At 47.5% G+C, this 576716-nt stretch overlaps 11 protein-coding genes, 12 long non-coding RNA genes and 2 pseudogenes across 29 annotated transcripts in view; 11 read left to right on the forward strand and 14 right to left on the reverse strand.

Annotated features, from left to right (window-relative positions):
• Window positions 1–430, forward strand: part of LOC140422179 (uncharacterized) — a 5739-nt gene extending 5309 nt beyond the window's left edge. For both annotated transcript variants that reach the window (XM_072507193.1, XM_072507192.1), the window contains exon 2: window positions 1–430. This exon is cut by the window's left edge and continues 1125 nt beyond it. In XM_072507193.1, the coding sequence (XP_072363294.1) occupies window positions 1–186 (186 nt within the window). In that variant the 3' untranslated portion in view covers window positions 187–430.
• A 2635-nt stretch (window positions 431–3065) lies between these two features.
• Window positions 3066–6286, reverse strand: LOC140422213 (uncharacterized). The gene is made up of 2 exons (XR_011947314.1): window positions 6163–6286; window positions 3066–4799 (listed from the first exon to the last, which is right to left on the reverse strand). It is a non-coding gene; the product is annotated as an uncharacterized lncRNA (long non-coding RNA).
• An 11391-nt stretch (window positions 6287–17677) lies between these two features.
• LOC140420310 (uncharacterized) lies at window positions 17678–21547 on the reverse strand. Its single transcript, XR_011946289.1, has 2 exons — window positions 20834–21547; window positions 17678–19839 (listed from the first exon to the last, which is right to left on the reverse strand). It is a non-coding gene; the product is annotated as an uncharacterized lncRNA (long non-coding RNA).
• Window positions 21548–79581: 58034 nt separating this feature from the next.
• On the reverse strand, window positions 79582–85277 carry LOC140422209 (uncharacterized). The gene is made up of 3 exons (XR_011947311.1): window positions 85013–85277; window positions 84432–84813; window positions 79582–82516 (listed from the first exon to the last, which is right to left on the reverse strand). It is a non-coding gene; the product is annotated as an uncharacterized lncRNA (long non-coding RNA).
• Window positions 85278–85345: 68 nt separating this feature from the next.
• Window positions 85346–286277, forward strand: LOC140418001 (uncharacterized). Its single transcript, XM_072501431.1, is given in 4 exon segments — window positions 85346–85416; window positions 86624–88035; window positions 195885–196846; window positions 281928–286277. Coding segments are annotated over 3 exon segments (2919 nt in total). The 5' UTR covers window positions 85346–85416; window positions 86624–86970; the 3' UTR covers window positions 282820–286277.
• Window positions 98706–100641, reverse strand: LOC140422199 (josephin-2 pseudogene; annotated as a pseudogene).
• Window positions 105338–113724, forward strand: LOC140422173 (uncharacterized). Its single transcript, XM_072507175.1, has 2 exons — window positions 105338–105581; window positions 112044–113724. Exon 2 carries the CDS (start codon window positions 112375–112377, stop codon window positions 113434–113436), a length of 1062 nt encoding a protein of 353 aa, XP_072363276.1. The 5' UTR covers window positions 105338–105581; window positions 112044–112374; the 3' UTR covers window positions 113437–113724.
• On the forward strand, window positions 130146–140721 carry LOC140422206 (uncharacterized). Its single transcript, XR_011947307.1, has 2 exons — window positions 130146–130369; window positions 130648–140721. It is a non-coding gene; the product is annotated as an uncharacterized lncRNA (long non-coding RNA).
• On the forward strand, window positions 162736–167208 carry LOC140422170 (uncharacterized). The gene has a single exon (XM_072507168.1). It carries the CDS (start codon window positions 163099–163101, stop codon window positions 164272–164274), a length of 1176 nt encoding a protein of 391 aa, XP_072363269.1. The 5' UTR covers window positions 162736–163098; the 3' UTR covers window positions 164275–167208.
• On the reverse strand, window positions 182750–190787 carry LOC140422218 (uncharacterized). The gene is made up of 2 exons (XR_011947319.1): window positions 190147–190787; window positions 182750–187933 (listed from the first exon to the last, which is right to left on the reverse strand). It is a non-coding gene; the product is annotated as an uncharacterized lncRNA (long non-coding RNA).
• Window positions 199747–202953, reverse strand: LOC140422214 (uncharacterized). Its single transcript, XR_011947315.1, has 2 exons — window positions 202844–202953; window positions 199747–201480 (listed from the first exon to the last, which is right to left on the reverse strand). It is a non-coding gene; the product is annotated as an uncharacterized lncRNA (long non-coding RNA).
• LOC140422229 (uncharacterized) lies at window positions 214366–217557 on the reverse strand. The gene is made up of 2 exons (XR_011947329.1): window positions 217521–217557; window positions 214366–216527 (listed from the first exon to the last, which is right to left on the reverse strand). It is a non-coding gene; the product is annotated as an uncharacterized lncRNA (long non-coding RNA).
• On the forward strand, window positions 254405–263608 carry LOC140422186 (uncharacterized). Its single transcript, XM_072507204.1, has 2 exons — window positions 254405–254478; window positions 261690–263608. The coding sequence occupies exon 2, from the start codon at window positions 262048–262050 to the stop codon at window positions 262972–262974; it is 927 nt and encodes a 308-aa protein (XP_072363305.1). The 5' UTR covers window positions 254405–254478; window positions 261690–262047; the 3' UTR covers window positions 262975–263608.
• On the reverse strand, window positions 274152–280045 carry LOC140422208 (uncharacterized). Of its 2 annotated transcripts, XR_011947310.1 has the most exons (3): window positions 279790–280045; window positions 279209–279590; window positions 274152–277086 (listed from the first exon to the last, which is right to left on the reverse strand). It is a non-coding gene; the product is annotated as an uncharacterized lncRNA (long non-coding RNA). The 2 variants fall into 2 exon arrangements; XR_011947309.1 differs by lacking the exon at window positions 279790–280045 and having other exon boundaries at window positions 279209–279783.
• Window positions 286278–287481: 1204 nt separating the features above from the next.
• On the forward strand, window positions 287482–303347 carry LOC140422163 (putative nuclease HARBI1). 2 transcript variants are annotated; one of them, XM_072507159.1, is made up of 2 exons: window positions 287482–288015; window positions 301700–303347. In XM_072507159.1, the coding sequence occupies exon 2, from the start codon at window positions 301706–301708 to the stop codon at window positions 303149–303151; it is 1446 nt and encodes a 481-aa protein (XP_072363260.1). In that variant the 5' UTR covers window positions 287482–288015; window positions 301700–301705; the 3' UTR covers window positions 303152–303347. The 2 variants fall into 2 exon arrangements, with proteins under 2 accessions (XP_072363260.1, XP_072363259.1); XM_072507158.1 differs by lacking the exon at window positions 287482–288015 and adding an exon at window positions 300205–300368 and having other exon boundaries at window positions 301700–303346.
• LOC140422198 (josephin-2 pseudogene) lies at window positions 293501–295518 on the reverse strand (annotated as a pseudogene).
• Window positions 303348–305698: 2351 nt separating the features above from the next.
• Window positions 305699–314015, reverse strand: LOC140422221 (uncharacterized). Its single transcript, XR_011947322.1, has 2 exons — window positions 313817–314015; window positions 305699–313270 (listed from the first exon to the last, which is right to left on the reverse strand). It is a non-coding gene; the product is annotated as an uncharacterized lncRNA (long non-coding RNA).
• A 17213-nt stretch (window positions 314016–331228) lies between these two features.
• LOC140422189 (uncharacterized) lies at window positions 331229–333934 on the reverse strand. Of its 2 annotated transcripts, none has more exons than XM_072507206.1 (2): window positions 333837–333934; window positions 331229–333239 (listed from the first exon to the last, which is right to left on the reverse strand). In XM_072507206.1, the coding sequence occupies exon 2, from the start codon at window positions 332882–332884 to the stop codon at window positions 331967–331969; it is 918 nt and encodes a 305-aa protein (XP_072363307.1). In that variant the 5' UTR covers window positions 332885–333239; window positions 333837–333934; the 3' UTR covers window positions 331229–331966. The 2 variants fall into 2 exon arrangements, with proteins under 2 accessions (XP_072363307.1, XP_072363308.1); XM_072507207.1 differs by lacking the exon at window positions 333837–333934 and adding an exon at window positions 333390–333770.
• LOC140422181 (uncharacterized) lies at window positions 333706–351825 on the forward strand. Of its 2 annotated transcripts, none has more exons than XM_072507195.1 (2): window positions 333706–334053; window positions 350278–351825. In XM_072507195.1, the coding sequence occupies exon 2, from the start codon at window positions 350636–350638 to the stop codon at window positions 351584–351586; it is 951 nt and encodes a 316-aa protein (XP_072363296.1). In that variant the 5' UTR covers window positions 333706–334053; window positions 350278–350635; the 3' UTR covers window positions 351587–351825. The 2 variants fall into 2 exon arrangements, with proteins under 2 accessions (XP_072363296.1, XP_072363295.1); XM_072507194.1 differs by lacking the exon at window positions 333706–334053 and adding an exon at window positions 344324–344421.
• Window positions 351826–386810: 34985 nt separating this feature from the next.
• Window positions 386811–388434, reverse strand: LOC140422204 (uncharacterized). Its single transcript, XR_011947305.1, has 2 exons — window positions 388299–388434; window positions 386811–387166 (listed from the first exon to the last, which is right to left on the reverse strand). It is a non-coding gene; the product is annotated as an uncharacterized lncRNA (long non-coding RNA).
• Window positions 388435–388509: 75 nt separating this feature from the next.
• Window positions 388510–576716, forward strand: part of LOC140418002 (uncharacterized) — a 206408-nt gene continuing 18201 nt past the window's right edge. Inside the window, exons 1-9 of the mRNA XM_072501432.1 lie at window positions 388510–388636; window positions 390863–392984; window positions 413790–414483; window positions 470841–471542; window positions 515990–516052; window positions 519526–520308; window positions 532422–532501; window positions 534273–534963; window positions 566893–568095. Coding sequence (XP_072357533.1) covers window positions 391210–392984; window positions 413790–414483; window positions 470841–471542; window positions 515990–516052; window positions 519526–520308; window positions 532422–532501; window positions 534273–534963; window positions 566893–568095 — 5991 coding nt within the window. The 5' untranslated portion in view covers window positions 388510–388636; window positions 390863–391209. The remainder of the gene's footprint in view (window positions 388637–390862; window positions 392985–413789; window positions 414484–470840; window positions 471543–515989; window positions 516053–519525; window positions 520309–532421; window positions 532502–534272; window positions 534964–566892; window positions 568096–576716) is intronic.
• LOC140422216 (uncharacterized) lies at window positions 431854–441381 on the forward strand. Its single transcript, XR_011947317.1, has 3 exons — window positions 431854–432227; window positions 432713–432997; window positions 441014–441381. It is a non-coding gene; the product is annotated as an uncharacterized lncRNA (long non-coding RNA).
• LOC140422162 (uncharacterized) lies at window positions 434847–440123 on the reverse strand. Its single transcript, XM_072507157.1, has 2 exons — window positions 439966–440123; window positions 434847–437493 (listed from the first exon to the last, which is right to left on the reverse strand). The coding sequence occupies exon 2, from the start codon at window positions 437176–437178 to the stop codon at window positions 435694–435696; it is 1485 nt and encodes a 494-aa protein (XP_072363258.1). The 5' UTR covers window positions 437179–437493; window positions 439966–440123; the 3' UTR covers window positions 434847–435693.
• On the forward strand, window positions 490665–502767 carry LOC140422168 (uncharacterized). Of its 2 annotated transcripts, XM_072507165.1 has the most exons (3): window positions 490667–490713; window positions 494307–494506; window positions 496164–502767. In XM_072507165.1, exon 3 carries the CDS (start codon window positions 496491–496493, stop codon window positions 497802–497804), a length of 1314 nt encoding a protein of 437 aa, XP_072363266.1. In that variant the 5' UTR covers window positions 490667–490713; window positions 494307–494506; window positions 496164–496490; the 3' UTR covers window positions 497805–502767. The 2 variants fall into 2 exon arrangements, with proteins under 2 accessions (XP_072363267.1, XP_072363266.1); XM_072507166.1 differs by lacking the exon at window positions 494307–494506 and having other exon boundaries at window positions 490665–490713.
• Window positions 538995–544960, reverse strand: LOC140422228 (uncharacterized). Its single transcript, XR_011947328.1, has 3 exons — window positions 543115–544960; window positions 539972–540067; window positions 538995–539060 (listed from the first exon to the last, which is right to left on the reverse strand). It is a non-coding gene; the product is annotated as an uncharacterized lncRNA (long non-coding RNA).

Below are 576716 nucleotides of genomic sequence, written 5' to 3' on the forward strand. Positions count from 1 at the left end.
TTCACCTGCTCTCAGTGTGAGAAGGGATTCACTCAGTTATCCAGCCTGCAGACACACCAGCGAATTCACACTAGGGAGAGGCCGTTCACCTGCTCTCAGTGTGAGAAGGGATTCACTTGGTTATCCAACCTGCAGAGACACCAGCGAGTTCACACAGGGGAGAAGGCGTTAACCTGCTCTGAGTGAGAGAAGGGATTCAGATATCCATACACCCTGCGGGAACACGAGTGAGTTCACACCTGGAAGAGGCCATTCACCTGCTCTGAGCAGGGGAGACATTCAATGAACCGTCCCAACTCCGGAGACACTAGCGAGTTAATTCTGGGGCGAGACCATTCATCTGCTCTCAATGTGGGGAGGGGTTTTGTGATTCATCACACCTGTTGTGACTCCAACAAGTTCACAATAAATTACAGATGTTGGCTCTGTTGTTATTGTTTCTGCTCTCACTGACATCCAGGACTGCATTTTGTTCATTCTGACATCTGGTGAATGGTGATGATTGGAGGGTTTCTTTCTGCTGGACTGGCCGGTCTAACACCTCTGCCTCCGGTGGGCTGACCATTTTTGAGGCTAGTTGCGATTACCTGGTTCCAAGTTTGACGAGGAGCACAGAATGAAAAGGTGTTTGCACGTTGCAAGATATTTAATTCCCAAAGCAGCCATGTTGCCATGAAGATGGGCTATGGTGGTTACATGGTGCTTTTGCCTAATTTAACTGGGTGTTTCTAGCAGAAGGAAACTATCATGGTATGAGGGGCAAGTTGTCTGTGGTAGATTGGGAAATTACAATAAACATATCACTGAAAGTGGCAACGCAGGTGGATAAGGAGCTAAGAAGGCAGGCGGCATGCTTGTCTTCATTGGTCGGGGCATTGAGTATAAAAATTGGCAAGTCATGCTGCAGCTGTACAGAACCTTAGTTAGGCCACACGTGGAATATTGCCTATAATTCTGGTCACCACATTACCAAAAGGATGTGGAGGCTTTGGAGAGAGTACAGAGGAGGTTTACCAGGATGTTGCCTGGCCTGGAGGCTATTAGCTATGAGGAGAGGTTGGATAAACTCGGATTGTTTTAACTAGAGCGACGGAGTTGAGGGACGGCCTGATAAAAATTTACAAAATTCTGAGTGGCATGGACAGAGTGGACAGTCAGAAGCTTTTTCCCAGGTTGGAAAAGTCAATTACCAGGTGACAGAGGTTTAGGTGTGAGGGGCAAAGTTTAGAGGAGATGTGTGAGGGAGGTTTTTTTTACACAGAGGGTGTTGAGTGCCTGGAACTCGCTGCCGGAGGAGGTGGTGGAAGCAGGTACGATAGTGATGTTTAAGAGGCATCTTGACGAATACATGAATAGGATGGGAATAGACGGATACAGACCCTGGAAGCACAGAAGGTTTTAGTTTAGACAAACATCATGATCCGAGCAGGCTTGGTGGGCCGAAGGGCCTGTTCCTGTGCTGTACTGTCCTTTGTTCTTTGTTCATCTTTGTATGACGATAGACAATAGACAGGCAACCACTCGCATTTTATTTACATAAAATATAGATTCCTTTAAGAAGCAAAAATTAAACAGCAAAATGAAGCGATTGTGGCTAACAAGAAAAGTTAGATTCTATTAGATCAATGGAGGAGACTCAAAGTGGCTAAAATATTAGTGAGCCTGAGAATTGGGAACTTGGTTTAGAATTCAGCAAAGGACCAAGAAATTGATAAACAGAAAATAGAATACGAGAGCAAACTGGGGAAAAACATAAAAACTCACTGGAAATGCTCCTATCGGAATGTGAACAGGAAAAGATTAGCAAAGAACAATGTGGGTCCATTCCAGGCAGAGACAGGAGAGTTTATAATGGGGAATAAGGAAATGGCAGAGAAACTAAACAATGTGAATCTGTCTTCACGGAGGAAGATACAGAAATCATCCTAAAAACACGAGAGAACCAAGGGACCAGTGAGCACGAGGAACTGAAAGAGATTAGTATTAGTGAAAAAGTAGTACTGGAGAAATTAATGGGATTGAAAGTTAATAAATCCCCAAAAGCTGATGCTCTACATCCCAGAGTGTTGAAAGAGGCGGCTGTAGAGATAGTGGATACATTGGTGATCACCTTTCAAAATTCTATACATTCTGGAATGGTTCCTGCAGATTGGAAAGTGGTAAATGTCACCTCACTATTTAAGGAGGGAGAGAGAAAACGGGAACCACAGACCCATTAGCCTGACATCAGTAGGAGGGAAAATGCTACAATCTATTATAAAGGATGTGATAACATACGAATTAGGAGCAGGAGTAGGCCACTCGGCCCCTCGAGCCTGCTCCACCATTCAATAAGTTCACAGCTGATCTGATTGTAACCTCAACTCCACAGAGGCCCCTTAGAAAATACATCTGAGGAGATAGTAATAATATTCTTTATTATTATAATCTTTATTATTGTTACAAATAGGCTTACATTAACACTGCAATGAAGTTACTGTGAAAATCCGCCAGTCGCCACACTCCGGCCCCTGTTTGGGTACACAGAGGGAGAATTCAGAATGTCCAATTCACCTAACAAGCACGTCTTTTGGGACTTGTGGGAGGAAACCCACGCAGTTTTGGGAGAACGTGGAGACTCCGCACAGACAGTGATCCAAGCCGGGAATTGAACCCGGGTCCCTGGAGGTGTGAAGCAACAGTGCTAACCACCATGTGCCTCCATGCCGCTGTGTCAGTTATGGGGAACAAGGAAATGGCAGAGGAGTTAAACAGATTTTTTTGCATCAGTCTTTATGGTGGAAGATACTTTGACTATCCCATTTAATACTAAAGAATACGAATGGAGCAATTAAATACCATCACTGGAGAAGTCATTTTGGACAAACTGATGGGGATAAGATATGTCCCCTGGATGGCTGCATCCTCGGATCCTAAAAGAAATGGCTACAGAGATAGTGGATGCATTGATTGTAATTTTCCAAAAATCCTTGGATTCTGGAGAAGTACCAGAGGATTGGAAAACTGCCAATGTAACAACCCCCGATTCAGAATGGGAGGGAGGAAAAAAACAAGACACTATAGGATGATTAGACTAACATTTATTGTTGAAAAAAATGTTGGAATCAATTATGAGGAAGTAATAGGAGCACATTGAGAAAATCATAATCTAATCAAGCAGAGTCAGCATGGCTTTGTGAAAGGGAAACCGTGTCTGACTAATTTATCAGAGTGTTTCGAGGAAGTCTCAACCAGAGTGGATAGACTGGATGTGATTAACAGCAGAACATGTAGCAGAATCTAACTCCTCCAATGAATCATAGCATCAGATAGTGACCCAAGCCGGGAATCGAACCTGAGACCCTGGAGCTGTGAAGCAACTGTGCTAACCACTCTGCTACTGTGCTGCCTGGTTCACAATGACTTGTGAACTTGCTGGTGTCTCAGCAGGCTGGATAACTGGGTGAATCCCTTCCCACACTGAGAGCAGGTGAATGGTCTGTCCCCAGTGTGAACTCGCTGATATGTCCTCAGGCTGGATAACTGAGTGAATCTCTTCCCACACTGAGAGCAGGTAAATGGCCTCTCCCCAGTGTGAACTCGCTGGTATACCCGCAGTGTGGATGGTGTTCTAAACCTCTTTGTGCAGTGAGAGCAGCTGAACGGTCTCTCCTCAGTGTGAATGCGCTGGTGGGCCATCAGTTCCCAAGAGCTTCTGAAGCCACTCCCACAGTCAGAGCATTTAAAGGGTCTCTCAGTGGTGTGGGTGACATTGTGGGTCTGCAGGTGGGATAACTGAGTGGGTCTGCAGTTGGGATAACTGAGTGAATCCTTTCCCACACTGAGAGCAGGTGAACGGCCTCTCCCCAGTGTGAACTCGGCAATGTCTCTGCAGTTGGGACGAATCACTGAATCCCTTACCACAGAAAGGCAGGTCAATGGCCTCTGCCCAGTATGGACTTGCTGATGTATGTGCAGGTTTGATGATGTTTTAAACCTCTTGGTGCAGTGAGAGCAGCTGAAAGGTCTCTCCTCAGTGTGAATGCACTGGTGAATCATCAGATCTGCAGCACTTTTGAACCCACACCCACAGTCAGAGCATTTAAAGCATCTCTCATTGGTGTGAGTGGCATTGTGTCTCTGCAGGCTGGATGACTGAGTTAGTCTCTTCTCACACACGGTGCAGATGAATGTCTTCTCACCGGTATGAACTCGCTGATGTCTCAGCAGGCTAGATGACTGAGTGAATCCCTTCCCACACAGAGCAGATGAACGGCCTCTCCCCAGAGTGAACTCGCTGGTGTGTCAGCAGTTGGGATGAATGACTGAATCCCTTCCCACACACACAGCAGGTGAACGGTCTCTCCCCAGTGTGAATATGTCGATGTGTTTCCAGCACCGATGGGGAGCAGAATCCCTTCCCACAGTCCCCACATTTCCACGGTTTCTTCATGGTGGCTCTCCAGGTTCGGTGATCAGCTGAGTTATCCACACTGAACGCGAGTACGGTTTCTCCCCACTGTGAATGGTGCAATGTTTTTTCAGGCTGTGTAACTGGTTGAAGCTCTTTCCACAGTCAGTGAACTGGAACACTCTCACTCAGATGCCTGGGTCTTCTATTTTTTTCTGGTCAGACTGATGTTTAAAGCCTTTTGAAGAAGACAGAACAGTAAAAACATTTTTCCTTCTCGATTGAAAGGCCGATGATAATCATGTCCTGATGAATCAAGTGACTGCAGGTCTTCATCTGAGATTTAATTTGAGATTTCTGTCCGCAAATCCTCACTGTCTGATGTAAAATGAGTTTACAAACATCATCACTACAGGATAGAAATAAAGAACAGATCATTCTAGTTTTGATGGGATATTTTTTCCTCTCTTGTTCCCAAAAAGCTGTAAATCTCCATCCCACACACTCTCCCTCAATTCTCACTGTATCTAATATTCACCCTCCCAATTCTCCGGAAGGTGCTGATACAGGCTGAAAGGCAAATCCATGTTTGCCGCTTCCTGTCCTGAAAACGGGGACCTGAAAGTCTTTCTGCAGCTGCTAGCCGTATATATGACCATATTACTGGACTAAATATTTGGGTAATGTACAGAACTGTATTGTTTGATTACAGATTTAGAGATGTGGAGAGTGGGGTTGATCCAAGCAGGAGCTTCATTTCGGAGGCAGTGCCCTCAAGCCTCCGCCTCTGAAGTTGGTGGTAGCAGTGATTTAAAAATAAAAACCATTTAGAGTATCCAATTCTTTTTTTCAATTAAGGGGCAAATTAGCGTGGCCAATTTACCTACCCTGCATATTTTTTTGGGTGTGGGGATGAGACACACACACAAATGGGGAGAATGTGCAAACTCCATATGGACAATGATCCGGGTCCTTGGCGCAGTGAAGCAGCAGTGCTAACAACTATGCCACTGTGCTGCCCTGATGGTAGCAGAGATGATGAACAATTTCAAAAGGAAATTGGATGAAGGAAATAAACTTTCTGGGAACAGAGATATTGAGGGGAAATGGGACTAATTGTATCGGTCTACAGAGTCAGAATGGACAAGTTACTGAATGGACCTGTTCTGTGCCGTAATGACTCTGGGCGGGGATCCTATGTTTTGCCTTCAGCGCACTCATGCCTGCGGATTACCCAATGGCGTGGGGGTGCCCACAACGGGAAACCCCATTGGCCGTCTGCCGGGACGGAGCATCCCGCTGCCAGCGGGGGTGCACCACAGCAGAAAACGGGTGTAGCGGAACAGAGAATTCAGATTCTATGTCTGGAAATATATAACATAGCTACAGTACTATATTACAATACTAGAAATATTAATAAATATACTTTATTCCAGAATCCAAAAAGAATCTGTACCATAACAACACGAGACATATCTCTGTCCGACATTAATTTACTGCCCCTTAAATGTCAACTATCTCTTGGGGAAAGCAGCCCTTTAATTGTGAACATTGGGAAAGAGACCATGCTTTTAGCCAGACAAATAAATGTGTCAAGCTGAGGGAGCAAAGGATGTCAATGTCTTGAAGAGAGAGAGACCTGGGCCAAGCTTTGCAGAGTCTGCACCCTCCCTGGATTCACTTCCTTTCCCTTCAGTTGCTGCAAGTGACCAATTGAAGGTGAGAATGAGAAAAAAAATGGAAAGGGGGAGAAAAGAAAGTGTTTTACTCACAGATGTTTGATACAGGAGGAGATTTCAGTCTGTGTGGAGGTCAACATTTCAGTCGGAACAGTACGAAGTCTTACACGCATCTCCACATCATTTCAGTCGGAAGTCAGAGGGCGGGTTCTTTTTGCACATGCGCAGTTTCCCTCTCCTTTGAACATGCGCAGTACCAAGCCACAGGCCCGCGCAGCCGATAGAGCGGTTTCCGGGGCGCGGCAGATTGTGGGAGCGCCGGGCGCCATTACTCATCCAGAGCCCAGTCTCCAAACGCCTGGGACTGGGATGGAACAGGAACGGGGGCGGGGCGCAGTAACATGTGGATAGTCGCCTCACCCCCCCCATCCATTTCCTCTTGCAAACACTTCACCCAGTGTCGATCCCCTCCCCCCACCATTCACACTTCCCAGGTCCATTGAAACCTGTTTGACCAGGCTCCAATGTCTACGGCCCTTCCCCATCACACTCCCGTTCACTAATCACCCTACATTTCCTTCTTGCGGTAATCCCTGCCAGAGCCCCTCCTCCTCACCACCCACTCCTCATTAACCCAGCCCCACGTGCCCAAAACCCACCTCCCTGAAACCAAGAAACAATACAGAACCGCACCCATAAGGAAAAAACCACAACCCCCCCCCCACTCCATTTAAGAGTCAGAAACCAAACCCCAATCAAATCGAAAACCCTCAACAACAGAACACAATCCCCGCCCCACCAACCAAGCCCAAATCCCAACTCTTATCTCAGTCTCAGTCCTTCAGCCTTAACGAATGCCTCTACCGCCTCAAAATAAAAGTCCTTCGAGTTATGAGTGACTCTCAGCTTTGCTAGGTAGACAACTCCAAATCTCACTCTGCTGCCGTACAATGCCCCCTTCACCCGTCCAAAGGCCACCCCCTTCCCGTCAACTACTCCGTCAGATCTTGGTATCTGCATCTACCAACACCTTCTCACTTCATATCCGCTAACTAATGGCATTCTGCTCTTTTACTGCTCTGGTGGGGAATGCCACCCGAGGCTGCACTTAACATGATATTGGGATGCCATATCTAAATGGTGTCCCGAGCTCTTGACCACCTGACTCGACTCCCGGACCCCTCAATGTTCAAGAGATTTTAAACATCAGTGTATCTGGAAAAGCACTGAGACACACACACACACACTCTTGTGAGACTGTTACAGAGCACTGACTGTGGAAAGAGCTTTAACCAGTTACACAACCTGAAAAAACAATACACCATTCATATCAGGGAGTGACTGTACACGTGTTCTGTGTGTGGACGAGGCTTCAACTGATCGTCCAATGTGGTGAGACGCAAGATCTCCCGGACCATGGAGAAACCATGGAAATGTGAAGTCTGTGGGAAGGGATTCAAAGGCCCGTACGAGCTGGAAAGGCATCAACGCAGTCACACTGGAGAGAGGCCGTTCACCTGCTTTGTGTGTGGGAAAGGATTCACAGCCCCATGCAAGCTGGAAAGGCATCAACGCAGTCACACTGGAGAGAAGCCTTTCATCTGCTCTCAGTGTGAAAAGGGATTTACTGACATTGGCAACCTGCGGAGACACGAACGGGTTCACACAGGGGGAGGCCGTTCACCTGCTCAGAATGTGGGAAGGGATTCACTTGGTTATCCCACCTGCAGAGACACCAGAGAGTTCACACCGGGGAGAGGCCATTCACCTGCACTGTGTGTGCGAAGGGATTCACTCGGTTATCCCACCTGCAGACACACCAGCGAGTTCACACTGGGGAGAGGCCATTCATCTACACTGTGTGTGATATGGGATTCACTCAATTATCCAACCTGCTGAACCACAATGTCACTCACACGAAGAGCAGGCCCTTTAAATGCTCTGACTGCAGGAGGGGTTTCAAAAGCTCTCAGCTACTGATGACCCACCAGCGCGATCACACTGAGGAGAGACCGTTCAGCTGCTCTCAGTGCACCAAGAGGTTTAGAACCTCATCCAACCTGATGAAACACGAGCGAGGTCACACCGGGGAGAGCACGTTCACTCGATCATCACTTGCTGAGCCACAATGTCACTCACACCAATGAGAGACCCTTTAAATGCTCCAACTGTGGGAGTGGGTGTAAAGGCTCTCAGGTATTGATGTCCCACCAGCGCATTCACACTGAGGAGAAACTGTTCAACTGCTCTCACTGCACAAAGAGGTTTCAAACATCATCCACACTGCGGAGACACCAGCGAGTTCACACTGTAAAGAAGCCATTCACCTGCTCTCACTGTGGGGAGGGATTCACTCAGTCGTCCAACATGCTGGGATACCAAAGGGTTCACAAGTGGTGTTGGGTTGGATTCTGCTGTTATTCCTGCTGTTAATCACATCCAGGGCTGAACCTGGAGTGTGTGGAGGGGTTTGCCCCCTCATCAACTCCTGGTGCTCGGACGTGGCGACGCTGGGGAGCTACTGCTGCCCGGACCTGGAATACCCGACTGTGAAGTCCCGTCCATACTACCTTCCACGGAGTTCACTTCTGCCATCTTGACGGCGGTCTACATCCACCCCAGGCGGAAGTGAAGAAGGCCCTTGATGAATTGTAACCGCTATAAATAACAATGAAGCAGAATACCTGGCGGCCTTGTTCATCATGGCCGGGGACTTTAACCAGGCCATCCCGAAGAGTGTACTGCCAAGGTTCCACCAACACATGTCCTATCCCAACAGGGACCCCAACATCCTTGACCACTGCTACACAAACATCAAGGACGCCTGATCCATCCCATGACCGCACTTCGGAAAATCGGACCACAATACGGTGCTCCTTCTCCCCGCATTCAAGCAGAATCTTAACGGGAGAATCCGGTTAAGAAGGTCGCTGCAACGGAAGAGCTCCTACCCGACTGCTTGGAGTCAGTGGACTGGTCCATATTCAAGAACAAGGGCAGCACGGTAGCACAAGTGGATAGCACTGTGGCTTCACAGCGCCAGGGTCCCAGGTTCGATTCCCTGCTGGATCACTGTCTGTGCGGAGTCTGCACGTTCTCCCTGTTTCTGCGTGGGTTTCCTCTGGGTGGTCCGGTTTCCTCCCACAGTCCAAAGACGTGCAGGTTAGGTGGATTGGCCATGTTAAATTGCCTTAGTGACCAAAAAAGGTTAGGAGGGGTTATTGGGTTACAGGGATAGGGTGGAAGTGAGGGCTTAAGTGGGAAGGTGTAGACTCGATGGGCCGAATGGCCTCCTTCTGCACTATGTTCTATGTTAACTCAGCAGCCAACCTAAATGAGTATGCCAGCACCGTCACAGACTTCATCAGTAAATGTGTAGAAGATTGCGAGCAAAAGAAGGTAGTCTGTACGTTACCCAACCAAAATCCATGGTTTAATTCGGAGATTCACTCCCAACTGAAGGTGTTCAAGGCAGGCAACACTGACGTTTTCAAGAAATCTATATATGACCTCCGCAAAGCCAACAGGGACTCCCAAGTGACGATATCAAACTAATCGAGAGTCGCAGAGTAACGACAGGGACTCTCGTCGATTGTGGCAAGGGTTAAACAACATAATGGGCTACAAAGCAAAGCCGAGTAGAATCTTCAGCAACAGTGCACCCCTTTCCGACAAACTCAATGCATTCAATGCTTGTTTCGAGCAGGAAACCAACAAACCGTTGTCAACTGTCTCAACAGCCTTGGACACACCCATACCCACCGTCACAGCCTCTGAAGTCAGATCGGCCTTCTTGAAAGTGAACCCTCGGAAAGCGACAGGTCCTGACGGGGTCCCAGGTCATGCACCCAGATCCTGCGCGGACCAACTGGCAGGTGTGTTTGCGGACATCCTCAACCTCCTCTGTTCCAAGGTTCCCATCTGCTTCAAGAAGACCAACATCATAGTGCCAAAGAAGAATCAGGCAATGTGCCTCAATGACTATCATCCAGTGGCCTTGACATCGATCATTATGAATTGCTTCGAGATGTTGGACACATCAACTCCATACTCGCAGCATTCCTTGATCCACTGCAATTCACATACCGTCACAACCGGTCCACTGCAGAAGCCATCTCCCTGACCCTATACTCGCCCCTGGAGCATCTCAACAACAAGGACTCCTACGTCAGACTCCTATTCATTAACTACAGCTCCGCTTTCAACACCAAAATCCCAGCCAAGCTCATATCAAAACTCCAAAATTTAGGACTAGGCTCCTCTCTCTGCAGCTGCATCCTCGACTTTCTGACCCATAGACCACAATCAGTAAGGATAAACAACAACACCTCCTCCACGATAGTTCTCAATTCAGGAGCTCCGCAAGGCTGCACTCCCTATACACACACACGACTGCATGGCAAAATTTGGTTCCAAATCCATCCACATGTTTGCTGATGACACGACCGTAGTGGTTCGGATCTCAAACATCTCCACGATAATCCTCAATACCGGGGCCCACAAGGCTGCGTACGTAGCCCCCTACTACACTCGTTATACACACACGACTGTGTGGCAAAACCTGCTCCCGCTCCATCTACAAGTTTGCTGATGACATGACCTAATGGGTCGGATATCAAACAACGATGAGTCAGAGTCCAGGGGGGAGATAGAGAATCTAGTGGCATGGTGTAATAACAACAATCTCGCCCTCAATATCAGCAAAACTAAGGAGCTGGTCATTGACTTCAGGAAGCGAAGTATCATAAACACCCATGTCTGCATTAATGGGGCTGAGGTGGAGATGGTTAGCAGCTTCAAATTCCGAGGTGTGCACATCACCAGCATTCTGTCCTCGTCCACCCACATCAACGCTATGACCAAGAAACATATACTTAGGAAACTAATGAAATTCAGCATGCCCACATTGATTGCCACATGGGCGGCACGGTAACACAGTGGTTAGCATTGTTGCTTAACAGCGCCAGTGTCCCAGGTTTGATTCCCGCTTGGGTCACTGTCTGTGCGGAGTATGCATGTTCTCCCCGTGTCTGCATGGGTTTCCTCCGGGTGCTCTGTTTTCCTCCCACAAGTCCCGAAGGACGTGCTTGTTAGGTGAATTGGACATTCTGAATTCTCCCTCCGTGAACCCAAACAGGCGCCAGAGTGTGGCGACTAGAGGATTTTCACAGTAACTTCATTACAGTGTTAATGTAAGCCTACTTGTGACAATTATAAAGATTATTATCATTGACTTTTACCAATTTTTACAGGAGCACCAATTTTTACAGCAGCACCATAGAAAACATCTTATCTGGCTGCATCACAGCTTGTGTTGTGGGCCAGAGTTTAGAAAACTCCAAAGTATATCATGGAGTTCACCTGACCTACAATTGTTTATTGATTTTGGTTCCGATGAGCACAAGGGCTGCCTTTCAGGTGATATTCAACAGAGGCCTCAAGCACTTTTAATCAAAACAAGCTTTATTCGATGAATTTAGTTAACATTTTTATAAACACACACAGTAAGCATTTTTATAAATTACAAAGATAAATACCCCACACAGCTACAGTAATCTATGTATAACCCTTAATAAATTCCCCCCTTTAACTTCCAATTTAATAACAAAATCCCATAAACCAGTACCTCCTTTTCAAAGGTGTGGCCCAGCACACAGCACTCAAGACCTGTTATGGATGCTCTTGTTTCCTTTCCAAAACAGCAGGTTTGAATTCCTTCCAGAAAGCAATTATTTCTTTTCAGGTTATCAAGCAGTCTGGAAACAGCTTTTAAAATGAAGATAGAGAGATAGGCCAAAATACTCCTCTTTCTGAGTACAGCAGCCAAAAATGTGAAAGCGAAAGCAAAAAACTCAGAGCCACAAAACAGCCCCAAACCAAAGCAGAAGTAAAACCAACTCCCAGAGCCACAGCCCAGCTCCACCCACACAATGACATCACTGAAGCCATGTGATAAGACAAAAACATTTCTTAAAGGGACACTCCCATGACACTTGGTATGGCAACTGCTCAGCCCAAGACTGTAAGAAACTACAGAGAGTTGTGAACACCGCCCAGTCCCTCACACAAACCCGCCTCCCATCCATTGACTCTGTCTACACCTCCCGCTGCTTTGGGAAAGCGGGCAGCAAAATCAAAGACCCTTTCACCGAGGTTATTCTCTTTTCCAATCTCTTCCATTGGGCAGGTGATACAAAAGTCTGAGAACACGTAATAACAGATTCAAAACAGCTTCTTTCCGCTGTTACCAGACTCCTGAATGACCTGTATGCTTCACCCGATGTCTACATATTTAAATTGTGTATTTATCATATGTCCTATGTTTTTTCTTGTATAAAATGATCTGTCTGTATTGTACACAGAACAATACGTTTCACTGTACCTCGGTGCATGTGAATAAATTTAATCAAATCAAACTTTGTTCATTCTGACACTTGGTGAAGTGGGAGGGTCGGAGGGTTTCTTTCTGCTGGATTGGCCGGTCTCACGATTTTGCCTCCAGTGGGCTGATGCTCTTTGAGTATCAGCCCACTGAAATGATCCACAAAAGCTGAAGTACATTTATTTTATCCTGGAGAGTAAATAGTGTTATTCCCCCACCACAGGTGGATCTAAAAGAAACCAGATGGGTTTTTACAACTATCGACAATCCTTTCATGGTCATCGATGACTTTTAATTCCAGATTTTTAATTAATTTAAAATTCACCATCTGCCGAACCTGGATCCCGATAGCATTACCCTGGGTCTCTGGATTACTAGTCTGGCTACTGTTTTCCGAGATGTGTTTTGTGAGAGATGAAGTCACTATAGCCAATAAGTGAGCTGTTTTCGAGTTGTTTCCTTGACGTCCTGTACTTTTCCACTAACCTGCAGACAAAACAGCTGCAACTGTACTGTGTATAAACGTGTGTTATTGTAACTACTCCCAGAGATGCTTCGGTTCGCTGAAGCATTCCCTGCATGTTTGTAATAAAGATTCCCAAACTTTCTTTGACATCCATTCATTGTAATTTCAATAACTGGAACATTTCAGGCAGGGAATTGTCGGTTTTACACCAAAGATATGTTTGGGGGGGATGCTTAAGCCCCCGTGACTGAGAGGGTTATGTAGCTGCCGAAAAATGAGGGGATAAAGGGGTATGGGAGGCTAAACAGCAAGATTTGGCAGTTGGACAGAGTTTGGCGTGTGTTCAGAGGTCCCAGATAGGGGTCAGCCAGCATCATCACATCAATGGATCTGCACAGAAAAGGTCCAACCGGATGGCGCTGATAAGGCCCAAGGTGAGGTTAGTGGCGTGGGGATTTGAAGAAGCTTTGGGAGATAAAGAGGTCAGAGTGGACTCGCCCACAGTGGGAAAGGTAATTTTGAAATTCCTTTGGCCCTTTTCGTGACATTTTCCTGGAACTTTCAGTCAAGAAACATAAAAGCTGCATTTGCGCTGGGGGGTCACCTCCAGAGGGCAGTGTTTCTGCAACCTTCTAAGGTGCCAGATGAATGGGAGACTTTAGAAGGTCAATAAGTTTGTCGATGTTTTGAACAATGTTTCAGAGTGTATGGCACTTCTCAGTTAGATCAGTTTTGTTCAAGTCGGGTTGTCTCTACCTGAAGGCAGAAGCTGCCGTGCTTTATTGGTACCATGGCAGGAAACTCTTGGGCATCTTTATGATGCATGTTGATGGCTGCCTATGTGGTGGTACTAGTGAGTTCCAAAACAATGTTACTGACAGGATCAGAACAACACTTAAGGTTAGAGTCAGGCTCCTGGAACCTTTAAATAAATTGGATTGGAAATCGGGCAGTGTGGGTCTGATGTGACTTTACATCAACAATCTCACGGAGACAGTATGAACCCTGTCACAGTCAATGGGGTCGGGGCCTCACAGAAAGATGAAGATGTTTCCAAAGCTGGGACTGAGCTGCTGCAAAGTTGAATTGACGAATGGGGCACACAGACAAGGCCGGATACAAGTTTTGATGTCTTCGAGCTGAGTTCTGTAATGAAACGTCCAGAGGTCGAGGATATTTAACGGGCAAACAAAACATTAATAAATACAAGGTGGAGAAATGTGTGCTGAAATTTCCATCTTTGGGTGAGCTGCAAAATATAAAATGGATTTTTTTAGTGATGCCTCACTCGGATGAGCCTGGCTCAGTGTCTGTACACTGAGTGATGTTTAAAAATCACTTTCAGCAGAAGAACAGACAAACATTTCTCATTCTAGATTCAAAAGTCGATGATATTCAGCTCCCATGAATCGAGTGACTCTGTCACATCTTGTTGTGATGTTTGGTGTGAAATTTCTGTCTGTAACTCCTCCCCTTCAAATATCCTGTAAAAGGAGTTTACAAAAGCCATCACTGTTAGTGCAGGATACCCAAACAGAATGTGAAATTCAATCCTATTGTAACATCTGGGTTTGGCTTCAATCTCAATTTTAACACTCGAATCAATCACACGTCAGAATGTATTGTGAAAGTTACCTGCAGCTCCTGACTAGTTGCATTCTTGTACCCATTCCGGGTACAAGAATGTTGTCACAGAATTTATTAAGTTGTGATTTTGTACTTATTACAATTAACAAAAGCAGTGGATTAGTCCGTTCACTCTGGATCACCGGCTCTCAGCTTCCAGGTGACTATGGAGCTGTCTCTTGTTCTGTTGACTGAGGTCTATCCTCTTACTTCATGTTGTGTTGGGCACCGAGCTCCAGCGAATTGTAGCTCATTAACCCTTTCTATTACCTACCTCTACGCATGGCTGGTAGTTTTCTGTGGTTCTGATTGGCCCAAGCAGCCCATGATCAGTCCCTGATTGGTTAAATGGGGCACGATCAATGTCTGATTGGTCTCTGAAGGATATCGGTCACCTTGCTGATGTGTGATGTCAGTTTCTCATTGTGATGTCACTTCCTCATGATTAATATTCGTCAGGCTCATCGTCCTAACTAATACCTAAAGTCACCCATGATTATTGTGGTACATGAATTACAAGCCTTATTTAATACTTCCTGTACACTCTACCTACAATGTAACTACTGTTAGGAGGCCCATTATTGACTCACACAAGAGACATAGAACGATACAGCGCAGTACAGGCCCTTCGGCCCACGATGTTGCACCGAAACAAAAGCCATCTAACCTACACTATGCCATTATCATCCATATGCTTATCCAATAAACTTTTAAATGCCCTCAATGTTGGCGAGTTCACTACTGTTGCAGGTAGGGCATTCCACGGCCTCACCACTCTTTGCGTAAAGAACCTACCTCTGACCTCTGTCCTATATCTATTACCCCTCAGTTTAAAGCTATCTCCCCTTGTGCTAGCCATTTCCATCCGCGGGAGAAGGCTCTCACTGTCCACCCTATCTAACCCCCTGATCATTTTGTATGCCTCGATGAAGTCTCCTCTTAACCTTCTTCTCTCTAACGAAAACAACCTCAAGTCCATCAGCCTTTCCTCATAAGATTTTCCCTCCATACCAGGCAATATCCTGGTAAATCTCCTCTGCACCCGCTCCAAAGCTTCCATGTCCTTCCTATAATGAGGTGACCAGAACTGTACGCAATACTCCAAATGCGGCCGTACCAGAGTTTTGTACAGCTGCAACATGACCGCATGACTCCGGAACTCAATCCCTCTACCAATAAAGGCCAACACTCCATAGGCCTTCTTCATAACCCTATCAACCTGTGTGGCAACTTTCAGGGATCTATGTACATGGACACCGAGATCCCTCTGCTCATCCACACTTCCAAGAACTTTACCATTAGCCAAATATTCCGCATTCCTGATATTCCTGCCAAAGTGAATCACCTCACACTTCTCTACATTAAACTCCATTTGCCATGTCTCAGCCCAGCTCTGCAGCTTATCTATGTCCCTCTGTAACCTGGAGGCCCATTAACTACTCACATGAGACCTTGTAACTTATTATTTCTTATCTCGAGCAAAGCTGATTCCACACCCTGAACTTTCAGGCTAAGTTGAGCTCTCAGTACTGAACTAATGTAATCCTTAATGAACAGGAGCAATCCCGTCATCTTTTCCGAGCTTCATGCATTCCAATATGTCAAATACCCTTCAACATTTAGATCCAATCTGTTACAAATGCTGCGTGCATTTTCAATCCATTTTCAGGGGTTCAATAATCCAATATGGATTTCAAGTGAAACCTCTTTATCCAGTGAGTGGTGAGAATGTGGAACTCGCTACCACAGTGAGTGGTTGAGATGAACAACATGAATACTCCAGTATCTTGACAAGGGAGAAAGGAATAGAAGGATATGTTGATGGGGGAGATGAAGAGGGCTGGGTGGAGGCTCATGTGGAGCATTAATACTGACAGAGACCAATTGAGCTGACTGGCCTGGCCCTGTGCTGTAGCCTCAATGGAACCGAGACAAATGTATTTATTTTGGATCTACCTGTAGTAGTATGATAAAACTTTTTCTTGGGATGTAGGCATCACTGGCTGGGTCAGCATTTGTTACCCATTCATAATTGCCCTTGAACTGAGTGGCTTGCTAGGTCATTACAGTGGGGGACAGTTAAGAGTCAACCACATTCAAATCCTGTCCACATTCACCATCTGTCCTGGTGGGATTCGAACCCCAGAATAATACCTGGGTCTCTGGATTACTCGTCCAGCAGCAATACCACTAGGCCACCGCCTCCCCCATACTATCGAGGATAAAATAAATGCAAAGTCGTGAGACTGTCCAGAATGTACCTGTTGTATAGAACCTTGGTCAGACCGCAGCTGGAGGACTGTGTGCAGTTTTACTGCCCTTGTCGCCAGAGGGAAAGGGCAACAAAGGTTCACCAGACTTGTTCCGGGGGTGGCAGGACTGCCCTTTGAGGAGAGATTGAGGCAACCTGACCTGTGTTCTCTAGACTGTCAAATAATGAGAAGTGATCGCAATGAAACCTACAAAATCCATAAAGGAATAGACAGGGTGGGTGCAGGTGAGATGTTTCCCCTGGTTGGGGAGTCTAGAACCAGGGGACACAATTTCAAAATAAGGGGGAAGCCACTTAGGACTGGTCTCGGAGGAGACATTTCTTTACTCAGAGGGTTGTGAATCTTTGGAATTCTCTACCCAGAGGGCTGTGGGAGCTCAGTCATTGAATGTGTTTAAAGCAGAGACTGACAGATTTCTAAATACCAATAACACAAAGGGATATGGGGATAGTGTGGGGGAAAAGGCATTGAAGTGGTTAATCAGCCATGATCGTATTGAATGGTGGAGCAGGCTCGACGGGCTGAATGACATAAGGAGACTACAAAGGGATGTGGATAGGTTAAGTGAGTGGAAAAAGATCTGGCAAATGTAGAATATTGTGGGAAAATGTGGAATTGTCCATGTTGGCCATAACAATAAAAAAGCTTACTATCTAAATGGTGAGAGGTTGCAGAGATCTGAGATTCAGAGGGATCTGGGTGTCCAAGAGCATGAATCACAAAAGGCGAGTATACAGGTACAGCAAGTAATTAGGAAAGCTAATAGAATGTTCCTGTTTATTGTGGGGGAATTGAATACAAAAGTAGGTTATGCTTCTGTGAGCGGGAATGAATCCAAAAGAATCCCTCGACATTCAGGTCTGCTTCAAACATCAAACAGTTTATTGTTGTAACACCGGCGGGGAGTAAGCCTCTGGGCAAAGGCAGATACCTCTCCACTGAACAAAGGGAATCATCATCATTTATACAATTTCAAATAGTTAGTCAGCCCAACTCAGCCGGACACGATCCAATCACAATGATTATAGATTGCACACATTGACTGGTAGATCCAATGAAAGTGGTTACTGGGCAGCAGGGAACTGAGTGATCTGCTCATGGACAGCTAGGGGGTTACTCATGAACTCATGATGCCTTCCAGACCCCCTCATCGACCGTCCTTGGGTCTTGTGTATACATAACTCCCTTATCTTAACCTTGTTACTGGCTGGTACCATTGTCAGAATTCCATAAGAGCATCCCCCTTTGTGAGAAAGCGAGAGAGAGCTGACTGGTGGTGATTTAATCTGAGGGTCACCACACCTCAGACGAAGGGCAATGTTGAGGAGGCAGGGCCTTCATGGATGATCTCAGCCGGTACGGCAGTTGAACCCACGCTGTTGGTGTCGCTCAGTATCACAAACCAGCCATCCAGCCAACTGAGCTAACCAATCCCCTGAAATATTAGTTATTGCCTGTCTCCCATCACACCATTTAATGTTGTTTCTCAGTCCATGTCAGACAACCTGCCCCCATACCTTGATCATTTTCTTCTGCGAGAAACACAGAGATAAATTAAACAAAAGAACCATGTTACCTCCATGGCCCATCTCCATGGCAAGGCTTTAGGGGGATCCAAACAGAAATGGGAAGGAGACAGCTTCCAACTTCCAAACCAACTTTCAATCTGTGATCCTTGTGAACTGCAAAACCAGGTATTCGCAACAAGGCTCGAAGAGCAACAGCCCACTGGAGTCAAAGTCGTGAGACCGGCCAGTCCAGCAGAGGAAACTCTCCAACCATCCCCATTGACCAACTGTCAGAATGAACAAAATGTAGTCCAATCACTTGTGAACTTGTTGGTGTCTCAGCAGGTGCGATGAATCACTGAATCCCTTCCCACATTCAGAGCAGGTGAACAAACTCTCCCAGTGTGAACTCGCTAATGTGCCTGCAGATGGGATAACTGAGTGAATCCCTTCCCACATGGAGAGCAGGTGAATGGCTTCTCCCCAGTGTGAACCCGCTGGTGTCTCTGTAGGTTGGATAACCGAGTGAATCCCTTCCCACACTGAGAGCAGGGGAATGGCTTCTCCCCAGTGTGAACGCAACCGTGTGCCCGCAGGTTGGGTAACAAAGTGAATCTATTCCCACACTGAGAACATGTGAATGGTCTCTCCCCAGTGTGAACTCGCTGGTGTGACTGCAGGCTGGACATATGAGTGAATCTCTTCCCACACTGGGAGCAGGTGAACGGCCTCTCCCCAGTGTGAACTCGCTGGTGTATCTGCAGGTTGGATGAGGAAATTAATCCCTTCCCACACTGAGAGCAGGTGAACGGCCACTTGCCGGTATGAACTCGCTCGTGTATCTGCAGGCTGATCAACTGAATGAATCCCTCCCCACACTGAGAGAAGGTGAATGGCCTCTCTCCAGTGTGAACTCGCTGGTGTGTCCGCAGACTGGATAACTGACTGAATCCTTTCTCACACTGAGAGCAGGTGAACGGCCTCTCCCCGGTGTGAACTCGCTGATGTGTCTGCAGGTCAGATGCTGAGTGAATCCCTTCTCACACTGAGAGTAGGTGAAGGGCCTCTCCTCAGTGTGACTGCGTCGATTAATCTCCAGCGCAGATGGGACTCTGAATCCCTTCCCACAGTCCCCACATTTCCATCGTTTCTTCATATTTTGGGTCTCCTCGTGTCTCTCCAGGGCGGACAATCAGTTGACGCCTTGTTCACACACAGAACACGTGTATGGTCTCTCCCCACTGTGAATGGTGTGATGTTTTTTTCAGGCTGTGTAACTGGTTAAAGCTCTTTCCACAGTCAGTGCTCTGGACACTCTCACTCGGGCGTGTGTGTCTTGGTGCTTTTCCAGTCACACTGATGTTCAAAATCTTCTCAAGCTGACAGACGAGGCAAACATTTCTCCTTCTAGATTCAAAGTCCGATGATGTTCAGGCGCCGATGAATTGAGTGACCCAGTCTGATCGAGACATTTAGTTTGAGATATCTGTCTGTAATTCCTACTTTTCTAATATCCTGTAAAAACAATTTACAAAAGACATCAGTGTCAGTACAGCAGAAATTAAGAACAGACGGGGACTTCGGTTGCGACATGTCGGGAGCAGCCGCATATGAGGCAGCTCTCATCCGGGGACTTTGTTTTCCATCTTTTTCACTCTGTATTTGAGGGGGTTTGGGGATATTTCAAATTCGTCAGTGGGATAAAGCTCCCATACTGTGGCAATGTCCAAGAAACCAAGTTTGAAGAAGCCAGCGAGCAAAGAATCGTCATCTGTTTCAGATTCTTTTCCAGGCTCATTGGAAACAAAATAGCGGCGCCCCCTGCCGAAGCGAAAGTTATAGTGTCTTCAGTTGAGATGCTCATGGGCATCTTAGCAACAGCCGACTATCACCGAGGATCTCCCTATATCAATCGAGGAGCCCCCAGCTCCTATTCGATTGATATTGGTAAAAATGGACAAAATCGTAAAGGGGTGCAGGGCACGGGGCAGCTCTTTCGATGAAGTGTGGCGTGAGACTGTACAGGGTCAACACAATCTCCTCGTGTGTTAGGTGGAGCTTGACTCAGTTCAAGGTGGTACACAGGGCACATCTGACTAGGACTAGGTTGTGTGGTTATGTTCTCGGGGGTGGCAGACAGGTGAGCTTGGTGTTCTCGGGGCTCGGCGAATCATAAAAGGTACCATCCTTTTAGCCAGACAAATAAATGTCAAGCTGAGGGAGCAAAGGATGAAATGAAGTGAAAATCGCTTATTGTCACAAGTAGGCTTCAATGAAGTTACTGTGAAAAGGCCCTAGTCGCCACATTCCGGCGCCTGTTCGGGGAGGCTGTTACGGGAATGTAACAGGGGATGTCAATGTCTTTAAGAGAGAGACCTGGGCCAACCTTTCCAGAGTCTGCACCTTTCCTGGATTCACTTCCTTTCCCTTCAGTTGCTGCAAGTCACCAATTGAAGGTCAGAATGCGAAAATAAATGGAAAGGGGGAGAAAATAAAGTGTTTTACTCACAGATGTTGGAGACAAGAGGACGTTTCAGTCTGGGTAAAGCTCAATATTCATTCACACAAAGCCCGCGCTCTGAATTGCTGGAGGGCGAAAGTCCTTCCGGTGGCCCACTCTTTCCATTGGTCAACATTGCAGCGGAAGTCAGTGGGTGTGCTCTTCTCTGCACATGCGCATTACCGGTTGACGGATTCGGCATTGTCGGTGTTTGGAGCATGCGCATTCGGATTAATGGGCCTGTTCGTTTTGGAAACCCGAGCAAAACTAAGGAGGTGGGTGGGAGGATTTGGAAATACTCTGTGGAGCCGCAAAACCCTGATGAATAGTTGTCAGCTCCCTGATTCTGGTTCGGGAAATTCTTTCCCAGGTCCAGGCTCAAGTTAATACCCAAAATATTTGTTGAGTGAGTGGAGGATGGGGAGGGGAAAACAATAAGGTCAGACCCCGCCCCTCATTCTCTCTGATTGGCTGGAGGACCGAGCGTCTGTCTCAGTCTTCCAGCCGCGCCCCTCATTCACTCTGACTGGCTGGAGGCTCGAGCGCCCGTCTCCGTCCTCCAGCCCCGCCCCTTCTTCTCTCTGATTGTTTGGAGGACCAGGCGGCTTTCTGAGTCCTCCAGTACCGCCCTTCATTCACTCTGCGTGCTGGAGCACCAGACGGCTGTCTCAGTCCTTCAGTCCCGCCCCTCATTCACTCAAATGGCTGGAGGACCAATCGTCTGACTTAGTCCTCCAGTCCCGCCCCTCATTAACTCTGACTGCCTGGAGGACCAGGCGGCTCTCAGTCCTCCAGCCCTGCCCCTCATTCACTCTGATTGGCTGGATGACCAGTCGGCTCTTTGAGTCCTCCAGCCCCTGCCCTTCATTCACTGCGTGCTGGAGGACCAGGCGGCTCTCAGTCCTCCAGTCCCGCCCTTCATTCACTCTGATTGGCTGGAGGACCAGGCGGCTCTCAGTCCTCCAGATCCGATTCCGTTACCTGGAGACTCGGCCTCAGATCCCCGAGGTAAGGTCTCAAAATTCAGGCTCCAAAATCACAGCCTGGCGAGTAGGCCGTGAATCCCCAAGGAAAGGTTTTTTCATTCAGCTCCGAAAATCCGGACCTCTCAGTCCACTTCCTGGAAACTAGGCCGTGAATCCCCGAGGAAAGGTCTTTATACTGACTGCTCCGAGACTCTGCCCCTCCAAGTCCGCTCCCTGAAGACAGGGAGAAAGAGGCGTTAGAGACTCGGTATTGGGGAATGAGAGAGGAAAGAATGTTCTCCAGGAACTAGAATTGTCTGTTCTGAATTTCTATCCTGTGCTGACAGTGATGTCTTTTGTAAACTCCTTTTACAGGATATGAGAAGAGGAGGAATTACAGAGAGAAATCTCAAACGTAACGTCTCGATCTGACAAAGTCACCAGATTCCTTGGGATCTGACTATCATCAGCCTTTGAATCTAGAAGGGAAGAAGAACTGTTTGCCCAATCTGTCAGCATCAAAAGATTTTAAACATGATTGTGACTGGAAAAGCACTGAGACCCCCCCCCCCCGAATGAATCAACATTGCGCCATTCACAGCGGGGAGTGACAGTGTGAACGAGACTTCCAACTAATTTTCTGACCTGGAGAGACACAAAACATGGAGAAACCGTGGATATGTGGGGAATGTGGGAAGGGATTCAATGCACCATCTCAACTTGAGATTCATCAACGCAGTCACACCGGGGAGAGGCCGTTCACATGTGCTCAGTGTGGGAAGGGATTCACTCAGTTCTCCCACTTGCGGAGACATCAGCGAGTTCACACTGGGGAGAGGCTGTTCACCTGCTCTCAGTGTGGGAAGGGATTCACTCAGTTATCCCACCTGTGGAGACATCAGCAAGTTCACACTGGGAAGAGACTGTTCACCTGCTCTCAGTGTGGAAATAAATCGTCTGAGTTATCCAGCCTGCAGACACACCAGTGAGTTCATACTGGGGAGAGGCCATTCACCTGCTCTCAGTGTGAGAGGGCCATCACCACGTTATCCAACATGCGGAAACACCAATGAGTTCACACCAGAGAGAGTTAGCTCAGTTGGCTGGATGGCTGGTTTGTGATGCAAAGCGACTCCAACATCAGGGGGTTCAACTCCCGTACCGCCTGCGGTTATCCATGAAGGCCCCACCTTTTCAACATTGCCCCTCGCCTAAGGTGTGATGACCGTCAGATTCAATCACCGCCAGTCAACTCTCTCTCTCAGAGGGCAAAGCAGACTCTGGTCCTCTGGCACTTTGGCGACTCTTATTTCACATAAATACAACAAACATAGATTCCTTTAAGGAGCAAAAATCCAACAGGAAAAGTGATGCAACCGTGGCTAACAAGAAATGTTAAAGATTCTGTTAAATCAATGGAGGAGACTCATAAAATGGCCAAAATAGTCGTAAGCCTGAGGATTGAGAACTTGTTTGAGAATTCAGCAAAGGAGGATCAAGAAACTGATAAAGAGAAAATAGAATATGAGAGCAAACTGACGATAAACATAAAAACGACTGGAAAAGCTCCTATAGGTGTGTGAAAAGGAAAAGATTAGCAAAGACCAATGTGGGTTCATTCCAGGCAGAGACGGGAGTGTTTTTAAAAAAAAATTTAGAGTACCCAATTCATTCTTTCCAATTAAGAGGCAATGTAGAGTGGCCAATTCACCTACCCTGGACTTCCGGTAGCGGCGATAAAGGAGTAAGTCGCACATTTGGTGGCTCCCGCTCTGGTCGGCCATTTGGACCTTTCCCCCGGACTTTTCTCTGGTTTTAAACAGTAAATTCGAAGGCTGAGGCAATTGGGCACTGTTTCCACGTATTAGTGTATGGAGCAAAGAACCAGAAGTGTACGAAAAGGCAGAAATAAAAAGTTAGCCAAGAGCTGTGTTGAAGCTGCAGCAGGAGACAGCATGGCCGAGGACCGGACGCTTGGGGTGGCGGCGCTGTGACTATCGGAACAGTTAATGCAGGTCATCCAGAATGGTTTCGGGATATAAGCTCAATATGGGGAAGAGCGAGATGTTTGTGGTCCAGGCGAGAGGTCAGGAGAGGCGACTGGGGGATCTGCCGTTCAGAGTGGCAGGGGACAGTTTCGGGTACCTGGGTCTCCAAGTGGCGAGGGATTGCGACAACTTCATTAATTGAATTTGGCCCGGCTGGTGGATCAGATGAAGGAGGATTTCCGGAGATGGGATGCGCTCCCGTTGTCTCTGGCGGGCAGAGTTTAAACAGTAAAAATGATGGTCCTCCCAAGATTTATATTCATTTTTCAATGCCTTCCTTTTTTAAGCGGGTCAATAAAGTTATTGTGGGCTTTGTGTGGAGGGGGCAATTCCCCGCAGGTGAAGAGGACAATGCTCGAGTGGAGTCGGGCGGATGGTGGGCTGGTGCTGCCGAATTTCAGCAATTATTACTGGGTGGCTAACATAGCCATGGTTAGGAGGTGGCTGGTGGGGGGGGGAGCTGGCGTGGGTGCGCATGGAGGCGGCTTCTTGCAAAGGAACAAGTCTAGGGGCATTGGTAACAGCGCCTCTGCCGTTCCCGCTGGCGCAGTACTTCACCGGTCCAGTGGTGGTGGCGGCCCTGAGAGTCTGGGGGCAGTGGAGGGGACATGTGGGAGCAGAGGGGGCATCGGTATGGTCCCCAATCTGCGATAACCATCGGATTGCCCCAGGGAGGATGGACGGGGCGGGGGGGGGGGGTTCCGAATTTTGTGGAGATCAGGGATCGAGAGGATGGGGGACTTGTTTATAGAAGGAAGCTTCCCGAGTATGAGGGCGCTGGAGGAGAAGTTTGCATTGGCTGGGGGAAATTAATTTCGATATCTGCAGGTGGAGACTTTTTGCGGAAGCAGGTACCAACCTTCCCACTCCTGCCATTAAGGGGGATTCAGGATAGGGTGGTCTCTAGAGGATGGATAGGGGAGGGGAGCGTCTCGAACATATATAAAGAGCTTATGGGATCGGAGGAGACGCAGACCGAGGAACGAAGCAAAAGTGGGAGGAGGAGCTGGGGAGGGGAGAGTTAGAGGAGGGCCTCTGGGCAGACGCGCTGAGTACAGTCAACGCGACCGCAACATAAGAACTAGGAGCAGGAGTAGGCCATCTGGCCCCTCGAGCCTGCTCCACCATTCAATGAGATCATGGCTGATCTTTTGTGGATTCAGCTCCACTTTCCAGCCCGAACACCATAACCCTTAATCCCTTTATTCTTCAAAAAACTATCTACCTTTATCTTAAAAACATTTAATGAAGGAGCCTCTACTGCTTCACTGGGCAAGGAATTCCATAGATTCACAACCCTTTGGGTGAAGAAGTTTCTCCTAAACTCAGTCCTAAATCTACTTCCCCTTATTTTGAGGCTATGCCCCCTAGTTCTGCCTTCACCCGCCAGTGGAAACAACCTGCCCGCATCTATCCTGTCTATTCCCTTCATAATCTTATATGTTTCTATAAGATCCCCCCTCATCTTTCTAAATTCCAACGAGTACAGTCCCAGTCTACTCAATCTCTCCTCGTAATCCAACCCCTTCAGCTCTGGGATTAACCTAGTGAATCTCCTCTGCACACCCTCCAGTGCCAGTACGTCCTTTCTCAAGTAAGGAGACCAAAACTGAACACAATACTCCAGGTGTGGCCTCACTAACACCTTATACAATTGCAGCAGAACCTCCCTAGTCTTAAACTCCATCCCTCTAGCAATGAAGGACAAAATTCCATTTGCCTTCTTAATCACCTGTTGCACCTGTAAACCAACTTTTTGCGACTCATGCACTAGCACACCCAGGTCTCTCTGCACAGCAGCATGTTTTAATATTTTATCATTTAAATAATAATCCCTTTTGCTGTTATTCCGACCAAAATGGATAACCTCACATTTGTCAACATTGTATTCCATCTGCCAGACCCTAGCCCATTCACTTAGCCTATCCAAATCCCTCTGCAGACTTCCAGTATCCTCTGCACTTTTTGCTTTACCACTTATCTTAGTGTCGTCTGCAAACTTGGACACATTGCCCTTGATCCCCAACTCCAAATCATCTATGGAAATTGTGAACAGTTGTGGGCCCAACACTGATCCCTGAGGGACACCACTAGCTACTGATTGCCAACCAGAGAAACACCCATTAATCCCCACTCTTTGCTTTCTATTAATTAACCAATCCTCTATCTATGCTACTACTTTCCCCTTAATGCCATGCATCTTTATCTTATGCAGCAACCTTTTGTGTGGCACCTTGTCAAAGGCTTTCTGGAAATCCAGATATACCACATCCATTGGCTCCCCGTTATCTACCGCACTGTTAATGTCCTCAAAAAATTCCACTAAATTAGTTAGGCATGACCTGCCCTGTATGAACCCATGCTGCGTCTGCCCAATGGGACAATTTCCATCCAGATGCCTCGCTATTTCTTCCTTTATGATAGATTCCAGCATCTTCCCTACTACCGAAGTTAAGCTCACTGGCCTATAATTACCCGCTTTCTGCCTACCTCCTTTTTTAAACAGTGGTGTCACGTTTGCTAATTTTCAATCCGCCGGGACCACCCCAGAGTCGAGTGAATTTTGGTAAATTATCACTAGTGCATTTGCAATTTCCCTAGCCATTTCTTTTAGCACTCTGGGATGCATTCCATCAGGTCCAGGAGACTTGTCTACCTTTAGCCCCATTAGCTTGCTCATCACTGCCTCCTTGGTGATAACAATCCTCTCAAGGTCCTCACCTGTCATAGCCTCATTTCCATCAGTCACTGGCATGTTATTTGTGTCTTCCACTGTGAAGACCGACCCAAAAAACCTGTTCAGTTCCTCAGCCATTTCCTCATCTCCCATTATTAAATCTCCCCTCTCATCCTCTAAAGGACCAATATTTACCTTAGCCACTCTTTGTTGTTTTATGTATTTGTAGAAACTTTTACTATCTGTTTTTATATTCTGAGCAAGTTTACTCTCATAATCTATCTTACTCTTCTTTATAGCTTTTTTAGTAGCTTTCTGTTGCCCCCTAAAGATTTCCCAGTCCTGTAGTCTCCCACTAATCTTTGCTACTTTGTATGTTTTTTCCTTCAATTTGATACTCTCCCTTATTTCCTTAGATATCCACGGTCGATTTTCGCTCTTTTTACCGTCTTTCCTTTTTGTTGGTATAAACCTTTGCTGAGCACTGTGAAAAATCACTTGGAAGGTTCTCCACTGTTCCTCAACTGTTTCACCATAAAGTATTTGCTCCCAGTCTACCTTAGCTAGTTCTTCTCTCATCCCATTGTAATCTCCTTTGTTTAAGCACAAAACACGAGTGCTTGATTTTACCTTCTCACCCTCCATCTGTATTTTAAATTCCACCATATTGTGATCGCTCCTTCCGGGAGGATCCCTAACTATGAGATCCTGAATCAATCCTGTCTCATTACACAGGACCAGATCTAGGACCGCTTGTTCCCTTGTAGGTTCCATTACATACTGTTCTAGGAAACTATCGCGGATACATTCTATAAACTGCTCCTCAAGGCTGCCTTGACTGACCTGGTTAAACCAATCGACGTGTAGATTAAAATCCCCCATGATAACTATGTACCATTTCTACATGCATCAGTTATTTCTTTGTTTATTGCTTGCCCCACCATAATGTTACTATTTGGTGGCCTATAGATTACTCCTATCAGTGACTTTTTCGCCTTACTATTCCTCATTTCCACCCAAATGGATTCAACCTTATCCTCCATAGCACCGATGTCATCCCTTACTGTTGCCCGGATGTCATCCTTAAATAACAGAGCTACACCACCTCCCTTACTATCCACTCTGTCCTTCCGAAAAGTTCGATACCCTCGGATATTTAACTCCCAGTCGTGACCATCCTTTAACCATGTTTCAGTAATGGCCACTAAATCATAGTCATTCACGATGATTTGCGCCATCAACTCATTTACCTTATTCCGAATACTACGAGCATTCAGGTAAAGTACACTTATGTTGGCTTTTTAACCTCTGTTCTGAATCTTAACACCTCGATCCGTAACCTCTCCTAAGTTATATTTCCTCTTAACCTTTCTCCTAATTTTCCTTGTCGTTGAACCCATATCTTCATGTAACAACCTGCCGTGTCGCTTACCATTAATATTTTCACTTCCCGTTTTATTTCTTTTAGTATTCCTGGTCCTATTCACTGAGCTCCCCTCAGTCACTGTACCCTGTACTGTCGTCCTTTTTGATTTTTGACTATGGCTTCTCTGCCTTACACTTTCCCCCGTACTGCCTTTTATTTCTGTCCCTGTTTTACTACCTTCCAACTTCCTTCATCGGTTCCCATCACCCTGCCACATTAGTTTAAACTCTCCCCAACAGCTCTGGCAAACACCCCCCCCCCCCCCCCATGGACATCGGTTCCAGTCCTGCCCAGGTGCAGACCGTCCGGTTTGTACTGGTCCCCCCCCCCCCCCCCCCCACCAGAACCGGTTCCAATGTCCCAGGAATTTGAATCCCTCCCTCTTGCACCATCTCTCGAGCCACGCATTCATCCTCTCTATCCTGACATTCCTACTCTGACTAGCTCGTGGCACTGGTAGCAATCCTGAGATTACTACCTTTGAGGTCCTACTTTTTAGTTTAACTCCTAGCTCCCTAAATTCAGCTTGTAGGACCTTGTCCCGTTTTTTACCTATATCGTTGGTGCCTATGTGCACCACGACAGCTGGCTGTTCACCCTCCTCCCCCAGAATATCCTGCAGCCGCTCCGAGACATCCTTGACCCTTGCACCAGGGAGGCAACATACCATCCTGGAGTCTCGATTGCGTCCGCAGAACCGCCTGTCTATTCCCCTTACAATTGAGTCCCCTATCACTATAGCCCTGCCATTCTTCTTCCTGCCCAGCTGCGCAGCAGAGCCAACCACGGTGCCATGAACCTGGCTGCTGCTGCCTTCCCCTGGTGAGCCATCTCCTTCAACAGTATCCAAAGCGGTAAGGAGCTGCCTTACTGATTTAATTCAATTCCCTAGATTCAAATTCCCAAACTCACTCTTAGCTGTGTCTCACTCCTGGCTCTGTCTTCTCTGGCTCACGGGAGAACTCACTGGGAGTGAGTTTACAAGTTGCTCTTTTTAAACTGTCCTGAATTGACTCCTCTCGCCCACCTGCTTTTAGATCAAGGTAGATTTAAGTGACTGACACTTAACTGCCAACCAGTTATGTGAGTGGGTGGGGCAGCCCTTGTTAACCCACACTGCACAATACTAGCTTAATTTAAATTAATTTAAACTCCTGAAATTTAAAAGGAGCTGCCTTACTGATTTAATTCAATTCCCACCTAGATTCAAATTCCCAAACTCACTCTTACCTGTGTCTCACGCCTGGCTCTGTCTTCTCTGGCTCACTGGGAGAACTCACTGCCATGATATAGAGAACATGTGCCAGGTTCAGCCTGATCCAATTTAAGGTCGTTCACCGGGCTCACATGACAGTGGCCCGGATGAGCAGATTCTTTGGGGTGGAAGACAGGTGTGTGAAATGTGTGCGGGGGCCAGTGAACTATGTCCACATGTTCTGGGCATGTCCAAGGCTGAGGGGATTTTGGCTGGGGTTTGCCGACGTCATGTCCAAGGTATTAAATACGAGGGTGGCAATGAGTCCAGAGGTGGCGATTTTCGGGTTGTCGCCGGATCCGGGAATCCAGGAGGAGAAAGAGGCAGATGTTCTGGCCTTTGCTTCCCTGGTAGCCCGGAGACGGATATTACTGGCATGGAGGGACTCAAAGCCCCTGAAATCGGAGACCTGGCTTTCGGACATGGCTGGCTTCCTCTGCCTGGAGAAAATTAAGTTCACCAAGAGAGGGTCTCTGTTCGGGTTCGCCCGAAGGTGGCAACCATTCGTCGACTTCGCGGAGAATTAATCATCAGCAGAAAGGGGGGGGGGGGGAGGGGGTTTGGCTAACGTAGATTAGGGGGGTAAGTAATTGTAGGACCTGTGGGTGTGGGAAGGCAGTATTTGCACTAGGTTAATATTTTCCTTGTTATGTACATTGTTTATTTTGTTGCTGTTGCAATGCCAAAGAAATACCTTAATAAAATGTTTATTAAAAGAAAAGCTGGGGGGGTGAAGGGGGGAGGGTGGCATCAAGTTGGGGTGGGTGGGGGGCGGTAAGGATGCTGTGGCTGTTCGCTGTTGCCATGGTTATTTTTTGTTTTTCTTCTTTGTTAAGTATATATTTGAAAATGCCTCCAATAAAATATTTCAACAAAAAGAATCCCGCCGCCGGCGAATGGCGCGCCACCGAGAACCACGCGGCTGGGGAACCGCAGAACCCCACGCCCTATCTCTCTCGGTACATCCAGACCATCTAACTCTCCCTATCTCTGTTACCAATTCCAATCTCTGCAACGATCCCCATCAATCTCACATTTTCCTCCCACTGGAACCCTCCAGTTCTCTTTACGATCCACTAAACCTTCGCCCCTTCCGATCTGAGTTTGTCATTCAGAGGCTACATCCTATATCCTCCAGCTCCTACAACCCTTCCTATCTCTGTGACCTCCAATCCCAAAACTATCCCTATTTCTCCAACCTCATTAAGAGGTATAACCCTGTTTATCGTTGTAACATTCTACAGTTCCTACATCCCCTCCACCCTCCATAACACCCGTTAGCTCAACTCTTAGATAGCACATCAAATCACAGCAATCTCCTCCAGATGCTGCACCCCTACAGCCCCTGTGACCCTCCCTTATCCCAGTAACCTCTTCAAGCCCCTCCAACCTCTTTTTTTCTGTTAAATCCTCGATGCCCCCACAATGCACACAGTGCTGTAATCTTCCCCAGCCTCCAAAAATACTCACTATTGCTGTATCTCCTCAATTGCTCCCTTGTCAGACAATCCAATAGCCATAAAACTCTCTCCATCCCAGTTACTGTGTTGAGACTCTTAATACCACCCCATGCCTGTTACCTTCTCTCAACTGTACAATTCTCCCTGTCTGTAACATCCTCCCATCCCTACAACTCTCTCTATCTCTGGAGCTTCCTCCCATCCCTACAACGCTTCCTATCTTTGAAACCTCCTCTAGATGTTACACCCCACCTGAACTTTCATACATCATACAGCCCCAACAACCTTCCCTATCTCTATAATAGTTCCCTCCCCTACAGGAAAGTAAGTAAGTCGCAATGGTTGCAGATGACCACAGGCTGCTTTCCCCTTTGAGGGGGAGAGCTAACTTGTGGTGAGTTAACCTGAGGATCACCATACCTCAGGTGAGGGGCAACATTGAGAAGGAGGGACCTTCATGCACAATCCTACATCCCCCACAGGCCTCCCTCTGTCCCCGGCATCCTGCTATCCATATAGGTTTCCCTCTCTGTGTAAAAATTATTTTAGCCCCGACGACCCTCTCTATCTCTGTAACATTGTCTACCCCTACAACACTCCTGAATTCTGCAACCTCCTTCAGCCCCTGTGACCCTCCCTATCTCTGTAACCTCTGCTGTTCTCCTGCTGTGTTCTTCTCCTTTGTAGTTAATATAAACTCCGTATCCTTAAATCTGTCTCATCCGGTTCTGGTAACTTACCGATTTTCAGTAAATTCAGCCGATCAAATACCTCACTGTCAACGTTTAACCCATCAGTGTCTCGACTACCTCCTTTTTCACTCTGGCTTGGACACCAAGTTCTTTGTTTAAATAAATTTAGAGTAGCCAATTATTTTTTTACAATTAAGGGCCAATTTAGCATGGCCAATCCAACTACCCTGCACATCTTTTTTTGGGTTGTTGGGGTGGGACCCACACAGTCACTGCGAGAATGTGCAAACTCCACACGGACAGTGACCCGGGGCCGGGATCGAACCAGGGTCCTCGGTGCCGTGAGTCAGCAATGCCTTGGACACCAAGTTCTGTGGTAAAGGCAGATACTCATTCGGTACCAGTCTCCCTCCCTTCATGTCTAAATCCCCTTTCAGTTCCATATTCAGCTCCATGCTCCTTTTACAGCTTTGGGAGCAAAAATAGTGAAGCAGATTATTATTTGAATGGGTGTAAATTGTGAGAGGTGGGTACTCAGCGAGAACTTGGTGTCCTCGTGCATCAGTCGCTGAAAGTAAGCGCACAGATACAGAAGGCAGTAAAGAAGGCAAATAGTATGTTGGCCTTCATAGCGAGAGGATTTAATTATTGGAATCGAGATGTTTTACTGCAATTGTATAGGGCATTGCTGAGGCCACACCTGGAATATTGTGCGCAGTTTTAGTATCTTATCTGAGGAAAGATGTTCTTGCTGTGGAGAGAGTGCAGCGAAGATTTACCAGGCTGATCCCAGGGATGGCGGGACTGTCATATGAGGAGAGACTAAATCGGTTAGGATTAAATTCATTGGCGTTTAAAAGAATGAGAGAGGATCCCAAAGAAATTACAAAATTTTAACAGGATTAGACAGGGTAGATTCAGAAAGAATGTTCTCAATGGTGGGCGAGTCCAGAACTCGGGGTCATAGTTTGAGGATAAGGGGTAAACCTTTTAGGACTGAGGTGAGGAGAAATTTCTTCACCCAGAAAGTGGGGAATCTGTGGAATTCGCCAACACAAAAAGTAGTTGAGGCCAAAAGGTAGTTGTGTAATTCAAGAGGAATTAGATATCGCTCTTGGGACTAAAGGGATAAAGGGATATGGGGAAGGCGGGATCAGAGTATTGAACTTGATGATCAGCCATGAGCATAATGAAGGGTGGAGCAGGCTCGAAGGGCTGAATGGCCTCCTCCTGCTTCTATTTTCTATGTTTCCACCCTGTCACTTTTTAGACGGCAATTGAAGTCTGTTGTGTTGATTTGCATGCTAACTGGCAGTCTCCACCCACAGTATTTTGGCCTCGGAGAAGGCAGTGCTGTGAGCAGAATGTTCTCAGACCGAGGCAGTGGGTGGTGCGGTCACAGAGGCTCAGGCCCCAAACAGTAGTGACTGAGGCCGAGGCCATGAGCGGCTCAGTAATGGGATGGGGGGATGGGAGCAGTGCAGTCACAGAGGCCGTGGCCCTGAGCCGAGTGGTGACAGAGGCCGAGGCTGTGAGTGGCTCAGTAATGGGATGGGGGGATGGGAGCAGTGCAGTCACAGAGGCTGTGGCCCTGAGCCGAATGGTGACGGACGCTGAGGCCGTGAGCGGCTCAGTGGGGGGATGGGAGCAGTGCAGCCACAGAGGCCGTGGCCCTGAGCCGAGTGGTGACGGAGGCTGAGGCCGTGAGCGGCTCAGTGGGGGGATGGGAGCAGTGGAGCCACAGAGGCTGTGGCCCTGAGCCGAGTGGTGATGGAGGCTGATGCAGTGAGCAGAGCATTCATAAAATCTGAGTCTGTGAGCAGTGTGAACAAAGAACAGAGAAAAGTACAGCACAGGAACAGGCCCTCCAAGCCTGTGCCGAACATGCTGCCCGTCTAAACTAAAATCTTCGATACTTCCGGAGTCCGTATCCCTCTATTCCCATCCTATTCATATATTTGTCAAGATGTCCCTTAAACATCACGATCGCCCCTGCTTCCACCACCTCCTCCGGCAGCGAGTTCCAGGCATCCACTACCCTCTGTGTAAAACACTTGCCTCGTACATCTCCTCTAAACTTTGCCCCTCGCACCTTAAACCTATGCCCCCTAGTAATTGCCCCCTTTTTGTGAGGGCCAAGAAGAATCCAGCACGAGTTTCAAGGATACAAAGAAATAACATTTATTTACAATAACATAAATACACAACAGCAGCAACCTCACTTGCTGCTTACTCCATCCTGCTAGGTCCAAACTGGCCAGCTTTATTTATACAGGGAGTCTGCTAATGATTTCTCCACCCCCCTCAATGGGGAAGCTCATACTCCCACAGGATTGTGGGATTGTCATAAGTCTCCAGCCAATGGTAAGCAGGCAGGTTATAACATCCCCCCCCCCCACCCCCCTGCCGAAGTCCAAGGAATCCACCGAAGACCCTGGCGAAGGAGGGCGTCGGACTCGTTTTGCCGCAGGCCGGACACCATTCGAACGAGGCGCTGGATTGGGTGGCGTGTAACGAGACGGAGACCGGCGCTTCCGTGATGAACGGCGTAACGGTTGTACATCCACGGCCCGTGTGCCCGAGGATTCCCCCTCTGATGCGTCCTGTGTCTCCATCTCGGAGTCAGAGTCTGCTGCCTCTGTCATCTCGGCGTCTCTATCTCCATGCGGTTCTGTAACGACCTGCGCAGCCTTTGAGTGAGGCACCAGAGGAAGATTGTGAGGACCATTGTCTCTGGTCTCTGCGGCTGTAGAAATGAGCTCCGGGGGCGGGGAATCTTTGGAAGGGATAGTCTTCTGGACCGAACGTGGTCTACATGTTTGCGCTGGAGACGACCCTGGGCTTGCACCTGGTAAGATATAGGGCCCGTTTGGCGAAAGATTACGCCAGGGATCACTGGGCACCACCAGCAAAATTGCGAACAAACGCTGGGTCACCGGGTGCAAACTGCCGAATCGGCCGATGCCGAGAAAAACCCTGTCCCTGCCGTTCTTGTGTGCGGCGTACTTTTGGGCCAATGTCTGGGAAAACCATACTAAGGCGGGTGCGAAGTCTCCGGCCCATTAGGAGTTCTGCGGGAGCTACCCCAGTCATCGCATGGGGGGTGGTTCTATACGAAAACAAAAAGCGAGCCAGTCTCGTGTCCATTGACCCGGAAGACTGCTTCTTTAGGCCTCGTTTGAATGTCTGCACTGCGCGCTCTGCCAACCCATTTGAAGCCGGGTGGTAAGGGGCAGTGTGGATATGGCGTATGCCGTTCATCTTAATGAACCTCGCAAACTCCTCACTGGTGAATGGAGTGCCGTTATCCGTGACCAGCACCTCGGGGAGGCCATGTGTACTAAAAGACAAACGCATCTTCTCAATTGTTGCGCAGGACGTTGTCCCCTGCATCTTATGCACCTCTAGCCATTTAGACTGGGCGTCGATTAATAGAAGGAACATGGATCCTTGAAAAGGGCCTGCAAAATCTGCATGCAAGCGTGCCCAAGGCCGCCCTGGCCATTCCCAGTGATGTAGGGGCACGGCCGGCTGAAGCTCCTGGCAAATGGAGCAGTTTTGGGCCACCTTCTCAATGTCGGTGTCGATGCCTGGCTACCAAACATAACTCCGGGCCAACATTTTCATTTTGGTCACACCTGGATGCCCATTGTGCAAGTCTCTTAGTATCAGTTCCTGTCCTTTTTCCGGCACAATCACACGCGTCCCCCCACAAGAGGATGCCGTCTTCCACGCTGAATTCTGACAGCTTGGAGGAAAATGCCTGCAACTCACCTGGGAGCTGTCTCTGCTGCCCACCATACAGGACTATGTGTCGAACCTTTGACAGGACTGACTCCGTCTGGGTCTACTCACGGATTTGTGATGCCGTGATAGGCAAGGTGTCCATAAAATTTAGGGTTGCAACCACCTCACCGGTCGTGGGGGTCGACATGGGGCCGGTCGATAAAGGCAATCGGCTCAGTGCGTCGGCATTCGCTATCTGCGTTCCTGGTTTGTGCTCCAGAGAATACTCGTATGCAGCAAGCAACAAAGCCCAGCGCTGGATCCGTGCGGAAGCAATGGGCGGTATTGGCTTATCCTCTCTGAAAAGTCCCAGCAGAGGCTTATGATCAGTCACGAAAGTGAAGTGGCGGCCATACACGTACTGGCGGAAACGTTTCACCGCAAAGACCACTGCAAGGCCCTTCTTCTCGATCTGCGCATACTTTTTTTCCGCTGCAGTCAATGTGCGGGAGGCGAAAGCTATCGGCCGCTCGGCCCCGTTCTCCATCTTGTGGGACAGGATGACTCCAATACCATACGGGGATGCATCACATGTGACAAGCAAAGGCTTTCCAGGATCATAGTGGGTTAGTAACCCGGACGACGACAATTGTTGTTTTACCCGCCGGAAAGCAGTTTCTTGCGGCTGACCCCAAACCCAGGTGTGATTTGTCTTTAGCAGAAGATGCAACGGGGCCAGCGTAGTTGCCAGATTGGGGAGGAACTTCCCGTAATAGTTTACGAGGCCAAGAAAAGAACAAAGATGCGAAGTGTCAGTCGGGGCGGGGGCCTGTTGAATTGCGCGCACCTTCTCTGCGACGGGGTGCAAACCTTCGTGTTCCACCCAATAACCCAGGTAGACTACTTCCTTTGCCTGAAAGACGCACTTTGAGCGACGTAAACAGACGCCAGCCTCCGAAAAGAGTCTTAACGACAGCCTCCAGATTTTCCAAATGCTCCTGCTCCAGCGTCCCTGTGATCGAAACGTCATCTAAGTAGACAGCGCCACACGGTAAACCTCTCAAATGCCCTCCATAACGCGTTGAAAAATAGCGCAGGCAGAGGATACTCCAAAGGGCAAACGTGTACATTCATACAGGCCCCGGTGTGTATTAATCATTACATATGGTCGGGAGGCAGGGTCCAGCTCCAACTGTAGGTAGGCGTGACTCATCTCATTTTGTGAACGAGAGTCCACCTGCAAGCTTTGCGTAGAGATCCACTATGCGAGGCATTGGATATCGGTCGAGTAGGGAAGCCGTGTATTCACTGTAAGTTTATAGTCGCTGCACAAGCGAACTGTGGCATCTGGCTTCATTACAGGTACAATTGGTGCTGCCCAGTCAGCGAAACGGACGGGCCTGATAATACCCAAAGTTTCCAAATGAGTGAGCTCCCCTTCTACCTTCTCGAGCAAGGCGTAAGGCACCGGGCGCGCCCGGAAATAGCGCGGCGTGGCTCCTGGTTCGACTTGGATACGGGCTACGGCCCCTTTTATTTTCCCCAAACCGGGCTGGAATACATCTGGGTATCGTCCTAGCACCTCAGTCAACCCTCCAGAAACTGTTTGGAGGATGTGCTGCCACTGCAAGCGCAAATGGCGCAACCAGTCCCGACCCAACAGGCTGGGCCCATGGCCGCGCACCACGATAAATGGGAAACGCTCCTCCTGGCGTCTATAAACAACGGGTCATCGTAGTTCCTGCGCTGTCCAATGGTTCCCCCGTGTAGGTGGCCAACCTGGCCTGTGTGTCGGTTCATGTAAGGGTCTGTATACCCTGCTTGATGCGGTCGAATGTCCTCTGGGCGATCACGGAGACCGCTACGCCAGTGTCCAACTCCATCTCAAGCGGGTGACCATCGACCTGTACTGTCACCTTAATGGGGGCCACACGGGGAGCTGCCACACAATGGAGCTGCAGGCAGTCGTCCTCCGTCTCCACGTCCTCAGGAGTAGTCGCCGCAGGTTCATCCACATGGAAGGTACGGCCCCTGGGCTGGTCCCTGTTTCGGTCGGAACGACGGCGCCTCTGGTGCCCCCAGGACCGGCGTCCGCGACGGGGTCGGCGCCTACAAGTCTGACACGGACATGGCTCATCCATTGGTTCTGGAGAAGGCTCCCATCGGGGAGGAATGTCCGACGGCCACTGGCGTCGATCCGGACGTCGTCTCGCCCAAGGTGCCGCAGGAGTGCGGGGGGGACGTTTTCGGACAGAAGTGGTCGCGCCCCAAGGCATGCACTTCCATTCCCTGTATCTCCTGCACTCCTCGTTCTGCACTCTCTCGGGACAATACTATTTGAATGGCCTGTTGAAAAGTCAATGTTGGCTGAGATAACAACTTTCTCTGGGTGGCCGCATTATTAATACCGCAAACCAAACGGTCGCGTAACATTTCTGACAAGGTCTCACCATAGTCACAGTACTCCTCAATCCTGCGTGGCCTGGATAGAAAGTCGGCAAGGGATTCTCCAGGGGTCCTCTCAGCGGTATTAAACCGGTAATGTTGGACTATCGTGGATGGGGCTGGGTTAAAATGCTGCCCCACTAAATTCGCAAGTTCCTCAAGCGTTTTGGTGTCCGGCAAAGTTGGGTACGTAAGGCTCCTAATCACCCCAAACGTATGCTGGCCAAAGGCGGTGAGCAATATGACCACCTGGCGCTCATTTTAGGTGATATTGTTTGCCCGGAAATAGTAACGCATCCGTTGTGCATACTGGTTCCAGCTTTCCAGCGCAGCATCAAAAACACCCAAATGTCCGTACAGAGGCATGGTGTAATAGAAAACTACTTCCAAACTGTATCCAACAAAAATCCAGGGAGGTGGCTTCAGTAGTGTAGACAGCTATTCACTTTAATTCTCGTCGCCAGTTTTGTGAGGGCCACGAAGAATCCAGCACGAGTTTCAAGGATACAAAGAAATAACATTTATTTACAATAACATATATATACACTACAGCAGCAACCTCACTTGCTGCTTACTCCTTCCTGCTAGTTCCAAACTGGCCAGCTTTATTTATACAGGGAGTCTGCTAATGATTTCTCCGCCCCCCTCATTGGGGAAGCTCATACTCCCACAGGATTGTGGGATTGTCATTAGTCCCCAGCCAATGGTAAGCAGGCAGGTTATAACGCCCATCTACCCTGGGACAAAGTGTGGTGACAGTGGGTGAGACTTTGAGCAGAGCTGGCACTGAAACAGAGGCCATGAGGGAGCAGACACTGAGCAGGCTGTGAGCAGAGTTCTGTCAACAGGGCCCGAGGCCTTCAGTCTTTCTCCCACACTCTCACTCTTTCTCCCTCTCTTTGTCATTTTTCCCTCTCTGTGAATGTGTGATTGGAGCTGGAAGAAACATTCACATCGATCATCACAACACAAGGAGGCGTGTAGGGTTAAATCTGTAAACATTGAATTTAATATAAGTACCTCTAATGCAAGCTAGATCAATTAATTAATTTAAAACCAATAAGTAAACCTAATTAAAAAGTAAACTTAATTAAATACATGACATTAAAATTTCTATTTTACACATTGTATATCTATGAACAAAGGCAAATTATATCAGTAAACATTTTAAGTTTGTCTACATACAACTACATTTGAATGAAGAAATTGATTAAACACAAGTTGAATTTGAGCAAATAATCTGTTTCAGTGGAGCGTTTATCCATGCTGCTGGTCTCCCGCTCGCTGTCTCACTGCTCCATTATCCTCCTCGCTGATCGAGCGATCGCTGCTCTCACCGCTCCGTTATCCTCCTCGCTGATCTGGCGATCGCTGCTCTCATTGCTCCGTTATCCTCCTCGCTGATCTAGCGATCGCTGCTCTCACTGCTCCGTTATCCTCCTCGCTGATCGAGCGATCGCTGCTCTCACCGCTCCGTTATCCTCCTCGCTGATCTAGCGATCGCTGCTCTCACCGTTCCGTTATCCCCCTCGCTGATCTAGCGATCGCTGCTCTCACCGCACCGTTATCCTCCTCGCTGATCCAGCGATCACTGCTCTCACTGCTCCGTTATCCTCCTCGCTCATCTAGCGATCGCTGCTCTCACCGCTCCATTATCCTCGCTGATTTAGCGATCGCTGCTCTCACTGCTCCGTTATCCTCCTCGCTGATCTAGTGATCGCTGCTCTCCCCGCTCCGTTATCCTCCCCGCTGATCTCGCGATCGCTGCTCTCACTGCTCCGTTATCCTCCTCGCTGATCTAGCGATCGCTGCTCTCACGGCTCCGTTATCCTCCTCGCTGATCTAGCGATCGCTGCTCTCACTGCTCCGTTATCCTCCTCGCTGATCTAGCGATCGCTGCTCTCGCCACATTTTCCTGCTTACTGCTGGTCTCCGCAACGTTTAGGGAAAAGGGAAAATAAGAACATACAAGAATTAGATAAGCTCTGGAAAAGAACAGGAAAGAATCGAGAATAAAAACACTTGGGACCAATTTCAAGGGATTTAGAACCTATTCCAGATTAATTGCAACCAACGATTGGCAGCAAAATTGTAACAGAACAGTGGTCCCCTTCTCGAGATTAAATACTTCAGGTACCGTCAGTGTTTATTCGTACAAGAAGGAAAAGCAGGACAACTCGTTGAGCTCCCAGGATGATAAAAGAACTGAAGTGTAAGATGAAGCAGAAATAGGGTGGCTAACGTCAGCTTAATAATCAGGTAAAAAGCAAGATCATGGCTGATCTGATTGTAACCTCAACGCCACATTCCCAGCTGCCCCCAACAACCATTCACGTTGCTACTTGTCGAGAATCTATCCAGTTAGCTGTAAATATATTCACCGACTCTGCTTCCACTGCCTTTTGAGGAAGAGTGTTCCAATGACACATCCCGCTCGGAGAGAAAATACTTCTTCTCAAATCTGCCTTAAATGGGCAACCCCTAAAGTTACTTGGATCCTTTCTAATGAACAATGATACAATTCTGTTCAATTCATCAGCCAGCTCCTTATTTTCCATTATCAATTCTTCACTCATTTTCTAGAGGACAAAAGCTCACGACGTTCACACATTTCACAGAGCAAACCCCAGACAGCACACAGCCATGCGGCCAAGGAGACCCGCACAGTGATTCAGGCGTGCCGACCTCACCAGACTGTTGAACACGGTGGAGTCCACACGGGATAAATTGTTCCTCCAAGTGGTTGGAGGGTCAGCCACAGGTCGGCCAGTGCCGCCTGGGAGGCAGTGGCAGCGGCCATCAACTCGGGGGGTGTCACCAGGAGGACCGACACCCAGTGCCGCAAGAAGATCAACGACCTCCATCGGGCAGCAGGGGTGAGTTAGCATCCGCCACCTCGCACCAGTCTCACACGCCACCACGGCTGCACCCCCTTATTCTCATGGCCCTGTGGTTTGCACAGCACCCCCACCCCCAGTACACCTTGGCACCAACCTGCACACCCCACCCATCATCAGCAGCGGTGCCCATGCCTGTCACCCGCCACAGCTCCCCCTTCCGCTGCCACTGAAGCTTTTATGTGGCTCACATTGCCCTCTCTGTCCCACAGGAGAAGTTGGCCCATAACAGGCGAGAAAGGGCCCAGATGTTCAACCATCTTGTGGATTTAGTAAAGAAACATTACGACCCTAAACTGTCCGTAAACCTGCAGCGTTACCGATTCTACACTGCTGGGACGATCCCTGGGAATACCAGGACAGAATTCGCAATGAAAGCTCTCATGTGCCACACTCACCATCAACTCGACATTCAGCAAGGACATTCTGGCATCTCGAGACAGACACAAAACCCTAGAAGTACTGGGCAAACCTTCCGGGAGGACGAACAAATGTCAGCCGCAAGATTGCTGTAAGTGTGGCCAAAAAACATGAGCCAGTCAGAGCTGTCAGAATGAGCAATACTAAACTGCATCATCATCCCTACGGTGTCCCTGATAAAGATAACACTCTTGGTCAATGGCCATTCCCGAGAAATAGAGGCGGATACGGGAGCTGACGTCTCCACCGTCAGGGAATAAACATTCCGGCATCTCCGGATGGGCATCTTGCCCCGAGCCCTGCGAGACTCCAGGGCCACGTTGGCCATATATACAGGGGAACCTTTGAAGGTTATGGGGATCACAATGACTCCGGTTACCTGTGAGCAGCAGACAGCCTCGATACTACGATCCTCGACCCGGCCCCAACAGTGTCTAGGAAACTGGACCAAAACCCAATATTTTAGTTTATTTTGTAAGAGTGTGCAGAAAGAATGATTCACTCCAGGAGTGACATCATAAAAACTACGGCTTGGCTATTGTTAAACAAAACTTTATTCTGAATCAGAATATTAAACTAGTTTGACTTTAAACCCAAACTGAACAAGGTGCTGGGATGGCACTGCCGAGCCAGCAGGAGCACTGCCTGGTTGCCAGGGTTGCAGTGCAAGGATGCCAGCTGGACAGTGCAAAGTTGACCGCATACCAGGGATAAGGCCAGAGGGCGACCCTGCAGCTACCCTGACCACCCTGGAGTCTCTGATGACCCCCCTGGGTGCCGTTCCGCCTGGTCCACCCCAGGTTGTCTCTTCCAAGGGGCGAGGGGGAGCTTGCCCATAATATGAGGGTGGAGGGAGGGTTTGAAGGGAGGGGGAGTACAGGGCCCGTAAGTAGGGAGTCGGTGATGGGTGGGGGTCCTGAAAGGGAGACAGTGCTCTTCAAAATGGCGGCCCGATCTCTGAGTTCAGCTCCCCAGTGCCAACAGAAATTCTGGGCATGATCTTCTGGCCTCATTACACCTGCGCTCAAGCGTAACGAGGCCGGGAAATAGTGGGAGAGGCCAAAAACAGTAACCGCGCCAGGTGCCAAACAGTTTGCGATGCAACCGGCCTGCTCCCGTCGGTGAATTCGGAATCCCGCCGTAGCGTGGCAGAAACCAACCATCACCGATTTAAGGCCCATTTCCATACAATTAACGAGAGGCACCTGTCATCCAACGGCCTCCTGTCATTTCCCGGCCTCCCCAGCAAGTGGTCACGCCGGCGCCCATTGATACTCCTTTTTAAAAACGTGCACCTGGCGGAAAGGTTTCCGTGGGGAGCCGAGAAGGGGAGAAGCAATCTTTGTGCACAGGAAAGAGACCGGGGAGGGGGGGGCTGGTCTTGCCACCCCAGTACTCGGCGGGGGTTGGGGAACCCTCGGCTGGGGGTGGGCCACCATGGGAGGGTGGAGGGGAAACGCTGGGGGGGCAATCCCTTGCAGCGCCACCATGCCAACCCTTGAATCCCAATCCCATGTGTCGTGCCAAGTGGGACCATGTAGCATGTGGGAGTCATTGCCTCACATTCCAATCGAACCTTGATGCCTGGAGACTGTGTGGGGGTCAACACCACACACGCAGCAGCCAACATCCGAACACCCAGGGGCTGGGACACAGCTCCCGGGAGATGATCACGGCCGGAGGGTGGGTTGGTGCCAGGGGGAGGGGGGATTGTCTGGAGAGACAGGCAAAGTGTCCGGGGGTCAGCCCGCATTGCGGAGGAAAGTGACAGAGGCATCAAAATGTTTGTGCAGAGAGTTGTTTAATGTGCTGCACAATATGCCATTTCCAAGAGAGCCCCCCCCCCCCCCAACCTTCCCGACCCCCGACCCCACTCCCTCATCACCCTCTACCTGGCCCCTCCCCCCTACCCCAGTGCCCTCTGATCCTCAACGTGCCTGGCCCTCCGAGCTCTACCTCGGCGAATCAACTGGCGAGCCGGCATTCGGGGCGGAAAGCACTATTGGGAATGGGATATTGTCCAGGGCCTCTGCGGATCTTCTCTTCAACTTCGGCTTTCCAACTTCTGACGCGAACTGCCGAGCGTTCAACGATGTTCCTGGTGTCTGAAGCGACTTGACTTTTTTTCAGTCCTTTCTTCACTGCATTCTCTCAACAGAATGTGTCAGTAATGGTCTCCGAATAGACTGCTCACTCTCAGTGTCACTCGGGAACTGCAAGAGTAAACGTCCGGTGAAATTGTAGGTCTCTGAGTCCAACAGCGATTCCAGGTCGATGTCATCCATTCCTCTCGCTGTGGTATTGTCCATTATGTCTCCCTCAATGTTGCTCAGCAGTGAGTCATTCTCACCGCTGCTCGGGAATTGCACGAATAAAAATCCGGAGGACCTGAAGCTCCTAGCGTCCGACGCGGATTCTAGATCGATACTGTCCATTTCTTCATCATCTATGAAGAAGATGGGGTATTGTCCACAGTGGCTCCCTCAGTGTTGCTGAGCAGTGAGGTTTGGTCCTCTGGATGATGATCGATGGCAACAGAGGAGACCTCACCGGCAGATCTGTCTTCCACATCACTACTGCCATTGACGCTATTTTCCTGCAGTTCAATTTGGCATTCAATGTCATCAAGATTAACAGCTGGAGTAAGAGATTCAACCATTGGTTCAGGTGCGCTGCTTGTCCACGTCGATCATTTTACAGTCTCTCACACCTTCGCTGATCTCCAGGGAAACTTCCAGATCCTGCTGGTCACTCTGGCCGCTCGGTACCAGGATCACCCTCCTCCACAACAGCTGACCTTTGATCTCTGACATGAGGGCCTGGAGGTTCAGCTCCTCTTCTGGCTGTTCGGTTCCAACTTTGATCTCCTGTCCAGACACAACAGCAGCTGAGGTATTTTGACTGTTGACACGTTGTGCCTGATCTCCACCGGGGATAATTTCTACAGTATTCACTTCATCAATCTTTGTGATAGAAACGGAACAAACTGCTCCGTGTATCTTACCATTTGCCCAACAATATATAATCCACGTAGTCACGATCATTGTTCTGAGTGCTTGGATAAAATGTTCACTCTTAGCAATCGTTTTCTGTGTGAGCAGTTGGCAGGTAGAACACCAAATCAATGGTAAAGATTCTGTCAACAGCGAGTTAAACTGGGTAACTATGGAAACAGGTGATGCGGGATGACGTAAACAAACATGGTGGGTACCGTGACATCACAGAACTCTGTCACAATAGCATCATACCCGACAGTGTGATGTCACAGGGACCACAATTCCCCAATTTAGAGAATCAAGTCAGGAAGCAAAGAACAAGGGGCAGAATTCTCTGTTTGAGAGGCTAAGTGTAGACACCAGGACTGAATGGGAGGTGTTCCCCGGTCCTGATGGGGGCGTGACTGCCGGAGCCATTTAGGACATGCTAATGCGGCAGCATTCACACCACGTGGCACTAATGCAATTCCAAAGCAGGCCCCGAGATTCACGGATACAGAGCTCGAGCTTTTACTGGATGCCATGGAGGAGACGTGGGGCACACTGTTCCCCGAGGTGGGAAGGAGGTTGTCACCCACAGATGTCAACCGGGCCTGGGCGGAGGTTGCAGAGGCCAGGATCGGATCATGGTCAGTAACTCGGGACTGAGTGGTTAGTGTCTACCTATATTTTCCAGTTATGGACACAGCGTACTCCCTATCGCCCCCCAAACTCCCCATCCCCCCCCCCATACTCCCCATCTCCATACTCCCCATCCCCCATATTCTCCATCCCCCCATAGTCCCCAGTCCCCTCCGTACGCCCCCCCCCAAGCCCCGGCGATGAATGAACGAAGCACGCAGCTCACAATGCCTCCTCTGTATGAGGCAGGAGAAGTTGGCCCACAACAGATGGGAGAATTCCCAGACAGGCGGTGGGGTGCCGGATATCAGAGTCCTCACCCCCTACGAGGAACAGGCCCTGGAGGTTGCGGGGGATGACCTGTCACTCGTGAGTTGTTAATGCCATACAGCCTGACCCGTTTGGAACTACCTCTGGCAGCCCATTCCAGACACTCACTACCCTCTGAGTGACGAAATTGCCCCTCTGGGTCCTTCTGAATCTCTCCCCTCTCACCTTAAACCTATGCCCTCTAGTTTTAGACTCCCCTACCTTTGGGAAAAGATGTTGACTATCTACCTTATCTATGCCCCTCATTATTTTATAGACCTCTATAAGTTCACCCCTAAGCCTCCTACGCTCCAAGGAAAAAAGTCCCAGTCTATCCAGCCTCTCCTCATAACTCAAACCATCAAGTCCCGGCAACATCCTAGTAAATCTTTTCAGCACTCTTTCCAGTTTAATAATATCCTTCCTATAATAGGGTGACCAGAACTGCACACAGTATTCCAAGTGTGGCCGTACCAATGTCTTGTACAACTTCAACAAGACGTCCCAACTCCTGTATTCAATGTTCTGACCAATGAAACCAAGCATGCCGAATGCTTTCTTCACCACCCTGTCCACCTGCAACTCCACCTTCAAGGAGCTATGAACCTGTACTCCTAGATCTCTTTGTTCTATAACTCCCCCCAACGCCATGCCATTAACTGAGTAGGTCCTGGCCTGATTCGATCTGCCAAAATGCATCACCTCACATTTATCTAAATTAAACTCCATAATTCTTATAAACCTCTATCAAGTCGTCCCTCATCTTTCTCCGTTCTAATGAGAAAAGGCCTAACACCCTCAACCTTTCCTCGTAACACCTACTCTCCATTCCAGGCAACATCCTGGTAAATCTCCTTTGCACCTTTTCCAAAGCTTCCACATCCTTCCTAAAATGAGGTGACCAGAACTGCACACAGTACTCCAAATGTGGCCTTACCAACGTTTTGTACAGCTGCATCATCATCTCACGGCTTTTAAATTCAATCCCTCTGCTAATGAACACTAGCACATCATAGGCCTTCTTCACAGCTCTATCCACTTGAGTGGCAACTTTCAAAGATCTATGACCATAGACCCCAAGATCTCTCTGCTCCTCCGCATTGCCAAGAACCCTACCATTAACCCTGTATTCCGCATTCATATTTGTCCTTCCAAAATGGACAACCTCACACTTTTCAGGGTTAAACTCCATCTGCCACTTCTCAGCCCAGCTCTGCATCTTATCTATGTCTCTTTGCAGCCGACAACAGCCCTCCTCACTATCCACAACTCCACCAATCTTCGTATCGTCTGCAAATTTACTGACCCACCCTTCAACTCCCTCATCCAAGTCATTAATGAAAATCACAAACAGCAGAGGACCCAAAACTGATCCCTGCGGTACGCCACTGGTAACTGGGCTCCAGGCTGAATATTTGCCATCCACCACCACTCTCTGACTTCTATCAGTTAACCAGTTTGTTATCCAACTGGCCAAATTTCCCACTATCCCATGCCTCCTTACTTTCTGCATAAGCCTCCCATGGGAAACCTTATCAAATGCCTTATAAAATCCATGTACACTGCATCCACTGCTTTATCTTCATCCACGTTCTTGGTCACCTTCTCAAAGAATTCAATAAGACTTGTGAGGCAAGACCTACTCCTCACAAATCCGTGCTGACTATCCCTAATGAAGCAGTGTCCAGATGCTCAGAAATCCTATCCCTCCGTACCCTTTCCATTACTTTGCCTACCGCCAAAGTACGACTAACTGGCCTGTAATTCCCAGGGTTATCCCTATTCCCTTTTTTGAACAGGGGCACGACATTCGCCACTCTCCAATCCCCTGGTACCGCCCCTGTTGACAGTGAGGACGAAAAGATCATTGCCAACGGCTCTGCAATTTCATCTCTTGCTTCCCATAGAATCCTTGGATATATCCCGTCAGGCCCGGGGGACTTGTCTATCCTCAAGTTTTTCAAAATGCCCAACACATCTTCCTTCCTAACAAGTATCTCCTCTCCAACAATATGGCCCCTCTCATTTGTAAATACTGAAGAAAAGTACTCGTTCAAGACCTCTCCTATCTCTTCAGACTCCATACACAATCTCCCGCTACTGTCCTTGATCGGACCTACCCTCGCTCTAGTCATTCTCATATTTCTCACATATGTGTAAAAGGCCTTGGGGTTTTCCTTGATCCTACCCGCCAAAGATTTTTCATGCCCTCTCTTAGCTCTCCTAATCCCTTTCTTCAGTTCTCTCCTGGCTATCTTGTATCCTTCCAGCGCCCTGTCTGAACCTTGTTTCCTCAGCCTTAAATAAGTATACTTCTTCCTCTTAACAAGACATTCAACCTCTCTTGTCAACCATGGTTCCCTCACACGACCATCTCTTCCCTGCCTGACAGGGACATACATATCAAGGACACGTAGTATCTGTTCCTTGAACAAGTTCCACATTTCAATTGTCTGCTTCCCTGACAGCCCATGTTCCCAACTTATGCACTTCAGTTCTTGTTTGACAGCATCGTATTTACCCTTCCCACAATTGTAAACCTTGCCCTGTTGCACACACCTATCCCTCTCCATTATTAAAGTGAAAGTCACAGAATTGTGGCCACTATCGCCAAAATGCTCCCCCACTAACAAATCTATCACTTGCCCTGGTTCATTACAAAGTACCAAATCCAATATGGCCTCTCCTCTGGTCGGACAATCTACATACTGTGTGAGAAAAGCTTCCTGGACACACTGCATAATCACCACCCCATCCAAACTATTTGATCTAAAGAATTTCCACTCAATTTTTTGGAAGTTGAAGTCACCCATGACTACTACCCTGTGACTTCTGCATCTTTCCAAAATCTGTTTCCCAATCTGTTCCTCCACATCTCTGCTGCTATTGGGGGGCCTATAGAAAACTCCCAACAAGGTGACTGCTCCTTTCCTATTTCTGACTTCAACCCATACTACCTCAGTAGGCAGATCCTCCTCCAACTGCCTTTCTGCAGCTGTTATATTATCTCTAATTAACAATGCCACCCCCCTAATCTTATTGAAACATCTATAACCAGGAACCTCCAACAACCATATCTGCCCCTCTTCTATCCAGGTTTCCGTGATGGCCACCACATCGTAGTCCCAAGTACCGATCCATGCCTTAAGTTCACCCACCTTATTCCTGATGCTCCTTGCATTGAAGTATACACACTTCAACCCATCTCCGTGCCTGCAAGTACTCTCCTTTGTCAGTGTTACCTTTCCCACTGCCTCACTACATGCTTTGGCGTCCTGAACATCGGCTACCTTAGTTGCTGGACTACAAATCCGGTTCCCATTCCCCAGCCAAATTAGTTTAAACCCTCCCGAAGAGTACTAGAAAACCTCCATCCCAGGATATTGGTGCCCCTCTGGTTCAGATGCAACCCGTCCTGCTTGTACAGGTCCCACCTTCCCCAGAATGTACTCCAATTATCCAAATACCTGAAGCCCTCCCTCTTACACCATTCCTGCAGCCACATGTTCAACTGCACTCTCTCCCTATTCCTAGCCTCGCTATCACGTGGCACCGGCAACAAACCAGAGATGACAACTCTGTCTGTCCTGGCTTTTAACTTCCAGCCTAACTCCCTAAACTCGTTTGTTACATCCACACCCCTTTTCCTACCTTCGTCGTTGGTACCAATGTGCACCACGACTTCTGGCTGCTCCCCCTCCCCCTTAAGGATCCTGAAGGCACGATCCGAGACGTCATGGACCCTGGCACCCGGGAGGCAACAAACCATCCGAGAGTCTCTCCCGTGCCCACAGAACCACCTGTCTGTACCTCTAACTATTGAGTCCCCTATAACTACTGCTCTCCTAATCTCTCCCCTTCCCTTCTGAGCCCCAGAACCGGACCTCGTGCCAGAGACCCGGTCACTGCAGCCTACCCCTGCTAGGTAATACCCCCCAACTGTATCCAAAGCGGTATACTTATTGTTGAGAGGAACGACCACAGGGGATCCCTGCACTGACTGCTTCCTCCTCTTCCCACCTCGAACTGTTACCCAGCTACCTTTGTTCTCAGGTGTAACTATGTCCCTGTTGCTTCTATCTATCATCCCCTCAGCTTCCCGAATGACCCTCAGTTCATCCAGCTCCAGTTCCCTAACACTGGTCTGTGAGGAGCTGGAGATGGCTGCACTTCCCGCAGGTGAAGTCAGCAAGGACACCGGTGGTCTCCCTTACCTCGGACATTCTGCAGGAGGAACATTCCACTGCCCTCGCTGCTATCAACTCTACTTAGTCTCCCAGTAAAAATGAAAGAAAAAATAGCTTACCTGCTCACAGCACTGAGTCTTTTTTTTTTAGGTTAGAGGAGGCGGGAGGGTGGGAGACACTACACATGTAATGTCTCTGGTTTCCTCACCTTTCAAATTTATTGGGTAATACAACCTTCCCAGGTCTCCCCACGGCCGACTTCCGGTTTCCTGCTCCGAAAAAGTAAGTTAAAAATCAAAAACTGAGCTTAGCTTCCAGCTCTCCCCTCCAAAAATCGCTCCCCTCTCTGCCCGCTCCGCTGGAAGAATGAGCTTCCAGCTCATTCAAGTCCATAATTCTCTGAAGGTGGCAAGGCAGGTTGAAACAGGTGTCAAGAAGGCTTATAGCTGGTGCGGCGCATGGGCTAGAGGCGGGCCCAAGAAAGGGGATGGCTGACCAGCCCCGTTGCCCCTTTTTGGGGGGGGGGCCCTTTGCCCCCCAACTAGGCTGGTCACCTTGAATGTCCGGGGGCTAAATGGGCCGGTAAAGAGGGCACGTGTGTTTGCGCACCTGAGGAGACTGAAGGTGGACGTGGTGATGCTGCAGGAGACACATCTTCAAGTAGTAGATCAGGTCAGGTTGAGGAAAGGTTGGGTTATCAGGTTTTCCACTCGGGGCTGGATTCAAAGACAAGAGGGGCTACGATTCTGATTAACAAGCGGGTGGTATTTGAGGTGGGGAGGATAGTCTCGGATGTGGGAGGCCGATATATCATGGTTAGTGGCAAGCTGCACGGGATGAAGGTAGTACTGGTCAACGTATACGCGCCACATTGGGACGATGGGGATTTTATAAAGAGGGTGCTGGGGAAGATTCCAGACCTGGAATCGCACAGGCTGATTATGGGTGGGGATTTCAACACGGTTATTGATCCAGGCCTGGATCGGTCATGCTCGAGAACGGGCAAGGTGCCAGCAATGGCAAAGGAGCTGAAAGGGTTCATGGAGCAGATGGCGGGGGGGGGGGGGGGGGGGGGGGGGGGGATCCATGGAGATTTAGGCAGCCGAGGGCCAAGGAATTTTCTTCTTTCTCCCACGTACACGGGGTGTATTCCCGAATAGATTTCTTTGTTGTGGGCAGGGCTCTGATGGAGGGGGTGGTGGACACAGGTTATTCGGCGATTACGATCTCAGGCCATGCTCCGCACTGGATGGACAGGTCACTATGGATAGCAAGCAGCACGCGCAATGGAGGTTGGATGTGGGGCTGTTGGTGTGCGAGAGGTTGAGGAAGTGCATGCTGAACTACCTGCAGGTAAACGACACGGGGGAGGTCTCAGCAGCGGTGGTCTGGGAAGCGCTGAAGGCAGTGGTGAGCTGATCTCGATCCGGGCTCACAGGGACAGGACGGATAGGGCAGAAACGGACCGACTGGTAAAAGAGATTCTGCGAGTGGATAGGAGGCATGCGGAGGCTCCAGAGGTAGGGTTGTTAAGGGAACGCCGGAGGCTGCAGGCGGAATTTGGTTTGTTCACCACAGGAAGGGCAGTGGAGCAGCTCAGAAAGGTGAAGGGGGTGATTTACAAGCATAGGAAGGCCAGTAGGATGCTTGCACAGCAGCTCAGAAAGAGAGAGGCAGCTAGGGAAATAGGGAAAGTTGTTGACGGGGATGGGAACTCGGGGACTCGGCAGGAGTGAGCAAGACCTTTTGTGACTTTTATAGTAGGTTGTATAGGTCGGAACCCCCTGCGGGGTCGGATGGGATGAGGCACTTTTTGGATGGGTTGACTTCCCCGAAGGTGGATGGGGAGCTGGTAGAAGGGCTGGGGGCCCCGATCGGGCTGGAGGAGATAGTGCAGTGTTTGAAGGGCATGCAGTCGGGTAAGGCCCCGGGACCGGATGGGTACCCAATCGAGTTCTATAAAAAGTTCTCCAGAATATTGGGGTCTGTACTGTTGAAGGTCTTTAATGAGGCCAAGGAAAGAGGGGTTTTACCCCAGACAATGTCACAGGCCATGATCTCGCTCATTCTGAAAAGGGACAAAGACCGGAGCTGTGTGATTCTTATAGGCCAATCGCCTTGCTGAACGTGGATGCCAAACTTCTGGCCTCTAGGATTGAGGACTGTGTACCGGACGTTATAGGGAAGGACCAGACAGGGATCGTTAAGGGTAGGCAGCTGGGGGCCAAAGTAAGAAGGTTGCTAAACGTGATCATGATGCCCCTGGAAGGTAGGGAAGTTGAAGTGGTGGTTGCGATGGACGCGGAAAAAACCTTCGACCGGGTCGAGTGGGATTACTTATGGGAGGTGCTGGAGCGGTTCGGGTTTGGAAGGGGCTTTGTTGACTGGGTTAGATTGCTGTACCAGGCTCCGGTAGCTCGTGTATGGACAAACAGGACGACTTCAGAATATTTCAGGCTACACCGGGGGAAGAGACCGGGATGTCCCCTCTCCCCACTGCTGTTTGTGCTGCCGATAGAGCCGCTGGCAATTGCTCTGAGGGCCTCAAGGGGCTGGAAGGGGTTGGTCCGGGGTGGGTGGAGCACAGAGCCTCGCTGTATGCGGATGACCTACTGATGTATGTCTCAGACCCAATGGAGGGGATGGGGGAAATTATGGGAATCTTAGGGGAATTCGGCCGGTTTTCGGGGTACAAGCTAATATGGGAAAGAGCGAGTTGTTTGTGGTTCAGGCGAGAGGTCAGGAGAGGCGACTGGGGGAACTGCCGTTTAGAGTGGTAGGGGACAGTTTTAGGTACTTGGGTATTCAGGTGGCGAGGGATTGGGACAGGCTACATAAATTGAACCTGGCCCGGTGGGTGGACCAGATGAAGGAGGATTTCCGAAGATGGGACACGCTCCCGTTGTCTCTGGTAGTCGGTCAAAATGATGGTCCTCCCGAAGTTCCTTTTTGTTTTCCAGTGCCTCCCCATCTTCATCCCGCGGTCCTTTTTTAAGTGGATCAATATGCTTATGGTGGGCTTTGTGTGGGGGTGGCAAGCCGCCGCGGGTGAAGAGGGCAATGCTCGAGCGGAGTCGGGTGATGGTGGGCTGGCGCTGCCGAATTTCAGCAATTACTACTGGGTGGCTAACATAGCCATGGTTCGGAGGTGGTAGGTGGGGGGGGGGGGGGGGGTGAGCCGGCGTTGGTGCGCATGGAGGCGGCTTCATATAAGGGCACAAGTTTAGGGGCATTGGTGATGGCGCCGCTGCCGTTCCTGCCGGCGCGGTACTCCACCAGTCCAGCGGTGGTGGCAGCCCTGAGAGTCTGGGGGCAGTGGAGGAGACATGTGGGAGCAGAGGGGGCATTGGTGTGATCCCCAATCTGCAACAACCATCGGTTTGCCCCGGGGAGGATGGACACGGGGTTCTGAATTTGGCGGAGAGCGGGGATTGAGAGGATGGGTGACTGGTTCTTGGAAGGTAGCTTCCCAAGTATGAGGGCACTGGAGGAGAAGTTTGCAATGGCTGGGGGTAATGAATTCCGATTTTACAGATACGGGACATTTTGCGGAAGCAGGTACCAACCTTCCCACTCCTGCCGCTAAGGGGGATTCAGGATCGGGTGGTCTCTAGAGGATGGATAGGGGAGGGGAGCGTCTCGGACATATATAGAGAGCTTATGGGTTCGGAGGAGACGCAAACTGAGGAGCTGAAGCAAAAGTGGGAGGAGGAGCTAGGGGGAGAGATAGAGGAGGGCCTCTGGGTGGACGCGTTAGGAAGGGTCAATACTACCGCAACGTGTGCCAGGCTCAGCCTTATCCAATTTAAGGTTGTTCACCGGGCTCACATGACAGCAGCCCGGATGGGTTGGAGGACAGGTGTGCGAAATGCGCGGGGGGTGGGGCAGCGAATTATGTCCATATGTTCTGGGCATGTCCAAAACTGAGGGGATTTTGGCTGGGGTTTGCCGATGCCATGTCCACAGTATTAAATACGAGGGTGGCAATGAGTACGGAGGTGGCGATTTTTGGGGTGTCGCTGGATCCGGGAATCCAGGGGGAGAGAGAGGCGGATGTTCTGTCCTTTGCTTCCCTGGTAGTCCGGAGGCGGATATTGTTGGCATGGAGGGACTCAAAGCCTCCGAAATCGGAGACCTGGCTTTCGGACATGGCTGGCTTCCTCTGACTGGAGAAAATTAAGTTTGCCATGAGAGGGTCTCTGCTGGGGTTCGCCCGGAGGTGGCAACCATTCATCGACTTCCTCGCAGAGAACTAATCGTCAGCAGAAAGGGGGGGAGGGGGAGGGAGGGGGTTAGGTTCGCGTAGGTTCGGGGGGTAAGTAATGGCAAGACCTGTGGGAGAGGAAGGTGGAATTTGCACCATGTTTATATTTTTCTTGTTATGTATATTGTTGATTTTGTTGTTGTTGAAATGCAAAAAAAAAACCTCAATTAAACGTTTGTAAAAAAAAAAGTTTTTTTTAAACTTTGTATTGGATGTGAGTTGTCAAGTCTTTGACATCTTCTGGATTATGCGCAAAAGCTTGTTGAAAGGGTTAATTTTCCTGCAGAAACAAAAATGGGCGTATAATGGGTGGATACCTTGGAATTATGCCATTTGCATCTCAACGTTTTTTAAAAATGTCACTCAAATGGACTGGGAGTAAAAGTTGGATTGCTGCCAAATTCCCTTATCAAGTGTCTTCGAACAATGTGTTCTCTCCATGGATTTGTTTTTAATCAGAGTTACTTTCCTTAAAAACACCTTACACATTGTCTGAAGTTTTAATTTTCAAGCTAATTTTAAACATTTATTTTAAAATATCAAACACAATTTATTGAACATATGACTGAACCAATCTTGCGATGAATGAACTTGGTTTTCTGAATATCAATTCATCGATTCTGTTAAAGGGAGTACTGCTAACAAGATTTGTTAATTTCCTAAAATTAACAAAGCAACATTCAAAATAATGACAGTTTTCTCAAGTTAACAGTTCTTGGCAACTTTTACGATACGTGACTTGGGGCGTATCCCTGTAGCCAGGGGGCGGGCCTTCATCATAGGAGACCAGTTTGTAATCATGAAATCTGAAACTCGCAAAATGGCCGTCTTCAACACGAGAAAGGAATTTCATATCTCTTATGGACAGATTTGTCGGTAACGGAGGAGGAGAGGCGGTTTCTGACTGAGGTCTGGGTAGGATCAAGTTTAAAGCTGCAGACAGTTCTGGTTTTAAACCAGTGACAAAATGGGTTTTTGATAGATCTTTTAAATGGTTTACAACCTAGGTTGTTGTCTTTATCACTTCAACTCCAAGTTGTTTGGTGCTTAATGGGTTAAGTTGTATTACACTTTGTTTGCCATGAGGCTCGTTGCTTAACCGAATAGGCTTTTCTTGTTTAAAAATCTCACAGTCTATTAAAGCTGCCATGAGAAGCTTTTGGATTGGTGCCAGCAGCATTTTGTGGTCGGTCTCAAGAGTAAGAATTAGGTTTGTTCTGGGGTAAAAGTGTCCTTGACAGATAGTTCATTTTGCCAGACTCCCCCTGTGGAACTTCGATCAGTGTATTCATTGTTTTCATGTCAGTAGCAGCTTGCAATAATATAGGATTTGGTTTAGATATCACTGGTATATCTTGGACCTTAGTTAAAATCATTTCAACTCTTCCCGTTGGTGGCGCTGTTTGCTTTGGAGAGTTCAGCTGATTTATTAAAGACAGATTTGAAGGCTTTTGAGCTGTTAATTTGTCTGTCAGTAATTTGTTCTGACATTTCATGGTGTCCTTGTCATTTTCCAACATACATTTTTCCTCAAATAACTGGCAATTTTGACTTTTAAGACCATCATTTTCTGATATTAACTGTTGAAGTTTGGATTCTGAGTCAGTATCTTTCTTTTGGAGTTCATCAATTTGAAATGATTGTTGTTGAACTTTAAAGGTTTCATTTTCCAATAATGTTTTAATCTGATCACATTGTTCAAGTTTAGATTTTGCATCGCGTAATTCTTCAACAACTGCTGCTAGTTGGTCTTTAGTGAACTTAAGGTCATGATCGAATTTAGCTTTTGCGATTGTCTCTTGATGTTTTTGGAGTTGTGCCATTACTGCAAAAGACCATTTCATACGTTTTCCTCCATTTAAACGTGTGGTTTTTCCCCATGCCTTCTTGATATTATCAAGGACCACTGTCCTATGGGGATATCATATTTTGATTCAATCTTTCTTGCAACTTCAGACAGTCCATATTATCGACAAATCAAAGATCTAAGATCACCCAATATATCGTCAATAGAGACATCCGGTACAGCGCGACCTCCCTTGGACATTGTGGGAACTTGTTCTCTACCATTTGAAGGTCCTGAATCTATTTTAGGAGTCATGTCTGCCATAAACTCAGCCTTACTTTTTGGTCGCCAACTATGTTTGTGTATCTGTGTACACTAGCCCGACTATTCTTTCAGTCCTGTTTTATTTTAGTTTCAACGACCAGCACCCGATTGAATTAACACAGTCTATAAAACGGTCCTTTCTAGGGATCGAAGCACTGCTTGAGGCGGCTTTAAGACTTTTAATGGGTGAAAAAGATATTTCTTACCGCAGTCTAGCCGTTTTTATTTGGGTCTTCCGTCCTTCTGGTCTTTCTTCAGTCTTCTGATTTCATCCTGGCTGGCTCCTCCCCTTTTGCCAAACGACGCCAGTTGTAGAGATTTAGTGGCACTTGCGACACTAAAACTCAGTAGAAATTTGAGTTAAAATTTATTGGGTGCAAACAAGAATCGTTTATTGCCTCTATTTGTTTACAATTGAGAACCACTTAAATCTTATTCTCTAATAAGTCCGGCTAGCAAAAAGGACTTAAAAAGAAGCAACTTGTACACAATTTAACTTTGAAATAATACAGAAATGGTTTCTTGCTTATGGCAAATCAGATTGCATTTACTTCAACAGTTAGAGTGGAAAAGTGAAAGTATAGAGACAGCGAATAATTTAGATCAAAGTATCGATGATTCATGAATAAAGATGGCCATACGGACCCGCACGGTTATACAAAATCATATCAGTCTTTAGCCATCTACACCCCTATGTAATCCCAATTGGTTTAGGTTAGAATCAAATGAGTTTGATTTGACGATTAGCTGTCAATCTTCAATGTGCAACATTAGCTTTAAATGTTTCATATCTGAATACTTGTGTATGTTATGGAATGCGATTCTGTGCGATTATCACAACCAGTTTAAACTAGACTTAGAATAATAGAATTTACAGTGCAGAAGGAGGCTATTCGGCCCATCGAGTCTGCACCGGCTCTTGGAAAGAGCACCCAACCCAAGGTCATCACCTCCACCCTATCCCCATAACCCAGAAACCCCACCCAACACTAAGGGCAATTTTGGACACTAAGGGCATTTTATCATGGCCAATCCACCTAACCTGCACATCTTTGGACTGTGGGAGGAAACCGGAGCACCCGGAGGAAACCCACGCACACCGGGGAGGATGTGCAGACTCCGCACAGACAGTGACCCAAGCCGGAATCGAACCTGGGACTCTGGAGCTCTGAAGCAATTGTGCTGTTCGCAATGCTACCGTGCTGCCCTCGCTATTTTGCACATTGTGGACACTAGTGTCAGACTTCTGCTGACTTTGCTATTTTGCACATTGTGGACACTAGTGTCCGACTTCTGCTGACTTTGCTATTTTGCACATTGTGGACACTAGTGTCCGACTTCTGCTGACTTCGCTATTTTGCACATTGTGGACACTAGTGCCTGTCCTGTCCTTGGAATGATATCTGGTACGGCTTGTGTTTTAATGTCACACTGTCTTACAAATGTATTTGTTAGAACAATGGAGCTCAGTAAAAGTGCTGTTTTGATCTATAATGGAATTATGCTGTGTCGTGCTGTTTTGTGTGTCTGTTCTGTTGAAGCTATATGTTTTGAGATGACCTGAGGTTATGAGTGTTGAAATCCTTAATTTAAAATGGGTATTTAAAACTGGGGCTTAATATTAACGTTAAATAGCCATCTTTTAACTATCAGGTGTATTAGAAAATAGTTGGTTTCTACAGAAGCCATGTTAAACTCTAACGTGTGACGAGATCTTTATTTCAGAAATTAATACTGTATAAACGTGAATGCTTCGACGCTGCTGAGTGAGCATTAATTGTTGAAATAAATAAATTCTTCAATAATTTTGACAAGAAAGAGAACATTAAATTGTGCCAATGTCTGGCTCAACCACAAGGCTATTTGTTGAATCCAATCAAGATGAGTAAGAAATAAAGCTATTGTCTTTCACAAACTGTCTTTTTGAATCAGTGTACCTTGGAGTGACCAAATATATTAATTAAAGATTACTGTTTTACTTCGCCACCAATCAGTAACAGATGATTGATCCTTAATTCAGTTACAATGAATGAATCAATAATGAATCAGCAGTTCTCGTAAAAGACTGATTTTTATTTGCTGTAAAAATGCAAAAGCAGGGCAGCAGAGTAGCACAGCGGTTAGCACTGCTGCCTCACAATGCCAAGGTCCCAGGTTCGATCCAAGCTCTGGATCACTGTCCATGTGGAGTTTGCACATTCTCCCCGTGTTCGCATGGGTTTCACCCCCACAACTCAAAGATGTGCAGGGTAGGTGGATTGGCCACGCTAAATTGCCCCTTTGTTGGAAAAAAATGAATTGGGTACTCTAAATTTCTTAAAAAGCTTAATTGCTGTATATGTAAAGAATGTTTTGGGCTGCATGGTGGTGCAGTGGTTAGCACTGCTGCCTCACGGTGCCGAGAACGGGTTAGATCCCGGCCCAGGATCACTGTCCATGTGGAGTTTACACATTCTCCCCGCGTCTGCGTGGGTCACACCCCCACAGTCCAAAACGATTGTGCAGGATAGGTGGATTGGCCACGCAAAATTGCCCTTAATTGGAGAAAAATAGTTGGGTAGTTTAAATTTATAAATTTTTTAAAAAGGAATGTGTAATGAAGGTAAAAGTACTGGCAAGAGATAGCTTCAAGGTCAGATTAACCTCATCATATGATATTGTAAAATAAGGGATTCTATAGAAGCAGATAAAAGGACAGTATGAAACAGTTCTATTGTATTTCTGCCTAAGTTAATGAGAGAAGGAGGTGTCAGTAATTGGGGATCCAATTCAATTAATCTAGTGACCAAATTGACCAATTGTCATGTTATGAGGTAATGGTCACTTTGGTGATAAAAGTAGAGGTTCTGAACGCCTTCCTTGCTGGCCAAGTACTGAAGACTCCTGAGGCCGAGTTCCAAGGAAATTACTGTCAAAGAAGGAGCCAGACTTCCGAGGTTGAATTCCACAAGAATTACTGTCAAAGGAGTCAGAGAGGGTTACGCTTCCACAGACTGATCCCCCACATGAAGTTGGAAAAGTCAATGCCTTAAAGTTCAGTAAACCTTTTTCTTTTCATAAACTTATTTTTGTATTTACTATCCAGAAAATTCTGCCTTTGTCTTAATTGATTTAAATGCTGTCCAAACTAAAGTGAATTTATTCAATGGTAAGTTGGGGGTGGCTGAAATTAATTATGTTCTCGATAACAAGATCAGTATCTTCAATTAAAAACCTTGCATTTCTATAGCACCTTTCACAACCATAGGGCGCCCCAAAGTGCTTCACAGCCAATTAAGTACTTTGAAGTGTCATCACTTTTTGTAATGTAGGAATCGTGGCAATCAATTTACACACAGCAAGATCCCACACACAGCAATGTGATAATGAGCAGGTGATCTGTTTTTAGTGATGTTGATTGAGGGATAAATATTGACCAGGACACTGGGGTAACTCCCCTGCTCTTCTTCAAAATAGTGGCCGTGGGATCTCTAACATCCATCTGATAGGGATAGACAGGGCCTCAGTTGAACATCTTATTTGAAAGAAGGCTGTTCTGACAGTGCAGCACTCCCTCAGTGCTGCGAGGAGGAATGTTGGATGTAATTTTTGTCCTCCAGTCCCTGGACTGGGACTTGAATCTACAGCCTTCTGACTCAGAGGTGAGAAAACTGCCCACTTAGCCACGGCTGATACTATAGACAATACAAAGTTAGAAAGTTAAAGCTACCCTTTAAAGCCCCCATCCTTTGCCTCCAGTGCCTAAATGTAATAATAAAAACCCCAGTATAAATAACATGGATTTGACTGACAAATGTTGAGGTGTTGGTTTCGAGTCACAAGGTTTGACTTCCCATTTGAGCCTCGGGCACCTTTCTGTCTCTCTATTGCTCATGTCAATGACAGACAGCGATAGAGCTGAGGGCTGAATTTAACTGAGAATAGCGCTCCAGTTGGCAAACTTCCATGAATGTCACACAATTTATGTAAAGGGCTAAATCCAGATTTAGAGAAGACAGATTTTTAATGGGTTGAAGGGTAATGGAGAACTGGCAGTACGGTGGAATTAAAGCCAGGATGAGCACAGCCATGATAGAATGGCAGAGCAAACTGGTTGGGCCAAATGGCCTAATTCTGCTCCTATATCTTATAACTTATGAAAGGGGGAGACATTGATTTGCTCCCAGATGTTGCCCAGAGGAGGAAGTTTTCGTCTGACACTCATTGTCGAACCTCCACATTATGACATCACAAAGGAGCTCGTCCTCTAAACCAGCCAATAGGAATAAATCCGTTCCGCAGTGGCGTCACTGCATTTGAGCGCACAAGCCCGGCGCGCGGCCACCATCCGGGGTGCCGATTCCCCCACCGTCTGTTCCCTCTTCCCCCAGCGCATCGTCGAGACGGTTTCCAGGCAACCAGCTGACAGCTCCGGCCAGAGCGAGAAGCCCCTCCCCCAACCCAGGACTGCGCATGTCTCGGGGAGAGGGAAATCTGCGCATGTGCAGGGTGAGCTCAATCCCGCTGACTTTACCGCTGACTTGTGCCCAATGGGAAGATAGGAGGACCGGAAGGACTCTGTTTCTCCGCCAATCAGAGCTCCCCCATTGTCTCAATGCGGAAGCTGGACATGGAGGTTTCTGCCGAGCAAAGCCGTTGTTCCTCCAACCCTGAATGAGCTGGAGCTGCACAGACTCCTGTCCAACATCTGTGAGTAAAACACTTTCTTTTCTACCCCTTTCCATTTCTTTTCTCATTCTCACCTTCAGTTGGTCACTTGCAGCAACTGAAGAAAAAAAAGTGAATCCAGGGAGGGTGCAGACTCTGCAAAGCTTGGCCCAGGTCTCTCTCTCTCTCTTAAAGACATTGACATCCTTTGCTCCCTCAGCTTGACACATTTATTTGTCTGGCTAAAAGGATGGTGTCTTTCCTAATGTTCACAATTAAAGGGCTGGTTTCCCCAGGAGATGGCTGACATTTAAGGGGACAGTAAGCAGGGCAAATCCAACTCAGCCAATTACTTGTCTGTGGGTCTACTGTCTATCATCAGCAAAGTGATGGAAGGAGTAATCAAAGGCCCTATTAAGTGGCACTTGTTCTGCAATAACCTGCTCCTGGACGCTCAGTTTGGGTTCCGCCAGGGTCACTCAGCTCCTGACCTCATTACAGCCTTGGTTCAAACTTGGACGAAAGAGCTGAATGCTGGAAGTGAGGCGAGAGTGACTCCCCTTGACATCAAGGCAGCATTTGACTGAGTATGGCATCAAGGAGCCCCAGCTAAACTGGAGTCAATGGGAATCAGGGGATAACTCTCCACTGGTTGGAGTCATACCTGGCACAAAGGAAGATGGTTGTGGTGATTGGAGGTCAATCATCTCAGCCCCAGGACTTCACTGTAGGAGTTGCTCAGGACAGTTTTCACGGCCCAACCATCTTCAGCTGCTTCATCAATGACCTCCCTTCCATCATAAGGTGAGAAGTGATGATGTTTGTCGATGACTGCACAGTGATGTTTGTCGATGACTGCACAATGGTCAGCACCATTCTCAACTCCTCAGATAATGAAGCATTCCATGTCCAAATTCAGTAAGACCTGGACAATATCCAAGCTTGGCCTAATAAGTGGCAAGGTACATTCGTGCTACACAAGTGCCAGGCAATGACCATCTCCTACAAGAGAGGATCTAACCACCACCCCTTGGCATTGAGTGGCATTTTCATTGCTGAATCCCCCACAACCAACATCCTGGGGGTTACCATTGATCAAAAACTGAACTGGACTAGTCGTATTAATACTGTAGCTCCCAGGGCAGGTCAAAGGCTGGGAATCCTACGGCGAGTAACACCACCTGATGCCCAAAGCTTGTCTACCAGACATCTACAAGCACAAGTCAGGAGTGTAATGGAATACGCTCCACTTTGCTGGATGAGTGCAGCTCCAACAACACTCCAGAAGCTGGACACTATCCAGGACAAAGCCGCCTGATTGATTGCGTCGCCTTCCACAAACATTCAAACCGTCCACCACCGACAAACAGTAGCAGCTGTGTATACCATCTACAAGATATACTGCAGTAACTCATAAAGGTTCCTCAGACAGCACCTTCCAAACCCACAACCACTCTCATCTAGAAGGACAAGAGCAGCAGATTCCTGGGAACCTCACCACCTGGAGGTTCGTTTCCAAGTTAGACACCACCCTGACTTGGAAATATATTGCCGTTCCTTCACTGTCCCTGGGGCAACATCCTGGAATTCCCTCCCTAACAGCACAGGGATGTAGGGCAGCATGGTGGAGCAGTGGTTAGCGCTGCTGCCTCACGGCGCCGAGGTCCCAGGTTCGATCCCGACTCTGGGTCACTGTCCGTGTGTAGTTTGCACACTCTCAAAGAACAAGAACAAAGAAAAGTACAGCACAGGAACAGGCCCTTCGGCCCTCCAAGCCTGTGCCGACCATGCTGCCCGACTAAACTAGAATCTTCTACTTCCTTGGTCCGTATCCCTCTATTCCCATCCTATTCATATATTTGTCAAGATGCCCCTTAAATGTCACTATCGTCCCTGCTTCCACCACCTCCTCCGGCAGCGAGTCCCAGGCACCCACTACCCTCTGTGTAAAAAAGCTTGCCTCGTACATCTACTCTAAACCTTGCCCCTCACACCTTAAACCTATGCCCCCTAGTAATTGACCCTCTACCCTGGGGAAAAGCCTCTGACTATCCACTCTGTCTATGCCCCTCACAATTTTGTAGATCTCTATCAGGTCGCCCCGCAACCTCCGTCGTTCCAGTGAGAACAAACCGAGTTTATTCAACCGCTCCTCATAGCTAATGCCCTCCAGACCAGTCAACATTCTGGTAAATCTCTTCTGCACCCTCTCTAAAGCCTCCACGTCCTTCTGGTAGTGTGGCGACCAGAATTGAACACTATACTCCAAGTGTGGCCTAACTAAGGTTCTATACAGCTGCAACATGACTTGCCAATCCTTATACTCAATGCCCCGGCCAATGAAGGCAAGTATGCCGTATGCCTTCTTGACTAACTTCTCCACCTGTGTTACCCCTTTCAGTGACCTGTGGACCTGTACACCTAGATCTCTCTGACTTTCAATACTCTTGAGGGTTCTACCATTCACTGTATATTCCCTACCTGCATTAGACCTTCCAAAATGCATTACCTCACATTTGTCCGGATTAAACTCCATCTGCCATCTCTCCGCCCAAGTCTCCAAACAATCTAAATCCTACTGTATCCTCTGACAGTCCTCATCGCTATCCGCAATTTCACCAACCTTTGTGTCGTCTGCAAACGTACTAATCAGACCAGTTACATTTTCCTCAAAATCATTTACATATACTACAAACAGCAAAGGTCCCAGCACTGATCCCTGATGAACACCACTAGTCACAGCCCTCCAATTAGAAAAGCATCCTTCCATTGTTACTCTCTGCCTTCTATGACCTAGCCAGTTCTGTATCGACCTTGCCAGCTCACCCCTGATCCCGTGTGACTTCACCTTTTGTACTAGTCTACCATGAGGGACCTTGTCAAAGGCCTTACTGAAGTCCATATAGACAACATCCACTGCCCTACCTGCATCAATCATCTTTGTGACCTCTTCGAAAAACTCTATCAAGTTAGTGAGACACGACCTCCCTTTCACAAAACCATGCTGCCTCTCACTAATACGTCCATTTGCTTCCAAACGGGAGTAGATCCTGTCTCGAAGAATTCTCTCCAGTAATTTCCCTACCACTGACATGAGGCTCACTGGCCTGTAGTTCCCTGGATTATCCTTGCTACCCTTCTTAAACAAAGGAACAACATTGGCTATTCTCCAGTCCTCCGGGACATCACCTGAAGATAGTGAGGATCCAAAGATTTCTGTCAAGGCCTCAGCAATTTCCTCTCTAACCTCCTTCAGTATTCTGCGGTTGATCCCATCAGGCCCTGGGGACTTATCTATCTTAATATTTCTCAAGATGCCCAACACCTCGTCTTTTTGGATCTCAATGTGACCCAGGCTATCTGCACACCCTTCTCCAGACTCAACATCCACCAATTCCTTCTCTTTGGTGAATACTGATGCAAAGTATTCATTTAGTACCTCGCCCATTTCCTCTGGCTCCACACATAGATTCCCTTGCCTATCCTTCAGTGGGCCAACCCTTTCCATGGCTACCCTCTTGCTTTTTATGTACGTGTATAAAGCCTTGGGATTTTCCTTAACCCTATTTGCCAATGACTTTCCGTGACCCCCTTCTAGCCCACCTGACTCCTTGCTTAAGTTCCATCCTACTTTCCTTATATTCCACACAGGCTTTGTCTGTTCCCAGCCTTTTAGCCCTGACAAATGCCTCCTTTTTCTTTTTGCCGAGGCCTACAATATCTCTCGTCAACCAAGGTTCCCGAAAATTGCTGTATTTATCCTTCTTCCTCACAGGAACATGCCGGTCCTGAATTCCTTTCAACTGACACTTGAAAGCCTCCCACATGTCAGATGTTGATTTACCCTCAAACATCCGCCCCCAATCTAGGTTCTTCAGTTCCCGCTTAATATTGTTATAATTAGTCTTCCCCCAATTTAGCACATTCACCCTAGGACCACTCTTATCCTTGTCCACCAGCACTTTAAAACTTACTGAATTGTGGTCACTGTTCCCAAAATGCTCCGCTACTGAAATGTCTACCACCTGGCCGGGCTCATTCCCCAATACCAGGTCCAGTACAGCCCCTTCCCTAGTTGGACTGTCTACATATTCTTTTAAGAAGCCCTCCTGGATGCTCCTTACAAACTCTGCCCCGTCTAAGCCCCTGGAACTAAGTGAGTCCCAGTCAATTTTGGGGAAGTTGAAGTCTCCCATCACAACAACCCTGTTGTTTTTACTCTTTTCCAAAATCTGTCTACCTCTCTGCTCCTCTATCTCCCACTGGCTGTTGGGAGGCCTGTAGTAAACCCCCAACATTGTGACTGTACCCTTCTTATTCCTGATCTCTACCCATATAGCCTCACTGCCCTCTGAGATGTCCTCCCGTAATACAGCTGTGATATTCTCCCTCACCAGCAGCGCAACTCCGCCACCCCTTTTACATCCCCCTCTATCCCGCCTGAAACATCTAAATCTATTAAGCACCGGGGATGTACCTACACCTCAAGGACTGCAGCAGTTCAAGAAGGCAGCTCACCGCTACTTCGGAAGGGCAACTGCGGATGGGCAATAAATGCCGGCCTGACCAGCATTGTCCACATCCCGTAAATTAATTTTTAAAAATTTAATATCGGACAGAGATATGTCTAGTGTTGTTATGTGGTATGTATTATATATATTATTGGTTCTGTAATAAAATACATGTATTATTATTTCTATTTTTGTAATATAGTACTGTACCTACATTATATATTTCCAGTCATACAGTCATTGCAGCACTGACAGAATCCATTTGGGAACTCAAGTCAATGCTGACTCTCTGTACAGCAATCCAGTCAGTCCCATTCCCCCTCGATATCCCTGTTCACCTGCAAGTTTATTTTCTTCAAGTGACCATCCTATTTTATTTTTAAATTATGAATCATCTCAATAACTTCCACAACCCCTGTGGGCAGTGAGTTCCCTGTCATGACCACTCCATGACTAAATAAAATTCTTCCTCAGAATTTCCCCATCTCTAATCAGTAAATGTACTTATATGGAGATTCTCTACTCTTATATACATCAAAAGAGTGGCTAAGGTAAATATTGGTCCTTTCGATGATGAGAAGCGAGATTTAATAATGGGAGATGAGGAAATGGCTGAGGAACTGAACAGGTTTTTTGGGTCGGCCCTCACAGTGGAAGACACAAATAACATGCCAGTGACTGATGGAAATGAGGCTATGACAGGTGAGGACCTTGAGAGGATTGTTATCACCAAGGAGGTAGCGATGGGCAAGCTAATGGGGCTAAAGGTAGACCAGTCTCCTGGCCCTGATGGAATGCATCCCAGAGTGCTAAAAGAGATGGCTAGGGAAATTGCAAATGCACTAGTGATAATTTACCAAAATTCACCAGACTCTGGGGTGGTCCTGGCAGATTGGAAATTCGCAAACGTGACACCACTGTTTAAAAAAGGACGTAGGCAGAAAGCGGGTAATTATAGGCCAGTGAGCTTAACTTCGGTAGTAGGGAAGATGCTGGAATCTATCATCAAGGAAGAAATAGCGAGACATCTGGATGGAAATTGTCCCATTGGGCAGACGCAGCATGGGTTCATAAAGGGCAGGTCGTGCCTAACTAATTTCGTGGAATTTTTTGAGGACTTTACCAGTGCGGTAGATAACGGGGAGCCAATGGATGTGGTATATCTGGATTTCCAGAAAGCCTTTGACAAGGTGCCACACAAAAGGTTGCTGCATAAGATAAAGATGCATGGCATTAAGCATGGATAGAGGATTGGTTAATTAATAGAAAGCAAAGAGTGGGGATTAATGGGTGGTTCTCTGGTTGGAAATCAGTAACTAGTGGTGTCCCTCAGGGATCAGTGTTGGGCCCACAACTGTTCACAATTTACATAGATAATTTGGAGTTGGGGACCAAGGGCAATGTGTCCAAGTTTGCAGACGACACTAAGATAAGTGGTAAAGCAAAAAGTGCAGAGGATACTGGAAGTCTGCAGAGTGATTTGGATAGGCTAAATTAATGGGCTAGGGTCTGGCAGATGGAATACAATGTTGACAAATGTGAGGTTATCCATTTTGGTAGGAATAAAAGCAAAAGGGATTATTATTTAAATGATAAAATATTAAAACATGCTGCTATGCAGAGAGACCTGGGTGTGCTAGTGCATGAGTCGCAAAAAGTTGGTTTACAGGTGCAACAGGTGATTAAGAAGGCAAATGGAATTTTGTCCTTCATTGCTAGAGGGATGGAGTTTAAGACTAGGGAGGTTCTGCTGCAATTGTATAAGGTGTTAGTGAGACCACACCTGGAGTATTGTGTTGAGTTTTGATCTCCTTACTTGAGAAAGAACGTACTGGCACTGGAGGGCGTGCAGAGGAGATTCACTAGGTTAATCCCAAAGCTGAAGGGGTTGGATTACGAGGAGAGGTTGAGTAGACTGGGACTGTACTTGTTGGAATTTAGAAGGATGAGGGGGGAATCTTATAGAAACATATAAAATTATGAAGGGAATAGATAGGATAGATGCGGGCAGGTTGTTTCCACTGGCGGGTGAAAGCAGAACTAGGGGGCATACCCTCAAAATAAGGGGAAGTAGATTTAGGACTGAGTTTAGGAGGAACTTCTTCACCCAAAGGGTTGTTAATCTATGGAATTCCTTGCCCAGTGAAGCAGTAGAGGCTCCTTCATTAAATGTTTTTAAGATAAAGATAGATAGTTTTTTGAAGAATAAAGGGATTAAGGGTTATGGTGTTCGGGCTGGAAAGTGGAGCTGAATCCACAAAAGATCAGCCATGATCTCATTGAATGGTGGAGCAGGCTCGAGGGGCCAGATGGCCTACTCCTGCTCCTAGTTCTTATGTTCTTATGTTCTTGTACAGATTTTAGTGAGTTTAGATTTGTTGATCAGCACCTTCAGCAAAATTGGGAGAGAAAGTAAGTGTCTGTATATTACACACGTTTTCCATCCAGTAATATTGACATATATCTATGTGGCAGCCTGCATGAATATTTTCAGGTCTCTGTGTCCAGGACAGGAAGCAGTGAGCGTGAATCTGTCAATCAGCCTGAATCAGCACCTTCAGGAGAATTGGGAGGGTGAATATTAGATACAGCAGAGTGAGAATGGAGGGAGAGTGTGTGGGATTGAAATTTGGAGCATTTCATTGAAAGAGAGAGGAAAGAATGTTCGATAGAAACTAGAATTGTCTGTTCTGAGTTTCTATCCTGTACTGACAATGATTACTATTGTCAAATTTGTTTGCAGGCAGTTCGAACGAGAGGAGTTTGGGCCGATATCTCAAACTAAATATCACGTCAAGAACTGACTGAGTCACTCAATTCTTGGGATCATCGGCCTTTGAATCAAGAAGGAGATATGTTTGGCGATTCTGTCTGCTTCAAGAGATTTTAAACAACAGTGTGTCTGGAAAAGCACTGAGACACACATACACACCCGTGTGAGACTGTTACAGAGCACTGACTGTGCAAAGAGCTTTAACCAGTGACACAGCCTGAAAAAATACTTCACCATTCACAGCAGGGAGAGACTGTACAGGTGTTCTGTGTGTGGACGAGGCTTCAACTGATCGTCCAACGTGGTGAGACGCAAGATCACCCGGACCATGGAGAAACCATGGAAATGTGAGGATTGTGGGAAGGGATTCACAGCCCCACACGAGCTGGCAAGGCATCAACACAGTCACACTGGAGAGAGGCCGTTCACCTGCTCTCAGTGTGAAAAGGGATTCACTGACTTTTACAGCCTACGGAGACACGAACGAGTTCACACTGGGGAGAGACCGTTCACCTGCTCTGACTGTGGGAAGGGATTCACTCAGTTATCCAACCTGCAGACACACCAGCGAGTTCACACTGGAGAGAGGCCTTTCACCTGCTCCCAGTGTGAAAAGGGATTCATTGACATTGGCAGACTGCGGAGACACGAACGAGTTCACACTGGAGAGAGACCTTTCACCTGCTCTCAGTGTGAAAAGGGATTCACTAACATTGGCAGACTGCGGAGACACGAAAGAGTTCATACCGGGGAGAGGCCATTCATCTGCACTGTGTGTGATAAGGGATTCACTCAATTATCCAGCCTGCAGAGACACCAGCGAGTTCACACGGGGGAGAGGCCGTACATCTGCTCTGTGTGTGATAAGGGATTCACTCAATTATCCGGCCTGCGTAGCCACAATGTCACTCACACCAAGAGCAGGCCCTTTAAATGCTCTGACTGCAGGAGGGGTTTCAAAAGCTCTTGGCTACTGATGTCCCACCAGCGCATTCACACTGAGGAGAGACCGTTCAGCTGCTCTCTCTGCACAAAGAGGTTTCAAACATCATCCACATTGCGGAGACACCAGCGAGTTCACACTGGAAAGAAGCCATTCACCTGCTCTCACTGTGGGGAGGGATTCACTCTGTCGTCCAACATGCTGAGACACCAAAGGGTTCACAAGTGATGTCGGGTTAGATTCTGCTGTTATTCCTGCTGTTAATCACATCCAGGACTGAACCTGGAGTGGGTGAAAGTGTTTGTCTCCTCACCAACTCCTGGTGCTCGGACGTGGTGACCCTGGCGAACTACTGCTCCCCGGACCTGGAATACCCGACTGTGAAGTGCCGTCCATACTACCTTCCACGGAGTTCACTTCTGCCATCATCACGGTGGTCTCCATCCCACCCCAGGCGGAAGTGAAGAAGGCGCTTGATGAATTGTAACCGCTATAAATAACAATGAAGCAGAATACCCGGAGGACTTGTTCATCGTGGCCGGGGACTTTAACCAGGCCAACCTCGAGTGTACTGCCAAAATTCCACCAACATATCTCCTGTCCCAACAGGGGCCCCAACATCCTTGACCACTGCTACACAAACATCAAGGGCGCCTGATGATCCATCCCCTGACTGCAATCGGACCACAAGACGGTGCTCCTTCTCCCGGCATACAAGTAGAAACTTTTTTTTAAAAATGTTATTAAGAATTTATAAACAAAATTTTCAACCATACAAACAAACCCCCCCCCCCCCCTGTAACAAAAAGAAAAGAAAGCTCGCATAGCAAGACATAAACATGGCAAGTCAATATGATACAGAACCTTGTACATTGGATTCCTTCTGTACATATCAGTTTTCCGGATCCTTTATGTATTTTCTTGCTCAGATACCCCCCAGAAAAAAAACCCTCCCCCCCCGGGTTGCTGCTGCTGACCGAACTCCATCTAATGCTCCGCGAGATAGTCTAGGAACGGTTGCCACCGCCTGTAGAACCCCTGCGCAGACCCTCTCAAGGCAAACTTTATCCTCTCCAACTTGATAAACCCTGCCTTGTAATTTATCCAGGCTTCCACACTGGGGGCTTCGCATCTTTCCACACTAACAAGATCCTCCGCCGGGCTACCAGGGACGCAAAGGCCAGAATGCCGGCCTCTTTCGCCTCCTGCACTCCCGGCTCATCCGCTGCTCCAAATAATGCTAGCCCCCAAATTGGCTTGACCTGGACTTTCACCACCTTGGATATAGTTCTCGCAACTCCCCTCCAGAACCCATCCAGTGCCGGGCACGACCAAAACATATGGACATGATTCGTCGGGCTTCCTGAGCACCCCCCACAACTGTCCTCCATCCCAAAGAACCTACTCAGCCTCGCCCCCATCATGTGCGCTCTGTGAACAACCTTAAATTGTATTAGGCTAAGCCTGGCACACGAGGAAGAGGAATTAACCCTACTTAGGGCTTCAGCCCACAGACCCTCCTCAATCTCCTCCCCCAGCTCCTCTTCCCATTTACCCTTCAGCTCCTCTACCAAAGCCTCCCCCTCTTCTTTCATCTCCTGGTATATCGCCGACACCTTGCCTTCTCTGACCCATACGCCCGAAATCACCCTGTCTTGAATCCCCTGTGCCGGGAGCAGCGGGAATTCCCTCACCTGCCGCCTCACAAACGCCCTCACTCGCATGCACCTGAAAGCATTTCCCGGGGGTAGTCCAAACTTCTCCTCCGGTGCCCATAAGCTCGCAAACGTCCCATCGATGAACAGGTCCCCCATTCTTCTAATCTCTGCCCGATGCCAGCTCTGAAACCCCCCGTCCATCCTTCCTGGGACAAACCGATGGTTATCTCTGATCGGGGACCACACCGAGGCTCCCATTGCACCCCTGTACCATCTCCACTGCCCCCTGATCTTTAGCGTTGCCGCCACCACCGGACTCGTGGTGTACCTTGTCGGCGAGAGCGGCAGCGGTGCCGTTACCAGCGCCCCCAGGCTCGTTCCTTTGCAGGACGCCATCTCCAGCCTCTTCCATGCCGCCCCCTCTCCCTCCATCACCCACTTACGGATCATTGCCACGTTGGCTGCCCAGTAGTAGCCACCCAGATTCAGCCACGCCAGCCCTACTCTATCTCTACTACGCTCCAGGAACCCCCTCCTTACCCTCGGGGTCTTACTCGCCCCCACAAAACCAATAATGCTCCTGCCTACCCTCTTAAAAAAGGCCTTGGTGATCACAATTGGAAGGCATTGGAATACAAAAAGAAACCTCGGGAGGACCACCATTTTAATCGACTGGACCCTGCCCTCTAGCGAGAGTGGCAACATGTCCCACCGTTTAAAGTCCTCCTCCATCTGCTCCACCAGCCACGTCAAATTAAGTTTGTGCAGGGTCCCCCAGCTCCTAGCTACCTGGATCCCCAAGTATCGAAAGCTCCTTTCCGCCCTCCTCAACGGTAGGTCGTCTATCCCTCTTCCCTGATCCCCCGAATGCACCACAAAGAGCTCACTCTTCCCTACATTGGGCTTGTAGCCCGAGAAGTCCCCAAACTCCCTTAGGATCTGCATGACCTCCACCATCCCCTCCACTGGGTCCGCCACATACAGCAACAGGTCGTCTGCGTACAGCGACACTCGATGCTCCTCTCCCCCTCGAACCACCCCCCTCCATTTCATGGACTCCCTTAATACCACGGCCAAAGGTTCAATTGCTAATGCAAACATCAGGGGGGACATGGGGCACCCCTGCCTCGTCCCTCGATACAGCCGAAAATACTCCGACCTCCGCCGATTCGTAACCACACTCGCCACCAGGGCTCTGCATAGGAGCTTAACCCAACTGATAAACCCCGCCCCAAACCTCCGCAGCACTTCCCAGAGATACTCCCACTCTACTCGGTCAAAGGCCTTCTCCGCGTCCATAGCTGCCACTATCTCCGCCTCTCCCTCCACCGATGGCATCATTATCACATTTAGGAGCCTCCGCACATTGGTATTTAACTGCCTGCCTTTTACAAATCCCGTCTGGTCCTCGTGAATCACCCCCGGGACACAGTCCTCAATCCTCGTAGCCAACATTTTTGCTAGCAACTTAGCACCTCCGTTGAGGAGCGAGATCGGCCTATACGACCCGCATTGCAGTGGGTCCTTATCCCGCTTCAGGATCAAAGAGATCGTCGCCTCCGACATTGTCGGGGGCAGGGTCACCCCCTCCCTTGCCTCATTGAAGGTCCTTACCAGCAACGGGGCTAACAGGTCTACATACTTCCTATAGAACTCCACCGGGAACCCATCCGGTCCCTTCCCTGCCTGAATGCTCCCCAGTCCTTTAACCAGCTCCGCCATCCCAATTGGCGCCCCCAAACCAGCCACCTCCTGCTCCTCCACCCTCGGGAACCCCAGCTGGTCCAAGAATCGTCGCATCCCCTCTTTTCCCCCTGGGGGCTGGGACCTATACAGGTCCTCGTAGAAGGCCTTGAATGCCTCATTCACTTTCACCGCACTCCGCACCGTAGTTCCCTTTCCATCCTTGACTCCACCTATTTCCCTCGCTGCCATCTTACGGAGCTGATGTGCCAGCATCCGGCTCGCCTTCTCCCCATACTCATACATCGCCCCCTGTGCTTTCCTCCACTATGCCTCTGCCTTCCCTGTGGTCAACAGGTCGAACTCCGTCTGGAGACTTCGTCTCTCCCTGAGTAGTCCCTCATCAGGGGCCTCTGCATATCTCCTGTCCACTCTTAAGATCTCCCCCACTAACCTCTCCCTTTCCCTGCCCTCTCTCTTCTCCCTATGAGCCCTGATGGAGATTAACTCTCCCCTGACCACCGCCTTCAGCGCCTCCCGTACTACTCCCACCTGCACCTCCCCGTTGTCGTTGGCCTCCAGATACCTTTCGATGCACCCCCGCACCCTTCCGCACACTTCCTCGTCTGCCAGCAGTCCCACATCCAACCGCCACAGCGGGCGTTGGTCCCTCTCCTCCCCCAGCTCCAGTTCCACCCAGTGCGGGGCGTGGTCTGAAATGGCTATGGTCGAATACTCCGTTCCCTCCACTTTCGGGATCAATGCCCTGCCCAGAACAAAAAAATCTATCCGGGAGTAGGCCTTGTGTACATGGGAGAAAAAAGAAAATTCTCTGGCCAAAGGCCTGGCAAATCTCCACGGATCTACTCCCCCCATCTGATCCATGAACCCCCTGAGCACCTTGGCTGCAGCCGGCCTCTTTCCGGTCCTAGATCTGGAGCGATCCAGTGCTGGGTCCAACACCGTGTTGAAATCCCCACCCATTATCAAGCTTCCTACCTCCAAGTCCGGAATACGGCCCAACATCCGTTTCATGAATCCAGCATCGTCCCAATTTGGGGCGTATACATTTACCAATACCACCCCCGTCCCCTGCAACCTACCGCTCACCATCACATATTGGCCTCCATTGTCCGCTACTATGTTCTTGACCTCAAACAACACCTACTTCCCCACCAGTATTGCCACCTCTCTATTCTTCGCATCCAGCCCCGAATGGAACACCTGTCCTACCCATCCCTTCCTTAACCTGACCTGATCTGCCACCTTCAGATGTGTCTCCTGAAGCATGACCACGTCTGCCTTCAGTCCCTTTAAGTGCGTGAACACTCGGGCCCTCTTAACCGGCCCACTGCCTCCTGCTGACCCCGGCTTCCCCCGCCTTCCCGTTGACCCCCCCCCGTGTGGAAATCCCTCCTCCTCCTTACGCTCCTCCATCCCCCCCCCCTCCCTAACGCGGGAAAAAGCCATCGCTTTCCTGAGCCAGCCCCGCCCCCTGTGGCACAGCTCCTGTTGCGGCCTTATCCAAATTCCCCCATCCCCGAGTCTCACCTCCCTCCAGCACCGACGCCCACATTCCTCATTGTCCCCCCATCAAGAACTCTTCCCCCATCCCCATCCATCGTCCCACCCGTGAAACATTCTTTACCCATATTTACAACCCTGTATAGTCAACATCTCCCCCACATCCACAGTCCCTCAGTTCGAGTCCAATTTTTCCGTTTGGATAAAGGTCCAAGCCTCTTCTGGCGTTTCAAAATAGTGGTGTCGGTCCTGATAAGTGACCCACAGTCGTCCTAGCTGCAGCATTCCGAATCTCACCCTTTTTTTATGCAGCACCGCCTTGGCCCGGTTGAAGCCAGCTGTCCTCTTTGCCACCTCCGCGCTCCAGTCCTGGTATACTCGGATCACCGCATTCTCCCATCTGCTGCTCCGCTCCTTCTTGGCCCATCTCAGGACACTCTCTCTGTCTGCGAAGTGATGGAACCTCGCCACTATCGCCCTTGGCGGCTCGCCAGCCTTGGGTCTCCTTGCCAGGACCCGGTGAGCCCCTTCTAGCTCCAGGGGGCTCGGAAAGGCCTCTGCACCCACCAGCGAATGGAGCATCATGCTCACATACGCCCCGGCATCAGCCCCCTCCACTCCTTCGGGGAGACCCAGAATCTGGAGATTCTTCCTCCTCGACCTGTTCTCCAGGACCTCGAGTCTCTCGGCCCACCTCTTGTGCAGCGCCTCGTGCGCCTCCATCTTCACCGCCAGGCCCAAGATCTCGTCCTCGTTCTCGTTAGTTTTGTCCTTCACCTCTCTGAGCTCTATGGCCTGGGCCTTCTGGGTCTCCTTCAGCCCCTTGATCGCCAACAGCATTGGCGCCAGCGCCTCCTTTTTAAGCTCCTCCATGCAGCGCCTGAGAAACTCCTGCTGGTCCGGCCCCCATGCTGCTCGATCTCCGACCTCCGCCATCTTGATTTTCCCCCCTTTTTTGGTCGTTCACTGCTAATCCCCTCCATGCGACGGAAGGGGGACCTTACTTCACCTTCCCACACGGGATTTAGTCAAAAAAAATTCCGTTGGGGCTCCTCCGGAGAGCCCAAAAGTCCGTTGTAGCGGGAGCTGCCGAAATGTGCGGCTTAGCTCCGCATCGCCGCAATTGGAAGTCCTACAAGCAGAAACTTAACAGGAGAATCCGGTTAAGAAGGTTGATGCAACAGAAGGTCGATGCAACGCGACTGCTTGGAGTCAGTGGACTGGTCCATATACAATAACAAGGGCAGCATGGTAGCACAAGTGGATAGCACTATGACTTCACAGCACTAGGGTCCCAGGTTCGATTCCCTGCTGGGTCGCTAGCGGTCTGTGCGGCGTCTGCACGTTCTCCCTGTCTCTGCGTGGGTTTCCTTCGGGTGCTCCGGTTTCCTCCCACAGTCCAAAGACTTGCAGGTTAGGTGGATTGGCCATGATAAATTGCCTTCGTGACCAAAAAAGGTTAGGAGGGGTTATTGGGTTACAGGGATAGGGTGAGGGCTTAAGTTGGTCGGTGTAGACCCGATGGGCCGAATGGCCTCCTTCTGCACTGTATGTTCTATGTTAACTCTGCAGCCAATCTAGACGAGTATGCCAGCACCGTCACAGACTTCATCAGTAAATGTGTAGAAGATTGCGTGTAAAAGAAGGTAGTCTGTACGTCACCCAACCAGAATCCATGGTTTAATTGGGAGATTCGCTCCCGACTGAAGGTGTTCAAGGCAGGCAACCCTGATCTATTCAAGAAATCTATATATGACCTCCACAAAGCCAACAGGGACTCCCAAGTGACGATACCAAACTAATCTAGACCCGCAGACTAACGACAGGGACTCTCATTGGTTGTGCCAGGTCATGCACCCAGATCCTGCGCTGACCCACTGGCAGGTGTGTTTCCAGACATCCTCAATCTCTCCCTCCTCCGTTCCAAGGTTCCCATTGGCTTCAAGAAGACCACCATCATACCGGTGCCAAAGGAGAACCAGGCAACGTGCCTCAATGGCTACCATCCGGTGGCCTTGACATCAATCATTATGAATTGCTTCGAGAAGTTGGACACATCAACTCCATACTCGCAGCATTCCTTGATCCACTGCAATTCACATACCGCCACAACCGGTCCACAGCAGATGCCATCTCCCTGGCCCTATACTCGCCCCAGAAGCATCTCGACAACAAGGACTCCTACGTCAGACTCCTATTCATTGACTACAGCTCTGCCTTCAACACCATAATCCCAACCAAGCTCATATTAAAAACTCCAAAACTTCGGACTAGGCTCCTCCCTCTGCAACTGGATCCTCGACTTTCTGACCCACAGACCACAATCAGTAAAGATAAACAACAACACCACCTCCGTGATAGTTCTCAATTCAGGAGCACCGCAAGGCTGCACTGCCTATACACACACACACACGACTGCATGGCAAAATTTGGCTCCAAATCCATCCACATGTTTGCTGATGACACGACTGTAGTGGTTCGGATCACTAACATCCCCACGATAGTCCTCAATACCGGGGCCCCACAAGGCTGCGTACTTAGCCCCCTACTACACTCGTTATACACACACGACTGTGTGGCAAAATCTGCTCCCGCTCCATCTACAGGTTTGCTGATGACATGACGTAATGGGTCGGATGTCAAACAACGATGAGTCAGAGTCCAGGAGGGAGATAGAGAACCTAGTGGCATGGTGTAATGACAACAATCTCTCCCTCAATGTCAGCAAAACTAAGAAGCTGGTCATTGACTTCAGGAAGTGAAGTATCGTACACACCCCTGTCTGCATTAATGGGGCTGAGGTGGAGATGGTTAGCAGCTTCAAATTCCGAGGTGTGCACATCACCAGCATTCTGTCCTGGTCCACCCACATCAGCGTTACAACCAAGAAACATATACTTCCTCAGGAAACTAAGGAAATTCAGCATGTCCACACCGATTGCCACATGGGCGGCACGGTAACACAGTGGTTAGCATTGTTGCTTCACAGCGCCAGCATCCCAGGTTTGATTCCCGCTTGGGTCATTGTCTGTGCAGAGTATGCATGTTCTCCCCGTGTCTGCGTGGGTTTCCTCCGGGTGCTCCGGTTTCCTCCCACAAGTCCCGAAGGACGTGCTTGTTAGGTGAATTGGACATTCTGAATTCTCCCTCAGTGAACCCAAACAGGCGCCAGAGTGTGACGACTAAGAGATTTTCACAGTAACTTAATTGCAGCGTTAACGTAAGCAATTATGAAGATTATCATTGACTTTTACCAATTATTACAGGTGCACCAACCTTTACAGGAGCACCATAGAAAACATCTTATCTGGCTGCATCACAGCTTATGTTATGGGCCAGGGTTCAGAAAACTCCAAAGTATATCATGGAGTTCACCTGACCTACAATTATTTATTGATTTTGGTTCCGATGAGCACAAGGGCTGCCTTTCAGGTGTTATTCAACAGAGGCCTTCACCACTTTTAATCAAAACAAGCTTTATTCTACGAATTTAGTTAACATTTTTATAAACACACACAGTAAGCATTTTTATAAATTACAAACATAAATACCCCACACAGCTACAGTAATCTATGTATAACCCTGAATACATTCCCCCCTTTAACTGTTCCAATTTAATAACAAGATCCCATAAACCAGTACCTCCTTTTCAAAGGTGTGGCCCAGCACACAGCACTCAAGACCTGGTTTGGATGCGCTTGTTTCCTTTCCAAAACAGCAGGTTTGAATTCCTTCCAGGAAGCAATTATTTCTTTTCAAGTTATCAAGCAGTCTGGAAACAGCTTTTAAAATGAAGATCGAGAGACAGGCCAAAATACTCCTCTTTCTGAATACAGCAGCCAAAAATGTGAGAACGAAAGCAAAAAACTCAGCCACAAAACTGCCCCAAACCAAAGCGAAAGTAAAGCCAACACCCAGAGCCACAGCCCAGCTCCACCCACACAATGACATCACTGAAGCCATGTGATAAGACAAAACATTTCTTAAAGGGACACTCCCATGACACTCAGTATGGCAACTGCTCAGCCCAAGACTAAGAAACTACAGAGTTGTGAACACAGCCCAGTCCCTCACACAAACCCGCCTCCCATCCATTGACTCTGTCCACACCTCCCGCTGCTTTGGGAAAGCCGGCAGCAAAATCAAACACCCTCCCACCAAGGTTATTCTCTTTTCCAATCTCTTCCATTGGGCAGGTGATACAAAAATTTGAGATCTCGCAATAACAGATTCTAAACAGCTTCTTCCCCGCTGTCACCAGACTGCTGAATGACCCTCTTATGGACTGAACTGGTCTCTCCACACATCTTCTCTACTGAGTAGCACTACACTCCGTATGCTTCACCCAATGTCTATGTATTTAAATTGTGTATTTATCATATGTCCTATGTTTTTTCATGTATAAAATGATCTGTCTGTATTGTACACAGAACAATACGTTTCACTGTACCTCGGTGCATGTAAATAAATTTAATCAGATCAAACTTTGTTCATTCTGACACTTGGTGAAGTGGGAGGGTCGGAGGGTTTCTTTCTGCTGGATTGGCCGGTCTCACGATTTTGCTTCCAGTGGGTGATGCTCTTTGAGCCTGGGGGAGAGCACGTTTCCACTGGAATGATCCACAAAGGCTGAAGTACATTTATTTTATCCTGGATAGTAAATAGTGTTATTCCCCCACTACAGGTGGATCTAAAAGAAACCAGATGGGTTTTTACAACTATCGACAATGCTTTCATGGTCAGCGATGACTTTTAATTCCAGATTTTTAATTAATTAAAATTTCACCATCTGCATTACCCTGGGTCTCTGGATTACTGGTCTGGCTATTGTTTTCCGAGATGTGTTTTGTGAGAGATTAAGTCACTATAGCCAATAAGTGAGCTGTTTTCGAGTTGTTTCCTTTACGTCCTGTACTTTCCCACTAACCTGCAGACAAAACAGCAGCACCTGTACTGTGTATAAACGTGTGTTATTGTAACTACTCCTTGAGATGCTTCGGTTCGCTGAAGCATTCCCTGCATGTTTGTAATAAAGATTCCCAAACTTTACCCAACTCTAGACTGCGAGTGACATTTGTCCCAAAACAGCCTGGCATCAGGAACAGGATCCACTGACTGCTCTGGGGATAAAGCCGTACGGGAGGTGAAACATAACGGGTTAGGCAGCTGGACAGAGTTTGGCGTGTGTTCAGAGGTCCCAGATAGGGGTCAGCCAGCATCATCACATCGATGGATCTGCACAGAAAAGGTCCAACCAGATGGAACTTATAAGGCCAAGGTGAGGTTAGTGACGCGGGAATTTGAAGAAGTCTTAGGAGAGAAAGAGGTCAGAGTGGACTCACCCACAGCGGGAAAGGTAATTTTGAAATTTCTTTTGCCCTTTTCGTGACATTTTCTCAGAACTTTCAGTCAAGAAACATAAAAGCTGCATTTGCGCTGGGGGATCGCCTCCAGAGGGCAGTGTTTCTACAACCTACGGTGCCAGATGTAGATGGAAGACTTTGGAAATTCAATAAGTTTGTCTATGTTTTGAACAATGTTTCAAGTGTACGGCACTTCTCAGTTAGATCAGTTTTGTCCAAGTCGGGTTGTCTCTACCTGAAGGCAGAAGCTGCCGTGCTTTATTGGTTCCAAGGCAGGAAACTCTCGGGCATCTTTATGATGCATGTTGATGACTGCCTATGTGGTGATACTAGTGAGTTCCAAAACAATGTTACTGACAGGATCAGAACAACATTTAAGGTTGGAGTCAGGCTTCTGGGACCTTTAAATAAATTGGATTGGAAATTGGGCAGTGTGGGTCTGATGTGACTTTACATCAACAATCTCACGGAGACAGTATGAACCCTGTCACAGTCAATGGGGCCCGGGGCCTCACAGAAAGATGAAGGTGTTTCCAAAGCTGGGACTGAGCTGCTGCAAAGTTGAATTGATGAATGGGGCCCACAGGCAAGGCCGGATACAAGTTTTGATGTCTTCGAGCTGAGTTCTGTAATGAAACATCCAGAGGTCGAGGATATTTAACAGGCAAACAAAACATTAAATAATACAAGATGGAGAAACGTGCGCTGAAATTTCCATCTTTGAGTGAGCTGCAAAATGTAAAATGGATTTTTTTAGTGATGCCTCACTCGGATGAGCCTGGCTCAGTGTCTGTACACTGAGTGATGTTTAAAAATCTCTTTCAGCAGAAGAACAGACAAACATTTCTCATTCTAAATTCAAAGGTCGATGATATTCAGCTCCCATGAATCGAGTGACTCTGTCACATCTTGATGTGATATTTGGTGTGAAATTTCTGTCTGTAACTCCTCCCCTTCTAATAACCTGTAAAAGGAGTTTACAAAAGCCATCACTGTTAGTGCAGGATACCCAAATGAAATGTGAAATTCGATCCTATTGTAAGGTCCGGGTTTGGCTCCAATCTCAATTGTAACACTCAAATCAATTACATGTCAGACTGTGTTGTGAAAGTTACCTGCAGCTCCTGACTAGTTACAGACCATTCCAGGTACAAGAATATTGTCACAGAATTTATTAAGTTAATTGTAATAAGTACAAAATCACAATAATTAACAAAGGCAGTGGATCAGTCCGTTCACTCTGGATCACCAGCTCTCAGCTTCCAGGTGACTGTGGAGCTGTCTCTTGTTCTGTTGACTGAAGTCTATCCTCTTTCTTCATGTTGTGTTGTGCAACGAGCTCGAGAATTGTCGCTCATTAACCCTTTCTAGTATCTACCTCTACGCATGGCTGGTAGTTTCCTGTGGTTCTGATTGGCCCAAGCAGCCCATGATCAGTCCCTGATTGGTTAAATGGGGCACGATCAATGTCTGATTGGTCTCTGAAGGATATCGGTCACCTTGCTGATGTGTGATGTCAGTTTCTCATTGTGGTGTCACTTCCTCATGATTAATATTCGTCAGGCTCATCGTCCTAACTGATGCCTAAAGTCACCCATGATTATTGTGGTACATTAATTACAAGCCTTATTTAATACTTCCTGTACACTCTACCTACAATGTAACTACTGTTAGGAGGCCCATTAACTACTCACACAAGAGACCTTGTAACTTATTATTTCTTATCTCGAGCAAAGCTGATTCCACACCCTGAACTTTCAGGCTAAGTTGATCTCTCAGTACTGAACTAATGTAATCCTTAATGAACAGGGGCAATCCCATCATCTTTTCCGAGCTTCATGCATTCCAATATGTCAAATACCCTTCAACATTTAGATTCCAGCCTTGGTCACCTTTCAAACAAATCTCTGTCATGTCTATCAGGCCACACATTTATCTCTATCCATGCTGACAATTCTTTTTTTTAAATTTCGAGTACCCAATTCATTTTTCCAATTAAGGGGCAATTTAGCGTGGCCAATCCACCTAGCCTGCACATCTTTCAATTGTGGGGATGAAACCCACGCAAACACGGGGAGAATGTGCAAACTCCACATGACAGTGACCCAGAGCCAGGATTGAACCTGGGACCTCGGCGCCGTGAGGCAGCACTGCTAACCACTGCGCCACCGTGCTGCCCCATCTGCGCTGATAATTCAGCCAATCTCTGTGAAATGCTGCGTGCATTTTCAATCCATTTTCAGGGCTTCAATAATCCAATAGGGATTTCAAGTGAAACCTCTTTATCCAGCGAGTGGTGAGAATGTGGAACTCGCTACCACAGTGAGTGGTTGAGGTGAACAGCATGAATACTGCATGAACAGCTGTATCTTGACAAGGGAGAAAGGAATAGAAGGAGATTCTGATGGGGGGAGATGAAGAGGGCTGGGTGGAGGCTCATGTAGAGCATAAATACTGACAGAGACCAATTGAGCCGACTGGCCTGGCCCTGTGCTGTAGACTCAATGGAACCGAGACAAATGTATTTATTTTAGATCCACCTGATAAAACTTTTTCTTGGGATGTAGGCATCACTGGCTGGGTCAGCATTTGTTACCCATTCATAATTGCCTTTGAACTGAGTGGCTTGCTAGGTCATTACAGTGGGGGACAGTTAAGAGTCAACCACATCTGTGTGGGTCTGGAGTCACATGTGGGCCAGACCCGGTAAGGATGGCAAATTTGAAATGAAATGAAAATCGCTTATTGTCACAAGTAGGCTTCAAATGAAGTTACTGTGAAAAGCCCCTAGTCGCCACATTCCGGCACCTGTTCGGGGAGGCAGTTACGGGAATGCAGTCCTGGATGAAATTGAGAGCAGAAACAATAACAGTATCCAACCCACATTATTAATTGTGAACTTGTTGGTGTCTCAGCAGGTGCGATGAATTACAAAATCCCTTCCCACATTCAGAGCAGAGGAATGGCCTCTCCCTAGTGTGAACATGTTGATGTTTTCGCAGGCTGGATGAATGTCTGAATTCCTTCCCACACCAAGAGCAGGTGAATGGCTGCTCCCCAGTGTGAACTTCCTGGTGTGACTTCAGGCTGGATAACCGACTGAATCCCTTCCCACACTGAGAGCAGGTGAACGGCCTCTCCCCAGTGTGAACTCGCTGGTGTCTCTGCAAGTCGGATAGCCAAGTTAATCCCTTCCCACACTGAGAGCAGATGAATAGCTTCTCCCGAGAGTGAACCCGCTGGTGTGACTTCAGGCTGGAAAACTCAGTGAATCGCTTCTCACACTTGAGAGCAGATGAATGGTTTCTCCCCAGTGTGAACCCGCTGGTGTCTCTGTAGCGTGGATGTATGTCTGAATCCCTTCCCACACTGAGAGCAGATGAATGGCTTCTCCCGAGAATGAACTCGCTGGTATGACTTCAGGCTGTATAACTCAGTGAATCGCTTCTCACACTGAGAGCAGGTGAACGGCCTTTTCCCAGTGTGAAGTCGCTGATGTTTCCACAGGGTGGTTGAACGACGGAATCCCTTTCCACACTGAGAGCAGGTGAACGGCCTCTCCCCAGTGTGAACTCGCTGGTGTTTTTGCAGGTTGGATAGACAAGTGAATTCCTTCCCACACTGAGAGCAGGTGAACGGCCTCTCTCCAGTGTGAATTCGTCGATGAGCTTCCAGCTGAGATGGGGCTCTGAATCCCTTCCCACAGTCACTCCATTTCCACGTTTTTTTCCATGTTCTGGGTCTCCTCATGTGTCTCTCGGTTGGATAATCAGTTGAAGCCTCGTCCACACACAGAACATGTGTACGGTCTCTCCCCGCTGTGAATGGTGTGATGTTTTTTCAGGCTGTGTCACTGGTTAAAGCTCTTTCCACAGTCAGTGCTCTGGAACACTCTCACTCGGGTGTGTGTGTCTCGGTGCTTTTCCAGTCACACTGATGTTTCATATCTTCTTAAGTAGACAGAGCGGGCAAACATTTTGCCCCCTAGATTTAAACGCTGATGATAGTCGGGGCCTGATGAACCTAGTTGCTCAGTCAGATCGGGATGTGACATTTGAGGTTGCTGTCTATAATTCCTCTTCTTCTAATATCCTGTAAAAACAATTTAGAAACGACATCACTGTCAGTACGGGATTGGAATTCAGATCAGACAAATTTAGTTTCTCTGGAACATTCTTACCTCTCTCATTTCCCAAAAGCTGTAAATCTCCATCCCACACACTCTCCCTCCATTCTCTCTCTGTTGTATCTAATATCCACCCTCCCAATTCTCCTAAAGGTGCTGATTCAGGCTGATTGACAGATCCCTGCTCACTGCTTCCTGTCCTGGACACAGAGACCATAACAAATGGGAGCTGCAGTTGGCCATTCGGCCCATTGAGCCTGCTCAACCATTCGGTTAAACCATTGGCCGATCTACCTCAACATCATTTTCTCACACCATTCCCCATATCCCTCAATATCTTTAATATCGAGAATCCTAAATTACCTTGCTAAATTACCCTTAGTGTCTAAAACAAAAGGTTAGGTGGGGTTACTGAGATAGGTGGAGGTGTATCAACCTCTGTCTTGAAAATACTTGATGACTGAGGCTCCACGGCCTCTGGGGTAGAGAATTCCAAAGCTTCACCACATCCTCGAGTGAAGAAATCCCTCTTCATCGTGCCTTTCCCTTAATTTTATGATCTATTCCCCATAACCCTTGACTCCCTCGTCAAATATAAATCTGTCCAACTCATCCATGAATATATTCAATGACCCCCCCCAGACTCCACTGGTCCCTGTGGAAGAGAAATCCAGAGACTAACAACCCTCAGAGAAGGGATGACTCGAAATATATAACGTAGCTACAGCACAATATTACACAACTGGAAATAATAAATGTACTTTATTACTGAACCATAAATAATATATCTAATCTGCACCATATAACAACACTGGACATTTCTCTGTCTGATATTAATTGACTGTCCCCTTAAATGTCAGCCATCTCCTGGGGAAACCAGCCCTTTAATTGTGAACATTAGGAAAGAGACCATCCTTTTAGCCAGACAAATCAAGCTGAGGGAGCAAAGGATCTCAATGTCTTTCAGAATCATAGAATTTACAGTGCAGAAGGAGGCCATTCGGACCATCAAGTCTGCACCGGCCCTTGGAAAGAGAACACTATCTAAGCCCACACCTCCACCCTATCTCAGCAACCCCACCTAACCTTTTTTTTTTGGGACACTAAGGGTAATTGAGCATGGCCAATCCACCTTACCTGCACATCTTTGAACTGTGGGAGGAAACCGGAGCACCCGGAGGAAACCCACGCAGACACAGGGAGAACGTGCAGACTCCACACAGACAGTGACCCAAGCTGGAATGGAACCTGGGACCCTGGAGCTGTGAAGCAACTGTGCTAACCACTGTGCTACCATGCTGCCCCTAAAAGAGAGAGAGAGAGACCTGGGCCAACCTTTCCAGAGTCTGCACCCTCCCTGAATTCACTTCCTTTCATTTCAGTTGCTGCAAGTCACCAACTCAAAGCCAGAATGAGAAAACAAATGGAAAGGGGGAATCATTGATTTCCTCCCAGATGTTGCACAGAGGATAAAGTTTTACATCTTTTTTTTCTGAACAATTCCACAATGCAAAAGGACAAAGCTGAATTCAGAACAATCAGCAATACACTAAAAATACACCCAGAATACACGCAAAACAGAAACTAATGAATAAGCAATCCAAAACAGAAACGAATGAATAATCAATCCAAAACAGAAATGAATGAATAATCAAACCAAAACAGAAACTAATGAATAATCAACCCAAAGCAGAAACTAATAAATAATCAATCCAAAGCAGAAACTAATGAATAATCAATAAAAAAACAAAACCTGGAGCATTCAAGCCAGTGCACTCCCGCCCCCCCCTCCCCCGAGCAGTCGCCCCACATAGGTGAAGGGTGTCCAACACATGTATGGGAAAGTATGCGTGTGAAAAGCAGAGGACCAAGCAGGCACACCTGTCACATTAGAGGTAAGCGAAAAGCTGGGTCGTGAAGGATGGCCGGTTGGTAAAAATGGGTACCGGGCAAAAAAGTTTGAAAAACACTGACTGTGAATCCCTTCTGCGCACGGAGCAGGTGAATGGTCTCTCCCCAGTGTGACCTCATTGATGAATTTCCAGCTGAGATGAACCTTTGAATCCCTTCCCACAGTCCCCACATTTCCACGTATTTTCTATGGTGCGGGTATCCTCATGTTTCTCCAGGTTGGATAATCTATTGAAGCCTCCTCCAAATGGTACAGTCCTGCTGTTCAATGATTTTCAGGCGGCCATCTGTCAGATCTTCTCGTGACATCAGGTTTCAGATTTCTGGCTGTGAATCCTCCTCACCTAATATCCTGTAAAAGGAGTTTGCAAAATTCATCACTGTCTGTACGGATAGAAATTCATGAGAAAAATCCTGGGCCAACATTTCCAGAGTCTCCGCCCTTTCTTCCTGGATTCATTTCCTTTTCCTTCAGTTGTTGCAAGTCACCAATTCAAGACCAGAATGGGTAAAGAAATGGAAAGGGGGAGAAAAGAAAGTGTTTTACTCACAGATGTTGGAGACAGGAGGAAGTTTCCGTCTGTGTGAACCTCAATCTTCACTCACAAATTGGCTGGAGAAGAGTCCTTCCGGTCGCCCCGGTTTCCCATTGGTCAATCCCTTCTGACAGACGATGAGGGGCGGAACACCACGTGGGGGTGGGAGAGACTTTTCCCTCCAGCCGCGCTGAGCTGGTGTCCAATGGGAAAGGCTGGAAGACCCGGACACACAATGGTCAGTGCGCCGCTTTGTTCCGCTCCCCGCCTCAGTCCCGCACATGCGCACTCCTCATACGAAAATCAGCACATGCGTACCACGCCTCTTCCTGCTCACATGCGCAGTCTCTCTGCCCCGCACATGCGCAGCAACTGAAGGGAAAGGAAGTGAATCCAGGGAGGCTGCAGACTCTGGAAAGGTCGGCTCAGGTCTCTCTCTCCCTTAAAGACATTGACATCCTTTGCTACCTCAGCTTGACACATTTATTTGTCTGGCTAAAAGGATGGCCTCTTTCCAAATGTTCACAATTAAAGGGCTGGTTTCCCCAGGAGATGGCTGACATTTAAGGGGACAGTCAATTAATATCAGAGAAATGTCCAGTGCTGTTATTTGGTACAGATTAGATATATTATTGATGGTTCTGTAACAAAGTACATTTATTATTATTTGTAGTTGTGTAATATTGTGCTGTAGATGTGTTATATATTACCAGTCATCTCTTCCCTCAGAGGTTTGTTAGTCTTTGGATTTCTCTTCCACAGGGACCAGTGGAGTCTGGGGGTCACTGAATATATTCACCGCTGAGTTGGACCGATTTCTGATTGACCAGGGAGTCGAGGGTTATGGGGAACCGGCAGGAAAATAGAGAGAAAGCTGCGATGAGGAGGGATTTCTTCACTTGAGGATGGAATTCTCTACCTCAGAGGACTGTGGAGCCTCAGTCATCAAGTATTTTCAAGATCAAGATCAAGATTGATCCGTTTCTCGATATTGAAGATATCGAGGGATATGGGGGATAGTGTGGGAAAATGGTGCTGAGGTAGATCGGTAAATGAGCTCATTGAATGGTTGAGCAGGCTCGATGGGCCAAATGAACAACTGCAGCTCCGATTTGTTATAATCTGTGTCCTGGACAAGAAGTGGAGAGCAAGGATCTGTTGAGAGAGTGTGTGAGACAGAGATTTACAGCTCTTGGGGAATGGGCGACACAGTAGCACAGTTAGCACTGTTGCTTCACAGCTCCAAGGTCTCAGGTTCGATTCCCGGCCTGGGTCACTGATTGTGCGAGTCTGCACATTCTCCCCACGTCTTAGTGGGTTTCCTCCGGGTGCTCCGGTTTCCTCTCACCGTTCAAAGATTTGCAGATTAGGTTGATTGGCCATGCTCAATTGCCCTGAATGTCCAAAAAGGTTAGGTGGAGGTCACTGGGTTACGGGGGTAGGGTGGAGATGTGGGTTTAAGTAGGGTGCTCTTTCCGCAGGCCAGTGCAGACTCGATGGGTTGAATGGCCTCCTTCTGCACTGTAAATTATATGACAGCGGAAAGAATGTTCAATAAAAATTAGAATTGTCTGTTCTGAATTTTTATCCTGTATTGAGTGATGACTTTGTAAATTGTATTTCCAGGATATTAGAAGAGGAGGATTGATAGCCAGAAAACTTACTCATATCGAGATCTGATGGAGTCACTCGATTCATTGGAACCTGAAAATTAGCAGCCTTTGAATCAAGAAGGAGAAATTTTTGCCTAATCTGTCACCTTCGAAAAATTGTAAACATCAATGCGACTGGAAAAGCATCGAGACCCGCCCCCAAGTGAGAGTGTTCCAGAGCACTGACTGTGGAAAGAGCTGAAACCAATTACACAGCCTGAAAAATATCACACCATTCACAGCGGGGAGAGACTATTCACTGTGTGTGGTCAAGGCTTCAACTGATTGTCTAATCTGGAGAGACACAAGGACATTGTCACCATGAAGAAACCATGGAAATGTGTGGACTGTGGGAAGGGATACAGAGCCCCATCTGTGCTGGAAGCTCATCGACGCAGTCACACTGGGGATAGACCATTCACTTGCTCTCGCTGTGAGAAGGGGTTCACTTGCTTGTCCCACTTGCAGTCACACATGCGCGTTCACACAGGGGAAAGGCTGTTCACCCGCTCTCAGTGTGGTAAAGGATTCAGTGATTCAACCACCCTGCAGACACATCAGCGAGTTCACACTGGGGAGAGGCCATTCACCTGCTCTCAATGTGGGAAGGGATTTATTCAGCCATCCAGCCTGCAGAGACATCAGCGAGTTCACACTGGGGAAAGGCCATTCGCCTGCTCTCAGTGTGGGAAGGGCTTTACTCGGTTATCCACCCTGCAAACACACCAGCGAGTTCACACTGGGGAGAAGCCATTCACCTGCTCTCAGTGTAGGAAGGGATTCACTCAATTATCAAGCCTGCAGAGACATCAGAGGGTTCACACTGGGGAGAAGCCATTTACTTGCTCTCAGTGTGGGATGGGATTCGCTCAGTCAAGCAGCCTACAGACACACCAGCGAGTTCACACTGGGGAGAGGCCATTCACCTGCTCTCAGTGTGGGAAGGGATTCATTAACTTATCCAACCTGCAGGTACATAAGCGAGTTCACACTGGGGGGAGGCCATTTACCTGCGTTCAGTGTGGGAAGGGATTCAGTGATCCATCTACCCTGCGGACACACCGGCGAGTTCACACTGGGGAGAGGCCATTCACCTGCTCTCAGTGTGGGAAGGGTTTCACTCAGTTATCCAACCTGCAGACACACCAGCGAGTTCACACTGGGGAGAGGCCATTCAGCTGCTCTCAGTGTGGGAAGGGATTCAGTCGCTTGTCCAACCTACGGGTGCACCAGCGAGCCCGCACCGGGGAGAAGCCATTCTCTTGCTCTGAATAGGGGACGGCATTCGGTGATCCATCCCAGCTGCAGGGACACCAGCGCGTTCATACTGGGCAGAGGCCATTCACAAGAGCTCAAAGTCGAAAGGGATTTTGTAATTCATTGTGCTGAGACACCAAGTTCATAATTGATCACAGGGGTTGGATTCTGTTATTGTTCCTGTTCTCGGTTACATTCGGGACTGCATTTTGTTCATTCTGACAGTGGTCAATGGGGAGGGTCGGAATGTTTCTTTCTGCTGTACTGGCCGGTCTCACAACTTTGCTTCCAGTGGGCTGATGTTCTTTGAGCCTTGTTGCGATTACCTGGTTTCAAATTTCACAAAGATCACAGAGTGAAAGTGCATTTAAAGTAAGAAAATATTTAGTTTGCATTTCTGTTTGGAACCTTCCCCCTCCAAAGCAGCCACGTTGCTATGCAGGTGGGCTATGGTGGTTACATGGTTCTTTTCTTTTCTTTATCAAGAAGAAAACTAACAGGGTATGAGGGGCAAGTTGTCTGAGGTGGACTGGGAAACTACATGGGAGACAGGGAATAGCTAATATTTCAGGAATTATTAAATCTATACCAGTGGTCAGCTCAGTTGGCTAGATGGCTGGTTCATGATGCAGAGCGACGCCAGCAGCGCGGCTTCAACTCCTGTACCGGCTGAGGTTATTCAGGAAAGCCCCGCCTTCTCAACATTGCCCCTCATCTGAGGTGTGGTGACCCTCAAATTAAATTACCACCAGTCAGCTCGCTCCCAGAATATGGTCCTCCGAGACTTTGGCAACTTTCATTTCACATATTACAAAATATTCCATAATTATATCAAGGGGAAGCGGATAACCAGGGAGGGGACAGGACCTATTGGGGACCGAGGGTGTAATCTGTGCATCGAGCCGGATGACAATGGTAGGATGTAAAGTGAGTACTTCAGATCTGTCATCCCTTTGGAGAAGGAAGATGTGGGTGAAGAATTCAGTCAGAGGGAGTGTGAGGTTCTTGAGCAGTTTGACATGGGGGGCGGGATTCTCCGATAATGGGGGGGGGGGGGCGGGATTCTCCGATAATGGGGCTAAGTGTTGACGCCGTCGTAAACGCCGGTGAGTTTTACGATGGTATCATCTGGCCACTAGCACGATCGTATTCCATCTGCCAGGCCCTGGTCCATTCACGTAACCTTTCCAAATCCCTCTGCAGACTTCCAGTATTACAGACCAGTGAAGTAGGGAAACTATTGGGTAAAATTCTGAAGAACGGAATCTATCTCCACTTGGAGAGGCAAAGTTTGATCAGGATAGTCAGCATGGCTTTGTCACAGGGAGGTCATGGATAACAAATTTGATTGAATTTTCTGAGGAGGTGACCAGGTGTGCAGATGAGGGAAGTGTAGTTGATGTAGTTCATATGAATTCCAGCAAAGCTTTGACAAGGTCCCGCATGGTAGGCTGATAAAGAAAGTAAAAGCACATGGGATACCGGGTAATGTGGCAAATTGAATCCAAAATTGTCTTTGTGATAGGAGACAGACAGTGGAGGTAGAAGGCTGTGTGACTGGAGGCCTGTGTCTAGTGGCGTACCACAGCGATCAGTGCTGGGACCCTTATTGTTTGTGCTCTATATACAATACAGAAGAAAATGTGCGGTGATGACAAATAAGTTTGTAGATGTCATGAAGATTGGTCGCGTGGTTGACGATGAAGAAGGAGGTCAAGTTGCAGGAGGATAAAGGCACATTGGGCAGATCAATGGCAGATGGAATTTAACCCTGACAAGTGCGAGGTGATGCACTTTGGAGGGAGTAACACAACAAGGGAGCAGTCAATGAATAGCAGGAGACGAGGAAGCTCAGAGGAACAGAGGGATCTTGGGGTGCATGTCCACAAATCCCTGAAGGCAGCAGGATAGGTTAATGGGGTAGTTCAGAAGACATACGGGCCACTTGCCTTTATCAGACGTGGCATAGGTTATATGAGCAGGGAGATTATGTTGGAGATGTACAGGACTTTGGTTAAGTAATAGCTGGAATACTGTGTGCAGTTCTGGTCACCGCACAATAGGAAGGATGTGATTGCACTGGAGAGATGCAGTGGAAATTCACCAGGCAGCACAGTGGTTAGCATTGTTGCTTCACAGCTCCAGGGACCCGGGTTCGATTCCCGGCTTGGGTCATTGTCTGTGCGGAGTCTGCATGTTCTCCCTGTATCTGCGTGGGTTTTCTCCGGGTGCTCCGGTTTCCCCCCACAATTCCCGAAAGACGTGGCGTTGGGTGAATTGGCCATTCTGAATTCTCCCTCAGTGAACCCGAACAGGCACCGGAATGTGTGACTGGGGGATTTTCACAGTAACTTCATTGCAGTGCTGATGTAAGCCTACCTGTGACACTAATAAAGATTATTAAAGGCTGTTGCCTGGGATGGAATATTTTACCTATGCAGAGAGTCTGGATAAGCTCGGGTTGTTTTCTAGAGCACAGAAGGCTGAGAGGGACCTGATTGATGTGTATAAAATTGAGGCTCAGTGACGGTGGATAGAAAGCAGCTGCTCTCATTAGTTGAAGTGTCAATAACAAGAGGACATGGAAATGAGGAAGAAAGTTTTCACCCAGAAGGTCTCAAACCGGCTGTGGTTAATTGTGCCAATGCAAATCAGGATGCAAAGTGAAATACTGGCAAATGAAAGTTTAAAACCCACCGAGGCATTTGAATACTAACCACAGCGGGTTTCAGGACAAACCTCTTGATTTATTTCAAAGGATGTAGCAATGTTCTGTATAACTGAAGCATAACCTCCCTACTTCTGTATTCAATTCCCCTCACAATAAACAATAACATTATATTAGCTTTCCTAATTACTTGCTGTAGCTGTGCCTTTTGTGATTCATGCTCTTGGACACCCAGATCCCTCTGAATCTCAGAGCTCTGCAATCTCTGACCATTTAGATAATAAGCTTTTTTATTCTTCCTGCCAAAATGGATAATTTCACATTTTCCCACATAATACTCCATTTGGCAGATAGTTTCCCACTCACTTAACCTATCTATATCCCTTTGTAACCTCCGTATGTCCTCTTCACAATTTACTTTCCTACCTATCTTTGTATCATTGGAACATAGGAGCAGGCGTTGACCATTCAGCCCGTCGAGCCTGCTCCACCATTCAATACGATCATGGATGATCATCCACTTCAATGCCTTTTCCCCCACACTATCCTCATATCCCTTTGTGTTATTGGTATTTAGAAATCTGTCAGTCTCTGCTTTAAACACACTCAATGACTGAGCTCCCACAGTCCTCTGTAATATCTTCCCTGGATCAGAGAAAGACGTTTGCCCAGACTTGAGTATCATCCCAGTACTGTGTGGTAACTGTAGCTGGTTATTTAATTTGGGAACAGGGGAAGTCTTACAGAGCTCAGGATTGTAGATATATTATGTAACCAGGAGTATGTTCTCTACAAATTGTGGCGTTTAGTAGTTCACACATCTGAATCGCGTGAGAATAGAGTCATCTTGTTTGTGTGTATTTGTCTTTCTTTACTTTAATAAATAGTCTTTAATAATTGTTACACGATGACTGGGCTATTTATTCTCACTGGGGTCTCGTTTGTCTCCTCACACCAAAACAAAATCAATCTATACACCGCCATGAACCGATGTTCCAAGTTGGGATACCCAACAGATAACATTAGTATGCTTCATGACACCCTTCAGTGCGTTCATGGCTGATCATCCACTTCAATGTCTTTTTCCCCACACTATCCCCATATCCCTTTGTGTTATTGGTATTTAGAAATCTGTCAGTCTCTGCTTTAAACACACTCAGTGACTGAGCTCCCACAGCCCTCTGGGGTAGACAATTCCAAAGATTCACAACCCTCTGAGTAAAGAAATGTCTCCTCCGAGAGAAGACTGATCCTAAGTGGTTTCCCCCTTATTTTGAAATTGTGTCCTGATTCTGGATTCCCCAACCAGCGGAAGCATCTCACCTGCACCCACCCTGTCTATTCCTTTCAGTATTTTATAAGTTTCTATGAGATCACCTCAGCCATGATTGAATGGCGGAGCAGACTCGATGGGCTGAGTGGCCTAATTCTGCTCCTATGTCTTATGGTCACCTTTCATTCTTCGAAACTGTAGAAAATACAGGCCCAGTTTCCCCATTCTCTCTACATAGGACAGTCCTGCCATCCCTGGAACAAGTCTGGTGAACCTTCACTGCCCTCCCTCTGTGGCAATAATATCTTTCCGAAGGTGAGGGGAGTAAAACTGCACACAGTACTCCAGCTGGGGTCTAACCAAGGTTCTGCACAGTGGGTCTATTCTGGCCGGTCTCACGACTTTGCTTCCAGTGGGCTGATGCTCTTTGAACCTGGGAGAACACATTTCCACTGAAATGACCCACAAAAGCTGATGAAGGACATGTATTTTATCCTGGATAGTAAATAGTGTTTTTCCCCCACTACAGGTAGATCTAAAATAAATACATTTGTCTCTGATCTGTTAGAGTGGGCCAATGCAGAGATACCTACAATATATGGATATTGTGTGTGGAAATATGAATTATGTTAAGATGGAGCATCACAAACTAAAGTAAGGGGCATGATGGGTTTTGCTGACTTGAGCACATTAATCAGAGACACAGACAATGAGCTGCTGAGCCAGGCCTATCATCAGTGGCACAGGCAGCAACGTGGAGTCCCTGTTAATTGAATTACTGAGTTAGAACCATACAGTGCAGAAGGAGGCCATTCGGCCCATTATGCCTGCACCAAACAAAGAACAAATGAGGAAATGAACAAAAGGGGATGGCACTGAAGCATGGTGGGTAGCTAGGCCAAGTCAGGAGTATTATGGTGAGGGGGATGGGTGATCACAGCGGCCTCAGGCAAAAGGAATGTGAGGGCAGCCTATTGGGACCAGTAATTGCTAAGATTACCTTATATGGCTGGGTTAAGGAATGTGAGAGAACCTATGGGAAACCCTACAATTGCCAAGTTACCTTACTTGGTCGTGTGTGTAACCTCATTTTTTTATACCAATGTATATGAGACAAAGTCTTTGTTCTGTACCTCACTCACTCTGGGGATTCGACAAGACTCTGGCAGAGTGAGTCAGCTTGAAAGCTGCACAAATAAAGTAAATTGTTTTACCTACAATCCGACTCGGTATATTTACTGAGACCAGACTGAGGGCAAAAATTCTCATTTGGTGTCAGAAGTGGGATCTCAACAGACGATCACCGGTCATCTGCGAAATCAGAATTAAACTAGTCTTGGACGGAGAGAGAGGAAATGGGCCCACGATGTGAGTGGTTGGAAAATAACCATGTTGGTTTTCCTCTGTCTCGTAGTCTGATAAAAAGTTTGATCACTCACCCATGGTCATGTAAGATTGTCTCGACGAGATCAAAGGTCAGTCTGGCGGATTAGAAAAATTAAATTTCAGTCGATGTAGGTATGACTGAGGGTCGATGAGAACTGAGGGAATATCCTAGCGATAATTCAGTTAGAAACTAAGGAAATATCCTAGTGATAGTTCAGTTAAAAGCCGATTAGAGAACTGAGGGAATATCAGGGATAATTCAATTCCGTGTGTGTTGAAAACTAGAATTGATTAAGTTAAGTTGCATTCTTGGACTGTAGTGGCGAACAACGCAGTCTGAGGAATAGTTCGAGATTAGGGGGAATTGTTTAGATAACACCCAGGTAGTCCGTTACAAGCATTATGTGGTAAATACCCAGACCAAGGAAGGGACTTTAGGCAGTTTTCCGCAGCTCTGAATAAGAAATTGGGAGATGAATGGCCACTAGGGAGAACCAAAAATTTGGAAATCGTTAAGAAAATTCAGGAGAAAATCTGGAAAAAGAATAGGGAATGAAGGCCAAAGAGTTAATTGGATTATGGAGGCAATATTGCCAAGAGGAGAAAGATAAAACCCTGTTATCAAATTGGCAAGAAAATGCCCCTAAAATGGCAATATCAATTATTGAAGGGGGGAACCAGAAAACTCTGAAAAAGGAGTATGCATTCAAAAAACGCGCACAGAAAATGAAAAAATGAAATTAAAATTGCTTATTGTCACAAGTAGGCTTCAAATGAAGTTACTGTGAAAAGCCCCTAGTTGCTACATTCTGGTGCCTGTTCGGGGAGGTTGGTACGGGAATTGAACCGTGCTGCTGCCCTGCCTTGGTCTGCTTTAAAAGCCAGCAATTTAGCCCAGTGTGCTAAACCAGCCCCATCACAGAAGGAAAGGGAGACACCTAAAAGGGCAGACTCGAGTGAGAAAAGTGGACTACGTAGTTCAATGGCTGGCCTTGCATTGACAGAGGTAGACAACGACCTAGAGAATTGGACCATGTCCGGTAGGGTCCCGACGGCACCAGAGGCATTGCCTTCGCCACCTCCGGAGCCGCCAGCGTATCATAATTTATATCCAGTCGCTGTTCCACAGATTCAAATCATTCTGGCCACTCCAGTCCCTTTAGACTCAGTCTCACAGGCCCAGACGATTATCCCTCCCCCTCTGGCCGATCGTCTAGTAGCTCCGGAGGCACCGCTGCCAGCTCCTTCAATTGATAGCTCAGGTCCTACTTCCTCACCCCCGACACCCGTTAGAAAAGGGAATCCCCGTTATACAAGCCAGGTCGGCTGGAGGACCCGATCTCGGACAATGAAAAAGGCATCTTGAGACCACCCGGAAATAATTACGCCTACGACCTAGATCCTTTAAGGCCAAGATGACAGGACAGAAACTTTTGTTACCACGGGATGAGGACAGGGACGGTTCTGAAGAACCGGAGCCCCCCATATCAGAAGGGAAGGACTCCGACGCCTCTGAAGAGGAATCTTCGCTACCTACACCACCTTTGACGCCCCCTAGCGAGACTCCGAGACAGTTACCGATTAGGAAATGCCCAACCCTGATGTCGCTACAGCGGCAGCTCAGCCCACGATAGATGTTTACTTTCCGTGGAGACCCAGTGAGATGGTGGCTATTCTAGCTGCAATCCCAGACAGGAAGAAATTCCCTGATGCTTTTTGGACTATCTGAGAACCACCATCTCAGTTTACCAAGCAGACTCTAGGGACCTCTGGGCCCTAGTCCAACAGGTCTTAACCCCAGCCGAATACCGCAGTCATCTCAACCATTTGAATTATGCCGACCACGCGGCACTTCAACAGGCCCATGCCCTGGACGATGATAGACCGGCACAAATCCTGAATGCACTAAGTGCCACATTTCAAAAGCCCATAAACATCTCTGCCATCCTAGATATCAAACCCAAAAAGACTGAGGAGCCAGAGGAATTTCTGGAACGCTTTAATGAAATCTATCGTGGGCAATCAGGTGACTTACCATATCAAAATGGTCAGAATTCCCCTCAATATTGTGCTATGTTAATGCATTGCCTACCACCTTCCGTGGCCACCGCTGTGAAGTGTAATAACATGAGTTGGACAGAGAACGACCCTTCCCAGATAGCCCAGGAAGTTAGATTTTACTGGAAGGAGGGCGGAGGCCAAGAAGGAGGCCCAGTTACAAATTAAGACCGAGTATGTCACAAAAAAGGACGATCCGAGACCCCAACTGAGCGCAGGTACGGTGGCTTACCAGCTGGAACCCCAATATTGTGACCTCGGGTGGGTGGATCAACACGGGGGAGGATATCAAACCCACCCAAATGGATCTTCAGCCCCTCTCCACGGCCCGCCGTATGCACCAGCAACCTTGCAACTGCCACTCCCTCTGCGGGGCCATTGGTCCACCGGAAGAAGGCCGGGATATAGAGGGAATAATTCATGTTTCAACTGTGGCCACGCAGATCACTGGCAGCAGGAATGTCCATTTAGAAGACAGGTGGCAGGAGGAGGATACCCAACGCAAAGGAGGGGGTACCCACCAAGGGGAGGGCAGACGAGGCACACCGACGTCCCCCAAGCAAACCCCTTCCCACAAGACTGGCGAGCCAATTTAGTCATACGGACTCTCCATTCGGACAGAGAACCCATCGTTTCTCTGCAGATAGGAGATCAACATTACCCATCTATGATCGACACCAGAGCAGCCATGTCTTCAGTGCAATCGGAACTCCAACTACCACTATCCGACCACACCCAGCATTTGTTGGGGTTCCAAGGCCAGGTGCGTCAGTATCCCATTTCAGAATCGGTGAAGGCAACTTATGAGAATGAGTCGACAGATCATCAATTTGTCGTCACCACCGGATTGGACTGCAATTTGCTGGCCCGAGATCTACTGTGTATCTTCCAGCTGCGGCTGGAATGCGGGGACAAGGGGGTAATGGTTCAATCATGGAGGCCGAGACAACAGTGTTATGTCTCTACTACACCCCAGTGGTGGACGTTGGACATAGAACATTCGCTGTCCCACGTTACCCTGGCTTATGACAGAACCGGACAGAGCCGGGAATTAGAGGACAAATATCGGTCGTTAGTTGGGACCGGATGGCCAATCACGATTACAGCCACAGTCACGGGACAAGAAGGTACAGCCGACTTTGTTACAATACCACCACATTTATGGCAACAATCCGCCTCCGTGGCCCCCCATATTACACGCCAGGTCCACAACCCATACCATGCCAAGGATCTGGGGCTTATGGTAAGGAGGGCGGTGGACCAATCGGATCTGACAGAATATGCACTCCAGGTACTGCCAGACGGCACTTCCATACGGTACTCTGAGGCCCGAGACGGTTAACACCCGACTCCAGCATCATCTGGGGCGCGACGTTTTGGAATATGTTAACCCTCAGGTTTGGGCGGATCACCCGTCACAGGTGGGACAGGCGGAGGTTACATCCATTAAGGACCATGTGACTCCGCCCTCCATTCGACAAAGCCCCTAAAACTCCAAGCCATCCCATCTGTAGCCAGATTAATCCAAGGACTGTTGCAACAGGGGATCCTGGTCCCGTGCCAATCTGAATGTAACACACCCATACTTTGCGGTGTCCAAATCAGGCAAACCGGACCAGTACCGGCTAGTACAGGACTTGCGTTCAATTAATGCCATCGCGCAGCCATTCCATGCCCTCGTCCCTAATCCCGCCCACATACTGGCTCAAATCCCAGCCTGAGCCCGGGTCTTCGCCATAGTCAACCTCCAACACGCTTTCTTTGCTCTCCCACTCGCGCTTGAAAGCCGGTATTTGTTTGCCTTCACCTACAATGGATAGCAGTATACCTGGACCCGACTTCCACAGGGATTTGTTAACTCACCCACTCTCTTCTCCAGATGTCTGCAGACTCAACTCCAGACTCTGAATTTGAAACATGGTTCCACTCTCGTACAGTACGTAGATGACCTGTTGATAGTCAGCCCCGATGAGCCCAGTAACAGGGAAGATGTGATACAATTATTAAATCACCTATCCTCACTGGGCTATGTTGTTTCACAATCCCAGGTACTGGTGGCCCAGACAAAAGTCAAGTTCCTGGGAGTCCTACTCACAGCCACAGAAAAAAGTCTCGAAACCAGTTGAATTGAACCTATGTGCCAACTCCCCGCCCCTACCACAGCCAAGGAGGTCTGTCACTGGCTGGGCATGGTAAATTATTGTAGGCAGTGGATACCAAACATCGCTGTCTATACTAAGCTGCTGACGCCTTACGCCAGCATGGAAGGGACTTTTACTCTCGCCACCGAGGCCCTCGAAGCCTTCCGTCTCTTAAAACAGGCCTTATTACAAGCCCCAGCCCTGGGCAGGCCCTTATATGACGGACTGTTCCAGTTGTACTTTACTATTACTGAGACCAGACTGAGGGCAAAAGGAACGTAAATTCTCACAGAAACCTCCACGGGTCCACCCCTCCCATTTCCACCATTAGCCCAGCCAACGCCTTCACCCCCCCCTGATGGGACCAGAGAGCGCAGCCGTGACCTGTCTAACCTTGGCTCCTACACCAAGTTCCAACCCCACTCAGTTCGTGTGTGTCCAAGTCAGGGACAGCCCCAAACACCTTCTTTGCGAATGCCACATCGTCCCAATTGGGACCGTATACACTTACTAGCGCCACTAACCTCCCCTCCAGTGCCCCTGTCACAATCACATACCTACCTCCCTGATCTGCCACCACCTTCTCCATCTGGAAGCGTACTCTTTTGCTGACCATTACCGCTATCCCTCGAGCCCTTCCGTCAAATCTAGAGTGAAACATCTGACTAACCAACCCCTTTTTAAGTCTCACCTGGTCCTTCACCCTCAAGTGAGTCTTCTGCAGCATTGCTACATCAGCTTTCAAACCTTTAAGATGCGCAAGCACCCTTGACCTCTTGACTGGACCTCCCAACCCCCTCACGTTCCACATGACTATCCTAACCGAGGGTCTCTCACTCCCCCCCCCCCCGCCCCCCCCCCACCCTTCTTAACCACCATCATCATACCACCGGGCCCTGCCCCATGAGCCTTACCCACCCCTAAGCATTGTTAACATCGAACCCCTTCCCACCCCTCCCAGAATTCCCCCCCTGCACTTCCTCTCAAAAAAAAGTCTCCCTGTATCGACCCCCCCCCCCCCTTGCTCGGCTCGTAGGCCCATCAAAACCTGCCAACCAGGCTCCAATGTCCGCAGCCCTCCTCTCACCTCACCTCCGTTCACGAGCCAACTTTAGTTAGCTTGCACTGGTTCCTCCCCCCAAGGTATACTGTCACCTCCCACCCAGCCCCAGAGAAAAACAACAATCCATCCCATACAATTCATTGAAATAACATATAACCATTGCAACACAGAATGCCAATGAACCCAAACAATAAAAACTCTGTAACAATGTGAAGAAAAGAAAATTACAATACACGACAATGAAAAGAAAGTTATAGCATTTATACATTTTCCAGCTCGCCAATCACAGTCCACAGTCTCTCTTCCAGCTCCGCTCCTCACGTCTGTCCCAAGCCTTCTGCCTGCACGAACGCCTCAACCGCCTCCACTGTTATACGTCACCCTCAGCTTCGCCGGGTATACCACACCAAGTCGCACCCCCTTGTTGTAAATGTTGCCTTTACTCGGCCGAATGGTGCTCGTCTCTTTGCCAACTCCACCTTCAAGTCCTGGTAAACCCAAATTCCACACCATCCCATTGCACCTCGCGCTTCTGCTTCGCCCAGCTTAACACCTTCTCCTTCATGTGGTATTCATGGAAGCAGATAATTACTGCTCCTGGCGGTTCATTTACTTTGGGCTTTGGCCTTAACGACCGATGAGCTCGGTCCAGCTCAAACCGGGAGGGTTCTCACTCTCTCCCATCAACTCTGCCAGCACCTTAGCAAAGTACTCTGTTGGCCTTGAGCCCTCTGTCCCTTCGGGCAAGCTCACAATTCTCAGATTTGCTCGGAGTCCTCTGTTAGCCTCCACCATCCTCCGCATCTCGTCCCACACCGAGGTGAGCTGGTCGCTGTGCTGCGACATGGCCTCCTCCACTTCCTTCATCTTCTCGCCCTGCTTGCTCACCTCGGCCGATGTCTTTGCCACAGCTACCCTCACTGGGGCAATTGCCTCCTCCACCAATGATCTCAGTGCAACCACCATCTCCTTCCTCAAAGCCTCCATGTGCCTCGCAAACTGCTTCTCCAGCTCCACAGCCATCACCTCGGTCATCTGTTCCACCGTAAGCAATGCGGCCCCACCTTGCGGTCCGGCATGTGCCATCTTGTCAGTGCTTTTGCTGGTCCTCTCATTCGACGGCGAACCCACGTTTCCTTCTTCGCCGCTGCTTTTTGCATCTTTTTTTTCCCCCAGTGATTGGTGTCATTCTTTTATTTAATGATGTGATATTCCCAATGAGAGAGTGACCTCGAGGAATTGAGCTGAGTTCTAACTGTACCATCAAGCAACATTGCATAATATTATGTATTAAAACCCCATTCCTGTTTGTTTCAGTCAGGTCAATGAACTTAAACTATGTGACGATGGAGCAATATAGGAAATGATAGAGGCAATGATTCAATAACAGTCCTGCTGATATTGTCTTTTTAAACATTTCAAATTCTTTTTTTAAATAAATTTAGAGTTTCCAATTATTTTTTCCACCTCCCCAGCGCGCTGGCTTAATCTGTCACAGCTGGAGGTCTGAGTCAGGCCGCCATCGGCGGCGAGACCTTCCCCCCTCACCGCTCCCACTGTCCGATCTCCCGCGTCTCACGTTCAGGGAGCGAGCAGCCAGCTTCCGTCCTCCTCCACCTCCCTCGGCACCACCAGCAGCAGCTCACAGGGATCCTGGGTGATCTGATCCTGCAGGAACTTCCTCAGTTCCTCCTCATTCCCGATTGGAACCGGGGCCTTTAGCTTGGAGTCCAGGTTGTAGTAGGCCCCGTTGATTTGCCTGACTGCCACCCAGTGCTTGCGCTGGATGGGGAGCGAGACAAAGCCCAGCGTCATGTTGGAGGGAATGTTGAGGATGAAGCCATGGACCCGGCTCAGCACCAAGCTGCTGAGCGACTTGCGTTTATCCCACCAAATCGCAGCGAGACCTTGAGTTAGCAAGGCGGCCATGAGGACGTTGACATCATAGTTCCCAGTTCCTAACAAACTGCGATGTGGATTTAGCAGTGAGTCGGGAGCCAGCTGGCCGCTCAGCCCGTCCAGCTGCTGCTGGGTGAAGAGCGGCTGCTGCAGGAGGTTGTTGAGGGTGTGGAGGGCGCAGAGCTCCAGACGCTGCCGCTCGTGGTACAGCGGAGGGGGGGGCTCCGACATCCCCACACCCGGGGGGGGGCTCCGACATCCCCACACCGGGGAGGGGGGGGGGGGGCTCCGACATCCCCACACCTGGGGGGGGCTCCGACATCCCCACACCCGGAGAGTGAGGACAGGCCGCCGGGTGAGTCACTGCCAACCCCGAGGATGCGCCATTCCCGACCAGGCCCGGACGGAGAGCCCTTTTTTTATCTTTTAACGACTTATTGTTTTTCTTTTTCTTCCTTCAATCTAAAAAAAAAATGTCTTCAAAAATATTTATTAAAAATATTCCTCAAAACGTCCCCTGGGACCGGATTTCCGACTTCTTAAAAAAACACACTCTAGGCGGGAGCCACCCGGTGTGGAACATCTCCACTACATTGCGCCCTGGCTTCGGGCCTGCCGCCTCATCCTCAGTTTGGCTCCGCCCCGTTGCTCCAAATGCGTGCGTCCCGGGCCCGATACCCCAGCTCCGGCCGCCAGACACTCGCGTGGGGTTCCTCGCCGGTTCTGAAACCGGCTCGGCTGGGCGCCCGGGACAGCCCCAAAGGCTGCCAGAAATCGGAGGTGGGGGGGGGGGGGGGTAGCAAAAAAACGGGGAAACCCCCGAAATCGGCATAGACAGTGGCCACTGGCGGGAGCTCCTCTAGGACCGAGACTTGGACTCTTTCCACAGTCAGTCCCCTGGAACACTCTCACTCGGGTGTGTGTGTCTCGGTGCTTTTCCAGTCACACTGATGGTTAAAATCTTTTGATGCCGACAGATCGGGCAAACATTTCTCCTTCTAGATTCAAAGTCCGATGATACTCAGATCCCAAGGAGTGACTCTGTAAGACCGAGACGTGACAATTGAGATTTCTGTCTGCAATTCCTCCTCTTGTAATATCTGTAAAAGGAGTTTACAAAAGTCAACACTCAGTACAGGATAGAAATTCAGAACAGAGAATTCTAGTTTCTATGGAATATTCCTTCCTCTCATTCCCCAATACCTCGTCTCCAATACCTATTCCCCATGCCTAGTCTCCAGGGAGCTGACTCGGAGGGAGGGACATTCGGAGCTGTGAGTACAGAAACCTTATCTTGGGGATTCACAGCCGAGTCTCCAGGGAGCGGACTCGGAGGGACGGAGTTTCGGAGCTGTGAGTACAGAAACCTTATCTCGGGGATTCGCAGCCGAGTCTCCAGGGAGCGGACTCGGAGGGGCAGGGCATCGGAGCAGTGACTGTAGGAAGGATGAGCTAGCTGACCACTGCACCCTGGTACAGGAGGCCATTCAAGTGGGGGGAGGAAGTGGTAGTTGTCGGGGATTCTATAATTAAGGGAACTGCTGACATCCTTTGGAAGCAGGACCGAGAGTCCCACATGGTATGTTGCCTGCCTGGTGCCAGAGTGAGGGGCATCTCTAACCGGCTTGAAAGGATATTGGAGAGGGAGGGGGAGGATCCAGTTGTTGTGATCCACGTTGGGGCAAACAACATCTGCAAGACTCGGAAAGAGGACCTGTTTGGGGAAAATCAGGAACGAGGAACAAAATTAAAGAACAGGTCCTCAAAGGATATAATCTCTGGATTATTACACGAGCCACGTGCAAATTTGACACAGGGATGAGAAAATTACAGAAGTAAACACGTGGCTAAAGGAGTGGTGCGGGAAAGAGGGGTTCCATTTCACGGGGCACTGGCATCAGTATTGGGATAGGAGGAATCTGTACCGTTGGGATGGTCTCCACCTGAACCGATCTGGGACCAGTGTCCTTGTGGAAAGGATAAATAGGGAGGTCAGAAGGACTTTAAACTAATAAATGGAGGGGGAGGGGAAGGCCTCAGGGGAACTCAATACTGTTCCAAAAACAAGTAGCAGGATGGTCTGGACTGGGAAAATACACCGGTCATAAAGTTTACAGGAGGGACAGAGAATATGGCAGAGTGGGTGGAGTAGCCTTACTGATTAGAAATACAATCACCTCAATGGTGAGGATTGGATTTGTTAATTGTCACGTGTATCGAGATACAGGGAAAAGTATTGTTCTGTGTACAGTTCAGATAGATCATTCCATACATGAGAACAATACATAGGGCAAACATCAATACACACAGCGCCTTCTCCTCCTCCAAAATAGCCCCGTAAACCGGCAATACTACCCCTTCCCCAGTCCCCCTGTCGTCAGCACATCCTCCAGCAATGTGGAAGCTGGCTCTACTGGGAAACTCTGTATCACCTTTCTGGCAAACTCTTGAACCTGCAAGTATCTAAATATTTTCCATTGCTCCAGCCCATACTTCACTCCCAGCTCCTTCAATCCCGCAAAACGACCCCCAAGAAATAAATCTTTTAGTGTCCAAATTCCTTTCCAATCTCGTCTCCGAAAATTTCCAATCCCACTTCCCTGGCTCAAATCTATGGTTATCCTCTCCTTTCTTAAGGAGAAAGTCGACATGGCTTTATTACAGGAAACTCATCTGGATGATGAGGAACACTTTAAATTAAGGCGGGATTGGGTGGGGCAGGTTTTTTCATCTCCTTTTCATCAAGTAGCAGGGGTGTGGCAATCCTTATTAATAAAAATATCCCTTTTAAGGTTGAAACCTGCACCAAGGACAAAGGAGATAGATATGTGATCATTAGAGGTTCGGTGCATGGAGATGTTGCTTCAATAATGAATGTTTATGGATCCCCGAATTACTCCCCGAAGTTCATTACTAAGTCCTTTGTGGATTTTGCAGAGCTAGCTTCAACAAACTCTTTTGTGGTTGGCGACTTCAACTGCCACTTAAATCGTCTGGTAGATAAGCTCCTGGTTACCAGGAACACCCCCACCCCCACCCCTACCCCTACCCCCCAACCCGCAAGCTAGGGCGTCGGCCTTTACTTGTGAGGAGGTGGGTTATGTGGATGTTTGGAGAACTTTGCACCAGAGGGGCGGAGATTTTACCTTCTTTCCAGCCCTAATCAATGTCATACTGGAATCAACAAAATTTTTATGTCAAGGACGATCCTACACCTGGTGTCCTCTTGCACCGTAGTGAACATCGATTGTGGACCATCCTGTTTCTCTGGAATTCTACTTGAGGGTTCACCCCCAGGTCGAGAATGTGGAGGTTTGCTGCCTCTCTGATAAGAGATACTTAATTTACTAAGCATTGTAAGAACGAGTTGGAGTTCTTCCTTTGGGTTAACCCAACCCCTGGTATTCCCCCCTCCATTTTATGGGAGACATGTAAAGTTTATGCTCGAATGCTGAAGAACCAGCAATGTCTGGGGGTTTGTTTCATGAAGGCCGAGCAGAATTATAAGGAGATCTCTAATAAGCTATTGCTGAAGGAGCTTCCTGAGACAAGAGTGGTTTTGGATTCCCTATTGATGCAGCAGGTCGAGAAAGGTTTGCGAGGCAGACGGTGTACGAGTTTGGGAATAAACCGAGCAAATACATGACCTGTTTGACAAAGAAAAAGGCCGACATTGGAACAATTCCCTCTGTGCGGCTTGGGGGAGGGAAAAGGGTTGTGAGGACAGAGGAGATAAACAGGGATTCAGGGAATTCTATGCAGGATTATAAAGTCTGTGAAGTCTGGTGAAGGGTTGCTGGATATGGAGCATTTATTCTCTTCCTTGAAGCTTACGGAGGCCTCAGAAAGCCAGTGTGAGCCTCTTAATGCTCCCCTTTCTAGGGAAGAGGTCTCAAAGGCCATGAAGGAGCTCAGCTGGGTAAAGCACCAGGAGCGGATGGCTGTGGGTGTGAGTTTTATAGGGGGCTTGAGGATTTGTTGTTGGACCCATTGATGGTGAGAAGGCTGGAGGACATCCTTCCAACAATCGTGGTGGGTGGGGGCGGGGCGGGCGGGGGGGGGGCGGGGGGGTGGTAACCAGACTGGGTTTATAAGGGTTTTCCAGTAACAATGTTGGACGGTTGCTGAATGTGATTCAGGCTTTTCAGAAATACACAGTGGATGGGCTGGTGATCTCCTTCGATGCAGAGAAAGCTTTCGCTCAAGTCGAATTATCTGGTGCATACGGTTCGAGGCTTCGGAATCGGTGAGGATTATGTCGAGTGGATTAAATTGTTAGATTATAGGTAAAGTCGCCAAGGTCCCAGATGACCATAGGCTGCTTTCCCCATTGAGAGGTAGAGCTGGCTGGTGGTGATTCAACCTGAGGATCAACATACCTCAGGCAAGACACAAGGTTGAGACAAGGTTGAATAACCTCAGCCAGGAATTGAACCCTCGCTCTGCATCACAAACCAGCTGTCCAAACAACTGAGGTTAACCGGCCCCTGTTATATTACAGGCTGGTCAGGGGCAGGGCTCATGGATGGTTTATAATTGTCATATTTGAGCTTCAGAGAGAGTCTCGACAAATAAATGTGTCAAGCTGAGAGAGAGAGACCTGGGCCAAGCTTTGCAGAGTCTGCACCCTCCCTGGATTCACTTCCTTTCCCTTCAGTTGCTGCAAGTCACCAATTGAAGATCAGAATGAGCAAAGAAATGGAAAGGGGGAAAAAAAGAAAGTGTTTTACTCACAGATGTTGCGGACAAGGGGACGTTTCAGTCTGTGTGATGTTCAAGCTCCATTCACACAAAGCCCGAGCTGATTGCCTGGAGGACCAGAGCCTTCCGGTCATCCAACACTTCCCATTGGTCAACGCCTCAGCAGAAAGGTCAGCGGTGAGCTTTCCCTCGCACATGCGCAATCTCTCCCTCAGACATGCGCAGTCCCGGGCCGGGGCGGGGGGAGAGAAAATCACCGAGAGGCTTCTCGCTCTGGCCGGAGCCGTCAGTCGGTTGCCTGGAAACCTTGTCTCGAGGAGGGGGAACAATGACTGGTGGAAGGTTGTTGACCAATGGGAAGAGTTGGTGAACCGGAAGGCCTCCTTCCACCATCCAATCAGCTCCCCCGTTCGAACGTGGAAGCTGGACAATGAGGAAACCTGCGGCCTCGCACGGACTGAAAACTTCTTCATGTCTCCAACATCTGTGAGTGAAACACTTTCTTTTCTCCCCCTTTCCATTTCTTTTCTCATTCCCACCTTCAATTGGTCACTTGCAGCAACTGAAGGGAAAGGAAGTGAATCCAGGGAGGGTGCAGACTCTGGAAAGCTTGGCCCAGGTCTCTCTCTCTCTCAAAGACATTGACATCCTTTGCTCTCAGCTTGACACATTTATTTGTCTGACTAAAAGGATGGTCTCTTTCCTAATATTCACAATAAAGGGCTAGTTTCTCCAGGCGATGGCTGACATTTGAGGGGACAATAAATTAATACCAGAGACATGTCTCGTGCTGTTATATGGTACACATTAGATATATTACTTATGGTTCTGTAATAAAGTACAATCCAGTCATCTCTTCCCATGGAGGGTTATTAGTCTCTGGATTTCTCTTCCCAGGGGCCAGTGGCGTGTGGGGGTCTTTGAATATATTCACGGATGAGTTGGACTGATTTTTAATAAATTGTTTTGTTTTAAATCATTTTTAATCAATGAATGCAACAGAGTAACAGAACAAAATCGTGGCAAATGGGCACAGAGCGGAACAAGAGATATTGCCAACATCAATCCAAGCAACACATTGCAGAATTAATTTGGAACAGGATATTTGAGGGACCAGAGCCTCGAGATGAAATGCCAGATCAATTGAAGAACCAGTTAACAGGTTAAAGTAGTGAATGGGGAAAGAGGGTAAGAGTATATAACAGTTCAGTTTGTAAACCCAAAAATATCACAAACGGGACGGGCTAACAGCATAATGAAATTAAAATGAATTACACAACATAGATGACATAGAACTCCTGTAGTGCAGAAGGGTATTCGCCCCTTCACATCTGCACTGAGCCTCAGAAAGAGCATTTCACACAGGCCCACTCCCCATCCAATCCTCGTAAGCCTGTCCATTGATCATGGTCAACCCACCTAACCTACACATCTTGGACACTAAGGGGCAAAATAGCGTGACCAATCCACTTTCGCTGCACTTCTTTGGATAGTGGGAGGAAACCTGAGCACCCGGAGGAAACACTCAAAGCCACAAGGTGAATACACAAACTCCACACAGACAGCCACCCAAGGCTGGAATTGAACCTGGGTCCCTGACGCTAAGGGAGCAGTACTAACCACTGTGCCCTAAGTTAAATTGAATTCACTCATGGAAAGTCCAGGAGGAGCAAGTCAGTGAATTTGGAGCCTATCTATTTGAGATAGGAGTCCCATACTTTACCCAATGCATCAGACTCCGAATGAATTACAGACATAAAAATTGCATGGAGATGCTTTCCATAATCAGCCTATGCCAGTTTTGGATCGAGAGAGAACTGACTGGTCTGCTTCTGTATTGAGCCAGATGAATGTTGGCTCCATCCTAACCCAATCCCTTATGAACCGAAGACGAGAGGCCAATTGATGAAGCCTGATTTTCAGGAGACCATACCCTCCCTTAGCTCCTGGTGATTGGAGCTTAACAAACTTGAGGCAAGGTTTATTTGTATTCCAGGTAGAGTCATAGATGTTTACAGCTTGGAAACAGGCCCTTCGGCCCAGCTTGTCCATGCCGCCCAGCTTCTATCACTAAGCTAGTCCCACTTGCCAGCATTTGGCCCATTTCCCTCTATACCCACCATGCCCATGTAACTTCTAACTGCTTGTTAAAGGACAAAATTGTACCCGCCTCTACCACTGCCTCCGGCAGCCATTCCAGATGCTCACCACCCTCTACCAGCCTCCCCGAACAGGCGCCGGAATGTGGCGACTAGGGGCTTTTCACAGTAACTTCATTTGAAGCCTACTTGTGACAATAAGCAATTTTCTTTTCATTTCATTTCTATGTAAAGAAACTTCTCCTCTGGTCTTTTTGTATCTCTCTTCTCTCACCTTAAACCTATGCCCTCTAGTTCTAGACTCCTCTACCTGAGGGAAAATATGTTGACTATATACCTTTTCTATGTTCCTCATTATTTTGTAGACTTCTATAAGGTCACACCTAAGCCTCCTACGCTCCAGGGAAAAAAAGTCCCAGCCTATCCATCTGCGGTCTTACCAATGTCTTGTCCAACTTCAATAAGTCATCCCAACTCCGGTGTTCAATATTCTAACCAATAAAACTGAGCATACTGAATGCCTTCTTCACCACCCAGTCCACCTGCGACTCCACCTACAAGGAGCTGTGAACCTGTACTCCTAGATCTCTTTGTTCTGTAACTGTCCCCAACTCCCTACCATTAACTGAGTAGGTCCTGCCCTGATTTGATTAATTCCCCTAACAACTCTGGTTGACAGCAGTATAGGCAGCATCTGCAGAGGGTACAACAGTCTGGGCAACACATTCACTTTAATGAAGGCAATCCTCGCCATGAAATCGGAAGAGCCGACCACCGGGCAAGGTCCCACCTAATAGTCACCATCAGCTGTGAAAAGTTGGCCCCATACAGCTGCCTGAAAGAGGGGCCATTGACATTCACCGGTTTTTAAATGGCATGGTGGGGGTGGGGGGGCATCTGAAGGGGAAGTTAGCAAGAGGAGGGGGCTTACACCTCAACCCCTCCCCACCGGCATGGCCTTGGACTCAGTAAAATTGATCTCGTAACCGGAGAAGGCACTAAATCTACCCACTACTCCAATAATGACCAGGACTGAAACACTGGGGATCGACATCATCAGCAGCCCGTCATCTGCACACAGAGTGATCGTGTGCTGCCTCACGCCACTCCCCAGTCCCGATATCAGAGGATCTGACCTGATATCCTCCAGCAAGGGCTCAATGGCCAATGCAAACAGCAAGGGGGACAGAGGGCAGTCCAGTCTTGTCCCTCTCTGAAGCTCAAGGTTTGATGCCCTTAAACCATTGGTGAGCACCGCCGCTGCCGGTTTGTGATGTATCAATTGAATCCACTCAATATAAACCTCACCCAACCCGAAGCCTCGCAGCGGATACACCAGATAATTCCACTCAACTCGAGCAAAAGCTTTCTCTGCATCGAAGGAGATCAGCAGCCCATCCAGTGCATATTTCTGAAAAGCCTGAATCACATTCAGCAACCTTCCAACATTGTTACTGGAAAACCTTCTCCGTATAAACCCAGTCTGGTCCTCCCGCACGATTGTCAGAAGGATGTCCGCCAGCCTTATCACCAAAACATAAGATCGCAGTTTCAAGTCAACATTCAAAAGAGAGATTGGGCGATAAGAGGCCCACTCCTTGGGTCCTTGCCCACCTTCAGGATCAAAGAGATATTAACCTCACCAAGAGTCGGTGGCAGCATCCCTGAGTCAAAAGAGTGACAATACATATCTATCAACGGGTCCAACAACAAATCTTCAATCCCCCGATAAAACTCACCCACAGACATCCGGTCCCGGGCTTTACCCGGCTGCAGCTCCTTCATGGCCTTCAATACTCTTCCCTCGAAAGGGGAGCGTTAAGAGCCTCACAATGGCTTTCTGAGGCCTCCAGAAGCTTCAGGGAAGAGAAAACATGTTCCACACTCACCAACACATCAGAATATTGCTCAGACTTGTATAATCCTGCATTGAATTCCTGAAATACTAGTTTGTCTTCATGACCCTTTTCCCTCTCCGAAGCTGAACAGAGGGAATTGCTCTAAAGTCGACCTTTTCTTTGTCAAACAGGCTAAGTATTTGCTCAGCTTATTCCCCAAACTCGTACAACTTCTGCCTCGCAAACGTCCAACTTTTCTGTTGGGACAATAGGGAGCCCAAAGCTGCTCCGCCGTGTTGACCCAAAGCCGCTCTTGCCGTGTTAACCCAAAGCCGCTCTTGCCGTGTGAACCCAAAGCACTCTTGCCGTGTTATCCTCCTTCAACAGTAGCCGACTCGGGCCCTCCATATGATTCTCCTCCACCTTCACCAAACAAACCTCCAGATGCCGCTGGTTCTCCAACATCCTGCACCTTTTATTAGCAGTGTAAGACATGATCAGCCCCGAGCATAAACTTTACACGTCTCCCACAAAATGGAGGGGGAAATACCAGGAGTCGAGTTAACCGAAAGGAAGAACTCAAACTATTCCGTAAAGTGTGCCGTAAATGAAGTGTCTCTTATCAGGGAGGCATCAAACTTCCACGTTCTCGACCTGGGGGTGAGCCCCTGAGCAGAAACTCCAGACAAACGGGGGATGGTCTGCGATTACGATGCTCCCTGTGGTGCAAGTGGACACCAGGTGTAGGATCGTCCTCGGCACAAACAAATTGCTGATTCGAGTATGACAATGATGTGGGGCTGGAAAGAAGGTAAAATCTCTGCTCCTCGGGTACAAAGTTCTCTCAACATCCACATAACCCACCTCCTCACAAGCCGAGGCCAACACCCTAGCTTGCAGCGTGAGTGGGGGGGGGGGGGGGGTTCCTGGTAACCGGGAGCTTATCTACCAGAGAATTTAAGTGGCAATTGAAGTCACCAACCACAAAGAGTTAGTCGAAGCTAACTGTACAAAATTCACAAAAACCTTCGTAATGAACTCCGGGAGTAATCGGGGATCCATAAAGATTCATTATTGAAACAACATCTCCATTCACCAAACCTCTAATGATCACATATCTCCCTCCTTTGTCCTTGGTGCAGGTTTCAACCTTAAAAGGGATATTTTTATTCATAAGGATTGCCACACCCCTCCTATTTGAGGAAAAGGAGGTGAAAAAACCTGCCCCACCCAATCCTGCCTCAATTTAAAGTGTTCCTCATCATCCAGATGGGCTTCCAGTAATAAAGCTATGTCGACTTTCTCCTTACGAAAGGAGAGGATCTTTTTCCTTCTGATAGGGTGATGGATGCCCCGTACATTCCCTGAGAAAATTTGCAGATTAACTGCTGCCATTAGTTAGGCGACAGAGAGACAGGAACAGATTTTCACACCACAATCGGGCGTGCGCCATTACCCCCTCCTCCAACTCTCTTTACACCAGAGGCACCAACGTTTCCACAAACTGCTCCTTTCACGGATAAAAGCCCCGTCTGTACCAGAGTAGGATAAAGTCAACAACACATAAACCCTCCCATAATAACAAAAATACAAAAGAATCACCAACACAATAGATCCAAGGGGACATTCCTCAATAAGACTGAGGACCCGGAGGATTAACCCCACGGCCAGACTGTCGTTACCCTCAGGATACCTTCTCCAAAATGAGAAGAAAAGAAGGGCCAACAAGGGAATGGGGAATGAATGCCCGTCCCGCATTTTAGACTCACCCGTGAAGACCTACATCCACCACCACCCACCCTTCGGCAATGGCACCACTCGGTTCTGCCATGATTAACGCTCGGATAATAGAAGACAACGGATAATAAGCACACGGCACATCTGCCATAACTGAGATAAGATAATCCGAGTCCCTGGAACACTCGAGGAGAAGAAGAAGACATTCAATTGGCGCTCACAGAATAACAACTCCCTTCAACAGGATAAAAGATAACAATTTCAGACAACAACACCAAGATAGGGAAAGAGTTTAGATTAGAGCCTGAGTTAGTCTGAGCTGCAAATCATCGCTCCAATCGTAGCCCTTCGAGGATTTAGCGAAGACCAAGGCAGTAGTCAGATTATTGAAAGACTTGACGGAGTTGTCAATATAATTTTCAGGGTCACAGGATGACGCAACATAATTTGCTGTAAGGTGAGGTGGGAGCCAGGTCTCACCTCACCTTGCCCGTCTCCAGGACCCTCTGGTGATCTTTCAAGTTGTGGAAGGGAATGATTACAGGCCTGGGATGAAAACTATCCCTTGGCCTCAAAGACAGGATCCGATGCCCTTTCTAATTTCTAATTCTAATACCCAGGCTTCAGATCCAGCTTGAGAAAACGTGGCAGCCGGTCCTCGAAGAACCTAACGCGAGCCTTCCCCTCCACACCTTCTGGCAGGCCAACGACTCAGATGTTCTTTCTCTGACCTTCGGTTCTCCAAGTTCTCCAGGAGTCCACCACACCACTCGGCCAGTTTTCCAAGGATTAAATTTGTGCCTCCGCCGAGGACGCATCTTGCTCAACGTTCAGGATTCTCTCCTCCGGATCATCGAGCCTCTTAATGGTGTTTTACAGCTCGACCTCATGAGCTCACAGATATTGAGTCAGCACACTCTGGTCAATAACACTGAGAATGTCGCTGACATAGATCGGCCAATGATCCCACAGAATAGACGAGCAGGCTCAATGGGCCAAATGGCCAACTGCAGCTCGTATTTGTTATGATCTCTGTGCCCAGGACAGGAAGCAGTGAGCATGCGTCTGTCAATCAACCTGAATCAGCACCTTCAGGAGAATTGGGAGGGTGAATATTAGATACAGCAGTGAGAATGGAGGGAGAGTGTGCGGGATGGAGATTTGCAGCTTTTGGGGAATGAGCGAGGAAAGAATGTTCTCTAGGAACGAGAATTGTCTGTTCTGAATTTCTGTCCTTTACTGACAGTGATGTCTTTTGTAAATTGTTTTTACAGGATATTAGAAGAGGAGGAATTACAGACTGAAATCTCAAACTTCACGTCTCAATCTGACTGAGTCTCTCAATTCCTTGGAACTGAATATCACCCGACTTCGTATCTAGAAGGAGAAATGTTTGTCTTTTCTGTCAGCCTCAAAAGATTTTAACCATCAGTGTGACTGGAAAAGCACCAAGACACACACACCCGAGTGAGAGTGTTCCAGAGCACTGACTGCGGAAAGAGCTTTAACCTGTTACACAGCCTGAAAAAACATCACACCATTCACAGTGGGGAGAGACTGTACACGTGTTCTGTGTGTGGATGAGGCTTAAACTGATTGTCCAACATGGAGAGACACGAGGACACCCAAAACATAGGGAAACCGTGGAAATGTGGGGACTGTGGGAAGGGATTCAGGGTCCCATCTCAGCTGGAAGTTCATCGACGCAGCCACACTGGGGAGAGGCCGTTCACCTGCTCTGTGTGTAGGAAGGGATTCATTCGGTTATCCAACCTGCAGAGACACCAGCGAGTTCACACTGGGGAGAGACCATTCACCTGCTCTCAGTGTGAGAAGGGATTCACACACTTATCCAGCCTGCAGACACACCAGCGAGTTCACACTGGGGAGAGGCCATTCATCTGCTCTGTGTGTGAGAAGGGATTCACTCAATCATCCGTCCTGCGGAAACACCAGCGAGTTCACACCGGGGAGAAGCCGTTCACCTGCTCTCAGTGTGATAAGGGATTCACTCAGTCATCCCACCTGCAGAGACACCAGCGAGTTCACACCGGGGAGAAGCCATTCACCTCCTCTCAGTGTGAGAAGGGATTCACACACTTATCCAGCCTGCAGACACACCAGCGAGTTCACACTGGGGAGCGGCCGTTCATCTGCTCTGTGTGTGAGAAGGGATTCACTCACTTATCCAGCCTGCAGACACACCAGCGAGTTCACACTGGGGAGAGGCCATTCATCTGCTCTGTGTGTGAGAAGGGATTCACTCACTTATCCAGCCTGCGGAAACACAAGCGAATTCACACTGGGGAGAGGCCGTTCACCTGCTCTCAGTGTGAGAAGGGATTCACTACTTCATCGAGCCTGCTGACACACCAGCGAGTTCACACTGGGGAGAGGCCGTTCACCTGTTCTCAGTGTGAGAAGGGATTCACTCAATCATCCGTCCTGTGGAAACACCAGCGAGTTCACACCGGGGAGAGGCCGTTCACCTGCTCTCAGTGTGATAAGGGATTCACTACTTCATCGAGCCTGCAGAGACACCAGCGAGTTCACACCGGGGAGAAGCCGTTCACCTGCTCTCAGTGTGATAAGGGATTCACTCAGTCATCCCACCTGCAGAGACACCAGCGAGTTCACACCGGGGAGAAGCCATTAACCTGCTTTTAGTGCGAGAAGTGTGAGCAAGCGGGTGACTTTTGAGGCGGAGTATTGTGGCGGATAAAGGGGGCCGATCTGTGATGGTGAGTGGTAGGCTGCAGGGGGCCCGGGTGGTGCTGGTGAATGTATATGCCCCGAATTGGGACGATAGAGGGTCCATGAAGTGCATGCTGAGCCGGCTCCCGGATCTGGAGGTGGGGGGGGACTTTAATCCGGTACTGGACCCGGCACTGGATCGATCCAGGTCAAGGTCGGGCAAGAGGTCAGCTGCAGCCAAGGTTCTGAGGGGGTTTATGGATCAGATGGGGGCAGTGGACCCGTGGAGGTTTGCCAGGCCAGTGGCTAGAGAGTTCTCCTTTTCCCATGTGCACAAGGCCTATTCACGGATAGACTTCTTCGTGGTGAGTAGGGAGTTGATCCCAAGATTGGAGGGGACGGAGTACTCGGCAATAGCGATTTTGGACTATGCCCCGCACTGGGTGGAGCTGGAGTTGGGGGAGGAGAGGGGCCAGCGCCCGCTGTGGCGCATGAATGTGCCACTGCTGGCAGATGAGGTCTGTGGGCGGGGCCGAGGGTGCATTCAAAGGTACACGGAGGCCAATAATAATGGGGAGGTATTGGTGAGTGTGGTTTTGGAGGCGGTGGTCAGGGGAGAGCTAATCTCAATCAGGGCTCACAGGGATAAGAGGGAGAGATTGGTGGAGTTACTGAGGGTGGATAGGAGATACGCGGAATCCCCTGAAGAGGGGCTGCTGAAGGAGCGCCGGAGCCTCCAAACGGAGTTTGATTTGCTGACTATGGGGAAAGCTGAAGCCCAGTGGAGGAGGGTACAGGGTACAGCGTACGAGTATGGGGAGAAGGCCAGTCGGATGCTGGCGCATCAGCTACGTAGGAAGGAGGCGGCAAGGGAGATTGGAGGAATCAGGGACAGAGGGGGGAACACGGTGAGGAGTCCGGCCAAAATAAATGAGGTCTTTAGAGATTTCTACGGGAACCTGTACAAGTCAGATCCCCCAGCGGGGGGTGGGGGGGATGTGGCGGTTCCTGGACCAATTGAAGTTTCCAATGGTGGAGGAGGGGCAGGTAGAAGGTTTGGGGGCCCCGATCGGGATGGAGGAGCTGGTTAAGGGGTTGGGGAGTATGCAGGCGGGCAAGGCCCCGGGGCAGATGGGTTCCCGGTTGAGTTCTACAGGAAGTTTGTGGAACTGCTGGGCCCGTTGCTGGTGAGAACCTTCATCGAGGCGAAGGAAGAAGGGATTCTTCCCCCAACGATGTCGCGGGCTCTGATCTCGCTTATCCTCAAGCAGGACAAGGACCCGCTGCAGTGTGGCTCGTATAGGCTGATTTCGCTCCTCAATGTGGATGCCAAGTTGTTGGCGAAGGTCCTGGCGACTAGGATTGAGGATTGTGTCCCGGGAGTGATACACGAGGACCAGACGGGGTTTGTGAAGGGCAGGCAATTGAATGCAAATGTGCGGAGGCTCCTGAATGTGATCATGATGCCCTCGGAGGATGGGGGAGGCGGAAGTGGTGGCGGCAATGGAAGTGGAGAAGGCCTTTGATCGGGTGGAGTGGGAGTACCCGTGAGAAGTGCTGGGCAGGTTTGGGTTCGGTGAGGGGTTGATAGGGTGGGTCAAATTGTTGTACCAGGCCCCGGTGACGAGCGTATCGACAAATCGGCTGAGGTCAGAGTACTTTAGACTGTACTGCGGGACAAGACCGGGGTGCCCCCCTGTCCCCCCTGATGTTTGTCCTGGCAAATGAGCCGCTGGCCATGGTGCTGAGGGAGTCTATAAACTGGAGGGGGTTGGTCCGGGGAGGGGAGGAGCATCGGATCTCATTTGTGCAGATGACCTGCTTTTGTATATCGCAGTTCCAGTGGAGGGGATTGCAGAGGTCATGTAGACCCTCAGGGAGTTTGGAGACTTCTCAGGATACAAGCTCAACGTTGGGAAGAACAAGCTCTTTGTGGTGCATGCGAGGGGTCAGGAGAAGAGGTTGGAGGAGCTGCCGCTCAAGAGGGTGGAGAGGAGTTTCCAGTATTTGGGTATCCAGGTGGCCAAGAGTTGGGGGTCCTGCATAAGCTCAACTTGGTGTGGTTGGTGGTCCAGATGGAGGAGGACTTTAAGAGATGGGACGTGTTGCCACTCTCCCTGGCGGGCAGGGTGCAGTTCATTAAGATGACGGCCCTCCCTAGGTTCTTGTTCGTGTTCCAGTGCCTATTCTCAACCCTAAGGCCTTTTTCAAGCGAGTGAGCAAGAGCATTATGAGGTATGTGTGGGCAAGTAAGACACCGAGGGTTAAGAGACTGTTCTTGGAGCCCAGTCGGGAGGGGGGTGGGCTGGCACTGCCGAATCTGTGTAGTTACTACTGGGCAGCTAATGTGGCAATGATTCGGTAATGGAGGGGGAGGGGCGGAGTGGAAAAGACTAGAGGCGGCGTCATGTGTAGGTACTAGCCTGGAGGCACTGGCGATGGCACCGTTGCCGCTACCGCCGACGCGGTACACCACGAGCCCGGTGGTGGCGGCGACATTGAGGATCTGGGGGCAGTGGAGATGGTACAGGGGGGAGGTGGGGGCCTCAATCTGGTTCCCGATACGGAACAACCATAGGTTTGCACCGGGCAGGATGGATGGCAGATTCCTAAGTTGGCATCGGGCGGGAATCAAAAGGATGGGGGACCTATTCATTGATGGGACTTTTGCCAGTCTGAGGACGCTGGAAGAGAAATTTGGGTTACCCCTGGGAAAAGCCTTCAGGTATGTGCAGGTTGGGGTCTGTGAGGAGGCAGGTAGGGCAATTCCCGCTGCTGCCTGCCCGGAGGATACACGACAGGGTGATTTCGGGCGTGTGGGTCAGAGAGGGTAAGGTCTGGGCAATATACCAGGAGCTGCAGGAGGCGGAGGGAGCCTCGGTGGAGGGGCTGAAGGGCAAGTGGGAGGAGGAGCATGGCGAGGAGCTCGATGAGGGCCTGTGGGCTGACGCCCTGGGCAGGGTTAATTCCTCCTTGTGTTGCGCCAGACTCAGCCTGATCTAGTTTAAAGTGTTACGCAGGGCGCATATGATAGGGGCCGAGGATGTGTAAGTTTTTTTGGGTAGAGGACAGGTGTGTGAGGTGCTCGGGGAGCCCAGCAAACCACGCCCATATGTTCTGGGCGTGCCCGGCGCTGGCGGGGTTTTGGAGGGGCTTCACAAAGGCTATGTCCAAGGTCTTGGACACTCGGGTAAAACTGAGCTGGGGATAGCAATATTTGGGGTGTCAGACGAGCCGGGAGTACAGGAGCCGAAAGAGGCCGGAGTTCTGGCCTTTGCCTCTTTGGTAGCCCGGAGAAGGATCTTACTAATGTGGAGGGACGCGAAGCCCCCAAGCTTGGAGGCTTGAATCAATGACATGGCGGGATTTCTCAGGTTGGAAAGATAAAGTTTGCCTTGCGAGGGTCTGTGCAAGATTCTCCAGACGGTGGCAACCGTTCCTAGACTTTCTCACGGAACGTTAGGTGGAGGTCAATAGCAGCAGCAACACTGGGTGGGGGGGGTGTTCTTGTTTTGGTTTATGTAAGGGGCATTTGTCCCATTTTTATTCTTAATTTGTTAAATCGTTTAAGGGTTAGAGGATTAAGATGCTTTGTTTGTTGGCGTATTGCCCTGTTTATTTCTCTATTGTATATTTTCTTTCCTTTTTGTAGTGTTTTGTAAAAATTATTGAAAAACATTGAATAATCATAATTTAAAAAAATAAATAAATAACAGATTAATTTGCATTTATACAGCACATTTAATGTAATTAAATTTCCCAAGGTGTTCCACAAGGACATTGTAAATCCAGGTTTCACAAATGATTTGATAAAATTGTCCAAGCTCATGATCATGACAGAAAATACTGCTTCTCCCTGTCTCTGCCTCCACACACTCCTCCCTATTGATTGTAACACTAATTCATCCCATTTATCCTCCTCCTGCTTTTCCCCCAATTCGCCTCCCCTGAAGATGCTGACTCTCGGGTTCAGTTTCACACTCCCCAATATGTCTAAATCGTTACAGCTGAAGTTAACAAAAAATTGTGCTAAGGGGAGTCACAAAATCCAGTGACTACCCACATGTACTCTGTGTCTGGAATGGGGGCACTGCTCGCCACTCCCTCTTTTCATCCCAGTCCCAGACGTTTGTAGACTGGGCTCCGGATGGGTAATGGCGGCTTAATCTCCCATAGTCCCCAGCGCCGGGGAAACCGCTCCATCCACCGCGGGGCGCGGGGGGGGGGGGGCATTAACGAGAGGAGAAGAGGCGCATGCGCGGTGGTGATTATTCCCTCGGGTCAAAGGAGCATCGATGACCACGTGACACCCGTTGCCCATTGTCTTCAGGCAGGCGGCCAGCAACCAATGGAAAGATTGGAGGACCGGAAGGACTCTAGTCCTCCAGCTATTGAGAGCGGGGGATTTGTCTGGATGACATTTGAGCTTCACAAAGACTGAAGCTCCGTCCTGTGCCCAACATCTGTGCGTATAACACTTTATTTTCTCCACTTTTCCATTTCTTTTCTCATTCTGGCCTTCAATTGGTCCCTTGCAGCAACGTTATATTCCAGAAGAGAAAATGCTGGAAAATCTCAGCAGGTGTGGCAGCAACTGAAAGGAGAGAAAAGAGTTGACATTTAGAGTCCAGATGACTCTTTGTCAAAGCTAAAAGGCGTTGATATTTATACTGTAGTGTGAGGGAATGAAAGATGAGTCATAGCCGCAGAAACAAAGCAAAAAGAGTGCTAATAGCTACAGAAACCAAGGGGAAAGAGTGCTAATGATAGTCCCCAGAGAGAATAAAAGATGTGAAAGGTCAAACAGCCGAGAAACTAAAATCAGAGGGTAAGGTGTGACAGATACAGATGTGGGGAGAAGGGGGACATGGGTGGGAGAGAGGTAAAATGAGAGAAAGGGGGAAGCAAAGGGGAGAAAAGGTAAGGAAAGAGAATAAGATTGGGGGGAAAATATATATGAAGAAAGAAATAAAAGGTAAAAGACAGTTAAAATGAGATGGAATGAAAACGAAAAGGGTCGAGGTGGGTAGAGCTAATCATCTGAAGTTGTTGAATTTGATGTTCAGACCGGAAGGCATGTCTAACCGGAAGGTGAGATGCTGCTCCTCCAATATGCGTTGAGCTTCTCTGGAACATTGTAGCAGGCCAAGGACACGGCATGGGAGCAGGGTCTTGTGTTAAAATGGCGAGCAATGGGAAGGTCAGGGTCCTGAATGCACACAGACTGAAGGTGCTCAGCAAAGCGATCACCCACTCTACGTTTGGTCTCTCCGACATAGAGGAGACGACATTGGGAGCAGTGAATGCAATCAACCAAATTGAAAGGGGTGCAAGTGAAACACTGCTTAACTTGGAATGAGTGTTTTGGGCCTGGGATGTTAAGCATGGAAGAGGTAAAGGGGCAGATGTTACACCTGTGATTGCATGAGAAGGTGCCATGGGTGATGGGAGAGGTGTTAGATATGATGGAGGAGTGGACTAGACTATCCTGAAGGGAACGGTCTCTGCGGAATGCTGACAGCGGGCGGAAGGAAAGATGTGTTTGGTGGTGGCATCACGCTGGAGTTGGCGAAAATGGTGGAGGATTATGCTTTGCATATGGAGGCTGGTGGGATGAAATGTGAGAACGAGGGGGACTCTATCCTTGTTCTGGGAGGGAGGGGGCGAGGGTAGTGGCGCGGGAGATGGACCGCATGTTGCTGAGGGTCCTGTCCACAATTGTCGGTGGGAAATCATGGTTGAGGAAGAAGGAACACATTTTCGAAGCACCTTTGGAAAGTGCCATCATTGGAACAAATGCGATGGCGAAGGACCTGCGAGAAAGGGATGGAGCCTTTACAGAATTTAGGGTGCAAAGAGCTGTAGTCCAGATAGCTGTGGGAGTCCGTGGGCTTGTAATTGACATTAGTGGATAGACTATTGCCGGAAATGGAGACAGAAAGGTCAAGGAAGGGAAGAGAAGTGTCTGAGATGGAACAGGTGAAAATGATGGAGGGGTGGAAACTGGAAGCGAAGTTGATGAATTTTTCAGATCTGGACGAGAGCTTGAAATGGCACCAAAATAGTCATCAATGTATTGGTAAAGGAGTTGTGGGAGGGGACCTGGGTCAGCCTGGAACAAGGAATGTTCCACATACCCCATAAAAAGGCAAGCGTAGCTAGGATCCATGCAGCTACTCATTGCTTCACCTTTGATTTGGAGAAAGTGGGATGAGTTGAAGGAGAGGTTGTTGAGAGATAGAACGAGTTCAGCCAGGCGGAGGAGAGTAGATGGGAATTGTTAAGGCCTCTTTTCAAGAAAGAAGCGCAGAGCTCTCTACACCATCACCCCATACCAGGATGGCCTTTGGGAATGACTCTAAAGTCGGCCTTTTTCTTTGTCCAACAGGCCAAGTATTTGCTCGGCTTATTCCCAAACTCGTACAACTTCTGCCTCACAAACTCTCAACTTTTCTCGACCTGCTGAGTCGATGGGAGTCCAAAGCCACTCTTGCTGCGTTAACCTCCTTCAGTAATAGCTTACTCGGGCCCTCCATATGATTCTCCTCCACCTTCGCCAAACAAACCTCCAGACGCCGCTGGTTCTCCAGCATCCTGCACCCTTCATTAGCAGTGTGAGAAATGATCAGCCCCGAGCATAAACGTCACACGTCCTCCACAAAATGGAGGGGGAAATCCCAGGGTTTGAGTTAACCAAAAGGGAGACCTCGTATCTCGTTTTTGTGGCTGCCAAAAAATCCTGGAAGAACTAAATCCTCAGTCCCTCATGGAGCCAGGTCCCAAATGACCTTACCCGTCTCCAGGACCCTCTGGTGATCTTTCAAGTTGTGGAAGTGAATGATTACTGGCCTGGGATGAAAACTATCCCTCGGCCTCAAAGACAGGATCCGATGCCCTTTCTAATTTGAAACACCCAGGCTTCACATCTATCTTGAGAAAATGTGGCAGCCAGTCCTCGGAGAACCTAACAGGAACCTTATCCTCCACACCTTCTGGCAGGCCGACGACTTGGATGTTCTTTCTCTCACCCTCGGTTCTCCAAGTCCTCCAGGAGTCCACCACACCACTCAGCCGGTTTTCCAAGGATTGAATTCTTGCCTCTGCCGAGGAGGCATCTTGCTCAACGTTCAGAATTCTCGCCTCCGGATCATCGAGCCTCTTCATGGTGTTTTGCAGCTCGGCCTCATGAGCTCACAGATATTGAGCCAGCTCACTCAGCCTCTGGTCAATAACACGGAGAATGTCGGCAGTCATCATTTTCACCGCCTCCGAGAGAGTCCCGGAGAGCGCGGGGTCGAGGGACCTCCTGAGGGTCAGGGTGCCATGTTCAAAATGCGGCTCCACCCCCACTGAATCCGCCTGCACTCTTTTATCGATAGATTTCTTTTTTTAAATAAAATTTAGAGTACCCAATTATCTCTTTATTCCAATTAAGGGGCAATTTTGCATGGCCAATCCACCTACCCTACACATCTTTGGGTTGTGGGGGTGAAACCCACACAGACATGGGGAGAATGTGCAAACTACACACGGACAGTGACCCAGGGTCGGGATTCGGACCCGGGTTCTCAGCGCTGCAGTCCCAGTGCTAACCACTGTGCCACGTGCACCCCAATCAATAGATTTCTTGACATATTTCGGCATAATCTCACCAAAACCAATCCTGAAGTCTTCCAGGGACATGAGAACAAATATTAATTCTGGCATTAATTAGATGAATGCCGGGAAATCAGGATAAATGACGGATTATAGGCGAGTGGCACCAGAACCTGCGGAAAAGCCGCTTCACGTGGTCCCCCCCAGACAGATTTCTGATTGGCGAGGGAGTCAAGGGTCATGGGAAACCGGCAGGAAAATGGAGAGAAAGCTGAGATGAGGAGGGATTTCCTCACTCGAGGATGTAACACAAGTGCAAGGCAATGGCCATCTCCTGCAAGATGAGAATAATAATCTTTATTGTCACAAGTAGGATCACATTAACACTGCCATGAAGTTACTGTGAAAAGCCCCGAGTCGCCACATTCCGGCGCCTGTTCGGGTACACAGAGGGAGAATTCAGAATGTCCAAATTACCTGACAATACGTCTTTCAGGATTTGTGGGAGGAAACCGGAGCACCCGGAGGAAACCCACGCAGACACGGAGAACATGCAGACTCCACGCAGACGGTGGCCCAAGCCTTGAATCAAAGCTAGGACCCTGGAGCTGAGAAGCAACAGTGCTAACCACTGTGCTACCCTTACATCTAACCACCGCTCCTTGACATGCAATGGCATTACCATCGCTGAATCCCCCACAAACAACATCCTGGGGCTTACTATTGATCAGAATCTGAAGTGGACTAGCCATATTAGTACTGTGGTTACCAGGGCAGGTTAAAGGCTGGGAATTATTTTTCTTACTAAATATTTTTATTCTCCTTTTTCACATTTTCATCCAAATTTACACCCACCGACAAACAATCAACAGTAACAAATATAATGTCAATCCCCTGGCCAACAATTCCTCCCTCCCACCAACCCCCAAACAACCCTCAACATTTTAAATACAAACATCAAAGAAAAGGATTCAGGAATTCACCATACAACCCCATACATAGTCACCAACAACATACACAGTCCAACCCCACCCCAACACCCCCACTCCACTCTTTTGTTCAATGTCATCCAATTTTTGAAAGTGCATAATAAACACATGAATTGTACAATCCTTCCACCCTTCCCTTCAACTCAAACTTCACTTTTTCGAGTGTTTAAAAACTCCAACAGATCCCCCCGCCACGCCAGGGCACAGGGTGGAGAAACTGACCTCCACCCCACCAGGATCCGCCTTTGGGCGATGAGCGAGGCGAAGGGTAAAACATCTGCCTCCGCACCCGCTTCCAACCCTGGCCGATCCGATACCCCGAATATGGCCTCCAGAGGACCCGGCTCATGCCTCACATGTACCACCTTCAAAATTACCTTGAACACCTCCCACCAATACCCCTCCAGCTTTGGACAGGATCAAAACATATGAACGTGGTTTGCGGGTCCCCCCCCCCCCCCCCCCCAACGTTCACAAACATCCTCTACCTCCTCAAAGAGTCGGCTCATCATCACCTTTGTGAGGTGCGCCCGATACACCACGTACAGCTCTATCAGCCTCAACCTCGTGCACAAAGTTGAGGCATTTACCCTCCAGAGCACCTCACACCACAACCCCTCCTCCATGCTCTCTCCCAGCTCTTCCTCCCACTTTGCCTTAATCCCCTCCAGTGGGCCTTCTGTTCTCCTCAAATCGCCCCATAAATTGCCAACACCACCCCCTTCTCCATTCCCGGAAAGCTCTGTATCTCCTTCTTAGCGAAATAAAGGCTGGAAATCCTACAGCGAGTAACTCACAACCTGACCTCCCAGATCTTGTCCAAACATCTACAAGGCACAAGTCAGGAGTATAATGGAATACTCTCCACTTGCCTGGATGAGTGCAGCTCCAACAACACTCGAGCAGCTCGACACCATCCAGGACAAAGCAGCCAGGTTGATTGCTCCTCTGTCCACAAACATTTAAACCCTCCACCACTGACGAACAGTGGCAGCCGTGTGTACAATTTACAAGATACACTGCAGTAAGTCGCCAAGGTTCCTCAGACAGCACCTTCCAAAGCCACGACCACTACTATCTAGAAGGACAAGAGCAGCAGATACCTGGGAACCTCACCCCCTGGAGGTTCCCCTCCAAGTCACTCACCAGACCGACTTGGAAATATATCGCCGTTCCTTCACTGTCGCTGGGGCAAAATCCTGGAACTCCTCCCTACCAGCACAGTGGGTGTACCTACACCTGAGGGACTGCAGACGTTCAAGAAGGCAGCTCACCACCACCTTCTGAAGGGCAACTAGGGATGACAAAGAATACTGGCCTAACCAAATCCCCGTCAATGAATTGATTAATTTTTTTAAATACCCAATTTTCTTTTCCAATTCAGGAGAAATTTAGCATGGCCAATCCACCCACCCTGCACATGGGTTGTGGGGGTGAGACCCATGCAGACACGGGGAGAATGTGCAGACTCCACATGGACAGTGACCTGGGGCCGGGATCGAACCCGGGTCCTCGGCACCGAGAGGCAGCAGGGCTAACCGTTGTGCCACTGTGCTGCCCCCATCAATACATTTAAAGGAAATGTGGTGAAGCTTTGGAATTCTCTACCCCAGAGGACTGTGGAACCTCAGTCATCAAATATTTTCAGGGCAGTTTGATAGGTTTCTAGGTAGTGAAGTTATCGAGGGATATGGGGGATGGCGTGGAAAAATGGTGCTGGGCGGCAGGGTACCAGAGTGGTTAGCACTGTTGCTTCGACTGTACCTCCTGTTTGTTATGGTCTCTGTGCCTAGGACAGGAAGCAGTGAGCATGGATCTGTCAATCAGCCTGAATCAGCACCTTCAGGAGAATTGGGAGGGTGAATATTAGATACAGCAGAGTGAGAATGGAGGGAGAGTGAGTGGGATGGAGATTTACAGCTTTTGGGGAATGAGAGGAAAGAATGTTTTATAGAAATTAAAATAATCTGTTCTGAATTTCTATCCTGTACTGACTGTGATTTATTTTGTAAACTCCTTTTACAGGATGTTAAAAGGAGAGGATTTACAGACAGAAATCTCAAACATCATGTTTAGATCTGACAGAGTCACTCGGTTCATTGGCCATTAAATCGGGAAGGAGGAATGTTCGCCCGACCTGTTGGCTTCAAAAGATTTTAAATATCAGTGTGACTGGAAAATCACCGAGACACACACACACCCGAGTGAGAGTGTTCCAGAGCACTGACTGTGGAAAGAGCTTTAACCAGTTACACAGCCTGAAAACACATCACACCATTCACAGCGGGGAGAGACCGTACACGTGTTCTGTGTGTGGACGAGGCTTCAACTGATTGTCCGACTGGAGAGACAAGAGGAGACCCAAAACATGGGGAAACGGTGGAAATGTGGGGACTGTGGGAAGGGATTCAGGGTTCCATCTGCGCTGGAGGCTCATCGACACATTCACACTGGGGAGAGGCTCTTCACCTGCTCTGTGTGTGGGAAGGGAGTCACTCAGTTATCCCATCTGAAGTCACACCAGCGGGTTCACACCAGGGAGAGGCCGTTCACCTGCTCAGACTGTGAGAAGACATTCAGTCACTCATCCACCCTGCAGACGCACTAGCGAGCACACACTGGGGAGAGACCGTACACCTGCTCTCAGTGTGAGAAGGGATTCCCTCAGTTATCCAGCCTGAACTCACATCAGCAAGTTCACACTGGGGAGAGGCCATTCACCTGCCCTCAGTGTGGGAAGGGATTCACTCAGTCATCCAACCTCAAGTTACATCAGCGAATTCACACTGGGGAGAGACCGTTCACCTGCTCTCAGTGTGGGAAGGGATTCTGTGTTTCCTCGAACTTGCTGAGATACCAACAAGTTCACAATTGATTACAGGGGTAGGATTCTGTTGTTATTGTTTCTGCTTCATTTACACCCAGAACAGCATTTTGTTCATTCTGACAGTTGGTCGATGGGGAGGGTCGGAGGGTTTCTTTCTGCTGGACTTGCCGGTCTCACGACTTTGCCTCCAGTGGGCTGATGCTCTCTGAACCTTCTTGCGAATACCTGGTTTGAAGTTTCACAAGAATCAGAAGAATGAAAGGGAGTTTTGAAGTTTAAGACTATTTGTTTCGATTTCTGTTTGGAAGCCCCAGAACCATGCCACGTTGCCATGAAGAGGGACTATGGTGGTTACATGGTTCTTTTGTTTAGTTTATTTGGGTGTTTCTCACTGTGAAAAACTGAGTATGCGGGGCTCAGGGTATGAGGGAATAAGGTGTCTGAGGTGGGCTGGGAAAATACATTAAAAGGTATGATGGGAGATAGCTATTATTTAAGGAATTATTACATATTTACAAGGGGATTGGTTAGTTCAGTTGGCTGGATGGCTGGTTTGTGATACTGAGCGACACCAACAGCTTGGGTTAAACTGCCGTACCGGCTGAGGTTATCCATGAAGGCCCCGTCTTCTCAACATTGCCCCTCGCCTGAGGTGTGGTGATCCTCGGATCAAATCACCACCAAGCAGCTCTCTCGCTCTCTCTTTCTCAGGAGAGAGAAGCCTGTGGTCCTCTGGGACTTTGGCGACTTTCACATAATGTATGACAAATATAAATTAATTTAAGGAATAAATATCCAACAGTAATAGTGATGCAATGGTGCCGAGGGGATTTTCACAGTAGTTTCTTTTGACAATAATAAAGATTATTATTATAACAGGAAACATTAAAGATTCCATTACATGAAAAGAAGGGGCTCATAAAATGGCCAAAATAGGTAATAAGCCTGAGGATTGGGAACTTGTTTTAGAATTCAGCAAAGGAGGATCAAGAAACTGATAAAAAGAAAATAGAATATGAGAACAAACTGGCGAGAAACATTAACAAAAGGACTGGAACAGCTCCTATAGGAATGTGAAAAGGAAAAGATTAGCAAAGACCAATGTGGTCCATTCCAGACAGAGACAGGAGAGTTTATGATGGGGAATAAGGAAATGGCAGAGAAACTAAACAATGTGTGTCTGTCTTCACGGAGCAAGATACAGAAATTGTTCTAAAAACACCAGAGAACCAAGGGACCAGTGAGCACGAGGAACTGAAAGAGATTAGTATTAGTGAAAAAGTAGTACTGGAGAAATTAATGTGGTTGAAAGTTAATAAATCCCCAAAAGCTGCTGCTCTACATCCCAGAGTGTTGAAAGAGGCGGCTGTAGAGATAGTGGATACGTTGGTGATCATCTTTCACAATTCTGTAGATTCTGGAATGGTTCCTGCAGATTGGAAGGTGGTAAATGTAACCCCACAATTTAAGGAGAGAGAGAGAAAACAGGGAACTACAGACCCATTAACCTGACATCATTGGAGGAAAAATGCTACAATCTATTATAAAGGATGTGATAACATATGAATTAGGAGCAGGAGTAGGCCACTCGGCCCCTCGAGCCTGCTCCACCATTCATTACATCCTGGCTGATCTGATTGTAACCTCAACTCCACACAGGCCCCTTAGAAATTAAATCTGCGGAGATAGTTATGGGGAATAAGGAAATGGCAGAGGAGTTAAACAGATATTTTGCATTAGTCTTTATGGTTGAAGAGACTTCAAATATTCCATTAATACTAAAGAATATGGAGGAGGAATTAAATACCAATACTAGAGATGCAGTATTCAACAAACTAATGCGGCTAAAGACAGATAAGTACCCTATCCCTGATGACTTACACCTTAGGATCCTAAAGAAATGCCTACAGAGATAGTGTCAGCAGTTTTGGCCCCCTTATTTAAGGAGAGATATTATTTTATTGGAGGAGGGTTAGAGAAGATTCACTATGATGATCCCCGGTATGAAGGGATTGTTTTAGGAGCAAAGGTTAAACAGGTTTGGACTCTACTCATTGGAATTTAGAAGATTGAGAGATGATCTCATTGAAACATACAGGATTCTTCAGGGGCTTGACAGGGTAAATGCTGAGAGGACGTTTCCCCTCGTGGGAGAGTCTAGGCCCAGAATAAAGAGATGTAAATTTGAGACTGAGATGAAGAGGAATTTTTTCTCTGAGGGTTGTGAATCTTTGGAACTGAAAGCTGTGGGGACAGAGTCCCTGTGTATATTTAAAGCTGAGATAGATTCTTGATCAGTGAGGGAATCAAGGATTCCAGGGAAAGGGCAGGAAAGTGGACGAGAGAAATGTTGAATCAGCCATGATCCTATTTAAAGGCTGAACAGCATCCTCTTCTTCCTATTTCATATCGTCATATGATGGTCTTCGCCCCACCTATTGTCCCGATAACCTTTCACCCCCTTGCTTAACACAAATCTATCCAGCTCTGCCTTCTAAATATTCAAAGACTCTGCTTCCACTGCCCTTAGGAAGAGAGTTCCAAAGACTCAGCACCCATTGCGAGAAAAAAAGTTCTTCTCTGCCTTAAAGGGGCAAGTTGCTACTTTTTTAAAATTCCAATTAAGGGGCAATTTAGCCTGGCCAATCCACCTACCCTGCAAATCTTTGGGTTGGGGTAATGAGACCCACGCAGACACGGGGAGAATGTGCAAACTTTACACAGACAGTGACTTGGAGCCGGGATCAAACCCGGGTCCTCAATGCCGTGAGGCAACAGTGCTAACCACTGTTGTTACTTTAAGAAGACTTCAATTTCTAGATTCTCTCATAAGAGGAAACATCCTTTCCACATCCAACATCAAGGTTCAATCAAGTCACCTAAACTCCATCGGACACCAGCCCAGCCTGTCCATTCATTCTTCATAAGATAACCTCCCTACTTTTGTATTCCATTCCCCTCACAATAAACAATGACATTCTATTAGCTTTCCTAATTACTTGCTGTACCTGTATACTCACCTTTTGTGATTCATGCTCTTGGACACCCAGATCCCTCCGAATCTCCGAGCTCTGCAATGAATACAAATCTTCAAGTAATAACTTTTCCTACATTGCACTCCATTTGGGAAATTTTATACCACTCATTTAACATATATTTTTGTAACCTCCTTATGTCCTCTTCACAATTTAATTTCCTACCTATCTTTGTATCATTGTAACATAGGAGCAGGAGTTGGCCATTCAGCCCATTGAGCCTGCTCCACCATTCAATACGATCATGGCTGATCATCCACTTCATTGCCTTTCCCCCCACACTATTCCCATATCCCTTAGTGTTATTGACATTCAGAAATCTGTCAGTTGGGCGGCACGGCGGCGCAGTGGTTAGCACTGCTGCCTCACAGCACCAAGGACACGGATTTGATCTTGGCCCTGGGTCACTGTCCATGCGGAGTTTGCACATTCTCCCCATGTCTATGTGGGTCTCACCCCCAGAACCCAAAGATGTGCAGGGTAGGTGGATTGATACTGGTTCTTGCAAATCAGTCCATCATTTTCCATGTTTTAAAATTCTATTTGGAATAATTGATTCTATAAGCTTGCCCACCAATGATGTTAAACTAACTGATCTGCAATTGCTGGGGCTATCCTTATTGAACAAATGCATAAGATTTGTAATTCTCCAGTCCTCTGGCACCTCCAGCAAAGACTGGGAAATTATTGCCAGCTCCACTGTAATTTACATTCTCACTTTAACACTTCCTCCTGATCAATTAAAAATAATAATTTTTATTATTGTCACAAGTAGGCTTATATTAACATTGCATTGAAGTTACTGTGAAAATCCCCTCGTCGCCACACTTCGCGCCTGTTCAGGTACACGGAGGGAGAATTCAGAATGTCCAATTAACCTAGCAAGCATGTCCTCCGGGACTTGTGGAAGGAAACCGGAGCACCTGGAGGAAACCCACGGAGACACAGGGAGAACATGCAGACCCTGCACAGGCAGGGACCCAAGCCGAGAATCAAACCCGGGACCCTGGCGCTATGGAGTAACAGTGCTAATCACTGTGCTACCGTGCCGCTCTGGCAACAAAGTTTCTTAATCTGCCTCCATGGCCAGGGTAGCCTCTATATCCTTGGTAAAGACAGACAGTGACTTTAGTTTCATTTTGAACAGGGTGTCAGTTACTGTGTCTCATTCTTGAAAAGCTCTTTCTTCACATTTAAACAGGGAATGGTAAGTGGGGGGAAAATGATACGCATTGACCCCAAAACAAGGTACTGTCGACATTCAGATAAAAGCAAATTACGACAGATGCTGGAATCTGAAACAAAAGCAGTAAAAACTCAAGTATTTCAGCAGGTCTGACAGCATCTGGGGAGAGAAAGGGAGCTAATGTTTCGAGTATGGATGGCTTTGACAAAGAGTCATCCAGACACAAAACATTTGCTCCCTTTACTCTCCACAGATGCTGTCGGACCTGCTGAGATTGTCCAGCATATTCTGTTACTGTAGACATTCCCTGTGTGCCCAGTTCTATTTTGAAGTCAGCCCCTGAATTGTGTGGACATAGTTTCAACTTTCTACATTTGATGAACAAACGTTGAAATATTTGCTCCACACCCACAGGGTCTCATCTGTTTAAAGCCACAAACAGAAAGGTGCAGTTTTCTCCTGGAGTTTGAGACAAATTAGCTTTCAAAATGATGCAGAGTTTCAACCAATGAGGAAGATCCAGGCTCAGGCCCGCCCCTCATTCACTCTGATTGGTTGGTGGATCAGCCGCTCCCGTTCAGGCAGCCAGGTCCGTCCCCTCTTCGTATTGGTCTAGAGCTGCTGTCAATCAACCTGGCATTGTGATGCAGAGCATGCGCAATGCGGCTGCTATAGTTGGACACCAGTGCACAGGCGCGGGAACGGAGTTTGGAGCATGCGCAATTCTAGTGTTGGCCTCGGGATCCGCAAACCCTTCAGAATCATTGTCAGCTCCCTGGTTTGCAGCTGCCGGGACCAGGCCCAGGTTTACCCTCCTACTTCAGCGACTGGAGGATGGTTCATACCAGAGGAGGGGGGACAGTAAATAAGAGCTGACACTTTGGACTCAAATCAATGAGGATTCTGATCTCTGGAATGAAGGAAACCCTGGGAGGTGGGCGGGGAGGATTCACAAACACCCGCTGGAGGCCCCAAACCCCCAATAGGAACCTGCAGGTCCCGAGTTTGCAGCTCCTGGGGCTTGTTTACTTCTTGTGTGCCCAAGTGGACGGGGCATCAGGGTCCCAGTGACCAGGACAGAAAATGAGTGATTAATTGATTTTATTCTCACTTTGCAAAGAGGCTTGAGAACTGAACCCAGCCAGAGTGGAGGCAGGAGGTAAACTGTAAGGAAAATAATTGTGAAGGTGCTGTGCTGGGTTTGACGGGCTGACCAACTCTCATGGTGAAAATTAAGGGTGGTGTTTGCCAGAGCTGTTGGAACATAGAAGCGGTAAGGAACATGGTTTTGTGCAGTGACAAAGATCCAATTTGTAGGACAGCCAGCATCCAGGCAGCATGCAGACTGGGGCAGTGAACTCAAATACATTTCTGTAAAATATGGGACTATTAGTCACCCTGGGATTTGCATTCAGCGCGGGGAGCAAGAGAGTGTATGGGAGTAGGATTTACTGTTTTGCAGGTACAAATGAGGAAAATATGTTGTATAGAAAATAGAATTGTATGTTCAGGATTTCTCTCTGTATAACGTTTTGTAAACTTATTTTCCAGGGCACTAGAATGGGTGGATTTACAGACAGGAAGCTCAAACTGAACATCACAGCATGATCTGACAGAGTCACTGAGTCGCCACAGCCAGAATATCATTAGTCATTGAATTTGGAAGGAGAAATGTTTGTGTGTTCTACCTGTGTGACACCATTTCAGACATCATTGTGACTGGAAAAGCATCAGGACACACACTGGAATGAGAGTGTTCCAGTACATTGACTGTACAAAGAGCTTTAACCAGTGAAACATCCTGTAAAAAAAATCACACGATTCGCAGCAGGGAGAAACCGTACAGGTGTTCTGTGTGTGTGGACAAAGCTTCAACTGACTGTCCAAACTGGAGGGATATGAGGAAACTGGCACCATGGAGAAACCGTGGAAATGTGAGGAGTGTGGTGAAGGATTCAATTCTTCCCCCCGGCTGGAATTCCATCGACGCGTTCACACTGGGGAAAGGCCGTTCAGCTGTTCTGTGTGTGAGAGGAGGTTCACTCAGTCATCTGCCCTTCGCTTACACCAGCGAGTTCACGCTGAGAAGAAACCATTCAGCTGCACAACCTGTGAAGAGAAATTCAAGTCTTTATCCATCCTCACTGAACACCAGCGAATTCACACGGGTCAGAAACCATTCATTTGCTTTGTGTGTGGGAAGGGATTCACTCAGGTATTCACCCTCCAGACACACCACCAAATGCACACAAACGAGGAACCATTCAGGTGCATCACCTGTGGAGAGAGTTTCAATCAGTCAACTGACCTCAGTGAGCACCAACACACTCACACTGGGGAGAAGCCGTTCACCTGCTCCGTGTGTGGGATGGGATTTCCTTGGGCATCCCAATTGCTGACACATCAGTGGGATCACACCGGGGGCAGACGGTTCTCCTGCTCCTTGTGTGGAGCGGGATTCACTCAGTCACAACACCTGCTGAGACACCAGCGAGTTCACAAATGACCAGGGATTGGAATCTGCTGTTTTGCTGCTGCTAATCACATCCAGGATTGATAGTCTGACAATATCTGGTTTGATTCTGCTGATGTTAACAATCTCTATAACTGGCTGCAGTTTAATATTCTGAAAATGTCACTGATTTTTGGGGCTGCAATGTTCCTTTTTAAAATCCCCCCTGTGATATTTCTCCTTAATTCAAGAACTCTCAACAGAAACACATTTAGGGTAAAATCATGAACTTGTACTTCAATCCTAACTTGATCTTTGATGCAAATCAGTGCCTAAAAGGTTCCACTGATTAACATCTCCAATTAGAAAGTGCAGATTAATCCTTGCTGACAATGCTTACTGACTCCTTCAGTGTTCTGTCCATTATGATATTAAATTGTGAAGGAAGCGAAACAAACAGTGAAATATTATACAGGTACTGTAAAAACGTACATAAAAACCTGAACATCAACATTGATACTGATGAAGTTTGGAAGTCGCTGAGTTGAATCATTTCTGACACAGCAGCAGCAACATTTGGTAAAGGTGGAACCCACAACAAAGACCGGTTCAGACTCACTCAGCCGAGATGATGTCTTGTCATTGAAGCAAAAAGCAAAGTCGACCTGATGTCCAACATAAACCCAACAGCTAGAACACTGCATTACTTGAAAGTAGCCAAGACAGTTGTGTAAATATCAGGGAGATCCTATGCAAATAAACATTGGATCAGCCTCTGTCAATAATTCCAAGCTGCCTGTGACAATGGAAATCTATGTCTGATGGGATCAAGAGGGATCTTTGTCCGACCATCACCAAAGTTGCCCGGCTGAACTTGGCAGCTGGTGAAGTTCTTACCAACAGAAGTAAACAGATGTCCTGCTGGGTTGATCACGACTGTGAGCTGGACATCTCCCAGACTCTGATTGTCTCTATTGCAGCTTCCATGGTTGAGTTGGACAAGGAACCCTCACCAGTTGAGCTGGAAAAGGCCATTGATTGCTGAGCAAGCAGAAAGGCACCCGGCAAGGATGGAATTCCAACTGACCTGCTTACACACGGAAATTCCATTGGCTGTCACACCTTCATGACCTCCTACGTCTCTGATGGGTGACAGGAACCATTCCATACGTGTGATGCAAAATCATCACAATATATAAAATCAGCAATGACAGAGGAGATTCCAACTACTACAGGGACATCTCACTCCTTAGCATCACTGGGAGGACCTTCACTAGGGTCATGTCTAAAAGATCCATCTACTTGCAGATTGAATGTATCCAGAAGCACAGTGTGGTTTCTCTGCTGACAGGTCTGCAGTGAACATGATCTTCTCCACACACCAGCTACAAGAGAAGTGAACAATTGGTATTTAATCTAAAATGTCTATGCTGAGAAAAGTGAAACGTTATCATTACTGAGTGAAAGTGAACCTTTCAGTGTGAATCACAATTTAATTGTACAATTGGAAAAGGCACCAAAATGTTTGATTCCCTCAAGACAAACTTCAGCCTCACATAGAAACATAGAAAATAGAAGCAGGAGGAGGCCATTCGGCCCTTCGAGCTTGCTCCGTCATTCATTATGATCATGGCTGATCATCCAACTCAGTAACCTGTTCCCCGCTTTCCCTCCACATCCTTTGATCCCTTTTGCCCGAAGAGCTGTATCTAACTGCTTCTTGAAAGCAGACAATGTTTTGTCCTCAACTCTTTCTGTGGTAGTGAATTCCCCAGGCTGACCACTCTCTGGGTGAAGAAATTTCTCCTCGTCTCTGTCCTAAGTGGTCTACCCATATCCTTCGACTATCACGCATGGTGCTGGACTCCCTCACCATCGGGAATCCTTCCCGCATTTACCCTGTCTAGTCCTGTTAGAAGTTTATAGGTTTCCATAAGATCCCTCTCATTCTTCTGAACTCCAGCGAACATAATCCTAACTGGCTGAATTTCTCCTCATACGTCAGTCTCGCCATCCGAGGCATCAGCCTGGTAAACCGTCACTGCACTCCCTCTATAGCAAGAACACCCTTCCTCAGTTAAGGAGACCAAAACTGCAGCCAATATCCCAGGTGTGGCCTCACCAAGGCCCTGTATAATTGCAACAAGACATCCCTGCTCCTGTACTCAAATCCTCCTGCTAATAAGGCCAGCATACCATTTTTCTTCTTCACCACCTGCTGTACCTGCATGCTTACCTTCAGTGACTGGTGTGCGAAGACACCCAAGTCTCATTGCACATTCCCCTCTCTTAATTTATAGTTATTCAGATAATCTGCCGTCCTGTTTTTGCTACCAGACTGGATAACCTTGTATTTATCCACATTATACTCCATCTGCCAGGCATTTTTCCACTCAGCTTGTCCAAATAACACTGAAGCATCTCTGCATCCTCCTCACAGCTCACTCTACCACATAGTTTTGTGTCATCTGCAAATTTTGAGGTATTACATTTATTCCCTCATCTAAATCATGAATATATATTGTGAATAGCTGAGGTGCTGGTACCGATCCTAGCGGTACCCCACTGGTCACTGCCATTCAGAAAAACACTTGTTTATTCCTACTCTTTATTTCCTGCCTGCCAACCAGTTTTCTATCTATCTCAATACACTATCCCCAAACCCATGCGGATTAACTTTACACACTAATCTTTGATGTGGAACTTTGTTGAAAGCCTTCTGAAAGTCCAAATAAACCACATTCACTGGCTTCCCCTAATCAACTCTACTAGTTACATCCTTGAAGAATTCCAATCGATTTATCAAGCATGATTTCCCTTTCCCAGGATGGTATGTTGCCTCCATGATACCAGGGTCAAGGATGTCTCTGAACGAACACAGGACGTCCTGAAGGGGGAGGGTGAACAGCCAGAGGTTGTAGTACACATCGGCATAATGACATAGGCAGGAAAAGGGATGAGGTCCTGCAGAAGGAGTTCAGGGAGTTAGGCAGTAAGCTAAGATGCAGGACCTCTAGAGTTGTAATCTCAGGATTACTCCCTGTGCCACGTGCCAGTGAGGCTAGAAATAGGAGGATAGTGCAGCTAAACACATGGCTGAACCAGTGGTGTCGGAGGGAGGGTTTCAGATTTCTGGACCACTGGGATCTCTTCCGAGGCAGGTGCGACCTGTACAAGAAGGACGGGTTGCATCTAAACTCGAGGGGCACCAATATCCTGGCTGGGAGGTTTGCTTGTGTCACTCGGGAGGATTTAAACTAATATGGCAGGGGGGTGGGAACCAGAGCGTTTGCCTAGAAGGTGCCATAACTGAAGGGGAAATGGAGAACAAAAATAATAGAACATCATCCTCAGGCAGAACAAAAATGTGACAAGTGTGAGAAGGGAGGTGGTCAATGCAGGACTGAGGGTATTGTACTTTGATGATCGCAGGATACGGAACAAGGTAAATGAGCTTGTTGCGCATAATGAAATTGGCCGGTACGATGTGGGCATCACAGAGACGTGGCTACAAGGGGATCAGGGCTGGGATCTAAATATACAAAGTGCTGGTGGACAAGGATAAGAGTGGACCTCGGTTGAATGTGCTAAATTGGGGGAAGGCTAATTACAACAATATGAGGCGGGAACTGAAGAACATAGATTGGGAGCGGATGTTTGAGGGTAAATCAACATCTGACATGTGGGAGGCTTTCAAATGTCAGTTGAAAGGGGCAGCGCGTTAGTATTGCGGATAGCACAATTGCTTCACAGCTCCAGGGTCCCAGGTTCAATTCAGGCTTGGGTCACTGTCTGTGCGCAGTCTGCGCATCCTCCCCGTGTGTGCGTGGGATTCCTCCGGGTGCTCCGGTTTCAGCCCACAGTCCAAAGATGTGCAGGTTAGATGAATTGGCCATGATATATTGCCCTTAGTGCCCAAAATTGCCCTTAGTGTTGGATGGGGTTACTGGGTTATGGGGATAGGGTGGAGAAGTTGACCTTGGGTAGGGTGCTCTTTCCAAGAGCCGGTGCTTACTCGATGGGCCGAATGGCATCCTTCTGCACTGTAAATTCTATAAAAGGAATTCAGGACCGGCATGATCCTGTGCGGAAGAAGGAAAATTTCGGGAACCTTGGATAACAAAAGATATCGTAGGTCTCATCAAAAAGAAAAAGGAGGCATTTGTCAGGACTAGAAGGCTGGGAACAGACGAAGCCTGTGTGGAATATAAGGAAAGTAGGAAGGTACTTAAGCAAGGAGTCAGGAGGGCAAAAAGGGGTCACGAAACGTCATTGGCAAATAGGGTTAAGGAAAATCCCAATACTTTTTACATGCACATAAAAAGCAAGAGGGTAGCCAGGGAAAGGGTTGGCCCACTGAAAGACTGGCAAGGGAATCTATGTGTGGAGCCAGAGGAAATGGGCAAGGTACTAAATGAATACTTTGCATCAGTATTCACCAAAGAGAAGGAATTGGTGGATGTTGAGTCTGGAGAAGGGTGTATAGATAACCTGGGTCACATTGAGATCCAAAAAGACGAGGAGTTGGGCGTCTTGAAAAATATAGAGGTGGATAAGTCCCCAGGACCTGATGGGATCTATCCCAGAATACTGAAGGAGGCAAGGGAGGAAATTGCTGAGGCCTTAACAGAAATCTTTGGATCCTCACTGTCTTCAGGTGATGTCCCGGAGGACTGGAGAATAGCCAATGTTGTTCCTTTGTTTAAGAAGGATAGCAAGGATAATCCAGGGGACTACAGGCCAGTGGGCCTTGCGTCAGTGGTAGGGAAATTACTGGAGAGAATTCTTTGAGACAGGATCTACTCCCATTTGGAAGCAAGTGGATGTATTAGCGAGAGGCAGCACGGCTTTGTGAAGGGAGGTCGTGTCTCACTAACGATAGAGTTTTTCGAGGTCACAAAGCTGGTTGATGCAGGTAGGGCAGTAGATGTTGTCTATATGGACTTCAGTAAGGCCTTTGACAAGGTCCCTCATGGTAGACTGGTACAAGCGATAAGTCACACGGGATCAGATGTGAGCTGGCAAGATGGATACAGAACTGGCTAGGTCATAGAAGGCAGAGAGGAGCAATGGAAGGGTGCTTTTCTGATTGGAGGGCTGTGGACTCGTGGTGTTCCGCAGGGACCAGTGCTGGGACCTTTGCTGTTTGTAGTATATATAAATGATTTGGAGGAAAATGTAACTGGTCTGATTAGTAAGTTTGCAGATGGCACAAAGGTTGGTGGAATTGCGGATAGCGATGAGGACTGTCAGAGGAGACAACAGGATTTAGATCGTTTGGAGACTTGGGCGGCGAGATGGCAGATGGAGTTTAATCCGGACAAATATGAGGTAATGCATTTTGGAAGGTCTAATACAGGTAGGGAATATACAGTGAATGGTAGAACCCTCGAGAGTATTGACAATCAGAGAGATCTAGGTGTACAGGTCCACAGGTCACTGAAAGGGGCAACACAGGTGGAGAAGGTAGTTAAGAAGGCATACGGCATGCTTGCCTTCATTGGCCGGGGCATTGAGTAAAAATTGGCAAGTCATGTTGCAGCTGTATAGAACCTTAGTTAGGCCTCACTTGGAGTATAGTGTTCAATTCTGGTCGCCACACTACCAGAAGGATGTGGAGGCTTTAGAGAGGGTGAAGAAGAGATTTACCAGGATGTTGCCTGATATGGACGGCGTAAGCTATGAGGAGAGGTTGAATAAACTTGGTTTGTTCTCACTGGAAGGACGGAGGTTCAGGGGCGACCTGATAGAGATCTGCATAGACAGAGTGCATGGTCAGAGTGAAGGGGCCAATTACTAGGGGGCATAGGTTTAAGGTGCGAGGGGCAAGGTTTAGAGGAGATTTACGAGGCAAGTTTTTTTCACAGAGAGTAGTGGGTGCCTGGACCTCGCTACCGGAGGAGGTGATCGAAGCAGGGATGATAGTGATGTTTAAGGGGCATCTTGACAAATACATGAATAGGATGGGAATAGAGGGATACGGACCAGGGAAGTGTGGAAGATTTTAGTTTAGACAGGCAGCATGGTCGGCGCAGGCTTGGAGGGCCGAAGGGCCTGTTCTTGTGCTGTACTTGTCTTTGTTCTTTCATAAATCCATGTTGACTCTGTCCAATTCTGCCACTGTTTTCTAAGTACTCCACTATAAAACCTTTGATTATGGACTTTAGAATTTTCCCCACTGCCATTATCCCGTTGATTGGTCGATATTTGTCTTTGCTTTGATCTTTAAGTCATCTTTGTCTACAGGAATAGTGCCAGAAGACTGGAGGACAGCAAATGTTGTCCCCTTGTTCAAGAAAGGGAGTAGATTCAACCCCGGTAACTATAGACCAATGAGCCTTACTTCTGTTGTGGGCAAAATCTTGGAAACGATTATAAGAGATAGGATGTATAATCATTTGGAAAGGAATAATTTGATGAGAGATAGTCAACACGGTTTTGTGAAGGGTAGGTCGTGCCTCACAAACCTTATTGAGTTCTTTTAGAAGGTGACCAAACAGGTGGATGAGGGTAAAGCAGTTGATGTGGTGTATATGGATTTCAGTAAAGCGTTTGATAAGGTTCCCAACGGTAAGCTACTGCAGAAAATACGGAGGCATGGGATTCAGGGTGATTTAGCAGTTTGGATCAGAAATTGGCTAGCTGGAAGAAGACAAAGGGTGGTGGTTGATGGGAAATGTTCAGACTGGAGTCCAGTTACTAGTGGTGTACCACAAGGATCTGTTTTGGGGCCACTGCTGTTTGTCATTTTTATAAATGACCGGGAGGAGGGCGTAGAAGGATGGGTGAGTAAATTTGCAGATGACACTAAAGTCGGTGGAGTTGTGGACAGTGCGGATGGATGTTACAAGTTACAGAGGGACATAGATGAGCTGCAGCGCTGGGCTGAGAGGTGGCAAATGGAGTTTAATGCAGAAAAGTGTGAGGTGATTCATTTTGGAAGGAATAACAGGAAGACAGAGTACTGGGCTAATGGTAAGATTCTTGGCAGTGTAAATGAGCAGAGAGATCTCGGTATCCATGTACATAGATCCCTGAAAGTTGCCACCCAGGTTGATAGGGTTGTTAAGAAGGCGTACGGTGTGTCAGCTTTTATTGGTAGAGGCATTGAGCTTCGGAGCCATGAGGTCATGTTGCAGCTGTACAAAACTCTGGTGCGGCCGCATTTGGAGTATTGCGTGCAATTCTGGTCGCCGCATTATAGGAAGGATGTGGAAGCATTGGAAAGGGTGCAGAGGAGATTTACCAGGATGTTGCCTGGTATGGAGGGGAGATCTTATGAGGAAAGGCTGAGGGACTTGAGGCTGTTTTCATTGAGAGAAGAAGGTTAAGAGGTGACTTAATTGAGGCATACAAGATGATCAGAGGATTGGATAGGGTGGACAGTGAGAGCCTTCTTCCTCGGATGGTGATGTCCAGCACGAGGGGACATAGCTTTAAATTGAGGGGAGATAGATATAAGACAGATGTCAGAGGTAGGTTCTTTACTCAGGGAGTAGTAAGGGCGTGGAATGCCCTGCCTGCAACAGTAGTGGACTCGCCAACACTAAGGGCATTCAAATGGTCATTGGATAGACATATGGACGATAAGGGAATAGTGTAGATGGGCTTTAGAGTGGTTGCACAGGTCGGCGCAACATCGAGGGCCGAAGGGTCTGTACTGCGTTGTAATGTTCTATGTTCTATAATTGCGTTTACTTTCTACCTCCCTTTTTAAATAGTGGGGTTACATTAGCCACCCTCTAATCTGTAGGAACTGTTCCAGAGTCTATACAATCTTGGAAGATCGCAACCAATATATCCACTTTTCCTTGAGTCACTTCCTTAAGTAGTCTGGTATATAGATTATCAGGCCCTGGAGATTTATCGACCTTCAATCTCATCAATATCCCCAACACCATTTCTCTACTCTGATTTCCTTCAGTTCCTCCCCTCTCATTCCCCAACATTTCTGGTATGTTATTTGTGTCGTCCTTTGAGAAAACAGAAGCAAAGTATGTATTGAGTTACTCAGCCATTTGTCTTCACCAATCTCTTTCTCTTCACGTATCTATAGAAACTTTTGCAGACAGTTTTTTATGTTCCACACAAGCTTACCCTCGTACGCTATTTCCCCTTCTTAATCAATCTCTTGGTCCTCCTTTGCTGAATTCTAACCTGCTCCCAATCCTCAGGTTTGTTGTTTCTCCTGGCCAATTTGTAGGCTTATTCCTTGGATCTTGAAGTAATGTTTCAGAACTCACAAACTGTGGGAGGCTCCACCCTCTTTAAGAAGGTTGAAGAGTACCTGTGAAAGCTAATGTTCTTGCTTTATTTTTCTTCAGGTTTATTCCTGTGATTTGGAAAGGTGCCTCAAGGAGAATGGGGAAAAAAAGTTACAATTGGGCAAAGCTGAAACCCCCTTCCCAAAAGAATTGGAAAACAAAGTTTAAAATGGTGTTTGGTTCATCTTTGATCTGAAAAGAAAAGTCACCTAAAGTCAGCACAATTGGGCAGAATTAGAAATGTTTGCTCCAATCCCTTTGCAAACAAACAGCGAAGTTAACCCTTTCCACTGACAGCACGGTGACAATTTGCCTTTTGGCTTTATCCCATTTCTTAACTTTCAAAACAGGGTGTTTGAGAACGGGAGATATGGGAGTTACCTCCTAACTGATTTCAAATATTTGTGTCTCTGATATACAAAGACAGGAAGATTTGTAAGAAATAAATGATAAAATATGAAGCATTTATTGATTATTATAGGAATAGCTCACTGCCTTTCTCGCCTGTGACGAAATCTTCCACAGCAGCTTGCTGGGTGACAAACACAGGACAGACCTGTTCTTTCTGCCCAGGACTGGTCTCCAACACAGGCTCTTAAATTGACATTTCTAATCCTGATATGATTGGATCTCAGGATCCATCCGCAAACCATTTGTCTGTGTAAAGGCTAAAACAGGAAGAGATTTCTAAAAAGATCCATACTGGCTTCACCAACACCCACACTGGCTCACAGCAGTGAACCATCCAGAGGAGACTGCAGCCACTAGTAATGGAGACCAGTACTCATTCTGCATCATCCGTCTGTCCTCTGGGACTGGGAAATCATTCTCAGGCTGTATGATGTTTTGTGTGTCCATTATGCATCATTTTTAAACTGTTGTTTCTTAATAAACCAGCGTAAAATCGCACATTAGCTTGGTCCCATTTTTGGGGTTATCTGTGACTCTTGGATCAAGTATCTCACCGATCACTGCATGCTGTTCTGGTCACCATATTATAAAATGATACCGAGGCACTGGAGAGGGTGCAAAGAAGATTTATAATGGTGAAACCAGAAATGTGTAGGTACATATAAAATATCAGGAAGGGATTGACAGGCTGGGTCTCCTCTCTCCTTCGAAATGAAGGCGGAGGGGATAACCTAATAGAAACCTTTAAAATAATGGAAGGTTTTGTGAGAGAGGATATGGAGAGAATGTGGGGAAGAGCATAACTAGAGAACATCAATACTTTATACACATGATATGGAGACACCAATCCATATCTACACGTGTTCCAGATTTTAATGTAATTGTCCAATACAGAAAACACAGTATTTTGTGTCTGCGTGGATCTCACCCCCAAACCCAAGGAAGTAATAAGGTATGAGAATAGAAATAATCTAGAGTTAGAAAGGAGAAAAGTTCCAAAAATGGAGCAATCTGTAACAGGACACAAATTAGTTGCCTCTTATCCTGGAGAAATTAAGGACCCAACAAAGTGTGTGTCTGAAACATTAATTCATTTGACAAATATCAAAATATTAAACTCCAACCGGTAACAGGAATTATTATCAGCAGCAACAAACTCCAGCTGTCAGATGAACATGGTTCAGTCCTGGATGTGATTAACAGCAGCAATAACAGCAGAATCCAACCCCTGCAGTCACTCGTGAAGTCTCTGGTGTCTCAGCATGTGGGATGACCAAGTGAATCTCTCCCCACACACACAGCAGATGAACGGCCTCTCCCCAGTGTGAATGTGTTGGTGTTTCAGCAGATCAGATGTAGTTTACAGCTCTTCTCACAGTCAGAACATTTAAAAGGCTTCTGATCACTGTGAACAAGTTGATGTGCAGCAAGGTTCCATAAGTGAAGGAATCTCTTCCCACACTCGGAGCAGGTGAACGACCTCTCTCCAGTGTGAACTCTCTGGTGTCTCTGCAGGTTAGATAAATGATTAAATCTTTCCCCACACACAGAGGAAGGGAACAGCCTCTACCCAGTGTGAACCTGCTGGTGTGTGAGCAGGTTGGCTGACTGAGTGAATCCCTTCCCACACTTGGAGCAGGTGAATGGCCTCTTTCCGGTGTGAACTCGCTGGTGTCTCAGCAGATCCATTTCACTTTTGAAGCTCTTCTCACAGTCAGAACATTTAAAAGATATCTTATTACTGTGCACAAGTTGATGTTTCATAAGGTGTGCTGACTGAGTAAATCCCTTTCCACACAGGCAGCAGGTGAATGGTCTCTCCCCAGTGTGACTGCGTTGATGAGCTTCCGGCAGGGATGGAGATTTGAACCCCTTCCCACAACCTCCACATTTCCACCGTTTCTCCATGGTGCCGATGACCTTGTGTCTCTCCAGATTGGAGCCTCATTCACACACAGAACATTGTGTACAGTTTCTCTCTGCTGTGAATGATGTGTTGTTTTTTCAGGCTGTGTAACTGGTTAAGGCTCTTTTCACAGTCAGCTCACTGCATATGTATGTGCTTTTTCCAGTCACACTGACCTTCCCATAGATAGAAGACAAACATTTCTCCTTCCACATTCAGGGGCCGATGATATTCATATCCTGACAAATCAAAAGACTCTCAAAAACCTTGAGTTTGCTGCCTGTAAGTCTTTCCATTCCATACCCTGTAAAAAGAATCAAAGTAGAATGAAACTCAATAGACAGCACAAAAACAGGTCATTGTATCCAGTGTCAGTGTATATATTCCCCATGAGCCTATCACTTCTCCCTGTCAGCAGGTATTTCTATTCCTTTCTCTCGTGTCTGCAACTTGCTAAGTGCATTCATGCTGTTTTCCTCAACCAGTCCCTGTGGCAGCAAGTTCCACACCCTCTGGATAAAGACATTGAATCTAACCAGTACTATCCTGTGTGGCCAAAGAGCAGTGCTGCCTCTTTTCTCAATTACCTGCAGAGGCCGAATCATTGTTGATGAAAAAGCGTTGAGCCCAGCAGCATTACTCTTGTCTGATCATCTCTGGAAAGCAGGCGTACCAGCAAAGTCAGCTCAGCCTTCACAACACTCAGAATAAAGCCGATACCTTGTCAAGGAACTGGAATGAACCACAAACAACTATTTGTAGGAATCCCTGTCTGCCTATCCTCCGGTAAAACAGCTTGAGATGTTAATGGCGATATGTGAATAAGATAAGGTGTTTCTTCATTCAAGTTTGCCAATTGGAATTCTACACCCTTGAAGGCTGTGGATGCTCAGTCGCTGAGTATATTCAAGACTGAATTCAACAGATTATTGGATACAGAGGGAAAGAAGGACTTCCGGGTGCGGCGATGACCAGCTAAGTCACACGTTTCGGCAGCTCCCGTTGGAACGGACTTTTGGGCTCTTAATAGGAGCCCCAACGGCAATTTAAATGGCCAAAAACACTGTGCGGTAAACCAGAAGGGAATCCCCCCCGAACACGCATGGATAAGGGAGAGGATAGCGGCCGGATTGCGGAGGATCCTCTGGAGCAGCGGCAAGGAAGAGAAGCTCAAAGCAAGATGGCGTCGGAAGGTGGCCGCTTGTTATGGGGCTCGGACCAACAAGAGTTCTTGCGGCGCTGTGTGGAAGAGCTGAAAAAGGAGTTGAAGAAGGAGCTGTTGGCCCCGATATTACAGGCGATTGAAGGGCTAAAGGAGGAGCAGAGGACCCAAGAGCTGGAGCTTCGGGTCGTGAAGGCAAAGGCTGCTGAAAACGAAGACGAAATACAGGGCCTGGTGGTGAAGGCAGAGACGCACGAGGCACAGCACAAAACGTGTGTGGAAAGGTTGGAAGTACTGGAGAATAACTCGAGGAGGAAGAATCTAAGGGTTCTGGGTCTTCCCGAAGGCGCAGAAGGGGCAGACGTCGGGACATATGTGAGCACGATGCTTCACTCGCTAATGGGATCGGAGGCCCCGACGGGCCCTTTGGAGGTGGAGGGAGCTTATCGAGTTCTGGCACGAAGACCGAAGGCTGGAGAAACACCCCGAGCTATAGTGGTGAGGTTTCTCCGCTATAATGACAGAGAGACGGTCCTCAGATGGGCGAAGAAAACTCGGAGCTGTAGGTGGGAGAACGCGGTGATCCGCGTATACCAGGATTGGAGTGCGGAGGTGGCGAGAAGGAGGGCAAGTTTTAATCGGGCTAAGGCGGTGCTTCACAAAAAGAAGGTCCAGTTTGGAATGTTGCAACCGGCGAGATTGTGGGTCACACACCAAGGGAAGCACCACTACTTTGAGACGGCAGAAGAGGCGTGGACAGTCATTGTGGACGAGAAGCTGGAATAGTCTGGCGAGAGAAAGAACTTTTGGGACAAAGTGGTGGGGTGATTATGTGGGGCGAGAAAAAGGTGGGGAGGATGGTTTTTTCAATTTGTTAGTTTTGCGATCCTGTAACTTTTCTCTCTTCCCCATGTTGGGGGTGGGGGGGAGTATGAGGAACTGTGGGTGCCGGCCATTAGGGGCGGGGCCGAGTGGGAAACCCAGGCTTTGTTCCCGCGCTGTGGTAATTATGGTGGGAACAGGGACACAGGAAGGAGGGGGCCTCGCACAGTGGGGGTCGAGGACAAGGGGGGAAGCCGAGGTCAGCTAGAGTTCGCTGACTTCTGGGAGCAACATGGGGGGTGCAACTACGCTAGAGGGGGATCTAGCGGAGGGGGGTGGTTAACTGGGTTGCAGCTGCTAAGGAGAAGGGGGAGCTGTTATGGGATGGGGTGGTCGAGGTGGGAGGGCGCCGTCGGGGGGATATACGGGTATGTGGGAACCGGGTGAGGAGCTGGGTTAAAAAAGGGGATGGCTAGTCGACAAGGGGGGGGGGTAAAGAGCCCCCCAACCCGGCTGATCACGTGGAACGTGAGAGGGCTGAACGGGCCGATTAAAAGGGCACGGGTACTCGCACACCTAAAGAAATTAAAGGCAGATGTGGTTATGTTGCAGGAGACGCATTTGAAACTGATAGACCAGGTCAGACTACGCAAAGGATGGGTGGGGCAGGTGTTTCATTCGGGTTTAGATGCGAAGAACAGGTGGGTGGCGATTTTAGTGGGGAAACGGGTACTGTTTGAGGCAAAGACCATAGTGGCGGATAGTGGGGGTAGATATGTGATGGTGAGTGGCAGATTGCAAGGGGAGGCGGTGGTTCTGGTGAACGTATATGCCCTGAACTGGGATGATGCAAATTTTATGAGGCGTATGTTGGGACGTATCCCGGACCTGGAGGCGGGAAAGTTGGTAATGGGGGAGACTTCAATACGGTGCTTGATCCAGGGCTGAACCGGGAGGAGGCCGGCAGCGGCCAGGGTACTCAAGGACTTCATGGAGCAGATGAGAGTAGACCCCTGGAGATTTATTAGGCCTAGGAGTAAGGAGTTCTCATTTTGCTCCCATGTTCACAAAGTATACTCACGGATAGACTTTTTTGTCTTGGGAAGGGCACTGATTCCGAAGGTGACAGGGACGGAATATACGGCCATAGCCATTTCGGACCACGCTCCACATTGGGTAGACCTGGAGTTAGGAGAGGAAAAAGAACAGCACCCACTCTGGAGAATGGATATGGGCTTATTGGCGGATGAGGGGGTATGTTTAAGGGTGAGGGGGTGCATCGAAAGGTACTTGGAGCTTAATGACAATGGAGAGGTTCAGGTGGGAGTGGTCTGGAAGGCGTTGAAGGCAGTGGTTAGAGGGGAACTGATATACATAAGGGCACATAAAGGGAAGCAAGAGGGTAAAGAAAGGGAGCGATTGCTGAAAGGACTTTTGAGGGTGGACAGGCAATATGCGGAGGCACCGGAGGAGGGACTGTACAGGGAAAGACAAAGGCTACATGTGGAATTTGACCTGCTGACCACGGGTAAGGCAGAGGCACAGTGGAGGAGGGCACAGGGTGTACAGTATGAGTATGGAGAGAAGGCGAGTCGGCTACTGGCCCACCTATTGAGGAAGAGGGGAGCAGCGAGGGAGATAGGTGGGGTGAGAGATGAGGAGAGTGAGATGGAACGGGGAGCGGAGAGAGTGAACGGGGTGTTCAAGGCATTTTATGAGAGGTTATATAAGGCTCAGCCCCCGGAAGGGAAGGAGGGAATGATGCATTTCCTGGATCAGCTGGAATTCCCTAAGGTGGAGGAGCAGGAGAGGGCGGGACTGAGAGCACAGATTGAGATGGAGGAGGTGGTAAAAGGGATTGGGAGCATGCAGGCGTGGAAGGCCCCGGGACCGGACGGATTCCCAGTGGAATTTTATAGGAAATATATGGACCTACTGGCCCTGCTTTTGACGAGAACCTTTAATGAGGCCAGGGAAAGGGGGCAGCTGCCCCAGACTATGTTGGAGGCAACGATATCGCTCCTTTTGAAGAAGGAAAAAGACCCGCTGCAGTGTGGGTCCTACAGGCCCATTTCCCTTTTAAATGTAGATGCTAAGCTCCTGACTAAGGTGATGGCGACGAGGATAGAGGACTGTGTCCCGGGGGTGGTCCACGAGGATCAAACTGGGTTTGTTAAGGGGAGACAGCTGAACACGAACATACGGAGGTTGCTAGGGGTAATGATGATGCCCCCACCAGAGGGGGAGGCGGAGATAGTGGTGGCGATGGACGCCGAGAAAGCATTCGACAGAGTGGAGTGGGATTATCTGTGGGAGGTGCTGAGGAGATTTGGTTTTGGAGAAGGGTATATCGGATGGGTACAGCTGCTGTATAGGGCCCCGGTGGCGAGCGTGGTCACGAACAGATAGAGGTCTGACTACTTCCGTCTTCATAGAGGGACAAGGCAGGGGTGTCCCCTGTCTCCGTTACTGTTTGCATTGGCGATTGAGCCCCTGGCCATAGCACTGAGGGGCTCCAGGAAGTGGAGGGGAGTACTCAGGGGAGGAGAAGAACACCGGGTATCATTGTATGCAGATGATTTATTGCTGTATGTTGCGGACCCAGTGGAGGGGATGCCTGAGATAATGCAGACACTCAGGGAGTTTGGGGAATTTTCGGGGGAAAAATTGAATATGGGGAAGAGTGAGTTGTTTGTGGTGCATCCGGGGGAGCCGAGCAGGGGAATAGATGACTTACCGCTGAGGAAGGTAACAAGAGATTTCCGGTACTTAGGGATTCAGATAGCCAGGAGTTGGGGAACATTACATAGGCTTAATTTAACAAGATTGGTGGAACAGATGGAGGAGGATTTCAAGAGATGGGACATGGTGCCCCTGTCACTGGTGGGTAGGGTGCAGGCAGTCAAAATGGTAGTCCTCCCGAGATTCCTTTTTGTGTTTCAGTGCCTTCCGGTGATGGTCACGAAGGCTTTTTTCAAGAGAATTGAGAAAAGTGTCATGAGTTTTGTGTGGGCCGGGAAGACCCCGAGAGTAAGGAGGGGGTTCTTGCAGCGTAGCAGGGATGGGGGGGGGGGGGGCTGGCACTACCGAGCCTAAGTGAATACTACTGGGCCGCCAATATCTCAATGGTGTGTAAGTGGATGGGAGAAGGGAAGGGAGCGGCGTGGAAGAGATTGGAGATGGCGTCCTGCAAAGGAACCAGCCTACAAGCAATGGTGACGGCGCCGTTGCCGTTCTCCCCGAGGAAATACACCACAAGTCCAGTGGTGGTGGCAACACTAAAAATTTGGGGGCAGTGGAGACGACATAGGGGAAGGACGGGAGCCTCGGTGCGGTCCCCGATAAGAAATAACCATAGGTTTGTCCCGGGGAGAATGGATGGGGGATTTGGAGCATGGCAGAGAGCTGGGGTTGTGCAACTGAGAGATCTGTTCGTAGACGGGACGTTTGTGAGTCTGGGAGCGCTGACGGAAAAATATGGGTTGCCCCAAGGGAATGAATTTCGATACATGCAACTGAGGGCTTTTGCGAGGCAGCAGGTGAGGGAATTCCCGCAGCTCCCGATGCAGGAGATTCAAGGTAGAGTGATCTCAGGGACATGGGTGGGGGATGGTAGGGTGTCAGATATATACAGGGAAATGAGGGACGAGGGGGAGATCATGGTGGATGAGTTGAAGGGGAAATGGGAAGAAGAGCTGGGGGAAGAGATTGAGGAGGGGCTGTGGGCTGATGCCCTACGTAGGGTAAACTCGTCGTTCTCGTGCGCCAGGCTAAGCCTGATACAATTCAAGGTTTTACACAGGGCGCATATGACCGGAGCAAGGCTCAGTAAATTTTTCGGGGTAGAGGATAGGTGTGGGAGATGCTTGAGAAGCCCAGCAAACCACACCCACATGTTTTGGTCATGTCCGGCACTACAGGGGTTCTGGGTGGGGGTGGCAAAGGTGCTTTCGAAGGTGGTGGGGGTCCGGGTCGAGCCAGGCTGGGGGTTGGCTATATTCGGGGTTGCAGAAGAGCCGGGAGTGCAGGAGGCGAAAGAGGCTGATGTCTTGGCCTTTGTGTCCCTAGTAGCCCGGCGAAGGATATTGCTTATGTGGAAGGAAGCCAAACCCCCGGGCGTGGAGACCTGGATAAATGACATGGCAGGGTTTCTAAAACTAGAACGGATAAAGTTCGCACTAAGGGGTTCGGCTCAAGGGTTCACCAGGCGGTGGCAACCGTTCATTGACTACCTCGCAGAACGATAAAGGAAATGGGAAGGTAACAGCAGCAACCCAGGGGGGAGGGGGGTTGGGGGGGAGGGAGGGCCCGTGCGGGTCCTCAGGGGTGTTTTTCTATAGATATTTGTATTAGGCTATGTATGTTGGATTGTTTGATTTTATTCTTGGAGAGTTATTATTTTTGATATGGCAGTTGCCATTTAGTTTATATATTATTTATTGATTTGTTAAAAATGGCCACTGTTATTTATACTGTTTTATTGTTGTAAAAAGGAAAACCTTTGTATTGTTTTGTTGGGCCAAAAAATTTGAATAAAATATTTTTCAAAAACAGAGGGAAAGAAGGAAAATGGTGACATGGAGAAAAAGTGGAGCAGGCTCGATGTCCTACAACTGCTCCTGTTTATTCTGCTCTTAAGTGGCTCTTGATGGACAGTGTCCTCTTTACATTTAGTAAAATGACCAATAACGATTTCAGATTTTATTTTGGTTCCATTCAGGTTCCGAGAATCGTAGAGGTGCATTGCACAAGAGGGGGCGATGGGGGTTGTTCAGCCCATCTTTCCTGTGCTGACTTTTAGAAAGAACGGACTTGTTCAGTCCCTCAGTCCAGTTTCATGTCCCTCACCTTGCACCTTCTCATCCTCACCTCTCTTTTAAAATTAATTAGTGAATCATATCGCTGCCTTTTCAGGCAGATCCTGGAACTCACTGAGTTTTGCTCAACTGCCATTGTGATACAGGTAGTTCAATGAAAGTTTTGCAGTGGGCAGTACGAGAGTATTTCAAAAATATCAACTGAAAAATATGTTTGAATATTAAAATTATTGGATGGGAGGGTAGAGCTGGCCCAGGGTTCAGAATGATTTTTCTTCTGGTCACTGGGACCCTGAAGCCTCCACTTCCGGTTCCTTCACCAAAATGGCCACACGTGCGCCACTTCTACCAAGTTTCTACTTTGTTTCTACCAAGATGGCGGCCGGTCACCTGGGTCAGTGGGCCTACACTAGACTCTGGACACTTTGGGAGCAGAAGGAGACAAATAGAAGTGGAGAGACGAGAGGTGAAAGAGACAGATTTTATACAACTACAACTTCATCCATGATTGAATGGTGGAGTGGACTCGATGGGCTGAATGGCCTTACTTCCGCTCCTATGTCTTATGGTCTAACTTATAGAACATAGAACATAGAACAATACAGCGCAGTACAGGCCCTTCGGCCCACGATGTTGCACCGAAACAAAAGCCATCTAACCTACACTATGCCATTATCATCCATATGTTTATCCAATAAACTTTTAAATGCCCTCAATGTTGGCGAGTTCACTACTGTAGCAGGTAGGGCATTCCACGGCCTCACTACTCTTTGCATAAAGAACCTACCTCTGACCTCTGTCCTATATCTATTACCCCTCAGTTTAAAGTTATGTCCCCTCGTGCCAGCCATATCCATCCGCGGGAGAAGGCTCTCACTGTCCACCCTATCCAACCCCCTGATCATTTTGTATGCCTCTATTAAGTCTCCTCTTAACCTTCTTCTCTCCAGCGAAAACAACCTCAAGTCCATCAGCCTTTCCTCATAAGATTTTCCCTCCATACCAGGCAACATCCTGGTAAATCTCCTCTGCACCCGCTCCAAAGCCTCCACGTCCTTCCTATAATGCGGTGACCAGAACTGTACGCAATACTCCAAATGCGGCCGTACCAGAGTTCTGTACAGCTGCAACATGACCTCCCGACTCCGGAACTCAGTCCCTCTACCAATAAAGTCCAACACTCCATAGGCCTTCTTCACAACCCTATCAACCTGGGTGGCAACTTTCAGGGATCTATGTACATGGACACCTAGATCCCTCTGCTCATCCACACTTTCAAGAACTTTACCATTAGCCAAATATTCCGCATTCCTGTTATTCCTTCCAAAGTGAATCACCTCACACTTCTCTACATTAAACTCCATTTGCCACCTCTCAGCCCAGCTCTGCAGCTTATCTATTTCCCTCTGTAACCTGCTACATCCTTCCACACTATCGACAACACCACCGACTTTAGTATCGTCTGCAAATTTACTCACCCACCCTTCTGCGCCTTCCTCTAGGTCATTGATAAAAATGACAAACAGCAACGGCCCCAGAACAGATCCTTGTGGTACTCCACTTGTGACTGTACTCCATTCTGAACATTTCCCATCAACCACCACCCTCTGTCTTCTTTCAGCTAGCCAATTTCTGATCCACATCTCTAAATCACCCTCAATCCCCAGCATCCGTATTTTCTGCAATAGCCTACCGTGGGGAACCTTATCAAACGCTTTGCTGAAATCCATATACACCACATCAACTGCTCTACCCTCATCTACCTGTTCAGTCACCTTCTCAAAGAACTCAATAAGGTTTGTGAGGCACGACCTACCCTTCACAAAGCCATGCTGACTATCCCTGATCATATTATTCCTATCTAGATGATTAGTCTCTTATAATCCCCTCCAAGACTTTACCCACTGCAGACGTGAGGCTCACCGGTCTATAGTTGCCGGGGTTGTCTCTGCTCCCCTTTTTGAACAAAGGGACCGCATTTGCTGTCCTCCAGTCCTCTGGCACTATTCCTGTAGCCAATGATGACATAAAAATCAAAGCCAAAGGTCCAGCAATCTCTTGCCTGGCCTCCCAGAGAATCCTAGGATAAATCCCATCAGGTCCCGGGGACTTATCTATTTTAAGCCTGTCCAGAATTGCCAACACCTCTTCCCTACAAGTTATTGAACAATAAATTTGACAGAATCTCAAACCCCCAACTTCCCCAAAGTAAGAGGTGTATATGAAAACCACCACCTCCAATTCACACATTGTCCTGACTTGTCTGACATCCAGAATTGGGTGAACAGACATTTCCTCCAATTAAACATTGGAAATAGCGAAGTCATTGAGTTTGCACATTCTCCCAGTGTCTGCGTGGTTTTCATCCCCACAACCCAAAGATGTTCAGCGTGGGTGGATTGGCCATGCTAAATTGGAAAATAATAATTGGGAACTCGAAATTTATTTTTAAAAATTAATAGTGAAGCCATTGTCTTATGGCCCTGCTACAAACTCCATTCTCTAGTCACCATCCACCTCCCTGGAAACTGTGTTTATTTTATCCTTTCACAGGGAGTGGATATTGCTGGGAGAAATCATTGCCCACTCCAAATTGCCCTCGAGAAGATGGTAGTGAGTTGTCTTCTCAAACAGCTGTAATACATGATGTGTAGGTTGAGTCACAGCATAGCCAGGGTGGGAGTTCCAGGATTTTCACCCAACAACAGTGAAGGAACAGTGACATAGTTCCAAGTCAGGATGTTGTGTGGCTTGGAGGGGAACCTGCAGGTGATGATGTTCTCATGTGTCTGCTGTTCTTGTCGTATGAGGTGGTCAAGGGTTGAAAAGTACTGTCTAAAGAGCCTGATGAGTTGCTGCAGTGCATCGTGTAGGTGATACACGCACTGTGTGCGACTAATGCAGATTTCAATGTCATATTTGACCAGATGAGCTTTTGACTACATATTTGCACCATCACTAAGACTGTTTATATCCAGCTCAATAATATTGCCCGCCCTAGCCCTCACCTCAGTGTGTCTGCTCTGAAACCAACATCTATGCAACTGTTATCTTTAAACTTGATGATTCCAACACACTCCTGACCAGCATCCCAACTTTTATCATCTGTAAACTTGAGATCATTTGCTGCCCATTTTCTCACTCTTACCAATTCCCTTTTCACTTGGTGCAGTCTTATCAACTGGTTGAACTGTTGATTACCAGAGGCAGCATCAACACATCCAGCTCTACCTGGCCCTGCTCTCCTCTGCCTAAACTGGTCACTATTTCTGGATTGTTCCTGGAAGTAAGGACAACCCAGATTCTGTTCTTCATGATCATCTTCTTAAATCTCTCTCCTGACTTCGAACAAGTGCAAGGAGCTCATTGATTTCTTTGTCACTGACACTGAGATCACCCGTTCAGCTGAATCTACTTCCAAAAGTTATTTGTGAACTCGCCAGTGTCTCATTAGGTTTTGTGACTGCGTGAATCTCTTCCCACACATGGAGCAGTTGAAAGGCCTCTCCCCGGTGTGAACTCGCTGGTGTGTTAGAAGGTCGGGTGAATTAGTAAATCTCTTCCCACACTTGAAGCAGATGAACGGACTTTCCCCAGTGTGACCACGCTTGTGTTTCAGCAGGTGTGATGAACTGCTGAATCCCTTCATACACACAGAGCAGATGAATGGCCGCTCTCCAGTGTGAATTCGCTGGTGTGTGCGAAGGTTGAACAATCGATGAAATTGTTTCCCACACATGGAGCAGGTGAAAGGTCTCTCCCCTGAGTGACTACACAGATGAGTTTCCAGTTGGGATGGAGATATGAATGCCTTCCCACAGGCCCCACATTTCCATGGTTTGTCTATGGTGTGGATGTCCTTGTGTCTCTCCAGGTTCGACGATTTCACACCTGTAAATTTCAAATTTCCCATAAAAAGAGTTTATAAACATCATCATTGTCAATACCGAATAAAAATGAAGGAGAGACAATTCTCGTTTGTTTGGAACAGGTTTTCTGCACTTCTTTCTGCGAAACAGTAAATCCTCATCACATCCATTCCCCCTCCTCCCTATGCTGGAATCCAAACCCCAGGGTGACAAACCAGCCCACATTTTATGAGCCATATTTGAATCCACTGAGATTTGCTGCTTGGGTGTCTGACTCGTCAACTGGACCTATGTAGAACTCTGTTCCAACCGTTCTGGCAGCCAACCACCCCCTCCCTGGCCTCACATTTCTGTCAGCAGCCCACCCAACACCGCCCACCTCTTCACACAGACCCATGCAGGCTTACCTTTAATTTTCACCATGAGAGTTTGTCCGTCTGCCAAACCTTTCAAACCATCTTCAAAATTCCTTTCTTTACAGTTTACCCGTTCCCTCCACTCTGGCTGGGTTCAGTTCTCAAGTCCCTCTGTGTAGAGTGAGAATAAATCGGTAATTTTCTCTCCTGGGTCACTGGAATCCTGATGCCCCGCCCACTCTGTTGTTTCACCAAGATGGCCGCAGCTGAAGCAAACAAGCCCCGGGAGCTGCAAAATCAGGATCTGTGGGTTCTTTTTGGCGGTTTGGGGCCTCCAGCGGGTGTTTGCAAATCCTCCCCGCCCATCTCCCAGGGTTTCCTTCCTTTCCAGAGATCAGAGTCCTCATTGATTTGAGTCCAAAGTGTCAGCTCTTATTTATTGTCTTCCTCCCCCATCCTCTGATGTGAGCCATCCTCCAGTCGCTGAAGCAGGATGGTGACCGTTAACCTGGGCCTGTTCGCAGGAGGGAGAAGCCCCGCAGCTGCAAACCAGAGAAGTGACAATGATTGTGTAGGGTTTGCGGATCCTCCCTCCCACCGCCTGACGCTAACTTCACTTCCCCGGGACAAAGGACTCTCCTCCAGACGAACAACAGCATTGCGTCTGCGCGCTACTGTCTCACGTCATCAACCGCACTGCGCATTCTCTAGATCACAATGCCTAGGGGAATGATTGACGGCGGCTCCGGACCACCAGTAAGAGGGGGCGGGACTGGAGGACCGAACGGTTGCGGCTGGTCCAACAACCAATCGGAGCAAATGAGGGGCAGTGAATGAAGCATGCGCAGTGCGGGAAATGGCGAGGGGTAGATGCTTTTTTTCTCGGATCTGTAATTTGTAAGCGGAAAATCGCAGATCAGAGCGTATGGTGGAACCGGCGTGTGGATGGGAAGGTTTCTATACAGGTTCTGTCATCTACAAACTCCCTCAAAAACTCATCAATCCCATTTGTACTGAGCGGGGCCAAAGATCCCTTAAATCGTCCTGGTTAATGATCACCATCTTTATTGGGGACAATGTGCAGCACTGAGCATGTGCGGCCGCCATCACGTTGGGGGCAATATTTTCATAGCTGAGTGGAGCTTGTCCCCCATTGTTTCGAATAGAGACAACCTGTCCATCAAACTGGGTCACCCTTTGAGTCCCAATGACTTAACGATGAGGCAGGGTGGAAGCAGGGAAGGAAAGAAAAGGATGTAAGTCCTGCTCTCTGGATCCTACTACCTCAAGGGACGTCCTGCCTTATGTGCCCAAATATCTGTGGCAAAGGTACCCTAAAACATATGGAATTATGCTCACTACTCCCAAAATGTTCCCCTACTGAAACCTCAACCACTTGTCCAAGCTCATTCCCCAATACCAGATCCAGTACTGCCCCTTCCCGCGTTGGACTATCTACATATTGCACCAAGAAGGGATTGCCGACAATGACAAGGGGTAAAGTTAAGTTCAATAGGGCACACGAGTGGTCATCCTAAGTTAGAATAATATTCACAGCCAAAGATGTGCTGGTTGGGTGGATTGGCCACGCTAAATTGTCTGATAATTGGAAAAGAAATATAATTGGCTACTCTAAAATATTTTTAAAAAGTTAGAATTATAGAATCCCTGGGCGGGATTCTCTCCTACCCGGCGGTGCGGTGGGTCCCGGCGGGATGGAGTGGCGGGAACCACTCCGGCGTCGGTCCTCCCCAAAGGTGCGGATTTCTTCCCATCTTTAGGGACCAAGTCCTCACCTTGAGGGGCTAGCCCCATGCCGGAGTGGTTGGCGTGCCGCCAGCCTGCGGGAAAGGCCTTTGGCGCCTCGCCAGCCAGGGCCGAAAGGACTTTGCCGGGCGGCGGAAGTCCGTGCGTGCGCGGGACCGTCAGCGGCTGTTGACAGCATCCCCGCGCATGCGCAGGGGGTGATGTCTCTACCGCGTCGGCCATGGTGAAGACTGTGGCTGACGCGGAGGGAAAAGAGTGACCCCATGGCACAGGCCCTCCCGCGGATCGGTGTGCCCCGATCGCGGGCCAGGGCACCATGGGGGCACCCCCCCGGGGCCATATCGCCCCCCCCATCAGGACCCCGGAGCCCGCCCGTGCCGCCTAGTCCTGCCGGGAAGAGAGGTGGTTTGATCCTCGCCGGCGGGACAGGCATTCCAGCAGCAGGACTTCGGTCCATCGCGGGATGGAGAATTGCCGGGGGGCTCGCCGACCGGCGTGCCGTGATTCCCGCCCTGCCGAATATCCGGTGCCGGAGAATTTGGCAAACGGCGGGGGCGGAATTCACGCCAGCCCCCGGCGATTCTCCAACCCGGTGGGGGGGTCGGAGAATCCCGCCCCTGTTTCTGGGAGGGCAGTTTACGAGTTTTGAGGGGCTGACTGATATGTTTGGATTGGCGTGGGGAGAATGTTTCAGGTATATGCGGGTGCTGGACTTTGCAAGGAAGGTCTTCCCGACCGTCCCAATAGTGCCTGTCTCCTCGCTGTTGGAGGCTGTGCTGTCAGCGGACGCGGGTGGAGGGTTGTGGAGAGGGGTTCGTCTCGGTGATTTACAGGAGTGTTTTGGAGGAGGATGGCGTGTCCATGGAGGGGTTAAGGCAAAGTGGGAGGAAAAGCGCTGGAGGAGGGAGTTTGCTTTGAGGTGCTTCGGAGGCTAAATGCCTCGACTTTGTGTGCGAGGCTGGGGCTGATTCCACTGAAGGTGGTGTACAAGGTGCACCTTACAAAGTCTTGTGGTCTTGGCACCTTCAGGTGATGCCACCTAAGACAGAGTAAATAAAATCAGGAATACTCAGGAAGTATCAATTCGAGGAGCATAGATCTCTCAGAGGTAACAAAGGAATAGATCAGAGTTTTAGCAACAGATGCTCTGAGCCTTGGGTGGAGTCAGGCAATGTTACTGAGGTGGAATCCAGTCTTCAAGATGATGGAAATATGTGGTTGGGAGCAAGTCACAGGGTCAAATATCACACCAACCATTTGGACAATCTCTTTCAGACTCAATACAGTTGTCAGGATGAGGTTTGAAGTCAGTGGCTAATAAATGGAGTTTGTTACAGGGGCTGAACGCAATGTCTTCCCAATACTGAAGTGGAGAAAGTTTCTGCTCACCCATTACTTACTGTCAGAACTGTGTGTGCCTTGGAGGGGAATCGAGATGTGATGGTGTTCACAGACCCTATACCCTGGTCCTTCAAGGAGGCGGAGGTTGAGGGTTTGGGAGATTCTGTCAATGTTCTGGTTAGATTTTGGAAATATAAATTCCCTCTCCTTCTCCACCTCTGCTCTCAATCTTTTCTCACTCTCCTCCCCCCACAGAGGCCTGAAACTTTTCTGGCCCAGACGTGTGGAAGGTTCCCTTCCCTGAACGACATCAGTGAATCGGTTGTTCTTTTGTGAAAATCTGGCAGTTTTCAAGGTCACCTTTTCCTAGTGCCAGCCTCACAAATGACCAGATTTCAGCTCAATTTCACAATCCACCTTTGTGTTCTTCTGGATTTTCTCTCACTCCTTTTTTCTGTCCAAACTGATTTCACAGGATATTGGAAGGGGAAGGTTTGCATTCGGGAAACATCACATCAGGATCTGACAGAGTCGCTTATGTTATCGTTACTGAATATCAGCAGGTTTTGAACATAATATAAGAACATAAGAACTGGAAGCAGGAGTAGGCCATCTGGACCTTCGAGCCTGCTCCGCCATTCAATGAGATCTTGGCTGATCTATTGTCGACTCAGCTCCACTTTCGAGCCAGAACACCATAATCCTTTATTCTTCAAAAAACTATCTATCTTTATCTTGAAAACATTTAATGAAGGAGCTTCAACTGCTTCACTGGGCAGGGAATTCCATCGATTCACATGGAAGGAAAAAACGCCGTTCACAGTGGAGAGAAACCATACATGTGTTGTGTGTGTGGACGAGGTTTCAGCCAATCTTCTGGCCTGTCAAGACACAAGCGCATTCACACTGGCGCAAAACCGTGGAAATGTGGGGATTGTGAGGTGGCATTTGGTTTCCCGTCTGAGCTGGAAACTCATTGATGCACTCACACTGGGGAGTGACCATTCATCAGTTCCGTGAGTGGGAAGGGATCTACTTGGTCATCAAACCTGCTGACGCAACAGCGGGTTCACACTGGGAGAAGCTGTTCACCTGCTGTGTGTGTGGAAAAGGATTCACTGATTCATCCAAGCGACTGAAACAGCAGCGAGTTCACACCGGGGGAGACCATTTGCCTGCACTGAGTGTGGGAAGGGATTCACTCATATATCCACCCTGCTGAGACACCAGCGAGTTCACTTTTACTGCAACAAACAAACGAGAAGCAACAATGCCTAAACACTATTTTTATAGGGAACGTATCCCTTAAACTATAAATAGAATGTTGCCCTTTTACTTTTCACACAATCAAACATGGTTACATCGCTGAAGTTGTCACTCAATTCTCCTGGAACCAGCCCAATGTGATTCTTCGTTCCTATGTTTACTTCCATTCTATTCCTTTGCCTGACTGGCAAACCTTCATCCCAGAAGTGTCTTTTGCAGTGATGGTTCTCCTGATGATATTCAGGTCCCGATAAACCAAATGACTCTTCCAAATAGGGGCTAGGAGCTGGTTTAGCACACTGGGCTAAATAGCTGGCTTTTAAAGCAGACCCACGCTTGCCAGCAGCATGGTTCATAACCGTACCAGCCTTCCCGAACAGGCGCCGGAATGTGGCGACTTGGGGCTTTTCACAGTAACTTCATTTGAAGCCTACTTCTGACAATAAGTGATTTTCATTTCATTTAATTTCAAATCCTGAAGTGGCGTTAGGTTTTTTTCTGCAAATCTTCATCTAATATCCTGTAAAAGGAATTGACAAACGAAAATTGAGAACAGGCAATTCTAGTTTCCATCCAACACACTCTCCCTCCATTCTCACTCTGCTGTATGTAATATTCATCCTCCTAATTATCTAAAGGTGCTGATTCCGGCTGACTGACAGATCCCTGCTCACTGCTTCCCATCTTGGAGAGGCCTGAAAATCTCCATGCAGACTGCCAGACATAAATGTATCTATATTACTGAACTCTAAATGTGTGGAAAATACAGACTAGATTCACTTCCTTTCTCTACAGTTGCTGCAAGTTACCAATGACTCCTCAGGCCGGGATCGAACCCAGGTCCAGAATCGAACCCAGATCCTCAGCACCATATAGACAGCAGTGCTAACCACTGAGCCACAGTGCTGCCCTATTCAAAACAGAGTTGAGGAAAAACTGCTTCTCCCAAGGGCTGTGAATCTGTGGAATTCACTACCCCAGAGTGTGGTGGAGCTGGGACAGTGAGTAAATTTAGGGAGGAGTTGGACAGATTGTTAATTGGGTTGAAGGGTTCTGAAGAACTTTCAGGACCGGGAAGAAAAGGCCAGGATGAGATCAGCCATGATAGAATGGCAGAGCAGATCAATGGGCCAAATGGCCTAATTCTGCTCCTATACCTGATGAACTTCTGAAAGGGGGAGACATTCATTTGCTCCCAGATGTTGCCCAGAGGAGGAAGTTTTAGTCTGAAACCCATTGTTCAACCTCCACATTGTGACATCACAAAGGCCCTCATTCTCTAAATCAGCCAATACGAATCAATCCGCTCCACGGTGACGTCATTGCATTAGAGCGCACACGCCGGCGCGCAGACACGTGAGCCCAGTCCCCACCCTCTGTTTCCTCGCCCCCAAAACTTCCTCGAGACGGTTTCCAGGCAACCGCCTGACAGTTCCGGCCGTCGGTGGTTTTCCCATCCCCTGACCCGGGATTGCGCATGTCTCAGGGAGTGGGGATGCTGCGCATGCGCATGTGAGCTCTCTTCCGCTGACCTTACCTCTCAGATGTTGACCAATGGGAAAACTTGGAGGACCGGAAAGACTCTGCCCCTCCGCCAATCAGAGCTCCACCATTGTCTCAATGCGGAAGCTGGACATGGAGGTTTTTGCCGAGCAAAGCTGTTGTTCCCCCAACCTTGAATGAGCTTGAGCTTCACACAGACTCCTGTCTCCAACATCTGTGAGTAAAACACTTTCTTTTCTCCCCCTTTCCATTTCTTTTCTCATTCTCACCTTCAATTGGTCACTTGCAGCAACTGAAGGGAACGGAAGTGAATCCAGGGAGGGTCAGACTCTGGAAAGGTTGGCCCAGGCCTCTCTCTCTCTTAAAGACATTGACATCCTTTGCTCCCTCAGCTTGACACATTTATTTGTCTGGCTAAAAGGATGGTCTGTTCCTAATGTTCACAATTAAAGGGCTGGTTTCCCCACGAGATAGCTGACATTTAAGGGGTCAGTAAACAGGCCAAATCAAACCCAGCCAATTACTTCCCTGTCGGAATACTCTCCATCATCAGCATAGTGATGGAAGGAATCATCAAAGGCCCTATTAAGTGGCACTTATTCTGCAATAACCTGCTCCTGGACGCTCAGTTTGGGTTCCGCCAGTGTCACTCAGCTCCTGACCTCATTACAGCCTTGGTTCAAACTTGGACGAAAGAGCTGAATGCCAGAAGTGAGGTGAGAGTGACTCCCCTTGACATCAAGGCAGCATTTGACTGAGTATTGCATCAAGGAGCCCCAGCTAAACTGGAGTCAATGGGAATCGGGGGATAATTCTTCACTGGTTGGATTTATACCTGGCACAAAGGAAGATGGTTGTGGTGATTGGAGGTCAATCATCTCAGCTCCAGGACTTCACTGCAGGATTTCCTCAGGGCAGTATCAGAGGCCCAACCATCTTCAGCTGCTTCATTAATGATCTCCTTTCCATCATAAGGTGAGAAGTGGTGATGTTTGCGGATGACTGCACAATGTTCAGCACCATTCTCAACTCCTCAGATAATGAAGCAGTCCATGTCCAAATTCAGTAAGACTTGGACAATATCCAGACTTGGGCTGATAAGTGACAAGTTACATCCGTTGCTACACAAGTGCCAGGCAATGACCATCTCCGACAAGAGAGGATCTAACCAGCACTCCTTGACATTCAGTGGCATTCCCATCACTGAAACCCGCACAACCAACATCCTGGGGGTTACCATTGATCAGAAACTGAACTGGACGAGCCATATTAATACTGTGGTTACCATGGCAGATCAAGGGCTGGGAATCTTATGGCGAGTAACACGCTTCCTGATGCCCCAAAGCCTGTCCACCAGACATCTACAAGCACATGTTAGGAGTGTAATGGAATACACTCCACTTTGTTGGATGAGTGCAGCTCCAACAACACGCAAGAAGCTCGAATCTATCCAGGACAAAGCAGCCTGATTGTTTGCGCCGCCTTCCGCAAACATTCAAACCTTCCACCACCGACAAACAGTAGCAGCCATGTATACCATGTCCAAGATATACTGCAGTAACTCATAAAGGTTCCTCAGACAGCACCTTCCAAACCCACAACCATCTAGAAGGACAAGAGCAGCAGATACCTGGGAACCTCACCACCTGGAGGTTTGCTTCCAAGTTACACACCACCCTGACTTGGAAATATATTGCCGTTCCTTCACTGTCCCTGGGGCAACATCCTGGAATTCCCTCCAGAACAGCACAGGGGATGTAGGGCACCATGGTGGAGCAGTGGTTAACGCTGCTGCCTCACGGCGCCGATGTCCCAGGTTCGATCCCGGCTCTGGGACCATGTGTAGTTTGTACACTCTCCCCCCGTGTTTGCGTGGGGTTTCGCCCCCACAACCCAAAGATGTGCAGGTAAGGTGGATTGGCCATGCTAAATTGCCCCTTAATTGGAAAAAAATGAATTGGGTAATTCAAATTTATAAAAAACAATTTTTTAAAAAAACAGCACAGGGGATGTACCTACACCTCAAGGACTGCAGCAGTTCAAGAAGGCAGCTCACCACTACTTCGGAAGGGCAACTGGGGATGGGCAATAAATGTTGGCCTGACCAGCATTGTCCACATGCCGTAAATTAATTTTTAAACATTTAATATTGGACAGAGATATGTCTAATGTTGTTATATGGTACGTATTATATATATTATTGGTGGTTCTGTAATAAAATACATGTATTATTATTTCTAGTTTTGTAAATAGTACTGTACCTACATTATATATTTCCAGTCATACAGTCATTGCAGCACTGACAGAATCCATTTGGGAACTCAAGTCAATGCTGACTCTCTGTACAGCAATCCAGTCAGTCCCATTCCCCCTCGATATCCCTGTTCCCCTGCAAGTTTATTTTCTTCAAGTGACCATCCTATTTTATTTTAAATTATGAATCATCTCAATAACTTCCACAACCCTTGTGGGCAGTGAGTTCCCTGTCATGACCACTCCATGACTAAATAAAATTCTTCCTCAAGAATTTCCCCATCTCTAATCAGTAAATGTACTTATCTGGAGATTTTCTACTCTTGTACAGGTTTTAGTGAGTTTAGATTTGTTGATCAGCACTTTCAGGAAAATTGGGAGGGAAAGTAAGTGAATACAGTCTGTATATTACACACACTTTCAACAAAAGAACAAAGAACAAAGAAATGTACAGTACAGGAACAGGCCCTTTGGCCCTCCAAGCCCGTGCCGACCATTCTGCCCGACTAAACTACAATCTTCTTCACTTCCTGGGTCCGTATCCCTCTATTCCCATCCTATTCATGTATTTGTCAAGATGCCCCTTAAATGTCACTATCGTCCCTGCTTCCACCACCTCCTCCGGTAGTGAGTTCCAGGCACCCACTACCCTCTGCGTAAAAAACTTGCCTCGTACATCTACTCTAAACCTTGCCCCACTCACCTTAAACCTATACCCCCTAGAAATTGACCCCTCTACCCTGGGGGAAAGCCTCTGACTATCCACTCTGTCTATGCCCCTCATAATTTTGTATACCTCTATCAGGTCTCCCCTCAACCTCCTTCATTCCAATGAGAACAAACCGAGTTTATTCAACCGCTCCTCATAGCTAATGCCCTCTATACCAGGCAACATTCTGGTAAATCTCTTCTACACCCTCTCTAAAGCCTCCACATCCTTCTGGTAGTGTGGCGACCAGAATTGAACACCATGCTACAAGTGTGGCCTAACTAAGGTTCTATACAGCTGCAACATGACTTGCCAATTCTTATACTCAATGCCCCGGCCAATGAAGGCAAGCATGCCGTATGCCTTCTTGACTACCTTCTCCACCTGTGTTGCCCCTTTCAATGACCTGTGGACCTGTACTCCTAGATCTCTTTGACTTTCATCCAGTAACATAGACATATATCTGTCTGGCAGCCTGCATGAAGATTTTCAGATCTCTGTGTCCAGGACAGGAAGTTTGGATCTGTCAAACAGCCTGAATCAGCACCTTCAGGAGAATTGGGAGGGTGAATATTAGATACAGCAGAGTGAGAATGGAGGGAGTGTGTGTGGGATAGAGATTTTGAGCATTTCAGGGAAAGAGAGAGGAAAGAATGTTCGATATAAACTAGAATTGTCTGTTCTGAGTTTCTATCCTGTACTGACAATGATTACTATTGTAAAATCTGTTTGCAGGAAGTTAGAACGAGAGGAGTTTGAGGCCGAGATCTCAAACTAAATATCACGTCAAGAACTGACTGAGTCACTCAATTCTTGGGAACTAAAGATCATCGGCATTTGAATCTAGAAGGAGAAATGCTTGTCTATTCTGTCTGCTTCAAGATATTTTAAACATCAGTGTGTCTGGAAAAGCACTGAGACACACACACACACACCCATGTGAGACTGTTACAGAGCACTGACTGTGGAAAGAGCTTTAACCAGTGACACAGCCTGAAAAAATACTACACCATTCACAGCAGGGAGAGACTGTATAGGTGTTCTGTGTGTGGATGAGGCTTCAACTGATCGTCCAACGTGGTGAGGCGCAAGATCACCCGGACCATGGAGAAACCATGGAAATGTGAGAATTGTGGGAAGGGATTCAAAGGCCCGAACGAGCTGGAAAGGCATCAATGCAGTCTCACTGGAGAGAAGCCGTTCACCTGCTCTGACTGTGGGAAGGGATTCACTCAGTTATCCAGACTGCAGAGACACCAGAGAGTTCACACTGGAGAGAGGCCGTTCACCTGCTCTGACTGTGGGACGGGATTCACTCAGTTATCCAGACTGCAGAGACACCAGAGAGTTCACACTGGAGAGAAGCCTTTCACCTGCTCTCAGTGTGAAAAGAGATTCACTCACATTGGCAACCTGCGGAGACACAAACGAATTCACACTGGGGAGAGGCCGTTCACCTGCTCAGACTGTGGGAAGGGATTCACTCAGTTATCCAGACTGCAGAGCCACCAGAGAGTTCACACTGGGGAGAGGCCTTTCACCTGCTCTCAGTGTACAAAGGGATTCACTGACATTGGCAACCTGCGGAGACACGAACGAGTTCACACTGGAGAGAGACCGTTCACCTGCTCTCACTGTGAAACGGATTTCATTGATGGTGTCAGGCTGCGGAGACACGAACGAATTCACACTGGAGAGAGGCCTTTCACCTGCTCTCAGTGTGAAAAGGGATTCACTGACATTGGCAGCCTGCGGAAACACGAACGAGTTCACACTGGAGAGAGACCTTTCACCTGCTTTCAGTGTGAAAAGGGATTCAATGTCATTGGCAACCTGCGGAGACACGAACGAATTCACACTGGGGAGAGGCCATTCATCTGCACTCTGTGTGATAAGCGATTCATTCAGTTATGCAGACTGCAGAGCCACCAGAGAGTTCACACCGGGGAGAAGCCGTTCATCTGTCCTGTGTGTGATAAGGGATTCACTGAATTATCCAGCCTGCAGAAACACAATGTCACTCACACCAAGAGCAGGCCCTTTGAATGCTCTGACTGCAGGAAGGGTTTCAAAAGCTCACAGCTACTGATGTCCCACCAGCGCATTCACTCTGAGGAGAGACCGTTCAGCTGCTCTCATTGCACAAAGAGGTTTAGAACATCATCCAACCTGATAAAACACGAGCGAGGTCACACCGGGGAGAGCCTGTTCACCTCTCCGACTGGGAAAAGATTCACTCGGTCATCACTTGCTGAGCCACAATGTCACTCACACCAATGAGAGACCCTTTAAATGCTCCGACTGTGGGAGTGGGTTTAAAAGCTCTCTGGTACTGATGTCCCACCAGCGCATTCACACTGAGGAGAAACTGTTCAGCTGCTCTCTCTGCACAAAGAGGTTTCAAACATCATCCACATTGCGGAGACACCAGTGAGGTCACACTGGAAAGAAGCCATTCACCTGCTCTCACTGCGGGGAGGGATTCACTCAGTCGTCCAACATGCTGAGACACCAAAGGGTTCACAAGTGATGATGGGTTAAATTCTGCTGTTATTCCTGCTGTTAATCACACCCAGGACTGAAGTGGGTGGAGGGATTTGTCTTCTCATCAACTCATCCTGCTGCTAGGATGTGGCGATCCTGGCGAACTACTGCTCCCCGGACCTGGAATACCCGACTGTGAAGTGCCGTCCATACTACCTTCCATGGGAATTCTCTTCTGCGATCATCACGGCGGTCTACATCCCACCCCAGGCGGAAGTGAAGAAGGCGCTTGATGAATTGTAACCGCTATAAATAACAATGAAGCAGAATACCCGGAGGCCTTGTTCATTGTGGCCGGGGACTTTAACCAGGCCAACCTCCAGTGTACTGCCAAAATTCCGCCAATACATCTCCTGTCCCGACAGGGGCCCCAACATCCTTGACCACTGCTACACAAACATCAAGGGCGCCTCTCGATCCGTCCCCTGACTGCACTTCAGAAAATCGGAGCACAAGACGGTGCTCCTTCTCCCGGCATACAAGCAGAAACTGAAGCGGAGAATCCAGTTAAGAAGGTCGTGCAATGCTGGTCCGAGGCAACAGAAGAGCTCCCACGTGACTGCTTGGAGTCAGTGGACTGGTCCATATTCAAGAACTCAGCAGCCAACCTAAACAAGTATACCAGCACAGTCACAGACTTCATCAGCAAGTGTGTAGAAGATTGTGTGTCAAAGAAGGTAGTATGTACGTTACCCAACCAGAAACCATGGTTTAATCGGGAGATTCACTCCCTATGGAAGGGCACGTCTGAGGCATTCAAGACAGGCGACCCTGACCTAATCAAAAGATCTCGGTATGACCTCCGCAAAGCCATCACAGACTCCAAGAGACAATACCAGGTCTCCCAAGAGACAATACCAGACTAAGCTCGAATCACAGATTAACGACAGGGACTCTCGATGATTGTGGCAAGGCTTAAATAACATAATGGGTGCAAAGTAAAGCCGAGTAGAGTCTTCAGCAGCAGCGCAGCCCTCCCCGACAAACTCAATGCGTTCGATGCTTACTTCGAGCAGGAAACCAACAAACCTTGGACACACCCATGCCCACCGTCATAGCCTCCAAAGCCAGATTGGCCTTCTTGAAAGTGAACCCTCGGTAAGCGACAGGTCCTGACGGGATCCCTGCCATGCACTCAGATCCTGCGTGGACCAACTGGCGAGTGTGTTTGCGGACATCCTCAACCTCTCCCGACTCAGTTCCGAGGTTCCCACCTGCTTCAAGAAGACCACCATCATACCGGTGCCAAAGAAGAGCCAGGCAACGTGCCTCAATGAATACCATCCGGTGGCCTTGACATCGATCATTATGAAATGCTTAGACCACAGCTGGAGTAATGTGTGCAGTTTTACTCCCCTTACCTTAGGAAAGGTATTGCCACAGAGGAACAGCAACAAAGTTTCACCAGACTTGTTCCAGGTTTGACAGGACTGTCCTATGAAGAGAGGTTGGGGATACTAGGTCTTTTTTCTCTGGAGTTTCAAGGAATGAGGGATTTAATTGAAACTTTAAAAATCCATAAAGGAATAGACAGAGGAGGTGCAGGCGAGATGTTTCCCTGGGTTGGAGAGTCTGGAACCAGGGGACACAATTTCAAAATAAGGGGGAAGCCACTTAGGACCGGTCTCGGAGGAGACATTTCTTTACTCCGAGGGTTGTGAATCTTTGGAATTCTCGACCCCAGAGGGCTGTGGGAGCTCAGTCACAGAGTGAGTTTAAAGCAGAGACTCACAGATTTCTAAATCCCAATAACACAAAGGGATATGGGGATAGTGGGGGAAAAGGCATTGAAGTGGTTGACCAGCCATGATCGTATTGAATGGTGGAGCAGGTTCGACGGGCTGAATGGCCAACTCCGGCTCCGATGATATAAAGATGGGTAGGAAAGTAAATTGTGAAGAGGACATAAGGAGACTACAAAGGGATATGGATGGGTTAAGTGAGTGGGAAAAGATCTGCCAAATGGAGAATAATGTGGGAATATGTAAATTTGTCTTGTTGGTCAGAAGAATAAAAAAGCTTATTATCTAAATGGTGCATGATTGCAGAGCTCTGAGATTCAGAGGGATCTGGGTGGCTGAGAGCATGAATCACAAAAGGCGAGGATACAGGAATAACAAGTAATTAGGAAAGCTATTAGAATGTTATTGTTTATTGTGAGGGGAATTGAATACAAAAGTAGGTTATGCTTCAGTTATACAGGACATTGGTGAGCCCACATCTGGAGCACTGTGTACAGTATTGCTCTCATTTAAGGAATGATGTCAATGTGTTGGAAGCAGTTCAGGGAAGGTTTACTGGACTCATACCTGGAATTGGAGGCTGGTCTTATGAGGAATGATTGGACAGGCTGGGCTTGTGTCCGTTGGAGTTTTGGTGACTTGATTGAACCACATAAGATCCTGAGGGGCCTTGACAGGGTGGATGTGGAAAGGATGTTTCCTATTGTGGGAGAGTCTAGAAATTGGAGTCACTTTAAAAGTAATAACTTGCCCATTTAAGGCAGAGGAGAACTTTTTTCTCTCAGAGTGTTGGGAGTCTTTGGAACTCTCTTCCTCAAAGGGCAGTGGAAGCAGAATCTTTGAATATTTTGAAACTGAGTTGAATAGATTCTTGATGAGCAAGGGTGTGAAAGATTATCGGGGAGTCGGTGGGAATGTGGAGTTGACGTTACAATCAGATCAGCCGTGAATGTATTGAATGGTGGAGCAGGCTCGAGGGGCCGAGTGGCCTACTCCTGCTCCTAATTTGTATGTTATCACATCCTTTATAATAGATTTTAGCATTTTCCCTCCTACTGATGTCAGGCTAATGGGTCTGTGGTTCCCCGTTTTCTCTCTCCCACCTTAAATATTGGGGTTACATTTACCACCTTCCAATCTGCAGGAACCATTCCAGAATCTATAGAATTTTGAAAGATGATCACCAATGTATCCACTATCTCTCCAGCCGCCTCTTTCAACACTCTGGGATGGAGAGCAGCAGCTTTTGGGGATTTATTAACTTTCAACCACATTAATTTCTCCAGTACTACTTTTTCACTAATACTAATCTCTTTCAGTTCCTCGTGCTCACTGGTCCCTTGGGTCTCTCATGTTTTTGGGACGATTTCTGTATCCTCCTCCATGAGACAGACACACATTGTTTAGTTTCTCTGTCATTTCCTTATTCCCCATTATAAACTCTCCTGTCTCTGCCTGGAATGGACCCACAATGGTCTTTGCTAATCTTTTCCTTTTCGCATTCCTATTGGAGCTTTTCCAGTTCTCCCCAGTTTGCTCTCATATTCTATTTACTCTTTATGAGTTTTTTTGATCCTCCTTTGCTGAATTCTAAAACAAGTTTCCAATCCTCAGGGTTACACTTAATTTGGCAATTATATGAGTGATAAGATCTCTTATTTTATCTTCAAAAATGATCCCAAGATCTGGTTGATTGGAGGTGTCCAAAAATACAACTTTATTGCTAATTATCCACCTTGAGTCTCTTGCATAAAAATAAATCAAAACGTAGATCAAATAATACATCAAAACATATCAAAGAGAGTTAAACAAAAACATAAGACAATATTAGGAAATCAATAGATGATTCAGAATTTCTTAAAGCAGGAATACAGAACAAACTTTAGTCATGAAACTTTATTCTTAAAGAAATTCTTATCAATGGTCTAACCCCTTATTGGTTTCAAATTCTCAGCTGAGGCTTCATGATTTATTCAAAAAACTCTCTGTCACTTGGAGCATGATTTGTTATCCAGGCGTTGGTCATTACTTAAGATTCATTAATGTCTATCAAATTAATTAAATGTCTACATGTTCCCGCCACGTGTACCAATCCTTTGAAGATAAGATGTTCTGCATTAACCTTGCTTGTTGCTACATTTGCTACATTTTGTAAATGTTTCTGTTGCTAAGGCTGCGATACTTTTTCATTACTAGATGTATTTGTAGAACAATGGTTTATTTGTTAAGAACGAAATGAAATGAATGTGTCAGAATCTAATACGGTTTCAAGAAAAGTTACATAAAAGCCCTCGTAATGAATAAACAATTGTTCTTTTCTTGAAACCGTATGAGATTCTGACACATATTAAGTTGCTGTACAGCAATTCTCATATCTTTATCTGAAACAATGACTTTGCCTTGTGGATATTCCTTTTTCTGTCTGTATGTATACTGAATTTAAGAATTATACTGCATTGATTCTTCAAGGTACCAATAAATCAGTGAAGCAATAAATTTGTAATCGATTAATGAGCCTCTTCCTTTAACCAGTGGAATCTTTAATTTTTCTTGTTAACCACAGTTGCGTCACTTTTCCTGTTGGATTTTGTTTCTTAAAGGAATCTATATTTTATGTAAATATGTGATAATTCCTTAAATGCGATTGCCTGTGTATCATTACACATTTTATTGTAAGTTCCCAATCAACTTGCCCCTCCTAGCTTGACAGTTTCCTTCTGTGACAGAACCATGTAACCACCAAAGCCGATCTTCATCAAACCTGCATTCTTTGGGGTTCCAAACAGAAACAGGAACTATCTGTCATCTACCTTCCAAACACCCTTTCACTCTGTGATCCTGGTGAAATTTGAAGCCAAGTATTTGCCACAAGGCTCAAGAGCATCAGCCCACTGGAGGCAAAGTCGTGAGACCGGCCAGTCCAGCAGAACGAAACCCTCCGACCCTCCCCATTGACCAACTGACAGAATGAACACAATGCTGTTCTGGGTGTAATTGAGAGTAGCAACAATAACAGCAGAATCCAACCCCTGTAATCACTTGTGACCTTGTTGGTGTCTCAGCAGGTACAAGGAAACACAGAATCCCTTCCCACATTGAGTGCAGGTGAATGCTCACTCCCCGGGGTGAACTGGCTGATGTCTCCGCAGGGTGGATAAATGTCTGAATCCCTTCCCACACTGAGAGCAGGTGAACGGCTTCTCCGTGTGAACTCACCGGTGGGACGTCAGGCTGGCTGATTGATTGAATCTCTTCCCACACTGAGAGCAGTTCAATGGCCTCTCCCCAGTGTGAACCCTCTGGTGTGTTACAGGGTGAATGACTGACTGAATCCTTCCCCCACACTGAGAGAAGCTGAATGGCCTCTCCCAGTGTGAATGCGCCGATGAGCTTCCAGTGCAGATGGGGCTTTGAATCCCTTCCCACAGTCCTGGCATTTCCACTGTTTCGCCATGTTTTGGGTCTCCTTGTGTCTCTCCAGGTTAGACAATTGAAGCCTTACTCATACAGAGAACACGTGTACAGTCCCTCCCCGCTGTGAAGCTCTGTAACTGGTTGAAGCTCTTTCCACAGTCAGTGCTCTGGAACACTCACTCAGGTATGTGTGTCCCAAAGAATCAAGTAACTGTCAGATCAAGATGTGATGTTTGGGATTTCTGTCTAATTCCTCCTTTTCTAATAACCTGGAAAAACAATTTACAAAATACATCACTGTCAGTACAGGATAGAAACTCAGAACAGGCAGTTCTAGTCTCTCTGGAACATACTTTCCTTCCCCATTCCCCAAAAGCTGTAAATCCTGAAGGTGCTGATTCAGGTTGATTGACAGATCCCTGCTCACTGCTTCGTGTCCTGGACACCGAGACCATAACAAATAGGAGCTGCAGTCGGCCATTTGGCCCATTAAACTTGCTCAACCCTTTATTTGTCGTGTGAGGAACGGTTGAGGACTCTGGGACTGTACTCGTTGGAGTTTAGAAGGATCGGGGGGGATCTTATTGAAACTTACAGGATACTGCGAGGCCTGGATAGAGTGGACATGGGGAGGATGTTTTGACTTGGAGCAAAAACTAGAACCAGAGGACACAATTTCAGACTAAAGGGACGATCCTTTAAAACAAATGTGAGGAGGAATTCTTTTAGCTAGAGGGTGGTGAATCTGTGGAACTCTTTGCCGCATTTGAGTTTTCCTCATTTGGGAAGGCCCACGTGCCTCGGACACCAACGACATGGCCGGTAGGGACAAGCCCCGTCATCAAGGTACCGGATTTAATTGGACATTATCGACCTAGGCCAAATCACTGAGTGTCTTTAAGACAGAGATAGATAGGTTCTTGATTAATAAGGGGATCAGGGGTTATGGGGAGAAGGCAGGAGAATGGGGATGAGAAAATATCAGCTATGATTGAATGGCGGAGCAGACTCGATGGGCCGTGTGGCCTAATTCTGCTCCGATGTCTTATTAGTGTCACAAGTAGGCAGACATTAACGCTACAATGAAGTTTCTGTGAAAATTAAGTCTGAACCTATCCAACCTTGGCTCCCTTACACAATTGAAATCCGCACCACCCCCTCCCATAATCAGCTGGTGAGAATCCAAATCCTAGATTTGACCATTTTGAAGGCAGTGCTGGATAGATTCTTGATAAGCAAGGGAGTGAAAGGTTATCGGGGGGTCGATGGGAATGTGGAGTTGAGGTTACAATCAGATCAGCTGTGAACTTATTGAGGGAGCTGCTCCACAGTTTGGTTGTGGGATGCAGAATGTATTTATCCCAGAACCCCACTCATTCCACTTCCCTTTCTCTTTCCTCTTTTTCGGAGATCATGTTTGGCTGATCCCACATGCTATTTACACTTATGAACCTTTTGGTGTTTGCTGCTACACAAAATCGGGCTGCCCTAAAATTCGGCCCCTTCAGTGAACCTCTGAGCACCCGGGACAAAACTGAATAGAACCGACCCCCCTAAAATTCGGCCGGTTCAGAAAGCCTCAATCACTGTATTAAGTTGATCTTTTCTCTACACCTTGCTATAACGTAACATATTCTGCAGTCTCCTTCCTTCTGTGTGTATGGTATGCATTGTTTGTACAGCATGCAAGAAACAATACTTTTCACTGTATCCTAATACATGTGACAATAATAAATCAAATCAAATCAAAAAAAGTACATTTACATCATCATCAAAACATATACACAAGGGCAGGCAAAGAATTATGCAGTCAATAGGAAAGACAATCTGGCGGGTGTCTATTCTGCACTGGTTCCCTGCTCACTTAAGGGATTTGGTTTTGCTTGACCTTGGATGCCCTCTCCGGGTCTTCAGAAGATGTCTCTCCCCTGGAAGGTGTTATAGTCTCTTTTGCAGACAGAAGATTAGGAGCAGCAAGGGGTTCTTCAGCAATCTCGGTTTCTGCGGATCGACCAGTAGTCGCAGTCACATGATCGGGTAGAATGGATGGCGGTTCATCCTGAGGTAGTTCTAGCACACACAGTACTGGCACATTGATGGGTGTCACTCACAACTGATCTGTGTCGTCTCCACACTCGCTCACCTTCAGTTTGCACAGTGTAGGAGACAGGGCCAGTTTCAGACAACACAGTTACAGGGACCCTCTTCTCGCTGGTGGAGCAGCTGCAGACCAAAACCTGCTCTCCTTGTCCAAAAAAGCATCTTTTGGGATTCCCTTCTCTTCTTCAGGTTTGTGACTGCTGATTGTGTTCCACTATCTCAGACGTCTCCAGGGGAAATGTTGATCAGATGTCGTTCTCAGTTTCCTCTTCAGTAGTAGTATAGCTGGGGAACTCTGAGTGGTCGTCTGTGTGGTGTTGCGAGACGTCGCCAAGAAACTGTTTAGACGCCAATTTAATGAACCTTGGTCCTTGAAGGTTTTCAGTGCATCTTCAAGGACTGGACAAACCTTTCGGCTCAACCATTTGTGGATGGGTGGTAAGGTGCTGATTTTATGTGTTGGATAACAATCATCTTTAGATAGTTCTCAAACTCCTGAGCTGTGAATTGTGGACCGTTATCACTCACAATTTGTTCTGGTTTCCCAAATCTGGCAGGAAAATCGCATTGAGATTTTTGATGATTTGTTCCGCAGTTGTTGATTTCATTAGGACCACCTCAGGCCATTTGGAATGTGTATCTATGACAACCATCAACATGTGCCCCTCGTATGGCCCTGCAAAGGCAATGTGTAACACCATGGTTGAAGTCTCCCTGCTGCCAATGAAGGAAAACCTTTTGTGGCCCAAAATAGTTAAGGGCCTGTGGGCCGTTAGCAATGTGAAGTGACGACCACAGAGATATTGGTGAAATCTTCTCGCACCATAAATAATACTCAGTGCCTCCTTCTCCAACTGGGCCTAATCTGATTCAGCACTTGTTAAGGTATGTGACAAAAGCTATTGGTCTTTCTTCCCCTGACGGTGGTATGTGTGACACCACCATCCCAACACCGTACGGCGAGACATCATTGGTAAGTTGTGGTGGTAACTTTGGGTTGAAATGGACCAACACTCCTGAATTCTTCAGTGTTTCTTTAACTGACTGATGTGCTTTTTCACTCTCTGGTGTCCATTGCTATGCCTGTTTTATGCACAACAAATTAGGTCATGGTTTAAGCAGGGTTTTGAATCAAATTTCTCATATTGGTTAATTAACCCGAGGAATGATCTTAACTGTGTTACATTCATTGATCATGGATCCTCCATGATAGCCTCCATCTTCTTAGCTGCCTTCTGTTAGAATGGTGAGCAAATGTGGAGATTCAGCCTCAACATTCATTCGCAGATAAGCCTGCGATAGGTCAATTTTACTGAATTTCTGTCCTCCTGCTAGGCCGGTGAACAAAACCTCAATCAACAGTAGCAGGTATTGATCCACACATAAAACCAGATTGATGGTTGTTTTAAAATCTCCATAAATGTGTATAGTCTCGTCCTGCTTCATTACAGGCACAATAGAGGCTGCACAGCCACGAGCGGTGATGAGTTGACCAGTAGTTAATTAATACACTAATCTTCAATTAACACATTTGGTTAATATAAGATCCGATGTTTCAAAAAGACAACTTGTGGGAAACAATAGCTTTCTTTCTTACTAATTCAGCAATGAGCCTTATTCTTGACACAGACTTTGACAGAAAATGATGTCATGCAGTTTATTAAAATTAGGAAATATTCTTAGTTCAAATAATGTCTGGTGGCCCTGCTGTTTCTAAGAACATTTAGGTACAATGTTATTTTTAAAAATACATACATCTGTGTTATCTTCCTTGACCTTGTTATTTATGACAGGGAATACGTTATTAAAGTGATTGATTTTTAAAACTAAAATTGATTACCGAAGCCTACAGACAGTTTGCTAAATAACAACGGTGATTACCCTTCATTGGCTGTGAAACATTTTCGGACGTCCTGTGCAAAATTTTAATTTGTCCACGAATTAGATATATTACACTCAATTCCTTCATCAAGATGATAAATAAAAATTCAATCTTCAATTTCAATTTCTGTGATACCTATATATTTGTCACCATTTTGAAAACTCTTGTGAAAATCCAAACACTGTGTCCTGAATGATTTGATTCAAAACACAGCGAGTTGTTGTGATTTGGAATGTGTGCCTGAAAACAGCGCAAGAAGCAGTTTCAACTGTTGTCTTTCAAAAGGGAACTGGACAGATTCTTGAAAGGACAGGAAAATTGCAGGGTGATGGTTTTAATTGGATAGCTCGGCCAAAGCATGAGCCGGTTGGGCAGAATGGCCTCCTGTGCACTCTTGAGCTTTGTGTGCATTTAAACCGAGTGGTAATGAGCTGGAACCCATTTACTATGAGGCCGGGAGAAGCCTAGATGACGGGATGGTTGTAAATGGAATTTGGATCAATACTTTAGGGAAATAAACCTGCAAGGTTCTGAGTGGCTCCATTCTCTGCCCTCATAAACCTATGATGTGGAGATGCCGGCGTTGGACTGGGGTAAGCACAGTACGAAGTCTTACAACACCAGGTTAAAGTCCAACAGGTTTGTTTCGATGTCACTAGCTTTCGGAGCGCTGCTCCTTCCTCAGGTGAATGAAGAGGTCTGTTCCAGAAACACATATATAGACAAATTCAAAGATGCCAAACAATGCTTGGAATGCGACCATTAGCAGGTGATTAAATCTTTACAGATCCAGAGATGGGGTAACCCCAGGTTAAAGAGGTGTGAATTGTTTTGTTTTTGTTTTTAACATTTTTTTTATTCTCCTCCATTTTCACATTTTCTCCCACATTTACATCCATCAACAATAAACAATAATCAGCAAGATATGTCAGTCCCCATAATAACAACGATCCCATCTACCCACCAACCCCCAAACCTCAACCCGCATGTTTACATAAACAAATGACAAAAAGGAATCAGGGATTACCCGTAGTCACCCTTAATCTTACACAGCTACCCCCCCACCCCCCCGCCCCACCCCAGGTCTCCAGCTCCTCCCGTCCACTGCCTCTTGTAAAACTCCTCCCCCTACCCTCGGTTCCTTCCCCCCCCCCCAAACATTCCACCCCGGCTAGACCACTCGGACCCTGTTCTGCCAGGCTCCGATGGCCGCAGCCCCTCCCCCCACCTCACTCCCGTTCACTGGCCAGCGTGGAGGCCCCCGCCCGGGTCCCTTTCCCACTTGCCTGGCCATAGCAAAGCCCAAAGATCCCCTTTTAGCACACAAACCTCGCATATCCACCTACACCCCAAAGAACTCTCATTTTGAGTGAAAGTCCCGTCCCTTCCCTTGTCCAACTATATACCACCTTGGCTCCTTTAATCTCTACACCCGTGCGCAGTGATACAAAAAAGAAGAAAATACAGTCATGAGGTTACATCGGCACATGGCCATTCCTCAATTTGTCAGTTCTGCCACAGTCCTTCTGCTTTCGCAAACTCCTCCACTGCTTCCGCCGTTCCAAAATAAAAGTCGCTGAGCTTGTAAGTCACCCTCAGCTTCGGTGGATCTACAATGCCGCACCGCACCTTGCTAATGTACAGTGCCCTCTTCACCCGGTTGAAGGCAGCCCGCCTCCTTGCCAGCTCCACCGTAAAGTCCTGGTATACATGTATACCAGCTCCAGCCCACTGCACCACCCGCTTCAGCTTGGCCCAGCTCAGGACCTTCTCCTTCACCCTGTACCTACGGAAGCACAGAGTCACTGCCCTTGGAGGCTCACTCGCCTTTTGTACAGGCCTCCACGACCAATGAGCCCGATCCAGTTCATATCGGGAGGGGTCCTCCCCCAATAGTTTTGCCAGCATCGCGGCAAAATACTCAGTCGGCTTCGGTCCTTTAACTCCTTCGGGCAGCCCCACAATCCTAAAGTTCTGTCACCTGGATCTATTTTCCAGGTCTTCCATTTTTCCTCGCAGATCCTTGTTAGTATCCATCACCTTCCGCATCTCTTTCCCCATCGAGGCAAGCTGATCACCGTGCTGCAATAATGTCTCCTCCACTTCCTTCAGCGCCTCCCCTTGCTCTCGCACCTCCGCCACTGCGCTCGCCACCTCCGTCCTCACCGGGGAAACCGCCTCCTCCACCAGCACACTCAAAACCTCCCTCATCTCCTTCCTCACCGTCTCCATGCATTTCGCAATCTGCGCCAACTGCTTTTCAAATTCCGCAGCCATCACGTTGGTTATTTCTTCAGCCGTAAGCAGTGCGGCATTCCCTCGTGCTCCAGCCTCCATTTTTCCTGGTGACCCCGCGGTGACCTTTCCACTCCCCGACGGACCTCCCGCTGGTTTTTCTCCGGCCGTTTTTTTGCTCACCCTCGACATTTTTCTTTGGGGTTTTTTTTCCCGCCCTCCTGTGTCTTCTCAGTGCCTCCTCCGTGCCTTCACCCTGCTTCTGCCGCCTCCGTGGACCCTGGGACCGGGCTTAAAGCCCCAAAATTGCCATTCCCGAGCGGGGGCTCTCCATTGTGCCACCGCCTCCCACCCGCTGTCACCGGTCGTCCTCAAAGTGGTGTGAATTGTATCAAGCCAGGACAGTTGGTAGGATTTTGCAGGCCAGATGGTGGGGGATGAATGTAATGTGGCATGAATCCCAGGTCCCGGTTGAGGCCGCACTCGTGTGCGGAACTTGGCTATAAGTTTCTGCTCGGCGATTTTGCGTTGTCGCGCGTCCTGAAGGCCGCCTTGGAGAACGCTTACCCGGAGATCAGAGGCTGAATGCCCTTGACTGCTGAAGTGTTCCCCGACTGGAAGGGAACATTCCTGCCTGGTGATTGTTGCGCCATGTCCGTTCATTTGTCGTCGCAGCGTCTGCATGGTCTCGCCAATGTACCACGCTTCAGGACATCCTTTCCTGCAGCGTATGAGGTAGACAACGTTGGCCGAGTCGCACGAGGATGTACCGCGTACCTGGTGGGTGGTGTTCTCACGTGTAATAGTGGTATCCATGTCGATGATCTGGCACATCTTGCAGAGATTGCCATGGCAGGATTGTGTGGTGTCGTGGTCACTGTTCTGAAGACTGGGTAGTTTGCTGCAAACAATGGTTTGTTTGAGGTTGCGCGGTTGTTTGAAGGCAAGTAGTGGGGGTGTGGGGATGACCTTGGCAAGATGTTCATCGTCATCAATGACGTGTTGAAGGCTGTGAAGAAGATGACGTAGTTTCTCCGCTCCGGGGAAGTACTGGACGACGAAGGGTATTCTGTCGGTTGTGTCCCATGTTTGTCTTCTGAGGAGGTCGGTGCGGTTTTTCGCTGTGGCGCGTTGGAACTGTCGATCGGTGAGTCGAGTGCCATATCCCGTTCGTACGAGGGCATCTTTCAACGTCTGTAGATGTCTGTTACGCTCCTCCTCGTCTGAGCAGATCCTGTGTATACGGAGAGCTTGTCCATAGGGGATGGCTTCTTTAATGTGTTTAGGGTGGAAGCTGGAGAAGTGGAGCATCGTGAGGTTATCAGTGGGTTTGCGGTAAAGCGAAGTGCTGAGGTGACCGTCCTTGATGGAGACGAGTGTGTCCAAGAATGCAACTGATTTTGGAGAGTAGTCCGTGGTGAGTCTGATGGTTGGATGGAACTTAATGTCATTGTGTAGTCGTTTCAGTGATTCTTCGCCGTGGGTCCAAAGGAAAACAATGTCATCGATGTATCTGGTGTATAGACCATAAGACCATAAGACATAGGAGCGGAAGTAAGGCCATTCGGCCCATCGAGTCCACTCCACCATTCAATCATGGCTGATTTCAACTCCATTTACCCGCTCTCTCTCCATAGCCCTTAATTCCTCGAGAAATCAAGTATAATGTCGGTTGAAGGTCCTGTGCGATGACTAGGTCCTGTTCAAACTTGTGCATGAAGATGTTGGCGTATTGGGGTGCGAATCACTACACAATGACATTAATAAGTTCCATCCATCAGACTTACCATGGACTGCTCTCCAAAATCAGTTGCATTCTTGGACACACTCGTCTCCATCAAGGGCGGTCACCTCAGCACTTTGCTTTACCGCAAACCCACGGATAACCTCACGATTCTCCACTTCTCCAGCTTTCACCCTAAACACATTCAAGAAGCCATCCCCTATGGACAAGCGCTCCATATACACAGGATCTGCTCAGACGAGGAGGAGCGTAACAGACATCTACAGACGTTGAAAGATGCCCCCGTACGAACAGGATATGGCACTCGACTCATCGATCGACAGTTCCAACGCGCCACAGCGAAAAACCGCACCGACCTCCTCAGAAGACAAACATGGGACACAACCGACAGAATACCCTTCGTCGTCCAGTACTTCCCCGGAGCGGAGAAACTACGTCATCTTCACAGCCTTCAACACGTCATTGATGACGATGAACATCTTGCCAAGGTCATCCCCATACCCCCACTACTTGCCTTCAAACAACTGCGCAACCTCAAACAAACCATTGTTTGCAGCAAACTACCCAGTCTTCAGAACAGTGACCACGACATCACACAACCCTGCCATGGAATCTCTGCAAGACGTGCCAGATCATCGACATGGATACCACCATTACACATGAGAACACCACCCACCAGGTACGCGGTACATACTCGTGCGACTCGGCCAACGTTGTCTACCTCATACGCTGCAGGAAAGGATGTCCCGAAGCGTGGTACATTGGCGAGACCATGCAGACGCTGCGACAACGAATGAACGGACATCGCGCAACAATCACCAGGCAGGAATGTTCCCTTCCAGTCGGGGAACACTTCAGCAGTCAAGGGCATTCAGCCTCTGATCTCCGGGTAAGCGTTCTCCAAGGCGGCCTTCAGGACGCGCGACAACGCAGAATCGCCGAGCAGAAACTTAGAGCCAAGTTCCGCACACATGAGTGCGGCCTCAACCGGGACCTGGGATTCATGTCGCATTACATTCAACCCCCACCATCTGGCCTGTGAAGTCCTACCAACTGTCCTGGCTTGATACAATTCACACCTCTTTAACCTGGGGTTACCCCATCTCTGGATCTGTAAAGATTTAATCACCTGCTAATGCTCGCATTCCAAGCATTGTTTGGCATCTTTGAATCTGTCTATATATGTTTCTGGAACATACCTCTTCATTCACCTGAGGAAGGAGCAGCGCTCCGAAAGCTAGTGACATCGAAACAAACCTGTTGGACTTTAACCTGGTGTTGTAAGACTTCGTACTGTGCTCATAAACCTACACACTAAATAGAGAAATTTCATGAACTCCAGTCTCTCCAATTAAAAGCAGAAGCGCATCTGAATCCAACCATTGTCATCTCTTGTGAACTCGCTGGTGTCTCAGCAGGTGGTGTGAGTGAGTGAATCCCTTCCCACACTCAGTGCAGGTGAACAGGCTCTCCCCGGTGTGAACTCGCCGATGTCTCAGAATGCCGGACGACATTTTCAATCTCTTTGCGCCGTGAGAGCAGCTAAACGGTTTGTTCTCGGTGTGAATACGCTGGTGGACCCTCAGAACCGCAGCATTTTTCAAGCCCTTCCCACATTCCGAGCATTTAAAGGGTCTTTCGTTCGTGTGAGTGACCTGGTGTACAAGCAGGCTGGATGACTGAGTGAATCACTGCCTACACATGGAGCAGGTGAATGGCCCCTCCCCAGTGTGAACTCACTGGTGTCCACAGGGCCGGTGCATCACTGAATCTCTTCCCACACAGAGCAGACAAATGGCCTCCCCCAGTGTGTAGCCGCTGATGTGTCACGAAGTTGGAAGAATTCCTAAATCTCTTCCCACAACTGGAGCAGGTGAATGGCCTCGCATCGGTGTGAACTCGCTTGTGTATCTGTAGATAAGTTGACCGAGTGAATTCATTTCCGCACTCAATGCAGGTGAAGAGCCTCTCCCCAATATGAACTCGTCAGTGTGTCGGTAAGTTGGATGAATGACTGATCCCTTCCCACATTCAGGACAGGTGAACGGCCTTTCCCCAGTGTGACTGCGGCAAAGAATCTCCAGCTTAGATGGGGCTGTGAATCCCTTCCCACATAGAGAGCAGGTGAACGGCCTCTCTCCGGTGCGAATGCGATGATGCATTTCCAGCACAGATGGAGATCTGAATCCCTTCCCAGCCACCACATTTGCACGGTTTCTTCATGGTGCGGTTGCATTTGTATCTCTGCAGGTTGGACAATCAGTTCAAATGTCATCCACACACAGAACACATGTACGGTCTCTCCCCACTGTGAATAGTGCAATGTTTTTTCAGGCTGTGTAACTGGTTAAAGCTCTTTCCACAGTCAGCGCTCAGGAACACTCTCACTCGGGTGTGTGTGTCTTGGTGCTTTTCCAGTCACACTGATGATTAAAATCTTTTGAAGCCGACAGAACAGAAAACATTTCTCCTTCCAGATTCAAAGGCCAATGATATTCCGGCCTCAAGGAAACGAGTGAATCTATCAGATCGAGACACATTTGACATTTCTGTCTGTAATTCTTCCTCTTCTAATATCCTGGAAAAACAATACACAAAAGTTATCACTTTCAGTACAGGATATAGATTCAGAACAGACAATTCTAGTTTCTCTGGAACTTTCTTTCCTCTTTCATTCCCCGAAAGCTGTAAATCTCCATCCCACACACTCTCGATCCATTCTCACTCTGCTGTATCTAATATTCACCCTCCCAATTCTCCTGGAGGTGCTGATTCAGGCTGATTGACAGATCCCTGCTCACTGCTTCCTGTCCTGGACACACAAACATGAGAATTTAAATGCAGGCTGCCAGACAGATATATGTCTATATTGTGGTTTTAAAGTTAATAATGATGCAGGAGTATTAAGCAGCTGTTGAAATGCATTGTACTTCGCATGGGTCGTGCAGTGGTTAACACTGCTGCCTCACAGCTCCAGGGATCCGGTTTGATTCCTGCCTTGGGTCACTTTCTGTGTTAGGTGGATTGGCCATGCTAAAATTGCCCTTAGTGTCCAAAATTGCCCTTAGTGTTGGGTGGGGTTACGGGGATAGGGTGGAGGTGTGCGGTTGGGTAGGATGCTCTTTCAGAGAGCTGGCGCAGACTCGATGGGCCGAATGGCCTCCTTCTGCACTGTAAATTCTATCTATCTATCTACTGGACTAAAAATCATAGAATCTACCGTGCAGAAGGAGGCCATTCAGCCCATCGAGTCTGCACCAGCCCTTACAAAGAGCACCCTACTCAAGCCCACGTTTCTACCCTATCCCCATAACCGGTAACTGAGTAACCCCCACTTAATCTTTTTGGACCTAAGGGCAATTTATCATGGCCAATCCACCTAACCCACACATCTTTGGACTGTGGGAGGAAACCGGAACACCCAGAGGAAACCCACACAGACACGGGGAGAACGTGCAGACTCTGCACAGACAGCGACCCAAGCCAGGAATCGAACCTGGGACCCTGGAGCTGTGAAGCAACTGTGCTAACACTATGCTACCGTGCCCCTAAAATGTGTTCTGCCCCTAAAAATGTGTTCAACATACAGACTTGATTCCCTTTCTTTCCCTTCAATTGCTGCAAATCACCAAATGAAGGTCAGAATAAGAAAATTAATGGAAAGGGGAGGAAATAAAGTCTTTTACTCACAGATGTTGGCGGCAGTCTGTGTGAAGGTCAATCTTCGTTGAAACAAAGCCCGCGCTCTGATTGGCTGGAGGACCAGAGTCCTTCCGGTCCTCCAATATTTTCCATTGGTTGCCGGCTGCTTGAAAGGCGATGTCACGTGGCACTGGGAGACAATTTGACTCATGGAACGCAGACAATTTGGCCAATGGGATTAGCACCATCCTGCACATGCGCAGCTGCCCCTCTCCCTTGGACGTGCGGTCCTGGGCTGCCCGCCCGTGCGGCGGATAGAGCGGTTTTCCCATCGTGGGCCATTGTGGGAGGCACGGTCGTCATTGCTCACCTCGGGCCCAGTCTCCCGGGGCTGGAATGAAAAGCGTCACTCTGACACAACGGACATGTGGCTGGTCACTGTATTTGATTGATTTCAGCCATCCCAACTTATCATTTAATAAATTCACTTTAGTTCAGACAAGACTTTAACCAATTAAGGCAAAGGCAAAATTCTCTGGATAGTAAATTTAAAAAGAAGTTTATTAAATCAAAAAAGTTTACTGATCAACTTTAAGACATTGACTATTTACAACTTCATGTGGGTGATCGGTCTGTGGAAGTGTAACCCTCTCTGGCTCCTTGTTTGACAGTAATTCTTGTGGAATTCAGCCTCGGGAGTCCGGCTTCTTCTTTGACAGTAATTTCCTTGGAACTCGGCCTCGGGAGTCTTCAGTACTTGGCCAGCAAGACCTTCAGAACCTCTACTTTTATCCCCAAAGTGACCAGGACCTCACGCCTGTTGTAACATGACTATTGGTCAATTTGGCCATTAGATTAGTTTAATTGGGATCCCCAATTACTTACACCACCTTCTTTCAGTATCGTAGACAGGGGCGGCACAGTGGTAAGCACTGCTGCCTCACAGCGTCAGGGACCCAAGTTCAATTCCATCCTTGGGTGACTGTGTGGAGTTTGTACTTTCTCCACATGTCTGCGTGTGTTTCCTCAGGTGCTCTGGTTTCCTCTCACAGTCCGAATATGAGTGGGTTAAGTGGGGTTAAGGGGTAATGAGGATAGGGTGGGAGAGTGGGCCAAGGTAGGGTGCTCATTCTGTGGGTCGGTGCAGACTCAATGGAATGAATCGCCTCCTTCTGCACTGCAGGAATTCTATGATCCTATGAATACATTGGAACAGGCAGCACGGTGGCGCAGTGGGTTAGCCCTGCTGCCTCACGGCGCCGAGGTCCCAGGTTCGATCCCGGCTCTGGGTCACTGTCCATGTGGAGTTTCCACATTCTCCCCGTGTTTGCGTGGGTTTCGCCCCCACAACCCAAAGATGTGCAGGGTAGGTGGATTGGCCACGCCAAATTGCCCCTTAATTGGAAAAAATGATTTGGGTACTCTAAATTTTAAAAAAAATGAATACATTGGAACTGTTTCATACTATCCCTTTATCTGATTTAAACAATCCGTTATTCATACAGTTTCAAATGTTGAGGCTAATAAGCTTGAACGTCTCTCTTGCCAGTACATTTCTCTTCTTGCACATTCTTTACATACACAGCAATTAAGCTTTTACATTTTTACAGCAAATAAAACTCAGTCTTTCACTATAACTACTAATTAATTATTGATTCATTAATCCAAACTCAATTAGCTCATTACTTATTCAGTCATTTGTTACTGACTGGTAGCTGATCAATATTGTTGATTAACATAAGATACATTGGTTCAAAGAGCTTGTTTTGTAGAAGGCCATTCCTTTCTTTCTTATGAACCTTGATTGGATTGAACAATGGGACTTAGACTTGAGCCAGATTTTAACAACATATTATGTCCTGTAAGTTTACAAAATTCTGGAACAATGTTAGTTTAAACAATTTCCATGAGTTCAGTCGTTTATGGAAAAAGTTTGGTTGAAAAACTATTAATTTTAAAAATAACGGTCCAGTCACATGCTGGAGTTTAACATGGCTTCCTTGACCTTGTTACACACAACAATGATGCAGACGGACGATAATGTAATAATAATAATCGCTTATTCTCACAAGTAGGCTTCAATGAAGTTACTGTGAAAAGCCTCTAATCGCCACATTCCACCGCCTGTTCGGGGAGGCTGGTGCAGGAATTGAACCCGCGCTGCTGGCACTGTTCTGCATTACAAGCCAGCTGTTTAGCCCACTGTGCTAAACCAGACCCTATAGTGATTGATTTGAACTAAATATAATTTTATTATTACGTTCATGGGATGTGGGCATTGCAGGTTGTGCCAGCATTTATTGCCCATCTGTAACTGCCCTTGAGGGGGCAGTTCAGAGTCATCCACATTGCTATGGGTCTGAAGTCACATGTAGGCCAGACCAGGTAAGGATAACAGATGTTATTATGAAATTATGAATGCTAATAGAATAGAATGTAATTTTTGATTGCGAGGGGAAATGAATACAAAAGTAGGGACGTTATGCTTCAGTTATACAGGACATCGGTGGTGAGACCACATCTGGAGCACTGTGTACAGTATTGCTCTCATTTAAGGAATGATATAAATGTGTTGGAAGCAGTTCAGAGAAGGTTGACTGGACTCATGCCTGGAATTGGAGTCTGGTCTTATGAGGAATGATTGGGCAGGCTGGGCTTGTGTCCGATGGAGTTTAGATGACTTGATTGAACCGTACAAGATCCTGAGGGGCCTTGACAGGGTGGATATGGAAAGGATATTTCCTCTTGTGTGAGAATCTAGAAATTGGAGTCACTTTAAAGTAATAACTTGCACATTCAAGGCAGAGGAGAACTTTTTTCTCTCAGAGGGTTGTGAATCTTTGGAACTCTCTTCCTCAAAGGGCAGTGGAAACAGAGTCTTTGAATATTTTGAAGGCAGTGCTGGATAGATTCCTGTTCATCAAGGGAGTGAAAGGTTATCGGATGGGGGTGGGGCAGCAGGAATACCACAAGAAATAAGAACAGGAGTAGACCATTCAGCCCTTTGAGCCTGCCCCACCATTCAATCATGGATGATCCAACATTTCTCTTTGCCACTTTCCTGCCCTTTTCCTGTAATGCTTGATTCTCTCACTGATCAAGAATCTATCTCAGCCTTAAATATAGACAAGTACTCTGTCCCCACAGCTCTCAGTTCCAACGACTCAAGCATCAGAGAAGAAATGTCTCCTCATCTCAGTCTTAATAGGCACCTCTTTATTCTGAGACGGGTCCCTCTGGTCCACAGCTGCAGCAAGACTTCCCGACTCTTATACTCCAACCCTCTTGGAATCAGGACCAACGTTCCAGTAGTCTTCCTGATTACCTGCTGCCTTTCTGTGTTTCGTGCACAAGTTCCCCCAAGTCCCTTTGTTTTGCAGCTTTCTGCAGTTTTCCAGCATTTAAATAATACTGTCTTTTGTTTTCCCTTCCAAAATGAACAACTTCACATTTTCCCACATTATGCTCCATTTTCCAACTTTTTGTCCACTTGCTTAACCTCTCAATATCTCATTGCAAACTGTTTGTATCCCCCTCGCAACTTGTCTTTGCACCTATTTTTGTGTCATCTGCACTTTGGGCACAGTATGTTCGCTTCGACCACCAAATCATTATGAGACATTATAAACCGTTGTGGTCCCAGAACTGATCCCTGTGGAGCCCCACTGGTTACAGTTCGCTGTTTCCTGCCCATCAGTCAACTCTCTATCCTTCCCAACATACGAGCGCCAACACCATGAGCTCTTATCTTATAACTTAACCTTTTGTGAAGTACCTTGTCGAATGCCTTTTGCAAGTACAAATACAACACATCTACCGGTTCCCCTCTATCCACTCAAGTTGTGATAAATTAACCAGACACGGTTTCCCTTTCATGAAGCCATGCTGACTCTGCTTATTATGATTTTCCAAATGTGTTGGTATTACTTCCTTAATAATTGATTCCAAAATGTTTCCAACAATAAAGGTTAGGCTAATCGGTCTATATTTACCCACTTTTTGTATAGGGATGTCACATTGCCAGTTCTCCAAAGCCAGTTCCTTCTCCAGAATAAAATAATTTTTGGAAAATCATAACCAATGCATCCACTGTCTCTGTAGCCATTTCTTTTAGGATCTTAAGATGCAAGCAACAGGGCCAGGGCACTTACCTGCCTTTAGCCCCATTAGTTTGTCTAACATGGTTTGTCCAGTGATTTAATTCCTCCCCCCTATTCTTTATCATTAATGGAATGTTCAATGCCTCTTCAACCATAAAGATTGATGCAAAATATCTGTTTAACTCCTCTGCCATTTCTTTGTTCCCCATAACTGTCTCCCAGATTTATTTTCTAAAGGGCCTCTGTGGAGTTGCAGTTACAATCAGTTCAGCTGGGAACTTACTGAATGGTGGAGCAGGCTCGAGGGGTTGAGTGGCCTACTCCTGCTCCTAATTCGTATGTTATCACATCCTTTATAATAGATTGTAGCATTTTCTCTCCTACTGAAGTCAGGCTAATGGGTTTGTGGTTCCCTGTTTTCTTTCTCCCTCCTTAAATAGTGGGGTTACATTTACTGCCTTCCAATCTGCAGCAACCATTCCAGAATCGATAGAATTTTGAAAGATGATCACCAATGTATCCACTATCTCGACAGCCGCCTCTTTCAACACTCTGGGATGTAGAGCATCAGCTTTTGGGGATTTATTAACTTTTAATCCAAAAAATTCTCCAGTACTACTTTTTCACTCATGCTGACAATTGTGAGAATCCCTTGGTTCTCTTGTGTTTTTGGGACAATTTCTGTATCTTCCTCCATGAAGACTGACACCCATTGTTTAGTTTCTCTGTCATTTCCTTATTCCCCATTATAAACTCTCCTGTCTCTGTCTGGAATGGACCCACATTGGTCTTTGCCAATCTTTTCCTTTTCACATTCCTATAGGAGCTTTTCCAGTCATTTTTTAATGTTTCTCGCCAGTTTGCTCTCATATTCTATTTTCTCTTTATCAGTTTCTTGGTCCTCCTTTGCTGAATTCTAAAACATGTTCCCAATCATCAGGGTTACTACTATTTTGGCCACTTTATGAGCCTCTTCCTTGGATCTAATGGAATCTGTACCTTTTCTTGTTAGCTACGGTTGCATAACCTTTCCTGTTGGATTTTTGTTTGTTAAAGGAATCTATATCTGAGGAGCTGTGAAAATGAACGAAATGCAGTGCTGGATATAATTGAGAGTAGAAACAATAACAGAAGTCAACTCCTGCAATCAATTGTGAACCTTTGGGTGTCTCAGTAGGTGGGAAGAATTACTGCATCACTTTTCCTGTGGATTTTTGTTCCTGAAAGGAATGTGTATTTGTTGCAAATATGTAATAAATCCTTAAATGCTAGCAGATGTCTGTTTATTGTCTAACCTTTTATTGCAATTTCCCAATCTACCATAGACAACCTGTCCCTCATACCTCAACAATTTCCTTCTTTGAGAAACACCCAGAAAAATTAAACAAAGAACCATGTAACCACCATAGCCCATCTTCATGGCAACGTGGCATGCTTTAAGAGGTTCCAAACAGAAATGGGAACTAAATATCTTCTAACTTCCAGCACATTTTCACTCTGTGACCCTTGTGAAATTGGAAACCACGTATTTGCAACAAAGCTCAAAGAGTATCAGCCCACTGGAGGAAACGTTGCGAGACCAGTCTTTCCAGCAGAAAGAAACGCCGACCATCAGGCTGGATAACTGAGCGAATCTCTCCCCACACTGAGAGCAGGTGAACAGCCTCTCCCCAGTGTGAATTCGCTGGTGTGTCCTCAGGGTGGATAAATCTCCGAATTCCTTCCCACACTGAGAGCAGGTGAACGGTCTCTCCCCACTGTGAACGCGCTGGTGTGCCTGCAGGTGGGGTGACTTGAGTAAATCCTTTCCCACACTGAGAGCAGGTGAATGGCTTCTCCCCAGTGTGAACCCGCTGGTGTGACTTCAGGCTAGATAATGCAGTGAATCCCTTCTCACACTGAGAGCAGATGAACGGTCTCTCCCCAGTATGAATTCGCTGATGTGACTTCAGGGTGGATGAATGTCTGAATCCCTTCCCACACTGAGAGCAGCTAAACGGCTTCTCCACAGTGTGAACTCATTCATGTGACTTCAGGCTGGATAATTCAGTGAATCCCTTCCCACACACAGAGCAGGTAAATGGCCTCTCCCCAGTGCGACTGTGTCGATGAATCTCCAGCTTAGATCGGACTCTGAATCTCTTCCCACAGACTTCACATTTCCACGGTTTCTCCATGTTTTGGGTCTCGTCGTAACTCTCCAGGTCAGACTATTAGTTGAAGCCTTGACCACATACAGAACACGTGTACGGTCTCTCCCCGCTGTGAATGGTGTGATGTGTTTTCAGGCTGTGTAGTTGGTTAAAGCTCTTTCCACAGTCAGTGCTCTGGAACACTCTCACTCGAGTGGATGTGTCTCGGTGCTTTTCCAGTCACAATAATCTTTAAAATCGTCTGAAGCAAACAGAACAGACAAACATTTCTCCTTCTCGATTCAAAAGCCGATGATATTCAGGCCTCGATGAACCGAGCGACTCTGGCAGATCGAGATGTGACTTTTGAGATTTCTGTCTGTAATTCCTCCTCTTCTAATATCCTATAAAAACAATTTACAAAAGACATCATTGTCAGTACAGGATAGAAACTCAGAACAGACAATTTTAATTCCTCTGGAACATTTTATCCTTTCTCACTCCGCAAAAGCTGTAAATCTCCATCTCACACACCTCCATTTTCACCCTGCTCCACAACGAGTGAAGAAATCCCTCCTCATCTCAGCTTTCTCTCCATTTTCCTGCCTGTTATCCATAACCCTCGACTCCCTCGTCATCAGAAATCTGTCTGTTGGTGGGAACCATGTGATGCGGGGCAGGAGTAGCTGCTTTTCCGCAGGTTCTGATGCCACTTGCCTAGAATCCGTAATTTATCCTGATTGCCCGGCACTCATCTACCTGATCCTTGAATTCATATTTGTTCTCATGTCTCTGGAAGACATCGGGATTAGGAAAGGTAAGATTCAGAAATCTGTCGATAAAGGAGCGCAGGCGGATTCAGTGGAAACGGAGCCGCCTTTTGAACATGGCGGCCTGACCCTCAGGAGTTCTCTCGACCCCGCGCTCTCCGGGACTCTCTCGGAGGTGGTGAAGATGATGACTGCCAACATTCTCCGTGTTATTGACCAGAGGCTGAGTGTGCTGATTCAATACCTGTGAGCTCAGCCCGAGGCTGTGAGGGAGACCGGGAAAGTGAAGGACGTGGGAGGGAATATGATCTTGGACCCGACGGGTGAGAATGGGGATTTTCGGGACTTCTGTAGCAAGCTGTACGAGTCGGAACACCCTGCCGGGGCGGAGGTGATGAGGCAGACTTTAGAGGGGTTGGAATTCCCAAAGATGGAAGAGGAGCAGGTGGAGGCCCTGGGGGCCCCAATTGTGCTGGTAGAAGCATCCTTCACTTTCCCGGTCTCCCTTGCAGTCTCCTGCTTCCTCAACTGGTGCACTAGCATCCTGCTCGCCTTCCCCCCCCTACTCATACACCACCCTTCTTACCCTTCTCAACTGCCCCACTGCCTTTCCCGTAGATAGAAGCCTGATGGATCTCTCTATCTATTCGGAACCCTGGATATCCGTTATCCTTTCTTAGTTCCCAAATAACAGAGGTCAAGTCTGTGCTTTTTGGCAAAGTTCAGTTGAACTTTGTCAGCTTGTGCCACTGGTAAACTTTGTTTGTCAACACAAGATTAGGTCAGATTGATTGTCTTTAGCGAATACAGTAGTTGAGTTTTCATTCAATTACAAATTGTGGTAATTCTTCAAATTATAATACACAGTATAAAATGACTGAGTGATTTAAAGAAAAGAAAGATGGCGATTTAGCAAAAGCAAATAAAGGAAATAGGGTTCAGAAAGAGATAGATAGAGGGACTGGAGGTGATGCAACTGGGCAAGGCCCCTGGTCCGGAGGGGTACCTGGTGAAATTTTATAAGAAATTCTCTGGGGTATTGGGGCCGGTGCTGGTAAGGGATTTTAACGAGGCAAGGGAGCTGGGAGTGCTCTCCCAACGTTGTCGCAGGCTTCGATCTCCCTCATTTTGAAGCGGGAAAAGGACCTCGAACAATGCGAGTCATACAGACCGATCTCCCTGCTAAATGTAGATGCCAAACTATTGGCTAAGATCTTGGCCTCGAGAATAGAGGATTGTGACCCAGGGGTGATAGGGGATAACTAGAGGGGTTTGTGAAGGGGAGGCATCTGGCGGCCACCATCAGGAGGCTACTCAATGTGATCACGATACCTCCAGAGGGACGAGAGGTAGAGGTGGTGGTCGACATGGATGCAGAGGTCTTTGATCGAGTGGAGTGGGACTATTTGTGGGAGGTCCTGGGGCGGTTTGGATTTGGACAGTGTTTTGTGGACTGGGTCCGGTTGTTATACCAGGCACCGGTGTCGTGTGTATCGACAAACCAATTGAGTTCAGATTATTTCAGGCTGCACGAGGCAGGGGCGCCCGCTCTCCCTACTGCTGTTTGCCCTGGCTATAGAACCATTTGCGATGGCACTGACAGTATCAGGAGATATTGGGATGGTGGACAGTATGAAAGAGACCATTCTTTTAGCCAGACAAATAAATGTGTCAAGCTGAGGGAGCAAACGGTGTAAATGTGTTAGAGAGAGACCTGGGCCAACCTTTCCGGAGTCTGCATCCTCCCTGTAATCACTTCCTTTCCCTTCAGTTGCTGCAAGTCACCAATTGAGGGTGAGAATGAGAAAAGAAATGGAAAGGGGGAGAAAAGAAAGTGTTTTACTCACAGATGTTGGAGACATGAGGGCATTTTAGTCTGTGTGAAGCTCAATCTCCATTCACACATACGTGCGCTGATTGGCTGGAGAACAAGAGTCCTTCCGGTCCTAACTCTATCCATTAGCCAACACCTCACAGGAAGGTCAGGGGCTGGGCTTTCCTCCACACATGCGCAGCTTCCCCTCACCCTTGGACATGCACAGTACCTGATCACCCGCCCGTGCGGCGGATAGAGCGGGTTCCCCAGCGCGGGGGATTGTGGGAGCTACGGCCGACAGTGTCCAAACTCCTGGGGTGAAAAGTGGAGGAGGCTTGGGTGGTTGTGTGCGAGCTTGGTGTCTGCCCCCGGGCCGATTCGAAAGGCAGGCCGCCTCTGGGAGCTTCCTGGATGGGGTGAAACAGCAACTCGGCGCCCGTTGCTCCTGGTCCCCGAGGGAAGGGGAGAAGACCGGTTTCGGAGTACTGCGACCAGTCGTGTTTCAAGTCAGCGGTTGAGCTGCGGAGACGCTGCTTCGGACTGCGAGGTTTACTGTCGGCGGTTTTGAGTTCGCCCAATGGAGGACGAAGGAATGGAGGAAGGATGGCAGCTGGATAGGCTGCTGGAAGCGGTGGGTCGGAACCGGGAGTGGATACCCGATGGGCGGCCCACGGCCTGCAGCCCGGGGTGGGTTGCTGCCGTTCCTGGGGTCTCCGGGGGTTCGGCCCCCCTGGACGCCCTGTGGGCGGTTGGGACTGACTCTGGGACTTTCTTCCCCGTTGTCGACTGTTGCCAACATTGGAGTGACTCTGGCCGCTGCCATTGGAGGACTTTGAGGACATGTTGTTCCTTGTGAAATTTCGGCTGGAGTGTCGGGGTCATGATGTGGAACGTGCAAAATTAATGGACTCTTTTTTTATGGACTTTTCTATGAGTACTAAGGGATTTTGTTTTCATGTTTTCTTTGCTTTCGTTTTCTTTAGCAGCCTATGACATTCAACTCATTTCGGGTTTTTTACCGAAATGTTATTTAGTATTTGTGGTGGAACGCTGGTTGGTGCGAAACTGCTCTCCCTCCGAATGGTCCCGTGCCTTTGGGCGGGGTCCAGGAGGGGGGAACCCTCCCTCCTCCGCCGCGCCTGGGTCTGGCTCTCCGGAGGTCTGTGCTCTTAGCGAGGAGGGGCCTTTCCCCCGGGGTGTCGGCTGCAGGGCGGGGTGAACGGGGGTGGGTGAGCAGGGATTAGTGTTCGGTGATGGATTCTATCCTGTTAAATCTTTTCTGGGGTGAATTAAGGCCTGGTGCCTGGTGATTGGGTTTTTGATATGATACTGTTAAAATGAGTCGAGGCCCTGTGGGTCATATTTGTACTGGAGCGGCCGTATTGTATCGGGGCCTTGTGCCTCGCGACTGCTTGTCTTATGTGTTTAGAGTCGTCACCTTGAAATGTGCCTGTGTCTTGTGTTGTACTTTTGGGTTTTGTTTCTTTTCTTTTCTTCTGTTTCTTTTGGAGTGGTCGTATGGTTTCGAGGCCTTGTGCCTCGCGACTGCTTGTTTATATGTTTAGAGGTTGTTGCCTCGATGTACTTGTGTATTGTGGTTTTCTGTTCCTTCTTGCTTTTGGAACGGTCGTTTGGTTTCGTGGCCTTGTGCCTCACGACTGTTCGTGTTATGTGACTGTCCGATTGTTACTTGAACTATGCGTAGGGCCTGTGCCTTGCGGCTGGTTGTGATAAGTGACTGGTTAATAGGTATTTGGAAACGTATTTCGGCCCTGTGCCTTGCAGCTGTTTGTGTTCAATGACTGTTACAACGTTACTGTGAAATGTAATTGGGCCTTGTGCCTTGCAGCTGTTTCGTGTTCAGTGACTGTTTAATTGTCAATTTGAAGTGTGTTTAATCGTCAATTTGAAGTGCAATGAGGCCTGGAGCCTTGTAAATTGGTTTCTGTAATAATTGTGACGACAATAAAAGAGTTACTCACAGATGTTGGAGACATGAGGGCATTTTAGTCTGTGTGAAGCTCAATCTCCATTCACACACGCGCGCTGATTGGCTGGAGAACAAGAGTCCTTCCGGTTCTAATTCTTCCCATTGGTCAATACCGCAGCAGGAAGGTCAGGGGTGGGCCTTCTCTTGCACATGCGCAGCCTCTCCTCTCCCTTGGACATGCGCAGTCCCGTGCAGGGGGGAGGGGAAATCATCCAGAGGCTTCTCGCTCTGGCCGGAGCCGTCAGCCGGTTGCCTCGAAACCTTGTCCGGAGGAGTGGGAGCTGCTGCGTCCGCGCGCCGGACCTGCGCACTGGAACCGTGAGACGTCACCGCGGATTCCTCTGAGTGCGCCGGAAGAGTTGGTGAACCGAAGGAATCTCTTCCCCCCCCCCCCCCCCCCATCCAATCAGCTCCCTCTTTGTCTGAAGGCGGACGCTGGACACTGAGCAAAACTGGGACCTCACAGACGAAAAACGTCCTCCTGTCTCCAACATCTGCGAGTAAAACACTTTCTTTTCTCCCCCTTTCCATTTCTTTTCTCATTCTGACCTTCAATTGGTCACTTGCAGCAACTGAAGGGAAAGGAAGTGAATCCAGGGAGGGTGCAGACACTGCAAAGCTTGGCCCAGGTCTCTCTCTCTCTCTCTCAAAGACATTGACATCCTTTGCTCCCTCAGCTTGACACATTTATTTGTCTGGCTAAAAGGATGGTCTCTTTCCCAATGTTCACAATTAAAGGGCTGGTTTCTCCAGGAAATGGCTGACATTTAAGGGGACAGTAAATTAATACCAGAGACATGTCTCGTGTTGTTATATGGTACAGATTAGATATATTATTTAAAGTTCTGTAATAACGTACATTTATTATTATTTCTAGCCTTGTAATATTGTACTGTAGCTATGTAATATATTTCCTGTCATCTCTTCCCTCAGAGGGTTATTAGTCTCTGGATTTCTCTTCCATGGGGACCAGTGGGTGTGGGAGTCATTGAATATATTCACGGATGAGTTGGACAGATTTTTAATAAATTGTTATGTTTTAAATCGTTTTGAAACAATGAATGCAACAGAGTAACAGAAAAAATAGTGGGAAATGGGCACAGTGCGGAACAAGAGATATTGCCAACATAAATCCAAGCAACACATTGCAGAATTAATTTGGAACAAGATATTTGAGTGATGAAATGCCGGATCAATTGAACAACCAGTTGACAGGTTAAAGTAGTGAGTGGGGAAAGAACGTAAGATTATATCACAATTCAGTTTGTAAATCCAAAAATATTACAAACAGACTAACAGCATAATCAAATTAATATGAATCACACAACATAGATGACATAGAACTCCTGTAGTGCAGAAGGCCATTTGCCCCTTCAAGTCTGCAGTGAGCCTCAGAAAGAGCATTTCACTGAAGCCCACTCCCCATCCTATCCTCGTAACCCGGTGCATTGATCATGGTCTACCCACCGAACCTATACATCTTGGACACTAAGGGGCAAATTAGCGTGATCAATCCACTTTCACTGCACATCTTTGGACAGTGGGAGGAAACCAGAGCACCCGGAGGAAACACACATAAAGACGAGGAGAATATGCAAACTCCACACAGACAGCCCCCCCAAGGCTGGAATTAAACCTGGGTCCCAGGTGCTGAGGTAGCAGTACTAACCACTGTGCCCTACTCCCGGCCTAAGTTAAATTGAATTCACTTATGGAAAGCCCAGGAGGAACAAGTCAGTCAAATTGGGGCCTATGTATTTGAGATAGATTAACTGCCGCCATTAGTTAGGCGACAGAGAGAACAAGAACTGATTTTCACGCCACAATCGGGCGTGCTCCATTACCCCCTCCTCCAACTCACTTTACACCACAGGCACCAAAGTCTCCTCAAACTGCTCCTTTCACTGATGAAAGCCCTGTCTGTACCAGAGTAGAATAAAGTCAACAACACACAAACCCTCCCATAATAACAAAAATACAAAAGAATCACGACCACAATAGATCCAAGGGGATCTTGGAGGATTAACCCCACGGCCAGACTGTCATTACCCTCAGGACACCTTCTCCAAAATTAGAAGAAAAGAAGGGCCAACAAGGGAATGGGGATCGAATATCCCACCCACATTTTAGACCCAACGGTGAAGACCTGCATCCACCACCATCCACCCTTCAGCAATGGCGCCACTCGGTTTTGCCATGATTAACGCTCGGATAATAAGCACACGGCACATCTACCATAACTGAGATGAGATAATCCGAGTCTCTGCAACACTCGAGGACAAGAAGACATTCAATCGGCACTCCCAGAATAACAACTCCCTTCAACAGGATAAAAGATAACAAATGCAGACAACAAAACAGCGATAAGGAAAGAGTCCAGATTGGAGCCTGAGTTAGTCTGAGCTGCAAACCATCCCTCCAAATCCTTGCGCTTCATGGATTTAATGAAGGCCAAGGCAGTAGTTGGATTATTGAAAGACTTGACGGAGTTGTCAATATAATTTTCAGGGTCTCAGGATAAAGCAACATAATTCACTCCCGCAGCCTTCAGTTCCCTTCAAACTTCATCAAAGTCTCGATGCTTCGTTTGCGTAGCTGTTGAAAAATCCTGGAATAAGGAAAATCCTCATTCCTTATGGAGCCACGTCCCACCTCACCTTACCCGTCTCCAGGACCCTCTGGTGATCTTTCAAGTTGTGGAAGTGAATGGTTACAGGCCTGGGATGAAAACTATCCCTCGGCCTCAAAGACAGGATCCAATACCCTTTCTAATTTGAAACACCCAGGCTTCACATCCAGCTTGGGGAAAACATGGCAGCCGGTCCTTGAAGAACCTAATGGGAGCCTCACCCTCCACACCTTCTGGCAGGCCGACGACTCGGATATTCTTTCTCTGACCCTCCGTTCTCCAAGTCCGCCAGGCTTCTCCCACGCCACTCAGCTGGTTCTCCAAGGATTGAATTCTTGCCTCCGCCGAGGAGGCACCTTGCTCAATGTTCAGGATTTTCTCCTCCGCATCATCGAGCCTCTTCATGGTGTTGTTCAGCTCGGCCTCCTGAGCTCACAGATATTGAGTCAGCACACTCAGCCTCTGGTCAATAACACGGATAATGTCGCTGACATAGTTCGACCAATGATCCCACAGAATAAATGAGCAGGTTCGATGGGCCGAATGGCCAACTGCAGCTCCTATTTGTTATGATCTCTGTGCCCAGGACAGGCATCAGTGAGCATGGATCTGTCAATCAGCCTGAATCAGCACCGTCAGGAGAATTGGGAGGGTGAATATTAGATACAGCAGAGTGAGAATGGAGGGAGAGTGTGTGGGATGGAGATTTACAGCTTTTGAGGAATGAGAGAGGAAAGAATGTTCTCGAGGAACTAGAATTGCCTGTTCTGAATTTCTACCCAGTGCTGACAGTGATGTCTTTTGTGAATTGTTTTGACAGGATATTAGAAGAGGAGGAATTACAGACAGAAATCTCAAGCGTCACGTCTCGATCTGGCTGAGTCTCTCAATTCCTTGGAACTGGATATCACTGGACTTTGAATCTAGAAGGAGAAATGTTTGCCCAATCTGTCGGCTTCAAAAGGTTTTAACCATCATTGTGACTGGAAAAGCACCGAGACACACACACCCGGGTGAGAGTGTTCCAGAGCACTGACTGTGGAAAGAGCTTTAACCAGTTACACAGCCTGAAAAGACATCACACATTTACAGCGGGGAGAGACCGTACACGTGTTCTGTGTGTGGACGAGGCTTCAACTGATTGTTAAACCTGGAGAGTCACAAGGACACCCAAAACATGGAGAAACCGTGGAAATGTGGGGACTGTGGGAAGGGATTCAGAGTCCCATCTCAGCTGGAAGCTCATCGACGCAGTCACACTGGGGAGAGGCCGTTCACCTGCTCTGTGTGTTGGAAGGGATTCATTCAGTTATCCGCCCTGAAGTCACACCAGCGAGTTCACTCCGGGGAGAGGCCGTTCACCTGCTCTCAATGTGGGAAGGGATTCACTGAGTTATCCAACCTGCGGAAACACCAGCAAGTTCACATTGGGAAGAGGTTGCTCACCTGCTCTCAGTGTGGGAAGAGATTCACTCAATTATCCAGCCTGCAGAGACACCAGCGAGTTCACACTGGGGAGAGGCCGTTCACCTGCTCTCAGTGTGAGAAGGGATTCACTACTTCATCGAACCTGCTGACACATCAGCGAGTTCACACTGGGGTGAAGCCGTTCACCTGCTCTCAGTGTGAGAAGGGATTCACTCAGTTATCCAACCTGCAGAGACACCAGCGATTTCACACTGGGGAGAAGCCGTTCACCTGCTCTCAGTGTGAGAAGGGATTCACTCAGTTATCCAACCTGCAGAGACACCAGCGATTTCACACTGGGGAGAAGCTGTTCACCTGCTCTCAGTGTGAGAGGGGATTCACTACTTCATCACACCTGCTGACACACCAGCGAGTGCACACTGGGGAGAGGCCGTTCACCTGCTCTCAGTGTGAGAAGGGATTCACTCAGTTTTCCAGCCTGCAGAGACACAAGCAAATTCACACTGGGGAGAGGCCGTTCACCTGCTCTCAGTGTGAGAAGGGATTCACTCAGTTATCCAGCCTGCAGACACACCAGCGAATTCACACTAGGGAGAGGCCGTTCACCTGCTCTCAGTGTGAGAAGGGATTCACTTGGTTATCCAACCTGCAGAGACACCAGCGAGTTCACACAGGGGAGAAGGCGTTAACCTGCTCTGAGTGAGAGAAGGGATTCAGATATCCATACACCCTGCGGGAACACGAGTGAGTTCACACCTGGAAGAGGCCATTCACCTGCTCTGAGCAGGGGAGACATTCAATGAACCGTCCCAACTCCGGAGACACTAGCGAGTTAATTCTGGGGCGAGACCATTCATCTGCTCTCAATGTGGGGGGGGGGGGTTGTGATTCATCGCACCTGTTGTGACTCCCAACAAGTTCACAATAAATTACAGATGTTGGCTCCGTTGTTATTGTTTCTGCTCTCACTGACATCCAGGACTGCATTTTGTTCATTCTGACATCTGGTGAATGGTGATGATTGGAGGGTTTCTTTCTGCTGGACTGGCCGGTCTAACACCTCTGCCTCCGGTGGGCTGACCATTTTTGAGGCTAGTTGCGATTACCTGGTTCCAAGTTTGACGAGGAGCACAGAATGAAAAGGTGTTTGCACGTTGCAAGATATTTAATTCCCAAAGCAGCCATGTTGCCATGAAGATGGGCTATGGTGGTTACATGGTGCTTTTGCCTAATTTAACTGGGTGTTTCTAGCAGAAGGAAACTATCATGGTATGAGGGGCAAGTTGTCTGTGGTAGATTGGGAAATTACAATAAACATATCACTGAAAGTGGCAACGCAGGTGGATAAGGAGCTAAGAAGGCAGGCGGCATGCTTGTCTTCATTGGTCGGGGCATTGAGTATAAAAATTGGCAAGTCATGCTGCAGCTGTACAGAACCTTAGTTAGGCCACACGTGGAATATTGCCTATAATTCTGGTCACCACATTACCAAAAGGATGTGGAGGCTTTGGAGAGAGTACAGAGGAGGTTTACCAGGATGTTGCCTGGCCTGGAGGCTATTAGCTATGAGGAGAGGTTGGATAAACTCGGATTGTTTTAACTAGAGCGACGGAGTTGAGGGACGGCCTGATAAAAATTTACAAAATTCTGAGTGGCATGGACAGAGTGGACAGTCAGAAGCTTTTTCCCAGGTTGGAAAAGTCAATTACCAGGTGACAGAGGTTTAGGTGTGAGGGGCAAAGTTTAGAGGAGATGTGTGAGGGAGGTTTTTTTTACACAGAGGGTGTTGAGTGCCTGGAACTCGCTGCCGGAGGAGGTGGTGGAAGCAGGTACGATAGTGATGTTTAAGAGGCATCTTGACGAATACATGAATAGGATGGGAATAGACGGATACAGACCCTGGAAGCACAGAAGGTTTTAGTTTAGACAAACATCATGATCCGAGCAGGCTTGGTGGGCCGAAGGGCCTGTTCCTGTGCTGTACTGTCCTTTGTTCTTTGTTCATCTTTGTATGACGATAGACAATAGACAGGCAACCACTCGCATTTTATTTACATAAAATATAGATTCCTTTAAGAAGCAAAAATTAAACAGCAAAATGAAGCGATTGTGGCTAACAAGAAAAGTTAGATTCTATTAGATCAATGGAGGAGACTCAAAGTGGCTAAAATATTAGTGAGCCTGAGGATTGGGAACTTGGTTTAGAATTCAGCAAAGGACCAAGAAATTGATAAACAGAAAATAGAATCCGAGAGCAAACTGGGGAAAAACATAAAAACTCACTGGAAATGCTCCTATCGGAATGTGAACAGGAAAAGATTAGCAAAGAACAATGTGGGTCCATTCCAGGCAGAGACAGGAGAGTTTATAATGGGGAATAAGGAAATGGCAGAGAAACTAAACAATGTGAATCTGTCTTCACGGAGGAAGATACAGAAATCATCCTAAAAACACGAGAGAACCAAGGGACCAGTGAGCACGAGGAACTGAAAGAGATTAGTATTAGTGAAAAAGTAGTACTGGAGAAATTAATGGGATTGAAAGTTAATAAATCCCCAAAAGCTGATGCTCTACATCCCAGAGTGTTGAAAGAGGCGGCTGTAGAGATAGTGGATACATTGGTGATCACCTTTCAAAATTCTATACATTCTGGAATGGTTCCTGCAGATTGGAAAGTGGTAAATGTCACCTCACTATTTAAGGAGGGAGAGAGAAAACGGGAACCACAGACCCATTAGCCTGACATCAGTAGGAGGGAAAATGCTACAATCTATTATAAAGGATGTGATAACATACGAATTAGGAGCAGGAGTAGGCCACTCGGCCCCTCGAGCCTGCTCCACCATTCAATAAGTTCACAGCTGATCTGATTGTAACCTCAACTCCACAGAGGCCCCTTAGAAAATACATCTGAGGAGATAGTAATAATATTCTTTATTATTATAATCTTTATTATTGTTACAAATAGGCTTACATTAACACTGCAATGAAGTTACTGTGAAAATCCGCCAGTCGCCACACTCCGGCACCTGTTTGGGTACACAGAGGGAGAATTCAGAATGTCCAATTCACCTAACAAGCACGTCTTTTGGGACTTGTGGGAGGAAACCCACGCAGTTTTGGGAGAACGTGGAGACTCCGCACAGACAGTGATCCAAGCCGGGAATTGAACCCGGGTCCCTGGAGGTGTGAAGCAACAGTGCTAACCACCATGTGCCTCCATGCCGCTGTGTCAGTTATGGGGAACAAGGAAATGGCAGAGGAGTTAAACAGATTTTTTTGCATCAGTCTTTATGGTGGAAGATACTTTGACTATCCCATTTAATACTAAAGAATACGAATGGAGCAATTAAATACCATCACTGGAGAAGTCATTTTGGACAAACTGATGGGGATAAGATATGTCCCCTGGATGGCTGCATCCTCGGATCCTAAAAGAAATGGCTACAGAGATAGTGGATGCATTGATTGTAATTTTCCAAAAATCCTTGGATTCTGGAGAAGTACCAGAGGATTGGAAAACTGCCAATGTAACAACCCCCGATTCAGAATGGGAGGGAGGAAAAAAACAAGACACTATAGGATGATTAGACTAACATTTATTGTTGAAAAAAATGTTGGAATCAATTATGAGGAAGTAATAGGAGCACATTGAGAAAATCATAATCTAATCAAGCAGAGTCAGCATGGCTTTGTGAAAGGGAAACCGTGTCTGACTAATTTATCAGAGTGTTTCGAGGAAGTCTCAACCAGAGTGGATAGACTGGATGTGATTAACAGCAGAACATGTAGCAGAATCTAACTCCTCCAATGAATCATAGCATCAGATAGTGACCCAAGCCGGGAATCGAACCTGAGACCCTGGAGCTGTGAAGCAACTGTGCTAACCACTCTGCTACTGTGCTGCCTGGTTCACAATGACTTGTGAACTTGCTGGTGTCTCAGCAGGCTGGATAACTGGGTGAATCCCTTCCCACACTGAGAGCAGGTGAATGGTCTGTCCCCAGTGTGAACTCGCTGATATGTCCTCAGGCTGGATAACTGAGTGAATCTCTTCCCACACTGAGAGCAGGTAAATGGCCTCTCCCCAGTGTGAACTCGCTGGTATACCCGCAGTGTGGATGGTGTTCTAAACCTCTTTGTGCAGTGAGAGCAGCTGAACGGTCTCTCCTCAGTGTGAATGCGCTGGTGGGCCATCAGTTCCCAAGAGCTTCTGAAGCCACTCCCACAGTCAGAGCATTTAAAGGGTCTCTCAGTGGTGTGGGTGACATTGTGGGTCTGCAGGTGGGATAACTGAGTGGGTCTGCAGTTGGGATAACTGAGTGAATCCTTTCCCACACTGAGAGCAGGTGAACGGCCTCTCCCCAGTGTGAACTCGGCAATGTCTCTGCAGTTGGGACGAATCACTGAATCCCTTACCACAGAAAGGCAGGTCAATGGCCTCTGCCCAGTATGGACTTGCTGATGTATGTGCAGGTTTGATGATGTTTTAAACCTCTTGGTGCAGTGAGAGCAGCTGAAAGGTCTCTCCTCAGTGTGAATGCACTGGTGAATCATCAGATCTGCAGCACTTTTGAACCCACACCCACAGTCAGAGCATTTAAAGCATCTCTCATTGGTGTGAGTGGCATTGTGTCTCTGCAGGCTGGATGACTGAGTTAGTCTCTTCTCACACACGGTGCAGATGAATGTCTTCTCACCGGTATGAACTCGCTGATGTCTCAGCAGGCTAGATGACTGAGTGAATCCCTTCCCACACAGAGCAGATGAACGGCCTCTCCCCAGAGTGAACTCGCTGGTGTGTCAGCAGTTGGGATGAATGACTGAATCCCTTCCCACACACAGAGCAGGTGAACGGTCTCTCCCCAGTGTGAATATGTCGATGTGTTTCCAGCACCGATGGGGAGCAGAATCCCTTCCCACAGTCCCCACATTTCCACGGTTTCTTCATGGTGGCTCTCCAGGTTCGATGATCAGCTGAGTTATCCACACTGAACGCGAGTACGGTTTCTCCCCACTGTGAATGGTGCAATGTTTTTTCAGGCTGTGTAACTGGTTGAAGCTCTTTCCACAGTCAGTGAACTGGAACACTCTCACTCAGATGCCTGGGTCTTCTATTTTTTTCTGGTCAGACTGATGTTTAAAGCCTTTTGAAGAAGACAGAACAGTAAAAACATTTTTCCTTCTCGATTGAAAGGCCGATGATAATCATGTCCTGATGAATCAAGTGACTGCAGGTCTTCATCTGAGATTTAATTTGAGATTTCTGTCCGCAAATCCTCACTGTCTGATGTAAAATGAGTTTACAAACATCATCACTACAGGATAGAAATAAAGAACAGATCATTCTAGTTTTGATGGGATATTTTTTCCTCTCTTGTTCCCAAAAAGCTGTAAATCTCCATCCCACACACTCTCCCTCAATTCTCACTGTATCTAATATTCACCCTCCCAATTCTCCGGAAGGTGCTGATACAGGCTGAAAGGCAAATCCATGTTTGCCGCTTCCTGTCCTGAAAACGGGGACCTGAAAGTCTTTCTGCAGCTGCTAGCCGTATATATGACCATATTACTGGACTAAATATTTGGGTAATGTACAGAACTGTATTGTTTGATTACAGATTTAGAGATGTGGAGAGTGGGGTTGATCCAAGCAGGAGCTTCATTTCGGAGGCAGTGCCCTCAAGCCTCCGCCTCTGAAGTTGGTGGTAGCAGTGATTTAAAAATAAAAACCATTTAGAGTATCCAATTCTTTTTTTCAATTAAGGGGCAAATTAGCGTGGCCAATTTACCTACCCTGCATATTTTTTTGGGTGTGGGGATGAGACACACACACAAATGGGGAGAATGTGCAAACTCCATATGGACAATGATCCGGGTCCTTGGCGCAGTGAAGCAGCAGTGCTAACAACTATGCCACTGTGCTGCCCTGATGGTAGCAGAGATGATGAACAATTTCAAAAGGAAATTGGATGAAGGAAATAAACTTTCTGGGAACAGAGATATTGAGGGGAAATGGGACTAATTGTATCGGTCTACAGAGTCAGAATGGACAAGTTACTGAATGGACCTGTTCTGTGCCGTAATGACTCTGGGCGGGGTTCCTATGTTTTGCCTTCAGCGCACTCATGCCTGCGGATTACCCAATGGCGTGGGGGTGCCCACAACGGGAAACCCCATTGGCCGTCTGCCCGGACAGAGCATCCCGCTGCCAGCGGGGGTGCACCACAGCAGAAAACGGGTGTAGCGGAACAGAGAATTCAGATTCTATGTCTGGAAATATATAACATAGCTACAGTACTATATTACAATACTAGAAATATTAATAAATATACTTTATTCCAGAATCCAAAAAGAATCTGTACCATAACAACACGAGACATATCTCTGTCCGACATTAATTTACTGCCCCTTAAATGTCAACTATCTCTTGGGGAAAGCAGCCCTTTAATTGTGAACATTGGGAAAGAGACCATGCTTTTAGCCAGACAAATAAATGTGTCAAGCTGAGGGAGCAAAGGATGTCAATGTCTTTAAGAGAGAGAGACCTGGGCCAAGCTTTGCAGAGTCTGCACCCTCCCTGGATTCACTTCCTTTCCCTTCAGTTGCTGCAAGTGACCAATTGAAGGTGAGAATGAGAAAAAAAATGGAAAGGGGGAGAAAAGAAAGTGTTTTACTCACAGATGTTTGATACAGGAGGAGATTTCAGTCTGTGTGGAGGTCAACATTTCAGTCGGAACAGTACGAAGTCTTACACGCATCTCCACATCATTTCAGTCGGAAGTCAGAGGGCGGGTTCTTTTTGCACATGCGCAGTTTCCCTCTCCTTTGAACATGCGCAGTACCAGGCCACAGGCCCGCGCAGCCGATAGAGCGGTTTCCGGGGCGCGGCAGATTGTGGGAGCGCCGGGCGCCATTACTCATCCAGAGCCCAGTCTCCAAACGCCTGGGACTGGGATGGAACAGGAACGGGGGCGGGGCGCAGTAACATGTGGATAGTCCCCTCACCCCCCCCCATCCATTTCCTCTTGCAAACACTTCACCCAGTGTCGATCCCCTCCCCCCACCATTCACACTTCCCAGGTCCATTGAAACCTGTTTGACCAGGCTCCAATGTCTACGGCCCTTCCCCATCACACTCCCGTTCACTAATCACTCTACATTTCCTTCTTGCGGTAATCCCTGCCAGAGCCCCTCCTCCTCACCACCCACTCCTCATTAACCCAGCCCCACGTGCCCAAAACCCACCTCCCTGAAACCAAGAAACAATACAGAACCGCACCCATAAGGAAAAAACCACAACCCCCCCCCCCCCCACTCCATTTAAGAGTCAGAAACCAAACCCCAATCAAATCGAAAACCCTCAACAACAGAACACAATCCCCGCCCCACCAACCAAGCCCAAATCCCAACTCTTATCTCAGTCTCAGTCCTTCAGCCTTAACGAATGCCTCTACCGCCTCAAAATAAAAGTCCTTCGAGTTATGAGTGACTCTCAGCTTTGCTAGGTAGACAACTCCAAATCTCACTCTGCTGCCGTACAATGCCCCCTTCACCCGTCCAAAGGCCACCCCCTTCCCGTCAACTACTCCGTCAGATCTTGGTATCTGCATCTACCAACACCTTCTCACTTCATATCCGCTAACTAATGGCATTCTGCTCTTTTACTGCTCTGGTGGGGAATGCCACCCGAGGCTGCACTTAACATGATATTGGGATGCCATATCTAAATGGTGTCCCGAGCTCTTGACCACCTGACTCGACTCCCGGACCCCTCAATGTTCAAGAGATTTTAAACATCAGTGTATCTGGAAAAGCACTGAGACACACACACACACACTCTTGTGAGACTGTTACAGAGCACTGACTGTGGAAAGAGCTTTAACCAGTTACACAACCTGAAAAAACAATACACCATTCATATCAGGGAGTGACTGTACACGTGTTCTGTGTGTGGACGAGGCTTCAACTGATCGTCCAATGTGGTGAGACGCAAGATCTCCCGGACCATGGAGAAACCATGGAAATGTGAAGTCTGTGGGAAGGGATTCAAAGGCCTGTACGAGCTGGAAAGGCATCAACGCAGTCACACTGGAGAGAGGCCGTTCACCTGCTCTGTGTGTGGGAAAGGATTCACAGCCCCATGCAAGCTGGAAAGGCATCAACGCAGTCACACTGGAGAGAAGCCTTTCATCTGCTCTCAGTGTGAAAAGGGATTTACTGACATTGGCAACCTGCGGAGACACGAACGGGTTCACACAGGGGGAGGCCGTTCACCTGCTCAGAATGTGGGAAGGGATTCACTTGGTTATCCCACCTGCAGAGACACCAGAGAGTTCACACCGGGGAGAGGCCATTCACCTGCACTGTGTGTGCGAAGGGATTCACTCGGTTATCCCACCTGCAGACACACCAGCGAGTTCACACTGGGGAGAGGCCATTCATCTACACTGTGTGTGATATGGGATTCACTCAATTATCCAACCTGCTGAACCACAATGTCACTCACACGAAGAGCAGGCCCTTTAAATGCTCTGACTGCAGGAGGGGTTTCAAAAGCTCTCAGCTACTGATGACCCACCAGCGCGATCACACTGAGGAGAGACCGTTCAGCTGCTCTCAGTGCACCAAGAGGTTTAGAACCTCATCCAACCTGATGAAACACGAGCGAGGTCACACCGGGGAGAGCACGTTCACTCGATCATCACTTGCTGAGCCACAATGTCACTCACACCAATGAGAGACCCTTTAAATGCTCCAACTGTGGGAGTGGGTGTAAAGGCTCTCAGGTATTGATGTCCCACCAGCGCATTCACACTGAGGAGAAACTGTTCAACTGCTCTCACTGCACAAAGAGGTTTCAAACATCATCCACACTGCGGAGACACCAGCGAGTTCACACTGTAAAGAAGCCATTCACCTGCTCTCACTGTGGGGAGGGATTCACTCAGTCGTCCAACATGCTGGGATACCAAAGGGTTCACAAGTGGTGTTGGGTTGGATTCTGCTGTTATTCCTGCTGTTAATCACATCCAGGGCTGAACCTGGAGTGTGTGGAGGGGTTTGCCCCCTCATCAACTCCTGGTGCTCGGACGTGGCGACGCTGGGGAGCTACTGCTGCCCGGACCTGGAATACCCGACTGTGAAGTCCCGTCCATACTACCTTCCACGGAGTTCACTTCTGCCATCTTGACGGCGGTCTACATCCACCCCAGGCGGAAGTGAAGAAGGCCCTTGATGAATTGTAACCGCTATAAATAACAATGAAGCAGAATACCTGGCGGCCTTGTTCATCATGGCCGGGGACTTTAACCAGGCCAACCCGAAGAGTGTACTGCCAAGGTTCCACCAACACATGTCCTATCCCAACAGGGACCCCAACATCCTTGACCACTGCTACACAAACATCAAGGACGCCTGATCCATCCCATGACCGCACTTCGGAAAATCGGACCACAATACGGTGCTCCTTCTCCCCGCATTCAAGCAGAATCTTAACGGGAGAATCCGGTTAAGAAGGTCGCTGCAACGGAAGAGCTCCTACCCGACTGCTTGGAGTCAGTGGACTGGTCCATATTCAAGAACAAGGGCAGCACGGTAGCACAAGTGGATAGCACTGTGGCTTCACAGCGCCAGGGTCCCAGGTTCGATTCCCTGCTGGATCACTGTCTGTGCGGAGTCTGCACGTTCTCCCTGTTTCTGCGTGGGTTTCCTCTGGGTGGTCCGGTTTCCTCCCACAGTCCAAAGACGTGCAGGTTAGGTGGATTGGCCATGTCAAATTGCCTTAGTGACCAAAAAAGGTTAGGAGGGGTTATTGGGTTACAGGGATAGGGTGGAAGTGAGGGCTTAAGTGGGAAGGTGTAGACTCGATGGGCCGAATGGCCTCCTTCTGCACTATGTTCTATGTTAACTCAGCAGCCAACCTAAATGAGTATGCCAGCACCGTCACAGACTTCATCAGTAAATGTGTAGAAGATTGCGAGCAAAAGAAGGTAGTCTGTACGTTACCCAACCAAAATCCATGGTTTAATTCGGAGATTCACTCCCAACTGAAGGTGTTCAAGGCAGGCAACACTGACGTTTTCAAGAAATCTATATATGACCTCCGCAAAGCCAACAGGGACTCCCAAGTGACGATATCAAACTAATCGAGAGTCGCAGAGTAACGACAGGGACTCTCGTCGATTGTGGCAAGGGCTAAACAACATAATGGGCTACAAAGCAAAGCCGAGTAGAATCTTCAGCAACAGTGCACCCCTTTCCGACAAACTCAATGCATTCAATGCTTGTTTCGAGCAGGAAACCAACAAACCGTTGTCAACTGTCTCAACAGCCTTGGACACACCCATACCCACCGTCACAGCCTCTGAAGTCAGATCGGCCTTCTTGAAAGTGAACCCTCGGAAAGCGACAGGTCCTGACGGGGTCCCAGGTCATGCACCCAGATCCTGCGCGGACCAACTGGCAGGTGTGTTTGCGGACATCCTCAACCTCCTCTGTTCCAAGGTTCCCATCTGCTTCAAGAAGACCAACATCATAGTGCCAAAGAAGAATCAGGCAATGTGCCTCAATGACTATCATCCAGTGGCCTTGACATCGATCATTATGAATTGCTTCGAGATGTTGGACACATCAACTCCATACTCACAGCATTCCTTGATCCACTGCAATTCACATACCGTCACAACCGGTCCACTGCAGAAGCCATCTCCCTGACCCTATACTCGCCCCTGGAGCATCTCAACAACAAGGACTCCTACGTCAGACTCCTATTCATTAACTACAGCTCCGCTTTCAACACCAAAATCCCAGCCAAGCTCATATCAAAACTCCAAAATTTAGGACTAGGCTCCTCTCTCTGCAGCTGCATCCTCGACTTTCTGACCCATAGACCACAATCAGTAAGGATAAACAACAACACCTCCTCCACGATAGTTCTCAATTCAGGAGCTCCGCAAGGCTGCACTCCCTATACACACACACGACTGCATGGCAAAATTTGGTTCCAAATCCATCCACATGTTTGCTGATGACACGACCGTAGTGGTTCGGATCTCAAACATCTCCACGATAATCCTCAATACCGGGGCCCACAAGGCTGCGTACGTAGCCCCCTACTACACTCGTTATACACACACGACTGTGTGGCAAAACCTGCTCCCGCTCCATCTACAAGTTTGCTGATGACATGACCTAATGGGTCGGATATCAAACAACGATGAGTCAGAGTCCAGGGGGGAGATAGAGAACCTAGTGGCATGGTGTAACGACAACAATCTCTCCCTAAATGTCAGCAAAACTAAGGAGCTGGTCATTGACTTCAGGAAGCGAAGTATCATAAACACCCATGTCTGCATTAATGGGGCTGAGGTGGAGATGGTTAGCAGCTTCAAATTCCGAGGTGTGCACATCACCAGCATTCTGTCCTCGTCCACCCACATCAACGCTATGACCAAGAAACATATACTTAGGAAACTAATGAAATTCAGCATGCCCACATTGATTGCCACATGGGCGGCACGGTAACACAGTGGTTAGCATTGTTGCTTAACAGCGCCAGTGTCCCAGGTTTGATTCCCGCTTGGGTCACTGTCTGTGCGGAGTATGCATGTTCTCCCCGTGTCTGCATGGGTTTCCTCCGGGTGCTCTGTTTTCCTCCCACAAGTCCCGAAGGACGTGCTTGTTAGGTGAATTGGACATTCTGAATTCTCCCTCCGTGAACCCAAACAGGCGCCAGAGTGTGGCGACTAGAGGATTTTCACAGTAACTTCATTACAGTGTTAATGTAAGCCTACTTGTGACAATTATAAAGATTATTATCATTGACTTTTACCAATTTTTACAGGAGCACCAATTTTTACAGCAGCACCATAGAAAACATCTTATCTGGCTGCATCACAGCTTGTGTTGTGGGCCAGAGTTTAGAAAACTCCAAAGTATATCATGGAGTTCACCTGACCTACAATTGTTTATTGATTTTGGTTCCGATGAGCACAAGGGCTGCCTTTCAGGTGATATTCAACAGAGGCCTCAAGCACTTTTAATCAAAACAAGCTTTATTCGATGAATTTAGTTAACATTTTTATAAACACACACAGTAAGCATTTTTATAAATTACAAAGATAAATACCCCACACAGCTACAGTAATCTATGTATAACCCTTAATAAATTCCCCCCTTTAACTGTTCCAATTTAATAACAAAATCCCATAAACCAGTACCTCCTTTTCAAAGGTGTGGCCCAGCACACAGCACTCAAGACCTGTTATGGATGCTCTTGTTTCCTTTCCAAAACAGCAGGTTTGAATTCCTTCCAGAAAGCAATTATTTCTTTTCAGGTTATCAAGCAGTCTCGAAACAGCGTTTAAAATGAAGATAGAGAGATAGGCCAAAATACTCCTCTTTCTGAGTACAGCAGCCAAAAATGTGAAAGCGAAAGCAAAAAACTCAGAGCCACAAAACAGCCCCAAACCAAAGCAGAAGTAAAACCAACTCCCAGAGCCACAGCCCAGCTCCACCCACACAATGACATCACTGAAGCCATGTGATAAGACAAAAACATTTCTTAAAGGGACACTCCCATGACACTTGGTATGGCAACTGCTCAGCCCAAAACTGTAAGAAACTACAGAGAGTTGTGAACACCGCCCAGTCCCTCACACAAACCCACCTCCCATCCATTGACTCTGTCTACACCTCCCGCTGCTTTGGGAAAGCGGGCAGCAAAATCAAAGACCCTTTCACCGAGGTTATTCTCTTTTCCAATCTCTTCCATTGGGCAGGTGATACAAAAGTCTGAGAACACGTAATAACAGATTCAAAACAGCTTCTTTCCGCTGTTACCAGACTCCTGAATGACCCGTATGCTTCACCCGATGTCTACATATTTAAATTGTGTATTTATCATATGTCCTATGTTTTTTCTTGTATAAAATGATCTGTCTGTATTGTACACAGAACAATACGTTTCACTGTACCTCGGTGCATGTGAATAAATTTAATCAAATCAAACTTTGTTCATTCTGACACTTGGTGAAGTGGGAGGGTCGGAGGGTTTCTTTCTGCTGGATTGGCCGGTCTCACGATTTTGCCTCCAGTGGGCTGATGCTCTTTGAGTATCAGCCCACTGAAATGATCCACAAAAGCTGAAGTACATTTATTTTATCCTGGAGAGTAAATAGTGTTATTCCCCCACCACAGGTGGATCTAAAAGAAACCAGATGGGTTTTTACAACTATCGACAATCCTTTCATGGTCATCGATGACTTTTAATTCCAGATTTTTAATTAATTTAAAATTCGCCATCTGCCGAACCTGGATCCCGATAGCATTACCCTGGGTCTCTGGATTACTAGTCTGGCTACTGTTTTCCGAGATGTGTTTTGTGAGAGATGAAGTCACTATAGCCAATAAGTGAGCTGTTTTCGAGTTGTTTCCTTGACGTCCTGTACTTTCCCACTAACCTGCAGACAAAACAGCTGCAACTGTACTGTGTATAAACGTGTGTTATTGTAACTACTCCCAGAGATGCTTCGGTTCGCTGAAGCATTCCCTGCATGTTTGTAATAAAGATTCCCAAACTTTCTTTGACATCCATTCATTGTAATTTCAATAACTGGAACATTTCAGGCAGGGAATTGTCGGTTTTACACCAAAGATATGTTTGGGGGGGATGCTTAAGCCCCCGTGACTGAGAGGGTTATGTAGCTGCCGAAAAATGAGGGGATAAAGGGGTATGGGAGGCTAAACAGCAAGATTTGGCAGTTGGACAGAGTTTGGCGTGTGTTCAGAGGTCCCAGATAGGGGTCAGCCAGCATCATCACATCAATGGATCTGCACAGAAAAGGTCCAACCGGATGGCGCTGATAAGGCCCAAGGTGAGGTTAGTGGCGTGGGGATTTGAAGAAGCTTTGGGAGATAAAGAGGTCAGAGTGGACTCGCCCACAGTGGGAAAGGTAATTTTGAAATTCCTTTGGCCCTTTTCGTGACATTTTCCTGGAACTTTCAGTCAAGAAACATAAAAGCTGCATTTGCGCTGGGGGGTCACCTCCAGAGGGCAGTGTTTCTGCAACCTTCTAAGGTGCCAGATGAATGGGAGACTTTAGAAGGTCAATAAATTTGTCGATGTTTTGAACAATGTTTCAGAGTGTATGGCACTTCTCAGTTAGATCAGTTTTGTTCAAGTCGGGTTGTCTCTACCTGAAGGCAGAAGCTGCCGTGCTTTATTGGTACCATGGCAGGAAACTCTTGGGCATCTTTATGATGCATGTTGATGGCTGCCTATGTGGTGGTACTAGTGAGTTCCAAAACAATGTTACTGACAGGATCAGAACAACACTTAAGGTTAGAGTCAGGCTCCTGGAACCTTTAAATAAATTGGATTGGAAATCGGGCAGTGTGGGTCTGATGTGACTTTACATCAACAATCTCACGGAGACAGTATGAACCCTGTCACAGTCAATGGGGTCGGGGCCTCACAGAAAGATGAAGATGTTTCCAAAGCTGGGACTGAGCTGCTGCAAAGTTGAATTGACGAATGGGGCACACAGACAAGGCCGGATACAAGTTTTGATGTCTTCGAGCTGAGTTCTGTAATGAAACGTCCAGAGGTCGAGGATATTTAACGGGCAAACAAAACATTAATAAATACAAGGTGGAGAAATGTGTGCTGAAATTTCCATCTTTGGGTGAGCTGCAAAATATAAAATGGATTTTTTTAGTGATGCCTCACTCGGATGAGCCTGGCTCAGTGTCTGTACACTGAGTGATGTTTAAAAATCTCTTTCAGCAGAAGAACAGACAAACATTTCTCATTCTAGATTCAAAAGTCGATGATATTCAGCTCCCATGAATCGAGTGACTCTGTCACATCTTGTTGTGATGTTTGGTGTGAAATTTCTGTCTGTAACTCCTCCCCTTCAAATATCCTGTAAAAGGAGTTTACAAAAGCCATCACTGTTAGTGCAGGATACCCAAACAGAATGTGAAATTCAATCCTATTGTAACATCTGGGTTTGGCTTCAATCTCAATTTTAACACTCGAATCAATCACACGTCAGAATGTATTGTGAAAGTTACCTGCAGCTCCTGACTAGTTGCATTCTTGTACCCATTCCGGGTACAAGAATGTTGTCACAGAATTTATTAAGTTGTGATTTTGTACTTATTACAATTAACAAAAGCAGTGGATTAGTCCGTTCACTCTGGATCACCGGCTCTCAGCTTCCAGGTGACTATGGAGCTGTCTCTTGTTCTGTTGACTGAGGTCTATCCTCTTACTTCATGTTGTGTTGGGCACCGAGCTCCAGCGAATTGTAGCTCATTAACCCTTTCTATTACCTACCTCTACGCATGGCTGGTAGTTTTCTGTGGTTCTGATTGGCCCAAGCAGCCCATGATCAGTCCCTGATTGGTTAAATGGGGCACGATCAATGTCTGATTGGTCTCTGAAGGATATCGGTCACCTTGCTGATGTGTGATGTCAGTTTCTCATTGTGATGTCACTTCCTCATGATTAATATTCGTCAGGCTCATCGTCCTAACTAATACCTAAAGTCACCCATGATTATTGTGGTACATGAATTACAAGCCTTATTTAATACTTCCTGTACACTCTACCTACAATGTAACTACTGTTAGGAGGCCCATTATTGACTCACACAAGAGACATAGAACGATACAGCGCAGTACAGGCCCTTCGGCCCACGATGTTGCACCGAAACAAAAGCCATCTAACCTACACTATGCCATTATCATCCATATGCTTATCCAATAAACTTTTAAATGCCCTCAATGTTGGCGAGTTCACTACTGTTGCAGGTAGGGCATTCCACGGCCTCACCACTCTTTGCGTAAAGAACCTACCTCTGACCTCTGTCCTATATCTATTACCCCTCAGTTTAAAGCTATCTCCCCTTGTGCTAGCCATTTCCATCCGCGGGAGAAGGCTCTCACTGTCCACCCTATCTAACCCCCTGATCATTTTGTATGCCTCGATGAAGTCTCCTCTTAACCTTCTTCTCTCTAACGAAAACAACCTCAAGTCCATCAGCCTTTCCTCATAAGATTTTCCCTCCATACCAGGCAATATCCTGGTAAATCTCCTCTGCACCCGCTCCAAAGCTTCCATGTCCTTCCTATAATGAGGTGACCAGAACTGTACGCAATACTCCAAATGCGGCCGTACCAGAGTTTTGTACAGCTGCAACATGACCTCATGACTCCGGAACTCAATCCCTCTACCAATAAAGGCCAACACTCCATAGGCCTTCTTCATAACCCTATCAACCTGTGTGGCAACTTTCAGGGATCTATGTACATGGACACCGAGATCCCTCTGCTCATCCACACTTCCAAGAACTTTACCATTAGCCAAATATTCCGCATTCCTGATATTCCTGCCAAAGTGAATCACCTCACACTTCTCTACATTAAACTCCATTTGCCATGTCTCAGCCCAGCTCTGCAGCTTATCTATGTCCCTCTGTAACCTGGAGGCCCATTAACTACTCACATGAGACCTTGTAACTTATTATTTCTTATCTCGAGCAAAGCTGATTCCACACCCTGAACTTTCAGGCTAAGTTGAGCTCTCAGTACTGAACTAATGTAATCCTTAATGAACAGGAGCAATCCCGTCATCTTTTCCGAGCTTCATGCATTCCAATATGTCAAATACCCTTCAACATTTAGATCCAATCTGTTACAAATGCTGCGTGCATTTTCAATCCATTTTCAGGGGTTCAATAATCCAATATGGATTTCAAGTGAAACCTCTTCATCCAGTGAGTGGTGAGAATGTGGAACTCGCTACCACAGTGAGTGGTTGAGATGAACAACATGAATACTCCAGTATCTTGACAAGGGAGAAAGGAATAGAAGGATATGTTGATGGGGGAGATGAAGAGGGCTGGGTGGAGGCTCATGTGGAGCATTAATACTGACAGAGACCAATTGAGCTGACTGGCCTGGCCCTGTGCTGTAGCCTCAATGGAACCGAGACAAATGTATTTATTTTGGATCTACCTGTAGTAGTATGATAAAACTTTTTCTTGGGATGTAGGCATCACTGGCTGGGTCAGCATTTGTTACCCATTCATAATTGCCCTTGAACTGAGTGGCTTGCTAGGTCATTACAGTGGGGGACAGTTAAGAGTCAACCACATTCCAATCCTGTCCACATTCACCATCTGTCCTGGTGGGATTCGAACCCCAGAATAATACCTGGGTCTCTGGATTACTCGTCCAGCGGCAATACCACTAGGCCACCGCCTCCCCCATACTATCCAGGATAAAATAAATGCAAAGTCGTGAGACTGTCCAGAATGTACCTGTTGTATAGAACCTTGGTCAGACCGCAGCTGGAGGACTGTGTGCAGTTTTACTGCCCTTGTCGCCAGAGGGAAAGGGCAACAAAGGTTCACCAGACTTGTTCCGGGGGTGGCAGGACTGCCCTTTGAGGAGAGATTGAGGCAACCTGACCTGTGTTCTCTAGACTGTCAAATAATGAGAAGTGATCGCAATGAAACCTACAAAATCCATAAAGGAATAGACAGGGTGGGTACAGGTGAGATGTTTCCCCTGGTTGGGGAGTCTAGAACCAGGGGACACAATTTCAAAATAAGGGGGAAGCCACTTAGGACTGGTCTCGGAGGAGACATTTCTTTACTCAGAGGGTTGTGAATCTTTGGAATTCTCTACCCAGAGGGCTGTGGGAGCTCAGTCATTGAATGTGTTTAAAGCAGAGACTGACAGATTTCTAAATACCAATAACACAAAGGGATATGGGGATAGTGTGGGGGAAAAGGCATTGAAGTGGTTAATCAGCCATGATCGTATTGAATGGTGGAGCAGGCTCGACGGGCTGAATGACATAAGGAGACTACAAAGGGATGTGGATAGGTTAAGTGAGTGGAAAAAGATCTGGCAAATGTAGAATATTGTGGGAAAATGTGGAATTGTCCATGTTGGCCATAACAATAAAAAAGCTTACTATCTAAATGGTGAGAGATTGCAGAGCTCTGAAACTCAGAGGGATCTGGGTGTCCAAGAGCATGAATCACAAAAGGCGAGTATACAGGTACAGCAAGTAATTAGGAAAGCTAATAGAATGTTCCTGTTTATTGTGGGGGAATTGAATACAAAAGTAGGTTATGCTTCTGTGAGCGGGAATGAATCCAAAAGAATCCCTCGACATTCAGGTCTGCTTCAAACATCAAACAGTTTATTGTTGTAACACCGGCGGGGAGTAAGCCTCTGGGCAAAGGCAGATACCTCTCCACTGAACAAAGGGAATCATCATCATTTATACAATTTCAAATAGTTAGTCAGCCCAACTCAGCCGGACACGATCCAATCACAATGATTATAGATTGCACACATTGACTGGTAGATCCAATGAAAGTGGTTACTGGGCAGCAGGGAACTGAGTGATCTGCTCATGGACAGCTAGGGGGTTACTCATGAACTCATGATGCCTTCCAGACCCCCTCATCGACCGTCCTTGGGTCTTGTGTATACATAACTCCCTTATCTTAACCTTGTTACTGGCTGGTACCATTGTCAGAATTCCATAAGAGCATCCCCCTTTGTGAGAAAGCGAGAGAGAGCTGACTGGTGGTGATTTAATCTGAGGGTCACCACACCTCAGACGAAGGGCAATGTTGAGGAGGCAGGGCCTTCATGGATGATCTCAGCCGGTACGGCAGTTGAACCCACGCTGTTGGTGTCGCTCAGTATCACAAACCAGCCATCCAGCCAACTGAGCTAACCAATCCCCTGAAATATTAGTTATTGCCTGTCTCCCATCACACCATTTAATGTTGTTTCTCAGTCCATGTCAGACAACCTGCCCCCATACCTTGATCATTTTCTTCTGCGAGAAACACAGAGATAAATTAAACAAAAGAACCATGTTACCTCCATGGCCCATCTCCATGGCAAGGCTTTAGGGGGATCCAAACAGAAATGGGAAGGAGACAGCTTCCAACTTCCAAACCAACTTTCAATCTGTGATCCTTGTGAACTGCAAAACCAGGTATTCGCAACAAGGCTCGAAGAGCAACAGCCCACTGGAGTCAAAGTCGTGAGACCGGCCAGTCCAGCAGAGGAAACTCTCCAACCATCCCCATTGACCAACTGTCAGAATGAACAAAATGTAGTCCAATCACTTGTGAACTTGTTGGTGTCTCAGCAGGTGCGATGAATCACTGAATCCCTTCCCACATTCAGAGCAGGTGAACAAACTCTCCCAGTGTGAACTCGCTGATGTGCCTGCAGATGGGATAACTGAGTGAATCCCTTCCCACATGGAGAGCAGGTGAATGGCTTCTCCCCAGTGTGAACCCGCTGGTGTCTCTGTAGGTTGGATAACCGAGTGAATCCCTTCCCACACTGAGAGCAGGGGAATGGCTTCTCCCCAGTGTGAACGCGACCGTGTGCCCGCAGGTTGGGTAACAAAGTGAATCTATTCCCACACTGAGAACATGTGAATGGTCTCTCCCCAGTGTGAACTCGCTGGTGTGACTGCAGGCTGGACATATGAGTGAATCTCTTCCCACACTGGGAGCAGGTGAACGGCCTCTCCCCAGTGTGAACTCGCTGGTGTATCTGCAGGTTGGATGAGGAAATTAATCCCTTCCCACACTGAGAGCAGGTGAACGGCCACTTGCCGGTATGAACTCGCTCGTGTATCTGCAGGCTGATCAACTGAATGAATCCCTCCCCACACTGAGAGAAGGTGAATGGCCTCTCTCCAGTGTGAACTCGCTGGTGTGTCCGCAGACTGGATAACTGACTGAATCCTTTCTCACACCGAGAGCAGGTGAACGGCCTCTCCCCGGTGTGAACTCGCTGATGTGTCTGCAGGTCAGATGCTGAGTGAATCCCTTCTCACACTGAGAGTAGGTGAAGGGCCTCTCCTCAGTGTGACTGCGTCGATTAATCTCCAGCGCAGATGGGACTCTGAATCCCTTCCCACAGTCCCCACATTTCCATCGTTTCTTCATATTTTGGGTCTCCTCGTGTCTCTCCAGGGCGGACAATCAGTTGACGCCTTGTTCACACACAGAACACGTGTATGGTCTCTCCCCACTGTGAATGGTGTGATGTTTTTTTCAGGCTGTGTAACTGGTTAAAGCTCTTTCCACAGTCAGTGCTCTGGACACTCTCACTCGGGCGTGTGTGTCTTGGTGCTTTTCCAGTCACACTGATGTTCAAAATCTTCTCAAGCTGACAGACGAGGCAAACATTTCTCCTTCTAGATTCAAAGTCCGATGATGTTCAGGCGCCGATGAATTGAGTGACCCAGTCTGATCGAGACATTTAGTTTGAGATATCTGTCTGTAATTCCTACTTTTCTAATATCCTGTAAAAACAATTTACAAAAGACATCAGTGTCAGTACAGCAGAAATTAAGAACAGACGGGGACTTCGGTTGCGACATGTCGGGAGCAGCCGCATATGAGGCAGCTCTCATCCGGGGACTTTGTTTTCCATCTTTTTCACTCTGTATTTGAGGGGGTTTGGGGATATTTCAAATTCGTCAGTGGGATAAAGCTTCCATACTGTGGCAATGTCCAAGAAACCAAGTTTGAAGAAGCCAGCGAGCAAAGAATCGTCATCTGTTTCAGATTCTTTTCCAGGCTCATTGGAAACAAAATAGCGGCGCCCCCTGCCGAAGCGAAAGTTATAGTGTCTTCAGTTGAGATGCTCATGGGCATCTTAGCAACAGCCGACTATCACCGAGGATCTCCCTATATCAATCGAGGAGCCCCCAGCTCCTATTCGATTGATATTGGTAAAAATGGACAAAATCGTAAAGGGGTGCAGGGCACGGGGCAGCTCTTTCGATGAAGTGTGGCGTGAGACTGTACAGGGTCAACACAATCTCCTCGTGTGTTAGGTGGAGCTTGACTCAGTTCAAGGTGGTACACAGGGCACATCTGACTAGGACTAGGTTGTGTGGTTATGTTCTCGGGGGTGGCAGACAGGTGAGCTTGGTGTTCTCGGGTCTGGCGAATCATAAAAGGTACCATCCTTTTAGCCAGACAAATAAATGTCAAGCTGAGGGAGCAAAGGATGAAATGAAGTGAAAATCGCTTATTGTCACAAGTAGGCTTCAATGAAGTTACTGTGAAAAGCCCCTAGTCGCCACATTCCGGCGCCTGTTCGGGGAGGCTGTTACGGGAATGTAACAGGGGATGTCAATGTCTTTAAGAGAGAGACCTGGGCCAACCTTTCCAGAGTCTGCACCTTTCCTGGATTCACTTCCTTTCCCTTCAGTTGCTGCAAGTCACCAATTGAAGGTCAGAATGCGAAAATAAATGGAAAGGGGGAGAAAATAAAGTGTTTTACTCACAGATGTTGGAGACAAGAGGACGTTTCAGTCTGGGTAATGTGGGAAGGGATTCAATGCACCATCTCAACTTGAGATTCATCAACGCAGTCACACCGGGGAGAGGCCGTTCACATGTGCTCAGTGTGGGAAGGGATTCACTCAGTTCTCCCACTTGCGGAGACATCAGCGAGTTCACACTGGGGAGAGGCTGTTCACCTGCTCTCAGTGTGGGAAGGGATTCACTCAGTTATCCCACCTGTGGAGACATCAGCAAGTTCACACTGGGAAGAGACTGTTCACCTGCTCTCAGTGTGGAAATAAATCGTCTGAGTTATCCAGCCTGCAGACACACCAGTGAGTTCATACTGGGGAGAGGCCATTCACCTGCTCACCAGGCGGCTCTTTGAGTCCTCCAGCCCCTGCCCTTCATTCACTGCGTGCTGGAGGACCAGGCGGCTCTCAGTCCTCCAGTCCCGCCCTTCATTCACTCTGATTGGCTGGAGGACCAGGCGGCTCTCAGTCCTCCAGATCCGATTCCGTTACCTGGAGACTCGGCCTCAGATCCCCGAGGTAAGGTCTTAAAATTCAGGCTCCAAAATCACAGCCTGGCGAGTAGGCCGTGAATCCCCAAGGAAAGGTTTTTTCATTCAGCTCCGAAAATCCGGACCTCTCAGTCCACTTCCTGGAAACTAGGCCGTGAATCCCCGAGGAAAGGTCTTTATACTGACTGCTCCGAGACTCTGCCCCTCCAAGTCCGCTCCCTGAAGACAGGGAGAAAGAGGCGTTAGAGACTCGGTATTGGGGAATGAGAGAGGAAAGAATGTTCTCCAGGAACTAGAATTGTCTGTTCTGAATTTCTATCCTGTGCTGACAGTGATGTCTTTTGTAAACTCCTTTTACAGGATATGAGAAGAGGAGGAATTACAGAGAGAAATCTCAAACGTAACGTCTCGATCTGACAAAGTCACCAGATTCCTTGGGATCTGACTATCATCAGCCTTTGAATCTAGAAGGGAAGAAGAACTGTTTGTCCAATCTGTCAGCATCAAAAGATTTTAAACATGATTGTGACTGGAAAAGCACTGAGACCCCCCCCCACCCCCCGAATGAATCAACATTGCGCCATTCACAGCGGGGAGTGACAGTGTGAACGAGACTTCCAACTAATTTTCTGACCTGGAGAGACACAAAACATGGAGAAACCGTGGATATGTGGGGAATGTGGGAAGGGATTCAATGGGTGCGCATGGAGGCGGCTTCTTGCAAAGGAACAAGTCTAGGGGCATTGGTAACAGCGCCTCTGCCGTTCCCGCTGGCGCAGTACTCCACCGGTCCAGTGGTGGTGGCGGCCCTGAGAGTCTGGGGGCAGTGGAGGGGACATGTGGGAGCAGAGGGGGCATCGGTATGGTCCCCAATCTGCGATAACCATCGGATTGCCCCAGGGAGGATGGACGGGGCGGGGGGGGGTTCCGAATTTTGTGGAGATCAGGGATCGAGAGGATGGGGGACTTGTTTATAGAAGGAAGCTTCCCGAGTATGAGGGCGCTGGAGGAGAAGTTTGCATTGGCTGGGGGAAATTAATTTCGATATCTGCAGGTGGAGACTTTTTGCGGAAGCAGGTACCAACCTTCCCACTCCTGCCATTAAGGGGGATTCAGGATAGGGTGGTCTCTAGAGGATGGATAGGGGAGGGGAGCGTCTCGGACATATATAAAGAGCTTATGGGATCGGAGGAGACGCAGACCGAGGAACGAAGCAAAAGTGGGAGGAGGAGCTGGGGAGGGGAGAGTTAGAGGAGGGCCTCTGGGCAGACGCGCTGAGTACAGTCAACGCGACCGCAACATAAGAACTAGGAGCAGGAGTAGGCCATCTGGCCCCTCGAGCCTGCTCCACCATTCAATGAGATCATGGCTGATCTTTTGTGGATTCAGCTCCACTTTCCAGCCCGAACACCATAACCCTTAATCCCTTTATTCTTCAAAAAACTATCTACCTTTATCTTAAAAACATTTAATGAAGGAGCCTCTACTGCTTCACTGGGCAAGGAATTCCATAGATTCACAACCCTTTGGGTGAAGAAGTTTCTCCTAAACTCAGTCCTAAATCTACTTCCCCTTATTTTGAGGCTATGCCCCCTAGTTCTGCTTTCACCCGCCAGTGGAAACAACCTGCCCGCATCTATCCTGTCTATTCCCTTCATAATCTTATATGTTTCTATAAGATCCCCCCTCATCTTTCTAAATTCCAACGAGTACAGTCCCAGTCTACTCAATCTCTCCTCGTAATCCAACCCCTTCAGCTCTGGGATTAACCTAGTGAATCTCCTCTGCACACCCTCCAGTGCCAGTACGTCCTTTCTCAAGTAAGGAGACCAAAACTGAACACAATACTCCAGGTGTGGCCTCACTAACACCTTATACAATTGCAGCAGAACCTCCCTAGTCTTAAACTCCATCCCTCTAGCAATGAAGGACAAAATTCCATTTGCCTTCTTAATCACCTGTTGCACCTGTAAACCAACTTTTTGCGACTCATGCACTAGCACACCCAGGTCTCTCTGCACAGCAGCATGTTTTAATATTTTATCATTTAAATAATAATCCCTTTTGCTGTTATTCCGACCAAAATGGATAACCTCACATTTGTCAACATTGTATTCCATCTGCCAGACCCTAGCCCATTCACTTAGCCTATCCAAATCCCTCTGCAGACTTCCAGTATCCTCTGCACTTTTTGCTTTACCACTTATCTTAGTGTCGTCTGCAAACTTGGACACATTGCCCTTGATCCCCAACTCCAAATCATCTATGGAAATTGTGAACAGTTGTGGGCCCAACACTGATCCCTGAGGGACACCACTAGCTACTGATTGCCAACCAGAGAAACACCCATTAATCCCCACTCTTTGCTTTCTATTAATTAACCAATCCTCTATCTATGCTACTACTTTCCCCTTAATGCCATGCATCTTTATCTTATGCAGCAACCTTTTGTGTGGCACCTTATCAAAGGCTTTCTGGAAATCCAGATATACCACATCCATTGGCTCCCCGTTATCTACCGCGCTGTTAATGTCCTCAAAAAATTCCACTAAATTAGTTAGGCATGACCTGCCCTTTATGAACCCATGCTGCGTCTGCCCAATGGGACAATTTCCATCCAGATGCCTCGCTATTTCTTCCTTTATGATAGATTCCAGCATCTTCCCTACTACCGAAGTTAAGCTCACTGGCCTATAATTACCCGCTTTCTGCCTACCTCCTTTTTTAAACAGTGGTGTCACGTTTGCTAATTTTCAATCCGCCGGGACCACCCCAGAGTCGAGTGAATTTTGGTAAATTATCACTAGTGCATTTGCAATTTCCCTAGCCATTTCTTTTAGCACTCTGGGATGCATTCCATCAGGTCCAGGAGACTTGTCTACCTTTAGCCCCATTAGCTTGCTCATCACTGCCTCCTTGGTGATAACAATCCTCTCAAGGTCCTCACCTGTCATAGCCTCATTTCCATCAGTCACTGGCATGTTATTTGTGTCTTCCACTGTGAAGACCGACCCAAAAAACCTGTTCAGTTCCTCAGCCATTTCCTCATCTCCCATTATTAAATCTCCCCTCTCATCCTCTAAAGGACCAATATTTACCTTAGCCACTCTTTGTTGTTTTATGTATTTGTAGAAACTTTTACTATCTGTTTTTATATTCTGAGCAAGTTTACTCTCATAATCTATCTTACTCTTCTTTATAGCTTTTTTAGTAGCTTTCTGTTGCCCCCTAAAGATTTCCCAGTCCTCTAGTCTCCCACTAATCTTTGCTACTTTGTATGTTTTTTCCTTCAATTTGATACTCTCCCTTATTTCCTTAGATATCCACGGTCGATTTTCGCTCTTTTTACCGTCTTTCCTTTTTGTTGGTATAAACCTTTGCTGAGCACTGTGAAAAATCACTTGGAAGGTTCTCCACTGTTCCTCAACTGTTTCACCATAAAGTATTTGCTCCCAGTCTACCTTAGCTAGTTCTTCTCTCATCCCATTGTAATCTCCTTTGTTTAAGCACAAAACACGAGTGCTTGATTTTACCTTCTCACCCTCCATCTGTATTTTAAATTCCACCATATTGTGATCGCGCCTTCCGGGAGGATCCCTAACAATGAGATCCTGAATCAATCCTGTCTCATTACACAGGACCAGATCTAGGACCACTTGTTCCCTTGTAGGTTCCATTACATACTGTTCTAGGAAACTATCGCGGATACATTCTATAAACTGCTCCTCAAGGCTGCCTTGACTGACCTGGTTAAACCAATCGACGTGTAGATTAAAATCCCCCATGATAACTATGTACCATTTCTACATGCATCAGTTATTTCTTTGTTTATTGCTTGCCCCACCATAATGTTACTATTTGGTGGCCTATAGATTACTCCTATCAGTGACTTTTTCGCCTTACTATTCCTCATTTCCACCCAAATGGATTCAACCTTATCCTCCATAGCACCGATGTCATCCCTTACTGTTGCCCGGATGTCATCCTTAAATAACAGAGCTACACCACCTCCCTTACTATCCACTCTGTCCTTCCGAAAAGTTCGATACCCTCGGATATTTAACTCCCAGTCGTGACCATCCTTTAACCATGTTTCAGTAATGGCCACTAAATCATAGTCATTCACGATGATTTGCGCCATCAACTCATTTACCTTATTCCGAATACTACGAGCATTCAGGTAAAGTACACTTATGTTGGCTTTTTAACCTCTGTTCTGAATCTTAACACCTCGATCCGTAACCTCTCCTAAGTTATATTTCCTCTTAACCTTTCTCCTAATTTTCCTTGTCGTTGAACCCATATCTTCATGTAACAACCTGCCGTGTCGCTTACCATTAATGTTTTCACTTCCCGTTTTATTTCTTTTAGTATTCCTGGTCCTATTCACTGAGCTCCCCTCAGTCACTGTACCCTGTACTGTCGTCCTTTTTGATTTTTGACTATGGCTTCTCTGCCTTACACTTTCCCCCTTACTGCCTTTTATTTCTGTCCCTGTTTTACTACCTTCCAACTTCCTGCATCGGTTCCCATCCCCCTGCCACATTAGTTTAAACTCTCCCCAACAGCTCTGGCAAACACCCCCCCCCCCCCCCCCCCATGGACATCGGTTCCAGTCCTGCCCAGGTGCAGACCATCCGGTTTGTACTGGTCCCCCCCCCCCCCCCCCCCCACCAGAACCGGTTCCAATGTCCCAGGAATTTGAATCCCTCCCTCTTGCACCATCTCTCGAGCCACGCATTCATCCTCTCTATCCTGACATTCCTACTCTGACTAGCTCGTGGCACTGGTAGCAATCCTGAGATTACTACCTTTGAGGTCCTACTTTTTAGTTTAACTCCTAGCTCCCTAAATTCAGCTTGTAGGACCTCGTCCCGTTTTTTACCTATATCGTTGGTGCCTATGTGCACCACGACAGCTGGCTGTTCACCCTCCTCCCCCAGAATATCCTGCAGCCGCTCCGAGACATCCTTGACCCTTGCACCAGGGAGGCAACATACCATCCTGGAGTCTCGATTGCGTCCGCAGAACCGCCTGTCTATTCCCCTTACAATTGAGTCCCCTATCACTATAGCCCTGCCATTCTTCTTCCTGCCCAGCTGCGCAGCAGAGCCAACCACGGTGCCATGAACCTGGCTGCTGCTGCCTTCCCCTGGTGAGCCATCTCCTTCAACAGTATCCAAAGCGGTAAGGAGCTGCCTTACTGATTTAATTCAATTCCCTAGATTCAAATTCCCAAACTCACTCTTAGCTGTGTCTCACTCCTGGCTCTGTCTTCTCTGGCTCACGGGAGAACTCACTGGGAGTGAGTTTACAAGTTGCTCTTTTTAAACTGTCCTGAATTGACTCCTCTCGCCCACCTGCTTTTAGATCAAGGTAGATTTAAGTGACTGACACTTAACTGCCAACCAGTTATGTGAGTGGGTGGGGCAGCCCTTGTTAACCCACACTGCACAATACTAGCTTAATTTAAATTAATTTAAACTCCTGAAATTTAAAAGGAGCTGCCTTACTGATTTAATTCAATTCCCACCTAGATCCAAATTCCCAAACTCACTCTTACCTGTGTCTCACTCCTGGCTCTGTCTTCTCTGGCTCACTGGGAGAACTCACTGCCATGATATAGAGAACATGTGCCAGGTTCAGCCTGATCCAATTTAAGGTCGTTCACCGGGCTCACATGACAGTGGCCCGGATGAGCAGATTCTTTGGGGTGGAAGACAGGTGTGTGAAATGTGTGCGGGGGCCAGTGAACTATGTCCACATGTTCTGGGCATGTCCAAGGCTGAGGGGATTTTGGCAGGGGTTTGCCGACATCATGTCCAAGGTATTAAATACGAGGGTGGCAATGAGTCCAGAGGTGGCGATTTTCGGGTTGTCGCCGGATCCGGGAATCCAGGAGGAGAAAGAGGCAGATGTTCTGGCCTTTGCTTCCCTGGTAGCCCGGAGACGGATATTACTGGCATGGAGGGACTCAAAGCCCCTGAAATCGGAGACCTGGCTTTCGGACATGGCTGGCTTCCTCTGCCTGGAGAAAATTAAGTTCACCAAGAGAGGGTCTCTGTTAGGGTTCGCCCGAAGGTGGCAACCATTCGTCGACTTCGCGGAGAATTAATCATCAGCAGAAAGGGGGGGGGGGGGGGGGAGGGGGTTTGGCTAACGTAGATTAGGGGGGTAAGTAATTGTAGGACCTGTGGGTGTGGGAAGGCAGTATTTGCACTAGGTTAATATTTTCCTTGTTATGTACATTGTTTATTTTGTTGCTGTTGCAATGCCAAAGAAATACCTTAATAAAATGTTTATTAAAAGAAAAGCTGGGGGGGTGAAGGGGGGAGGGTGGCATCAAGTTGGGGTGGGTGGGGGGCGGTAAGGATGCTGTGGCTGTTCGCTGTTGCCATGGTTATTTTTTGTTTTTCTTCTTTGTTAAGTATATATTTGAAAATGCCTCCAATAAAATATTTCAACAAAAAGAATCCCGCCGCCGGCGAATGGCACGCCACCGAGAACCACGCGGCTGGGGAACCGCAGAACCCCACGCCCTATCTCTCTCGGTACATCCAGACCATCTAACTCTCCCTATCTCTGTTACCAATTCCAATCTCTGCAACGATCCCCATCAATCTCACATTTTCCTCCCACTGGAACCCTCCAGTTCTCTTTACGATCCACTAAACCTTCGCCCCTTCCGATCTGAGTTTGTCATTCAGAGGCTACATCCTATATCCTCCAGCTCCTACAACCCTTCCTATCTCTGTGACCTCCTCCAATCCCAAAACTATCCCTATTTCTCCAACCTCATTAAGAGGTATAACCCTGTTTATCGTTGTAACATTCTACAGTTCCTACATCCCCTCCACCCTCCATAACACCCGTTAGCTCAACTCTTAGATAGCACATCAAATCACAGCAATCTCCTCCAGATGCTGCACCCCTACAGCCCCTGTGACCCTCCCTTATCCCAGTAACCTCTTCAAGCCCCTCCAACCTCTTTTTTTCTGTTAAATCCTCGATGCCCCCACAATGCACACAGTGCTGTAATCTTCCCCAGCCTCCAAAAATACTCACTATTGCTGTATCTCCTCAATTGCTCCCTTGTCAGACAATCCAATAGCCATAAAACTCTCTCCATCCCAGTTACTGTGTTGAGACTCTTAATACCACCCCATGCCTGTTACCTTCTCTCAACTGTACAATTCTCCCTGTCTCTGTAACATCCTCCCATCCCTACAACTCTCTCTATCTCTGGAGCTTCCTCCCATCCCTACAACGCTTCCTATCTTTGAAACCTCCTCTAGATGTTACACCCCACCTGAACTTTCATACATCATACAGCCCCAACAACCTTCCCTATCTCTATAATAGTTCCCTCCCCTACAGTAAAGTAAGTAAGTCGCAATGGTTGCAGATGACCACAGGCTGCTTTCCCCTTTGAGGGGGAGAGCTAACTTGTGGTGAGTTAACCTGAGGATCACCATACCTCAGGTGAGGGGCAACATTGAGAAGGAGGGACCTTCATGCACAACCCTACATCCCCCACAGGCCTCCCTCTGTCCCCGGCATCCTGCTATCCACATAGGTTTCCCTCTCTGTGTAAAAATTATTTTAGCCCCGACGACCCTCTCTATCTCTGTAACATTGTCTACCCCTACAACACTCCTGAATTCTGCAACCTCCTTCAGCCCCTGTGACCCTCCCTATCTCTGTAACCTCTGCTGTTCTCCTGCTGTGTTCTTCTCCTTTGTAGTTAATATAAACTCCGTATCCTTAAATCTGTCTCATCCGGTTCTGGTAACTTACCGATTTTCAGTAAATTCAGCCGATCAAATACCTCACTGTCAACGTTTAACCCATCAGTGTCTCGACTACCTCCTTTTTCACTCTGGCTTGGACACCAAGTTCTTTGTTTAAATAAATTTAGAGTAGCCAATTATTTTTTTACAATTAAGGGCCAATTTAGCATGGCCAATCCAACTACCCTGCACATCTTTTTTTGGGTTGTTGGGGTGGGACCCACACAGTCACTGCGAGAATGTGCAAACTCCACACGGACAGTGACCCGGGGCCGGGATCGAACCAGGGTCCTCGGTGCCGTGAGTCAGCAATGCCTTGGACACCAAGTTCTGTGGTAAAGGCAGATACTCATTCGGTACCAGTCTCCCTCCCTTCATGTCTAAATCCCCTTTCAGTTCCATATTCAGCTCCATGCTCCTTTTACAGCTTTGGGAGCAAAAATAGTGAAGCAGATTATTATTTGAATGGGTGTAAATTGTGAGAGGTGGGTACTCAGCGAGAACTTGGTGTCCTCGTGCATCAGTCGCTGAAAGTAAGCGCACAGATACAGAAGGCAGTAAAGAAGGCAAATAGTATGTTGGCCTTCATAGCGAGAGGATTTAATTATTGGAATCGAGATGTTTTACTGCAATTGTATAGGGCATTGCTGAGGCCACACCTGGAATATTGTGCGCAGTTTTAGTATCTTATCTGAGGAAAGATGTTCTTGCTGTGGAGAGAGTGCAGCGAAGATTTACCAGGCTGATCCCAGGGATGGCGGGACTGTCATATGAGGAGAGACTAAATCGGTTAGGATTAAATTCATTGGCGTTTAAAAGAATGAGAGAGGATCCCAAAGAAATTACAAAATTTTAACAGGATTAGACAGGGTAGATTCAGAAAGAATGTTCTCAATGGTGGGCGAGTCCAGAACTCGGGGTCATAGTTTGAGGATAAGGGGTAAACCTTTTAGGACTGAGGTGAGGAGAAATTTCTTCACCCAGAAAGTGGGGAATCTGTGGAATTCGCCAACACAAAAAGTAGTTGAGGCCAAAAGGTAGTTGTGTAATTCAAGAGGAATTAGATATCGCTCTTGGGACTAAAGGGATAAAGGGATATGGGGAAGGCGGGATCAGAGTATTGAACTTGATGATCAGCCATGAGCATAATGAAGGGTGGAGCAGGCTCGAAGAGCTGAATGGCCTCCTCCTGCTTCTATTTTCTATGTTTCCACCCTGTCACTTTTTAGACGGCAATTGAAGTCTGTTGTGTTGATTTGCATGCTAACTGGCAGTCTCCACCCACAGTATTTTGGCCTCGGAGAAGGCAGTGCTGTGAGCAGAATGTTCTCAGACCGAGGCAGTGGGTGGTGCGGTCACAGAGGCTCAGGCCCCAAACAGTAGTGACTGAGGCCGAGGCCATGAGCGGCTCAGTAATGGGATGGGGGGATGGGAGCAGTGCAGTCACAGAGGCCGTGGCCCTGAGCCGAGTGGTGACAGAGGCCGAGGCTGTGAGTGGCTCAGTAATGGGATGGGGGGATGGGAGCAGTGCAGTCACAGAGGCTGTGGCCCTGAGCCGAATGGTGACGGACGCTGAGGCCGTGAGCGGCTCAGTGGGGGGATGGGAGCAGTGCAGCCACAGAGGCCGTGGCCCTGAGCCGAGTGGTGACGGAGGCTGAGGCCGTGAGCGGCTCAGTGGGGGGATGGGAGCAGTGGAGCCACAGAGGCTGTGGCCCTGAGCCGAGTGGTGATGGAGGCTGATGCAGTGAGCAGAGCATTCATAAAATCTGAGTCTGTGAGCAGTGTGAACAAAGAACAGAGAAAAGTACAGCACAGGAACAGGCCCTCCAAGCCTGTGCCGAACATGCTGCCCGTCTAAACTAAAATCTTCTATACTTCCGGAGTCCGTATCCCTCTATTCCCATCCTATTCATATATTTGTCAAGATGTCCCTTAAACATCACGATCGCCCCTGCTTCCACCACCTCCTCCGGCAGCGAGTTCCAGGCATCCACTACCCTCTGTGTAAAACACTTGCCTCGTACATCTCCTCTAAACTTTGCCCCTCGCACCTTAAACCTATGCCCCCTAGTAATTGCCCCCTTTTTGTGAGGGCCAAGAAGAATCCAGCACGAGTTTCAAGGATACAAAGAAATAACATTTATTTACAATAACATAAATACACAACAGCAGCAACCTCACTTGCTGCTTACTCCATCCTGCTAGGTCCAAACTGGCCAGCTTTATTTATACAGGGAGTCTGCTAATGATTTCTCCACCCCCCTCAATGGGGAAGCTCATACTCCCACAGGATTGTGGGATTGTCATTAGTCTCCAGCCAATGGTAAGCAGGCAGGTTATAACATCCCCCCCCCCCACCCCCCTGCCGAAGTCCAAGGAATCCACCGAAGACCCTGGCGAAGGAGGGCGTCGGACTCGTTTTGCCGCAGGCCGGACACCATTCGAACGAGGCGCTGGATCGGGTGGCGTGTAACGAGACGGAGACCGGCGCTTCCGTGATGAACGGCGTAACGGTTGTACATCCACGGCCCGTGTGCCCGAGGATTCCCCCTCTGATGCGTCCTGTGTCTCCATCTCGGAGTCAGAGTCTGCTGCCTCTGTCATCTCGGCGTCTCTATCTCCATGCGGTTCTGTAACGACCTGCGCAGCCTTTGAGTGAGGCACCAGAGGAAGATTGTGAGGACCATTGTCTCTGGTCTCTGCGGCTGTAGAAATGAGCTCCGGGGGCGGGGAATCTTTGGAAGGGATAGTCTTCTGGACCGAACGTGGTCTACATGTTTGCGCTGGAGACGACCCTGGGCTTGCACCTGGTAAGATATAGGGCCCGTTTGGCGAAAGATTACGCCAGGGATCACTGGGCACCACCAGCAAAATTGCGAACAAACGCTGGGTCACCGGATGCAAACTGCCGAATTGGCCGATGCCGAGAAAAACCCTGTCCCTGCCGTTCTTGTGTGCGGCGTACTTTTGGGCCAATGTCTGGGAAAACCATACTAAGGCGGGTGCGAAGTCTCCGGCCCATTAGGAGTTCTGCGGGAGCTACCCCAGTCATCGCATGGGGGGTGGTTCTATACGAAAACAAAAAGCGAGCCAGTCTCGTGTCCATTGACCCGGAAGACTGCTCCTTTAGGCCTCGTTTGAATGTCTGCACTGCGCGCTCTGCCAACCCATTTGAAGCCGGGTGGTAAGGGGCAGTGTGGATATGGCGTATGCCGTTCATCTTAATGAACCTCGCAAACTCCTCACTGGTGAATGGAGTGCCGTTATCCATGACCAGCACCTCGGGGAGGCCATGTGTACTAAAAGACAAACGCATCTTCTCAATTGTTGCGCAGGACGTTGTCCCCTGCATCTTATGCACCTCTAGCCATTTAGACTGGGCGTCGATTAATAGAAGGAACATGGATCCTTGAAAAGGGCCTGCAAAATCTGCATGCAAGCGTGCCCAAGGCCGCCCTGGCCATTCCCAGTGATGTAGGGGCACGGCCGGCTGAAGCTCCTGGCAAATGGAGCAGTTTTGGGCCACCTTCTCAATGTCGGTGTCGATGCCTGGCTACCAAACATAACTCCGGGCCAACATTTTCATTTTGGTCACACCTGGATGCCCATTGTGCAAGTCTCTTAGTATCAGTTCCTGTCCTTTTTCCGGCACAATCACACGCGTCCCCCACAAGAGGATGCCGTCTTCCACGCTGAATTCTGACAGCTTGGAGGAAAATGCCTGCAACTCACCTGGGAGCTGTCTCTGCTGCCCACCATACAGGACTATGTGTCGAACCTTTGACAGGACTGACTCCGTCTGGGTCTACTCACGGATTTGTGATGCCGTGATAGGCAAGGTGTCCATAAAATTTAGGGTTGCAACCACCTCACCGGTCGTGGGGGTCGACATGGGGCCGGTCGATAAAGGCAATCGGCTCAGTGCGTCGGCATTCGCTATCTGCGTTCCTGGTTTGTGCTCCAGAGAATACTCGTATGCAGCAAGCAACAAAGCCCAGCGCTGGATCCGTGCGGAAGCAATGGGCGGTATTGGCTTATCCTCTCTGAAAAGTCCCAGCAGAGGCTTATGATCAGTCACGAAAGTGAAGTGGCGGCCATACACGTACTGGCGGAAACGTTTCACCGCAAAGACCACTGCAAGGCCCTTCTTCTCGATCTGCGCATACTTTTTTTCCGCTGCAGTCAATGTGCGGGAGGCGAAAGCTATCGGCCGCTCGGCCCCGTTCTCCATCTTGTGGGACAGGATGACTCCAATACCATACGGGGATGCATCACATGTGACAAGCAAAGGCTTTCCAGGATCATAGTGGGTTAGTAACCCGGACGACGACAATTGTTGTTTTACCCGCCGGAAAGCAGTTTCTTGCGGCTGACCCCAAACCCAGGTGTGATTTGTCTTTAGCAGAAGATGCAACGGGGCCAGCGTAGTTGCCAGATTGGGGAGGAACTTCCCGTAATAGTTTACGAGGCCAAGAAAAGAACAAAGATGCGAAGTGTCAGTCGGGGCGGGGGCCTGTTGAATTGCGCGCACCTTCTCTGCGACGGGGTGCAAACCTTCGTGTTCCACCCAATAACCCAGGTAGACTACTTCCTTTGCCTGAAAGACGCACTTTGAGCGACGTAAACAGACGCCAGCCTCCGAAAAGAGTCTTAACGACAGCCTCCAGATTTTCCAAATGCTCCTGCTCCAGCGTCCCTGTGATCGAAACGTCATCTAAGTAGACAGCGCCACACGGTAAACCTCTCAAATGCCCTCCATAACGCGTTGAAAAATAGCGCAGGCAGAGGATACTCCAAAGGGCAAACGTGTACATTCATACAGGCCCCGGTGTGTATTAATCATTACATATGGTCGGGAGGCAGGGTCCAGCTCCAACTGTAGGTAGGCGTGACTCATCTCATTTTGTGAACGAGAGTCCACCTGCAAGCTTTGCGTAGAGATCCACTATGCGAGGCATTGGATATCGGTCGAGTAGGGAAGCCGTGTATTCACTGTAAGTTTATAGTCGCTGCACAAGCGAACTGTGGCATCTGGCTTCATTACAGGTACAATTGGTGCTGCCCAGTCAGCGAAACGGACGGGCCTGATAATACCCAAAGTTTCCAAATGAGTGAGCTCCCCTTCTACCTTCTCGAGCAAGGCGTAAGGCACCGGGCGCGCCCGGAAATAGCGCGGCGTGGCTCCTGGTTCGACTTGGATACGGGCTACGACCCCTTTTATTTTCCCCAAACCGGGCTGGAATACATCTGGGTATCGTCCTAGCACCTCAGTCAACCCTCCAGAAACTGTTTGGAGGATGTGCTGCCACTGCAAGCGCAAATGGCGCAACCAGTCCCGACCCAACAGGCTGGGCCCATGGCCGCGCACCACGATAAATGGGAAACGCTCCTCCTGGCGTCTATAAACAACAGGGGTCATCGTAGTTCCTGCGCTGTCCAATGGTTCCCCCGTGTAGGTGGCCAACCTGGCCTGTGTGTCGGTTCATGTAAGGGTCTGTATACCCTGCTTGATGCGGTCGAATGTCCTCTGGGCGATCACGGAGACCGCTACGCCAGTGTCCAACTCCATCTCAAGCGGGTGACCATTGACCTGTACTGTCACCTTAATGGGGGCCACACGGGGAGCTGCCACACAATGGAGCTGCAGGCAGTCGTCCTCCAACTCCACGTCCTCAGGAGTAGTCGCCGCAGGTTCATCCACATGGAAGGTACGGCCCCTGGGCTGGTCCCTGTTTCGGTCGGAACGACGGCGCCTCTGGTGCCCCCAGGACCGGCGTCCGCGACGGGGTCGGCGCCTACAAGTCTGACACGGACATGGCTCATCCATTGGTTCTGGAGAAGGCTCCCTTCGGGGAGGAATGTCCGACGGCCACTGGCGTCGATCCGGACGTCGTCTCGCCCAAGGTGCCGCAGGAGTGCGGGGGGGACGTTTTCGGACAGAAGTGGTCGCGCCCCAAGGCATGCACTTCCATTCCCTGTATCTCCTGCACTCCTCGTTCTGCACTCTCTCGGGACAATACTATTTGAATGGCCTGTTGAAAAGTCAATGTTGGCTGAGATAACAACTTTCTCTGGGTGGCCGCATTATTAATACCGCAAACCAAACGGTCGCGTAACATTTCTGACAAGGTCTCACCATAGTCACAGTACTCCTCAATCCTGCGTGGCCTGGATAGAAAGTCGGCAAGGGATTCTCCAGGGGTCCTCTCAGCGGTATTAAACCGGTAATGTTGGACTATCGTGGATGGGGCTGGGTTAAAATGCTGCCCCACTAAATTCGCAAGTTCCTCAAGCGTTTTGGTGTCCGGCAAAGTTGGGTACGTAAGGCTCCTAATCACCCCAAACGTATGCTGGCCAAAGGCGGTGAGCAATATGACCACCTGGCGCTCATTTTAGGTGATATTGTTTGCCCGGAAATAGTAACACATCCGTTGTGCATACTGGTTCCAGCTTTCCAGCGCAGCATCAAAAACACCCAAATGTCCGTACAGAGGCATGGTGTAATAGAAAACTACTTCCAAACTGTATCCAACAAAAATCCAGGGAGGTGGCTTCAGTAGTGTAGACAGCTATTCACTTTAATTCTCGTCGCCAGTTTTGTGAGGGCCACGAAGAATCCAGCACGAGTTTCAAGGATACAAAGAAATAACATTTATTTACAATAACATATATATACACTACAGCAGCAACCTCACTTGCTGCTTACTCCTTCCTGCTAGTTCCAAACTGGCCAGCTTTATTTATACAGGGAGTCTGCTAATGATTTCTCCGCCCCCCTCATTGGGGAAGCTCATACTCCCACAGGATTGTGGGATTGTCATTAGTCCCCAGCCAATGGTAAGCAGGCAGGTTATAACGCCCATCTACCCTGGGACAAAGTGTAGTGACAGTGGGTGAGACTTTGAGCAGAGCTGGCACTGAAACAGAGGCCATGAGGGAGCAGACACTGAGCAGGCTGTGAGCAGAGTTCTGTCAACAGGGCCCGAGGCCTTCAGTCTTTCTCCCACACTCTCACTCTTTCTCCCTCTCTTTGTCATTTTTCCCTCTCTGTGAATGTGTGATTGGAGCTGGAAGAAACATTCACATCGATCATCACAACACAAGGAGGCGTGTAGGGTTAAATCTGTAAACATTGAATTTAATATAAGTACCTCTAATGCAAGCTAGATCAATTAATTAATTTAAAACCAATAAGTAAACCTAATTAAAAAGTAAACTTAATTAAATACATGACATTAAAATTTCTATTTTACACATTGTATATCTATGAACAAAGGCAAATTATATCAGTAAACATTTTAAGTTTGTCTACATACAACTACATTTGAATGAAGAAATTGGATTAAACACAAGTTGAATTTGAGCAAATAATCTGTTTCAGTGGAGCGTTTATCCATGCTGCTGGTCTCCCGCTCGCTGTCTCACTGCTCCATTATCCTCCTCGCTGATCGAGCGATCGCTGCTCTCACCGCTCCGTTATCCTCCTCGCTGATCTGGCGATCGCTGCTCTCATTGCTCCGTTATCCTCCTCGCTGATCTAGCGATCGCTGCTCTCACTGCTCCGTTATCCTCCTCGCTGATCGAGCGATCGCTGCTCTCACCGCTCCGTTATCCTCCTCGCTGATCTAGCGATCGCTGCTCTCACCGTTCCGTTATCCCCCTCGCTGATCTAGCGATCGCTGCTCTCACCGCACCGTTATCCTCCTCGCTGATCCAGCGATCACTGCTCTCACTGCTCCGTTATCCTCCTCGCTCATCTAGCGATCGCTGCTCTCACCGCTCCATTATCCTCGCTGATTTAGCGATCGCTGCTCTCACTGCTCCGTTATCCTCCTCGCTGATCTAGTGATCGCTGCTCTCCCCGCTCCGTTATCCTCCCCGCTGATCTCGCGATCGCTGCTCTCACTGCTCCGTTATCCTCCTCGCTGATCTAGCGATCGCTGCTCTCACGGCTCCGTTATCCTCCTCGCTGATCTAGCGATCGCTGCTCTCACTGCTCCGTTATCCTCCTCGCTGATCTAGCGATCGCTGCTCTCGCCACATTTTCCTGCTTACTGCTGGTCTCCGCAACGTTTAGGGAAAAGGGAAAATAAGAACATACAAGAATTAGATAAGCTCTGGAAAAGAACAGGAAAGAATCGAGAATAAAAACACTTGGGACCAATTTCAAGGGATTTAGAACCTATTCCAGATTAATTGCAACCAACGATTGGCAGCAAAATTGTAACAGAACAGTGGTCCCCTTCTCGAGATTAAATACTTCAGGTACCGTCAGTGTTTATTCGTACAAGAAGGAAAAGCAGGACAACTCGTTGAGCTCCCAGGATGATAAAAGAACTGAAGTGTAAGATGAAGCAGAAATAGGGTGGCTAACGTCAGCTTAATAATCAGGTGAAAAGCAAGATCATTGCTGATCTGATTGTAACCTCCACATTCCCAGCTGCCCCCAACAACCATTCACGTTGCTACTTGTCGAGAATCTATCCAGTTAGCTGTAAATATATTCACCGACTCTGCTTCCACTGCCTTTTGAGGAAGAGTGTTCCAATGACACATCCCGCTCGGAGAGAAAATACTTCTTCTCAAATCTGCCTTAAATGGGCAACCCCTAAAGTTACTTGTATCCTTTCTAATGAACAATGATACAATTCTGTTCAATTCATCAGCCAGCTCCTTATTTTCCATTATCAATTCTTCACTCATTTTCTAGAGGACAAAAGCTCACGACGTTCACACATTTCACAGAGCAAACCCCAGACAGCACACAGCCATGCGGCCAAGGAGACCCGCACAGTGATTCAGGCGTGCCGACCTCACCAGACTGTTGAACACGGTGGAGTCCACACGGGATAAATTGTTCCTCCAAGTGGTTGGAGGGTCAGCCACAGGTCGGCCAGTGCCGCCTGGGAGGCAGTGGCAGCGGCCATCAACTCGGGGGGTGTCACCAGGAGGACCGACACCCAGTGCCGCAAGAAGATCAACGACCTCCATCGGGCAGCAGGGGTGAGTTAGCATCCGCCACCTCGCATCAGTCTCACACGCCACCACGGCTGCACCCCCTTATTCTCATGGCCCTGTGGTTTGCACAGCACCCCCACCCCCAGTACACCTTGGCACCAACCTGCACACCCCACCCATCATCAGCAGCGGTGCCCATGCCTGTCACCCGCCACAGCTCCCCCTTCCGCTGCCACTGAAGCTTTTATGTGGCTCACATTGCCCTCTCTGTCCCACAGGAGAAGTTGGCCCATAACAGGCGAGAAAGGGCCCAGATGTTCAACCATCTTGTGGATTTAGTAAAGAAACATTACGACCCTAAACTGTCCGTAAACCTGCAGCGTTACCGATTCTACACTGCTGGGACGATCCCTGGGAATACCAGGACAGAATTCCCAATGAAAGCTCTCATGTGCCACACTCACCATCAACTCGACATTCAGCAAGGACATTCTGGCATCTCGAGACAGACACAAAACCCTAGAAGTACTGGGCAAACCTTCCGGGAGGACGAACAAATGTCAGCCGCAAGATTGCTGTAAGTGTGGCCAAAAAACATGAGCCAGTCAGAGCTGTCAGAATGAGCAATACTAAACTGCATCATCATCCCTATGGTGTCCCTGATAAAGATAACACTCTTGGTCAATGGCCATTCCCGAGAAATAGAGGCGGATACGGGAGCTGACGTCTCCACCGTCAGGGAATAAACATTCCGGCATCTCCGGATGGGCATCTTGCCCCGAGCCCTGCGAGACTCCAGGGCCACGTTGGCCATATATACAGGGGAACCTTTGAAGGTTATGGGGATCACAATGACTCCGGTTACCTGTGAGCAGCAGACAGCCTCGATACTACGATCCTCGCCCCGGCCCCAACAGTGTCTAGGAAACTGGACCAAAACCCAATATTTTAGTTTATTTTGTAAGAGTGTGCAGAAAGAATGATTCACTCCAGGAGTGATATCATAAAAACTACGGCTTGGCTATTGTTAAACAAAACTTTATTCTGAATCAGAATATTAAACTAGTTTGACTTTAAACCCAAACTGAACAAGGTGCTGGGATGGCACTGCCGAGCCAGCAGGAGCACTGCCTGGTTGCCAGGGTTGCAGTGCAAGGATGCCAGCTGGACAGTGCAAAGTTGACCGCATACCAGGGATAAGGCCAGAGGGCGACCCTGCAGCTACCCTGACCACCCTGGAGTCTCTGATGACCCCCCTGGGTGCCGTTCCGCCTGGTCCACCCCAGGTTGTCTCTTCCAAGGGGCGAGGGGGAGCTTGCCCATAATATGAGGGTGGAGGGAGGGTTTGAAGGGAGGGGGAGTACAGGGCCCGTAAGTAGGGAGTCGGTGATGGGTGGGGGTCCTGAAAGGGAGACAGTGCTCTTCAAAATGGCAGCCCGATCTCTGAGTTCAGCTCCCCAGTGCCAACAGAAATTCTGGGCATGATCTTCTGGCCTCATTACACCTGTGCTCAAGCGTAACGAGGCCGGGAAATAGTGGGAGAGGCCAAAAACAGTAACCGCGCCAGGTGCCAAACAGTTTGCGATGCAACCGGCCTGCTCCCGTTGGTGAATTCGGAATCCCGCCGTAGCGTGGCAGAAACCAACTATCACCGATTTAAGGCCCATTTTCCATACAATTAACGAGAGCCACCTGTCATCCAACGGCCTCCTGTCATTTCCCGGCCTCCCCAGCAAGTGGTCACGCCGGCGCCCATTGATACTCCTTTTTCAAAACGTGCACCTGGCGGAAAGGTTTCCGTGGGGAGCCGAGAAGGGGAGAAGCAATCTTTGTGCACAGGAAAGAGACCGGGGATGGGGGGGCTGGTCTTGCCACCCCAGTACTCGGCGGGGGTTGGGGAACCCTCGGCTGGGGGTGGGCCACCATGGGAGGGTGGAGGGGAAACGCTGGGGGGGCAATCCCTTGCAGCGCCACCATGCCAACCCTTGAATCCCAATCCCATGTGTCGTGCCAAGTGGGACCATGTAGCATGTGGGAGTCATTGCCTCACATTCCAATCGAACCTTGATGCCTGGAGACTGTGTGGGGGTCAACACCACACACGCAGCAGCCAACATCCGAACACCCAGGGGCTGGGACACAGCTCCCGGGAGATGATCACGGCCGGAGGGTGGGTTGGTGCCAGGGGGAGGGGGGATTGTCTGGAGAGACAGGCAAAGTGTCCGGGGGTCAGCCCGCATTGCGGAGGAAAGTGACAGAGGCATCAAAATGTTTGTGCAGAGAGTTGTTTAATGTGCTGCACAATATGCCATTTCCAAGAGAGCCCCCCCCCCCCAACCTTCCCGACCCCCGACCCCACTCCCTCATCACCCTCTACCTGGCCCCTCCCCCCTACCCCAGTGCCCTCTGATCCTCAACGTGCCTGGCCCTCCGAGCTCTACCTCGGCGAATCAACTGGCGAGCCGGCATTCGGGGCGGAAAGCACTATTGGGAATGGGATATTGTCCAGGGCCTCTGCGGATCTTCTCTTCAACTTCGGCTTTCCAACTTCTGACGCGAACTGCCGAGCGTTCAACGATGTTCCTGGTGTCTGAAGCGACTTGACTTTTTTTCAGTCCTTTCTTCACTGCATTCTCTCAACAGAATGTGTCAGTAATGGTCTCCGAATAGACTGCTCACTCTCAGTGTCACTCGGGAACTGCAAGAGTAAACGTCCGGTGAAATTGTAGGTCTCTGAGTCCAACAGCGATTCCAGGTCAATGTTGTCCATTCCTCTCGCTGTGGTATTGTCCATTATGTCTCCCTCAATGTTGCTCAGCAGTGAGTCATTCTCACCGCTGCTCGGGAATTGCACGAATAAAAATCCGGAGGACCTGAAGCTCCTAGCGTCCGACGCGGATTCTAGATCGATACTGTCCATTTCTTCATCATCTATGAAGAAGATGGGGTATTGTCCACAGTGGCTCCCTCAGTGTTGCTGAGCAGTGAGGTTTGGTCCTCTGGATGATGATCGATGGCAACAGAGGAGACCTCACCGGCAGATCTGTCTTCCACATCACTACTGCCATTGACGCTATTTTCCTGCAGTTCAATTTGGCATTCAATGTCATCAAGATTAACAGCTGGAGTAAGAGATTCAACCATTGGTTCAGGTGCGCTGCTTGTCCACGTCGATCATTTTACAGTCTCTCACACCTTCGCTGATCTCCAGGGAAACTTCCAGATCCTGCTGGTCACTCTGGCCGCTCGGTACCAGGATCACCCTCCTCCACAACAGCTGACCTTTGATCTCTGACATGAGGGCCTGGAGGTTCAGCTCCTCTTCTGGCTGTTCGGTTCCAACTTCGATCTCCTGTCCAGACACAACAGCAGCTGAGGTATTTTGACTGTTGACACGTTGTGCCTGATCTCCACTGGGGATAATTTCTACAGTATTCACTTCATCAATCTTTGTGATAGAAACGGAACAAACTGCTCCGTGTATCTTACCATTTGCCCAACAATATATAATCCACGTAGTCACGATCATTGTTCTGAGTGCTTGGATAAAATGTTCACTCTTAGCAATCGTTTTCTGTGTGAGCAGTTGGCAGGTAGAACACCAAATCAATGGTAAAGATTCTGTCAACAGCGAGTTAAACTGGGTAACTATGGAAACAGGTGATGCGGGATGACATAAACAAACATGGTGGGTACCGTGACATCACAGAACTCTGTCACAATAGCATCATACCCGACAGTGTGATGTCACAGGGACCACAATTCCCCAATTTAGAGAATCAAGTCAGGAAGCAAAGAACAAGGGGCAGAATTCTCTGTTTGAGAGGCTAAGTGTAGACACCAGGACTGAATGGGAGGTGTTCCCCGGTCCTGATGGGGGCGTGACTGCCGGAGCCATTTAGGACATGCTAATGCGGCAGCATTCACACCACGTGGCACTAATGCAATTCCAAAGCAGGCCCCGAGATTCACGGATACAGAGCTCGAGCTTTTACTGGATGCCATGGAGGAGACGTGGGGCACACTGTTCCCCGAGGTGGGAAGGAGGTTGTCACCCACAGATGTCAACCGGGCCTGGGCGGAGGTTGCAGAGGCCAGGATCGGATCATGGTCAGTAACTCGGGACCGAGTGGTTAGTGTCTACCTATATTTTCCAGTTATGGACACAGCGTACTCCCTATCGCCCCCCAAACTCCCCATCCCCCCCCCATACTCCCCATCTCCATACTCCCCATCCCCCATATTCTCCATCCCCCCATAGTCCCCATTCCCCTCCGTACGCCTCCCCCCCCCCCCCCCCCCGCGCGATGAACGAAGCACGCAGCTCACAATGCCTCCTCTGTATGAGGCAGGAGAAGTTGGCCCACAACAGATGGGAGAATTCCCAGACAGGCGGTGGGGTGCCGGATATCAGAGTCCTCACCCCCTACGAGGAACAGGCCCTGGAGGTTGCGGGGGATGACCTGTCACTCGTGAGTTGTTAATGCCATACAGCCTGACCCGTTTGGAACTACCTCTGGCAGCCCATTCCAGACACTCACTACCCTCTGAGTGACGAAATTGCCCCTCTGGGTCCTTCTGAATCTCTCCCCTCTCACCTTAAACCTATGCCCTCTAGTTTTAGACTCCCCTACCTTTGGGAAAAGATGTTGACTATCTACCTTATCTATGCCCCTCATTATTTTATAGACCTCTATAAGATCACCCCTAAGCCTCCTACGCTCCAAGGAAAAAAGTCCCAGTCTATCCAGCCTCTCCTCATAACTCAAACCATCAAGTCCCGGCAACATCCTAGTAAATCTTTTCAGCACTCTTTCCAGTTTAATAATATCCTTCCTATAATAGGGTGACCAGAACTGCACACAGTATTCCAAGTGTGGCCGTACCAATGTCTTGTACAACTTCAACAAGACGTCCCAACTCCTGTATTCAATGTTCTGACCAATGAAACCAAGCATGCCGAATGCTTTCTTCACCACCCTGTCCACCTGCGACTCCACCTTCAAGGAGCTATGAACCTGTACTCCTAGATCTCTTTGTTCTATAACTCCCCCCAACGCCATGCCATTAACTGAGTAGGTCCTGGCCTGATTCGATCTGCCAAAATGCATCACCTCACATTTATCTAAATTAAACTCCATAATTCTTATAAACCTCTATCAAGTCGTCCCTCATCTTTCTCCGTTCTAATGAGAAAAGGCCTAACACCCTCAACCTTTCCTCGTAACACCTACTCTCCATTCCAGGCAACATCCTGGTAAATCTCCTTTGCACCTTTTCCAAAGCTTCCACATCCTTCCTAAAATGAGGTGACCAGAACTGCACACAGTACTCCAAATGTGGCCTTACCAACGTTTTGTACAGCTGCATCATCATCTCACGGCTTTTAAATTCAATCCCTCTGCTAATGAACACTAGCACATCATAGGCCTTCTTCACAGCTCTATCCACTTGAGTGGCAACTTTCAAAGATCTATGACCATAGACCCCAAGATCTCTCTGCTCCTCCGCATTGCCAAGAACCCTACCATTAACCCTGTATTCCGCATTCATATTTGTCCTTCCAAAATGGACAACCTCACACTTTTCAGGGTTAAACTCCATCTGCCACTTCTCAGCCCAGCTCTGCATCTTATCTATGTCTCTTTGCAGCCGACAACAGCCCTCCTCACTATCCACAACTCCACCAATCTTCGTATCGTCTGCAAATTTACTGACCCACCCTTCAACTCCCTCATCCAAGTCATTAATGAAAATCACAAACAGCAGAGGACCCAAAACTGATCCCTGCGGTACGCCACTGGTAACTGGGCTCCAGGCTGAATATTTGCCATCCACCACCACTCTCTGACTTCTATCAGTTAACCAGTTTGTTATCCAACTGGCCAAATTTCCCACTATCCCATGCCTCCTTACTTTCTGCATAAGCCTCCCATGGGAAACCTTATCAAATGCCTTATAAAATCCATGTACACTGCATCCACTGCTTTATCTTCATCCACGTTCTTGGTCACCTTCTCAAAGAATTCAATAAGACTTGTGAGGCAAGACCTACTCCTCACAAATCCGTGCTGACTATCCCTAATGAAGCAGTGTCCAGATGCTCAGAAATCCTATCCCTCCGTACCCTTTCCATTACTTTGCCTACCGCCAAAGTACGACTAACTGGCCTGTAATTCCCAGGGTTATCCCTATTCCCTTTTTTGAACAGGGGCACGACATTCGCCACTCTCCAATCCCCTGGTACCGCCCCTGTTGACAGTGAGGACGAAAAGATCATTGCCAACGGCTCTGCAATTTCATCTCTTGCTTCCCATAGAATCCTTGGATATATCCCGTCAGGCCCGGGGGACTTGTCTATCCTCAAGTTTTTCAAAATGCCCAACACATCTTCCTTCCTAACAAGTATCTCCTCTCCAACAATATGGCCCCTCTCATTTGTAAATACTGAAGAAAAGTACTCGTTCAAGACCTCTCCTATCTCTTCAGACTCCATACACAATCTCCCGCTACTGTCCTTGATCGGACCTACCCTCGCTCTAGTCATTCTCATATTTCTCACATATGTGTAAAAGGCCTTGGGGTTTTCCTTGATCCTACCCGCCAAAGATTTTTCATGCCCTCTCTTAGCTCTCCTAATCCCTTTCTTCAGTTCTCTCCTGGCTATCTTGTATCCTTCCAGCGCCCTGTCTGAACCTTGTTTCCTCAGCCTTAAATAAGTATACTTCTTCCTCTTAACAAGACATTCAACCTCTCTTGTCAACCATGGTTCCCTCACACGACCATCTCTTCCCTGCCTGACAGGGACATACATATCAAGGACACGTAGTATCTGTTCCTTGAACAAGTTCCACATTTCAATTGTCTGCTTCCCTGACAGCCCATGTTCCCAACTTATGCACTTCAGTTCTTGTTTGACAGCATCGTATTTACCCTTCCCACAATTGTAAACCTTGCCCTGTTGCACACACCTATCCCTCTCCATTATTAAAGTGAAAGTCACAGAATTGTGGCCACTATCGCCAAAATGCTCCCCCACTAACAAATCTATCACTTGCCCTGGTTCATTACAAAGTACCAAATCCAATATGGCCTCTCCTCTGGTCGGACAATCTACATACTGTGTGAGAAAAGCTTCCTGGACACACTGCATAATCACCACCCCATCCAAACTATTTGATCTAAAGAATTTCCACTCAATTTTTTGGAAGTTGAAGTCACCCATGACTACTACCCTGTGACTTCTGCATCTTTCCAAAATCTGTTTCCCAATCTGTTCCTCCACATCTCTGCTGCTATTGGGGGGCCTATAGAAAACTCCCAACAAGGTGACTGCTCCTTTCCTATTTCTGACTTCAACCCATACTACCTCAGTAGGCAGATCCTCCTCCAACTGCCTTTCTGCAGCTGTTATATTATCTCTAATTAACAATGCCACCCCCCTAATCTTATTGAAACATCTATAACCAGGAACCTCCAACAACCACATCTGCCCCTCTTCTATCCAGGTTTCCGTGATGGCCACCACATCGTAGTCCCAAGTACCGATCCATGCCTTAAGTTCACCCACCTTATTCCTGATGCTCCTTGCATTGAAGTATACACACTTCAACCCATCTCCGTGCCTGCAAGTACTCTCCTTTGTCAGTGTTACCTTTCCCACTGCCTCACTACATGCTTTGGCGTCCTGAACATCGGCTACCTTAGTTGCTGGACTACAAATCCGGTTCCCATTCCCCAGCCAAATTAGTTTAAACCCTCCCGAAGAGTACTAGAAAACCTCCATCCCAGGATATTGGTGCCCCTCTGGTTCAGATGCAACCCGTCCTGCTTGTACAGGTCCCACCTTCCCCAGAATGTACTCCAATTATCCAAATACCTGAAGCCCTCCCTCTTACACCATTCCTGCAGCCACATGTTCAACTGCACTCTCTCCCTATTCCTAGCCTCGCTATCACGTGGCACCGGCAACAAACCAGAGATGACAACTCTGTCTGTCCTGGCTTTTAACTTCCAGCCTAACTCCCTAAACTCGTTTGTTACATCCACACCCCTTTTCCTACCTTTGTCGTTGGTACCAATGTGCACCACGACTTCTGGCTGCTCCCCCTCCCCCTTAAGGATCCTGAAGGCACGATCCGAGACGTCATGGACCCTGGCACCCGGGAGGCAACAAACCATCCGAGAGTCTCTCCCGTGCCCACAGAACCACCTGTCTGTACCTCTAACTATTGAGTCCCCTATAACTACTGCTCTCCTAATCTCTCCCCTTCCCTTCTGAGCCCCAGAACCGGACCTCGTGCCAGAGACCCGGTCACTGCAGCCTACCCCTGCTAGGTAATACCCCCCGACTGTATCCAGAGCGGTATACTTATTGTTGAGAGGAACGACCACAGGGGATCCCTGCACTGACTGCTTCCTCCTCTTCCCACCTCGAACTGTTACCCAGCTACCTTTGTTCTCAGGTGTAACTATGTCCCTGTTGCTTCTATCTATCATCCCCTCAGCTTCCCGAATGACCCTCAGTTCATCCAGCTCCAGTTCCCTAACACTGGTCTGTGAGGAGCTGGAGATGGCTGCACTTCCCGCAGGTGAAGTCAGCAAGGACACCGGTGGTCTCCCTTACCTCGGACATTCTGCAGGAGGAACATTCCACTGCCCTCGCTGCTATCAACTCTACTTAGTCTCCCAGTAAAAATGAAAGAAAAAATAGCTTACCTGCTCACAGCACTGAGTCTTTTTTTTTTTAGGTTAGAGGAGGCGGGAGGGTGGGAGACACTACACATGTAATGTCTCTGGTTTCCTCACCTTTCAAATTTATTGGGTAATACAACCTTCCCAGGTCTCCCCACGGCCGACTTCCGGTTTCCTGCTCCGAAAAAGTAAGTTAAAAATCAAAAACTGAGCTTAGCTTCCAGCTCTCCCCTCCAAAAATCGCTCCCCTCTCTGCCCGCTCCGCTGGAAGAATGAGCTTCCAGCTCATTCAAGTCCATAATTCTCTGAAGGTGGCAAGGCAGGTTGAAACAGGTGTCAAGAAGGCTTATAGCTGGTGCGGCGCATGGGCTAGAGGCGGGCCCAAGAAAGGGGATGGCTGACCAGCCCCGTTGCCCCTTTTTGGGGGGGGGGCCCTTTGCCCCCCAACTAGGCTGGTCACCTTGAATGTCCGGGGGCTAAATGGGCCGGTAAAGAGGGCACGTGTGTTTGCGCACCTGAGGAGACTGAAGGTGGACGTGGTGATGCTGCAGGAGACACATCTTAAAGTAGTAGATCAGGTCAGGTTGAGGAAAGGTTGGGTTATCAGGTTTTCCACTCGGGGCTGGATTCAAAGACAAGAGGGGCTACGATTCTGATTAACAAGCGGGTGGTATTTGAGGTGGGGAGGATAGTCTCGGATGTGGGAGGCCGATATATCATGGTTAGTGGCAAGCTGCACGGGATGAAGGTAGTACTGGTCAACGTATACGCGCCACATTGGGACGATGGGGATTTTATAAAGAGGGTGCTGGGGAAGATTCCAGACCTGGAATCGCACAGGCTGATTATGGGTGGGGATTTCAACACGGTTATTGATCCAGGCCTGGATCGGTCATGCTCGAGAACGGGCAAGGTGCCAGCAATGGCAAAGGAGCTGAAAGGGTTCATGGAGCAGATGGCGGGGGGGGGGGGGGGGGGGGGGGGGAGGATCCATGGAGATTTAGGCAGCCGAGGGCCAAGGAATTTTCTTCTTTCTCCCACGTACACGGGGTGTATTCCCGAATAGATTTCTTTGTTGTGGGCAGGGCTCTGATGGAGGGGGTGGTGGACACAGGTTATTCGGCGATTACGATCTCAGGCCATGCTCCGCACTGGATGGACAGGTCACTATGGATAGCAAGCAGCACGCGCAATGGAGGTTGGATGTGGGGCTGTTGGTGTGCGAGAGGTTGAGGAAGTGCATGCTGAACTACCTGCAGGTAAACGACACGGGGGAGGTCTCAGCAGCGGTGGTCTGGGAAGCGCTGAAGGCAGTGGTGAGCTGATCTCGATCCGGGCTCACAGGGACAGGACGGATAGGGCAGAAACGGACCGACTGGTAAAAGAGATTCTGCGAGTGGATAGGAGGCATGCGGAGGCTCCAGAGGTAGGGTTGTTAAGGGAACGCCGGAGGCTGCAGGCGGAATTTGGTTTGTTCACCACAGGAAGGGCAGTGGAGCAGCTCAGAAAGGTGAAGGGGGTGATTTACAAGCATAGGAAGGCCAGTAGGATGCTTGCACAGCAGCTCAGAAAGAGAGAGGCAGCTAGGGAAATAGGGAAAGTTGTTGACGGGGATGGGAACTCGGGGACTCGGCAGGAGTGAGCAAGACCTTTTGTGACTTTTATAGTAGGTTGTATAGGTCGGAACCCCCTGCGGGGCCGGATGGGATGAGGCACTTTTTGGATGGGTTGACTTCCCCGAAGGTGGATGGGGAGCTGGTAGAAGGGCTGGGGGCCCCGATCGGGCTGGAGGAGATAGTGCAGTGTTTGAAGGGCATGCAGTCGGGTAAGGCCCCGGGACCGGATGGGTACCCAATCGAGTTCTATAAAAAGTTCTCCAGAATATTGGGGTCTGTACTGTTGAAGGTCTTTAATGAGGCCAAGGAAAGAGGGGTTTTACCCCAGACAATGTCACAGGCCATGATCTCGCTCATTCTGAAAAGGGACAAAGACCGGAGCTGTGTGATTCTTATAGGCCAATCGCCTTGCTGAACGTGGATGCCAAACTTCTGGCCTCTAGGATTGAGGACTGTGTACCGGACGTTATAGGGAAGGACCAGACAGGGATCGTTAAGGGTAGGCAGCTGGGGGCCAAAGTAAGAAGGTTGCTAAACGTGATCATGATGCCCCTGGAAGGTAGGGAAGTTGAAGTGGTGGTTGCGATGGACGCGGAAAAAACCTTCGACCGGGTCGAGTGGGATTACTTATGGGAGGTGCTGGAGCGGTTCGGGTTTGGAAGGGGCTTTGTTGACTGGGTTAGATTGCTGTACCAGGCTCCGGTAGCTCGTGTATGGACAAACAGGACGACTTCAGAATATTTCAGGCTACACCGGGGGAAGAGACCGGGATGTCCCCTCTCCCCACTGCTGTTTGTGCTGCCGATAGAGCCGCTGGCAATTGCTCTGAGGGCCTCAAGGGGCTGGAAGGGGTTGGTCCGGGGTGGGTGGAGCACAGAGCCTCGCTGTATGCGGATGACCTACTGATGTATGTCTCAGACCCAATGGAGGGGATGGGGGAAATTATGGGAATCTTAGGGGAATTCGGCCGGTTTTCGGGGTACAAGCTAATATGGGAAAGAGCGAGTTGTTTGTGGTTCAGGCGAGAGGTCAGGAGAGGCGACTGGGGGAACTGCCGTTTAGAGTGGTAGGGGACAGTTTTAGGTACTTGGGTATTCAGGTGGCGAGGGATTGGGACAGGCTACATAAATTGAACCTGGCCCGGTGGGTGGACCAGATGAAGGAGGATTTCCGAAGATGGGACACGCTCCCGTTGTCTCTGGTAGTCGGTCAAAATGATGGTCCTCCCGAAGTTCCTTTTTGTTTTCCAGTGCCTCCCCATCTTCATCCCGCGGTCCTTTTTTAAGTGGATCAATATGCTTATGGTGGGCTTTGTGTGGGGGTGGCAAGCCGCCGCGGGTGAAGAGGGCAATGCTCGAGCGGAGTCGGGTGATGGTGGGCTGGCGCTGCCGAATTTCAGCAATTACTACTGGGTGGCTAACATAGCCATGGTTCGGAGGTGGTAGGTGGGGGGGGGGGGGGGGTGAGCCGGCGTTGGTGCGCATGGAGGCGGCTTCATATAAGGGCACAAGTTTAGGGGCATTGGTGATGGCGCCGCTGCCGTTCCCGCCGGCGCGGTACTCCACCAGTCCAGCGGTGGTGGCAGCCCTGAGAGTCTGGGGGCAGTGGAGGAGACATGTGGGAGCAGAGGGGGCATTGGTGTGATCCCCAATCTGCAACAACCATCGGTTTGCCCCGGGGAGGATGGACACGGGGTTCTGAATTTGGCGGAGAGCGGGGATTGAGAGGATGGGTGACTGGTTCTTGGAAGGTAGCTTCCCAAGTATGAGGGCACTGGAGGAGAAGTTTGCAATGGCTGGGGGTAATGAATTCCGATTTTACAGATACGGGACATTTTGCGGAAGCAGGTACCAACCTTCCCACTCCTGCCGCTAAGGGGGATTCAGGATCGGGTGGTCTCTAGAGGATGGATAGGGGAGGGGAGCGTCTCGGACATATATAGAGAGCTTATGGGTTCGGAGGAGACGCAAACTGAGGAGCTGAAGCAAAAGTGGGAGGAGGAGCTAGGGGGAGAGATAGAGGAGGGCCTCTGGGTGGACGCGTTAGGAAGGGTCAATACTACCGCAACGTGTGCCAGGCTCAGCCTTATCCAATTTAAGGTTGTTCACCGGGCTCACATGACAGCAGCCCGGATGGGTTGGAGGACAGGTGTGCGAAATGCGCGGGGGGTGGGGGGGGGGGGGGGGGGTGGGGGGGGGGGGCAGCGAATTATGTCCATATGTTCTGGGCATGTCCAAAACTGAGGGGATTTTGGCTGGGGTTTGCCGATGCCATGTCCACAGTATTAAATACGAGGGTGGCAATGAGTACGGAGGTGGCGATTTTTGGGGTGTCGCTGGATCCGGGAATCCAGGGGGAGAGAGAGGCGGATGTTCTGTCCTTTGCTTCCCTGGTAGTCCGGAGGCGGATATTGTTGGCATGGAGGGACTCAAAGCCTCCGAAATCGGAGACCTGGCTTTCGGACATGGCTGGCTTCCTCTGACTGGAGAAAATTAAGTTTGCCATGAGAGGGTCTCTGCTGGGGTTCGCCCGGAGGTGGCAACCATTCATCGACTTCCTCGCAGAGAACTAATCGTCAGCAGAAAGGGGGGGAGGGGGAGGGAGGGGGTTAGGTTCGCGTAGGTTCGGGGGGTAAGTAATGGCAAGACCTGTGGGAGAGGAAGGTGGAATTTGCACCATGTTTATATTTTTCTTGTTATGTATATTGTTGATTTTGTTGTTGTTGAAATGCAAAAAAAAAACCTCAATTAAACGTTTGTAAAAAAAAAAGTTTTTTTTAAACTTTGTATTGGATGTGAGTTGTCAAGTCTTTGACATCTTCTGGATTATGCGCAAAAGCTTGTTGAAAGGGTTAATTTTCCTGCAGAAACAAAAATGGGCGTATAATGGGTGGATACCTTGGAATTATGCCATTTGCATCTCAACGTTTTTTAAAAATGTCACTCAAATGGACTGGGAGTAAAAGTTGGATTGCTGCCAAATTCCCTTATCAAGTGTCTTCGAACAATGTGTTCTCTCCATGGATTTGTTTTTAATCAGAGTTACTTTCCTTAAAAACACCTTACACATTGTCTGAAGTTTTAATTTTCAAGCTAATTTTAAACATTTATTTTAAAATATCAAACACAATTTATTGAACATATGACTGAACCAATCTTGCGATGAATGAACTTGGTTTTCTGAATATCAATTCATCGATTCTGTTAAAGGGAGTACTGCTAACAAGATTTGTTAATTTCCTAAAATTAACAAAGCAACATTCAAAATAATGACAGTTTTCTCAAGTTAACAGTTCTTGGCAACTTTTACGATACGTGACTTGGGGCGTATCCCTGTAGCCAGGGGGCGGGCCTTCATCATAGGAGACCAGTTTGTAATCATGAAATCTGAAACTCGCAAAATGGCCGTCTTCAACACGAGAAAGGAATTTCATATCTCTTATGGACAGATTTGTCGGTAACGGAGGAGGAGAGGCGGTTTCTGACTGAGGTCTGGGTAGGATCAAGTTTAAAGCTGCAGACAGTTCTGGTTTTAAACCAGTGACAAAATGGGTTTTTGATAGATCTTTTAAATGGTTTACAACCTAGGTTGTTGTCTTTATCACTTCAACTCCAAGTTGTTTGGTGCTTAATGGGTTAAGTTGTATTACACTTTGTTTGCCATGAGGCTCGTTGCTTAACCGAATAGGCTTTTCTTGTTTAAAAATCTCACAGTCTATTAAAGCTGCCATGAGAAGCTTTTGGATTGGTGCCAGCAGCATTTTGTGGTCGGTCTCAAGAGTAAGAATTAGGTTTGTTCTGGGGTAAAAGTGTCCTTGACAGATAGTTCATTTTGCCAGACTCCCCCTGTGGAACTTCGATCAGTGTATTCATTGTTTTCATGTCAGTAGCAGCTTGCAATAATATAGGATTTGGTTTAGATATCACTGGTATATCTTGGACCTTAGTTAAAATCATTTCAACTCTTCCCGTTGGTGGCGCTGTTTGCTTTGGAGAGTTCAGCTGATTTATTAAAGACAGATTTGAAGGCTTTTGAGCTGTTAATTTGTCTGTCAGTAATTTGTTCTGACATTTCATGGTGTCCTTGTCATTTTCCAACATACATTTTTCCTCAAATAACTGGCAATTTTGACTTTTAAGACCATCATTTTCTGATATTAACTGTTGAAGTTTGGATTCTGAGTCAGTATCTTTCTTTTGGAGTTCATCAATTTGAAATGATTGTTGTTGAACTTTAAAGGTTTCATTTTCCAATAATGTTTTAATCTGATCACATTGTTCAAGTTTAGATTTTGCATCGCGTAATTCTTCAACAACTGCTGCTAGTTGGTCTTTAGTGAACTTAAGGTCATGATCGAATTTAGCTTTTGCGATTGTCTCTTGATGTTTTTGGAGTTGTGCCATTACTGCAAAAGACCATTTCATACGTTTTCCTCCATTTAAACGTGTGGTTTTTCCCCATGCCTTCTTGATATTATCAAGGACCACTGTCCTATGGGGATATCATATTTTGATTCAATCTTTCTTGCAACTTCAGACAGTCCATATTATCGACAAATCAAAGATCTAAGATCACCCAATATATCGTCAATAGAGACATCCGGTACAGCGCGACCTCCCTTGGACATTGTGGGAACTTGTTCTCTACCATTTGAAGGTCCTGAATCTATTTTAGGAGTCATGTCTGCCATAAACTCAGCCTTACTTTTTGGTCGCCAACTATGTTTGTGTATCTGTGTACACTAGCCCGACTATTCTTTCAGTCCTGTTTTATTTTAGTTTCAACGACCAGCACCCGATTGAATTAACACAGTCTATAAAACGGTCCTTTCTAGGGATCGAAGCACTGCTTGAGGCGGCTTTAAGACTTTTAATGGGTGAAAAAGATATTTCTTACCGCAGTCTAGCCGTTTTTATTTGGGTCTTCCGTCCTTCTGGTCTTTCTTCAGTCTTCTGATTTCATCCTGGCTGGCTCCTCCCCTTTTGCCAAACGACGCCAGTTGTAGAGATTTAGTGGCACTTGCGACACTAAAACTCAGTAGAAATTTGAGTTAAAATTTATTGGGTGCAAACAAGAATCGTTTATTGCCTCTATTTGTTTACAATTGAGAACCACTTAAATCTTATTCTCTAATAAGTCCGGCTAGCAAAAAGGACTTAAAAAGAAGCAACTTGTACACAATTTAACTTTGAAATAATACAGAAATGGTTTCTTGCTTACGGCAAATCAGATTGCATTTACTTCAACAGTTAGAGTGGAAAAGTGAAAGTATAGAGACAGCGAATAATTTAGATCAAAGTATCGATGATTCATGAATAAAGATGGCCATACGGACCCGCACGGTTATACAAAATCATATCAGTCTTTAGCCATCTACACCCCTATGTAATCCCAATTGGTTTAGGTTAGAATCAAATGAGTTTGATTTGACGATTAGCTGTCAATCTTCAATGTGCAACATTAGCTTTAAATGTTTCATATCTGAATACTTGTGTATGTTATGGAATGCGATTCTGTGCGATTATCACAACCAGTTTAAACTAGACTTAGAATAATAGAATTTACAGTGCAGAAGGAGGCTATTCGGCCCATCGAGTCTGCACCGGCTCTTGGAAAGAGCACCCAACCCAAGGTCATCACCTCCACCCTATCCCCATAACCCAGAAACCCCACCCAACACTAAGGGCAATTTTGGACACTAAGGGCATTTTATCATGGCCAATCCACCTAACCTGCACATCTTTGGACTGTGGGAGGAAACCGGAGCACCCGGAGGAAACCCACGCACACCGGGGAGGATGTGCAGACTCCGCACAGACAGTGACCCAAGCCGGAATCGAACCTGGGACTCTGGAGCTCTGAAGCAATTGTGCTGTTCGCAATGCTACCGTGCTGCCCTCGCTATTTTGCACATTGTGGACACTAGTGTCAGACTTCTGCTGACTTTGCTATTTTGCACATTGTGGACACTAGTGTCCGACTTCTGCTGACTTTGCTATTTTGCACATTGTGGACACTAGTGTCCGACTTCTGCTGACTTCGCTATTTTGCACATTGTGGACACTAGTGCCTGTCCTGTCCTTGGAATGATATCTGGTACGGCTTGTGTTTTAATGTCACACTGTCTTACAAATGTATTTGTTAGAACAATGGAGCTCAGTAAAAGTGCTGTTTTGATCTATAATGGAATTATGCTGTGTCGTGCTGTTTTGTGTGTCTGTTCTGTTGAAGCTATATGTTTTGAGATGACCTGAGGTTATGAGTGTTGAAATCCTTAATTTAAAATGGGTATTTAAAACTGGGGCTTAATATTAACGTTAAATAGCCATCTTTTAACTATCAGGTGTATTAGAAAATAGTTGGTTTCTACAGAAGCCATGTTAAACTCTAACGTGTGACGAGATCTTTATTTCAGAAATTAATACTGTATAAACGTGAATGCTTCGACGCTGCTGAGTGAGCATTAATTGTTGAAATAAATAAATTCTTCAATAATTTTGACAAGAAAGAGAACATTAAATTGTGCCAATGTCTGGCTCAACCACAAGGCTATTTGTTGAATCCAATCAAGATGAGTAAGAAATAAAGCTATTGTCTTTCACAAACTGTCTTTTTGAATCAGTGTACCTTGGAGTGACCAAATATATTAATTAAAGATTACTGTTTTACTTCGCCACCAATCAGTAACAGATGATTGATCCTTAATTCAGTTACAATGAATGAATCAATAATGAATCAGCAGTTCTCGTAAAAGACTGATTTTTATTTGCTGTAAAAATGCAAAAGCAGGGCAACAGAGTAGCACAGCGGTTAGCACTGCTGCCTCACAATGCCAAGGTCCCAGGTTCGATCCAAGCTCTGGATCACTGTCCATGTGGAGTTTGCACATTCTCCCCGTGTTCGCATGGGTTTCACCCCCACAACTCAAAGATGTGCAGGGTAGGTGGATTGGCCACGCTAAATTGCCCCTTTGTTGGAAAAAAATGAATTGGGTACTCTAAATTTCTTAAAAAGCTTAATTGCTGTATATGTAAAGAATGTTTTGGGCTGCATGGTGGTGCAGTGGTTAGCACTGCTGCCTCACGGTGCCGAGAACGGGTTAGATCCCGGCCCAGGATCACTGTCCATGTGGAGTTTACACATTCTCCCCGCGTCTGCGTGGGTCACACCCCCACAGTCCAAAACGATTGTGCAGGATAGGTGGATTGGCCACGCAAAATTGCCCTTAATTGGAGAAAAATAGTTGGGTAGTTTAAATTTATAAATTTTTTAAAAAGGAATGTGTAATGAAGGTAAAAGTACTGGCAAGAGATAGCTTCAAGGTCAGATTAACCTCATCATATGATATTGTAAAATAAGGGATTCTATAGAAGCAGATAAAAGGACAGTATGAAACAGTTCTATTGTATTTCTGCCTAAGTTAATGAGAGAAGGAGGTGTCAGTAATTGGGGATCCAATTCAATTAATCTAGTGACCAAATTGACCAATTGTCATGTTATGAGGTAATGGTCACTTTGGTGATAAAAGTAGAGGTTCTGAACGCCTTCCTTGCTGGCCAAGTACTGAAGACTCCTGAGGCCGAGTTCCAAGGAAATTACTGTCAAAGAAGGAGCCAGACTTCCGAGGTTGAATTCCACAAGAATTACTGTCAAAGGAGTCAGAGAGGGTTACGCTTCCACAGACTGATCCCCCACATGAAGTTGGAAAAGTCAATGCCTTAAAGTTCAGTAAACCTTTTTCTTTTCATAAACTTATTTTTGTATTTACTATCCAGAAAATTCTGCCTTTGTCTTAATTGATTTAAATGCTGTCCAAACTAAAGTGAATTTATTCAATGGTAAGTTGGGGGTGGCTGAAATTAATTATGTTCTCGATAACAAGATCAGTATCTTCAATTAAAAACCTTGCATTTCTATAGCACCTTTCACAACCATAGGGCGCCCCAAAGTGCTTCACAGCCAATTAAGTACTTTGAAGTGTCATCACTTTTTGTAATGTAGGAATCGTGGCAATCAATTTACACACAGCAAGATCCCACACACAGCAATGTGATAATGAGCAGGTGATCTGTTTTTAGTGATGTTGATTGAGGGATAAATATTGACCAGGACACTGGGGTAACTCCCCTGCTCTTCTTCAAAATAGTGGCCGTGGGATCTCTAACATCCATCTGATAGGGATAGACAGGGCCTCAGTTGAACATCTTATTTGAAAGAAGGCTGTTCTGACAGTGCAGCACTCCCTCAGTGCTGCGAGGAGGAATGTTGGATGTAATTTTTGTCCTCCAGTCCCTGGACTGGGACTTGAATCTACAGCCTTCTGACTCAGAGGTGAGAAAACTGCCCACTTAGCCACGGCTGATACTATAGACAATACAAAGTTAGAAAGTTAAAGCTACCCTTTAAAGCCCCCATCCTTTGCCTCCAGTGCCTAAATGTAATAATAAAAACCCCAGTATAAATAACATGGATTTGACTGACAAATGTTGAGGTGTTGGTTTCGAGTCACAAGGTTTGACTTCCCATTTGAGCCTCGGGCACCTTTCTGTCTCTCTATTGCTCATGTCAATGACAGACAGCGATAGAGCTGAGGGCTGAATTTAACTGAGAATAACGCTCCAGTTGGCAAACTTCCATGAATGTCACACAATTTATGTAAAGGGCTAAATCCAGATTTAGAGAAGACAGATTTTTAATGGGTTGAAGGGTAATGGAGAACTGGCAGTACGGTGGAATTAAAGCCAGGATGAGCACAGCCATGATAGAATGGCAGAGCAAACTGGTTGGGCCAAATGGCCTAATTCTGCTCCTATATCTTATAACTTATGAAAGGGGGAGACATTGATTTGCTCCCAGATGTTGCCCAGAGGAGGAAGTTTTCGTCTGACACTCATTGTCGAACCTCCACATTATGACATCACAAAGGAGCTCGTCCTCTAAACCAGCCAATAGGAATAAATCCGTTCCGCAGTGGCGTCACTGCATTTGAGCGCACAAGCCCGGCGCGCGGCCACCATCCGGGGTGCCGATTCCCCCACCGTCTGTTCCCTCTTCCCCCAGCGCATCGTCGAGACGGTTTCCAGGCAACCAGCTGACAGCTCCGGCCAGAGCGAGAAGCCCCTCCCCCAACCCAGGACTGCGCATGTCTCGGGGAGAGGGAAATCTGCGCATGTGCAGGGTGAGCTCAATCCCGCTGACTTTACCGCTGACTTGTGCCCAATGGGAAGATAGGAGGACCGGAAGGACTCTGTTTCTCCGCCAATCAGAGCTCCCCCATTGTCTCAATGCGGAAGCTGGACATGGAGGTTTCTGCCGAGCAAAGCCGTTGTTCCTCCAACCCTGAATGAGCTGGAGCTGCACAGACTCCTGTCCAACATCTGTGAGTAAAACACTTTCTTTTCTACCCCTTTCCATTTCTTTTCTCATTCTCACCTTCAGTTGGTCACTTGCAGCAACTGAAGAAAAAAAAGTGAATCCAGGGAGGGTGCAGACTCTGCAAAGCTTGGCCCAGGTCTCTCTCTCTCTCTTAAAGACATTGACATCCTTTGCTCCCTCAGCTTGACACATTTATTTGTCTGGCTAAAAGGATGGTGTCTTTCCTAATGTTCACAATTAAAGGGCTGGTTTCCCCAGGAGATGGCTGACATTTAAGGGGACAGTAAGCAGGGCAAATCCAACTCAGCCAATTATTTGTCTGTGGGTCTACTGTCTATCATCAGCAAAGTGATGGAAGGAGTAATCAAAGGCCCTATTAAGTGGCACTTGTTCTGCAATAACCTGCTCCTGGACGCTCAGTTTGGGTTCCGCCAGGGTCACTCAGCTCCTGACCTCATTACAGCCTTGGTTCAAACTTGGACGAAAGAGCTGAATGCTGGAAGTGAGGCGAGAGTGACTCCCCTTGACATCAAGGCAGCATTTGACTGAGTATGGCATCAAGGAGCCCCAGCTAAACTGGAGTCAATGGGAATCAGGGGATAACTCTCCACTGGTTGGAGTCATACCTGGCACAAAGGAAGATGGTTGTGGTGATTGGAGGTCAATCATCTCAGCCCCAGGACTTCACTGTAGGAGTTGCTCAGGACAGTTTTCACGGCCCAACCATCTTCAGCTGCTTCATCAATGACCTCCCTTCCATCATAAGGTGAGAAGTGATGATGTTTGTCGATGACTGCACAGTGATGTTTGTCGATGACTGCACAATGGTCAGCACCATTCTCAACTCCTCAGATAATGAAGCATTCCATGTCCAAATTCAGTAAGACCTGGACAATATCCAAGCTTGGCCTAATAAGTGGCAAGGTACATTCGTGCTACACAAGTGCCAGGCAATGACCATCTCCTACAAGAGAGGATCTAACCACCACCCCTTGGCATTGAGTGGCATTTTCATTGCTGAATCCCCCACAACCAACATCCTGGGGGTTACCATTGATCAAAAACTGAACTGGACTAGTCGTATTAATACTGTAGCTCCCAGGGCAGGTCAAAGGCTGGGAATCCTACGGCGAGTAACACCACCTGATGCCCAAAGCTTGTCTACCAGACATCTACAAGCACAAGTCAGGAGTGTAATGGAATACGCTCCACTTTGCTGGATGAGTGCAGCTCCAACAACACTCCAGAAGCTGGACACTATCCAGGACAAAGCCGCCTGATTGATTGCGTCGCCTTCCACAAACATTCAAACCGTCCACCACCGACAAACAGTAGCAGCTGTGTATACCATCTACAAGATATACTGCAGTAACTCATAAAGGTTCCTCAGACAGCACCTTCCAAACCCACAACCACTCTCATCTAGAAGGACAAGAGCAGCAGATTCCTGGGAACCTCACCACCTGGAGGTTCGTTTCCAAGTTAGACACCACCCTGACTTGGAAATATATTGCCGTTCCTTCACTGTCCCTGGGGCAACATCCTGGAATTCCCTCCCTAACAGCACAGGGATGTAGGGCAGCATGGTGGAGCAGTGGTTAGCGCTGCTGCCTCACGGCGCCGAGGTCCCAGGTTCGATCCCGACTCTGGGTCACTGTCCGTGTGTAGTTTGCACACTCTCAAAGAACAAGAACAAAGAAAAGTACAGCACAGGAACAGGCCCTTTGGCCCTCCAAGCCTGTGCCGACCATGCTGCCCGACTAAACTAGAATCTTCTACTTCCTTGGTCCGTATCCCTCTATTCCCATCCTATTCATATATTTGTCAAGATGCCCCTTAAATGTCACTATCGTCCCTGCTTCCACCACCTCCTCCGGCAGCGAGTCCCAGGCACCCACTACCCTCTGTGTAAAAAAGCTTGCCTCGTACATCTACTCTAAACCTTGCCCCTCACACCTTAAACCTATGCCCCCTAGTAATTGACCCTCTACCCTGGGGAAAAGCCTCTGACTATCCACTCTGTCTATGCCCCTCACAATTTTGTAGATCTCTATCAGGTCGCCCCGCAACCTCCGTCGTTCCAGTGAGAACAAACCGAGTTTATTCAACCGCTCCTCATAGCTAATGCCCTCCAGACCAGTCAACATTCTGGTAAATCTCTTCTGCACCCTCTCTAAAGCCTCCACGTCCTTCTGGTAGTGTGGCGACCAGAATTGAACACTATACTCCAAGTGTGGCCTAACTAAGGTTCTATACAGCTGCAACATGACTTGCCAATCCTTATACTCAATGCCCCGGCCAATGAAGGCAAGTATGCCGTATGCCTTCTTGACTAACTTCTCCACCTGTGTTACCCCTTTCAGTGACCTGTGGACCTGTACACCTAGATCTCTCTGACTTTCAATACTCTTGAGGGTTCTACCATTCACTGTATATTCCCTACCTGCATTAGACCTTCCAAAATGCATTACCTCACATTTGTCCGGATTAAACTCCATCTGCCATCTCTCCGCCCAAGTCTCCAAACAATCTAAATCCTACTGTATCCTCTGACAGTCCTCATCGCTATCCGCAATTTCACCAACCTTTGTGTCGTCTGCAAACGTACTAATCAGACCAGTTACATTTTCCTCAAAATCATTTACATATACTACAAACAGCAAAGGTCCCAGCACTGATCCCTGATGAACACCACTAGTCACAGCCCTCCAATTAGAAAAGCATCCTTCCATTGTTACTCTCTGCCTTCTATGACCTAGCCAGTTCTGTATCGACCTTGCCAGCTCACCCCTGATCCCGTGTGACTTCACCTTTTGTACTAGTCTACCATGAGGGACCTTGTCAAAGGCCTTACTGAAGTCCATATAGACAACATCCACTGCCCTACCTGCATCAATCATCTTTGTGACCTCTTCGAAAAACTCTATCAAGTTAGTGAGACACGACCTCCCTTTCACAAAACCATGCTGCCTCTCACTAATACGTCCATTTGCTTCCAAACGGGAGTAGATCCTGTCTCGAAGAATTCTCTCCAGTAATTTCCCTACCACTGACATGAGGCTCACTGGCCTGTAGTTCCCTGGATTATCCTTGCTACCCTTCTTAAACAAAGGAACAACATTGGCTATTCTCCAGTCCTCCGGGACATCACCTGAAGACAGTGAGGATCCAAAGATTTCTGTCAAGGCCTCAGCAATTTCCTCTCTAACCTCCTTCAGTATTCTGCGGTTGATCCCATCAGGCCCTGGGGACTTATCGATCTTAATATTTCTCAAGATGCCCAACACCTCGTCTTTTTGGATCTCAATGTGACCCAGGCTATCTGCACACCCTTCTCCAGACTCAACATCCACCAATTCCTTCTCTTTGGTGAATACTGATGCAAAGTATTCATTTAGTACCTCGCCCATTTCCTCTGGCTCCACACATAGATTCCCTTGCCTATCCTTCAGTGGGCCAACCCTTTCCATGGCTACCCTCTTGCTTTTTATGTACGTGTATAAAGCCTTGGGATTTTCCTTAACCCTATTTGCCAATGACTTTCCGTGACCCCTTCTAGCCCACCTGACTCCTTGCTTAAGTTCCATCCTACTTTCCTTATATTCCACACAGGCTTTGTCTGTTCCCAGCCTTTTAGCCCTGACAAATGCCTCCTTTTTCTTTTTGCCGAGGCCTACAATATCTCTCGTCAACCAAGGTTCCCGAAAATTGCTGTATTTATCCTTCTTCCTCACAGGAACATGCCGGTCCTGAATTCCTTTCAACTGACACTTGAAAGCCTCCCACATGTCAGATGTTGATTTACCCTCAAACATCAGCCCCCAATCTAGGTTCTTCAGTTCCCGCTTAATATTGTTATAATTAGTCTTCCCCCAATTTAGCACATTCACCCTAGGACCACTCTTATCCTTGTCCACCAGCACTTTAAAACTTACTGAATTGTGGTCACTGTTCCCAAAATGCTCCGCTACTGAAATGTCTACCACCTGGCCGGGCTCATTCCCCAATACCAGGTCCAGTACAGCCCCTTCCCTAGTTGGACTGTCTACATATTCTTTTAAGAAGCCCTCCTGGATGCTCCTTACAAACTCTGCCCCGTCTAAGCCCCTGGAACTAAGTGAGTCCCAGTCAATTTTGGGGAAGTTGAAGTCTCCCATCACAACAACCCTGTTGTTTTTACTCTTTTCCAAAATCTGTCTACCTCTCTGCTCCTCTATCTCCCACTGGCTGTTGGGAGGCCTGTAGTAAACCCCCAACATTGTGACTGTACCCTTCTTATTCCTGATCTCTACCCATATAGCCTCACTGCCCTCTGAGATGTCCTCCCGTAATACAGCTGTGATATTCTCCCTCACCAGCAGCGCAACTCCGCCACCCCTTTTACATCCCCCTCTATCCCGCCTGAAACATCTAAATCTATTAAGCACCGGGGATGTACCTACACCTCAAGGACTGCAGCAGTTCAAGAAGGCAGCTCACCGCTACTTCGGAAGGGCAACTGCGGATGGGCAATAAATGCCGGCCTGACCAGCATTGTCCACATCCCGTAAATTAATTTTTAAAAATTTAATATCGGACAGAGATATGTCTAGTGTTGTTATGTGGTATGTATTATATATATTATTGGTTCTGTAATAAAATACATGTATTATTATTTCTATTTTTGTAATATAGTACTGTACCTACATTATATATTTCCAGTCATACAGTCATTGCAGCACTGACAGAATCCATTTGGGAACTCAAGTCAATGCTGACTCTCTGTACAGCAATCCAGTCAGTCCCATTCCCCCTCGATATCCCTGTTCACCTGCAAGTTTATTTTCTTCAAGTGACCATCCTATTTTATTTTTAAATTATGAATCATCTCAATAACTTCCACAACCCCTGTGGGCAGTGAGTTCCCTGTCATGACCACTCCATGACTAAATAAAATTCTTCCTCAGAATTTCCCCATCTCTAATCAGTAAATGTACTTATATGGAGATTCTCTACTCTTATATACATCAAAAGAGTGGCTAAGGTAAATATTGGTCCTTTCGATGATGAGAAGCGAGATTTAATAATGGGAGATGAGGAAATGGCTGAGGAACTGAACAGGTTTTTTGGGTCGGCCCTCACAGTGGAAGACACAAATAACATGCCAGTGACTGATGGAAATGAGGCTATGACAGGTGAGGACCTTGAGAGGATTGTTATCACCAAGGAGGTAGCGATGGGCAAGCTAATGGGGCTAAAGGTAGACCAGTCTCCTGGCCCTGATGGAATGCATCCCAGAGTGCTAAAAGAGATGGCTAGGGAAATTGCAAATGCACTAGTGATAATTTACCAAAATTCACCAGACTCTGGGGTGGTCCTGGCAGATTGGAAATTCGCAAACGTGACACCACTGTTTAAAAAAGGACGTAGGCAGAAAGCGGGTAATTATAGGCCAGTGAGCTTAACTTCGGTAGTAGGGAAGATGCTGGAATCTATCATCAAGGAAGAAATAGCGAGACATCTGGATGGAAATTGTCCCATTGGGCAGACGCAGCATGGGTTCATAAAGGGCAGGTCGTGCCTAACTAATTTCGTGGAATCTTTTGAGGACTTTACCAGTGCGGTAGATAACGGGGAGCCAATGGATGTGGTATATCTGGATTTCCAGAAAGCCTTTGACAAGGTGCCACACAAAAGGTTGCTGCATAAGATAAAGATGCATGGCATTAAGCATGGATAGAGGATTGGTTAATTAATAGAAAGCAAAGAGTGGGGATTAATGGGTGGTTCTCTGGTTGGAAATCAGTAACTAGTGGTGTCCCTCAGGGATCAGTGTTGGGCCCACAACTGTTCACAATTTACATAGATAATTTGGAGTTGGGGACCAAGGGCAATGTGTCCAAGTTTGCAGACGACACTAAGATAAGTGGTAAAGCAAAAAGTGCAGAGGATACTGGAAGTCTGCAGAGTGATTTGGATAGGCTAAATTAATGGGCTAGGGTCTGGCAGATGGAATACAATGTTGACAAATGTGAGGTTATCCATTTTGGTAGGAATAAAAGCAAAAGGGATTATTATTTAAATGATAAAATATTAAAACATGCTGCTATGCAGAGAGACCTGGGTGTGCTAGTGCATGAGTCGCAAAAAGTTGGTTTACAGGTGCAACAGGTGATTAAGAAGGCAAATGGAATTTTGTCCTTCATTGCTAGAGGGATGGAGTTTAAGACTAGGGAGGTTCTGCTGCAATTGTATAAGGTGTTAGTGAGACCACACCTGGAGTATTGTGTTGAGTTTTGGTCTCCTTACTTGAGAAAGAACGTACTGGCACTGGAGGGCGTGCAGAGGAGATTCACTAGGTTAATCCCAAAGCTGAAGGGGTTGGATTACGAGGAGAGGTTGAGTAGACTGGGACTGTACTTGTTGGAATTTAGAAGGATGAGGGGGGAATCTTATAGAAACATATAAAATTATGAAGGGAATAGATAGGATAGATGCGGGCAGGTTGTTTCCACTGGCGGGTGAAAGCAGAACTAGGGGGCATACCCTCAAAATAAGGGGAAGTAGATTTAGGACTGAGTTTAGGAGGAACTTCTTCACCCAAAGGGTTGTTAATCTATGGAATTCCTTGCCCAGTGAAGCAGTAGAGGCTCCTTCATTAAATGTTTTTAAGATAAAGATAGATAGTTTTTTGAAGAATAAAGGGATTAAGGGTTATGGTGTTCGGGCTGGAAAGTGGAGCTGAATCCACAAAAGATCAGCCATGATCTCATTGAATGGTGGAGCAGGCTCGAGGGGCCAGATGGCCTACTCCTGCTCCTAGTTCTTATGTTCTTATGTTCTTGTACAGATTTTAGTGAGTTTAGATTTGTTGATCAGCACCTTCAGCAAAATTGGGAGAGAAAGTAAGTGTCTGTATATTACACACGTTTTCCATCCAGTAATATCGACATATATCTATGTGGCAGCCTGCATGAATATTTTCAGGTCTCTGTGTCCAGGACAGGAAGCAGTGAGCGTGAATCTGTCAATCAGCCTGAATCAGCACCTTCAGGAGAATTGGGAGGGTGAATATTAGATACAGCAGAGTGAGAATGGAGGGAGAGTGTGTGGGATTGAAATTTGGAGCATTTCATTGAAAGAGAGAGGAAAGAATGTTCGATAGAAACTAGAATTGTCTGTTCTGAGTTTCTATCCTGTACTGACAATGATTACTATTGTCAAATTTGTTTGCAGGCAGTTCGAACGAGAGGAGTTTGGGCCGATATCTCAAACTAAATATCACGTCAAGAACTGACTGAGTCACTCAATTCTTGGGATCATCGGCCTTTGAATCAAGAAGGAGATATGTTTGGCGATTCTGTCTGCTTCAAGAGATTTTAAACAACAGTGTGTCTGGAAAAGCACTGAGACACACATACACACCCATGTGAGACTGTTACAGAGCACTGACTGTGCAAAGAGCTTTAACCAGTGACACAGCCTGAAAAAATACTTCACCATTCACAGCAGGGAGAGACTGTACAGGTGTTCTGTGTGTGGACGAGGCTTCAACTGATCGTCCAACGTGGTGAGACGCAAGATCACCCGGACCATGGAGAAACCATGGAAATGTGAGGATTGTGGGAAGGGATTCACAGCCCCACACGAGCTGGCAAGGCATCAACACAGTCACACTGGAGAGAGGCCGTTCACCTGCTCTCAGTGTGAAAAGGGATTCACTGACTTTTACAGCCTACGGAGACACGAACGAGTTCACACTGGGGAGAGACCGTTCACCTGCTCTGACTGTGGGAAGGGATTCACTCAGTTATCCAACCTGCAGACACACCAGCGAGTTCACACTGGAGAGAGGCCTTTCACCTGCTCCCAGTGTGAAAAGGGATTCATTGACATTGGCAGACTGCGGAGACACGAACGAGTTCACACTGGAGAGAGACCTTTCACCTGCTGTCAGTGTGAAAAGGGATTCACTAACATTGGCAGACTGCGGAGACACGAAAGAGTTCATACCGGGGAGAGGCCATTCATCTGCACTGTGTGTGATATGGGATTCACTCGGTTACACCACCTGCAGACACACCAGCGAGTTCACACCGGGGAGAGGCCGTACATCTGCACTGTGTGTGATAAGGGATTCACTCAATTATCCAGCCTGCAGAGACACCAGCGAGTTCACACGGGGGAGAGGCCGTACATCTGCTCTGTGTGTGATAAGGGATTCACTCAATTATCCGGCCTGCGTAGCCACAATGTCACTCACACCAAGAGCAGGCCCTTTAAATGCTCTGACTGCAGGAGGGGTTTCAAAAGCTCTTGGCTACTGATGTCCCACCAGCGCATTCACACTGAGGAGAGACCGTTCAGCTGCTCTCTCTGCACAAAGAGGTTTCAAACATCATCCACATTGCGGAGACACCAGCGAGTTCACACTGGAAAGAAGCCATTCACCTGCTCTCACTGTGGGGAGGGATTCACTCTGTCGTCCAACATGCTGAGACACCAAAGGGTTCACAAGTGATGTCGGGTTAGATTCTGCTGTTATTCCTGCTGTTAATCACATCCAGGACTGAACCTGGAGTGGGTGAAAGTGTTTGTCTCCTCACCAACTCCTGGTGCTCGGACGTGGTGACCCTGGCGAACTACTGCTCCCCGGACCTGGAATACCCGACTGTGAAGTGCCGTCCATACTACCTTCCACGGAGTTCACTTCTGCCATCATCACGGCGGTCTACATCCCACCCCAGGCGGAAGTGAAGACGCCGCTTGATGAATTGTAACCGCTATAAATAACAATGAAGCAGAATACCCGGAGGACTTGTTCATCGTGGCCGGGGACTTTAACCAGGCCAACCTCGAGTGTACTGCCAAAATTCCACCAACATATCTCCTGTCCCAACAGGGGCCCCAACATCCTTGACCACTACTACACAAACATCAAGGGCGCCTGATGATCCATCCCCTGACTGCAATCGGACCACAAGACGGTGCTCCTTCTCCCGGCATACAAGTAGAAACTTTTTTAAAAAAATGTTATTAAGAATTTATAAACAAAATTTTCAACCATACAAACAAACCCCCCCCCCCCCTGTAACAAAAAGAAAAGAAAGCTCGCATAGCAAGACATAAACATGGCAAGTCAATATGATACAGAACCTTGTACATTGGATTCCTTCTGTACATATCAGTTTTCCGGATCCTTTATGTATTTTCTTGCTCAGATACCCCCCAGAAAAAAAACCCTCCCCTCCCGGGTTGCTGCTGCTGACCGAACTCCATCTAATGCTCCGCGAGATAGTCTAGGAACGGTTGCCACCGCCTGTAGAACCCCTGCGCAGACCCTCTCAAGGCAAACTTTATCCTCTCCAACTTGATAAACCCTGCCTTGTAATTTATCCAGGCTTCCACACTGGGGGCTTCGCATCTTTCCACACTAACAAGATCCTCCGCCGGGCTACCAGGGACGCAAAGGCCAGAATGCCGGCCTCTTTCGCCTCCTGCACTCCCGGCTCATCCGCTGCTCCAAATAATGCTAGCCCCCAAATTGGCTTGACCTGGACTTTCACCACCTTGGATATAGTTCTCGCAACTCCCCTCCAGAACCCATCCAGTGCCGGGCACGACCAAAACATATGGACATGATTCGTCGGGCTTCCTGAGCACCCCCCACAACTGTCCTCCATCCCAAAGAACCTACTCAGCCTCGCCCCCATCATGTGCGCTCTGTGAACAACCTTAAATTGTATTAGGCTAAGCCTGGCACACGAGGAAGAGGAATTAACCCTACTTAGGGCTTCAGCCCACAAACCCTCCTCAATCTCCTCCCCCAGCTCCTCTTCCCATTTACCCTTCAGCTCCTCTACCAAAGCCTCCCCCTCTTCTTTCATCTCCTGGTATATCGCCGACACCTTGCCTTCTCTGACCCATACGCCCGAAATCACCCTGTCTTGAATCCCCTGTGCCGGGAGCAGCGGGAATTCCCTCACCTGCCGCCTCACAAACGCCCTCACTCGCATGCACCTGAAAGCATTTCCCGGGGGTAGTCCAAACTTCTCCTCCGGTGCCCATAAGCTCGCAAACGTCCCATCGATGAACAGGTCCCCCATTCTTCTAATCTCTGCCCGATGCCAGCTCTGAAACCCCCCGTCCATCCTTCCTGGGACAAACCGATGGTTATCTCTGATCGGGGACCACACCGAGGCTCCCATTGCACCCCTGTACCATCTCCACTGCCCCCTGATCTTTAGCGTTGCCGCCACCACCGGACTCGTGGTGTACCTTGTCGGCGAGAGCGGCAGCGGTGCCGTTACCAGCGCCCCCAGGCTCGTTCCTTTGCAGGACGCCATCTCCAGCCTCTTCCATGCCGCCCCCTCTCCCTCCATCACCCACTTACGGATCATTGCCACGTTGGCTGCCCAGTAGTAGCCACCCAGATTCAGCCACGCCAGCCCTACTCTATCTCTACTACGCTCCAGGAACCCCCTCCTTACCCTCGGGGTCTTACTCGCCCCCACAAAACCAATAATGCTCCTGCCTACCCTCTTAAAAAAGGCCTTGGTGATCACAATTGGAAGGCATTGGAATACAAAAAGAAACCTCGGGAGGACCACCATTTTAATCGACTGGACCCTGCCCTCTAGCGAGAGTGGCAACATGTCCCACCGTTTAAAGTCCTCCTCCATCTGCTCCACCAGCCACGTCAAATTAAGTTTGTGCAGGGTCCCCCAGCTCCTAGCTACCTGGATCCCCAAGTATCGAAAGCTCCTTTCCGCCCTCCTCAACGGTAGGTCGTCTATCCCTCTTCCCTGATCCCCCGAATGCACCACAAAGAGCTCACTCTTCCCTACATTGGGCTTGTAGCCCGAGAAGTCCCCAAACTCCCTTAGGATCTGCATGACCTCCACCATCCCCTCCACTGGGTCCGCCACATACAGCAACAGGTCGTCTGCGTACAGCGACACTCGATGCTCCTCTCCCCCTCGAACCACCCCCCTCCATTTCATGGACTCCCTTAATACCACGGCCAAAGGTTCAATTGCTAATGCAAACATCAGGGGGGACATGGGGCACCCCTGCCTCGTCCCTCGATACAGCCGAAAATACTCCGACCTCCACCGATTCGTAACCACACTCGCCACCGGGGCTCTGCATAGGAGCTTAACCCAACTGATAAACCCCGCCCCAAACCTCCGCAGCACTTCCCAGAGATACTCCCACTCTACTCGGTCAAAGGCCTTCTCCGCGTCCATAGCTGCCACTATCTCCGCCTCTCCCTCCACCGATGGCATCATTATCACATTTAGGAGCCTCCGCACATTGGTATTTAACTGCCTGCCTTTTACAAATCCCGTCTGGTCCTCGTGAATCACCCCCGGGACACAGTCCTCAATCCTCGTAGCCAACATTTTTGCTAGCAACTTAGCACCTCCGTTGAGGAGCGAGATCGGCCTATACGACCCGCATTGCAGTGGGTCCTTATCCCGCTTCAGGATCAAAGAGATCGTCGCCTCCGACATTGTCGGGGGCAGGGTCACCCCCTCCCTTGCCTCATTGAAGGTCCTTACCAGCAACGGGGCTAACAGGTCTACATACTTCCTATAGAACTCCACCGGGAACCCATCCGGTCCCTTCCCTGCCTGAATGCTCCCCAGTCCTTTAACCAGCTCCGCCATCCCAATTGGCGCCCCCAAACCAGCCACCTCCTGCTCCTCCACCCTCGGGAACCCCAGCTGGTCCAAGAATCGTCGCATCCCCTCTTTTCCCCCTGGGGGCTGGGACCTATACAGCTCCTCGTAGAAGGCCTTGAATGCCTCATTCACTTTCACCGCACTCCGCACCGTAGTTCCCTTTCCATCCTTGACTCCACCTATTTCCCTCGCTGCCATCTTACGGAGCTGATGTGCCAGCATCCGGCTCGCCTTCTCCCCATACTCATACATCGCCCCCTGTGCTTTCCTCCACTGTGCCTCTGCCTTCCCTGTGGTCAACAGGTCGAACTCCGTCTGGAGACTTCGTCTCTCCCTGAGTAGTCCCTCATCAGGGGCCTCTGCATATCTCCTGTCCACTCTTAAGATCTCCCCCACTAACCTCTCCCTTTCCCTGCCCTCTCTCTTCTCCCTATGAGCCCTGATGGAGATTAACTCTCCCCTGACCACCGCCTTCAGCGCCTCCCGTACTACTCCCACCTGCACCTCCCCGTTGTCGTTGGCCTCCAGATACCTTTCGATGCACCCCCGCACCCTTCCGCACACTTCCTCGTCTGCCAGCAGTCCCACATCCAACCGCCACAGCGGGCGTTGGTCCCTCTCCTCCCCCAGCTCCAGTTCCACCCAGTGCGGGGCGTGGTCTGAAATGGCTATGGTCGAATACTCCGTTCCCTCCACTTTCGGGATCAATGCCCTGCCCAGAACAAAAAAATCTATCCGGGAGTAGGCCTTGTGTACATGGGAGAAAAAAGAAAATTCTCTGGCCAAAGGCCTGGCAAATCTCCACGGATCTACTCCCCCCATCTGATCCATGAACCCCCTGAGCACCTTGGCTGCAGCCGGCCTCTTTCCGGTCCTAGATCTGGAGCGATCCAGTGCTGGGTCCAACACCGTGTTGAAATCCCCACCCATTATCAAGCTTCCTACCTCCAAGTCCGGAATACGGCCCAACATCCGTTTCATGAATCCAGCATCGTCCCAATTCGGGGCGTATACATTTACCAATACCACCCCCGTCCCCTGCAACCTACCGCTCACCATCACATATTGGCCTCCATTGTCCGCTACTATGTTCTTGACCTCAAACAACACCTACTTCCCCACCAGTATTGCCACCTCTCTATTCTTCGCATCCAGCCCCGAATGGAACACCTGTCCTACCCATCCCTTCCTTAACCTGACCTGATCTGCCACCTTCAGATGTGTCTCCTGAAGCATGACCATGTCTGCCTTCAGTCCCTTTAAGTGCGTGAATACTCGGGCCCTCTTAACCGGCCCACTGCCTCCTGCTGACCCCGGCTTCCCCCGCCTTCCCGTTGACCCCCCCGTGTGGAAATCCCTCCTCCTCCTTACGCTCCTCCATCCCCCCCCCTCCCTAACGCGGGAAAAAGCCATCGCTTTCCTGAGCCAGCCCCGCCCCCTGTGGCGCAGCTCCTGTTGCGGCCTTATCCAAATTCCCCCATCCCCGAGTCTCACCTCCCTCCAGCACCGACGCCCACATTCCTCATTGTCCCCCCATCAAGAACTCTTCCCCCATCCCCATCCATCGTCCCACCCGTGAAACATTCTTTACCCATATTTACAACCCTGTATAGTCAACATCTCCCCCACATCCACAGTCCCTCAGTTCGAGTCCAATTTTTCCGTTTGGATAAAGGTCCAAGCCTCTTCTGGCATTTCAAAATAGTGGTGTCGGTCCTGATAAGTGACCCACAGTCGTCCTAGCTGCAGCATTCCGAATCTCACCCTTTTTTTATGCAGCACCGCCTTGGCCCGGTTGAAGCCAGCTGTCCTCTTTGCCACCTCCGCGCTCCAGTCCTGGTATACTCGGATCACCGCATTCTCCCATCTGCTGCTCCGCTCCTTCTTGGCCCATCTCAGGACACTCTCTCTGTCTGCGAAGTGATGGAACCTCGCCACTATCGCCCTTGGCGGCTCGCCAGCCTTGGGTCTCCTTGCCAGGACCCGGTGAGCCCCTTCTAGCTCCAGGGGGCTCGGAAAGGCCTCTGCACCCACCAGCGAATGGAGCATCATGCTCACATACGCCCCGGCATCAGCCCCCTCCACTCCTTCGGGGAGACCCAGAATCTGGAGATTCTTCCTCCTCGACCTGTTCTCCAGGACCTCGAGTCTCTCGGCCCACCTCTTGTGCAGCGCCTCGTGCGCCTCCATCTTCACCGCCAGGCCCAAGATCTCGTCCTCGTTCTCGTTAGTTTTGTCCTTCACCTCTCTGAGCACTATGGCCTGGGCCTTCTGGGTCTCCTTCAGCCCCTTGATCGCCAACAGCATTGGCGCCAGCGCCTCCTTTTTAAGCTCCTCCATGCAGCGCCTGAGAAACTCCTGCTGGTCCGGCCCCCATGCTGCTCGATCTCCGACCTCCGCCATCTTGATTTTCCCCCCTCGTTTCTGCCGCTGCTCCAGAGCTTGTTTTTTGGTCGTTCACTGCTAATCCCCTCCATGCGACGGAAGGGGGACCTTACTTCACCTTCCCACACGGGATTTAGTCAAAAAAAAATTCCGTTGGGGCTCCTCCGGAGAGCCCAAAAGTCCGTTGTAGCGGGAGCTGCCGAAATGTGCGGCTTAGCTCCGCATCGCCGCAATTGGAAGTCCTACAAGCAGAAACTTAACAGGAGAATCCGGTTAAGAAGGTTGATGCAACAGAAGGTCGATGCAACGCGACTGCTTGGAGTCAGTGGACTGGTCCATATACAATAACAAGGGCAGCATGGTAGCACAAGTGGATAGCACTATGACTTCACAGCACTAGGGTCCCAGGTTCGATTCCCTGCTGGGTCGCTAGCGGTCTGTGCGGAGTCTGCACGTTCTCCCTGTCTCTGCGTGGGTTTCCTTCGGGTGCTCCGGTTTCCTCCCACAGTCCAAAGACTTGCAGGTTAGGTGGATTGGCCATGATAAATTGCCTTCGTGACCAAAAAAGGTTAGGAGGGGTTATTGGGTTACAGGGATAGGGTGAGGGCTTAAGTGGGTCGGTGTAGACCCGATGGGCCGAATGGCCTCCTTCTGCACTGTATGTTCTATGTTAACTCTGCAGCCAATCTAGACGAGTATGCCAGCACCGTCACAGACTTCATCAGTAAATGTGTAGAAGATTGCGTGTAAAAGAAGGTAGTCTGTACGTCACCCAACCAGAATCCATGGTTTAATTGGGAGATTCGCTCCCGACTGAAGGTGTTCAAGGCAGGCAACCCTGATCTATTCAAGAAATCTATATATGACCTCCACAAAGCCAACAGGGACTCCCAAGTGACGATACCAAACTAATCTAGACCCGCAGACTAACGACAGGGACTCTCATTGGTTGTGCCAGGTCATGCACCCAGATCCTGCGCTGACCCACTGGCAGGTGTGTTTCCAGACATCCTCAATCTCTCCCTCCTCCGTTCCAAGGTTCCCATTGGCTTCAAGAAGACCACCATCATACCGGTGCCAAAGGAGAACCAGGCAACGTGCCTCAATGGCTACCATCCGGTGGCCTTGACATCAATCATTATGAATTGCTTCGAGATGTTGGACACATCAACTCCATACTCGCAGCATTCCTTGATCCACTGCAATTCACATACCGCCACAACCGGTCCACAGCAGATGCCATCTCCCTGGCCCTATACTTGCCCCAGAAGCAACTCGACAACAAGGACTCCTACGTCAGACTCCTATTCATTGACTACAGCTCTGCCTTCAACACCATAATCCCAACCAAGCTCATATAAAAACTCCAAAACTTCGGACTAGGCTCCTCCCTCTGCACCTGGATCCTCGACTTTCTGACCCACAGACCACAATCAGTAAAGATAAACAACAACACCACCTCCGTGATAGTTCTCAATTCAGGAGCACCGCAAGGCTGCACTGCCTATACACACACACACACGACTGCATGGCAAAATTTGGCTCCAAATCCATCCACATGTTTGCTGATGACACGACTGTAGTGGTTCGGATCACTAACATCCCCACGATAGTCCTCAATACCGGGGCCCCACAAGGCTGCGTACTTAGCCCGCTACTACACTCGTTATACACACACGACTGTGTGGCAAAATCTGCTCCCGCTCCATCTACAGGTTTGCTGATGACATGACGTAATGGGTCGGATGTCAAACAACGATGAGTCAGAGTCCAGGAGGGAGATAGAGAACCTAGTGGCATGGTGTAATGACAACAATCTCTCCCTCAATGTCAGCAAAACTAAGAAGCTGGTCATTGACTTCAGGAAGTGAAGTATCGTACACACCCCTGTCTGCATTAATGGGGCTGAGGTGGAGATGGTTAGCAGCTTCAAATTCCGAGGTGTGCACATCACCAGCATTCTGTCCTGGTCCACCCACATCAGCGTTACAACCAAGAAACATATACTTCCTCAGGAAACTAAGGAAATTCAGCATGTCCACACCGATTGCCACATGGGCGGCACGGTAACACAGTGGTTAGCATTGTTGCTTCACAGCGCCAGCATCCCAGGTTTGATTCCCGCTTGGGTCATTGTCTGTGCAGAGTATGCATGTTCTCCCCGTGTCTGCGTGGGTTTCCTCCGGGTGCTCCGGTTTCCTCCCACAATTCCCGAAGGACGTGCTTGTTAGGTGAATTGGACATTCTGAATTCTCCCTCAGTGAACCCAAACAGGCGCCAGAGTGTGACGACTAAGAGATTTTCACAGTAACTTCATTGCAGCATTAACGTAAGCAATTATGAAGATTATCATTGACTTTTACCAATTATTACAGGTGCACCAACCTTTACAGGAGCACCATAGAAAACATCTTATCTGGCTGCATCACAGCTTATGTTATGGGCCAGGGTTCAGAAAACTCCAAAGTATATCATGGAGTTCACCTGACCTACAATTGTTTATTGATTTTGGTTCCGATGAGCACAAGGGCTGCCTTTCAGGTGTTATTCAACAGAGGCCTTCACCACTTTTAATCAAAACAAGCTTTATTCTACGAATTTAGTTAACATTTTTATAAACACACACAGTAAGCATTTTTATAAATTACAAACATAAATACCCCACACAGCTACAGTAATCTATGTATAACCCTGAATACATTCCCCCCTTTAACTGTTCCAATTTAATAACACGATCCCATAAACCAGTACCTCCTTTTCAAAGGTGTGGCCCAGCACACAGCACTCAAGACCTGGTTTGGATGCGCTTGTTTCCTTTCCAAAACAGCAGGTTTGAATTCCTTCCAGGAAGCAATTATTTCTTTTCAAGTTATCAAGCAGTCTGGAAACAGCTTTTAAAATGAAGATCGAGAGACAGGCCAAAATACTCCTCTTTCTGAGTACAGCAGCCAAAAATGTGAGAACGAAAGCAAAAAACTCAGCCACAAAACTGCCCCAAACCAAAGCGAAAGTAAAGCCAACACCCAGAGCCACAGCCCAGCTCCACCCACACAATGACATCACTGAAGCCATGTGATAAGACAAAACATTTCTTAAAGGGACACTCCCATGACACTCAGTATGGCAACTGCTCAGCCCAAGACTAAGAAACTACAGAGTTGTGAACACAGCCAAGTCCCTCACACAAACCCGCCTCCCATCCATTGACTCTGTCCACACCTCCTGCTGCTTTGGGAAAGCCGGCAGCAAAATCAAACACCCTCCCACCAAGGTTATTCTCTTTTCCAATCTCTTCCATTGGGCAGGTGATACAAAAGTTTGAGATCTCGCAATAACAGATTCTAAACAGCTTCTTCCCCGCTGTCACCAGACTGCTGAATGACCCTCTTATGGACTGAACTGATCTCTCCACACATCTTCTCTACTGAGTAGCACTACACTCCGTATGCTTCACCCAATGTCTATGTATTTAAATTGTGTATTTATCATATGTCCTATGTTTTTTCATGTCTAAAATGATCTGTCTGTATTGTACACAGAACAATACGTTTCACTGTACCTCGGTGCATGTAAATAAATTTAATCAGATCAAACTTTGTTCATTCTGACACTTGGTGAAGTGGGAGGGTCGGAGGGTTTCTTTCTGCTGGATTGGCCGGTCTCACGATTTTGCTTCCAGTGGACCGACGCTCTTTGAGTCTGGGGGAGAACACATTTCCACTGGAATGATCCACAAAGGCTGAAGTACATTTATTTTATCCTGGATAGTAAATAGTGTTATTCCCCCACTACAGGTGGATCTAAAAGAAACCAGATGGGTTTTTACAACTATCGACAATGCTTTCATGGTCAGCGATGACTTTTAATTCCAGATTTTTAATTAATTAAAATTTCACCATCTGCATTATCCTGGGTCTCTGGGTTACTGGTCTGGCTATTGTTTTCCGAGATGTGTTTTGTGAGAGATGAAGTCACTATAGCCAATAAGTGAGCTATTTTCGAGTTGTTTCCTTTACGTCCTGTACTTTCCCACCAAATTGCAGACAAAACAGCTGCAACTGTACTGTGTATAAACGTGTGTTATTGTAACTACTCCTAGAGATGCTTCGGTTCGCTGAAGCATTCCCTGCATGTTTGTAATAAAGATTCCTAAACTTTACCCAACTCTAGACTGCGAGTGACATTTGTCCCAAAACAGCCTGGCATCAGGAACAGGATCCACTGACGACTCTGGGGATGAAGCCGTATGGGAGGTGAAACAGAAAGAGTTAGGCAGTTGGACAGAGTTTGGCGTGTGTTCAGAGGTCCCAGATAGGGGTCAGCCAGCATCATCACATCGATGGATCTGCACAGAAAAGGTCCAACCAGATGGAACTTATAAGACCAAGGTGAGGTTAGTGACGCGGGAATTTGAAGAAGTCTTAGGAGAGAAAGAGGTCAGAGTGGACTCGCCCATAGCGGGAAAGGTAATTTTGAAATTTCTTTTGCCCTTTTCGTGACATTTTCTCAGAACTTTCAGTCAAGAAACATAAAAGCTGCATTTGCGCTGGGGGATCGCCTCCAGAGGGCAGTGTTTCTACAACCTACGGTGCCAGATGTAGATGGAAGACTTTGGAAATTCAATAAGTTTGTCTATGTTTTGAACAATGTTTCAAGTGTATGGCACTTCTCAGTTAGATCAGTTTTGTCCAAGTCGGGTTGTCTCTACCTGAAGGCAGAAGCTGCCGTGCTTTATTGGTTCCAAGGCAGGAAACTCTCGGGCATCTTTATGATGCATGTTGATGACTGCCTATGTGGTGATACTAGTGAGTTCCAAAACAATGTTACTGACAGGATCAGAACAACATTTAAGGTTGGAGTCAGGCTTCTGGGACCTATAAATAAATTGGATTGGAAATTGGGCAGTGTGCGTCTGATGTGACTTTACATCAACAATCTCAGGGAGACAGTATGAACCCTGTCACAGTCAATGGGGCCGGGGCCTCACAGAAAGATGAAGGTGTTTCCAAAGCTGGGACTGAGCTGCTGCAAAGTTGAATTGACGAATGGGGCACACAGGCAAGGCCGGATACAAGTTTTGATGTCTTCGAGCTGAGTTCTGTAATGAAACATCCAGAGGGCAACGATATTTAACAGGCAAACAAAACAAAAAATACAAGATGGAGAAATGTGTGCTGAAATTTCCATCTTTGGGTGAGCTGCAAAATATAAAATGGATTTTTTTAGTGATGCCTCACTCGGATGAGCCTGGCTCAGTGTCTGTACACTGAGTGATGTATAAGAATCTCTTTCAGCAGAAGAACAGACAAACATTTCTCATTTTAAATTCAAAGGTCGATGATATTCAGCTCCCATGAATCAAGTGACTCTGTCACATCTTGATGTGATATTTGGTGTGAAATTTCTGTCTGTAACTCCTCCTCTTCTAATATCCTGGAAAAGGAATTTACAAAAGCCATCACTGTTAGTGCAGGATACCCAAATGGAATGTGAAATTCGATCCTATTGTAAGGTCCGGGTTTGGCTCCAATCTGAATTGTAACACTCAAATCAATTACATGTCAGACTATGTTGTGAAAGTTACCTGCAGCCCCTGACTAGTTACAGACCATTCCAGGTACAAGAATATTGTCACAGAATTTATTAAGTTAATTGTAATAAGTACAAAATCACAATAATTAACAAAGGCAGTGGATCAGTCCGTTCACTCTGGATCACCAGCTCTCAGCTTCCAGGTGACTGTGGAGCTGTCTCTTGTTCTGTTGACTGAAGTCTATCCTCTTTCTTCATGTTGTGTTGTGCAACGAGCTCGAGAATTGTAGCTCATTAACCCTTTCTAGTATCTACCTCTACGCATGGCTGGTAGTTTCCTGTGGTTCTGATTGGCCCAAGCAGCCCATGATCAGTCCCTGATTGGTTAAATGGGGCACGATCAATGTCTGATTGGTCTCTGAAGGATATCGGTCACCTTGCTGATGTGTGATGTCAGTTTCTCATTGTGGTGTCACTTCCTCATGATTAATATTCGTCAGGCTCATCGTCCTAACTGATGCCTAAAGTCACCCATGATTATTGTGGTACATTAATTACAAGCCTTATTTAATACTTCCTGTATACTCTACCTACAATGTAACTACTGTTAGGAGGCCCATTAACTACTCACACAAGAGACCTTGTAACTTATTATTTCTTATCTCGAGCAAAGCTGATTCCACACCCTGAACTTTCAGGCTAAGTTGATCTCTCAGTACTGAACTAATGTAATCCTTAATGAACAGGGGCAATCCCATCATCTTTTCCGAGCTTCATGCATTCCAATATGTCAAATACCCTTCAACATTTAGATTCCAGCCTTGGTCACCTTTCAAACAAATCTCTGTCATGTCTATCAGGCCACACATTTATCTCTATCCATGCTGACAATTCTTTTTTTTAAATTTCGAGTACCCAATTCATTTTTCCAATTAAGGGGCAATTTAGCGTGGCCAATCCACCTAGCCTGCACATCTTTCAATTGTGGGGATGAAACCCACGCAAACACGGGGAGAATGTGCAAACTCCACATGACAGTGACCCAGAGCCAGGATTGAACCTGGGACCTCGGCGCCGTGAGGCAGCACTGCTAACCACTGCGCCACCGTGCTGCCCCATCTGCGCTGACAATTCAGCCAATCTCTGTGAAATGCTGCGTGCATTTTCAATCCATTTTCAGGGGTTCAATAATCCAATAGGGATTTCAAGTGAAACCTCTTTATCCAGCGAGTGGTGAGAATGTGGAACTCGCTACCACAGTGAGTGGTTGAGGTGAACAGCATGAATACTGCATGAACAGCTGTATCTTGACAAGGGAGAAAGGAATAGAAGGAGATTCTGATGGGGGGAGATGAAGAGGGGTGGGTGGAGGCTCATGTGGAGCATGAACACTGACAGAGACCAATTGAGCCGACTGGCCTGGCCCTGTGCTGTAGACTCAATGGAACAGAGACAAATGTATTTATTTTAGATCCACCTGATAAAACTTTTTCTTGGGATGTAGGCATCACTGGCTGGGTCAGCATTTGTTACCCATTCATAATTGCCTTTGAACTGAGTGGCTTGCTAGGTCATTACAGTGGGGGACAGTTAAGAGTCAACCACATCTGTGTGGGTCTGGAGTCACATGTGGGCCAGACCCGGTAAGGATGGCAAATTTGAAATGAAATGAAAATCGCTTATTGTCACAAGTAGGCTTCAAATGAAGTTACTGTGAAAAGCCCCTAGTCGCCACATTCCGGCACCTGTTCGGGGAGGCAGTTACGGGAATGCAGTCCTGGATGAAATTGAGAGCAGAAACAATAACAGTATCCAACCCACATTATTAATTGTGAACTTGTTGGTGTCTCAGCAGGTGCGATGAATTACAAAATCCCTTCCCACATTCAGAGCAGAGGAATGGCCTCTCCCCAGTGTGAACATGTTGATGTTTTCGCAGGCTGGATGAATGTCTGAATTCCTTCCCACACCAAGAGCAGGTGAATGGCTGCTCCCCAGTGTGAACTTCCTGGTGTGACTTCAGGCTGGATAACCGACTGAATCCCTTCCCACACTGAGAGCAGGTGAACGGCCTCTCCCCAGTGTGAACTCGCTGGTGTCTCTGCAAGTCGGATAGCCAAGTGAATCCCTTCCCACACTGAGAGCAGATGAATAGCTTCTCCCGAGAGTGAACCCGCTGGTGTGACTTCAGGCTGGAAAACTCAGTGAATCGCTTCTCACACTTGAGAGCAGATGAATGGTTTCTCCCCAGTGTGAACCCGCTGGTGTCTCTGTAGCGTGGATGTATGTCTGAATCCCTTCCCACACTGAGAGCAGATGAATGGCTTCTCCCGAGAATGAACTCACTGGTATGACTTCAGGCTGTATAACTCAGTGAATCGCTACTCACACTGGGAGCAGGTGAACGGCCTTTTCCCAGTGTGAAGTCGCTGATGTTTCTGCAGGGTGGTTGAACGACTGAATCCCTTTCCACACTGAGAGCAGGTGAACGGCCTCTCCCCAGTGTGAACTCGCTGGTGTGTTTGCAGGTTGGATAGACAAGTGAATTCCTTCCCACACTGAGAGCAGGTGAACGGCCTCTCTCCAGTGTGAATTTGTCGATGAGCTTCCAGCTGAGATGGGGCTCTGAAATCCCTTCCCACAGTCACTACATTTCCACGTTTTTTCCATGTTCTGGGTCTCCTCATGTGTCTCTCGGTTGGATAATCAGTTGAAGCCTCGTCCATACACAGAACACGTGTACGGTCTCTCCCCGCTGTGAATGGTGTGATGTTTTTTCAGGCTGTGTCACTGGTTAAAGCTCTTTCCACAGTCAGTGCTCTGGAACACTCTCACTCGGGTGTGTGTGTCTCGGTGCTTTTCCAGTCACACTGATGTTTCAAATCTTCTTAAATAGACAGAGCAGGCAAACATTTTGCCCCCTAGATTTAAACGCTGATGATAGTCGGGGCCTGATGAACCTAGTTGCTCAGTCAGGTCGGGATGTGACGTTTGAGGTTGCTGTCTATAATTCCTCTTCTTCTAATATCCTGTAAAAACAATTTAGAAACAACATCACTGTCAGTACGGGATAGGAATTCAGATCAGACAAATTTAGTTTCTCTGGAACATTCTTTCCTCTGTCATTTCCCAAAAGGTGTAAATCTCCATCCCACACACTTTCTCTCCATTCTCTCTCTGTTGTATCTAATATCCACCCTCCCAATTCTCCTAAAGGTGCTGATTCAGGCTGATTGACAGATCCCTGCTCACTGCTTCCTGTCCTGGACACAGAGACCATAACAAATGGCAGCTGCAGTTGGCCATTCGGCCCATTGAGCCTGCTCAACCATTCGGTTAGACCATTGGCCGATCTACCTCAACATCATTTTCTCACACCATTCCCCATATCCCTCAATATCTTTAATATCGAGAATCCTAAATTACCTTGCTAAATTACCCTTAGTGTCTAAAACAAAAGGTTAGGTGGGGTTACTGAGATAAGTGGAGGTGTATCAATCTCTGGCTTGAAAATACTTGATGACTGAGGCTCCACGGCCTCTGGGGTAGAGAATTCCAAAGCTTCACCACATCCTCGAGTGAAGAAATCCCTCTTCATCTTGCCTTTCCCTTAATTTTATGATCTATTCCCCATAACCCTTGACTCCCTCGTCAAATATAAATCTGTCCAACTCATCCATGAATATATTCAATGACCCCCCCCAGACTCCACTGGTCCCTGTGGAAGAGAAATCCAGAGACTAACAACCCTCAGAGAAGGGATGACTCGAAATATATAACGTAGCTACAGCACAATATTACACAACTGGAAATAATAAATGTACTTTATTACTGAACCATAAATAATATATCTAATCTGCATAATATAACAATACTGGATATTTCTCTGGTCTGATATTAATTGACTGTCCCCTTAAATGTCAGCCATCTCCTGGGGAAACCAGCCCTTTAATTGTGAACATTAGGAAAGAGACCATCCTTTTAGCCAGACAAATAAATGTGTCAAGCTGAGGGAGCAAAGGATGTCAATGTCTTTCAGAATCATAGAATTTACAGTGCAGAAGGAGGCCATTCGGACCATCAAATCTGCACCGGCCCTTGGAAAGAGAACACTATCTAAGCCCACACCTCCACCCTATCTCAGCAACCCCACCTAACCTTTTTTTTTTTGGACACTAAGGGTAATTGAGCATGGCCAATCCACCTTACCTGCACATCTTTGAACTGTGGGAGGAAACCGGAGCACCCGGAGGAAACCCACACAGACACAGGGAGAACGTGCAGACTCCACACAGACAGTGACCCAAGCTGGAATGGAACCTGGGACCCTGGAGCTGTGAAGCAACTGTGCTAACCACTGTGCTACCATGCTGCCCCTAAAAGAGAGAGAGAGAGACCTGGGCCAACCTTTCCAGAGTCTGCACCCTCCCTGAATTCACTTCCTTTCATTTCAGTTGCTGCAAGTCACCAACTCAAAGCCAGAATAAGAAAACAAATGGAACGGGGGAATCATTGATTTCTTCCCAGATGTTGCACAGAGGATAAAGTTTTACATCTTTTTTTTCTGAACAATTCCACAATGCAAAAGGACAAAGCTGAATGCAGAACAATCAGCAATACACTAAAAATACACCCAGAATACACGCAAAACAGAAACTAATGAATAATCAATCCAAAACAGAAACCAATGAATAATCAATCCAAAACAGAAACTAATAAATAATCAAACCAAAACAGAAATGAATGAATAATCAATCCAAAACAGAAACCAATGAATAATCAATGCAAAATAGAAACTAATGAATAATCAATCCAAAACAGAAACGAATGAATAATCAATCCAAAACAGAAACAAATGAATAATCAACCCAAAGCAGAAACTAATAAATAATCAATCCAAAGCAGAAACTAATGAATAATCAATGCAAAACAGAAACTAATTAATAATCAATCCAAAACAGAAACGAATGAATATTCAATCCAAAACAGAAACGAATGAATAACCAATAAAAAAACAAAACCTGGAGCATTCAAGCCAGTGCAATCCCGCCCCCCCCCCTCTCCCGAGCAGTCGCCCCACATAGGTGAAGGGTGTCCAACACATGTATGGGAAAGTATGCGTGTGAAAAGCAGAGGACCAAGCAGGCACACCTGTCACATTAGAGGTAAGCGAAAAGCTGGGTCGTGAAGGATGGTCGGTTGGTAAAAATGGGTACCGGGCAAAAAAGTTTGAAAAACACTGACTGTGAATCCCTTCTGCACACGGAGCAGGTGAATGGTCTCTCCCCAGTGTGACCACATTGATGAATTTCCAGCTGAGATGAACCTTTGAATCCCTTCCCACAGTCCCCACATTTCAACGTATTTTCTATGGTGCGGGTATCCTCATGTTTCTCCAGGTTGGATAATCTATTGAAGCCTCCTCCAAATGGTACAGTCCTGCTGTTCAATGATTTTCAGGCGGCCATCTGTCAGATCTTCTCGTGACATCAGGTTTCAGATTTCTGGCTGTGAATCCTCCTCACCTAATATCCTGTAAAAGGAGTTTGCAAAATTCATCACTGTCTGTACGGATAGAAATTCAGGAGAAAAATCCTGGGCCAACATTTCCAGAGTCTCCACCCTCTCTTCCTGGATTCATTTCCTTTCCCTTCAGTTGTTGCAAGTCACCAATTCAAGACCAGAATGGGTAAAGAAATGGAAAGGGGGAGAAAAGAAAGTGTTTTACTCACAGATGTTGGAGACAGGAGGACGTTTCCGTCTGTGTGAACCTCAATCTTCACTCACAAATTGGCTGGAGAAGAGTCCTTCCGGTCGCCCCGGTTTCCCATTGGTCAATCCCTTCTGACAGACGATGAGGGGCGGAACACCACGTGGGGGTGGGAGAGACTTTTCCCTCCAGCCGCGCTGAGCTGGTGTCCAATGGGAAAGGCTGGAAGACCCGGACACACAATGGTCAGTGCGCCGCTTTGTTCCGGTCCCCGCCTCAGTCCCGCACATGCGCACTCCTCATACGAAAATCAGCACATGCGTACCACGTCTCTTCCGGCTCACATACGCAGTCTCTCTGCCCCGCACATGCGCAGCAACTGAAGGGAAAGGAAGTGAATGCAGGGAGGCTGCAGACTCTGGAAAGGTCGGCTCAGGTCTCTCTCTCTCTCTTAAAGACATTGACATCCTTTGCTACCTCAGCTTGACACATTTATTTGTCTGGCTAAAAGGATGGCCTCTTTCCAAATGTTCACAATTAAAGGGCTGCTTTCCCCAGGAGATGGCTGACATTTAAGGGGACAGTCAATTAATATCAGAGAAATGTCCAGTGCTGTTATTTGGTACAGATTAGATATATTATTGATGGTTCTGTAACAAAGTACATTTATTATTATTTGCAGTTGTGTAATATTGTGCTGTAGATGTGTTATATATTTCCAGTCATCTCTTCCCTCAGAGGTTTGTTAGTCTTTGGATTTCTCTTCCACAGGGACCAGTGGAGTCTGGGGGTCACTGAATATATTCACCGCTGAGTTGGACCGATTTCTGGTTGACCAGTGAGTCGAGGGTTATGGGGAACCGGCAGGAAAATAGAGAGAAAGCTGCGATGAGGAGGGAGTTCTTCACTTGAGGATGGAATTCTCTACCTCAGAGGACTGTGGAGCCTCAGTCATCAAGTATTTTCAAGATCAAGATCAAGATTGATCCGTTTCTCGATATTGAAGATATCTAGGGATATGGGGGATAGGGTGGGAAAATGGTGCTGAGGTAGATCGGTAAATGAGCTCATTGAATGGTTGAGCAGGCTCGATGGGCCAAATGAACAACTGCAGCTCCGATTTGTTATAATCTGTGTCCTGGACAAGAAGCGGAGAGCAAGGATCTGTTGAGAGAGTGTGCGAGACAGAGATTTACAGCTCTTGGGGAATGGGTGACACAGTAGCACAGTTAGCACTGTTGCTTCACAGCTCCAAGGTCTCCGGTTCGATTCCCGGCCTGAGTCACTGATTGTGCGAGTCTGCACATTCTCCCCATGTCTTAGTGGGTTTCCTCCGGGTGCTCCGGTTTCCTCTCACCGCTAAAAGATTTGCAGATTAGGTTGATTGGCCATGCTCAATTGCCCTGAATGTCCAAAAAGGTTAGGTGGGGGTCACTGGGTTACGGGGGTAGAGTGGAGATGTGGGTTTAAGTCGGGTGCTCTTTCCGCAGGCCAGTGCAGACTCGATGGGCTGAATGGCCTCCTTCTGCACTGTAAATTATATGACAGCGGAAAGAATGTTCCATACAAACTAGAATTGTCTGTTCTGAATTTTTATCCTGTATTGACAGTGATGACTTTGTAAATTGTATTTCCAGGATATTAGAAGAGGAGGATTGATAGCCAGAAAACTTACTCATACCGAGATCTGATGGAGTCACTCGATTCATTGGAACCTGAAAATTAGCAGCCTTTGAATCAAGAAGGAGAAATTTTTGCCTAATCTGTCACCTTCGAAAAATTGTAAACATCAATGTGACTGGAAAAGCATCGAGACCCGCCCCCAAGTGAGAGTGTTCCAGAGCACTGACTGTGGAAAGAGCTTGAACCAATTACACAGCCTGAAAAATATCACACCATTCACAGCGGGGAGAGACTATTCACTGTGTGTGGTCAAGGCTTCAATTGATTGTCCAATCTGGAGAGACACAAGGACATTGTCACCATGAAGAAACCGTGGAAATGTGTGGACTGTGGGAAGGGATACAGAGCCCCATCTGTGCTGGAAGCTCATCGACGCAGTCACACTGGGGATAGACCATTCACTTGCCCTCGCTGTGAGAAGGGGTTCACTTGCTTGTCCCACTTGCAGTCACACATGCGCGTTCACACAGGGGAAAGGCTGTTCACCTGCTCTCAGTGTGGTAAAGGATTCAGTGATTCAACCACCCTGCAGACACATCAGCGAGTTCACACTGGGGAGAGGCCATTCGCCTGCTGTCAATGTGGGAAGGGATTTATTCAGCCATCCAGCCTGCAGAGACATCAGCGAGTTCACACTGGGGAGAGGCCATTCGCCTGCTCTCAGTGTGGGAAGGGCTTTACTCAGTTATCCACCCTGCAAACACACCAGCGAGTTCACACTGGGGAGAAGCCATTCACCTGCTCTCAGTGTAGGAAGGGATTCACTCAATTATCAAGCCTGCAGAGACATCAGAGGGTTCACACTGGGGAGAAGCCATTTACTTGCTCTCAGTGTGGGATGGGATTCGCTCAGTCAAGCAGCCTACAGACACACCAGCGAGTTCACACTGGGGAGAGGCCATTCACCTGCTCTCAGTGTGGGAAGGGATTCATTAACTTATCCAACCTGCAGGTACATAAGCGAGTTCACACTGGGGAGAGGCCATTTACCTGCGTTCAGTGTGGGAAGGGATTCAGTGATCCATCTACCCTGCGGACACACCGGCGAGTTCACACTGGGGAGAGACCATTCACCTGCTCTCAGTGTGGGAAGGGATTCACTCAGTTATCCAACCTACAGACACACCAGCGAGTTCACACTGGGGAGAGGCCATTCAGCTGCTCTCAGTGTGGGAAGGGATTCAGTCGCTTGTCCAACCTACGGGCGCACCAGCGAGCCCGCACCGGGGAGAAGCCATTCTCTTGCTCTGAATAGGGGACGGCATTCGGTGATCCATCCCAGCTGCAGGGACACCAGCGCGTTCATACTGGGCAGAGGCCATTCACAAGAGCTCAAAGTCGAAAGGGATTTTGTAATTCATTGTGCTGAGACATCAAGTTCACAATTGATCACAGGGGTTGGATTCTGTTATTGTTTCTGTTCTCGGTTACATTCGGGGCTGCATTTTGTTCATTCTGACAGTGGTCAATGGGGAGGGTCGGAATGTTTCTTTCTGCTGTACTGGCCGCTCTCACAACTTTGCTTCCAGTGGGCTGATGTTCTTTGAGCCTTGTTGCAATTACCTGGTTTCAAATTTCACAAAGATCACAGAGTGAAAGTGCATTTAAAGTAAGAAAATATTTTGTTTGCATTTCTGTTTGGAACCTTCACCCCCCTCCAAAGCAGCCACGTTGCTATGCAGGTGGGCTATGGTGGTTACATGGTTCTTTTCTTTTCTTTATCAAGAAGAAAACTAACAGGGTATGAGGGGCAAGTTGTCTTGAGGTGGACTGGGAAACTACATGGGAGACAGGGAATAGCTAATATTTCAGGAATTATTAAATCTATACCAGGGGTCAGTTAGCTCAGTTGGCTAGATGGCTGGTTCATGATGCAGAGCGACGCCAGCAGCGCGGCTTCAACTCCTGTACCGGCTGAGGTTATTCAGGAAGGCCCCGCCTTCTCAACATTGCCCCTCATCTGAGGTGCGGTGACCCTCAAATTAAATCACCACCAGTCAGCTCGCTCCCAGAATATGGTCCTCCGAGACTTTGGCAACTTTCATTTCACATTTTACAAAATATTCCATAATTACATCAAGGGGAAGCGGATAACCAGGGAGGGGACAGGACCTATTGGGGACCGAGGGTGTAATCTGTGCATCGAGCCGGATGACAATGGTCGGATGTAAAGTTTCATAGAGTTTCATAGAATTTACAGTGCAGAAGTGAGTACTTCAGATCTGTCATCCCTTTGGAGAAGGAAGATGTGGGTGAAGAATTCAGTCAGAGGGAGTGTGAGGTTCTTGAGCAGTTTGACATGGGGGGGCGGGATTCTCCGATAATGAGGCTAAGTGTTGACGCCGTCGTAAACACCGGTGAGTTTTACGATGGCATCATCTGGCCACTAGCACGATCGTATTCCATCTGCCAGGCCCTGGCCCATTCACGTAACCTTTCCAAATCCCTCTGCAGACTTCCAGTATTACAGACCAGTGAAGTAGGGAAACTATTGGGTAAAATTCTGAAGAACGGAATCTATCTCCACTTGGAGAGGCAAAGTTTGATCAGGATAGTCAGCATGGCTCTGTCACAGGGAGGTCATGGATAACAAATTTGATTGAATTTTCTGAGGAGGTGACCAGGTGTGCAGATGAGGGAAGTGCAGTTGATGTAGTTCATATGAATTCCAGCAAAGCTTTTGACAAAGTCCCGCATGGTAGGCTGATAAAGACAGTAAAAGCACATGGGATACAGGGTAATGTGGCAAATTGAATCCAAAATTGTCTTTGTGATAGGAGACAGACAGTGGAGGTAGAAGGCTGTGTGACTGGAGGCCTGTGTCTAGTGGCGTACCACAGCGATCAGTGCTGGGACCCTTATTGTTTGTGCTCTATATACAATACAGAAGAAAATGTGCGGTGATCACAAATAAGTTTGTAGATGTCATGAAGATTGGTCGCGTGGTTGACAATGAAGAAGGAGGTCAGGTTGCAGGAGGATAAAGACACATTGGGCAGATCAATGGCAGATGGAATTTAACCCTGACAAGTGCGAGGTGATGCACTTTGGAGGGAGTAACACAACAAGGGAGCTGTCAATGAATAGCAGGAGACGAGGAAGCTCGGAGGAACAGAGGGATCTTGGGGTGCATGTCCACAAATCCCTGAAGGCAGCAGGATAGGTTAATGGGGTAGTTCAGAAGACATATGGCCCACTTGCCTTTATCAGACGTGGCATAGGTTATATGAGCAGGGAGATTATGTTGGCGATGTACCGGACTTTGGTTAAGTAATAGCTGGAATACTGTGTGCAGTTCTGGTCACCGCACAATAGGAAGGATGTAATTGCACTGGAGAGGTGCAGTGGAAATTCACCAGGCAGCACAGTGGTTAGCATTGTTGCTTCACAGCTCCAGGGACCCGGGTTCGATTCCCGGCTTGGGTCATTGTCTGTGCGGAGTCTGCATGTTCTCCCTGTATCTGCGTGGGTTTTCTCCGGGTGCTCCGGTTTCCCCCCACAATTCCCGAAAGACGTGGCGTTGGGTGAATTGGCCATTCTGAATTCTCCCTCAGTGAACCCGAACAGGCACCGGAATGTGTGACTGGGGGATTTTCACAGTAACTTCATTGCAGTGCTGATGTAAGCCTACCTGTGACACTAATAAAGATTATTAAAGGCTGTTGCCTGGGATGGAATATTTTACCTATGCAGAGAGTCTGGATAAGCTCGGGTTGTTTTCTAGAGCACAGAAGGCTGAGAGGGACCTGATTGACGTGTATAAAATTGAGGCTCAGTGACGGTGGATAGAAAGCAGCTGCTCTCATTAGTTGAAGTGTCAATAACAAGAGGACATGGAAATGAGGAAGAAAGTTTTCACCCAGAAGGTCTCAAACCGGCTGTGGTTAATTGTGCCAATGCAAATCAGGATGCAAAGTGAAATACTGGCAAATGAAAGTTTAAAACCCACCGAGGCATTTGAATACTAACCACAGCGGGTTTCAGGACAAACCTCTTGATTTATTTCAAAGGATGTAGCAATGTTCTGTATAACTGAAGCATAACCTCCCTACTTCTGTATTCAATTCCCCTCACAATAAACAATAACATTATATTAGCTTTCCTAATTACTTGCTGTAGCTGTGCCTTTTGTAATTCATGCTCTTGGGCACCCAGATCCCTCTGCATCTCAGAGCTCTGCAATCTCTGACCATTTAGATAATAAGCTTTTTTATTCTTCCTGCCAAAATGGATAATTTCACATTTTCCCACATAATACTCCATTTGGCAGATAGTTTCCCACTCACTTAACCTATCTATATTCCTTTGTAACCTCCGTATGTCCTCTTCACAATTTACTTTCCTACCTATCTTTGTATCATTGGAACATAGGAGCAGGCGTTGACCATTCAGCCCGTCGAGCCTGCTCCACCATTCAATACGACCATGGATGATCATCCACTTCAATGCCTTTCCCCCCACACTATCCCCATATCCCTTTGTGTTATTGGTATTTAGAAATCTGTCAGTCTCTGCTTTAAACACACTCAATGACTGAGCTCCCACAGTCCTCTGTTTGTAATATCTTCCCTGGATCAGAGAAAGACGTTTGCCCAGACTTGAGTATCATCCCAGTACTGTGTGGTAACTGTAGCTGGTTATTTAATTTGGGAACAGGGGAAGTCTTACAGAGCTCAGGATTGTAGATATATTATGTAACCAGGAGTATGTTCTCTACAAATTGTGGCGTTTAGTAGTTCACACATCTGAATCGCGTGAGAGTAGAGTCATCTTGTTTGTGTGTATTTGTCTTTCTTTACTTTAATAAATAGTCTTTAATAATTGTTACACGATGACTGGGCTATTTATTCTCACTGGGGTCTCGTTTGTCTCCTCACACCAAAACAAAATCAATCTATACACCGCCATGAACCGATGTTCCAAGTTGGGATACCCAACAGATAACATTAGTATGCTTCATGACACCCTTCAGTGCGTTCATGGCTGATCATCCACTTCAATGTCTTTTTCCCCACACTATCCCCATATCCCTTTGTGTTATTGGTATTTAGAAATCTGTCAGTCTCTGCTTTAAACACACTCAGTGACTGAGCTCCCACAGCCCTCTGGGGTAGACAATTCCAAAGATTCACAACCCTCTGAGTAAAGAAATGTCTCCTCCGAGAGAAGACTGATCCTAAGTGGTTTCCCCCTTATTTTGAAATTGTGTCCTGATTCTGGATTCCCCAACCAGCGGAAGCATCTCACCTGCTCCCACCCTGTCTATTCCTTTCAGTATTTTATAAGTTTCTATGAGATCACCTCAGCCATGATTGAATGGCGGAGCAGACTCGATGGGCTGAGTGGCCTAATTCTGCTCCTATGTCTTATGGTCACCTTTCATTCTTCGAAACTGTAGAAAATACAGGCCCAGTTTCCCCATTCTCTCTACATAGGACAGTCCTGCCATCCCTGGAACAAGTCTGGTGAACCTTCACTGCCCTCCCTCTGTGGCAATAATATCTTTCCGAAGGTGAGGGGAGTAAAACTGCACACAGTACTCCAGCTGGGGTCTAACCAAGGTTCTGCACAGTGGGTCTATTCTGGCCGGTCTCACGACTTTGCTTCCAGTGGGCTGATGCTCTTTGAACCTGGGAGAGCACATTTCCACTGAAATGACCCACAAAAGCTTATGAAGGACATGTATTTTATCCTGGATAGTAAATAGTGTTTTTCCCCCACTACAGGCAGATCTAAAATAAATACATTTGTCTCTGATCTGTTAGAGTGGGCCAATGCAGAGATACCTACAATATATGGATATTGTGTGTGGAAATATGAATTATGTTAAGATGGAGCATCACAAACTAAAGTAAGGGGCATGATGGGTTTTGCTGACTTGAGCACATTAATCAGAGACACAGACAATGAGCTGCTGAGCCAGGCCTATCATCAGTGGCACAGGCAGCAACGTGGAGTCCCTGTTAATTGAATTACTGAGTTAGAACCATACAGTGCAGAAGGAGGCCATTCAGCCCATTATGCCTGCACCAAACAAAGAACAAATGAGGAAATGAACAAAAGGGGATGGCACTGAAGCATGGTGGGTAGCTAGGCCAAGTCAGGAGTATTATGGTGAGGGGGATGGGTGATCACAGGGGCCTCAGGCAAAAGGAATGTGAGGGCAGCCTATTGGGACCAGTAATTGCTAAGATTACCTTATATGGCTGGGTTAAGGAATGTGAGAGAACCTATGGGAAACCCTACAATTGCCAAGTTACCTTACTTGGTCGTGTGTGTAACCTCATTTTTTTATACCAATGTATATGAGACAAAGTCTTTGTTCTGTACCTCACTCACTCTGGGGATTCGACAAGACTCTGGCAGAGTGAGTCAGCTTGAAAGCTGCACAAATAAAGTAAATTGTTTTACCTACAATCCGACTCGGTATATTTACTGAGACCAGACTGAGGGCAAAAATTCTCATTTGGTGTCAGAAGTGGGATCTCAACAGACGATCACCGGTCATCTGCGAAATCAGAATTAAACTAGTCTTGGACGGAGAGAGAGGAAATGGGCCCACGATGTGAGTGGTTGGAAAATAACCATGTTGGTTTTCCTCTGTCTCGTAGTCTGATAAAAGTTTGATCACTCGCCCATGGTCATGTAAGATCGTCTCGATGAGATCAAAGGTCAGTCTGGCGGATTAGAAAAATTAAATTTCAGTTGATGTAGGTACGACTGAGGGTCGATGAGAACCCGAGGGAATATCCTAGTGATAATTCAGTTAGAAACTGAGGGAATATCCTAGTGATAGTTCAGTTAAAAGCCGATTAGAGAACTGAGGGAATATCAGGGATAATTCAATTCCGTGTGTGTTGAAACTAGAATTGATTAAGTTAAATTGCATTCTTGGACTGTAGTGGCGAACAACGCAGTCTGAGGAATAGTTCGAGATTAGGGGGAATTGTTTAGATAACACCCAGGTAGTCCGTTACAAGCATCATGTGGTAAATACCCAGACCAAGGAAGAGACTTTAGGCAGTTTTCCGCAGCTCTAAATAAGAAATTGGGAGATGAATAGCTACTAGGAGGAACCAAAGATTTGGAAATCGTTAAGAAAATTCAGGAGAAAATCTGAAAAATGAATAGGGAATGAAGGCCAAAGAGTTAAATGGATTATGGAGGCAATATTGCCAAGAGGAGAAAGATAAAACCCTGTTATCAAATTGGCAAGAAAATGCCCCTAAAATGGCAATATCAATTAGTGAAGGGGGAACCAGAAGACTCTGGAAATCCTGAAAAAGGAGTATGCATTCAAAAAACGCGCACAGAAAATGAAATGAAAATCGCTTATTGTCACAAGTAGGCTTCAAATGAAGTTATTGTGAAAGGCCCATAGTCGCCACATTCTGGTGCCTGTTCGGGGAGGCTGGTACGGGAATTGAACCGTGCTGCTGACCTGCCTTGGTCTGTTTTAAAAGCCAGCAATTTAGCCCAGTGTGCTAAACCAGCCCCATCACAGAAGGAAAGGGAGATACCTAAAAGGGCAGACTCGAGTGAGAAGAGTGGACTACGTAGTTCAATGGCTGGCCTTGCATTGACAGAGGTAGATGACGACCTAGAGAATTGGACCATGTCCGGTAGGGTCCCGACGGCACTAGAGGCATTGCCTTCACCACCTCCAGCGCCACCAGGGTATCATAATTTATATCCAGTCGCTGTTCCCCAGATTCAATTCATGTTGGCCACTCCAGTCCCTTTAGACTCAGTCTCACAGGCCCAGACGATTATCCCTCCCCCTCTGGCCGATCGTCTAGTAGCTCCGGAGGCACCGCTGCCAGCTCCTTCAATTGATAGTTCAGGTCCTACTTCCTCACCCCGACACCCGTTAGAAAAGGGAAACCCCGTTATACAAGCCCAGTTGGGTGGAGGACCCGATCTCGGACTATGAAAAAGGCATCTTGAGACCATCCGGAAACAATTACGCCTACGACCTAGATCCTTTAAGGCCAAGATGACAGGACAGAAAATTCTGTTACCACGTGACGAGGACCGGGACGGTTCTGAAGAACCGGAGCCCCCCATATCGGAAGGGGAGGACTCAGATGCTTCTGAAGAGGAATCTCCCCTACCTACACCACCTTTGACGCCCCCTAGCGAGACTCCGAGACAGTTACCGATTAGGAAAATGCCCAACCCTGATGTCGCTACATCGGCAGCTCAGCCCACGATCGATGTTTACTTTCCGTGGAGACCCAGTGAGATGATGGCTATTCTACCTGCAATCACAGACAGGAAGAAATTCCATGATGCTTTTGTGGACTATCTGAGAATCACCATCTCAGTTTATCAAGCAGACTCTAGGGACCTCTGGGCCCTAGTCCAACAGGTCTTAACCCCAGCCGAATACCGCAGTCATCTCAACCATTTGAATTATGCCGACCACGCGGCACTTCAACAGGCCCATGCCCTGGACGATGATAGACCGGCACAAATCCTGAATGCACTAAGTGCCACGTTTCAAAAGCCCATAAACATCTCTGCCATCCTAGATATCAAACCCACAAAGACTGAGGAGCCAGAGGAATTTCTGGAACGCTTTAATGAAATCTACCGTGGGCAATCAGGCAACTTACCGTATCAAAATGGTCAGAATTCCCCTCAATATTGCGCCACGTTAATGCATTGCCTACCACCTTCCGTGGCCACCGCTGTGAAATGGAATAACATGAATTGGACAGAGAACGACCCTTCCCAGATGGCCCAGGCAGTTAGATTTTACTGGAAGGAGGGCGGAGTACAAGAAGGGGGCCCAGTTACAAAAAAAGAGAGTATGTAATGAAAAAGGATGATCCGAGACCCCAACCGAGCGCAGGTATGGTGGCTTACCAGCTGGAACCCCAATATTGTGACCTCGGGTGGGTGGATCAACACGGGGGAGGATATCAAACCCACCCAAATGGATCTTCAGCCCCTCTCCATGGCCCGCCGTATGCACCAGCAATCTTGCAACTGCCACTCCCTCTGCGGGGCCATAGGTCCACCGGAAGAAGGCCGGGATATAGAGGGAATAATTCATGTTTCAACTGTGGCCACGCAGATCACTGGCATCAGGAATGTCCATTTAGAAGACAGGTGGCAGGAGGAGGATACCCGACGCAAAGGAGGGGGTACCCACCAAGGGGAGAGCAGACGAGGTACACCGACTTCTCCCAAACAAACCCCTTCCCATCACAAGACTCTGGCGAGCCAATTTAGTCATACGGACTCTCCATTCGGACAGAGAACCCATCGTTTCTCTGCAGATAGGAGATCAACATTACCCATCTATGATCGACACCGGAGCAGCCATGTCTTCAGTGCAATCGGAACTCCAGCTACCACTATCCGACCACACCCAGCATTTGTCGGGGTTCCAAGGCCAGGTGCGTCAGTATCCCATTTCGGAACCGGTGAAGGCAACTTATGAGAATGAGTCGACAGATCATCAATTTGTGGTCACCACCGGATTGGACTGCAATTTGTTGGCCCGAGATCTACTGTGTATCTTCCAGCTGCGGCTGGAATGCGGGGACAAGGGGATAATGGTTCAATCATGGAGGCCGAGACAACAGTGTTATGTCTCTACTACACCCCAGTGGTGGACGTTGGACATAGAACATTCGCTGTCCCAAGTTACCCTGGCTTATGACAGAACCGGACAGAGCCGGGAATTAGAGGACAAATATCGGTCGTTAGTTGGGACCAGATGGCCAATCACGATTACAGCCACAGTCACGGGACAAGAAGGTACAGCCGTCTTTGTTACACTACCACCACATTTATGGCAACAATCCGCCTCCGTGGCCCCCCATATTACACGCCAGGCCCACAACCCATACCATGCCAAGGATCTGGGGCTTATGGTAAGGAGGGCGGTGGACCAATCGGATCTGACAGAATATGCACTCCAGGTACTGCCAGACGGCACTTCCATACGGTACTCCGAGGCCCGAGACGGTTAACACCCGACTCCAGCATCATCTGGGGCGCGACGTTTTGGAATATGTTAACCCTCAGGTTTGGGCGGATCACCCGTCACAGGTGGGACAGGCGGAGGTTACACCCATTAAGGACCATGTGACTCCGCCCTCCATTCGACAAAGCCCCTGAAACCCCAAGCCATCCCGTCTATAGCCAGATTAATCCAAGGACTGTTGCAACAGGGGATCCTTGTCCCGTGCCTATCAGAATGTAACACACCCATACTTTGCGGTGTCCAAACCAGGCAAACCGGACCAGTACCGGCTAGTACAGGACTTGCGTTCAATTAATGCCATCGCGCAACCATTACATGCCCTCGTCCCTAATCCCGCCCACATACTGGCTCAAATCCCAGCCTGAGCCCGGGTCTTCGCCATAGTCAAACTCCAACACGCTTTCTTTGCTCTCCCACTCGCGCTTGAAAGCCAGTATTTGTTTGCCTTCACCTACAATGGACAGCAGTATAACTGGACCCGACTTCCACAGGGATTTGTTAACTCACCCATTCTCTTCTCCAGATGTCTGCAGACTCAACTCCAGACTCTGAATTTGAAACATGGTTCCACTCTCGTACAGTACGTAGATGACCTGTTGATAGTCAGCCCCGATGAGCCCAGTAACAGGGAAGATGTGATACAATTATTAAATCACCTATCCTCACTGGGCTATGTTGTTTCACAATCCCAGGTACTGGTGGCCCAGACAAAAGTCAAGTTCCTGGGAATCCTACTCACAGCCACAGAAAGAAGTCTCGAAACCAGTTGAATTGAACCTATGTGCCAACTCCCCGCCCCTACCACAGCCAAGGAGGTCCGTCACTGGCTGGGCATGGTAAATTATTGCGGGCAGTGGATACCAAACATCGCTGTCTATACTAAGCTGCTGATGCCTTACACCAGCAAGGAATGGACTTTTACTCTCGCCACCGAGGCCCTCGAAGCCTTCCGTCTCTTAAAACAGGCCTTATTACAAGCCCCAACCCTGGACAGGCCCTTATATGATCGACCGTTCCAGTTGTACTGCACTATTACTGAGACCAGACTGAGGGCAAAAGGAACGTAAATTCTCACAGAAACCTCCACGGGTCCACCCCTCCCATTTCCACCATTAGCCCAGCCAACGCCTTCACCCCCCCCCCCCCCCCCCCCACTGATGGGACCAGAGAGCGCAGCCGTGACCTGTCTAACCTTGGCTCCTGCACCAAGTTCCAACCCCACTTAGTTTGTGTGTGTCCAAGTCGGGGACAGCCCCAAACACCTTCTTTGCGAATGCCACATCGTCCCAATTGGGACCGTATACACTTACTAGCGCCACTAACCTCCCCTCCAGTGCCCCTGTCACAATCACATACCTACCTCCCTGATCTGCAACCACCTTCTCCATCTGGAAGCGTACTCTTTTGCTGACCATTACCGCTATCCCTCGAGCCCTTCCGTCAAATCCAGAGTGAAACATCTGACTAACCCAGCCCTTTTTAAGTCTCACCTGGTCCTTCACCCTCAAGTGAGTCTTCTGCAGCATTGCTACATCAGCTTTCAAACCTTTAAGATGCGCAAGCACCCTTGACCTCTTGACTGGACCTCCCAACCCCCTCACGTTCCACATGACTATCCTAACTGAGGGTCTCTCACTCCCCCCCCTCCTTAACCACCATCATCATACCACCAGGCTCTGCCCCATGAGCCTTACCCACCCCTATCCATTATTAACATCGAACCCCCCCCCCCTCCCAGAATCCCCCCCCTGCACTTCCTCTCGAAAAAAAGTCTCCCTGTATCGATCCCCCCCCCCCTCTGCTCGGCTCGTAGGCCCATCAAAACTTGCCAACCAGGCTCCAATGTCCGCAGCCCTCCTCTCACCTCACCTCCGTTCACTAGCCAACTTTAGTTAGCTTGCACAGGTTCCTCCCCCCAAGGTATACTGTCACCTCCCACCCAGCCCCAGAGAAAAACAACAATCCATCCCATACAATTCATTAAAATAACATATAACCATCGCAACACAGAATACCAATGAACCCAAACAATAAAAACTCTGTGACAATGTGAAGTAAAGAAAATTACAATACACGACAATGAAAAGAAAGTTACAGCATTTATACATTTTCCAGCTCCCCAACCACAGTCTCTCTTCCAGCTCCGCTCCTCACGTCTGTCCCAACCGCCTCCACTGTTATACGTCACCCTCCGCTTCGCCGGGTATACCACACCTTGTTGTAAATGTTGCCTTTACTCGGCCGAATGGTGCTCGTCTCTTTGCCAACTCCACTGTCAAGTCCTGGTAAACCCAAACTCCACACCATCCCACTGCACCTCGCGCTTCTGCTTCGCCCAGCTTAACACCTTCTCCTTCATGTGGTATTTATGGAAGCAGATAATTACTGCTCCTGGCGGTTCATTTACTTTGGGCTTTGGCCTTAACGACCGATGAGCTCGGTCCAGCTCAAACTGGGAGGGGTTCTCACTCTCCCCCATCAACTCCGCCAGCACCTTAGCAAAGTACTCTGTTGGCCTTGAGCCCTCTGTCCCTTCGGGCAAGCCCACAATTCTCAGATTTGCTCGGAGTCCTCTGTTAGCCTCCACCACCCTCTGCATCTCGTCCCACATCGAGGTGAGCTGGTCGCTGTGCTGCGACACGGCCTCCTCCACTTCCTTCATCTTCTTGCCCTGCTCGCTCACCTCGGCTGATGTCTTTTTGCCACAGCTACCCTCACCGGGGCAATTGCCTCCTCCACCAATGATCTCAGTGCGACCGCCATCTCCTTCCTCAAAGCCTCCATGTGCCTCGCAAACTGCTTCTCCAGCTCCACAGCCATCACCTCGGTCATCTGTTCCACCGTAAGCAATGCGGCCCCACCTTGCGGTCCGGCATCTGCCATCTTGTCAGTGCTTTTGTTGGTCCTCTCATTCGATGGCGAACCCACGTTTCCTTCTTCGCCGCTGCTTTTTGCATCTTTTTTTCCCCCCAGTGATTGGTGTCATTCTTTTATTTAATGATGTGATATTCCCAATGAGAGAGTGACCTCGAGGAATTGAGCTGAGTTCTAACTGTACCATCAAGCAACATTGCATAATATTATGTATTAAAACCCCATTCCTGTTTGTTTCAGTCTGGTCAATGAACTTAAACTATGTGACGATGGAGCAATATAGGAAATGATAGAGGCAATGATTCAATAACAGTCCTGCTGATATTGTCTCTTTAAACATTTCAAATTCTTTTTTTAAATAAATTTAGAGTTTCCAATTATTTTTTCCACCTCCCCAGCGCGCTTGCTTAATCCGTCTCAGCTGGAGGTCTGAGTCAGCCTGCCATCGGCGGCGAGACTTTTCCCCCCCCTCACCGCACCCACTGTCCGATCTCCCGCGTCTCGCGTTCAGGGAGTGAGCAGCCAGCTTCCGTCCTCCTCCACCACCCTCGGCACCACCAGCAGCAGCTCACAGGGATCCTGGGCGATCTGGTCCTGCAGGAACTTCCTCAGTTCCTCCTCATTCCCGATTGGAACTGGGGCCTTTAGTTTGGAGTCCAGGTTGTAGTAGGCCCCGTTGATTTGCCTGACTGCCACCCAGTGCTTGCGCTGGATGGGGAGCGAGACAAAGCCCAGCGTCATGTTGGAGGGAATGTTGAGGATGAAGCCATGGACCCGGCTCAGCACCAAGCTGCTGAGCGACTTGCGTTTATCCCACCAAATCGCAGCGAGACCTTGAGTTAGCAAGGCGGCCATGAGGACGTTGACATCATAGTTCCCAGTTCCTAACAAACTGCGATGTGGATTCACCAGTGAGTCGGGAGCCAGCTGGCCGCTCAGCCCGTCCAGCTGCTGCTGGGTGAAGAGCGGCTGCTGCAGGAGGTTGTTGAGGGCATGGAGGGCGCAGAGCTCCAGGCGCTGCCGCTCGTGGTACAGCGGAGGGGGGGGCTCCGACATCCCCACACCCGGGAAGGGCTCCGACATCCCCACACCCGAGGGGGGCTCCGACATCCCCACACCCGGGAGGGGCTCCGACATCCCCACACCCGGAGAGTGAGGACAGGCCGCCAGGTGAGTCACTGCCAACCCCGAGGATGAGCCATTCCCACCCAGGCCCGGACGGAGAGCCCTTTTTTATCTTTTAACGACTTATTGTTTTTCTTTTTCTTCCTTCAATCTAAAAAAAAAGTCTTCAAAAATATTTTTTTAAAATATTCCTCAAAACGTCCCCCGGGACCGGATTTCCGACTTCTTAAAAAAACACACTCTAGGCGGGAGCCACCCGGTGTGGAACATCTCCACTACATTGCGCCCTGGCTTCGGGCCTGCCGCCTCATCCTCAGTTTGGCTCCACCCCCGTTGCTCCAAATGCGTGCGTCCGGGCCCGACACCTCAGCTCCGGCCGCCAGACACTCGCGTGGGGTTCCTCGCCGGTTCTGAAACCGGCCCGGCTGGACGCCCGGGACAGCCCCAAAGGCTGCCGGAAATCGGAGGTGGGGGGGGGAGCAAAAAAACGGGGAAACCCCCGAAATCGGCATAGACAGTGGCCACCGGCGGGAGCTCCTCGAGGACAGAGACTTGGACTCTTTCCACAGTCAGTCCCCTGGAACACTCTCACTCGGGTGCGTGTGTCTCGGTGCTTTTCCAGTCACACTGATGTTTAAAATCTTTTGATGCCGTCAGATCGGGCAAACGTTTCTCCTTCGAGGTTCAAAGTCCGATGATACTCAGATCCCAAGGTATCGAGTGACTCTGTAAGACCGAGACGTGACAATTGAGATTTCTGTCTGGAATTCCTCCTCTTGTAATATCTGTAAAAGGAGTTTACAAAAGTCAACACTCAGTACAGGATAGAAATTCAGAACAGAGAATTCTTGTTTCTATGGAACATTCCTTCCTCTCATTCCCCAATACCTATTCCCCATACCTAGTCTCCAGGGAGTGGACTCAGAGGGATGGAGTGTCGGAGCTGTGAGTACAGAAACCTTATCTCGGGGATTCACAGCCGAGTCTCCAGGGAGCGGACTCGGAGGGGCAGGGTATCGGAGCAGTGACTGTAGGAAGGATGAGCTGGCTGACCACTGCACCCTGGTACAGGAGGCCATTCAAGCGGGGGGAGGAAGTGGTAGTTGTCGGGGATTCTATAATTAGGGGAACTGATAACATCCTTTGGAAGCAGGACCGAGAGTCCCACATGGTATGTTGCCTGCCCGGTGCCAGGGTGAGGGGCATCTCTAACTGGCTTGAAAGGATATTGGAGAGGGAGGGGGGAGGATCCAGTTGCTGTGGTCCACATTGGGACAAACAACATTGGCAAGACTAGGAAAGAGGACCTGTTTGGGAATATCAGGAATGAGGCACAAAATTAAAGAACAGGTTCTCAAGGGTTATAATCTCTGGATTATTACTCGAGTCACGTACAAATTTGGCACAGGGATGAGAAAATTACAGAAGTAAACACTTGTCTAAAGGAGTGGTGCGGGAACGAGGGGTTCCATTTCATGGGGCACTGGCATCAGTATTGGGACAGGAGGGATCTGTACCGTTGGGACAGTCGCCACCTGAACCGATCTGGGACCAGTGTCCTCGTGGAAAGGATAAATAGGGAGGTCAGAAGGACTTTAAACTAATAAATGGAGGGGGAGGGGACGGCCTCAGGGGAACTCAATACAGTTCCAAAAACAAGTAGCAGGATGGTCTGGACTGGACAAATATACCGGTTATAAAGTTTACAGGAGGGACGGAGAATATGGCAGAGGGGGTGGAGTAGCCTTACTGATTAGAAATACTATCACCTCAATGGTGAGGATTGGATTTGTTAATTGTCACTTGTACCGAGATACAGTGAAAAGTATTGTTCTGTGTACAGTTCAGATAGATCATTCCATACATGAGAACAATACATAGGGCAAACATAAATACACACGGCACCTTCTCCTCCTCCAAAATAGCCCCGTAAACCGCCAATACTACCCCTTCCCCAGTCCCCCTGTCGTCAGCACCTCCTCCAGCAATGTGGAAGCTGGTTCTACTGGGAAACTCTGTATCTACTTTCTGGCAGTCTCGAATCTGCATATATCTAAATATTTCCCCTTGCTCCAGCCCATACTTCGCTCCCAGCTCCTTTAATCCCGCAAAACGACCCCCAAGAAATAAATCTTTTCGTGTCCTCATTCCTTTCCAATCCCATCTCCGAAAATTTCCGATCCCACTTCCCTGGCTCAAATCTATGGTTGTCCTCTCCTTTCTTAAGGAAAAAGTCGACATAGCTTTTTTGCAGGAAACTCATCTGGATGATGAGGAACACTTTAAATTGAGGCGGGATTGGGCGGGGCAGGTTTTTTCATCTCCTTTTCATCAAGTAGCAGGGATGTGGCAATCCTTATTAATAAAAATATCCCTTTTAAGGTTGAAACCTGCACCAAGGACAAAGGAGATAGATATGTGATCATTAGAGGTTCAGTGCATGGTGATGTTGCTTCAATAATGAATGTTTATGGATCCCTGAATTACTCCCCGGAGTTCATTACTAAGGCCTTTGTGCATTTTGCAGAGTTAGCTTCAACTAAGTCTTTTATGGTTGGCGACTTCAACTGCCACTTAAATCCTCTGGTAGATAAACTCCCGGTTACCAGGAACAGCCCCCCCCCCCCCCGCACCCGCCGCAAGCTAGGGCATCGGCCTTTACTTGTGAGAAGGGGGGTTCTGTGGATGTTTGGACAACGTTGCACCTGAGGGGCGGAGATTTTACCTTCTTATAGCCCTAATCAATGTCATACTAGAATCAACAACATTTTTATGTCAAGGACGATCCTACACCTAATGTCCTCTTGCACCGTCGTGACCATCGATTGTGGACCATCCCCCTGTTTCTCTGGAATTCTACTCGAGAGTTCACCACAGGTCGAGAATGTGGAGGTTTGCTGCCTCTCTGATAAGAGATACTTCATTTACTAAGCATTTTAAGAACGAGTTTGAGTTCTTCCTTTGGGTTAACTCGACCCCTGGTATTCCCCCCTCCATTTTATGGGAGACATGTAAAGTTTATGCTCGAATGCTGAAGAACCAGCAATGTCTGGGGGTTTGTTTCACGAAGGGCGAGCAGAATTATAAAGAGATCTCAAATAAGCTATTGCTGAAGGAGCTTCCTGAGACAAGAGTGGTTTTGGATTCCCTATTGATGCAGCAGGTCAAGAAAGGTTTGCGAGGCAGATGTACGACTTTGGGAATAAACCGAGCAAATACATGACCTGTTTGACAAAGAAAAAGGCCGACATTGGAACAATTCCCTCTGTGCGGCTTGGGGGAGGGAAAAGGGTTGTGAGGAGAGAGGAGATAACCGGGATTTGGGGAATTCTATGCAAGATTAGAAAGTCTCTGAAGTCTGGTGAAGTGTTGCTGGATATGGAGCATTTATTCTCTTCCCTGAGGCCTCAGAAAGCCAGTGTGAGCCTCTTAATGCTCCCCTTTCAGGGGAAGAGGTTTCAAAGGCCATGAAGGAGCTGCAGCCGGGTAAAGCACCGGGACCGGAATGGCTGTGGGTGTGAGTTTTATCGGGAGCTTGAGGATTTGTTGTTGGACCCTTTGATGGGTATGTATTGTCACTCTTTTGACTCAGGGATGCTGCCATCGACTGTTCGGGAGGCTACTATCTCTTTGATTCTGAAGGACCCAGAGGAGTGTGCCTCTTATTGGCCAATATCTCTTTTGAACCTTGACTTCAAATTACGATCTAAAGTTTGGCGAGAAGGCTGGAGGACATCCTTCAAACAATCGTGCGGGTCGGGGGGACCAGTCTGGGTTTATATGGGGGAAGACATTCCAGTAACAATGTTGGAAGGTTGCTGAATGTGATTCAGGCTTTTCAGAAATACACAGTGAATGGGCTGGTGATCTCCTTCGATGCAGAGAAAGTTTTTGCTCGAGTCGAATTATCTGGTGCATACGGTTCGAGGCTTCGGAATCGGTGAGGATTATGTGGCGTGGATTCAATTGTTAGATTAAAGGTAAAGTCGCCAAGGTCCCAGATGACCATAGGCTGCTTTCCCCATTGAGAGGTATATCTGACTGGTGGTGATTTAACCTGAGGATCAACACACCTCAGGCACGATACAAGGTTGAGAAGCTGGTGCCTTCATGAATAACCTCAGCCGGGAATTGAAGCCTCCCTCCGCATCACAAACCAGCTGTCCAAACAACTTGAGCTAAACCGGCCCCTGTTATATTACAGGCTGGTCAGGGGCAGGGCTCATGGATGGTTTATAGTTGTCGTATTTGAGCTTCAGAGAGTCTCGACAAATAAATGTGTGAAGCTGAGGGAGCAAAGGATGTCAATGTATTTAAGAGAGAGAGAGAGACCTGGGCCAAGCTTTGCAGAGTCTGCACCCTCTCTGGTTTCACTTCTTTGCCCTTCAGTTGCTGCAAGTGACCAATTGAAGGTCAGAATGAGAAAAGAAATGGAAAAGGGGAAAAAAAGAAAGTGTTTTACTCACAGATGTTGCGGACAGGACGTTTCAGTCTGTATGATGTTCAAGCTCCATTCACACAAAGCCCGCGTTGATTGCCTGGAGGACCAGAGTCCTTCCGGTCATCCAACCCTTCCCATTGGTCAACGCCTTAGCAGAAAGGTCAGTGGTGAGCTTTCCCTCGCACATGCGCAGTCTTTCTTCTCCCTCGGACATGCTCAGTCCCGGGCCGGGGAAATCACCGAGAGGCTTCTTGTTCTGGCCGGAGCTGTCAGCCGGTTGCCTGGAAACCTTGTCTCGAGGAGGGGGAACAATGAGTGAGGCGGAGGAAGGTTGTTGACCAATGGGTAGAGTTGGTGAACCGGAAGGACTCTCTTCCACCATCCAATCAGCTCCCCCGTTGTTCGAACGTGGAAGCTGGACAATGAGGAAACCTGGGGCCTCACACAGACTGAAAACTTCTTCCTGTCTCCAACATCTGTGAGTAAAACACTTTCTTTTCTGCCCCTTTCCATTTATTTTCTCATTTTCACCTTCAATCCCCGTTTCTGTCACTAAGCTAGTCCCACTTGCCAGCATTTGGCCCATATCCCTCTGTACCCACCCTGCCCATGTAACTTCAAACTGCTTTTTAAAGGACAAATTTGTACCCGTCTTACCACTGCCTCTGGCAGCCGTTCCAGATGTTCACCACCCTCTGTGTGAACTTCTCCTCTGGTCTCTTTTGTATCTCTCTCCTCTCACCTTAAACCTATGCCCTCTAGTTCCCTCCTCTTCCTTAGGGGGAAATGTTGACTATATACCTTGGGCGCGATTCTCTGCTCCCACGCCGGTTGGGTCGCCAGATTTCCCCGCGACGCCGGTCTGACACCCTCCCGCAATTCACCCAAGCGGCAAGAACGTCCCCGTCGAGTTCCGCACGGCGCAGGCCGGAGAATCGCCCGAGACACCCAAAATGGCGATTCTCCGCCACCCCCGCTATTCTCAGGCCGGATGGGCCGATGGCGTGACCCCAGTTCACGCCATCGCCGTTCACACCTGCTATTTAAAGTCGTCAGCCAGTCATGCTGGCTGACGCCGACCAGTGAGGAGGTGAGCGGACTGTTCCGCAGCTCCTGGAGATCGGGTCGGCCTCCCCGAGAAGGCTGCGGCCAACGGGGGGATGAGGGAGAGTGTGCAGGTGGGAGGGGGGATGAGGGAGAGTGTGCAGGTGGGAGGGGGGATGAGGGAGTGTGTGCAGTTGGGAAGGGGGATGAGGGAGAGTGTGCAGGTGGGAGGGGGAATGAGGGAGAGTGTGCAGGTGGGAGGGGGGATGAGGGAGAGTGTGCAGGTGGGAGGGGGGATGAGGGAGAGTGTGCAGGTGGGAGGGGGGGGATGAGGGAGAGTGTGCAGGTGGGAGGGGGGGGATGAGGGAGAGTGTGCAGGTGGGAGGGGGGGATGAGGGAGAGTGTGCAGGTGGGAGGGGGGATGAGGGAGCGTGTGCAAGTGGGAGGGGGGATGAGGGAGAGTGTGGATGGTATCGTCCATCCGCGGATGTCACATGTCAGCCGCCCTGATATGGCAGGATGGTGACGGGGACACGGCCGCAGGTTGCCGTGTGGCTGATGGGCACAGGCGACTGGCACACTGGTGAGGAGTATGGTGTGAACTGACCGTTGGACGCAGACAGTGACCAGATGTTAGGCTGGGTGCGTATCTGCAGCGCGACCATCCCACCGGGGCACACAGGTATCCCATGCAACCCGGCTGGCGAGGTGTGGAAGAACCTCCATGTAACATGTTGTTTCTCTGCCCCCTCCACCCTCCTGCAGGTCACCATGTATGCCAACCAGACAGCGATGTTCACTGCCGTGGTTGGAGCCGCAGCTCTGGAGTTTGCCATCCGGCAGCGTAGAGTCAAACGGCCCACAGTGGCTACAGATGCAGCGGTTGCTGCTGCAGCAGAGGGGATGGCCGTGGAGTGGCCCATCGTCGCCGCGCAGGCCGCAGGCGCTCACGACCCGAATGTACAGGGGGATGCCGAGGGGAACATTGACCCCCTGACGGCGAGGAATGCAGAGGAAGTGCTTGGGGAGGAGGAGGAGGAACAGGAGGATCCACTGATGGTGGTGCCAGGGCGCCACAGGCGTCCAGCAAGGCCGAGGGTGTACCGTGTCAGAATGTCGTTCGAGGCCCTACCGGACATCACATGCAGGAGGAGACTACGGTTCAGCAGGGAGACGGTCGCACATATATGCCACCTCTTGGCGCACCTCGCACCACTTGGAACTGGTGGAGGACATGCGTTACCAGTCTCCGTCAAGGTGACGGTGGCCCTAAACTTTTATGCGACCGGTTCCTTCCAGGCGCCGAGCGGGCACCTCTCCGGAATATCACAGGCATCGGTCCACAGGTGCATCAGGGCCGTCACCGACGCTTTGTACTCCATCGCGGACAAGTACATAAAATTCCCCGAGGACCGAGCACAGCAGGAAGCACGGGCACGTGGATTCGCCAAGGTGGCCGGGATACCGATGGTCCAGGGTGTCATCGATGGTGTGCACGTCCCCATGCACCCACCTGCAGACAACAGGGAAGTGTTCATGAACAGAAAGGGCGCGTACTCCATGAACATTCAGGTGGTGTGCGACCCCCACATGAAGATCATGCACGTGTGTGCAAAGTACCCCGGGAGTGTGCATGACGCCTACATTCTGGCACAGTCATTCATCCCCGCAATGTTCGATGGATGTCCCCCCCGGCTGAGGGGCTGGTTGCTCGGCGACAAGCGCTATCCGTTGAGGTCATGGCTGATGACGCCAATACGGAGGCCTCAGACCAACGCGGAGAGCCTATACAATGAGGCACATGCAGCAACCTGGGGTGTGGTGGAGCGGTGCTTCGGCCTGCTGAAGATGCGATTCAGATGCCTGGACCGCTTCGGAGGGGCCCTGCAGTACCGGCCTGACAGGGTCGGTCGCATGGTTGTGGTCTGCTGTGCGCTGCACAACATTGCCATGCAGAGGGGAGATGACCTGGTGGAGGAGTCGGAGGGAGGACCCGACGGCACCGGAGGTAACGCAAACGAGGGGGGTGGGGAAGAGGAGGATGTAGAGGAGGAGGATGATGGCGCGCATCAGGATGAGGGGAGGGGCGCAGGACACAGACACTGTTCGCGTGCTGGTTACGTCCAGGAGGCTGCACGACAGCACCGCCGCGGACAGCGGGCACGCGACGTGTTGGTGGCCACACGGTTCACGCACTGTGGGGGTGGGATTTGCTGAACACTGCCACTTGCACCGTCACTCCTGCACACGGGCACCACACAGCAACCCCCCCCCCCGGCACTGGCCCTGGGGAACATAAAGATTTGGGGTTCGTTAGACACGGTGGGGGTGTATGGTGGTTGTGGGTGCCCAGTGTGAGGGGGGGAGGGGAGCGAGGGTGCAGTGGCATGAGTGTGTGGGGGGAGGGGATCGAGGCTGCAGTGGGCAATGTGTGAGGGAGACTATGACGGGTTGGGGGGGGCGGGGCGGGGGGGGGGGTGAGGACATGCAGGGTTGTCTCACTTCTGCACCTCCGAGCTGGGTGTCGCGACCTCCCGGGTGGCGGATCCCCCAGCGAGGTCCAGGGCCCTCTGCTCGTGAACGTTTAGGGGGTGCAGCACAGGGGACCCCCCTCCGGTTCTCAAACGCTCACGCTGGTTGTGAGCTGTCTTGTCCTGGGGTGGGGGGGGGGTTGGATAAAGCATCACAATTAGGCGGGTATCATCAGGGCGTGCAGATATAAACTACATTTTTGCTGGTTCAGGAGACAGCACGCCATGGCATCGCTCCGGGGGGGGGCCCGGGGCTCATGTGGGTCGAGTAAAGCGTTGGGCACCTTGACCCCGCCCAAACCCCCCCGATGCCCCAATCCCCCCGACCCCCCCACCACTGCACCTGATGCTCCAACGCCCCCCTGACCCCCCACCACTGCACCTGATGCTCCAACCCCCCCTGACCACCCACCACCCCACTTCCCCCCCCCCCCCCTCATGCCGGGGGGGGGAGGGGGGCCCTGGGGACACCCTCATGGCACTTACCCTCGCAGCCCGAGTGAGGTCGTGCAGTTTCTTCCGACACTGCTCCCCCGTCCGGGGGGTCTGCCCCACAGCGGTGCCAACCTCACGCCAACCGCACCTCACCGCGCTGGATGGCTGGCAATGCCCACGTCTTGGGCAGAGAATCCCGCCCATTGTGTTTGGATTTTCACAGGGCATTTGCAATGGAAAGAAAGACATGGTTGTTGCACAAAATCAAGACTCAGTCTTTATTGATCTTTGCGAGTGGACCAAGTGTGATATATCCAAGGTTGGGGACTAGTTCTAAAAATAAATTACATTTATTTGAGTGGCACAGTAGTTGGCCCTGTTGCCTCACAGCACCAGGGGCCCATCTTCGATTCTGGCCATGGTCACTGTCTGTGTGGAGTTTGTACGCCCTCCTGTGTCTGTGTGGGTTTCGTCCGAGTGCTCTGGTTTCTTCCCACAGTCCTAAGATGTATGGGTTAGGTGGATTAGCCCTGATAAATTGCCCCCCAGTGTCCAGGGATGTGCAGATTAGGTTATGCGGTTACGGGTGAGTGTATATGGGTAGAGTGCTCTTTGGAAGAGGCGGTGCCGATTCTATTTGCTAAATGGCCTCCTTCTGCACTCAAGGGATTCTGTATCTATTTTTATAACCCCTTTCGTGAACACTCGATCTCCTAAAGCTTTTTACAGCCTTTGAAGTACTTTTCAAGTGTAGTCAGAAGTTCTGGGTATGCCTCATTAATAATATTTAGTTTTAAAAATCAATCACTTGTCCATCTTGACTGTTATAAGTAACAAGGTCAAGGAAGCCATGTTAAACTCTGAATCCTGACTGGATCTTTATTTTGAAAATTCGTTCTGGATAAACCAAACTGTTTCTAGAAACTGCTGAATGAGGCAAAATTGTTTAAAGTGACAAATTGTTCCAGAATTTTGTGAAGCTACAGGGTATCATATTCTGCCAAAGTCTGGCTCAAGTCTAAGACTCATTGTTCAATCCAATCAAAGTTAGTCAGAAAGGAAGTGATTGTCTTCCATAAAACAGTCTTTTTCAACCACTGGATATTGTATTAACCAAACGTATTAATTAAAGATTACTGTATTAATTAGCTGCCAGTCCGTAACAGATGACTGATTCAGTAATGAGCGACAATTAAATAATCAATAATGAATCAGTAGTTACAGGAAGAGACTGAGTTTTATTTGCTGTAAAAATGTAAAAGCTTAATTGCTGTATGTAAAATATGTGCAATGAGGATAAATGTACTGGTAAGGGAGACCTTCAACCTCTGATTAGCCTCAACATTTGAAACTGTCTGAATAAGGGATTGTAGAGAATCAGATAAAGGGATAGTGTGAAACAGTTCTATTGTATTCCCGTCTGAGATAATGAGACGGTGGTGTCAGTAATTAGGATCCAATTAAATTAATCCACTGACCAAATTGACCAATTGTCATGTTACAACAGGCCCAACTCTAACATGAGGTAATGGTCACTTAGCGGATAAAAGTAGAGGTTCTTAAGGTCTTCCTTGTTGACCAAGTACGGAAGATTCCCGAGGCCGGGTTCCAAGGAAATTACTGTCAAAGAAGGAGCCAGACTCCCGAGGCTGAATTCCACAAGAATTACTGTCAAAGAAGGAGCCAGAGTGGGTTACGCTTATACAGACTGATCACCCACATGAAGTTGTAAAAGTTAATGTCTTAAAGTTCCTTTGAATAAACTTTGTAAATTTAATAACAAAGAATTCTGTCTTAATTGCCTTGTCTGAACCAAAGTGAATTTATTAAATGGTAAGTTGGGGGTGGTTGAAATCAATAACGTTCCAGATAACAAGATCAGAAAACCGAAATCTTCAATTTTAAAACTTGCATTTCTATAGCGCCTTTCACAACCACAGGACGTCCCAAAGTGCTTTAAAGCCAATAAAGTACTTTTGAAGTGTAGACCCTGTTGTAATGTAGGAAAAGCAGCAGCTAATTTACACACAACAAGATCCCACACACAGCAATGTGATAATGAGCAGATGATCTGTTTTAAATGATGTTGACTGGGATAAATATTGACCAGGACAATGGGGATAACTCCCCTGCTCTTCTTCAAAATAGTGGCTGTGCGAACTTTTACATCCACCTGAGAGGGGCAGACAGGGCCTCAGTTTACCATCTTATTTGAAAGAAGGCTGTTCTGACAGTGCAGACTCCCTCAGTGCTGAGACGAGGAATGTTGGATGTGATTTTTGTCCTCAGGTCCTTGGACTGGGATTTGAATCCACAACCTTCTGACTCAGAGGTGAGAGAGCTGCCCACTGAGCCACGGCTGACACTTTCGACAATACAAAGTTAGTGATAGAAATCTACTTTTTCAGTTAGCTGTAGAGAATAGATAAAGGCTTATATCAAAGATCATTTAATCGTAATTAACTAAAATTTAAAACCAATATATTAATCATGAGACTAAGAAATGCTGTGTTTGTGAATTGATCTGATAAGCAAATGTTTGCAAGTTGTTTAGAGTCTGCGAAGATCATGCTGCAAAAAGACCCTTTGTCTCACAAAGAACTTGGATGAAATCCTAGTTTTGTTTCAATGGTAATGATCAGTCAGCACATTGTATTTTTCCATTTGAAGAAAACCTTTCACAGTCACCTTTATCTCTTAATTAATAGACAGACATCTTGGTCGAATTAGATGAATTATAAATTATTTAAACCTGTAAAGGGGACAGAACTTTAAAGATAGTAATTTCCTTACGAGTTCAGTTCTCGTGATGAGACCGCTTACCTTTTTCTATTCTCGAATCACTTCAAACTATTTTCTATTCTATTTGCTAGCTTTGCAAACCACCATTTTCTCTTGTTTTAAATCACCCAGTCATTTTTGTATTTTAAATTCAATTCAACTTATCTGTATTTGCTAAGTACAAACAATCAATACATCTGACTAGCTTACTGCAGGGCTAGTCGGACCTTCCTAAATTTGTACTTGTGTGAAAATTGAAGCTTGACAGTAGACACTACTAGCCGACAAAAATAAAAGTTGCAAATTGCTTTTAACCCAAGAAGCCCAATCTTGAATTTCTGGTATTTGGTATATGGAACGGCATTACAGTTATACAAATAGATACAGAGATCCTACAGTTAGAAAAGGAAAGTTACCCGTTAAACCTCCAGTGCCTAAATCTAATAATAGAAACTCCCAGTCTAAATAACATGGATTTGACTTACAAATGTTAAAGTGTTGGTTTAGAGCCAAAAGTTTTGACTTCCCATTTTAGCCTCGGGCACTATCCTGTCTCTATTGCTCGGGTCAATGACAGCCAGACGGAGCTGAGGTTGAATTTAGCTGAGAATAACGGGGCCTGTGCACCAGATGGGCGTCGCACTAACAGAGAGACAGAAAGGTGCTGGAGGGCTGACTGGGAATTGGGCCTCCAACCAATTGTTTAATCGCTCACGCAGAGCTAAAGAGGAACTGCCTCTTTAAATACATATACAGGGAAGAGGCTGCAATGAAATCTGTCCCTTTTAACCTGCACAAAAGCAGGAGGCTCAGATTCACAGGCTGCAGGAGGAGACCATTTGGCCCATTGTGTCCCTGCTATCTCTTTGAGAGGACTCTCCCATTCATCCAACTGCTCTGATCTTTCCCCAGAACTCTGCAAATTCTTCCCATTCAAGTATTTCTCCTTTGGAAAGATACGATTGAATCTGCTTTCAGGCCGATCAGAACCATTCGCTGTGCCAAATAAAATAAAATCTCATCTCCCCCTCTGGCTCCTTTGCCAATTACTTTAGAGGGACTCACTTTCTGTTAAAGAGCCTGTCAACACCCCTCCCCCACTTTCCCTAAAGTACATCAATGTAACATGAAAAGGTGGCACAGTGGTTAGCACTGGGACTACGGCACTGAGGGCCCGGGTTCAGTCACGGCCCTGGGTCACCGTCCGTGTGGAGTTTGCACATTCTCCCCATGTCTGCATGGATCTCACCCCCACAACCCAAAGATGTACAGAGTAGGTGAATTGGCCACGCTAAATTGCCCCTTAATTGGAAAAAGAATTGGGTACTCTTTAAAAAAAAAAAATAATTTTAATCAGTCTTGAAAAGTCCAGAAAAATCTAATAATTTTACTGAGAAAATGTTATTGATGAAACAACATGGTTTTAAAAAAACAGAAAATAACTTGATAATCAAAGACAACCAGAGTAAATATTCTGGACACAAATGGTTTCTCTGCTGCTCCTCTGCACCCTGCTCCCGTGCCTCCCCGCTTTGGACACAGGGAAACTGAGCCCCGGGGGTCATGTCACCATCAGCGCCGGTGTCTCCCCTCCTGGGCCCCGATTGGTTGGCGGCTCATTTCCCATTCACTGCTCCAGCACCTTCCTGTCTCTAGTGGGACGCACATGGCAGTTTCCCAACTGGGGCACAGGCCCCCAGCTCCGTCGCCTGGCTGTCACTGACACGAGCAACAGAGAGACAGAAAAACAAGGCTGAAATAGGAAGCTGAAACCGGTGTCCTAAACAACTGTTAAGATCTCTGTAAAAATCAGTAGCATCTCCAAGAATTTCAAATTCCCAGTGATAGAATTACATCGCGGGTTTCATATTTTTAAACAAAAATAAACTTCAAAGCATATACAAAACAACAAAATTAAAAACCAGCACTGTGACCTTCACACTGTAGTTTATAAAGACTCCTGCTGTAACCTCAGTTTCACAGAATTCCCTTTAATTCTCCTCAGTATTCCAGCTATTCCCCAAGCTCCACGATTTGATGGGGATCCTTCCATTAGCTTTCGGCTGAACAACCCTCCAACTTTCCTTCAAGACCTCAAAACTGTGGACTCCTCAGTCCAAGCGTGAGCTTCACTGCCTTCTTGCTGAGGGATTTAAACATTAGAAACACCCCTGGTTCCTCATGGCCCTCTCGGCTTCTCGTCCCACAGCTGGTTCAAAGCTCCTGCTCCCGCAGCTGGTTCACAGCTCCTGCTCCCACAGCTCCTGCTCCCACAGCTGGTTCACAGCTCCTGCTCCCACAGCTGCCTGCTTCCAAGTTAACTGCAGACTCTGAGAAACACCCAGAATTCCAACCAAGGCCCCACCCTGAATCACTTATCTCCATGGTAACACAGCACAGTAGCATAGCGGTTAGCACAATTGCTTCACAGCTTCAGGGTCCCAGGTTTGATTCCCGGCTTGGGTCACTGTCTGTGTGGAGTCTGCACGTTCTCCCCGTGTGTGCGTGGGTTTCCTCCGGGTGCTCCGGTTTCCTCTCACAGTCCAAGGATGTGCAGGTTAGGTGGATTGGCCATGATAAATTTCCCTTCGTGGGGTTACTGGAATAGGGTGGAGGTGTGGGCTTGGGTAGGGTGCTCTTTCCAAGAGCCAGTGCAGACTCGATGGGCCGAATGGCCTCCTTCTGCACTCTAAATTCTATGATTCTATGTCCAACAGATGCTGAAATTAATGGACTTTCAGCTTCAAAACCAACCTTCTGACCCGGAGGTCTGCATGAAGAATTCACCTCTGGAACAAAGACAGGACAGTAATTGTCAGGCCCAATGTCTCCAGCTAAAAGAGCCCAGCTGCCCTTTTACAGATCTTACCCTTCCAGCTTTGACTTCAAGTCAACATCGGCCACACTTTGTGATTGTGAATTCCCTGAGAGTGTTTCTGTAAGATTCTCAACCCAGATTTTCCATTTATCTTCCTTTTAAAAAAAATCTAATTCCCAAACTAAAAGTTATATTTCTGAAACATGAATTATGAAACAAGGTATTTGCAACATTTTCCCAGCAAAAATGAAAATGTATCACCCTCGTAATATCCTATTCGAATATTCCACCTTACAACGTGCTGTATATATTCACAACAGCCATGATCTTATTGAATGGTGGAGCCGCCTCAAAGGGCCAAATGGCCGACTCCTGCTAATTTAAACTCTGCAAATGTTCCTGTGTTTAAATATCTGATAACCTGCAATAGACAGAATAATCCCTCCATTGTCCCCATCACATTCACCAGTCTATCTTGCTATCAGCACACTGCTGAATTCCATGTCCAGGAATCAGTCCACTGAAGATGGAAACATTACTTCTTGCTGTGTTTTCTGAAAGTTTTCTTCTTCCAATAATTATCGTCCAAAGTTCCTTCTGCGAGAGGTGAGTCCTCGTTGCTGCTCAGATGTGAGTTTTCAAGTTCAGTTTTGAAAACAGTCTGTTCAGAGTTCACCTTTTGAACTTTATTTTCTTCCATGTGTGTACTTTCCCCATTATTTCAATCCAAAGTGAATGTCCTGGTCAATCCCACATTTAAACTCTCTTCTTCTGGCTCAGTTGTAGGCGGAGCTTCATTTTTCAGTTCATTTCCCAGAATCCAACATTTTGGATTCTCTTTTGGAGACAGCAAGTTCAAAATGGCTTCTTTTTGTGTCAATAACTCGCTCATCCATTGGTCAAAATCTTCTTCAGCCACTTTAAGAATGTCATTCAAATGCTTTTTATGTGCAAGCAGAAAAGGTTCTGAGATTCCTGGTTGGAGAAAATGGGATCTTGGACTTCAGAAATAGAGGATTGAGAACAAAAGCAGGGACGTTATACTGAACCTTTCTAAAGCTCTGGTTCGGCCACAACTAGAGTATTGAGTCCAGTTGTGGGTCACCAGACTTTAGGGAGGATGTGAGGCTCCTCGAGAGGGTGGAGAGCAGATTTACCAGAATGGTTCCAGGGATGAGGGATTTTAACCATTAGGTTTGGCTGGAGAAGCTGGGGTTGTTCACATTGGAGCAAAGGAGGTTGAGGGGAGGTTTGATAGAGGTGGATGTGAGTATGACAGGTTTAGATATGATGGTTAAAGAAAAGCTGTTGCCATTAGCTGATGGTACACGAATGAATGGGGGAACATATTAAAAGTTTTACTCATTGATTCAATGAGCTGATTGGCCTCCTTGCCTGCCGTAACGACTATGATCAGCTGCTCCAGTCTCCCAACTCACGACTCCCTCATCCCTGGTGCCATTCTGGTAAATCTCCTCTGCACCCTCTCTGAGAACTTCACATCTTTCCTAAAGTGTGGGGTTCATATCTCGGGTTCCATTCTAGAGGGATAGAATTGAAAAGCGGGGAGGTTATGTTCAACTTGTTTAGAACCAGGGTTAGGCTACACTGGGAGCACTGTCAACATTTGTGATCTCCATTTAGGAAAAGGAAATAGAGGCACTGGAGAAGGTACAACAAAGATTCACAAGAATAATACCAGAACTGAGAGCATTTCACCCTCAGGAAAGGCTGGGGCTGCTTTTCTCTAGAAAAGAGAAGACTGTAGGGTGACCTGTTTTTAAAATTTATTTTTAAAATATAATTTTTTCTTAAGTTTAGAGTATCCAATTTTTTTTCCAATTAAAGGCCAATTTAGCGTGGCGAATTCACCTACCCTGCACATCATTTTGGGTTGTGGGCTGTGAGACCCACGCAGACATGGGAAGAATGTGCAAACAGCACACGGACAGTGACCCGGAGCCGGAATCGAACCCGGGTCCTCGGCGCCGTGAGGCAGCAGTGCAAATCACTATACTACTGTGCCGCCCTAGAATTAAGGGTGGCCTGATGGAAGTCTTTAAGATTATGAAGGGGTTTAATAATCCAATAGAGATATGACGAAAAACTGCTTTAGCCAGCAAGTGGTGAGGATGTGGAACTCACTACCACAGAGAGCGGTTGAGGTGAACAACATGAATACATTGAAGGGGAAGCGAGAGACATACATGAGGGAGAAAGGAATAGAAGGATATGTTGATGGGGGAGATGAAGAGGGGTGGGTGGAAGCTCATGTGGAGCATCAATACTGACAGAGACCAATTGAGCCGACTGGCCTGGCCCTGTGCTGTAGACTCAATGGAACAGAGACAAATGTATTTATTTTAGATCTACCTGTAGTGGGGGGAAATACACTTTACTATCCAGGATCAAAGAAATGTCTTTCGTCAGCTTTTGTGGATAATTTCAGTGGAAATGTGCTCGCTCAGGTTCAAAGAGCATAAGCCCACTGGAAGCAAAGTCGTGAGAACAGCCAGTCCAGCAGAAAGAAACCCTCCGACCCTCGCACGTCATCAAGTGTCAGAATGAACATGATTCAGTCCTGGATGTTATTAACAGCAGCAATAACAACAGAATCCAACCCCTGTCATCACTTATGAACTCGTTGGTGTCTCAGCAGGTTAGATGACTGTGTGAATCCCTTCCCACACACAGAGCAGGTGAACGGTCTCTTCCCGGTGTGAACTCGCTGGTGTGTTAACAGGGCAGATGAATCACTGAATCTCTTCCCACACGTCGAGCAGGTGAATGGCCTCTCCCCGGTGTGAACTCGCTGGTGTTTCCGCAGAGCAGATGACTCACGAAACCCCTTTCCACACACAGAGCAGTTGAATGGCCTCGCCCCGGTGTGAACTCGCTGGTGTGTCTGCAGGTTTGATAACTGAGTGAATCTCTTGCATTCAGCGCAGGTGAATGGCTTCTCCCCAGTGTGAATACGTTGGTGAATCGCCAGTTTCGATGAGGATCTGAATCCCTTCTCACACCCAGAGCAGCTGAATGGTTTCTCTCCGGAGTGAACTAACTTGTGTGATGCTAAGTTGGATGAATTCCTGAATCCCTTCTCACACTCCGAGCAGATGAACGGCCTATCCCCAGTGTGACTGTGTCGATGAATTTCCAGCTGAGATGGGCGTCTGAATCCCTTCCCACAGTCCCCACATTTCCATGGTTTCTCCATGTTGCCCTGTGTCCTTGTGTCTCTCCAGATTTCACAATTAGTTGAAGAACACGTGTACGGTTTCTCCTTGCTATGAATGATGTGACACCTTTTGGAAGTGTAGCTGGATAAAGATCCTTCGACAGTCACTGTACTGGGACACTCTCACTTGGGTGTGTAGGTGTTGAAGCTTTTCCAGTGATACTGATTTTTAAAGTGGGCTGCATGGTGGCACAGGTTAGCAGTGCGGCCCACGACACTGAGGACCCGGGTTCGATCCCGGCCCCGGGTCACTGTTTGTGGAATTTGGAGATTCTCCCGATGTCTGTATGGGTTTCACCCCACAACCCAAAGATGCGCAGGTTAGGTGGATTGGCCACACCAAATTGCCCCTTAATTGGAAAACTATAATTGGGTACTCTAAAAAAATTTTTTTTTTTAAAGCAGACGAGCAGTTCTTATTCTAGCTTCAAAGACCAACAATATTCAGGTCATGATGAATGAAGTGACTCTGTCAGATCTTGACGTGAGGTTTGGTTTGAGATTCCTGTCTGTAAATTCTCCTCTTCTAAATCCTGTAAAAGGAGTTAACAAAACTCAACTGTCAGTACAGAATAAAAATTCAGAACACGCAATTCTAATTTCCTACGGACATTATTTTTCTCTCCTTCCCCAAAGCCTGGAAATCTCCATCCCACACACTCTCCCTCCATTCTTACTCTGCTGTATCTAATATAGAGGGGGAATGAGACTGAAGAGAAAATGCTGGAAAATCTCAGCAGGTCTGGCAGCATCTGTAGGGAGAAAAAGAGCTAATGTTTCGAGTCCAATGACTCTTTGTCAAAGCTAACGGACAGAGAAGTGGGGAATATTTATACTGTGGAGTGAGAGTGAAAGATGAGGCTGATGGATTGTTTTACAGAGTCGGCATGGAGTCGAGTGATCAAATGGACTCCTTTTGTGCCATAAAGGCTCTATAACTGGAAATATATAATGTAGCTACGGTACTATATTACAAGACTAGAAATAATAAAAATGTATTTATTACAGAACCACCAATAATATATCAAATCTGTACCATATAACAACACAAGAGAGAATGAGAAAAGAAAGTGTTTTACTCATGATGGTGGAGGCTGGAGGAAGCTTAAGTCTTCATTCGCACAAAGCCCCACTCTGATTGGTTGGTGGACCAGAGTCCTTCCGGTCCTCCAACCTTCTCATTGGTTCATACTGCATTCGGAAGGTCGGGGCGGGCTCTATCTGGCACATGCGCAGACTCCCTTGTCCCTCGGACATGCGCGGTCCGCGGCCACGTACCCGCGCAGCGGATAGAGCGGTTTCTTTTGCGCGCACGGAATTGTGGGAACTGCGGCCGCCATTACCCATCCGGAGCCCAGTCTCCAAAATCCTGGCACTGGGATGGAAGGTGGGGGGCGTGACGTCAGCCTGACACAAAGTACATGTGTGTAGTCACTGGATTGTGACGCCCCCCCTTAGCAAAACAGTTTGTTAACTTCAGGTATAAAGATTTAGACACCTGGGTGACATATTGGGGAGGGCAATAGGTGAGAGTGAAACTGAACCCGAGAGCAACACCTTCAGGGAAGGAGAATTGGGCGTTGAGGGGTGGGATGGGGTCGGGGGTAGGGCGAGAAACTGGGAGACTGCGTTTCCTTTGCTGTATTTGGAAATAAATGTGTTCAAGGTACAGTTCAGCTTGAGACCAATGCTTCCTCTGCAGACATAATTTAGAATTAACATGGTAGCAGAGAATCAGCACTAAACTTTGGTTCCTTGTGTAAGAAGTTTTATTCTCTCTCTCTCTGAGATGCACATTGCTGCTGACAATTTTAGGTACAGAATGGCAGAGAACATTGCAAAATCTCAGGCTTTGATTCTCCATCAATTTTCTCGTAGGGAGAACAATATCAGCAATGGAACAGTGAAGCTGATGTGGACACAGGTTACTTCCTTACCCTGAAAGAAGCTAGGTATGGCTTTATCACTAACAGCAAAATGCAAGGTTATGAGTATTTTCAGACTCGGTCGAAGATGATTTCAATATTGTGGAAAACACTCATTTCAGGTACTTTCGTATCAAATAGACAACTCACAGTGAGGCAAAGGAGTCATCGTGGCCGAGTTTCAAATAGACAAAATATTAGTGGCAGATACCAGAACAAAGGTATGTCTGCTGACAAGTGATGTGAAAATGATAATATGGGTCTTGGATGGTAACCGTAGGCGGTTGAACCCGGAAAATACACAGGGGTGATTAATCGGTGTTTTCAACATTGATTCTCAGTATCATTATGTAATGAATTGTTCCCAACGAAAGAATCGCGTTTTTCAAATAACCCATCAAACATAATCTTCTGAGGCTGAGAATGATGATGGTGACTGTTGTGGGACAACCCAGTCCCCACCAGGAGAGACTCAGGATCAGGTTTCAAAGCTTTATTCCGACGTATGAAGGGAGAAATCAATCTTATAATAATAATCTTTATTGTCACAAGTAGGCTAACATTAGCACTGCAATGAAGTAACTGTGAAAAGTCCCTCGTCGCCACATTCCGGCGCCTGTTCGGGTACACAGAGGGAGAATTCAGAATGTCCAATTTACCGAACAGCACGTCTTTCGTGACTTGTGGGAGGAAACTGAAGCACGTGAAGGAAACCCACGCAGACACAGGGAGAACATGCAGACTCCGCACAGACAGTGACCCAAGCTGGGAATCGAACCTGGAGGTACCCTGGCGCTCTGAAGCAACAGTGCTAACCTTAGTGAACCAGATGGCTTTTAATGACAATCTGCAATGGTATCATCGTCATCATTAGACTTTTAATTCCAGATATTTTATTGAGTTTAAATCCAGCACCTGTCATAGTAGAATTCGAACCCGGGTCCCCAGATCATCACCCTGGGTCTCTGGATTACTCGTCCAGTGACATTACCACTTTGTCACCGCCTCTCCAATTAATAAAGTCAAAGATACTATCTGCTTTATTAACTGCTCTCTCAACATGCCCTACCACCTTTAATGACTTATGTACATATACACCAAGGTTCCTCTGTTCCTGAACCTCCTTTAGAGTTTTTCCCTTTATTTTATATTGTCTCTCCATAGTCTTCCTGCCGTAATAAATCACCTCTCACACTTCTGTGAACTGAACTTCATCTGCCACTTGTCTGCCCAATCCGCCAACCTGTCAATATCCCTTTGATGTTCGAGACTATCCTCATCACAGTTGACAATGTTTCCAATCAAACCCTGAGCGCCAGTCTGGGTCATGAATATATATCAGGAAGAGCAAGGGTCCCAACACTGACCCCTGGGGAAATTCCACTGCAAACCTTCCTCCAGTCTGAAAAACAACCATTTATCACTACTCTCTGTTCCTGTCACTCAACAATTTCTTATCCAAGTGCCGACTTTCCCTATTATTCCATGAATTAGATTTTTCCTCACAAGTCTGTTGTGTGATTCTGTGTCAAATGTCTTTTGAGAATCCGTATACACCACATCAACAGTGCTGCACTTATCAACCTTCTCTGCGCCCTCCTCAAAACACTCCAGCAAGTTATTTAAACATAATTTTCTCCTAATGAATCCAGGCTGGTTTTCCTTAATTTTCCTGCACTTGTCTAAGTGACTATTGATTCAGCCCCAAACTATATTTTCCAGAAATTTCCCTACCACTGAAGTCAGACTGACTAGTCTGTAGTTGCCGGCTTTATCCTCGCATCCCTTTTTGAACAAGGGTGTAACATTCATAATTCTCCAGTCCTCTGGCACCATCCCTGTGTCTAAGGAAGACTGGAAAATTATCACTAGTGTCTCTGCAATTTCCACTCACTTCCCTCAGTATCTCTGGATGCATCTGGTGCTGGAGCCTCATCTACTGTCAGTAAAGATGGTGTTTCTACCACCTCAGAATTACAGATTAATACAGAGCAGACGAGGCCCTTCAGCCCATCGTGTCTGCACCAACACATGAAAAACACCTGACCTGCCGACCTAATCCCATTTGCCAGCACTTGGTCTGTAGCCTTGAATGTTAAGGCATGCCACGTGCCAATCCAGGTACTTTTTAAAGGATGTGATGCAGCCGACCTCTACCACCCTCCCAGACAGTGCATTCCAGACCGTCACCAACCTCTGGGTAAAAAGGTTTTTCTTCAAATCCCCTCTAAACCCCCTTTCCCTCACCTTGAACTTGTGTCCTCTCATAACTGACCCTTCAACGAAAGGGAACATCTGCTGCCTATCCACCCTGTCCATGCCCCTCATAACCTACATACATCTATCGGGTCGCTTCTCAGTCTTCGCTGCTCCAGCGAAAACAAACCAAGCCTGTCCAATCTCTCTTCATAACTTAAATGTTCCATCCCAGGCATCATCCTGGTGAATCATTGGAACGTCCCAGTGTGGTGCCATTCATTGAATACTCCTTTGTCAAATTACTCCTTCCAATCACCTCACACTTTTCAGGGTTAAATTCCATCTGCCACTTTTCCACCCATTTAACCATCCCGACTATATCTTCCTGTAACCTAAGACTCTCAACCTAACTGTTAACCATCCGGCCAATCTTTGTGTCACCCGCAAACTTACTGTTCCTGCCCCCCGCATAGTCATCTGTCATTTATATAAATAGAACATAGAACAATACAGCGCAGTACAGGCCCTTCGGCCCACGATGTTGCACCAAAACAAAAGCCATCTAACCTACACTATGCCATTATCATCCATATGTTGATCCAATAAACTTTTAAATGCCCTCAATGTTGGCGAGTTCGCTACTGTAACAGGTAGGGCATTCCACGGCCTCACTACTCTTTGCGTAAAGAACCTACCTCTGACCTCTGTCCTATATCTATTACCCCTCAGTTTAAAGTTATGTCCCCTCATGCCAGCCATTTCCATCCGCGGGAGAAGGCTCTCACTGTCCACCCTATCCAACCCCCTGATCATTTTGTATGCCTCTATTAAGTCTCCTCTTAACCTTCTTCTCTCCAACGAAAACAACCTCAAGTCCATCAGCCTTTCCTCATAAGATTTTCCCTCCATACCAGGCAACATCCTGGTAAATCTCCTCTGCACCCGCTCCAAAGCCTCCACGTCCTTCCTATAATGCGGTGACCAGAACTGTACGCAATACTCCAAATGCGGCCGTACCAGAGTTCTGTACAGCTGCAACATGACCTCCCAACTCCGGAACTCAATCCCTCTACCAATAAAGGCCAACACTCCATAGGCCTTCTTCACAACCCTATCAACCTGGGTGGCAACTTTCAGGGATCTATGTACATGGACACCTAGATCCCTCTGCTCATCCACACTTTCAAGAACTTCACCATTAGCCAAATATTCCGCATTCCTGTTATTCCTTCCAAAGTGAATCACCTCACACTTCTCTACATTAAACTCAATTTGCCACCTCTCAGCCCAGCTCTGCAGCTTATCTATATCCCTCTGTAACCTGCTACATCCTTCCACACTATCGACAACACCACCGACTTTAGTATCGTCTGCAAATTTACTCACCCACCCTTCTGCGCCTTCCTCTAGGTCATTGATAAAAATGACAAACAGCAACGGCCCCAGAACAGATCCTTGTGGTACTCCACTTGTGACTGTACTCCATTCTGAACATTTCCCATCAACCACCACCCTCTGTCTTCTTTCAGCTAGCCAATTTCTGATCCACATCTCTAAATCACCCTCAATCCCCAGCCTCCGTATTTTCTGCAATAGCCTACCGTGGGGAACCTTATCAAACGCAAAATGATGAACAATAGGGGACCCAGGACTGATCCCTGTGGTACACCACTGGACACTGGCTTCCTGTTACTAAAGCAGCCGCCTGTCATCACCCTCGGTCTCCTACAGCTAAGCCTCCTCTTTCTCATTTATTAATTCTTCAAGTGCACCAGTTACCTCCTCTCTTACCTCGGTCTGGGTAGAATCTTCTTCCTTTTTAAAGACAGATGCAAAGTACTCATTTAAAACCTTCACTATTTCTCTTGCCTCCACCTGCAAGTTCTCCTTTGGTCCTTCAATACCCAGCCTGATTCTCCATTGTATTTCTACCTGAGATCGTTCATCTGCGCAATTCATTTTTCTGATCTTCACCTCTATCTCCCTCACCATCCAGGAAGCTCTGGATTTATTTATTTTATATTTCCATCAAGAAATATACCTTTTTCTAGTTCTTCCTGTTTTTACTTTCGATCTACCTGTAGTAGCAGTAAAACCACCATTTGCCATCCAGGATAAAATAAATGTCCTTCACCAGCTTTTGTGGTACATTTCAGTGGAAATGTGCTCTCCTAGGTACAAAGAGCATCAGCCCACTGGAAACCAGCCAGTCCTGCAGAGAAAAACCCTCAAACCCTCCCACTTCACCAAGTGTGAAAATGAACATGGTTCAGTCCTGGATGTGATTAACAGCAGCAATAACAGCAGAATCCAATCCCTGTAACCACTTGTGAACTTGTTGATGTCTCCGCAGGTGGGATAACTGAGCGAATCCCTTCCCACACTGAGAGCAGGTGAATGGTCTCTCCCCAGTGTGAACTCGCTGATGTTTCTGCAGCTGGAATAATTTACTGAATTCCTTCCCACACGGAGAGCAGACGAACGGTCTCTCCCGAGTGTGAACGTGCTTGTGTGTCTGCAGGTTTGATAACTGAGTGAAGTGCTTCCCACACTGAGAGCAGGTGAATGGCCTCTCCCCAGTATGAAGGCGCTGGTGTCTCTTCAGGTTGAATACCTGAATGAATCCCTTCCCACACTGAGAGCAGGTGAATGTCCTCTCCCCAGTGTGAATGCGTCGATGAATTTCCAGCTTAGATGGGGCTTTGTATCCCTTCCCACAGTCCCCATATTTCCATGGTTTCTCCGTGTTTTGGGTGTTTGAATTTCTATCCTTGACTGACAGTGATGACTTTTGTCATCTCCTTTTACAGGACATTAGATTGGATGTTGAGTCAAGATAACCGAGTGAATCCCTTCTCACACTGAGAGCAGGTGAACGGCCTCTCCCTAGTGTGCACTCGCTGGTGTGTCAGCAGGTTCGATGAAGTAGTGAATCCCTTCCCACATTGAGAGCAGGTGAACATCCTCTCCCCAGTGTGAACTCGCTGGTATCCCTTCAGGTCGGATAATTGAGTGAATCCCTTCTCACACTGAGGGCAGGTGAACGGTCTCTCCCCAGAGTGAATGCGTCGATGAATTTCCAGCTTAGATGGGGCTTTGTATCCCTTCCCACACTCCCCACATTTGCATGGTTTCTCCATGTTTTGGGTGACCTCGTGGGTCTCACCCCCATAAACCCAGAAAGATGTGCAGGATAGGTGAATTGACCATGCTAAATTAGCCCTTGATTGGAAAAAAATTAATCGGGTACTCTGAATTTAATTTTTTTAAAATACATATATTGTACTGTAGCTACATTATATATTTCCAATCATCTCTTTCCTCGGAGGGTTGTTTGTCTCTGGATTTCTCTTCCACTGGGATCAGTGGAATTGAATATTTTCAAGGATGAGTTCTACCAATTTCTGATTGACAAGGGAGTCGAGGGTTTTGGGGAATAGGCAGGAAAATTAAGAATTCTCTCCCCCAGAAGAGTGTGGAACCTCAGTCATTAAGGATTTGCAAGATAGAGATTGATGGGTTTCTAGATATTACAGATATCAAGGGATATAGGGCATTGTGGGGAAATGGTGCTTATGTAGATCAGCCAATGATCTCATTGAATGGCTGAGCTGGTCTGAAGGGATGAATAGCCGATTGCAGCTCCTATTTCTTTTTTTTTTTAAAATATATTTATTAAAGTTTTTTAACACAATTTTTCTCCCTTACAAACAAACCCCCCCCCCTCCCTTGTAACAAAAAAACCCCGAGAAATCGCGCAGAGCAAGATATATACATGGCAAGATGATATATTTACACAGCTTTGTACACTGGCCCTCATTCGTACGTGCCAGTTTCCCCAACCCTTCATGTTATCTCTTGCTCATCCACCCACCCTGGCAGTCCCCCTTCTCCCCCCCCCCCACCCCCACCCCCTCCCAAGACGTCCCCTCCCCTCCCCCCCCCCCCTCCACCCCCCCACCCCAAGGTTGCTGCTGCTGCTGACCGACCTTCCTCTAACGCTCCGCGAGATAGTCTAGGAACGGTTGCCACCGCCTGTAGAATCCCTGCGCAGACCCTCTCAAGGCAAACTTAATCCTCTCCAACTTTATGAACCCAGCCATATCATTTATCCGGGCCTCCGGGCTGGGGAGGCTTCGCCTCCTTCCACATTAGCAAGATCCTTCGCCGGGCTACTAGGGACGCAAAGGCCAGAATGCCGGCCTCTTTCGCCTCCTGCACTCCCGGTTCGTCCACTACTCCAAATATTGCTAGCCCCCAGCTTGGCTTGACCTGGACTTTCACCACCTGAGATATTGCTCCCGCCACTCCTCTCCAGAACCCCTCCAGTGCCGGGCATGACCAAAACATATGGACATGGTTCGCCGGGCTCCCTGAGCACCTTCCACATCTGTCCTCTACCCCAAAGAATCTACTCAACCTCACCCCCATCAAGTGCGCTCTGTGGACCACCTTAAATTGTATCAGGCTGAGCCTGGCACATGAGGAGGAGGAATTAACCCTACCTAGGGCATCAGCCCACAGACCTTCCTCGATCTCCTCCCCTAGCTCCTCCTCCCATTTACCCTTCAACTCTTCTGCCAGCGCTTCCCCCTCTTCTTTCAACTCCTGGTGTATTTCCGACACCTTGCCCTCCCCGACCCATACACTCGAGATCACCCTATCTTGAACTTCTTGTGCCGGGAGCAATGGGAATTCCCTCACCTGTCACCTCACAAAAGCCCTCACCTGCTGCAGCTCCTATTTCTTATGAACCTCTCAGTCCGAGAGATGAAGTGGTCAGCGTGGATGTATTGATCAGCCTGAATCAGCACCTTAAGAAGAATTGGGAGGGTAAATATTAGATACAGCAGAATGAGAATGGAGGGAGAGTGTGTGGGATGGAGATTTACAGCTTTTGGGGAATGAGAGAGGAAAGAATGTTTCATAGAAATTAAATTGTCTGTTCTGAATTTCTGCCCTGTACTAAATGTGATGTCTGTTGTGAATTCTACTTGCAGGATATTAGAAAAGGAGGGATTACAGACAGACATCTCAAACCAAAAGTCCAGATCTCACTCGAGTCACTCGATTATTAGGTTTGTGACGATCAACAGCCTCATAATCTGGAAGGAGAAATGTTTGTCTGCTTCAAAATATTTCAGACATCAGTGTGACTGGAAAGCACTGCGACACACAGGCAGCTGAGTGAGAGTGTGGAAAGAGCTTTAACCGGTTTCACAGCCTGAATAGTCATCGTACCATTCACAGCGGGGAGAAATCATCCACATGTGAGTGGTAAAGGCTTCAACTGCTTGCCCAATCTGGAGAGACACTCGGGCAAGCGCACCATGGAGAAACTGTGGAAATGTGGGGATTGTGAGAAGAGATACAAAGCACCATCAGTGCTGGAAGCTCATCGACGCAGTCACACCGGGGAGAGGCCATTCACCTGCTTTCAATGTGGGACGGAATTCATTCTGCAATCCCACCTGCACAGACATTAGCGAATTCACATTGGGGAAAAGCCGTTCACCTGCTCTCAGTGTGGGAAGGGGTTCAGTGATTCATCCACTCTGCAGAGACACCAGCGAGTTCACACTGGGGAAAAGCCATTCACCTGCTCTCAGTGTGGGAAGGGATTCACTCAGTTATCCCATCTGCAGACACACCAGCGAGTTCACACTGGGGAGAAGCCATTCACCTGCTCTCAATGTGGGAAGAGATTTGCTCAGTTATCCCACCTGCAGAAACACCAGCGAGTTCACACTGGGGAGAAACCATTCACCTGCTCTCAGTGTGGGAGGGGAGTTTGTGATTCATCGCACCTGCGGAGACACCAACAAGTTCACAAGTGATTACAGGGGTTGGATTCTGATGATTTTGTTTCTGCTCTCAGTTACATCCAGGACTGCATTTCGTTCATCTGACAGTTGGACAATGGGGATGGTCGGAACTTTTCTTTCTGCTGGACTGACCGGTCTGACTAATTTGCCTCCAGTGGGCTGATGCTTTTTGGGCCTTTGAGTGATTTTGGCTTCAAATTGCACGTGGATCACAGAGGGAAAGTGGGTTTGGAAGTTCGAAGATAACTATTTCTCATTTTTGTTTGGAAACCCCCAAAGCATGCCATGTTGCCATGAAGATGGCTATGGTGTTTACATGGTTCTTTTGTCTAATTTATCTGGGTGTTTCTCACAGAAGGAAACTATCGGTATGAGAGGTACATTGTCTGAGGTGGACTGAGAAACTACATTAAATGGTATGTTCCGAGATAGGCAGTAGCTAATATTTAAGGAATTGTTACATATTTACCAAGGGGTCAGTAAGCACAGCTAGCTGGACGGCCGGTTCGTGATGCAGCAGAATGCCAACAGCGTGGCTTCAACCACCCCTAGCGGCTTCGGTTATCCATGAAGGCCCAGCCTTGTCAACATTGCCCCTCAACTGAGGTGTGGTGACCCTCAGTTTAAATCACCACCAGTCATCTCTCTCTCTCAAAGGGGAGAGCAGCCGATGATCTTTTGGGAATTTTAGCGACTTTAAATTCAAATATTTAGATCAAATATAGATTCCTTTCAGAAACAAATATCAAACAGGAAAAGTGATGCAAACGTGGCTACAAGAAAGTTAAAGATTCCTTTTGATCAAAGGAAGGGACCCATAAACTGGACAAAATAGTAGTAAGTCTGAAGTTTCAGGGGCAGCACGGCGGCACAGTGGTTAGCACTGCTGCCTCACGGCGCCGAGGTCCCAGGTTCGATACCGGCTCTGGGTCACTATCTGTGTGGAGTTTGCACATTCTCTCGTGTTTCCGTGGGATTCGTCCCCACAACCCAAAGATGTGCAGGGTAGGAGGATTGGCCAAGCTAAATTGCCCCTTAATTGGAAAAGTGAATTGGGGACTCTAACTTTAAAAATAAAAAGTCTGAGATTTCGGAACTTGTTTAGAATTCAGCAAAGGAGGACCAAGAAACTGATAAAGAGAAAATAGAATATGAGAGCAAACTGGTGATAAACATAAAAACCGACTGGAAAAGCTCCTCTAGGACTGTGAAAAGAAAAAGATTAGGAAAGAGCAATGTGGGTTCATTCCAGACAGAGAGAGGAGAGTTTATAATGGGGAATAAGGAAATGGCAGAGAAACTAAACAATGTGTCTGCCGTCATGGAGGAAGACACATTAATTGTCCCAAAAACACTAGGGAACCAAGGGACTAGTGAGCACAAGGGACTGAAAGAGGTTAGAATTGGTGAAAAAATAGTAATGGAGACATTAATGTGGCTGAAAGTTAATAAATCCCCAAAAGCTGCTGCTCTACATCCCAGAGTGTTGAAAGAGGTCGCTGGAGAGACCGTGGATACATTGGTGATCATCACAAATGGGGCTGATTTAGCACAGGGCTAAAGAGCTGGCTTTTAAAGCAGACCAAGGCAGGTCAGCAGCACGGTTCAATTCCCGTACCAGCCTCCCTGAACAGGTGCCGGAATGTGGCGACTAGGAGCTTTTCACAGTAACTTCATTTGAAGCCTACTTGTGACAATAAGTGATTTTCTTTTCATTTCATTCATTCAAAATTCTATAGATTCTGGAATGGTTCCTGCAGATTGGAAGGTGGTAAATGTAACCCCAATATTAAAGGAGGGAGAGAGAAAACGGGGAACCACAGACCCATTAGCCTGACATCAGTAGGAGGGAAAATGCTACAATCTATTCTAAAGGATGTGATAAGACACGAATTATGAGCAGCAGTAGGCCACCCGGCCCCTCGAATGGCCTACTGCTGCCCCATTTCATCTGATCGTAGTATTTTTGTGAATCTTTGTTGCACCTTCTCAAAGGGCTCGATTTCCTTTTTCTAAATGGCGATCACAAATGTTTACTGCCTGTGTAATCTAACCCTGGTTCTAAACAAGTTTAACGTATTGAACAATTCTAACCCTCAAAAATTGAATCTTATTTTGGGGCCCCACACTTTAGGACAGATGTGAAGTTCTCAGAGAGGGTGCAGAGGAGATTTACGAGAATGGCACCTGGGATGAGCAACGTCAGTTAATTGGAGAGACTGGAGCAGATGAAATTTCTCTCTATAGATCTGTCCCTTTTCATTTGTATCCCTCAGGTGCCCCTCCAACATCCTTTGGGAAACATTCCAATGTCTCTGCTTCAAATCCACTCGTAGGAAGTGGATTCCTGGTATTTACCACTTTTCTTTAAGTGCAAATGCGGCTCAGAAAGCACAGAAGGAGCCCAATCCACCCCTTATGCCTATGCTGACTCTGAACATTATACATAACAAGGTCAAGGAAGCCATTTTAAACTCGACTATGTGACAGGAACTTTATTTCAAAAGGTAACACTGTATCAACCTAAATGCTTGAATAAGCTGCATAGCAACAGAAATTGTTTAAACTAAGAATTTATTTTATCATTTTGATCAGCTACACAATATTATGTTTTGTCCAATCTGGCATCAAGTAAAAGTATAAGGCTGATACTTCAATCCGATCACGATGAGTAAGAAAGAAAGCTATTGCCGTCCAAACTTGTCTTTTTGAATCAGTGGATCTTGTAGTAACCAAATGTATTAATTAAAGATTACTGTACTAATTAGCTAATTAGCTACCTGTCAGTAACTGATGATTAAGTACTGACCTTAATTGAGCTACAATTAATGAATCAGTAATTATAGTAAAAGACTGAGTTTTATTTGCTGTAAACAAAGAAAACCTTATTTGCTGTGTATGTGCTGTGTATGTAAAGAATGTGCAATGAAGTGAGTGGCATGGTGGTGCAGTGGTTAGCACTACTGCCTCACGGTGCCGAGGACCCGGGTTCGATCCCCGCTCCGGGTCACTGTCTGCATGGGTCTCACCCCCGCAACCCAAAAGATGTGCAGGGTAGGAGGATTTGCCACGCTAAATTGTCTCTTCATTGGAAAAAATGAATTGGATATTCTAAATTTATTATAAAAAAGGATGTGCAATGAGGATAAATGTTTGGGCAAGAGAGACCTCCAAGCTCTGATTAGTGTCAACATTTGAAACTGTCTGAATAAGGGATTGTATAGAATCAGATAAAGGGATAATAAGAAACAGTTCTATTGTATTCTTGTCTGAGATAATGAGAGAAGGTGGTGTCTGTAATTGGGGATCCAATTAAAATAATCCAGTTACCAAATTATTATTATTTTTAAAATGTTTTTTATTGTATTTTTGAACAGAGTATATTTTGCCGTTACGTACACAGGATATGATATATCTATATATATGTAAGTAGGCACCCGTTGGTGCCAGCGAGGCACTTCCGGAGGGCAATCCTCGAGTGGGTCTGGTGCCGGTGTTGCCTCTCCCGGTCGGATTTTGCCGCCGTTGTCTTCATGTGCACGCTGCTGCTTCAGCCGGCCCTCCCGTCCTCCACCTGTGTTCTCCTTTTTCTCTGTTCCTGTGGATGTCAAGTTGGTTAATGTTTCCCAGCCTCCCCCCCCCCCCCCCCCCCCACCTCCACCTCCCTGGCTCTCCTCTATTCCCTATCTCTCTCTTTCCCCCCCCCCCCCATGGTTTGCCTTTCCTTCCTCTTAGAATGTGTTGCCCCCCCTCCCGTTCTATCTCCCCCTCTCATGCTTTGGCTATCCAGTGACCAAATTGACTAATTGTCATGTTACAACAGGCCCAACTCTGACGTGAGGAGATGGTCACTTTGGGGATAAAAGTAGAGGTTACGAAAGTCTTCCTTGCTGGCCAAGTACTGAAGATTCCCGAGGCCGAGTTCCAAGGAAATTACTGTCATAGAAAGAGCCAGACTCCCGAGGCTGAATTCCACAAGAATTACTGTCAAAGATGGAGCCAGAGAGGGTTACGCTTCTACAGACTGATCACCCACATGAAGTTGTAAAAGTCAATGTCTTAAAGTTGTTCAGTAAACCTTTTTCATTTAATAAACTTCTTTTAAAATTTACCATCCAGAGAATTCTGCCTTTGCCTTAATTGGTTAAAGTCTTGTCTGACCCAAAGTGAATTTATTAAATGGTAAGTTGGGGGTGGCTGAAATCAATTAAGTTCCAGATAACAAGATCAGATGACAGAAGTCTTCAATTTAAAAACTTTCATTTCTATAGCACCTTCTACAACCACAGGACGTCCCAAAGTCCTTTGCAACCAATGGAGTGCTTTTTGAAAAACTCTTTTATTTTTATTTTCTCACGGCACACAGAAACAAAAGGTTAAAATGGTTTGAATTGTCCACATCAATCATTGGCATTGTTGACAGAAATATAAAAGACACAGTATAACAAAGACACTTTTAGTTTTGAGAATCAAGTTACACGTACAGACAGGTGTTGATACAGCAGATAAACAAGAGTTTGATGATAATAACTGGTCCGTATAAAAGTTGTTTCCTTACATAGAGCACCAGTGAAAAATGACCACGGAAATATATGGGAAAACACGGTTTTAAAAAAAGGCAAATAAAATGTATATAATGAGTGGGGCTTGGTTGGTTGCGGGAGTGCTCTCTGTGGTTTAGTTCATGTGAATAATATTCCCGTTACTGGCAGCCACCTTTGAAATAATGTTTGGCTCTGGGAGTGGAATGCATGTGGGATTCTGTCCATCTCAAATCGCTCTCTGACTTCGGATCACCAAGTTTCACAGGTTGGTAGAATGGGTTTCAGCTATTTGAGGACAACACCCTTCATGACAGCAAAACCTGTAAAAGATTGTGTTGTTTTCTTCGTTCCATCTCTTCTGGAATTGTACCTCACAGAGCAGCTGGAGGAGGGTCTGTGGGATGTCCATGTGCAATACCTCAGCCAATGTTTTGAATATCTTATCCCAATCTCTCTCAAATTTGGCCACAATCAGAATGTGTGGAAGTAATGATTTCCTGCAGTCTTTTCAGTAACTACTTGTAGAGGAGGAACCAATTCTTACAGTAATATGTGGTCTTCTGAAGTAGCTCGGAATGAGCTTCCATTTATATTCCCTCCGGATATTTGGGTCGGTGACTAGATTGGTCTCAGGACAAGTTTGATCCCAGTCTTCCACTGCTATCTCCTGTTGCAGTTCAACCGCTGCAAGCGCTGGAAGCCATCCTGTTAAACATGCCCAAAATGAAATCCATGAAATTGCCCCCTTCATGTTTGCAAAGAAAATGTTGTATCAGTACGTATGCTAATAATGTTAGTATTTGGACGGCCAAATTCCCCTCTGATCTGCTCAAAAGATTTTGGAGTATCTGCTGAAATATCTGGTGAAGGTGAGGCAATATTCAGACCATTTCTTAAAAAGTCCTTATCGTGCGTGGAGAGTATTAAATGTTTTATAGACCCAATGGTGGTCAGAGCCGAGATTGAACCAGTTAAATGGAATGATTTCTGAATTTCTTTCCAAATATTGTTAGTCAATCTGGCATTCACTCATTCTGCAATCCCTTAAGCTGTTACCCAGAAATGGCAGTGCTGTTAATGGAAGTTGGGACGCAGGTTTCTCCAGGTTCAGCCACCGTGTGTCTACGCTGTCTGTTAACCAAGCTGTCACAGATTATAGTTGAGCTGCCCAAAAACAGGAGATCAGACAATGTAACAAATTGAATGCAGATTCAGGAATCTGAACAGGTAACATCTGGAACAGGGACAACAATCTGGGGAGGACATTCATCCAAATACCTTCAATCTGTCCTGACAGAGAGAGTGGTCGGCTCAGCCACTCATCCAGCCCACTCTTCATACAGTTAACGATGCGAGTGTAATTTGCTCCATATATTCTATCGATTGTTGGTGGGACAAGAATACTGAGGTATTTAGTGTCCGACTGTGCCATTTAAAGGCACGTTGTTTCTCCATATGGTTGGGATTTGTCCACCATTGCTTCAATCTTTTTAACATTAACTTTATAACCCGAGTCACAGCCTACCTTTTAAATACTCTCTTTCATAGAAAATATGGATGTTGCAGGATCTGATAAGTAAAGCAGGACGTTATCAGCATAGAATGACAACTTGTGCTTTTCCTCTCCAGCTAGAACCCCTTTCTGTCTGTCTTGTCTCTCACCATTTGGGCTAAGGGTTCTATACATAAGTGAACAGAAGAGGGGGACAGATACCAACCCGGTCTTGTTCCCCTCTCTAGCCCAAAGACTTCAGCAATATGACTGTTCACACGAACAGAAGCCCGTGGATTTGAATAGAGGATCTTGAGTCCAAACTCCAGGCTGGTGTAAAGTCTGAAATAGGTACACCCATGATATTCGATCAAATGCCTTTTCAGCATCTAAAGATAAGATCATGGCCTCAACTCCATTCCCTTGGACATGAGTCATGATGTTAAGGAGCCTGTGGAGATTGTCTCCAGTGTAACACCCAGTTTGGTCTGGGCGTTAACACCTCAGTTATTATCCTGTTTACTCTATGGGCCAGTATTGATGTTAGAACCTTCAGGATACAATTAAGTTATGATATGGGGCGATGTGACCCACACTCTGTTGGGTCTCTCCCCTCCTTATGAATGACCGTTATAATTGCATCTCTCCATGAAGGAGCCAATGATCCAGTTTCTAATGAGTGACGATAGGCCTGCTGAAGTAAAGGTGGATGCATGTCTTTAACGGTCTTATAAAATTTGTTTATGTCGCCACCAAGGCCAGGGCTTGCTTTTTAAAATATAAATTTAGAGGACATAATTATTTTTTCCAATTAAGGTGCAATTTAGCCTGATGCACGAGAGGATAAGAATCCCTGGTTTGCCCAGGATCTGCCCAGCTTACTGTGGTCTATGTCTGACAAATGTGTTTCTTGTAAAAATGCAGTTTTGCAGCTCAGATGTTTCAACTGACAGAGCATCTTTTTTCTCTCAATGGGTTTATGTCACCCTTTCACATTAAAAAAAAAAAAATTTAGAGTATGCAATTAATTTAACATTTTCATCTGGAGCTGAGAAATTTCACCACAAATAATCTTGGGGTGAATTAGCATCTGACGGCTTTTGTTGCAGTGATCTGTGAGCCCACTCTTGTTGCAGTGGGAAATCGATCGGGAGTTTAAGCAGGTTCTTGAGAAAGCTTTCGACCCAGCGGATAATGTCCCACCTACTGAGTTTTCTGGCACCTCATAAATTCACAGGTTGTTCCATCTCATGAAATGTTCGAGGTTCTGACATCTGTCCTCTAACCGTCTGTCTCTCTGGTGTAAATAAGGAGCCTGTATCTGTGAATGTTACTATCGTAAACCATACTAATTCTGTTCTCAGGCTCCACTATCCTCTTTCCCAAACCGCTGACAGCTTGTTCCAGTTCTGAGACTGAATTTTTCATTGTCCCAAGGGTGTCGCTAATGTCTTTTCTGAATTTTCTCAGCTCAGTCAGGATAGTCTCAACTCAGACGTTTCCAGACCTGAATGTGGTGTTGGGACGGGCCCGTTCCTGCCATATGAAGAGGGGCTGAGGCTTCTTACTGAGTGAATCCCTTCCCACACTCCGAGCAGATGAATGGCCTCTCCGCAGTGTGTACTCGCTGGTGCTTCCGCAGGTGAGATGAATTAATGAATGCTTTCCCACACTCAGTGCAGGTGAACAGCCTCTCCCCAGTGTGAACCCGTCGGTGTATCAGTAAATTTGATGAATGACTGAATCCCTTCCCACACTCAGAACAAGTGAACGGCCTCTCCCCAGTGTGAACTCTTCGGTGTGTCAGCAAGCCGGATGTATTAATGGATCCCTTATCACACTCAGGACAGGTGACTGGCCTCTCCCCAGTGTGAACATGTTGGTGTATCAGTAAATTTGATGAATGCCTGAATCCCTTCCCACACTCAGGACAGGTGAACGGCCTTCTCCTAGTGTGAAGCTGCAAGTGCTTCAGGAAGCTGGATGAATTAATGAAACCCTTCTCACACTCGGAGCAGGTGAACGGTCTCTCCCCAGTGTGACTGCTTTGATGAATTTCCAGCACAGAAGGGGATCTGAATCCCTTTCCATAGTCACCACATTTCCACGGTTTCTCTATGGTGTGGCTCTGACTGTGTCTCTCCAGGTTGGACAACCAAGCCTCATGCACACAGAACACGTGTACGGTCTGTCCCTGCTGTGATTGGGATGCTGTTTTTTCTGGCGGTGTAACTGGTAAAATCTCGTTCTACAGTCAGTGCACTGGGACACTCTCATGTCGGGTATGTGCATCTTGGTGTTTTTCCAGTTATACTGATGTTTCAAATATTTTGAAACGCTTAGAATGCACAAACATTTTCTCGATTCAAAGGCCAATGATATTCAGGTCCTGATGCAACGATGACTGGCAGATCTTGACTCAACATCCAATCTAATGTCCTGTAAAAGGAGTTGACAAAAGTCATCACTGTCAGTCAAGGATAGAAATTCAAACACACAATTCTAGTTTATAATAATAATAATCTTTATTGTCACAAGTAGGCTTACATTAACACTGCAATAAAGTTACTGTGAAAAGCCCCTAGTCGCCACATTCTGGCTTGTTTGGGTACACGGAGGGAGAATTCAGAATGTCCAAATTACCGAACAGCACGTCTTTTGGGACTTGTGGGTGGATACCGGAGCACCCGAAGGAAACCCACGCAGTCACGGGGAGAACGTGCAGATTCTGTACAGAAAGTAACCAAAGCCAGGAATCCACATTATAGAAAGGATGGGATAGCACTGGAAAGGGTGCAGAGGAGATTTACCAGGATGTTTCCTGGTTGGAGAGTTTTAGTTACGAAGAGATAGACTTGGATTGTTTTCCTTGGAGCAGCGGAGACTGAGGGGGACATGATGAGCAAAATTATGAGGGGCATAGATAGAGTAGACAGGAAAAAAATTCTCCCTTTGGTATAGGGATCAGTGACCAGGGGGCATAGATTTAAGGTAAGAGGCAGGAGGTTTAGAGGGGATGTGAGGAAAACCTTTCTCACCCAGAAGGTGGTGGGAGTTTGGAACACGCTGTCTGAAAGGGTGGTGGAGGCAGAGACCCTCATGACATTTAAGAAGTATTTAGATAGGCACTTGTGAAGTCCAGGCTATGGGCCAAGCACTGGAAAATGGGATTAGAATAGGCAAGTGGTTGTTTTGGACTGGCGCAGCCTCGAGGGGCCGAAAGGCCTTTACTGTGCTGTATGACCTATGTGAAGTTGGTTACAATCGGATCAGCTGGTGTCTCTGATGGATAATAGAGTGATTCACTTCTCACATTGAGAGCAGGTGAACGGCTTCGTCCCAGTGTGAATCCGCTGGTGTCTCTGCAGGGTGGATGAATGTCTGAATCCCTCCCCACACTGAGAGCAGGTGAACGGCTTCTCCCCAGTGTGAATCCGCTGGTGTTTCCGCAGGGTGGATGAATGTCTGAATCCCTTCTCACATTGAGAGCAGGTGAACGGCTTCTCCCCTGTGTGAACTCGCTGGTGTGACAGTAGATTGTATAACCGAGTGAATCCCTTCCCACACTGAGAGCAGATGAATGGCCTCTCCCCAATGCAAATTTGCTGATGTTTCTGCAGGCTGAATAACTCAGTGAATCCCTTCCCACACTGAGAGCAGGTGAATGGCCTCTTCCCAGTGTGAACTCGCTGATGTTTCTGCAGGTTGGATAACTGAGTGAATCCCTTCTCACACTGAGAACAGGTGAATGGCCTCTCCCCAGTGTGAACTCGCTGATGTAACTGCAGGTTGCATAATTGAATGAATCCCTTCCCACACTGAGAGCAGGTGAACGGCCTCTCCCCAGTGTGAACACGCTGGTGTCTCTGTAGATGGAATAACTGAGTGAATCTTTTCTCACACTGAGAGCAGGTGAATGGCTTCTCCCCAGTGTGAATTTGCTGGTGTCTCTGCAGATGGGGTAACTGAGTGAATCCCTTCTCACACTGAGAGCAGGTGAATGGCTTCTCCCCTGTGTGAATGCGTCGATGAGCTTCCAGCAAACATGGGGCTCTGTATCCCTTCCCACAGTCCAAACATTGCCAAGGCTTCTCCATGTTTTCGGTCTCCTTGTATCTCTACAGAATGCACAATTGAAGCCTTGACCACACACAGAACACATGTACGGTCTCTCCCCGCTGTGAATGGTGTGATGTTTTTTCAGACTGTGTAACTGGTTAAAGCTCTCTCCACAGTCAGTGCTCTGACACACTCTCACTCAGGTGTGTATGTGTGTCTCGGTGCTTTTCCAACTGATGTTTAAAATCTTTTGAAGCTGAGAGATGAGAGAAACCTTTCTCCTTCTAGATTCAAAGGCTGATGATACTCAGGTCCCAAGGAATTGAGTAAAATTTTGTTGGATTTTTGTTTCTTAAGGAGTCTAAATTTTGTATAGATTTAGACTGTCAGATCTAAATCTCTCAGATCGAGATGTGTCGTTTGAAATTTCTGTCTGTAATTCCTCCTCTTCTAACATCCTGTAAAAACAATTTACAAGAATTATCTGTCAGTACAGAATAGAAATCTAGTTTCTCTGGAACATTCTTGTTCTCTCATTCTGCAAAAACTGTAAATCTCCATCCCACACACTCTCCCTCCATTCTCACTCTGCTGTATCTAATATTCACCCTCCCAATTCTCCTGAAGGTGCTGATCCATGCTCACTGCTTCCTGTCCTGGATACAGACTGAAAATCTTCATGAGTTACTACACAAAAAATGTGTAATATACAGATTGGATTCAGTTCCTTTCCCTTCAGTTGTTGCAAGTCGCCAATGTCGTCCCCGCCCCCGAATGAGGAAAGAAGGAAACATTGATTTCCTCGCACAGAAGAGGAAGCTCAATGTCCAACTTCCGGGCTGTGACGCCACAATATAGCCCAGCCTACATCAACCAATAGGAATCATTCTGTTCCACGGTGACGTCATAGGGTTCCAGTGCGCAGGGGCGTCACGGGGTCACGGGTGCCCGCCTCCACCCATTGTTCTCCCTCCGCTGGCACCTCCTCGAGACAAGGTTACCGGGCAACCATCTGACGGCTCCGGCCAGAGCGAGAAGCCGCTCGGTGACCTTACCCTCTCGCCTCGTCCGGGACTGCGCATGTCCAAGGGAGAGGTGAAGCTGAGCATGTGCGGGGTAGCTCCCACCTCCTGACTGTCAGGATGACGCGTTGGCCAATGGAACGCCTGGGCGACCGGATGGACTCTCGTCCTCCAGCCAATCTTCGCGGATTTTGTGAGAACGAAAACTGGGCTTCACACAGACTGAAGCTTCTTCCTGTCTCCAACATCTGTGAGTAAAATGCATTTTCTCCCCCTTTCCATTTCTTTTCTCATAATAAATGCACTTTATTACAGAACCAATAATAATATGTAATCTGTACCATATAACAACACGATACATATCTCTGTCCGATATTCCTTTATTGTCGCCTTAAATGTCAGCTATCAACTGGGAAACCAGTCCTTTAATTTTGAACATTGGGAAAGAGACCATCCTTTAGCCAGACAAATAAATGTGTCAAGCTGAGGGAGCAAAGGATGTCAATGTCTTTAAGAGAGAGACCTGGGCCAAGCTTTCCAGAGTCTGCACCCTCCCGGGATTCACTTCCTTTCCCTTCAGTTGCTGCTAGTCACCAATTGAAGGTCAGAATGATAAATGAAATGGAAAGGGGGAGAAAAGAAAGTTTTTTATTCCCAGATGTTGGAGCGAGGACGAGGTTTCAGTCTGTGTGAAGCTCAATCTTCATTCACACAAAGCCCGCGTGCTGATTGGCTGAGGGACGGGTCCTTCCGGTCCTCCAATTCTTCCCATTGGTCAGCACCTCAGCAGGAAGGTCAGGTTGTTGACTCTTCTCGCACATGCGCAGCTTCCCCTCTTCCTTGGACATGCGCAATTCCGGGCCGACCGCGCTGCGGATCGAGAGGTTTGCCCAGCGCGGGGGACTGTGGGAACCGCGGCTGCCATTACACATCTGGAGCTGTCACCAAACTCTTGGGACTGGGATGGAAAGTGGGGAGGGCGGACATCAGCCTGGTACAAAGCACATCTAGGTGGTCACTGGATTGGATTGTGACGTCCCCCTCAGCAAAACAGTTTGTTAACTTCAGGTGTAAAGATTTAGACACCTGGGTGGCACATTGGGGAGGGCAATAGGTGAGAGTGAAACTGAACCCGAGAGTCAGCACCTTCAGGGGAGGAGAATTGGTGGATATTGGGATGAATTAGTGTTACAATTAGAGTGTGTTGGGGGGGGGGGGGCAGAGATTTATTGTTTGAGGGAGATGAATGTTTTATGACAACTTGAACTGACAGCTTTAGGTTTCTATCCTATACTTGGTGATTTAATACAGACAGAAACCACAAACCAAACATCAAGTCACGATTCAAAGGAGTCACTCGATATTATTGGCTTTTGTGGACAGTGAAATGTTTTGTCTGTTGTGTCTGCGGTAAAGGCTTCAGTTGTCAGTCTGAGGCTTCCACTAATCATCCAGCCTCGTTGATAGACAACTGTAATCAGAGTGGGAATGAACAATGGGCGAGATTCACCGGTCGCCGAAACTGGTCGGACAGTCCCTGTTTCCAATGAAATCGGAGGCGGCGCTGCTTTCGCGATGCGCTGCCCCCTCCAAAGCAGCGTACTCTAGGAGTTCGGCACTCACCATATCGACACCCTCCGGATGTTGCCGGAGGCCAGCCCCAATGCTCCAGCCTCGACCGGCCAAGTTCCCGACGGCGTGGGTCTCTCATGGTCTTACCTGTCGGGAACTCGGCGTGGCGGCTGCGGACTCAGTCCAGCGTCGCCACAGTCGGCGGAGGGCTGATCCGCGGGCAGGGGGGACTTTGTCAGGGGCTGGGGGCACTATTAGAACATAGAACAGTACAGCACAGAACAGGCCCTTCGGCCCTCGATGTTGTACCGAACATTGTCCGAAACCAAGATCAAGCTATCCCACACCCTGTCATTCTGGTGTGCCGTTTTGCCCCAAATATTCGGTTGGAAAAGAACACCGTTACCACGCTGGCAACAGGACATAGCCTGAGAATCGGAGAATCCAGCCCAACCTTTGTAATCTCCTTTCCCAGGTGATGAGTAGAGAGGTTTTTGCAGACAGGAAACACAAACCAAACATCCCTATTCTGAGATGTGTCCTTTTAGATTGGACTCTAGACTTGGGACTTGGTTCTTAGGCTATGGACTTACTCCGGTGTCTGCTTAACACTTGTTTATTAGTTCTACATCTAAACAAGTTACAGAGTAGGCATGTTACTCCTCGGCGCGATTTCAACCCTCCGTGAGTCTAACACATGTTAATAAATCAGCATCCACGTCATACAGTAGCATGTGCCATCTCTTAACCTGTTACACTACATCTCTTCCCACCCCCCTCCCCACTCCCAAATATACTATCCAGGGGTTCTGTAGCCGTCTAAAATACATGTCAACAGTTTTGAGAAGGTACACAAAGTCTGCAGTGCCGCCTGCACACCTCCCTTTGAGAACGTTGCTGCAGTCGGTCCAGTAACAGACAAGAAAGGTGCTGACGAAGCTTTTGCTTCATTTCATGAAGACCTGATGCAGCCGGTACCAGAGAAAATGGTATTTCCACAACCTGCACTGCTGGCCTCTCTGTGGGTGGGGCAAGGGCAGGGACTGCTCAGCAGGGAGGGTCATCATTACCTCTCCCTCCAGTGAACCTCCTCCTTCAGGACAAGGACAGGGACTGCTCAGCAGGGAGGGGCATCATTACCTCTCCCTCCAGTGAACCTCCTCCTCCAGGACAAGGACAGGGACTGCTCAGCAGGGAGGGCCATCATTACCTCTCCCTCCAGTGAACCTCCTCCTCCAGGACAAGGACAGGGACTGCTCAGCAGGGAGGGCCATCATTACCTCTCCCTCCAGTGAACCTCCTCCTTCGATATGGCCAAAATGTTTTTTTACATCAACATCATCAGTGCTGCCACCCTGTTCTTTGATGTGTCCTTCTATATTGGACTATAGGCAAGGGCCTCGGCTCTGAGACAAACTGCAGACGTATTCTGATATCTGCTTAAAAATAGATTATTAGTACTATATTGGAACAGTTACAGAACAGGCATGCTGCTCAGAGACAGGATTCCAATTTCTCGGAGTCTAATACACGACTGGCTGATGCCACTGGTACATCATCATCAGTGTCATACATTAGCGCATTCCAGCTGTTAATCCTTTATGTTTGGAGTGGCACTATGGCACAGGGACGGCACGGCGGCACAGTGGTTCGCACTCCTGCCTCACAGCACCAGGGACCGGGGTTCAATTCCGTTCACAGTGACTGTCTGTGTGGAGTTTGCACTTTCTCCCCATATCTGCATGGGTTTCCTCCGGGTGCTCCGGTTTCCTCCCACACTCCAAAGATGTGCAGGTTAGGTCGATTGGCCGTGCAAAATTGTCCCCAAGTGTCCAAGAGAGTTAAGTGAGGTTACTGGGTTACAGGGATAGGGGTCAGGGAGTGGGCCTAAGTGGGATACTCTTTCCAAGGGTCGGTGCAGACTTGATGGGCCGAATGGCCTCCTTCTGCACTGCAGAGATTCTATGTTACAATTCAATCATGGATGTGATTAACAGCAGCAGTAACAACAGAATTCAACCCCTTTAATCACTCGTGAACACACTGGTGCCTCAGCAGGTTGGACACCTGAGTGAATCCCCTCCCACACTCAGAGCAGGTGAACGGTCTCGCCCCAGTGTGAACTCGCCGGTGCTTCTGCAGTGCGGATGAGTCACTGAATCCCTTCTCACATTCGGAGCAGATGAATGGTCTCTCCATTGAGTGAACTCGCTGGTGTGCCTGCAGTTGGGATAACCGACTGAATCCGTTCCCCACACTCAGAGCAAGTGAATGGCCTTTCATCAGTGTGAACTCGCTGGTGTGTCACAAGGTGGGATAACTGACTCAATTCCTGGCTACACACAGAGCCGATCAATGGCCTCTCCCCAGTGTGAACTCGCTGCTGTGTTTGCAGGCTGGATAACTGAGTAAATTCTTTCCCACAGTGAGAACAGGTGAACGGCCTCTCCCCAGTGTGAACTTGCTGTTGTTACAGCAGAGAGAATGAACGAGTGAATGCCTTCCCACACAGAGCAGTTGAATAGCCTTTCCCTGGTGTGAACTCGCTGGTGCAACAGCAGGTTGGATGAATCACTGAATCTCTTCCGACACTCAGAGCAGGTGAACGCCTCTCCCCAGTATGATTGTGTCAATGGGTTTCAAGTGCAGATGGGGACTGGAACCCTTGCCCACATTCACCACATTTCCATGGTTTCTTCATGGTGCAGGTGTACTTGTTACCATCGAAGATCGATGATGAGTTGAAGACTCGTTGACACTCCGAACACGTGTACGGTCTCTCCCCGCTGTGAATGGTGCAATGTTTTATCAGGCTGTTAAACTGGTTAAAGCTCTTTCCACAGACAGTGTCTTGAACACTCTCACTCAGATGTGTGTCTCGGTCCTTTTCCAGTCACACAGTTATTTAAAATATTTTGAAGCAGACAGATCGGGCAAACATTTCTCCTTCTAAATTCAAAGGCCGATAATATTCAGGTCCCAAGAAATCAAGTGAGTTCAAGGCATGCCGTTTGAGATTCCTGTCTGTAATTCCTCCTCTTCTAATATCCTGTAAAATGAGTTTACAAAAGTCATCACTGTCAGTACAGGATAGAAATTCAGAACAGTCAATTTTAGATACAATGGAACATTCTTTCCTCTCTCATTCCCCAAAAGCTGTAAATCTCCATCCCACACACTCTCCCTCCATTCTCACTCTGCTGTATCTAATATTCACCCTCCCAATTCTCCTGAAGGTGCTGATTCAGACTGATTGACAGATCACTGCTTATCCCTTTCTTTTCAAACCTGAAAATCTACTGTTACCGGGAATGATTCCGAAAGAATCACTCAGCATTCAGGTCTTCTCCAAATTTAGAGTACCCAATTAATTTTTTCCATTTAAGGGGCAATTTAGCATAGCCAATCCACCTAACCTGTACATCTTTGAGTTGTGGGGGTGAACCCCACGCAAGCATGATGATAATGTGCAAACTCCACATGGACAGTGACCCAGAGCCGGGATCGAACCTGGAACCTCGGTGCCGTGAGGCACCAGTTCTAACAACTGCACCACTGTGCTGCCCTTTAAGGAAATAAACTTGCAGTGGATTGGGGATATCAAGGGGGAATGGAACTGACTGGATTGTCCACAGAGAGTCGGCATGGGCTCCAGTTGCTGACCGCACTCGTTCTGTGCCATAATGACTGGAACTATATAACACAGTCAGTATATGATTGTGCACAGACAGGCAGTGATTGACACACAGGATGACCAGTGAACACACAGAACACAGCAGCCAATCACCAGACAGGACACGACCACTATAAGGCACTAGTTTTCCCACTCTTTTGGGATCCAGTCTCTGAGACAGTCAGAGCCCATGAGCAGCAACTAGAACATACACCATGTGGTAGTAAGATAGTCTGGTCAGGTTAGCCTCAGGTCTCCAGTCAAGTCAGCATAGTGTCAACCCACAGTTAAAGTATGTATGATAGTTAAGAGTTCAATAAAATCAAGTTGCATTTCTTCAAGTGTTGGAAGCCTGTCTCTCTCTCACTGCTGCAGCAAACGCAGTGGTCGCAGACCCGGCATACCCAACACATCATGATACCAGTGAGTCATGCTCGAGTTTGACGGACCTACCTTGAGATAGTCATCCTTTGACCAGCGATCAGCCATCCGGTAACATGGACCGCGTCCGCCCTCCCCTGCAGCTCCGCATCGGCGGCAACCTCATTGCTAACTGGAAGATTCTCAAGCAGAAGTTCCAGCTGTATCTTGACGCCACCGACTTGGAAACCGCATCAGATGCCAGGAAGATCAATCTCTTCCTCTCTACAGCCGCGGACCACACTATCCACATCTTCAACTCCCTCACCTTTGCTGAAGGCGAGGACATGACAAAGTTTAAAACAGTCCTGCTGAAGTTCGACAGCCACTGTGACATCGAAGTCAACGAGAGCTTTGAACGCTATGTGTTCCAGCAGAGGCTGCAGGGTAAGGAGGAACCTTTCCAGTCCTTCTTAACCCACCTCTGTATCCTCGCGCAGTCCTGCAACTACGGCTCCACTACCGACTCCATGGTCCGCGACCAGATCGTTTTCGGGGTCCACTCCGATCCCCTTCGCCAGCAGCTCCTTAAAGTTAAGCAGTTCACCCTTACCATCGCCATCAAAACCTGCGTCCTCCACGAGCACGCTAACAACCAGTACTCCCATATCAAGGCGGCAGAGATGGCACGGCAAGGCCCCCACGATGCGGAGCGGGTGCAGGCTATATACCCAACACATCACATATTACACTGGAGCTAATAATAAATGTACTTTATTACAGAGCCATAAATAATATATCTAATCTGTACCATATAACAACACGGGACATCCTATATTAATTTACTGTCCCTTAACCAAGGACACGGACATGGGAAAACTGGATAGACTCTGTGACTTGGGAAAGAAGATCTCTTGGGAAGGTTCAACCAATAGTAAAATGGACTCTTGTTGACAAGAGCACTGGGACTCTCGAGCAAGCTGAACTTTAAAACCTCATTGTCACATTGGGTTAGTTTTGTTCAGGTTTAAGCTTATAGTTTTGCCAAGGTGATATGTTTCATTGTAAAATGGGAAAAAGAGAAACCATTATCTGTACAATGTGTAATAAGGTCGTTGTTACAGTGTTTATAATGTTCAAATGTGTTGTAGCATGAAAGGATTCTGAAAACATGCTTACTTCAGAAGCTTTATTCCTTGGGGATGGGCAGGCATGTGATGACCCAGGTACTTTGGGAACATTTGTGCAATGACCCCTTTAAGACCCAAAGTGAAACTGGAGATTCTTCTGGAGGAAATGAATTGATTTCCTGGTTCTGAGGTCATCAGTTCCAAGAAATGACCATGTGACCTGAGGTTGTTCTGGGAATGAAAAGCTGGAGAAGCTGAGAGTAAATAGACAGATAATTGTATATTCAGTTACACGTTCCATCCTACTAAAGCAGGTTCAGTTGCTGGGGGGTAAGAAGAGTTAAGAAGATAACCTGCAGTTCAAAACAGAGCATGGAGCTTCCAACAAGTCCGGGTGTTGAAGCAGTTCACTGAGAATACAGCAGGGACTGTGTTACATCGTGTGTTACACAGTTGGAAAGGACAGCTAGCTGAAGTCTAGGAGAGCACGGGGTTGTGGATCGGAAGACACCACTTGCTTCTATTTCAGTTATGCAAAATCCAACCATACTGTTTAAAGAGGTCATAAAATGGAGTCTCTGGAGACATCGGAGCCTCACAACCCGAAAGAGAGAGTATTTGCAAGCGTGCACTTTGTTGATGTTCATCCTATTCATGGATCTTGGATAGAATTCGGCTGTTGGTGAAAGTGACTCGAAGGCCAAGTCCATTGGACGGGAAGTGAGGGATCCGACATTGCAGAGGGAGATTGGGAAGAGTGTGAGATTGTCCATGGTACAACATTTCGACAGGAAGTAATGTGAGAGCTCAGAACAACGTGAGATGGATCTTTGTTGTACTGACTAGTAAAGTAAAATTTCTCTTGTTCTGTGAAATATCCAGTCCCTGTTAATTAAAGTTTGTGTCGATTTTAGTTGGTTTGTTACAGTGAAAGTTTGAAAATGTGAAATTTTGTCCATTGGTTTTCTTTCCAGTGGAGATTCCTTTCATTTAATAAGTTATCAATCTCGACAGAGATGGTAACAAGAGACAGAGTCATTAGGGCAGTGGAGGAGGTCATTCTACCCATGCTAACCCTGTGTAGATCATCCATTCAGTCCCATTCGCGCCTTCTATCCCCGTACCCCTGTATGTTTATTGCCTTCAAGTCCCCATCCAATTTCGTTTTGATATCTGGGAAAGGTGGGAGGAACCAAAGGAAATCCAGTTTAATCTGGCACATCCGCTGTTTATTATTAAGACCTGGAAGATAATACGGTGTTTAGTTAATAAAGAAGTCGAACCTGGATCAGGTCAATAAAATGGGGACATTCAATGGGTTTGGTGTATAGCTGAGATGATGAAGCTTTATGTAAACACGTTAAAATCTTTGAGAGAGAGAGAGACAAACATGAGAATGGGTCCCAGTCCCCATTAAACACAAATAAACGGGAAGATTAGTTAGGGAATCTCCACTCAGTCAGTTCCTGGCTGATCTACACCTCGACTCCGTGCTCCTGTCTTTGCTGCTCTTTGCACAGGGTTGGGGTGATGAGGGGCAGAAGCTGGTGAGGTGAGACTTGGGGAGGGGAACCACAGCCAGATGAACACACACGTGAACTCTGCAGGAGGCAGGTCCTCCCCGAAAACTGACCCACCCAGAAGGACGAGAGCATCCTGAAATGTAACAATAATTCTGTCAGTTAGTGGCTAACTAGACAATATGTTGTGATGAGGTTTTAGAAATAGACCCTGGGTAGACGAGTTCACTAAAGCTCCCACAGTGAATCTGTCTAACAGCCACAGCGACCTCTAACGTTGGAAAATGGGTGTAACCCTGTTTGGATGCTGCCGTCAAAGGATGCTTGATAAGTCGATGCAGAGCTTCTTTATAATAATAATCTTTATTAATGTCACAAGGAGGCTCACATTAACACTTCAATTAAGTTACAGCGAAAATCCCCTAGTCGCCACACTCCAGCACCTGTTCGGGTATACTGAGGGAGAATCCAGAATGTCCAATTCACCTAACAGCACATCTTTCAGGAACCGTGGGAGGAAACCAGCGCACCCGGAGGAAACCCACGCAGACACTGGGAGAACGTGCAGACGCCTCACAGACAGTGACCCAAGCCGGGAATCAAACCCGGGTCCCTGGCACTGTGAAGCAATGGTGCTAACCACTGTGCTACCGTGCCACTTGTAGATGGCGAATGGGGTGCTGATCCCAGTGTTTGCTTTGTCTTGTATAAAACAAACTCTCCGATTTGAGTAAGACTGATAATTAAGCACTTTTAAGAATTGATTGTAACATATTAAATTTAACTGATTCAGCCCATTTGAAAAAAAAATCTGCTCTTCAAAGATATATTGGTACAAATTACAGGAGATCTTTGTAGTTGAATTGAATCCTTGACTCTTCACACGGACACCTGACTGACAAGAGGCACTGATTGGACAATAGCTGGAAATAATAAGCTGACATGTTTTTCTGGGAGACTCTCTGTTTCTTGTTAACCCGGAATCGACTATGTGAGAGTTAAAGGCAATACCAGGCTAATTTACATTGTATATACAACATAGAAACAGCCCAACCAATCCATGCCAGTGTTTATACTTCATTTGAGCTTCCTCTCATGCTTTCCCATCTGACTCTATCAATATATCCATCTGTTTCATTTCTCCCTCATGTTCATCCAGCAACCCATAAATATATCGATGATATTTACCTCCACCAATCCCTGTGGTAGCGAGTTCCACAATCCCACCACTCACTGGGGAAGAAATTTCTCCTGAATTCCTGATTAGATTGTCTCACATTGATAGCCTCTCATTTTGCTCTTACCCTTACAAGTGAAAACATTCTCCATGTGTATCAAAATCTTTCACAATTTACAGGCCTCCATTAGTCCCTCAGCCTTGTATTTTGAAGAGAGGAGTGACCCAGCCTATTCATCGTCTCCTGATAGGTTTAACCTCTCACACTAAAAATCTGAAGACAAAAATGCTTTGTTCGCACTTGAGCTCAGTGCAGTGAGAGCGGGGATAGAGTTGCAAGGGAGCCTGAGAACAGCAGATTCACTGAGAATGGGTGGGCTGGGCTGATCTGTGTAAATAAGATGGTTAAATAGACTGTTCATGACCGTCTAGCAGGTGTTCAGGATCGTGGAGGAGCTCAAGTGTCAGTCTTCAACAACACAGTAATTTGCATTTATACAGCACATTTAATGTAATTCAATTTTCCAAGGTGTTTCACAGGGACGTTGTAAATCCAAGTTTCACAAATGATTTGAAAAAAATTGTCCAAGCTCATGATCATGTGACAGAAAATGCTACTTCTCTCTGTCTCCACACACTCCCTCCCTATTGATTGCAACACTAATTCATCTCAATATCCTCCTCCTGCTTTTCCCCCAATTCTCCTCCCCTGAAGGTGCTGACTCTCGGGTTCAGTTTCACACTCATCTATTGCTCTCCCCAATATGTCTAAATCTTTACTCCTGAAGTTAACAAAAAAATGTGCTAAGGGGCGTCACAATACACATGTATTTTGTGTCCGGAATGGGGGCACAGCTACTCCACCCCCACTTTTCATCCCAGTCCCAGGGGTTTGGAGACTGCTTTGGAGATGGTTGATGGCGGCTGAATCTCCCATAGGCCCCCTCGCCGGAGACACCGCTCCGGTGGCGGCCAGGGACTGCGCATGTTCAAAGGAGAGAAGATGCGCGTGCGCAGTAACGGTTCTTCCCATTGAGGTCAAACGGGCATCCATGACACGTGCCATCCGTTGCCCATTGTCTTCAGGCGGCCAGCAACCAATGGAAAGATTGGAGGACCGGAAGGACTCTGGTCCTCCCGCTTTGTGTGAATGAAATTTGAGCTTCAGACAGTGTGCCCAACATCTGTGAGTAAAACACTTTCTTTTCTTCCCCTTTCCATTTTTTTTCTCATTCTCTGCTTCAATTGGTCACTTGCAGCAACTGAAGGGAAAGGAAGTGAATCCAGGGAGGGTGCAGACTCTGGAAAGCTTGGCCCAGGTCTCTCTCTCTCTCTCTTAAAGACATTGACATCCTTTGCTCCCTCAGCTTGATACATTTATTCGTCTGGCTAAAAGGATGGTCTCTTTCCCAATGTTCACAATTAAAGGGCTGGTTTCCCCAGGAGATGGTTGACATTTAAGGGGACAGTAAATGAATGTAGGATAGAGATATGTCTGTATATGGTGCAGATCAGATGTATTGTTAATGGTTCTGTAATAAAGCACATTTATTATTATTTCTAGTTGTGTAATATAGGACTGTAGCTACGTTGTATATTTCCAGAAGAGAAATGCTGGAAAATCTCAGGTCTGGCAGCATCTGTAAGGAGAGAAAAGAGCTGACATTTCGAGTCCAGATGACCCTTTGTCAATGATAAAGGGCATAGAAAGTGGGAAATATTTATACTGTAGGGTGAGGGAATGAAAGATGAGTCATAGCCACAGAAACAAAGGAAAAAGAGTGCAAATAGCAGTCCCCAGGGAGAATAAAAGCTGTGAAAGGTCAAACAGCAGAGAAACTAAAATCTGAGGGACAGATACAGATGTGGGGAGAAGGGGATCATGGGTGGTAAATAGGTAAAATGAGGGGAAGGGGGAAGCAAAGGGGAGAAATGGTAAGGAAAGTGGGGATAAGGTTGGGGAGGAAAATATATATCAAGAAAGAAAGAAAAATTAAAAGACAGGTAAAATGAAATGTAATGAAAACATAGTAGAGCTAATCATCTGAAGTTGCTGAATTTGATGTTGAGACTGGAAGGCTGTAGCATCCCTTACTGGAAGATGAGACTCTGTTCCTCCAGGATGTGATGAGCTTCTCTGGAACATTGCAGCAGGCCAAGGACAGAAATGTGGGCATGGGAGCAGGGTCTTGTGTTAAAATGGCAAGCTACGGGAAGGTCAGGGTCCTGAATGCACACAGATCAAAGGTGCTCAGCAAAGCGATCACCCAGTCTACGTTTGGTCTCTCCGATATAGAGGAGACCACATTGGGAACTGTAAATGCAATCGACCAAATTGAAAGAGGTGCAAGTGAAACACTGCTTAACCTGGAATGAGTGCTTTATGCCTGGGATGTTAAGAATGGAAGAGGTAAAGGGGCAGATGTCACATCTTCTGCAATTGCTGTGGGTGATGGGAGAGGTGGTGGGTATGGTGGGGGAGTGGACTAGATTATCCCGAAGGGAACGGTCTCTACAGAATGCTGACAGCGGGAGTGAAGGAAAGATATGTTTAGTGGTGGCATCGTGCTGGAGTTGGCGAAAATGGCAGAGGATTATGCTTTACATACGGAGGCTGGTGGGGTGAAATGTGTAAATGAGGTAACTCTATCCTTGTTCTGGGAGAGAGGGCAGGGGGCGAGGGAAGTGGCACGTAAGATGGGCCGCACACTGTTGAGGTCCCTGTCAAAAACTGTAGGTGGGAAATCACGGTTGAGGAAGAAGGAACACATTTTCGAAGCACCACTTTGGAAAGTGGCATCGTCGGAACAAATGCGACGGAGGCGAAGGAGTTGAGAGAAAGGGATGGAGTGTGAAGAGCTGTAGTCCAGGTAGCAATGGGAGTCAGTGGGCTTGTAATGGATGTTAGTCTATTGCCGGAAATGGAGACAGAAAGGTCAAGGGAAGTGAAGTGTCTAAGATGGATGGGGTGAAAGTGATAAGAGGGGTGGAAACTGGAAGCGAAGTTGATGAATTTTTCCAGGTCCAGACGAGAGCATGAAATGGCACCAAAATAGTCATCGATGTACCAATAAAAGAGTTGTGGGAGGGGACCTGGGTTGGCCTGGAACAATGAATGTCCACATACCCCATAAAAAGGCAAGCGTAGCTAGGACCCATTGCAACACTTTTGATTTGGAGAAAGTGGGATGAGTTGAAGGAGAAGTTATTGAGAGATAAAACAAGTTCAGCCTGGCGGAGAAGAGTGGTGATGGATGGGAATTGTTAAGGCCTCTTTTTGAGAAAGAAGTGAAGAGCTCTCTACACCTCCATTCATCACCAGGATGGGCTGAGATCTCTTTGGGAATCGCCCGAAAGTCGGCCATTTTCTTTTTCAAACGGGCTAAGTATTTGCTCGGCTTTTCCCAAACTCGTACAACTTCTGCCTCACAAACTCTTAACTTTACTCGACCTGCTGAGTCAACAGGGAGTCCAAAGCTCCTCTTGCCATGTTAACCTCCTTCAGCAATAGCTTACTCAGGCCCTCCATATGATTCTCTTCCACCTTCGCCAAACAAACCTCCAGAAGCCGCTGGTTCTCCAGCATTCTGCACCTTTTATTAGCAGTGTGAGAAATGATTAGCCCCGAGCATAAACTTTACACGTCTCCCACAAAATGGAGGGGGGAATTCGGGGGTCGAGTTAACCAAAAGGAAGAACTCAAAATGCGCAGTGAATGAAGCGTCTCTTATCCGGGAAGCATCAAACCTCCACATTCTCGACCTGGGGTGAGCCCTCGAGCAAAAAGTGCAGACAAGCGGGGGGGAGCTCTGCGAGTACGATGCTCCCGGCACAAGAAAGTCGTTGATTCTGGTGTGACGTTGATGTAGGTCTGGAAAGAAGGTAAAATCTCCGCCCCTTGGATGCAAAGTTCTTTCAAACATCCACATAACCCACCCCCTCACAAGCCGATGCCAAGCCCTCGCTTGCAGTGTTGGGGGGTTCTGGTAACCGGTAGCTGATCAGCCAGAGGATAGAAGTGGCCGTTAAAGTCGCCAACCACAAAAGAGTTAGTCGAAGCTAACTTTGCAAAATATACAAAAGCCTTTGCAATGAACCCCGGGGAGTAATTCGGGGATCCATAAACATTCATTATTGAAACAACATCTCCATGCACCAAACCTCTAATGGTCACATAGCTACCTCCTTTTTCCTTGGTGCAGGTTTCAACCTTAAAAGGGATATTTTTATTAATAAGGATTGCCACACCCCTGCTACTTGATGAAGGAGTTGAAAAAACCTGCCCCACCCAAACCCACCTCAATTTAAAGTGTTCCTCATAATCCAGATGAGTTTCCTGTACTAAACCTATGTCGACTTTCTCCTTAAGAAAGGAGAGGATCTTTTTCCTTCTGATTGGGTGATAGATGCCCCGTACATTCCCTGAGAAAATTTGCAGATTAACTGCCGCCATTAGTTAGGCGACAGAGAGACAGGAACAGATTTTCACACCACAATCGGGCGTGCATCATTACCCCCTCCTCCAACTCACTTTACACCAGAGGCACCAAGGTTTCCCCAAACTGCTCCTTTCACGGTTAAAAGCCCCGTCTGTACCAGAGTTGGATAAAGTCAACAACACATAAACCCTCCCATAATAACAAAAATACAAAAGAATCACGACCACAATAGAACCAAGGGGACATTCCTCAATAAGACTGAGGACCCGGAGGATTAACCCCACGGCCAGACTGTCGTTATCTTCAGGATACCTTCTCCAAAATGAGGAGAAGAAAAGAAGGGCCAACAAGGGAATGGGGATCGAATGTCCCTCCCGCATTTTAGACCCACCCGTTAAGACCTGCATCCACCACCACCCACCCTTCGGCAATGGCACCACTCGGTTCTGCCATGATTAACGCTCGGATAATAGAAGACAACGGATAATAAGCACACAACACATCTACCATAACTGGGATGAGATAATCTGAGTCCCTGGAACACTCGAGGAGGAGAAGAAGACATTCAATCAGCGCTCACAGAATAACAACTCCCTTCAACAGGATAAAAGATAACAAATTCAGACAACACCATGATAGGGAAAGAGTCCAGATTAGAGCCTGAGTTAGTCCGAGCTGCAAACCATCCCTCCAAATCCTTGCACTTCATGGATTTAATGAAGGCCAAGGCAGTAGTCGGATTATCGAAAGTCTTGACGGAGTTGTCGGATACAATTTTCAGAGTTGCTGGGTAAAGCGACAGAATTCACTACCGCAGCCTTCAGTTCCCTTCAAACTTCATCGAAGCCTCGATGCTTCGTTTGCATAGCTGTTGAAAAATCCTGGAAGAAGGAAAATCCTCATTCCTTATGGAGCCAGGCCCCACCTCACCTAACCCGTCTCCAGGACCTACTGCTGTCTTTCAAGTTGTGGAAGTGAATGATCACAGGCCTGGGATGAAAACTATCCCTTGGCCTCAAAGACAGGATCTGATGCCCTTTCTAATTTGAAACGCCCAGGCTTCACATCCAGCTTGAGAAAACGTGGCAGCTGGTCCTCGAAGGACCTGACGAGAGCCTCACCCTCCACACCTTCTGGCAGGCCAATGACTCGGATGTTCTTTCTCTGACCCTCGGTTCTCCAAGTTCTCCAGGCTTCTCCCACGCCACTCAGCTGGTTCTCAAGGATTTAATTCTTGCCTCCGCCGAGGAGGCATCTCGCTCAACGTTCAGGATTCTCTCCTCCGGATCATCGAGCCTCTTCATGGTGTTGTTCAGCTCGGCCTCCTGAGCTCACAGATATTGAGTCAGTACACCCAGCCTTGTTGCTCTTATTAGCCTTAGTTTTATTAGCTCTAATTCTGTCACCTTTGCTCACGAGTCGCCAGGTATCTTTCTGATACCACCACGTGGTTCAAGCTCTAGTTATGATTAATGAGCCAGCACACCGCTTAGTAAGAGTAAAATCAACGGTCATTTATTATATACAGCAATAAATACTTATACAATAATCCTACTTTCTAGACTACTACCTACCACTACTGGCCAATACTTAACTTTGGGAATGGCCCACCAGGTCACGGAAACGAATGGCTTATCGAATTGGGTCTGGCCTGCGGGATTCAAAGGCTGATACAGGTCGATGGCTAGGAGTCTCTATCGGGTAGCGATCGCTGGAGTCAAACTTACGGTTTCTGGTCGATGGTTCTTGCGAAGGTTGCGAGCAGGAGAAGAAGGGAGAGAAGGGTCGATCTGAACTTGGCCCCTATCTTTATAGTTCCCAGGGGCCTCCCGCCTCTCGGGGCGGACCTTGACCCTGGTCCCAAGTGATTGGACTTGGTCCCAATCACTGGGTTCGATATGCTCCAATAATGGGGCGATTCCTTGATCGGGGGGTGGTCGTTCACCTTTCTTTGTCTCGGCCACTGCTGGCGCCGAGAGGTCTAGATCGGCTTTCAATTGCTAATTTGTTGCAATTATTCCCGGGGATGGACGATTAAACTGCAGATGGCTGGGTTGATGTGCTGTTAATGGTTGCAGGTATCGATCTGGGCCGACTTCCCCAGAGCCGAATACACTGTTCTGTCTGCAGCTGTCCGTTTGTGCCCTGTTGGCTGCTTTTCCCATCAGCCTTTTCGGTTAGCCATTTTACATCGGGTTTTGGCCAAATTAATCTGGAATCAGCCATTTTAGGTGGCTACAGCCTCTGGTCAATAACACGGAGAATGTTGCTGACATAGATCGACCAATGATCCCACAGAATAAATGAGCAGGTTCGATGGGCCGAGTGGCCAACTGCAGCTCCTATTTGTTATGATCTCTGTGCCCAGGACAGGAAGCAGTGAGCAGGGATCTGTCAATCAGTCTGAATCAGCACCTTCAGGAGAATTGGGAGGGTGAATATTAGATACAGCAGAGTGAGAATGGAGGGAGAGTGTGTGGGATGGAGGTTTACAGCTTTTGGGGAATGAGCGAGGAAAGAATGTTCTCTAGGAACTAGAATTGTCTGTTCTGAATTTCTATCCTGTACTGACAGTGATGTCTTTTGTAAATTGTTTTTAACAGGATATTAGAAGAGGAGGAATTACAGACAGAAATCTCAAACGTCACGTCTCAATCTGGCTGAGTCTCTCAACTCCTTGGAACTGGATATCACCGGACTTTGAATCGAGAAGGAGAAATGTTTGCCCAATCTGTCGGCTTCAAAAGATTTTAACTATCAGTGTGACTGGAAAAGCACCGAGACACACACACCCGAGTGAGAGTGTTCCAGAGCACTGACTGTGGAAAGAGCTTTAACCAGTTACACAGCCTGAAAAGACATCACACCATTCACAGTGGGGAGAGACTGTACACGTGTTCTTTGTGTGGACGAGGCTTCAACTGATTGTCAAACCTGGAGCGACACAAGGACACCCAAAACATGGGGAAACCGTGGAAATGTGGGGACTGTGGGAAGGGATTTAGTGCTCCATCTCAGCTGGAAGCTCATCGACACAGTCACACTGGGGAGAGGCCGTTCACCTGCTCTGTGTGTGAGAAGGGATTCACTCAGTTATCTGCCCTGAAGTCACACCAGCGAGTTCACACCGGGGAGAAGCCGTTCACCTGCTCTCAATGTGGGAAGGGATTCACTACTTCATCGAACCTGCGGAAACATCAGCGAGTTCACACTAGGGAGAGGCCGTTCATCTGCTCTCAGTGTGGGAAGGGATTCGGTCAGTTATCCCACCTGCATATACACCAGCGAATTCACACTGGGGAGAGGCCGTTCACCTGCTCTCAGTGTGAGAAGGGATTCACTACTTCATCCAACCTGCTGACACACCAGCGAGTGCACACTAGGGAGAGGCCGTTCACCTGCTCTCAGTGTGAGAAGGGATTCACTCAGTTATCCTACCTGCAGAGACACCAGCGAGTTCACACTAGAGAGAGGCCGTTCACCTGCTCTCAGTGTGAGAAGGGATTCACTACTTCATCGAACCTGCTGACACACCAGCGAGTGCACACTGGGGAGAGGCCGTTCACCTGCTCTCAGTGTGAGAAGGGATTCACTACTTCATCCAACCTGCTGACACACCAGCGAGTGCACACGAGGGAGAGGCCGTTCACCTGCTCTCAGTGTGAGAAGGGATTCACTCAGTTATCCCACCTGCAGAGACACCAGCGAGTTCACACTAGAGAGAGGCCGTTCACCTGCTCTCAGTGTGAGAAGGGATTCACTACTTCATCGAACCTGCTGACACACCAGCGAGTGCACACTGGGGTGAGGCCGTTCACCTGCTCTCAGTGTGAGAAGGGATTCACTCGGTTATTCAACCTGCAGAGGCACCAGCGAGTTCACAAAGGGGAGAAGGTGTTAACCTGCTCTTAGTGACAGAAGGGATTCAGATATCCATACACCCTGCAGGAACACGAGCGAGTTCACACCTGGAAGAAGCCATTCACCTGCTCTGAGCAGGGGAGACATTCAATGATCCGTCCTGAGTACGGCGACACTAGCGAGTTAATTCTGGGGAGAGACCATTCATCTGCTCTCAATGTGGGGAGGGGTTTTGTGATTCATCACACCTGTTGTGACTCCAACAAGTTCACAATAAATTACAGATGTTGGCTCCGTTGTTATTGTATCTGCTCTCACTGACATCCAGTACTGCATTTTGTTCATTCTGACATCTGGTGAATGGTGATGATTGGAGGGTTTCTTTCTGCTGGACTGGCCGGTCTAACACCTCTGCCTCCGGTGGGCTGACCATTTTTGAGGCCAGTTGCGATTACCTGGTTCCAAGTTTGACGAGGGGCACAGAATGAAAAGGTGTTTGCACGTTGGAAGATATTTAGTTCCCAAAGCAGCCATGTTGCCATGAAGATGGGCTATGGTGGTTACAAAGTCCTTTTGTCTAATTTATCTGGGTGTTTCTAGCAGAAGGAAACTGTCACGGTATGAGGGACAAGTTGTCTGTGGTAGATTGGGAAATTACAATAAACATATCACTGAAAGTGGCAACGCAGGTGGATAAGGAGCTAAGAAGGCAGACGGCATGCTTGTCTTCATTGGTCGGGGCATTGAGTATAAAAATTGGCAAGTCATGCTGCAGCTGTACAGAACCTTAGTTAGGCCACACGTGGAATATTGCCTACAATTCTGGTCACCACATTACCAAAAGGATGTGGAGACTTTGGAGAGAGTACAGAGGAGGTTTACCAGGATGTTGCCTTGCCTGGAGGGTATTAACTGTGAGGAGAGGTTCGATAAAGTCAGATTGTTTTCACTAGAGCGACGGAGTTGAGGGACGACCTGATAAAAGTTTACAAAACTTTGAGTGGCACGGACAGAGTGGATAGTCAGAAGCTTTTTCCCAGTTTGTAAAAGTCAATTACCTGGTGACATAGGTTTAAGGTGCGAGGGGCAAAGTTTAGAGGAGACGTGTGAGGGACGTTTTTGACACAGAAGGTGGTGAGTGCCTGGAACTCACTGCCGGAGGAGGTGGCGGAAGCAGGTACGATAGTGACGTTTAAGAGGCATCTTGACGAATACATGAATAGGATGGGAATAGACGGATACAGACCCTGGAAGCACAGAAGGTTTTAGTTTAGTCAGACATCATGATCCGAGCAGGCTTGGTGGGCCGAAGGGCCTGTTCCTGTGCTGTACTGTCCTTTATTCTTTGTTGTTCTTTGAATGCCGATAGACAATAGACAGGGAACCGCAAGCATTTTATTTACATAAAATATAGATTCCTTTAAGAAGCAAAAATTAAACAGCAAAAACGAAGCTTTCGTGGCTAACAAGAAATGTTAAAGATTCCATTAGATCAATGGAGGAGACAGTTTTGTAGTGAGCCTGAGGATTGGGAACTTGTTTTAGAATTCAGCAAAGGACCAAGAAACTGATGAAGAGAAAATAGAATATGAGAGCAAACTGGGGATAACTGGAAAAGCTCCTATAGGAATGTGAAAAGGAAAAGATTAGCAAAGACCAATGAGGGCCCATTCCAGGCATAGACAGGAGAGTTTATAATGGGGAATAAGGAAATGGCAGAGAAACTAACCAATGTGTGTCTGTCTTCACCTAGGAAGAGACAAAAATAATCCCAAAAATACTAGAGAACCAAGGGACTAGAGAGCAGGAGGAACTGAACGAGATTAGTATTAGTGAAAAAGTAGTACTGGAGAAATTAATGTGGTTGAAAGTTAATAAATCCCCAAAAACTGATGCTCTCCATCCCAGAGTGTTGCTTCCGACACAGGGGATACAGGACAGAGTGCTTTCAGGGGTGTGGGTCGGAGAGGGCAAGGTGTCAGAGATTTACCGAGAGATGAGGGAAGAAGGGGAGGAGTCAGTGGGCGAACTAAAAGGAAAGTGGGAAGACGAACTAGGGGAGGAGATAGAGGAGGGTATGTGGGCTGATGCCCTAAGCAGGGTAAATTCCTCTTCCTCATGTGCCAGGCTTAGCCTGATTCAATTTAAGGTGCTACATAGAGCACACATAACGGGAGCAAGATTGAGCAGGTTCTTTGGAGCGGAGGACAAATGTGGGAGGTGTGGCGGGAGCCCGGCAAACCACGCACATATGTTTTGGGCGTGCCCGGCACTGGAAGGGTATTGGAAGGGAGTGACGGGAGTGATTTCGCGGGTGGTGAAGGCCCGGGTCAAACCAGGCTGGGGGTTAGCTCTATTTGGAGTTGCGGAAGAGCCGGGAGTGCATGAGGCGAAAGAGGCCGATGTCGTGGCCTTTGCGTCCCTAGTAGCTCGGCGCAGGATCCTACTCATGTGGAAGGAGGCGAAACCCCCCGGACTGGAGGCCTGGGTAAACGATATGGTGGGGTTCATTAAACTGGAGCAGATAAAGTTTGCCCTGAGAGGATCGGCTCAAGGGTTCACCAGGCGGTGGCAGCCATTTCTCGACTACCTAGGGGAACGTTAGAGGGAAGACAGATGACCAGCAGCAGCAACCCAGGGGGGAGGGGGGGGGGGGTTAGTTTAGTTTAGGTCAAAGATAAAGGGGTTTTGTTACTTGTGTATTGTTAAAAATTTCTGTATTGTTATTGTTGCGTTTGCTTTGTAAGAGGGGAAAAATTGTTGTTTGGGAAAAAAATTTCAATAAAACATATTTAAAAAAAAAAAAGAAAATACATCTGAGGAGATAGTAATAATATTCTTTATTATTATAATCTTCATTATTGTCACAAGTAAGCTTACAATATCACTGCAATGAAGTTACTGTGAAAATCCGCTAGTCGCCACACTCCGGCACCTGTTTGGGTACACAGAGGGCGAATTCAGAATGTCCAATTCACCTAACAAGCACGTCTTTTGGGACTTGTGGGAGGAAATCCACGCAGTTTTGGGGAGAATGTGCAGACTCCGCACAGACAGTGACCCAAGCCGGGAATTGAACCCGGGTCCCTGGAGCTGTGAAGCAACAGTGCTAACCACCATGTGCCTCCATGCCGCTGTGTCAGTTGTGGGGAACAAGGAAATAGCAGAGGCGTTAAACAGATATTATGCATCAAGATACTTCGAATATCCCATTAATACTAAAGAATACGGAGGGAGCAATTAAATACCATCACTGGAGAAGTCGTATTGGACAAACCGATGGGGATAAGATTAGTCCCCTGGATGGCTGCATCCTAGGATCCTAAAAGAAATGGCTGCAGAGATAGTGGATGCATTGATTGTAATTTTCCAAAAGTCCTTGGATTCTGGAGAAGTACCAGAGGATTGGAAAACTGCCAATGTGACAACCCCCTGATTCAGAATGGGAGGGAAGCAAAAAATGAGACACTATAGGACGATTAGCCGAACATTTATTATTTATTTGGGTTTTTTTTAGCCTAACATTTATTATTGAAAAAAATGTTGGAATGAATGAGGAAGTAATAGCAGCACATTCAGAAAATCTGAAGATATTTAGGCTGAGATATATATTTTTTTATGTATATTTAGAGTTCCCAATTCATTTTTTCCAATTAAGGGGCAATTTAGCGTGGCCAATCCACCTACCCTGCACATCTTTTGGGTTGTGGGGGCGAAACCCACGCAAACACGGGGAGAATGTGCAAACTCCACACGGACAGTGACCCAGAGCCGGGATCGAACCTGGGACCTCGGTGGCGTGAGGCAGCAGTGCTAAACACTGTGTCACCGTGTTGCCCAGCTCAGATAGATTCTTGATCAGTCAGGGAACCGAGGATTATGGGGAAAGGGCAGGAAAGTGAACGTGAGGAATGTTGGTTTCAGCCATGATCCTATTGAAATGTGCAGCAGGCTGGAAGGGCCGAATGGCCTACTCCTATTCCTTATGGTCTTAGTGTGGTCTTATTCCCACCTACCCCTGATAAATTTTCACCCCCTTGCTTTTCAGGAATCTATCCAGCTCTGCCTTCAAAATATTCACAGACTCTGTTTCCACCGCCCTTTGAGGAAGAGAGTTCTAAAGATTCACAATCCTCTGAGAGAAAAAAGTTCTCCTCTGCCTTAAATGGGCAAGTTATTACTTTTAAAGCGACTCCACTTTCTTGTTCTCCCACAAGAGGAAACATCCTTTCCACATCCACCCTGTTGAGGCCCCTCAGGATCTTAAACGGTTCAATCAAGTCACCGAAACTCCATCGGACTCAAGCCCAGCCTGTCCAATCATTCCTCATAAGACCAGCCTCCAATTACAGGTATGAGTCCAGTAAACCTTCTCTGAACTGCTTCCAACACATTTACATCATTCCTTAAATGAGAGCAATACTGTACACAGTGCTCCAGATGTGGTCTCACTGATGTCCTGTATAACTGAAGCATAACCTCCCTACTTTTGTATTCAATTCCCCTCACAATAAACAATAACATTCTATTAGCTTTCCTAATTACTTGCTGTACCTGTATACTCGCCTTTTGTGATTCATGCTCCCAGATCCCTCTGAGTCTCAGAGCTCTGCAATCTCTCACCATTTAGATAATAAGCTTTTATATTCTTCTGGCCAACATGGACAATCACACATTTTCCCACATTATTCTCCATTTGGCAGATCTTATTCCACTCATTTAACATCTACCTTTTTAACCTCCTTATGTCCTCTTCACAATTTACTTTCCAACCTATCTTTGTATCATTGGAACATAGGAGCAGGAGTTGGCCATTCAGCCCGTCGAGCCTGTTCCATCATTCAATACGATCATAGCTGATCATCCACTTCAATGTCTTTTCCCCACACTGTCCCCATATCCATTTGTGTTATTGGTATTTAGAAATCTGTCAGTCTCTGCTTTAAACACACTCAATGACTGAGCTCCCACAGCCCTCTGGGGTGGAGAATTCCAAAGATTTACAACTTGTAGATCTCTGTAGATCAAACCATTGCCTCGTTCTATCCCCGTATCCCTGTCAGTTTATTTCCCTCAAAAGCCCATCCAATTTCCCTTTGGAAACATTCCAACATCTCTACTTATACCCGCATTGTAGGAAGTGGCTTCCAGGTATTTCCCACTTTCTTCAAATGCAAATGAGTCTCAGAGAGCACAGAAAGAGGCCATTCTGTCCATTGTTCCCATGCTAGCTCTTTGAATGAGTTATCTAATTAGTCCCATCGCCCGGCGAGTTTCTTTTTCTACAGAATCTGTCCAGTTCCCTTGTTAAAGTTACAGTTGAATTTACTTCCTGCACCTTTGTCAGGCAGTGAATCCCAACAACTCGTTCTGTTTTAAATCAAATAATTTTACAATATGCTGTTTGGATTTTCACAGGGGATTTGAAATGGAGAGAAAGACATGGTTATTACACAAAATCAAGACTCAGTCTTTATGAGTGATCTTCATGAATGGGCAGAGTGTGAAATACCCAGGTTTGCGGTGCCAAGGTGCACACGTTCCAGGGGCTGGGCTGGGGAGCCACCCTGCCCTATCCCTGACCACTCGGGGGCCTCCAATGGCCCGGGAACCCCTCAGGTACCGTGACGCCTGGCCCATGTCTGTGTGGGCCAATACTAATCGGCGTCCATGTGACCGATGGGGACTCGGACTCTCCTGTGATCTAACTGGCGCACTTGGATTCGCGCCATGCGCATCGTGGCCATGAGATCGTGCCCTGATTCTCATTTGCTGTAAAAATGTAAAAGCTTAATTGCTGTGTATGTAAAGAATGTGCAATGAGGATAAATGTACTGGCAAGAGAGACCTTCAAGTTCTGATTAGCCGCAACATTTGAAACTGTATGAATAAGGGATTGTATAGAATCAGATAAAGGGATAGTATGAAACAGTTCTATTGTATTCCTGTCTAAGATAATGAGAGAATGTGGAGTCAGTAATTAGGAACCAATTAAATTTATCCAGTGACCAAATTGACCAATTGTCCTGTTACAACAGGCCCAACTCTAACATGAGGTAATGGTCACTTTGGGGATAAAAGTGGAGGTTCTGAAGGTCTTCCGTGCTGGCCAAGTACTGAAGATTCCCGAGGCTGAGTTCCAAGGAAATTACTGTCAAAGAAGGAGCCAGACTCCCGAGGCTGAATTCCACAAGAATTCCTGTCAAAGAAGGAGCCAGAGAGGGTTACGCTTCTACAGACTGATCACCCGCATGAAGTTGTAAAAGTCAATGTCTTTTGTTCAGTAAACCTTATTTATTTAATAAACCTATTTTTAAATTTACTATCCAGCGAATTCTGCCTTTGTCTTAATTGGTTAATTTATTAAATGGTAAGTTGGGTGTGGCTGAAAACAATTAATTTCCAGATAACAAGATCAGATAACAGAAAACTTCAATTTAAAAACTTGCATTTCTATAGCGCCTTTCACAGCCACAGGACGTCCCAACATGCTTTCCAGCCAATTAAATATTTTTGAAGTGTCACTGCTGTAATGTAGGAAAAGCAGCAGCCAATTTACACACAGCAAGATCCCACACACAGCAATGTGATAATGAGCAGATGATGTGTTTTTAGTGATATTGACTGAGGGATAAATATTGACCAGGACACCGGGGATAACTCCCCTGCTCTTCTTCAAAATAGTGGCTGTGGGAACTTTTACACCCACCTGAGAGGGGCAGACCGGGTCTCAGTTTAACATCTTATTTGAAAGAAGGCTGTTCTGACAGTGCAGCACTCCCTCAGTGCTGGGGTGAGAAATGTTGGATGTGATTTTTGTCTTCAGGTGCCTGGACTGGGATTTGATCCCACAACCTTCTGACCCAGACTTAGAGCTGCCCACTGAGCCATGGCTGACACTATCGACAATTCAAAGTAAGAAAGGGAAAGTTACCCTTTAAACCCCCACCCTTTGCCTCCAGTGCCCAAATATAATAATAAAAACCCCAGGATAAATAACATATTTGACTGACAAATGTTGAAGTGTTGATTTAGAGACACAAGTTTTAACTTCTCATTTGAGCCTCGGGCACCTTTCTGTCTCTATTGCTCGTGTCAATGACAGGCAGGAGCTGAGGACTGAATTTAGCTGAGAATAACGAGACCTGCACCCCAGTTGAGAAACTGCCAAGGATGTCGCACTAATGGAGGACTGACTGGGAAATGGGCCTCTAAACATTTGTTATATTGATCACTCAGAGCTAAAGAGAAACCCGTCCCTTTAAATACATATACAGGGAAGAGGCTGCAATGAAATCTGTCCCTTTTAACCTGCACAAAAGCAGGAGGCTCAGATTCACAGACTGCAGGAGGAGTCCATTCAGCCCATTGTGTTCCTGCTATCTCTTTGAAAGGACTCTCTGATTTATTCAACTGCTCTGCCCTTTCCCCACATCCCTGTAAATTCTTCCCTTTCAAGTATTTACTCTTTGGAAATATACAATTGAATCTGATTTCAGACAGATCAGAACAACTCACTGTGTCAAAAAATAAAATAAAATCTCATCTCCCCTCTGGCTCCTTTGCCAATTACCTCAGAGAGACTCACTTTCTGTTAAAGAGCCTGTCAACCCCTCACCCACTTTCCCTAAAGTGCGCATCAAACTAATAATGAAAAATCCAGAAAAATCTAATATTTTTACTGATAAAAGTTTATTCATGAAACAAAACATGGTTAAAAGACAACCAGAGTAAAAGATATTCACAATATTCTGGACCCAAATAGTTTCTCTTTAATTCATCTGGAGCTTGTTCCCTGCCCTCTTTGTGGAACACCTCCGCTCAGTCCACAAGCATGACCCTGACCTTCCGCTTGCTGCCATTAGAATTCGCCACCTTGCTCTCAGGCTCACATTTCTGTCCTCGGCCTGCTGCAATGTTCTGGAGAAGCCCAACACAAGCTGGACGAACAGCTCCTCATCTTCTGATGAGGCACTTTACAGCCTTCTGGACTCAACATTGAGTTCAACAACTTCAGACCGGAACTCGCTCCTCCATTTTGATTTGTTTTTTTTACCGGGTGCCAGTCTGCATCACTTCCGGAAGGAGCTGTCCTTTATTCTGCCATTAACATTTACTCTGGACCAATGCTTTGATTCTTTACGACAACCATTACCTCTCCCTTTATCTTTTGTTCCAGGACATTTTTGTCATTTAATCTCAGCCACCCTCGAACCAGTCCCTGACTTTCTCTTTTGTTCTGCCTGACCCTCCCCCAATGAACATTCACCTGAAGAAGGAGCAGTGCTCCGAAAGCTAGTGTTTGAAACAAACCTGTTGGACTTTAACCTGGTGTTGTAAGACTTAAACTCATTCGTGGAAATACACAGGATTCCCCAGGTTCATTGTTCTTTGGGACATTCCTGTCAAACCAACTGTTCACCCACGACACAGTCTGATGGCCTCTGTCCGTCAATGAGAGGTCAGTTGCACATCAATATCATAGCTCTGTTCTTCTGCATAAGGAGCTTGGCAGCGGTTAGAGAGAGAGAGAGAAAGAATGCGGTTCTGAATAGTTACATACAAGAAGGCTTTGGAAATTGACCAAGAGAGGTCATGAAAGTTGCCACCGAGGCAGGCTTTCGAAAACGGTTATGAACGAATATCCCCAACAGAAGAAAAATTGCTTTGTTAAATGGAAGTATTGCCTTTGCCTGTTTGTGTCAGGGGAAAGAGAGCTGCATGTTCACGTAAAGTGTTGCTTAATGAGAACTGACACCTTACATTTAAGAAACTATATGTAATGGGGGGGGGGGGATGGAAGGTTAAAACTACAAGAAGTATAACCAAAGCAGGTCAGCATGTGAGGAGAGGATAGAGGTTAATAAGATGAGCATACAGGACCAGTCTGACGACGATGGCGGGGAAAGGAAACATGAAAAATCAAATTGTAAGGTGACTGTTGGAGTGAAAGTTGGGCATGAGGTTAAGTGTTATCAGAGATTGGACTTCCGGTGATGGTAGGCGGGGATATAAAGAGGAGGAGACTAGGTAAAGTAAATATTGGCCCTTTGGAGGATGAAACTGGTGAGGTAATAATGGGGAACACAGATGGCAGAGGCAGTGAACCAATATTTTGCCTCTGTCTTCACAGTAGAAGATAATAAACATTTTCCAAAAACTACAGTAAATGCAGGGGAACTTGGTGTAATAAACATCACTAGGGAGACGGTATTGAATAAACTGATGGAATTAAAGGCAGATAAGTCTCTGGGACCTGATGGCTGCATCCTAGGGAATTAAAGAGATCATGGATGCATTGGTTATGATATTAAAGAATTCCCTGGATGCTGGAAGAGTCCTGTAGATTGGAAATACGCTAATGTAACTCCCCAACTCAAAAAGGGAGAGAGGCAAAAAGTAGGAAACTATTACCAATTAGCTTGACCTCTGTGGTGGGGAAGTTGCTGGAATCAATCATTAAGGATAGATGACTGAACATTTGGAAAGACAAAGCTCAATTGTCGGCATGGTTTTATGAAGGGAAGTCATGGCTGACAAACTTGCATGAGTTCTTTGAGGACGTAACCAGCGAGGTGGATGATGGGGATGTGGTATGTTATGGCTGGCATGGTAGCACAGTGGTTAGCACTGTCGCGTCACGGCGCCAGGGACCGGGGTTCGATTCCTGGCTTGGGTCACTGTCTGTGAGGAGTCTGAGTGAGTTTACCCCGGGTGCTCCGGTTTCCTCCCACAAGTCCCGGAAGACGTGCTTGTTAGGTAAATTGGACATTCTGAATTCTCCCTCAGTGTACCCGAACATGCGTGGAGTGTGACGACTCGGGGATTTTCACAGTAACTTCATTGCAGTGTTAATGTAAGCCTACTTGTGACACTAATAAAGATTATTATTATATCTAGACTTCCAGAAGGTGTTAGAAAAGGTGCTGCATAAAAGATTGATCCAGAAAGTTAGATCGCAGGGGGTTGGGGGTAGAAAACTAGATTGGATTGAGGATTGACTGACTGACAGAAAGCAGAGGGTTGGGATAAATGGGTCCTCCTCTGACCGGAGAACTGTAACTGGTGGGGTGCCGCAGGGGTCAGTCCTCAACTGTTTACAATCTATATAAATGATCTGCAAGCAGGGACAGAGTGCAACATTGCAACATTTGTGGATGATACTAAAGCAGGTGGGAAAGCAGGCAGTGAAGAGGAGATAACAATGTTACAGACGGATATGGATAGGCTAGGAGATTGGGCCAAATATTGGCAGATGGGGTTTAATATAGATAAATGTGAGGTTATCCATTTTGGCCGAAAAAAATAGAATGACAATTTATTACCTAAATGGAAAGCAGATTCAAAATGCTTCTGGGCAGAGAGATCTGTGTGTCTTTGTTCATGAATCGCAGAAAATCAGTATATAGGTACAGCATGCAATTAAACAGGCAAATGGAATTTTAGCATTTACTACAAAAGGACTGTTGTATAAAAGTAGAGAAGTGTTGTTGTAATTGTCTTGGGTGAGACTTCCGGGTGCGGCGATGACCAGCTGAGTCGCACGTTTCGGCAGCTCCCTGTGAAACGGATTTTTGGGCTCTTGATAGGAGCCCCAACGGCAATTTTGACGGCTAAAAACACTGTGCGGTAAACCAGAAGGGAATCCCCCCTGGATACGGATGGAAAAAGGAGGAGAAAGTGGCCAGATTGCAGTGGATCCTTTAGAACAGCGGCAAGGAAGGCAAGCAAAAACCAAGATGGCGTCGGAAGGTGGCAGTTTAACATGGGGCCCTGAACAACAAGAGTTCTTGAAATGCTGTGTGGAAGAGATCAAAAAGGAAATGAAGAAAGAGCTGTTGGCCCCGATACTACAGGCGATCGAAGGGCTAAAGGAGGAACAAAAGACCCAGGAGCGGGAGCTTCGGGTCGTGAAGGCAAAGGCAGCCGAGAATGAGGACGACATACAGGGCCTGGTGGTGAAGACGGAGACGCAGGAGGCACATCAGAAACGATGTGTGGAAAGGTTGGAGGCACTGGAAAACAACGCAAGGAGGAACAACCTGAGGATTCTTGGTCTTCCTGAAGGTATAGAGGGAGCGGACGTCGGGGCATATGTGGTTTAGAGTAGATGTACGAGGCAAGTTTATTACGCAGAGGGTAGTGGGTACCTGGAACTCGCTACCGGAGGAGGTAGTGGAAGCAGGGACGATAGGGACATTTAAGGGGCATCTTGACAAATATATGAATAGGATGGGAATAGAAGGATACGGACCCAGGAAGTGTAGAAGATTGTAGTTTAGTCGGGCAGTATGGTCGGCACGGGCTTGGAGGGCCGAAGGGCCTGTTCCTGTGCTGTACATTTCTTTTTTCTTTGTTCTTTGTTTGTTGAGCACGATGCTGCACTCGTTAATGGGAGCGGAGGCCCCGGCGGGTCTGTTGGAGGTGGAGGGAGCATACTGAGTGATGGCGCGAGGACCGAGAGCAGGAGAAATTCCCAGAGCCATAGTGGTGAGATTCCTCCGTTTTAAGGATAGAGAAATGGTCCTTAGATGGGCGAAGAAAACTCGGAGCAGTAAATGGGAGAACGCGGTGATCCGCGTTTATCAAGACTGGAGTGCGGAGGTGGCGAGAAGGAGGGCGAGCTTTAATCGGGCCAAGGCGGTGCTTCATAAAAAGAAGATAAAATTTGGAATGCTGCAACCGGCAAGACTGTGGGTCACATATCGAGGGAGGCACCACTACTTTGAGACGGCGGATGAAGCGTGGACTTTTATTGTGGAAGAAAAACTGGAATGAGCGGGTTATTAAAAAGAACGTTCGAACAAAGTGGTGGGGCGAATGTGGGGGGCAAAGAGGGGTTTTATGTACTAATCCTGCGATGTGGTAACTTTTCTCTCTCCCACAGGCGGTGATGGGGGGAGGAGGGGAGGTGGAGGAGATGGGGTGTTGGCCATTGGGGGCGGGGCCAAGGGAGAAGCGCGGGATTGGTTCCCGCGCTATGATAATCATGGCGGGAATAGAGAAGCAGGAAGGAGGGGGCGTCGCACGTTGCGAGCCGAGGTCACGGGGGGAAGCCGAGGTCAGCCAGAGTTTGCTGACTTCTGGGAGCAACATGGGGGGAGTAATTACGCTAGCGGGGGATCTAGCGGGGGGGGGGGGGGGTGGGAGGGGGGAATTACTGGGTTGCTGCTGCTGGGGAGAGGGGGGAGCTGGTATGGGAGAGGATGGGCGGGGGGGCACCGCCTGGGGGAGATACAGCTGCGTGGGAACCGGGTGAGGAGCTGGAAAAAGGTGATGGCTAATCGACAAGGGAGGGGGGGGGGGGTAGGAAGCCCCCCAACTCGGCTGATCACGTGGAACGTGAGAGGGCTGAACGGGCCGATAAAGAGGGCACGGGTACTCGCACACCTTAAGAAACTTAAGGCAGATGTGGTTATGTTACAGGAAACGCACCTGAAACTGATAGACCAGGTTAGGCTACGCAAAGGATGGGTGGGGCAGGTGTTCCATTCGGGGCTAGATGCGAAAAACAGGGGGGTGGCTATATTAGTGGGGAAGCGGGTAATGTTCGAGGCAAAGACTATAGTGGCGGATAACGGGGGCAGATACGTGATGGTGAGTGGCAAACTACAGGGGGAGACGGTGGTTTTGGTAAACGTATATGCCCCGAACTGGGATGATGCCAATTTTATGAGGCGGATGCTAGGACGCATTCCGGACCTAGAGATGGGAAAGCTGATAATGGGGGGAGATTTTAATACGGTGTTGGAACCAGGGCTGGATAGGTCAAAGTCCAGGACTGGAAGGAGGCCGGCAGCAGCCAAGGTACTTAAAGATTTTATGGAGCAGATGGGAGGTGTAGACCCGTGGAGATTTAGCAGACCTAGGAGTAAGGAGTTCTCGTTTTTCTCCTATGTCCATAAAGTCTACTCGCGAATAGACTTTTTTGTGCTAGGTAGGGCATTGATCCCGAAGGTGAGGGGAACGGAGTATACGGCTATAGCCATTTCGGATCACGCTCCACACTGGGTGGACTTGGAGATAGGGGAGGAAACAGGAGGGCGCCCAACCTGGAGAATGGACATGGGACTAATGGCAGATGAGGGGGGGTGTCTAAGGGTGAGGGGGTGCATTGAAAAGTACTTGGAACTCAATGATAATGGGGAGGTCCAGGTGGGAGTGGTCTGGGAGGCGTTGAAGGCGGTGGTTAGAGGGGAGCTGATATCAATAAGGGCACATAAAGGGAAGCAGGAGAGTAAGGAACGGGAGCGGTTGCTGCAAGAACTTTTGAGGGTGGACAGACAATATGCGGAAGCACCGGAGGAGGGACGGTACAGGGAAAGGCAAAGGCTACATGTAGAATTTGACTTGCTGACTACAGGCACTGCAGAGGCACAATGGAGGAAGGCACAGGGTGTACAGTACGAATATGGGGAGAAGGCGAGCAGGTTGCTGGCACACCAATTGAGGAAAAGGGGAGCAGCGAGGGAAATAGGGGGAGTGAGGGATGAGGAAGGAGAGATGGAGCGGGGAGCGGAGAGAGTGAATGGAGTGTTCAAGACATTTTATAAAAAATTATATGAAGCTCAACCCCCGGATGGGAGGGAGAGAATGATGGGCTTCTTGGATCGGCTGGAATTTCCCAAGGTGGAAGAGCAGGAAAGGGTGGGACTGGGAGCACAGATCGAGGTAGAAGAAGTGGTGAAATGAATTAGGAGCATGCAGGCGGGAAAGGCCCCGGGACCGGATGGATTCCCAGTCGAATTCTATAGAAAATATGTGGACTTGCTCGCCCCGGTACTGACAAGGACCTTTAATGAGGCAAAGGAAAGGGGACAACTGCCCCCGACTATGTCTGAAGCAACGATATCGCTTCTCTTAAAGAAGGAAAAGGACCCGCTACAATGCGGGTCCTATAGACCTATTTCCCTCCTAAATGTAGATGCCAAGGTCCTGGCCAAGGTAATGGCAATGAGAATAGAGGAATGTGTCCTGGGGGTGGTCCACGAGGACCAAACTGGGTTTGTGAAGGGGAGACAGCTGAACACGAATATACGGAGGTTGTTAGGGGTAATGATGATGGCCCCACCAGAGGGAGAAACGGAGATAGTAGTGGCGATGGATGCCGAGAAAGCATTTGATAAAGTGGAGTGGGATTATTTGTGGGAGGTGTTGAGGAGATTTGGTTTTGGAGAGGGGTATGTTAGATGGATGCAGCTGTTGTATAGGGCCCCAGTGGCGAGCGTGGTCACGAATGGACGGGGATCTGCATATTTTCGGCTCCATAGAGGGACAAGGCAGGGATGCCCTCTGTCCCCATTATTGTTTGCACTGGCGATTGAGCCCCTGGCGATAGCGTTGAGGGGTTCCAAGAAGTGGAGGGGAGTACTTAGGGGAGGAGAAGAGCACCGGGTATCTTTGTATGCGGACGATTTGCTACTATACGTGGCGGACCCGGCGGAGGGGATGCCAGAAATAATGCGGATACTTGGGGAGTTTGGGGATTTTTCAGGGTATAAATTGAACATGGGGAAAAGTGAGTTGTTTGTGGTGCATCCAGGGGAGCAGAGTAGAGAAATAGAGGACCTACCGTTGAGGAAGGTAACAAGGGACTTTCGTTACCTGGGGATCCAGATAGCTAAGAATTGGGGCACATTGCATAGGTTAAATTTAACGCGGTTGGTGGAACAGATGGAGGAGGATTTCAAGAGATGGGATATGGTATCCCTGTCAATGGCAGGGAGGGTGCAGGCGGTTAAGATGGTGGTCCTCCCGAGATTCCTCTTTGTGTTTCAGTGCCTCCCGGTGGTGATCACGAAGGCTTTTTTTAAAAGGATTGAAAAGAGCATCACGGGTTTTGTGTGGGCCGGGTAGACCCCGAGAGTGAGGAAGGGATTCTTACAGCGTAGCAGGGATAGGGGGGGGCTGGCACTACCGAGCCTAAGTGAGCATTATTGGGCCGCTAATATTTCAATGGTGAGTAAGTGGATGGGAGAGGAGGAGGGGGCGGCGTGGAAGAGATTAGAGAGGGCGTCCTGTAGGGGGACTAGCCTACAGGCTATGGTGACAGCCCCATTGCCGTTCTCACCGAGGAACTACACCACAAGCCCGGTGGTGGTGGCTACACTGAAGATTTGGGGACAGTGGAGACGGCATAGGGGAAAGACTGGAGCCTTGGGGGGGGGGTCCCCGATAAGAAACAACCATAGGTTTGCCCCGGGGGGAATGGATGGGGGATATGGAATGTGGCAAAGAGCAGGAATAACGCAACTGAAAGATCTGTTTGTGGATGGGAAGTTCGCGAGTCTGGGAGCGCTGACCGAGAAATATGGGTTGCCCCAAGGGAATGCATTCAGGTATATGCAACTGAGGGCTTTTGCGAGGCAACAGGTGAGGGAATTCCCGCAGCTCCCGACACAAGAGGTGCAGGACAGAGTGATCTCAAAGACATGGGTGGGGGATGGTAAGGTGTCAGATATATATAGGGAAATGAGGGACGAAGGGGAGACTATGGTAGATGAACTAAAAGGGAAATGGGAAGAAGAGCTGGGGGAGGAGATCAAGGAGGGGCTGTGGGCAGATGCCCTAAGCAGGGTAAACTCGTCGTCCTCGTGTGCCAGGCTAAGCCTGATTCAGTTTAAGGTATTACACAGGGCACATATGACTGGAGCACGGCTCAGTAAATTTTTTGGGGTGGAGGATAGGTGTGCGAGGTGCTCGAGAAGCCCAGCGAATCATACCCATATGTTTTGGTCATGCCCGGCACTACAGGGGTTTTGGATGGGGGTGACAAAGGTGCTTTCAAAAGTAGTAGGGGTCCGGGTCGAACCAAGCTGGGGGTTGGCTATATTTGGGGTTGCACAAGAGCCGGGAGTGCAGGAGGCGAGAGAGGCCGATGTTTTGGCCTTTGCGTCCCTAGTAGCCCGGCGCAGGATATTGCTAATGTGGAAAGAAGCCAAGCCCCCGGGGGTGGAGACCTGGATAAATGACATGGCGGGGTTTATAAAGCTAGAGCGGATTAAGTTCGTCCTAAGGGGGTCGGCTCAAGGGTTCACCAGGCGGTGGCAACCGTTCGTCGAATACCTTGCGGATAGATAGACGGAATGGGAAAAAGAAGGCAGCAGCAGCAGCCCAGGATCGGCGGGGGGGGAGGAACCAGAAGGACTCTCAGGGTTGTTAATATATACTGTATAGTATGTATAGGTCGTTGCTACAGATAATTATATATTGGACTGTTAAATTATATTTTTGGAGAGTGTTACTTGTAACAAGGCATTTGCCAATTAGGGCTAGTTTTCATTTTTGTTATTTATTATTTATTCATTTTTTGTTTATAAAATAGGTCATTGTTATTTGTGTTGTTATAATATTGTGTAAAGGATGCACAATGTACTGTGTTGGTTGACCAAAAATTTTCAATAAAATATTTAATTTAAAAAAAAGTAATTGTCTTGGGTGTTGGTGAGACCACATCTGGAGTATGTTGTGCAGTTTTGGTTTCCTTATTTGAGGAAGGATGTGGTGGCATTGGAGGCAGTTCAGAGGAGGTTCATCAGATTGTTTCCGAGGAGAGATTAAACAGTTTGGTCTTTTACTCGCTGGAGTTTAGAAGAATGAGAGGGGATCTGATTGAGGTATTTAAAATACTAAAAGGGATTGATAAAGTAAACGTAGACCAAATGTTCCCCCTTGTGGGGCAATCTAGAACGAGAGGTCATGGATATAGGTTGAGGCGCAATAGATTTAGAACTGAGATGAGGAGGAACTAACTCTCGCAGAGGGTGGCAAATTTGTGGAACTCACTGCTTCAGAGTGCGGTGGAATCTGAGTCATTAAATGGTTTCAAGGAGATAGATATATTTCTGATCAAAAATGGGTGAAAGGGATATGGGGAGCAAGTAGAGAGGTGGATTTGAGACCAGGAAGAGATCAGCCATGATCTGGTTGAATGGCGGAGCAGGCTCGAAGGACTGATTTGCCCTCTTCTGCTCCTAATTCCTGTGTTCTATGTAAATCAGTTAACCTTAGAGTTAAAGTTTAAATATTGTTTTTGTTTGTTTTAACAAAGTTTGTTTATAAAATAACCAAGCCCTATTTCTTACATCATCACTACTGGAACAAATCGATCTTTCCACACAATCTTAAAACTTTAAAATGTTCTGGTTCTGGTTCAGTCTCTTAGCTACCAGGTGTCCAGAACAATTGGACGTGAAACATTCACTTTGTTTCTCACTCCACAGATGGTGTCCGACTTGCTGCGTTTTTTCAGTTCTTTCTGTGTTTATTTTAGATCTACCTGTAGTGGGGGAAAAACAGTAACTTCATTTGAAGCCTACTGGTGACAATAAGTGATTTTCATTTCATTTACTGTCCAGGATAAAATAAAAGTCCTTCCTCAGCCTTTGTGGGTCATTTCTGTGGAAATCTGCTCTCCCAGGCTCAAAGAACACCAGCCCACTGGAAGCAAACTTTTAAAAAAATTTAGAGTACCCAACTCTTTTTTCCAATTAAGCGGCAATTTAATGTGGCCAATCCACCTATGCGGCACATGTTTTTGAGTTGTGGGGGTGAGCCCATGCAGACAAGGAGAATATGCAAACTCCACACAGACAGCGACCTGCAGCTGGCATCGAACCCGGATCCTCGGCGCCGTGAGGCAGCAGTGCTAACCACTGCATCACGTGCTGCCTCTTACTGGAAGCAAACTGTGAGAGTCCAGCAGAAAGAAACCCTCTGACCCTCCCACTTCATCGACTGTCAGAATGAACATAGTGCAGTCCTGGATGTGATTAACAGCAGCAATAACAGCAGAATCCAGCTCCTGTAATCACTTGTGAACTCTCTGATGTGTCAGCAGATGGGATAACTGAGTGAATCTCTTCCCACACATGGAGCAGGTGAACGGTCTCTCCCCAGTGTGAACCCGCTGATGTGTCAGCAGGTGGGACAACTGAGTGAATCCCTTTCCACACACTGAGCAGGTGAATGGCCTCTCCCCAGTGTGAACTCGCTGATGTGTCAGCAGGTTGTCTAACCGAGTAAATCCCTTCCCACACTCAGAGCACGTGAACGGCCTCTCCCCAGTGTGAACTCGCTGGTGTCCCTGCAGGTCAGATGATTGAGTAAATCCCTTCCCACACACTGTGCAGGTAAACGGCCTCTCCCCGGTGTGAACTCGCTTGTGTCTCAGCAGGTTGGATGAATCACTGAATCCCTTCCCACAGTCAGAGCAGGTGAATGGCCTCTCCCCGGTGTGAACCTGCTGGTGTCTCTGCAGTGTGGATGACCGTCCAAACCTTTTGGTGCAGTGAGAGCAGCTGAATGGTCTCTCTTCAGTGTGAATGCGCTGGTGGACCATCAGTTCCTGAGACCTTTTGAAACAACTCCCACAGTCGGGGCATTTAAAGGGTCTCTCATTGGTGTGAGTGACATTATGTCTCAATAGGCTGGATAACTGAGCGAATCCCTTAGCACACACAGTGCAGGTGAATGGCTGCTCCCCAGTGTGAACTCGCTGGTGTGTCTGCAGGTTGGAAGAATCACTGAATTTCTGCCAACACTCAGTGCAGGTGAACAGCCTCTCTTCAGTGTGACTGTGTCCATGGGTTTCCAGCTCTGATGGGGATCCGAATCCCTGTCCACAGTCCATGGTTTATCCATGGTGAGGGTTTCCTCGTATCTCTCCAGGTTGGACAATCAGTTGAAGCCTTGTTCACACACAGAATACAGGTACGGTCTCTCCCCGCTGTGAATGGTGCAATGTTTTTTCAGCCTGTGCAACTGGTCAAAGCTCGTTCCAGTCAGTGAACTGGAACACTCTCAATCAGCTGTGTCTTGGTGCTTTTCTAGTCACACTGATGTTTAAAACCTTCTGCAGGCAGAACGGACAAAATGTTCCTTCTCGATTCAAAGGCCGAGGCATCGAGTGACACTGTCAGAGTTTGATGTGACGTTTGGTTTGAGATTTCTGCCAGTAATTCCTCACCTTCTAATATCCTTTAAAAGTTCACAAAAATCATCACCATCAGTACTGGATTGAAATTCAGGACCGACAATTCTCATTTCCATGGAACATACTCTCATTTTGCAAAAGCAGTAACTCTCACTGCATTCTCACTCTGCTGTATCTAATATTGACCCTCCCAATTCTCCTGAAGGTGCTGATTCAGGCTGATTGACAGATCCCTGCTCACTGCTTCCTGTCATGCAGGCTGCCAGACAGATATATGTTTACATTACTGGACTGAAAACATGTGTAATCTGCAGATTGGATTCAGTTCTATTCCCTTCAGTTACTGAAAGTCATAATGCCCTCCCCGAATGAGGAAAGAAATGGAAAGGGGTAAACATTGATTTGCTCCCAGATATTACACAGAGTTTTATTCTGAAGTCCAACTTCCGCTGACGTCACAATGGTTTCACTCTGCTCCGCGGTGACGTCTCAGGCTTATAGGGCGCAGGCCCGGAGATGGCGGCCCCGTCCCCACCCCTTGATCGCTTCTCCCCCCTCACCACCTAGAGACAAGCCAGGCAAACAGACGACGGCTCCGGCCAGAGCGTGAAGTCGCACGGTGACCTCCCCCCTCCCCCCCCCCCTCTCCCCCGCCCCGGGACTGCGCATGTGCAGAGGTGCCTTTCTTGACCTTCCTGCTGAACAGTACGAAGTCAGATGAAGGAGCAGCGCTCTGAAAGCTTGTGACATCGAAACAAACCTGTTGGACTTTAACCTGGTGTTGTAAGACTTCGTACTGTGCTCACCCCAGTCCAACGCCGGTATCTCCACATCATGGCTTCCTGCTGAAGGTATTGACCAATGGGAACTGTTGGATAACCGGAAGGACTCTGGCCCTCTAGTCAATCAGAGCGCGGCCTTTGTGTTAATGAAGAGCGAGCTTCACACAGACTGAAGCTTCCTCATGTCTCCAACATCTGTAAGTAAAAAACTTATTTTCTCCCCCTTTCCATTTCTTTTCTCATTCTCACCTTCATTTGGTCACTTGCAGCAACTGAAGGGAAAGGAAGTGAATCCAGGGAGGGTGCAGACTCTGGAAAGTTTGACCCAGGTTTCTCTCTCTCTTAAAGACATTGTGTGGAGATGCCGGTGTTGGACTGGGGTGGGCACAGTAAGAAGTCTTACAACACCACGTTAAAATGCAACAGGTTTGTTTAGAATCAATAGCTTTTGAAACACAGCTCCTTCCTCGGGTGGCATTAAAGACATTGACATCCTTTGCTCCCTCAGCTTGACATATTTATTTGTCCGGCTAAAATGATGGTCTCTTTCCCAATGTTTCCAATTAAAGGCCTGGTTTCCCCAGGAGATAAGAACATAACAAAATAAGAACTACACGGGTTGAGACGGGTCAGAATCTCAGGAAAAGCCAGTCTTATTCAAGTGAGAATGCAGAGTGCTGGACCGCGCCCTTGAAAAGAGGTTTTTGGTTAATGGGATTTTGTTTATGAATAGTAACAGTTAAGGGGGAATTCATTCAGTGTTATACATAGATAAGTGTCGCTGTGGGGTGTCTTTATGTTTGTAATTGATAAAAATTCTTGCTGTGGGTGTATATATTTGTTAACTATGTTCTTAGAATAAAGCTTGTTTTGATTAAAATTGCCCCAATTAAGGGGCAATTTAGCATGGCCAATCCACCTATCCTGCACATCTTTTTGGTTTGTGGGGGTGAAACGCATGGGGAGAATGTGCAAACTCCTCATGTGCAGTGACCTGGGGCCGGGATCGAACCCGGATCCTTGGCGCCGTGAGGCAGCAGTGCCACTGCACCACCGTGCCATCCAACACTCGGTATTTCAGTGGGAGACTATTTAATGTTAACTAGAACTGGGTGAAAGTCAAGATTCCCTTCCCATACAGCCCTCCTGAAGTCAGGTTCTATTTCACCGAGTGAGTGTCCCTCTCCAGTTCTCAGCTTCACTCTGGGAACATACAGCTGGGTGAAGCTGTTTCAGGTCCTCCTTCTCTAACTCAGCATGGGACGTTTAAAATATTTTTAATATTGTGGTGAGGATGAGGGGGGCTGGTGTCCATATTCACTGTCACCCCGATTCCTGTTTCAGAGACATGAAAAGGGAGAAAGGGGTCTGTGATTGGTCGGGTGGTGACCTTTTCCCTGAGCCTAGTGGATGAGGATAGTTCTCCACCGATTTACCCCCCCCCCCACCTCCTCCCCTTTCTGCCTGGGTCTCAGCCTATCCTGTATCCCTGGCCTGGGTGACCACACACACACAAACCAGCATTTCCTCATTGCATAGAAGAGGCAGAGCAGAGGGGGAAGTGCTTTCAACTTGACTGACCCAGCAAGAGCCAGAGGCCACCTCCTCTGGTTTCGGAGACAGCAGCTACGAGGGTTACCTCCTCTGGTTTCGAAGACAGCAGCTATGAGGGTCACCTCTGGTTTCGGAGACAGCAGCTATGCGGGTCACCTCCTCTGGTTTCGGAGACAGCAGCTATGAGGGTCACTGCCTCTGGTTTTGGGGACAACAGCCATGAGGGTCACCTCCTCTGGTTTCGGAGACAGCAGCTATGAGGGTCACTGCCTCTGGTTTTGGGGACAACAGCCATGAGGGTCACCTCCTCTGGTTTCGGAGACAGCAGCTATGAGGGTCACTGCCTCTGGTTTTGGGGACAACAGCCATGAGGGTCACCTCCTCTGGTTTCAGAGACAGCAGCCATGAGGGTCACCTCCTCTGGTTTCGGAGACAGCAGCTATGAGGGTCACCGCCTCTGGTTTCAGAGACAGCAGCCATGAGGGTCACCTCCTCTGGTTTCGGAGACAGCAGCTATGAGGGTCACCGCCTCTGGTTTCAGAGACAGCAGCCATGAGGGTCACCTCCTCTGGTTTCGGAGACAGCAGCTATGAGGGTCACCGCCTCTGGTTTCGGAGACAGCAGCTATGAGGGTCACCGCCTCTGGTTTCGGAGACAGCAGCCACGAGGGTCACCTCTGGTTTTGGAGACAGCAGCCATGAGGGTCACCGCCTCTGGTTTCAGAGACAGCAGCCACGAGGGTCACCTCTGGTTTCAGAGACAGCAGCCATGAGGGTCATCTCCTCTGGTTTCAGAGACAGCAGCCACGAGGGTCACCTCCTCTGGTTTCAGAGACAGCAGCCACGAGGGTCACTGCCTCTGGTTTCGGAGACAGCAGCCATGAGGGTCACTGCCTCTGGTTTCAGAGACAGCAGCCACGAGGGTCACCTCCTCTGGTTTCGGAGACAGCAGCCACGAGGGTCACCTCCTCTGGTTTCGGAGACAGCAGCCATGAGGGTCACTGCCTCTGGTTTCGGAGACAGCAGCCATGAGGGTCACTGCCTCTGGTTTCAGAGACAGCAGCCACGAGGGTCACTGCCTCTGGTTTTGGAGACAGCAGCCACGAGGGTCACCTCCTCTGGTTTCAGAGACAGCAGCCACGAGGGTCACCTCCTCTGGTTTCGGAGACAGCAGCCATGAGGGTCACTGCCTCTGGTTTCAGAGACAGCAGCCACGAGGGTCACCTCCTCTGGTTTCGGAGACAGCAGCCACGAGGGTCACCTCCTCTGGTTTCGGAGACAGCAGCCACGAGGGTCACCTCCTCTGGTTTCGGAGACAGCAGCCATGAGAGCTGTTGCTGCTAATTTGTTCCCGAAGCTGTCGGATTTGATCTAAACTGAGGATGTGGTCTGCTTCAGGGGAAGTGACAGTTTGTTGTTGAACTAATTCCTTCAACAGCCTCCTTGCATCTTCTAATTCCTCACCCAGTCGGTATTATGTCTGTAATTCAATATTTTGTTCCAGAGTTTGGTAAAGTTTTTTTTTCTGATATAATTCTTACTTGTGACAATAAAGATTATTATTATTATTGACATGTGCCTCCTGTTTCAATCGTTTTTTTTAAATTTTGAGCATTCAATTCTGTTTTTCCCAATTAAGGGGCAATTTTAGTATGGCCAATCCATCTAACCTGCACATCATTTTGGGTTCTGGGGGTGAGACCCACGCAGACAAGGGGAGAATGTGCAAACTCCACACGGACAGTGACCCAGAGCCGGGATCGAACCTGGGACCTCGGCGCCGTGATGCAGCAGTGCTAACCACTCTCCACCGTGCCGCCCCTCCTGTTTCAATCATAACTGATTGTGTCGGACAGCAATGCTCGCCAACTAATCATCACTTTTGTTTTTAAACTTATTGACCCATTCCATTAACTCCTTGTACTTTTCATACAGTTGTAAGACACACATGTACTGTGGACTAACTGATCCTGGACCTTCTTCAACTTAATGTTACCCTTTCTGAACCTCTTTACAAAGCCGATTAAGATATACTGATAATCCCTGTCAATCTTCTACAAATCCCAGGATATCTCACTCCCAGCACACCCGTTTCCTCTCTCAGACCATCAATCAGTCATTTCAGGTTTATACCAATATCATTGTAGACTCCTGAATTCACAAAGGAGCATCTCCATCCACTTTCAACAAGAATGCTGCTTCTCAAGCCTGTGATCTGGACCAGATCAATCCCACTCCTGGCACCACTTCGAAGAATTGTGTATGGGAATCACAGATTACCCAAAATAGGGTCAAGCTGATAAGTAATTTTAAAGTAGTACTGAGAAGCAACTGTTGAATTATAATTGAGAAGCTATTGGGGTGGCACAGTGATTAGCACGGCTGCCTCACAGCACCAGGGACTCGGGTTCAATTCCGGCCTTTCGTGATTGTCTGTGTGCAGTTTGCACATTCTCCCCGTAAAAGGGGGCTTATAGGACAGGCCATTAGATTAAAGTAAGTACCACATTCCTGGGAAGAACAGACACGCACAAAATGCAGGCGACTCAGCTCAGCAGAAATATTCCTCATGCCCAGCTCCAAACAGCCTGGACTAATTAGACAATGGTACCATTCAGAGGTAGAAGAAAGATAAAGAGGACCGTTTGTACAAAGCATCAAGGTCAGTGGATAAGAAGGGCCTGGGAAACATTAGAAGAGCATGAGTAAGGCCTGACATGTGCAGGAGCTGGTCACGCAGCCCCAGATTGTCCAAAAGCAATTATATTGGTCAATGTATGTAATCTATGGCCACAATGATTGTATCAAGTCCAGCTGAGGCAGGGCGACTGATGTTTGGAAATTGTACAATTATTGAACCTAGAGCAACGTAAGGTAGAGTCAATCTGCCCCAGATTGCTCTCCCATCGTACGTTGGCAAATAAAGAATGTCTTTACCAGAGTTGCTGTCTCCATGAGTCTGTGTGTTAGCTGAGCTGTATTTAAGAGGTGGACTCTCCCACGTGAAAGACAGCTGAATACTTAGCCTCTGAAAACGCTCCTACACCCCATGTCTGCGTGGGTTTCCTCCGGGTGCACCGGTTTACAGTCCAAAGCTGTGAAAGTCAGGTGGTTGGCCATATTGAATGCCCCTTTGTGTCCAGGAATGTACAGGTTAGGTTATGGGAATGGGGCAGGGAGTGGGCCGAGGTAGGATGCTCTTCCAGAAGATCAGTGCAGACTCGATGAGTCAAATGGCCTCTTTCTACACAGTATGGTTCTACTCTGTGGCTCTAAACATTCAGGAAAAACATTGAACCCATTACAGATGAGAATAGTTTACTGGTCCTGGAGGATGAATGGACTGAGGATGCAGAATAAGAGCTGGTCTCAGTCGCTGGTGATGGCATTCTCATCTGGACGGCTAACTGGTGTAAGCCAAGAGCATGGGTGTTATGCTGAAGCTAGGGTGCATCACTTTGAAATTATTTTACTCTGAAGAGCCTGTTTTAACTTCACACAGTGTTACTATCTAGTTAGAAACAATAAACACACAGGAAATCAAATGTCTTGCTTTAACCAATGACTTGTTTTACGCCACGAGATTTAACTTTATTTTAAAACAAAACCAATTGAGGGGCGGCTCGGTGGTGCAATATTTAGCACTGCTTCCTCGCATCGCCGAGGACCTGGGTTCAATCTCAGCTCCGGGTCATTATCCATGTAGAGTTTGCACATTCTCCTCGTGTTTGCGTGTCTTCACTGTGAACCCGCATGAGTTGGGATGATTGAATGAAACCTTTGCCACACTTGGAGCAGGTGAACAGTTTTTCCTCAGTGTGAACTCGCTGGTGTATCTGTAGGGTGTACGGAGGGAATCCTTTCCCACACATAGAGCAGGTGAATGGCCTCTCCCCAGTGTGGCTGCGTTCGTGAATTTCGAGCTTATATGGGTAATTGAATCCTTTCCCACATTTCCATGTTTTTTCTCCGGTGTGACTGCACTTATGTCTCGACAGGACAGCTAATCGGCTGAAGCTTCATCCACACACAGAACATGTGTATGGCTTCTTCCCACTGAGAACGGTGCTTTTCCTTCCATGTTCAAAATATATTCCGGTTCCGATAAACTGGGAGATTCCATCAGATCCTGATGTGATTAGCACTGCTGCCACACAGCGCCGATCCTGGCCCCGGGTCACTGTCTGTGTGGAGTTTGCACATTCTCCCCATTTCTGTGTCTCACCCCCACAACCCAAAGATGTGCAGGGTAGGTGAACTGGCCGTGCTAAATTGCTGCTTTATTGGAAAAAATAATTGGGTACTCTAAATTTACTAAACAAAAATATCCTGAGGTGATGTTTGATTTAAGTTTCCAGAGGCAAATCCTCCCCTTGTAACATCCTGTGAAATAGATTTAAAATAGAAAAATGGGAGCGAGAGAGAACCCACAAAAACACAAAGACAGGATGTGAAATTGAGCTGAATGAATCTGGTAATTTGTGGGGCTGGGATTGGGAAAATGTGGCCATGAAAACGGCTGGATTGTCATTAAAAACCCAACTGGTTCAGTAATGTCCTTCAGGGAAGGGAAGCTGACACCCAGTGTGGGCCGACACTGCACTCTGGGCACTTTGGGAGCAGAAGGGGACAAATAGAAGTGGAGAGACAGGAGGCGAAGGAGACAGATTTTATACAACTACAACTTGAACAATAACTTTGACAGAATCTCAAACCCCCAACTTCCCCAAAGTAAGAGGTGTATATGAAAACCACCACCTCCAATTCACACATCGCCCTGACTTGTCTGACATCCAGAATTGGGTGAACAGAAATTTCCTCCAATTAAACATTGGAAATAGTGAAGTCATTGAGTTTGCACATTCTCCCAGTGTCTGCGTGGGTTTCATCCCCACAACCCAAAGATGTGCAGCGTAGGTGGATTGGCCACGCTAAATTGGAAAATAATAATTGGGAACTCTAAATTTATTTTAAAAAATAAATAGTGAAGCCATTGTCTTATGGCCCTGCTACAAACTCCATTCTCTACTCACCATCCACCTCCCTGGCAACTGTGTTTATTTTATCCTTTCACAGGGAGTGGATACTGCTGGGAGAAATCATTGCCCACTCCTAGTTGCCCTCGAGAAGATGATGGTGAGTTGTCCTCTCAAACTGATGTAATACATGATGTGTAGGTTGAGCCACAGTGTGGCCAGGGTGGGATTTCCAGGATTTTCACCCAACAACAGTGAAGGAACAGTGACATAGAATAGAATAGAATATTACAGCGCAGTACAGGCCCTTCGGCCCTCGATGTTGCACCGACCTGTGAAACCAATCTAAAGCCCATCTACACTATTCTATTGTCATCCATATGTTTATCCAATGACCATTTAAATGTCCTTAATGTTGGCTCTCACTGTCCATCCTATCTCATCCTCTGATCATCTTGTATGCCTCTATTAAGTCACCTCTTAACCTTCTTCTCTCTAACAAAAACAGCCTCAAGTCCCTCAGCCTTTCCTCCTAAGATTTTCCCTCCATACCAGGCAACATCCTGGTAAATGTCCTCTGCATCCTTTCCATTTCTTCCACATCCTTCCTATAATGCGGCAACCAGAACTGCACGCAATACTCCAAATGCGGCCGCACCAGAGTTTTGTACAGCTGCAACATGACCTCATGGCTCCGAAGCTCAGTCCCTCTACCAATAAAAGCTAACACACCGTACGCCTTCTTAAAAACCCTCTCAACCTGAGTGGCAACTTTCAGGGATCTATGTACATGGACACCGAGATCTCTCTGCTCATCCACACTGCCAAGAATCTTACCATTAGCCCAGTACTCTGTCTTCCTGTTATTCCTTCCAAAATGAATCACCTCATACTTTTCTGCATTAAACTCCATTTGCCACCTCTCAGCCCAGCTCTGCAGCTTATCTATGTCCCTCTGTAACTTGTAACATCCTTCCGCACTGTCCACAACTCCACCGACTTTAGTGTCATCTGCAAATTTACTCACCTATCCTTCTACGCCCTCCTCCAGGTCACTTATAAAAATGACAAACAACAGTGGCCCCAAAACAGATCCTTGTGGTACACCACTAGTAACTGGACTCCAGTCTGAACATTTCCCATCAACCACCACCCTTTGTCTTCTTCCAGCGAGCCAATTTCTGATCCAAACTGCTAAATCTCCCTGAATCCCATGCTTCTGTATTTTCTGCAGTAGCCTACCGTCGGGAACCTTATCAAACGCTTTACTGAAATCCATATACACCACATCAACTGCTTTACCCTCATCCACCTGTTTGGTCACCTTCTCAAAGAACTCAATAAGGTTTGTGAGGCACAACCTACCCTTCACAAAACCGTGTTGACTATGTCTAATCAAATTATTCCTTTCCAGATGATTACACACGCTATCACTTATAAACCTTTCCAAGGGACTTCCGGTGACGGTGGGCAGGAGGCGGCTGCACAATGGAGAGCTCCTGCTCGGGAACGGCATTTTCGGGGTTTTAAGCCCAGTCCCAGGGTCCACGGAGGCGGCAGAAGCAGGGAGAAGGCACAGAGGAGGCACAGTGAAGACACAGGAGGGAAAAAAACCCAAAGAAAAATGTCGAGGGTGAGCAAAAAAACGGCCGAAAAAAAACCAGCTGGAGGTCCGTCGGGGTGTGGAAAGGTTACCGCGGGGTCACCAGGAAAAATGGAGGCTGGAGCACCAGGGAAGGCCGCACTGTTTACGGCTGAAGAAATAACCAAGGTGATGGCTGCGGAATTTGAAAAGCAGTTGGCGCAGATTGCGAAATGCATGGAGACGGTGAGGAAGGAGATGAGGGAGGTTTTGAGTGTGCTGGTGGAGGAGGCGGTTTCCCCGGTGAGGACGGAGGTGGCGAGCGCAGTGGCAGAGGTGCGAGAGCAAGGGGAGGCGCTGAAGGAAGTGGAGGAGACATTATTGCAGCATGGTGATCAACTTGCCTCAATGGGGAAAGAGATGCGGAAGGTGATGGATACTAACATGGATCTGCGAGGAAAAATGGAAGACCTGGAAAATAGATCCAGGCGACAGAACTTGAGGATTGTGGGGCTACCCGAAGGAGTTGAAGGACCGAAGCCGACTGAGTATTTTGCCGCGATGCGGGCAAAACCATTGGGGGAGGGGGCGGATCCCTCCCGATATGAACTGGATCGGGCTCATCGGTCGTGGAGGCCTGTACCAAAGGCAAGTGAGCCGCCAAGGGCAGTGCCTCTGTGCTTCCGTAGGTACAGGGTGAAGAAGAAGGTCCTGAGCTGGGCCAAGCATAAGCGGGTGGTGCAGTGGGCTGGAGCTGGTGTACGTGTATACCAGGACTTTACGGTGGAGCTGGCAAAGCGGCGGGCTGCCTTCAACCGGGTGAAGAGGGCACTGTACATTAGCAAGGTGCGGTGCGGCATTGTATATCCAGCGAAGCTGAGGGTGACTTACAAGCTCAGGGACTTTTATTTTGGAACGGCGGAAGCAGCGGAGGAGTTTGCGAAAGCAGAAGGACTGTGGCAGAACTGACAAATTGAGGAATGGCCATGTGCCGATGTAACCTCATGACTGTATTTTCTTCTTTTTTGTTTCACTGTGTGCGGGTGTATGGGCTAAAGGAGCCAATGTGTAATATATTTGGACAAGGGAAGGGACGGGACTTTCACTCCAAATGAGAGTTCTTTGGGGTGTAGGTGGATATGCGGGGTTTGTGTGCTAAAAGGGGATCTTTGGGCTTTCCTGGGGCCGGGCAAGTGGGAAAGGGACCCGGGCGGGGGCCTCCACGCTGGCCGGTTTGTGCCGGCCAGTGAACGGGAGCGAGGTGGGGGGAGGAGCTGCGGCCATCGGAGCCTGGCAGAACAGGGTCCGAGTGGTCTAGCCAGGGTGGAAAGTTGGGGGGTAAGGAACCGAGGTTGGGGGGAGGAGTTTTACAAGAGGCAGTGGACGGGAGGAGCTGGAGACCTGGGGTGGGGGTGGGGGGTTGGGGGGTGGGGGGGTGGGAGCTGTGTAAGATTAAGGGTGACTACGGGTAATCCCTGATTCCTTTTTGTCATTTGTTTATGTAAACATGTGGGTTGAGGTTTGGGGGTTGGTGGGTAGATGGGATCGTTGTTATTATGGGGACTGACATATCTTGCTGATTATTGTTTATTGTTGATGGATGTAAATGTGGGAGAAAATGTGAAAATGGAGGAGAATAAAAAAAATAAAAAAATAAAATAAAATAAACCTTTCCAAGATTTTGCCCACTACAGAAGTAAGGCTCACTGGTCTATAGTTACCGGGGTTGTCTCTACTCCTCTTCTTGAACAAGGGGACAACATTTGCTATCCTCCAGTCTTCTGGCACTATTCCTGTTGACAAAGGTGACTTAAAGATCAAAGCCAAAGGCTCAGCAATCTCCTCCCTAGCTTCCCTAAGAATCCTAGGATAAATCCCATCTGGCCCAGGGGACTTATCTATTTTCACCCTTTCCAGAATTGTTAACACCTCCTCCTTATGAACCTCAAGCCCTTCTAGTCTAGTAGCCTGAATCTCAGATTTTGGAAATATAAATTCCCTCTCCTTCTCCGCCTCTGTTCTCAATCTTTTCTCACTCTCCTCCCCCCACAGAGGCCTGAAACTTTTCTGGCCCAGATCTGTGGAAGGTTCCCTTCCCTGAATGACATCAGTGAATCAGTTGTTCTTTTGTGAACATCTGACAGTTTTCAAGGTCACCTTTTCCTAGTGCCGGCCTCACAAATGACCAGATTTCAGCTCAATTTCACAACCCACCTTTGTGTTTTTCTGGATTTCTGGTCTTTCTGTCTAAACTGATTTCACAGGATATTGGAAGGGGAAGGTTTGCATTCGGGAAACATCACATCAGGATCTGACGGAGTCGCTTAAGTTATCGTTACTGAATATTAGCAGGTTTTGAACATAATATAAGAACATAAGAACTAGAAGCAGGAGTAGGCCATCTGGACCTTTGAGCCTGCTCCGCCATTCAATGACATCATGGCTGATGTATTGTCGACTCAGCTCCACTTTCCCGCCAGAACACCATAACCCTTTATTCCTTTATTCTTCAAAAAACTATCTATCTTTATCTTGAAAACATTTAATGAAGGAGCCTCAACTGCTTCACTGGGCAGGGAATTCCATCGATTCACATGGAAGGAAAAAACACCGTTCACAGTGGAGAGAAACCATACATGTGTTGTGTGTGTGGACGAGGTTTCAGCCAATCTTCTGGCCTGTCAAGACACAAGCGCATTCACACTGGCACAAAACCGTGGAAATGTGGGGATTGTAAGGTGGCATTTGGTTTCCCGTCTGAGCTGGAAACTCATCAACGCACTCACACTGGGGAGAGACCATTCATCTGCTCCGTGTGTGGGAAGAGATCTACTTGGTCATCAAACTTGCTGACACAACAGCGGGTTCACATTGGAGAGAAGTTGTTCACCTGCTGTGTGTGTGGGAAAGGATTGACTGATTCATCCAAGTGACTGAAACAGCAGCGAGTTCACACCGGGGAGAGACCATTTGCCTGCACTGAGTGTGGGAAGGGATTCACTCATTTATCCACCCTACTGAGACACCAGCGCGTTCACACTGACAAAATGCCTTTTAAATGTCTGCACTGTGGGAAGTTCTTTAAAAGCTCTGGAAAACAGATGTACCATCAACATGTTCACACTGATGAGAGACCTTTTAAATGCCCAGCCTATGTGAAATGTTATGAAGGCTCCTGGGAGCTGATGTCCCACCAATATATTCACACTGATGAGAGACCGTTCAGGTGCTCTCACTGCGGGGCTGGGTTCAGGCGATCATCTAAACTCACTGTCCACCAGCGAATTCACACTGGGGAGAGGCCATTCATCTGATTGTGGGAAGGGATTCATCCACCTTGCTGAAATACTAGTGGGATCATATTGGGGTGATACAGTAGCACAGTGGTTAGCACTGTTGCTTCATAGCGCCAGGGTCCCAGGTTCGATTTGTGGCTTGGGTGTCTGTGCGGAGTCTGCATGTTCTCCCCGTGTCTGCGTGGGTTTCCTCCGGGTGCTCCAGTTTCCTCCCACGAGTCCCGAAAGAGGTGAACATAGAACAATACAAGAGCAGCACGGTGGTGCAGTGGTAGCACTGCAGTCTCACGGCACCGAGGTCCCATGTTCAATCCCAGCTCTGGGTCACTGTCCGTGTGGAGTTTGCACATTCTCCCCTTGTTTGCGTGGGTGTCACCCCCACAACCCAAAAGATGTGCAGGGTAGGTGGATTGAACATGCTAAATTGTCCCTTAATTGGAAAAGGTGAATTGGGTACTCTAAATTTAAAAAAAAACAGAACAATACAGCACAGGAACAGGCCCTTTGGCCCTCCAAGCCTGCGTCGATATGGTACCTGCCTAAACTAAAACTGTCTGCACTTATGGAGTCCATATCCTTACATTCCCACCCTATTCATATATTTATTTAGTTGTCCCTTAAATGGCGCTACCGTACCTGCTCCCATCACCTCCCCAGGCAGCACGTTCCATATATTTCCCATCCTGTATAAAAAACCTGCTTCGCACATCTGTTCTGAACTTTTCCCCACGCACTTTAAACCTATGTCCCCCTCGTACTTGACTCTCCTACCCTAGGAAAGAGCATCTGACTATCCACTCTGTCCATACCACTCATAATCTTGTAAACCTCTATCAGCTCGCCTCTCAACCTTTGTTGTTCCAGTGAGAACTGACCGAGTTTATCTAACGTGCTGTTGGGTAATTTGGACATTCTGAATTCTCCCACCGTGTACCCGAACAGACGGCAGAATGTGGCGACTCGGAGCTTTTCACTTCATTGCAATGTTAATGTCAGCTTACTTGTGACAATAGAGATGATTATTATTAAAGACAGACCTTTCAAATGTTTAAACTGTGGGAAATTCTATAAAACGTCCAGGGAACTGATGTCCCATCAGCTTGTTCACACTGATGAGACCGTTCAGGTGCTCTCACTGTGGGACTAGATTCAGCAACTCACTGTATACCGGCGAATTCACACTGGGGAGATCCAAACTTTCCTCATAGTTAAAATTGTCCATCCCTGGTAACATAATCATAAATCTTCTCTGCAACGGGCAGCATGAGGTCCCAGGTTCGAATCCCGGCCCCGGGTCACTGTCCGTGTGGAGTTTGCACATTCACCCTGTGTTTGCGTGGGTTTTGCCCCCACAACACAAAGTTGTGCAGGGTAGGTCGATTGGCCACAATAAATTACCCCTTAATTGGAAAGAATTAATTGGGCACACTAAATTTAAATAAATAAATCTCCTCTGCAGTCTCTCTCGGATGATCACATCCTTCATGTAATATGGCTGTGGTCTAACTGGTGTTTGATGCAGTTCCAGCACAATCTCCCTGTTCTCATAATCTCAACCCTCGGCTACCAAAGGAAACTATCCCACCTGCCTTCCTAAGCACTGAAGAGAGAGAGTGAGAGGCAGCTGAGAGAGACAGAGGGAGAGAGAGGAAGCAGAGGGGGTGAGAGGCACCAGAGAGAGAGAGGAGAACCAGAGTCTGGGAGAGGCAGGAGAGAGAGAGGAGAGAAGAGAGAGACAGTCTAGTCAGTAACAAAAATATGTAATGGAATTGAGTTCAGACACGGATCTGCATGAACCGACACCACTTTATTGACAGATTGACAAGGTAGTCACTGTACTTGAATCAATGTTATTCACTTTTGGAATTTAATGAACAAAGGGTCAGATTAACTATATCACAATCACCCAGATTCAAATAGGTCTGTTTAATACAGAACAGGATTAAACCCAGTGTCCAATATTACAGGTGTCTGTGGCTGTTTGATGCCCTGTTTCATTGTACAGATGACAAGCCCACAGCTTCAGTGAACTCGTCTATCCAGGGTCTGTTTCTAAACCCTCATCACAACATAATACCTGGTTAGCTATTTATATATGGTCAGCCTGCTTGGACAGCTAACACAAAGCTCAACCAGAAACTATGGTTCTTCTTTCAACTGATTCCAGCTCTGACAAGGGGTCACAGCATCTCCAGCCTTCAGCTCTGTTACTGGGCTGTTATTGACATGAGCAAGAACATAATAAGAACTAGGAGCAGGAGTACGCCATCTGGCCCCTCGAGCCTGCTCCACCATTCAATGAGATCATGGCTGATCTTTTGTGGACTCAGCTCCACTTTCCGGCCCAAACACCATAACCCTTAATCCCTTTATTCTTCAAAAAACTATCTATCTTTATCTTAAAAACATTTCATGAAGGAGCCTCTACTGCTTCACTGGGCAAGGAATTCCATAGATTCACAACCCTTTGGGTGAAGAAGTTCCTCCTAAACTCAGTCCTAAATCTACTTCCCCTTATTTTGAGGCTATGCCCCCTAGTTCCGCTTTCACCCGCCAGTGGAAACAACCTGCCCGCATCTATCCTATCTATTCCCTTCATAATCTTATATGTTTCTATAAGATCCCCCCTCATCCTTCTAAATTCCAACGAGTAAAGTCCCAGTCTACTCAACCACTCCTCGTAATCCAACCCCTTCAGCTCTGGGCTTAACCTAGTGAATCTCCTCTGCACACCCTCCAGTGCCAGTACGTCCTTTCTCAAGTAAGGAGACCAAAACTGAACACAATACTCCAGGTGTGGCCTCACTAACACCTTATACAATTGCAGCAGAACCTCCCTAGTCTTAAACTCCATCCCTCTAGCAATGAAGGACAAAATTCCATTTGCCTTCTTAATCACCTGTTGCACCTGAAAACCAACTTTTTGCGACTCATGCACTAGCACACCCAGGTCTCTCTGCACAGCAGCATGTTATAATATTTTATCATTTAAATAATAATCCCTTTTGCTGTTATTCCTAACAAAATGGATAACCTCACATTTGTCAACATTGTATTCCATCTGCCAGACCCTAGCCCATTCACTTAGCTTATCCAATTCCCTCTGCAGACTTCCAGTATCCTCTGCACTTTTTGCTTTACCACTTATCTTAGTGTCGTCTGCAAACTTGGACATATTGCCCTTGGTCCCCAACTCCAAATCATCTCTGTAAATTGTGAACAGTTGTGGGCCCAACATTGATCCCTGAGAGACACCACTAGCTACTGATTGCCAACCAGAGAAACACCCATTAATCCCCATTCTTTGCTTTCTATTAATTAACCAATCCTCTATCCATGCTACTACTTTCCCCTTAATGCCATGCATCTTTATCTTATGCAACAACCTTTTGTGTGGCACCTTGTCAAAGGCTTTCTGGAAATCCAGATATACCACATCCATTGGCTCCCCGTTATCTACCGCACTGTTAATGTCCTCAAAAAATTCCACTAAATTAGTTAGGCACGACCTGCCCTTTGTGAACCCATGCTGCGTCTGTCCAATGGGACAATTTCCATCCAGATGCCTCGCTATTTCTTCCTTGATGATAGATTTCAGCATCTTCCCTACTACCGAAGTTAAGCTCACTGGCCTATAATTACCCGCTTTCTGCCTACCTCCTTTTTTAAACAGTGGTGTCACGTTTGCTAATTTCCAATCTGCCGGGACCACCCCAGAGTCTAGTGAATTTTGGTAAATTATCACTAGTGCATTTGCAATTTCCCTAGCCATCTCTTTTAGCACTCTGGGATGCATTCCATCAGGTCCAGGAGACTTGTCTACCTTTAGCCCCATTAGCTTGCCCATCACTATCTCCTTGGTGATAACAATCCTCTCAAGGTCCTCACCTGTCATAGCCTCATTTCCATCAGTCACTGGCATGTTATTTGTGTCTTCCACTGTGAAGGCCGACCCAAAAAACCTGTTCAGTTCCTCAGCCATTTCCTCATCTCCCATTACTAAAGAGAGAGACAGCAAGTTGCCTGAGGCTTAAATGGGAAGTTGAAACTCGTGACTCAAAACCAACTGTGTAAGATCTCTGAAAAGATCAGGAATTTTAAAAGATAAATTCTAAACCCAGTGAACAAATTAATGAGTCATAAGACAAAAACTTCAGGTTTTATGACTTTACTGCAACAAACTAGAAGCAACAATGCCTAAACACTATTTTTATAGGGAACGTATCCCTTAAACTACAAATAGAATACTTTTAAGACAATCAAAAATCACACTCCATGGTTACGTCGCTGAAGTTGTAACTCAATTCTCCTGGAACCAGCCCAATGTGATTCTTCGTTCCTGTGTTTACTTCCATTCTGTTCCTTTGCCTGACTGGCAATCCTTAACCCCAGAAGTGTATTTTGCAGTGATGGTTCTCTTGATGATATTCAGGACCCGATAAACCAAGTGACTCCTCCAAATCCTGAAGTGGCGTCAGGTTTTTTTCTGCAAATCTTCATCTAATATCCTGTAAAAGGAATTTACAAATGGAAATTGAGAACAGGCAATTCTAGTTTCCATCCAACACACTCTCCCTCCATTCTCACTCTGCTGTAATATGCATCTTCCTAATTCTCTAAAGGTGCTGATTCAGGCTGACTGACAGATCCCTGCTCCCCGTCTTGGAGAGGCCTTAAAATCTCCATGCAGACTGCCAGACAGAAATATGTCTATGTTACTGAACTCAAAATGTGTGGAACATACAGACTGGATTCACTTCCTTTCTCTTCAGCTGCTGCAAGTCACCAATGTCCCCTCAGAATGAGGAAAGAAATGGAAAGATAAAGTAGACTTGGAGCGGCTGCTGCCTCTTGTGGGGCATTCCAGAACGAACGAGAGGTAATAGTCTTACGGTAAGCGGTAGCAAATTCAAAACAGCTTTAATATAAAAAAAAAAAATTTTTAAGCATACCCAATTATTTTTTTTTCAATTAAGGGGCAATTTAGTGTGACCAATCCACCTACTCTGCACATCTTTGGGTTGTGGGGGTGAAACCTACGCAGACACAGGGAGTAAGTGCAAATTCCACACAGACATTGACCCAGGGCCGGGATCGAACCCAGATCCTCAGCGCCGTAGGCAGCAGTGCTAACCACTGGGCCACAGTGCTAACCACTGGGCCACAGTGCTGTCCTATTCAAAACAGTGTTGAGGAGAAGCTGCTTCTCCCAAGGGCTGTGAATCTGTGGAATTCACTACCCCAGAGTGCGGTGGAGCTGGGACAGTGAGTAAATTTAGGGAGAAGTTAGACAGATTTTTAATCGGGTTGAAGGGTTCTGAAGAACTCTCAGGACGGTGGAGATAAGGCCAGGATGAGATCAGCGATGACCAAATGGCGGAGCAGACTCGATGGGCCAAATGGCCTAATTCTGTTCTTATATCGTATGAACTTCTGAAAGGGGGGGGGGCATTGATTTGCTCCCAGATGTTGCCCAGAGGAGGAAGTTTTAGTCTGAAACCCATTGTTTCACCTCCACATTGTGACATCACAAAGGAATTCATCCTCTAAATCAGCCAATAGGAATCCATTCGCTCCGCGGTGACGTCACTGCATTAGTGCGCACACGCCGGCGCGCGGACACGCGAGCGCCGCCCCCACCCTCTGTTCCGACTCCCCCAACACATCTTCGAGACGGTTTCCAGCAACCGGCTGATAGTTCCGGCCGTCGGTGATCGCCCCTTCCTTGACCCGGGACTGCGCATGTCTCAGGGAGAGGGAATGATGCGCATGCGTCGGAGAGCTCACTTCCCCTGACCTTACCTCTCGGGTGTTGACCAATGGGAAGACTTGGAGGACCGGAAAGACTCTGCCCCTCCGCCAATCAAAGCTCCCCCATTGTCTCGATGCGAAAGCTGCACATGGAGGTTTCTGCCGAGCAAAGCTGTTGTTCCCCCAACCCTGAATAAGCTTCACACAGACTCCTGTCTCCAACATCTGTGAGTAAAACACTTTCTTTTCTCACCCTTTCCATTTCTTTTCTCATTCTGACCTTCAATTGGTCACTTGCAGCAACTGAAGGGAAAGGAAGTGAATCCAGGGAGGGTGCAGACTCTGCAAAGCTTGGCCCAGGTCTCTCTCTCTCTCATAAAGACATTGACATCCTTTGCTCCCTCAGCTTGACACATTTATTTGTCTGGCTAAAAGGATGGTCTCTTTCCCAATGTTCACAATTAAAGGGCTGGTTTCCCCAGGAGATGACTGACATTTAAGGGGTCAGTAGACAGGCTAAATCCAACTCAGCTAATTACTTCCCTGTCGGAACACTCTCCACCATCAGCAAAGTAATGGAAGGAGTCATCAAAGGTCCTATTAAGTGGCACTTATTCTGCAATAACCTGCTCCAGCTCGCTCAGTTTGGGTTCTGCCAGGGTCTCTCAGCTGCTGACCTCATTACAGCCTTGGTTCAACCAACATCCTGGGGGTTACCATTGATCAGAAACTGGACTGGACTAGGCATATTAATACTGTAGCTACCAAGGCAGATCAAGGGCTGGGAATCCTACGGCGAGTAACATGCCTCCTGATGCCCCAAAGCCTGTCTACCAGACATCTACAAGCACAAGTCAGGAGTGTAATGGAATACACTCCACTTTGCTGGATGAGTGCAGCTCCAACAACACGCAAGAAGCCGGACTCTATCCAGACAAAGCAGCCTGATCGATTGCATCGCCTTCCACAAACATTCAAACCTTCCACCACCGACAAACAGTAGCAGTCGTGTATACCATTTACAGGATACACTGCAGTCACTCATAAAGATTCCTCAGACAGCACCTTCCAAACACACAACCACTACCATCTAGAAGGACAAGAGCAGCAGAAACCTGGGAAGCCCACCACCTGGAAGTTCTCCTACAAGTTACTCACCACCTTGACTTGGAAATATATTGCCATTCCTTCACTGCCCCTGGGGCAACATCCTGGAATTCCCTCCCTAACAGCACTGGGGATGTAGGGCAGCATGGTGGAGCAGTGGTTAGCGCTGCTGCTTCACGGCTCCGAGGTCCCAGGCTCAATCTCGGCTCTGGGTCACTGTCCGCGTGGAGTTGGCACACTCTCCCCGTGTTTGCTTGCGTTTCGCCCCCACAACCCAAAGATGTGCAGGGTAGGTAGATTCGCCACACTAAATTGCCCCTTAATTGTAAAAAATTAATTGGGTATCCTAAATTTATAAAAAAACAAATGGAAAAAAAAACAGCACAGGGGATGTACCTACACCTCAAGGACTGCAGCAGTTCAAGAAGGCAGCTCACCACTACTTCGGAAGGGCAACTGGGGATGGGCAATAAATGCTGGCCTGACCAGCATTGTCCACATCCCGTAAATTAATTTTAAAAAATTTAATATTGGACAGAGATATGTCGAGTGTTATATGGTATGTATTGTAGCTATTATTGATGGTTCTGTAATACAATACAGGTATTATTTCTACTTTTGTAAATAGTACTGTACCTACATTATATATTTCCAGTTATAGTCATTGCAGCACTGACAGAATCCATTTGGGAACTCAAGTCAATGCCGACTCTCTGTACAGCAATCCAGTCAGTCCCATTCCCCCTCAATATCCCTGTTCACCTGCAAGTTTATTTTCTTCAAGTAACTATCCTATTTTATTTTAAATTATTGATCATCTCGACTTCCACAATCCTTGTGGAAAGTGAGTTCCCTGTCATGACCACTCCATGACTGAATAAAATTCTTCCTCCGAATTTCCCTATCTCTAATCAGTAAATGTACTTGTATGGAGATTCTCTACTCTTGTACAGGTTTTAGTGAGTTTCGATTTGTTGATCAGCACCTTCAGGAAAATTGGGAGGGAAAGTAAGTGAATACAGTCTGTATATTACACACATTTTTCATCCAGTAATATCGACATATATCTGTCTGGCAGCCGGCATGACGATTTTCAGGTCTCTGTGTCCAGGACAGGAATCAGTGAGCTTGGATCTGTCAATCAGCCTGAATCAGCACCTTCAGGAGAATTGGGAGGGTGAATATTAGATACAGCAGAGTGAGAATGGAGGGAGAGTGTGTGAGATTGAGATTTAGAGCATTTCAGGGAAAGAGAGAGAAAAGAATGTTCGATAGAAACTAGAATTGTCTGTTCTGAATTTCTATCCTGTACTGACAATGATTACTATTGTAAAATCTGTTTGCAGGAAGTTCGAACAAGAGGAGTTTGAGGCCGATATCTCAAACTAAATATCACATCAAGAACTGACTGAGTCACTCAATTCTTGGGATCATCGGCCTTTGAATCTAGAAGGAGAAATGTTTGTCTATTCTGTCTGTTTCAAGAGATTTTAAACATCAGTGTGTCTGGAAAAGCACTGAAACACACACGCACACCCGTGTGAGACTGTTACAGAGCACTGACTGTGGAAAGAGCATTAACCAGTGACACAGCCTGTAAAAATACTTCACCATTCAGAGCAGGGAGAGACTGTATAGGTGTTCTGTGTGTGGACGAGGCTTCAACTGATCGTCCAACGTGGTGAGACGCAAAATGATCCGGACCATGGGGAAACCATGGAAATGTGAGGATTGTGGGAAGGGATTCAGAGCCCCGTGCGAGCTGGAAAGGCATCAACGCAGTCACACTGGAGAGAGGCCGTTCACCTGCTCTCAGTGTGAAAAGGGATTCACTGACATTAGCAGCCTGCGGAGACACAAACGAGTTCACACTGGGGAGAGGCCGTTCACCTGCTCTGACTGTGGGAAGGGATTCACTCAGTTATCCAGCCTGCAGGGACACCAGCGAGTTCACACTGGAGAGAGGCCTTTCACCTGCATTCAGTGTGAAAAGGGATTCACTGACATTGGCAACCTGCGGAGACATGAACGAGTTCACACTGGGGAGAGGCCGTTCACCTGCTCTCAGTGTGAAAAGGGATTCACTGACATTGGCAGCCTGCGGAGACACGAACGAGTTCACACTGGGGAGAGGCCGTTCACCTGCTCTGACTGTGGGAAGGGATTCACTCAGTTATCCAGCCTGCAGGGACACCAGCGAGTTCACACTGGAGAAAGGCCTTTCACCTGCTCTCAGTGTGAAAAGGGATTCACTGACATTGGCAACCTGCGGAGACATGAACGAGTTCATACTGGGGAGAGGCCGTTCACCTGCTCTCAGTGTGAAAAGGGATTCACTGACATTGGCAACCTGCGGAGACATAAACAAGTTCACACTGGGGAGAGGCCGTTCACCTGCTCTGACTGTGGGAAGGGATTCACTCAGTTATCCAGCCTGCAGGGACACCAGCGAGTTCACACTGGAGAGAGGCCTTTCACCTGCTCTCAGTGTGAAAAGGGATTCACTGACATTGGCAGCCTGCGGAGACACGAACGAGTTCACACCGGGGAGAGGCCATTCACCTGCTCTCAGTGTGAAAAGGGATTCACTGACATTGGCATCCTGCGGAGACATGAACAAGTTCACACTGGAGAGAGGCCGTTCATCTGCTCTGACTGTGGGAAGGGATTCACTCGGTTATCCAGCCTGCAGGGACACAAGCGAGTTCACACTGGAGAGAAGCCTTTCACCTGCTCTCAGTGTGAAAAGGGATTCACTGACATTGGCAGCCTGCGGAGACACGAACGAGTTCACACTGGAGAGAGGCCTTTCACCTGCCCTCAGTGTGAAAAGGAATTCACGCAAATTGGCAACCTGCAGAGACACGAACGAGTTCACACCGGGGAGAGGCCATTCACCTGCTCTCAGTGTGAAAAGGGATTCACTGACATTGGCAGCCTGCGGATACACAAACGAGTTCACACCGGGGAGAGGCCATTCACCTGCTCTCAGTGTGAAAAGGAATTCACGCAAATTGGCAGCCTGCGGAGACACGAACGAGTTCACACTGGAGAGAGACCATTCACCTGCTCTGACTGTGGGAAGGGATTCACTCGGATATCCAGCCTGCAGACACACCAGCGAGTTCACACTGGGGAGAGGCCGTTCATCTGCACTGTGTGTGATATGGGATTCACTCAATTATCCAGCCTGCTGAAACACAATGTCACTCACACCAAGAGCAGGCCCTTTGAATGCTCTGACTGCAGGAAGGGTTTCAAAAGCTCACAGCTACTGATGTCCCACCAGCGCGTTCACACTGAGGAGAGACCGTTCAGCTGCTCTCACTGCACAAAGAGCTTTAGATCCTCATCCAACCTGATGAAACACGAGCGAGGTCACACCGGGGAGAGCCCGTTCACCTCTCCGACTGGGAAAAGATTCACTCGGTCATCACTTGCTGAGCCACAATGTCACTCACAGCAATGAGAGATCCTTGAAATGCTCTGACTATGGGAGTGGGATTACAAGCTCTAGGGTACTGATGTCCCACCAGCGCATTCACACTGAGGAGAAACTGTTCAGCTGCTCTCACTGCACAAAGTGGTTTCAAACATCATCCACATTGCGGAGTGTAGAAGCCAAGTATTTCAAATACAACTAGTATAGGTAAAAGATAGCTGGTTAAGCATAAATGTTGAGCCCCAGTTTTTAATACCCATTTATACAGCATAATTCATTTTTACTGAAGTCCGTTGTTCTGGCAAATGCATATTTTCAAAGACAGTGTGACATTAAAACAGCAAGATAATTTGACATTGCTTGTGCTAATTGTCAAGGACAGGGACTGAATACACAGCAACATTGTTCACAATGCAGATAACAGCTGGGTCAGAAAAGCTGATGTTGCACATTGAAGATGGACGGCTTGCCATCAAACCAAATGTGTTTGAGTCTAACCCAAACCAATTAGGATTATATTGGGGTGTAATTAGACGACTTAAGACAGATATGAAAGTGTATAACTAAAACGTTTCTCCCCGCCATTTTGGGTTTTGTTGTCTTTGTGAGTATTGTCTTTGTAGGTTTGGTTTTAGTGTTTAGTTTAGTCAGTTTTGTCCTTTATAGTCTCCATTTTAGAGATGTCTTTTGGGGGTTGTCAGTTTAACAGTCTGTGTCAGTGATGTTAGTCCACTTTTGACTTTGAGTTTTGCTGAAGATTAGCTTTCTCCCTCTCTTCATGTTTCATTGCCAGACTTTGACCTTTTAAAAGTTACTTTCGAGCTGTCTGCCTAAGCAAAGAAAGATAATGTCTGTAATTCTCTGAAAGCTTCGAATTGTCTACGAATTGCCTTTTAAATGACTTTCAAATTGTAATCAAGCGACTACAAATAAAACAATTCTTTTTGGCACCTGAGGAGTTTATACTGCAAATTTCTGCTGAGTTCCAGTATTCGCAAAGTGCTACTGATAACCGAATAGCAGAGATGATATAAATTCCTTCAACTATACACAGTCGAATAATACAAGGAATCGAACAACTTAACACAGTCTACAAATAGTACAAATCTTATAACTTGTCGTATTGCGCCAGGACTTGATTCATCAACTAAGCTTCCCCCAAACTTGGCGTAGTTCGACAGGTTAAGATCCCATAAATTATAGATTCCTTCACGGAGACACCAGCGAGTTCACACTGGAAAGAAGCCATTCACCTGCTCTCACTGTGGGGAGGGATTCACTCAGTCGTCCAACATGCTGAGACACCAAAGGGTTCACAAGTAATGTCGGGTTGGATTCTGCTGTTATTCCTGCTGTTAATCACATCCAGGACTGAACCTGGAGTGGGTGGATGGGTTTGCCTCCTCTTCAAATCCCTCCCCGGGCCTACTTTCTGGCGCGGCCGGCCCCTGAACACCGACTCCATCTTTAGTCGGGGGCGGCGCGCTAAAGAAGTCCCCCGCGCATGCACAGGATGGCGCGGCCCAACTGCGCATGCGCAGGATTGAGCTGGCCCAACTGCGCATGCGTGGGTTGGCGTGGCGCCCATTTGGCACCGCAAAAGGAGGCTGGAGCAGCGTGAACTGCTCGAGCGCCGTGCTGGCCCCTATGGGGGCCAGAATCGTACGTAACCGGGCCCGGTTTGCGACGGCATTCATGATGGCGCGAACTCTTGGGCCCAATATTGGAGAATCGCCCCCAAGGTGTTCTGCATTACCCTTGCTTGTTGCGAAGGCTTTGCTACATTTTGTGAATGTTTCTGTTGAGGCTGCAAAACATTTTCATTACTAGATGTATTTGTAGAACAACGGTTTATTCATTACGAGGGCTTTTATGCAACTTTTCTTGAAACAGTGTTAGATTCGTACACATATTAAGTTGCTGTACAGCAATTCTCATTTTTAAAAATATATATATTTTATTCAAGATTTTTTGGCCAAACATAACAGTACGCAGTGTTTCTTTTAAACAACAATAAAGCAATATAAATAACAGTGACCAGTTTTAAACAAATAAATAAATAATATATAAACAGAAACAAAAACAAAACTAAATGGCAACTGCCTTGTCAAAAATAAATACTCTCCAAAGATACAATCCAACAGTCCAATATACTTTACCTATAACAAATGTCTATACATATACAATAGCATCCCTGAGAGTCCGTCCGGTTCCTCTCCGCCCCCCCCCCTCCCCCCTGGGTTGCTGCTGTTGTCTTCTTCTTTTCCATTCCCTCTATCTTTCTGTGAGGTAGTCGACGAACGGTTGCCACCGCCTGGTGAACCCTTGAGCCGAACCCCTTAATACGAACTTAATCCGTTCTAACTTTATAAACCCTGCCATGTCGTTTATCCAGGTCTCCACACCCGGGGGCTTGGCTTCCTTCCACATTAACAATATCCTGCGCCGGGCTACTAGGGACGCAAAGGCCAAAACATCGGCCTCTCTCGCCTCCTGCACTTCCGGCTCTTCTGCAACCCCGAATATAGCCTACCACCAGCTTGGTTCGACCTGGAACCCCACCACCTTCGAAAGCACCTTTGCCACCCCCACGCAGAACCCCTGTAGTGCCGGGCATGACCAGAACATGTGAGTGTGATTCGCTGGGCTTCTCGAGCATCTCCCACACCTATCCTCTGCCACAAAAAATTTACTGAGCCGTGCTCCAGTCATATGCGCCCTGTGAAAAACCTTAAATTGTATCAGGCTTAGCCTGGCACACGAGGACGACGAGTTTACCCTACGTAGGGCATCAGCCCACAGCCCCTCCTCAATCTCCTCCCCCAGCTCTTCTTCCCATTTCCCTTTCAGCTCATCTACCATGATCTCCCCCTCGTCCCTCATTTCCCTATATATGTCCGACACCTTACCATCCCCCACCCATGTCTCTGAGATCACTCTATCCTGCACCTCCTGCGTCGGGAGCTGCGGGAATTCCCTCACCTGTTGCCTCGCAAAAGCCCTCAGTTGCATATACCGAAATGCATTCCCTTGGGGCAACCCATATTTTTCCGTCAGCGCTCCCAGACTCGCAAACGTCCCATTCACGAACAGATCTCTCAATTGTGCTACCCCTGCTCTTTGCCATGCTCCAAATCCCCCATCCATTCTCCCCGGAACAAACCGATGGTTATTTCTTATCGGGGACCGCACCGAAGCTCCTGTCTTTCCCCTATGCCGTCTCCACTGCCCCCAAATTTTCAATGTAGCCACCACCCCCGGGCTTGTGGTGTATTTCTTCGGTGAGAACGGCAACGGTTCCGTCACCATTGCTTGTAGGCTAGTCCCCCTGCAGGACGCCCTCTCCAATCTCTTCCACGCCGCTCCCTCCCCTTCTCCCATCCACTTACACACCATTGAAATATTGGCGGCCCAGTAGTACTCACTTAGGCTCGGTAGTGCCAGCCCCCCCCTGTCCCTACTACGCTGCAAAAACCCCCTCCTCACTCTCGGGGTCTTCCCGGCCCACACAAAACTCATAATACTCTTCTCGATTCTTTTGAAAAAAGCCTTCGTGACCACCACCGGGAGGCACTGAAACACAAAAAGGAATCTCAGGAGGACCACCATTTTAACCGCCTGCACCCTACCTGCCAGTGACAGGGACACCATGTCCCATCTCTTAAAGTCCTCCTCCATCTGTTCCACCAACTGCGTTAAATTAAGCATCTGTAATGTACCCCAATTCTTGGCTATCTGGATCCCCAAGTACCGGAAGTCCCTTGTTACCTTCCTTAACGGTAAATCCTCTATTTCTCTGCTCTGCTCCCCTGGATGCACCACAAACAACTCACTTTTCCCCATGTTCAATTTATACCCTGAAAAATCCCCAAACTCCCCAAGTATCCGCATTATCTCTGGCATCCCCTCCGCCGGGTCCGCCACATATAACAACAAATCATCCGCATACAGAGATACCCGGTGTTCTTCTCCTCCCCTGAGTACTCCCCTCCACTTCCTGGAACCCCTCAATGCTATGGCCAGGGCTCAATCGCCAGTGCAAACAATAACGGGGACAGAGGACATCCCTGCCTCGTCCCTCTATGGAGCCGAAAATAATCAGACCCCCGTCCATTCGTGACCACGCTCGCCATCGGGGCCCTATACAGCAACTGTACCCATCTGATATACCCATCTCCAAAGCCAAATCTCCTCAGCACCTCCCACAAATAATCCCACTCCACTCTATCAAATGCTTTCTCAGCATCCATCGCCACCACTATCTCCGCTTCCCCCTCTGGTGGGGGCATCATCATTACCCCTAGCAGCCTCCGTATATTTGTATTCAGCTGTCTCCCCTTCAAAAACCCAGTTTGGTCCTCATGAACCACCCCCGGGACACAATCCTCTATCCTCGTTGCCATTACCTTGGGCAGAATCTTAGCGTCCACATTAAGGAGGGAAATGGGCCTATAGGACCCGCATTGCAGCGGGTCTTTTTCCTTCTTTAGGAGGAGCGATATCGTTGCCTCTGATATAGTCGGGGGCAGCTGCCCCCTTTCCCTAGCCTCATTAAAGGTTCTCATCAGTAGCGGGGCCAGCAAGTCCATATATTTCCTATAGAATTCCACAGGGAATCCGTCTGGTCCCGGGGCCTTCCCCGCCTGCATGCTCCCAATCACTTTCACTACTTCCTCCGTCTCAATCTGTGCTCCCAGTCCTGCCCTCTCCTGGTCCTCCACCTTTGGAAATTCCAGCTGATCCAGAAAGCACATCATTTTCTCCTTCCCATCCGGGGGCTGAGCTTCATATAATCTTTCATAAAATGCCTTGAACACTCCATTCACTCTCTCCGCTCCCCGCTCCATCTCTCCCTCCTCATCTCTCACCCCCCCTATCTCCCTCGCTGCTCCCCTTTTCCTCAGTTGGTGGGCCAGCAACCTGCTCGCCTTCTCCCCATATTCGTACTGTACACCCTGTGCCTTCCTCCATTGTGCCTCTGCATTACCCGTAGTCAACAAGTCAAATTCTACATGTAGCCTTTGCCTTTCCCTGTACAGTCCCTCCTCCGGTGCCTCCGCATATTGTCTGTCCACCCTCAGAAGTTCTTTCAACAACCGCTCCCTTTCCCTACCCTCCTGCTTTCCTTTATGTGCCCTAATAGATATCAGCTCCCCACGAACCACTGCCTTCAGCGCCTCCCAGACCATTCCCACCTGAACCTCCCCATTATCATTGAGTTCCAAGTACCTTTCAATACACCCCCTCACCCTTAAACACACACCCTCGTCTGCCAATAATCCCATGTCCATTCTCCAGGGTGGATGCTGTTCTTTTTCCTCCCTTATCTCCAGGTCCACCCAATGTGGAGCGTGATCCAAGATAGCTATAGCCGTGTACTCCGTCCCCGTCACCTTCGGGATCAGTGCCCTTCCCAAAACAAAAAAGTCTATCCGTGAATAAACTTTGTGGACATAGGAGAAAAACGAAAACTCCTTACTCCTAGGTCTACTAAATCTCCAGGGGTCTACTCCTCCCATCTGCTCCATAAAGTCCTTGAGCACCCTAGCTGCAGCCGGCCTCCTTCCGGTCCTGGACCTCGATCTGTCCAGCCCTGGGTCCAGCACCGTATTAAAATCTCCACCCATTACTAACTTCCCCACCTCTAGGTCCGGGATACGTCCTAACATTCGCCTCATAAAGTTGGCATCATCCCAGTTCGGGGCATATACGTTCACTAAGACCACCGCCTCCCCTTGCAATTTGCCACTCACCATCACGTATCTGCCCCCACTATCCGCCACTATGGTCTTTGCCTCAAACATTACCCGCTTCCCCACTAATATAGCCACCTCCCTGTTTTTTGCGTCTAGCCCCGAATGAAACACCTGTCCCACCCATCCTTTGCGTAGTCTGACCTGGTCTATCAGTTTCAGATGAGTCTCCTGCAGCATAACCACATCTGCCTTAAGTTTCTTTAGGTGTGCGAGTACCCGTGCCCTCTTTATCGGCCCGTTCAGCCCTCTCACATTCCACGTGATCAGCCGGGTTGGGGGGCTCTTTACCCCCTCCCCCTTTGACCACTAGCCATCTCCTTTTTCAATCCAGCTCCTCACCCGGTTCCCACGTAGCCGTATCTCCCCCCAACGGCGCCCACCCGCCCCGACCACCCCACCCCATACCAGCTCCCCCTTCTCCCCAGCAGCAGCAACCCAGTTACCCCCCCCCCCCCCCGCTTGATCCCTCACTAGCGTAATTGCACCCCCCATGTTGCTCCCAGAAGTCAGCAAACTCTGGCCGACCTCGGCTTCCCTCCGTGACCTCGGCACCCACTGTGCGAGGGCCCCCTCCTTCCTGCTTCCCTGTTCCCGCCATGATTACCATAGCGCGGGAACAAAGCCCGCACTTCCCATTTGGCCCCGCCCCCAATGGCCGGCGCCCCCAGCTCCTCATCCTCCCTCCCCAACTCCTCATCCTCCCTCCCCCCCCCCCCCCCCCCCACGACATGGGGAAGAGGGAAAAGTTACAGGGTCGCAGGATTAACAACTTGGGAAATCATCTCTTCCCCCTTTTTCCCCCCTTCATCCCACATAATCACCCCAAACGTTCTTTTTCTAGCCCGCTTATTCCAGTTTCACCTCGACAATAAATGTCCACGCCTCTTCTGCCGTTTCAAAGTTGTGGTGTTTCCCTTGATGTGTGACCCACAGTCTTGCCGGCTGCAGCATTCCAAATTTAACCTTCCTTTTGTGCAGCACCGCCTTGGCCCGATTAAAGCTTGCCCACCTTCTCTCCACCTCCGCACTCCAATCTTGATATACGCGGATCACCGCGTTCTCCCACCTACTGCTCCGAGTTTTCTTTCCCCATCTGAGGACCATCTCTCTGTCCTTATATCGGAAAAATCTCACCACTATGGCTCGAGGAATTTCTCCAGCCCTCGGTCTTCACGCCATAACCCGATAGGCTCCCTCCACCTCCAACGGGCCCGTCGGGGCCTCCGATCCAATTAACGAGTGCAGCAACGTGCTCACGTATGCCCCGACGTCCGCCCCTTCTGCACCTTCGGGAAGACCAAGAATCCTTAAATTCTTCCTCCTCGCATTATTCTCCAGCACCTCCAGCCTTTCCACACACCTTTTGTGTTGTGCCTCGTGCATCTCTGTCTTCACCACCAGGCCCTGTATTTCGTCCTCATTCTCAGCAGCCTTTGCCTTCACGACCCGAAGCTCCTGCTCCTGGGTCTTTTGCTCCTCCTTTAGCCCTTCAATCGCCTGTAATATCGGGGCCAACAGCTCCTTCTTCATCTCCTTTTTAAGTTCTTCCACGCACCGCCGCAGGAACTCTTGTTGGTCAGGGCCCCATATTAAACTGCCTCCTTCCGACGCCATCTTGCTTTGTGCCTGCCTTCCTGGCCGCTGCTCTAGAGGATCCACCACAATCCGGCCACTTTCCTCTCCTTTTTCCATCCGTGTCCAGGGGGGATTCCCTTCTGGTTTACCGCACAGTGTTTTTAGCCGGTAAAATTGCCGGTGGGGCTCCTATTAAGAGCCCAAAAGTCCGTTCCACCGGGAGCTGCCGAAACATGCGACTTAGCTGGTCATCGCCGCACCCGGAAGACCAATTCTCATATTTTTATCTGAAACAATGACTTTGCCTTGTGGATATTCCATTTTCTGTCTGTATGTATACTGAATTTAAAGAATTATACTGCATTGATTCTTCAAGGTACCAATAAATCAGTGAAGCAATAAATTTGTAATCGATTAATGAGCCTCTTCCTTTGACCTAATGGAACCTTTAATTTTTCTTGTTAGCCACGGTTGCATCACTTTTCCTCTTGGATTTTTGTTTCTTAAAGGAATCTATATTTTATGTAAATATGTGATAATTCCTTAAATGCGATTGTATCATTACACATTTTATTGTAAGTTCCTAATCAACTGCAGACAACTTGCCCCTCATCGCTTGACAGTTTCCTTCTGAGACAGAACCATGTAACCACCAAAGCCTATCTTCATCTAAACCTGCATTCTTTGGGGTTCCAAACAGAAACAGGAACTATCTGTCATCTACCTTCCAAACACCCTTTCACTCTGTGATCCTTGTGAAATTTGAAGCCAAGTATTTGCCACAAGGCTCAAGAGCATCAGCCCACTGGAGGCAAAGTCGTGAGACCGGCCAGTCCAGCAGAACGAAACCTCCGACCCTCCCCATTGACCAACTGACAGAATGAACACACTGCTGTTCTGGGTGTAATTGAGAGTAGCAACAATAACAGCAGAATCCAACCCCTGTAATCACTTGTGACCTTGTTGGTGTCTCAGCAGGTACAAGGAAACACAGAATCCCTTCCCACATTGAGTGCAGGTGAATGCTCACTCCCCGGGGTGAACTGGCTGATGTCTCCGCAGGGTGGATAAATGTCTGAATCCCTTCCCACACTCAGAGCAGGTGAACGGCTTCTCCTCCGTGTGAACTCGCCGGTGGAACGTCAAGCTGGCTGATTGATTGAATCTCTTCCCACACTGAGAGCAGTTCAATGGCCTCTCCCCAGTGTGAACCCTCTGGTGTGTCTGCAGGGTGAATGATTGACTGAAACTTCCCCCACAAAGAGCAGCTGAATGGCCTCTCCCAGTGTGAATGCGCCGATGAGCTTCCAGTGCAGATGGGGCTTTGAATCCCTTCCCACAGCCCCGGCATTTCCACTGTTTCTCCATGTTTCGGGTCTCCTTGGGTTTCTCCAGGTTAGACAATTGAAGCCTTACTCGTACAGAGAACATGTGTACAGTCCCTCCCCGCTGTGAAGCTCTGTAACTGGTTGAAGCTTTTTCCACAATCAGTGCTCTGGAACACTCTCACTCGGGTGTGTGTGACCCAAAGAATCAAGTGACTGTCAGATCAAGATGTGATGTTTGGGATTTCTGTCTGTAATCCCTCCTTTTCTAATATCCTGGAAAAACAATTTACAAAATACATCACTTGTCAGTGCAGGATAGAAACTCAGAACAGACAGTTCTAGTTTCCATGGAACATTCTTTCCTCTCTCATTCCCCAAAAGCCTTAAATCTCCATCCCACACACTCTCCCTCCATTCACTGTATCTAATATTCACCCTCCCAATTCTCCTGAAGGTGCTGATTCAGGCTGTTTGACAGATCCATGCTCATTGCTTTATAATAATAATCTTTATTGCCACAAGTAGGCTTACATTAACATTGCAATGAAATAACTGTGAAAAGCCCTGAGTCGCCACATTCCGGCGCCTGTTCGGATAGACAGAGAGAGAATTCAGAATGTCCAAATTACTGAGGGGCTGGTTTAGCACAGTGGGCTAAAGAGCTGGCTTGTCAAGCCGAATAAGGCCAGCAGCGCGGGTTCAATTCCCATACCAGCCTCTCTGAACAGGTGCTGGAATGTGGCGACTAGGTGCTTTTCACAGTAACTTAATTTGAAGCCTACTTGTGACAAGCAATTTTCATTTCATTTTTCATTTCACCTAACAGCATGTCTTTCAGGACTTGTGGGAGGAAACCGGAGCACCTGGAGGAAACCCACGCAGACACAGGGAGAATGTGCAGACTCCGCACAGCCAGTGACGCAAGTGGGAATCAAACCTGGGACTCTGGAGCTGTGAAGCAACAGTGCTAATTACTATGCTATCATGCGCTTGAAGACAGAACAAATAGGAGCTGCATTTGGCCCATCAAGCCTGCTCAACCATTCGATGAGATAATTGGCCCCTCTACCTCAGCATCGTTTTCCCAGGTTCTAACCCTACAGGAGGCCAATAGATCTGCAACTCATTCCCTCAGGCCTGACCCTCGTACAATCTACCTGGATGAGGGAGGCAGAGCTACCCCCTTAATCCAGGGGCCTTTGTGACATAAACACATCAGCCCAAGTGTGGGTCGGGGACAGGAGACCTTTCAGGCGCCCGCCGGGCCAAGCACATTGGAACCACCCAGGGGTTCGGCCCAAAAGCCTGGTCCCACTGTCTGTGCGGCGTCTGCACTTTCTCCCCGTGTCAAGCTGAGGGAGCAAAGGATGTCAATGTCTTTAAGAGAGAGAGAGAGAGAGATCATGGCCAATCTTTCCAGAGTCTGCACCCTCCCTGGATTCACTTCCTTTCCCTTCAGTTGCTGCAAGTGACCAATTGAAGGTGAGAATGAGAAAAGAAATGGGAAGGGGAGAAAAGAAAGTGTTTTACTCCCAGTTGGAGTCAGGAGTAGGTTTCAGTCTGTGTGAAGCGCAATCTTCATTTGCCCAAAGTCCGCGATCTGATTGGCTGGAGGACCAAAGCCCTTCCGGTCCTCCAAATCTTTTCATTGGTTCATACGTCAGCAGGAAGGTCAGGGGGTGGGCCCTCCGCACATGCGCATTCCCGGGCCGGGCCGGGCCGGGCCGGTCACTGACTGGGTTGCTCCCCCGTCAGACCCGCAGCACCGACCGGCGACACCGAGCAGGGAGTCCCGAGGCTCTCGGCAGCTTGACCAGGCTGCACGGAAAGACTTGAAGCGGCTCCCTGACTCCCTGTCGGAAGGGAAGCCGCGCACCTCCCGCCAGACACCCGCAAATGTCAATATTTTTATTACTTTTCTTTTCACCATTTTTCAAACACTGAAAGCAGCAGAAAAACTGGCGGGAAATGGGCCCAGAGAACAAGAGATATTGCCGCAGAAATACAACCAGACATTGAGAATTCATTCAGAACAGGATATCTGAGGGAGCACAGCCTCCAGATCAAATGTCAGCAATTCAACCACCAGTCACCATGTTCACACAGTGAGTGGGGAAAGAGGGTTAGATTCTATAAAAACAGGAGGATAACAATGCAGCTCACACACCCCAAAGTATTGGCAAACTGACTAACAACATAGTCAACTTGAAATGGATAAATTGAATTTGTTCATGGAAAGCCCAGGAGGATCAAGCCAATAAATTTGATGTGGAGATGCCGGCGTTGGACTGGGGTGAGCACAGTAAGAAGCCTTACAACACCAGGTTAAAATCCAACAGGTTTGTTTCAAATCACTAGCTTTCGGAGCACTGCTCCTTCCTCGGGTGAATGCAGAGGTAGGTTCCAGAAACATATAACGAAAGAGAAAATGCTGAAAAATCTCAGCAGGTCTGGCACCATCTGTTGGGAGAGAAAAGCTTTGACGAAGAGTCATTGGACTCAATACGTTAGTTCTTTTCTCTCCCCACAAATGCTGCCAGACATGCTGAGATTATCCAGCATTTTCTCTTTTGTTTCAGATTCCAGCATCCGCAGTTAGTTGCTTTTATCCAGAAACATATATATCGACAAAGTCAACGATGCAAGACGGTACTTTGAATGCGAGTCTTTGCAGGTAATTAAGTCTTCACAGGTCCAAACAGAGCAACTGGAGAGAGGGATAATCACAGGTTAAAGAGGTGTGAATTGTCTCAAGCCAGGACAGTTGATAGGATTTTGCAAGCTGATTCAAAACAATCCTTGTGTTGTAAGACTTCTTACAATAAAATTGAAACTTCTGAATTTGAGGTTGGGGTCTCATACGTTACAGAATGGGGAGGGCAAATTTAAAAAAAATAAGACATTATTAGCTGTACAAAATTACCGGAGAGCAGCCACTTGTAGAAAAATCAACATCAGAGCAGTGGGATTCAGCCAAAAAGGAAATAGACAATGCACATGGCGACACGGTAGCACAGTGGTTGGCACTGTTGTTTCACAGCTCCAGGGTCCCAGGTTATATTCCCGGCTTGGGTCACTGTCTGTGTGGAGTTTGCACGTTCTCCCTGTGTCTGCGTAGGTGTCCTCCAGGTGCTCGTGTTTCCTCCCACAGTCCAAAGATGTGCAGGTTAGGTGGATTGGCCATGCTAAATTGCTCTTAGTGTCCAAAAAGGTTAGGTGGGGTTGATGTGGATAGGGGGGAGGTGTGGGCCTCAGTGGAGTGCTCTTTCCAAGGGATGTTGCAGACTCGATGTGCCAAATGGCCTCCTGCAATGTAAATTCTATGTTCCCATGATAGGGAAGGGTGGGAGCAATAAGTCCAGGGAACCCTGGATGTAAGGGATATCTAGGGTTGGATAAAGAATTAAAGGTGAGTCTTATCACAGATACCGAGGGTTCAAAGTGGAAGTCTTAGAGGAACATGGAAAGTGCAAAGGATTACTTAAGAAAGGAATTAGGAGAGCAAAGAGGGAGCTTGGAAAAGCACTGTCGGGTAAAATAAAGGAAAATCCAACAATGTTTTCTAAGTATATTTGGGGCAGGAGGTTGACCAGGGTAAGAGTACGGACCAATGAGTCAATGTGTGCATGGAAGTGGAAGATACAGGTGAGGTTTTAAATGTATACTTCATATCTGTTTTCACTACGGAGAAGGATGATGTAGGTATAGAAATCACGGAGGCACATGGTGATTTGCTTGAACAACTTGACATTGAGAGGGAGAAGGTATGAACAGTTTCACCAGGTCTGAAAGTGGATAAATACCCAGAGCCACATGAGATGTATCCCAGGCTACTGTGGAAGGCAAAGAAGGAGATTGCAGAGGCTCTGACAAACATTTTCAAATCTTCTCTGGCCACAGGAGAGGTGCCTGAGGACTGGAAGACAGCTAATGTGGTGCCATTATTCAAGAAGGCAAGTAGGGACAAACCAGGAAATTACAAGCCAGTGAGTCTAACTTCACTGCCAGGGAAACTACTGAAAAACATTCTGAGGGACAGAATTAATCTCCACTTGGAGGGGCAAGGATTAAACAAGGGAGAGCATGTCTCACAAATGTGATTGAATTTTTTGAGAAAGTGACTAGGTGTGTAGATGTAGGTAGTGTGGTTCATGTAGTCTACATGGACTTTAGTAAGGCTTTAGACAAACTCACGTGGAAGGCTGATGCAGAAGGTAAGAGTCCATGGGATCCAGGGCAATTTGGCAAACTGGATCCAAAACTGGCTTAGTGACAGGAGGCAGAGGGTGATGTTTGAAGGTTGTTTTTGTGCCTGGAAGCCTGTGTCCAGTGGTATTCTGCAGGGATCAGTGCTGGGGCACTTCTTTGTTGTACACATTAATGATCTGGATGTGAATGTAGGAGGTAGATTAGGAAGTTCACAGATGACACAAAAATTGGTGGTGTGGTAAATGGTGAGGAACAAGGCCTTAGATTACAGGACAATATGGATAGGCTGGCTAGATGGGCAGAAGAGGGGGCAGCAGGATGGTGCAATGGTTAGCACTGGCACCTCCCGACGCTGAGGACCCAGGTTCAATCCCGGCCCGGGTCACTGTCCGTGTAGAGTTTTAACTTTCTCCCCGTGTCTGCGTGGGTCTCACCCTCACAACCCAAAAGATGTGCAGGGTAGCTGGATTGGCCACGCTTAATTGCCCCTTAATTGTAAAAAGAATAATTGGGTACTCTAAATTTATTTTTAAAAAGATGTACAGAAGAGTGGCAAATGGAATTTAAGCAAGAAAAGTGTGACGTTGTGCATTTTGGTTGGACTAACGAGGCAAGGGAATATACAATGAATGGTCGGACCCTGTGAAGTACAGAAGAGCAAAGTGATTTGGTGTGCATATCCACAGATCTCTGAAGGCAGCAGGACAGGTGGATAAGCTGGTTAAGGCCAATAGGAATATTGCCTTTATTAACCGAGGCATTGAATATCAGAGCAGGGAGGTTATGCTGGAGCTGTATAAAATGCTGGTTAAACCCCAGCTGGAGTACTGTGCAGTTCTGCTCGCCACACTATAGGAAGGAAGTGTTTACACTGGTGAGGTTGCAGAGGAGATTCACTCGGACGTTGCCTGGGCTGGAGTGTTTCAGCTATGAAGAGAGACTGGGATTGTTTTCCCTGGAGCAGAGAAGGCTGACAGGGGACCTGATTGAGGTGTATAAAATTCTGAGAGACATAGATAGTGTGGCTACGAAGCTGCTCTTTCCCTTAGTGGAGGGATCAATAACTAGGGACACAGATTTAAGGTAATGAGCAGGAGGTTCAGAGGAGATGTGAGGAAAAGCTTTTCCCCAGAGGTTTGTTGGAATCTGGAACTCAATGACTGAAAGGGAGGGAGAGGTGGGAACCCTCTCCCTATCCTCCCGGATTCCTCCCTAACTATAGCCTTAAGTGCATCCCACAGCGTGGTGGCTGGGACCTCCTCCATATCGTTCAACTCGACATAGCAGCCATTACCCACTCACCCATCCGCCAGTAGCCCCACATCCAACCCCCCAACTGCAGCTGTTAGGCCCCCCACCCTCAAATCCACCCAATGGGGCGCGTGGTCGAAAAACACAATGCCCGAGTACTCCGAGTCGGCCACCTCCGACCCCCCCTTCCCCACTCTCACAACCAAACCAAGAACCAACCCAATATCTCCGGCAGCAGCACCTTGTCCATAACAAAACTGTTGATCCGCGAATACGCCCCGTGCATATGGGTATGTGGGTGAAGTACAAGACGTCCTTCGCCCTCGGCCTCCCAAACCTCCATGGGTATCCCCCCCCCTCCTGCAAACAATGCGCCCATGAACCCCTGAACTCTATCGCCACCACCAACACCCTCAACGACTTAGGACGCATCCGATCCACACTTGGATCTAGGACTGTATTGAAATCACCCCCATAATCAGCCGATGCGTGTCCAGGTCTGGGATCCTCTCTAACATCCACGTTGTCCCAATTCGGGGCTTAAACATTCACCAGCACCATTGGCATCTCCTCCAGCTTCCCACTGACCATCACAGAGCTACCCCCCATCCCTCGGATCGGCCACAATGCTCCCCCACCTCAAAAGCCACTCTCTTATAAACCAACACTGCCACCCCTCGTCTTCATGTCTAACCCCGAGTGGAATCCCTGCCCCACCCATTCGTCTGATCCCCAAACTTCAGCTGCATCTGCTGCAAGAGCACAACGTCTGCCTTCAGGCTCCTCTAATGAGCAAAAACACGCGATCGTTTAACCGGCCCATTCAACCCTCGCACGTTCCACATGACCAGCTGGCCAGGGAGGGGGCCCCCGCTCCCCTCCCCTGCCGAACAGCCAGATCCCCATTTAAGCCAGCCCCCAGCATGCGCCCCTTCAGGCCCGCCCTCAGATGTTCACCGTCATCTCTCCCTTTGCCACACCAACCACCCCCCTTCCCCACTCTCACAAGCAAACAAAGAACCAACCCAATATCTCTCCACCCCTCCCCCATGCCTTCCTCCTGGCAACCCCCAACTTCACTCCCATTAACTAGCCTGCCCAGCTCGCATGGCGGTCCCTGCCCAAGGCCTCTGACTTCTTCTCACCCTTCCAGTCTGTCCCTTCCCCTCAACCCTCCCGACCAGCAACAAACAAAGAGAAACAAAGGGCACACTCCCCATCACCGCTCTCCCGTCCAAACCTATCCCAATTTACCCACCCAATGGGGAAGTCCATGACATCCATAGACATTCCCCTGTCCACTACCTTTGTCACCTCTGCAAAGAATTCAGTCAGATTATCAGGCATGATCTTCCCTTCACAAATCCCTGCTGGCTCTCCCTGATGGACTGAAATGTTTTAAGGTGTTCAGTTACCCCCATCCCTGATTATAAACTCCAGCAATTTCCCCACCCCAGATGTTCGGCGAACTGGTCTGTAATTCCCGGGTTTCCCCCTCATTAAAAAGTGACAAGTGCAGTTTTCCAATCCAGAGGGACTACTCCTGAATCTAGGGAACTCTGGGAGATTCTTGTTAGGGCATCTACAATGTGCTCCCTGAAGTAAAAAACTCACCAGTATTCTTAGAATTCCCCCTGTACCAAAAAAGGGTCAAGATATTCTTAATGGTGAACAGGGATTCTCACTCCCTGACTCCTCTGCAGACTTAGGTGGGTGCTATTCGGGTCAAACTAGTGTTTCAAGTTATCCCCCGGCATAACCCATATCTTTAGAGAAGAATTTTATCGACTTACCACTTAGTAGCATCGATCTTGGTCCCGCGTTGCTAAGTAAGTAAAGTAGACTTTGTAATAACCACTGTTTCAGGTTAAAACTTTAAATTATTTTATTATTATTTTTTCTTTTACAAGATAAAATCACTGTCTTTACAGAAAAGTAAAAAGATCTTGCTTCTGGATTCTCCTGGTTGGCTGATCAGACCTTCCTGGGCCTCCTTGACAATCTCTCTTCTTTATCTGTTGGTTTTCTCCCGGTTATTTTGCGGTTCTGCTCGGCTTTCGTATTCTGTCAGTCCCATGTACCGAAATCACCCTGCAAGCTGAGAGTGAGTGCCTGGCTGAGAGCTATTCAGGATATATATCACCCTTCCAACAGCCTTGCTGATTACATGACATTATTTTAAAGTATTTTCTTCTGCTCCTTAACGCAATACCCTTTCTGTCCATATGATTCCACATCTAGTTTCCGTAATGTCGAACATGAGAGTGCCTTCATGTTAAGCTTGACCTTGGTTTGTCAGCTCACTGGCAGGGAGGCGTCCTGCTAATTATTCTGTGGCATTCCAGCCTTTCAATCCCTTATCTTTTTTAAGCATTGTATTTTCTTGTATTCCTAAATGTTTCAAGTTATATTCTTCCCTTTTTACAATTTTACAACAAGCTATTGATTGCTTTTTTGAAAAGAAGCAGTGAGCTGCGGTGAATTGTCCGGTATTAAAATCAACTCTTCTCTCCAGATTTCCACTTTTAACTGGTGTCATTACGTTTCTATCATTCACAAATAAATGTTATTTCAAGTAATTCAAACTTAAGATTTTGGCAATTCCAATCAATTGCTTGCTAAACTAATTAACTTCTATTGAAGGGTATTAAACTCATTCCCTTTATGTAACTTAAAACTTAACTTTTATAAAACTTTCTCCGACTTGAACTAAAGATATCAGGTTACAGCATGAGCTGCTTGGTTATCTCGAGGCCTGTGTGATAATGGCCGTCTGCATTCCAAAGAATATTTTTCTGCAGTTGACCCTTCGAGGGCCTTCTGCTATATCATTTTTTAGCATTTCATTACATTTACATTTCTAGGATCTTTTCTGTTACTTTGCTTTTTCTCATGTTCCTTGGGTTTTATCATCAGACCTTCTCGTTTCAAATTACATCTTTCGCATTTTTCTTAACATCCCCAACTTCCTTTAACACCCTCGGATGGAAACCGTCAGGTCCTGGGGATCTGTCAATCTTTGGTTCCATTAATTTCCTTGTGAGTGATACTATAGCTGCCTTGGGAAAGCGGGCAGCATAATCAAAGACCCCTCCCACCTGGGTTATTCTCTCTTCCAACCTCTTCCATTGGGCAGAAGATACAAAAGTTTGAGAACACGCACTAACAGATTCAAAAACAGCTTCTTCCCCGCTGTTACCAGACTCCTGAATGACCCTCTTATGGACTGAACTGATCTCTCTCTGTATCTTCCCTCCTGTTGTTCGCACTATACTCTGTATGCTTCACACTATGTCTATGTCTTTACATTGTGTATTTATTATACGTCCTATGTTTCTTCATAAATGGAAGGATCTGCCTGGACTGTACGCAGAGCAATCCTTTTCACTGTACCTCGGTACACGTGACAATAAATATAAATCTAATCTATATTTACATAAATTGTATTAAGTCCCTGTCCTCTATCGACTATTAATTATTTTGTGACTTCTGAAAAGTTATCCTCCTTTTCAACTGTAAATACTGAGGCAAAGTAATTGTTCAATGTGTCTGCCATTCCCCCATTATCACTGACAACATCTCCATTTTCAGCTTTTACTGGGCCTACATTGCTCTTCACCACCCGCTTTCCCTTTATATAACTAAACATTCTTCTCATTGATATTGATGTCCCTTGCAAGTTTCCTTTCATAATCCCTTTTAGTCGCTCTTACAAGCTGCTTTGTGACCCTTTGCTGGTCCTTGTACCTTTCCTATTCGTCCGGATCTGTACTATGTCTTGTATTTTTGTGCGCCCTTTCTTTTAGTTTTAAGCTGTCCCTCACCTCTTATTTGTCCATGGCTGCTTTTTTTTTGTGAAGTGGAGCCTTTTCCTCTCGGGGGTATATACTTGCTCTGTATCTCGTTAAATGTTTCTTTAAATATTCTCCACTGATCCTCAGTTGTTTGACCCTTTAACAGATCTCCCCAGTTTACCGTGGACAGTCTCTGTCTCATCCCGTTAACGTCAGCCTTACCCAAGTCTAAAATTCTACTGTCTGGAACGTGCTTTTCACTTTAAAACACTACACTGAATTCATTCATGTTGTGATCACTATTTGATAAATGTTTGCGCACAGTTAGGCTACCAACTAAATTTGGGTTATTACTCATAATTAAATCTTTTTTCAAATACATTTAGAGTAACCCAATTCTTTTTTCCCCCCCAATTAAGGGGCAATTTAGCGTGGCCAATTGACCTGCCCTGCACATCTTTTTGGGTTGTGGGGGTGAGACCCAGGCAGAAACAGGGAGAATGTGCAAACTTCACACGGTCAGTGACCTGGGGCAGGATCGAACCCAGGTCCTCGGCTTTGTAAGGCAGCAGTGCTAACCGCTGCACCACTGTGCTGGCCCTTACTAACAACTAAATCTAATATTGCCTGTCCCCTTGTTACATCTGGAACATATTGCTGCAGGAAACTATCCCGGACACATTCCAGAAATTCACTCCCTTTCTGCCAGGTGCTTGTCTGCCTCTCCCAATCTGTGTGTCAGTTATAATCCCCCCATTAATACTCCTCTGCCTTTGCTACACACTTGCTAAATTTCTGCCTTTATACAATCTAGCACCTCTGAACTGCCACCAGGGGGTCGATACACAACACCCATTACAGTTTGAGATTGTTTTCTTCCTCAGTTCCACTCCTGTTGTCTCCACTGGATGCTTTTCCCTCATTGTTCCCTCCCTCACCATTGAGGTGATAGTATTTCTGATCAGTAAAGCTGATCCACCCCCTCTGCCATATTCTCTGTCCCTCCTGTAAACTTTATAACCGGTATATTTAGTTCCCAGTCCTGACCATCCTGCAGCTAAGTCTCTGTAATAGCGACAACATCATAATCTTCAACTTGCATTGGCGCCTGCAGCTCGTCTAGTTTATTGCTTACACTCCGTGCATTTGTCTACAGAACTCTTAATCGGGCTGTTCCCCCTGACCGCTCCCTCAGCACTGCTTCTTTGTTATTTGCTTCTTTGTTACTTTTCACTTTTGCGTTAACCAGGATGCTACTTGCTTTGTCATTAGCTGCAGTTCCTGACGTTAGGTTCCTGACTACCTCCCTATTTATCCTTTCCACGAGGACACTGGTCCCAGATCGGTTCAGGTGGAGACCGTCCCAATGGTACAGATCCTTCCAGTCCCAATACTGATGCCAGTGCCCCATGAAATTGAACCCCTCTTTCCCGCACCACTCCTTTAGCCACGTGTTTACTTACCTAATTTTCTCATCCTGGGCCAATTTGCAAGTGGTTCAGGGAATAATCCAGAGATTATAACCCTTGGGAACCTGTTCTTTAATTTTGTTCCTAGTTCGTGATATTCCCCAAACAGGTCCTCTTTCAGAGTCTTGCTGATGTTGTTTGTCCCAATGTGGACCCCAACAACTGGATCCTCCCTCTCCAATGTCCTTTCAAGCCGGTTAGAGATGCCCCTCACCCTGGCACCGGGCAGGCAACATACCATGTGGGACTCTCGGTCCTGCTTCCAAAGGATGTTATCAGTTCCCCTAATTATAGAATCCCCGACAACTACCACTTCCTCCCCCCAATTGAATGGCCTCCTGTACCAGGGTGCAGTGGTCAGCTAGCTCATCCTTCCTACAGTCACTGCTCCGATACCCTGCCCCTCCGAGTCCGCTCCCTGGAGACTAGGTATGGGCAATAGGTGTATCAGGCTCTGGTCAGACCCCATTTGGAGTATTGTGAGCAGTTTGGGGACCCGTATCTAAAGAAGGATGTGCTGACCTTGGAAAGGGTCCAGAGGAGGTTCACAAGAAGGATCCCTGGAATGAAGAGCTTGTCGTATGAGAAACGGTTGAGGACTCTGGATCTGTTTACATTGGAGTTTAGAAGGATGAGGGGGGATTTTATTGAAACTCACAGGATACTGCGAGGCCTGGATAGAGTGGACGTGGAGAGGATGTTTCCACTTGTAGGAAAAACTAGAACCAGAAGACACCATCTCAGACTAAAGGAACAATCCTTTAAAGCAGAGATGAGGAGGAATTTCTTCAGCCCGAGGGTGGTGAATCTGTGGAACTCTTTGCCGCAGAAGCCTGTGGAGGCCAAATCACTGAGTATCTTCAAGACAGAGATAGATAGGTTCTTGATTAATAAGGGAGTCAAGGGTTATGGGGAGAAGGCAGTAGAATGGGGATGAGAAAAATATCAGCCATGATTGAATGGCGGAGCAGACTCGATGGGCCGAGTGGCCTAATTCTGCTCCTATGTCTTATGGTCTTGTGGTAGTGGAGCTGAGGTATTGGGGAATGAGAGGAAAGAATGTTCCAGAGAAATTAGAATTATCTGTTCTGAATTTCTATCCTGGACTGAGTGTTGACTTTTGTAAACTCCTTTTACAGATATTACAAGAGGAGGAATTACAGACAAATCTCAATTGACACGTCTCAGTCTTACAGAGTCACTCGATACCTTGGGATCTGAGTATCATCAGCCTTTGAATCTCGGAGGAGAATTGTTTGCCCACTTTCAACATCAGTGTGACTGGAAAAGCACTGAGACAGACACACCCGAGTGAGAGTGTTCCAGGGCACTGACTGTGGAAAGAGCTTTAACCAGTTACACAGCCTGAAAACAAATCACACCATTCACAGCGGGTAGAGACCGTACATGTGTTCTGTGTGGATGAGGCTTCAACTGATTGTCCAACAGGGAGAGACATGAGGACACCCAAAACATGAGGAAACCGTGGAAATGTGGGAAGGCATACAGATTCCCATCTCTGCTGGAGATTCATCGACGCGTTCACACTGGGGAGAGGCCGTTCACCTGTCCGCAGTGTGAGAAGGGATTCACTCTGTTGTCCAGTCTGAAGAAACATCAGCGAGTTCACACTGGGGAGAGGCCGTTCACCTGCTCTCAGTGTGGGAAAGGATTCACTCAGGTATCTAGTCTGAAGTCACACCAGCGAGTTCACACTGGGGAGAGACCGTTCATCTGCTCTCAGTGTGGGAAGGAATTCCCTCGCTTATCCAGTCTGAAGTCACACCAGCAAGTTCACACAGGGGAGAAGCCGTTCACCTGCTCTCAGTGTGGGAAGGGATTCACTCAGTTATCAAACCTGCAGACACACCAGCGAGTTCACACAGGGGAGAAGCCATTCACCTGCCCTCAGTGTGGGAAGGGATTCAGACATTCATCCGCCCTGCGGACACATAAGCGAGTTCACACTGGGGAGAGGCCATACACCTGCCCTCAGTGTGGGAAGGGATTCCCTCGGTTACCGGACCTGAAGAAACACCAGCGAATTCACACTGGGGAGAAGCCATTCCCCTGCTCTCAGTGTGGGAAGAGATTCACTCAGTTATCCCACCTGCAGAGTCACCAGCGAATTCACACTGGGGAGGCCGTTCACCTGCTCCCAGTGTGGAAAGGAATTCAACCTGCAGACACATCAGCGAGTTCACACTAGGGAGAAGGCAATCACGTGTTCTGAGTAGGGGAAGGAAATTAGTGAACCATCCCACCTGCTGAGACACCGGCGAGTTCACACTGGGGAGAGACCGTTCACCTCTCAGTGTGGGAAGGGAATCCATGATTCATCCCACCTGCTGAGACACCAACAAGTTCACAATTGATTACAGGGGTTGGATTCTGCTGTTATTGTTTCTGCTCTCAGTTACATCAAGGACTGCATTTTGTTCATTCTGATAGTTGGTCAATGGGATGGGTTTCTTTCTGCTGGACTGCCGGTCTCATGGCTTTGCCTCCAGTGGGCTGACGCTCTTCGAGCCTTGTTGCGACTACCTGGTTTTGAATTTCACAAGGATCACAGAGTGAAGGGGTGTTTGGAAGTGAGAAGATATTCAGTTTGCATTTCTGTTTGGATGCCCCCCAAATCATGCCACATTGCCATGAAGATGGGCCCTAGGTGGTTACAAGTTTTTTTTTGTTTAATTTATCTAGGTGTTTCTCACAGAAGAAAACTATCAGGGTATATGGGGCAAGTTGTCTGGGGTGGACTGGGAAACCACATTAAATGGTATGATGGGAGACAGGCAATAGCTAATAGTGAAGGAATTATTATATATCTGCCAGAGGGGGGTGTCAGTTAGCTGGATGTCTGACCATGATGTGGAGTGACTCCAATAGCAGGGGTGCAACTGTTGTACTCCTAGATTATCATAGCATTTACAGTGCAGAAGGAGGCCATTTGGCCCATCGAGTCTGCACCGGCTCTTGGAAAGAGCATCCTACCCAAGGTCAACACCCTATCCCCATAACCCAGTAACCCCACCCAACACTAAGTACAATTTTGGACACTATGGGCAATTTAACATGGCCAATCCACCTAACCCGCACATCTTTGGACTGTGGGAGGAAACCGGAGCACCCGGAGGAAACCCACGCAAACACGGGGAGAATGTGCAGACTCCGCACAGACAGTGACCCAAGATGGGAATCGAACCTGGGACTCTGGAGCTGTGAAGCAATTGTGCTAACCACTATGCTACCGTTCTGAGACACTTCAGTTTGGATTTCTGGTGCAGAGTAAAGTATAACCGTGGAGTGGAATTTTAGATTGTGTAAAAGGACAAGTTCTATTTTATAAATAAAGGTGGAGGTTTCTGGCAAAAGTAGTGTTTAGTCAATGTTGCTACTAAGGCATCACGGTCACACAGTGGTTAGCACTGCTGCCTCACGGCGCCGAGGACCCGAGTTCAATCCCGGCCCAGGGTCACTGTCCATGTGGTGTTTGCACATTCTCCCTGTGTCTGCGTGGGTCACACCACCACAACCCAAAGATGTGCAGGATTGATGGATTGGCCGCACTCAATTGCCCCTTAATTGGAAAAATTAGAAACAAAATGTTGCTTCTAGTTTGTTTGCTGCAGTAAAACCCAGAAAACCGTAAGGCCTGTTGTGTGATCCTTTCAACTGTTGACTTGGAATTGATTTTTTTTAAAGTTACTGATCTGTACAGAGATCCTAATCCACAAGTTTTGACTTCCCATTTGAGCCTCAGGCAGCTTTCTGGCTCACTTCTCGTGTCAATGACAGCCAGGAGATGGAGCTGAGGGCTGGATTTAGCTGAGAATAACGGAGCCTGCACCCCAGTTGGGAAACTGCCATCGGCGTCGCACTAATAGAGAGACCGGAAGGTGCTGGAGGACTGACTGGGAAATGGACCTCCAACCAATTAGGACACAGGAGGGGGTGACTGGGGTAAGTGACGTGACCCCCGGTATTCAGTGCCCGTGTCCAAAGTGAGGAGTCATGGGAACAGAGAAACCAAAGAGAAACCATTTGGGTTCTGAACATTGTAAACATCCTTTTACTCTGCTTGCTATTTATCCTCAAGTAATTTTCTGTTAGTTTTTTTAACCATGTTGTTTCATTAATAAACAATTAACAGGAAAATATTTGATTTTGCTGGATTTTTCGTGATTAGATTGATGTAGTTCAGGGAAAGTGGGTGAGAGGTTGAGAGGCTCTTTAACAGAAAGTGAGTCAATCTAAGGTGATTGGCAAAGGAACCAGAGGGGGAGAGGAGATTTGATTTTTCTTTTTTTAAAAACAAATTTAGAGTACCCAATTATTTCTTTTGCCAATTAAGGGGCAATTTAACATGACCAATCCATCACATCTTTGGGTTGTGGGGGTGAAATCCACGCAGACATGTGCAAACTCCACACGGACAGTGACCCAGGGCCGGGATTTGAACCCGGGTCCTCAGCGCCGCAGTCCCAGTGCTAACCATTGCGCCACATGCTGCCCCTATGACTTTTCTTTTAACACACAAAATGGGGTTCAGGTTCTGATTTATTGAGGCTCCTTGAGGGAGTAACATGGGATGTCAATAAAGGGGAACCTGCAGATGTGGTTTATTTAGATTTATAGAAAGTATTTCCCAAGGTGCCACATCAAAGGTCACTGCACAACATAAGAGGTCATGGTGTAGACTAGAGGGCAACATATCAGCAGGGATAGAGGATTGGTTAGCTCACAGGAAGCAGAGAGTGGATATAAATGGGTCATGTTTGGGTTGGTAGGATGTGACAAGTGGAGTATCACAAGGATCAGTGCTGGGCCCTCAACTATTTACAATCTATATTAATGAGTTGGATGGGGTTAAATTTGCTGATGACACAAAGAGGAATTGGAAATTAATTTGCCAAGTGGACTTCAGGAGAATGCAAAGGACAACAAATAGATGAACTGAGTGAGAACAAATTGACAGATGGAGCATAACCTGGGAAAATGTAAACGTGCCCACTTTGGCAGGAAGGATTAAATAAAACAACATTATTTAAATGGGAGAGAGATTACAGAACTCTGAGGCACAGAGGGATCTGGGTGTCCTGGTACAGGAATCACAAGTTAGTTTGCTGTGTTACGACACCCTGGGCTAGTGCGCGGTCAATTCCAGCCCCACGTGCCCCAGAGTCACAGCACAAGTGAATTAATCAATAATTCTTATGAAAATACCCTGGGCTGGATGCTCCGCCGCCGGGATGCTCCGTTTTGCCGGCAGCCCGGGGGTTTCCCGACAGCGTTGGACTGCTGGCCCACAATGGGAAACCCCATTGATCAGCTGGCGAAACCTGACAGCACACTGAACCAGAAATCTGGCACTGTGGGACGGAGAATCCAGCCCCCTATGTCTTTGGTCCTCGGCTGCCCAACAATCAGTCACCATAGTTGCAAATGTAAACACAATTACTGTTTATTTATTACAAGAACAACAATAAAATATGCAGCAAACACAACTGGTTAACTATAAGCCAATTCCTAATTCCCACTTTAACCTGCCCCCAGCCTCTACACACACACATAGACAGACAAACACAGAGGGGTGGAAAGGGATAAAATCAGAAGTTAAAGAAATTCTTTTTTTCAGATGATGGTTTTTGGCACTTTTCTTCACAGCAAGCTTGCAGATTAAAGTCTTTAGTTTACAGCCTGTAGTGATCTTCTCTGTAGATTAATTTGTTCAGGTTCTCTGGAGTTTAGAAATGCAGTACTCACACTTTTCTGGCGAGGCACCTCATCTCTGTTCAAACATTTCAGTTTGTGTTCAGGTCTCCATGGTTTCAGGACGACAGCACCCACAGGCTATCTGGGAAGAGAGATAGCACTCACAGCTGCCTTCTGGAGAGAGTTAGTCAGTTCTGCCTTTTGTGCTGCTAGAATCAAACTAAAAGCTTGGGATTCTGAAAAACATCCCAGCGGGATAGGATCCAATCACCGCCTGTTACCTTGGAGCACAGCCTTCTGGGCCAATTCATTGGCCACCAACCAATCAATCAAACCGAGTCCCAACCCCAATTCTCACACTGGTGCCTAAAGATCTTCAGCTCCAGTTTAAACCAGTACAGACGCCTGGATTCTTCTGCTTGAATTAAAGATACAGGCTGCTTGCCTTAAAGTGACATGTCCATTAAGCATCCATGGACAAAATGTAACGGCAACAATAAAAGAAAGGGGAAATAAGGTTATGAAAAGGAAGGGCCCTTACAGCCGGTACAGCAAGTGATTAGGAAGGTGAATGGAATATTGTTGTTTATTGCAAAGGGAGTGGAATATAAAAGTTGGGGTGTTTTGCTGCAGTTGTACAGGGCCTGGGTGAGACCATGGGCTGGATTCTCCACTGTATATTCTCCATTGCGCCGGCAGCGCACCCACGCCTGGGGACTTCCAGACGACGTGGAGCTGGCAACAATGGGAAACCCCATTGGCCATTCCAGGTGGGGGCGCTGCAGGATGGAGAATCCCGCTGCTGGCAGGGATGCGCCACAGGATGGAGAATCCCACCCCATATTTAGAGCACTGTGTACAGTTTGGGTCTCCTTATTTCAGAAATGAGATAATTGCATCAGAAGCAGTTCAGAGGAGGTTGACTCCCAGATTCTGGAACGAGGGGGTTATCCTCTGAGGAAAGGTTTGACAGGTTGGGACTGTATCCAGTGCAGTTGAGAAGAATGAGAGATGATCTTATTGAAACACATGAGATCCTGAGTGGAATTGACAGAGAGATTCATTGAATTTACAGCGCAGAAGGAGGCCATTTGGCCCAATCAGGTCTGCACCGGCCCTTGGAAAGAGCACCCTACTCAAGCCCATACCTCACCCTATCCCCGTAACCCCACCTAACCTTTTTTGGACACTAAGGGCAATTTAGCATGGCCCATCCACCTAGCCCGCACATCTTTGGACTTGTGGGAGGAAACCGGAGCACCCGGAGGAAACCTCATCGACACGGGGAGAACGTGCAGCCTCCGCATAGACAATGACCCAAGCCGGGAATCGAACCTGGGAGTCTGGAGCTGCGAAGCAACTGTGCTAACCACTGTGCTACCATGCAGCCCACGGTGCTGAGGATGTTTCCCCTTGTGGCAGAGACTAGAAATCGGGGAGACCCGGTTAAAATCTGACATGTCCGAGCAAGCTACTCAGTTCAAGGGCAATAAATTCTGGTCCAGCAACTCCTGCATTCCATTAAGAATTTACAAAACTCTCTCCACAAATCCTCACTCAATTTCACTCCTTTATTGTCCAGTTCTGGCCCCGCCTGGGGTAACATCTACTCCATATTTTCTTCTTGTGCGGCGAATTCTAGGTTACTGGTACATAAGGACAGATGCTTCAAGCAACAGATCAAGCATGGATGTATAAGATTCTTCAACTCCCCCTTTACCCCCATCCAACTTGTGGACAGTTCTTACTCAGTATTATTTCTCCCAAGCCCTTCATTGTCCCATTATCGCTTTAATTTCACTCCCACTTTGCCCATGTCCAGTGTGTTTAATTCGATCCTGATTGTTTTAAAGTCAGTTTCACTCTGGAGTGTGTCAATATCTTGATGATGTCACAATGGTGTCTCAATCCCCTGGCCACATTAACCATTTCATCTCCTGCTGTGTCTCCAGTAGCTGTGTGTGTTTGGGACTCGGTCTTCAGTCCATTTCACCGTGAATTTAGGCTTGTTATTTTTCACATGTAACAAATCACATCTGCACACCCACACCGGTATCCCAAAATCATGTCACATTTTCTTAACTCTCAGATGCTCTGAAGATGAAAGTGAGTATCTGTCTTTCTTATCTGCCCTGTTATGGTGTTGATATTTCATGTCTTGGCCGGGCTTTCAAATGTGGATTTCTTTGAAACAAAATTCATGGGCCAGGATGTAAATATTTCCAGGAGAAAGTGATCAACTTATTCATCCCATATAAACATTCCAGACTTTCACTGGAACACAGGTGGATCCCAGATTGATATAGGTTTGCCTTTCAGTCGTCAAAGGTCAGGCACCCTGTACCATTTGCCAAACTGGACTATTTGACGAACTGCGTGTTTTAATTAACACTCCTCTTTCCTCCAGTTGCTCTACTGTGGGTAAAATCCCTTTGGTTGGGGACGGGTTGATGGGTATTGTTTGGTACACGGTGGAACATTACCAGTGAATGATGCTGGTTCCATCTGTAATTGGCGACAATCATTCTTATCTTTTGCCACATTGGATGGTCATAAAGCTGATCTTTCCTGATGGTTCTGATTGGCCATGTTACTGTCCCATTTTCAAAGCTTAAGGGAGAATTCAATTAGAATAAAATATCCAGACCCAGAATAGCCGGGTCCACTGGGCCTATCCAGACTGAAGATATCAGAGAGAGAGGGAGCGAGAGCGAGATGACTGGTGGTTTAATCTGAGGGTCACCACAACTCAGGCGAGGGGCAATGTTGAGAAGGTGGACCCTTCATGGATAACCTCAGCCAGTACGACAGTTGCACCCCAGCTAATGGAGTCACTCCGCATCATGAACCAGCCAACTGAGCTAACTGACCCCACCCCCCCCCCCCACCCCCCGTAGATGAATAATAATGCCTTAAAATATTAGCTATTGCCTGTCTCCCACCATACCATTTAATGCAGTTTCCCAGTCTACCTCAGACAACTTGCCCCTCATACCCTGATTGGATGTTCACCCAGATAAATTAAACAAAAACATGGAACCACCAAGGCCCATCTTCATGGTAATGTGGCAGGATTTAGAGGGATCCAAACAGAAATGCAAACTGAATATCTTCTCACTTCCAAACACCCCTTCACTCTGTGATCCTTGTGAAATTTGAACCAAGGTAGTCGCAACAAGGCTCAAAGAGCGTCAGCCCTCTGGAGGCAAAGCCATGGGACTGCCAAGTCGAGCAGAACAAAACCCTCCGACCCTCCCCAGTGACCAACTGACAGAATGAACAAAATGCAGTCCCGGATGTAACCGAGAGCAGAAACAATAACAGCAATAGCCCCTGTTGGTGTTTGAACTTGTTGGTGTCTCGGCAGGTACAAGGAAACACCACATTCCCTCCCACATTGAGTGCAGGTGAATGCTCACTCCCCGGGGTGAACTCACTGGTCTGTCTGCAGGCGGGATGGAACACTAATTGCCTTCCCTTACTCAGAGAACGTGATTGCCTTCTCTCCACTATGAACCCGCAGATGTGTCCGCAGGTTGGATGAATCACTGAATCCCTTCCCACACTGGGAGCAGGTGAATGGTCTTTCCCCAGTGTGAATTCGCTGGTGATTCTGTAGGCTGGATAACTGAGTGAATCGATTCCCACACTGAGAGCAGGTGAATGGCCTCTCCCCAGTATGAACTCGCTGGTGTGTCCGCAGGTTGGAGAACTGAGTGAATCCCTTCCCACACTGGGAGCAGATGAAAGGTCTCTCCCCAGAGTGAACTTGCTGGTGACTCTGCAGGTGGGATAACTGAGTGAAACCCTTCCCACACAGAGAGCAGGTGAACGGCCTCTCCCCAGCGTGAACTCGCTGATGTGTCCGCAAGTTGGATGATTTACTGAATCCCTTCCCACACTGGGAGCAGATGAACGGTCTCTCCCCAGAGTGAACTCGCTGGTGACTCTGCAGGTTGGATAACTGAGTGAATCCCTTCCTGCACAGAGAGCAGGTGAATGGCCTCTCCCCAGTGTGAACTCGCTGATGTGCCTGCAAATTGGGTAACTGAGTGAATCCTTTCCCACACTGAGAGCAGGTGAATGGCCACCCCCCAGTGTGAATTTGCTGGTGTGTCTTAAGGCTGGAGAACAGAGTGAATCCCTTCTCACACACAGGGCAGGTGAATGGCCTCTCCCCAGTATGAATTCGTCGATGAGTCTCCAGCTGAGATGGGAATCTGTATCCTTTCCCACAGTCCCCACATTTCCACGGTTTCTCCATGTTTTGGGTCTCCTCGTGTCTCTCCAGGTTGGACAATCAGTTGAAGCCTCGTCCACTCCACACAGAACACGTGTACGGTCTCTCCCCACTGTGAATGGTGTGATGTCTTTTTCAGGCTGTGTAACTGGTTAAAGCTCTTTCCACAGTCAGTGCTCTGGAACACTCTCACTCGGGTGTGTGTGTCTCGGTGCTTTTCCAGTCACACTGATGTTTAACATCTTTTCATGCCGACAGATTGGGCAAACATTTCTCCTTCTAGATTCAAAGGCCGATGATATTCAGGTCCCAAGGTGACTCTGTAAGACCAAGATGTGACAATTGAGATTTCTGTCTGTAATTCCTCCTCTTGCAATATCTGTAAAAGAAGTTTACATAAGTCAACACTCAGTACAGGATAGAAATTCAGAACAGAGAATTCTAGTTTCTATGGAACATTCCTACCTCTCATTCCCCAATACCTGTCTCCAATACCTATTCCCCAGACCTACTCTCCAGGGAGCGGACTCGGAGGGATGGAGTTTCGGAGCTGTGAGGACAAAAACCTTACCTCAGGGATTCACTGCCGAGTCTCCAGGGAGTGGACTCGGAGGGGCAGGGTATCGGAGCAGTGACTGTAGGAAGGATGAGCTGGCTAACCACTGCACCCTGGTACAGGAGGCCATCCAAGAGGGGGGAAGAAGTGGTAGTTGTCGGGGATTCTATAATTACGGGAACTGAGAACATCCTTTGGAAGCAGGACCGAGAGTCCCACATGGTATGTTGCCTGCCCGGTGCCAGGGTGAGGGGCATCTCTAACCGGCTTGAAAGGATATTGGAGAGGGAGGGGAGGATCCAGTTGTTGGGGTCCACGTTGGGACAAACAACATCAGCAAGACTCGGAAAGAGGACCTGTTTGGGGAATATCAGGAACTAGGAACAAAATTAAAGAACAGGTCCTCAAGGCTTATAATCTCTGGATTATTTGCCGAGCCACGTGTAATTTGGTGTAGGAATGAGGAAAATTAGGGAAGTAAAGACGTGGCTAAAGGAGTGGTGCGGGAACGAGGGGTTCCATTTCATGGAGCACTGGCATCAGTATTGGGACAGGAGGGATCTGTACCGTTGGGACGGTCTCCACCTGAACCGATCTGGAACCAGTGTCCACGTGGAAAGGATAAATAGGGAGGTCACAAAGACTTTAAACTAACAAACGGTGGGGGAGGGGGAGGCCTCAGGAGAACTCAATACAGTTCCAAAAACAAGTATCAGGACGGTCTGGACTGGGTACAAAATATACCGGTTATAAAGTTTACAGGAGGGACAGAGAATATGGCAGAGGGGGTGAAGTAGCCTTACTGATTAGAAATACTATCACCTTAATGGTGAAGGAGGATAATGAGGGGGAAGTATCCAGCGGAGACCATGGGCTGGATTCTCCGTCGTCGGGATCCTCTGCTTCACCAGCAGTGCACTCACGCCCGCGGACTTCCCGACGACATGGGGGTGCCCACAATGGGAAACCCCATTGGCCGACGGGATGGAGAATCCCGCCCCATATGGGTGGAACTGAGGAACAAAAAAAATCTAAAACTGTAATGGGTGTTGTGTATCGACCCCCTGGTGGCAGTTCTGAGGCGCTAGATTGTATAAAGGCAGAAATTAGGCAAGTGTGTAGCAAAGGCAGAGTAGTATTAATGGGGGATTATAACTGACACAGATTGGGAGAGGCAGACAAGCAACTGTCAGAAAGGGAGTGAATTTCTGGAATGTGTCCGAGATAGTTTCCTGCTGCAATATGTTCCAGATGTAACAAGGCGACAGGCAATATTAGATTTAATTATGAGTAATGAGCCCAATTTAATGAGTAGCCTAACTGTGCATGAACATTTATCAAATAGTGATCACAACATGATTGAATTCAGTGTAGTGTTTTAAAGTGAAAAGCAAGTTACAGACAGTAGAGTTTTAGGCTTGGGTAAGGCTGACGTTAACGGGATGAGACAGAGACTGTCCTCGGTAAACTGGGGAGATCTGTTAATGGGTCAAACAACTGAAGATCAGTGGAGAATGTTTAAAGAAACATTTAACAATATACAGAGCAAGTATATACCCCTGAGAGGAAAAGTTTCCACTTCACAAAAAGAAAACAGCCACGGACAAATAAAGAGATTAGGGACAGCTTAAAACTAAAAGAAAGGGCGCACAAATGTACAAGACATAGTACAGATCCGGGTGAATGGGATAGGTACAAGGACCAGCAAAGGGTCATAAAGCAGCTTGTAAGCGCAACTAAAAGGGATTATGAAAGGAAACTTGCAAGCGACATCAATATCAATGAGAAGAAATGTTTAGTTATGTAACGGGAAAGCGGGTGGTGAAGAGCAATGTAGGCCCAGTAAAAGCTGGAAATGGAGATATTGTCAGTGATAATGGGGGAATGGCAGACACGTTGAACAATTACTTTGCCTCAGTATTTACAGTTGAAAAGGAGGATAACTTGCCAGAAGTCCCCAAAAAATTAATAGTCGATAGAGGACAGGTACTTAATACAATTAACATAACTATACCATCACTAACTAGGAAACTAATGGAACTAAAGAGTGACAAATCCCCAGGACCTGACGGTTTCCATCCGAGGGTGTTAAAGGAAGTCGGGGAGCACATTGTAGATGCCCCAACGATAATCGTCCAGAGTTCCCTAGATTCAGGAGTAGTCCCTCTGGATTGGAGAATTGCACTTTTTGAAGTGCGGATACACCAGCGAGTTCACACTGGGGAGAGGCCATTCACCTGCTCTTAGTGTGGGAAGGGATTCATTTTTTAAGATGGGTGAAAGGGGAAAAACAGGGAATTACAGACCACGAACCGAACACGGCATGGTAGCACAATGGTTAGCACTGTTGCTACACAGCACCAGGGACCCAGGTTCGATTCCCGGCTTAGGTCACTGTCTGTGTGGAGTCTGCACGTTCTCCCTGTGTCTGCGTAGGTTTTATCTTGGTCCTCCCACAAGTCCCAAAAGACGTCCTTATAGGTGAATCGGACAGTCTGTCTTCTCCCTCAGTGTTAATGTAAGCCTACTTGTGACACTAATAAAGATTATTATGAAAATCTATGATGGGGAAACTGCTGCAGTGTATAATTAGGGATGGGGTAACTGAACACTTTTAAAAACTTTGTTCGATCAGGGACAGCTTATTTTACTGAATTTTTTGAGGAGGTGACTAGGGTAGAGGACAGGGGAATGTTTATGGATGTCATTTATACGGACTCCCAGAAGGCATTTGATAAAGTCCCACACAAGAGACTGTTGGCTAAGGTGGAAGCCCTCGGAGTTGAGGGCAAATTATTGACACGGTTAGGAAATTGGTTGAGTGGCAGGAGAGTGCAGGGATATGGGTATTTAATACGGGACAATGAAGAGTATAACACCGAGTTGTAGAGAAAACAAAACTTATTTTATTTAACATTAACTATATACACAGCTCCAGTTGCTGAGTTAGGAGAGATTACTCAAATTTGACCTGTTGCACTTTTCAGGATTAAATTCAATTTGCCACTGTTCTGCCATCTAACCAGCCCGTCCATATTATCCTGTAATCTGAGGCGTTCCTCACCATTTCCCACACCCCCAATTTTTGTGTCATCTGCTAACTTATCAGATCTCCAACATTCACATCCAGATCTTGATGTACGCTCCGAACAACATGGAACCCAACACCGATCGCAGTGGAACACCACTGGACACAGGCTTCCAGTCACAAAGACAATCTTTGACCATCACCCTCTGCCTGCTGCCAGGAAGCCAATTTTGGTATCAATTTGCCCTGGATCCCATCTTGACCAGTCCCCCATGTCAGACCTGGTCACAAACCTTACTGAAGTCGATATGGGCTACATGTGGGCGGCACAGTGGGTAGCACTGTTGCTCCATAGTTCCATGATTCCAGGTTCGATTCCCGACTTGGGTCACTGTCTGTGTGGAGTCTGCACGTTCTCTCCGTGTCTGTGTGGGTTTCTTCCGGGTGCTCTGGGTTCCTCCCACAAGTCCCGAAAGACGTGCTTCTTAGGTGAATTGGACATTCTGAATTCTCCCTCCATGTACATACAGGGGCTGGCTGATCACAGGGCTAAAGAGCTGACTTTTAAAGCAGACCAAGGAAGGCCAGCAGCACGGTTCAATTCCCGTACCAGCCTCCCCGAACAGGCGCCGGATTGTGGCGACCAGGGGCTTTTCACAGTAACTTCATTTGAAGCCTACTTGTGACAATAAGCGATTTTCATTTTCATGTACCCAAACAGGCACCGGAATGCGGCGACTGGGGGATTTTCACAGTAACTTCATTGCAGTGTTAATGTAAGCCTACTTGTGACAAAAGATATTATTATCAACTGCACTCCCCTCAACTACACACCTAGTCACCTCCTCGGAAAATGCAAATGAAATAGAATCCACAGAATCCTTCTGCACCGACCCTCCGATAGAGCATGCTACCCAGGTCCACTCCCCCTCTCTATCCCCTTTAACCCACCTACCTTTTGGACACTAAGGGGCAATTGTTCATGGCCAATCCACCTATCCTGCACATCGTTGGACTGTGGGAGGAAACTGGAGCACCCGGAGGAAACCCACGCAGACACGGGGAGAACGAGCAAACACCACACAATGTAGACCATAGATCTCTTCCTTTCCAACCCTCCACCGTCTTCCTTCAAACCAACTTTCTCCTTCTCATTTCCTGCTTTCAGAGACTCAAAACTTAAGAGTCAGAGAGTTTTACAGCACAGAAAGATGCCCTTCGGCCCATCGTGAAAATGCTGCCTGTTCAGCCACAGCAGGTCAAAGATGAAAAGAGAGTGCAACAGCTTAGCACTTCATGAAGACACATAGCCATTTGATCTGTCCCTCTCTGCCACCAGCTCAGATATGACACTGCACAAACTTAGCAGCCACGATAGAGTTGGGATCAGCTGTGGTGAAACACTGGAACTGGATCCAGGTCAGGGTGAAATATAGTTTGCTTGCCAGTTCATTGGATGGTGAGGTCAGAGATGGGTTCTGCTATGGGTGGACTCAGATGAGGATTTTAAAGGCACTGATGAGGGTGAACATTGAGAGGCTGAGTGGATTGTCTGGCTTGTCAGACAGTCAGTCCCTTCACTGTCAAGCAGCATGTAGAGGTCTGACTCCAAGTCTCCAATTTGGCAGAGGACATTGTGCAGAACGTGCCCTGTCCACAGCCTCTGCTCCGTCTCCTTGTTCTGGTGCAGAACCAGAGGCACTGCTATTGCTGCTCAGAAACCTGTTACAGCCTTTGTTTGGGTCGGTCTTTATAAGACATAATCTCCCTTTGACAAAGCCATGCTGACTATCCTTGATTAATTCTTGCCTCAGCAACAGAGATTAATTCTGTCCCTCAGAATATTTATTTCCTGACCACTCATAAGAACATAAGAATTAGGAACAGGAGAAGGCCATCTGGCCCCTCGAGCCTGCTCCGCCATTTAATGAGATCACGGCTGATCTTTGTGGACTCAGCTCCACTCTCTGGCCCGTACACCATATCCCCGAATCCCTTTATTCTTTAGAAAGGCACCTATCTTTTTCTTAAAAACGTTTAAAGAAGGAGCTCAACTGCTTCACTGGGCAAGGAATTCCAGAGATTCACAACCCTTTGGGTGAAGAAGTTCCTCCTACACTCCGTCCTAAATCTACCTCCCCTTATTTTGAGGCTATGCCCCCTAGTTCTGCTTTCCCCGACCAGTGGAAACAATCTGCCCGCATCTATCCTATCTATTCCCTTCATAATTTTATATGTCTCAATAAGATCCCCCCGCATCCTTCTAAATTCCAATGAGTACAGTCCCAGTCTACTCAACCTCTCGTCATAATCTTATCCCCTCAACTCTGGGATCAACCTAGTGAATCTCCTCTGCACTCCCTCCAGTGCCAATATGTCCTTTCTCAGGTAAGGAGACCAAAACTAACACAATACTCCAGATGTGGCCTCACCAACACCCTATACAATTGCAGCATAACCTCACTAGTCTTGAACTCCATCCCTCTAGCAATGAAAGACAAAACTCGATTAGCCTTCTTAATCACCTGTTGCACCTGCACACCAACTTTTTGTGACTCGTGCACCAGCACACCCAGGTCCCTCTGCACAGCAGCATGTTTTAACATCTTACCATTTAAATAATAATCCATTCTGCTGTTATCCCTCCCAAAATGGATAGCCTCACACTTGGCAACATTGAATTCGATCTGCCAGACCCTAGCCCATTCACCTAACCTATCCAAATCCTTCTGCAGACTTCAGGTATCCTCTGCACTTTTTGCTTTACCACTCATCTTAGTGTCGTCTGCAAACTTTGACACATTGCACTTGGTCCCCAACTCCAAATCGTCTATGTAAATTGTGAACAACTGCAGGCCCAACACTGATCCTTGAGGGACCCCACTAGTTACAGGTTGCCAACCAGAGAAACACCCATATCCCCACTCTCTGCTTTCTGTTAGTTAACCAATCCTCTACCCATGCTACCACTTTACCCTCAATGCCATGCATCTTTAGTTTATGCAGCAACCTTTTGTGTGGCACCTTGTCAAAAGCTTTCTGGAAATCCAGATATACCACATCTATTGGCTCCCCGTTACCTACTGCACTGGTAACGGCCTCAAAAAATTCTACCAAATTAGTCAGACACGACCTACCCTTTGTGAACCCATGCTGCGTCTGCCCAATGGGACAATTTCCCTCCAGGTGCCCCGCTATTTCCTCCTTAATAATAGATTCTAGCATTTTCCCTCCAACCGAAGTTAGGCTTACCGGCCTATAATTACCCGCTTTCTGCCGACCTCCTTTTTTAAACAGTGGTGTCACGTTTGCTACTTTCCAATCCTCTGGGACCACCCCAGAGTCTAGTGAATTTTGATAAATTATCACTAGTGCGTTTACAATTTCCCTAGCCATCTCTTTTAACACTCTGGGATGCATCCCATCAGGGCCAGGAGACTGGTCTACCTTTAGCCCCATTAGCTTGCCCAATACTGCCTCCTTAGTGAATACAATCATTTCAAGGTCCTCACCTATCATATGCTTATTTCCATCAGTCACTGGCATGTTATTTGTGTCCTCCACTGTGAAGACTGACCCAAAAAACCTGTTCAGCTCCTCAGCCATTTCCCCGTCTCCTATTATTAAATCTCCCTTCTCATCTTCCAAAGGACCAATATTTACCTTAGCCACTCTTTTTTGTCTTATACATTTGTAGAAGCTTTTACTATCTGCTTTTATGTTCTGAGCCAGTTTACTTTCATAGTCTACCTTACTCTTCTTTATGGCTTTTTTAGTAGCTTTCTGTTGTCCCCTAAAAACTTCCCAGTCCACTAGTCTCCCACTAATTTTTGCCACTTTGTATGTTTTTTCCTTCAATTTGATACTCTCCCTCACCTCCTTCGATATCCAAGGTCGATTTTTCCCCTTTCTACCGTCTTTCTTTTTTGTCGGTATGAACCTTTTCTGAACACTGTGAAAGATCGCTCGGAAGGTTCTCCACTGTTCCTCAACTGCTTCACCATGAACTCTTTGCTCCTAGTCTACCTTAGCTAGTTCTTTTCTCATCCCATTGTAATCGCCTTTGTTTAAGCACAAAACACTAGTGTTTGATTTTACCTTGTCATCCTCCAGCTGTATTTCAAATTCCACCATATTGTGGTCGCTCCTTCCAAGAGGATCCTGAACTATGAGATCATTAATCAATCCTGCCTCATTACACAGGACCAGATCTAGGACCGCTTGTTCCCTTGTAGGTTCCATTACATACTGTTCCAGGAAATTATCCCGGGCACATTCTATAAACTCCTCCTCAAGGCTGCCTTTACCAACCTGGTTAAACCAATCGATATGCAGATTAAAATCTCCCAAGATAACCGCTGTACCATTTCTACATGCATCCGTTATTTATTTGCTTATTGCCTGCCCTACCATCCTGTTACTATTTGGTGGCCTATAGACTTCTCCTTTCAGTGACCTTTTCGCCTTACTATTCCTGATTTCCACCAAAATTGATTCAACCTTGCCCTCCATGGCACCAATATCATCCCTTACTATTGCCCGGATGCCATCCTTAAACAACAAAGCTACACCACCGCCCTTACCGTCCATTCTATCCTTTCGTATAGTCTGATACCCTTGGATATTTAACTCCCAGTCGTGACCATCTTTTAACCATGTTTCAGTAATGGCCACTAAATCATAGTCATTCACGATGATTTGCGCCATCAACTCATTTACCTTATTTCGTATACTACGAGCATTCAGGTAAAGTACACTTATGCTGTTTTTTATGTCTTTGTTATGAATCCTAACACCTTGATCAGTAACTTTTCGCAATTTATTTTTCCTCTTACCCTTTCTCCTAATTTTCCTCGTCTTTGAACCCATATCTCTACATAATAACCTGTCACGTAACCTGCTGCCTTGATCTCCATTAACCATTATACTGTCATGATGTGGAGATGCCGGCGTTGGACTGGGGTGAGCACAGTACGAAGTCTTACAACACCAGGTTAAAGTCCAACAGGTTTGTTTCGATGTCACTAGCTTTCGGAGCGCTGCTCCTTCCTCAGGTGAATGAAGACCTCTTCATTCACCTGAGGAAGGAGCAGCACTCCGAAAGCTAGTGATATCGAAACAAACCTGTTGGACTTTAACCTGGTGTTGTAAGACTCCATTATACTGTCCATAGCTTTACCCTTCCCTTCCCCCCAACTTGCTAGTTTAAAGTCCTTGTGACCAACCTATTTATCCTATTCGCTAGAACACTGGTCCCAGAATGGTTCAGGTGAAGACCGTCCCAACGGTACAGGTCCCTCCTGCCCCAGTACTGATGCCAATGCCCCATGAAATGGAATCCCTCTTTCCCGCACCACTCCTTTAGCCACGTGTTAACACTCACGTTAAACTCACTGGTCTGTAATCTCCTGGATTTTCCCTACTCTTCTTGAATAATGGAACCACATTATCTGTCCTCCAGTCATCTGGCACCGCTCCTGTGACCAGAGATTTGAAAATTATTCTCAGAGCCTCTGCAATCTCCTCTCTTGCGGCCCACAGCAGCCTGGGAAACATCTCATCAGGATTTAAACAAGTCACCATGTGAAGGTGAGAATGAGAACATAAATGTAATGGGGAGAAAAGAAAGTGTTTTACTTACAGGGTTTAGAGGAGGTTTCAGTCTGTGTGAAGCGAGAGGAGCAGCAGGTTTGCTGGGCAGACAGTGAAGGAAACTCCGTGCAGCCAGTGACACAGGCCCCAAATTCTGATTGGATGGAGGATCAGCGCCAATCCAATCCTCCACAAGTTCCTATTGGCCAATGTCACTCATGGAGACAATGAGGGGGCGGACAGGGATTTGACCTCCTTACGCTAAGCTGTTGTCCAATCCGCAATATTTTGTTTCTGTGACCAGGGATGTTGCTCCCAATGGGAGACTGTGCTGGGAACGCCCATCTGAGTCATTGTGACGTCCCACGGAGCCCTGCCTGAATCACTGCTCCGCGGAGACGTTTCCGGGTTCCAGTGCGCAGGCCCGGCGGGCGCAGACGAGCCCCGCCCCCAGTCGTTGTTTCCCCACCCCCTGCACATCAGCAGACAAGGTTTCCAGGCAACCGGCTGACGCTTCCGGCCAGAGCGAGAAGCCGCTCGGTGTTCTCCATCTCCACCTGCGCATGTCCAAGGGAGACAGGGAACTGCGCAGCGCAGAGGAGAGCCCACCCTCTGACCTTCCTGCTCAGGTGTTCGCCAATGAGAAACTGGGAGGACCGGAAAGACTCTGGTCCTTAAGCCAATCAGAGCGCGGGTTTTGTGTGAATGACAATTGAGCTTCACACGGACTGAAACTGCCTGCTGTCTCCAACATCTGTGAGTAAAACACTTTCTTTTCTCCCCCTTTCCATTTCTTATCTCCCCCTTTCCATTTCTTTTCTCATTCTCACCTTCAATTGGTCACTTGCAACAACTGAAGGGAAAGGAAGTGAATCCAGGGAGGGTGCAGACTCTGCAAAGCTTGGCCCAGGTCTCTCTCTCTCTCTCTTAAAGCCATTGACATCCTTTGCTCCCTCAGCTTCACACATTTATTTGTCTGGCTAAAAGGATGGTCTCTTTCCTCACGTTCACAATTAAAGGGCTGGTTTCCCAGAGATGGCTGACCATTAAGGGAACAGCAAATTAATATCAGATCAAGAAATGTCCAGTGTTGTTATATGGTACAGATTAGATACATTATTTATGGTTGTGTAAAGTACATTGATTATTATTTCTAGTTTTGTAATCTGTAGCTACGTTATATAATTCCAGTCATCTCTTCCCTCAGAGTGTTGTTAATCTCTGGAATTATTTTCCCACAGGAACCAGTGGAGTCTGGGTTCATTGAATATATTCAAGGAAATTGGACAGAAATATTTTTTGGAATTTAAAGTGCCCAGTCTTTTTTTTTTTCAATTGAGGGCCTCTCTCTCTTGGACATGTGCAGTTCCGGTCATCCGCTCGCCCGTGCGGTGGATAGAGCAGTTTCTTCAGCACGGGGGAATTGTGGGAGCTGCGGCCACCATTACTTCTCCAGAGCCCAGTCTCCAACCTCCTGGGACTGGGATGAAAAGTGAAGGGGTGGACATTGACCCCAACATGACAAGGTACATGTGGCTAGTAATTGGTTTTGATTGTGACACCTCCCCCCCACCCCCCTCACCAAAACATCTTTTTTTAAATTTAAAGTACCCAAATAATGTTTTTTCCAATTAAGGGCCAATTTAGTATGGCCAATCCACTTACCCTGCACATCTTTGGGTTGTGGAAATAAGACCCACGCAGACACGGGGATTTTGTGTAAACTCCACACAGATCGAACCTGGGTCCTCGGCGCTGTGAAACTAGATAGATTTCTGATTGATGAGAGAGTTGAGGGTCACGGGGAACAGGTAGGAAAATGGACTGAAAAGTTAAGATGAGGAGTGAATTCTTCACTTGAGGATGTGGTGAAGCTTTGGAATTCTCTACTCCAGAGGACTGTGGAGCCTCAGTCATCAAATATTTTCCAGATTGAGATTGATAGGTTGAGAGATGTTGAAGTCACCAAGGGATATGGGGGATAATGTGGGGAAATGGTGCTGAGCTAAATCGGCGATTGGGCTCAATACAGGGTTGAGCCAAAGTTCAGTGGGTCAAATGGCCGACTGCAGCTCATATTTGTTATGGTCGCTGTGTCCAGGACAGGAAACCGTGAACATGAATCTGTCAATCAGCCTGAATCAGTACCTTCAGGAGAATTGGGTGAATATTAGATACAGCCGAGTGAGAATGGAGGGAGAGTGTGTGGGATGCAGATTTACGGCATGTGGGGAATGAGTGGAAAGAATGTTCCATAGGAACCAGAATTGTCTGTTCTGAGTTTCTATCCTGTACAGACAGTGATAACTTTTGTAAATTGTTTTTACAGGATATTAGGAGAGGAGTAATTACAGACAGAAATCTCAAACATCACCTCTTGATCTGACAGTCACTTGATCCCTTGGAGAACACCCACCCGAGTGAGAATGTTCCAGTGCACTGACTATGGAAAGAGCTTTAATCAGTTACACAGCCTGAAAAAACACCGCACTATTCACAGCGGCGGGGGAAGACTGTACAAATGTTCTCTGTGTGGGTAAGGCTTCAATTGTCTGACCTAGGGAGACACAAGGAGACCCAAAACATGGAGAAACAGTGGAAATGCTGGGACTGTGGGAATGGATTCAAAGCACCATCTGCACTGGAAGCTCATTGGCGCATTCACACTGGGAGGCACCATTCAGCTGCTCTGTGTGGGAAAGGATTCAGTCAGTCATTTACCCTGCAAACACACCAGAGGGTTCACACTGGGGAGAGGCCATTGAACTTTTCACAGTGTGCGAAGGGATTCACTCAATTATCCAGCCTGCAGAGGCACAAGTGGGTTCACACTGGGGAGAGGCCGTTCATCTGCTCTCAGTGTGGGAAGGGATTCTGTGAATCATCCACACTGCGGTGACACCAGGGAGTTCACACTGGGGAGAAGACATTCAGCTGCTCTGAGTGTGGGAAGGGATTCAATCAATTATCTACCTTGACGTCCCACCGGCGAGTTCTCACTGGGGAGAGACCGTTCACCTGCTCTCAGTGTGGGAAGGGATTCACTCAATCATCCAGCCTGAAGTCACACCAATGAGTTCACACTGAGGAGAAGTCATTCACCTGCTCTCAGTGTGGGAACGGATTCAGTGTTTCCTCATACCTGCTGAGACACCAACAAGTTCACAATTGATTCCAGGGGTTGGATTCTGCTGTTATTGTTTCTGCTTCAATTACATCCAGGACTGCATTTTGTTCATTCTGACACTTGGTGAAGAGGGAGGGTTGGAGGGTTTCTTTCTGCTGGACTTGGCAGTCTCATGACTTTGCCTCCAGTGGGCTTCAGTAACAAGAAAAATTAAAGATTCCATTAGGTCAAAGGAAGAGGCTCATTGATAGATTACAGATTTATTGCTTTATTGGTACCTTTAAGAATTGGTGCAGTAAAATTCTTAAATTCAGTTTCTAGAATTGAATAAATTAGGAAGCCTCAGCTGAGAATTTGAAACCAATAAGGGGTTAGACCATTGATAAGAATTTCTTTAAGAATAAAGTTTCATGACTAAAGTTTGTTCTGTTTTCATGCTTTAAGAAATTCTGAACCATCTATTCATTTCCTAATATTTTTTAATGTTTTTGTTTAACTCTCTTTATTATGTTTTGATGTTTTATTTGATGTGCCTTCTTCACTTCCGCCTGGGGTGGGATGTAAACCGCCGTGATGATGGTAGAAGTGAACTCCATGGAAGGTAGTTTGGATGGCACTTCACAGTCGGGTATTCCAGGTCCGGGGAGCAGTAGTTCGCCAGGATCGCCACATCCTAGCAGCAGGAGGAGTTGATGAGAAGACAAATCTCTCCACCCATTCCAGGTTCAGTCCTGGATGTGATTAACAGCAGGAATAACAGCAGAATCTAACCATCATCACTTGTGAACCCTTTGGTGTCTCAGCATGTTGGACGACTGAGTGAATCCCTCCCCACAGTGAGAGGTGAATGGCTTCTTTCCAGTGTGAACTCACTGGTGTCTCCGCAATGTGGATGATGTTTGAAACCTCTTTGTGCAGGGAGAGCAGCTGAACGGTCTCTCCTCAGTGTGAATGCGCTGGTCTGACATCAGTACCCGAGAGCTTTTAAACCCACTCCCATAGTCAGAGCATTTAAAGGGTCTCTCATTGGTGTGAGTGACATTGTGGTTCAGCAAGTGATGACCGAGTGAATCTTTTCCCAGTCGGAGAGGTGAACTATCTCTCCCCGGTGTGGCCTCGCTCGTGTTTCATCAGGTTGGATGAGGTTCTAAAGCTCTTTGTGCAGTGAGAGCAGCTGAACGGTCTCTCCTCAGAGTGAACGCGCTGGTGGGACATCAGTCGCTGTGAGCTTTTGAAACCCCTCCAGCAGTCAGAGCATTTAAAGGGCCTGCTCTTGGTGTGAGTGACATGGTGTTTCAGCAGGCTGGATAATTGAGTGAAACCCATAACACACACAGTGCAGATGAATGGCCTCTCCCCGGTGTGAACTCGTTCGTGTCTCCGCAGGTTGCCAATGTCAGTGAATCCCTTTTCACACTGAGAGCAGGTGAAAGGCCTCTCGCCAGTGTGAACTCGTTCGTGTCTCCGAAGGATGCCAATGTCAATGAATCCCTTTTCACACTGAGAGCAGGTGAACGGTCTCTCTCCAGTGTGAACTCGTTCGTGTCTCCGAAGGATGCCAATGTCAGTGAATCCCTTTTCACACTGAGAGCAGGTGAAAGGCCTCTCTCCAGTGTGAACCCGTTCGTGTCTCCGCAGGCTGCCAATGTCAGTGAATCCCTTTTCACACTGAGAGCAGGTGAAAGGTCTCTCTCCAGTGTGAATGCGTTCGTGTCTCCGCAGGCTGCCACTATCAGTGAATCCCTTTTCACACTGAGAGCAGGTGAAAGGCCTCTCTCCAGTGTGAACTCGTTCATGTCTCCGCAGGTTGCTAATGTCAGTGAATCCCTTTTCACACTGAGAGCAGGTGAAAGGCCTCTCTCCAGTGTGAACACTCTGGTGGCTCTGCAGTCTGGATAACCGAGTGAATCCCTTCCCACAGTCAGAGCAGGTGAACGGCCTCTCCCCAGTGTGAACTCGTTCGTGTCTCCGCAGGCTGCCAATGTCAGTGAATCCCTTTTCACACTGAGAGCAGGTGAAAGGTCTCTCTCCAGTGTGAATGCGTTCGTGTCTCCACAGGCTGCCACTATCAGTGAATCCCTTTTCACACTGAGAGCAGGTGAAAGGCCTCTCTCCAGTGTGAACTCGTTCATGTCTCCGCAGGTTGCTAATGTCAGTGAATCCCTTTTCACACTGAGAGCAGGTGAAAGGCCTCTCTCCAGTGTGAACACTCTGGTGGCTCTGCAGTCTGGATAACTGAGTGAATCCCTTCCCACAGTCAGAGCAGGTGAACGGCCTCTCCCCAGTGTGAACTCGTTCGTGTCTCCGCAGGTTGCCAATCTGAGTGAATCTCTTTTCACACTGAGAGCAGGTGAAAGGCCTTTCTCCAGTGTGAACTCTCTGGTGGCTCTGCAGTCTGGATAACTGAGTGAATCCCTTCCCACAGTCAGAGCAGGTGAACGGCTTCTCTCCAGTGTGACTGCATTGATGCCTTTCCAGCCCATACGGGCCTTTGAATCCCTTCCCACAATCCTCACATTTCCATGGTCTCTCCATGGTCCGGGTGATCTCACCGCGTTGGACGATCAGTTGAAGCCTCATCCACACACAGAACACCTATACAGTCTCTCCCTGATGTGAACGGTGTAGTATTTTTTCAGGCTGTGTCATTGGTTAAAGCTCTTTCCACAGTCAGTGCTCTGTAATAGTCTCACACGGGTGTGTGTGTGTGTCTCAGTGCTTTTCCAGACACACTGATGTTTAAAATATCTTGAAGCAGACAGAATAGACAAACATTTCTCCTTCTAGATTCAAAGGCCGATGATCTTCAGTTCCCAAGAATTGAGTGACTCAGTCAGTTCTTGACATGATATTTAGTTTGAGATATCGGCCTGAAACTCCTCTCGTTCTAACTTCCTGCAAACAGAAATAGTAATCGTTGTCAGTGCAGGATAGAAATTCAGAACAGACAATTCTAGATAATATCGAACATTCTTTCCTCTCTCTTTCCCTGAAATGCTCTAAATTTCAATCCCACACACTCTCCCTCCATTCTCACTCTGCTGTATCTAATATTCACCCTCCCAATTCTCCTGAAGGCGCTGATTCAGGCTGATTCACAGATCCGAGCTTCCTGTCCTGGACACAGAGACCTGAAAATCTTCATGCAGGCTGTCAGACAGATATATGTCTATATTACTGGATGAAAAATGTGTGTAATAAACAGACTGTATTCACTTACTTTCCCTCCCAATTTTCCTGAAGGTGCTGATCAACAAATCTAAACTCACTAAAACCTGCACAAGAGTAGAGAATCTCCATACAATTACATTTACTGATTAGAGATAGGGAAATTCTGAGGAAGAATTTTATTTAGTCATGGAGTGGTCATGACAGGGAACTCACTGCCCACAAGGGTTGTGGAAGTCCAGTTGATCAATAATTTAAAATAAAATAGGATGGTCACTTGAAGAAAATAAACTTGCAGGGGAACAGGGATATCGAGGGGGAATGGGACTGACTGGATTGCTGTACAGAGAGTCAGCATTGACTTGAGTTCCCAAATGGATTCTGTCAGTGCTGCAATGACTGTATGACTGGAAATATATAATGTAGGTACAGTACTATATTACAAAAATAGAAATAATAATACATGTATTTTATTACAGAACCAATAATATATATAATACATACCACATAACAACACTAGACATATCTCTGTCTGATAGTAAATTTTTAAAAATTAATTTACAGGATGTGGACAATGCTGGTCAGGCCAGCATTTATTGCCCATCCCCAGTTGCCCTTCCGAAGTAGTGGTGAGCTGCCTTCTTGAACTGCTGCAGTCCTTGAGGTGTTGGTACATCCCGTGCTGTTTTTTTTAAATTTGTTTTTTATAAATTTAAAGTACCCAATTCATTTTTTCCAATTGAGGGGCAATTTAGTGAGGCCAATCCACCTACCCTGCACATCTTTGGGTTGTGGGGGTGAAACCCATGCAAACACGGGGAGAGTGTGCAAACTACAGACGGACAGTGACCCAGAGCCTGGATCGAACCTGGGACCTCGGCGCCGTGAGGCAGCAGCGCTAACCACTGCTCCACCATGCTGCCCTACATCCCCTGTGTTGTTAAGGAGGGAGTTCCAAGATGTTGCCCCAGGGACAGTGAAGGAATGGCAATATATTTCCAAGTAAGGGTGGTGTGTAACTTGGAAGTGAACCTCCAGGTGGTGAGGTTCCCAGGTATCTGCTGCTCTTGTCCTTCTAGATGGTAGTGGTTGTGGATTTGGAAGGTGCTGTCTGAGGAACCTTTAGGAGTTACCGCAGTGTATCTTGGAAATGGTATACACGGCTGCTAATATTTGTCGGTGGTGGAAGGTTTGAATGTGGAAGGTTTGATGTTGGTTGTGGCGGGTTTCAGCGATGGGAATGCCACTGAATGTCAAGGGGTGGTGGTTAGATCCTCTCTTGTCGGAAATGGTCATTGCCTTGCACTTGTGTAGCACGAATGTAACTTGCCACTTATCTGCCCAAGTCTGGATATTGTCCAGGTCTTACTAAATTTGGACATGGACTGCTTCATTATCTGAGGAGTTGAGAATGGTGCTAAACATTGTGCAGTCATCCGCAAACATCACCACTTCTCATCTTATGATGGGAGATAATTAATGAAGCAGCTGAAGATGGTTGGGCCTAGGATACTGCCCTGAGGAACTCCTGCAGTGATGTCCTGGAGCTGAGATGATTGACCTCCAATCACCGCAACCATCTTCCTTTGTGCCAGGTATGACTCCAACCAGTGGAGAGTTATCCCCTGAATCCCATTGACTCCAGTTTAGCTGGGGCTCCTTGATGCTATACTCAGTCAAATGCTGCCTTCATGACAAGGGTAGTCACTCTCACCTCACTTCTGGCATTCAGCTCTTACGTCCAAGTTTGAACCAAGGCTGTAATGAGGTCAGGAGCTGAGTGACCCTGGCAGAACCCAAACTGAGCGTCCAGGAGCAGGTTATTGTAGACTAAGTGCCACTTAATAGGACATTTGATGACTCCTTCCATCACTATGCTGATGATGGAGAGTATTCCGACAGGGAAGTAATTGGCTGGGTTGGATTTGGCCTGTTTACTGGCCCCTTTAATGTCAGCCATCTCCTGGAGAAACCAGCCCTTTAATTGTGAACATTGGGAAAGAGACCATCCTTTTAGCCAGACAAATAAATGTGTCAAGCTGAGGGAGGAAAGGATGTCAATGTCTTTAAGAGTGAGAGAGAGAGACCTGGGCCAACCTTTCCAGAGTCTGTACCCTCCCTGGATTCACTTCCTTTCCATTCAGTTGCTGCAAGTTACCAATTGACGGTCAGAATGAGAAAAGAAAGTGTTTTACTCACAGATGTTGGTGACAGGAGTCTGTGTGAAGCTCCAGCTCATTCAGGGTTGGAGGAACAACAGCTTTGTTCGGCAAAAACCTCCATGTCCGGCTTCCGCATTGAGACAATGGGAGAGCTCTGATTGGTGGAGAGGCAGAATCTTTCCGGTCCTCCAGGTCTTCCCATTGGTCAACACCTGAGCGGGCAGGTCAGCGGAAGTAAGCATCCCTGCGCATGCGCCGCGTCCCCTCTCCCTGAGACATGCGCAGTACCGGGTCAGGGGAGGGGAAATCACCGACGGCCGGAACTGTCAGCCGGTTCCCTGGAAACCGTCTCGAGAATGTGTTGGGGGAAGAGGGAACAGAGGATGGGGGCGGGGGATCGCGTGTGCGCGCGCTGGCGTGTGCGCGCTCATGCAATGACGTCACCGCGGAGTGGATTGATTCCTATTGGCTGATTTAGAGGATGAGCCCCTTTGTGATGTCACACTGTTGAGGTTGATCAATGGTTTTCAGACTAAAAGTTCCTCCTCTGGGCAACATCACCCCCACAACCCAAAGATGTGCGGAGTAGGTGGATTGGTCACACTAAATTACCCCTTAATTGAAAAAAAAATAATTGGGTACTCTAAATGTATTTATTTTTTTTTAATTAAAACTTTTGAATTTGCTACCGCTTACCGTAAGACTATGTATGACCTCTCGTTCTGGAATGCCCCACAAGAGGCAGCAGCCGCTCCAAGTCTACTTTATCTTTCCATTTCTTTCCTCATTCTGAGGGGACAGTGGTGACTTGCAGCAGCTGAAGAGAAAGGAAGTGAATCCAGTCTGTATGTTGCACACATTTTGAGTTCAGTAACATAGACATATTTCTGTCTGGCAGCCTGCATGGAGATTTTCAGGCCTCTCCAAAACGGGAAGCAGGGATCTGTCAGTCAGCCTGAATCAGCACCTTTAGAGAATTAGGAGGATGAATATTACATACAGCAGACTGAGAATGGAGGGAGAGTGTGTTGGATGGAAACTAGAATTGCCTGATCTCAATTTCCATTTGTAAATTCCTTTTACAGGATATTAGATGAAGATTTGCAGAAAAAAACCTAACGCCACTTCAGGATTTGGAAGAGTCACTTGGTTTATCAGGACCTGAATATCATCAGGAGAACCATCACTGCAAAATACACTTCTGGGGTTAAGGATTGCCAATCAGGCAAAGGAACAGAATGGAAGTAAACACAGGAACGAAGAATCACATTGGGCTGGTTCCAGGAGAATTGAGTGACAACTTCAGCGACAAAACCATGGAGTGTGATTTTTGATTGTCTTAAAAGTAAAAGGGCAACATTCTATTTGTAGTTTAAGGGATACGCTCCCTATAAAAATAGTGTTTAGGCATTGTTGCTTCTAGTTTGTTGCAGTAAAAGTCATAAAACCTGAAGTTTTTGTCTTATGACTCATTATTTGTTCACTGGGTTTAGAATTTATCTTTCAAAATTCCTGATCTTTTCAACCATCTTACACAGTTGGTCTTGAGTCACAAGTTTCAACTTCCCATTTAAGCCTCAGGCAACTTGCTGTCTCTCTGTTGCTCATGTCAATGACAGCCCAGTAACAGAGCTGAAGGCTGGAGATGCTGTGACCGCTTGTCGGAGCTGGAATCAGTAGAAAGAAGAACCATAGTTTCTGGTTGAACTTTGTGTTAGCTGTCCGACCATGATACAATAGCTAACCAGGTAATATGTTGTGATGAGGGTTTAGAAACAGACCCTGGGTAGACAAGTTCATTGAAGCTGTGGACTTGTCAGCGAAACTAGGCGTCCAACAGCCACAGAGACCTCTAATATTGGACACTGGGTTTAATCCTGTTCTGTATTAAACAGACATATTTGATACTGGGTGATTGTGATATAGTTAATCTGACCCTTTATTCATTCAATTCCAAAAGTGAATAACATTGATTCAAGTACAGTGACTACCTTGCCAATCTGTCAATAAAGTGATGTCAGTTAATGCGGATCTGTGTCTGAACTGAATTCCATTACTTATTCATGTTACTGACTCGACTGTCTCTCTCTTCTCTCCCCTCTCTCTCTCCTGCCTCTCAGTCTCTGGTGCTCCTCTCTCTCTCTGGTGTCTCTCACTCCCTCTGCTTCCTCTCTCTCCCTCTGTCTCTCTCAGCTGCCACTCACTCTCTTCGGTGCTTAGGAAGGCAGGTGGGATAGTTTCCTTTGGTAGCCGAGGGCTGAGATTATAAGAACAGGGAGAATGTGCTGGAACTGCATCAACCACCAGTTAGACCACAGCCATATTACAGGAAGAATGTGATCACACGAGAGAGACTGCAGAGGAGATTTATTTATTTATTTATTTAAATTTAGAGTACCCAATTACTTTTTTCCAATTAAGGGGTAATTTATTGTGGCCAATCAACCTACCCTGCACAACCTTGTGTTGTGGGGGCGAAACCCACGTAAACACGGGGAGAATGTGCAAACTCCACACGGACAGTGACCCAGAGTCGGGATCGAACCTGGGGACCTCATGCTGCCAGTTGCAGAGGAGATTTATGATGATGTTACCAGGGATGGAGAATTTTAACTTTGAGGAAATATTGGATGTCCCCAGTGTGAATTCGCCGGTGTATAGTGAGTTGCTCCGATCGCATGAATCTCGTCCCACAGTGAGAGCACCTGAATGGTCTCTCATCAGTGTGAACAAGCTGATGGGATATCAGTTCCCTGGACGTTTTATAGAATTTCCCACAGTTTAGACATTTGAAAGGTCTGTCTTTAATAATAATCATCTCTGTTGTCTCAAGTAAGCTCACATTAACATTGCAATGAAGTGAAAAGCCCCGAGTCGCCACATTCTGCCGTCTGTTCGGGTACACGGAGGGAGAATTCAGAATGTCCAAATTACCCAACAGCTCGTTAGATAGACTCGGTCAGTTCTCACTGGAACAACAGAGGTTGAGAGGCGAGCTGATAGAGGTTTACAAGATTATGAGTGGTATGGACAGAGTGGATAGTCAGGTGCTCTTTCCTAGGGTAGGAGAGTCAAGTACTCGGGGACATGGGTTTAAAGTGTGCGGGGAAAAGTTCAGAACAGATGTGCAAAGCAGGTTTTTTACACGGTGGGAAATATATGGAACATGCTGCCTGGGGAGGTGGTGGGAGCAGGTATGGTAGCGGCATTTAAGGGACATCTAGATAAATATATGAATAGGGTGGGAGTGGAAGGATATGGACTTCAGAAGTGCAGATGGTTTTAGTTTAGGCAGTTATCATGGTCGGCGTAGGCTTGGAGGACCGAAGGGTCTGTTCCTGTGCTGCATTCTATGTTCTTTTTAAATTTAGAGTACCCAATTCATCTTTTCCAATTAAGGGGCAATTTAGCATGTTCAATCCAACTACCCTGCACATCTTTTGCGTTGTGGGGGTGACATCCATGCAAACACGGGGCGAATGTGCAAACTCCACACGGACAGTGACCCAGAGCTGGGATTGAACCTGGGACCTCGGTGCCGTGAGACTGCAGTGCTACCACTGCGCCACCGTGCTGCTCTTGTATTGTTCTATGTTCACCTCTTTCGGGACTCATGGGAGGAAACCGGAGCACCCGGAGGAATCCCACGCAGACACGGGGAGAACATGCAGCCTCCGCACAGACAGTGACCCAAGTCGGGAATCGAACCTGGGACCCTGGCGCTATGAAGCAACAGTGCTAACCACTGTGCTACTGTACCACCCCAATATGATCCCACTAGTATTTCAGCAAGGCGGATGACTGCAGGAATCCCTTCCCACAATCAGATGAATGGCCTCTCCCCAGTGTGAATCCGCTGGTGGACAGTGAGTTGAGATGATCGCCTGAACCCAGTCCCACAGCGAGAGAACCTGAACGGTCTCTCATCAGTGTGAATGTGTTGATGGGACATCAGCTCCCAGGAGCCTTCATAACATTTCACATATCTGGGCATTTAAAATGTCTCCCATCAGTGTGAACATGTTGATGGTACATCCGTTTTCCAGAGCTTTTAAAGCACTTCACACAGTGCAGACATTTGAAAGGTATTTTGTCAGTGTGAACTTGCTGGTGTCTCAGCAGGGTGGATCTCTGAGTGAATCCCTTCCCACACTCAGTGCAGGCAGATGGTCTCTCCCCGGTGTGAACTCGCTGCTGTTTCAGTCGCTTGGATGAATCAATGAATCCTTTTCCACACACAAACCAGGTGAACAGGTTCTCCCAGTGTGAACCCGCTGTTGTGTCAGCAAGTTTGATGACCAAGTAGATCCCTTCCCACACACGGAGCAGATGAATGGTCTCTCCCCAGTGTGAGTGCGTCGATGAGTTTCCAGCTCAGACGGTAAACCAAATGCCGCCTCACATTCCCCACATTTCCACGGTTCCGCGCGAGTGTGATTGCGCTTGTGTCTTGACAGGCCAGAAGATTGGCTGAAACCTCGTCCACACACACAACACATGTATGGTTTCTCTCCACTGTGAATGGTGTTTTTTCCTTCCATGTGAATCGATGGAATTCCCTGCCCAGTGAAGCAGTTGAGGCTTCTCCATTAAATGTTTTCAAGATAAAGATAGATAGTTTTTTGAAGAATAAAAGAATAAAGGGTTATGGTGTTCTGGCGGGAAAGTGGAGCTGAGTCGACAATAGATCAGCCATGATCTCATTGAATGGCAGAGCAGGCTCAAAGGTCCAGATGGCCTACTCCTGCTTCCAGTTCTTATGTTCTTATATTATGTTCAAAACCTGCTGATATTCAGTAAGGATAACTTAAGCGACTCCGTCAGATCCTGATGTGATGTTTCCCGAATGCAAACCTTCCCCTTCCAATATCCTGTGAAATCAGTTTAGACAGAAAAAAGGAGTGAGAGAAAATCCAGAAAAACACAATGGTGGATTGTGAAATTAAGCTGAAATCTGGTCATTTGTGAGGCCGGCACTAGGAAAAGGTGACCTTGAAAACTGCTAGATGTTCACAAAAGAACAACTGATTCACTGATGTAGTTCAGGGAAGGGAACCTTCCACAGGTCTGGGCCAGAAACGTTTCAGGCCTCTGTGGGGGGAGGAGAGTGAGAAAAGATTGAGAACAGAGGCGGAGAAGGAGAGGGGATTTATATTTCCAAAATCTGAGATTCAGGCTACTAGACTAGAAGGGCTTGAGGTTCATAAGGAGGAGGTGTTAACAATTCTGGAAAGGGTGAAAATAGATAAGTCCCCTGGGCCAGATGGGATTTATCCTAGGATTCTTTGGGAAGCTAGGGAGGAGATTGCTGAGTCTTTGGCTTTGATCTTTAAGTCACCTTTGTCAATAGATATAGTGCCAGAAGACTGGAGGATAGCAAATGTTGTCCCCCGCCGGTTGCGGCGATGACTAGCTAAGCCGCACGTTTCGGCGGCTCCAGCTCCAACGGACCTTCAGGCTCTTTTAAGAGCCCCAACGGGAAATTTTCGCGCGACGAAACCCGGTGTGGGGTGAGTGAATAGGGAGTCCCCCCCCCCAACGAAAGAGGAAAATATCGGCGGCGGCGGCTGCAGCGCGAGGAATCCTCAATGAGAGGGACAGAAAGGGAGGAGACACAAGATGGCGGCGGAGAAAGCCCAGGCGGCATGGGGGCCCGAGCAAGATGAATTCTTGAGACGGTGTGTGGAGCTACTAAAGAGGGAGGTGCTGACCCCGATGCTACAGGCAATTGAGGGGCTCAAGGAGGCACAAAGGACCCAGGAGACAGAGCTCCGCGTGGTGGAGCAGAAGGTGACGGATAACGAGGACGAGATCCTGGGCCTGGCGGTCAAAACACAGACGCACGAGGCGCTCCACAAAAAGTGCATTGAAAGGATTGAGGCCCTAGAAAATAGAGCGCGAAGGAAGAACCTTCGGATACTGGGTCTCCCTGACATCCAGGAAAGCGAATGAACAAAGAGACAAAGGGATCTCTGCAAATCAATTCAAATGGTATCAAGTTTCACATACTCGACGCCCATAGGTCATCCTATATCCCTCCTGACCTGTTTGATCTATTCTGATTGGCTCACTTCCAATCCCTTCCTCTGGCCCCTATTACTCAGCATCCTTTTCTCCTGCTTTGGTGGACACACCTCTTCCTGCTTTTCCATGCGGTCTGAAATCCTTTGTCTGTGAACTCACCAGAATTAGACTGGCCTACCTCTACATTACATTAATTAATATCTCTAAAGTAACTATTTTATATCACATTCGTCATTCCCTCCTTTTATCATTCCATGATAACCGAACTACCCAATCCATAGCTACGGTTCCTCATCTAAAAAGATCCGTCGCTGCATTTCCAATTCCTGGCTTAGCCCCCCCCTCATCTGCTGCACCCTCATGGATTTTAACAGTTAAGATTTTAGGGGCGTTGATCTGTTCCAGTGCACCCCGCATTCTACCCAACACACATTTAAGGATAGCTAGGCCCACAAAGATGCAGACGATAGCCACCACTAAATACATGGCCATATTTATCAACCAGTCCTTCCAACCTCCAAATCCCCAGTTACCCCAAGAGCCAGGATCCTGCATTCCGTCCAGGTGATCCCGTATATGATCCATAAATTTAGTGATGTTAGCGGTCAAGTCCTGAACTCCCAGGATACACTTGCCCTGCACTATGGCGCATACCCCACCCTCATGGGCCAGAAGATAGTCAAGAGCATACCGGTGCTGCATTGCAAACAACCGTAGCTGAGACAATTCCTTGGTTATTGCCCCGAGGGCTCCCAAGGTTTCATTTCCCAAGATGGTAAGGCCACAAATAAAATAATTCCTATCGCTGACAGCCAAGGAACCCCCCACACCTCCCAGTGTCAAGACGCTCAGAATCCCCCACCCGGCTGAGTGGCCCCGGTTGGGTGCGAGAACCTGAGGTTTTTTCCAGTTCTCGCAAAATTCAGCAGAGACTGCCCGGCGTGCTAACTGATTATGCAGCTGCCACGCCGAAGGGCAGGGGACTGTGGTAGGGACTAGAGTCCCTATCGCAATTTGGCGGGGAAATGGGGGTGACAAAACGTTGGTCGCTGTGCCATTAAATAAAAAGTAGTATCCTTGCTCCGTGTGCAGGCTAGCATCACAATCAGTATATTGGTTGCGTAAGGATCCCCCAGTAGCCCAGTTTATCCAGCTTTGAAATGCCCATTTGGGCCGCCTAGCAATGCGGAAAGCCCTAGTCCCAACAGTGATATGAGAGACATTCGCCCAGCCACAAAGGAGCTGGAGGCCGGCGTTCAATGGAACGCAAGTGGTGTTGTAACAAATACATTGGCCAGACGCCTGGGTGATATGGCACCTCCTGTCCGTACAGGTGGGGAACAGACATGTTATATTCGTTTCCACCTCTACCAGCAAACAGCCGTATCCTTCACTGCGGAAACAATTCTCGTACGACCGGGAATCCCTATTGGGAGTGAAGTGGCTAGGTATGTACGCCCTCCACCGTTGCAGCCTATCATACTGTGAATGGGAATTATCCCGAGGAAGGGGAAGGCAAATAGCCGGTGGTGCTGAACCCGGATCGTAAGGAAGAGTGACTTGCTCAGACAGTGGCTCGGAATGCTGACAATGAACCACCGTTTGGGGAGTGCCCCAAAGCGGTGAAACAGAAAATAACCTAGACACCGCTGCGGGGTTCGGGTAGCAGACAACCCGTCCCTGGCCATACAAGCGGTGGTAAATCTGGTAAAAGAGATTCATACTACCCGGGTTTTCCTCAGTTTGGCCTTTAACTAACTTAAGTGTATCTCCCGGTAACCTACGTTCTAGCTGTACTTCCCTTCTCACACGCCCCGTCCTCTCTCTAGTCCCTCTCTCTTTCTCATAGCCTCTTCCTACGCTTTATTGCACCAATCTTAACACATCCAAAATCAAATTTACATGTATTCCAAAAACAAGGCAATGTCCATATAATATTCCCTTCCCATCGCCGGGACCGGTGCAATTGCTTCATGAGTCCTGCATTCTCCTTAACTTTGACGACCTTCCATGAGTCGATACCATGTCCTCGTATAGGGGGGCAGCGAAGAACATCACCTTTGCATAGGTGATGTATCCTTGTAGATTGGTTGGGGTTACAAACATAGATAATATTCCCCTTTTCCATGTCCATCGCCAGTAACACTCCAAGCGAGGTGAGGCCAAATATCACACAGACGGTGCGTAGCCACCCCATCATGCTCCACACCTGTAAAATAGCACTGGAGAAGGGAGGCAGGTTAATCTGTCCAAGAAAATGAGGCCCGTTATCAGAACTCAACTGAGCTGGTCTACTGTACCGGGGAATGATTTCCCGCATCAAGACTTTAACCACAGTAGCAGCTTTATTATCGATAGTCGGATACGCCTCGACCCATCTGCTGAACACATCCACAATGACCAAAACATATTTATAACATTGACACCTTTCCAACTCAATGTAATCCATTTGGAGCGTCTCAAAGGGACCACTGGGCAACGGGGTTTGCCCCATCCCACAAGGGATACCTTTTCCGGTGTTATATTGCTGACAAATCAAACACCGATTACTGATGCTCTGGGCCAACCCCTGCACCAAGTGTCCAGCAAAAAATCACTAGTCCCTCGAGCCCCACAATGAGTTGCAAAGTGTACACATTCAATGACCCATAAAGCCAGTACATCAGACATACAAGTCTGATGTGCTGGCGTGGTCCATAAAGAGGAAACAGAATCATATGTACAACCTAACCGTTTCCATATTTGTTTATCACTCTCAGGAGCGTCCTCCTGTAACCTTATGACGTCTTGGATGGTTGGCATTGACTTGTCAGAAGCAGACATATTAATAGTAGATCGTTTAGTCTGACTTAACATTTTAGGCACCATCACTTGCTGAATTTGCGTGGCTGTCCGCGCTGCACAATCTGCTCGTTCATTACCAACGTCAACTGGGGTTGTACCATTTGTGTGGGCAGCGCATTTAATAACGGAAATCTGCGCGGGCATAAGGAGGGCCTGCAGTAAGTCATTAACTAAACCCCGGTGGGATATTTGATCACACATAATCATGTCAGGTTGTTCTGACGAAATGTCACTCAAATCGCCCCTTATTGTGGTAGTTTCCTGAATCAAGGCTAAACAGTCGTGGCCAGGTGCGTCTTCATGGACGGGGGGACCACAAAGAAAACAGGCTGGATTGATAGCGGTACAGTGGTTAAATGTCAGACGTGGATTGTTCAAAAGGTATACCTCATACCTATTCTGACGAGCTGCGGTAAGATGCTGAGTCTGCAGTTGCCCCAATAGTGCGATGACCGAGTGGGAGCTATACACCGTAATATCCTGTTGGAGGGTGAGAGCATGTAACGGCTATGCGATGGCATTGATTGAACGTAAATCCTGTACTAATCGGTACTGGTCTGGTTTGGCTGGTTTAGGCATAGCAAGTATGGGGGTGTTACATTCTGATTGGCAAGGGACCACAATACCCTGTTGCAACAGCTCTTGAATTAATTTGTCTATTGACAGAGCAGCTTGGGATTTCAGGGGGTATTGCCGAATGGAAGGTAGCTTTACATGATCCTTAATCATTACCTTTATAGGTGTAACATTTGTCTTTCCCACTTGTGATGGGTATTCCGCCCAGACCTGTGGATTGACATATTCCAACACATCATGTCCCCAGTGATGCTGCAGTCGAGTGTTCGTTGTTTCAGGGACCTCAAAATATTTTATGGTAGTGCCGTCCGGCATGACTTGAAGTGCGTACTTCTGTTGGATCCAAATGATCCACTGCCCTCCTTACCATTTGCCCCAGATCCCTGGCATGGTACTGGTCGTGGACCTGACGTGTAATATGAGGGCTTACCGAAGCTGACTGTGGCCATAAATGTGGTGGTATTGTAACAAAATCGGCTGTACCTTCTTTTCCCGTGACTGTGGCTGTAACCTTGAGTGGCCATTCGGTCCCAATTAATGGCCGGTATTTGTCCTCCAACTCCCTGTTTTGTCCAGTTCTGTCATAGGCCAGGGTAACGTGATGCAGTGAATGTTCAATGTCTAACGTCCACCACTGGGGGTGATAGAAATATAGCACTGTTGTCTCATCCTCCATGATTTAACCGTTACCCCCTCGTCTCCGCACTCTAGCTGTAGCTGGAAGATACACAGTAAATCTCGGGCCAACAAGTTACAGTCCAATCCAGTAGTCACTACAAACTGATGATCTGCAGACTTATTCTCGTAAGTGACTGTCACAGGTTCAGAAATAGGATACTCACACACCTGTCCTTGGAACCCCGACAATTGCTGCGTGTGGTCGGATAGTGGTAGTCGAAGTTCTGATTGCACAGAAGACATGGCTGCTCCAGTGTCGATTACAAATGAGTGATGTTGATCTCCTATCTGCAGAGAGATAATAGGTTCCCTGTCCGATTGGAGAGTCCTTATGACTAAATTAGCTAGTCAATCCTGTGTTGGGAAAGGGTTTTCCTGGAAGAAGTCAGTGTATCTCACCTGTCCTCCCCTTGGTGGGTACCCCCTCCTTTGGGTCGGGTAATCTCCTTCTCCTGCCTGTCTTTTAAAGGGGCATTCCTGTTGCCAGTGATCTGCACGGCCGCAATTATAACATGCATTGCTCCCTCTATATCTGCCCCGTCCTCGTCTCCCAGTAGACCAATGGCCCCTCAGAGGGGGCGGCGGTTGTAAAGCTGTTGATGCATACGGTGGGCCATAAAAAGGAGCTGAGGGTCCCTTTGGGTGGGTTTGGTATCTTCCTAATCGGCAACTGTCTCCGAATCTCACCAGGGGGCACTCTAGCTATTTCCTCTGGTTCTTCGACATCTCTCCCTGTCACTAGAGGGAGTTCTTTCTCTTCAAAATCATCTGTTGCAGCTTCCTTTGTTCTACAAACCTTGCGGTTTCACCTTAGTTTGGAGGGACTTAGGTGGTATACTTAATTGTTTCTGGTGAAGATCAAGCCCTTCTCTCGCTGTCCGAGATCTGGTTCTAGAGCTAACTGGGCTTGCGAAACAGAGCTCCTCTTTCTCTACTGATCGTGAAGATGGTAAATCAGGACCCATACTATCACCCAAAAGGGCTTGAGTTACTGGCATAATTGGAATCTGGGAGCAGTGACTGGATATCAATTATTATACTCTGTTGGTTCTGGAATTAGTGCAGACAATGTTACAGGTGCAGTCGGAACTTTTAGTGAACATTTTCTAAATTATTGAATTAATCATTTTCTGTCAATTCAAGGCCAGCCATTGAACTACGTAGCTCATCTCTTGTTTGACCCGCGTCTTTCCTGTCTCTACTTGCGCGTTTTTTTTGTTTTTTTTTTGGCAAAGCGATTGAAAAGGTTCTAACAGTGTTTTTTTTTTAAACTTAAAAATATTTGAAAATTCAAATTGAATTACTGCAACTTGCAAGCTTAGCTCTGATCTCAACTCAGAACTAAATTTACGATTTGCTTAACACAAACTTGTATAACATTTACAACTTAATTAATTCTTTATCTTAACAATTTTTCTTTTAACAAGTTTTTCTTACATTCACAAAAATGTTGGCACAGTCAACTATCATCTCCAGATTTACACTTTTTAAAATGGTGTCCCCACACACACCCATGACCGGACGCCCCATGAAAGGGACAGAATACTTGTTAGGTTTAGACCTGACCAGCCCCGAAGTAACGGCCCTCACATACGAGAAAGCCGTGGAGCAATTAGTTGCTAATGTTAAAACGGCTCAGCTAGCAGCCGCGGTAAAATTGGGCACCAAGAAGAAACAGAGCAAGGCTTGTTTCGACAAGACAGTGCATGCAACGGAGTACGATATCGGACAGCAAGTGATGCTGTCTGTGTATAACCCCAGCACATTCCTGGCACCAAAATACTCGGGTCCATATTCCATTGCGGACAAAGTAAGCCCATCCGTTTACAAAATAAAGTACCCCAATTGTAAGACTGCGTGGTTTCATATCAACCAGTTAAAGGCTTATGGAGCACAGTCGAACCACGCACACCACGTCATGCTTGACGCAGCAGACCACACCCCGCCCACAGCCAACATAACCCGACCAACCCCCACGACATCCAGCCCAGCCACAGACTCGACCCCCGAAATATACACTCCGCCCCGGAACGCCCACAGACTGCAGCAGCAGAGACAGCGACTGGGACTCGGGCGAGAGCCACAGCACTCCTCCCTACTATCCCCATGCAAACGGACCCACGCCCAGTGACTCCGACTACGATCCAAGCGATCCCATCCTGATCACTTTTCTGAACAAACCCCACCACCGACCACCGAACCACACTGAGAACCCCGATTTTGTCCCCACCCAACTAGACACCAATTACTGGAACCGTGACAACACATACCGCCTCGTCCGCAATGACGAGAGCGACCCCAACTCACACCAGGCAGCCCTTTCAGCCCTAATCCACTCCAGAGTTTGGCACCCGGGAGAAGGTGACGACCTCGGGTCTGACTCCCAAACCGCCAACCCCTTTGCGACCCTGTTCGCAACCGAGAACTGAGGTGTCCAGATGACGTTTTAAAGGAACCGCTTGGGAAAAGTGTTGTTCTTTCTGATGGAACCTGCAGAATGTTTTATGTTGTTAGTAAGTTTGTTCAATGTTGTTTGTCCGACAGGAGAATTTTTTTTCCACACGCTTGTTCAGCGGAACTAGCTTATCTGCAGATACTGGTCAAGAGACCACACGCTCGTTCAGAGGAACTAGCTTTTCAGCTGATATTTGTTCGGGTATCAGACGCCCGATTGTAACTGCCCTTCTGGTTCGAACGATAGAACCACTATGGCAGCCCCACCACGATGACTACATTTTTGCCCGTTCTTGTCGGTTGCTCAGGCAGTGGAGAAACGGCGTGAGACCCGCCCTGCCTGGGGACCCCCCCCGCTGGTCAACTACGCTCGGGTAGGAGAGATACGGCATTGGTAGCCGTCCTACCCGGGGACTCCATCCATCTCTTACCCGTCGCGGCCCATACGCACCTCATTTGACATCTTTCATTTCAAAAAGTTTTTTATTTGTTTTAGATAACCTTTAGGTTGCCGCCATATGCTATTTACATCCTGGAACATTTGGATGGTAACTCAGCACTGGTTCATGATTGGGAAGTGTGCCGTGTCCTAAAACTTGTTTTGAAAAAAAAATAAGGGAGTCACACATAGTGACCAATTATAAGGGAATAATTGACACCAAAGGACAGACACACTAGCATCCCATATATTAAACAAAGATAGTTACAGGTACTATGCTTGTTCCTACAGAACTCCAGAAGCTCCAGGATCGGAGAAAATAAAGAGAAGAGAAGAAAGAAAAGGAAAAGAGAACAGCCATGAGGACTTCCTTCATCGTGATCAACACACTACTTTTGGACATTTGGTTGCGCGTGACCGCGAACCCCATGACTTCAAACCTCCCAGCCGTTAATGTTTCACTGCCACGCAGTACCCAGAGCCCAGTCACCAGCGACACTGCATCATCCTGGTGTGCCAGGTTCATAACCTGGTACTCCCTGTCCTATGTGATCGAAGAACTGTTGGCGTTGGCGATACTCTGCTGTGTAGTGCAGACTATGCGCCTACGTAAATGGAGAAGGAGAGCCTACCGCGCTCGAACCCCGGGTATAGGATCAGATCCCCTATGTTCGGTTACGACCAGACCCCCGACCCCCGCGAATGCAATAATAAAGTGCATTCACTTGCGTTTATTGTTGTTATAAATAAAGAAATGTACAAACTTTTTCATAAGCAAAACAATTGTATGATCCTGAGCTTGACTGCCAAGCCAGGAAAGATTATATGGAATGATGTGATTTTGTTGTATGCCTGAGGAAGGTAGGATAATGAAATGTTTAGCGAGTGTAGTGTACTAAGGATAAGTTAGAGGTTCCAAGTTTGTTATTTTGTAATGCATGCCCCTGTCTGACATAGCGCCCTTAGAATTGTTAGTTAAAATTTTTTGTGCATAGCTATGGTCAGAGCAGAGGCCATGTAGGAGGTGTCCCCCCACCCCCCGGTCAGGGAATGGAAAGAAAAAAATGATGTGATCCTTCACGCTTCGCGTTAGGATCACAAGGAGAGAATGTAGCCACTTAAAATGGCTAACTCCCGATTAGAATGGCCAAACCCCGATTTAAAATGGCGAACGGAAGAGGCTGATGGGAAAATCAGCCAACAGGACTCAAACAGACAGCTGCAGGTAAAACATTGTATTCGCCTCTGGGGAAGCCAGACCGAATCGATACCTGCAACCATCAACATCACAACAACCCAGCCATCTGCATATTAATCAGCCATCCCCAGGAACAATTGCTACAAATTAGCAACACAAAGCCGACCCAGACCTTTCGGCGCCAGCAGGAGCTGACACAAAGGAAGGTAAACATCCACCCCTCGATCAAGGAATCGCTCCAGTATTGGAGAACGTCGAACCAAGTGATTGGGACCAAGTCCAATCACTTGGAACCAGGTACAAGATCTGCCCCAAGAGGCGGGAAGCCCCTGGGGACTATAAGAATAGGGGCCAAGTTCAACTCGACCCTTCGAAACCCTTCTGCAAGATAACGTAAGTTTTACTCCAGCGATCGCTACCAGATAGACACTCCTGACTATCGACCTGTACCAGCTTTTGATTCCCGCAGGCTCAGAACCCATTCAAAAGACCATTCGTTTCCCTGACCTGGTGGGCCATTTCCAAAGTTACGTATTGGCCTGTTAGTTGTAGGAAGTAGTTTAGCAGTAGATTGAATGTATAAGTATTAATTGCTGTATATAATAAATGAGCGTTGATTTAACTCTTACTAAGCGGTGTGTTGGATTATTAATCATTACTCGGACTTGAACCACGTGGCGGTATCAGAAAGATACCTGGCGACTCATGAGCAAAGGTGACAGAATAAGAATAAGTAAACTAAGGCTAAAATGAGCAACAGTAGATAGGCCAACGAGAAGAGAGGCCATATTGGATTTGGTACTGGGTAATGAACCAGGACAGGTGTTAGATTTGGAGGTAAGTGAGCACTTTGGTGATAGTGACCACAATTCGATTACGTTTACTTTAGTGATCAAAAGGGATAGGTATATACCGCAGGGCAAGAGTTATATCTGGTGTAAGGCAATTATGATGCTATGAGGCAAGACTTAGGATGGAGAGGAAAACTGCAGGGGATGGACAATGGAAATGTGGAGCTTGTTCAAGGAACAGCTACTGCGTGTCCTTGATAAGTATGTACCTGTCAGGCAGGGAGGAAGTGGTCGCGCAAGGGAACCGTGGTTTACTAAAGCAGTCGAAACACTTGCCAAGAGGAAGAAGGAGGCTGATGTAAAGATGAGACGTGAAGGTTCAGTTTGGGCGCTCGAGAGTTACAAATTTGCTCGGAAGGACCTAAAGAGAGAGCTAAGAAGAGCCAGGAGGGAACATGAGAAGTCTTTGGCAGGTAGGATCAAGGATAACCCTCAAGCTTTCTATAGATATGTCAGGAATAAAAGAATGACTAGGGTAAGAGTAGGGCCAGTCAAGGACAGTCGGTAAGAGTAGGGCCAGTCAAGGACAGTAGTGGGAAGTTGTGCGTGGAGTCCGAGGAGATAGCAGAGGTGCTAAATGAATATTTTTCGTCAGTATTCACACAGGAAAAAGACAATGTTGTCGAGGAGAAATCTGAGATTCAGGCTACTAGACTAGAAGGGCTTGAGGTTCATAAGGAGGAGGTGTTAGCAATTCTGGAAAGTGCGAAAATAGATAAGTCCCCTGGGCCGGATGGGATTTGTCCTAGGATTCTCTGGGGAGCTAGGGAGGAGATTGCTGAGCCTTTGGCTTTGATCTTTAAGTCATCTTTGTCTACAGGAATAGTGCCAGAAGACTGGAGGATAGCAAATTTTGTCCCCTTGTTCAAGAAGGGGAGGAGGGACAACCCTGGTAACTATAGATCAGTGAGCCTTACTTCTGTTGTGGGCAAAATCTTAGAAAGATTTATAAGAGATAGGATGTATATTCATCTGGAAAGGAATAATTTGATTAGAGATAGTCAACACGGTTTTGTGAAGGGTGGGTCGTGCCTCACAAACCTTATTGAGTTCTTTGAGAAGGTGACCAAACAGGTGGCTGAGGGTAAAGCAGTTGATGTGGTGTATCTGGATTTCAGTAAAGTGTTTGATAAGGTTTCCCACGGTAGGCTACTGCAGAAAATACGGAGGCATGGGATTCAGGATGATTTAGCAGTTTGGATCCGAAATTGGCTCGCTGGAAGAAGACAAAGGGTGGTGGTTGATGGGAAATGTTCAGGCTGGAGTCTAGTTACTAGTGGTGAACCACAAGGATCTGTTTTGGGGCCACTGCTGTTTGTCATTTTTATAAATGACCTGGAGGAGGGCGTAGAAGGATGGGTGAGTAAATTTGCAGATGACACTAAAGTCGGTGGAGTTGTGGACAGTGCAGAAGGATGTTACAAGTTACAGAGGGACATAGATAAGCTGCAGTGCTGGGCTGAGAGGTGCAAATGGAGTTTAATGCAGAAAAGTGTGAGGTGATTCATTTTGGAAGGAATAACAGGAAGACAGAGCACTGGGCTATTGGTAAGATTCTTGGCAGTGTGGATGAGCAGAGAGATCTTGGTGTCCATGTACATAGATCCCTGAAAGTTGCCACTCAGTTTGAGAGGGTTGTTAAGAAGGCGTATGGTGTGTTAGCTTTTATTGGTAGAGGTATTGAGTTTCGGAGCCATGAGGTCATGTTGCAGCTGTACAAAACTCTGGTGCGGCCGCATTTGGTGTATTGCGTGCAATTCTGGTCGCCGCATTATAGGAAGGATGTGGAAGCATTGGAAAGGGTGCAGAGGAGATTTACCAGAATGTTGCCTGGTATGGAGGGAAGATCTTATGAGGAAAGGCTGAGGGACTTGAGGCTGTTTTCGTTAGAGAGAAGAAGGTTAAGAGGTGACTTAATTGAGGCATACAAGATGATCAGAGGATTGGATAGGGTGGACAGTGAGAGCCTTTTTCCTCGGATGGTGATGTCTAGCACGAGGGGACATAGCTTTAAATTGAGGGGAGATAGATATAGGACAGATGTCAGAGGATTCTTTACTCAGTAGTAAGGGCATGGAATGCCCTGCCTGCAACAGTAGTGGACTCGCCAACACTAAGGACATTCAAATGGTCATTGGATAGACATATGGACGATAAGGGAATAGTGTAGATGGGCTTTAGAGTGGTTTCACAGGTCGGCGCAACATCGAGGACCGAAGGGCCTGTACTGCGCAGTAATGTTCCATGTTCTATGAAATTCTTTGGAGAGTCTTTGGACCTGAGAGAGTTGTGGGGACAGAGTCCTTGTGTATATTTCAGGCTGAGATAGATTTTTGATCAGTGAGGGAACCTAGGATTACAGGGAAAGGGCAGGAAAGTGAACGTGAGAAATGTTGGTTTCAGCCATGATCCAATTGTAAGGTGTTGCAGGCTGGAAAGGCCGAATGGCCTACTCCTGTTCCTATTTCCTCTGGTCTTATTCCCACCTACCCCTGATAAACTTTCACCCCCTTGATTTTCAAGAATCTATCCAGCTCTGCCTTAAAAACATTCACAGACTCTGCTTCCACTGCCCTTCGAGGAAGAGAGTTCCAAAGACTCCCAACCCCCTGAGAAAGAAGTTCTCCTCTGCCTTAAATGGACAAGTTATTGCTTTTGAAGTGACTCCAATTTCTAGATTCTCCCACAAGAGAAAACATCCTTTCCACATCCACCCTGTCAAGGCTCCTCAGCATCTTCTACTGTTCAATCACGTCACCTAAACTCCATCGGACACAAGCCCAGCCTGTCCAATCATTCCTCATAAGACCAGCCTCCAATTCCAGTTATGAGTCCAGTAAACCTTCTCTGAACTGCTTCCAACACATTGACACCATTCCTTAAATGAGAGCAATACTGTACACAGTGCTCCAGATGTGGTCTCACCAATGTCCTGTATAACTGAAGCATAACCTCCCTACTTTTGTATTCAATTCCCCTCACAATAAACGATAACATTCTATTAGCTATCCTAATTACTTGCTGTACCTGTATACTCGCCTTTTGTGATTCATGCTCTTAGACACCCAGATCCCTCTGAATCTCAGAGCTCTGCAATCTCTCACCATTTAGGTAATAAGCCTTTTTGTTCTTCCTGACAAAATGGACAATTACACATTTTCCCACATTATTCTCAATTTGCCAGATTTTGTCCCACTCATTTAACATGTACCTTTTTAACCTCCTTATGTCCTCTTCACAATTTACTTTCCTACCTATCTTTGTATCATTGGAACATAGGAGCAGGAGTTGGCCATTCAGCCCATCGAGCCTGCTCCACCATTCAATACGATCATGGCTGATCATCCACTTCAATGCCTTTTTCCCCACACTATCCCCATATCCCTTTGTGTTATTGGTATTTAGAAATCTGTCAGTCTCTGCTTTAAACACACTCAATGACTGAGCGTCCACAGCCCTCTGGGGTAGAGAATTCCAAAGATTCACAACTTGTAGATTTCTTTTTTAAAATATTTTTTATTCTTCTTTTTCACATTTTCTCCCAAATTTACACCCAACAATAAACAATAATCAGTAACGAATGAAATATCAATCCCCATATCAATAACAACGATCCCATCCTCCCACCAAACCCCAGACATTAGCCCGCATGTTAACACATAACAAATGACAAAAAGGAATCAGGAATCACCCATAGTCACCAATAACACAGACAGCCCCCCTCCCCCAACCCTCCCAGCCCCCAACCCCACTGATGTTCGATGTGATCCAATTCTCGAAAGTGCACAATGAATGATGCCCATGAATTGTAGACCCCCTCCATCCTTCCCCTCAGTTCAAATTTGACCTTTGCAAGCGTCAAGAATTCCAGCAGGTCCCCCCCCCCCCCCCCCCCCCCCCCCTTGCCACGCCTGGGTACAGGGTGGAGAGGTTGATCTCCACCCTAACAGAATCCACCTTCGGGCGATCAATGAGGCGAAGGCTACAACATCTGCCTCCGCACCCGTTTCCAACCCCGGCTGGTCCGACACCCGAATATGGCCTCCCGAGGGCCCCGGTCCAGTTTCACTTGCAACAGTTTAGAGATTAGCCTAAACACCTTCCAGTAATCCTCCAGCTTTGGATAAGACCAAACCATATGAACGTGGTTTGCGGGGCCACCCCGCAACGTTCATACACATCTACCCCCTCAAAAAGCTGGCTCATCCTCACCCTTTAAGGTGCGCTCTATACACCACCTTCAGCTGTATCAACCCCAACCTCGCACACAAGGTGGAGGCGTTCACCCTCCGGAACACCTCACACCAGAGCCCCTCCTCCATACCCTCACCCAACTCTTCCTCCCACTTTGCCTTGATCCCTTCTAGCGGCGCCTTCTCCTCCTCCAAAATAGCCCCGTAAACCGACAATACTATCCCCTTCTCCAGTCCCCCTGTCGTCAGCACCTCCTCCAGCAATGTGGAAGCCAGCTCTGCTGGGAAGTTCTGAATCTCCTTGCTGGCAAAGTCTCGAACCTGCATGTATCTAAATATTTCCCCCTGCTCCATCCCATACTTCACTCCCAGCTCCTTCGATCCCGTAAAACGACCCCCAAGAAATAAATCTTTTAGTATCCTAATTCCTTTCTCCTCCCATCTCCGAAAATTTCCATCCCACTTCCCTGGCTCAAATCGATGGTTCCCCCGAATCGGCATTTCCATTGACCTTGCCCCCAACCTGAAGTACTGTCGAAACTGTCTCCAAATTCTCAACAAAGCTATTACTACCGGACTCCCTGTGTATCTCTCCAGGGCCGTCGGGAGTGGCGCTGTCGCTAGCGCCTTCAATCCCGACCCCCTACCCAAACTCTCCTCCATTCTGACCCATTGGGAGTCAATCCCTCTGACCCAGCTCCGTACCTTCTCCACATTCAGCACCCAGTAATAATACATCAGGTTCGGAAGACTCAAACCCCCTGCCTGCCTTCCTCTCTGTGGTAGCACCTTTTTAATTCTGGCCACCTTCCCTCCCCATATGAATGAGGTCATCAGGAAAATCGGCAGGCATTGAAAAATAAACAGGAATCGCGGCAGCACATTCATTTTAGCTGCCTGTACCCGACCTGCCAGCGACAGAGGGAGACCATCCCACCTTCCAGATCAGCTTTTACTCTCCCCACCAAATTAGAAATGTTGTACCTACGGAGCCCCCCCCTCCCCCCCCCACAATCCCGAGCAACCTCCACCCCCAGGTATCTAAAGTGAGTCCCTACCCTACTGAATAACAGCCCTGCCGCCACCCCCGGACGAGACACCACAAAATATTCACTCTTGTCTAGATTTGATTTGTAACCCGAGAAAGACCTAAACACCCGAAGCAGCTCCAGTATTCCCCCTATTGACACACTTGGTTCCGACACATATAACAGCAAGTCATAGCCATATAAAGACACCCTATGCTCTATCCCCCCCCGCACTATCTCTTTCCATACTCCCAAACTTCTTAATGCGATGGCCAATGGCTCAATCGCGAGTGCAAACAGCATGAGTGACATAGGACATCCCTGCCAAGTCCCACGGTGGAGAGGAAAGTATTCTCAGCTGATGTTATTTGTGCGGACACTGGCCCTCGGCTCCTTATATAATAGCTTTACCCAGTCCTTAAATCTGGGTCCAAACTGCCCGCATGTTAACATAAGCAAATAACAAAGGAAATCAGGAATCACCCATGGTCACCATTAACACACACAGTCCCCCTCCCCCCCCCCAACTAATGTTCGATGTTATACAATTCTTGAAAGTGCATAATGAATAACGCCCATGAATTGTAAAACCACTCTATCCTTCCCCTCAGTTCAAACTTAACCTTCTCAAGAGTCAAGAATTCCAACAGGTCCCCCTGCCACACCAGGGCACAGGGTGGAGAGGTTGCTCTCCAGCCCAACAGGATCCGCCTTCGGGCGATCAATGAGGCGAAGGATACAACATCTGCCTCCGCACCCGTTTCCAACACCGGCCGGTCCGACACCCCGAATATGGCCTCCCGAGGGCCCAGGTCTAGTTTCACGTGCACCACTTTAGAGATTATCCTAAAAACCTCCTACCAGTAATCCTCCAGCTTTGGACAGGACCAAAACATATGAACGTGATATGCTGGGCTACCCCCACAACGTTCACACACATCATCAAAGAGCCAACTCATCCTCGCCCTCGTGAGGTGTGCTCTATATACCACCTTCAGCTGTGTCAGCCCCAACCTTGCGCACAAGGTGGAGGCTTTCACTCTCCGGGGCACCTCACACCAGGACCCCTCCTCCATATCCACTACCAACTCTTCCTCCCACTTTGCTTTGATCCCTTCCAGTGGTGCCTTCTCCTCTTCCAAAATAGCCCCGTAAACTGCCGACACTACCCCCTTCTCCGGTCCCCCTATCCTCAGCACCTCCTCCAACAAGGTGGAGGCCGGCTCCACCGGGAAGCTCTGTATCTCCTTCCTGGAAAAATCTCGAACCTGCATCTATCTAAACATTTCCCCCTGTTGCAGCCCATACTTCACTCCCAGCTCCTTCAATCCTGAAAACTGACCCCCAAGAAACAAATCTTTTAGTGTCTTAATCCCCTTCTGCTCCCATTTCCGAAAATTTACGTCCCACTTCCCTGGTTCAAATTTGTGATTCCCCCGAATCGGCATTTCTCTTGACCCTACCCCCAACCTGAAGTGTTGGCGAAACTGCCTCCAAATTCTCCATGAAGCTATTATTACCGGACTCCCTGAGTATTTCCCTGGGGCCATCTGGAACGGTGCTGTTGTTGGCACCTTCAATCCCGACCCCCTACACAAACTCTCCTCCATTCTGACCCACTGGGAATCAACCCCTCTGACCCAGCTCCGCACCTTCTGCACATTTGCCGCCCAAACCCCGTGCATGCCTTCCCCTCTGTAGCAGCACCTTTCTAACTCTGGCCGCCTTCCCTCCCCATATGAATGAGGTAATCATTCCTTCAATCTCTCTGAAAAATATCTTTGGCAGCAAAATCGGCAGGCATTAGAAAATAAACAGAAATCACGTCAACACATTCATTTTAGCTGCCTATACCCGACCCGCCATTGACAGAGGGAGACCATCCCACCTTGCCAGATCAGCTTTCACTCTCCCCATCAAACTAGAAATGTTGTAGCTACGGAGCCCCTCCCCCACTCCCGGGCAACCTGCACCCCCAGGTAATTTATTTTAATTCAACTATGCTGTTTATCTGTTTTGTAATATTTTGGGCTGTGTGACCTGCATTGGTATCCTTCTGTTTTTATATATTCTTACCCTCTTTCTCCACTCACTATGTTAACCTGTTAACCAGTTGTTCAATTGATCTGGCATTTCATCTCCAGACTCTGGTCGCTCAAATGTACTGCCACAAATTAATTCTGCAATGTGTTGCTTGTACTTATGTGGCAATATCAGTCGTTCTGCTCTGTACCCATTTTCCACCAATTTTTCTGTTACTCTGTTGCATTCATTCATGATTTATAAAATGGTTAAAAAAACGTAACAAAAAAATTCAACTCATCCTTAAATATATTCAGTGACCCCCTAGCCTCCAGTGGTCCCTGTGGAAGAGTAATTCAGAAACTAACAACCCTCTGAGGGAAGAGATGACCGGAAATCTATAACGTGGCTACAGCACAATATTACACAACTGGAAATAATAATAATATACTTTATTACAGAACCATTAACAATATAATTAATATGTACCTTATAACAATAGACATATCTCTGTCCGATATTAATTTACTATCCCCATAAATGTCAGCCATCTCCTGGGGAAACTACCCTTTAATTGTGAATAGTGGGAAAGAAACCATCCTTTTAGCCAGACGAATAAATGTGTCAAGCTGAGGGAGCAAAGGATGTCAATGTCTTTGAGAGAGAGAGACCTGGGCCAAGCTTTGCAGAGTCTGCACCCTCCCTGGATTCACTTCCTTTCCCTTCAGTTGCTGCAAGTGACCAATTGAAGGTGAGAATGAGAAAAGAAATGGAAAGGAGAGAAAAGAAAGTGTTTTACTCACAGAGGTTGGGGACAGGAGGAGATTTCACTCTGTGTGAAGCTCAATATCCATTCACGCAATGCCCGCGCTCAACTCTTCCCATTGGTCAATACCTCAGGTGAAAGGGCAGGAGGCGGGCTCAATTCGCAAATGCACAGCTGCCCCTCTCCCCGAGACATGCGCAGTCCCGGACCGGGGGAGGGAGAGATCACCGAACGGCTTCTCCCTCTGGCCGGAGCCGTCAGCCGGTTGCCTGGAAACCTTGTCTCCAGGAGCTGCAGGAGGAGGGGCTCCTGGGCCTGCGCACTGGAACCCGGTGACGACTCCGCGGAATACAGTAATTGCTATTGGCTGATTCAGGCAGGGCACCATTGTGATGTCACAGCGGAAGTGAAGGTGAAACCTCTTCCTGTCTCCAACATCTGTGAGTAAAACACTTTCTCTTCTCCCCCTTTCCATTTCTTTTCTCATTCTCACCTTCAATTGGTCACTTGCAGCAACTGAAGGGAAAGGAAGTGAATCCAGGGAGGGTGCAGACTCTGCAAAGCTTGGCCTGCTGAGTCAACAGGGAGTCCAAAGCCAATTTGCTGCGTTAACCTCCTTCAGCGGTAGCTTACTCGGGGCCTCCATATGATTCTCCTTGGCCTTCGCCAAACAAGCCTCTGGTTATCCTGCACCTTGTATTAGCAGTTTAAGAAATTATCAGCCCCGAGCATAAACTTTACACATCTCCCACAAAATGGAGCGGGAAATACCAGGGGCCGAGTTAAACAAAAGGAAGAACTCAAACTCTTCCTTAAAATGTGTAGTAAATGAAGTACCTCTTATCAGGAGGTATCAAATCTCCACGTTCTTGACCGGAGTGAGCCCTTGAGCAGAACCTCGGGGACAACGAGGAGGGGGGTGGGGGGAAGATCCACAATTACGATGTTTCCTGTGTTGCAGGAGGACACCAGGTGTAGGATTGTCCTCGGAACAAGAAAGTTGTTGATTCTAATATGACATTGATGTGGGGCTGGAAAGAAGGTAAAATCTCTGCTCCTCGGGTGCAAAGTTCTCCAAGCATCCACATAACCCACCTCCTCACAAGCCGAGGCCAACACCCCAGCTTACAGCGTGGTGTGTGGTGGGGTTCTGGTAACCAGGAGCTTATCTACCAGAGGATTTAAGTGGCCGTTGAAGTCACCAACCACAAAAGAGTCAGTCGAAGCTGACTACAAAATCCACAGAAACCTTAGTAATGAACTCCGGGGAGTAATTCGAGGATCCATAAACATTCATTATTGAAACAACATCTCCATGCACTGAACCTCTAATGATCACATATCTACCTCCTTTATCCTTGATGCAGATTTCAACCTTTAAAGGTGTGGTGTTGGGTGTTCTGACACACAGATGAGCCAACACGGTTGTATATGGTACAACGCTATTTTATTTAAACTTACTATGTACAGTTTTGTCTTTGCACTCTGCACGTGGGGGTTCCCTGCTTGTGATGTTTTAACAGCTCTTCCTTGTTTCTTTGTCCCCAGACCTACTGACCACCAGGTGTCGTGCTCGTGCTTTTTATGTGGTTGGTGTTCTTGTCTGTGATTGGTTGTGGTGTTGTGTGCTCTGATTTGCCTGTTGGTGTGTCCATCATGATGTGTGTGTTTGAATATCATGACATCCCCCCTTTTTACAAAGATATGTGCCTACGTGGTAATAAATATGATCGTGTCGTGAGTGCATCTAAAAGTGTGTGTGTGTCGTGTGCAGCATGTGCATATAACGGAACTATGTACATGGGGCGATGTCGGGTGCGTCACATGAACCAAGTTGTACTATAACATAACATAAATGCGAGCGAGAGAAGAAGGAAAAAAAAAAAACTTGAACAGTTGTCCAGTCAGACGACATCTGGAACGATAAACAACAACAGGTTATCATGTGAAATTGTGCAACTTGTTAAACATATGAACGGTATTATAAGTCCAGTCTAATGGGCTTGCGACGAGTTCGGGTTGATCGCCTCAAGGGTGGATCAAGAACCACCGGCTGCTGTGCAGGCATGGCCATGGGTGGCGATGGAAAGGGCGTGATGTGCGGCAGCTCCACAAAGTCATCCTCGGAAGCCTGTTGCGGATCTGGCGTGTGCGTACTGTGTGGCTGCGAGCGTGGAAGTCGGCGAAGGGCGCGCCGATTGCGGCGACGCACGGAACCATCCGGCATGCGAACCAGGAACGAGCGGGGAGCCACTTGTCGGAGGACTTCGGCCGGTGCTGACCAGCCACCATACGGTTGATGGACGCGTACTTTGTCTCCGGAGGACAGGGGGGGCAGGTCCGTCGCTCGTGTGTCGTACCGACTTTTCTGGCGATCACGCTGCAGTTGCATGTTCCGAAGAACCGTCTCATGGTCTGTTGTTGGTGCCAGGATGGAAGGTACCGTCGTCCTGAGGGAGCGACCCATTAGTAGCTGCGCTGGCGAGAGACCCGTGGATAGCGGGGCCGATCGATAGGCCAGCAAGGCAAGGTTAAAGTCCGATCCGGCAGCAGCCGCCTTGCACAGGAGCCGCTTGGCGATGTGGACACCCTTTTCAGCCTTCCCGTTCGATTGTGGATGCAGAGGGCTGGATGTCACATGAGTGAAACCATATGCTGCGGCAAAGGACGACCATTCACGGCTGGCGAAACAGGGTCCATTGTCTGACATGACAGTCCTTTGAATGCCATAGCGAGCAAATGTTTCCTTGCAGGCCCCAATGACTGCGGACGACGTCAGATCATGGAGAGGCATGACTTCCGGGTAGTTTGAGAAGTAGTCTATAATAACGATGTAATCTCTGCCGAGCGCGTGAAATAGGTCAACACCCACCTTCGCCCAGGGGGACGTCACCATCTCGTGTGGTAGAAGTGTTTCCGGAGGTTGCGCCGGCTGAAACCTCTGACAGGTTGTGCAGTTGAGCACCATGTTGGCTATGTCTTCATTAATACCCGGCCAATATACCGCCTCCCGGGCCCTTCGTCTGCATTTTTCGACGCCCAAGTGGCCTTCGTGTAGTTGATGAAGAATCATCTGGCGCACGCTGTGCGGAATAACGATCCTGTGTGATTTCATAAGGACCCCGTCTATGTTGGTAAGATCATCTCGCACATTATAAAACTGGGGGCACTGCCCTTTGAGCCACCCTTCCGTCATGTGGCGCATCACTCGCTGCAGAAGGGGGTCAGTCGCCGTCTCTGCGCGTATGTGGGCCAGACTAGGATCATCAGCTGGCAGATTTGCTGCTGTCAGAGTTACGTGTGCCTCAATTTGACGCACGAACCCCTCCGCATCTGGTGGTGTGCTCACTGCTCGGGAAAGAGTGTCCGCCACGATGAGCTCCTTCCCCGGAGTGTAGATCAGTTTGAAATCGTACCTCCTGAGTTTAAGTAAGATGCGCTGGAGGCGAGGAGTCATGTCGTTCAGGTCTTTGTTAATGATGTTGACCAGGGGGCGGTGGTCAGTTTCGACCGTAAATCGTGGCAGGCCATACACATAGTCGTGGAACTTGTCCAGTCCAGTTAACAAGCCCAGGCATTCTTTTTCGATTTGCGCGTAGCGCTGTTCGGTAGGGGTCATGGCTCGTGAGGCATATGCAACCGGGGCCCATGACGACGTGCTGTCTTTTTGCAGGAGTACCGCTCCAATACCAGATTGGCTGGCGTCTGTTGAGATCTTTGTAGGGCGAGTCGTGTCAAAGAAGGTCAGCACTGGTGCCGTGACCAGTTTGTGCTTGAGCTCCTCCCATTCCCGCTGATGCGATTGGTGCCAGTTGAATTCTGTCGATTTTTTTACGAGATGGCGCATATTTGTTGTATGAGAAGCCAGGTTGGGAATGAACTTCCCAAGGAAGTTGACCATGCCCAGGAATCTTAAGACAGCCTTCTTGTCAGCCGGTCGTGGCATGGCTGTGATGGCGCTAACCTTGTCTGCATCGGGACGGACCCCTGACCTTGAGATGTGGTCCCCGAGGAATTTCAGCTCCGTCTGGCCGAAGGCACACTTCGCACGGTTGAGACGCAGGCCATTTTGTCGTATGCGGGTGAAGACACGTCGTAGACGATGCATGTGTTCCTGCGGAGTGGTGGACCAAATGATGATATCGTCCACATATACACGTACCCCTTCGATGCCTTCCATCATCTGCTCCATAATGCGGTGGAAAACTTCAGATGCTGAAATGATGCCGAATGGCATCCGGTTGTAGCAGAATCTGCCAAAAGGGGTGTTGAATGTGCATAGTCTTCGGCTGGCCGGGTCCAGTTGGATCTGCCAGAATCCTTTGGACGCATCCAATTTGGTGAATATTTTGGCTCGCGCCATCTCGCTGGTGAGGTCCTCTCGTTTCGGGATGGGATAGTGTTCCCGCATGATGTTGTTATTCAGATCTTTAGGATCTATACATATACGGAGCTCGCCAGAGGGCTTCTTTACACAGACCATGGAGCTGACCCATGGCGTGGGCTCCGTGACCCTGGATAGGACCCCTTGGTCCTGAAGAATCTGCAGTTGTGCCTTGAGGCGGTCTTTGAGTGGCGCAGGAACCCTGCGAGGTGCGTGAACGACAGGGATGGCGTCCGGTCTGAGTCGAATCTTGTACGTGTATGGCAATGTCCCCATGCCTTCAAAAACCTCCTGGTTGTGTGCAAGGAGGGAATGGAGATTTGCGTGGAACTCAGCATCCGGGAAGTCGGATATCTCATCTGGAGAGAGAGACATAATGCGCTGTACCAGGTGAAGGACCTTAGACGCCTGTGCGCCCAGTAACGAGTCCTTTGATGAGCCGACAACTTCGAAGGGGAGTGTGGCCGTGTACATCTTGTGGGTCACCTGTAGCTGGCAAGATCCTATGGACGGGATGACGTTCCCGTTATAGTCAACCATCTTGAGCCGGGATGGCGTGATGGGTGGTTTGACCTTCATGGCCTGGACTGCAGAATATGCAATCAGGTTGGCGGATGCGCCGGTGTCCAGACGGAAGGCGACGCGCGATCGGTTGACCGTCAGGGTGGCACACCACTCATCGGCTGGATTGATGGCATTGACCTTGTTGACATCGATGACGGAAACGCGGAAGGCATCCTGGTCATCTGCATCACTTAACTGGAAGTCTTGATGCGTGGGCTGGACGGTCCTGACTTGTCTGCGAGATTGTCGAGGATGCGCCGGATCCATGGGTTGAGCCGAACGACAGTGGGCTGCGTAGTGGCCCATCTTGCCACATCTGAGGCACTGTCGGTTTTTTGCAGGACATTGCCCTTTTAAATGTAGAGCTCCACAATTGCCGCACGTCATGACGTCACGGCGTTCGTTGCGCCACTGCGCATGCGCAGTGCGATCTTGCGGTGGGCGCGCCTGCGCAGTGCGTCCCTCGTTGTGGCCGTTATTTTTGGCGCGCACCTGCGCGGGAGACCGCGAAAAGCGCGGGAAGCGGCCGCTGTCGTCCGGGCCGTGGGTCGGGAAGTAATCGACGGCCTGGATGCGTTCGACGTCGTGGGCGGCCTGCCTTGCCGATTCGACGGCTGGGGACCCCCTCCGTGCCAACTCAGACGCCTGAAATTGGGCAAAACGGCAGGTAGCATTTTCGTGGAGGACACAGGCTTCCACAGCAGACGCTAAGGTGAGGCTTTTTATTTTAAGAAGCTGCTGGCGTAGGCCACTAGAGGCAACGCCAAAAACAATCTGGTCCCTGATCATGGACTCTGTGATGGTGCCGTAACTGCAGGACTGCGCTAGAATCCGGAGGTGCGTCAAGAAGGGTTGAAAAAGCTCCTCCTTACCTTGCAGGCGTTGCTGAAAGAGGTATCTTTCAAAACTTTAATTTACTTCAACTTGAAAGTGCTGGTCCAGCTTGAGGATGACCGTGTCATATTTGGACTGGTTTTCGCCCTCTTCGAACACCAGTGAGTTGAAGACGTCGGTGGCGTGCTGACCTGCGTAGAAGAGGAGCATTGCCATCTTCGTTTCATCCGAGGCACTCTGTTTTTCGGTGGCACGGATGTACAGGTCAAATCGCTGCCTGAAGAGCTTCCAATTGGTACCTAGGTTCCCCGCGACTTGCAACGGCTGCGGTCCGTCGGTGTGGTCCATGTCCAGAATGGCAGGTTAGTAGGCAGGTATCGATCCACTCCTGTACCATGTGGTGTTGGGTGTTCTGACACACAGATGAGCCAACACGGTTGTATATGGTACAACGCTATTTTATTTAAACTTACTATGTACAGTTTTGTCTTTGCACTCTGCACGTGGGGGTTCCCTGCTTGTGATGTTTTAACAGCTCTTCCTTGTTTCTTTGTCCCCAGACCTACTGACCACCAGGTGTCGTGCTCGTGCTTTTTATGTGGTTGGTGTTCTTGTCTGTGATTGGTTGTGGTGTTGTGTGCTCTGATTTGCCTGTTGGTGTGTCCATCATGATGTGTGTGTTTGAATATCATGACAAAAGGGATATTTTTATTAATAAGGATTGCCACACCCTTGTTACTTGATGAAAAGGAGGCAAAAAAACCTGCCCCACCCGATCCTGCCTCAATTTAAAGTGTTCCTCATCACAGAATCCCTACAGTGCAGAAGGAGGCCATTCGGCCCATCAAGTCTGCATCTGCCTTTGAAAGAGCTCTCTCCTTAAGCCCATGCTCCAGCCTATCCCAGTCACCCAGTAACCCTACCAAACCTTTTTGAACACTAAGGGGCAATTTAGCATGGCCAATCCACCTAATCTGCGCATCTTTGGACTGAGAGAAAATCCAGACAGACACTGGGAGAATGTGCAAACTCCCCATAGCCAGTCACCCGAGGCCAGAATTGAACCTGAGACCCTGGAGCGGTGAGGCAGCAGTGCTAACCACCGTGCCACTGTGTCGCCCCAATTGAGGTTAATCGAGATGAGTTTCCTGGAATAAAGCTATGTCGACTTTCTCCTTGAGAAAGGAGACAATCATTTTCCTTCTGATAGTGCGATGGATGCCCTATACATTCCCTGAGAAAATTTGGATTGTATTGGATCCGCTGGTGTCTCAGCAGGCTGGATAACTGAGTGAATCCCTTCTCACACTGAGAGCAGGTGAATGGTCTCCCAGTGTGAATTTGCTGGTGTCTGTGTAGGTTGGATAACTGAGTGAAGCCCTTCTCACACTGAGAGCAGGTGAACGGCTTCTTCCCAGTGTGAATGCGTCGATGAGCTTCTCGCAAAGATGGGTCACTGTATCCCCACAACCGAACATTTCCATGGTTTCTCCATGTTTTAGGTCTGTGGGGGACAGAGATTTACAGCTTTTGGGGAATGAGACAGGAAAGAATGTTCCATAGAAACTAGAATTGTCTGTTCTGAATTTCTATCCTGTACTGACAGTAATGTCTTTTGTAAATTGTTTCTGCAAGATATTAGAAGAGGACGAATTAGACAGAAATCTCGAACGTCACATCTCAATCTGGCAGTCACTCGATTCCTTTGGACCTGAATATCATCAGCCTTTGAATCTAGAAGGAGAAATGTTTGCCCCAAGTGTTGACTTCAAAAGATTTTAAACATCAGTGTGACTGGAAAAGCACCGAGACATACACACCCGAGTGAGAGTGTTCCAGAGCACTGACTGTGGAAAGAGCTTTAACCAGTTACATTGCACCATTCACAGCGGGGAGAGACTACACGTGTTTGTGTGTGGTCAAGGCTTCAATTATCCAATCTGTGGAGACACAAGGAGATCCAAAACATGGAGAAACCGTGGAAATGTTCGGATTGTGGGAAGGGATACAGAGCCCCATGTTTGCTGGAAGCTCATCGACGCATTCACACTGGGGAGAAGCCATTCACCTGCTCTCAGTGTAAGAAGGGATTCACTCAGTTATCCAACCTTCACAGACACCAACGGGTTCATACTGGGGAGAGACCGTTTACCTGCTCTCAATGTGGGAAGGGATTCAAACATTTATCCAGCCTGCACAAACATCAGCGAATTCACACTGGGGAGAAGCCATTCACCTGCTCTCAATGTGGGAACAGATTCAGTGCGTTATCCAGCCTGAAGTCACACGAGCGAGTTCACACTGGGGAGAGGCCGTTCACCTGCTCTCAGTGTGGGAAGGGATTCAGTTGTTCGTCCAACCTGTGGACACACCAGCGAGTTCACACTGGGGAGAGGCCATTCACCTGCTCTCAGTGTGGGAAGGGATTCACTGAGTTATCCCACCTACAGACACACCAGCGACTTCACACTGGGGAGAAGCCATTCACCTGTTCTCAGTGTGGGAAGGGATTCAGACATTCATCCACCCTGCAGAGACATCAGCAAGTTCACACTGGGGGGAAACCGTTCACCTGCTCTCAGTGTGAGAAGGGATTCACTCAATTATCCAGCCTGCAGAGACACCGGCGGATTCACACTGGGGAGAGGCCGTTTACCTGCTCTCAATGTGGGAATGGATGCAGACATTTATTCATCCTGCGGAAACATCAGCGAATTCACACTGGGGAGAGGCCGTTCACCTGCTCTCAATGTGAGAAGTGAATCACTCGATTATCCATCAGAGACACCAGTTGATCTGCTTGTAACTTCAACTTCACATGGGTCATAGAGTCATGCAGCACAGTAAAGGCCTTTCGGCCCATCGAGTCTGCGCCAGTCCAAAACAACCTCTTAACTATTCCAATCCCATTTCCCAGCACTTGGCCTATAGCCTGGGCATCGCAAGTGCCGATCTAAATGCTTCTTAAATGTTATGAGGGTTTCTGCTTCCACCAGCCTTTCAGGCAGTGAGTTCCAAACTCCCACCACCCTCTGGGTAAAAAAGCTTTTCCTCACATCCCCTCTAAACCTCCTGCCTCTTAACCTTAAATCTGTGCCCCCTGGTCACTGATCCCTCCAGGAAAGGGAAAGGTTTTTTCCTGTCTACTCTATTTATGTCTCTCATAATTTTTTACATCTCAGTCATGTCCCCCTCAGTCTCCGCTGCTCCAAGGAAAACAATCCAAGTCTATCCAATCTCTCTTCATAACTAAAACTCTCCAACCCAGGAAACATCCTGGTAAATCTCCTCTGCACCCTTTCCAGTGCTATCCCAACCCTCCTATAATGTGGATTCCAGAACTGCACACAATACTCTAGCTGTGGCCTAACCAATGTTTAATACAGTTCAAGCATAACCTCCCTGCTCTTAAACTCTCTGCCTCAGCTAATAAAGACAAGTATGCCATATGCCTTCTTAACCACTGGATCCTCCTGCTCTGCCACCTTAAGGGGCTGGTGTACATGCACATCAAGTCCCTCTGATCCTCGGTGCTTCCCAGGGTCCTGCCGTTTATCATGTATTCCCTTGCCTTGTTTGACCTGCCCAAGTGCATCACTTCACACTTGTAGCATAAAACTTGAAATCCTGTTGTGTGATCCTTAGCTGGAATAATGTGCCCTAGTTGGGAAACTGCCGTGGGCATCACACTGACAGAGAAACAGGAAGGTGCTTGGAGGATGGACTGGGAATTGGAGCGGGTGACCAGGGCTAATGGTTCCGTGACCCCCGGAGTTCAGTACCCCTGTGCCAAAGCGGGGAGTCACAGGAACAGAGGCGCCAAAGAGAAACCATTTGGGTCCAGAACATTGTGAACATCCTTTTACTCTGGTTACTCTTTTACTCTGGTTGTCTTTGATCAACAAGTATTGTTTTTTTAAACCATGTTCTGTTTCATTAATAAACTTGTTTTGTTAAAAATATTTGATTTTTTTTCTGGTCTTTTCAAATTCATTCACTTAAGGGAAAGTGGGTGAGAGGAGTTGGCAGGCTCTTTAACAGAAAGTGAGTCCCTCAAAGGTAATGGATAAAGGAGCCAGAGGGGGAGATGAGATTTTCTTTTTCTTTTGACACATAGTGTTTGAAAATGGGGTTCAGGGAGTCAATCATGATTGACCAATTTATCAAGGTTCTTTGAGGGAATAACAAGGGATGTCAATAAAGGGGTACCTGTAGATGTGGTTTATCTAGATTTCCAGGAGGTATTTCTCAAGGTGCCACATCAAAGGTTACTGCACAAAATAAGAGCTCATGGTATAGGGCAGGAATTTTCAAAGTGGAGATCGCAACCTGCAGGTAGGTCACGGGCGGGTATCGGGAGGGTCACGGAGCCATCAATCGCGGCGTTCCCGATTGCGTTAATTCAGGCGCAACAGCCGCAGCGTCCAGCTTTTAAAAATGGCGGCTGCAAGAGGCTTTAGAAATACGGGCACGCGGAGCCCAGAGAGAAACACCGCCTCCTCCTGACCCAGGAGAAGATTTTTTTTAAAAATTCAATTCAGTCTTCCTGGATTGGTCTTGAACATGCTCAAGGGCTGAGCATGCAGAACTCTCTTTGATAGTGAATTTTAGAGATTAAAAAGTTTCACAATACTTTGAGTTGTAATTCCTCCTCATCTATATCTAAAATAGTCGCATTGTAATTTGCAGACTATATCCCCAGGCTGTAAACCACTCGTGTGAGGAAAACTTACTTCCTGCATCTGCTCTGTAGAGTCCTGAGAGAATAATGCCTGTTTCGATGAGGTCATTTCTCATTCTTCGCTACCCTTTACAAGGGCCGGTGAAGACTCGATAGGTTGAATGGCCTCCTTCTGAGCTGTAAATTCAATGAAATCTAGAGTATAGAATATAAGCCCAGGCTCACCTCTCGCATTAAAGGTAAGAAAAAAGGTCGGCCAGCGTGGGTCCCGAAGGATGGTCGGTTAGTAAAAATGGTCCCGGGCAAAAAGGTTTTGAGAAACCCTGGTGTAGGGGTTGACGTTTCAGGATGGATAGAGGATTGGTTGCTGACAGGAAGCAGACAGTAGGTATAAAGGGTCATGTTTGGGGTGGGAAGATGTGACAAGTGGAGTGTCACAAGGATCAGTGCTATTGACAACTATTTACAATCGATAATAATGAGTTGGATGATGGAACCAAATGCATGGCGGCTAATTTTTACAAAAATAAAGTTAAAGTACCCAATTCTTTTTTTTTTCCACATAAGGGGCAATTTAGTGTGGCCAGTTCACCTATCCTGCACACCTTTTAGGTTGTGGGGGTGAGACTCGCACAATTACGGGGATAATGTGCAAACTCCACATGGACAGTGACCCGGCCTGGATCAAACCCGGGTCCTCAGAGCTGTGAGGCAGCAGTGCTAACCACTGCACCACCGTGACGTTCTTGACAGCAAAATTTGCTGATGACACAAAGATAGGTCAGAAAGTAATTTGTGACGTGGACTAGGAGTCTGCAAAGGACAACAAATAGGTTAAGTGAGTGGACAAAAATGTTAAGGATGGAGCATAATGTGGAAAAATGTGAACGTGTCCACTTTGGCAGGAAGGATTAAATAAAACACCATATTATAGAAATGGAGAAAGAGTTCAGAACTCTGAGGTACAGGGGGATCTGGGTGTCCTGATACAGGAATCTCAGTAAATTAGTTTGCAGGTACAGCCAGTGATTGGGAAGCACAATGGAATATTGTTGTTTATTGCAAGGGGACTGGAACATAAAAGTCGGGATGTTTTGCTGCAGTTGTACAGGGCCTTGGTGAGACCATATTTAGAGCACTGCGTACAGTTTGGGTCTCCTTATTTCAGAAATGAGATAGTTGCATTAGAAGCAGTTCATAAGAGGTTGACCCCCAGATTCTGGAATGAGGGGGTTATCCTCAGGTTTGACAGGTTGGGACTTTATCCATTGCAGTTGAGAAGAATGAGAGAGGATCTTATTGAAACACAAGGTCCTGAGTGGAATTGACAGAGAGAATGCTGGGAGGATGTTTCCCCTTGTGGTAGAGACTAGAACTCGGGGACACTGTTTAAAAACCGGGGCTGTGATTCAGTTTTCTGGTGCAGTGCGCCCCGCTGGCTGCGGGATTCTCCGTCTCACCAGCCGGTCAATGGGGTTTCCCATTGTGGGCAGCCCCACGCCGCCAGGAAATCCCCAGCATGGGTGCGCTGCTGGCAAGGTGGAGAATCCAGCCCAAGGGGGTTCCCATTTAAGATGCTGATGAGGATATTTGTTCTCCTAAGGGCCCTGGTACTGTGGGTCTCTCTTCCCCAGAGAGTGGAGGGGCAGGGGCAGTGAATAGGTTTTAAGGCTGAGTTTGATAAATTCTTGATTGACGAGGGAGTGAAAGGGTGAAGGAAGAAAAGTGGAGTTGGGACCACAATCAGATCAGCCCTGATCTTATTGAATGGTGGAGCAGGCTTGAGGGGCCGAATGGCCCACTTCTCCTAATTTGTATTTATAGACCCTTAACACCCGCTTCCCCAAACTCTGAAATGATTCACAGTGATAACCCTTATTGGTGACAGTGGTTAGATGTTATTCAGTATAAATAAGAGCTGACACATGCTAATGTCTGAGCAGTAGTATCAAAGTGCAGCAGCATTCCCATTACACTCTGGGTGGAAGCACCATCTCCAGGTTAATGCTCCCTGTTCTGCCCCAGATGCCATGGTCCCAGCCAGTGGAATATGTAAAACCTCAACAAATCTCTGTGCTCGGGGAATCTCTTCTTATACTTTATTACATCACAAAGTCTATGGAGACTGATTTAACCCAATCATTGCCGAGCTAACATTTGAACGGACCAATTATAAAGCCTGTCATTGAACCGTCTGTACCCGCCCAAACCACGTCAAACTCTCAAACAGTTGTCTTCCCCACGCTCCGTCCCCGATACAGGGAGTCAGCATTCCCATGCCAAGCAGTGAAAACATGATGGCCTTGATACCCAGGTGTTGTCTAGGATTCCAGGCACTCTTGTTTTCTCTGTCCTCTGGGTGCTGTTTATCTCCCTGTTCCCACACAGCAAGTCGTCTGTTCTCAGCTCTGCTCGATTTCTGCTGCAGTTTGGTCCCTTTTACACAGTTCAGATCAATAAAACATTTGGTCAGTGAAGACCCAAACCACAATTTCCCATCCTGTCACCTGTCAACCATCCTTACCCAGAGCGTAATCAGAACAGGAATAAAAACAGGAGAAGTGTAACAATCAAATTCAAAATAAATCCACAGCCAGTCATTGAATTTAATTGAATGTTCACTAATTAGCAAGAAAACCTGAAGTAGGGCTTCCCCCAGGGTTTTTACAGCCCACACCTCGAGGGGGAGGAAAACTCTCTCCGACCCTCACTCAATTTCACTTTGTGGGGATGGGGGAGAGAATGGAGTAGTGGGACTGACTGGTTGGCTCTACAGAAATTTGGCATTGACTCGATGGGCCAAATGGCCTCCTTCTCTGTCCTTATGGCTCTGATCTAAAGAGAAAATTTCAGCCTCTATAGTCTCTCCAATTCACTGAAGTCCCTCATCCCTGGTGCCATTCTCGTCAATCTCCCCTGCAATCTCTCTGAGAACTTCACATCTTTCCTGCGATGCGGGGCCCATATATAGGGTTCCATTCTGGAGGGAGAGAATTGAAAAGCAGGGTTATGTTGTTTAGAACCAGGGTTAGATTACACTGGGAGCACTGACAACATTTATGATTTCCATTCAGAAAAAGGAAATCGAGGCACTGGAGAAGGTGTAACAAAGATTCACAAGAATAATAGCAGAACTGAGAGCATTTCACCCTCAGGAAAAGCTGGGGCTTTTCCCTAGAATAGAGAAGACTGAAGGGTGACCTGATGGTAGTTTGAAGTTTGCAAAGCAACAGGGGAACATTGGACTTCGGAGCAGGAGTAGGCCATTCGGCCCCTCAAGCCTGCTGCACCATTCAATAAGATCGTGGCTGATCTGACTGTGGTCTTGGCTCCACCTTCCTGTCTGCTCCCACCCCCATAACCCTGGACTCGTCTGTCAACAATCTGTGGAACTCAGCCCTGAGTAGATTCAGTGAGCCAATGATCCACTGCTGTCTGGGAAGAGAATTCCACTCTCATCACCCTCTTGAGGCACAAAATAAAAATCATCATCTCTGTCTTTAACGGGAAACCTCTTATTCATAAAATCTGCCTCTGAGTTCCCTTGTCCCCCACAAGAGGAAACATCTTCTGGGTATCCACCTTGTCCAGTCCCCTCAGAATATTCCATGTTTCAATAAGATCACCTCCCATTCTTCCAAACTCCAGTGGGATTGGGCCCAACCTATTCAACTTCTTCATCCAATCAGCCCCTCATCCCAGGATTGGGTCAAGTGAACCTTCTCTGAACTGATTCTAAAGCAATTATATCTTTATTCCCAAATACGGAAACTGAATCTGTACACCGTATTCCAGATGTGGTCTCACCAAGGCCCTGTACAGCTGCAGTGAAACTCCCCTCTTTTGTAATCCTTTCCCTTTGCAATAAATGTCCATATTCCATTTCCCTTCCCAATCACCTGCTGTGCCTGCACACTAAGCTTTTGTGATTCCTGTACCAGAACACCCAGATCCCTCTGTGCCTCAGAGTTCTGCAATCTCGCTCCATTTGAATAATATACAGCTTTTCCATTCCTCCTGCCAAAACAGACAAGGTCACATTTACTCCCGTTATTCTCCATCTGCCAGATGTCTGCTCACTCACTGAACCTGGCCCCATCCATTTGCAGAATCTCCACCTCCTGTTGACATCTTTCCTCTCTACCCTGGTGTCATTGCTCAATTTAACTTTCATATATTTGATCTCTTCATCTAACTCATTGATGTAGATTGTAAATATTTGAGGAACCAGCACTGATCCCGGTGTCACTCCACCAGTTACAGCTTGACAATCAGAAATGGATCGATTTATTCCTACTCTCTGCTTCCTGTTAGCTAACAAATCCTGTATCCGTGTAAATATGTCGTCGTCCCCCCCCCCCCCCCCCGCACCATGTCATCTTATCTTGGCAGTAACCTTTGATGTGACACCTTATCAAATGCTTTCTGGAATTTGAAGTCTGCCACATCTACCGGTTCCCCTTTATCCACCTTGAATGTTATTGCATGACAAAACAGATTAGTTACACACAATTTCCATTTCACAAAGCCATGTTGGCTCTGCCTGATGACATTATGATTTTCTAAGTATCCTATAACCTCCTAATAATGGATTCTCAGACATTCCCTATCACAAAGTCAAACAATTTTCGGCCAGTTAGTCTTATGTAGTGGTGGGCAAATTACTAGAATCAATCCTGAGAGATAGGATTGACTGTCACATAGAAAGGCATAGACTAGTCAAGGATAGTCAGCATGGATTTGTTAAAGGAAGGTCTTGCCTCACAAATTTGATTGAATTCTTTGAGCAAGTGACAAACAAGAAAGGTAGATGAAGGTAGTGCAGTGGATGCAGTGTGCATGGATTTTAGCAAGGCGTTTGACAAAGTCCCAATTGGCAGATTGGTCAAGAAAGTGAAAGCCCATGGGATATAGAGCAATGTGGCAAACTGGATAAAAAGTTGGCTTAGTAACAAGAAACAAGGGGTAATGGTCAATGGCTTCCCTTGCAATTAGAAAGTTGTTTCAAGTGGTTTTCCACACGGATCGGATTTAGGACCCTTACTGTTTGTGTTATAGATTAACGATTTGGACGTGAACGTGGGAGCATGATTGGGAAATGTGCAGTCGACACAAAGATTGGCCGAATGGTGGACTGTGTAGAGGATAGATACAATCTCCAGAATGATACAGATGGATTGATGGAGTGGGTGATAAAGTGGCAGATGGAATTTAACACACAGATGTGTGAGGTCATGCATTTAGGGAGGTCAAACAGTTGTAGGGAGTACACAATAAATGGGAATATACGAAGAGGGGTGGATGAAGTGAGAGATCTTGGTGTACAAGTACACATATTGTTGGGCCCAGAAAAGTGTAGCTACGGGGAGAGATTGGATAGTTTGGGGTTATTTTCTTTGGAACAACGAAGGCTGATGGATGACTTAATTGAGGCGTACAAAATTATGAGGGGGAGAGATAGTGGATAGGATAAAATTGCTTCCCTTGGTGGAGAATTCTAGAACCAGGGGACATATATTCAAGATAAGAAGCAGAAAGTGGAGAGGGGACATGAGGAAGAACTTTTTTTATGCAGAGGGTAGTTAGTGGGAATCTGGAATTCGCTGTGCGAGTTGGAGGAGGAGGCAGAGACCCTAAACTCTTAGTACCTGGCCCTGCACCTTAAGTGCTCTAAGCTACAGGGCTATGGACCGGGTGCAGGAAGGTGGGATTAGAAAGGGCACCTGGGCATCCTCGGGCTAGCACGGACAAGATGGGTTGAATGGCCTTCTGTGCTGTAACATTTCTATGAGGGGTTCATAGAATTTACAGTGCAGAAGGAGGCCATTCGGCCCATCGAGTCTGCACCGGCTCTTGGAAAGAGCACCCTACCCAAGGTCCACACCTCCACCCTATCCCCATAACCCAGTAACCCCACCCAACACTAAGGGCAATTTTGGACACGATGGGCAATTTAGCATGGCCAATCCACCTAACCCGCACATCTTTGGACTGTGGGAGGAAACCGGAGCACCCGGAGGAAACCCACGCACACACGGGGAGAATGTGCAGACTCCGCACAGTCAGTGACCCAAGCCGGAATCGAACCTGGGACCCTGGAGCTGTGAAGCATTTGTGCTATCCACAATGCTACCGTGCTGCCCCGTGGGTTATTGGGTTACGGGGATAAGGTGAAAGTGAGGCCTTAAGTGGATCGATGCAGACTCGATGGGCTGAATGGCCTCCTTTGGCACTGTATGTTCTATGATTCTATGACACACATGTTAGGCTAACTGGCCTATGGTTTCCGGCTTTCTCCTCCCTTCTTTCCTGAATGAAGGTGTTACATTCACTATTTTCCAATCACTGGGACCCTTCCAGAATCTGAGGAATTTTGGGAGATTACAACCAATGCATCTACTCTCTGTGCCACCACTACTTTTAAAACCCTAGGATACAAGTCATCTGGCCCTGGGGACTTGTCAGCCTTTGGGTCCAATAGTTTTCTGGGAACTTTTCTCAGTGATTGTTCGATGTTCATCCTTCTCTATCACCTCTTGATTTTCAATTACCTTTCTGAATTTTTTAAAGGCTTCTCCCACAAAATACCCGTTTAAAGCCTCCTCCATTTTGTTGTTTTCCACTCAAATCCCGAGACTCAGTCTCTAGAGGACAAATGCCAGCTTTAGTTACTCTTTTCCTCTTCAAATTGTTCCGATCAGGATGGGAGGAGTGTGAGTAGTATTTCGCCCCACAACTCCGCAGGTTGTACCATTCACCTAAAGCTTCAATTTACTCACCAAAATGGCCAACGGTTCAACTTCTCTCCCAATCTCCCCAAAAAATGTCTTTACCAAGGCTTCTTTCAATAAACTACTGTTTATTATAAAGTACTTATTAAAGTACGTTTAGACTTCCTGGTGCGGCGATGACCAGCTAAGTCGCACGTTTCGGCAGCTCCCGGAGGAACGGACTTTTGGGCTCTTAATAGGAGCACCAACGGCAATTTTAATGGCAAAAAACACTGTGCTGTAATCCAGAAGGGAATCCCCCCTGGACACGGATGGAAAAAAGAGAGGAAAGTAGCCGGATTGCGGTGGATCCTCAAGAGCAGCGGCCAGGATGGCAGGCACAAAGCAAGATGGCGTCGGAAGGAGGCAGTTTAATATGGGGCCCTGACCAACAAGAGTTCCTGCGGCGTTGCATAGATGAACTCAAAAAGGAGATGAAGAAGGAGCTGTTGGCCCCGATATTACAAGCGATTGAGGGGCTAAAGGAGGAGCAAAAGACCCAGGAACAGGAGCTTCGGGTCGTGAAGGCAAAGGCTGCTGAGAATGAGGACGACATGCAGGGCCTGGTGGTGAAAACGGAGATCCACGAGGCACAACACAAAAGATGTGTGGAAAGGCTGGAGGTGCTGGAGAACAATGCGAGGAGGAAGAACTTAAGGATTCTTGGTCTTCCCGAAGGTGCAGAAGGGGCGGACGTCGGGGCATATGTGAGCACGATGCTGCATTCGTTAATGGGATCGGAGGCCCCGACGGGTCCGCTGGAGGTGGAGGGAGCCTATCGGGTTATGGCGCGAAGACCGAGGGCTGGAGAAATTCCTCGAGCAATAGTTGTGAGATTTCTCCGATTCAAGGACAGAGAGATGGTCCTCAGATGGGCAAAGAAAACTCGGAGCAGTAGATGGGTGAACGCGGTGATCCGCGTATATCAAGATTGGAGTGCGGAGGTGGCGAGAAGGAGGGCAAGCTTTAATCAGGCCAAGGCGGTGCTGCACAAACGGAAGATTAAATTTGGAATGCTGCAACCGGCAAGACTGTGGGTCACACATCAAGGGAAACACCACTACTTCGAAACGGCAGATGAGGCGTGGACATTTATTGTCGAGGAGAAACTGGAGTGAGCGGGCCATAAAAAGAACGTTTGGGACAAAGTGGGGGGGTGAATATGTGGGATGAAGGGGGGGAAAAGAGGGAAGAGATGACTTCCCAAGTTGTTAATCCTGCGACCCTGTAACTTTTCTCTCTTCCCCGTGTCGTGGGGGAGGGAGGATGAGGAGCTGAGGGCGCCGGCCATTGGGGGCGGGGCCAAAAGGGAAGCGCGGGCTTTGTTCTCCCGCTATGGTAATCACGGCGGGAACAGGGAAACAGGAAGGAGGGGGCCTTGCACAGTGTGAGCCGAGGTCACGGGGGGGAAGCCGAGGTCGGCCAGAGTTTGCTGACTTCTGGGAGCAACATGGGGGCTGCAATTACGCTAGTTTGGGATCTAGCGGGGGGGGGGGGGGGTAACTGGGTTGCTGCTGCTGCTGGGGAGAAGGGGGAGCTGGTATGGGGGGGGGGGTGGTCGGGGCGGGGGGGCGCTGCTTGGGGGAGATACGGTTACGTGAGAACTGGGTGAGGAGCTGGATTGGAAAAGGAGATGGCTAGTCGTCAAGGGGGGGGGGGGGTAAAGAGCCCCCCAACCCGGTTGATCACGTGGAATGTGAGAGGGCTGAATGGGCCGATTAAGAGGGCATGGGTACTCGCACACCGAAAGAAACTTAAGGCAGATGTGGTTATGCTTCAGGAGACGCATCTGAAGCTGATAGACCAGGTCAGACTACGCAAAGGATGGGTGGGGCAGGTGTTTCATTCGGGGCTAGACGCAAAAAACAGGGGGGTGGCCATACGAGTGGGGAAGCGGGTAATGTTTGAGGCAAAGACTATAGTGGCGGATAGTGGGGGCAGATACGTGATGGTGAGTGGCAAATTGCAAGGGGAGGCGGTGGTATTCGTGAACGTGTATGCCCCGAGCTGGGATGATGCCAACTTTATGAGGCGTATGTTAGGACGAATCCCGGACCTAGAAGTGGGGAAATTGATAATGGGTGGAGATTTTAATACGGTGCTGGACGCAGGGCTGGACAGATCGAGGTCCAGGACCGGAAGGAGGCCGGCTGCAGCTAGGGTGCTTAAGGACTTTATAGAGCAGATGGGAGGAGTAGACCCCTGGAGATTTAGTAGACCTAGGAGTAAGGAGTTTTTGTTTTTCTCCTATGTCCACAAAGTTTATTCATGGATAGACTTTTTTATTCTGGGAAGGGCACTGATCCCAAAGGTGACGGGGACGGAGTACACGGCTATAGCCATTTCGGATCATGCTCCACATTGGGTGGACCTGGAGATAGGGGAAGAAAAACAACAGCGTTCACCCCGGAGAATGGACATGGGATTATTGGCAGATGAGGGGGTGTGCTTAAGGGTGAGGCGGTGTATTGAAAGGTACTTGGAACTCAATGATAATGGGGAGGTTCAGGTGGGAATGGTCTGGGAGGCGCTGAAGGCAGTGGTTAGAGGGGAGCTGATATCTATTAAGGCACATAAAGGAAAGCAGGAGGGTAGGGAAAGGGAGCGGTTGTTGAAAGAACTTCTGAGGGTGGACAGACAATATGCGGAGGCACCGGAGGAGGGACTGTACAGGGAAAGGCAAAGGCTACATGTAGAATTTGACTTGTTGACTACGGGTAAGGCAGAGGCACAATGGAGGAAGGCACAGGGTGTACAGTACGAATACGGGGAGAAGGCGAGCTGTTTGCTGGCCCACCAACTGAGGAAAAGGGGAGCAGCGAGGGAGATAGGGGGGGTGAGAGATGAGGAGGGAGAGATGGAGCGAGGAGCGGAGAGAGTGAATGGAGTGTTCAAGGCATTTTACGAAAGATTATATGAAGCTCAGCCCCCGGATGGGAAGGAGAGAATGATGTGCTTTCTGGATCAGCTGGAATTTCCCAATGTGGAGGAGCAGGAGAGGGTGGGCCTGGGAGCACAGATTGAGACGGAGGAAGTGGTGAAAGGGATTGGGAGTATGCAGGCGGGGAAGGCCCCGGGACCAGACGGATTCCCTGTGGAATTCTATAGGCAATATATGGACTTGCTGGCCCCGCTACTGATGAGAACCTTTAATGAGGCAAGGAAAAGGGGGCAGCTGCCCCCGACTATGTCAGAGGCAACGATATCGCTCCTCCTAAAGAAGGAAAAAGACCCGCTACAATGCGGGTCCTGGAGGCCAATTTCCCTCCTGAATGTGGATGCTAAGATTCTGGCCAAGGTAATGGCAATGAGGATAGAGGATTGTGTCCCGGGGGTGGTTCATGAGGACCAAACTGGGTTTGTGAAGGGGAGACAGCTGAATACAGCTGCTCGGGGTAATGATGATGCCCCCACCAGAGGGGAAAGCGGAGATAGTGGTGGCGATGGATGCCGAGAAAGCATTTGATAGAGTGGAGTGGGATTATTTGTGGGAGGTGTTGAGGAGATTTCGCTTTGGGGACGGGTATATCAGGTGGGTACAGTTGCTGTATAGGGCCCCGATGGCGAGCGTGGTCACGAATGGACGGGGGTCTGACTATTTTCGGCTCCATAGAGGGACGAGGCAGGGATGTCCTCTGTCCCCGTTATTGTTTGCACTGGCGATTGAACCCCTGGCCATGGCACTGAGGGGTTCCAGGAAGTGGAGGGGGGTACTTGGGGGGGGGAGAAGAACACCGGGTATCTCTATATGCGGACGATTTGTTGCTATATGTGGCGGACCCGGCGGAGGGGATGCCAGAGATAATGCGGATACTTGGGGAGTTTGGGGATTTTTCAGGGTATAAACTGAACATGGGGAAAAGTGAGTTATTTGTGGTGCACCCGGGGAGCAGAGCAGAGAGATAGAGGATTTACCGTTGAGGAAGGTAACAAGGGACGTCCGGTACCTGGGGATCCAGATAGCCAAGAATTGGGGTACATTACATAGGCTTAATTTAACACGGTTGGTGGAACAGATGGAGGAGGATTTCAAGAGATGGGACATGGTGTCCTTGTCATTGGCAGGTAGGGTGCAGGCGGTTAAAATGGTGGTCCTCCCGAGTTTCCTTTTTGTGTTCCAGTGCCTCCCGGTGGTGATCACGAAGGCTTTTTTCAAAAGAATCGAGAAGAGTATTATGAGTTTTGTGTGGGCTGGGAAGACCCCGAGTGTGAGGAGGTTTTCTTGCAGCGTAGTAGGGACGGGGGGGGGGGGCTGGCACTACCGAGCCTAAGTGAGTACTACTGGGCCGCCAATGTTTCAATGGTGTGTAAGTGGATGGGAGAAGGGGAGGGAGCGGCGTGGAAGAGATTGGAGATGGCGCCCTGCAGGGGGACTAGCCTACAAGCAATGGTGACGGCACCGTTGCCGTTCTCACCAAAGAAATACACCACAAGCCCGGTGGTGCTGGCTACATTGAAAAATTGGGGGCAGTGGAGACGGCATGGGGGAAGGACGGGAGCTTTGGTGCGGTCCCCGATAAGAAACAATCATAGGTTCATCCCGGGGAGAATGGATGGGGGATTTGGAGCATGGCAAAGAGCTGGGGTAGTACAACTGAGAGATCTGTTTGTAGATGGGACGTTTGCGAGTCTGGGAGCGCTGATGGTAAAATATGGGTTGCCCCAAGGGAATGCATTTCGGTACATGCAATTGAGGGCTTTCGCGAGGCAACAGGTGAGGGAATTCCCGCAGCTCCCGACGCAGGAGGTGCAGGATAGAGTGATCTCAGAGACATGGGTGGGGGATGGTAGGGTGTCGGACATATACAGGGAAATGAGGGACGAGGGGGAGATCATGGTGGATGAGCTGAAAGGGAAGTGGGAAGGGGAGCTGGGGGAGGAGATTGAGGAGGGGCTGTGGGCTGATGCCCTACGTAGGGTAAACTCATCATCCTCGTGTGCCAGGTTAAGCCTGATACAATTTAAGGTGTTACACAGGGCGCATATGACAGGAGCACGGCTCAGTAAATTTTTGGGGGTAGAGGATAGGTGTGCGAGATGCTCGAGAGGCCCAGCGAATCACACCCACACGTTCTGGTCATGTCCGGCACTATAGGGGTTCTGGGTGGGGGTGGCAAGGGTGCTTTCGAAGGTGGTGGGGGTCCGGGTCGAACCAAGCTGGGGGTTGGCTATATTTGGGGTTGCAGAAGAGCCGGGAGTGCAGGAGGCGAGAGAGGCTGACGTGTTGGCCTTTGCGTCCCTAGTAGCCCGGCGCAGGATATTGTTAATGTGGAAGGAAGCCAAACCCCCGGGTGTGGAGACCTGTATAAACGACATGGCAGGGTTTATAAAGTTAGAACGGATTAAGTTCGTGTTAAGGGGTTCGGCTCAGGGGTTCACCAGGCGGTGGCAACCGTTCGTCGATTACCTCACAGAAAGATAGAGGGAATGGAAAAGAAGTAGACAACAGCAGCAACCCAGGGGGGAGGGGGGGGGGGGAAGGGGGGGAGGGGGGGGGGGAGGAATCGAACGGACTCTCAGAGATGTTATTGTATATGTATAATATGTATAGGTGGTTGTTATAGGTAATTGTATATTGGATTGCTGGATTGTATTTTTGGAGAGTATTTATTTTGGACAAGGCAGTTGCCATTCAGTTTTGTTTTTGTTTATATATTATTTATCTATTTGTTTAAAACTGGCCACTGTTATTTACATTGCTTTATTGTTGTGTAAAAGAAACACTACGTACTGTTATGTTTGGCCAAAAATTTGAATAAAATATATATTTTTTTAAAAAATTAAAGTACTTTTAACAAGTTGCAAGCATTGATAAACGCACGGTTGTAATTGGGAAGTAAAACTATCAATGTCTTCCTGAAGAATTCCTCGAGTACACGCATAGACAAACAAACAACAAACAGATAGAGTCTCGCTTCAGAGGCTGTTACAAAACAAAGGATAAAGTTTGCAGGGTCTCCAGGTTGTTGACCTGGAGTTTCCCGTGTAAAGCTGGTCCAGGTGGATAAATCTGGGATTTATCACCAACTGGTCCCAGCTTTGCAGGTTTAAATGCAGACCAGTCACACTGAGAGTTCTCTGACTGCAGGGTGAGAGCCACACACAATTTTAGACAAGGCAGAAAGACAGAAAGAGCCAGCAAACATAGCCTTCCTTCCTCAGCTTGTTCCCCAATGAGACTGCCTTCCCAACTGAGCAGGTTGACGATTGAAGTTTTTTTTCCTCTCTCATGTGATTTCCAGCGAGTCCTTTCCAGTCCCCGTCCCCCCCCCCCCCCCCCCCCGCCCATCAATTAAAGCGATTGAAGTTCAAAACCTTCATCCAGATCTTTACAGAATAATACAGTGCAGAAGAGGCTCTTCAGCCCATCAGAGTCTGCACCGAAGCATGAAAGACACCTGACCTGCCTCCCCAATCCCATTTGCCAGCACCTGGTCCTTGAATGTTATAACATGCCAAGTATTCATCCAGATACTTTTTAAAGGATGTGAGGCAACCCGCCTCTACTACCCTCCCTGGCAGTGCATTCCAAACTGTCAGCACCCTCTGGGTAAAAATGTTTTTCCTCAAATCCCCCTAAGCCTCTTGCCCCTCACCTTGAACTTCTGTCCCCTCGTAGCTGACCTTTGAACTAAAGGGAACAGCTGCTGTCCACCCTGAATCCACCCTGTCCATGCCACTCATAATTTTGTACACCTTGATCAGGTCATAGAATCCCTACAGTGCAGAAGGAGGCCATTCAGTCCATCGAGTCTGCACCGGCCCTCTGAAAGAGCACCCTACCTAGGCCCAATTCCCCACCTCGAGGCAATTTAGCATAGCCGATCCATCTAACCTGCACATCTTTGGACTGTGGGAGGAAACTGGAGCACGCGGGGGAAACCCATGCAGACACAGGGAGAACGTGCAAACTCCACACAGTCGAACCCAGGTCTCTGGCGCTGTGTGGCAACGGTGCTAACCACTGTGCAATCATGCTGCCCTTCAGTCTCTTCTGCTCCACCAAAAACAACCCAAGCCTATCCAACCTCTGTTCACAACTTAAAATGTTCCATCCCAGGCAACATCCTGGTGAATCTCCTCTGCACCCCTCCAGTACATAAGAACTAGGAGCAGGAGTAGGCCATCTGGCCCCTCGAGCCTGCTCCACCATTCAATGAGATCATGGCTGATCTTTTGTGGACTCAGCTCCACTTTCCGGTACAACCACATTCTTCCTATAATGTGGTGACCAGAATTGTACACAGTACTCCAGCTGTGGTCTCACCAAACTTCTACACAACTCCAACATGACCTCCCTGCTTTTGTAATCTATGCCCCAATTAATAAAAGCGAGTGTCCCATATGCCTCTTTTCACCACCCTATTAACCTGCCCTTCTGCCTTCAGAGATCTATGGACAAACACGGCAATGTCCCCTTGTTCCTCAGAACTTCCCACTGTCAGGCCATTCAGTGAATACTTCCTAGTCAAATTTCAACTTCCAAAGTGTATCACCCCACACTTCAGGGTTCAATTCCATCTCCTTTTTTCTTCCAACTTGACCATCCCGTTTGTATCTTCCTGTAACCCAAGACACTCAACCTCAATGTTAACCACCCGGCCAATCGTTGTGTCATCTGTAAACCTACTGATCGTACCCCCCGCATCGTCATCTATGTTGTTTATATAAATGATGAACAATAGGGGACCCGGCTCAGATCCCTGTGGGACACCACTGGATACTGGCTTCCAGTCACTAAAGCAGCCATCTGTCATCACCCTTGGTCTCCTGCAGTCAAGTCAATTTTGAATCCACCTTATCAAGTTACCCTGTATCCCATGTGCATTTGTCTTCTTAATAAGTTTCCCATGTGGGACCTTGTCAAAGGCTTTGCTGAAATCCATATAAACAGCATCAACTTCACTACCCTCATCTACACACTTGGTCACATGCTCAAAAAATGCAATCAAATGAATTAGGCATGACCTCCCTCTGACAAAGTCATGATAACTAATCCTGATCAATCCTTGCCTCTCCAAGTGGAAATAGATTCAGAATTTTCGCCAATAGTTTCTCTACCACTGACATGAGACTCACTGTTCTGTAGTTCCCTGGCTTATCTCTACAATCTTTCTTAAATAGTGGGATCATATTAGCTGTTCTCCAGTCCTCTGTGGCCAGAGAGGAATTAAAAATTTGGGGCAGAGTCCCTGCAATCTCCTCCCTTCCCTCCCACAGCATCCTGGGACACACATCATCTGCATATGGAGATTTGTCCACTTTTAAGCCTGCAACATCTCCAATACCTTGTCATTCCCTATTTGCTCAAGAACCTCAGTCTCTCTCCCCGAGTTCCACATCTACCTCCTCATTCTCTTGGGTGAAGACAGATGTGAAGAATTTGCTCAACATCCTGCCAATGTCCTCTGGCTCCACCCACAGATCCCCCCTTGTCCCGAATGGGCCCTACTCTTTCCCCGGTTATTGATATACTTACAGAACATCTTGGGATTTTCCCTACTTTTACCAGCCAGAACTTTCTCATGTCCCCTCTTTGCTCTCTTAATTGCTTTCTTAAACTCCATCCTGCACTTTCTGTGCTCCACTAATGCCTTTGTTGATTGCTCCCCTTGTACTTGCTAAAAGCCTCTCTTTCCCTTCTCATCGTATCCTGAATGTCTCTGGCCATCCATGGTTCTCTGTGCTTGTTACTCCTTCCTATTACCCTCGAGGGAACATGTTGGGCCTATACCCTCCCCATTTCCTTTTTGAATGCCCCAGTGCTCTTCTGTAGATTTCCCCACAAGTAACTCTTGCCCTTCCTTGGCCTTATTTTACTAAAATCCGTTCTCCCCCAATACACAACCTTTTTTTGCAACTTGTCCATTTTATTTTGTTCCAAGTTGTGGTCACTATCACTAAAATGTTCCCCCTCCAACACATCAACCACCTGCCGGCTTCATTCCCTAGAATTAGGTCCAGCACTGCACCATCCCTTGTTGGACCCTCTACATATTGAGCTAAAAGGTTCTCCTGCATACATTTTCAGAACTCTACTCCATCTGCTTGTTAGGTGGATTGGAAATTCTGAATTCTCTCTCAGTGTACCTGAACAGGAGCCGGAATGTGGTGACTAGGGGATTTTCACAGTAACATAATTGCAGTGTTAATGTAAGCCTACTTGTGACATTAATAAAAGTTATCTAAACTCTTAACATGATGACTATTCCAATTAATGTTGGGAAAGTTAAAATCACCTTATATAATTACCCTATTATTATTTTTACACACCTCCATGAATTGTGCACATAGTTGCTCCTCAATTTCCCGCTAACTATATGGCGGTCTGCAATAAACACCCAGCAATGTGACTGTCCTTTTCCTCAAGTACTATGGACGAGGCTGTTTGTTGGCAGTTCCAAGCTGAAGTACTGACCTTAATTCCCAACTGTATAAATCATGCCACATCTGATTCTATCTATTTATATATTCGAGCTAGTTTGCCCTCAGACTCCACTTCCTTCCTACCTCTTTATTTTTTTTTGGTCATTTTTTGCTGCTTCTTAAAATCGGTCCCACCTTTCACCGAACACAAACCTTCTCAGATTTGTACAGCACTTTCAGTTTAATCCTTTACTTCCTTCTTTAATAATAATCTCTATTAGAGGCTTACATTAACACTGCAATGAAGTTACTGTGAAAAGCCTCGAGTCGCCACACTCCGGCACCTGTTCAGGTCACGGAGGGAGAATTCAGAATGTCCAATTCACCTAACAAGCACGTCTTTCGGGACTTGTGGGAGGAAACCGGAGCACCCGGAGGAAACCCACTCAGACACGGGGAGAGTGTGCACCCATTGATGATGCATCTTTCCCAAAGAGACAAATGTATTTATTTTAGATCTGCCTGTATTGGTAGGAAAAACATTTAGCACAGGGCTAAATCGCTGGCTTTGAAAGCAGACCAAGGCAGGCCAGCAGCACGGTTCGATTCCCGTAACAGCCTCCCCGAACAGGCGCCGGAATGTAGCGACTAGGGGCTTTTCACAGTAACTTCATTTGAAGCCTACTTGTGACAATAAGCGATTTACATTATTTACTTTGCATGAAGTGGTCCCACTCCCATTTCAGGCAGAGGGGCGGGAGGGCAGGGTCTGCAGTCTCAGGCGGTCCCACTCCCACCTCAGGCACAGGGGTGGGGGGACAGAGGGTGGGGTAACAGAAGTGGGGACTGGGGAGGAGGCAGAGACAGGAACAATCAGCCAGTCAGCCTGAGCCGTCAGTGGTCGCTCTCACCATCTGTCACCGTCACAATATCCGGGTGATTGATGGTAGGTCCCGACCAATAGGAAGACGAGGCGGGACTGGAGGACCAAGTGAGGGCGGCTGGTCCTCCAACTAATCGGAGTGAATGAGGGGCGGGGCCAGGCTGTGATTGAAGCATGCGCAGTGTGGGTAGTGGCGAAGGAGAAGGACGTCTTTTTCAGATCGTAAATTGGTAAGAGGAGTTTAACAATATGAGGGAGCGAGAGATCGCGGTGATGGGCGGAAACGTTGTGTAAAGCTGTTGTGAGCCGCAAACCGCGGAAAACATTTCTGGGACCCAGTTTGTACCGAGCAGAACTGCAACTCCTCATTTCGGCTCGAGTTAACGGCCGCCATCTTTATTGGATGTGCATCAGGGCGCATGCGCGTTTGCCGTCTTTGTCGGGGCGATGTTTCAATGAGTGGGAGGAGCTTGTTCCCCATTGTTCAGAATGGAGATAACCTGTCCATCAAACGTCATTAGTCTTTGAGTCCCAATGTCTTCTTGATGCAAAGCGCTGGCAGAGATGAAAAGAAAAGGAAGCAAATCCTGCTCTCCGGATTTCACTGCATCATTGGACATCCTGACCCATGTGTCCAAAGCTCTGCGGCTCTGTTCCGTCACATGAAGACCCAGGGCAGAAACTCGCAACCCTGAGTCAACATCACTCTCAAATCAGGGGACTGCTGATGACAATGCGGGTCAGTGTACAGAGGGGAGCATGAGTGGTCATTGTGGACCAGGGAGCAGGAGGGGAGAATGTAGTGGATTTCTTTCCTGGACTGACCGTGATTAATTTTGGAAACTCCTTTTACAGGGGATTAGTAGGGGAGGATTTACACACAGCAAATTCAAACCAGGAGAAATATTTATCTTTCCTGAATTACATTTCTGGACTGACAGTGATGCCTATGTAAACTTCTTTCATGGGGGATTAGAAAGGGATTTGCAGACAGGAAACTCACAACCAATCCTCACATCAAATTCTGACACCACCATTCGAGTTATCAGGACCTGGAGATTATCAATCTTTGTGTGTAAGCATTGAGTTCCAGATCTGTACAAAATGACTACCTCCTATCTCCCCTGTAGATCTTGTTCACAACCTTAAATCTGTGTCCTGTAATCCTTTTACAATTTGCTGATGGGAACAGTTTTTAAAAATCTTTTGCTGGGTTTCCCATTGTCGTTTCTGGTGCCTGGGTCGATGTTGGATGGTCCGCCTGGTTTCATTCCTTTTTCTGTGATATTGTAGAGGTTGAATGGGCTTGGACCAGTCCATTTAGGATCCAGAACACAATTGAAGTCCCCTCCAAGAATCAATTGATCTGTATCCAGGTCTGGGATGGATCCCAACAATTTTTTCACAAATGCCACATAATAATAATCTTTATTATTGCCACAATAATAAACCCACGGAACACCCGTAGGAAACCTACGCTGACACGGAGAGAATGTGCAAACCCCTCACAGACAGTGACCCAAGCCGGGAATTGAACCTGGGTCCCTGGCGCTGTGAAGCAACAGTGCTAACCACTGGGCTACCATCCGCCCATCGTCCCAGTTAGGGGCATAGACCACGAAATGTAAGCCAAAGACCCGCTGACCACCATGTATCTCCCATTAGTGTCCGCAATGGCCGAAAGAGGAATCTGTTTATTAATTAGAATTGCAGCAGCTCGAGCCCTTCGTCAAAGCCCGAGTGAAACACTTGGCTCACCCCTCCGCAGTCTTGTCTGATCTCTATTTTTTTTTCTATATGTTTAGAGTACCCAATTATTTTTTTTTCCAATTAAGGGGCAATTTCACGTGGCCAATCCACCTAACCTGCACAGCTTTAGGATGTGGGGCGAAGTCCATGCAGACATGGGGAGAATGAGCAAACTTCACACAGCCAATGATGCGGGGCCAGGATCAAACCTGGGACCTCGGTGCTGTTAGGCAGCAGTGCTAACCACTGCGCTGCCATGCCACCCTGGTCTGATCTCTAACCTGCAAGTGAGTCTCCTGCAAGAACACCACACCAGCATTTAGATTCTTTCATTGAGCGAAAACACTCAACCTCTTTACTGTTCCACCCAATCCCCTTACATTCTAGGTGACCAGCCAAATCCGGGGTCTCCCACCCCCACTTCCCCATCATGGAATCAGCCATTTCCACCGTGAGGGACGATCGAGTAAATCTTCAAAAAGTACAGGCCAAGGGTCCACACAAGATGGTTGCCACACACACCCTGAGAGTAAAACAAAAACAGTTCTAAAGTCATCACCAGCAAGCTAACCCCTCTGTCCCACCCCCATTTCCTGCCAACGCCCCACCCAGATGCACAAATTGAAACCAAACCCCGCCCCCCCGGCTCTGACCCAGACAAAACCAGCCAAAACTGGTTCAACAACTGCAGCCCCCATCTCACTCTCATTCACCAGCTCACTTCTGGCAGGGCAACCCCTCTCAGCACAAAAAGAAAAAGAACGATGATATTGCCCACCTCGAGGATAAACCCTCACTGGAATAACTGAGTGAATCCCTTCCCACACTCAGAACAGGTGAATGGTCTTTCGCCGGTATGACGATGGTGATCAGTCTCCAGCTCACATGCGGATCTGAATCCCTTCCCACAGTCCCCATATTTCCATGGTTTCAGCATGCTGCTGGTGTCCTTGTTGCTTTCCACGTTTGACGATCTGTTGAAGTCTTATCCCCATAGAAAGCACGTGTACGGTCTCCCCGCTGTGGGAATGGTGTGATGTTTTTTCAGACTGTGTAACTGGTTAAAAGCTCTTTCCACAGTCAGTTCACTGGAACACTCTCACCCGAGTCATGTGTGTATCGGGTTTTTTTTCAGTCACACTGATCTTGAAAATCTTTTCCTACAGACAGAACAGACAAACATTTCTTCTTCACCATTCACAGGCCAATGATATTCAGGTCCTGATGAATGAAGTGACTCTATTAAATCTTGATGTGAAGTTTGATTTGAGTTCCCATATGTAAATCCTCCCCTTGTAATATCCTGTAAAAGGAGTTCACAAATGTCATCACTGTAGGGGCAGGTACGGTGGCTCAGTGGTTTGATCCGGGCCACTGTCTGTATGGAGTTTGCACGTTCTCCCCGTGTCTGCGTGGGTCTGGCCCCCATAATCCAATAAGATGTGCAGGTAGGTGAATTGGCCACGCTAAAATTACTCCTTAATCAGGGGGGGGGAAGAATTGGGTAGTCTAAATTTAATTTTTTTGTAATTTAAGAAAAAAGTCTTCACTGTCAATCCAGGATAGAAATTCTGAACAGACAATTCTTGTTTCTCTGGGGAGGGGCGTGGCACAGTGGTTAGCACTGCTGCCTATGGCGCTGAGGACCAGGGTTCGAATCCAGGCCCTGGGTCACTGTCCGTGTGGAGTTTGCACATTCTCCCCGTGTCTGCGTGGGTCTCCCCCCAAAGATGTGCAGGGTAGGTGGATTGGCCCCGCTAAATTGCCCCTTAATTGGAAAAAAAATAATTGGCTACTCTAAATTTTTTCAAAAAAGGATTGCCTCTTTCCTAATGTTCATAATTAAAGGGGTGATTTCCCCAGGAGATGGCTGACATTTCAGGGCAATTAAATTAATAATGGACAGAGATATGTCCAGTGTTGTTACATGGTACAGGTTAGATATATTATTTACTGTTTTGTAATAAAGTAAATGTATTGTTATTTCTCGTAATATAAGACTGTAGCTACGTTATATATTTCTAGTCATCTCTTCCCTCAGAGGGTTGTTAGTCTTTGGATTTCTCTTCCACAGGGACCAGTGGAGTCTGGGGGCCATCGAATATATTGAAGCACAAGTTTGACAGAAATTTTATTGACAATGGAGTTAAGGGTTATGGGGAACAGGTAGGAAAATAGAGTGAAAGCTGAGATGAGGAGGGATCTCTTCACTCAAGGATGTGGTGAAGCTTTGGAATTCTCTACCCCAGAGGAATGTGGAGCCTCAGTCATCAGGTATGTTCAAGACAGATATTGATGCTGTTTCGTGTAGGGGCACTAGCTTAGCAGCCCCGGTCACGGCGCCTCTGCAGCTTCCGCCGGCACGGAACTCCACCAGCCCGATAGTGGTGGCGGCTCTTCGGATCTGGGGCCAGTGGAGGAGGCATGTAGGGGAGGTAAGAGCATCGGTGTGGACCCCAATCTGCGGCAACCACCGATTTGCCCTGGGGAACATGGACGGGGGGTATCGACTGTGGAGGAGGGCGGGGATTGTGAGGATGGGGGATCTGTTCCTGGAAGGGAGCTTTCCGGGCATGAGGGCGCTGGAGGAGAAGTTTGGGCTGACGAGAGGGAACGACTTTCGATACTTACAGGTGCGGGATTTCCTACGCAGACTGGTGCCGTCCTTCCCACATATCCCGCCGAAGGGGAGGCAGGACAGGGTAGTTTCTAGGGGAGAGGGTAGAGTCTCAGACGTCTACAAGGATCTAATGGGAGCTGAGGATAAGCAGACCGAGGACCTGAAGCTTAAGTGGGACGAGGAGCTCGGGGGGTGTGGGGGGAGATGGAGGACAGTATCTGGGCAGAAGCCCTGAGCAGAGTAAATACGACCGCACATGCGCCAGGCTCAGCCTGATCCAGTTTAAGGTCATGCACCGGGCCCACATGACAGTGGCCCAGATGAGCAAATTCTTCGGGCTGGAGGACAAGTGTGCTAGATGCGCCTGAGGGCCGGCTAACCATGTACACATGTTCTGGTTGTGCCCTAAACTCGGGGGGTATTGGCAGGGATTCGCAGATGTCATGTCCCGGGTATTGAAAACTGGGGTGGCAATGAGCCCGGAGGTGGCAATCTTTGGGGTTTCGGAGGATCCGGAAGTCCAGGAAGAGAGAGAGAGGCCGACGCTCTGGCCTTTGCTTCCCTGGTAGCCCGGCGATGAATATTGTTAGCATGGAGGGACTCAAAGCCCCCGAGGGCTGAGGTATGGCTATCGGACATGACAAACTTTCTTGGCCTAGAGAAAGTCAAGTACGCCTTGAAAGGTTCGCCCAAAGGTGGCAGCCATTTATTGACTTCTTCGCAGAGGATTAAGCGTCGGGTGGGGTGGGGGCTAGAGTAGAGTAGGGGGATATTGAGGCAGGTCCTTGTGTGAACAGAACCGTGGTTTGCACTATGTTTAATTTGTGTCTTGACTTTTTTTGTACTATACAATATCACTTTTTCTATATGCCTAAAATACCTCAATAAAATTGTTTGTTAAAAGAAAAGACAGATATTGATAGGTTTCTAGATATTGAATATATCGAGGGATATTGGGATCGTGCAGGAAAATGGTGCTGAGGTAGATCGGCCAAGGATCTCATTGAATGGTTGAGCAGACTCGGTGGGCTGAATGGCCTACTCTTGCTCCTATTCTAATCGCTGGGTGCTGGTCAGGAAGCAGTGAGCTGAGCTTGGATCTGTCAATCAGCCTGAATCAGCACCTTCAGGAGAATTGGGAGGGTGAATATTACATTCAGCAGAGTGAGAATGGAGGGAGATTGTGTGGGATGGAGATTTACAGCTTTTGGAGAACAAGAGTGTAAATAATGTCCCATAGGAACTAGAACTGTCTGTTCTGAATTTCTATCCTGTAATAACAATGATGACTTTTGTAAATTGTTTTTAAAGGATATCAGAAGAGGAGGAATTATAGACAGAAATCTCAAACATCACGTCTTGATGTGACAAACTCACTCGATTCCTTCTGATCTGAATATCATCGGGCTCTGAATATCATCGGCAAGAAGGAGAAATGTTTGTCCGATCTGTCGGCTTCAAAAGATTTTAAACGTGAGTGTGACTGGAAAAGCACACAACACACGCCCGAGTGAGAGTGTTCCAGTGAACTGACTGTGGAAAGAGCTTAAACCAGTTACACAGCCTAAAAAAACATCACACCATTCACAGTGAGGAGAGACAATGCACATATTCTGTGTGTAGACAACGCTTCCACTGATGTCCAATCTGGAGAGACACGAGTCGACCCAAAACATGGAGAAATCATGGAAATGTGGGAAGGGATACAGATTCCCATCTGAGCTGGAGATTCATCGCCGCATTCACACTGGGAAGAGGCCGTTCACCTGCTCTCAGTGTGGGCAGAGATTCATTGATTCATCCAACCTGCAGAGACACCAGCGAGTTCACACTGGGGAGAGGCCATTCACCTGCTCTCAGTGTGGGAAAGGATTCACTCAATTATCCAGCCTGCAGAGACATCAGCAAAATTACACTGGGGAGAAGCCGTTCACCTGCTTTCAGTGTGGGAAAGCGTTCCGTGATTCATCCACCCTGCTGAGACATCAGCAAATTCACACTGGGGAGAGGCCGTTCACCTGCTCTCAGTGTGGGAAAGCGTTCCGTGATTCATCCACCCTGCAGAGACATCAGCGAGTTCACACTGGGGAGAGGCCATTCACCTGCTCTCAGTGTGGGAAGGGATTCATTGATTCATCCGCCTTGCGGAAACATCAGCAAATTCACACTGGGGAGAGGCCATTCACCTGCTCTCAGTGTGGGAAGGGATTCATTGATTCATCCACCCTGCGGAAACATCAGCGAGTTCACACTGGGGAGAGGCCATTCACCTGCTCTCAGTGTGGGAAGGGATTCATTGATTCATCCACCCTGCGGATCCATCAGCGAGTTCACACTGGGGAGAAGCCATTCACCTGCTCTCAGTGTGGGAAGGGATTCACTCGGTTGTCCAGCCTGCAGACACACCAGCGAGTCCACACTGGGGAGAGACCATTCACCTGCTCTCAGTGTGGGCAAGGATTCATTCATTCACCCGCCCTGCGGAGACACCTGCAAGTTCACACTGGGGAGAGGCCATTCATCTGCTCTCAGTGTGGGAAGGGATTCACTTGGTTATCCAACCTGCAGACACACAAGCGAGTTCATTCTGGGGAGAGGCCATTCACCTGCTCTCATTGTAGGAAGGGATTTATTGATTTATCCACCCTCCTGAGACACCAGCGAGTTCACACTGGGGAGAGGCCGTTCACCTGCTCTCAGTGTGGGAAGGGATTCAGTCAGTTATCCAGCCTGCAGACACACCAGCGCATTCACACTGGGGAGAGGCCATTCACCTGCTCTCAGTGTGGGAAGGGATTCATTGATTCGTCCAAACTGCAGACACACCTACGAGTTCACACTGGGGAGAGGCCATTCATCTGCTCTCAGTGTGGGAAGGGATTCATTGATTCATCCACCCTGCTGAGACACCAGCGAGTTCACACTGGGGAGAAACCATTCACCTGCTCTTAGTGTGGGAAGGCATTACATAGAACCATAGAAAATAGGAGCAGGAAGAGGCCATTTGGCCCTTAGCACCTGCTCTGCCATTCATTCTGATCATTGCTTATCATCCAACTCCATAACTTAATCCCGCTTTCCCCTCCATATCCTTTGATACCCTTCACCCTAAGTGCTATATCCAACTGCTTCTTGAAGGCATACAATGTATTGGCCTCAACTATTTCTCGTGGTGACAAATTCCACAGGCTCACCACTCTCTGGTTGAAGAAATTTCTCCTCATCTCTGTCCTAAATGGTCTACCTCGTATCCTCAGACTGCGACCTCTGGTTCTGTACACTCCCACCATCGGGAAAATCTTTCCCACATCTACCCTGTCAAGTCCTGTTAGAATATTTTAGGTTTCTATGAGATGCCCCATTCTTCTGAACTCCAGCGAATACAATCCTAACTGATTCAATCTCTCATACATCAGTCCCACCATCCCAGGAATCAGTCTGGTAAACCTTCGCTGCACTCCCTCTAGAGCAACGACATCCTTCCTCAGATAAGGAGACCAAAACTGCACACAACATTCCAGGTATGGTCTCGCCAAGGTCCTGTATAATTGCAGCAAGATATCCCTGCTCCTGTACTCTAATCCGCTCGCAATGAAGGCTAGCATATCATTTGCCTTCTTTACCGCCTGCTGTAGCTGCATGCATACCTTCAGTGACTGGTGTACAAGGATACCCAGGTCTCGTTGCACATTCTTCTCTCCTAATTTACGGCCATTCAGCTAATAGTCTGCCTTCTTGTTTTGAGTCCGTGTGGAGACAAGTTCTCCCCGTGCCTGCGTGAGTCCACCCCCATAACCCAAAGATGTGCAGGGTAGGTGAATTGGCCACGATAAATTGCCCCTTAATTGGAAAAAAAGATTGGGTAATTAAATTTTTTTTAAAAATCATTAATATATCTTGTGAATATCTGGGGTCCTAGCACCGATCCCTGCAGTACCCCATTGGTCACTGCCTGCCAATTTGAAAAAGACCCATTAATCCCTACTCTTTGTTTCCTGTCTGCCAACCAATTTTCTACCTATCTCAACACACTACCCCTAATCTCATGTGCTTTAATTTACACGCTGATCTCTTACGCGGGACTTTGTCAAAAGCCATCTGAAAGTCCAAATATACCACATCCACTGGCTCCCCCTCATCAACTCTGCTAGTTACATCCTCGAAGAATTCCAGTCGATTTGTCAAGCATGATTTCTCCTTCATAAATCCTTGCTGACTCTGCCCGATCATGCCATGTTTTCTTAGTGCTTTGCTTTAAAATCTTTGATAATGGATTCTAGAATTTTGCCGATGTCAGGCTTACTGGTCTATAATTCCCTTTTTTCTCTCTATCTCGCTTTTTAAATAGTGGAGTTACATAAGCCAACCTCCAATCTGCAGGAACTGTTCCAGAGTCTATAGAATCCTGGGTGATGACCACCAATGCATCCACTATTTCTAGAGCCACTTCTTTAAGTACTTTGGGATGCAGATTATCAGGCCCTGGGGATTTATCAGCTTTCAATCCCATCAATTTCCCCAACACCATTTCTCTACTAATATTGATCTCCTTCAGTTCCTCCCTCTCACTAAATCCTGCGTTCCCCAACATGTCTGGTGTCTGATTTGTGCCCTCATTTGTGAAGACAGAACCAAAATATGTATTTATTTGCTCAGCCATTTCTTTGTCCCCTATTATACATTCTCCTGTTTCTGACTGTAAGGAACCTACATTTGACTTCCCCAATCTTTTTCTCTTGACATACCTGTAGGAACATTTACAGTCAGCCTAATTTCCTGTTTTAGGCCATTCCCAACATCTCCACTGCAGTTTGGGCGTCTATATACGATGCCCATTAATTTCCGTGCCCCTTGGTGTTCCTCAGCTCTACCCATACAGATTCCACATTATTGGTGCTAATATCCTACCCCACTATTGCATTAATTTCCTCTGCCACTCCACTGCCTTTTCCTTTTTGTCTGTCCTTCCAAAATACTGAATATATTCAGTTCCCATCCCTGGTCACCCTTGGGCCATGTCTCCACAATCCCGATTATCTCACACCCGTTTATGTCTGTTTGCGCGATTCACTCGGTTATGCCGTCTGCAGTCACAACAGGGAGTTTATACTGGGGAGAGGCCATTCACCTGCCCTCAATGTGTGAAGGGGTTTTGTAATTCATCGCACTTTTTAAAAATATATAAATTTAAAGAATACAATTATTTTTTTCCAATTAAGGGGCAATTTAGCGTGGCCAATCCACCTACCCTACACATCTTTGGGTTGTGGGGGCGAAACCCACGCAAACACGGGGAGAAGTTGTCTCCACATGGAGACAATGTACAAACCCCACACGGACAGTGACCCAGAGTCGGGATCGAACCTGGGACATTGGCGCCGTGAGGCAGCAGTGCTAAGCAGTGCGCCACCATGCTGCCCACTTCATCGCACCTTCTGAGACACCAACAAGTTCACAACTGATTACAGGGATTGGATTCTGCTGTTATTGTTTCTGTTCTCAATTACATCCAGGACTGCATTTTATTCATTCTGTTGGTCAATGGGGATGGTCAGAGGGTTTCTTTCTGCTGGACTGACCGGTCTCACGACTTCGCCTCCAGTGGGCTGATTCTCTCTGAGCCTTCTTGCGAATATCTGGTTTCGCATTTCACAAGGATCAAAGAGTGAAAGGGTGTTTGGAGATTAGAAGATATTGCATTACTATTTCTGTTTGGAAACCCCAAAATCTATGCCACATTGCCATGAAGATGGGCTATGGTGGTTACATGGTTCTTTTGTTTAATTTATCTTGGTGCTTCTCACAGAAGGAAACTATCCGGGTATGAGGGGCAAGTTGTCTGAGGTGCACTGGGAAACTACATTAAATAGTATGGTGTGAGACAGACAATCAGTAATATTTAAGCAATTATTACAGATTTACACGGGGATCGGTTAGCTCAGTTGGCTGGATGTCTGGTTTGTGCTGAGTGACACCAACAGCACAGGTTAAATTCCCATACCGGCTGAGGTTAGCCATGGTCTGTGTCAGTATTTATGCTCCACATAATCCTCCACCCACCCCTCTACATCTCTCCCATCAGCATCTCCTTTTATTCCATTCTCCCCCATGTATGTATCTAGCTTCCTGTTCAATGGATTCATGCTGTTCACCTGAACCACTTGCTGTGGTAGCAAGTTGCACATTCTCACCACTCGCTTTGTAAAGAGGTTTCTACTGAAATTCCTGTTGGATTATTGAATCCCTTCACAATCTTAAAGACTTCCATCAGGTCACCCATCAGTCTTCTCTTTTCCAGAAAAAAGCAGCCCCATCCTTTCTTGAGTGTTAAATGCTCTCAGTTCTGTATATTTTGAACCTTTGTTGCACCTTCTCCAGTGCCTCTATTTCCTTTTTCTAATGGAGATGACCAATGTTGACAGAGACTCCCAGTGCAGTCTAACCCTGGCTCTAAACAGGTTGAACGTTTCCTCCGTGTTTTTCAATTCTATCCCTCTGGAATGGAACCTTATATTTGGGCCCCACACTTTAGGAAAGATGTGAAGTTCTTAGATTGTGGAGGACATTTACAATAATAATCTTTATTATTGTCACAAGTAGGCTTACATTAACACTGCAATGAAGTTAGTATGAAAATTTACAAGAATGGCACCAGGGATGAGGGACTCCAGTTAGCTGGAGCGACTGGAGCAGCTGAATTTCTCTCCTGAGATCACAGCATCTGGACGGTGGGGAATGGGGCCATTCAGCCCTTTGATACCATGTCTGCTCTCTGTGGAGCAAGCCAGTCTGTCCATTGCCCCGTTCTGTCCCCGAATCCCTATAGGTTTATTTCTCTCAGTGCCCATCCAATTTCCTGTTGAAATCCTTTCCTCATTTCTGCATCTCCCACCCTCATAGGCAGTAGGTTCCAGGTCGTTACCACTCGTTTTACATGTACACAAGGCTCCTAGAGCACGGAGGAGTCTATTTGGCCCATTCTCCCTATGCCAGCTCTTTGTACAGCGATCCATTTAATCTCATTGTTCAATTTTTTTTTCAGAATGCATCAAATTCCCTTTTGGAAGTTACAGTGCAATAAGATTTCAGCACAATTTATAGACAGTGCATTCCAAGTCACAACACGCTGTGTTTCACAACAAAAGCTGTGCATATGATGTGTCTGGGTTTCACAGAGTATCAAAATGGTGTCAACGATGTTATTACACAAAATTAAGACTCAATCTTTATCAATGATTTTGGTGAGGACACCGAGTGTAATATATCCGAGATTGCAGACAATTAGAACAAGTGTACATTTCTATAAAACTCTCACTACCACTGGACCTCCAAAAGTGTTTTAAAGCCAATGGAGTACTTTTGAAACATATTCACTGTTGTAATGTAGGAAGCTGTAATCACATTTAGTTTCAAAATTGTTATTTTCATAGTGTATTCACTGTCATTAGTAACAAGGTCAAGACAGCCCTTTTATACATCTAACACGTGGCTTCCTGCAGCCATTTCACCTTCTGTACCTTTTCTATATTGACTATGTATTGATTTCATAGCAAAAAACAATAATTAAATTAATGATTATTCAGTAGTGAACATTGATTATCATTAGTGAATTGGTATATTAATTAATTATATTGTAAAGACTAGATCTTTATTTCAAAAAATAACACCATCGACCAAAATGTTTCCAGAAACTGCAGAGCTATCAGAATTTGTTTGAAAAAATAAATTACTTTATAATTTTGAGAATTTATAAGACGACATATTCTGCCAAGTCTATGTGGGCTAGGCAGTGGTGTAATGGTATTGTTACTGGGCTAGTAATCCAGAGACCCAGGTTAATGCTCTGGGGATCTGAGATCGAATCTGGCTACGACAGATATTGAAATTGAATAAAAGCCTCAAATTAAAAGTCTAATGTTGACATTGGCGATTGTTGTAAAAGGCCGTTTGGTTCACTCATGTTCTTTAGGAAATCTGCTCTCTTTACATGGCCTGGCCTACACGTGACTCCAGATCCACTGCAATGTTGTGGTTGACTTGTAAGTGCCTTCTGAAATAGCCTCGCAAGACATGCAGTTCAAGGGCAATTGGAATGAGCAGTAAATGCTGGCCCAGCCAGTGACACCCACCTCCCATGAATGAATAAGTTTTAAGAAGGCTCATTGTTCAATCTGAAGACGAGTAAGAAACTGTCTCTTTGATTGGATTTGATTTATTGTCACATGTATCGAGGTACAGTGATAAGTATTGTACTGCGTGCAGTCCAGACAGATTGCTCCATACATGAAAAAAACAGGACATTCAATACACAGACATAGACACCGGGTGAAGAATACGGAGTGTGGTACTCAGTAGAGAACCAGTGTATCTTGCATTAATTAAATATTATATTAATTAGCTATGAGTCTGCAACAGATGATGAAATACGTGGTGATCCTTAATTAAGTTACAATTAATGAAACAATAATGAACCAGTAGTTATAGTAAAAGCCTGAGTTTTATTTTATTTTTAAAAAAATATATTTTATTGAAAATGTTTTCCTGAACAACATTTTTCCCGCTTACAAAGCAAACGAAACGATAACAATAACAAAACAGAAATTTTTAACAATAATAATAATAATAATACACAAGTAACAAAACCTAATACTCTATTGACCTATACTCAACTAAACCTCCTCCCCCCCTCCCCCTGGGTTGCTGCTGCTGGTCATCTGTCTTCCCTCTAACGTTCCCCTAGGTAGTCGAGAAATGGCTGCCACCGCCTGGTGAACCCTTGAGCCGATCCTCTCAGGGCAAACTTTATCTGCTCCAGTTTAATAAACCCCGCCATATCGTTTACCCAGGCCTCCAGTCCGGGGGGTTTCGCCTCCTTCCACATGAGTAGGATCCTGCGCCGGGCTACGAGGGACGCAAAGGCCACGACATCGGCCTCTTTCGCCTCCTGCACTCCCGGCTCTTCTGCAACTCCAAATAGAGCTAACCCCCAGCTTGGTTTGACCCGGGCATTCACCACCTGCGAGGTCACTCCCGTCACTCCCTTCCAATATCCTACCAGTGCTGGGCACGCCCAAAACATATGTGCGTGGTTTGCCGGGCTCCCGCCACACCTCCCACATCTGTTCTCCACTCCAAAGAACCTGCTCAATCTTGCCCCCGTTATGTGTGCTCTATGTAGCACCTTAAATTGAATCAGGCTAAGCCTGGCGCATGAGGAAGAGGAGCTTACCCTGCTTAGGGCATCAGCCCACATACCCTCCTCTATCTCCTCCCCTAGTTCTTCTTCCCACTTTCCTTTTAGTTCGCCCACCAAATCCTCCCCCTCTTCCCTCATCTCTCTGTAAATCTCTGATACCTTGCCCTCTCCGACCCACATCCCTGAAAGCACCCTGTCCTGTATCTGCTGTGTCGGGAGCCGTGGAAATTCCCTCACCTGTTGTCTAGTAAACGCCCTCACCTGCATATATCTCAAGAAATTTCCCCGGGGTAACTTATACTTTTCCTCCAGTGCTCCCAAGCTCGCAAAAGTCCCATCTATGAATAAATCTCCCACCTTCCTAATTCCCAACTGGTACCAGCTCTGAAATCCTCCATCCATTCTTCCTGGGGCGAACCTATGGTTGTTCCTGATAGGGGACCCCACCAGGGCTCCCCGCACCCCTCTCTGTCGCCTCCACTGTCCCCATATGTTCAGTGTTGCCGCCACCACCGGGTTCGTGGTGTACTTTTTAGGTGAGAGCGGTAGCGGTGCCGTCACCAGCGCTTCTAGACTCGTCCCTTTACAGGACCTTCTCTCCAGCCTTTTCCACACCGCTCCCTCACCCTCCATCATCCATCTACGTATCATTGCCACATTGGCGGCCCAATAATAATCTCCCAAGTTCGGTAGTGCCAGTCCTCCTCTGTCCCTACTGCGCTGAAGGAACCCCCTCCTTACTCTCGGAACTTTCCCTGCCCACACAAAGCTCGTAATGCTCCTATCTATTTTATTAAAAAAGGTCCTGGTGATTAAAATAGGGAGACATTGAAATACAAATAAGAACCTCGGGAGGACCATCATCTTAATTGCTTGCACCCTGCCCGCCAGCGATAAAGGCTGCATGTCATACCTCTTAAAGTCCTCCTCCATTTGTTCTACCAGCCATGTCAGATTAAGTCTGTGCAAGGTTCCCCAGCTCCTAGCGATCTGAATCCCCAAGTATCGGAAGTTTCTTTCCACTTTCCTTAGCGGTAAGCCTTCTATCTCTCTACTCTAGTCCCCTGGATGTATCACAAATAATTCACTCTTCCCCATGTTTAACCTATACCCCGAAAATTCCCCGAACCTCCTCAAAATTCGCATAACCTCTATCATCCCCCCCGCTGGGTCCGACACGTATAACAATAGGTCATCTGCGTATAACGAGACTCGGTGTTCTTCTCCCCCTCTAGTCACCCCTCTCCATTTCCTGGAGTCTCTCAACGCCATGGCCAGAGGTTCAATTGCCAATGCAAACAACAATGGAGACAGCGGGCATCCCTGTCTTGTTCCCCTATATAATCGGAAATACTCCGATCTATGTCGACCTGTAACTACGCTTGCCGTTGGTGCCCCATAAAGTAGTCTAACCCAGCGAATAAACCCGTTCCAAACCCAAACCTCCTTAACACTTCCCATAAATACTCCCACTCCACCCTATCAAATGCCTTCTCTGCGTCCATTGCCGCCACTATCTCTGCCTCCCCCTCCACTGAGGGCATCATTATCACCCCTAATAGTCGTCGCACGTTAACATTCAATTGTCTCCCTTTTACGACCCCTGTCTGGTCTTCGTGCACCACCCCCGGACACAGTCCTCTATCCTCGATGCCAGCACCTTTTCCAGCAATTTGGCGTCCACGTTCAGTAGTGAAATAGGTCTATAGGACCCGCACTGCAACGGATCTTTGTCCCTCTTCAGAATTAGCGATATCGTCGCCTCCGACATCGTCGGGGGTAGAGTCCCCCCTTCCCTGGCCTCATTGAACGTCCTCGCCAACAACGGGGCCAACAAGTCCACATATTTTCTGTAGAATTCCACCGGGAACCCGTCCGGCCCCAGGGCCTTCCCTGCTTGCATGCTTCCCAGTCCCTTAATAACCTCGTCCACCTCAATCGGCGCCCCCAGGCCTGCCACCGCCTGCTCCTCCACTTTCGGGAACCTCAATTGGTCCAGGAACTGCCGCATCCCCTCCTCTCCCTCTGGGGGCTGAGACCTATACAGTTCCTCATAAAAGGTCTTAAACACCTCATTTATCTTTCCTGCCCTTCACACAGTGTCTCCCCTTTCATCCCTAATTCCTCCTATCTCCCTCGCTGCTGCCCTCTTTCGCAGTTGGTGCGCCAACAGGCGACTAGCCTTTTCTCCATATTCATACCTCCTCCCCTGTGCCTTCCTCCACAGTACCTCTGCCTTTCTGGTGGTCAGAAGGTCAAACTCGGTCTGGAGTCGTCTCCTCTCCCTGTACAGCTCCTCCTCCGGGGTCTCTGCAAATTCCCTGTCCACCCTTAAAATCTCCCCCAGTAATCTATCCCTTCCCTTGGCCTCTGTTTTCATTTTGTGGGCCCCAATAGAAATCAGCTCTCCTCTGACCACCGCTTTTAGTGCTTCCCAGACCACTCCCACAGGGACCTCGCCGTCGTCATTGACCTCCAGGTATCTCTCAATACACCCCCTCTTGCACACACTCCCTCATCCGCCATCAGTCCCACATCTAATCGCCAGAGTGTTCTCTGCTCCCTGTCCTCTCCTACTTCCAGGCCCACCCAATGTGGGGCATGGTCCGAAACCGCTATGGATGAGTATTCAGCTTCTTCCACCCTAGAGATCAACGACCTTCCTAAAACAAAAAAATCTATCCGGGAGTATACTTTATGGACGTGGAAGAAGAAGGAATACTCCCTGGCCCTGGGTCTAAGAAATCGCCATGGATCCACTCCCCCCATTTGGTCCATAAACCCCTTAAGTACCTTGGCCGCTGCCGGCCTTCTTCCGGTCCTTGAGCTGGATCTATCTAACCCCGGGTCCAGCACCGTATTGAAGTCCCCTCCTAAAATCAAATTTCCTGCCTCCAGGTCCTTAACCAACACGACCTCCATTCCCTCCAGCCTACCACTCACCATTACATATCTACCTCCACTATCTGCGACGATGTTCTTTGCTTCAAATGCTACCCGTTTCCCCACCAAAATGGCCAACCCTCTGTTCTTTGCGTCCAGTCCTGAGTGGAACACCTGTCCCACCCATCCTTTCCTTAGCCTAACTTGGTCCGCCACCTTTAGGTGCGTCTCTTGGAGCATAACCACGTCTGCCCTTAGTCCTTTCAAATGCGCGAGTACTCGGGCCCTTTTTATCGGTCCGTTCAGGCCTCTCACGTTCCACGTGATCAGCCTCACTAGGGGGCTACCTGCCCCCCTCCCGTGTCGACTAGCCATTACCTTCTCTAGGCCAGTCCCATATCCCGCCTCCGCGCTCCCGCTCGCTCCCCCAGCGTCGCACTCCGCCCTCGATCACCCACTCTTTAGCCATTTCCTTTTGGATTTCCGCAGCAGCAACCCAGTTGTCCCCCCCCCCCCCCCCCGCTAGATCCCTATCTAGCTTGATTGCTCCCCCCATATCACTTCCGTAAGTCAGCTGACTTCAACTGACCCCGGCTACTCCTGCTCACTCCTCGACCCCCCCCGGTGTGAGGGAACTCCCATCCGCCTTGCGCCTATTTTCCCGCCTTATTCTTTCTGGCGCGGGAACATCCCTTTACCTGACCCGCCTCTTATGGCGCAGATCCCTTTCCCCTCCCCCTCCCCTTCCCTATTCTTCGACTATGTCCCGCCTTTCCCCCCTCACCGGCGCCCACATTTCCCCAGTGTCCCCCCCCCCTTCCCTGTTTACTTCTCGATTAACTTTCACCATCACATTAACAAAAACAATAACAACAATAACAATTCCCTGCAGCATCAGTCCCTCAGTTCCGGTCCAGTTTCTCTTCATTGATGAAGGACCATGCTTCCTCCGCCTTCTCGAAATAATAGTGTCTCTCCTGATACGTGACCCATAGTCTTGCCGGCTGCAGCATCCCAAACTTCACCTTCCTTTTGTGCAAAACCTCTTTGGCTCGGTTGAAGCTCGCCCTCCTTCTCGCCACCTCCGCACTCCAATCCTGGTATATCCTTACCACAGCATTCTCCCATCTGCTACTCCGCACCTTTTTAGCCCATCTCAGGACCTCTTCTCTGTCCTTAAGGCGGTAGAATCGCACGATTATCGCCCTCGGTGGTTCTCCCGCTTTTGGTCTTCTCGCCGGGATCCGATTTGCCCACTCCACCTCCATGGGGCCCGCAGGGGCCTCGGCACCCATCAGTGAGCTCAGCATCTTACTTGCGTATGCTCCACAGTCCACTCCTTCCACACCCTCAGGGAGACCTAGTATCCTAAGGTTCTTCCTTCGCACTCCATTTTCAAGGGCCTCAATCCTGTCAGCACACTTTTTATGAAGTGCCTCGTGCGTCTGAGTCTTAACCGCCAGGCCCAGGACCTCGTCCTCAATACCTGACACCTTCTGCTCCACCATGCGAAGCTCAGTCTCCTGGGTCTTTAAAGTCTCCTTAAGCCCCTCAATTGCCTGCAACATCGGGGTCAGTACCTCCTTCTTCAGCAGATCCACGCACCGTCTCACTACTTTATCCTGCTCAGGCCCCCATGTCGCCTGCGATTTCTCCGCCGCCATTTTGTTCTCCACTCCCTCTGACCTTGTGGTTGAAGATTCTTCGGGCTGCAGCCGCCGCCGCCGGTTTTTCCCTCCGTCGCTCGGGGGGGACTCCCTTCCCACGCACCTCACACCAGGTTTTTCGGCCGGCAAAGTCCCCGTTGGGGCTCTTAAAAGAGCCCGAAGATCCGTCGGAGCTGGAGCCGCCGAAACATGCGGCTAGCTCAACCTCGCCGCAACCGGAAGTCCCCAGCCTGAGTTTTATTTGTTGTAAAAATGTAAAATTGCTGTGTATATAAAGAATGTGCAATGAGGATAAATGTAGCAGCAAGAGAGACCTTCCAACTCTGATTAGCCTCAACATTTGAAACTGTATGAATAAGGAATTAAAGTAACTGTATGAAACAGTCCTATTGTATTCCTGTCTAAGGTAATGAGAGAAGATGGTGTCAGTAATTAAAGATCCAATTAAATGAAACGAGTGCCCAATTGGCCAATGGTTATGTTACAACAGGCCCAACGCTGACATGACGTAATGGTCACTTTGGGGATAAAAGTCGACGTTCCGAAGGTCTTCCTTGCTGGCCAAGTACTGAAAACTCTCGCGGCCGAGTTCCAAGGAAATTATTGTCAAAGAAGGAGCCAGGGAGGGTTACGCTTCTGCAGACTGATCACCTGCATGAAGTTGTAAACGTGTCTTCAAGTTGTTCAGTAAAACTTTTTCTTTTAATAAACTTTTTAAATTTAATTTCCAGAGAATTCTGCCTTTTCTTTAATTGGTTATAATTCTTGTCCGAACCAAAGCAAATTTATTAAATGGTCAATTGGGGATGGCTGAAATCTATTAAGGATCAGATAACATCAATCTTCAATTTAAAACTTTCACTTCTGTCGCGCCTTTCACAACCACAGCATGTGCCAAAGTGTTTCTGAAGTGTCGTCACTGTTTTAGGAAACGCAGCAGCAAATTTCCACAAAGCAAGATCCCACACACCGCAATGTGACAATGAGCAGATGATCTGATTTTGGTGATGTTGATTGACGGATAAATATTTGTCAGGACACCGGGGATAGCTCCCCAACTCTTCTTCACAATAGTGGCTGTGGGAAATTTACAGAACCTGAGAGGGGCAGACAGGGCTTCAGTTGAACATCTTATTTGAAAGAAGCTCTGACAGTGCAGCACTCCCTCAGTGCTGACCCGAGGAGTATTGGATGTGATTTCTGTCCTCAGGTCCCTGGACTGGGACTTGATTAAATTGATTTGATTGGGACTTTATTGGGGATGGTTAGGAGGGGTTGGTTTGAGAGGGGCTGCAGTTTGTATCTGTTGTATGTTTGGGATTGAGGTGGCTATGGTTGTCGGGGTGGGGGGGGGGGTGCGGGGAGCAGGGCAACGGAATGGGGAATATATGATCCCCTGGGGGAGTTTAAGTGTTGTCAGGGTGTTGGGTTTTGGTTGCTCATCCGTAGCCTGTATGGGTTGGAAGGCGTAGTTTGTTTTTGTTCTTTGAGCATACACCGTGGGTGGGGGTTACCTTTGCTAGCTGTAAAGTTTCAGCTCGTGAACGGAGTGAGGTGGGGAGAGGGGCTGCAGCTTGTTGTAATTAAAATATTTTTGGAAAAAAACTTTCCTTTAAGACCTCAAAACTGTGGACTCCTCAGTTCATGTGTGGGCTTCACTGCCTTTTGCTGAGAGATTTAAACATGAGGAACATCCCCGGCTCCAGATGCTCAGAAATCCTATCCTATAAAAAAAAAAAGCATCTGGAAAGACACTGCTTGATTAGGGATAGTCAGCACGGATTTGTGAGGGGTAGGTCTTGCCTTACAAATCTTATTGAATTCTTTGAGGAGGTGACCAAGCATGTGGATGAAGGTAAAGCAGTGGATGTAGTGTACATGGATTTTAGTAAGGCATTTGATAAAGTTCCCCATGGTAGGCTTATGCAGAAAGTAAGGAGGCATGGGATAGTGGGAAATTTGGCCAGTTGGATAACGAACTGGCTAACCGATAGAAGTCAGAGAGTGGTGGTGGATGGCAAATATTCAGCCTGGATCCCAGTTACCAGTGGCGTACCGCAGGGATCAGTTCTGGGTCCTCTGCTGTTTGTGATTTTCATTAATGACTTGGATGAGGGAGTTGAAGGGTGGGTCAGTAAATTTGCAGACGATACGAAGATTGGTGGAGTTGTGGATAGTGAGGAGGGCTGTTGTCGGCTGCAAAGAGACATAGATAGGATGCAGAGCTGGGCTGAGAAGTGGCAGATGGAGTTTAACCCTGAAAAGTGTGAGGTTGTCCATTTTGGAAGGACAAATATGAATGCGGAATATAGGGTTAACGGTAGAGTTCTTGGCAATGTGGAGGAGCAGAGAGATCTTGGGGTCTATGTTCATACATCTTTGAAAGTTGCCACTCAAGTGGATAGAGCTGTGAAGAAGGCCTATGGTGTGCTCGCGTTCATGAACAGAGGGATTGAATTTAAGAGCCGTGAGGTGATGATGCAGCTGTACAAAACTTTGGTAAGGCCACATTTGGAGTACTGTGTACAGTTCTGGTCGCCTCATTTTAGGAAGGATGTGGAAGCTCTGGAAAAGGTGCAAAGAAGATTTACCAGGATGTTGCCTGGAATGGAGAGTAGGTCTTACGAGGAAAGGTTGAGGGTGCTAGGCCTTTTCTCATTAGAGCGGAGAAGGATGAGGGGCGACTTGATAGAGGTTTATAAGATGATCAGGGGAATAGATAGAGTAGACAGTCAGAGACTTTTTCCCCGGGTGGAACACACCATTACAAGGGGACATAAATTTCAGGTGAAAGGTGGAAGATATAGGAGGGATATCAGAGGTAGGTTCTTTACCCAGAGAGTAGTGGGGGCATGGAATGCACTGCCTGTGGAAGTAGTTGAGTCGGAAACATTAGGGACCTTCAAGCAGCTATTGGATAGGTACATGGATGACGGTAAAATGATATAGTGTAGATTTATTTGTTCTTAAGGGCAGCACGGTAGCATTGTGGATAGCGCAATTGCTTCACAGCTCCATGGTCCCAGGTTCGATTCCGGCTTGGGTCATTGTCTGTGCGGAGTCTGCACGTCCTCCCCGTGTCTGCGTGGGTTTCCTCCGGGTGCTCCGGTTTCCTCCCACAGTCCAAAGATGTGCGGGTTAGGTGAATTGGCCAATGATAAATTGCCCTTAATGTCCAAATTGCCCTTGGTGTTGGGTGGAGGTGTTGAGTTTGGGTATGGTGCTCTTTCCAAGAGCTGGTGCAGACTCAAAGGGCCGAATGGCCTCCTTCGGCACTGTAAATTCAATGATAATCTATGATTAATCTAGGACAAAGGTTCGGCACAACATCGTGGGCCGAAGGGCCTGTTCTGTGCTGTATTTTCTATGTTCTATGTTCTATGTTCCTCCAGTCTTATAAAAACAAAGTAAATTACAGCACAGGAACAGGTTCTTCGGCCCTCCAAGCCTGCACTGACCATGCTGTCCATCTGAATTAAAACCCTTGTGCTTCCGGGGACCATATCCCTCTTCCCATCCTATTCATGTATTTTTTAAGATGTCACTATCGTATCTGCTTCCACTACCTCCCCCAGCAGCGAGTTCCAGGCTCCCACCACACTCTGTTCAAAATGCTTGCTTCGTCCCTCTCCTTTAAACCTTGCACCCCGCACCTTGAACCTATGCCACCGCGTAATTGACCCTTGCACCCTAGGAAAAAACTTCCATCCGCTCTGTCCATGCCCCTTATAATCGTGTAGACTTCTATCAGGTCGCCCCTTAACCTCCGTCGTTCCAGTGAGAACAAACTAAGTTTCTCCAACCTCTCATAGCTAATGCCCTCCATACCAGACAACATCCTGGTAAATCTTTTCTGTACCCTCTCCAAAGCTTCCACGTCCTTCTGGTAGAATTGATCATTATATTCCAAGTGCGGCTTAACTAAGGTTCTATAAAGCTGCAACATGACTTCACAATTTTTAAACTCAGTGCCCCGATCGATGAAGGCAAGCATGCTGTATGCTTTCTTGACTACCTTCTCCACCTGCATTGCCACTTTCAGTGACCTGTGTACGTGTACACCCAGATCCCTCTGCCTATCAATAGTCTTAAGAGTTCTGCCATTTACTGTATATTTCCCACCTGTATTAGACCTTCCAAAATGCATTCCCTCACATTTGTACGGAATAAACTCCATCTGCCATCTCTCCGCCCAAGTCTACAACTGATCTATATCCTGCTGTATCCTCTGACGGTCCTCATCGCTATCCGCAATTCCACCAACCTTTTGTCATCCGCAAACTTACGAATCAAACCAGTTACGTTTTCCTCCAAATCATTTATACAATTACAAACAGCAAAGGTCCCAGCACTGATCCCTGAGGAACGCCACTAGTCACAGCCTTCCATTCAGAAATGCACCCTTCCACTACTGCCCTCTGCCTTCTATGATGGAGCCATTTCTGTATCCATCTTGTCAGCTCACCTCTGGTCCCGTGCGACTTCACCTTCTGTCCCAATCTGCCATGAGGTTCCTTGTCAAAGGCCTTACTGAAGCCCATGTAGACAACATCCACTGCCCTACCCTCAGCAATCATCTTTGTCTTCCTCGAAAAACTCGATCAAGTTCGTGAGACATGACCTCCTCTTCACAAAACCATGATGCCTCCCACCAATACGTCCACTTATTTCCAAGTGGGAATAAATTGTATCCCAATGAATCCTCTCCAATAATTTCCCTATCACTGACGTATTGCAAACCGGCCTGTAATTACTTGGATTATCCTTGCTACCCTTCTTAAACAAAGGAACAACATTGGCTATTCTGCAATCCATTAGTATCTCCCCTCTAGCCAGTGAGGATACAAAGATTTATCTCAAGGCCCCAGCAATTTCCTCCCTTCCTCTCACAGTATTCTGGGTTAGATCCCATCAGATCCTAGGGACTTGTCTACCATCATGTTTTTCAAGACCCCAGTACCTCCTTTTTGAACTTAATATGACCCAAACTATTTACACACCATTCCCCAGACTCATCACCCACCAAGTCCTTCACTTTGGTGAATACTGAAGCAAAGTACTCCACGCATAGATTTCCTCCCCTGTCCTTAAGTGGGTCAACCTTCTCCCTGGCTACCCCTTTGCTCTTTATATATGTATAATATATGGGGAGCATGGTAGCATAGTAGTTAGCACTATGGCTTCACAGCGCCAGGGTCCCAGATTCGATTCCCGCCTTGGATGACCGTCTGTGCGGAGTCTGCATGCTCTCCCTGAAACTGCATGGGTTTCCTCCGGGTGCTCCGGTTTCCTCCCACAAGTCCCTAAAGATGTGCTGTTAGGTAATTTGGACATTCTGAATTCTCTCTCTGTGTACCCGAACAGGGGTACACTGGGGGTGACTGGGGGCTTTTCACAGTAACTTCATTGCAGTGTTAATGTAAGCCTATTTGTGACAATGACGATTATTAAAATTAAAAAGCCTTGAGATTTTCCTTAATCCTGCTGGCCAATGACTTTTCATGACCCCTTTTAGCCCTCCAGACTCCTTGCTTAAGTTTCTTTCTACTTCCCTTGTATTCCACACTTGCTTTGTGTGCTCCCAATGTAGAGTGAGGGATATGCCGGCCTATAAGGTTAGGTTGTGATTGAATATTAAGCTGCTGATGGCCCACAGCACCTCATGGGTACCCTGTTTTTATCGAGATGTGTTCTGAATCTACCCCATTTAGCTCAGTGATAGTGTCACACAGGACAATGGAGGGTATCCTCCGTATGAAGGTGGGACTTCGTCTCATAAGATCACAAGAATATTGATTTTCTATTCTTCTTGCCAAAGTGGACAAGTGAAATACATCACATGGATTGAGACCAGGACAAAGTTACACTTTAACGGTCTAATTACAGAGCAACTGCTGCAAATCCCATAAAGGTTGGATGAGCTAAGGTCTGGAACCGTTAGCTCCCCAGCCATTGAAAATTAAGTTACACTTCAGTTCGAGGCCCTGTTGTATGAAGAAAACAACTGTGAGGTTTCAAACCTTCAGCCGTGTGACTTAAATTAGTTTAACTTTTAACTTGTAGTTTCTGGAAAGAAGCAGTCACTTTCTGTCACAGTATATAACCACCTTTGGTTTGTGAACAAAGAACAAAGAAATGTACAGCACAGGAACAGGCCCTTCGGCCCTCCAAGCCCGTGCCGACCATGCTGCCCGACTAAACTACAATCTTCTACACTTCCTGGGTCCGTATCCCTCTATGCCCATCCTATTCATGTATTTGTCAAGATGCCCCTTAAATGTCACTATCGTCCCTGCTTCCACCACCGCCTCCGGTAGCGAGTTCCAGGCACCCACTACCCTCTGCGTAAAAAACTTGCCTCGTACATCTCCTCTAAACCTTGCCCCTCACACCTTAAACCTATGCCCCCTAGTAATTGACCCCTCTACCCTGGGGAAAAGCCTCTGACTATCCACTCTGTCTATGCCCCTCCTAATTTTGTAGACCTCTATCAGGTCGCCCCTCAACCCCCTTCGTTCCAGTGAGAACAAACCGAGTTTATTCAACCGCTCCTCATAGCTAATGCCCTCCATACCAGGCAACATTCTGGTAAATCTCTTCTGCACCCTCTCTAAAGCCTCCACATCCTTCTGGTAGTGTGGCGACCAGAATTGAACACTATACTCCAAGTGTGGCCTAACTAAGGTTCTATACAGCTGCAACATGACTTGCCAATTCTTATACTCAATGCCCCGGACAATGAAGGCAAGCATGCCGTATGCCTTCTTGACTACCTTCTCCACCTGTGTTGCCCCTTTCAATGACCTGTGGACCTGTACTCCTAGATCTCTTTGACTTTCAATACTCTTGAGGGTTCTACCATTCACTGTATTCACTGAACTTAAAAGAGTTTAAGTTCTCCAGTCAGTTTTCATAGTTCTTTAGTTATTTTAACTCCTATTACTTACAAACATGTATTCATTGAATGTGTCATGCTGTAATTTGCTCTCTCAACATTTACACCCTGATCATCTTTATGCACTGAATTTATACACACGGATGATAAATTTTAATCTGAAATGACTGTAATTTCTGTATTAGTTTAAGGCTATGTTACAGTTTGTGCCCATTTCATTAACTGTGTTGCAAGCTTTTGAAGCCACTGCGAAAACATAAACAAGTAGTTTATTTTTCAAAACATATTAATAGGTGCCTGTCCCAGTGAGAACACCACAGGATTTCTATAAATCAATTCGACACTTGGGACAATGAGCCCAGTGATGAGTGTATTTCAGATATATTGTAATATAGGTATTTGGTGCAGTAAGGGTTAAAATCCTGGGTTAATGTTGTAATGATATGCAAGGAGTGTAAAGGGTTAACAAGATGATGTTCCTGTATCTCAACACTAGATGGCACCAGAGAAGTCATATAAAAGGCGGTATCGCCAGGAATTCTGGGAGAAGGTTGAGAAGGTTAGTGAAAGGTCGAGGTAGTGTGTTAGCTGTATTAGAAAGATATAGATTTCTGTGCATAGATTTAATACTGTTGTCTTATTAGCTATTGTAAAGTGTGTACACTTAGTAAAGTGTGGGAACCATTTGAAGTAGTGTAAAGTAAACTAGTTTTGTTTCAAATACATAGTCTGATGTTCTTTGTCAATACTATGACTTTTAGTCATCTAGGAGGACTACACAAGGATCATCACAGTAGAGTGGGGGCTAAGCCGGGCCATGAGGTTGCAGATTGTGGCTGAATGTAATTCTGCTGCTGGCGATGGCCCACAACACCTCCTGGATGCCCAGTCTTGAGTTGCTAGATCTGTTTAAAGTCCATTCCATTTAGCACAGTGGTAGTGCCACACAACACAATGGAGAGTATATCCTCAATGTGAAGACGGGACTTTGTCTCCACAAGGACTGTGTGGTGGTCACTTCTACCGAGACTGTCATGGACAGATGCATCTGCAGCAGGCAGATTGGTGAGGATGAGGTCAAGTATGTGTTTCCCACTTGTTGGTTCCCTCACCACCTGCTGCAGTCCCAGTCTAGCAGCTATGACCCTTGGGGCCCAGCCAGCTCGGTCTGTGGTGGTATTACCAAGCCACTCTTGGTGATGGACATTGAAGTACCCCACCCAGAGCATATTCTGGTTTAGCACAGGGGCTGGTTTAGCACAGTGGGCTAAACAGCTGGCTTGTAATGCAGAACAAGGCAGCAGCACGGTTCAATTCCCGTAACAGCCTCCCCGAACAGGCGCTGGAATGTGGCGACTAGCGGCTTTTCACAGGAACTTCATTGAAGCCTACTTGTGACAATAAGTGATTTTCATTTCATTTCATTTTTCATTATCTCATGTTTTTCCATTAACACCATGTTTCAAGCCATTTGAAGAGGACAAACTTTTCTTCCTTGTGCGTCAAGGCCGATGATATTCAGCTCCCAAGAATCATAATCTAATAATAATCTTGATAATTGTCACAAGGAGACTTACATTAACACTGAAATGAAGTTGCTGAGAAAATCCCCGAATCGCCTCACTCCGGCACCTGTTTGGGTACACAGAGGGAGAATTCAGAATGTCCAATTCACCTAACAGCACATTTTTCGGGACTTGTGGGATGAAACCGGAGCATCCGAAGGAAAGCCGCGCAGCCACAGGGAGAACGTGCAGACTCTGCACAGTGACCAATTAAGTGACTCTGTCACATCTTGACATTTTGTCTGTAAATTCTCCCCCTCTAATATCCTGTAAAAGGAGTTTACCAAAACCATCTCTATCATTGCAAGATAGAAATTCAGAACAGATTATTCTAGTAACTATGGAACACTGCAAAGGATGTCAATGTCTTTAAGAGAGAGAGAGACCTGGGCCAACCTTTCCAGAGTCTGCACCATCCCTGGAGTCACTTCCTTTCCCTTCAGTTGTGCAAGTCACCAATGTCCTCCCAGACTAAGAGAAAAGGAAAGGGGGAGAAAAGATGTTGCACAGAGGAGGATGTTTTAGGCTGAAACCTGGTTGTTTGTTCCCTTCCCCCATCTGGACCAATAGGACGGAGGGGTGGGCCTGGAGGACAAATCAGGCGGCTGGTCCTCCAGCCAATCAGAGTGAATGAGGGGCGAGACGTTTCGCCATTGTTTATTCCCAGCCGCCATCCTCCGTTCGCTGAATAAAGATGGCGATTGTTAACCTGGGCCTGGTACCGGGTGGGAGAAGCCCCGCAGCTGCGAACCAGGAAGTTGCCAATTATTAAATTGCTTTTGCGGAACTGTTTCCAAAGTCTCCCACCCACCTCGCCGCTGTCCTTCGATTTGTCCGGGACGAACAGGCCCAATGTGCATGATCCAAACAATTCGACAACAGCGCTTGCGCACTCGTGTCCCAGCCCAGAAGCAGTGATGCGCATGTCCAAGGGAGGGATGAAGCTGCGCATGTGCAGGTATTAGCCCACCCCTGATCTTTCTGCTGAGGTCTTGACCAGTGGGAAAAGTTGGAGGTCCAGAAGGACTCTGGTCCTCCAGCCAATCAGCGTGGACGTTGTGTGAATGCGAATGTGTCACAGAAACTGAAACATCCTCCTGTCTCCAACATCTGTGAGTAAAACACTTTCTTTTCTCCCCCTTTCCATTTCTTTTCTCATTCTGACCTTTAATTGGTGACTTGCAGCAACTGAAGGGAAAGGAAGTGAATCCAGGGAGGGTGCAGACTCTGCAAAGCTTGGCCCAGGTCTCTCTCTCTCTCAAAGAATTTGACATCCTTTGCTCCCTCAGCTTGACACGTTTATTTGTTGGGCTAAAAGGATGATCTCTTTGCTAATGTTCAATGAAAGGGCTGATTTCCCCAGGAGATAGAATAGAACAGAACCATTGAATTCCTACAGTGCAGAAGGAGGCCATTTGGCCCATCGAGTGTGCACGGACCCAATGAAGAGCACCCGACCTAAACCTACCCCCCCCCCCCCCCCACCCCCTATCTCCCTAAACCCAGAACCTTACCTAGGGGACAGTAAATCAATATTGGACGGAGATATGTCCAGTGTTATATTGTACAAATGAGATATTTATGGTTGTGTAATAAAATATATTTATTATTTCGTCTTGTAATATAGTACTGTAGCTGCGTTATATATTTCCAGTTATAGAGTAATTGAAGAAGTCCATTGCACACCTCGAGTCGATGCCAACTCTGTCAAGGAATTCTGTCAGTCTCGAGTGGGCCCCATTCTGCAACCTTGTATCGACCATCCAATTTAATTGGGAAATTATTGATCGTCTTTGCTTGACTATCCTCATAGGCAACAACTTCAAAGTCGTGATCAATGACAATCCCTGTATCTCAACCAGCTGAAACAATTCTCTACATTAATCATTTTAGTCCAGTAATATAGACATATATCTGTCTGGCTAGCCTGCGCAAAGATTTTCAGGTCTCTGTGTCCAGGATAGGAAGCAGGGATCTGTCAATCAGCCTGAATCAGCACCTTCAAGAGAACTGGAAGGGTGAATATTAGATACAGGAGAGTGAGAATGGAGGGAGTGTGTGTGGGATGGTGATTTATGAGAGAGGAAAGAATCTTCAGCAGAAACTAGAATTGTCTGTTCTAAATTTCTATCCTGTACTGACAGTGAATTAATTTTGAAAACTCCTTTTACAGGATATTAGACGAGAATTTCCAAACACAAATATCACTTCCTGACAGTGTCACAATCGGGAACGGAATATAATCGCCTTTGAACCTAGAAGGAAGAATATTTGTCAGTTCTGCCTGTCTCAAAAGATTTGTGTGTTTGGAAACGCACTGAGTCACAGGAACCCAAGTGAGAGTGTTCCAGTGCACTGACTGTGGAAAGAGCTTTAACCAGTCACACAGCGTGAAAAATCATCGCACCATTCACAGTTGAGAGAGACCGTACCCATGTTTTGTTTGAGACTTCAACTGATTGTCTAACCTGGCGAGACATCAGGGCACCCGAACATGGCGAAACAGTGGAAATGTGGGGATTGCGGGAAGGGATTCAGATCCCCATCTGTGCTGGAAATACATCGACACAGTCACACTGATGAGAGGCCGTTCGCCTGCTCCAGATGTGGGAAGGGATTTAAATCCCTATCTAACCTGGAAACACATCAACGTGTTCATACTGGGGAGAGGCCGTTCACCTGCTCCACCTGTGGGAAAGGATTCAGTACATCTTCCAATCTGCAGACACATCAGCGAGTTCACACTGGGGAGAGGCCATTCACCTGCTCTCAGTGTGGGCAAGGATTCAGTGTTTCATTCACCCTCCGGAAACACCAGCGAGTTCACACGGGGGAGAGGCCATTCGCCTGTTCAGAGTGTGGGAAGGGATTCACTCAGTCATCCAGCCTGCTGAGACACCATCGACTTCACACTGGAGAGAGACCGTTCATCTGTTCTCAGTGTGGGAAGGGATTCACTGATTCATCTAACCTGCTCACACACCAGCGATTTCACACTGGGGAAAGGCCATTCACCTGCTCTGAGTGTGGGAAGAGTTTCACTCAGGTATCTGACCTGCGAACACACCAGCGAATCCACACTGGGGAGAAGCCTTTTAGCTGCTTTGAATGTGGGAAGCAATTCCTTGATTCATCCCACTTGCTGAGGCACCAGCGAGTTCACACTGGGGAGAGACCATTCACCTGCTCTGAATGTGGGAAGGGCTTCACTCAGTTATCCCACCTGCTGTCACACCAGCGAGTTCACAAGTGATGACAGGGGTTGGATTCTGCCGTTCCTGCTGCTGTTAATCACATCTAGGACTGCAACTTGTTCATTCTGATAGTTGGCGACAAGTCAAAAATGTTGGCTCCGTGATTTATTTAACATCCCCTTGAGAGAGCAGATGGATTCTCTGCTTGACAACGCATTCATAAGACCATCTGACAGTGCAGCACTCCCTCGGTGATGGCACTCAGACAATTGGTTTTGATTTTTCTCCTCGGGTCCCCGGACTGGGATTTGAACCCACAACCTTCTGACACCAAAGTCAGAGAGCGACCCACTGAGCCACGACTGACACTATAGACATACAGAGTTAGGAAGGGAAGGTTACTCTTTGAAACCCCCACCCTTTGCCTCCAGTGCCTAAATCTCATAATAAACACCCCAGTATAAATAATATGTATTTGACTGACAAATGTGATGTGTTCTAAGATTGTTATATTGTACAACTGTTTTTAATTTTGATTAAAATGGAGGAATTAAGGGGGAGTCACGTGACCTTCTCTGAATTTTGTTGCTATCAAACCTGAAGTGGCCTGATTGGTTCATGATTAAAGGGAGCCTCAGGTTATTTGACTGGGAAGACTGTGTCGACAAGCGGAAAGGCTGCTCTGCTGAAAGTGGTTCGACTTTTGGTTTCCAATGTCCCAGGAAAGTGTTGAGAATATTAGAATTTGAAAATGGTGAGCAGCACGGTGGCGCAGTGGTTAGCCCTGCTGCCTCACGGCGCCGAGGTACCAGGTTCCATTCTGGCTCTGGGCCACTGTCCGTGTGGAGTTTGCACATTCTCCCCGTGTTTGCGTGGGTTTCACCCCCACAGCCCAAAGATGTGCAGGGTAGGTGGATTGAACATGCTACATTGCCCCTTACTTTGAAAAAAAAAATTGGGTACTCTAAATTTATGTTTAAAAAAAAAAAAGAATTTTAAAATGGCTTTACTTTAATTGTATATTTAATTTCAAGATAGAATGAAGTTTGGAGTCTAAATGATATCTAATCAGCATGTCTACCTGGATATAAGGCCCACCTATAAGAACTAGGAGCAGGAGTAGGACATCTGGCCCCTCGAGCCAGCTCTGCTATTCAATGAGATTATGCCTGGAAACTGACACAAAATACATGTTCAATGCCTCAGCCATTTCATCATTTCCCATTGTTAAATCCCCCTTCTCATCCTCTAAAAGACCAATGCTTACCTTAGCTACTCTTTTTGTTTTATATATTTGGAGAAACGTTGCTGTCTGTTTTTATATTCTGAGCTGGTTTACTCTCCTAATCTATCTTACTTTTCTTTATAGCTTTTTTCATGGATTTCTGTTGACCGTTAAAGATTTCCCAGTCCGCTAGTTTCCCACTAATCTTTACCACTTTGTATGCCTTTTCTTTCAATTTGATACCCTCTTTTATTTCCTTAAATATCCATGGCTGATTTTCCTTTTTCCTACAGCCCTTCCATTTCACTGGTATATATTTTTTCTGAGCACTGTGAAAAATCTCTTTGAAAGTCCTCCACTGTTCCTCAATTGTCCCACCACAAAGTCTTTGCTCCCAGTCTACCTTAGCCAACTCCTCCCTCATCACATTGTAGTTTCCTTTGTTTAAGCATAAAACACTGATTTTTGACTTTACCTTCTCATACTCCATCTGTATTTTAAATTCAACCATACTATGATCGCTCCTTCCGAGAGGATCCCTAACTATGAGATCATTAATCAATCCTGTCTCATTACACAGGACCAGATCTAGGATACCTTGCTCTCTCGTAGGTTCCATTACATACTGTTCGAGAAAACTATCGCGGATACATTCGGTGAACTCCTCCTCAAGGCTGCCCCGGCCGACTGGTTTGACCAATCGACATGTAGATTAAAATCCCCCATGGTAATTGTCGTCCCATTTTTACATGCATTGGTTATTTCTTTGTTTATTGCCCATCCCACTGTGATGTTATTATTTGGTGGCCTATAGACTACGCCTATCAGTGAACGTTTCTCCTTACTATTCGCCTTACTCCTTACTATGGGCGGCATGGTGGCACAGTGGTTAGCACTATTGCTTCACAGCACCAGCGTCCCAGGTTCAATTCCCGCTTGGGTCACTGTCTGTGCGGAGTCTGCACGTTCTCTCTGTGGTCTGCATAAGTTTCCTCCGGATGCTCCTGTTTCCTCCCACAAGTTCCAAAAGACGTGCTGTTGGGTGAATTGGACATTCTGAATTCTCCCTCTGTGTACCCGAACAGGCGCCAGTGTGCGGTGACTAGGGAATTTTCACAGTAACTTTGTTGCGGTGTTAATGTAAGCCTACTTGTGACAATAATAAAGATTATTATTTTCTAATTTCTATCCAAATGGATTCAACCTTCTGTATATCATCTCTCACTGCCACCCTGATTCCATCCTTACATATCAGAGCTACACCTTACCTTCCTGTCTGTCCTTCCGAATAGTCTGATACACCTGGATATTTAACTCCCAGTCATGAGCATTTTGCAGCCGTGTCTCTGTAATGGCCACTAAATCATATTCATTTGCGATGGTTTGTGCCGTCAACACATTTGTCTTGTTTTGAATGCTAGTTGTAATACCGTATTTTTGAGGCACCTCCCATTAATAACATCTGAGTTCTTCCCTTTATCTTTTGTCATACCGTTCGATGTAGTTGAACCCACCTTCCCATGTGCTGCTTTGCTTTCCATTAACCATTTACTTCCCGTTTCACTACCCGCCCCACTAGCTAGTTTAAAGTCCTTGTGACCTCCCTATTTATCTTTTCCACGTGGACACTGGTCCCAGACCGGTTCTGGTGGAGACCGTCCCAATGGTACAGATACCTCCTGTCCCAATACTGATGCCAGTGCCCCATGAAATGAAACCGCTCTTTCCCGAACCACTCCTTCAGCCACGTGTTTACTTCCCTAATTTTCTAATCCCTATGCCAATTTGCACATGGCTCAGATAGTGATCCAGGGATTATGACCCTTGAGGACTTGTTTTAATTTAGTTCCTAGTGCCTGATATTCCCCCAACAGGTCCTCTATCCCAGTCTTGCCTATGTTGTTTGTCCCAACGTGGACCACAACAACTGGATCCACCCCCTCCTTCTCCAATATCCTTTCAAGCTGGTTATTTTTTTTAAAATATATTTTATTCAAAATTTTTGGCCAACCATAACAGTACATTGTGTATCTTTCACACAGTAATATAACAATATAAATAACAATGGCCAGTTTTTTAAACAAGAAATAAATAATATACAAACAACATCAAAATTATAAAAAAACAAAACTAAATGGCAACTGCCTTGTCCCAAATAAATACCCTCCAAAAAAAAAATACAATTCAGCCGTCCAGTATACAATTACCTATAACAACACCCTATACATATTATACTTATACACTAACATCCCTGAGAGTCCTTCTGGTTCCTCCCCCCCCCCCCCCCCCCACCCCCTGGGTTGCTGCTGCTGTCTTCTTCTTTTCCATTCCCTCTATCTTTCTGTGAGGTATTCGACGAACGGTTGCCACCGCCTGGTGAACCCTTGAGCCGATCCCCTTAGGACGAACTTAATCCGTTCCAGCTTTATAAACCCTGCCATGTCATTTATCCAGGTCTCCACACCCGGGGGCTTGGCTTCCTTCCACATCAACAGTATCCTGCGCCGGGCTACTAGGGACGCAAAGGCCAAAACATCAGCCTCTTTCGCCTCCTGCACTCCCGGCTCTTCTGCAACCCCGAATATAGCCAACCCCCAGCTTGGTTCGACCTGGACCCCCACCACCTTCGAAAGCACCTTTGTCACCCCCACCCAAAACCCCTGTAGTGCCGGGCATGACCAGAACATGTGGGTGTGATTCGCTGGGCTTCTCGAGCATCTCGCACACCTATCCTCTACTCAAAAAAATTTACTGAGCCGTGCTCCAGTCATATGCGCCCTGTGTAACACCTTAAATTGTATCAGGCTTAGCCTGGCACACGAGGACGATGAGTTTACCCTACGTAGGGCATCAGCCCACAGCCACTCCTCAATCTCCTCCCCCAGCTCTTCTTCCCATTTCCCTTTCAGCTCATCTACCATAATCTCCCCCTCGTCCCTCATTTCCCTATATATGTCTGATACCTTACCGTCCCCCACCCATGTCTTTGAGATCACTCTGTCCTGCACCTCCTGCGTCGGGAGCTGCGGGAATTCCCTCACCTGTTGCCTCGCAAAAGCCCTCAGTTGCATATACCGGAATGCATTCCCCTGGGGCAACCCATATTTTTCGGTCAGCGCTCCCAGACTTGCAAACGTCCCATCTACAAACAGATCTCTCAATTGTGTTACTCCTGCTCTTTGCCATGTTCCAAATCCCCCATCCATTCTCCCCAGAGCAAATCTATGGTTATTTCTTATCGGGGACCACACCGAGGCTCCTGTCTTTCTCCTATGCCGTCTCCACTGCCCCCAAATTTTCAGAGTAGCCACCACCACCGGGCTTGTGGTGTATTTCTTCGGTGAGAACGGCAACAGCGCCGTCACCATAGCTTGTAGGCTGGTCCCCCTGCAGGACGCCCTCTCCAATCTCTTCCACGCCGCTCCCTCCTCTTCTCCCATCCACTTACATACCATTGAGATATTGGCGGCCCAGTAGTACTCACTTAGGCTCGGTAGTGCCAGACGCCCCCCTATCCCTACTACGCTGCAAAAATCCCTTCCTCACTCTCGGGGTCTTCCCGGCCCACACAAAACTCATGATACTCTTCTCAATCCTTTTGAAAAAAGCCTTCGTGATCACCACCGGGAGGCACTGAAACACAAAGAGGAATCTCGGGAGGACCACCATTTTAACCGCCTGCACCCTCCCTGCCAGTGACAGGGATACCATGTCCCATCTCTTGAAGTACTCCTCCATCTGTTCCACCAACCGCGTTAAATTTAACCTATGCAATGTACCCCAATTCTTGGCTATCTGGATCCCCAAGTAGCGAAAGTCCCTTGTTACCTTTCTCAGCGGTAAGTCCTCTATTTCTCTGCTCTGCTCCCCTGGATGCACCACAAACAACTCACTTTTCCCCATGTTCAGTTTATATCCTGAAAATTCTCCAAACTCCCCAAGTATCCACATTATCTCTGGCATCCCCTCCGCCGGGTCCGCCACATACAACAACAAATCGTCCGCATACAGAGATACCCGGTGTTCTTCTCCTCCCCTGAGTACTCCCCTCCACTTCCTGGAACCCCTCAATGCTATTGCCAGGGGCTCTATCGCCAGTGCAAACAATAATGGGGACAGAGGACATCCCTGCCTCCTCCCTCTATGGAGCCGAAAATACGCAGACCCCCGTCATTCGTGACCACGCTCGCCATCGGGGCCCTATACAGCAGCTGTATCCATCTAATATACTCATCTCCAAAGCCAAATCTCCTCAACACCTCCCACAAATAATCCCACTCCACTCTATCAAATGCTTTCTCGGCATCCATCGCCACCACTATCTCCGCTTCCCCCTCTGGTGGGGGCATCATCATTACCCCTAGCAGCCTCCGTATATTCGTATTCAGCTGTCTCCCCTTCAAAAACCCAGTTTGGTCCTCATGGACCACCCCCAGGACACAATCCTCTATCCTCATTGCCATTACCTTGGCCAGAATCTTAGCGTCTACGTTCAGGAGGGAAATAGGCCTATAGGACCCGCATTGCAGCGGGTCTTTTTCCTTCTTTAGGAGAAGCGATATCGTTGCCTCTGACATAGTCGGGGGCAGCTGTCCCCTTTCCCTCGCCTCATTAAAAGTTCTCATCAGTAGCGGGGCGAGCAAGTCCACATATTTCCTGTAAAATTCAACTGGGAATCCATCCGGTCCCGGGGCCTTCCCCGCCTGCCTGCTCCTAATTCCTTTCACTGCTTCCTCCATTTCGATCTGTGCTCCCAGTCCCACCCTCTCCTGCTCCTCCACCTTAGGAAATTCCAGCTAGTCCAGAAAACACATCATTCTCTCCTTCCCATCCGGGGGCTGAGCTTCATATAATCTTTCATAGAATGCCTTGAACACTCCATTCACTCTCTCCGCTCCCCGCTCCATCTCTCCCTCACTCCCCCTATTTACCTCGCTGCTCCCCTTTTCCTCAATTGGTGGGCCAGCAACCTGCTCGCCTTCTCCCCATATTCGTACTGTACACCCTGTGCCTTCCTCCACTGTGCCTCTGTAGTACCCGTTGTCAGCAAATCAAATTCTACGTGTAGCCTTTGCCTTTCCCTGTACAGTCCCTCCTCCGGCGCCTCCGCATATTGCCTGTCCACCCTCAGAAGTTCTTGCAGCAACCGCTCCCGTTCCCTACTCTCCTGCTTTCCTTCATGTGCCCTAATAGATATCAGCTCCCCTCTAACCACTGCCTTCAGCGCCTCCCAGACCACTCCCACCTGGACCTCCCCATTATCATTGAGTTCCAAGTACTTTTCAATACACCCCCTCACCCTTAGACACCCCCCCTCATCCGCCATTAGTCCCATGTCCATTCTCCAGGGTGGACGCCGTTCTTTTTCCTCCCCTATCTCCAAGTCCACCCAGTGTGGAGCGTGATCCGAAATAGCTATCGCCGTATACTCCGTCCCCCCTCACCTTCGGGATCAACGCCCTTCCCAAAACAAAAAAGTCTATTCGCGAATAAACTTTGTGGACATAGGAGAAAAACGAAAACTCCTTGCTCCTAGGTCTGCTAAATCTCCATGGGTCTACTCCTCCCATCTGCTCCATAAGGTCTTTAAGCACCTTGGCTGCTGCCGGCCTCCTTCCAGTCCTGGACCTCGATCTGTCCAGCCCTGGTTCCAGCACCGTGTTAAAATCTCCACCCATTACCAACTTCCCCACCTCTAGGTCCGGGATACGTCCTAACATACGCCTCATAAAGTTGGCATCATCCCAGTTCGGGGCATATACGTTCACCAAGACCACCGCCTCCCCCTGTAATTTGCCACTCACCATCACGTATCTGCCCCCACTATCCGCCACTATGGTCTTTGCCTCAAACATTACCCGCTTCCCCACTAGTATAGCCACCCCCCTGTTTTTCGCATCTAGCACCGAATGAAACACCTGCCCCACCCATCCTTTGCATAGTCTAACCTGGCCTATCAGTTTCAAATGCGTCTCCTGTAACATAACCACATCTGCCTTAATTTTCTTAAGGTGTGCGAGTACCCGTGCCCTCTTTATCGGCCCGTTCAGCCCTCTCACATTCCACGTGATCAGCCGGGTTGGGGGGCTCTTTACCCCCCCCCCCACCCCCTTGTCGATTAGCCATCCCCTTTTATCCAGCTCCTCACCCGGTTCCCACGCAGCTGTGTCCCCCCCCAGGCGGTGCCCTCCCGCCCCGCCCACCCCACCCCATATCAGCTCCCCCTTCTCCCCAGCAGCAGCAACCCAGTAAATCCCCCCCCACGCTACATCCCCCACTAGCGTAGTTACACCCCCCATGTTGCTCCCAGAAGTCAGCAAACTCTGGCCGACCTCGGCTCGCACCGTGCGATGCCCCCTCCTTCCTGCTTCCCTATTCCCGCCATAATTATCATAGCGCGGGAACAAAGCCCGCGCTTCCCTTTTGGCCCCGCCCCCAATGGCCTACGCCCCAGCTCCTCCACCTCCCTTCCTCCCTCCCCCACAACCTGTGGAAGAGAGAAAAGTTACCGGGTCGCAGGATTAACAACATAAAAATCATCTCTCCCCCCTTTTTCCCCCCTCTACGCCCCCCATATTCGCCCCACCACTTTGTCTCAAACGTTCTTTTTTAATAACCCGTTTATTCCAATTTCTCTTCAACAATAAATGTCCACGCCTCACCCGCCGTTTAAAAGTAGTGGTGCTTCCCTTGATATGTGACCCACAGTCTTGCCGGCTGCAGCATTCCAAATTTAATCTTTTTATGAAGCACCGCCTTGGCCCGATTAAACCTCGCCCTCCTTCTCGCCACCTCCGCACTCCAGTCTTGATATACGCGGATCAACGTGTTCTCCCACCTACTGCTCCGAGTTTTCTTTGCCCATCTGAGGACCATCTCTCTGTCCTTGAAACGGAGGAATCTCACCACTATGGCTCTGGGAATTTCTCCTGCTCTCGGTCCTCGCACCATCACTCGGTATGCTCCCTCCACCTCCAACGGACCCGTCGGGGCCTCCGCTCCCATTAACGAGTGCAGCATCGTGCTCACATATGCCCTGACGTCCGCCCCTTCTGCACCTTCAGGAAGACCAAGAATCCTTAAATTCTTCCTCCTCGCATTATTCTCCAGCACCTCCAGCCTTTCCACACATCGTTTATGGTGTGCCTCGTGCATCTCCGTCTTCACCACCAGGCCCTGTATATCGTCCTCGTTCTCGGCAGCCTTTGCCTTCACGACCCGAAGCTCCCGCTCCTGGGTCTTTTGCTCATCTTTTAGCCCTTCGATCGCCTGTAATATCGGGGCCAACAGTGACGAATGTGATATAAAATAGTTACTTTAGAGATACTAGTTAATGTAATGTAGAAATAAGCCACTTTGATTCTGGCAGTTAGGGAGAAAGGGATTTGAGACCGCATGGAAAAAGCAGGAAGAGGTGTGTCTATGAGAGTGATGCTGCATTGATAGGGGCCAGAGAAAGGGATTGGAAGTGAGCCAATCAGAATAGATCAAACAGGTCAGGAGGGATATAGGCTGACCTATGGGCGTCGAGTATGTGAAACTTGATACCATTTGAATTGATTTGCAGAGATCCCTTTGTTTCTTTGTTCATTCGCTTTCTGGGATATAGGAAACTGGATGTCTCTTATATTTCTATGAAATGAATCAAGCTTGCAAGCTAAATAAATAACTTCTTTTTACGTGCGAATCCATCTCAACTTTTATTGAGGCCAGACTGACAGAGAAAGAAATTTGGGAATCAACAACAGCTCCTTCTTCATCTCCTTTTTAAGCTCTTCCACGCAGCGTTTCATAAACTCGTGTTGTTCAGGCCCCCATATTAAACTGCCACCTTCCGACGCCATCTTGGTTTTTGCTTGCCTTCCTTGCCGCTGCTCTCGAGGATCCACCGCAATCCGGCCACTTTCCTCTCCTTTTTCCATCCGTATCCAGGGGGGATTCCCTTCTGGTTTACCGCACAATACTTTTAGCCGTTAAAATTGCCGTTGGGGCTCTTATTAAGAGCCCAAACGTCCGGTCCACCGGGAGCTGCCGAAACGTGTGACTTAGCTGGTCATCGCCGCACCCGGAAGTCTTCAAGCTGGTTATTGATGTCCCTCACCCTAGTACCGGTCAGGCAACATACCATGTGGGGCTCTCAATCCTGCTTTCAAAGGATGCTTTCTATCCCGTAATTATAGAATTCCCGACAACTACCACTTGTCTTTATGCTGCCCCTACTTGAATGGTATGTGCTTTGTAACTCCATAATTAATCTATTCTGTCACTCCCTTTACTTGGCCCTTCATTATATCACTATGGTATGTGTGGTTTGAAGAATTATTGAATTAAGCTCGACCAAGTACTTTGTATGCTTAAGTAACTAGACAGGCGGCATGGTGGTACAGTGGTTAGCACTGCTGCCTTACGGCGCTGAAGACCCGGGACCAATTCTGACCCCGGGTCACTGCCTGTGTGGAGTTTGGACATTCTCCCCGTGTCTGCGTGGGTTTCATCCCCACAACCCAAAGATGTGAAGGTTAGGTGGATTGGCCATGCTAAATTACCCCTTAATTGGACAAAAATAATCGGGTACTCTTAAATTTAAAAAAACAACTAAGCAGTGAACCCTTGATTTCTGCTTAATACACAGGGGTGAGTGTGTCTGAGAAGTATCCAATTGAAAAAACGTTTCCATAATTTTCATTGCTACAGCGAGATATATTGTTTTGACAGTGACAGCTAGGTTGTGGAATTAATTGGATAGATCTTCCATAGACCTGGCACAGACATGATAGCCAAGTAACTTCCATCTATGCTGCCTCATTCTATAAGGCAGTGAATTATTTTTATTTTTATTTTGTCACAGGGTGTGGGAATCTCTGGCCAGGCCAGTTTTTAAAATTGTCAATCCCTAATTGCCCTTGAGAAGATGTTGTCAAGCTACCTTCTTGAACCACTGCAGTGTATGTGGTGAAGGTACAAGCACAGACTGTTAGGATGGAGTGCCAGGATTTTGACCCAGCGACAGGGAAGGAACTTGGTGTGTGGCTTGGAGTTAAATTGCAAGTCCAATGTGTTTCCCGCCCTTGTCCTTCTACCTGAGGAAGGAGCAGTGCTCCAAAAGCTAGTGATTTGAAACAAACGTGTTTAACCTGGTGTTGTGAGACTTCTTACTGTGCTCACCCCAGTCCAACACCGGCATCTCCACATCTTGTCCTTCTAGGTAGTGGAGGTGGTGACTTTGGGAGGTGCTTTGAAAAAATATTCAGTATCAAGGAATAAGGAGAGGAACCAATTATTCTGATATTGAATGCAGCGAGACTCATTACTTTGCGGTGGAGGGGAGCCGAGGGAAACCTTTAAAAGCTCAATGTACTCTCTTAGGAGAGCAGCCATTTAAATTACATTGGTAAATAGAAGATAGCAGAATTATTTCAATTAGGGAACATTTTCTACTCCCGATTCGGGGTTTCAATGGTGTTGTTATTACCCAGCATCCCCGGCGTATGTGAATGTGCCCTATTCAGCCCACTGGAGCCCTGTGCGCAGGCGCAGTGCGAGGCTTTATCGACAGCATGCGCAGTGTCACTTTGCTCGGAACCCTGCGGATGAAGTAGATAGATTTTTCGGTAGGTGAGAGTCGGTGTGGCGGAGGGAGGAATGGAGACCGAGTCCGGGTGGGGAGGGAGCAGAGGCTTTATAAAATACTCGCTCAGGCTGCAAGACCCGGAAGAAGCCTGCAGATCCCGTACTTTCTACTCCAGGGCTTTGTTCCCGGGAACAGGCCCGAGTTAGCGCACGCCATCTTGTTTCGGTGGGCAGCAATGCGCACGCGCGGATTTGCGGGAAGAGTGGGCGGGGCTTCAGGGGCCAGCGAACTTGGATGATGACAACCCTCAGAACGAAACAGCTGGAAAGAGCCAGCTGGAGAACATTCCACTGCCCAGATTGGCCTTTATTGGTTGGCCTTTGGCTTCCCGGATTGGTTGCCCAGAAGGTTCAAATTAAAGCAAAATACTGCAGATGTTGGTAATAGGACATAGAACATACAGTGCAGAAGGAGGCCATTCGGCCCATCGAGTCTGCACTGACCCACTTAAGCCCTCACTTCCACCCTGTCCCTGTACCCCGATGACCCCTCCTAACCTTTTTTAGTCACTAAGGGCAACTTATCATTGCCAATCCACCTAACCTGAATGTCTTTGGACTGTCAGAGGAAACCGGAGGAAACCCATGCAGACACGGGGAGAACGTGCAGACTCCGCACAGTGACCCAGCAGGGAATCGAACCTGGGACCCTGGCGCTGTGAAGCCACAGTGCTATCCACTTGTGCTACTGTGCTGCCCTAATGTGAAATAAAAACACAAAATGCTGGATAAACTCAGCAGGGCTGGCATCATCTGTGGAGAGAAACAGTTAATGTTTTGGATCTAAATAATAGCCACAGGGAATGGGGTACAAAGATTGGGGAAAGTAGATTGTGAGCGCGCAGGGGCAGTTGGAGTGAGTGGGGGAGCACTTCTGAAGAGAGGAACTTCTGAGTGAGAAGGGGAGGGGGTTTGAAGGGCTTCTGAGTGAGTGGGGAGGAAGTTTGATGAGAGGGACTTCTGACTGTGCAAAGGTAGTTAGGGTTAGGGAGGTAGGGTTCAGGGGAGTGGAGCTGGACAGAGGTTTAGTGTTTATATGTTGGGGACCAGCATGGAGTGTCTGGGAACGGCATGAGGTCCGATGGAGCTGTGTGCACACTGTTGGCAGGTGGCAGGTAGAATAGGCAGAGTGTAAGTCAAATATTTATATCTGGAATGTTACAAGAGTATATTTTTGTTTTTGGACAACTCTTTGGCCTCCTCCACCATGTAAATGGTATCCACTTGGCACCCCTAAAACGCTCATGGCTCCAGTTTCCACAATCCTTCCACAGTCCAGTCGCAAGAGATTTTTCCCATTTCCCCCTGTCAAAGGTTTCGTCATTAAGACCTCCCACCATCTACCCCACCTCGCAAGGCAGTGGCAGGCATTCAAGCAGTAAAGAAGGCAAATGGTATGTTGGTCTTCATAGCGAGAGGATTCGAGTGTAGGAATAGAGATGTTTTACTGCAGTTGTATAGGGCACTGGTGAGCCCACACCTGGAGTATTGTGTGCAGTTTTGGTATCCTTATCTGAGGAAGGATGTTCTTGCTATGGAGGGAGAGCAGCGGAGGTTTACCAGGCCGATTCCTGGGATGGCGGGATTTTCATATGAGTAGAGAATAAGTCAGTTAGGATTATATTAATTGGAGTTTAGAAGAGTGAGAGGGGATCTCATAGAAACTTAGAAAATTCTAACAGGATTAGACAGGATAGATTCAGAATGTTCCGGATGGTGGGGGAGACCGAAGTAGGGTTCATAATTTGAGGATAAGGGGTAAACCTTTTAGGACTGAGATGAGAAATGTCTTCACCCAGGCAGTGGTGAATCTGTGGAATTCGCTACAACAGAAAATAGTTGAGGCCAAAACGTTGTGAAATGTTGAAAAAAGAATGAGATAGAGCTCTTGGGGCTGAAGGGATATGGGTGGTGTGGGGGGGGGGGGGGGGGGGGGGTGGGATCAGGGTATTGAACTTGATGATCAGCCATGATCGTAATGAAGGGTGGAGCAGGTTCGAAGGGCCGAATGGCCTCCCCCTGCTTCTATTTTCTATGTTTCTCCATTGGAGTTGGTCACTCCAGGTGCTGGATAAACAGGTATTAGTGTGAATACGCACACAAGCAGCAGAGTTTGGTGTGACCTTATGTGGAGTTGAATCTGAGAGGCTGGCAAGGGGAACATTAGAGTAGTTAAGGTTTGAGGTGACAAAGGAATGAATGAATTTCAGCAGCTGATGGGATGAGGCAGCAGCAAATCGGGACAATGTTACTGAGGTGGAAATAGACAATGTTCGTGCTGTGTAGTCAGAAACTCAATTTGGGATGAAATTTGACAACCAGATTATGAACAGACTGGTTCAGCCTCAGAGTTGCAATCGAGAGAATAACTAGGGAGTGGGGTTTGTAACAGAAACTGAAGATGATTGCTTTCCTCTTCCCAATGTTTAAATGGACGGCATTTCTGCTTATCCTGTACTGAGTCAGACAATTCGGGAAGTTTTCTGACTTGGAGGGACACTTGTAGATGATAGCATTCACATAACCTCTAGGTGAAGGGTTTTGGATGTAACATAAAAGCTCTGGTTGAGTTTAAGATATATAAAATCCACTCCCTCAAGTCTTCCCCCTCCCTGGGGCAGCGCAGTGGTTAGCATTGCTGCCTCACGGCACTGAGGTTCCAGATTCAATTCCGGCTCTGGGTCACCGTCCATGTGGAGTTTGCACGTTCTCCCCGTGTTTGCGTGGGTTTCGCCCCTACCACCCAAAAATGTGCAGGGTAGGTGGATTGGCCATGCTAAATTGCCTCTTAATTGGAAAAAATGAATTGGGTACTCTAAATTTATATTTTAAAAATGTCTTCCACCTCCCTCTATCCTCCCCAGAGTCTTCTCACGGCCCAGACCAGGTGGCAGCTTCCCTTCCCTGAGGACATTAGTGAACCAGTTGTGTTTTTATAACAATCCACCAGTTTTCGTGGTCACTTTTCCTAGTGCCGGCCCCACAAATGACCAGATTCATTCAGCTCAATTTCACAACCTGCCTTTCTGTTTTTGTGGGTTCTCTCTCACTCCCTTTTTTTCTGTTTTAAATCAATTTGACAGGGTGTTCGAAGGGGAGGATTTGCAGTCGGGAAACTTGAACCTCCCATCAGGATCTGACCGAGTCGCCCAATTCATCGTAAAGTCAGTATCATCAGATTTTGAACATGGAAGGAAAAAGCACCGTTAACAATGGGGAGAAACCGTACACGTGCTCGGAGTGTGGACAACGCTACAGGCGATTTTCTGGCCTGTTGAAACACAAGCACATTCACACTGGAGAGAGGCCATATAAATGTGGGGATTGTGGGAAGGTATTCAGATACCCATCTGAACTGCAAGCTCATCAGCGCAATCACACTGGGGAGAGGCAGTTCAACTGTCCCGTGTGTGGGCAGGGATTCACTCAGTCATCCACTCTGGTGACACATCAGCGAATTCACACCGGGGAGAGGCCATTTATCTGCTCTGAGTGTGGAAAGCGATTCACTCATTCATACAACCTGCTGAACCACCAGAGAGTTCACCGCGGGGAGAGGCCGTTCCTCTGCTCTGACTGTGGGATGGGATTCACTCATTCATCCAACCTGCTGACACACCAGCGGGTTCACACTGGGGAGAAGCCGTTCACCTGCTCCGAGTGTGCAAAAAGATTCACTCGTTTATCCAACCTGCGGAAACACCAACGCAGTCACACTGCGGAGAAGCCATTCACCTGCTCCGAGTGTGGGGAAGGATTCACTCATTTATCCAAACTGCGGAAACACCAGCGCAGTCACACTGATAACCTGTTTGAACGCTCACCTCCAGGGAGTGCTGTAGAGGTTTGGGAGAACTGATATCCCATCCACGTGTTCACACTGACAAGCGACCGTTCAGGTGCTCTCATACGGGACTGGGTTCAGGCGATCACCTCAACTCACTACACACCAGTGTGCTGATGCTGGAGCGAGGCTGTTCACCTCCTCAGTGTGTGGGAAGGGATTGATTGTTTGTCCAGCCTGTTAATACATCAGCAAGTTCACATGTAATTACTGTGATTGGATTCTGCAGTGGATAACATCCAGGATGCAATTGTGTTCATTGGGTCTGTTTCTGCTGATGCTAATATACTCCTGCTCAATTAGGGGTTAATATTCTGGATAAAGGATAAATAAATCAGCTTTATGTTAAACGTAGTGTGACATGTCTTTTTAATGTCTCCAACATAAGTTTGAAGTGCTGTCTCTCTCCTGTCTCCTCCATCTTCACCCCCAGGTGTGAGGAGCTCGTGGTGCTTCTTTGTCACTGAGACTGAGACAATCGATCAGCTGCCTCCCTCCCACTAACCCACCGGCTCAAACTGTCTCGAAACTTCATCCTTCCCTGAGCCTTGACCTCCCACCTTTCTTTAGTTTTTCTCCTATCTCTCCTCTTGCCCTCTGAGCTCACCTTGTCCACGAGACCCACCTCCTGCTCCCTTGACCGTATCCTCACTAAGTTACTGAGCAGACATGTTCCCCATGTGAGCTTATTGTTTTCACTGTTCCCTCACTTCCTATCTCACTCTGCAAACTGCTAACATCACCCTCTCCATGAAGAACCAGCCCTTGATCCCACCCTCTGTGCAAACTGCCTCCCCATCTTCAACCTCCCTTTCCTCTCCAAAATCATTAAATGTCTTGGAAATTGGAGTCCGAGAGAAAGCGTGCATCAAAAAACAACAGCAAAAGTTTCCACAAACTTATAAAAAGGAAAAGAGCAACTGGATTGAGCAAGTAAGACAGAGCATTCACTAAGTCACCCGACCTGCTGATCCACCAGCGAGTTCACACTGGGGCGAGACCATTTACCTGCTGAGTGTGGGAAGGGATTCACTACTGCAATCCAATTGATGAGACACCAGCGAGTTCACACCAGGGAGAGGCCATTAACCTGCTCTGAGTGTGGGAAGGGATTCGCTCATTTACCCAACCCGTTGAGACACAATGTCACCCAAACCAATGAGAGACCCTTTAAATGCTCTGACTGTGGGAATGGGTTTGAAAGCTCTTTGGTACTGATGGAACATCAGTGCACTCACACCAGGAAGTAGCCCTGTGGGAAGGGTTTGTGGGAAGGGATTCACTCGGTCATCCAATCTATTGAAACACCAGCGGATTTTGAGGATACGGGGTGAACCACTGAGGACTGAGATTAGGAGAAAGTTCTTCACACCAGCGAATTCACAAGTGATGACAGGAGTTGGACTCTACTGTTATTGCTGCTGTTAATCACACCCAGGACTGAACCATGTTCATTCTGACATTTGGTGAAGTGGGAAGGTCGGAGGGTTTCTCTCTGCTGGACTGGCCGGTCTCACAACTTTGCTTCCAGTGGGCTGATGCTCTTTGAGACTGAGAGTATTAGGTAACCAAAGGTAGTTTTAAGGGATTTATTTTTGTATGGATAAACATTAGAAAAAAGTTACAGTTTTGTGCCTCGAAGGGAGCTGTAGTTAGATGTTAAAGGCTGTCTGCGTGGGGGTTAGCTTCATCCTGAGATACAATTGTGTTTAGATAGCTCCGCATAAAGGAAAGATAATTGATTAACAACTAGAGAGGCCCTGTAAAGTAACAAACAGCATTCTTTTGTTCTTTAGTTTATAGATGAAAGCTAGCAGTCGTTGCAGGCAGTTGGAATCAGGTAACAGAGCAGTGAACAGCTCCCAACTCTGCTCAGAGAAGCTGGAGAGAGAAACCAACTCTCTCATAAGAACATAAGAACTAGGAGCAGGAGTAGGCCATCTGGCCCCTTTGAGCCTGCTCCACCATTCAATGAGATCATGGCTGACCTTTTGTGGACTCAGCTCCACTTTCCGGCCCAAACACCATAACCCTTAATCCCTTTATTCTTCAAAAAACTATCTATCTTTATCTTAAAAACATTTAATGAAGGAGCCTCTACTGCTTCACTGGGCAAGGAATTCCATAGATTCACAACCCTTTGGGTGAAGAAGTTCCTCCTAAACTCAGTCCTAAATCTACTTCCCCTTATTTTGAGGCTATGCCCCCTAGTTCTGCTTTCACCCGCCAGTGGAAACAACCTGCCCGCATCTATCCTATCTATTCCCTTCATAATCTTATATGTTTCTATAAGATCCCCCCTCATCCTTCTAAATTCCAACGAGTACAGTCCCAGTCTACTCAACCTCGTAATCCAACCCCTTCAGCTCTGGGATTAACCTAGTGAATCTGCTCTGCACACCCTCCAGTGCCAGTACGTCCTTTCTCAAGTAAGGAGACCAAAACTGAACACAATACTCCAGGTGTGGCCTCACTAACACCTTATACAATTGCAGCAGAACCTCCCTAGTCTTAAACTCCATCCCTCTAGCAATGAAGGACAAAATTCCATTTGCCTTCTTAATCACCTGTTGCACCTGAAAACCAACTTTTTGCGACTCATGCACTAGCACACCCAGGTCTCTGCACAGCAGCATGTTTTAATATTTTATCATTTAAATAATAATCCCTTTTGCTGTTATTCCTACCAAAATGGATAACCTCACATTTGTCAACATTGTATTCCATCTGCCAGACCCTAGCCCATTCACTTAGCCTATCCAAATCCCTCTGCAAACTTCCAGTATCCTCTGCACTTTTTGCTTTACCACTTATCTTCGTGTCGTCTGCAAACTTGGACACATTGCCCTTGGTCCCCAACTCCAAATCATCTATGTAAATTGTGAACAGTTGTGGGCCCAACACTGATCCCTGAGGGACACCACTAGCTACTGATTGCCAACCAGAGAAACACCCATTAATCCCCACTCTTTGCTTTCTATTAATTAACCAATCCTCTATCCATGCTACTACTTTCCCCTTAATGCCATGCATCTTTATCTTATGCAACAACCTTTTGTGTGGCACCTTGTCAAAGGCTTTCTGGAAATCCAGATATACCACATCCATTGGCTCCCCTTTATCTACCGCACTGTTAATGTCCTCAAACAATTCCACTAAATTAGTTAGGCACGACCTGCCCTTTATGAACCCATGCTGCGTCTGTCCAATGGGACAATTTCCATCCAGATGCCTCGCTATTTCTTCCTTGATGATAGATTCCAGCATCTTCCCTACTACCGAAGTTAAGCTCACTGGCCTATAATTACCGGCTTTCTGCTTACCTCCTTTTTTAAACAGTGGTGTCACGTTTGCTAATTTCCAATCCGCCGGGACCACCCCAGGGTCTAGTGAATTTTGGTAAATTATCACTAGTGCATTTGCAATTTCCCTAGCCATCTATTTTAGCACTCTGGGATGCATTCCATCAGGGCCAGGAGACTTGTCTACCTTTAGCCCCATTAGCTTGCCCATCACTACCTCCTTGGTGATATCAATCCTCTCAAGGTCCTCACCTGTCATAGCCTCATTTCCATCAGTCACTGGCATGTTATTTGTGTCTTCCACTGTGAAGACCAACCCAAAAAACCTGTTCAGTTCCTCAGCCACTTCCTCATCTCCCATTATTAAATCTCCCTTATCATCCACTAAAGGACCAATATTTACCTTAGCCACTCTTTTTTGTTTTATGTATTTGTAGAAACTTTTACTATCTGTTTTTATATTCTGAGCAAGTTTACTCTCATAATCTATCTTACTCTTCTTTATAGCTTTTTTAGTAGCTTTCTGTTGCCCCCTAAAGATTTCCCAGTCCTCTAGTCTCCCACTGATCTTTGCTACTTTGTATGTTTTTTCCTTCAATTTGATACTCTCCCTTATTTCCTTAGATATCCACGGTCGATTTTCCCTCTTTTTACCGTCCTTCCTTTTTGTTGGTATAAACCTTTGAAAGCTTTGAAACCTTTGAAAAAAGCTCTCAGCTTTGCTATAAGAAAAGCAAAGCTGTACATTGGAGTAATGTGCAGGAAAGAAGATTCCGAGGAAACTCAGGGATAGCTGGGTCTGAAAACCTGGAAAGAGAACAGGATTCTGTTCAAGAATCAGACAACGCTGAGAAGTAATTGGTTAGTGAAAATACAAGACAAACGTTTCCTAAAAATAATCCTCACTGTTAAAATGTGTTAATACCGTCTATGAACAAATTGCAAAGTATTGGTTGGATATCAGAATTTGAGTAACAGTGAAAGTCAATGAAAGCAGTGAAATCATAAATGGGTTGATCCAAAATCCTGGCACGGATGTACTGCTAAAAATGGAGTCAAAAGGGCCCTTTGGAAAAGTTGGATTGGATTTTGGAATGTGGATCACTAAGTAAAGGTATTCTTATAAGGGAATATTATAAAAATTATTTTGGGAGTGAAGTTTGGAAACTTTCGAATGACAACCATCTGGGGGGATTCTAAGGAGAAATCCGGAAATACTAACTTTGTGCCAATTGGGGCTTCAAATGTATTTTGTCATCCATGTTAGTCTTAAAACTTGTGTGTATTGGTGAAGTGGAAGGAGGTGTAAAGGAGGATTGTATTATAATCCATTTTTATGTTTCATTTTTTTCTTATTGATAAACTAATCAGTAGCCCCGTGATTCTGTTTCATTTAAAAAAGTTAAAGTCTTTTGAGCCAGGGTTCCATTATGGGATTTTCCTGTTCCGTTATAACGTCAACTGGGATCGGAACAGGAGTGAAAATTTCCACTGAAATGGAAACATGGAAAATAGGAGCAAGAGGAGGCCATTCGGCCCGTCAAGCATTCTTTACCATTCATTCTGATCATGGCTGATCACCCAACTCAGTAACCTGTTCCCCCTCCCCCCGTGTCCTTTGATCCTTTAACCCCAAGATCTCTATCTAACTCCTTCTCGAAAACATACAATGCTTTGGCCATAACTGCTTCCTGTGGTAGAAAATTCCACAGACTCACCGCTCTCTGGTTGAAGAACTTTCTCCAAATCTCAGTCCTCATAGATCGAAAATAAATTCAGAAAGAACTGGAAAAACGCAGCAGGTCTGACAGCATCTGTGGAGAGAGAAACAGAGATAACATTTCACGTCCAATGTAACTCTACTTCAGAACTAAAGAGAGGGAGAAATGTGATGGGTTTGATGCTGATGAGAAAGGGGGAGGGTCAGGTAGAACAAAAGAGAAAGTCAGGGATTGATTAGAGGGTGGGTGAGATTAATAGACAAAAGTGTCCTGGAACAAAAGACAAAGGGCGAGGTACTGGTTGCAGTAAAGAAACAAAGCATTGCGGCAGCATGGTGACACAGTGGTTAGCTCTGCTGCCCATGGCGGTGAGGTCCCAGGTTCGATCCCGGCCCCGGGTTACTGTCCGTCTGGAGTTGGCACATTCTCCCCGTGTCTGCGTGGGTCTCACCCCCACAAGCCAAAGATGTGCAGTGTAGGTGGATTGGCCACGCTAAATTGCCCCTTAATTGGAAAAAAATAATTGGGAATTCTGAAAAAAATGTAAAAACAAAGAAATAAAGCATTTTTTGAGTAAGTGTTAATGGCAGAATAAAGGACAACTCTGTCTGGAAGTAAAAAAACAGGTAAACAAGGTGCAGACTGGCACTCGGCAAAAAAACAAATCAAAATGGAGGAGAGCGTTCAGGGTCTGAAGTTGTTGAACTCAATGTTGAGTCCAGAAGGCTGTAAAGTGCCTCATTGGAAGATGAGGGGCTGTTCGCCCAGCTGGTGTTTCTTTTTTTAATTGAGAGTACCCAATTCATTATTTCCAATTTAGGGACAATTTAGCGTGGCCAATCCACCTACCCTGCGCATCTTTGGGTTGTGGGGGCGAAACCCACACAAACACGGGGAGAATGTGCAAACTCCACACGGTCAGTAACCCAGAGCCGCGATGAACCCTGGGACCTCTGTGCTGTGAGGCTGCAGTGCTAACCACTGCGCTACCGTGCTGCCCTAAGTTGGTGAATTCTAATGGCAGCAAGTGGAAGGTCAGGGTCATGCTTGTGGACTGAGCGGAGGTGTTCCACAAAGAAGGCAGGGAACAGGCTACAGATGAATTAAAGAGAAACCATTTGGGTCCAGAACATTGTGAACATCCTTTTACTCTGGTTGTCTTTGAATCTCAAGTCATTTTCTGTTTTTTTAACCATGTCCCGTTTCATTGATAAACATTTATCTGTAAAAAATATTTGAACTTTTGGCCTTTTCAAGTTAAGATTGATGCATTTTAGAGAAAGTGGGTGAGACTTCAAATGAAGTTACTGTGAAAAGCCCCTCGTCACCACATTCCGGCGCCTGTTTGGGGAGGCTGTTTCGGTGTTTCGGGCCATGGTTTAGAGAATCCCAAAGTGTATCATGGAGTTCACCTGACCCACAACATTTAATAGATTGTGGTATGGGGAGCACACGGCTCACTCTACAGGTATGGTACAGCAGAAAATGGACCAGTGTTTTTTTTAAAACAAAACAATGTTTATTCTGTGAACTCAAGTTAACATTTTTAAAACAAACAGTGAATATCTTAGCAACCAGTAAATCAAATACACCCCTCCCCAAAGAATACAACACTAAGTAACCTGTATGCTGTCTACACCCAAAAGACTTAACAAACTTTCAAACAGGAACACATTAGGTTTACATTTAATACTGAGACCATTTTACAATTCTGAGTTCACCAAATGATCCATAGATAGTCTTTGGATGGCAGAGATCATAGCAGTGCAGCTCATTTTTAATTTCAGATTCAGCTCACTGAAAAACACAGACACACCCAAGCTTTCTCAAACTGAAACTAAAAAGCAGAAGTATAGCTCAGCTCCCCCCACACTCTGACATCACTCCAGTAACATGAGCAGCTCCATTTCTTAAAGGTACATTTCTTAAACACCCATTTCTTAAAGGGTATTCTCACATGACACCTCCCCCCTCCCCCAAGAAAAAAACAAAAACCATCAACTTCAAGATGGTTTCATTTTCCACCTTTTCACCATCCTTTAAGAAATGCACACAGTAAATATACTTTATCATTTCAAAAAAGAACACACGCAAACAGGTATAATATAGTCCCATGTTGTTTTTCATTCTTCTTTCTCCAACTGAAATACGTCTCGATTGACAGTCTCTTTGAACAAGAAGGTCTCTGCACGATCCATCCATTGCTCTACACCTCAGCATTTCTCTTTAAAGTCAGATACAATCTGATCACAGAGTCCCTTGCAATACTCCAACGCAGGAGCATTGGGTATCACAGCTTTCAGGCAGTCAAATGCCTCTTGAAATTCCGCTGTCCATTGAAATTTTTGACGTTTCTTAAGCAAGTCCATCAGTGGAGCAATCACGCTACAAAACTTTTGTACAAATGTTCGATCAAATCCACTCATGCCAAGAAATCGCATAATTTCCCTTCGTGTCGAGGGTATTGAAAACCCCTCAAGGAAAGTGATTTGGGCTTTTCCAAATTCACTTTTGGCTAGGTTTATCACCAAACCCGCTTCCTTTTCTTAAACACCCATTTCTTAAAGAGTACTCTTACATGACAACGGGAATTGAACCCGCGCTGCTGGCCTGCTTTGGTCTGCTTTAAAAGCCAGCTATTTAGCCCTGTGCTAAACCAGCCCCTAAGATGCTAAACCGAGGCCCTGTCTGCCCCTCTCTGGTGGATGTAAAAGTTCCCACAGCCACTATTTTGAAGAAGGGCAGGGGAGTTATCCCCGGTGTCCTGGTCAACATTTATCCCTCAATCAACATCATTAAAAACAGAACATTTGCTCATTGTCACAGTGCTGTGTGTGGGATCTTGCTGTGGGTAAATTGGCTGCTGAATTTCCTTCATTAAAACAGTGATTACATTTCAGAAATATTTTATTAGCTGTAAAGCACTTTGGGACGTCCTGTGGTTATGAAAGGTGCTCGAGGAATGCAAGTTTTTTAATTGAAGATTTCTGTTATCTGGAACTTAATTTATTTCAGCCACCCCCAACTTACCACTTAATAAATTCACTTTGGTTCAGACAAGACTTTAACCAATTAAGACAAAGGCAGAATTCACTGGATAGTAAATTTAAAAATAAATTTATTAAATGAAACAGGCTTACTGAACAACTTGAAGATATTGACCGTTAGAACTTTCTGTGTGTGATCAGTCTGCAGAAGCGTAATCCTCTCTGGCTCCTTCTTTGACAGTAATTCTTGTGGAATTCAGCCTCGGGAGTCTGGCTCTTTCTTTGACAGTAATTTCCTTGGAACTCGGCCTCGGGAGTCTTCAGTACTTGGCCAGCAAGGTAGACCTTCAGAGCCTCTACTTTTATCCCTAAAGTGACCATAACCTCACGTCAGAGTTGTGCCTGTTGTAACATGATAATTGGTCAATTTGGCCACTAGATTAATTTAATTGGATCCCCAATTACTGCGTCCGCCTTCTCTCATTATCGGAGACAGGAATACAATAGAACTGTTTTATAGTATCCTTTTATCTGATTCTATACAATCTTTTATTCAGTTTCAAATATTGAGGCTAATCACAGTTTGAAGGTTTTTCTTGCCAGTACATTTATCCTCATTGCACATTCTTTACATACACAGCAATTAAGCTTTTACATTTTTACAGCAAATGAAAATCAGGGCACGATCTAATGGCCACGATGCACAAGGCGCAAATCCAAGTGCGCCAGTTAGATCGCAGAAGTCGGAAATCGGGCACTGCACCAAGCGCCAATCGGTTTCCAACCTAACCAGTCTATTCCCATTGGCGAGATCTGGATACAATTAAGGCCAATCTCCATCGCATTAACTGGAAGGACCCCCTATCTAAAGGCCTCCCTTGATTTAAGCGACTCCCCAGTTGGTCACATGAACACCGATTAGTATTGGCCCTCACAGACAAGGGTCAGGCGGCACGGTACCTGAGGGGTTCCCGGGCCATTGGAGGCCCATGAGTGGTGAGGGTTAGGGTAGGGTGGCCCCCCTGGTCCAGCCCCTGGAACGTGTGCATCTTGGCACTGCCAAACTGGCACCTTGGCATCACAAATCTGGGTATTTCACACTCTGCCCACTCACTAAGATCATTCATAAAGACTGGTCTTGATTTTGTGCAACAACCATGTCTTTCTCTCGATTTCAAATCCCCTGTGAAAATCCAAACACAGCATATTGTGAAATTAATAGATTTAAAACAGAACGAGTTGTTGGGATTCACTGCCTGACAAAGGTGCAGGAAGGAAATTCAACTGTAACTTTCAAAAGGAAACTGGACAGATTCTGTCAGAAAAGAAACTGGCCGGGCGATGGGACTAATTAGATAGTTCACTCAAAGAGCTAGCATGGGAATGATGGGCAGGATGTCCTCTTTCTGTGCTCACTGAGACTCGTTTGCATTTGAAGAAAGTGGGAAATACCTGGAAGCCACTTCCTACGATGCAGGTAGAAGCAGAGATGTTGGAATGTGACCAAAGGGAAATTGGATGGGCTTTTAAGGGAAATAAACTGACAGGGATACGGGGATAGAACAGGGCAATGGTTTGATCTACAGATCTATTCACATTGTGAATCTTTGGAATTCTCTACCCCAGAGGGCTGTGGAAGCTCAGTCATTGAGTGTGTTTAAAGCAGAGACTGACAGATTTCTAAATTCCGATAACAGGAAGGGCATTATTCAGGAGTCAGGAGGGCTAGAAGGGGTCACGAAAAGTCATTGGCAAATAGGGTTAAGGAAAATCCCAAGGCTTTTTACACGTACATAAAAAGCAAGAGGGTAGCCAGGGAAAGGGTTGGCCCACTGAAGGATAGGCAAGGGAATCTATGTGTGGAGCCAGAGGAAATGGGTGAGGTACTAAATGAATACTTTGCATCAGTATTCACCAAAGAGAAGAAATTGGTAGATGTTGAGTCTGGAGAAGGGTGTGTAGATAGCCTGGGTCACATTGAGATCCAAAAAGATGAGGTGTTGGGTGTCTTAAAAAATATTAAGGTAGATAAGTCCCCAGGGCCTGATGGGATCTACCCCAGAATACTGAAGGAGGCTGGAGAGGAAATTGCTGAGGCCTTGACAGAAATCTTTGGATCCTCGCTGTCTTCAGGGGATGTCCCAGAGGACTGGAGAATAGCCAATGTTGTTCCTCTGTTTAAGAAGGGTAGCAAGGATAATCCCGGGAACTACAGGCCGGTGAGCCTTACTTCAGTGGTAGGGAAATTACTGGAGAGAATTCTTCGAGACAGGATCTACTCCCATTTGGAAGCAAATGGACGTATTAGTGAGAGGCAGCACGGTTTTGTGAAGGGAAGGTCGTGTCTCACTAACTTGATAGAGTTTTTCGAGGAGGTCACTAAGATGATTGATGCAGGTAGGGCAGTGGATGTTGTCGATATGGACTTCAGTAAGGCCTTTGACAAGGTCCCTCATGGTAGACTAGTACAAAAGGTGAAGTCACACGGGATCAGGGGTGAGCTGGCAAGGTGGATACAGAACTGGCTAGGCCATAGAAGGCAGAGAGTAGCAATGGAAGGATGCTTTTCTAATTGGAGGGCTGTGACCAGTGGTGTTCCACAAGGATCAGTGCTGGGACCTTTGCTCTTTGTAGTATATATAAATGATTTGGAGGAAAATGTAACTGGTCTGATTAGTGAGTTTGCAGATGACACAAAGGTTGGTGGAATTGCGGATAGCGATGAGGACTGTCGGAGGATACAGCAGGATTTAGATTGTTTGGAGACTTGGGCAGAGAGATGGCAGATGGAGTTTAATCCGGACAAATGTGAGGTAATGCATTTTGGAAGGTCTAATGCAGGTAGGGAATATACAGTGAATGGTAGAACCCTCAAGAGTATTGAAAGTCAAAGAGATCTAGGAGTACAGGTCCACAGTTCATTGAAAGGGGCAACACAGGTGGAGAAGGTAGTCAAGAAGGCATACGGCATGCTTGCCTTCATTGGCCGGGGCATTGAGTATAAGAATTGGCAAGTCATGTTGCAGCTGTATAGAACCTTAGTTAGGCCACACTTGGAGTATAGTGTTCAATTCTGGTCGCCACACTACCAGAAGGATGTGGAGGCTTTAGAGAGGGTGCAAAAGAGATTTACCAGAATGTTGCCTGGTATGGAGGGCATTAGCTATGAGGAGCGGTTGAATAAACACGGTTTGTTCTCACTGGAACGAAGGAGGTTGAGGGGAGACCTGATAGAGGTATACAAAATTATGAGGGGCATAGACAGAGTGGATAGTCAGAGGCTTTTCCCCAGGGTAGAGGGGTCAATTACTAGGGGGCATAGGTTTAAGGTGAGAGGGGCAAGGTTTAGAGTAGATGTACGAGGCAAGTTTTTTACGCAGAGGGTAGTGGGTGCCTGGAGGAGGTGGTGGAAGCAGGGACGATAGTGACATTTAAGGGGCATCTTGACAAATACATGAATAGGATGGGAATAGAGGGATACGGACCCAGGAAGTGTAGAAGATTGTAGTTTAGTCGGGCAGCATGGTCGGCACGGGCTTGGAGGGCCGAAGGGCCTGTTCCTGTGCTGTACATTTCTTTGTTCTTTGTTCTAACACAAAGGGATATGGGATAGTGTGGGGAAAAATGCATTGAAGTGGATGATCAGCCATGATCCTATTGAATGGTGGAGCAGGCTCGATGGGCTGAATGGATAACCCCTGCTCCTATGTTCGAACGATACAAAGATAAGGAGGAAAGAAATTATGCTGAGGACATAAGGAGGTTAAAAAGGTATATGTTAAATGAGTGGAATAAGATCTGCCAAATGGAGAACGTGGGAAAATGTGTAATTGTCCATGTTGGCCAGAAGAATAAAAAAGCTTATTATCTAAATGGTGAGAGATTGCAGAGCTCTGAGATTCAGAGGGATCTGGGTGTCCAAGAGCATGAATCACAAAAGGCGAGTATACAGGTACAGCAAGTAATTAGGAAAGCCAATAGAATGTTATTGTTTATTGTGAGGGGAATTGAATACAAAAGTAGGGTGGTTATGCTTCAGGTGTACACGGCAGCATGGTAGCACAAGTGGATCGCGCTGTGGCTTCACAGCTCCAGGGTCCCAGGATCAATTCCCCACTGGGTCACTTGTCTGTGTGGAATCTGCATGTTCTCCCCGTGTCTGCGTGGGTTTCCTCCAGGTGCTCCGGTTTCCTCGCACAGTCCAAAGACGTGCAGGTCAGGTGGATTTGCCATGATAAATTGCCCTTAGTGACCAAAAAAGGTTAGGAGGGCTTATTGGGTTACGGGGATAGGGCTTAAGTGGGCCGGTGCAGACTCGATGGGCCGAATGTCCTCCTTCTGCACTGTATGTTCTATGTTCTATATTGGCGAGACCACACCTGAAGCACTGTGTACAGTATTGCTCTCATTTAAGGTATGATGTAAATGTGTTGGAAGCAGTTCAGCGAAGGTTTACTGGACTCATACCTGGAATTGGAGGCTGATCTTATAAGACAGGTTGGACTCCTGTCCGATGGAGTTTAGGTGACTTGATTGAACCGTATAAGATCCTGAGGGGCCTTGACAGGGTGGACGTGGAAAGGATGTTTCCTCTTGTGCGAGAATCTAGAAATTGGAGTCAATTTAAAAGCAATAACTTGCCCATTTAAGGCAGAGGAGAACTTTTTTCTCTCAGAGGGTTGGGAGTCTTTGGAATTCTCTTCCTCAAAGGGCAGTGGAAGCAGAGTCCTTGAATATTTTTAAGGCAGAACTGGATAGATACTTGAAAATCAAGGGGGTGAAAGTTTATCAGGGGTAGGTGGGAATAAGACCATACTAAGATCATAAGGAATAGGAGTAGGCCATTCGGCCCTTCCAGCCTGCTCCACCTTTCAATAGGATCATGGCTGAAACCAACATTCCTCACGTTCACTTTCCTGCCCTTTCCCCGGAATCCTCGGTTCCCTTACTGATCAATAATCTATCTCAGCTGGGCAACACGGTGGTGCAGTGGTTAGCACTGCTGCCTCACAGCGCCGAGGTCAGGTTCAATCCCGGCTCTGGGTCACGGTCCGTGTGGAGTTTGCACATTCTCCCCGTGTTTGCACGAGTTTCGCCCCCACAACCCAAAGATGTGCAGCGTAGGTGGATTAGCCACGTTAAATTGCCCTTTAATTGGAAAAAAATGAATTTGGCACTCTAAATTTCCATTTAAAAAAAACAAAACAAAAAAAAAAAGAATCTATCTCAGCCTTAAATATACACAAGGACTCTGTTCCCACAACTCTCAGTTCTAAAGACTCTCAGAAGAAATTCCTCCTCATCTCAGTCTTCAATTGACATCTCTTTATTCTGAGACTATGCCCTCTGGTCAACTCTCCCATGAGGGAAACATCCTCTCCGCATTTACCCTGTGAAGCTCCTTAAGAATCCTGGATGTTTCAATGAGATCACCTCTCATTCTTCTAAATTCCAATGAGTAGAGTCCCAACCTGTTTAACCTTTGCTCCCAAGACAAACCCTCCATACCTGGGATCATCCTCGTGAACCTTCTCTAAACAGCCTCCAATAAAATAATATATTTCCTGACATAAGGGGATCAAAACTGCTCTCAGTTCTCCAGATGTGGTCTCACCAGTACCTTGTACAGCTGCAGCAAGACTTCCCGACTTATACTCCAACCCCCTTGGAATCAGGGCCAACATTCCATTAGCCTTCCTGATTACCTGCTGCACCTGTCTGCTAGCTTTCTGTGTTTCATGCACAAGTTCCCCCAAGTCCCTTTGTGCTGCAGCTTTCTGTAGTTTTTCTCCATTTAAATAATACTGTTCTTTTGTTCTCCCTTCCAAAATGAACTTCACATTTTCCCACATTATGCTCCATGTGACAACTTTTTGTCCACTTGCTTAACCTCTTAATATCTCTTTGCAAGCTGTTTGTAGCCCCCTCGCAACTTGCCTTTCCATCTATTTTTGTGTTGTCTGCAAATTTGGGCACAGTACGTTCGCTTCCTTCCTCCAAGTCATTAATATAAATTGTACACAGTTGCGGTCCCAACACTGCCCCTGTGGAACCCCACTGGTTACAGGTCACCAACCTGAAAAAGAACCCCTTATTCCCACTCGCTGTTTCCTGCTCATTAGCTAATTCTCTATCCAGGCCAACTCCATGGGTTCTTATCTCATGACGTAATGTTTTGGGAGGTACCTTGTCAAAGGCATTCTGGAAGGTTAAATACAACACATCTACTGGTCCCTCTCTATCCACTCTGGTTGAGACTTCCTCGAAACACTCTGATAAATTAGTCAGACACGGTTTCCCTTTCACAAAGCCATGCTGACTCTGCTTGATTAGATTATGATTTTCTCAATGTGCTGCTATTACTTCCTAACAATTGATTCCAACATTTTTTCAACAATAAATGTTAGGCTAATCGTCCTATAGTGTCTCATTTTTTCCTCCCTCCCATTCTGAATCGGGGGGTTGTCACATTGACAGTTTTCCAATCCTCTGGTACTTCTCCAGAATCCAAGGATTTTTGGAAAATTACAATCAATGCATCCACTATCTCTGTAGCCATTTCTTTTAGGATCCTAGGATGCAGCCATCCAGGGGACTTATCTTATCCCCATTAGTTTGTCCAATACAACTTCTCCAGTGATGGTATTTAATTGCTTCCTCCGTATTCTTTAGTATTAATGGGATATTCAAAATATCTGTTTAACTCCTCTGCCATTTCCTTGTTCCCCATAACTGACACAGCGGCATGGAGGCACATGGTGGTTAGCACTGTTGCTTCACAGCTCCAGGGACCTGGGTTCAATTTCCGGCTTGGGTCACTGTCTGTGCGGAGTCTGCACATTCTCCCCAAAATTGCGTGGGTTTCCTCCGGGTGCTCCGGTTTCCTCCCACAAGTCCCAAAAGACATGCTTGTTTGGTGAATTGGACATTCTGAATTCCCCCTCTGTGTACCCGAACAGGTGCCGGAGTGTGGCGACTAGCGGATTTTCACAGTAACTTCATTGCAGTGTTAATGTAAGCCTTCTTGTGACACTAATAAAGATGATTATAATAAAGAATATTATTACGTTGATATGATAATTCAAAAAACTACTAGAACCCACTCTTGATGATTCTCTCCATTTCTCTCTACATGCACTTGTGGAACAAAAAAATGATGGACTATATATTTCATTAAGAGTGGGAGGCATTTATATCGATTTTTTATTTGACACTGGAGCTGAACTTACCTGTGTTACTAAACAGAGTGCTGCTTTCTTTCCCCTAACTGTAGAAAAAATTGAAGCTTTTGCTGCAGGAGGAGGCTCGGTCACTCTTCGGAAGACTAAACCATTGCTTTTAGAATTTGGACCACATCAACTGATGACATCAATATGGGTAGGTCCGGTAGCACAAGCACTTCTAGGTATGGACATCTTATCACAACTAAATTCTTCACTCAATTTCAATAATGGAAAAATCACCTGGTCCATTAGACACATCAAAAAAGAAGAAATACAAAGCCATCCAATTTGGGCAATTGACAAAAATGATTGTGGTCTTTTAAAAATGGAACCAGTCACTTTTATGGGATCCGCTCCACCTTGTACCAAACAATACCCTATTAATAAAACTTCAATTGAAGGCATTCTACCTATAATAAAACAACTTGAAGAGAGAGGTATTTTAATGCGCATTCACAGTTCATCAAACAGCCCTGTATGGCCTGTAAAAAAGGCTAATGGCACATGGCGCCTCACTATTGACTACAGAAAGGCAAATCAATTCATTGTCAGAAAAGCTCCTTTAGTGGCAGATCCATCTACAATCTTTAACTCTTTAACTCCTGACCTTCAATGGTTTTCAGTTATTGACATGGCAAATGGCTTCTGGTCAGTACCACTGGCTAAACATGTACAACCATGGTTTGCTTTTACAGTCAATCAGCAACAGTACACATGGACTAGACTACCGCAAGGTTTTCATAATAGCCCAACTGTTTACCACATGGCTCTGCAGAATCATCTCAGGCAACTGCCTGATCTGCCTTCCACCATTATTCAGTATGTAGATGATGTTCTAATAGCCTCCATCAATAAAGATGATCATGACAAAGACTTACGGGTGGTCTTGAACCACCTCAGTACAAATGGTCACAAAGCTAGCTTTGCCAAAGCACAAATTGCCCAGGAAGAAGTTGTTTACTTGGGTCAGAAAATTTCCAAAGGCAAAAGGGAACTTACTCAGAACAGAACAATTGCCATCAAAGCAGCTAAAGAACCCTCAACTGTACAGGAAGTCAGATCTTTCTTGGGCCTCTGTAATTTTAACAGAAATTGGATTGATTCTTATACTCAGTTATGTCAGCCATTAAATGATCTTTTAAAAGGAAACAGAAAATCTAAAGATCAAGTTAAACTCAATTCAGAACAAAAACAATCATTTCTGAATTTGAAAAAGGTCTTGTGTTCGGCACCAGCCTTAGGTATTCCAAACAACGGAAAACCTTTTACCATGTTTGTTCATGAAAGAGATGGTTACATGACTGCAGTTCTAGCTCAAGAACATGGTGATCAGTTAAGACCAGTTGGGTACTATTCCCTTAAACTTGACAATGTGGCACAAGCATTTGGCAGTTGTTTACGAGCCATGGAAGCCACATGTCGAGCTGTAATGATGACATCAGGCCTTGTTCTAGACCAAAAATTAATCATTAAATGTCCACACTCAGTCCATTCTCTACTATCCATGAACAGAGTGTCACAAGTTACATCAGCGAGATGGACTAGGTGGACAGCAGTACTGGAAGCTCCCAACCTATATTTTCACAAAGCTAGTCCTATAAACCCATCATCCTTGCTCCCGCTTCCCGAGGAACAAAAGGGAGGGGAGGGAGAAGGGCATGACTGTGTGAAAATAATAGAGGAAATGGAAGAAGTACGCTTAGTAGAAGAAGAGCCACTACAGAACCCAGATTTAATCCTATTCACTGATGGTTCCTCTTTTATTGACAAGGGTATCAGAAAAGCTGGGTGGGCAGTCACAAGCCCATACGAAGTATTAGCTGAAGGAAGCTTGCCCCCAGGTACATCAGCTCAGCAGGCCGAATTAAAGGCACTAACAGAAGCATGTCATGTGGCAAGAGATAAAACTGCTAACATCTATACTGACTCCAGATATGGTTTTGGAGTAGCACATGATTTTGGCCATCTGTGGAGAAAAAGAGGATTTTTCACAACGGCAGGTACACCTATCCGAAATGGACAGGAAGTACAAAATCTTCTAGAAGCTATGGTTTTACCAAAAGAAGTATCAGTTCTAAAATGCAAAGCCCATACTCATGGAGACTCTATGGAAGCAAGAGGAAATGCTCTTGCTGACCAAGCAGCAAGGGAAGCTGCCTCCCTTTGTGCCTCTCAGTGGCATCAGGAATCCAGTCACATTTACAAATTGGGAGTAACTACCTTATTACATGATTTACGTGAAATGCAGAATGATTGTACAAAGGAAGAAAAATGGACATGGTTAGAATCAGGTATTCAACCAGGTGATGATGATGACATTTGGAGAGAAGTTCAAACTTGTAAACCAGTTGCACCACAATCGCTAATGCCTTTTTTAGCTCAACAAATTCATTCATGGGGACACATATCACCTCAACAAATGATGGATCGATTCCATAGAAGTTGGTGTGGTAAAGGATTCAAAAAACATGCACAATTGGTAGCAAACCGCTGTGTAACCTGTCAAAAGAATAATTTGGGACCCATAACATCAATGCCTCAATTAAGAGCTCCTGCTCCTGCAGGTCCATTCCAGGATATACAGGTAGATTACATCAGCCTTCCTAAATGTCAAAAGTACAATGACGTCCTTGTAATAGTGGATAAATTCTCCAGATGGGTGGAAGCTGCTCCAGCTAGAAGAGGGACAGCTGCCCATACAGCCAAAGTGCTATGCAAAGACTTTATCCCTAGATGGGGAGTTCCAGCTAGCATTGACTCAGACAATGGATCCCACTTCACAGGTGCTGTTTGTAAGGAAGTCTGTAAACTACTAAACATTAACTGGAATTTACACTGTCCTTATCATCCACAATCATCGGGACAAGTGGAACGTATGAATCGAACTTTGAAAGAAAGACTGTCTAAATACAGCCAGGAAGGCATGAACTGGGTCCAAGCTTTGCCAATAGTGTTATGCAGTATTAGAGCTACACCAAACAGAACAACAGGCTTGAGTCCATTTGAAATCATCACAGGCAGACCAATGTCTCTGCCAGGAACTATTGACTTGCGGAAAGCAGACTGTCATTTAATGAGTGATGCTTTGTTGTCTTACTGTCAAGATCTAACAAATGCAGTTAGCTCTGCTTCTCAACAGGTGCTAGCTGCGTGGGGAGATCCTCCAGAAGGTGGGCACGACCTGGTGCCAGGTGAAGAAGTGTACGTTAAAAAGCTGCAAAAGGAACCCTTAGGATCAAAGTGGGAAGGTCCTTTCATAATCCTTCTCACCACCCAATCCGCTGTGAAGTTAAAAGGAAAGAAAAGTTGGATTCACGCATCACCGTGAAGCGCGCGTACAAGTAAAATGTTTGCCGCAATTTTAATTTTCAGTTATTTGATTGGCTTTGTGAACGTTGTATCAGAACTGAATAAGAACACATTCCTTTACACATCTACGATATATGCTAAAAACTTTAATATTTCTAATTGTTGGGTATGCATTGCAACCCCAACTAACTCAGGGGAGGGTATTCCCTTTCTAACTATTCCCTTTAATGCTTCAGAAACGGCAGAATGGTACATCTATCAAAGTGTCCCTCACTCTGTGGTGATCCGTTCTGGAGCATATTCATGTGAAAAAGGGAGGTTCCAGGTTCGCATCCAAAAATATATTAAACTATGGAAATCTGCAGGTTATCCACTAAATACCTTTTTAGGATGGCACCAACTTAAATATAACCCTAACCAAAAACCTCAACATCTCAACCTCCCAACTAATGGTAAACAAAACGGATCAATTTGCTTCATGAGTAAGAACCCTAAAGGGATACAAATGGGTAATAGTATTTGTACTAATTATGTAGATGTTAACACAGCTTATAAATGTACAAACGATCTCTTACAAAGAGTTCTGCGGTCCTCAAAGATAACAGGCATACCTAATCTCAAAAATAATAAAACATTCGAAGACCGATGGTTCTTAGAAAATATTTACTTATATTCCGATTACACCGCCACTGCCCTAGATAAAATTTCTGACGAAATGCGAGCAATTAGAACCGTGGTATTACAAAATCGAATGGCACTTGACTATGTGCTAGCTGAAAAAGGTGGCACCTGCGCCCTGATTGGTGCAGAGTGTTGCACTTTCATTCCCGATAACTCGAAAGAAGTTAAAGATTTGGCATTACATATCCAAAACGAAATCAAAAAACTTGATCCACCCCAATTTATCTCTCTCTGGGATAAAATTTGTGGGTGGCTTGGACCTACTGGAATGTCCACAATAAGAATAATCTCATTCTCCTGTGTAGCTGTATTCACCATTTACATAACATACCAATGTGCTAAGTGCATAAAAAACCTATTCGCTAAACGCAGGGGACCAACTATTAGAATGATTCAAACTAACCCAACGGTACCCGTAATTGATGAACTTGAGCTGAAATACTATTATTGAAATATTACTGATCAATCAACTATTTGACTATTATTAACATATTGTATAATTTATTAATACTGAATCAGTAGGATCAAATTTGATTAATTTATTAATTATAATAATTATTTTGACTGTATTATTAACATTGTATAATTTATTAATACTGAATCAGTAGGGTCAAATTTGATTAATCTATTAATTATAATAATTATTTTGAAATGCCTGTTGCAATGTTAATTCCATTTTATTGTTTAAAACTGCAATGATTCTTTGCGCTTTTACCTATCCTATCGCATTAATGATGTATTTTCTGATATATCTCAATTTTTCGATTTATCAAAGGGCCGACTGTAGAAGCCAAGTATTTCAAATACAACTAGTATAGGTAAAAGATAGCTGTTTAAGCATAAATGTTGAGCCCCAGTTTTTTAATACCCACTTATACAGCATAATTCACTTTTACTGAAGTCCATTGTTCTGGCAAATGCATATTTTCAAGAAACAGTGTGACATTAAAAAAAAAGCACAGTTGCAAGATAATTTGACACTGTCTTGTGCTAATTGTCAAGGACAGGGACTGGATACACAGCACCATTGTTCACAATGCAGATAACAGCTAGGTCAGAAAAGCTGATGTTGCACATTGAAGATGGACGGCTTGCCATCAAATCAAATGTGTTTGAGTCTAACCCAAACCAATTAGGATTATATTGGGGTGTAATTAGATGACTTAAGACAGATATGAAAGTGTATAACTAAAAAGTTTTTCCCCGCCATTTTGGGTTTTAGTTTTTAAGTTTTGTCTTTCTGTTAGTTCAGTCAGTTTTTGCCTTTGATTCTAGTCTCCATTTTAGAGATGTCTTTTGGGGGTTGTCAGTTTAACAGTCTGTGTCAGTGATGTTAGTCCACTTTTGACTTTGAGTTTGAGTTTAGCTGAAGATTAGCTTTCTCTCTCTCTTCATGTTTCATTGCCAGACTTTGACCTTTAAAAAGTTACTTTTCGAGCTGTCTGCCTAAGCAAAGAAAGATAATGTCTGTAATTCTCTGAAAGCTTCGAATTGTCAACGAATTGCCTTTTAAATGACTTTCAAATTGTAATCAAGCGACTACAAATAAAACAATTCTTTTTGGCACCTGAGGAGTTTATACTGCAAATTTCTGCTGAGTTCCAGTATTCGCAAAGTGCTACTGATAACCGAATAGCAGAGATGATATAAATTCCTTCAACTTTACACAGTCGAATAATACAAGGAATCGAATAACAACTTAACACAGTCTACAAATATTACAAATCTTACAACTTGTCGTATTGCGCCAGGACTTGATTCATCAACTAAGTTTCCCCCAAACTTGGCGTAGTTCGACAGGTTAAGATCCCATAAATTAAAGATTCTTTCATTTTGGCGAGCCAGCCAGGAGTCGAACCTAGAATCTTCTGATTACAAGTTATTCCTATAATTTAAAGATTCTTTCATTAGCCCACAGTGAAAGTATGTTCAACAGTTTCTAGCTTAATAAAATAGTGTAGTACTGTTTTAAGTGTTGGTGGCCTGTATGTGTTTCACGGATCCAGAACACCCAACACATCAGCCATGAGAGGCTTTTGGATCGGTGCCAGCAGTATTTCGTGGTCGGTCTCAGAGTAAGAATTAGGTTTGTTCTGGGGTAAAAGTGTCCTTGACAGATAGTTCATTTTGCCAGTCTCCCCCTGTGGAACTTCGATCAGTGTATTCATTGTTTTCATGTCAGTAGCAGCTTGCAATAATGTAGGATTTGGTTTGGATCATAGATCATAGATTTTACAGTGCAGAAGGAGGCCATTCGGCCCATCGAGTCTGCACCGGCTCTTGGAAAGAGCACCCTACCCAAGGTTAACACCTTCACCCTATCCCCATAACCCAGGGCAATTTTGGACACTAAGGGCAATTTATCATGGCCAATCCACCTAACCTGCACGTCTTTGGACTGTGGGAGGAAACCGGAGCACCCGGAGGAAACCCACGCACACACGGGGAGGATGTGCAGACTCCGCACAGACAGTGACCCAAGCCGGAATCGAACCTGGGACCCTAGAGCTGTGAAGCAATTGTGCTATCCACCATGCTACCGTGTTGCCCACATGGATATCACTGGTATATCTTGGGCCTTAGTTAAAATCATTTCAACTCTTCCCGTTGGTGGCGCTGTTTGCTTTGGAGAGTTCAGCTGATTTATTAAAGACAGATTTGATGGCTTTTGAGCTGTACGTTTGTCTGTCAGTAATTTGTTCTGACATTTCACAGTGTCCATGTCATTTTCCAAAATACATTTTTCCTCAAGTAACTGGCAATTTTGACTTTTCAGACCACCATTTTCTAATATTAACTGTTGAAGTTTGGATTCTGAGTCAGTATCTTTCTTTTGGAGTTCATCAATTTGAAATGATTGTTGTTGAACTTTAAAGGTCTCATTTTCCAATAATGTTTTAATCTGATCACATTGTTCAAGTTTAGATTTTGCATCTCATAATTCTTCAACAACTGCTGCTAGTTGGGCTTTAGTGAACTTAAGGTCATGATCGAATTTAGCTTTTCCGATTGTCTCTTGATGTTTTTGGAGCTGTGCAATTACTGCAAAAGACCATTTCATACGCTTTCCTCTATTTAAGCCTGTAGTTTTCCCCCATGCCTTCTTGATATTATCAAGGGTCCTTTGGGGATATTATATTTTGATTCAATCTTTTTTGCAACTTCAGACAGTCCAAATTATCTACAAATCAAAGATCTAAGATCACCCAATATATCGTCAATAGAGACATCCCGTACAGCGTGCCCTCCCTTGGACGTTGTGGGAAGTAGTTCTCTACCATTTGAAGGTCCTGAATCTATTTTGGGAGTCATGTCCGCCATAAACTCAGCCTTACACCCAAGTTCTTGGTCGCCAACTATGTTTGAGTATCTGTGTACACTAGCGCGACTATTCTTTCAGTCCCGTTTTATTTTAGTTTCAACGACCAGCACCCGATTGAATTAACACAGTCTATAAAAAGGTCCTTTCTAGGGATCGAAGCACTGCTTGAGGCGGCTTTAAGACTTTTAATGGGTGAAAAAGATATTTCTTACCGCAGTCTAGCCGTTTTTCTTTGGGTCTTCCATCCTTCTGATCTTTCTTCAGTCTTCTGATTTCTTCCTGGCTGGCTCCTCCCCTTTTGCCAAACTACGCCAGTTGTAGAGACCTACCATGCGGATTTAGTGGCACTTGCGACACTATGGGCAGCACGGTAGCATTGTGGATAGCACAAATGCTTCACAGCTCCAGGGTCCCAGATTCGATTCCGGCTTGGGTCACTGTCTGTGCGGAGTCTGCACATCCTCCCCGTGTGTGTGTGGGTTTCCTCCGGGTGCTCCGGTTTCCTCCCACAGTCCAAAGATGTGCAGGTTAGGTGGATTGGCCATGATAAATTGCCCTTAGTGTCCAAAATTGCCCTTGGTGTTGGGTGGGGTTACTGGGTTATGGGGATAAGGTGGAGGTGTTGACCTTGGGTAGGGTGCTCTTTCCAAGAGCCGGTGCAGACTCGATGGGCCAAATGGCCTCCTTCTGCACTGTAAATTCTATGATAAAACTCAGTCGAAATTTGAGTTAAAACTTCTCGGGTGCAAATAAGATTTGTTTATTGCCTCTATTTGTTTACAATTGAGAATCACTTAAACCTTATTCTCTAATAAGTCCGGCTAGCAAAAAGGACTTAAAGAGAAGCAACTTGTACACAATTTAACTTTGAAATAATACAGAAATGATTTCTTGCTTACGGCAAAACAGATTGCATTTACTTCAACAGTTAGAGTGGAAAAGTGAAAGTATAGAGACAGCGAATAGTTCAAAGTATCGATGATTCTTGAATAAAGATGGCCGTACGGACCTACACGGTTATACAATATCATATCAGTCTTTAGCCATCTATATACACCCCTATGTAATCCTAATTGGTTTAGGTTAGAATCAAATGAGTTTGATTTGACGGTTAGCTGTCAATCTTCAATGTGCAACATTAGCTTTAAATGTTTCATATCTGAATACTTGTGTATATTATGGAATGCAATTCTGTGCTATTATCACAACCAGTTTAAACTAGACTTCTGCTGACTTTGCTATTTTCCACATTGTGGACACTAGCGCCTTAATGTTGCTATGGTGCCTGCCCTGTCCTTGGAATGATACCTGGTACGACTTGTGTTTTAATGTCACACTGTCTTACAAATGTATTTGTTAGAACAATGGAGCTCAGTAAAAGTACTGTTTTAATCTATAATGGAATTATGCTGTGTCGTGCTGTTTTGTGTCTCTCTTCTGTTGAAGCTATATGTTTTGAAATGACCTGAGGTTATGAGTGTTGAAATCCTTAATTTGAAATGGGTATTTAAAACTGGGGCTTAATATTTACGCTAAATAGCTATCTTTTACCTATCAGGTGTATTAGAAAATAGTTGGTTTCTACAGAAGCCATGTTAAACTCTAGCGTGTGATGAGATCTTTATTTCAGAAATTAATACTGTATAAACGTGAATGCTTCGATGCTGCTGAGTGAGCATTAATTGTTGAAATAAATAAATTCTTCAATAATTTTGACAAGAAAGCGAACATTAAATTGTGCCAATGTCTGGCTCAGCCACAAGGCTGTTTGTTGAATCCAATCAAGATGAGTAAGAAATAAAGCTATTGTCTTTCACAAACTGTCTTTTTGAATCAGTGTGCCTTGGAGTGACCAAATATATTAATTAAAGATTACTGTTTTATTTATCCACTAATCAGTAACAGATGATTGATCCTTAATTCAGTTACAATGAATGAATCAATAATGAATCAGTAGTTCTCGTAAAAGACTGATTTTTATTAGCTGTAAAAATATAAAAGCAAGGCAGCAGAGTGGCACAATGGTTAGCACTGACGCCTCATGGTGCCGATGTCCCAGGTTCGAACCTGGCTCTGGGTCACTGTCCGTGTGGAGCTTGCACATTCTCCCAGTGTTCGCGTGGGCTTCGCCCCCACAACCCAAAGATGTGCAGGGTAGGTGGATTGCCCCTTTATTGGAAAAAAATGAATTGCGTACTCTAAATTTCTTCAAAAGCTTATTTGCTGTATATGTAAAGAATGTTTTGGGTGGCATGGTGGTGCAGTGGTTAGCACTACTGCCTCACGGTGCCGAGAACGGGTTAGATACCGGCCCAGGGTCACTGTCCATGTGGAGTTTACACATTCTCCCCGTGTCTGCGTGGGTCACACCTCCACAGTCCAAAAAGATTGTGCAGGATAGGTGGATTGGCCACGCAAAATTGCCCTTAATTGGAGAAAAATAGTTGGGTCGTCTAAATTTATAAATTTTTAAAAAAGGAATGTGTAATGAAGATAAATGTACTGGCAAGAGAGACTTTCAAGGTCAGATTAACCTCATCATTTGAAGTTGTAAAATAAGGAATTCTATAGAAGCAGATAAAGGGATAGTATGAAACAGTTCTATTGTATTCCTGCCAAAGTTAATGAGAGAAGGTGGTGTCAGTAATTGGGGATCCAAATCAATTAATCTAGTGACCAAATTGACCAATTGTCATGTTATGAGGTAATGGTCACTTTGGTGATAAAAGTAGAGGTTCCGAACGTCTTCCTTGCTGGCCAAGTACTGAAGACTCCTGAGGCCGAGTTCCAAGGAAATTACTGTCAAAGAAGGAGCCTGACTCCCGAGGCTGAATTCAACAAATATTGCTGTTGAAGAGAGAGCCAGAGAGGGTTACGCTTCTACTGACTGATCACTCACATGAAGTTGGAAAAGTCAATGCCTTAAAGTTCAGTAAACTTTTTTCTTTTCATAAACTTATTTTTGAATTTACTATCCAGAGAATTCTGCCTTCATCTTAATTGATTCAAGTGCTGTCCAACCTAAAATGAATTTATTAAATGGTAAGTTGGGGGTAGCTGAAATCAATTACGTTCTCGATAACCAGATCAGTATCTTCAATTAAAAACCTTGCATTTCTATCGCACCTTTCACAACCACAGGGCGTCCCAAAGTGCTTCACAGCCAATTAAGTAGTTTTGAAGTGTCATCACTTTTGTAATGTAGGAAACGCGGCAATCAATTTACACATAGCAAGATCCCACACACAGCAATGTGATAATGAGCAGATGATCTGTTTTTAGTGATGTTGATTGAGGGATAAATATTGACCAGGACACCGGGGATAACTCCCCTGCTCTTCTTCAAAATAGTGGCTGTGGGATATTTAACATCCACCTGATAGGGACAGACAGGGCCTCAGTTTAGTATCTTATGTGAAAGAAGGCTGTTCTGACAGTGCAGCACTCCCTCAGTGCTGCGAGGAGGAATGTTGGATGGTTTTTTTTTTGTTCTCAGGTCCCTGGACTGGGATTTGAATCCACAACCTTCAGACTCAGAGGTGAGAGAGCTGCCCACTGAGCCACGGCTGACATTATAGACAATACAAAGTTCGAAAGTGAAAGTTACCCTTTAAAACCCCCACCCTTTGCCTCCAGTGCCTAAATGTAATAATAAAAACCCCAGTATAAATAACATGGATTTGACTGACAAATGTTGAGGTGTTGGTTTCGAGTCACAAGTTTTGACTTCCCATTTGAGCCTCGGGCACCTTTCATGTCAATGACAGGCAGCGACGGAGCTGAGAGCTGAATTTAACTGAGAATAACGCTTCAGTTGGCAAACTTCCATGAATGTCACACAGTTTATGTAAAGGGCTGAATCCAGATTTATAGAAGACAGATTTTTAATTGGTAATGGGTTGAAGGGCAATGGTGAACTGGCAGTATGGTTGAATTAAAGCCTGGATGAGAACAGCCATGATAGAATGGCAGAGCAGACTCGATGGGCCAAATGGCCTAAATTCTGCTCCAAAATCTTATTAACTCATGAAAGGGGGAGACATTGATTTGCTCCCAGATGTTGCCCAGAGGAGGAAGTTTTAGTCTGGAACTCATTGTCCAACCTCCACATTGTGACATCACAAAGGAGCTCGTCCTCTAAATCAGCCAATACGAATAAATCCGTTCCGCAGTGACGTCACTGCATTTGAGCGCACCCGCCCCCACCCTTTGTTCCCCCTCCCCAGCACATCGTCAAGACGGTTTCCAGGCAACCGGTCGACAGCTCCAGCCAGAGCGAGAAGCCCCTCCCCAACCCAGGACTGCGCATGTCTCGGGGAGAGGGGAATCTGCGCATATGCAGGGTGAGCTCAATCCCGCTGATTTTACCGCTGACTTGTGCCCAATGGAAGATTGGAGAACCGGAAGTACTCTGTTTCTCCGCCAATCAGAGCTCCCCCATTGTCTCATTCCGGAAGCTGGACATGGAGGTTTCTGCCGAGAAAAGCCGTTGTTCCTCCAACCCTGAATGAGCTTGAGCTGCTCACAGACTCCTGTCTCCAACATCTGTGAGTAAAACACTTTCTTTTCTCCCACTTTCCATTTATTTTCTCATTCTCACCTTCAATTGGTCACTTGCAGCAACTGAAGGGAAAGGAAGTGAATCCAGGGAGGGTACAGACTCTGCAAAGCTTGGCCCAGGTCTCTCTCTCTCTCTCTCTCTTAAAGACATTGACATCCTTTGTTCCCTCAGCTTGACACATTTATTTATCTGGCGAAAAGGACGATCTCTTTCTTAATGTTCACAATTAAAGGGCTGGTTTCCCCAGGAGATGACGGACATTTAAGGGGACAGTAAACAGGGCAAATCCAACTCAGCCAATTACTTCTCTGTAGGTCTACTGTCTATCATCAGCAAAGTGGTGGAAGAAGTAATCAAAGTTGCTATTAAGTGGCACTTATTCTGCAATAACTTGCTCCTGGACACTCAGTTTGAGTTCCCCCAGGGTCACTCAGCTCCTGACCTCATTCCAGCCTTAGTTGAAACTTGGACGAAAGATCTGAATGCCAGAAGCGAGATGAGAGTAACTGCCCTTGACATCAAGGCAGCATTTGACTGAGTATGGCATCAAGGAGCCCTAGCTAAACTGGAGCCAATGGGTATCGGGGGATAACTCTCCACTGGTTGGAGTCACACCTGGCACAAAGGAAGACGGTTGTGGTGATTGGAGGTCAATCATCTCATCTCCAGGACATCACTGCAGGAGTTCCTCAGGGCAGTTTCCTCAGCCCAACCATCTTCAGCTGCTTCATCAATGATCTCCCTTCCATCATCAGGTGAGAAGTGGTGATGTTTGTGGATGACTGCACAATGTTCAGCACCATTCTCAACTCCTCAGATAATGAAGCACTCCATGTCCAAGTTCAGTAAGACCTGGACAATAACCAGGTTTGGCCAAATAAGTGGCAAGTTACATTCATGCTACACAAGTGCCAGGCAATGACCATCTCCTACAAGAGAGGATCTAATCACCACCCCTTGACATTCAGTGGCATTTCCATCGCTGAATCCCCCACAACCAACATCCTGGGGTTTACCATTGATCAGAAACTGAACTGGACTAGCCATATTAATACTGTAGCTCCCAGGGCAGGTCAAAGGCTAGGAATTCTACGGCGAGTAACACACCACCTGATGCCCCAAAGCTTGTCGACCAGACATCTACAAGCACAAGTCAGGAGTGTAATGGAATATGCTCCACTTTGCTGGATGAGTGCAGCTCCAACAACACTCAAGATGCTTGACACTGCCAAGGACAAAGCCTGATTGATCGCGTCGCCTTCCACAAACATTCAAACCTTCCACCACCGACAAACAGTAGCAGCTGTGTTTACCATCTACAAGATATACTGCAGTAACTCATAAAGGTTCTTCAGACAGCACCTTCCAAACCCACAACCACTCCCACCTAGAAGGACAAGAGCAGCAGATACCTGGGAACCCCAACACCTGGAGGTTCTCTTCCAAGTTACACGCCACCCTGACTTGGAAATATATTGCTGTTCCTTCACTGTCCCTGGGGCAACATCTTGGAATTCCCTCCCTAACAGCACAGGGGATGTAGGGCAGCATGGTGGAGCAGTGGTTAGAGCTGCTGCCTCACGGCGCCGAGGTCCCAGGTTCGATCCCGGCTCTGGGTCACTGTCCGTGTGTAGTTTGCACACACTCCCCGTGTTTGCGTGGGTTTCGCCCCCATAACCCAAAGATGTGCAGGGTAGGTGGATTGGCCACGCTAAATTGCCCCTAAATTGGGAAAAAATGAATTGGGCACTCTAAATTTATAAAAAACTAATTTAAAGAAAACAGCACAGGGGATGTACCTACACCTCAAGGACTGCAGCGGTTCAAGAAGGCAGCTCACCACTACTTCGGAAGGGCAACTGGGGATGGGTAATAAATGCTGACCTAACCAGCATTGTCCACATCCAGTAAATTAATTTTTAAAAATGTAATATCGGACAGAGATATGTCTCGTGTTGTTGATATGTTATGTATTGTATGGTATTATTGATGGTTCCGTAATGAAATACATGTATTATTATTTCTAGTTTTGTAAATAGTACTGTACCTACATTATATATTTCCAGTCATACAGTCATTGCAGCACTGACAGAATCCATTTGGGAACTCAAGTCAATGCTTTTTAAAAAAAATATATTTATTAAAGTTTTTTAACACAATTTTTCTCCCTTACAAACAATAACCCCCCCCCCCCGTAACAAAAAAAACCTGAGAAATCGCGCAGAGCAAGATATATACATGGCAAAATGATATATTTACACAGCTTTGTACACTGGCCGTACGTGCCAGTTTCCCCAACCCTTCATGTTATCTCTTGCTCATCCACCCTCCCAGGCAGTCCCGTCCGTCCCGTTCTCCCCCCCCCCCCCCCCCCCAAGGTTGCTGATGCTGCTGACCGACCTTCCTCTAACGCTCCACGAGATAGTCTAGGAACGGTTGTCACCGCCTGTAAATCCCCTGCGCAGACCCTCTCAAGGTGAACTTAATCCTCTCCAAATTTATGAACCCAGCCATATCATTTATCCAGGCCTCCAGGCTGGGGGGCTTCGCCTCCTTCCACATTAGCAAGATCCTTCGCCGGGCTACTAGGGACGCAAAGGCCAGAATGCCGGCCTCTTTCGCCTCCTGCACTCCAAATATTGCTAGCCCCCAGCTTGGCTTGACCCGGACTTTCACCACCTGAGATATTGCTCCCGCTACTCCTCTCCAGAACCCCTCCAGTGCCGGGCATGACCAAAACATATGGACATGGTTCGCCGGGCTCCGTGAGCACTTTCCACATCTGTCCTCTACCCCAAAGAACCGACTCAACCTCGCCCCGGTCAAGTGCGCTCTGTTGACCACCTTAAATTGTATCAGGCTGAGCCTGGCACACGAGGAGGAGGAATTAACCCTACCTAGGGCATCTGCCCACAGACCTTCCTTAATCTCCTCCCCCAGCTCCTCCTCCCATTTACCCTTCAACTCTTCTACCAGTGTTTCCCCCTCTTCTTGCAACTCCTGGTGTATTTCCGACACCTTGCCCTCCCCGACCCATACACCCGAGATCACCCTATCTTGAACTTCTTGTGCTGGGAGCAAAGGGAATTCCCTCACCTGTCGCCTCACAAAAGCCCTCACCTGCATATACCTAAAGGCATTTCCCGGGGGTAACTAGAACTTCTCCTCCAGTGCCCCTAGGCTCGCAAACGTCCCGTCGATGAACAGGTCCCCCATTCTTCCAATCCCCGCCCGATGCCAGCTCTGGAAATCCCCGTCCATCTTCCCCGGGACAAACCGGTGGTTACCCCTGATCGGGGACAACACCGATGCTCCCATTGCACCCCGGTGCCTTCTCCACTGGCCCCAGATCCTTAGCGTTGCGGCCACCACCGGGCTCGTGGTATACTTTGTCGGTGAGAGCGGCAGCGGTGCCGTCACCAACGCCCCCAGGCTCGTTCCTTTACAGGACACCATCTCCATCCTCTTCCATGCTGCCCCCTCTCCCTCCATAACCCACTTGCGGATCATCGCCACATTTGCTGCCCAGTAGTAACTCCCCAGGTTTGGCAGCGCCAACCCTCCTCGGTCTCTACTGCGTTCCAGGAACCCTCTCCTTACTCTCGGGGTCTTATTCGCCCACACAAACCCCATAATACTCCTGCCTACTGTCTTAAAAAAGGCCTTAGTGATCACGATGGGAAGGCACTGAAACACAAACAGAAACCTCGGAAGGACCACCATTTTGACCGACTGCACTCTACCCGCCAGCGAGAGCGGTAACATGTCCCATCTTTTGAAATCCTCCTCCATTTGCTCCACCAACCTCGTCAGATTCAGTTTATATAGGGTCCCCCAACTCCTGGCAACTCAAGTCAATGCTGACTCTCTGTACAGCAATCCAGTCAGTCCCAATTCCTCTCGATATCCCTGTTCCCCTGCAAGTTTATTTTCTTCAAGTGACCATCCTATTTTATTTTAAATTATTGATCACCTGGACTTCCACAAACCTTGTGGGCAGTGAGTTCCCTGTCATGACCACTCCATGACTAAATAAAATTCTTCCTCAGAATTTCCCCATCTCTAATCAGTAAATGTACTTGTATGGAGATTCTCTACTCTTGTACAGGTTTTAGTGAGTTTAGATTTGTTGATCAGCACCTTCAAGAAAATTGGGAGGGAAAGTAAGTGAATACAGTCTGTTTATTACACACATTTTTCATCCAGTAATGTAGACATGTATCTGTCTGGCAGCCTGCATGAAGATTTTCAGGTCTCTGTGTCCAGGACAGGAAGCAGTGAGTTTGGATCTGTCAATCAGCCTGAATCAGCACCTTCAGGAGAATTGGGAGGGTGAAGATTAGATACAGCAGAATGAGAATGGAGGGAGAGTGTGTGGGATGGAGATTTAGAGCATTTCAGGGAAAGAGAGAGGAGAGAATGTTCGATAGAAACTAGAATTGTCTGTTCTGAGTTTCTATCCTGTACTGACAATGATTACTATTGTAAAATCTGTTTGCAGGAAGTTCGAACGAGAGGGGTTTGAGGCCGAGCTCTCAAACTAAATATCACGTCAAGAACTGACTGAGTCACTCAATTCTTGGGAACCGAATATCATCGGCCTTTGAATCTAGAAGGAGAAATGTTTGTCTATTCTGTCTGCTTCAAGAGATTTTAAACATCAGTGTGTCTGGAAAAGCACTGAGACACACACACACACCCGTGTGAGACTGTTACAGAGCACTGACTGTGGAAAGAGCTTTAACCAGTGACACAGCCTGAAAAAACACGACACCATTCACGGCTTGGAGAGACTGTATAGGTGTTCTGTGTGTGGACGAGGCTTCAACTGATCGTCCAACGTGGTGAGACGCAAGATCACCCAGACCATGGAGAAACCATGGAAATGTGAGGATTGTGGGAAGGGATTCAGAGCCCCATGCGAGCTGGAAAGGCATCAACGCAGTCACACTGGAGAGAGGCCGTTCACCTGCTCTGACTGTGGGACGGGATTCACTCAGTTATTCAGCCTGCAGAGCCACCAGCAAGTTCACACTGGGGAGAGGCCGTTCACCTGCTCTGACTGTGGGAAGGGATTCACTCAGTTATCCAACCTGCGGAGACACCAGCGAGTTCACACTGGGGAGAGGCCTTTCACCTGCTCTGACTGTGGGAAGGGATTCACTCAGTTATCCAGCCTGCAGAGCCACCAGCGAGTTCACACCGGGGAGAGGCCGTTCACCTGCTCTGACTGTGGGAAAGGATTCACTGAGTTATCCAACCTGCGGAAACATGAACGAGTTCACACTGGGGAGAGGCCTTTCACCTGCTCTCAGTGTGAAAAGAGATTCACTGACATTGGCCACCTGCGGAGACACGAACGATTTCACACTGGGGAGAGGCCTTTCACCTGCTCTGACTGTGGGACAGGATTCACTCTGTTATCCAACCTGCAGAGCCACCAGCGAGTTCACACCGGGGAGAGGCCATTCACCTGCACTGTGTGTGATAAGAGATTCACTCAGTTATCCAACCTGCAGAGCCACCAGCGAGTTCACACCGGGGAGAAGCCGTTTATCTGCTCTGTGTGTGATAAGGGATTCACTCAATTATCCATCCTGCATAGACACAATGTCACTCACACCAATGAGAGACCCTTTAAATGCTCCGACTGTGGGAGTGGGTTTAAAAGCTCTCGGGTACTGATGTCCCACCAGCGCATTCACACTGAGGAGAGACCGTTCAGCTGCTCTCACTGCACAAAGAGGTTTCAAACATCATCCGCATTGCGGAGACACCAGCGAGTTCACACTAAAAAGAAGCCATTCACCTGCTCTGACTGTGGGACGGGATTCACTCAGTTATCCAGCCTGCAGAGCCACCAGCGAGTTCACACTGGGGAGAGGCCGTTCACCTGCTCTGACTGTGGGAAAGGATTCACTGAGTTATCCAACCTGCGGAAACACGAACGAGTTCACACTGGGGAGAGGCCTTTCACCTGCTCTCAGTGTGAAAAGAGATTCACTGACATTGGCCACCTGCGGAGACACGAACAATTTCACACTGGGGAGAGGCCTTTCACCTGCTCTGACTGTGGGACAGGATTCACTCTGTTATCCAACCTGCAGAGCCACCAGCGAGTTCACACCGGGGAGAGGCCATTCACCTGCACTGTGTGTGATAAGAGATTCACTCAGTTATCCAACCTGCAGAGCCACCAGCGAGTTCACACCGGGGAGAAGCCGTTTATCTGCTCTGTGTGTGATAAGGGATTCACTCAATTATCCATCCTGCATAGACACAATGTGACTCACACCAATGAGAGACCCTTTAAATGCTCCGACTGTGGGAGTGGGTTTAAAAGCTCTCGGGTACTGATGTCCCACCAGCGCATTCACACTGAGGAGAGACCGTTCAGCTGCTCTCACTGCACAAAGAGGTTTCAAACATCATCCGCATTGCGGAGACACCAGCGAGTTCACACTAAAAAGAAGCCTTTCACCTGCTCTGACTGTGGGAATGGATTCACTCAGTTATCCAGCCTGCAGAGCCACCAGCGAGTTCACACTGGGGAGAGGCCGTTCACCTGCTCTGACTGTGGGAAAGGATTCACTGAGTTATCCAACCTGCGGAAACACGAACGAGTTCACACTGGGGAGAGGCCTTTCACCTGCTCTCAGTGTGAAAAGAGATTCACTGACATTGGCCACCTGCGGAGACACGAACGATTTCACACTGGGGAGAGGCCTTTCACCTGCTCTGACTGTGGGACAGGATTCACTCTGTTATCCAACCTGCAGAGCCACCAGCGAGTTCACACCAGGGAGAGGCCATTCACCTGCACTGTGTGTGATAAGAGATTCACTCAGTTATCCAACCTGCAGAGCCACCAGCGAGTTCACACCGGGGAGAAGCCGTTTATCTGCTCTGTGTGTGATAAGGGATTCACTCAATTATCCATCCTGCATAGACACAATGTCACTCACACCAATGAGAGACCCTTTAAATGCTCCGACTGTGGGAGTGGGTTTAAAAGCTCTCGGGTACTGATGTCCCACCAGCGCATTCACACTGAGGAGAGACCGTTCAGCTGCTCTCACTGCACAAAGAGGTTTCAAACATCATCCGCATTGCGGAGACACCAGCGAGTTCACACCTAAAAAGAAGCCGTTCACCTGCTCTCACTGTGGAGAGGGATTCACTCAGTCATCCAACATGCTGAGACACCAAAGGGTTCACAAGTGATGACGGTTTAGATTCTGCTGTTATTCCTGCTGTTAATCACATCCAGGACTGAACCTGGAGTGGGTGGAGGGGTTTGTCTCCTCGTCAACTCCTGGTGCTCGGATGTGGCGACCCTGATGAACTACTGCTGCCCGGACCTGGAATACCCGACTGTGAAGTACCGTCCAGACTACCTTCCACGGAGTTCACTTCTGCCATCATCATGGTGGTCTACATCCCACCCCAGGCGGAGGTGAAGAAGGCGCTTGATGAATTGTAACCGCTACAAATAATAATGAAGCAGAATACCCGGAGGCCTTGTTCATCGTGGCCGAGGACTTTAACCAGGCCAACCTCAAGTGTACTGCCAAAATTCCGCCAATACATCTCCTGCCCCGACAGGGGCCCCAACATCCTTGACCACTGCCACACAAACATCAAGGGCCCAGATGATCCATCCCCTGACTGCACTTGGAAAATCGGACCACAATACGGTGCTCCTTCTCCCCGCTACAAGCAGAAACTTAAGCGGGAGAATCCGTTTAAGAAGGTCGATGCAACGGAAGAGCTCCTACGCGACTGCTTGGAGTCAGTGGACTGGACCATATTCAAGAACAAGGGCAGCACGGTAGCACAAGTGGATAGCACTGTGGCTTCACAGCGCCAGGGTCCCAGGTTCGATTCCCTGCTGGGTCACTGTCTGTGCGGAGTCTGCACGTTCTCCTTGTGTCTGCGTGGGTTTCCTCCGGGTGCTCCGGTTTCCTCCCACAGTCCAAAGACTTGCAGGTTTGGTGGATTGGCCATGATAAATTGCCCTTAGTGACCAAAAAAGGTTAGGAGGGGTTATTGGGTCACAGGGATAGGGTGGAAGTGAAGGCTTAAGTGGGTCGGTGTAGACCCGATGGGCCGAATGGCCTCCTTCTGCACTGTATGTTCTATGTTAACTCAGCAGCCAGCCTAAACGAGTATGCCATCACCATCACAGACTTCATCAGTTAGTGTAGAAGATTGCGTGCAAAAGAAGGTAGCCTGTACGTTACCCAACCAGAATCCATGGTTTAATTGGGAGGTTCACTCCCGACTGAAGGTGTTCAAGGCAGGCAACCCTGACCTATACAAGAAATCTATATATGACCTCCGCAAAGCCAACAGGGACTCCCAAGAGACGATACCAAACTAATCTAGAGTCGCAGACTAACGACCGGCACTCTCGTTGGTTGTGCCAGGTCGTGCACCCAGATCCTGCGCTGACCCACTGGCAGGTGTGTTTCCGGACATCCTCAACCTCTCCCTCCTCTGTTCCAAGGTTCCCATCTGCTTCAAGAAGACCACCATCATACCAGTTCCGAAGATGAACCAGGCAACGTGGCTCAATGGCTATCATCCGGTGGCCTTTACATCGATCATTATGAATTGCTTCGAGATGTTGGACACATCAACTCCATACTCGCAGCATTCCTTGATCCACTGTAATTCGCATACCGCCACAACCGGTCCACGTAAGATGCCATCTCCCTGGCCCTATACTCGCCCCTGAAGCATCTCGACAACAAGGACTCCGACGTCAGACTCCTATTCATTAACTACAGCTCCACCTTCAACACCATAATCCCAGCCAAGCTCATATCAAAACTCCAAAATTTAGGACTAGGCTCCTCCCTCTGCAACTGGATCCTCGACGTTCTGACCCATAGACCACAATCAGTAAGAATAAACAACAATACCTCCTCCATGATAGTTCTCAATTCCCCGCAAGGCTGCACTCCCTATACACACACACAACTGCATGGCAAAATTTGGCTCCAAATCCATCCACATGTTTGCTGATGACACGACCGTAGTTGTTCGGATCTCGAACATCTCCACGATAGTCCTCAATACCAGGCCCACAAAGCTGCGTACTTAGCCCCCTACTACGCTCATTATACACACACGACTGTGTGGCAAAATCTGCTCCTGCTCCATCTACAGGTTTGCTGATGACACGACGTAATGGGTCGGATATCAAACAACGATGAGTCAGAGTCCAGGAGGGAGATAGAGAACCTAGTGGTATGGTGTAATGACAACAATCTCTCCCTCAATGTCAGCAAAACTAAGGAGCTGGTCATTGACTTCAGGAAGCGAAGTATCGTACACACCCCTGTCTGCATTAATGGGGCCGACGTGGAGATGGTTAGTAGCTTCAAATTCCGAGGTGTGCACATCACCAGCATTCTGTCCTAGTCCACCCACATCGACGCGACGACCAAGAAACCTATAGTTCCTCAGAAAACTAAGGAAATTCAGCATTGCCACAGTGTCTGCCACATGGGCGGCACGGTAGCACAGTGGTTAGCACTGTTGCTTTACAGCGCCAGCGTCCCAGGTTCGATTGCCGCTTGGGTCACTGTCTGTGCGGAGTATGCATGTTCTCCCCTTGTCTGCGTGGGTTTCCTCTGGGTGCTCCGGTTTCCTCCCACAAGTCCCGAAAGACACACTTGTTAGGTGAATTGGACTTTCTGAATTTTCCCTCAGTGAACCCGAACAGGTGCCAGAGTGTGGCGACGAGGGGATTTTCACAGTAGCTTCATTGCAGTGTTTCCTTACCTGAGAAAGGACATATTGGCACTGGAGGGAGTGCAGAGGAGATTCACTAGGTTGATCCCAGAGTTGAGGGGATTAGATTATGACGAGAGGTTGAGTAGACTGGGACTGTACTCATTGGAGTTTAGAAGGATGCGGGGGGGATCTTATAGAAACATATAAGATTATGAAGGGAATAGATAGGATAGATGCGGGCAGGTTGTTTCCACTGGTCGGGGAAAGCAGAACTAGGGGGCATAGCCTCAAAATAAGGGGAGGTAGATTTAGGCCGGAGTGTAGGAGGAACTTCTTCACCCAAAGGGTTGTGAATCTTTGGAATTCCTTGCCCAGTGAAGCAGTTGATGCTCCTTCTTTAAACGTTTTAAAGAAAAAGATAGATGCCTTTCTAAAGAATAAAGGGGATATGGCGTAAGGGCCGGAGAGTGGCGCTGAGTCCACAAAGATCAGCCATGATCTCATTAAATGGTGGAGAAGGCTCGAGGGGCCAGATGGCCTACTCCTGTTCCAAGTTCTTATGTTCTTAACGTAAGCCTACTTATGACAATTTTAAAGATTATCATTGACTTTTACCAATTTTTACAGGAGCACCATAGAAAACATCTTATCTGGCTGCATCACAGCTTGTGTTATGGGCCAGGGTTTAGAAAACTCCAAAGTATATCATGGAGTTCACCTGACCTACAATTGTTTATTGATTTTGGTTACGATGAGCACAGGGCCTGCCTTTCAGGGGTTATTCAACAGAGGCCTTAACACACACAGTAAGCATTTGTATCAATTACAAACATAAATACCCGACACAGCTACTGTAATCTATGTATAACCCTTAATAAATTCCCCCCTTTAACTTTTCCAATTTAATAACTAGATCCCATAAACCAGTACCTCCTTTTCAAAGGTGTGGCCCAGCACACAGAACTCAAGACCTGGTTTGGATGCTCTTGTTTCCTTTCCAAAACAGCAGGTTTGAATTCCTTCCAGAAAACAATTATTTCTTTTCAAGTTATCAAGCAGTCTGGAAACAGCTTTTAAAATGAAGATAGAGAGAGACAGGCCAAAATACTCCTCTTTCTGAGTACAGCAGCCAAAAATGTGAGAACGAAAGCAAAACACTCAGAGCCACAAAACAGCCCCAAACCAAAGCGAAAGTAAATCCAACTCCCAGAGCCACAGCCCAGATCCACCCACACAATGACATCACTGAAGCCTTGTGATAAGTCAAAACATTTCTTAAAGGGACACTCCCATGACACTGGTATGGCAACTGCTCAGCCCAAGACTGTAAGAAACTACAGAGAGTTGTGAACACAGCCCAGCCCCTCACACAAACCTGCCTCCCATCCATTGACTCTGTCTACACCTCCAGCTGCTTTGGGAAAGCGGGCAGCAAAATCAAAGACCTCCCACTGAGGTTATTCTCTTTTCCAATCTCTTCCATTGGGCAGGGGTTACAAAAGTCTGAGAATACGCAATAACAGATTCTAAACAGCTTATTTCCCGCTGTTACCAGACTCCTGAATGACTCTCTTATGGACTGAACTGATCTCGCCACACATCTTCTCTACTGAGTAGCACTACGCTCCGTATGCTTTACCTGATATCTATGTATTTAAATTGTGTATTTATCATATGTCCTATGTTTTTTCATGTATAAAATGATCTGTCTGTATTGTACGCAGAACAATACGTTTCACTGTACCTCGGTGCACATGAATACATTTAATCAAATCAAACTTTGTTCATTCTGACACTTGGTGAAGTGGGAGGGTCGGAGGGTTTCTTTCTGCTGGATTGGCCGGTCTCACGACTTTGCTTCCAGTGGGTTGATGCTCTTTGAGCCTGGGGGAGAGCACATTTCCACGGGAATGATCCACAAAGGCTGAAGTACATTAATTTTATCCTGGATAGTAAATAGTGTTATTCCCCCACTACAGGTGGATCTAAAAGAAACCAGATGGGTTTTTACAACTATCGACAATGCTTTCATGGTCATCAATGACTTTTAATTCCAGATTTTTAATTAATTTAAATTTCACCATCTGCCGAACCTGGATCCCTATTGCATTACCCTGGGTCTCTGGATTACTGGTCTGGCTATTGTTTTCCGAGATGTGTTTTGTGAGAGATGAAGTCACTATAGCCAATAAGTGAGCTATTTTCGAGTTGTTTCCTTTACGTCCTGTACTTTCCCACCAAATTGCAGACAAAACAGCAGCAACTGTACTGTGTATAAACGTGTGTTATTGTAACTACTCCCACAGATGCTTCGGTTCGCTGAAGCATTCCCTGCATGTTTGTAATAAAGATTCCTAAACTTCGACCAACTCTGGACTCCGAGTGGCATTTGTCCCACAAGAACCTGGTGTCAGGAACAGGATCCACTGACGGCTCTGATTAAAGGCAAGTCCCCTTTGACAGCAGATACCGGGGTGAGTATTGTTTGTTTTATACCACCCGTGTTTAGTTCAGTCTGACTGACCACTGGGGACTCCTCAGAACCTCAGGGAGCTGTTTCTGGTCTGTTTCTTTGACATCCATTTAATGGAATTTCAATAACTGGAACATTTCAGGCAGGGAATTGTCGGTTTTACACCAAGGATATGTTTGGGGGCGATGCTGAAGTCCCTGTAACCGAGAGGGTTTAGTAGCTGCCGAAAAATGAGGGGATAAAGGCGTACGGGAGGCTAAACAGAAAGAGTTAGGCAGTTGGACAGAGTTTGGCGTGTGTTCAGAGGTCCCAGATAGGGGTCAGCCAGCATCAACACATCGATGGATCTGCACAGAAAAGGTCCAACCGGATGGCGTTTATAAGGCCCAAGGTGAGGTTAGTGGCTCAGGAATTTGAAAAAGTCTTGGGAGATAAAGAGGTCAGAGTGGACTCGCCCACAGTGGGAAAGGTAATTTTGAAATTTCTTTGCCCCTTTTCGTGGCATTTTCCCGGAACTTTCAGTCAAGAAACATAAAAGCTGCATTTGCGCTGGGGGATCACCTCCAGAGGGCAGTGTTTCTGCAACCTCCTACGGTGCCAGATGTATGGAAGACTTTGGAAGTTCAATAAGTTTGTCTATGTTTTGAACAATGTTTCAGAGTGTATGGCACTTCTCAGTTAGATCAGTTTTGTTCAAGTCGGGTTGTCTCTACCTGAAGGCAGAAGCTGCCGTGCTTTATTGGTACCAAGGCAGGAAACTCTCGAGCATCTTTATGATGCATGTTGATGACTGCCTATGTGGTGATACTAGTGAGTTCCAAAACAATGTTACTGACAGGATCAGAACAACATTTAAGGTTGGAGCCAGACTTCTGGGACCTTTAAATAAATTGGAATGGAAATCGGGCAGTGTGGGTCTGACGTGACTTTACATCAACAATCTCACGGAGACAGTATGAACCCTGTCACAGTCAATGGGGCCGGGGCCTCACAGAAAGATGAAGGTGTTTCCAAAGCTGGGACTGAGCTGCTGCAAAGTTGAATTGACGAATGGGGCCCACAGGCAAGGCCGGATACAGGTTTTGATGTCTTCGAGCTGAGTTCTGTAATGAAACATCCAGAGGTCGAGGATATTTAACGGGCAAACAAAACATTAAAAAATACAAGATGGAGAAATGTGTGCTGAAATTTCCATCTTTGGGTGAGCTGCAAAATATAAAATGGATTTTTTTAGTGATGCCTCACTCGGATGAGCCTGGCTCAGTGCCTGTACACTGAGTGATGTTTAAAAATCTCTTTCAGCAGAAGAACAGACAAACATTTCTCATTCTAAATTCAAAGGTCGATGATATTCAGCTCCCATGAATCGAGTGACTCTGTCACATCTTGATGTGATGTTTGGTGTGAAATTTCATTCTGTAACTCCTCCCCTTCTAATATCCTGTAAAAGGAGTTTACAAAAGCCATCACTGTTAGTGCAGGATACCCAAATGAAATGTGAAATTTGATCCTATTGTAAGATCCGGGTTTGGCTTCAATCTCAATTGTAACACTCAAATCAATTACACGTCAGACTGTGTTGTGAAAGTTACCTGCAGCTCCTGACTAGTTACAGACCATTCCGGGTACAAGAATGTTGTCACAGAATTTATTAAGTTAATTGTAATAAGTACAAAATCACAATAATTAACAAAGGCAGTGGATCAGTCCGTTCACTCTGGATCACCAGCTCTCAGCTTCCAGGTGACTGTGGAGCTGTCTCTTGTTTTGTTGACTGAAGTCTATCCTCTTACTTCATGTTGTGTTGTGCACCGAGCTCCAGAAAATTGTAGCTCATTAACCCTTTCTACTACCTACCTCTGCGCATGGTCGGTAGTATCCTGTGTTCAGTTTTGGTCTCCTTACTTGAGAAAGGACGTACTGGCACTGAAGGGTGTGCAGAGGAGATTCACTCGATTAATCCCAGAGCTGAAGGGGTTGGATTACGAGGAGAGGTTGAGTAGATTGGGACTGTACTCGTTGGAATTTAGAAGGATGAGGGGGGAATCTTTATAGAAACATATAAAATTATGAAGGGAATAGATAGGATAGATGCGGGCAGGTTGTTTCCACTGGCGGGTGAAAGCAGAACTAGGGGGCATAGCCTCAAAATAAGGGGAAGTAGATTTAGGACTGGGTTTAGGAGGAACTTCTTCACCCAAAGGGTTGTGAATCTATGGAATTCCTTGCCCAGTGAAGCAGTAGAGGCTCCTTCAGTAAATGTTTTTAAGATAAAGATAGATAGTTTTTTGAAGAATAAAGGGATTAAGGGTTATGGTGTTCGGGCCGGAAAGTGGAGCTGAGTCCACAAAAGATCAGCCAAGAACCGCGGGAGAATCGTCATCTTAACAGTCTGCACCCTCCCCGCCAATGACAGCGGGAGCGCATCCCACCTCCGGACCT

The sequence above is a fragment of the Scyliorhinus torazame genome, chromosome 5 (genome assembly GCF_047496885.1).
Source record: "Scyliorhinus torazame isolate Kashiwa2021f chromosome 5, sScyTor2.1, whole genome shotgun sequence".
Taxonomy (NCBI): domain Eukaryota; kingdom Metazoa; phylum Chordata; class Chondrichthyes; order Carcharhiniformes; family Scyliorhinidae; genus Scyliorhinus; species Scyliorhinus torazame.

Excerpts from the sequence above, each read along its gene's own strand:
- LOC140422173 (XM_072507175.1), top strand. The coding sequence starts at position 112,375 with ATGGAGAGACACGAGGACACCCAAAACATAGGGAAACCGTGGAAATGT.
- LOC140422186 (XM_072507204.1), top strand. The coding sequence starts at position 262,048 with ATGGAGAAACCATGGAAATGTGAGGATTGTGGGAAGGGATTCACAGCC.
- LOC140422163 (XM_072507159.1), top strand. The coding sequence starts at position 301,706 with ATGTATGCCAACCAGACAGCGATGTTCACTGCCGTGGTTGGAGCCGCA.
- LOC140422162 (XM_072507157.1), bottom strand. The coding sequence starts at position 437,178 with ATGAGGCTTCAACTGATCGTCCAACGCGGTGAGATCACCCGGACCATG.
- LOC140422181 (XM_072507195.1), top strand. The coding sequence starts at position 350,636 with ATGGGGAAACCGTGGAAATGTGGGGACTGTGGGAAGGGATTTAGTGCT.
- LOC140422168 (XM_072507166.1), top strand. The coding sequence starts at position 496,491 with ATGTCCAATCTGGAGAGACACGAGTCGACCCAAAACATGGAGAAATCA.
- LOC140422189 (XM_072507206.1), bottom strand. The coding sequence starts at position 332,884 with ATGTGTTCTGTGTGTGGTCAAGGCTTCAATTGTGCATTCTGTAGAGAT.
- LOC140422170 (XM_072507168.1), top strand. The coding sequence starts at position 163,099 with ATGGAGAAACCATGGAAATGTGAGAATTGTGGGAAGGGATTCAAAGGC.